General features: G+C 43.6%; 1 protein-coding gene across 6 annotated transcripts; it reads left to right on the top strand.

The window, feature by feature from the left end:
* Window positions 1–74,339: 74,339 nt before the first annotated feature.
* PLEKHM3 (pleckstrin homology domain containing M3) lies at window positions 74,340–461,132 on the top strand. Of its 6 annotated transcripts, none has more exons than XM_033945256.1 (9): window positions 74,340–74,777; window positions 93,780–94,692; window positions 136,409–137,338; window positions 181,268–181,413; window positions 243,103–243,296; window positions 297,774–297,809; window positions 300,609–300,672; window positions 388,344–388,501; window positions 460,390–461,132. In XM_033945256.1, exons 2-9 carry the CDS (start codon window positions 94,083–94,085, stop codon window positions 460,565–460,567), a joined length of 2,316 nt encoding a protein of 771 aa, XP_033801147.1. In that variant the 5' UTR covers window positions 74,340–74,777; window positions 93,780–94,082; the 3' UTR covers window positions 460,568–461,132. The 6 variants fall into 6 exon arrangements, with proteins under 6 accessions (XP_033801147.1, XP_033801145.1, XP_033801144.1 ...); XM_033945254.1 differs by having other exon boundaries at window positions 74,340–74,781; XM_033945253.1 differs by lacking the exon at window positions 74,340–74,777 and adding an exon at window positions 74,797–75,065.
* The last annotated feature ends 77,455 nt before the right edge of the window (window positions 461,133–538,587 follow it).

Below are 538,587 nucleotides of genomic sequence, written 5' to 3'. Positions count from 1 at the left end.
GTGAGAAGTACATCATCAATACACCCATTGTAAAACTAAACAAGCCAGTACAGATCAATCCTGCACTGTCAATCCTAACACAAAACCATATCTAACGAACCCACAGAAAACACCTTCCCCTAGTATGGAATATGTAATCACAAAGTAACCCCTCCCCCTTTTACAAAACTATAGTGCGTTGTTAGCCACGGTGGTAAAAGCTCAGACGCTCATAGAATTCTGAGCGTTGGAGCTGTTACCACCACGGCCAGCACTAAAAATGCTCTACGGTTTTATAAAAGGGGAGATAAAATAGAAATACGTAGACAAAAGGTTAAACTGAACCACCAAGAAGCTGGACTAATAAACTTAGATAATCTGGATAAGAGGTATATAAAAACCTAATAAACTTGAAACTTGAAACTATGAACCTTACAAGCAATTCTTAGTTAGCTGGAGTTTCTTTCATTAAATACTGATTGTGACATTGGGGTATTTAGCCCTCAAAAGAGAAAGGGATAATTATTTCTTCAAATAAGATCTGAATCATTTCAACTCCTGGAGGAGTGGCTTATTGGTTAGTGCAGCAGGTTGAGAGCCCAGTTCAAATCCCACTGCAGCAACTTGTGATCTTGGGCCAGTCACTTAACCCCCTCTTTGCTTCAGATACAAACTTAGGTTTGACATCCCCAGGGACAGAAAAATACCTGCTGTACCTTGAATGTACAGTGGTACCTTGGTTTACGAGCATAATTCGTTCCAGCATGCTCATAATCCAAAGCAACTTTCCCCATAGGGGATAATGGAAACTCAGATGATTCATTCCACAACCTACCTTGATGATGAAAAAGCACTAGCAGCCCACGCTGTCTCTGAATCCTCATCTTTCGCCGGCAAGCCCACACATCCTCACGGGTTGGAGCACCCTGCCAGGCCCGCTCCCGGGGCCCACAAGACGGCAACAACAGCAGGAAGCCAAGTGTAGGACCGTAAAAGCAGCCGACATGGACGCCGAAGCAGCAGGAGAGAAAGTGGCTCATGGGCCCAACCTCCTTCTTCTATGACACACACAGGATTGTCTTGCAAGCCTCCTTGTCACCCACTGGTGCAACTCGCTTCCTTGCAAACGTGTCACCCTCCCGCTTAACTTGGAGTGCCACTTTCAACCTGCGCTGCTGTCCGGTATGCCTGGACAGTGCATGCACCTGCAGAACCAACATCCAGAGACAGACGCCAGCTCTCGCTCTCCACCAATCGGAGGCCGCTAAAAAGAAGGGTAAGAATTTGGAGGTGGGTTTTGAAGGGAGGGTGATGGGAAAGTTTTCTTTTGCAGATCATTATCTTTTGGGTTTCCTTGGTTACGAGTTGACAATATTGGGGAAATTTGGTGCATGCGTCTTTCAGAGAAGTTGTTCAGGTAGCACTTGTGATGGTGGTTTGGAGGACTCGTGTATTGAGTCAACATTCGTCTTGCGAGTTACAGTTTGCTCGAGTGTTTTGCTCGTCTTGCAAAACACTCGCAAACCGCGGTTTGACTGTACTAGGTTTGCAGATAGAATATAAGAAATAAATACTTTTTCATTTCCATCAGCCAAGGAGAAGTTATAGTGGCCTCAATACACCCAATTATTTCTTTTCTACTCCTCCTACTTAATAATAATAACTTTATTTTTAGACTGCAATATCTCACAGTTCAATGCGGTTTACAACAAGAAAAAAAGCTGTGAAAACACAGCGATAATACATCAAATTACTTAATGAAATCACAATTCATTAACTTAACCAATCAATTATACAAATTTCTTTAGCATCTCTCCAGACCGGTACAGTTCATTGATGGATAATAGCTCACCATGACCAGCAGGTGGAGACAGAGACAAAATTTTTGGTTGTAATACTAATAGCTGCACTTCCCTCTATATAACCAGTCTTTTCTCAGTCTCCAGCAGGTGGTCGGTAAGCTGTGCCATTCTTTTCTTGGTCAATGTAGGGCTGTTGGAATTTGTGTAGTGCTCCTTGTCCCTGTCTAGTGCCGGACTGTGCTTTGGGGGACCTTTTTTGGGTGTTCCTCCAACCTTGGGGGTGTCACACTGAACGGGTCAAGAGTTGAGTCCCTTTCCTCCACCTATCCTAAATTTTTATAGAGGTGCCTCAGCTGTGACCATCCCAAGGGTGTGGCTTTATGCATTTATGCAAATTTTTCACAGTTTTTCCAAATTCCAAAGCAGTTTTCTTAATAGTCCAGCTGCGTGGAACAAGAGTGAGAATTTGTATTTTCTCCCTATTGCTAGATAGTTCCAACTTCTGCTTCAGTTCAGTCAATAGAAGGTCAGAGTCAGGACACCTTTTATATTGGCCACTTTCTGGTTCTGCTTTGATATCAGCTGAAGTTAAGTCACCAATAACTGCAATTTGGTCTGCAATTGCATTATGGGCTTCAGAGAGTTTGCATTTAGCATAACTTAAGGAATTTTGCTTGCTAATTTGTTGAATCTTCAGAGGAGAGATTCCTGGTGGTGAAAAGCTGGCATTGAGGTTTTCAGATGCATTGTTAGGGTCATCACTGTCAGAATCAGACTTAGGGCTACTTAGATCTTGCAGTTGAAGTGCCAGTGACCCTTCAACATAATTTGTTTACGCAAGCAAGTAATGCTTATCTTTAAACCATCAGTTCTCACCAAAGAAAGGTTGGGTCCAAGATGAAACAGGATAGTTTTTGTAGCAAAAAAACATGCTCTTTCAAATGATATTTTTAAAAAACACATTAGAGATATTTGAATCTGAAAAACAGTGAAAATTTGCATAAATGCATGAAGCCATATTTTTTGGATGGTCGTGTCTTCGGCTTCACTTGACTGTGGAGGCTCATGTTGCAGGTCTTGGAAGTACCTCACGTTTGTCTGCTGGTGGAGTTGTGCCCTCGGCTGACTTGCCTACCAGCAGCGGTGTGGAGCCAGATTGCCAGGGATTTTCATTCGTGAATTTTTTTGCCTGCTTTGCTGACCTGTAGAAGTGGAAGCACGTTCGCAATAAATTTGGTTGCCAGTGGAGGCGCAAATACTTTTCAAATTTGCCTGTATTTGTTTCAAGCAGGCCTGGGGACTTGCGCCTTCTTACCTACTACCACATTCCACAACCCCTCACGACCAACCAGAAACCGTAACATATTTACATACCCAAAGATCACAGGCTGCAAATACAAATCCTTCTTGGACAGGTCCTTCATGTACCAAGCAAGCAAACAGCAGACCAGGCTGGGAAATTACCTTAATGGAACCAGGTTGACCTATGGCACATTCCGGAAATCAATTAAAATTGCACTATTTGACAAATTCATCTCCTAAACTGAAACCTCACCACTTATTAAATTATATGTTCCCTCTGTTCAACCCTGGTGTAATATGTTGTCCTCTTATCTATTTCTCATGTAATAAGTTGTACCCCCTCTTCTTGTATTCTGTAATTCGCTGATTGTCCAGCCTTCTTCGATGTGAACCGCCTAGAAGTCTCTCGACTGTGGCGGTACAGAAGAATAAAGTTGTTGTTATTATTATTATGTAAGCCTTACCACCAATACCAGCAAGGCATATGGCTTAGAGCCAGTGGAGTTTGTTCTGGAAAAAAAACACCTGAGGCAGCGCTGGTCTGAAGAGAGCCCTCTATTCATTGTACTTGTATTTTTCTTCTTAACTAGCACCTTTCTTTTAGCTAGGTCGCGTATTGCACAATGAGCACTTTTTTTAAAAGGGAAAAAGTGCTCTTTGTGCTCCAGACATGAGGTAGCTTCGGCCGGCCTGTGCTCGCAGTGTGCAGGCCGCCGCAAAGGGGAATCCTCATTGGCTTTGGATGCCGGCTTTGGGTTGGCCAGCAGCTGACAGCGAGAAAATTCGAGCTTCCCCTGCCGCCCACGCAGGGATCTCCTTAGCCGCCGATGGCTAGGGAAAAAAGGTTTCCCTTACCGCCAAAGCTGCTGGGGACTCCCTTACCGCTGCTGCTAGCTTGCCTGCTTTAGCGGCTGGGAAGGTTCAGGCTTCTCAGCCACTACAGGCCTTGGGGGCGTGTTTTTCAGTGGGCTTTGCTCCGCTTTTGGCGGGAAGCACCTCCATTTTGTCTACAGCCTCAGGTGACCTTCTCCCTATATTGGAGAGAAGGGGCAAGTTTCTGCTGAGTCCTCTGCTTTGGCAGTGAGTCCCATTGGACTGCCAGGGGATTTTTCCCCCTGATTTTGTTTTCGCCTTGTGTAAGGCTTATCTTCAGGTGGTTGGGGGTCCTGCTGCTGCCCTGGGAGTCTCGAGGGGGGGGTGTCCCTCTGCATCCACTCTGGTTCGGGTCCCCCTCAGTACTGGTTTCGTCCCCATCTCCTCTTCTCTTGTCCAAGCGGCGGAGGGTCTCTTGGAATGATGATTTTGTGTATGAGGAGCAGCTTTCTCTTGATGAGGACCTAGACTCTTTGGGAGATCTCCAGGATCTTTTTGGGGGAACGGATGACACTGGCGGCGGTTTTTCAGCCTGCGAGGATGTGTCGGTGGTGCATATCTTTCAGCGGGAAGAGTTCCAGGAGCTTATTCTTCAGGTCTCCTCGGTGTTGCGTTTCGAGGAAGACGCAGTGGAGCTTCTGCTTCGGGGAATCCACTCAGGTGCCATTTCGTTTTGCGCGTTCTATGGCTCGCCTGTATCCCATCCCAGAGGGGAATAGGATACCTTGAAGTTGCCGGTGGTGGACATGGTGGTTTCGGCCATTGCAAAACAGCATACTGTGCCCGTTGAGGGTGGCTCAGCTTTGAGGGAGGTGGTTTCGGCCATCGCAAAACAGCATACTGTGCCCGTTGAGGGTGGCTCAGCCTTGAGGGACTCTGAGGAGCGTAGGTTAGAGTCCCTTCCTAAACAGAATTTTGATGTCAGTGCCCCAGCAGTCCAGGTGGCGATGTGTGGTGGTCTGGTAGCTCAGGCTTGTTTTCGGTGGGCCGAGCATGTCCTTGACCGTGAGTCTGATGATGGTCCTTGGTTGAACAGGAAGTAGCCAAAATTGAGATGGGTGCTTCTTATCTCTCTAAAGCCATGTATGACTTGTTGCAGGTATTGGCCAAGTCCACGGCTCTCGGGGTGGCCGCTCGTCATACCTTGTGATTCTAGGCTTGGTTAGCAGATGCAACATCTAAGCCTAAACTGACGAAATTTCCCTTTCGGGGGTCTTTTTTTTTTTTGACAAGGATTTGGACAAGTTAGTTCAGACCTTAATGGACTCTAAGATGCCCTGTCTTCCTGAAGACTGTACCCGCCCGCCTGCGTGGGGTGGCGTTGCTTGGGGGAGTTTGTGTGAGCCGGCCCGAAGACGCTGCATTGATCGCATCATGGACCGGCAGCTGAAGAACACTGACTTCTGCCTGATGGACGTGCTGGCCCTGTGGACCGGCAGAAAATTTCTGCGGACCGGCAACGGTCCACGGACCGGCGGTTGAAGAACAGTGCTTTAGACCACTGAATGCCAAAGTAGGTGTGGCCAATGCTAGAAGTGGCATTAAGTGGCCTAAAACGGCTACCTATGATTCACGTAAAGATAGGTACTAGAAATGTAGTCCCAACCATCGAAACCCTCCCCAACCTCAATTGAATGGCCATATACGGGACACAGACTGCAGGTCTGCCCAGTACTGGCCTTAGTTCTTCAATATAAACCCATTATTTTCTGATTAGAGATTCTCTGTATTCATCCCGTACTTTTTTGAACTCTGTCACTGTTTTCCTCTCCATCACCTCTGTTGGGAGTACATTCCAGGCATCAACCACCCTCTCTGTAAAAAAGAATTTCCTAACATTACTCTTGAGTCTACCACTCCTGCCCTCTGGTTTTACCATTTTCCTTTCTCTGGAAAAGATTTTGTTATACATTAATACTTTTCAAGTATTTGAATGTCTGAATCATATCTCCCCTATCCCTTATTTCCTCTAGGGCCAGGGGTAGGGAACTCCGGTCCTCGAGAGCCATATTCCAGTCGGGTTTTCAGGATTTCCGCAATGAATATGCATGAGATCTATTTGCATGCACTGCTTTGAATGCATATTCATTGGGGAAATCCTGAAAACCCGACTGGAATACGGCTCTCGAGGACTGGAGTTCCCTACCCCTGCTCTAGGGTATACATATTCAGGGCTTCCAGTCTTATACGCCTTTTGGTGCAAACTTCCTACCATTTTTGTTGCCTTTCTCTGGACCGCTTTAAGTCTTATGTTCCTTGCCAGATATGGTCTCCAAAATTGAACACAATACTCCTAGTGGGGCCTCACCAATGACCTGTACAGGGGCATCAACGCCTTCTTTCTTCTACTGGTTACGTTTCTATACAGCCTAGCATCCTTCTGGCAACAGCCACCGCCTTGTCACACTGTTTCTTTGCCTTTAGATCTCTGGACACTATCGCCCCAAGGTCCCTCTCCCCACCCATGTATAACAGCCTCTCACCTCCCAGCACATACAGCTCCTTCCAATTTCTAATCCCCAAATGTATTACTCTGCACTTCTTTGCATTGAATTTTAGTTGCCAGATATTAGACCATTCCTCCAACTTTTGCAGATCCTTCTTCATGTTTTCCACTCCTTCCTTGGTGTCTATTCTGTTACAAATCTTGGTATCATTTGCAAAAAGGCAAACCTTTCCTTCTAATCCTTCGACAATGTCGCTCACAAACATATTAAACAGGATCGGCCGCAGCACTGATCCCTGAGGGACTCCACTACTCCTTTCCTTCCTCTGAATGAATTCCATTAACCACCACCCTCTGGCGTCTGTCCATCAACCAGTTTCTAATCAAGTTCACCACTATGGGTCCTAACTTCAGCCCGTCATGTTTGTTCAAGAGCCTCCTATGAGGAACCATGTGAAAGGCTTTGCTGAAATCTAAGTAAATTACATCTAGCATATGCCCTTGATCCAATTCCCTGGTCACCCAGTCAAAGAAATTCAATCAGATTCATTTGGCACAATTTACCTTTAGTAAAACCATGTTGCCTCGAATCCTGTAACTCATTAGATTCTAGGAATTCCACTATCCTTTCAGCAATGCTTCCATTATTTTTCCAATAACTGAAGTGAGGCTTACTGGCCTGTAGTTTCCCGTTTCATCTCTGCAATTACTTTTGTGAATAGGGACCACATCTGCTCTTCTCTAATCGCCAGGAACCATTCCTGTCTCCAAAGATTTGTTGAACAAATCTTTAATAGGACCCACCAGAACCTCTCTAAGCTCCCTCAATATCCTAGGATGGATCCCGTCCGGTCCCATTGCTTTGTCCACCTTCAATTTTTCAAGTTGTTCATAAACACTTTCTTCCGTGAATGGTACGGTATCGTGTGAGTAACTTTGCCAGACAATCTCGGTCTTTCTCCAGGATCTTCTTCCAAGAACACAGAAGTATTTGTTTAGCATGTTTGCCTTTTCCTTATCACTATCCACATATCGATACAGAATCTTTTAGTCTCGCAATTCCATTTTCATTTTCCTCCTTTCACTAATATATCGGAAAAAATCTTTCTCTCTCTTTTGTACATTTCTAGCCATTTGCTCTTCCCCTTGAGCTTTCAACAGACGTATCTCTTTTGGCTTCTTTCAGTTTTTGAGTTTTATTATATTTCATTAATGCCAACTCTTTTGCCTTTATTTTCTCCCACCACTAGTTTGCAAAAACCATATCAGTTTCCTTTTTGTCTTGTTTTTATTTATTTTCCTCATATAAAGGTCAGCAGTCATTTTTATTGCTCCTTTCAGCTTAGACCACTGTTTTTCCACTTCCCTTATGTCTGCCCTAAAAAGGATTTAGGTCCCAATTCCTGCCCCATACTTTCTCTGTCTCTGTCATTTGGAAGTCAGGTACCTGGGGACATATCTTAAAGACCAGAAATCATCTTCCAAAACATGTCCAAATTTTATTATGAGCTTTTATATCATTCATGAATCAGTGTTGTCAGCATGTGTCAACATGTGACGTAAACACAAACCATATATGGACACAGGTCACATGAAACTTTAAAGACATCAGCATTTTTTCTATCTGGAGACTGAAGTCCAAAAGGTCAGAAAAGCCTTGGGCCAGCAAAACCTCTTAACTAAAACTGTTTGCAAATACGGCTTATAAAAACAATTGAAGTCACTCACAACAAGATAAGAACATATCTTTTCAAACATAAATGTCCTTGTAGTATTTTCAAAGAGGGAAAGACAAACAGGGTCTGGATTTACAGCTTTAAACAACATATGCCTAAGGAAAATTACCAAGGTTCATGATACGTGTCCCTTCACGCCCATCCTAACAGCTCTTTCTTCAGGTACGCTCCCATTTTCAGGTACATTTGAAATCTAGGACTTTGAGTTTTGTCTGGCTGCCCTCCACTTTATCTGTTATAATCAAACCAAACCGTTTGATGATCACTATTTCCCAGGTGGGCACCCACTTTAGAGATGCTCCCCCCATTTGTGAAGACTACCGTATTTTCGCGGATATAACGCGCACCATTGTAAAACGCGCACAGGGGTATAGCGCGCAGAAATCACGATGATATGTACAAAAACTTTTCTATACCGCGCTCAGGCATATAACGCGCATGCTGCCCGACTCTCCTCTGGCCACCCCGACTCTCCTTTCGCCCTCCCCGACTCTCCTCTGGTTGCCCCGACTCACCGTTCACCCGCCCTGACTTTCGGTGCACTGCCCCGCCTCTCCGTGCCTGTCCCCCTTGAAGATCTGCCTGTCCCCCCTTGAAGTCCTGTCCCCATCCTGAAAGCCTGATGCCCCCCCTCGACGTCCGATTCTTCTCCCCCCTCGGCAGGACCACTCGCACCCCCACCCCGAAGGACCGCCGACTCCCCGACAATATTGGGCCAGGAGGGAGCCCAAATCCTCCTGGCCACGGCGACCCCCTAACCCCACCCCGCACTACATTACGGGCAGGAGGGATCCCAGGCCCTCCTGCCCTCGACGCAAACCCCCTCCCCCCAACGACCGCCCCCCCCCCAAGAACCTCCGCCCGTCCCCCAGCCGACCCGCGACCCCCCTGGCCGACCCCCACGACACCCCCACCCGCCTTCCCCGTACTTTGTGTAGTTGGGCCAGAAGGGAGCCCAAACCCTCCTGGCCACGGCGACCCCCTAACCCCACCCCGCACTACATTACGGGCAGGAGGGATCCCAGGCCCTCCTGCCCTCGACGCAAACCCCCCTCCCCCCCAGCCGACCCGCGACCCCCCTGGCCGACCCCCCCACCCCCCTTCCCCGTACCTTTGGAAGTTGGCCGGACAGACGGGAGCCAAACCCGCCTGTCCGGCAGGCAGCCAACGAAGGAATGAGGCCGGATTGGCCCATCCGTCCTAAAGCTCCGCCTACTGGTGGGGCCTAAGGCGCGTGGGCCAATCAGAATAGGCCCTGGAGCCTTAGGTCCCACCTGGGGGCGCGGCCTGAGACACATGGTCGGGTTTGGCCCATGTGCCTCAGGCCGCGCCCCCAGGTGGGACCTAAGGCTCCAGGGCCTATTCTGATTGGCCCACGCGCCTTAGGCCCCACCAGTAGGCGGAGCTTTAGGACGGATGGGCCAATCCGGCCTCATTCCTTCGTTGGCTGCCTGCCGGACAGGCGGGTTTGGCTCCCGTCTGTCCGGCCAACTTCCAAAGGTACGGGGAAGGGGGGTGGGGGGGGTCGTGGGGGTCGGCCAGGGGGGTCGCGGGTCGGCTGGGGGGGAGGGGGGTTTGCGTCGAGGGCAGGAGGGCCTGGGATCCCTCCTGCCCGTAATGTAGTGCGGGGTGGGGTTAGGGGGTCGCCGTGGCCAGGAGGGTTTGGGCTCCCTTCTGGCCCAACTACACAAAGTACGGGGAAGGCGGGTGGGGGTGTCGTGGGGGTCGGCCAGGGGGGTCGCGGGTCGGCTGGGGGACGGGCGGAGGTTCTTGGGGGGGGCGGTCGTTGGGGGGAGGGGGTTTGCGTCGAGGGCAGGAGGGCCTGGGATCCCTCCTGCCCGTAATGTAGTGCGGGGTGGGGTTAGGGGGTCGCCGTGGCCAGGAGGGTTTGGGCTCCCTCCTGGCCCGATATTGTTGGGGAGTCGGCGGTCCTTCGGGGTGAGGGTGCGAGTGGTCCTGCCGGGGGGGGGATGTATCGGACGTCGGGGAGTCGGCCGGGCAAGAGGGCTTGGGCTCCCTCTTGCTCCGATCGTGGATGCGGGTGCGGGTGGGAGCGCGTGCGAGCGGTCGTTCGGGGTGGGGGTGTGAGCGGTCCTGCTGGGGGGGTGAATAGGGCGTCGGGCGGGGTGGGAACTATGTTTAAAAACTTTTGTATACCGCGCTCAGGCATATAACGCGCGAGGGGTATGCGCGGTACGTAAAATCACGTATAACGCGCGCGTTATATCCGCGAAAATACGGTAGATCTAGTATCGCTTTTTCCCTCGTGTATTCTGTCACTTTTTGCCTCTTGAAAGGTATTAACAATCTCCCTACTATCCGATTCCACAGATGGAATTTTCCAGTCAGCATGCAGCAGACTGAAGTCACCCAACAGCAGCACCTCCCCTTTCTTTCCAAACTTTTGGATATCTGCAATCAGATCTTTATCAATTTGCTGCAATTGAGTCAGAGGTCTGTAGACTACACCCACGTAGATAGAAGTTTCATCTTTTAAGAGCGATTCATATTGCTTCTTCCTCTCCCCATGTCCCCTGCATTGCAGTCATTTGGATAAAGAGCCACTACTTTACCTTTTTGACCATCTCTATCCTTCCTAAAAAGATTATATCCCAGTATGTTTGCATCCCATCTATGGGAGTCACCGAACCATGTTACTGTGATAGCAACAATATCCAGGTCTGCCTCTATGGTGCAACAAGATAAAAGAAACAGAGTGGGCAGTTGATGAGGAGGGTAGATAAGAGAGATGTACCCAATGAATGGTGTTCCCAGAGAGGAGTGTAGGGAGAGGTGAATTCACTTGTAAGTCAATAAAAGGAGTATGAACTGTAAGCAGAAATGGATAGGGAGCAGTGGTGTAGTAAAGGGGGGGTGGGAGATGGACTACCTTGGGTGCCATCGCCTCTCTTGTTCGCCCCCCATACCTCATTAACTTCATCAGCACGAGCAGTATCTCCAACCTTCTGCGCATGTGGGCCTGGGCTCTCCCTCTGAATCACTTCTTGGTCGCAGGTTGGAACAGCAGGTTGGAGATGTTGCTCACACTGGTGAAGTTAATGAAGTACGGGGGAGGAAAGGTGCTTGTGTGGTGGGGGTGGGGAAGGGGCAGGGGCGCCTCCCATAGGAGGGGCCTGGGCCAATCAGTGTCTTAGGCCCCTCTCCGGTACATCCCAGAATGCCTGATGTTTTGAAGAGACGGGCCCGCCAGCTGGAGGGAGAAGGCATCTGGCAAATCCTACACACAAGCTAACAAAAACATCTTTGAAATTAAACGGGTTAGACTACCCAATCAACCCTACTATCAAAATCCTTGGAGTCATTCTGGACCGATGCCTGACCTTCGAAGACCATACTAGCGCTCAGGTTAAAAAATGCTTTTGTACCTTCTGGAAACTTCGCACCATCAAACACTACTTCGACTTCCTCTCCTTTCGACTGCTGGTCCAATCACTAATCTTAAGCATCTTAGACTATTGCAACATTATATACCTGGGATCCTTTAAGAAAACCATCAAACGCTTGAGAATCGTACAGAATGCTGTTGTTCGCCTCATTTACGATCTCAAAAAATCAGATCATGTAAACCCTTATTACAAAAAACGGCACTGGCTGCCTATGGAGGCAAGGATCATCTTCAAATTTGCTTGCCTCTGCTTCAAAACCTTAACAGGCTCTTCCCCAATCTACCTGTCGGAACACTTTGAATTTTCAGGCCCCACTCGCACACGTAATGCCTACCTGTTTGCCTTCATGTCCCTAAAGGGCTGTATCTACAAGAGATTCCTTGATAGATCTCTGGCATTCCAAGCAGGCAAATGGAATAAATGCCTAACCACTCTCATTTCTAATTCACCCTCCTACCAAACTTTCAGGAAATCAATCAAAACCTATCTCTTTGATAAATTTCTCTGACTCCCTCCCAACCTTGTTATCCCTGCCTTGTTCTCTGATATACCTCCGGATATTCCTGACTACTCCCGACTTGCTAAGTTAACCTGAATATCTAAGTTAAACTGAACGCTAAGTTAAACTGAATGTCTTGTATGTTAACATCGCTGTCTCTTATGTAACATCGCTGTCTTGTATGTAACATCGCTGACAATGTATAGTCTGTTCCTCTGTTAACCGCTCTGAACTGTCATGGTACTGCGGTATACAAAAATAAAGTTATTATTATCTCTCTGGAAAAGGTACGGGGGTGGGGACCCTGATGGTGGGAAGGAGGGGGCATCCCTCCTGCCAGAAGTGTATGTTGGGGGGCTGTCGGGGCTACAGCAGGAGGGAGTGGGCATCCCTCCTACCATCCTTCAATTTGGGGGTCTTTTTTAAATTGGAGGGGGGGAATCTGAGCTGTCAAACCTTACTTTCCTGTCAGTGCCTGAATCAATCAGCGCTCAGGCACTGATTGGAATGTAAGGCTACGACAGCTCAGACACTGTCAGAAAATTTTGGCCATAAATATGGCCACAAAAATTCCAACAGCCCTACATTGACCAAGAAAAGACTGCTGGAGGTTAGGGAATCGTCGGAGTGCTCCTTTTACTATAATTTTATTATTAACTAGTCTTTAAGTCCATTAGATTAACAGATGCTAGAATAGATTTGCTTGTCTGTCTTTCTTTCTGTCTCTCTCTCCTTGGCTGCTGTCTGTCTTTCTTTCTCTTTCCTCGACTGTCCACTACCACCCCTTGCCTGCTCCCCCTGTCCATCAGCAGCCCTTCTCCCTTCCTTTTACCTCCCCCTGTATAGCAGCACCTCTTCCCTGCTCCCCCTGTCCAGCAGCAGCCCTTCTCCCTTCCTTTTACCTCTCCCCTGTCCAGCAGCACCTCTTCCCTGCTCCCCCTGTCCAGCAGCAGCCCTTCTCCCTTCCTTTTACCTCCCCACTGTCCAGAAGCACCCCTTCCCTGCTCCCCCTGACCAGCAGCAGCCCTTCTCCCTTCTTTTTACCTCCCCACTGTCCAGCAGCACCCCTTCTCTGCTCCCCCTGTCCAGCAGCAGCCCTTCTCCCTTCGTTTTACCTCCCCCCTGTCCAGCAGCACCTCTTCCCTGCTCCCCCTGTCCAGCAGCAGCCCTTCTCCCTTCGTTTTACTTCCCCCCTATCCAGCAGCACCTCTTCCTTGCTCCCCATGTCCAACAGCACCTCTTCCCTGCTCCCTAATGCTTGCTTCCAAACAGCCGTTCCTACCCTCCCTCCATCCTGGCTTCCTGGTCTCTTCTGGCTAACCAGCACGAACCGTCGCCGCCGTTGCTACTCTTCTTTTGCGTCTGCCCTCCTCTTCAAAGCAGCGTGCTGAGGATCACCGGCCGGCTGTAGCAAACCTCGCAGGCCGCTCTCCAACTCAATAGCAAGTTCCCTCTGACGAGATCCCATACATCAGAGGAGGGGCGGGATTGCGTCAGAGGGAACGTGCTACCGAGGTGAATAGCGGCCTGCAAGGTTCACTACAGCTGGCCATCGATCCTCAGCAGGCTGCTTTGAAGAGGGCAGATATGAATGAAGAGCAGCAGCGGCGGCAGCGATTTGTGCCAGCGGGCCAGATTTACTATCCCGCATGTCAAGACTTACAGTGAGTGAGGGCAGGAGGAGGGAGTCGCTGGCTTGTTCTCTGCCTCCTTGTGTCGGTGTCAAACTCTGCATGCGCAGTAGGAGCCAGAAAACCACCACAGGCTCGTTCTACTGGCACGGAGCTACGGATCACGGAGGTAGGAGTGTGCATGCGCGCTTAGAGTTTTATTATAGTAGATGACCTCGTTGTACTACATTTGCATGGCAGAGTCGGAGACCATATGGTGTTAAATCTGTTCAGCAGAAGAGATTGTAGTCTTGTAAAGCCAGGACTGAATGTTTTTGTAATTTCTAAAAAGGCCAGCTGCTTCCCCCCCCAAAAAAAAAAAAATCCCAGTTGTGTCACTCACACCCTGCTACAGCTCAACACAGGTCTCCTTCATGTTAACCCCATGCATGGACAAAAATTAAGAAAAAATGTACTTCATCTTGAGGAAAATTTTACAATGCATTTTTTACAGGTAAAAGTGTCTTACATGCATACTGTATCTACCTTTAATACAGTTACCTGGGATAAATTTTATTTATTTATGTATTTATATACTGCCTATCAAGATTATCAATGGCCATAAAAGTTATAGCCTGTATGTAGATAAGATTCTCTGAGCCGAGACAAATCTATTCTGGAGTGAATTTGAGGAGGGGTTTAACAGTTACATGCAGCCTTTATACACTAAAAGATGCATGTATGAACCAAGAAAGGTATGCCTACTATAAAAATCAGATGTAAAGTTTGTGGGGACATTGTGTTAGACAGTTTTCAAAAGGGAAATGCTACATTTTCCTTCTTTTAGAAAGCTAGTCTAACTTAAGCACGTACCTGCTGTGCAAGCTGGCTGATCTGCTATAAAACTACCCACCCTGCCAGTAGGAAATGTTAATACCGGTATTTATCTGAAAATTTAGGAGAAATATTTTTCCCAGCAGTGGTAAGCTTGAAAAACACTAATAAATTTCCTGGAAACTTCTATGAAAAATAAATGAGAGCCTTCAACAAAAATAAGCAAATATGATATATATGTGTGTGTGTGCACTCCAGGCACTAGGGGGTGCCCAAATGCCACATTGGATTACACTGCACAGCTACAGTAAACTAAAGTACAAGAACAAGAGTATGAACACCCTCCAGGCCATCACCATCCTAGACCATTTGCTGCAGTGGGGAGATATTCATTTAATGTAACTAACTGCAAAATATTGTATCACAACTAAAAAAAAAAGAAGTATTTAGTCCAAAAAAGTAGTACTACCTCAGTGGTTCCCAAACATGTCCTGGGGGACCCCCAGCCAGTCAGGTTTTCAAGATATCCCTAATGAATATGCATGAGAGAGATTTGCATACCTGTCACTTCCATTATATGCAAATCTCTCTCATGCATATTCATTAGGGATATCTTGAAAACCTGACTGGCTGGGGGTCCCCCAGGACAGGTTTGGGAACCACTGTACTACCTTATCTTTTATTTCCATGTAATACAACAAAAGCTAACCATACCATTTTATTTTTTGTTTTGATGGGATACGAATAGAAATTAGAGGGAAAAAAAAGAATAGGGAGACTTAAAAGCTCTAACAACTGTTGGTTACTAAATAACATCAGGTCATGTAGTTCACATTGAATCATTTCTAGATATCCCAATACATTTATGGAGAGGTAGTCCTGCTTTTATTCAAAACTACATACAGTTCCTTGAATGCAGTGAGGTAAAGTTAAGCATGGTTCACCCTGTCCAAGAGAAAGTCATGACATGAGTCTCCTCTTTGCTTTCAAAGGGCATTTGGGGAACCCCATAGAGCAGTGTCTTTCAAACTGTGTACCCCAGCACAGTAGTGTTCCCGAAGAGATTCAGGGTTTGCCTTGAGAGATTCCAGAATTTTTATTTTTTTTTAATTCCCTTTATAAGTATACAATAGAATAGATGACTTGTATATCTGTCAATGTTAAGAGCATCTGTGTGTGTAAGGATACAATCGTCCAGACAAGCATCATTCTTTGACATGATTGGTCTTTGAAAACTAACGGCAAGTAATTTTATTTTTAATTTTTATGCAGTAGTTATCCCAACTTGAGCAACAAGGCTTGTTATCTTTGTGAACTTGGATTTTCAGCTCTGACAAAAATTAAATAGAAAAAAACGAGATCTGCAGATGGCAGATGATGAAATGCATGTTGGCTTATCAACTGTCAAACCATGTTTTAAGTTAATTTGCACTCAAAAACAAGTACAGTACATCCATCGCATTGATTAGCAGTTCTATTCTATCTACTTTAGTTTCATTGTTGTTACAATTATTTATACATAGCTTAAAGAACTTTAAATAAATAACTCTCAAATTTAATTTTTTGTTGGTTTTGCAATTTGATAATATCAATTCTAATGTGCTGTGAAAAACATTTGCTCCGTTTAGTGTGCAGGTACCGGTGCCATAGACTAGAGCAACACTTCTCAACCCTGTCCTTGGGACACACCCAGCAATCAGGTTTTAGGATATCCACAATGAATATGCATGAGATAGATTTGCAAACAATGGCAGTAATGCATGCAAATTTATCTTATGCAAATTCAATATGGGTCCCCTGAAAACCTGATTGATTAGGTGTGTCCTGAGGACTGGTTGAGAACCACATCTATAAAGCAATGCTTTGACGCACAATGGCTGTGTGTGTGAATTTACACATTTAGAATAAGTAACCAGACATATTTAGTTTAGAGAGTTGCATGGGGACAGAAATCCCATCCATCCCCGCCAGGATCCTCTCCGTCCCCACCCGTCCCTGCCAGGATTCTCTCCGTCCCCACCCGTCCCCATCAGGATCCTCTCCGTCCCCATCCATCCCTGCAAGGAATTGCCTCCATCCCCGCTCGTCCCCATAAAAAGCAGCAATTACTTCTGACAGGATCATCAATTCCACAGTTTCTTTTGTGTTTGCGCTGCTGTTTTCCTTGTGGAATCTCTTTGGTGGAACCCTTTTTTGTTTTCTGTTCAGGTAATTAAATTATAAACCCCCTCTTTTACTAAGGCTTACGTGTCCATTATATTATATGGACGAACCCTACTTCCAAAGCCTTCCATCCCCGTGGGAGTCCCGTGGACCAGAGGGGGGTCCCCGTGGGAGTCCTTTGGGTTAGGGGGGATTCCCGCGGAACCCCCGCAGGACCCAAGGGATTCCTGCGATCCCCATTCCCGTGCAGACCTCTAATTTAGTTGCACATGAAGAATGCTAGGTTGAAACCTTTTTTTTAAAATTAGCAGGGTAACAATATTCAAGGCTCTGATATTCTGTGCACATACATTGCAGCCCTACATATGATCATGCAAATTTCTGCCTGTCCAGATTTTTCTGTATATTCCAAGACACTTTTTGCTGGTTAAGTGGCATTCAATATCCAATCAAAGCCAAACTGGTAAATTTATCTGGTTGTCTGTATCCATAATGTGGCTTTTAAATATCAGCCTCTAACAGATCTGGAAGCACTTTACCTGTGTTCCTGTGTAAAGATTTTGCAGTGCTATCAAAATTATTTAATGCAACTCCTGATTATAAACTTTGTAAATAAAAGTTGATCAAGCTGGTAACAAAGTTTGAGCATGCTGGTGCCATCTTTGAAGAGACTCAAACAGGTTTTGCATTGTATGTTGATCCAGTGGCTTTGCCTGAAGTGGGGCCTGAGATAACATGGGTGGGCACTGGGCACTAGGCATTGCGGATACTGACATCATGTGTCTCCGCCTCTCACTGGATAGACCTAACTTCAAAGTAGGGGAAAGAAGCACAGTTCTATTGGTGTTTGCACTTCTGATTTATTTATATACCATTTATATCTTAAGTGGTTTACATTCAGGTACTTTATCATATTTCCCTATCTGTCCCAGGCGGGCTCAAACTCTAGCTATGGGCAATGAGGGGATTTGAAGTGGTGTATATTCAGACACTGATACTTACCAGTGAGTTTATACAGCCACTCAGGGTCCACTGTAACACCTGATCAACCTAACTGTTAAGCTGGAAAGAATCAATGACTGCATGGGTCCATACAACAATCCACAGGAAACAACCTCCTCAGATCTCCTTTGGTCAAGGTGCCCTTCCCCAGCAGAGCAGAGCCAAGCAGGCCCAGCCCAGCCTCCAAAGACCTAAGATTTAATTAGGGTTCCTTCTCCCCTTCAGATTCTAATGGGAGACTGCCTTTACTCTCAGGGTGAAAAGGGCAAATTCAACACAAAATGCAATATTAGTCCATTCCTCATCCCTTTAGAAGAGGTGAGACGCAATCTCCAAGGACATCCCCCTTCCCCCTGAAGACATCTCCTTTCACATCTGTGCTCATTCAAAATATTCAACCTTATTCCAATAAAGTCTCCCCAAATTCCATTTTTTTGGTCTCAAGTTATTTGCTTAGTACTATGTTAGGTTAGGGAATCCAAATTTTTCTCATTACCCTCTTCCCAGAGACCTCAGACAGCATCACCCCTAATAGGTCTATTCTACCTCCCCATGCTGTCACTGAGAAAAAAGGAGTAGTTGAAAATTTGCCTTCCTTTCACACCCATTCCATAGTCTATGCCTTTTCTGGATTCTCAGCCCAGTCCATATACACTGCGTTTGATACTTTGTTTTCCCTAAGTGGCTTTATCTCCATGAGGACCTATTCCTCCCCTTTTTGCTTGTGCACCCACAGGGGTTTACCCTACTGGATTCTTAGAAGTCCTTACTGACCCCTTTATCTCAACTGCTTTTCCTGAGGTGCTCTTGCCTTCCACAGTTCTAGAGGAAACTTTTTCCACAGCAGCAATGGGCTCTTGGGAAGTGGGTAGGCTGCCTCTTAATTATGACAATATCTAATGAGCTGGAGACTCAATAGGAAAGCAGAGTTGAAGAAACCATTCCAGAGAAATCTGGGGGGTTCAGAATCCAGAGATCATTCAAGGTTCTAAAATAAAAAGACAACTGATAGAATAAAGTCTAAAGCAAACTGGACAGAGGAATTGGTTGAGTACAGTCTATAACAAACAGGTTCAGGAACAAAGAGGCCATACAAAATGGGCAGCAAACTGTAGAATGTTGTTGTACTAGCAAAAGACCCATAAAATAGCTGGATTTAAGTATTGCAGCCAATTGAAACCTTCCCTTTCTTGGTTCAGTGAGGATCCTCAGGGGTCTAGTATAATCCTAAGCAAGGACACTTCAGGGACAGGAATGCCTGTGAGTCTGAAACTCAGTCTGATGCACCAGGCTCTGAACCCTGAAGCTGATGGTTCAAGTCCCAGCTTACTAGAAACAGGATTAGCAAATGGCTCCGGGTTTTACTTCCATTGAAAGCAATGGAAATAAAACCCATATGTCTCAATCTATCTTCCTTTTTCTGGAACCATATGGTAACCCTAACTAAAGAAGAAACAAAGAAAGGAGTTAAGGGCATCAAAGCAGAGGAGGGGAGAAATGGCCTAGCTGCTAGAGTACAGGACTGACAACCAGGTAAGTACAGTTCAAATCATGATCTTGGGCAAGTCACTTAACTCTCTGTTGACTCAGATACAAACATAGAAATGCCTAATATATCTGAATATAACTCGCCTTGAGCTACTACAGAGAAAGGTGTGAACTAAATCCAATGGTATACCAAGGTGGTCTGTCCCCCCCCTTGTGCAAGCACTAAGGGGATGCAGCCGGTACACCAGCACCTCCCACTTTTTTCTGCCGCCACTGCTGCTTTCCCAAACTAGCAGCAGTGGGAGTAAACTTAAATGCAGCCATCATGGGACCTTCAGGCTCCCCCCCCCCTCGCGACTGTTGGTCCACCTCTCTTTGATGTCATTTCCTTCTTCCAGAGCAGAGCCAGAATCTGTGGGAGGGTGCATGAAGGTCCCACGATGGCTGTATTTAAGTTTACTATTGCTGCTACTGCTGGTTTGGTAAAGCAGCAGTGGCGAGGTGAAAAGGCAGGATACTGGGTGGAATTGGGGTAAAGGGAGAGAAGGGATTAAGATACTGCATGGAAAGGGGGTGGAGAGGAAGAGAGAGAAGGGGGCAGGATACTAGGTGAAATTGGGGTAGAGGGAGAGAGGGGATAGATGCTGAATGGAAATAGGGTGAAGGGAGAGAGAAGGGGCAGATGCTGATGGAAATGGGTGAGATACTGGAAGAAAGAGGTGGCAAGCTATAAGAAGAAACAGTGAAAAGAGGGAAATTGAGGACTGGTTAGTAAGAAAGAATTTAATCTAACAGAGGCAGAAAATAAATTGAGATGGAAGACCAGGGAAGACAAGAAAAGGGAAGGAGAGATGCTAGAACATGGAAGGAGGGGGAAGGAGACAGATACCACATCTGAGGGGGGGGAGGGAGAGTTGGAAGGGAAGGAGACAGAGATGTCAGACCATGGAGGAAGGGGAGGGAAGAAGATGGATGCCAGACCAATTGTGGGGGGGGGGGAGAGATGAGATGCAGACTGTTTCTGGAAGGGGCATAGAAAGAGAGCAGATGCCATATGAAAAGGGCAGAGAGGGCAGACAGTGAATGGAAGAAAGAGAGTAATAAGAAGATGAGGAAAGCAAAAACCAGAGATATAAAGGTAGAAAAAAATTATATTTCTTTTTGTTTGTTTTAGGATAAAGTAGTATTGTAGCTGTGTTGCTAAACATATATAAATAAAAAATGATTATTTTATTGGACTAATTTTAATACATTTTTGATTAATTTCATAGATCAAAATCCCCTTCCTCAGGTCAGGACAGGATACCATAACAGTAGTACACTTCTCCCTCGTCATTCGCGGGGGATACGGGCAGAGCCGGACCGCGAATGGCAAAAAACCACAATTATCTGGCTCTGACCCACCCCCACCTCCTTGCCACCTTCCTGGCCTTACCTGGTGGTCTAGAGGGCTTTCGGAGCAGGAGCGATCCTCTTATCTCCTGCCCCGTGCAGATCGCCATGAGGAAATGGCTGTAGGGAGTTCCCGACATAGTCTCGAGAGACTACAGGAACTCACAGCAGCCATTTCCTCATGGCAATCTGCATGGGGCAGGAGCGTAGGAAGATCGCTCCTGCCCCGAAAGCCTTCTAAACCACCAGGTAAGGCCGGGAAGGTGGCAGGGAGGAAAAAAATATGGGTTATTTTAAAATTAAGACTGCTTTTTTTATTTTCCCCCTCCCCAGAAAAAATTGCGATTATATGAAACCGCAAATGGAGAAACTGCGAATGGGGAGGGGGAAGTGTATACTTTACTGACCTGAGGAAGGAAGTTTTGGCATCTGAAACTAATTAAAAAATGTATTAGTCCAATAAACTGGTATTATCTTATTTTCCATTTTGGTTTTATTGTTATTAATTTGTAAAATGATGATTGTTATTTCTCAGGGGGGGGTCAAATTTACATCTGCTATCTCAATATTTTGCACAATATTAGGAGACATGCATCACTGTTTCTATTTTTGTGGTGTTGCACAATATTAGGGGACATGCATCACTGTTTCTGTTTTTGTGGTGCTGTATTGCATGCAGTCTGGCATCTTGATGGCTCAGTTTATTTACATATTTTTAGTTTGTGATTACTTATTCCATACTGGGTGAGGGTGTTTCTGTATTCTGTATGTATGAAAAAGACATGTTTTTCTGTTAGCAGTGACTGTGAAGGATTGATCTGTACTAATCTGGCTTGTTTAGTTTTACAATGGGTGTATTGATATTCTAGTGCAGTGTTTCTCAACCTTTTCAAGCCAAGTACCCACTAAGCCTAACAAATACCAACTGAGTACCCCTGGCCAAACTCCGCCCCAAACCCGCCCAAACTCCATCCCTGACTCTGCCACCATAATAATAATAATACTACTGTAATTGTAATGCAATTTCTTCCATCCATTTTTCATATACACACAATATAATCTTATTAATATGTAATGGTAACCACAAAATTAAAAAAACACTAAGTACACTGTACACAGAGAAACTTTTAATTATCATTTATATTCGGGTGGTTTTCAAAGATGTCAAGGCAGATGACTTTAAAATATGCAATGTCAGCTCAGTAACAACTATAGAAAAATAGACAAATATAGTGCAAAATATAGACAGCAAATATAGTGCAAAATCAAAACTTCCACATTATGATCACTAAATTGAAAATTAAATCATTTTTTCTACCTTTGGTGATTTCATGAGTCTCTTGCTGCACTTCCTTCTGACTGTGCATCCAATATTTATTTATTTCTTCACTCAGGCCCAATTGCCCCTTTCTATTCCCACCCTCCCTCCTTCCTATGTCCCAAGTTAGTGCCCCCCTTCCTCCCTCCTTCCAATGTCCCAAGTTAGTGCCCCTTCCTCCCTCCTTCCTTCCTATGTCCTGAGTTCGTGCCCTCTCCCCCTCACTGCCTTTGTCCTTCCTGCTGCGCTGAAGCCTTCCTGCCTCCCTCCCTCCCTGCCGTGCTGAAGCCTGCCTACCCACTGTCAATTCCTCCTCCTCAGTCCACCACTACCCTCCGCTGCTGCAACTCCACGAATTCAAGGGCCAGGCGTGTGCAGTGATTGCATTATGTCGGCCCACAAGCCTTCCCTTGACATGAATTCTGATGTCAGAGAGAATGTCCGGGCCAGCCAAGCAACGATTGGCTGGCCCGGACCTTCTCTCCAACATCAGAATTGACATGGGAAGGCTTGTGGGCCGGCGGCGTGCAATTGCTGAACATGCCTGGCCCTTCCCTTCCTGGTGTTGCGGTGGTGAGTGGGCGGGCAAGCAGCAGGCAGTCATCCTGTGTACCCACATAAGGCAGTTTGCATACCCCCTGGGGTACACATACCATGCATTAAGAAACCCTGTTCTAGTGCTGACTGCAGTGTGTAAGATGCTGGCTTTTCCTAGGTACACTCTTGTTATGCGAGTTGTGAATTATTACTAAAAATCATGTTTTTCAAATAGAGGAGGTGGTTTTAAAAAATGATTGGACCCTGATGTCATATATGCTAGGTATGCTACTGGCTAAATCCAAATACAGTACTTAAAGGGAACAACGAGACCACAGGAAAGAGATAAGTAACAGATGAATAGAAATTAAAGGAAAATAGCAGGGAAAAGAGGGAATGTCAGAGACAAGAAAATTATTTGTTCCATTGTGTGCCACAATGGTTAATGCTACAGCCTCCACACCCTGAAGTTGTGGGTTGAAACCTATGCTGTTCCTTGTGATCCTAGGCAAGTCACTTAATCTCACTATTGCCCCAGGTACATTAGATAGATTGTGAGCCTGTTTGGACAGATAGAGAAAAATGCTTGAGTACCTGAATAAATTCATGTAAACTGTTCTGAGCTCCCCTGGGAGAATGGTATAAAAAATTGAATATATAAATAAAACCTTTTAATAGCCACATGGAGGAGCCCAGTGCTCAGGGATTCTCAACCTAGTCCTTGGGACACATTAAGCAAGTCTGGCTGTGAAGATATCCACAATGAATGAGATAAATTTGCATGTACTGCCTCTATTATAAGCAAATCTACTTTGTGCATATTCATTGTGGATGTCTTAAAAACCCAACTGGCTACATATGTCCCAAGGACTGAGAACAAGCAGATGCATCTTATGCAAGAGTATCCTCAACAAGATTTTTTTCCCTTGGGTTGGTGAGAGTTGTCCATACTAAATTCAGCTCTAACAATTAAAAATGTTTGGAAATATTAAGATGTAACTGTGCTTCCTAGCTGGAGGTAATAAAAATCAATTAGGGTGATCAGATGTCCTGCTTTATACAGGACAGTTCTGGATTTTTGTTTTTGTTTCTTAAAGAAATTGCCTTATGTTCTGGCAATTTATCTTGGGTTTTATTTTCAATCTGACCAAACACTGAAAATGAAATGGGATACATGAGTAGGTCTGGCATTTTAAAAAAGGTGTGCAGATAGTATCCCCAAATCCCTATTCCCATACTTCTTCCCTTAGCTCCCAACCAACATGCTAACCTTAAGCTAGGTGAGCACTCCAGGGGCTACCATCACCATAGCATAGGTATAGTTCTGAGGATGAGTCATTGACTCTCCCTTCACTTTTGAGGTGTCAGTATCATTATAGGAGGTAGCAGTGGGAATGCGGGACATGATGGGTCTATGCATGCTGCAGGCACAGCTCTTCTTCCAAGTGCCTCTCTCTTTTCTCACAGGGGGTTATATGGGATCTGATTAGACCAGGGATGGGCAACTCCTCGAGGCTGGAATCCAGTCAGGTTTTCAGGATTTCCCCAATGAATATGCATGAGATATATTTGCATGCACTGCATATTCATTTGCATCCATATTCATTGAAGAAATCCTGAAAACCCAGCTGGATTCCAGCCCTCAAGGACCAGAGTTGCCCACCCCTGGATTAGACAGCTGTTGCAGTAGTGGTGTAGCTACAAGTGAGCCTAGGTGGGCCCAGATCTACCCATTCATGGCTCAGGCACACCCAAGACAATTCAACTGTAGCTGCCTTTCTCCCTTCTCCACCACACCTGGATCTGGCTTTTGCCTCCCACTTACTGGCTCACAGTCTGACAACTCCCCCACTCTTTCTAAACCTTCCCCTTTCTGAACATCATCACCTTTACAGGCAGGAGCAGCGACACTTATCAGCTTCCTGCGCAGACTCTGCTTGCCCTCACTGATGTCACTTCCTGTTTTCTCTCTGGCAGAGAACGGCAGAGTGAAGCCTGTGAGGTCAGCATAAATAGTGGATGCATGTTGTCGCCACCCAGGAACTGAGCAGTTGCTAGGCTGTGGTTGGGGAAGATGGTAGCAAATGCCACATCCAGGGGCAGAAGGGGGCAAGATGTAGGACAAATTATGTGGCTGGGGAAGGTCCACCCAACCCAAAATAACAGTGGCTGCTATTGTGTTGCAGTCAATTCAATGGCATGGGATTCACATCAAAGATGCTGCTTTACATTTGACCATATACTAGATATAAGAATCTACAAACTGGAGTGTTCAATCCAAAATTAAACAATTAGTGATTCTAACCCTTCTCACCATCCCTTTTGTTCTTACTCCCCCTCATTTCTACTTATTTTCTTTTTTTTTTTTCTCTAGGTTCTCTCTGTCTCATTGAGGTGTCCCCCTTATAGGTATCCCTGGGCCTGTGGAAGACCTGGCTGGATTCCCTCTTGGGCAGGCTCCATCAGTCCCTGATTGCTTGGTGCCTGTTGCCTCCACTTGAGGAAGAAGGGTGTTTGTGGGTCAAATTTCCCTCCCTTTCCCAGGAAAAACGGAAACATAAATGTGATTGTGAAGAAGGCTGACTGGCAATATTAAAAAAAAGTTTATTCAGTTTATACAGTATAACTATAGATTTATAGCAAGCTCCAGTAGTGTCTGCCCCAATACTTCCCTAGCCCCGCCCCCAATTTCCTCCATTCATTTTTCATGTACACATAATATATTATTAATTCATAATGGTAACCATAACATTTTTAAAAACTACAAAGCACACTATACGCAGAAAAAATGTTAATTATCATTTATTTTTGGGGTGGTTTCAAAGATGTCAAGGCAGATGACTTTAAAATATGCAATGTCACTTCAGTAACTATAGAAAAATAGACAAATATAGTGCAAAATATAGACAGCAGATATAAATTCTCAAAACTGACACATTTTGATCACTAAATTGAAAATAAAATCATTTTTCCTACCTTTGCTGTCTGGTGATTTCATGAGTCTTTGGTTGTGTTTCCTTCTGACTGTGCATCCTTTCTTTCTTTCTGCACTCAGGCACAATAATTGTCCTTTTCTATTCCCTCCCTCCTTCCTTCCTATGTCCTTAGTGCCCCTGGTGTCTCCTTCCCATGTCCTTAGTGTCCCCAGTGCTCCTTCCTATGTCCTTAGTGCCCACAGTGCCTCCTTCCCATGTCCTTAGTGCTCCTTCTCATGTCCTTAGTGCCCCCAGTGCCTCCTTCCCATATCCTTAATGCCCCCAGTGCTCCTTCCTATGTCCTTAGTGCCCCTTCCTATGTTCTTAGTGCTCCCAGTGCCTCCTTCCCATGTCCTTAGTGCCCCTTCCTATGTCCTTAGTGCTCCCAGTGCCTCCTTCCCATGTCCTTAGTGCTCCCAGTACTCCTTCCTATGTCCTTAGTGGCCCGGAACTTCCTCTCCGACGACAGAATTGACATCGGGAAGAAGGTTTTTGGGCCAGCACCTGGACCTTACTTTGCTTTAGTTATGGCGGTTGGCGGTCGGCAGCAGCGGCGGATCAGGGGAGGGGGAGCAGGCTTTGTTTTCGGCGCTGGAGAGAGGGGAAGCAATCGCCTGTTCCTTTGTCCCCACGGACAGCTTCGGGACGCTGTCCCTGAAAACAGGACATTTCGGCGTCCCGAAGCTGTGCGTGGGGACAACGGGACAGGGGATCTAAAAAGGGGACAGTCCCGTTCAAAACAGCTACTGCCGCTGCTGGACCATCAGAAGTCAGCCGGTGTCGGAGATCAGGGCAGGAAAGTTGCTGGGGAAACCGCTGCACGCATCGCAAACCACCTCAGGCTCCTACTGCGCATGTGGCACAAATCACGGAGGCAGGGATCATGCCGTTTGAAGTGTGCATGTGCACATAGGGTTTTATTATAGCGGATTATATATAGTCTGCCTTTAACAAGACATATTACAAGTACACATACATAATACAATATTCAAACAAGAAGACATACAAAATATCTCATTCATCCATTACAAAACAACATCATTAGCCATATTAGCTATAGACCAGTGGTTTCCACATCTATCCTTGGGGAACCCCTGCCAGTCAGGTTTTTAGGATATCTGCAATGAATAATCATGAGTTAGATTTGCAGGCACTGTCTCCACTGCATACGTACAAATCTAACTCATGAATATTCATTGTGGATATCCTAAAATCTGACTAGCTGAGATTCCCCCAAGACAGGTTTGGGAACCACTGCTATATACCAAACACTCACAAAAAAACAAATGAGCTTTTAAATGAGGCCTACATTTCCAATGTAATAATTAATCCTTTCTAGCAAGGAGAAACCTATTCTATAACACAGGTGCTAACCAAAAAAACCAAACCAAACATTCTCCTGGCACAGGACATAGCAGGCACCACCAGCCTACATACAGAATATGATCTCAATACCCTAGACGGGACTTATGATACCATCAGAGCAAATGGAGAGATTGCTGATTCTCATGAAGCCATAGGTTAATACCCAGGCTGCTCATCCGTGTTGGCGCAAATGATATTATAGGAGCCATAAAGAATGTATCAAAAGTGACTTCATATCTTTGAGAAAGAGTGAAGTAGATAGGTGCACTGCCATTATTCCTTTCAATCCCAGTTGAAGATAATTAATGGCCAAAGTGGAGTAGGTTCCTTTCTGGAGATGATTGCATGACTGCCATTTTACCCAGGGCTTTAAACCTTGCCCACAATAGCAACAAATCAGATAACAAGTAAGCAAAGAAGATTTGTAGGGCTGAATGTGTGCCATCAGTAGTAAACAAAATGGCTTTGTTCATATCAGCTGGACTGAACATTAAAGTGTTCCATAAAACTGAAATATGAGTTCCATTTTAATTTGATTGATTACAGTCTATTAGCAACGGTCACCACAAGGCAGAAGAGAAGGCAGCTGTACTTTATAGGAACAAAAATAATTTTGTGAGTTTTACAACAGAGCACATTAAAGTGAGAAAGAGCAGAGAAACATCAAGATAACAAATGCATGGATGCCTGTGTTCTGTACTAGTGATGGGAAGCATATGGAAGCCATGTACAATAGAAAGTGGGAACAAGCAATCTCATTGAGGACAATTTTCAAAGCCATTTATGTGGCTAACTAATATTTTATGTAAACAAATTGGCTGAAAACTTCTCTGTTTCCAGACAGCTAGTATGTGCTCTTGTTCCACCACCTAATTTTAGCCAGGAAAATGTTCAAATCTACATTTGTTATTTTCCAGAAAAATAAACCCACACCGAATGATCTAAGGGTCATCTATTCGCAATGCAATTCAAAGCACCCTTATGTGCATCCTTTTGCTGGGAAAAATGATGTCATCCCATGGGAAACAGAAGAGCCTGCAGGCTTTGTTACCATGCAGACTATCGCAGATCAGTGTATACCAAGGCCCTCCCTTTAGTGGGAATCTGCTGCTCCTTGGCGGCATATAGGTCATACCCCACTGTGCCCATAGGCTTAAGTGGGAGCAATGGCCTTATCTGGCAAAGGTACCCATCTAATCAGGGCAGGATTAACCAATAGGCCAAGTAGGCACGTGCCTAGGGCCCGAAATGGTCAGGGGGGCCCGATGAAGGAGAGAATCAACATTGTTTTTTCCAAACGGCGATGGGCGCCTCCAGCATCGATCGGCAACGTGGGCCCCCCCCAATTGGGAACATGGGCCCCCCCCCAATCAGCAAAGCACCCCCACCCCACCCCCATTTACGGAAAGTAAGACAAGCAAGCAACACAGGTAAGAAAGGCAATGGGAACTATAATTTTGCAAGTGGTGCTGCTTGCCCAAAGCTTCCCTCTGATGTGGCTTCCTGTTTCTGCCTGGGCGCATGGTGGGGTGGGGGGGCAGGGGGCCAGTGTACTTGTGTGCCTAGGGACCCTCGATGAATTAATCCTGCCCTGCATCTAATAGTAGGTTGCCACTTTTTCTGCTTACTTCTATACTGCCTGTATCTTGGCCCCCTAGCCCATGTTCCTGTCTACCTTCAACCTGGAGACTCTCACCCTTCCTGGTTCCTAAGGAGGCAGTCTGGTCAATCCCATCCCCTGTTCCTAACCGATCACATTCTAATATCAAGGAATAGGGTAGGATTTTGACCACGTCCACCTTTAACTTAGTCACCTCAACCTCAATCTTAAGGACCACTGGATGTAAGGGATACTTCCTTATATCCCCATGCACACACCACATATACACTTCATCCTTTTCCATTCTCCCAGGCTCTATCCTCTTGATCACTGCCACAGCTTATGGGCCATTACACTCTGTTCTGCGCCCGTGTTTATCAGGGCAGACACCATCTTCCTGGACACCTGGTCTTTCTTGAAATATCCTCCTTGAGTCGCCTTAACCGAACTGCAGGTCAACTTAAAGTCTCTCTTCTCCCTACAGTCCTTCTGCCTGTGGCCCCTCTTCCCACATCTATAACATTGAATAGAAGGGGTTAAGGGTTTTTTTGAAGCTTGGGTGTGGGGCTCTTTGAGTAGTACTAGGAGAAGGTATTATATCTCTGGGTCCCCATGTCTGGGTTCTACCTGGTGGCTTCGCTACCTCACAAGGTGCTTGAGCTTCTAGGTAAGCCTCTGCTATTGCCAAAACCTGGGTCATATCCTGACAGCCTTGCCTATGTAGCTAGCCTCTTAAGTTTTGGGGCACTGCTTCTAAAAACTGCTCATGCACTATCATGAACAACTCTCTAGGGTCCCCTAAGTAGGGCTGTAGCCATCTTTCTGCCAATTTGGTAAATCATTGGAGGAAAGCCATTGGCCTCTCTTTATCTTGCAGCTGGGTAGCTCTGAAAGCCTGCATATAGTGCTCTCTGATGTAGCTTAATAGCAGGGTAACTATTAGCATGATCAGGAGTGATGGTTTGAAATGCTGCAAGGGTATTGCCGGCTAGGCAAAGTAGGAGGCAGGCAGCCCACTTCACCGATGGCCAACTGGCTGCAGTGGCAATCCTCTCAAAGGAATTTTAAAAAATTGTCTGGTGCATCCTCGGGTGTGATCTTATTCAAGTTCAGAACATTTAAAGAGTTTTGTCCTACCATTGGCTTGGTAGGTACCACTCCTAACACCGGCGCAGCAACAGTACTCCTTAAGCTGGGCCATCATCTTGATCTGTTCTCCCACAGCCAGGGGTGATCATCAGTGAGGACATGAAGACTGCCAAGCAAGTGGAGAAAGCTTCATCTAAGGCTAGACAAATCATAGGTTGTATACGTAAGGGGTTTCGTCAGCCGGAAGCCCGAAGTCATTATGCCATTGTACAGATCCATGGTGAGACCCCATCTGGAGTACTGTGTACAATTTTGGAGGCCGCATTACCACAAAGATGTGCTGAGACTTGAGTCGGTCCAGCGTATGGCCACCCGGATGGTCTCGGGGCTCAAGGATCTCCCGTATGAGGAAAGGCTGAAAAAAATTGCAGCTATACTCACTCGAGGAACGCAGAGAGAGGGGGGACATGATCGAGACGTTCAAATATCTCACGGGCCATATAGAGGTGGAGGAGGATATCTTCTTTTTCAAAGGCCCCACGGCAACAAGAGGGCATCCGTGGAAAATCAGGGGCGGGAAACTAAACGGTGACACCAGGAACAAAATCTTTTCCAGAGAAAGGAAAATGGTAAAACCAGAGGACATAATTTGAGGTTGAGGGGTGGTAGATTCAGGGGCAATGTTAGGAAATTCTACTTTACGGAGAGGGTGGTGGATGCCTGGAATGCGCTCCCGAGAGAGGTGGTGGAGAGTAAAACTGTGACTGAGTTCAAAGAAGCGTGGGATGAACACAGAAGATTTAGAATCAGAAAATAATATTAAAGATTGAACTAGGCCAGTTACTGGGCAGACTTGTACGGTCTGTGTCTGTGCATGGCCGTTTGGAGGAGGATGGGCAGGGGAGGGCTTCAATGGCTGGGAGGGTGTAGATGGGCTGGAGTAAGTCTTAACAGAGATTTCGGCAGTTGGAACCCAAGCACAGTTCCGGATAAAGCTTTGGATTCTCGCCCAGAAATAGCTAAGAAGAAAAAAAAAAAAAATTTAAATTGAATCAGGTTGGGCAGACTGGATGGACCATTCGGGTCTTTATCTGCTGTCAACTACTATGTTACTATGTTACTATGAAATACTTCTTCACCGAGAAGGTGGTTGATCACTGGAATAATCTTCCACTGCAGATGGTCGAGGCCAGGAGTGTGCCTGATTTTAAGTCAAAATGGGATCGCCACGTGGGATCTCTTCACAGAGAAAGGTAGGGGAGGGTTATTGGGGTGGGCAGACTTGGTGGGCCGTGGCCCTTATCTGCCGTCTATTTCTATGTTTCTAAGTTTCTATCATGATGTCTCTGCATGGCCTCCTGGCCAGCTCGCCCAGCTCCTGGCTAGTTTCTAACACTTTGTGCAGGCCCTTGCTCTGATGCTCTCCAGCCAGTACCGCTAGCATCTGAAGATCCATCGCATTGGTCTGTGGAGGAAACAAAAGAGAACAAGACCCAAGTGCGGCACATACAGAATCCACCTCACTTTTAACTGCCCTTACCAGTCCCTTTGCCTGGTGTACTTACCGTGGCGCTGGTGAGTCTGCATGTTAAGGGTGCATGGCCCTCTGCTTGCAGACATCCTGGTCTCTCAGCCTCTGGTTCCTTCGTCCTTCTGTCATCGACCTCTACCCTGGGCTGCTCACTTCCAATTCTACCGTTGCTGTGGATATGGTGATTTCCTCCATCGCTCCAACTGGAACAAGGTTGCACTACCACCAGCAGTCCCCAGTGGAATATCCAAAAGAAAAGCCAAAAAGAAAAAAGTTTCAAGAGTCTTTACAGCAAAAAAAATTCCCACTTGTAATTTCCTTGCTCTCCTGAAGGGGTGCCAGATTTTTGCGGGATAGGCCTCTGTTCAGAACAGCAGAGAACCTTAAGCCACAACCTTAAGAACATAAGAATAGCCTTACTGGGTCAGACCAATGGTCCATCAAGCCCAGTAGCTCATTCTCACAGTGGCCAATCCAGGTCCATAGTACCTGGCCAAAACCCAAGGAGTAGCAACATTCTATGCCAGTGTTCTTCAACCACCGGTCCACAGAAATTTCCTGCCGGTCCACGGCACATGCATCGGGACCCAGACAGTGCTCTTCAGCTACCGGTCCATGGTACGATCGATGCGGCGTTTTCTTCGGGCTGGCTCTCTCTTCCCCAGTGCTGCAGTGCACAAAACCGTGGGCAGAGGCTCCTACGCGCATCCTGCGCCTGAACAGGAAACCTTCTCTCTGATGTCACAATATCAGAGGGAAGGTTTCCAGATGAGGTGCGGGATGCTGCCCACGGCTTTGTGCACTGCAGCACTGAGGAAGAGGGAGCCGGCCCAAAGATAACACCGGGGGGCAGGCCAGAAGGCACAGCATGGATGGAGGGAGACAACAACGGTAGGGGGAATGATTTTATTTTTTAATGTAGTGATTGATTTACATCTGCTGTCTGTTCAGGAAGAAATCCATTTGTTTCTTTTCCTCTGGGGTTGTACTGCATGCAGAGTCTTTCATCTTAGGGTTTGTTTGTATATATTAGTACTTTTAGTTTTTGGTCCAATATTTGTGTTCTGGTAGGAATGAATATTGAGAAGGATACAGTGTGCTTTGTATAGTTCAATTTTGTGGTTCACCATTATGTGTTGTTAATATAATTTTTTGTGTGTATATATGAAAAATGAATGGAAAAAATGGTGTTACAAATATGGGGGCGGGGGCAGAGATTGGGTGGATATGGGCGTGGTCTGGCCCATGACTTAGCCCAGTGTTCTTCAAAATAATTGTTTTATTTCTGCTGGTCCATAGGTGTTAAACAGTTGAAGAACACTGTTCTATGCTACTGATCCAGGGCAAGCAGTGGCTTTCCCCATTTCTTTCTCAATAACTGACTATGGACTCTTCCTCCAGGAAATTGTCCAAATCTTTCTTAAAACCAGCTACACTAGCTGTTCTTATCACAACCTCTGGCAATGCGTTCCAGAGTTTAACTGTTCTCTGAGTGAAAAAATATTTCCTCCTATTGGTTTTGAAAGTATTTCCCTGTAACTTCTCGAATGTCCCCTAGTTTTTGTAATTTTTTTAGCGTGAAAAATTGATCCAGTTGTTCCCATTCTACTCCAGTTAGGATTTTGTAGATTTCAATCATATCTTCCCTCAGCTATTTCTTTTTCAAGCTGAAGAACCCTAACATTTTTAGTCTTTCCTCATATGAGAGGAGTTCCATCCCCTTTATCATCTTGGTTGCTCTTCTCTGAACCTTTTCCAGTGCCACTATATCTTTCTTGAGATAAGGAGATCAGAATTGAACACAATACTCCAGATGAGGGTGCACCATGGAGTGATACAGGAGCATTATAACATTCTTAGTCTTGTTAACCATCCCTTTTATAATAATTCCTAGCATCTTGTTTGCTTTTTTTTGACCACCGTCACACATTGGGCGGAAGATTTCATCGTATTGTCTACGATGACACCCAGATCCTTTTCTTGGGCGCTAACTCCAAGGTGGACCCTAGCATCTGGTAACTATGATTTGGATTATTATTCCCAATGTGCATCATTTTACATTTGTCCACATTAAATTTCATCTGCCACTTGGATGCCCAGTCTTCCAATTTCCTAAGGTCTGCCTACAATTTTTCACAATCCGCATGCATTTAACAACTTTGAACAGTTTAGTGTCATCTGCAAATGTAATCATTTCACTCATCGTTCCAATTTCCAGATCATTTATAAATAAGTTAAATTGCACCGGTCCTAGTACAGACCCCTGTGGCACTCCACTGTTTACTCTCCTCCATTGAGAAAAATGACCATTTAACCTACCCTCTGTTTTCTATCCGATAACCAATTCCTAATCCACAATTGAACTTTCTCACCTATCCCATGACTCTTTAATTTTCTCAGGAGCTTCTCATGAGGAACTTTATCAAAAGCTTTCTGAAAATCAACTTACACTATATCAACCGGCTCACCTTTATCCACGTTTATTCACACCTTCAAAGAAGTCAAGCAAATTGGTGAGGCAAAATCCCTCTCAGCTGAACCCATGCTGACTTTGTCACAATTTATTTTTTATAATTGTTTCCACCATTTTGTCCAGCACTGAAACTTACCAGTATATAATTTCCCAGATCTTCCCTAGAACCCTTTTTAAAAATCGTTGTAACATTGGCCACTCTCCAATCTTCAGTACTATGGACGATTTTAGCGACAGATTACAGATCATTAACAGCAATTTCATGTGCGAGTTCTTTTAGGAGCCTGAGATGTATACCATCCGGTCCAGGTAATTTATCACTTTTTAACTTGTCAATTTGGCTTAGTACATCTTACGGATTACAGAGATTTCTTTCAATTCCTCTGCATCATCACCCTTGAAAACCATTTCCGGTTCAGATATTGTAGATCTCTTACATCTTTTTTTTTAAAGACCGAAGCAAATAATTCATTCAATCTTTCCGCTATGTCCTTATCCTCCCTGAGCGCCCCTTTTGCTCCATCATCATCCCACCCTTGTAAGACTCTGGGAGTGTGGGTGGGGCCTTAGGCACTTGGGCCAGTCAGGCCCTAAGCCCCTCCCTGGCGCATCCTACAGTGCACCGGGAAGGAGCAGGCCCACCATTCAGACGACGGTGGGCCTGCCGGCTGGACCCATCCAGCCAGCCATCAAAATAAGGTTAGAGAGGGGTCCAGGAGAGTTGGGGGGGCCTGGGGGGGGGTTCAGATGGGGTTAGGGAGGTCCTGGTGGGGGGGGTCTGGAAGGTGGACTGGGCAGTCTGGCAGGGGGTGGGGAAGTCTGGCAGGAGGGACTGGGCATCCCTCCTGCCAGTGAAGATTTCTATCACGCGGGTTCGGGGAGGTAACCAGCAGGAGGGACTGGGCATCTCTCTTGCCGGTGAAGATCTGCTGGTTCTGGGGTGTTCCAGCATTAGAGATTGGGCATTTCTCCTGCCAGTGAAGATCACATGGGTTCAGGGGGGTTCTAGTTCCGGCAGGAGAGACTGGGTATTTCTCCTGCCGCAATTGTGGGGGGAGGGGAGGGAAAGGTTCCATGATTCTCTAAACTGCGTTGTTTATGACAGATGCCAGTTAGAGAATCGTGCTTTTAGGTGAAGGACAGGCCCCTCCTTCACCTAAAAGGTCTTATTTTGAGCGTTTGGGACTTGGGTGATTTTTTGGTCGGGATTGTGTTCTAAACCGGCAGTCTGGGCAATTAAACTGCTGAACTTACAGGCAGGCCATTCTTGATAAAAACAACATTTTGGACATTTTTATTGAGAATGGGCATTTTCTTGCTGCCTACCTTTTGCCCCTAGGGCCTTAGGCCTAAAGGGGACTTAGACATTGTTTTTGATTATGCCCCTCCACGTTTCATATGTGTGTATTTATAGAATAATGCTTAGGTAGATTTCTGGCATTTATGACTGTATGTACACACATAAACAAATATAGGCCTGTATTCCAAAGATTTACATATATATCCCTGGATTCTATATATGGCCCCCACAATTGGGTGCCAATCTACATTGTCCACCCAAGCAAATTGGCTAACGAGCCAATTAGTGCAGATAATTAAATGCTAATTGGAACCAATTTGAATTTGCATACACATCTTGCTATGTGTGCCCAAATTCCACAGCTTGCAACCCAAAAGGGGGCTTGGCCATGGGAGGTGCATGAGCAGGGCAGGGGCATTATAGAATACTGGGAAAGTGCACCCAAATTGGGCGCCAGGAATCATATCTGGTTTCAGAAGGCATTGTCCATGCACCCAATACTATTCTATAATGGGTGCTCATTTTCGAGTGTTCATTACAGAATAGCATTGAGAGAACGGATTTTTTAATGCCCATTTTTAAGCATCATTTACTGAATCTAGCTCATAATATTTGCACTTAACTATAAGCATATACTTTATAGAATTATCATCAAAATGCGCCAAACACCAACTTCAGATAAGTGGATAAACAAAATTTATGAGTAAGCAATGCTGGGAAGGGAAAGATTTTTTTAAATCAAAGATTTGTCTGGGTAATTCCCAAAGTTAACTGGACAGTCCTTTGAATACTGGCCTTGTAGATGTCATCCAAAGGAACTGAATGCACTTTGAAGACTAGCCTAACTTACAGAGGGAAATTGTTTCTCTGTATCATTTTGGTGTGTAACCCTGCATAGTCCCAAAGCATCATGAGCAGCAGACATCTGAGAAAGGAAAGCAGAGGCCTATTTCCATGGAGATGGCTGAGAGCAAATGGTCACATCATCAAAAGCAAATTAGGGACATGGAAAGCTTTTGTAATGCTGATATATTAAAATAAAAAGATAGAAAGAACATAAAAGGGCAGATCTCATTAAAACCAACTCTAACTTGGTAATCAGTGAAATAGAACTACTTACTGGAAATGGGGGGGAAAAAAAAATCACACTCCAGAAAGCGTGCTGTCGGAAGAGACAACAAAGCAGCATAAAAGCTTGCCTGCAGCCAGGTGTAATTTCCAGGGTGTGTGAATGTATTGTGTTCTCAACCTTTCAGAGCTATATCCTTAATGTAGCTTTTTCTCCTGTGAGATTGTCCATTTTTAACTTGCTAATCTAATACATTACATTTTACATTACATTTATTGACTTCTATTCCACCTTAACCTTTCAGTTGTAGGCGGATTATAATGAGAGGTATCTGGACATTTCCAGGGAATTACATTTCAAAGCTTATTATTAAATAGACATTAGATTAGCATTGCAAGACATATTTCCTAAATAACATTGTTTTAATTTTTTTGGAATATTATATAATCCAATATGGCACCTAAGATTCTGATGACATCTTTATCTAGTTTTGCTGCTTGGAATGACAGTAAACTTTTTTGTTTTTTGGCTGAAGGGTAAGAAAAGGGATTCATGTTTCTCTGAGGCCTTTTTGCTTCTTTCAGTGTGAGTCTATTGTCCAGATAAATTGGGACATAGCCTTGTAGTACTATAAACAACAGATAATAGAATTTGAATAAGATTTGGCCATTCACTGGGAGCCAGTTTGTTTTAGATAGGCTGGTGGTATGTGGTCATATTTGTTCATGGAAAAGATTAATCTTAGTGCTGTATTTTGTATAGTTTGCAACTGTTTTATCATGTAGGTATAAGATGTTGCAATAATCCAGCATTTCCAAGATTAGGAGACAAAATTGTGGTTCTTATATGTGTCTTAGGTTGCACATCGTTATGAAGGATTTTCGAAAGACATTGTTGATCTGTAATTGAAGAGAGCCGTATCTATTTATAGTGACCCCTAATACTTTTAATGTGGGGTCTAGAGGGTAAGTTAGGGAGTTAATTTTTATGTTGGTTTCTGTACGTTGTTTATCATTCTCCATTAATAGGAACTGCGCTTTTTCTGTGTTTAGTTTTAGTTTATGGTTCATCCAGGATTCTATTGTTTTAAAGATATATGAAGCTATGCCTATTTTGTCTAAGATGCAACCGAGGGAGGCAAGATATATGTTGAACAATATCGGCAATTATGGTGAGCCCTGTGGAATGCCGCATGGGTTTGACTAGGCTTCTGATACTCCTTCCATAGTTTTAACCTGATATTTCCTGGATTGAAGGAATCTCTGAAGCCGTGTAGATCCTTCCAGTTATGCCTATTGCTTCAAGTATCTGTATTAATCTGGGGTGATCTAACAAGTCAAATGCTATGGATATATCAGATTGGATGACTAATAACCTCCCACCTTCTTGCTGTGTCTAATAATGTTCCCAGTAGTATCTCTGAATTATGGTTTGTTCTAAATCCAGATTGGGTAAGGTGTAGTAAGGAATGATCATCCAAGTATTTTGATATATGTGATGCTACCAACTCTTCTATGATTTTTATGTATAAGGGTATAGATGGTAATGAAATGTGCAATTGCTCTAGATCAGGGCTGCCCAAGTCCGGTCCTTGAGATCTACTGGCAGGCCAGGTTTTCAGGATATCCACAATGAACATGCATGAGAGATATTTGCATACCAAGAAGGCAGTGCAGGCAAATCTCTCTCATGCATATTCATTGTGGATATCCTGAAAACCTGGCCTCCTAGTAGATCTCGAGGACCGGACTTGGGCAGCCCTGCTCTAGATTCACTACCATTTGTATTCACTTTGAGTTAGTTGCACAATTACAATGGGGGGCTGAAAAGTTCTCAGCTTAACTAACCAAGGGCCAGATTCTCTGAGCTCCGACACCATGGTATAAAAATACCGTGGTGGGATCAATTTTTGTTTTTCTAATGATTCTTAGCACAATAGCATGCAAATTATATTTAGCCTTGCAAAAATCTTATGTGCAAGAAATGTTTGTGAGGCTAACATTTATGTGCAGAATAAGATTCTGGTTTATGAGCAGATATGTGCTGACACTTTTGTTTTTGTTCAGACCTGCGCACAGTAAAGGCAGAACATTTGTGTGCATGTGCCGGGCAGGCTTTCTCTGATTAGCTCTGTGTGTGTTGAATTTGTATATCATTAGCTTTAGAGGCCATCCAAATTTCAGTTTCAGTTATGGTACTGAAACTGGTCCAAAATCCTTTTTCTGCCTGGTTTCGGTTTTGACCAAAACTGGCTGTGTTTTGGGTGGAAACTGAAAATCTTTGCTTTGTCCTGTTTTATTTCCTTCTCCTTCCTCTCGTACTAGGAGTTGTCTTCCTCTTGACCATCTGTACGGGTCCTCATTGGGCCTATCTTAAAATCCCTGGCATTCTAGAATTGTAGCCATAGCAACAATGGTCCCCTGACTACACCAATAGATGACAAGGGATTGTAAAATAATCTGAGAGGTGGGGCTACTCTTTGCATTCTTATTTGTGTGTGTGTGTGTCTATGATGCAAGTGCAAGTAATAATTAAACTAAACTAAACAAAAGCTTAACTTTATATACCGGGTCATCAATCTAAGAAAGCTCGACTCAGTTAATAACATAAGAACATAAGAACATAAGAAGTTGCCTCCGCTGAGGCAGACCATAGGTCCATCCTGCTCAGCGGTCCGCTCCCGCGGCGGCCCATCAGGCCCATTGACTGAGCAATGGTCTATACCTATCTATACATATATATATGTATATATATGTATATATATATGTATATATATGTATATATATCTATACAATTAGCTAAAAACTAAAGAAAGTTTACAATGATTAAATAAAAAGTAAAGAAAGTAATAGCAAAAGTTTCAAAGAGATTAGTTTTCAAAATGTTTGGCAAAAAGAAAAGTTTTTAGAAATTTGTGGAAAGATTGGAAAGAACTGGGGCTCCTCAGAATTAAGGGGAGTTCATTTCATAGTTGAGAAAGTTTAAAAGCCAGAGATTGACTAAAGATCTTAACTCCTTTAATTCCTTTTCTAGAAGGAAGGGAGAGTTTGAATTGTTGGATGCCTCTTGCAAAGGAAAATCTGTAAGCATTCCATAATAAGGGAACGAAAGGAATAAATATGCCATATAAAATTTTGAAAGAGATGCAAGCACATTTGAATTGAATTCTAAGATAAACCGGGAGCCAATGAAGACTCAGGAGCAATGGGGTCACGTGGTCAAATTTGCTTTTTTCAAAGATCAGCTTCTTAGCAGTATTCTGTATTAATTGTAATCTTTGGAGACAGATCATAGTGATGCCAAGATAGATAGTATTGCAGTAATCTAGTCGAGATAATATGATGGACTGGACCAAGACAGAGAAACATCGATGATGAAAAAGATGTCTAACCTTCCTTATCATTCGTAAACTAAAAAAGCATTTCTTGACCAGGTAATTTATTTGGTCCTTAAAGGTATGAGAGGAATCAAAAAGGACTCCCAATATCTTAGAAGAGAATTCAATCTGCAAAGAGGCCCCAGATTCCAAAGCTACAGTAGGAGGAAGACAGTCCAATTTTGGACCTAACTACAGAAGTTTAGTTTTAGTTGTATTAAGCTTCATCCGGACAGAAAGAGCCCAGGCTTGAAGTTTGGAAATGCAATGATTTACTTTGGAAACTAAATATCCGAATCGATCTCAATCAGTATAAAGATATCATCCTCATAGGTGAACAGCATTTCCCAAGTTGACAGCTTAAAATAATTTTTTTTTCCCAACTTTATTTTTTTATTAAAGAAAAAAGTGTACAAAATCGATAGCATACCGAAAACTCCAGTACAAACCAAACTATTGTAACATGACTCTTTGATACAAGGCCCATACATAACAAAAACAAGAACTGTACCAGAATCGCACCCACCCTCACTTCCCACTCACCCCCCCCCCAGGTCCTGGACACAAAATAAAACTTTTTATATATAAAAGTAAACAAAAAGATAGTACCCTATTCAACCATCCCTCTGGGAAATCCAATCGATATACGGCTTCCAGTGATGCAGGAACACACCCAGACTATGACGTTTCATTGCAGTTGATTTGGACATATGAAATACATAATCCAATTTATTAACCACTTGTACTTTGGATGGAATCGTTTCCTGACGCCACGCAGCTGCTAAGACTAGACGCGCTGCTGTAACCAGGGTCGCAATAAGACGAGAAAATTTAGAAGGAACACCTGGTGGAGTTAAATTCAAAGCACACCCCCCAAATCTTTAACCATAAGCACTCCACATATATCTGATAAAACAGAAAACACCATATCCCAAAAGGGACCCACCTTTGGACAAGCCCACCAAATATGGTCAAAGGTACCTAAATCCCCACAGCAACGCCCTCTGTATAATTTTTGAAATATGTAGGGAGATATTCAATTTCACCTATGGGAAAAGATTACCTGATGAGAGATTTTACCTTGAAAAAAACAAGCTAGAATATCAGCAGAGGGAGATGAGGATTGGTCAGATTTGAAATCATAGTAATTTATATGGTAAAATGCTCCAAATAAATGCTTTTGATACTAAGTTTAGCAAGACTTCAAGGAACTAATTTTCAAATAAGATAGATGTCCAAAAGATGGGATAGACTGGCACTTGGATGTCTTACTAGTCAAAACATCCGTTTTATCTCCAGTGCATCTATATCTTAAGAGGGCGTGTTAGAGGCATGTTTTGGGAGGGATTAGGGCAGGGTTAGCATTTGGATGTTTCAGGATAGACCTGTTTTTAAAACAAATAAGGGCTAAAAAGGTACCCAAACTGACCGACCACTGGAGTGGTGAAAATATGACCCCCACACTCTCCACCAGTAGTCAATGGCCCTTCCCACTCCCAAATATCTACACAAAACAGTACTTGTCTCTATGACAGCTGCAGAAACTATGGACAGTTCTAGTAGAACTGCAAGCAGGTCTCTGGAGTAGCCTGGTGGGCAGTGCAGTGGACTGTAGCGAAGGGGACCCAGGCTCATATTCCACCCTAACTAGTACACTTGTGGTGGAAAGTGTGAACCCACCAAAAATCTACTGTACTGCCATATAGGTGACACCTGCCGGCATAAAGGCTATTGGGATAGTAGACAGGTAAGTAAAGTAGGTCTGGAGGGAGTTTTGGAGGACTCACCATATAATAATAACGGGGGGTTAAGGTGAGATGTGTACCTGGCACCCTAATTGTGACGTTCACATCAGTGCCCCCTAGAATGCTCCACTGCTATGCTGGTATGTTTGTGTGGCCAGTCCATCAAAACTGCTGGCCCTTCTTACAATCAAATGGCTTGTTTGGACATTTTAAAGGTTTTTTTTTGCTAATGGCATTAAAGCTAGATGTTTAGCTGGGCCATTTTCGAAAAAAGGATCGACATCTAACTGGACATGGAGGGGCATAATCAAAACATATGTCTAGGTCCGATTTGGACATACGGCACTAGACACCCAAAGTCGGCAGTGAGAAAATGCCCATTTTCAAAAAATATTTCTAATTTTTTTTGTGAAAAATCATCTAGCTGGACGTCCAGGCCATTGGATCGCCCAGACTGACAGAACAGCACAGTTACTTACCGTAACAGGTGTTATCCAGGGACAGCAGGCATATATTCTCACATGTGGGTGACGTCATCTACGGAGCCCCAGCGCGGACAGCTTTTCAAGCAAACTTGCTAGAAGTTTCAAGTTTGCACACTGCACCACGCACGTGCATGCCTTCTCGCCCACTAGAGGGCGCATCCCACCTCGTGGTCCTCAGTTCCATAACTAGCAAAGAAGCCATCCCCGGGGAGGCGGGCGGGTTGTGAGAATATATGCCTGCTGTCCCTGGATAACACCTGTTACGGTAAGTAACTGTGCTTTATCCCAGGACAAGCAGGCATGATATTCTCACATGTGGGTGACCTCCAAGCCAACCAAAAAAAAAGGGCAGGTGGGAGGATGGCAATTTAGGAAAACAGATTTTGCAAAACTGACTGGCCAAACCGGCCGTCACTCCTGGATAAAGTGTCCAGACAGTAATGAGAGGTGAACGTATGAACCGAAGACCAAGTGGCAGCTTTACATATGTCCTCCATAGGAGTGGATCGGAGGAAAGCTATCGAAGCTGCCATCGCTCGGACCTTATGCCCCGTGACTCGACCCGGGGGCGGAAGTCCAGCCTGAGCATAGCAAAAGGAAATGCAAGCAGCCAACCAGTTAGACAGAGTGCGCTTGGAAACTGGATGCCCTAATCGATTGGGATCGAAGGACAAAAACAATTGAGGAACCTTCCGATGAGACCTGGTGCGTTGAAGGTAATATGCCAACGCCCTCTTACAGTCAAGCGTGTGAAGTGCCGTCTCGCCAGGATGGGAGTGGGGCTTAGGAAAGAACACAGGAAGGACAATGGACTGATTGAGGTGGAAATCAGAAACAACTTTAGGTACAAACTTAGGATGGGTGCGGAGAACCACCTTGTCATGATGGAAGACAGTGAAAGGAGGGTCCGCAACCAAGGCTTGCAACTCCCCAATCCGCCTAGCGGAGGTGAGGGCAATCAGAAACACCACCTTCCAAGTCAGAAATTTCAAGAGGGACTCGTTGAGTGGCTCAAAAGGGGGTTTCATCAGTTGAGCTAAAACCACATTCAAATTCCACACGACAGAAGGAGGCTTAAGAGGGGGACAAACCCTGAGTAACCCTTTCATGAAGCGTGATACCAAAGGATGGAGCGACAGAGGGCGTCCATCCAGATGTTGGTGGAAAGCAGAAATAGCACTAAGATGAACACGCACCGAAGTGGTTTTCAGGCCAGAGTGCGACAGATGGAATAAATAGTCCAAAACCGAGGATACCGGAACCGATACCGGATCCAGGAGAAAAGACGAACACCAGGTGGAAAACCTGGTCCATTTCTGCGAATAACAAAGCCTCGTCGAAATCTTGCGTGAGGCTTCCAATACCTCCCTCACCGATTGAGACAGATCCAGAGGAGTTAGGGAGCAAGAAACCAAGCTGTCAGGTGCAATGACTGCAGATTGGGATGTAACATGGATCCTTGACTCTGAGACAGCAGAGAAGGAAACACAGGCAGAAGAAGAGGCTCCCTGGCACTGAGCTGAAGCAGCAGGGAGAACCAGTGCTGACGCGGCCACCGAGGTGCAATGAGAATCATCGTGGCCGTGGACGATTTGAGATGTACTAACGTTCGCATGATCAGAGGAAAGGGAGGGAACGCATACAGGAACCTCCCCTCCCAATCGAGAAGAAAGGCATCGGCCTCCAGACGGTCCCGCGAGTACATCCGAGAACAATACAGGGGCAGTTTGTGGGTCTCCGGAGAGGCAAACAGATCCACCTGTGGCGTTCCCCAGCGATCGAAAACCTCGCGCAGAACTGCGGAGTGTAGAGTCCACTCGTGCGGCTGCAGAAGTCGACTGAGTTTGTCTGCCAGACAATTCAGTTCTCCTTGGATGTAGACCACCCGAAGGAAGATGTTCCGGGAGACCGCCCACTCCCAAAGGCGAAGAGCCTCCGAGCAGAGGGGCCAAGACCCCGTTCCACCCTGCTTGTTCACATAGTACATTGCCACTTGATTGTCCGTGCGGACGAGGACAACCTGATTCTGCAATATGTGAACGAAAGCTCGAAGTGCTAGAAAGATGGCCCGAAGCTCTAGCACGTTGATGTGACACCGACGGTCCTCGGCAGACCACAGGCCCTGCGTGCGAAGACCGTCGAGGTGGGCTCCCCACGCGTACTCCGAGGAGTCTGTGGTCAGAACTTTGCGAAAAAGAGGGGTGAGAAACAGTAGACCCATGGACAGATTCGAAGAGTCTGTCCACCAACGCAGCGATTTCCGCAAAAGCGGAGTCACCGAAATGAGGCGAGACACCGGATCGTACTCCTGACGCCACTGGGAAGCGAGGGTCCACTGAGGAATCCTCAGATGCAGCCTTGCAAACGGAGTGACGTGAACCGTCGATGCCATATGACCGAGCAGCATCATCATGCGCTGGGCCGACACCACCGACAGTTGAGAGACCTGACGGCCCATCCGCACCAAGGCTTCCAACCGTTGGGGCGGGAGGTAGGAGCGCAGGCGCACCGTGTCCAGCACCGCACCTATAAATTGAAGAGACTGAGCCGGGCTCAACTGAGATTTTGGAAAGTTTATCTCGAACCCGAGGCTTTGCAGGAAGGCAATAGACTGTCGGGTCGCTGAGATAACCCCCTCCCTGGTCGGGGCTTTGATGAGCCAATCGTCCAGGTAAGGGAACACATGAAGCCCACGAGACCTCAGGGCTGCCGCAACCACCACCATGCACTTCGTGAAGACTCGTGGGGACGCGGCCAGGCCGAAGGGTAGGACCCTGTACTGGAGGTGTAGGTCCCCCACCTGGAATCGTAAAAATCTTCGGAAGGCGGCGTGCACCGGAACATGGGTATATGCTTCCTTCAAGTCAAGGGAGCACATCCAGTCCCCTTCCTCCAAGAGGGGATATAAAACCGGGAGAGACAGCATTCGAAACTTCTCCCGGACCAGGAATTTGTTGAGCTTCCTGAGGTCCAGTATGGGGCGCAGGTCCCCGGTCTTTTTTGGGACCAAAAAGTAACGGGAGTAAAACCCCGTACCCCGCTGGTCCTTGGGGACCGGTTCGACCGCCCGAAGCACCAATAGGGACCTGGCCTCGGCCAGAAGGGTCGGTAGCTGCGATTGGTTGCAAGAGGCTAGACTTGGGGGATGGTCCGGTGGCGAGGACACAAAGTTGAGCGAGTAGCCCTCGGAGACGATCCGGAGCACCCAAGCGTCTGAGGTTATCTCGGTCCATGCCTCCCGGAAGAACTGAAGACGCCCCCCGATAGGAAGGGATTCCTGTGATTTCGCGGAGGGGAACCCGCCCCGTCCGCTCAGCCCGTCAAAAGGAAGGCGCAGGCTTAGAAGGACCCTGCGCCGGGGCTTGGGTTTGTCCCCCTCTGCCTCTCTGAGACGGACGCCTCGGAGGTGGCCTCGAAAAAGCCGGGGTCGACTTCTGAGGATATCGGCGCGGCGGAGGACGGAAAGGTTTCTGCGGCGGGGGCCTAGGTTTGGGGCGGACCAGGGATGCTAACGAGCGCTCCTGCTCAGACAACCGCTTGGTCGCCGCATCTAAGGACTCGTCAAATAACTCGGACCCCACACAAGGCAAGTCTGCAAGACGTTCCTGCAGGTTTGGGTCCATGTTGAGGGTGCGAAGCCAGGCCAGGCGGCGCATGGCCACTGCGAAGGCCGACACCCTCGAAACCAGCTCAAATGCGTCGTACACCGCATGAAATAGGTACAACCGCAATTGAGACAGGTTGGACATAAACTTATCGAATCCTGCCCTTTGGGAGTCCGGTAAGGAGTCTCGATATTGAGGAAGGTCCTTCACCATGCCACGCAAATAGGAGGAAAAGGTGAAGGCATAATTTAGAACCCTGTTGGCCATCAGGGAATTTGAATAGAGGCGACGGCCAAACTTGTCTAGGGTCCGCCCCTCCCTGCCGGGAGGAACCGCCGCAGAAACCCGTGAGGGCTGTGATTTTTTAAGGGCAGACTCCACCAGAAGAGACTGGTGGGAGAGCTGCGCCTTTTCGAACCCCTTAGGGGGCACCGTCCTATACTTCGCTTCCATTTTTGAAGGCACAGACGTGACTGTAAGAGGGTTCGACAAGTTCTTCAACCAGGTCTGTAGAAGGACTCTGTTGAGGGGGAGCCTGGGCACCTCTCTAGGAGGAGTGGGAAGGTCCTGCTCCTCCAAAAATTCTTTGGAATATTGAGAACCGACCATCAGGTCTAACCCCAGGGCTCGGGCCATGTCCTGAACAAAGGATGTAAAAGAGGACGGCCTGGCCGGGGGAGACGGGGTTCTCGACCTCCCCACCGAGGAGAGGGGAGAGGCCTCATGGGAATAATGAGGATCCCTAACTGACCCCGAGTCCCAGGATCCCCTCTCCAAGGCCCTCGAGGGGGAAGGAGAAATTCTCCACCTCGCAGAAACCTTGGGTGAGGACCCCGGGGTCCGGGGGACACTCTCCCACTTCCTCGGCGAGGCGGCACGGGAAGACTTCCCATGAGGTGAACGGAGGAGCCTCGGATTGTCGAGGCGTAACTCCGACACCTGCAACGCCTCGCCCCCGAGCGGCGAGGAACGATCGTGCCTCCGAGGCGAGCCCCGCGGCCGCTTAGACTTCCTCGATCGGCGCCCCGTCCGAGGTCGCGTCGAGGGCGAGGCGTCCCGAGAAGACCCCGAGGAGGAGGAGGAAATACGGCGCACTCTGCGCAACTTTTCCTTGGGCCTCACAGTCCGCTCAGGCGGCCCCCCCGAGGTCGAGGTCGAGGGCAGGGCCGGGACCGAGGTTAAGAGGGCCACAGTACCCGAGACCGAGGTCACCGAGGCCGGGGCTCCCGAGGTCGAGGGAGCCGAGGCCGGAGCCTCCGAGGCCGGGGGCGCCCCGGCCGAGGTCGAGGGCGCCGGAACCGCAGCCCGCTGCAACACTTCCAGGGCTCCCGACAGCTCCGATGAAATCAGGGCTCGAAGGAGGTCCTGGAAGGCCGGAATCCCCACGAAGGTGGGGAGTTCCGAGTCCGGAGCACACTCCCTGGAGGGCGACCTCGGTCTCGAGTATTCCCTCGGGGTGTGCGAAGTCGAGGTCCGAGGCGGGGCCGGGGTCGACCCACCCGCCTTAGCCGGAGTAGAGGACGGCTTCTTTGCTGAAGGGGATGGAACAGAGGACTTACCCGAAGCTGGTTTTGCTGAAGACGCCTTCGAAGACGAGGGCCGAGGCGAAGCCGAGGCCCCCGAGGACGCCGAGGCCGAGGTCAAGGCCGGGGCCGAGGCCGAGGCCGACGTCGAGGCCTTGGGCGGTGCGTCGACGGCGAACAATTCCGCCATTCTGGCCTTACGGCGACGGAGGGCTCTGTTTTGAAAAGTCGCACAGCGATCACAGGAAGCTGTCGGATGATCCGGCCCAAGACAGACAATGCACCACCGGTGAGGGTCAGTGATGGAAAGTAACCTCTCACACCGGCTGCACTTCTTAAATCCCGTAACAGGACGGGACATCAACGAAAAAGAAGGCCGGGAACGACCGACGTCCCGCGGCCACGGCTGCCGGGAGCCCCCGGAGCCTAACGAAAAATAAAATATATATATATTTTTTTTTAACGAAAGGAAAAAAGAAAGCAGCACCGCGAATCGATCAAAAAATTAAAGAAAAACAACGAAACGCGGCAGCTAGAAGGCAATACAACTGGAGCTCAGATCCACAGGGCTTTCTGGCTCCGCGGAAAAAATTGAACTGAGGACCACGAGGTGGGATGCGCCCTCTAGTGGGCGAGAAGGCATGCACGTGCGTGGTGCAGTGTGCAAACTTGAAACTTCTAGCAAGTTTGCTTGAAAAGCTGTCCGCGCTGGGGCTCCGTAGATGACGTCACCCACATGTGAGAATATCATGCCTGCTTGTCCTGGGATAAATCTATTTTATACCACATTTTCAACCATAATTTTGTCCACATCCCAAACACCCAGAACAAGACCATTTGGACGTGGGAGGGGCCAATCTTGTAATGGACTGGCCACCCAGACATGGTAACAGAGCAGTGGGGCACCTTAGAGGGCACTGCTGTGAACTTCACATAAAGCATGCCATAACCCACCTGTCTATAGCCCCAATAGCCCTTATGGCTGCAGTTAGCACCTATATGGCAGTAGAGTAGGCTTTTGTGAGGATTTGCTGGGCTCACATTTTCCACCATAAATGTAGTGGTTATAGTGGCTTATGGGATTTGCTACTCCTCTCTATGGTTCACTAGCCCAGTGTTCTTCAACCTTTTTACACCTATGGACTGGCGGAAATAAAAGAATTATTTTGTAGACCGGCAAACTACTAGGACTGAAATTTAAAAACCCCGTTTCCACCCTGTCTCCGTGAGCTTGGTCCCCGCAAACCATCTGATCCCATCCGCACAAGCCTCAGTTATGATTTTATATTGAATGTATTTTATTAAAGTATAAAAAGAAACAATATTCTGTACAATTGTCATTTTATAAATACAAATAATACAGAGCAAGGATCAACAAAACCCCTGTCTCCCCTCTCCTTCACATATATACTATCAAGAAAACTGAATAAGCCAAATTATTACAGAATGCTACACAGAAATATCATGCTAACAGAATACCGCAATCGCACATGACAGGAATAGTATTAGAATAGTGTAACTAGGGCAATTGCCCCCTGGTCAGAGAGAACCCTAAGTCAGCTGTTATGTCTAACACCAGCTCTAGCAGGATATATATTTCAAATCTGATATATTCTAATCACAAAATAGAAATAAAATTAATTTTTTTCTACCTTTTGTTGTCTCTGGTTTTTGCTTTCATCTTCTTTTCACTCTCTTCCTTCCAGCGTCTGTCCTCTCTGTCTCTTCAGTTCAGCATCTGCCCCTTCCATCCACTGTCTGCCCTCTCCCCTTTCCATCCTGCCTGCGTCTCCTCTCTCCTTTCTAAATGATTCATTCCAGCTTCACTGCTCTCTTTATTTTTATCTCTCCTACACCAGATCTAGCATGTTTCCCTCTCTGCTTATTACTCTGCTGACCCCCTTCCCATCATCAATCTCTCTACTTTCTCATTCCTGTCTCTCCCCTTCCCCTCCTCTAATCTCTCTCCCTTCCCTCCTCCTCCTCCTGTCCAGCAGTAACTCTCTTCCCTTCCCCTTCTCCCCTCCCAGCAGCATCTCTCCTTCTCCCTCCCTCCAGGTCCAGTAGCAGCTGTTCCTTTTTCCCCTTGTCCAGCAGCTTCTCAGCCTCCTTTCCCTCCTCCCCTTCCAGCAGCATCTCTCCTTCTCCCTCCCTCCAGGTCCAGTAGCAGCTGTCCCTTTATTTTCCCTTGTCCAGCAGCTTCCCAGACTCCTTTCCCTCCCAGCAGCATCTCTCCTTCTCTTTCCCTCTAGGTCCAGTAGCAGCTGTCCCTTTTTTTCCCCTTGTCCAGCAGCTTCACAGCCTCCAACAGTGGCTTTCTCCCCTCCCAGCAGCCATAAGGCAGCCTTGGGTCAGTTGATGAGTTGCGCCGCCTCTGAGGAAAGAGGAAGTTGCATCATCAAAGGCGTCTGCAACTCAGCAAAAGCCCCAAGGATGCCTTAGTGAATCGCTGCGCTGGCAAGTACCGTGAGCTGCTGGGAGGGGAGAAAGCCATTGTTGGCGGCTCCCCATGATCTCGCCAGCAGTAAATTGTAGCTCGATCTCGCCAGCCCTGCGCGGCCCAGCACCTATCCATGGACTTGCGGTTGAAGAATACTGCACTAGCCCACCCCACAGGCTATTTAAGACACCTGTGTGCAGCTCTACTAGGCTTTCCTATACCAGGTGCTGATGTTCTGGAGATAGGTATGTACTTTTTATTCTGATCTTTGTGGGTGTGTGAGGGGGGTCAGTGAACACTGAGGGAATGTGTGCAAGTCTTTACTTTGTCTCTGCAGTGGTTATCTGGTTGTTTTGGATACCTCTTTGGCACTTATACCTGTTTTCATATCGTCTAACTCACAACGAGTTTCATCTAGTAAAACATTCGATTATCCCTGCAGGACATCTAAGCCTAAGTCAGCCTACATCCCACCCAAATACCACCCTGACCACTCCTCCAGATATGCCCCTTTCAGCTCTGGGCACACAGCGGCATTTAGAGGTATAAGTCCTGCTACATGTCCAGAAAGTCGGTTTAGTTATCGGCACTTGGATATCCTGTCTATTAGGATGTCAAAATGCTGACTTAGGCAGGTTTTTAGATGTTTTAAAGTTTTGATTATAAGCCCCAAAATGTCTAGCTTGGCAATTAAAAAAAAAAAAAAAAAAGAGATAGGTTTGAAAATGGATGGCTATTTTCTCCACCTGATTTTTGGATGTTTTTCTCAAAACGTCTAAAGTCAGACTTAGATGTCCAATTGGACATATCCCTCTACCTCCATAAATTTGGGATGATAAGCTCCTTAATTAACCTACCTATGAAGATATGACATCAGCAACCACTCCAAATGTGGTACAAAATCAGCTATTGTAAAAGCATTGGCTTTTAGTTTCAGTTTCCATGTGTGCAAAGGCTATTTTGCTTGGAGGTAAAATATGGTCTCTCATTATTATTATATATATATAGTCTCTTATATATATATATATATATATTCTCTCATTATTATTATATATATTCTGGCTTGGATACTATCTGGGCGATTCTAAAGAATTTCCAGCCTCTGTTGGGTATGATGAAGATACCCTCAACTCCCTTTAGCAGTTTATAGCATCGGACGGCCCACTGCATGCTCTGTGCTGCTCCCGACGCTCACAGGAACTCTTTGAGTGTTGGGAACAGTATAGAGCATTCAGCACACCAGCCAGGTTCAGGAGCAGAGTCTGTAGTGTCACTGTTAGTTTTGCAGCCATCACCAAATGCTGCTGCACCCATAAGTAAGGGGATGTGAGGAAGAGGAGGCAAATAGGACACACTGGAAGTGGGACAGCATGGATAATATAAAAATAAATGATGCTCCAACATGTACGTGGGGGGACGGGGGACTTCATGCAGTTTTTCTGAAGGTCAGTTTGCAATATGGTAACTTCTGGCTCTGCTGTCACTCTACATAAAGCTAACTCTCCTCACAAGGGAAAAAAGAAATCTTGTTTTTGACCCATTAGTGTGCCCCCCTCCCCCACAGCCCCATTAGTGGGCCTTATTAAACCAACACAGACAAAGAGCAAAGATGCCCTTGTTAATGGAGAGCCTCTGATAATTACTCTGCTCTACCGCTTCTCCTGGACCCTCAATAGCCTTTGAATAATGTTTCTCTTGCTGTGGTGGTAGACAATGGTCTTGCAGACTGCTTTAGCAGTGCCAATCCCATTAGAAGAAGAATGGCTGCACTTTTGGTGTCTGTATGTGTGTGTTTTTATGAATATGTGTGTGTGTGGGGGTGGAAGCAGGCTTTAAACAGTGGGAACTAGGTCTAAATCTGCTCACTGCCACCTCCTGCTTCAACACTCCCCAGAGAAAAAGGCAAAAATAAATTTAAAAAAATAAAAGCTTTCACCTAAAGGAAGTGCTTGGGTGAAAGTCCTCTTCAGAGAAACAATTTCTCTATTTAAGCAGGGTCCATGCTGAGTGGCTTGAGAAAGCAGCTGTCTACTGATGTAGTGTGGAGTGATGGGAAAGGAAAAAAATTAAATGAGTTATTGAACGTCTAAGAATGGTTTTTAAAAAATACTTTGGGGAGGTTGTCATTCTTCATCCATACCACCATCTCACTGTTTCTGACTCCTTCCCTCTCTGTCTGTCTGTCTCCTTTTCTGTCTTTATATCTCCATGACTGCATTATAGGAGTAATTATCAAACTGTGTATGGTTACAATATATACAAGAACTTTCCTCTTGTGGCCTTTGCACCAATTTTCAAAGTACATGCATACTTTTACTTTGAAAATCGCTGAAGGAATAATTTATATTTAGGCCTAGTTTTTCTGCAGACTCTTTTTCCAGCCTAATCAACATACACAGATTTGAAGGCATAAGTGTTGGCACAAGAGCTGCTACCCTAGGGTTGCCAATTTTCTTTTGCCATTCCATTCCACTCCACTCCATGCCATGCCCCTTCCTTTTCCCATCGCCATGGTCTACCCCAAGTCCCTTGCCACACCAATTGTTGCACCCTTCCTCTGTCCTGCTCTGTCCCTCTATAATCAAATGTTTGCACTAGGGTTGATATCTATAATTATTTCACAAACTTTACATAACAGAAAAAGGATAATTTGTTTTGAATATGTAATTTAGATAAACAAAGCACCATGGGCCTGATTCTACAAATCATACTAAAAAATGGGAGCCAGAAAAGAAAAGGCACTCTCTATAGAAATGTGCTTAACACCAATTCCCATGCCCTCTTCAGGTGCCAGACTTATACCTGTTGAAACCTAGGCTCTCTTTTACTAAGGTACGCTAATCGATTTAGCATGCACTAAACGCTAATGCGTGCATGTTAGTCTATGGATGCGTTAGCGATTAGCGCACCTTAGTAAAAGAGGGGGCTAGTGTAAATGCTGGCACCCAATGTTAATATAAAGCACAACTGACCTCTTAAATGCAACCAACCTATAGAGGGTGATCAAAAAATGTATATAAAATGCTCAGAGATGTGAAACTCTGAAGGGAAGGTTGAAAAACCTCCCTTTAGTAAGAGTTTACCCTCCAGTCATTATCACTTCATAAAAATCTTTGATCACACACTCAAAGGCTATGATGATTAATTTGAATTAGGTATTAAAATCTTTCAAAAATTCCCAATAATGTCTTCTCTCTCTTCTTACTTCAATCATGTAATCATGCAAACGTCACTGCATTAATGAGATGGTAAAACTTTCACTTAGCTCATAACCAGGATTTGTGGGGTCCCAACGTGGCCCCGTTTCGATCCCTGCTTCAGGAGACCCGAGTGGTACACATTCAAAAGAGTTCCTGAGTTCTATTCATGATAATTTTGTAGCTTCGTGACTTGCAATCACATCGCTGCTGGAAAGTTGTTGAAGTCAATTCTAAGTTGGGACCCCACAAATCCTGGTTATAAGCTAAGTGAAAGTTTTACCATCTCATTAATGCAGTGACGTTTGCATGATTACATGATTGAAGTAAGAAGAGAGAGAAGACATTATTGGAAATTTTTGAAAGATTTTAATACCTAATTCAAATTAATCATCATAGCCTTTGAGTGTGTGATCAAAGATTTTTATGAAGTGACAATGACTGGAAGGTAAACTCTTACTAAAGGGAGGTTTTTCAACCTTCCCTTCAGAGTTTCACATCTGAGCATTTTATATACATTTTTTGATCACCCTCTATAGGTTGGTTGCATTTAAGAGGTCAGTTGTGCTTTATATTAATTGGATCCTTTTTCTGACCTTCACTTTAAATTAAGTATCCCTGATTTCACTAAAGGCACCCAATGTTAGGAACAGAGACCCAGTATTAACATGTGCAACTTTTTGGGAATGTTCCTAACACTTCCATGCCCCTTCAATGGTCATGTTCCCTTTTGAGTTGCACGTGATGGGATTTGGGTGTCATGCATTAAAGAATAGTGCGCAGCCAGATGTTATGTTATACCAATATTTGTATTCTGTCTATACTTTAACAGTTCCAGGATGGATTTCACAGAATAAGAGCTGAATCAGGTCATCCAGGAATTTTAAAACATCATAATAAATGGACAAAAGATTAAACTGTCAGTTATCATCATTACAAAACTGATACATTTTTAACATCCGTCAAAATCTAAAATAATAATCACAAGACTATAATTCCATAACTCGGGCCAAAACTGAGCTCCTTATCTTTCCTCCTAAACCCACCTCTCCTCTTCCTGTTTCTGTAGATAAGGCTCTCATCTTCCCTGCCTCGTCAGTTCGCAAACTCGGTGTCATCTTTGACTCATCTCTCTCCTTCTCTTCACATATCCAACAGACCGCCAAAACCTGTTGTTTTTTTCCTTTACATCATTAAAATACGACCTTTCCATTCTGAGCACACTGCTAAGATCCAGGGTCTAGGTCCTAAAACTTGGATGAAGATCTTAGCAGTGTGCTCAGAATGGAAAGGTCGTATTTTAGGATGATTGTAAACAACCCTTTCATCATAGGCTTTCCAGTGCAGTCCTTTCTTGGCATCTGTTTCAGTGGAGAGGCCCTTTCATGGCAATGATTTAAAGCAGGGATCTCAAAGTCCCTCCTTGTGGGCCACAATCCAGTCGGGTTTTCAGGATTTCCCCAATGAATATGCATTGAAAGCAGTGCATGCACATAGATCTCATGCATATTCATTGAGGAAATCCTGAAAACCCAACTGGATTGCGGCCCTCAAGGAGGGGCTTTGAGATCCCTGATTTAAAGTGAACAATTAACCCATTTACATTTCATCTTTCCTTTTCATCCTAGCGTACTGCAGAAGTTGAAGCAAGTTGACATCAGAGTTTACAAGGGTGCTATAAAGTTCTCAGTCCAACCAACTTCCTAAATTCTCAGCGTTATTTTGCCACTGTAGCTGAAAACAGTGCTATTTTATTTTGCAAAGTGCCAATTTGCAGAATTGTAATGCTATGTTTTGACATTGTTTCAGATCACTGATTGAACCATGTCAACGAAATGTGTGGAATTTTCAAGTGTGAAACTCTAAGCTGTCATTAAGTTCCTATTCCCACAGAAGAAAACGTCAAAGGAAATTCATGAATATGTGATGCAAACACAAGAAGTGGTGTACAAACTTTCAGCGCAGAGATTTTGAGACCAAAAATGCAGGGAGGCCTCAAACAGTGTCAACTCCTGAAATTGTTGACCATGTCCATGACCTGATTTTGGTAGATTGGCAAATATCAGCTAAAACAATTGCTGAGACACTACAGATATCTAGGGAACATGTTGAGTGTATAATCCACAAGCAGCTGGGTATACAGAAGCTGTCAGCCAAGTGGGTGCCCAAATGTTTGAATGCTGAAGAGAAATGATGTAAATGGACACTTCCAAGTTGATTTTGCAGCATTTTCAGTGACCTGGTGCCAATTTTTTGGAACAACTATTTACTGTTGATGAAACATGGTTACACCACTATGATCCTGAGACAAAACAACATTCCAACCAATGGCAGCACTCAGGTTCTCCAAGGCCAAGGAAATTCAAGACCCAAGTCAGCAGGAAAGGTCATGGCCACAGTGTTTTGGAATCAGGAAGGTGTTCTAATGACTATCTTCCAAGAGGCCAAACAGTTAATGCAGAATACTACTTTAACTTGCTGTGCCGATTAAAGTAGGCATTGATAGAAAAAAATAATAGGGAAGCTGTGGAAAGGAGTTCTCTTTTTGCAAGACAATGCACCTACTCACAAAGCTGGCAAAAGGATGGATGTTTTGGGGTTGGGGTTTCAGTGCATAGACCATCCGCCCTACTCACCAAATCTTGCTCCATCTATTTTCTGTTTCCAAACCTTAAAAAGAGTTTGAAAGGGCAACAATTTTCAAGTGATTTGCAGGTGATTGCAGCAGCAGAGCAGCATTTCAGTGACCAGACATCACCTTTGACAAGCAGATATTCCCATCACTCCACACTACATCAGTAGACAGCTACTTTCTTAAGCCATTCAGCATGGATCCTGATTCTCTGAAGAGGATTTTTTTTGGAAGGGTTATAGAAACTTTCAGATATGATGTGCCCAAGCGTGTTGAATGTAGGGGTGAATATGTGGAATAATTTTTAAGTTTAATGGCTTCACGTCAATCCCTTCTTGGTTGGGCTGAGAACTTTTTACCCTCATATACCAAGAATAAGTGCAATTTCTTTTAAGTCTCTGAAACGGCCGCACTGGATACTTCTGAGATCTGAACGGGATCTGCAATTTCAGGCATGTATTGTTTGTTCCTATCTTTTTATAGCATGCACTAATATGTGTGACAATCTGCACAGCAGAAGGAGTCTCTTCTGGGAGGCTGCAGTTACTTGGCATTTCCCAGCAGCTGATATTGTAACTGCAATATCAGCGACTCTTAGTGGAAAGCACATAAGCAGGCTGCTCCAAGTGCAACTTACTACAGCCTAAAAGCAAAATAAATTTTAAAATATGACATTTATATTAAAATACAATATTCTTGAGATACTTAGAGACTAAGACACCCACACATTAACATACTGCACACACAGAATTGGAGTTCAGCAGTGTATCATAGCTGCAACATGGCAAAATCTTTTTTTAAACACATAACAACAATTTTAGGACACACTGGATCCAAAGGAACAGTCCGACTGCCTAATGTAAACCACTTTAGTTGCACAACAGAAAAGCAGTATATCAAGTCTCCCTACCCATGTCACAGCCCTAAAAAATGTATTGAGTGATATAATTCTGTTCTTCACTGTACAATTAAACCTGTGCCATGAAGATCAGATTACTACTCTGAAATCACATCGTATTTGGCACCAAAAAAGCATCAGGCAAGACTAATATTAACTGTGAATAGCACCATCACTACTGTTGTGCACACTCAGCCAGAAGGTCATTGTAAAAGAGTCAGGGATTCTCCCTCAGTAATGATGTCATTATATCACAGAGAGTGCTGACCCAGTGGTGCAGAAACTACAGCTCTCAGGATGCACTGGGCTCAGCAGTCTTGCTGAGTCACAGGGACAGTCCTCAGGCAGGGAGGAGAATATATACCTGAGACTGGGATCACGTAGGGGGGGGGGGGGACCCAGAGTGAGAGAAGGAACTCCTGATTTTTTCCCTAGCTGAATGCAGAGCTGTGGGAAAAGGACTGATGCCTGTAACTGCTTGGCTGAGGTAAACCAAGCTAACGCTAAAGTGTGAGGCAAACTCAAAGAATACAGTGTTTTGTTCTCGTGAACGGATGTTTGGTCCCAGTCTTTCCTGAATGTACAGGCTAGCCTGCCATATGAGGCTAGCATATTATAGTCACATCTGAGTCACACGTGAGAGGCAATGATAAAATAGAAAGATATTTGACCTTCTAAAGACATGAACAGCAGAAAGAAAAAATATTGTAAGGAAACACAAATAATTATACCTAATCTCAGCATTTCCTCTTTTAGCATCAGCCTGCTGTAATGGCTTAAATTGTACTTTACATATTGTATTTTAACTTTTTAATAATGTTCAGAATCCAAAGACTCTTTATAAACTGATTTCATTAATTTGGTTTGTCTATAGTAGCCTTCTATTTCTCAACTAATTTCTGGAGTAAGGAATTTTCCCATCTGTCTGATCACCATTTCACTAATACATATTACCCCAGGTCAGGTGGTCAGCTTTTCAGGCACATGACTTAGCAAAATTATCATTTGACTTAGGAACACTCCAGTGGAAATGCACAGAAAGCTCCATAGAAGGCAAGGAAGACTTCAATAAGAAATTAGTGGTTGCCTGCAGAAGTTAGGTGTAACTATGCTGTCTGCAGTGTACCCAGATAAAATGCAGTGAACACAGAGATTGGAGACATACAATGGGCTGGCTTTACACATTTCTTCTCGCATATTTGAAATGAAATTTGGACATGTCTCAAAAATGCAATAGTGAAACATATAAAACAATTTATTAAAGTATTTGACAATTTTGTCATAAAAATGCAACAATGAAATATCAAGATACAAAACCATTTTGTCAAGGCATGTAAATATTCTACTGGGCTTCTATTGCCATAATCAGTCACAACTTTGGAAATGCGGTGATTGGTTTTATGGTACTTTTACAACTTAAGTTGAGGACTTTGGCTTGTAATAGGCATCTCTGCTCTTCTGCACCTTTCTTAGACCATCCAGATAGTAGGTTGTCAGACTCCCAATTCGGTTTAGAGGCAATGAGCTGCTTCAGAGTGGTTGTTAGTGCGATCCTTGGCACTCAGCGTTCTGTCATAAAGGTTCCACATAAATGGAGGAAACAGAGGCAGTCGTCTCCTGTTTGCTCTCCTATTTGGGAGATCAATGTACTTATCATTGAACCAGTTGAACAGAAGATGACGCTCTTCAGATAGATGTGCTTCCAGAACAGCAACATATTCTTTCAAGTCAGGCATAAGCACAAATGGCCACAACCATTTTGGTCTTAAGGGCGAATTACACATTTGAGTTAGTTTAAAGAATGGCATCTATTGATGCCAAAAGCTTCCTCATGTTTTGCGCCAGATGGATGCAGCAGCCACTTCTGGGAAGTAGTCCTGTATGGCTTTCAACATAGCCATTCCATAGTCACAGTGAATAGAATCTGGCCGTACATTGGGCAGCAAGGTTTCTAAGAAATTAAACAGGCATTTGTACGTGGTATGCTGTTTGGCAGAAGAGTTTATAGCAATGGATGTATGCCCCTGTGCATCTTCGCCAGGATAATGTACAACTGGGCAAAAAGTTGGATGCAAATGTGTTGTCCACGTACTAGGTATAAGAATTGTGCAGAATTTGTATTCAAGTCTCTCTGCCAAATATAAGAATCCTGTGAAGCAAGAATAATTCCTGAACTCCCGGTGCTGGAGAATAGGTTTTGTATGCCTCGGGCAATAAAAGATTATCCACGCTGATTGGATCTGAAGGTTCTGCCTGTAGTTCATTTCTTCTTTGTAAAAACATTAGTTTGCAGAATTACACCATTGAACAGCTGAGCTTATGTTGGACATGCAGGAATGAATAACTTCTGTAGTTGTCTCTACTATTTCCTCAGCTCTGCTTCATTCCTGTTACAAATTTGGCCACTTTGACGTTGGATGGAGAAGGAAAGTGGGAATGTTAATTCACTTTCTTAATCATTTGTTTATTTCTAATATGAATTCTTGCCTTGCATCGTCCATCTAGTCACAACACCAAAATTTGATAGAATCATCAGCATCAAATAAATATCCTTCTTAAGCAAACTTTTGCCTTCCTCGCTTGCTTAGAATGGTCACATCCATTTCTCAGGTAACAAACAGTACAACTTTTGCAAGGGAACAAAATTATTTAAGTAGAAACTGTATATCAGGGTTGTCCAACCTTTTGGCTTCCCTGGGCCGCATTGGATGAAAAAAAATTTTCTGGGGCCACACAAACACTAACACTAGCTGATGAGCAAAAAAAAGGTTAAGTAGATCCCAAATTTGTAATCACTAATATAGAAGATGTACGTATCTAATAATAAACCTTCATTAAAGGGACACTATGATGCTTTAGACCCTCCCACTACGCCTCTCATAGGGACTTGGGTCGTGTGCAGGGTATGTTTTCTAGGTTTATATGGGCGAACAAAAAGCCTAAAATGCCTATAGCCCGTTTACAGGGGGGTTGGGGAGAAGGGGGTCTGGGGTTGCCCAATCTACAATGGTATAATTGTGCGTGCCTGTTGAGGCATTTAGGGGATTGGTTGCTGGGGTCGACTAAATTTACACCGGTGCAGATGGAAAAGGTATAGTATTCACCTGCCCATATATTGTCGCTATTGCACTCCCATATATTGTCGCTAGAGCACTCCGGGCTCTGTCGTAATCTGTTGGTGGGCTCTTTGAAGGAGACGTGGACATGGTTGGTGCATAATTTGGATGGGGACCCAGCGATTACTGATCAGATTCCGTTGTGAGGGCATTCCCCCTTTCCCCCGGAGACAGATAATGCAGCTTTTGCCAACTGGGAGAGGGAGGGGGTCTTGCAGTTGGAGTATGTGATGACTTTGGAGGGGGAGCTTGTAGCGTTTGAGGATTTGCAAGCTCGGGTGGGACATAAATTGGAGTAATATTTTTGCGTATTGTCAGCTTAAAGATTTTTGGGCCACCTTAGACTCTGGGCAGTTGGCTAGTCATATGGGGTCTCGTTTGTGTGTTTTTTGGGGGGAGGACACGGAGGAGGAGATCTCGGTGTCCATGATTTACAAGGGGTTGGGCGGGTAGAACTAAGTAAGGAGGTGGGCCTTTACCGGCAGGGCTGGGAGAGGGAATTATCTGTGCCTTTGCAGTCTTGGGATCTTTTGACCCAACTACACTCGTTGTGCTACCTTAGAGGAATGCTATTATAGGGTGCTGTATAGGGCGTATTTCACACCTGCACAGTATTTTTATTGTGGGGGTGCTGCTACGCCTTTGTGTCTGAAATGCGGGAAGGAGGTGGGGACCTTTGGGCATATGTTTGGGATGTAGTCTTATTCAATTGTTTTGGCGGGAGATTCTCCAGTTTATGTGGCACAGGCTTCAACTGGCCTTGACTGGCACCCCGGAGCAATTGGTGCTGGATTTACCAGCAAGCTAGGGTTGGTGGCTCGAAAATGTATTATGAAATATTAGACTCTGAGTCCCCAGGGTATTGGCATTGGAGGGCTGATGTACTTCAATTGGCCTTCTGGGAAGCAAGGGATGCACGGGGATCCTGTAAAGGGGGTCAGCGATATTTGCAAATTTGGGGCCCATATTTGCATTAGTTACATCCTAAAGGCCGTAGTCGTATTTTGAATACCTTGCGAGTGCTGTAGTCTGCGACTGATGAGTTTTGTGTATGGGGGGTTGAGCATGGGGTGGGTTTTGGGCGGGGGGAGTGGTAGGTGTAGGAGTGAGCATACTGTAGTTAGTTTTGGGAACCATGTGCTCTCTTGGGTTGGGCTTCTCTTGATTTGGGGGTGTTAGTATGGAGACAGGGGGGAGGGGGGATTGCTTCTGACCATAAGGGGATTTTGTGGTGGGAGGTGGGGTGATTCCCGGGATGCTTATGTATTGTTGTGGAGTGTGGATTTGGGGATTATCAGAACACAGATGTCTGAGCTTCATGTTGTGGTAGGCTTGCTGGAGCTGGGACGCAACCTTTGGGTGAGAGGTGATTGGGGAGGGACGGGAGGGGATGGAAGTGGGGGGATGTTGTACTTTGTTATGTCATGTTTAGTATTTGTTGTTTTGTTTATTGAAAAATTAATAAAATGTTTCAACACTAAAGGGACACTATGGAGAGGAACCTAAAAAAGCAGTAATACTTGCTCTAATTGAGTGATCTTCTATGTGCACTGCTGACAGTGGGAGCAGCCACAGGCTTCCGCATCCACACTCTGATGGTTCTCCCATTCACTTCTATTACAGCTACGGTGAACCTCTTTAGAGGTGAGCCTTGTCAGAGCAGGGATGCTGAATCAGCTGTCAGTGGCGCACGTGGAGGATCAATCACTCAGGGTAAATATTACTGCTTTCTTGGGCCTCCCACTTTGAGCTTAGGCTCCCTAAAAATGAACATCTCTCCTGCTGTAGCTAGTAGGGATCCCCAAGCCTCCGGTGAGGTACTTGGAAAGACCTCCCAGGAAAGAGACTTGAGAGTTCTGATCGACAAGTCGATGAAGCTGTCTGCACAATGTGCTGCGGCGGCAAAAAGGGTGAACAGAATGCTAGGAATGATAAAGAAGGGGATCATGAACAGATCGGAGAAGGTTATCATGCTGCTGTTCCGGGCTATGGTGCGCCCTCACCTGGAGTACTGCGTCCAGCACTGGTCGCCATACATGAAGAAAGACGTGGTACCTTGTCAAAGGCTTTTCGTATACTTAGATCTCCAAAAAGCCTTTGACAAGGTACCCCCATGAACGCCTACTACGGAAACTGAAGAACCATGGGGTGGAAGGAGACGTACGTAGATGGATCAAAAATTGGTTGGCGGGTAGAAAGCAAAGGGTAGGAGTGAAGGTCCATTACTCGGACTGGAGAAGGGTCACGAGTGGTGTTCCGCAGGGGTCGGTACTTGGACTGCTGCTGTTCAATGTATTTATAAATGATCTAGAAACAGGGACGAAGTGCGAAGTAATAAAATTCGCAGACACCAAACTATTTAGTGGAGTTGGGACTATAGAGGACTGTGAAGATTTACAAAGGGACCTGAACAAACTAGAAAAGTGGGCGACAAGATGGCAGATGAAGTTTAATGTAGAGAAATGCAAAGTCTTGCATGTAGGAAACAGAAACCCGAAGTACAGCTATACGATGAGAGGGCTGGTAATGGGTGAAAGTACCCAAAAAAAGGACTTGGGGGTAATAGTGGACAAGACAATGAAGCCGTCAGCACAGTGCGCAGCGGCCTCTAAGAAGGCGAATATAATGCTGGGTACTATCAAGAAAGGTATTACAACTAGAACGAAAGAAGTTATCCTGCTGTTGTATCGGGCGATGGTGTGTCCGCATCTGGAGTACTGTGTTCAATATTGGTCACCGTACCTTAAGAAGGATATGGCGATACTCGAGAGGGTTCAGAAAAGAGCGACACGATTGATAAAAGGTATGGAAAACCTTTCATATGCTGAAAAATTAGAGAAACTGGGGCTCTTTTCCCTGGAGAAGTGGAGACTTAGAGGGGACATGATAGAGACTTACAAGATCATGAAGGGCATGGAGAAAGTGGGAAGGGACAGATTCTTCAAACGTTCGAAAACTACAAGAACGAGAGGGCATTCAGAAAAATTAAGAAGGGACAGATTCAAAACCAATGCTCGGACACCTGGAATGCGCTTCCAGAGGGTATGATAGGACAGAGTACGGTTTTGGGGTTCAAGAAGGGATTAGATAATTTCCTGAAGGAAAAGGGGATAAAAGGGTATCGATAGAGGATTACTATACAGGTCCTGGACCTGATGGGCCACCGCGTGAGTGGACTGCTGGGCGTGATGGACCTCTGGTCTGACCCAGCAGAGGCACTGCTTATGTTCTTACTACTCAAAAGGATCCAGAGAAGAGTGACTAAAATGGTTAAGGGGCTGGAGGAGTTGCCATACAGTGAGATATTGGAGAAACTGGGCTTCTTCTCCCTTAAAAAGAGGAGACATGATCAAAACATTCAAAATACTGAAGGGAATAGACTTAGCAGATAAAGACAGATTGTTCACACTCTCCAAGGTAGGGAGAATGAAAGGGCACTCTCTAAAGTTGAAAGGGGATAGATTCCGTACAAACGTAAGGAAGTTCTTCTTCACCCAGAAAATGGTGGAGAGCTGGAACGCTCTTCCGGAGTCTGTTGTAGGGGAAAACACCCTCCAGGGTTTTAAGACTAAGCTGGACAAGTTCCTGCTAAACTTGGACGGACACAGGTGAGGCTGGACTCATTTTAGAGCACTGGTCTTTGACCTGGGGGCCGCCGCGTGAGCAGACTGCTAGGCACGATGGACCACTGGTCTGACCCAGCAGCGACAATTCTTATGTTCTTTTGAGTACCCCTGCCCAAGCTCCACCCCAGACCCCACCCCCATAATAATAGTACTAATTGTAATGCAATATAATCTTATTAACAATACATAATGGTAACCACAAAATTTCAAAATGTTAAATGAGAGACATCGGAGGCAAGCCTTCTGGGTCAGCTTCGGCGATGCAGCTGGAGGACAGGAAGGAGGGCATGGGATCCCTGCCAGCAGCGGCAATTGAGGAGGAAGGGGGGTTGGAGACCTGCGCAGTGCTGCAGCATACCTTCCATAAGCGGCTTGCGTAACACTGCTGTAATCCACTGGATTCCAGAAACTTCACTTTTCTCTTTTTAAAAAAGTGTTTCCATTAACTTACTTACCACAGAAGTCATACTTACAAGCCTGTAGCTTCCTACCTCTTCCTTCCACTTTTGTGAAAAAGGACCACATCCGCCCTTCCCTGGTCATTCGGTAACACTCTCGACTCTAGAAAAGCATTGAAAAGGTCAGCCAGCGGAGCCACCAAAAATTCCCTAAGTTCCTTCAATACCCTCGGATGTACACCATCCGGCCTCATCGCTTTGTCCACCTTTAGTTTAGCTAGCTCCTCACGAACACATTCCTCTGAAAATCATTCAAGGTCTACCACACCTCTATCTCTATTTGCATTTGTCTTCAGTCCTACGCCCAGTATTTCAGCTGTGAACACAGAACAGAAATATTTGTTAAGCATTTCAGCCTTAGCTTTATCAGCTTCTATATGTTTCTCCCCTTCAGTCCTATTAGAATAGCAAGCAGGTCTCTGGAGTAGCCTGGTGGCCAATGCAGAGGATTCCAGAGAAGGGGACCCAGGTCCATATTCCACTCCAACTACTACACTTATGGTGGAATCTACTAGCCTTCCAAAAACCTATTGTACCTGTTCTTTATATATAAAGTACGTTTTCTAAGCATTTTAAAGTGTTACCATTGTTTTCCATATTATCTAACTTTTCACTTATCTGACAACAGGCCGTCCGATTTACGTGAGATAATCAAGAGTGTACTGTATATATTCTTCAAATTAATATTAATTTGGAAATATCAAGAGTGTACTGTATGTATTCTTCCAATTAATATTAATTTGGAAATATTGAGAATACATACTTTGTAAATGGGTCTCTACCACAGCCTCTAATGTAGTTTGTACATGTAAGGGTTCAATCTGATTCTCCCTGAAGAACAATGTTGCATTACTTTGAACCACATATCTGTGTTCACTCTAATTAAGCATGTTGGTTTTTTTTACTTCATCAAAATGTAAAAATCTTCATGCAAGCAAGGCAGATCTTATGTAAAATAGAAAGAAAATTCTCAAAAGAGAAAAATGGAAGAAAGTCCCCCCTTATAAAGTCATGTGTGCTGCCATGCAGAAAAAGCCCCAAAGCCCTTTAAATCCCTATGGCTTCGGGGCAGTTACATAGTAATATAGTAATGACGGCAGATAACGACCCAAATGGACCATCCAGTCTGCCCAACCTGATTCAATTTAAATTTTTTAATTTTTTCTTCTTAGCTATTTCTGGGCAAGAATCCAAAGCTCTACCCGGAACTGTGCTTGGGTTCCTACTGCCGAAATCTCCGTTAAAACCTACTCTAGCCCATCTACACCCTTCCAGCCATTGAAGCCCTCCCCAGCTCATCCTCCACCAAATGGCCATATACAGACACAGACCGTGCAAGTCTGCCCAGTACTGGCCTTAGTTCAATTTTTAATATTATTTTCTGATTCTAGATCCTCTGTATTCATCCCACGCTTCTTTGAACTCAGTCACAGTTTTACTCTCCACCACCTCTCTCGGGAGCGCATTCCAGGCATCCACCACCCTCTCCGTAAAGTAGAATTTCCTAACATTGCCTTTGAATCTACCACCCCTCAACCTCAAATTATGTCCTCTGGTTTTAACATTTTCCTTTCTCTGGAAATGATTATGTTCTACTGTTAATACCCTTCAGTTAACTCAGTGGCCCATGCTATCCAGCTTTGTAAAAGAGGGGGAAGTCATTGCATAGTACAACTGCTTAAGAAGAACATATGTATCAAAATGAACTACTGAAAAACTAAAATACTTGAGTACCTGTATGTAAACCACTTTGAATATGGTTGTGTAACTACAAAAAGGTGGTACAGAAGTCCCTATCCCTATATCCTTAATCCTACAGGAACTTAAAGGAACAGCAGTTATGGCAATAAAATGTGTTGGATCGTGTTACCAAACCAGAGCTATAATCTGAGCAGGAACAATAAATACCAACCACCAGCAGAACATGGCCACTATCTTTACCTTTATAAATTCATTTTACTGTTATTATTATTATTTTGTTAATTATTTATTTCTGTACCACTAGCTCTTACCTTTAAATACTTATATTCAGCAGTTCCATCCATTTAAATTGCTACACTCATTATACATGGATAAAATGGTGTGATTGCTTGTTAGTTAATACAGTGATACATTTTTTATTGACAACGTAATCCGTATAAACGGTAACTTCATCACAATTAATGCATATAAAGCTTATTTAGTTGCATTAAGTCTAGATGGCTTTGATTTAGTTAGCTTAAGTTATATTCTGAGCAGCTTCATTTCATGCTCTACCTATAACCTATGATGGCCCCCATCTGCCTTTAACTACGCCTCCAAATAGTAGTAGTTTTCACGCATAACATTATGTATACAATAGGCGTGAATTAGAAGAAGAAAAAAAACCCCCAAACCTCCCGGTACATTAATCAACAAGTGGTAACTAGAAAAATTCAGTGCAGGCTGCAGCCCCACTAGCTCTTTGCAACGGTAAAACCAGGATTTGCAGGATTCTCAGGATCTCCAGGATGTAGGGCAGACCACCTTAAGAATAGATTGCTCATTTTTTAATGATAGCAACAGGCTGTCTTTCAGTGGGGAATTTCTCTGTAAAGTCCTGCCCCCCTATGATGAAGTTCTATTCTTCTGTGAGTGGGCTTGGCAGAAGACAATGATGTCAGCAAAAGAGGAAGAGACTTCCTGTAGAATGACAGAAAATCAGTCAACACAGCTGGTATAAATTGCAGAGCTAAATAGTAGAAGCTGATGCAGGGAGTGATCGTGGGGGACTGAAAGAGGCATAAAATATAATCAATATGTTCCAGAAAGAAGAAATAAAAATAGCATACAAAGTAAAGTGAAGGGGTGGGGCGGGGGGGAGGGGGGAGACAGCGGCCGGAAACATCCACATATTTTACTCCTTCCTTATCAAAAGCACAGGACCTACCAAGATCCTGTAATTCTGACCCCAGGAAGGGCTGCATCTATCTGGTTTCAGTACCTTCAACCACCTATAAGGCAGGAAAACATCCATTTCATACACTCTTTCCCAGTGGCGTACCAAGGGGGGGAGGGGCGCTCCGCCCCGGGTGCGAGCCATGAGGGGGTGCTCCGGCGTCCATTCCCCCACCCCCCCACCCGACGTCTGGTTCTTCCTCTCTGGCCTCCCCGCACCATTAAGAGTAACGAAGCAGCCTGCAGCAAGATCGCGATGTCAGCGATCTTGCGCTGCTTCATGCTGTCCTCTGCCGCGGTCCCGCCCCCTCCACTGATGTCAGAGGAGGGGGGCGGGTCTGCGGCGGAGGACAGCACAAGCAGCTCAAGATCGCTGACATCGCGATCTTGCTGCAGGCTGCTTCTACTCTAAATGGTGCGGGGAGGCCAGAGGGGAAGAACCGGACATCTGGATGGGGGGTGGGAGGGGGAGCGAGCGGTCCTTCGGGTGGGGCGGGCAGGCAGGCCTTCAGGGGGAGATGCAGGCTTTAAAGGGAGGGGACAAGCCTTCATGGGGGGAGACAGGCTTTTTTTTGGGGGGCAGGCAGGCAGGCCTTCAAGGTGGGGATAGGCAGGCAGGCCTTTAAGGGGGGGACAGGGGTGGGACAGGCCTTCAAGGGGGGGACAGGCCTTCAAGGAGGTGCAGGCCTTTGGGGGGTGCAGGCCTTCTGGTGGGGTGCAGCCTTTGGGGGGTTGCAGGCCTTCAAGGGGAGGGACAAGCCTTCAGGGGGAGATGCAGGCCTTAAAGGGGGGGGGGGCAAGCCTTCATGGGAGGAGACAGGCTTTCAGGGGGTGGGACAGGCAGGCAGGCCTTCAAGGGGGGACAGGCAGGCAGGCCTTTGGGGGGGACAGGGGGGTGGAACAGGCCTTCAAGGGGGGGACAGACCTTCAAAGAGGTGCAGGCCTTCGGGGGGGTGCAGCCTTCTGGGGGGGGTGCAGGCCTTCTGGGGGGTGCAGCCTTCGGGGGGTGCAGGCCTTCAAGGGAGGTGCAGGCCTTAAAAGGGGGGGACATGCCTTCATGGGGGGAGACAGGCTTTCGGGAGGGGACAGGCAGGCAGGCCTTCAAGGGGGGGACAGGCAGGCAGGCAGGCCTTTAAGGGGGGGGACAGGCCTACAAGGGGGTGGGACAGGCCTTCAAGGGGGGGACAGGCCTTCAAGGGGGTGCAGGCCTTCGGGGGGTGCAGGCCTTCGGGGGGGGTGCAGGCCTTTAAGGGGGGGGCAGGCCTTTGAGGGGGACCCTGGTGTAGAAGTACACAGAGGGAAGGGGGTGTTAAAAGAGATGTGCATATGCCAGACTTTGGGGGGGGAAGAAATAATGAGTCTGAAAATAGAGGAGAGGGAGAGAGATGATGGACCATGGGATTTAGGGAGGGAAGGAACAGAAAGGGAGAGAAATTGGACACAAGGGATGGTTTGGAGGAGGGATAGAGATACTGGATAGGAGGGTAATTGGGAAAAGAAAGGGAGAGATGGTGGGCCCTGGGGTGGTGGGGAAGGAGGGAGAGATGCCGGATGAAAGGGTAGTTAAGAAAAGGTGGATCTGTGGAGGGAGATGAAAAAAAGGAAAGATACCAGACTTCCTGGGGAGGGAAGGGAAATGGAAAGGGAGGACAGAGATGGCAGATGGATGGTTAGCATGAAGAAAGAAGAAGACCCTGGCAAGCAAGTTATCTGAAGACAACCAGAGCCTGGGACCAAAAAGATTTGAAAAATAACCAGACAACAAAAGGTAGAAAAATTAATTTTATTTTCTGTTTTGTGATTACAATATGTCAGATTTGAAATGTGTATCCTGCCAGAGCTGGTGTTAGACCGCAAACGTGAGCTAGGATTTAACAGAAAGAGGAAAAGTCCTTTTTGTTTCTTTATTTTATTTACACCACAGCGCCAGTGTGGTTAGGAGAAGCCAAAGGGGGTGAAAAAGCTATAAAACCCACCAGGATTTTTGAAAAAAATCACCCAACTGAGCAGGAAAATCGAATCGAAAAACCAATTAAATAGGCTGAATCGAAATTTTTCTTCCTGAATCGGGCAGTTTGCGCTACTGCCTCAGACTTTAGGACCTGGGATTGGGGAGAGATGGCATCTTCAGTACTTTATAATGCAAGTGAAATGAGGATTTGGTCAGACTTTTGAAAGGTCTGCAGAAGAAAAATATTGTATAGGCCGGGGACATGAGACAGCAGGAAATGGGAACTTTTCTTCCTTCTATTTTTGTGAATGGAAAGGCTGAGGATGTCAGATAGTTCAGTTAAAATATGTGCTTTATAAAAAAATATAATAATGTGCTTTATAAAGTTTATACAACAAGATAATGGCTATACAAACAACTGGAATAATTAACAGTACCATATGAGGAAAAAATTGTTCCAGTTAATACTAATCTCCAAAAGTCATAAGGAGAAAGTTAGATACTCGATCCTCAGAGGGTGAAATTACCCACAGGTTCAAGTGAGCAGCTCTCACCAAAACCCCAATCTTCACTGGATCACAGGCGTATCTTCTTTTGTCTCTTTTTAACTATATATATTTTTTAACACGTTTCTTTTTTATCCATCAATTATTAGTTTAAATGATTCAAACGGTTTACTTAACTTGCTAATTTATATAGGGGAGCGCCTCCACCAACATGTCCATGTTTCACACGCTTTCCTCAGGGTCGAGGCTCCCTATTGTATTCATGCACATAGTAGAAATCGCTCCATTCGAATAGATTTCATGTTGATGGATAAAAAAGAAACGTGTTAAAAAATATATATAGTTAAAAAGAGACAAAAGAAGATACGCCTGTGATCCAGTGAAGATTGGGGTTTTGGTGAGAGCTGCTCACTTGAACCTGTGGGTAATTTCACCCTCTGAGGATCGAGTATCTAACTTTCTCCTTATGACTTTTGGAGATTAGTATTAACTGGAACAATTTTTTCCTCATATGGTACTTATAAAGTTTATAAGCATTGCTGGCCTACCCAGTGAGGTGTTCCTAGTGGTGGTGGTGGTGGCGGCAGTGTGTCAATGTGTTGAGAGGAAGAGGTGGTCTGGGAAATTCTCCTGAGCAAACTCCAGGCCCATTTCCACCCCCCAGTTAGTCCACTCCACTCAACTGGTTCACACACTGAGTGGGTCTTTGGGTATTGTGCCTAGGTAGTTGTTTTGGGATCTCTTCCAGTGGTTTGTCAGTATCTCCTTGTGCTCCAAGGAAGGAAACTTTGTTAACCTTAGCATTGACCTTTTGTAACAGTGCTGCTTGTGTGGCATTAGGCTATCTAGTGATCGAAAGAAAAAAAACAGACCTTTGCACATTTTTGCACTATAGGTGGGTGTATGAGGAGATTCACATTTCCTGCACAGCTAAGTCCGTGTGAAGTTCCCTTGTGTTGTATTTGACATCTAGCAAGGTCTCTGTTTGGAAGGAAAGATCTAAGCTTAAAAATGAAGTGGCCAGAAGTTATGGTAAAAGCAGATAGCTTAGCTGGTTTTAAGAAAGATTTGGACAAATTCCTGGAGGAAAAGTCCATAGTCTGTTATTAAGACATGGGGAAGTGTCTGCTTGCCCTGGATCGGTAGCATGGAATGTTGCTACTCTTTGGGTTTTGACCAGGTACTAGTGACCTGGATTGGCTACCATGAGAATGGGCTACTGGGCATGATGGACCATTGGTCTGACCCAGTTAGGCTATTCTTATGTTATGTTCTCATCTGTAGGGGCCTTTGGTTTCACTTCTTATTTTAATGTATTTTTTTTCTGGGAACTTATCAGTGTTTTTTATAATGGGAACAAAAATGGAAGAGAATTAATGTGTGTGGAATGGGGGGGGGGGGGTTAACTAATTTCTTCAGCTAAATAATTAAATCCACCTCAACCAGGCTAGCAGCAAAGCAAAGCATGGAAGACCCATTTCAGAAGTTTGAGTTCACACCAGCTGATGTTTACAAAGAACTGTCAAGACTCAAGGTGAACAAAGCCATGGGACCGGACAATCTGCACCCAAGAGTGCTCAGAGAGCTATGCGATGTTTTGGCGGAACCATTAGCAATACTCTTCAATCTCTCCCTAAATACGGGGAGAGTCCCCCTGGACTGGAAAACTGCCAACGTGGTTCCTCTGCACAAAAAGGGTTGCAGAGCGGAGGCCGCAAATTACAGACCAGTAAGTCTCACATCAATAGTGTGTAAACTCATGGAAACTCTACTTAAAGAGAAATTAGACACAATATTGGATGAGGGGAATCTGAGGGATCCCTGTCAACATGGATTCACTAGGGGCAGGTCATGCCAGTCCAATCTCATCAGCTTCTTTGATTGGGTGACAGGAAAGCTGGACTCGGGAGAGTCTCTGGACATAGTATACTTGGATTTCAGTAAAGCTTTTGACAGTGTCCCACACCGTAGACTATTAAACAAGATGAAATCGATGGGGTTAGGTGAGAAACTAACGGCGTGGGTCAACGATTGGCTGAGTGGAAGACTTCAGAAAGTGGTGGTCAATGGCACCCTCTCTGAGACATCGGAGGTGACTAGCGGTGTGCCTCAGGGCTCAGTCCTGGGACCATCCCTTTTTAACATATTCATAAGGGACTTGACCCGAGGGCTTCAGGGTAAAGTAGCGCTGTTCGCCGACGACGCCAAACTGTGTAATATAGTGGGTGGAAGCAATCCCACGGATGGTATGACGCAGGATCTGATCAAGTTGGAAAAATGGTCCACGACATGGTAGCTGGGCTTCAACGCTAAGAAGTGTAAGGTCATGCATCTCGGCAGCAGAAATCCATGTAGAACATACACCTTGAATGGAGAAACACTAGCTAGGACTTCAGAGGAACGGGACTTGGGAGTGATCATCAGTGCAGACATGAAGGCTGCCAAACAAGTGGAGAAGGCCTCATCCAAGGCGAGGCAAATGATGGGATGTATCAATAGAAGCTTCGTCAGCCGCAAACCTGAAGTCATAATGCCACTGTATAGAACCATGGTGAGACCTCATCTAGAGTACTGTGTGCAATTCTGGAGGCCACATTACCGTAAAGATGTGCTTCGAGCTGAGTCGGTCCAGCGAATGGCCACTAGGAAGGTCTCTGGACTCAAGGGTCTCTCATACGAGGAAAGACTGGGCAAATTGCAGCTGTACTCTCTAGAGGAGCGCAGGGAAAGGGGTGACATGATTGAGACTTTTAAGTACGTCACAGGTCGTGTCGAGGTAGAAAACGATATATTCCTTCCCAAGGGACCCTCGGTCACAAGGGGGCACCCGCTCAAACTCAGGGGAGGGAAATTTAGAGGTGACATCAGGAAGTATTTCTTCACAGAAAGAGTGGTAGATCACTGGAACAAACTTCCGACGCAGGTAATCAAGGCCACAAGCGTGCTCGACTTTAAGAATAAATGGGACATCCACGTGGGATCCCTACGTGGGTCGAGCAGCACTCAGACTTAATGGGGTGGGTCAGTAGAGTGGGCAGACTTGATGGGCTGTAGCCCTTTTCTGCCGTCACCTTTCTATGTTTCTATGTTTCTAAGAGAACTCGCACACCATTCACACACCCTCCAACCAAAAACGTCAAAAGAAAAAAACTGTTCGACAACCTCTTAACACTCGACCCCCAACTCTACAACCTATTGACCTTGACCACAGACTACAAAACCTTCAAAAAAGAAATAAAAACCCTTTTATTAAAAAAACACATAAAACCGAACTAACACAATCAGAACTGTCCCAAGCATCACCTGCAACTACTCCATATGTATTTCTGATGTCATGACAATTCAGACATAATTTATGTTATGTTATGTTTGGAATAATGGTTACATATATGAGCTTCAATAAAAGAATATTTTCACTCCCTGTTTCTATTCTGACCATTTATACCGTTTCATGGTTATTACAAAAAAATATTTTTTACATAGAGGGTGGGTGGGGGGGTGTGTCAAAAAATGATGGGCCCCGTGTGCCACATACCCTATGTACGCCACTGCAGTAGCCGCTAAGAAAGCAAATAGAATGCTAGGTATAATCAAGAAGGGTATTACAACCAGAACGAAAGAAGTTATCCTCCCATTGTATCGGGCGATGGTGTGCCCGCATCTGGAGTACTGTGTCCAATATTGGTCGCCATACCTAAAGAAGGATATGGCGATACTCGAGAGGGTTCAAAAGAGAGTGACATGTTTGATAAAAGGTTTGGAAAACCTTTCATATGCTGGAAGATTGGAGAAACTGGGGCTCTTTTCCCTGGAGAAGCGGAGACTTAGAGGGGATATGATAGAGGCTTACAAAATCATGAAGGGCAAAGAGAAAGTGGAGAGGGACAGATTCTTCAAGCTTTCAAAAACTACAAGAACGAGAGGGCATTCAGAAAAATTAAAAGGGGACAGATTCAGAACCAATGCTAGGAAGTTCTTCTTCACCCAACTGGTGGTGGACACCTGGAATGCGCTTCCAGATGGCGTGATAGGACAGGGTACGGTATTGAAGTTTAAGAAGGGATTGGACAATTTCCTGAAGGAAAAGGGTTAGAAGGGTATAGATAGAGGGTTAATATACAGGTCCTGGACCTGATGGGCCACCGCGTGATCGCACTGCTGGGCATGATGGACCCCTAGTCTGACCCAGCAGAGGCACTGCTTATGTTCTTATGACTGGATGTTTCCTGCCTTATAGGTGGTTAAGGATGCTAAATCCAGATAGATGCAGCCCTTCCTGGGGTCAGAATTGCAATATGCTGGTACGGAATATTGTGCACCTTGCCCTGGCACTCTATGTTTAGGAGGCCAGTCTGCTCTTACTCCCAGGGAGTTCTGTCAACCAATTTTTGATGCTATTTAAAAGAGGCCAGGTGGCACTGCTAGAGCCAGAATGAGAGGCTTGGGGTGTACTCAGGTAGGGTTACCAGATTACCCATTTGGAAATCCGGACCCCTCCTAGACCCGCCCAGTTCCACCCGTCCCTGCCCCATCATGTCCCAGTCCCACCACCAATCCCACCCTAACCCTGCTCCCATTGCTTGCCGGGTTTTCAAAAGCCATCTTGATCTCCAGACGTCCTCCAAAAGAGGACATTTCTGGGGGATGTCTAGTAACCAGGAGTGCTCACACTTTTTTGACTTGCAAGCTACTTTTAAAATGACCAATAAAATTTAAAAAAACACAAAACACACTGTACACAGAGAAAATGTTAATTATCATTTGAATTCTGTTTTTTTTCCAGAGGTCAAGGCAGATGACTTTAAAATATGCAATGTTACCTCAGTAACAACTATACTAAAATAGACAAATATACCCCCTCCCCTTTTACTAAACCGCGATAGCGTTTTTTAGCACAGGGAGCTGCACTGAATGCCCCTCACAGCTCCTGACGCTCATAGGCTCCCTGCGCTAAAAAACACTATCGTGGTTTAGTAAAAGGGGGCCATAGTGCAAAATATAGACAGCAGATATAAATTCTTAAAACGGACACAGTTTGATCACTAAATTGAAAATAAAATCATTTTTCTACCTTTTTGTCAGGTGATTTCATGAGTCTCTGGTTGCACTTCCTTCTTCTGTAAAGCCAATATTTCTTTCTTTCTCTCTCCCCCTGCCTGCGTATCTTTCTTTCTCTCCCCCTGACCCCCTCTTTATTTCTGCCTTTCTTTCTCTCTCCCCCTGCCCCCCAAGCCATTGTGCCGATTTCTCCACTTCCTCGATTCTTTTCCTACCCCCACCCCCAAACCACCAACGCGATTTCTCCATGCTGCTTCCCCGAGCTAGGCCTGACACGTACAAATGCCGGGCCCACAAGATTCCACCTCTGACGTCAATTCTAATGTCGGGGAGGACATTCCAGGCCAGCCAGGCAATGATTGGCTGGCCCTGAACTTCCTCTCCGATGTCAGAATTGACTTCAGAGGTGAAGTCTTGTGAGTCCGGCACTTGTACGTGCCAGGCCTGGCTTGAGGAAGCAGCAGGGAGAAAAAGATCGCAAAGGCAACGCGATCGACTCGCGATGCCTTTGCGATCTATTGGTCAATAGTGATTGACCATTTGGGCACCCCTGATGTAAACCATTCAGAGCTCCCCTGGGTGAACAGTATAAAAAAACGGAATAAATCTGGATAATTAGTTTCAATAAGATTGACCAGGTTACTGAAATTCTAAATCCAAAGTATTGCTGTTCTTTTTTTTCCTCTGTGTGATAAGTTACAACCTATTTTTTACTGCCCCTCTGATTGTCACTCTGCAGGTAGCCTATTTTACTGCCCCTCTGGCTGTCATTCTGCAGGGAGTCCCCTCGCTGATGTCTTCTTCTCTGCTGGTCCACTCACACAGGAAGAGAAGAACATGTCATAAGGGGCGGGACCGGCAGAGAAGAAGAAGACAGAGTTGCAAGCCTATTTTTATTCCCGTCTGGTTGGCATTCTAAAATTAAAGGGAGTCCCCGCGTTGACGTCTTATTCTCTGCTGGTCCGCCCACACGGGAAGAGAAAAGCATGTCATAAGGGGCGAGACCGGCAGAGAAGGAGAAGACGGCGTTGTAGGGGACTCCAGTAAAAGCGTAGCAACAGCTGTGGCAATCAAAAAAAGAGGAGGTCTGCTATTAAGGTGGAACCAGGATCCTGGAAAATCCTGCAATTTTACCAGGATCTCAGTACAAGTCTATGAGGATCCTGGAGATCCTGCAAATCCTGGTTTTACCCAGATCCCTTTGCGACTGATACAGGAAGGCTCACAGTGACTCCAGCAGGAGCCGGCAAAGCCATCACCTGATCTACTTACGCTTGGGGAAGCGACCTCCACGTGCAGCGATCTGGTTCTGGCTGCACCTGCCGGTCGCCATCCGCACGCGCCAGCAGATCAAGTGATTTCTGAAGCTGCGGGTTCGTTTATGTCGACGTGAGCCTAAATGCGGCTGCGCCTAATTATTGAAGAGAGAAGAAGGCGGTACTTGGGCAGCCCTGGGTAGGTAGGTGGTCACAGAGAGTCTCGTACAATCCCGTGGGAACGCCGTAGGAGCTATCTCTTTCACTGCAGGATTCCTGCAAACCCTGTTCCCGTCTGCTTCTTTACGGGTTCTTTGAGATCGCTCTCAACAGGTCCCGCAGCTTTCCTTCTCTGGTGTCCCTCCCTCCTCTGGCGCTCCTTCCTGTTTCCGACAAGGCGGGACGCCTCAGGGAGAGTAGAGAAGTTGTCTTGTGGGGACAGGGCACCAGAGAAGGAAAGCTGTGAGATTGCTGCGTGCATCCTCAGGTATGAGTTTGACGAGGAAGGGGGTGTGGTTTCGTATTGCGGACTGGGAGTAGAGGAGGAGACATGCGAGACCGAGGAGAGCGGATGAGAGAGGGAAAGATGAGGCTGGTCCCCGAGTGCGTGTGAGGGGGAGTGCTCGACGTATGAGTGTAAGGGCAGCCGAATGCATGTGACTTGGTATCTTTGCTAATATTCAGCTTCTACCCTCATACCTCTTCTTAAAAACGTAACATGCAGCTCTTCACTATAAAGGATATTTGCAAGATTGATGAGATGTTTCTAATATTTCAGTATAATGCGCCTTACTGACTTATAGAAAAGCAGAGTCTGACCCCCTTTTTGCTGACAACCAATTATGAGCTCCAGTGTAAGTCAGTTTAATCACAGACTCCTAGCCAAGGGCTTGACTATCGATAATCGTTAGATGCTCTTGGGCCCTCTAGTTTTCAGCTCTTGGCCCCTTGCACATATATAGAACATATATACAAATTGCCTAGCTCAATGCATCAGGCTCCTTCTCTGGCAATATTCAAATCTAGATTCAAAGCCCACTTTTTTGAAGATGCTTTCATTTTTAAACTACAACCCACTTTCTAAGCACCAATATTTGTCTTATTCCCTCTGCAATTCTCCCACCTGAGCACAGTGTATTATTGATGCACCTTGTCCAATTTGTCTGTCTTGACTATATTGTAAGCTTTTTTGAGCAGGGTCTGTCCTTTGTTTTGATGTGCAGCGCTTTGTATGTCTAGTAGCACTAGTGGGCTGGGAACCAGAGGACTCAAGTTCAAATGTCATGGCAGCTCCTTGTGATCTTGGGCTAGTCGTTTAACTCTCCATACCTTGGGAAAAGGCAATAGCAAACCATACTATATTGTGCCAAGAAAATCTTTGGGGGTTGGAGCTCTCATTGTGTTGTCACACAATTCTGACTTGAGGGCACATAGGAATCTGGATTTATATATAAAGGTACAAGGGTGTGGCTGTTTGTGTCAGTTAGTATGCACATGGTTGCAGCTGATGTATCCAAGACTGAAAGGTTGTGATGTATTTTCCTGCTCACTCATAGCAACTGAGATAGGGGTAAGGAAGTATGCAAGAGCACACCTCCATCGTTTATAGCTTAAGCATATGCTAGCCAAAGAATATCGGGGTTCTGCTACAACACTTTCTGCCCTCTGATGCTCCATGGAATGTAGTCTTGTCAGTGCAGAGGCTAGGAGCCACAGGCAGCACTTATGTGTTCTGTACTGAAGAGAGGAGGTGGATCCCATGTAATGTTTTCTGCTGGAGTGGTTCCAAAAGGCAAAAAAAATTGAAAAGGGGTGGAAGGAAGAGAGAGATTGCTTTAGTGGGGGTAACAGAGTGCCTGGGCTGGCTTGGAGCAATGTTGGGACCACTGCATATATATGTATATAGATATCTGCTAATTTTGTCTTCCATCTGATTGCTGGATCTTAATTTGTGTAATTTATTGGTACCATTAAAAAGCTTTACAATTAACTGATTACAAGAGATCACAACATCTTAGTTGAAATAGTTTTCTGTTCTAGAAGACACTATCTAGTCAGTATTCAAAAGCACTTCAACAATTAACATTGGGTGTTGGACATCTAAGTCCTTGGTTTTAAAAATGTGCCCATAGATGGATAAATTTTTTTGATATCACCAAATTATATGAGGGGGGTTCAGTTATTTTGGGGGCCAGGGCCAAAATTTATGTATGGCAACAATATTCAGTTGCTGTCCAGATAACTTTATTGTAAGTGAAACGCATAAATAGCAGTCCTGCCTTTTAAGCAGGAAACAGATCATACAAACAGACTGCATAATCAAGGTACCAAATTATATGGTTAGGCTGGCTGAAAATCCGCATAAAGATATCCAGATAATGTGCTTGAATATCTGTATGTGGCAGTTGTCCCAACAGTTTTAATGGTCAGAATGCAAACTAAGCAGGCAAAATAGTTGAGAAACCAGAAGTGATCCGGGAAATTGTAGACCGGTGAGTTTGACATTGTTGCAGGGCAAAATGGTAGAGACTATTATAAAGAACAAAATGACAGGCCATATACGGTACATAAGCATGGATTAATGAGTCAGAGCCCACATGTCAAGGGAAATCATGCCTCACCAATCTACTACATTTCTTGTAAGGGTTGAATGAACATATGGCTAAAGGTGTTCCAGTCAATATTGTGTATCTGGATTTTCAAAATGCATTTGACAAAGTACCTTGTGATGTTGTGAATATCTTTTTTGGTAGTTTAAAAAGGTGTTTTAATTTTTTTAAGGTCTTTAGTAGTTGTTGGGAGTAGTATACCTTTTTTAGCGTCTAGGGTAGCTTGTTTATATTCTTCATGCAGTTTCTTCCAGCTGGATTTGCCATTGTTGAGCCTGGATTTGTAACATTTCCTTTCTTCTTGCCTTAGTTCTCTTTTCTTTGTTCTTAAGTTGTTAGTAAACCAGGGGGAGGAGAGTTTAGAGGGATAGATAGTATTTGATCTCTTTGACTGGTGCTAGTCCTTCATAGAGGGCTCTTATTTCAGTGTGCCAGTCTATGGCAGCCTCGTTGATGGATTTAAAATTGGATTGTAATGTTCCTGCTAGGTTGGAAAGGCCTGTGGAGAGATCTCCTAAGTTGATAGCATTGTTGTATATTTTCTTAGGTTGAGTTTGCTTCCTGGTTGATGTTGTTATGTTGTGTAGGTGTGGTTGAATGTGATCAGATGGTGATTGGACCCAGGGTACTGGTTTGATGGCGCAGCTAGGAGTTTCTGTGGTGAGTGATGTATCTTTCTGAATAAAGATTAGGGCTAGAATGTGGCCCGAAGAGTGAGTTGGTGAAGGGACTATTTGGTGGAAACCTAGGTCTGATAGTGATGTGATAAAAGTCTGCTGGAGATCTGGTTTCATTTGGGTAGTCTGTTAAATTGAAGTCTCCTAGTATGATAATCTGGTTGTAGGTGATGACTACTTTCCCAAGGGTGGCTAGTAAGTCATCTGCCATTGGAGAATGGGGAGCTCTGTATATCAGAGCGATGGTGAGATCTCTGTTGTGACCTGGTCAGAAGATGAGGCATTCTAGTGCATTTAGTGTGATGGCATATATAAATCTTGGGTTGAGATTGGATTTAATGATGGTGGCTACATTTCCTCCTCTAAAGTCGGTGCGTGAGCAGGCTAATGCTTGGTACCTTGATGGACAAAGCATACCTAAAGTGGTTCCGTCATCGTCTTTGAGTCAGGTTTCGGTAATTAGGAAGATGTCCCAGTTATTGTCTATGAGGAGATAATTTAAAATGCCATCTTTGTTTATGGATCTTGCATTTGCAAGGGCAGTTTTGAGGCTTTTGGGTGCGAATGAGAGGGGGGGTGATGGTGAGGATAGTCCTAAGGTGGTGGGGGTCTGTCTACTAAGGATTTACTTTTGGGGAGGTGACTCAGGTCGCCATATCTGCCCTGATGTATGATAGCTGGGATGGAGGAATACATGCTGGCAAGATACATAGTAACATAGTAACATAGTAGATGATGGCAGATAAAGACCCTAATGGTCCATCCAGTCTGCCCAACCTGATTCAATTTAAATTTTTTAATTTTTTTCTTCTTAGCTATTTCTGGGCAAGAATCCAAAGCTTTACCCGGTACTGTGCTTGGGTTCCAAATGTCGAAATCTCTGTTAAGACTTACTCCAGCCCATATATACCCTCCCAGCCATTGAAGCCCTCCCCAGCCCATCCTCCACCAAACGGCCATATACAGACACAAACCGTTCAAGTCTGCCCAGTACTGGCCTCGGTTCAATATTTAATCTTATTTTTTGATTCTAGACTCTTTGTGTTCATCCCACGCTTCTTTGAACTCAGTCACAGTTTTACTCTCCACCACCTCTCTCGGGAGCGCATTCCAGGCATCCACCACCCTCTCCGTAAAGTAGAATTTCCTAACATTGTTCATGAATCTACCACCCCTCAACCTCAAATTATGTCCTCTGGTTTTACTATTTTCCTTTCTCTGAAAAAGATTTTGTTCTACGTTAATACCCTTCAAGTATTTGAACGTCTGAATCATATCTCCCCTGTCTCTCCTTTCCTCTAGGGTATACATATTCAGGGCTTCCAGTCTCTCCTCATACGTCTTCTGGCGCAAGAAGAGTTGTTGCCAAGAAATAGGAAAGTAGAATTTGCGACATTGGTATTAATATAGAGCAGTGTAAAGATATACGTATATACTTGAATATAAGCTTAGATTTTTGGGTCTAAAAATGGGGGTCTTGGCTTATATTCGGGGTCAGCACCCACCCGCCCTGTCCCAGACCTGTTTCAAGCCTCTATTGGGCCTGCTGTAAGACCTGATGGTCCAGCGGTAGGCTGGGACAGGAGGGATCCCTCCCACCTCCTATCCCCGGCTGACTATGACAACTTCTACCTCCTTCCCACCTACCCCGCATACCTTTCAAATCCTTGGTGGTCCAGCAGTGAACCGAGGCAGGAGTGATCTTCGTGCGCTCCTGCCCTGTGCAGATCCACACTCTGAATGGGGCTGCCTGGCAGGAATGAGGTAAGAGTTGTTAGTCGGTTGGAACAGGAGGCGGGATGGTTCCTTCCTGTCCCGGCCCACTGCTGGACTACCAGGTCTTACGGCAAGCCCGGCAGAGACCTGCAAGGCATCGGGAGGGAAGGGAGACAGGGTGCTGAGCCTGGCAGGGAGGGAGGAGGGCTGGGTACAGAACCGGGTAAGGCACTTGAATATTACCCCCCCTTACCCCAGTTTATATTCAAGTCAACCTTTTTTCCTCCATGTTTTGGGGAAAAAGTTTACCTTGGTTTATATTCAGGTTGGCTTATATTCAAGTATATACAGTAAGACTATAGCAGCAAGGTTTGAGTTACAGAGCCATGGGTCTGTATCTTTGGTGTGATACACTTAGAGCTATACAAGCTATATTCGTAATAATATGACTAGGTAATATCCGAGCACTTTAAATGGTACACTTCTAGCACCTACTTCAAAGCTATTTCAGTAATACATTTGGGTAAGGTTAGAGCTCTTTAGGTCATCACTGGTCATTCCATGTCAAGTGGTCTAGGCCTCCCCACCTGACCATCTCAGAAGTTGATAAAATTTTTAATGAAAGTACTATAGGACATGTAATTAATATATGCAAAGTTTTAGAGCTGGATCTCAACTTCATCCAAAGTTAGGGTCGTTGATATTGGAGCCACTTTTTTCATTCTATGGAAGAATGTGCCAAAACGTCAACTTTGGGTTCAGGTTGTGGAAAGAATAGTTGCTCAACCCAGGCTAAGAGTCATATTTCTAGTACAACTGTTTGTGCTGAAATCATTGGTGCGTGCTTTGGTGTATCACTGGGGGACAACAAAGTTGATGAAAAAAGTTGTTGTGGAATTCACAGGCAAATATTTGACAAAACATAGCTTGGGTTCCAACAGCCGAAATCTCCATCCCATCTAAACCTTCCCAGCCATTGAAGCCCTCTCCAGCCCATCCTCCCCCCAAACGGCCATATACAGACACGGATCATGCAAGTCTGCCCAGTACTGGCCTTAGTTCAATATTTAATATTATTTTCTGATTCTAGATCCTCTGATGAAGGTGTAACCTGAGTTGTGCTAAGGTAGCAATGGCTTGCTGGAACTCTAAAAGCCTGTGTTGACCAAGGTCTTTAGAAAAACCAGGGAGTATATCAATAAAATACTTGAAATAAGTAGTAAAGATAAAATTATAATTTAAAACCCTGGAGGCCATCATCGAATTTTGATAAAGACGACGGCCAAATTTGTCCAAGCTTGCCCTCTCTGCCAGGAGGTACGGTAGCATAGACCCTGGAAGAATAAGTCCTCTTCAATGAAAATTCCACAAGAAGGGATTGATGAAATAGTTGAGAGTTCTCAAAGCCCTTGCAATGTAGAGTTCTATACTCGATTCTAACTTGCCTGGAACAGCAGGGATAGCATAAGGAGACTCCAGATTTCGTTTGAAAGTTTGAAACAGAAGCCTGTTAAGAGGAAGTTTGAGAGGCTCTGCAGGAGGCCGAGGCATACTCATTTCCTCTAAATACTCCTTAGAACCAACATCCAATTTAAGATCCAGGTCCTCAGCCATTTGACGGAGGAAGGAGGAAAAGGACAATTGAACCACCAAAACGTGGCCTCGAGAGGGACTCGATGACCTCGAAGCGCCTCGAGTGGAGAACGAAGGTGAGGTCTCTCTGGAGTATTGGTATCCCAACGAATAGACAGACTGGGACAAGACTTTGGAATCAGCTGAGCTCTCAGGTTCTGCTCTCGGTATCCTTGATTGAGGAGTTGAATGCCTCGAAAAACTGGAATGCCTGGATGAGGAAGGCTTCTTTCTGGAAGAGGACCTGCGCCTCGATGAGGGCCTCGACCGGCGATGAGAGTGCTGCCTGGAAGCAGGTCTCGTGCGAGGTCTAGGAGACCGCCTTGGCCTCAAAACGGGCAATGCCTTTTGTGAGGGTATAAGGCTGGAAGCTGTAGATCGAAACCCCATAGACTCAGTGGGTTGGATCGAGGAATCTTGAAGCACTCGCAAAGACTCGGCTCCTTGCATGAAGTGTGAAGATTCCAGTCGAGACACTCGCAAAGACTCGGCTCCTTGCATGGAGTGTGAAGATTCCAGACCAGACACTCGCAAAGACTTGACTCCTTGCATAGTGTGTGTAGATTCAGCTCAAGGCACAGGCAAGGACTCAACCTCTTGTGAACCTGCTGAGTGCCCAGGCTGGACTGCAGGAAGCAGAGTTGAGGCAGGACTGTATTTGCTCAGTAACTGAACAGATTCCCGCTCTAAAATGGTCTGGATGGTAGCCTGCAATTGTGGATCTGAGTCTGAAACTGGACCACTTGCTGAGGCTAAAGGCTCTGAGGTGGCAGAGGAGGCATGCTTCGACTTGGAGGAATGATGTTTATCTAGCTTGAAGAGCACCACTGGAACCATCTGCTGAGGTATCTGACCTGAGGGAAGCTCAGGAGAAGACTTAGCAGATTTACTCGAGGTCAAGGACGTTCCAAACGAGGAAGGTCTGATGAGACTCGAGGTCGGAGTCATGGAGACAGGAGGACACCCTGCAGCAGGCCTGACCCTGTCGGAGGTCGCGGTCGAGGGTGTAGCAGGGGTTTCCATACAGAAAATCTTCTCCACTTGAACTCGACGACGTTTGAAGGCTCGAGGTTGAAGGGTAGTACAGCGAACGCACGATGCCGGGCAATGGTCAGGCCCCAGGCACTGAAGACACCAGCGGTGTGGGTCAGTGAAAGAGATCGCAAGCTGGCATTGGCTACACTTCTTGAAACCTGTGACCGGCCGGGACATAGAAGGATAGCCACCGCAAAGTAGAAGCCCACAGGCTGAAGACATGCGGCAGGCCCCGCCAGTCAGTCAATGAAAATAAAACCTTTTTTTTAAATAATCAAAAGAAAAAACACAGCAACATGGTAATAAGAAAAATAAAACTTAAGCCGCAGTGAGAGAAGGCATGAAGTGAATTAGTTCAGCGCAGAGCAAAGAAGGACTTCTCGGCTCTGTGGAAAACAGAAATGAGGAGATGCGCCCTGTGATAGGCGAGAAGGCACTCATGCATGTGCGGTGCGGCAGACTCGAAACTTCTGAAGTTTTCTACAAGCAAGTCTGCTTGCGAGGCTGTCCGCATCCGGGCTTTATAGATGACATCGCCCACATGTGAGAATAGGCTGCCTGCTTGTCCTGGGATAAACATTTTTATGACTGCTTTTGAATGTGAATTCATATATACCAACAAAAGATTTCAACATGTTCGCTGTTGGTTGAGGTACGTTGATGATATTTTCATCATTTGATCTCATGACCCACTTGAGTTACAAGAGTTTGTGGAGGAGTCAAACTATTGTCATCCTACTATTAAGTTTGATTGGCAGGCTGATAGACAAAGCGTGACCTTCCTGAATGTGAAAGTTGAGTTCAGGGAAGGATATTTTTCAACTTTGGTGTTTGTGACGTCTACTGATCGTAACACTCTCCTTGCGTTTGACAGTATGCACCCCAGACATGTAAAAAATAGTTCTCATAGTTTATAAAATATTGTCATATTTGTGATTCTATACAAATATTTAAGCAAGCTGCAGTGAATTTGAAGAGTAAACTGGAAGATAGAGGATATCCTAAAACTGCTGGTACATACAGCCTTTAAAAGGGCCTTGTATAATAATCGTGACTTGTTACTTCAAGCTAGAACAAAATCTACCACTGAGAATATGATGCAATGCACTTTGAAGTTTAATAGCTCATCTAATTTTGTGGCTAGAGCTATATGTAAACATCTGTCATTATTTGAAGTACATCCAGTGCTCTCTCAAATCCAATTTCAGGTAGCGTTTTCCAGGAATACAAATATTGCTGATATGCTAAGCAGATCGGATGTACATAAGAACATAAGAATTGCCGCTGCTAGGTCAGACCAGTGGTCCTTCGTGCCTCTGCAGTCCGCTAACGCGGCAGCCCCTAGGTCAAAGACCAGTGCCTTAACTAAGACTAGCCCTACCTGCATACGTTTCAGTTTAGCAGGAACTTGTCTAACTTTGTCTTGAATCCCTGGAGGGTGTTTTCTCCTATAACAGCCTCAGGAAGAGCGTTTCAGCTTTCCACCAACTCTCTGGGTGAAGAAGAACTTCCTTACGTTTGTACGGAATCTATCCCCTTTCAACTTTAGTGAGTGCCCTCTTGTTCTCCCTACCTTGGAGACAGTGAACAACCTGTCTTTATCTACTAAGTCTATTCCCTTCATTATCTTGAATGTTTCGATCATGTCTCCTCTCGGTCTCCTCTTTTCAAGGGAGAAGAGGCCCATTTTCTCTAATCTCTCACTGTACGGCAACTCCTCCAGCCCCTTAACCATTTTAGTTGCTCTTTTCTGGACCCTTTCGAGTAGTACCGTGTCCTTCTTCATGTACGGCGACCAGTGCTGGACACAGTATTCCAGGTGAGGGTGTACCATGGCCCGGTACAGCGGCATGATAACCTTCTCTGATCTGTTTGTGATCCCCTTCTTAATCATTCCTAGCATTCTGTTCGCCCTTTTCGCTGCCGCCGCACATTGCGCAGACAGCTTCATTGACTTGTCGACCAGTACTCCCAAGTCTCTTTCCTGGGTGGTCTCTCCAAGTACCGCACCAGACATTCTGTAGGCGTGTGTAAGATTTTTGTTACCAACATGTATCACCTTACACTTATCCACGTTAAACCTCATTGCCATGTCACGGCCCATTTCTTGAGTGTGTTTATGTCACGTTGCAGGTCTTCGCAATTCCCCTACGTCTTTATTATTCTGAATAACTTCATATTGTCTGCAAATTTAATCACCTCACTCGTCGTACCAATTTCCAGGTCATTTATAAATATGTTGAAGAGCACAGGTTTGAGCACCGAACACTGCAGCACTCCACTTGTGACGTTTTTCCAGTCCGAGTATTGTCCATTATCCCAGGACAAGCAGGCAGGTATTCTCACTAGTGGGTGATGTCATCCGACGGAGCTCCGATGCGGACGTCTCACAAGCATACTTGCTTGTAGAAACTTTAGAAGTTTCCAGTCGCCCACACCGCGCATGCACGAGTGCCTTCCCGCCCGATGTACCGGGCTTGTCTCCTCAGTTCTTACTTTTCCGCGGAGCCGAGAAGTCCGTCTTCAACTCTGCGCGAAGTAACTTCACTTGTGCCTTCTAAGTCCGCGGTTTTGGGTTCTTTTCACTCATAATCGTTGATTTTCGTCATGTTTTCTTGTTTATCAAAAAAAAAAAAAATAAATGTTCTCCTTCCGTTCGACCGGGCAGGCCACGTGGCCGCAGCCCCGCGGCTTCGATCTAGCGGCGGAGCTTTTTTGGCCTATGTCCCGGCCTATCACCGGTTTTAAAAAATGTGTCAAGTGCCAGCATGCGATTTCGCTGACGGACCCTCATCGACGCTGTCTTCAGTGTATCGGGCCTCAACACCTTCTGAAATTGTGCCGGCCTTGCTCCACACTTACAGCACGTGCGTTCAAGCGTCGCTGCGTTCTGTGGGAGTTGCTGTTCAGCATGGAGGCTTCGTCGGAGCTGACCTCATCAAAGAGCGCCAAATCTTCGACTTCCGCCTCGACTCTTCCGTCTTCCACCTCTGCGGGCCCGAGTCTCCTGAAGTCTGCTTCGTTTGTGCCGGCTTCGACTCTGCCGCCTGCTGTGGTGCCTTCCTCTGCCTCCTCAGGTCAGGTAGCTATGCAGTCTCTTCCCCCTGTGGTGATCAAGGTGCCCAAAGCCTCTAAGTTCAAGCACCTGGGCACCAGAGATCGCAATATCCGTGCAGGAGGTCCCATTGCGGATGCGGATCCCTCCTTGCCGGCGTCGTTCCAGACCTTGCTGGAGAAGCAGTTCATCGAGCTCTTTACCACTAAGGGGCCGAAGCTTCTCTCCCAAATCCAGCCTGGGCACACGGGGGCCTCCCGCGAGGTCGAGCCGCTTCCGGTGCCTCCACGTCGTACACTCTCGCTGCAGGGAGCCGAGTCTCTGCGAGTGTCTGGCCTGGCATCGATGCATGCATTGCAAGGAGCAGAGTCTTTGCCCATGCCTCCATTAGAACCGATTCACTTGATGCAAGGAGCAGAGTCTTTGCGAGTGCCTCCGTTGGAACTGATTCCCTCGATGCCAGGAGCCGAGTTTCTGCGAGGGCCTCCTCCGGACCCGATGCCATCGATGCCGAGCCTCGAGGCTTGGCGGGTGCCTCGAGGTGCGTCTACCCAGCCACCTCTGCTTCGATCCACCGCCTCCAGCCCCATCCACTCGCTGGAAGCCTCGACGGTGCCTCACTCGCCTCGACGGTCGAGGCCTACTTCCAGGCACAGTTCTGGCCATCGCTCGAGGCATTCATCGAGGCATGCCTCGCCTCGTCGGAAGCAGCCTTTCCTCGACTATTTGCCTCCGGAGTCTTCACCTCCTCCTATGCCGGAGCTCGAGGACACCTTGGGATCTTTTTCTCCCTAACGATCCCCGGCCTCGTTGGATCCGGAAGCCTTGTCGTCCTTGAGTTCTTCTCGAGGCCCTGCTCTGGCTGACCAGCTGCCTTTTTCCTCTTTCCTCCGACAGATGGCTGTAGATCTGGACATTACCCTGGACACGGGGTCCAAATTTTCCAAAGAATATTTGGAGACGATGCATCTCCCTCAACCGCCTGCTAAGTCCCTCCGGCTTCCTTTGCTTAAGCTGCTGGACCAGACCTTCATGTGCTGTTTCAAGACACCTTACTCCATCCCAGCTGTTTCAGGGAAATTGGATGCCAGGTACCACACAGTTCAGCACAAGGGATTCGATGGGGCTCAGCTCTCTCATCAGTCTCTACTGGTGGAATCCTCCTTGAAGCGGTCTCACCCTTCCCAGGTCTATGCTACCGTTCCACTTGGCTGGGAGGGCTAGACCATGGACAGATTTGGCAGGCGCATCTACCAGAACTCGATGATGGCCTCTCGCGTCCTGAATTACAGTTTTCATTTTGCCACCTACTTCGAGTTTTTCCTCTCAGTTCTGCAAAAGTTTCTGCCCTATTTGGACTCACAGGCTCACTTCGAGTACCAGGAGGTTCTCGCATCATTGTCCCAACTGCGCCTCCAGATGATGCAGTCCTCTTACGACACTTTTGAGCTCTCGGCGAGGGCTGCTGCTTGTTCGGTAGCCATGCGGCACCTGGCGTGGCTTAGGATCATTGATATGGACCCGAATCTTCAGGACAGGCTGGCTAACGTCCCGTTTGCTGGAGCCGACCTCTTCGATGAGTCCATCGAGGCGGCGACCAAGAAGCTGTCGGACCACGAGAAGTCTTTCCAGTCGATTCTCCGTCCGAAACCCAAGCCTGCTCCTCCTCGTCCATCACGCCCACCTTTAATCTACCAGCAGCGTTACCACCGAAACAGGCACCTGTTAGGAAATTCTTTTTCATGGAGAGGGTAGTAGATGTCTGGAATGCCTTCTTGAGGGAGGTGGTGGAGAGGAAAACTGATGGAATTCAGAAAAGCGTGAGATGAACACAGATGATTTCTAATTAGAATATGAATGGGCAAACTTTCACGGTCTGAATCCCGCAAAAGAGATGATTTAGATAAGCTGGAGTAAGCTTCAACAGCAACTCCAGTAGTTGGAACCTCAGGACAGAACCAGGTAGACTTCTAAGGTCTATGGCTCAGAAATAACAAAGAAAAAAGACATTTTAATTTAATCATGAAATTGTAATGCATGTGATTACAGGGCAGACTGGATGGGACTGTAGAGATCTTTATCTGCTGTCATTTACTATGTTACTATGTTGGAAGCTACAGGGGTATAAACAGTCATAGCACAATGCTTCAGTGGAGCCAGTAGAGGTCCCCACTGTCCAAGCAAGGCAGAACCCTGGGAGTCTCTATAAGTGCAAAAATATTATGTTAACTTATGGAAAATGCTGTGAGGAGAGCAATTTTTCAATAGCTAAATTTTAGCCTATGTACTTTCTGAAGGAAAATAATTCTTCCTTATATGATTACTAAATTGTGTCTGCCCCTAATAACTTTGTTTGATGTGTTGCAAATTTGATGAGAATAGACGTGTTGGGGTGGACATGAGACTCCTGATATTGCTGTTTTTTTTTTTTGTTTGTTTGTTTTCAAATCCACAGCTGTGTATGTATTACAGATGCATACACCTGTAATCAGGAAAGAGGGTTCCCTTTTGATCTGGGTAGAGCTTCTTGTTAGTTCAAGCAAATGAGTTAGATACTCCTCCCCTCACTCCATAAGAATAAAAGACTTATGTAATCAGCATCGTTGTGTACTTGGTGCATATGTTTCATTAATTGAAGGACAAATCTTCCAGATTTTCTATGTGGCGCTAAAGTTGCATGCACAACTTAATTGATCAGTGAGCCCTTAACTAATAGTAATTGGGCACTAACATCCAATTATTGCAGTTAATTGGCATCAATTAGAATTTGCGAGCACATGGCTGTATGTTATTCCATAAGGCTCGGCGCTTATCTTTCATAGTACATATCAGGAAAAGGGGGCTTGGCCAGGGGCATTTCAAAACATTGTGTGTGGATTTACAGAATTACACCTGCTTTTAGGCATATGTACATGGCCCAAAAGTTAGGGTCCAGATCCACACCAAACACTTTTCTATTAAAAAAAAAAAAAATGTTCCTTTATAGAAGAGTGCTTAGTGCTCAGCACACAATCTTGGGCACCGTTTATTGAATTCTTCCTCTGTGTACAAAATATTTATAAACTAGGTGTTCAATTACCGTATATACTCAAATATAAACTGAGATAACCTTTTCTCCCCCCAAAAAGGAGGAAAAAAGGTTGATTCAAATATAAACCAGGGAGGTTAATATTCAAGTGCAGTGCCTTGCCTTTCCAAGCTGTACACCTGTTCTCCCTCCCATGCCCTGTTAGTCTCTGCACCCAGCCCCACTCCCTCCCTGCCAGGTTCTGTACCTAGTTCCCCCTCCTTCCTGATGACATACAGGCCTCTACCAGGCCTGCCGTGAGACCAGCAGTGGCTGGGACAGGAGGGATCCCTCCCGCCCCCTGTCCCAGCCGATTCTAAGAATTTTTACCACCTCCCCCGTGTACCTTTAGTATCCCTGCTGGTCCAGCAGTGAATTGCTCATGAAAAAATAACATTTGATACGAGCAGTGGCGTACCTGGGGGGGGGGGGGGGGTGGCGTTCTACCCCGGGTGCACGCCCTATGGGGGTGCATAGCGGTCCGGGTCCGGAAAGTCCTGCCCTACTGTTGAGAAAGATCTGCACCTCAGCATGGCTGCCAGTGCACCCCCTCCGATATACTTGCTTTGGAGCAGAATCGGCAGCCGTGCTGAGATGCAGGAAGGTTCCGCGATGAGTACGTCTGCCGGCTCTACTCCAGAAGAAGTAAGTTATGTCGGAGTGGGTGGACCCGTCAGATGCAGGGAGTTGCGATGATTGCATCTGCCGGGTCCACCCCCTCCGACGTAACTTACTTCTTCCGGAGCAGAGCCAGCAGACGTACTCATCGCGGGACCTTGCTGCATGAAGGGAGCAGGACTTCAAGAGTGGTGGAGGGAGAGAAAGGGGGAAGGGTGGTACTGATGGAATTGGTGTTCAGGGAAAGGGAAGAGAGGCATAAGGGGAAAGGATACTGGATGGAATTGGATTAAGAGGGAAAGAAAGGGGGTAGATGCTAATTGAAGAGGGGTGGATGGAGAGAGAAAGGGCAGGCATTGGATGGTAGTGGGGAGGGTAGAGGGGGAGCCTATGCTAGATGGAAGTGCGTATGAGAGAGATAAGGGAACAAATGCAGGAAGGAAATGGGAGGAGAGAAAGAGGGAAGCAGACGATAGAAGTGGACAGAGAGAGGAGAAGGTACTAGATGGAAGGGGTAGAGAAAGAGGGCACATGATGGAAGGAGGGAATAAATAAAAGGAGGGCACATGATGGGGGAAAAAGGATTGAATTAGTGAAATATTGGAGGGGTGAGAGAAAGAGGTGGCGAGCTGTAGGTAGACAGTAAAAAAGGAAATTGATGAGAGGGTAGTAAGAACGTAATCTAGACAGATGCAGAAAATAAATTGAAAAGGAAAATGAGGGGAAGAAAGGGAAAGGGATTGCAGAGGAGAGGTGTGGGAGAGGGAAGGAGAGGAGAGAGATGCCAGACCAATGGGGGTGAAAGGAGAGATGGAAGGGGGAGGCATTCAGTTTCTGGAAAGGGCATAGAAGGAGAGAAGATGCCATATAGGGGCAGAGAGACGGCAGACTCAAGGTGAACAAAGCCATGGGACCAGACTCAAGGTGAACAAAGCCATGGGACCAGACAATTTGCACCCAAGAGTGCTCAAAGAATTGAGCGATGTCCTGGCAAAACCGTTGGCTGAGCTATTCAATCTCTCCCTAAGTAAGGGGAAAGTTTCCCTGGACTGGAAATTAGCTAATGTCGTTCCTCTGCATAAAAAGGGTTGCAGGGCAGAGGCTGCGAATTATAGACCGGTGAGTCTCACATCAATAGTGTGCAAACTCATGGAAACACTAATTAAAAGCAAATTGGACACAATCTTGAATGAAGGGAATCTTCGGGATCCCAGTCAGCATGGATTCACCAAGGGTAGGTCCTGCCAATCCAATCTCATCAGCTTCTTTGACTGGGTAACAAGAAAGTTGGACTTGGGAGAGTCTTTGGACGTCGTGTACCTGGACTTCAGTAAAGCTTTTGACAGTGTCCCACACCGCAGGCTGCTAAGCAAGATGGAATCGATGGGGTTAGGAGAGACACTAACTGCATGGGTCAATGATTGGCTGAGTGGCAGACTTCAGAGGGTGGTGGTTAATGGTACCCTCTCTAAAACATCGGAGGTGACCAGTGGAGTGCCGCAGGGCTCGGTCCTGGGTCCACTCCTTTTCAACATATTCATAGGGGATCTGACTCAAGGGCTTCAAGGTAAAATAACACTATTCGCCGATGACGCCAAACTGTGTAATATAGTAAGTGAATGCAGATTACAGAATTATATGGCGCAGGACCTGCTTACATTGAAAAGTTGGTCCTCAACCAGGCAGCTAGGCTTCAATGCTAATAAATGTAATGTCATGCACCTCGGAAGCGGAAATCCATGCAGCTAGAACTTCAGCAGAACGAGATTTAGGAGTAATCATCAGTGCAGACATGAAACTGCCAATCAAGTGGAGAAGGCTTCATCTAAGGCAAGGCAGATATTGGGTTGTATCAATAGAAGTTTCGTCAGCCGAAAGCCTGAAGTCATAATGCCATTGTACAGGGCCATGGTGAGACCTCATCTGGAGTACTGTGTGCAATTCTGGAGGCCACATTACAGTAAAGATGTGCGCAGAATTGAATCAGTTCAGCGGACAGCCACCAGGATGATCTCGGGGCTCAAGGGTCTCTCGTACGAAGAGAGACTGAACAAATTGCAGCTCTACACTCTCGAGGAACCTAGGGAGAGGGGAGACATGATTGAAACATTTAAGTACCTCACGGGACGTGTCGAATTGGAAGATGATATTTTCCTTCTCAAGGGACCCTCGGCCACAAGAGGGCACCCGCTCAAACTTAGGGGCGGAAAATTTCATGGCGATACCAGAAAGTATTTCTTCACAGAGAGAGTGGTTGATCATTGGAACAAGCTTCCAGTGCAGGTGATCGAGGCAGACAGCGTGCCAGACTTTAAGAATAAATGGGATACCCATGTGGGATCCCTAAGAGGGTCAAGACAAGGAAATTGGGTCATTAGGGCATAGTTAGGGGGTGGGTAAGCAGAGTGGGCAGACTTGATGGGCTGTAGCCCTTTTCTGCCGTTATCTTCTATGTTTCTATGTTTCTATGACAGTGGATGGAAGGAAGAGAGTAACAAGAAGATGAGGAAAGCAGAAACCAGAAAAGACAAAGGTAGAACAAAAATTTTCTATTTATTTATTGCTTTAGGAGACATGTGTCACTGCTTCTGTGATGTTGCATTGTATGCAGAGTCCAGCTTCTTGCTGGTTCAATTTAACCTTTGTCTATGTATTTCTATTTTATCCCCCCTTTTACAAAACTGTGGAGCGTTTTTTTAGCGCCAGCCGTGATGGTAGCAGCTCTGATGCTCAGAATTCTACCACCATGGCTAAAAACCACTCTACAGTTTTGTAAAAGGGGGAGGGGTTAGTTTGTGATGACATATTCCATACTAGGCGAAGGTGTCTTCTGTGTTCTGTGTGTTCAAAAGACATGGTTTTCTGTTAGGATTGACTGCAGGATTGATCTGTACTAGTCTGGCTTGTTTAGTTTTACAATGGATGTATTGATGTAGTGCTCGCTGCAGTATGTAAGATGCTGCCTTTTCCTAGGTATAATCTTGTGTGACGTTTGGATTGTTACTAAAAATCATGTTTTTCATACAAATGGGGGGGGGGTGTCAAAAAACGAAGGGCCCAGGGTGCCACATATGCTAGGTACGCCACTGGATACGAGGCAACTTTTTAGATTTGGTTTAGTGATTTGAATATGTCATCTTTGGCAATCTGTACAGCTTTTCTGATATTTTTTTTGCATTGGGGTCAGCAACCCCACCTCCACACTCTAGTTGCTGATGCTTTGTTGGCAAATACTGGCCCACCTCATTCCACTACTTATGTTTCCTTATAATATATCACAACCCCCCCCCCCAGAAATGCTTTTTCTCCTGGAATGTGCAGAGTCCAGTTTCTTTTTTTTGTCTTCACATTTGTATTTCTAAATGTGTTTGTTTTATTCTTTATTTGAAGAGGCTCTATCCATGTTTTGTATTGGTGAATATGTAGTTTCTATGTAGGGATTTTTAGTAGTCTGTCTTATTTTCTTTTCCCCACAAGCACTATGTTTTAAGGACTGGTATAATTTTGCACTGCTGCCTTTTTGTATACTCAGTTGTGAGGGGCATGGCTGTTGTGGGGGTGGGTTCCTCAATAGAGACCCCAGCCCATAAGGATAGCCTTGCAATGTGAGTACTTGCACCTTTTTTTGCTAACCCATACCCACACTTGTTCTGAAGCAGTTTTCCTTAGCTAAGAATTTCCCTGGCTAAGAATTGTAGTAGTGTTCTTTCTATTGCAAACGCAAGCAGTGTCTCACTTACGGTTCACCACACAATTGTTTCCCACGTATTCACCTTTATAGGACCCCCAGGGACCCCTGAAGAAGACTTTTTGTCAAAACGCGGACCGTGTTGGGTCCTGTATCCCTAGCGGACTAGGTCCTTTAAGGATTTTATGTGGATGGATTTGATGTAACTTTGGAACTTTGACTCAAATAAAGTCCATTTAGGAACATTGTCACTCTACAGAGGTTTGTTTGTTTTTTTTGTTTTCTTTAGCAGTGTTCTTTCAGCATGTTCTAATCTAAAGTGCCATTAGTTTTTGAGTTAATATTTTCAGAAACATCACACAAATCCTGCTTAGATTTTACTTTCTTTGTATCCCATTCTTGTCATTGTGTGCCAGTTGTCTTGGAGATTATTGTACTACAGAAAATTGATAGCCTCCAGAAAGCAGTGCCATTCTTTATCTATCTAATAAAAAGTATTACCCTATATTGGTCTTAGCTTATCTAGTACCACACCTATATTCCATACAGATTCTGCTGCAGAAAAGTAGTGCAGTAGACTTTCAGTTAACTGGCACCCATGGAGATTGATAGATGCTGGATAAATGTAGTTTTCTGGTTGCTTGAGAATTTATTTTTCCCACACTTCCAGTGCTCTTTTTCTGGCACAGGACACTAAATTTGTGTACAAGATCAGAAATCTCACAACAGGGCTCTTATTGTCTTCCAAGCATTCAATTGTGTGTTACTGTAGGTTCTCTGTTAACCAGAACTCAAGGAATTGGAACTCTCAAGCAACCAGCAAAAAAAAAAAAAAATCAAAGAAATACTGTAATACTTTAAAAATGAAAATAAAATCAATTTCTGGTTGAAATTTAAGTGTATACTTGACACGTCACACCTAAGTACGCCCACGCTTTGCCTACCGCATGTCAGGTAGTTTGTCTGGAACAGTTTATGGTATGGCATAGTATGAGGTATAATATTAGTTAGGCCTATTTTTAATAATAATTATCGAACAGTTGTGTGTGATAGCATGCATTCTTTTACATTTTAGTAATTTTGTTTTGTACTATATTTTTGCAGGTTTGGACCAAAGTGGGAGCTATTTCATCAAAAAGGTGTACTGCAGACAAGTAGCACTTTACCAACTCTGCTGCAGGAAATGAAATCTGGTCATTCTATATACCATAAATCTGACCATAAAGCCACATTTTATGACATTTGGAATGGGCAGTACATATCTTGCCCATAGAAAGTTTGGCATGCTGTTTTCTTTGGATTTGCAGAATCAGTATTGGTGAAAAAGCTTGCATTGTCCCTGCTTTCTGTCTGGATTATTTTTGAGTCCCATTCAGCAGTTTGCTGGAGACTTGTACGGGAGTTAAGATGGAGGCACTGGAAGTTGATGACATCAGTCCAGCCCTTGAGGTCACTGAAGATTTCTTTAGTACCTTTGATACTAAAGTGGGAGATGATGGACAGCAGACAGAATGTTTTGGTATCCAGGAGGTCCCAGAGCTATTAGGACAAGAAGTCTTAAATGAAATGACAAGGCATGGGAATCTAAAAAATATCACTTCTTTGGGTAAAAGTAGTATAACTTGGCAACAATGCAAGAACAACTTCTTGGATACCAAACCCCAGAATGCTGTACCAACCAAAGAGTTCATAAGACCAAAGAAAATGTTCCCAGATAATCTCTCCTGGACAAAGCAAAAGGAATCTTCTGTCTCCACTATATTTAATTTAGGTTGGCATAGGAAGGACAGACCTCAGTCTGTGAATGATACACTGATACATGCTGAGGAAACATCAAACTTTAAGCCGGGGCATAACCGGTCACGATCAGATATCAGTCATGTGGATTGGGGGGTGCTCTTCAAACCTCCTTTGTTGCAGCGGTCCTCTAGTCAGGGCATACATTATCCCAGTCCATCCTTCTCGCTTTCATCAAACAAGGAAGTGGGTATTCCTACAGATGCTGAGGGAAACACTGGTATGTATTTATTTTTTCAACTTTTCACTGTTGTGTGTTTGAATGCATAAGATACAGCAGAGTGGGTCTTGCTGGTGCAGTTTTAAAAAATTCAAGAATACTTCATACCTCAAAATAAAGTTGGTTGCCTTAATGCATGCATTGTGAAGGGCCTCCTGGAAATTATGGAAAATTTGTATTAATATTGCAAGTATTCATCTTTGTTTCTTTAGTCAATTCTTCAGTGTAGCATGGTAGGTGTGTGTAGGAGCAAATCAGAAATGCACTTCCTCATATAGGTCAGTATAAGCAGTGACATGCAAACTATATTATGGTAGCACTCTGGAAAATTAAGATTTCAGTGTCATGTACCACTGACTGGGCAAATTTGAGTCCATTGCTTCTGGATATACTGACATATAACTGACACAAGGTAGTGCTGCCCGATTCGTGATTCGAATCGATTCACCGATTCACTGTGGGTGAATCGGTTCAAATCAATTCATTTGCACAAAAAATCGAACTCACCGATTCAAGGTCGGCCTCCCCCCCTCTTGAGACTCCTTTCACGTAAGGGCTTTCCCTCTGTCGCTACCACTGGAGTCCTTCATCTAATGTAACTTCCGGTTTTGCGAAACCGGAACTTACTTCAGAAGAAAAGATGTTGGCATGCGCCTGTGTAATCTGCGGCGGCGGCAGCAACTTGGAAGCACGTTGATTTTTTTTATAGTTGGCTCTTGGCTGGCTCTTCCCCAAAAGCATTTCCTTAGCAACAGCAGCAGATGAATCCAGAGTCCAATGGGATAGTACACATCTACCAGCAGGTGGAGATAGAGAAACTGATTAACAGGTGGTGCTATTGGCTGGCACTTCTCCTGCATCTTCAGTATGCTCTGTCTCCCATCAGGTGATGGTTGCTATTCACCTAGCTCCTGGATTCTAGCTGTGACTGGGCAATTATTTTCTCCTGTTGAGGTTTCTCTTCAGTGAGACGGCAATTCTATTTCTCCTGCTGAGGTTTCTCTTCAGTGAGACAGGGCTTTAGGGATTACACCTGGACCCCCCCAGGTCCCTGCCTCACCCTCCCTCCAATGATAGAGGGTCTGACTGGGTCTCGATTTTTCTTCTTTCCCTTCACTGTAAAAAAAAAAAAAAAAGAGACCACAGTGACTATTAAACATTTCTGCCCTCATAGTGCTGAGTAACCGGCATCTGCCAGCACTATCAACAAAGTTGTGAGTACACTTTCCCCTCCATATTCGCGAATTCTGTATCTACGGATTCTCTTATTCGTGGTTTTAAACCACAAAATTCACTTTCATTTTTCAGGATATTTTACATAAGAACATAAGAAATGCCCTCACCGAATCAGACCTTTGGTCCATCCAGTCTGGTGACCCGCACATGCGGAGGCAAATCTAGGTGTTCCCTTATGATGACCATATTTAACCGTATCCCTCAATGTGATTTGCAAGGAGGTGTGCATCCAACTTGCACTTGAATCCCATAATGGAGGTTTCTATCACAACCTCCTCCGGGAGAGCATTCCAAACGTCCACCACTCGCTGTGTGAAACAGAACTTCCTGACATTTGTCCTGGGCCTGTCGCCCCTCAATTTCAGCCCCTGCCCTCTTGTCCGAGTCTCATATGACAATGTGAATAACGATGCTGCTTGCTCTATTTTGTCGACTCCTTTTAGTATTTTGAAAGTCTCTATCATATCCCCTCGCAGTCTTCTCTTCTCAAGGGTGAACAAGCTTAGTTTTCCGAGGCGTTCTTTGTAGCTCAAATTTCCCATACCTTTTACTAGCTTCGTGGCTCGCCTCTGCACCCTCTCCAGCAGGGTTATATCCTTCTTTAGGTGAGGAGACCAGTGTTGGACACAATACTCCAGGTGTGGTCTGACCATTGCTCTGTAAAGCGGCATTATGACATCCGCCGATCTACTCGAGATACCCTTCTTTATCATGCCCAACATCCTGTTGGCTTTCTTTGCCGCCGCTGCACGTTGTGCTGGCGGCTTCAGGGTCCTGTCTATCAGTACCCCCAGGTCTCTTTCTTGTTCGCTCTTGCCCAACGTCACACCTAACATTTTATATTCATATTCCCTGTTCTTTGTGCCCAGGTGGATCACTTTACATTTGTCTATGTTAAACTTCATCTGCCACTTTTCTGCCCACTTCTCTAGCTGGTTCAAATCTCTTTAGAGTTCTTCGCTGTCCATTTGTGACCCCACTGACCGACATAGTTTTGTGTCATCTGCGAACTTGATTATATTACTCGTCGTTTCTTCTTCCAGGTCATTTATGAATATATTGAATAAGATTGGGCCAAGAACCGAGCCCTGGGGCACACCGCTTGTCACCTTTTCCGAGTCTGAGAACTTCCCATTTATGCCTACCCTCTGCAATCTGTTTTCCAGCCAATTGCCGATCCATCTTAGTATATCCCCTTCAATTCCATGGCTTTGTAGTTTCCTTAGAAGCCTAGCGTGTGGAACCTTGTCGAACGCCTTCTGGAAGTCCAAGTATATTATATCCACCGGGTCTCCGCTGTCGATTTGTTTGTTCACCTTTTCAAAGAATTGAAGTAAATTCATCAGACATGACTTCCCCTTCCTGAAGCCGTGTTGACTAGCTCTTATCAGGTCATGGTTTTCCAGGTGTTGCACTATGCTATCCATGATTAATGTCTCAACCATCTTCCCAGGAACCGATGTAAGACTCACAGGTCTATAGTTGCCTGGTTCTCCTCTCGATCCTTTTTTGAAGATTGGAATGACATTTGCTGTCTTCCAGTCATCTGGTATTTGCCCGGTTCTAATTGACAAATTAGCTAGGGATAGTAGTAGCTCTCTGATTTCTACTTTAATTTCCTTTAGCACTCTTGGGTGAATCCCATCCAGTCCAGGGGACTTGTCACTTTTTAGTCTGCTGATCTGATAGTATATCCTGTCCAAGTCCACGTTCACTGTGGTGAGACTATCCTCAACTTCTCCATTGAATACTTTCCCTGGATCGGGCATTGATGCAGTGTCCTCCTTGGTAAAGACAGACGCAAAGAATGAATTTAGCCTATCTGCAATCTGTTTGTCCTCTTTGATGCACCCTTTTCTCCCTTGATCATTGAGGGGGCCCACTGCCTCCTTTGCTGGTTTTTTCCCTTTTATGTATCTAAAAAAGGGCTTGAAGTTTTTGGCTTCTTGCGCTATCCTTTCCTCGTAGACCTTTTTGGCGTCTCTTATCACCTTGTGACACTTCTTCTGGTCGACCCTGTGACTGTTCCAGGCCTCCGTCGTTTGTTCACGTTTTCATTTTTTAAACGAGTTCCTCTTATCCCTTATCACATCTTTCACCCCATTAGTTAACCAAGCTGGTTCTCCTTTGTTCTTATTTTTCCTTCCTTTGGATATTAGCGAAATGTAGAGATTCTGCGCTTCAGTGATGGTATTTTTTAGTAGGGACCATGCTTGGTCGACTGTTTTGATTTCGGCTGTCTTTTTCTTAAGTTGCTTTTTAACCATGGCTCTCATGCTTTCGTAGTTCCCCTTTCTGAAGTTAAGGGTTGTGGTTTGAATCTTGGTTCGTTTCCCCATCCCAATGCCAATCTTAAAATTGATCATGTTGTGATCGCTCGTCCCTAGCGGGGCCGTGATTTTCACGTCTGTTGTCCTTCCATTTATGCCATTTAGGACTAAGTCCAAGGTTGCAGTTCCTCTTGTCGGTTCTCCCACCATTTGTTCCAGGAAGCAATCGCCTATTATTTCTAGGAACTTTGTTTCCCTGCCACAGTTTGAGGTTCCTAGGTTCCAGTTTATCCCCGGAAAGTTGAAGTCTCCCATGATCGTTACATTACCTGTTCTACATTCATGGTTGATTTCCTCTATCATTGCTGTGTCTGTTTCTTCCGTTTGTGCTGGGGGTCGATAATAGAGGCCAATTTTTAAGTCCTGGAATCTCCCCTCCCTTAAGCCTTACTTGGTGGTCTAGCGGATTTTGGCCGATCTTCCCATGCTCCTGCCCTGTGCAGATCGCTCACAGGAAATGGCTCGAGAGACTACGGGAGCTCAAGGCAGCCATTTTCTGTGAGCGATCTGAACGGGGCAGGAGTGTGGGAAGATCGGACCTGCCTGAAAACCCGCTAGACCAGTGTTTTTCAACCTTTTTACACCTATGGACCGGCAGAAATAAAATAATTATTCTGTGGACCTGCGGTTGAAGAACACTGGGCTAAGTCATGGGCCAGATCCCACCCATCTCTACCCAATCTCCACCCCAGACCCCACCCCCATAATAGTACCAATTGTAACACTATTTTTTCCATTCATTTTTCACAGATACACAATTTAATCTTTTTAACAACACTCAAGTTTCAAGTTTTATTAGGATTTTATATACCGCCTATCAAGGTTATGTAAGCGGTTTTACAATCAGGTACTCAAGCATTTTCCCTATCACTAAATTCAAAAATAAAATCATTCCCCCCTACCTTTGTTGTCTCCCTCCCTCCATGCTATGCCCTGCTTCCCCCCCTCCATATGCCCTGACATCTCTCTCTTCCACTCCATGGTATGGTATCTCCTTTCCCTCCCTCCCATGGTCTTTGCATCTCTTTCCTCCTTTTCCTGATCTTCCTTCTCCCTCCTTCCCTCTCTCTCCCCAATTGGGTGCAGCAGCATTTCTCTTCCCCCTCCCCCTTTGGGTACAGCAGTATCATCAGCATTTCTCTTTCACCCCCCCCAACTGGATACAGCAGAAGCAGCATTTCTCTTCACCCTCCCCCCCTAATTGGTGCAGCAGCGTGACTCTTCCCCTCCCCCTATTGGGTACAGCAGCATCATCAGCATTTCTCTTAAACCCCCCCAATTGGGTACAGCAGAAGCACCAGCATTTCTCTTCCCCCTCCCCCTCTAATTGGGTACAGCAGCATTTTTCCTCCCATTTACCCCCCCCCCCGTCTCACACACCCGGCAGATTCGCTACAGACAAAGGCAAGTTGCAAGTTTCCCTTCGTCGCTGACCTATCTCACAAAGGTCAGGGACAGTTGCTGCTCTTGCTTACTTCGGGCCTTTCTCGTTGCCAGGTTCTGCCTTCGCGGAAACAGAAAGTAGGCAGGACCCGGCAGCGAGAAAGGCCTGAAGTAAGCAAGAGCAAGTAAGCTTCCCTCCATGGCTGGCCTATCTCCGCATGCTCCGGGGCTCTAATGGTCCGTGCCGGCTTCTCTTCCCTACCCCCCCAACGTAACTTCCAGTTTCAGAGGGAAGCCGGGTTCGAGTCGCTTGCTGGGTTTGGTTTTGTTTAAAGTCTGGCGGGAGTCTTTTGTCAGCTCTTCAGGCTGCGCGTTAAGCAATGGCGGCAGCAGGATTCAGCAGATGACGGCTGGGCGGGCATCTAAATTTTCTGGGCGGAGCGCCTGGCTGAAAAGTGCTGGGGAGAACACTGGGCTTGGTATGATAAGAGTAGGTCAATGAATCTTTTCTGAGTACAATCTGATAACTGATTCTGATAACAATCAACAATCACCATGTTGTGGAAAATGAGTTGCAAATTGGATATAATATATTTTGTTAGTATTAAAATTTTAGCCAACAAGTTTAGATTAATAAAAATGCCAAATAAATGTTCTGTTTGGTTTTAAAGTGGCTTTGACAGTACTTGGAACATACTTTGGATGGCTGTATCAAATGTCGGGGGCAAATTATTTCATTTGAGTGCAGCAAGTTCTTGACAGTGAGTGGAAAATTCAAGCCTTGCCGCTTATAAAGTTTTCTGGTATTTCACTCAATGATATTGACAATGCCATCAACAATGCCTAGCACAGGGGTTCCCAACGTTGGCCCTCGCCAGGCCAGGTTTTCAAGATTTTCAACATGAATATGCATTAGATCAATATGCATACAATGGAAGCAGTGCAGGCAAATAGATCTCATGCAAATTCACTGGGGAAATTCTGAAAAGCCAACTGGATTCGGCCCTCGAGGGCTGGAGTTGTGTAGGCCTGAGCTGGAGTTGTGCAGGCCTGGCCTAGCAGAAGAGCTTCACCAGATTGTTTACACCTCTCCAAATGACACTAACATCATATACTATATAAGTGGGACTATTGTAAGATCAATTGTGAGATTGAGCAAATTCGATTCTTGTAAGGATTTGCTGATCAACAGAAATGGAATGTGAGATACTGGAACTGGACCAGCATTTAAAATATAACATGTCTCAGTTTTTGGAGGAGATTTGACCAAACCAACAAAATGTACTTTTATTGTTGCTGTTCACTATTGGCACGACTTCCAGGAGTTAAAAATATTCTCTAACCTAAAAGAAATTACTGTTGTCATTTTTCAAAATCTTAGACTGTTTCATTTCTTGTGAAGCATATAGGCAAATACTGGTAACTGACAACTTACATTACATTACTGATTTCTATTCCGCCTTAACCTTGCAGTTCTGGGCGGATTACAAAAGAGACATCTGGACATTTCCAGGATGATTACAAAGAGACTTCTACGAGAAGAAGAACATTTCCAGAGGAGTTACAAGAAGAATGGTGTAGTATAGTTTAGGGAATGGGATACGGCAAGGAGGAATGGGCTATTCCAGTGGATATACAATTCGGGATGCTGTACAGATATATATGCAGTTAGGGAAGCAGTTGACAAGCTTGGGCTTTGAGGGGAAGGGTAACTGGTGAAGAAGGGAGGATGGGGGAGTCACACTGAGGGGAATCCAGGTTGGAGTTATGACATCTGTATAAATTTTTTGAATAGATGGGTTTTGATTTCTTTGCGAAAAGATTTGAAATCGCTTGTTGTCATCAGCAGGTTGGAGATGGCATGGTCCAATTTAACTGCTTGCGTCGCTAGCAGACTGTCAAACATCTTCTTACCCTGATGCCTTTGAGTGGTGGGTAGGTAAATGGAGTCTTAGATCTTCTTTGTCTAGCGGCGAGATTTTGGTTCAGGCAGTTGTTTAGGTAATTGGGGGCTGAGCCATTTATTGCTTTGAATAATAGACAGTATAATTTGAATTGGATTCGCGCTTGTATTGGTAACCAATGTGAGTCTAGGTAGGCAGTAGTGACGTGGTCAAATTTTCTTAGCGAGTAGATCAGTCTGAGTGCAGTGTTTTGGATTGTCTGTAATTGTTTTATCATTGTTGCAGGGCAAGGCAGGTAGAGGATGTTTCATTAATAACATCTTATCTATCTCGTTCATGCATGTTATCACCAGGGTAGACCAACTAGATCACGTCCTGGGTATCTTCCAGAAATTCAGTCAAATGTACTTTCGGCGTGGCCAGATGGTCCACTTCCTGGGCAGATTCTATTTTTTTGGGAGGGATATAATAGTAGTTATTTATTGGAAAATTCTCCGCTTTAGCCAATCCCAGTACTTCTTTAAAAAACTTCCTTAATAAAATTTCAGGTGACAGTAAGTGAGTTACTGGGAAATTGACTAAGCGGAGATTTTTCACTCTATGCATATTCTCCATAGATTCTATTTTAGAATGTATCACTGTAGAATCTTTAACAGCAGATACCGAGACAGCTTGAAGTGTATATTGAGTTTCCATAATATTTAATCGTTTATCCAAACAATTTAAATTGGAATCCACATTTTCTAATTTATGAGAAACTGACTGAGAAAAGTCCCCCATTTGTTTCATCATTGTCCTGAGAAACCCTTCAACTCTAGAAATTCCTAACCATAAATCCTTTAAGGTAATATCCTGTGTTTCTTCCGTTAGTGGATTTTCTTCCGCTCCTCCTGAAAAAATCAGTGGTTTAGGTATTTCAGTGTAAACTAGTTTATTTATATGGGTGGAGGATACCACTTGTCCGTCGGATATAATAGGATTTATATTCCTACTATCGCTAGATACTGGGTGAAGGGGAGGAGTTCGTTCGAGGGGACTTATTGAGGCTCCTGACAAGGAGGAATCAATATTTAATGATACTGCAGATGGATTTTCAGATAATAATGTTAAATGCCTGTCCATGGGGCCAGATACAGCTGGTGTTGAGCTTTTTGGTTTAATTTTCCTTTTCCCCATATTCAAGTCTAAAAGTACAAGAATTATAAAAATAAATAATATTACCAACTTGGATTCCAACTCCCCGACTCCTTGTGGCTCCAAGGGGCTCCCAAGGAGCCTTGCGTGCCCTTTTGGCCACGCCCTGCGGCTGCGCGGCTGCGGCCGCAACCATGGCAGCTGTTGCTCTTTAAGGTGTTGGAGATGGACCCGATGACGTCAGGGGTCCGTCTCTATCAGTGCCTGCCGGCTTGGTCGCAGAAAGGAAGAACCGCTGCTGCAGGAGACTTGGGATCAAACAAAAAGCCTCCTCCGATTATCCCTCCAAGTTAGTAGCAGCTCCCCAAGTCCTTCTATAATTTTGACATATATTGGTATTGAGGCGATGGGTCTATAGTTAGCGGGGTTAACTATTAGGCCTTTGTGATCCTTCACAATTGGAGTGATTATGATTTCTCCTAGGTGCTGTGGGAATTGACCTTCAGTGAGAGTAATTTGGATCCATTGCATGAGGCTGGCCCTAAATTTGGGGGTGGCGTTAGTTATCAGATATGAGGGGCAGTGGTTCAGGTCGCATGAGGCTTGACTGTATTTTTTGTAGAGTCGATTCATATCTGTCCAGTTTACTGCAGGGAATTCGGTCCAGATCCTGTCAGCTGCAATGGCTTCTCCTATTGGGGGATTTGTTGTTATCTCGACGAGGTGGGGTCGTGTGTTATTGATGATAGTCCTGTTTGTTGTGATCTTGTTTTTGAAGAGGTCTGCGAGTTGGGTGGCTGTTGGTGGGTGCTTTCCTTGAGCTGCTAGGTAAGGTTTGGTGTTGGTGAGGTTTTTTACTAGGTTGAAAAGTTTTTTTGAGTCTATAGACTCCGTGCCTACCAGCTTGTATTAAAGGATATGACCTTGTTTTACATGATTGTTTAGAGATTTTTAAAATGTTTGGCTAAGAATTTCGTTAAAGAACTTATTAATAAAGCCAAAAGCTTGAAAACTCATTAAAAAAGAGAAAAGTTACTAAACCTCAAAGTTCCTCAAAGTGGAATGAAGCAAATGAGACAGTTTAACATTTTAAACATTTTGTCTTATCGTTTGTGACTGTTCCAAATATTTTAACTTGGCTTATACATTTTGTCTCAGATTCTCTATACCACAGTTCTTCAACCGCCGGTCTGCGGACCGGTGTCGATCCGCAGGAAATTTTTGCCGGTCCGCACAGGGCCGGCAAGATTGACTTACTTCAACTTCCTGCCGGTCCGCGCAGGGCCAGCAAGATCAACATCTGAAGTCTGAGCTAGAGAGCTGCACGGGGACGACAGAAATCCCGTGGGGACGCCCCCTAGGGTCACGGGGATCCCGTGGGGACGCCTCCGAGGGTCGCGGGGTTCCTGCGGGGCTGGATGTACTCAGTCATGCGGCTCTTCTCCCTACCTGCTCTGCTTGTAGCACAGAGTCAAACGGAAGTCTTCCCACGTCAGCGCTAACGTCGGAGGGGAGGGAGGGCTTAAACAAAGCCCTCCCTCCGACGTCAGCGCTGACGTCGGGAAGACTTCCATTCGGCTCTGTGCTGCAGGCAGGGCAGGAAAGGAGAAGAAGAGTAGCCTCGCGGCTTGAGTGGCGTACCAAGGGAGGGGGGCGGTCCGCCCCAGGTGCAGCACAGCCGGCCAGATCCCCTTACTTTTGTGGCGCTTCCCCAACCGACAACTGCCCCGGTCCGACAAACCTCCCTGCCCTTTAGCCGTGAATCTAAATTACCTTCTTACAGCAGCTGTAAGAAGGTAATTTAGATCTGCGGCTACAGGGCAGGGAGGTTTGTCCTACCGGGCCTGTTCTGTTGTCGGTTGGGTGGGGAAGCGCCACAATGGTAAGGGGTAGGGAGGGAGAAAGGGAGGAAAGGTGGAGTGGAGAAGAAAAGACGCTTAAGGGAAATGGGTAAAACTGAGGGGGGAGAAGGACGCTGAAAGCACTGGGGAAGACAAAGGGGTGGAGAAGGACGCTGAAAGGCCATTGGGAAGGCGGGGTGGGGGGGTGGGAGAAGGACGCTGAAAGGCCATGGAAAAGACGGGGGGGAGAAGGACGCTGAAAGGCCATGGGGAAGACGAGGGGGGGGGGAGAAGGACGCTGAAAGGACATGGGGAAGACAGAGGGGGGGAGAAGGACACTGAAAGCACATGTGAAAGACAGAGGGGGGAGAAGGACACTGACAGGACATGGGGAAGATGGGGGGGAGAAGGACGCTGAAAGGAAATGGGGAAGAGAGAGTGGGGAGAAGACGCTGGCAGGGAAGAAGACAGAGATGCCAGTCTATGGGGGGAGTGGAGGGAATAAGATGGGTGCCAGACCAATTTGGAAGGGGGGAGAAAGGGAGAGGCACAGTAACAGAGCAAATGGAAGACGCAGAGGGAAGAGAGACAGTGGACGGAAGGAATTGAATGAGAACATGAGGAAAGCAGAAACCAGGCAACAAAGGTAGGAAAAGAATTCTATTTCTTTTTTTTTTTTTTGCTTCAGGATAAAGTAGTATATTAGTTGTGTTGATAAAAATTTATAAACATTAGAGGCTCTGGTAGAAACCCGTTTACAAAGTATGTATTCTTCCCAATTAATATTTCCAAATTAATAAAGGCTTTTTGCTTATTTGTAAATGGGTTTCTACCAGAGCCTTTAATTCAGTAGCATAATTAAATGAAATAACTATTTCTGAAGTTTATAGGGACGGGCGGGGACGGAGGGGATTCCTCACAGGGACGGGCAGGGACGGGTGGGGACGGAGGGATTCCTCACGGGGACGGGTGGGATTCCTCATGGGGACGGGTGGGACTTTGGCGGGGACGGGTGGGATTTCTGTCCCCTTGCAACTCTCTAGTCTGCGCTGGGCCGGAGAGATCTTGGGGAGCCTCCGACAGTGGCTTTCTCCCCTGTCTGCAGCTTTCCTTTACTTCCCAGCGCAGCGATTCATGAAGGCAGCCTCGGGGCTTTTGCTGAGTCGCGGTGCCTCTGATGATGCAACTTCCTCTTTCCTCAGAGGCTGCGCGACCCAACAAAGGACCTGAGGCTGCCTTCCTGAATCGCTGCGCTGGGAAGTAAGAAGAGCTGCTGGGAGGGGAGAAAGCCACTAACAGAAGCTGCTGGGCAAGGGAAAAAAAAGGGCTGCTACTGGAGAGGGAGAAGGAGAAGGAGAGATGCTTCTGGGAGGGGAGGAGGGAAAGGAATCTGGGAAGCTGCTGGGCAAGGAAAAAAAAGGGACAGCTGCTACTGGAGAGGGAGAAGGAGAGATGCTTCTGGGAGGGGAGGAGGGAAAGGAATCTGGGAAGCTGCTGGGCAAAGAAAAAAAGGGACAGCTGCTACTGGAGAGGGAGAAGGAGAGATGCTGCTGGGAAGGGAGGAGGGAAAGGAATCTGGGAAGCTGCTGGACAAGGAAAAAAAGGGACAGCTGCTACTGGAGAGGGAGAAGGAGAGATGCTGCTGGGAGGGGAGGAGGGAAAGGAATCTGGGAAGCTGCTGGGCAAGGGAAAAAAAGGGACAGCTGCTACTGGAGAGGGAGAAAGAGAGATGCTTCTGGGAGGGGAGGAGGGAAAGGAATCTGGAAAGCTGCTGGGCAAGGAAAAAAAAGGGACAGCTGCTACTGGAGAGGGAGAAGGAGTGATTCTGCTGGGAGGGGAGGAGGGAAATGAATCTGGGAAGCTGCTGGGCAAGGGAAAATAAGGGACAGCTGCTACTGGACCTGTAGGGAAGGAGAAGGAGAGATGCTGCTGGGAGGGGAGGAAGGGAAGAGAGTTACTGCTGGACAGGAGGAGGAGGGAAGGGAGAATGAAAAAAGGAAGGAAACAGCTGGCAGAGAGATTAGAGGAGGGGAAGGGGAGACACAGGCATGAAAAAGTAGAGAGATTGATGATAGGAAGGGGTCAGCAGAAAAATAAGCAGAGATGATAGATCTGGTGTAGGAGAGATAAAAATGAAGAGAGCAATGAAGCTGGAATGAATCATGTAAAAAGGAGAGAGGGGTACAAGCTGGATGGAAAGGGGAGAGGGGCATAGAAAGAAGACAGATACCATATGGAAGGGGCAGACAGATAGTGGATGGAAGGGGCAGATGCTGGATTGAAGAGACAGAGAAGGCAGATGCTGGAAGGAAGAGAGTGAAAAGAAGATTGAAAGCAGAAACCAGAGACGACAAAAGGTAGAAAAAAATAATTTTATTTCTATTTTGTGATTAGAATATATCAGATTTGAAATATATATCCTGTTAGAGCTGGTTTAAGACATAACTGGGGACTGCAAAACCCAGGAAGTGCTTCTTTAGCTTCCAGCTGGCTTAGGGCGCTCTCTGACCAGGGGGCAGTTGCCCTAGTTGCACTCCCCTAAAACTATTCCTGTCATGTGTGACTGCAGTATTCTGTTAGCATGATATTTCTGTGTAGCATTCTGTAATAATTTGGCTTGTTCAGTTTTCTTGATAGTAGAGGGGATATATGTGAAGGGGAGGGCAGACAGGGGTTTTGTTGATCCTTGCTCTGAATTATTTGTATTTATAAAATGACAATTGTACAGAATATTGTTTCTTTTTATACTTTAATAAAATACATTCAATATAAAATCATAACTGAGGCTTGTGTGGATGGGATCAGATGATTTGTGGGGACCGAGCTCGTGGAGATGGGGCGGAAACGGGATTTTTAAATTTTAGTCCTAGTAGTTTGCCGGTCCACAAAATAATTATTTTTTTTCTGCCGGTCCACGGGTGTAAAAAGGTTGAAGAACACTGCTCTATACGGCACTAATATCAGCATCCGCTGATCACACAACGACACCTTATACAGAACCACGCCTCCAGGAAAGACGGGCACTGAAAATGCAGGCTAGAGTTTTCCAGGCCTACATTTCCGGCACCTATCTTTGTTGTGAATCGTGCCTTCATGGGTACTTTAGGCCACCTAATGCCACTTCTGGCGTTAGCTTCCTGGGTAATTGTGACAACAGATGTCAGCCTGTTCAGCTGGGGGATGCACTGCAACCATCGTCCAATTCAAGGATGATGGTCGACCACCCAGAAAAAGTGGTTGATCAACAGACTGGAACTTCGAGCCATTCAGCTGGCTTTGCAGAAACTGCAGAAGACTCTGGGAGGACAAATGGTCCGAGTCTTCAGACAATGCTACTGCGGTAGCCTGCATCAATTGCCAGGGAGGAACCAAGAGGGCTTAGCTGGGTCTGGAAGCTCATTTACTGTTCAAGTGGGTGGAGCTTCATCTTCAGGCACCCTCAGCAGCACATGTAGTGGGAATGGACACTGTCCAGGCTGATTTCCTCAGCAGACAAGACACTGGATCCAGGTGAATGTTTGGCACTGGGGTCACCCGATGTTCGAACTCATGGCAACAACACAAAACAAGAAGGTGGACAGATTCTTCAGTCGCAGGTTCGAGCCCAGAAATGTGGGTCTGGACACTCTCGTCAAACTGTGGCCGCAGAGTGAGCTGTTGTACGTGTTCCCTTTGTGGCCCATGATAGGAAGGATCCTTCATAGGATCGCAGGCTATTGGGGAAAGGTAATTCTCGTGGTTCTAGATTGGCCGTACAAACTGTGGTATGCAGATCTAGTTCATCTTCAGACAGATCCTAGTCTCAGGCTGCAAGTGCAGCCAGACCTCCTTTCTCAGGGACTAGTGGTCATAGAAGATCCGGATCACTTTGCTTTTATGGCATTGCTTTTGAGCATGAGATGTTGGTGATCAAGGGATACTCGGTGGTAGTCATTGCTACTCTGCTCTGGTCTAAAAAGCCAACAACGGTCTCTGCCTATGCTAAGGCTTGGAAAACTTTCCAACAGTGGTGCATCAAGGAAAAGGAGGAGCCTTTCTCTGATTTATCTCTGTGGTGTTAGCCTTCTTCCAGGCTGGCCTTGACAAGGGATTAACAGTGGCATCCCTTAGAGTCCAAGTAGCGGGACTCTTGTTTTAGGACTCAAGACTGAAGAACTACATTGGCATCTCATCCAGACATAACTAGGTTTCTAAAGGGAGCACTGTGTATCAGGCCTCCGGTATAACCTCCATTTGCTTCTTAGGATCTTAATGTAGTTTTGCAGTGTTTCAGCCAGGCTCCTATGAGCCACTGAAGGAAGTGTCCTTGATGGATCTGATGCTCAAAACGTTTTTTTTTCTGGTGGCCATTACCTCAACGAGAAGGGTCTCAGAGTTACAGGCCCTTTCTTACAGAGAACCTTTCCTCAAATTTACTGAAGCTGGAGTCTCTGCACACCGTTCCATCCTTTTTGCTGACGGTTGTTTCAGCATTCCATGTCAATCAGGAAGTTCCGCTGGTGTTCCAGTCCATAAGTTCCAAGAAAAAGGACTGGATTCTGAAGAAGTTGGATGTTAAAGGAGTGCTTCTCCAATAGCAGGAGGTCACCAATGTGTTCAGGCTATCTGACCATCTTTTCGTGCTTACAAATCCTGCTAGATGCGGTGCATGGGCTTTGGTTTCGGGTGGAGGGGGGGTGGGTCCAGGATTTGGTCAGTCAGAGATGTAGGTGGCCAAGGCATGATGGAGTGGGCACCCCTCCTGCCTCTTTTTTACAGGGGCCATCAGAGTGTGTGTTGGGGGAGGGGCTGGCACAACTTTTTTTTTAATGGGGGACAGATAACATAGTAACATAATAAATGATAGCAGATAAAGACCTGAATGGTCCATCCAGTCTGTTCTTTAATCACAATTTCATGATTAAATTAAAATGTCTTTTTTTTTTTATTATTTTTTTTATTTCTGGGCCATAGACCTTAGAAGTCTACCTGATACTGACTTTAGTTTCCAACTACTGAAGTTGCTGTTGAAACTCACTCCAGCCTATCCAAACCATTTGTGGGATTCAGACTAGAGAATGACACGGGAACTCAATTTCCCCGTCCCGTCCCCGCGAGTTTTGTTGCTGTCCCTGTCCCACTGCTGTAAGCTCTGCCTTAACCGTACAAGCTTGAACACTCATGATTTTAAAATGTTTCAGGCTTGTGCAGATGAGGACGGAGCTCGCAGGAATGGGGCAGGGACAGGAAAAGAACTCGTGGGGACAGGACGGGAAAATGAGTTTCCGCGGGGAATGAGGAAAAATTTGTCCCATTGCCATTCTCTAATTCAGACCATGAAAGTTAGCCCATACATATTCTAATTAGTGATCCTCTGTGTTCAACCCATGCTTTTTAAAATTCTATCACAGTTTTCCATTCCACCACCTCCCTCGGAAGGGTATTCCAGGCATCCACAACCCTCTCCATGAAAAAAAATTTCCTAACATTACTACTAGTCTACAACCTCAATTTATGTCCTCTAGTTATACCAATTTCCCTTCTTTGGAAAAGATTTGGCCCTATATTAATACCTTTCAAACATTTAAATGTCTGTGTCATATCTCCCCTGTTCTCTTCTGCAGAATATACATGTTAAGGTCTTCTAATCTCTTCTATGCTTCTTTTGGTGCAACCCCCTACCATTTTGTCGCTTTCCTCTGGACCACTTTAAGTCTTTTTATATCCTTGACCAGATACGGCCTCCAAAAATGAACACAATACTCCGAGCAGGTCCTCACCAACGACCTGTATAGCGGCATCTACACCTCCTTTCTTCTGCTGGATAGGCCTCTCTATACAGCCTAGCATCCTCCTGGCTTCATCCATCGCCTTGTCACACTGCTTTGTTTGCCTTCAGATCCTCAGACACTATCACCCCAAGGTGCATATTAGCCTCTAACCTTCCAGCTCATACATGTCCCTCGGATTTCTACTCCCCAAATGCATCACTCTGCACTTCTTTGCACTAAATTTTAGTTGTCAGACTAAGGACCATTCTTCCAACTTTTTCAGATCTTTTTCATGTTTTTCACTCCCTCTGGGGTGTCCACTCTATTATCAATCTTGGTATCGTCCACAAAAAGGCAAACTTTTCCTTCTAATGCTTTGGCAATATCGCTTTCACAAACATATTGAACAGAATTAGCCCCAGCACCGATCCTTGAGGCACTCCACTACTCATCTTTCCTTCATCTGAACAAATTTCATTAACCACCACCCTCTGACATCTGTCCATCAACCAGTTTCTAATCCAATTCACCACTTTGGGTCCTAACTTCAGCCGATCAAGTTTGTTCAAGAGCCTCCTTTGAGGAACCGTGTCAAAGGCTTTGCTGAAATCTAAGTAAATTATATTTAGCGCACTTTCTTGATCTAATTCTCTGGTCACCCAGTCAAAGAATTCAATCAGATTCATTTGGCACAATTTACCTTTGGCAAAGCCATGTTGTCTTGCATCTTGTAACCCAGTGGTTCCCAACCCTGTCCTGGAGGACCCCCAGACCAGTCAGGTTTTCAGGATAGCCCTAATGAATATGCATGAGAGAGATCTGCATATAATGGAGGTGCTAAGCATGCAAATCTGCTCCATGCATATTCATTAGGGCAATCATGAAAACCCGACTAGCCTGGGGGTCTTCTAGGACAGGGTTGGGAACCACTGTTGTAACCCATTAGATACTAGGAATTTCACTATCCTCTCCTTCACATTTACATTATTTTTCCAATAACTAAAGTGAGGCTTACCAGTCTGTAGTTTTCCGCTTCATCTCTGCAATCACGTTTGTGAAAAGGAACCACATCCGCTCTTCTCCAATCCCATGGAACCAATCCTGCCTTCAGTGATTTATTGATCAAATCTTTAAGAGTTGCTGCCAGAACCTATCTGAGCTCCCTCAATATCCTTCGATGGATCCCGTCCAGCCCCATGGTTTTGCCCACCTTCAATTTTTCAAGTTGTTCATAAACTCTTTCTTCTGTGAATGGTGCGGCATCAACTCCATTCTCACATGTAATTTTGCCTGCCAATTGTGGTCCTTCTCCTGGATTTTCTTTCTTGAACGCAGAGCAGAAGTATTTCTATAGCATGTTTGTTTTTTCCACATCACTCTCTACATAGTGGTTCATTTCATAGCTTCCTTCAGTCTCATAATTCCATTTTTCGTCTTCATCTTTCACTAATATACCTGAAAAAATTTTTGTCTTCCTTTTTTTTATATTTCTAGCCATTTTCTCTTCAGCCTGTGCTTTTGCCAGATGCATCTCTCTTGTGGCTTCTTTCATTATAATCCAGTATTCCTTTTTGTGCTCCTCTTCTTGAATATTTTGATATTTCACGAACGCCAACTCTTTTGCCTTTATTTTCTCCGCCACTAGTTTAGAGAACCATATTAGTTTCCTTTTTTTTTGTTTTTATTTATTTTCCTCACATAAAGGTCAGCAGCCATTTTTATTGCTTCTTTCAGTTTGAACCGCTGTTATTCCACTTCCCTTATGCCCTCCCATTCTATTAGTTCTTTCTTCAGATACTCCTCCAATTTACTGAAGTCCACATATTTGAAATCCAGAACTTTGAGTTTTGTATGATTGCCCTCCGCTTTAGTTGTTATATCAAACCAAACAGTCTGATGATCACTATCACTCTCCCCATTTGTGAGCACCAGATCCAGTATTGCTTTTTCCCTTGTCTATTCCATCACCATTTGTCTGAGCAGAGCCCCTTGAATGGCATCCACTCTCTCTCTACTTCTTTCTGATTCTTCAGATGGAACTTTCCAATCCACATCCAGCAGGTTGAAATCACCCAGCAACAGTACTTCTCCTTTCTTCCCTAGCTTTTGGATACCTGCAACAAGATCTTTATCAGTTTGCTGCGCTTGAGTTGGAGGTCTTTAGACAATATCCACATAGATAGAGGTTCCCTCTTCTCTTTTCAAAGCTATTCATATCGCTTCCTCTTCTCCCCAGGCCTCCTGCATTTCAGTTGCTTGGATATTGATCTTTACATAGAGAGTTGCTCCACTCTTTTGACATCTCAGTCGTTCCTAAAAAGATTGTAGCGTGGTATGTTTGCATCCCATCCATGGGAATAATTGAACTGTGTGTCTATGATCGCTACAGTATTCAAGTCTTCTTCTAACATCAGAGCTTTGTAGATCATGATTTTTGTTGTCTAGACTGTGATTCATTGCTTTCCAGCTACTTTTCTGTGGTAATTTCATTCTTTGTCTAGTTTTTTGTTTAGTCTCACTTCCAGTTGCCTTGCTAAGAAGTATATTGCTAATATTGCTGTGTACATTGCTATCTTTACTACCGTTACATCTTGTCTTTTGCTGGGATTGGTCACCATAAGTGTCCTGCATACATATGCCTGAATTTCTCAGCAAGGATACTTTTACTTGTCATAGTAAGAGGCAGCCCACCCTTATACTATAGTTTCTTGTTGTTCCATGTATTTCCCCATCCTCCTATGTACCTAAATCCTTCTTGATGACACCAGGTTCTGAATCACCTATTGAAGATCTTGGTATTTAGTACTCTTTCCCTCTATATTCTGCGGATGTCCAAAGTAAAGAAAACCAAAGGCAAAAGAGAGCCGGCGTGGCTTACCAAAGAGGTGAAGGAAGCCATAAATGAAAAGAAGGACTCCTTTAAGACGTGGAAACGCACAAAAACATCCGAAGCTTGGAACAAACAAAGATGATCAGAAAAAATGTCACAAGGTGATGAGGGTTGCCAAAAAGGTCTATGAGGAGAAAATAGCACGAGAGGCCAAAAATTTCAAGCCCTTTTTTAGATACGTAAAAGGGAAAAAACCCGCATGGGAGGCGGTGGGACCGCTGGACGACCTGGGAGGAAAAGGGTGTGTCAAGGATGACAAACAAATTGCAGACAGACTGAATTCCTTCTTTGCATCTGTCTTTACAAAGGAAGACACTGCAACAATACCTGACACAGTGAAAGTGTTCAAGGGAGTCGTACAGGACAGAAGTGGACTTGGACCAGATTTACCACCAGATCGACAAACTTAAAAGTGATAAATCTCCTGGACTGGACAGAATTCATCCAAGAGTCCTAAAAGAACTGAAATGTGAAATTGGAGAACTATTGCAAAAACTTGCCAACCTGTCAATCAAAACAGGACAGATACTGGACGACTGGAAGATAGCGAACGTCACGCCGATATTTAAAAAAGGATCGAGAGGAGTGCCAGGCAACTACAGACCTGTGAGTCTCACATCTGTCCCTGGAAAGATGGTTGAGGCGCTGATCAAAGATAGCATAGTCCAGTACCTAGACACACATGACCTGATGAGAGCCAGTCAACATGGGTTCAGGAAAGGGAAATCATGTTTGATGAACCTACTTCAATTTTTTGAGACAGTAAACAGAGAAATTGATAGTGGAGAACCGGTGGATATTGTATATTTGGACTTTCAGAAAGCGTTCGACAAGGTTCCACATGTAAGACTTCTCAGGAAATTACGAGGCTATGGAATAGAGGGAGATATACTAAGATGGATAGGCAAATGGCTAGAGAACAGAAAACAGAGAGTGGACATAAATGGGAAGTTCTCAGAATGGGAAAAAGTGACTAGCGGTGTACCCCAGGGCTCGGTACTTGGACCCATCTTATTTAATATTTTCATAAATGACCTGGAAGAAGGAACATCCAGTGAAATCATCAAATTTGCAGACGACACAAAGCTATGCCAGGTAATCAGATCACAGAAGAACAGTGAGGAACTCCAGAGCAACTTGAATCAATTGGAGAAATGGGCAGATAAATGGCAGATGAATTTTAATGTGGAAAAATGCAAAGTGATGCATTTAGGTAGAAAAAATAAAGATCACAAGTATAGTATGTCAGGTGTAACTCTGGGAAAGACCGAACAGGAAAAGGACCTGGGTGTAATGATAGATAGGACCCTGAAACCATCGTCGCAATGTGCGGCAGCGGCGAAGAAAACAAATAGAATGCTAGGCATGATAAAGAAGGGAATTACGAGTAGATCAGAGAAAGTTATAATACCGTTCTACAGAGCCATGGTCAGACTGCACCTGGAATACTGCATCTAGCATTGGTCTCCATACCTAAAGAAGGATATAAAACTGCTAGAGAGGGTGCAGAGACGAGCAACAAAGCTAGTGAAAGGTATGGAGAACCTGGACTATGAGGAACGACTTAGGAGACTGGGGTTGTTCTCCCTTGAGAAGAGGAGACTACGAGGGGATCTTATCAAGAGTTTCAAAATACTGAAAGGATTCGACAAAATGGAGCAGGGAAAGCAGTTATTTATAATGTCCAATGTGACACGGACAAGAGGACATAGACTGAAGCTGAGGGGGGACAGGTCCAGGACGAATATCAGGAAGTTCTGTTTCATGTAGCAAGTTGTGGACACCTAGAATGCTCTCCCAGAGGAAGTAATTGCAGAATCGACCATTCTAGGATTTAAGGGTAAACTAGATGCACATCTCCTTAAGAGTCTTTGCAAACCTCCGATCAAACTGTAAAGAATTGGCTCAATGCTTCCTTAGAAAATTAGTCACTTTTTCTTGAAAATTATTACTAAGGTGCTCTTCAATTCTCCTTCCCAATTTAATATATAATTTAGACCATATGTTCACAATATTCTGAATCACTCCTTAAGAGTGGCATAGAGTGATATGGGGACTAAAACTATGCCAGGGTACACCTGGCGGGGCCTCCGCATGTACGGATCACCGGACTTGATGGACCCAGGGTCTGATCCGGAGATGGCAATTCTTATGTTCTTTCCTCTCCTCTTCTATATGTAGGCAGTACTTCCGGAAAAGCTACAGTCTTTACAAAAGGATTTAACCCCTCCCCTGGCTCCTGAAAAGCTTCTGTGCTGCAATTGGGATAATGCTGGCTAGGTAATTTGTTTCCAAGTGGATAACAACATCAGCTTTAAAATTCTTAGTTTCTTATTATAGACAGTATTTGTTTGGTATTCCTAGTAGCTGAGGATCCTCACTATTTTAGCTTCCTTGACTTGTGTTCCAAGTTTAATGCCTCTGATGATGGAATCCCCTAACAGCAATAATTTTCTTGTTTGAGCTTTCTTATTTTTCTTTTGGGGTTGCTTTTCTTCTTGAGTTACCTTCACCGATTCCAGTTCCATCTCAATTCTTTTTTCTTGAGCATTGCAATGCTATAATGGAGCAAAGAAAATTCTGTAAGTGCAACAATTGTGAGGGTGGATGTTTCTGTGTCACATGTCGCAGTCTACCTGAACTTGCTAAAAAGTCAGGCTGGTAAACAGTTTACAGGTATTGTTAACATCTGTAGCATAAAAAAAGTCTTCCTTCTCCAAACAGCTGAGTGTCAGGAGGCTGTTTTGGGGCTTCCCCTGCCACTCCGCTGTTCGGGCTTCCCCTGCTGGCTCTGCATATGTGTGAATGTCACATTTCTTACATTACTTTACATTAGTGATTTCTATTCCGCCATTACTTCAAGGCGGATTACATAAGAGTTGTCATGAAGTTACAAGATATATAGGCGGATTACATAAGAATTGTCGTAAAATTAGGTAATACATGTTGGGTAATTTGAACATTTTAGATTTGATAAGGAGTAGACAGTATAGTAGGTGGAGCTTGGAATGGATCTGGTCATGTTAAATATGTTTTATGTATTTTATGAAGAGTAGAATTTTTTTGTTTGTTTTTTGAAGGTTTTGTAATCTGTGATCGAAGACAGCAGATTGGTGAGTTGTCTGGCTAGTTTTGCTGCTCTGGTGGCCATTAGGTTGTCATATAGTTTTCTTCATTTGACATTTTTGGTTGGCGGGTGTGTGAATAGTGAGTGGGTTCTCCTGTGTCTGGTTGAGGTGGATTGAGTTAGTCGGTTGTTCCAATAGGTTGGGCTGTCTCCGTTTTATAGCTTTGAATAGTAGGCAATAGAATTTGAAGTGTATTCTTGCTTGTATTGGGAGCCAGTGTGAGTCGTAGTATGCCTCTGTGATGTGGTTGTATTTTTTCAGTGAATAGATGAGTTTTAGGGCTGTATTTTGTATTGTTTGTAGTTGCTTGTCTTGTGTGAAAAGTCACTTTTCCAATGACTGGTGGGGCAGGATTACGGCCATACTCCACAAAACTAATTTGCATGCAAAGTCAACTGAACATTTTAAAATTAGTCAATGAATCGGCCCACAGTGACCCACATGGTCTTAATGACGATTTTTAGTGCATCTGGCCCTCAGTCTTTTCCTATATCTGCTGGTAAGAAAGGATTACCCATTCATGCAGAATGGTGAGCTGACGCTAAGAAAATAAATCTGTGACAGTGTTATGTGCCTTGACCAAATGTGTTTATCCAGTAACTGTGGAAGGGGTGCTGCTTTCAGTGTTGCCTGTAGTATGTGACTTAGGGATTTGTCTTGATACTAAATTATCTGGAAGAGACCAGATCATGAAAGTGGTTGTTTCCTCTATAAGTCTTACCAGCTAAAATGCCTTCGTTTGATTTCCACCTAATATAGCAGATGCTTTGTATTAGAAAATTTGTACATGTGGAATATAGAGCACTTTTGAGTATAGAGGTTCTAGATTTTAGCTTTCTTCCTAAAAGCCTTAATTTGGTTTCCATAACCTCCTACCCACACCTTCCTATATCATTGATATTAGAATGTACCACAATAGCCAGCTCTTCCCCTGCATGGTTTAAAATCCTATCTAGTTGACATTTGAGGTCTGCCACTGTTGCAGCAGGCAGGCAAGTAAGTTTCTAGACAGTCCTCATGTCTACTAGTCCCCCAGCTATATACATTGCTTATAGGCTAATCATTCATTTGACATTCAGTGCAAAGTAGAGAGTTGGTCAGAAATTTTGCCCACCCCCCTGTGGAATATAATCTATTCCATCTCCTCTATCCCCACGTACCTTCAGCATTATTATTTACTTGATTGCAGCCCTCTGTTTGCTAACAAAGTGGCTTTGCCTGTAATCTCCAGTTAAGATGATTCTAGAATCCCAGTGAGATCTAATACACCAGGTTCTTCAGCCGCGACTTCTTCACTTTTAATTAAGTTTAACATAATACAATTTTTGTACTGGTGGCATGCTGGTTTCTGAATATTTCAAAACAGAAGTAAAAAAAAAAATTGAAATAAATCCTTAGGAGACTGTAGTCTGGAAACAGGAAAATTAAGACATTTCAAATTAAAATTTCTATTTGCGTTTTCCAGATTTTTTATCTTCCTTATTAACAAATTTTTGTCCCCACAATGTTGATTAGATGAAACTTTCACATCAGAAACTATTTTTTCAATAGAGTTCATTCTAACAGAATGTTGTTGAACTCTTTCCTCCAAGTTTTTCATCTGCGTAGAAGAATTTGTAATAGAAGAAATAAAAAGAGAGCATACCTTATATAAACTCTCAATGGCACCCCATAATGCTTCCATGTTCACAACGGCTGGTTTCACCAGCGGTTTAAGAGGGACCATTTTGCAGTTGGAAAATTTGCCAAAAATGAACCATCATCAGATTCCTCTACTTCACCACCACTGCCACATACCATCTGCGAACTGGCTCCTCCACCAGAGGAGGCCCCAGTTGAGGCTCTTGACTCTGATCAAATCCCTTCCAGGGTTGAAGGTAGTGCCGGCAAAACCATTGGCAGATCAACACCTGATGCCTCCTTCTGTAGTGTTGACAATTCCCAAATCATTCTGGGAGGTGGAGGGGTGGCTGGTCCCACTGGGCTCAATGAAATATCATTGTCTATCAAGTGTCTTCCCACTTTTGACAGCAGATCCACCCAAGTTAACAGGTACAACATAAGTGGTAATTGCTGTTTGTTGCAGAGAGGAGGAGGCAGCGGGGGGAATAAGAGGAATTTCCTTCTGTTTCCCTCTATGCTTAGGCATTATTGCAAAAAAATATTTAACGGCAAAACTTATCTTGCTAGTGATCCGGGATCCACTTCCAATGCATCTTAATCTGACACCATCTTGGCCCCTTTCATGCTCTTTTTAATAATAAACCTCTAACTATGCATCCGCTGAGTTCCAGGTTTATGAAAGGGCATTTGAACTCCAAACCCCCACTCAAATTTGAGATCTAAATGTCGTCCTCACTATTCTAATGAAGTCTCCATTTCAACCTCTTGCAACTACTCATCTTAAGTTCCTAACTTGGAAAGTAGTTTTCTTAAACTCCCTCCATCCCATTTCTGTTTAGCTAGGGAGTCTTGCATGTGAGAATATGCTTGCTGTTTGTCCAAGGATAAAGCACAGTTACTTACCATAACAGGTGTTATCCAGGGACCGCAGGCAGATATTCTAATATATGAGCTAACGTAGGGCGGGAAGGCACTCACCAAGCATTGTTGAAGCGTAAAGTGACAGTACACTTTTCACTGTCCGTACCAGACTCCATGGATGACGTCGCCCATATGTGAGAATATTTGCCTGTTGTCGCCTGTTATGGTAAGTAACTGTGTTTTACAAGCAGGCTTTGGACAGTTAGATGGCAGTGGAGTCATGATTCGTTTTTGTTATGTATGCAGGTGTATATGCCTGTGGCTTCAGTCTAGGCATAATATCTGCTGCTTTGCTCCTACTATTTTATAACAACATAACATGCATTTCTGTGTGTTTAACTGGCAAAAAATAGGCACCTGCTTGGCCTTCACATATAGGGACCAGCTATATTAATGTCCTTTATTAAATCATGTTGGTCTAGAATTGTATACTCTCTACTCGACTAAATTAATTGGAAAGTGATAACAAATAATGACTATCTTATTTATGTATTATTAATGTATAGAAAATGTGCAGTTGCTTTCTATATGTATATTGCTTGAGTAGCAATATGTATACACATGCACAATATGTGTTAGAGTTACTTATATTCAGTGTAAGACATGTTAATGAGATAGATTGAAAAAGAGAGATACATTGTGAAGATAATGTACACTGTTGCTCACAGCTGCTGTCTCAGTTGCTTCCCTTGATCCTTATTTTTCCAGAAATTACAGTGCAAAAAGCATAGCCCAGATGTGGGCCATTTACCATGATTATCTCTCTTTCATTCTGCCTCAATTTAATTTCCCTGTTTGGAAGAAAAAAGAAATGTTATTTGTGTGGTGGACAGAAAGATAGGAGCACTTAGTGGAAAGGTATTATCTATCTTATTAGGGAAGATGGGGGTGGGGGTAGGGGTGGGGGAGAGTATGCAAGGAGGAGGGGTATTGGCAGCATCTGATTGAATCTGTCCATGGCAATAATATGGAGCTTGTCTTCAGCAGGATAAAGTGTTTGATTGTAATATGGGCTAAAATCAACACAGTTTCTGCCCTTCCTGTATTGGGCATTAGTGAGGCCACATTTTGAAAGGACCTGGAAAAGAACCTGGACTTGTATACCGCCTCTTTGTAGTTATACAACCACACTCAAAGCGGTTTACATAAAGGTAATTCAAGTATGTTCCCTATCTGTACTGGTGGGCTAACAATCTGTACCTAGTGCAGTGGAGGATTAAGTGACTTGCCCAGCGTCAGAGGGAGCAGCATGGGGTTTGAACCCACAGCTTCAGGGTGCTGGGGATATAGCTCTAACCACTATGCCACACTCTCCTCCGACACCAGTGACAAGAACATAAGTGTTGCCATGCTGGGACAGGCCAAAGATCCATTAAGTCCCATATCCTGTTTTCAACAGTGGCTAAATCAAGTCACAAGTACCTGGCAAGATCCCAAAAGAATAAAACAGATTTTATGCTGCTTATCCCAGGAATAAGTAATGGATTTTCCTAAGTCTATCTTAATAATGTTATATGGACTTTTTCTTTTAGGAAATTTATCCAAACCTTTTAAAAACTCTGCTAAGCTAATTGTTGTGCCATATTCTCCAGTAAAAAAAATGTCAGTTTAATTACACATTGAGTGAAGAAATACTTTATCCAGTTTATTTTAAATTTGCTACATTTAGGAACTTCTTTGCATGCTCCCCAGTTCTAATATTTTTGGAAAAGTAAACAAGTGGTCCACATTTATCCGTTCCACTCCACTTAGTATTTTATAGATATTTATCATACCTCCTCTGAGCTATTTCTTCTCCAAGCTGATTTAGCTTTTCCTTGTAGGAATGTTGTTACATCCCCTTGATCACATTTGTCATCCATCTCTGTACTTTTTCTAATTCGGATTTGGGGCTCATTTTCAAAAGAAAAAAACATCCAAAAAGGGGCAGATGGACATTTTTCTCCTCAAACTCTTCCAATTTAGTATTCAAACCTATCATCTAGACCAAGGGTGCCCACACTTTTTTGGCTTGCGAGCTACTTTTAAAATGACCAAGTCAAAATGATCTACCAACAGTAAAATTAAAAAAAAACAAACCACAAAGCATAATGTACGCAGAGAAAATGTTTATCATCATTTATATTTGGGGGTTTTTCAAAGCGGTCAAGGCAGATGACTTTAAAATATACAATGTCACCTCAGTAGCAACTATACAAAAATAGACAAATACACCTCCTCCCTTTTTACTAAACCGCGCTGAATGCCCCGCACTGCTCTCGATGCTCATAGGTTCTGTACGCCAAAATCTGCTACTGCGGTTTAGTAAAAGGGGGCCATAGTGCAAAATATAGACAGCAGATATAAATTCTCAAAACATACACATTTTGATCACTAAATTGAAAATAAAATCTGTTATCTGGTAATTTCATGAGTCTCTGGTTGCACTTTCTTCTTCTGACTGTGCATCCAATATTTCTTCCCTTCTTTCTGCCTCTTGCATGCTTCTTCTCCTCCAGACCTCATTCCATTCCCCAACCATCTCTGTCCTTCCATAAGTCCAACTTTTTCTTCCTCTCTCCCTGCCCCTGCCCCCTCCCCTTTCTTTTTCTTCTTTTCTCTCTGTCTCCCTTTCTTTCTGTTTCCCCTTTCTTTCTGTCTGTCCTTTCTTTCTTCCCAAGCCACTGCCAGGGCCGTTGTGTGGGAACAGGCCCCCAAGTCACCGCCACCGTCTGGGAACAGGCCCCCAAGCCGCTGTTGCCGCCAAATTTTCCCTGTTCTCTGACGCCGCAACAGGCCAGCAGCGACTGCAGAAGCACTGGGCCCACCAGCCTTCCCCCAATTCTGAATTGACGTTGGGTGGAGGGAGGGAAGGCTGGTGTGCCCGGTGCTTCTGCAGTCGCTGCTGGCCTGCTACGTCGTCAGGGAAGCAGGGAGAACACAAACTGACCAGATGACCATTGGAGGGATGAAATTGTGATTCCCCCCCCCCACACACACTCCCCTTTCTACTCCTCAAAGATGTGAATGAAACGGTACATACCTGCTTGTATGACAGCTTCGAATGCTATGGCCAATCCAATTAGAATAGCAAGCAGGTCTCTAAGAGTATCTGATGGTCAGTGCAATAGAATCCAGAGAAGGAGACCCAGTCCTATATCCCATTCTAGCTGCTATACTTTGTTGGGAAGTGTGAGCTCACCAAAACCCACTGTACCTACATATAGATGACACCTGCAGGCATAAGGGCTATTGAGGTACAGTTGGGTTCAGTAGGTTTTTGCATGTGTTTTGGAGGGCTCACCATATATATTAGTTTTGGTTAGATGTGTAGCTGGAAATTTTTATATTACTACCACTATCATTTCTATAGTACTGAAAGGCATGCACAGTGCTGTACATTTAACATGTATCACACAGCCCTCGGAAGAGCTTACAATCGTTCCCCCTAAGTAGGATTTCCAGATTTTGGTTGGATAAAACCTAGATACATGGTCCCACTCCAGCCCCGCACCATTATACCCGTCATGCCCCGTTACGCCCCTGTCCCTCCCAAATCTCTTCTCCTCTTTCCTCCTGCTCAGGGCCGTGTCTGGAGGGCCTCCGAACATGCGCAGATGTGATGCAATGGTACCACACCCGCGCATGCTTAGAGGCCCTCCAGACACGGCCCCGAGCTTGAATACCTGGACGAACTGCTGATTTTCAAGAATCTGTCCGGATACCCAGACAGTCCTCTAAAAAGACGACATGTCTGGGTAAATTCAGACATCTGGTAACCCTACCCCTAGAATGTCCCACTGCTCTTGCTGGGATGTCTGCATGACAGCCTACTAAAAATGCTGGCTGTTCTTACATCCAAATGGCTTGTTTTGTGCATTTTTCTTTTGGATTTTGTTTTTGAAAATGGGCAAAAAAGTTGGATATGCTAAAGTTTCAAGTTTATTAGGATTTTATATACCGCCTATCAAGGTTATCTAAGCGGTTTTTACAATCAGGTACTCAAGCATTTTCCCTCTCTGTCCCGGAGGGCTCACAATCTATCTAATGTACCTGGGGCTATGGAGGATTAAGTGACTTGCCCAGGGTCACAAGGAGCAGCGCGGGGTTTGAACCCACAACACCAGGGTGATGAGGCTGTAGATCCAACCACTGCGCCACACACTCCTCCACAAAGGCAAACACATCTAGAAATGGTCATTTTGGGGGGAAGAAAATATGTTTTGTTATTTTGAAAATGACCATTTGCTCTATCTGATTTTTGGATGCACTTCCGAAAACGTCTAAACTTTGATTTAGATATCAAATCAAAGATGTGCCTTTACATCTTTTTTGAGATGTGGTGACCAGAATTGCACACTGTATTTAAGGTGAGGTTGCACCAAGGAGTGATGCAAAGGCATTATAACTCTCTCGGTTTTCTTTTCCATTCCTTTTATTGATATTTCCTAACATTCTACAGTATAATCTCGTTATAACATACTTTAAGAGACCGGGAAAAACAGTCCGTTATATCCAGAGTTAAATTTTTTAAAAACTTTATTTATGTCAATTTGAAACAAAGTACATCAATGAACAACAGTCACTGCACAAGCATATCAGTAACATCATTAACAAAACTCAGCAAAACATTGGTATGGCACGAAATGATTGCAAAACCAGAACACTAAAAGATGTTTTAAAGCATTATGTCATACTGTACTGGAAAAAAAATAATCTGTCATTTTCTTCTGGGCTGCATTTTGATACTATATCACCGGCACACCATGTGCCTTGTAGGCGGAGCATGCATGTCCGTTATAGGCAAACAAAACTACAGCTAAAAGCAGCTCTGGGGACCAAATTGTTTGTCTGTTATATGTGAAAGTCCGTTATATGTGAGTCCGCTATATGCAGTGATTTTTCTGCATGTTCATAAAGGCGCACGGCCGGGACCAGTGGGCCTCATCCGCTATAAACGATATTCTGTTATAAGCGAGTCAGTTATAACAAGATTATACTGTATTTGCTTTCTTAGCTGCAGCTGCACACTAAGCAGAGAGTTTCTCTGTATTTATTTTATCTAATAAAACCCCCCCTGCCCTATGAGCAATTGAAGAGTAGCTTTAGGGTGAGATATAGCGATGAGAAGCTGAAAGGGATGGCTCTGAGTTTTTCTTCCAGAGGGCCTGGAAAATATCTTTCATAGAAATGTGAGAGATTCTGCAGTGGGGTATGAAACAGCACTTCCCTTATTGGATTAGCAGAAAGGTTTTCCAAGTTTACACTCATTACTTTCACTTTAAAGAGAGCACTATGATTTTAGTGTTCAATTAATAGCTTTTGAGTTGGCACAGACATACTAATGAGTGAGTGCTATAGAACAAATTACTTCCCTATTTTTTTTTTTTTTTTTATTGCTCTGGGGTATGATGATGCCTTTTATAGCACATCAAGAGATGAATCTTGGCTGCTTCTTCAGCAAAAGTAATAAATCGATGCCATGGCAAGCAACTGTTTGGCTTTCTCATATTTGTGGAAAATCTATTTAAATATTATCTATTGATTGAAAAAAATAAGAACATAAGAATTGCCGCTGCTGGGTCAGACCAGTGATCCATCGTGCCAAGCAATCCGCTCATGCAGCGGGCCCCAGGTCAAAGACCAGTGCTCTAAATGAGTCCAGCCTCACCTGCGTACGTTCCAGTTTAGCAGGAACTTGTCCAACGTTGTCTTGAATCCCTGGAGGGTGTTTTCCCCTATAACAGACCCCGGAAGAGCGTTCCAGTTTTCTATCACTCTCTGGGTGAAGAAGAACTTCCTTACGTTTGTACGGAATCTATCCCCTTTCAACTTTAGAGAGTGCCTCTAGTTTTCCCTACCTTGGAAAGGGTGAACAATCTGTCTTTATCAGCTAAGTCTATTCCCTTCAGTACCTTGAATGTTTCAATCATGTCCCCTCTCAATCTCCTCTTTTCAAGGGAGAAGAGGCACAATTTCTCCAATATCTCACTGTACGGCAACTCCTCCAGCCCCTTAACCATTTTAGTTGCTCTTCTCTGGACCCTTTCTAGTAGTACCGTGCCCTTCTTCATGTATGGCAATCAGTGCTGGACGTAGTCCTCCAGGTGAGGGTGCACCATGGCCCGGTACAGCAGCATGATAACCTTCTCTAATCGGTTCGTGATCCCTTTCTTAATCATTCCTAGCATTCTGTTCAGTCTTTTTGCTGCAGCCGCACATTGCGGACTGCTTCATTGAATTATCGATCATAACTCCCAAGTCTCTTTCCTGGGAGGTCTCTCCAAGTACGTCTCTGGACATCCTGTATTTGTGCATGAGATTTTTGTTACCGACATGCATCACTTTACACTTATCCACGTTGAATCTCATTTGCCATGTCGATACCCATTTCTCGATCTTGATTATGTCACGTTGCAGATCTTCGCAATCCCCCTGTATCTTCACTACTCTGAATAACTTCGTATCATCCGCAAATTTAATCACCTCACTGGTCGTACCAATGTCGAGATCATGTATAAAGATGTTGAAGAGCACGGGTCCAAGCACTGAGACCTGCGGCACCCCACTGGTGACGCTCTTCCAGTCCGAATATTGTCCATTTACCCCCCACTCTCTGTTTCCTATGCTCCAGCCAGTTTTTAATCCATGTGAGTATTTCACCCTCAATTCCATGGCTCGCAATTTTCCAAAGTAGTCGTTCATATGGAACCTTGTCAAACCGCGTCGCCCTTGTCTATCTGCCTGTTTACTCCCTCAAAGAAGTGCAGCAAGTTCATCAAACAAGATCTGCCTTTGCTGAAACTGTGCTGGCTGGTCCTCATCAGACCGTGTCCGTCAAGGTGATCAATGATGAGGTCCTTTTATCAGCGCTTCTACCATCTTTCCCGGTACCGAGGTCAGAATCACCGGTCTGTAGTTTTCCAGATCTCCCCTTGAACCTTTTTTGAAGATCGGCGTAACATTCGCCACCTTCCAGTCTTCTGGAATCTTTCCTGATTTGATCGACAGATTGGGTATTAGTTGAAGCAGTTCAGCTATAGTCCCTTTCAGTTCCTTGATGACCCTTGAATGGATGCCATCTGGTCCTGGGGATTTATCACTCTTAAGCCTATCGATCTGCCTGCATACCTCTTCTAGACTGACCGTCAACCCTGTCAGTTTCCCGTCTTTGTTTCCAGCATATAGCCTGATGGGTTCCGGTATGCTGTGTATATCCTGTTTGGTAAATACAGACGCAAAAAATGTGTTCAGTTTGTCGGCGATTGCTTTGTCACTCCCTTTATTCCATGGTCATCCAACATCCTCACCGCTTCCTTCACAGGTCGTTTCCCTTTAATATATCGAAAGAACACCGACCTTGATGTGGTGGTGATATCAGAAACTTGGTTCTCGGAGTCCCACGGATGGGATATGGTCATTCCAGGATACAACTTACTCCGTCACGACAGACAAGGCAAATCAGGAGGAGGAGTAGCTCTTTACATTAGAGAGGACATCAAAGTTACTAAAATCACAGACATAAAGTATACAGGAGAATCCCTCTGGGTGAACCTTGCCAGGGGCAACAACAAATGCCTGTATCTTGGTGTTGTGTATAGACCACCAAGACAAAAGGACGATGTGGACCAAGAACTAATTGAAGACATTGAGACCATCACACTGCAAGGTGAGATGGTACTGTTGGGAGACTTCAATATGCCTGATGTGGACTGGAACAAACTTTCCGCCACAACCAGCGGCAGCAAAAGGCTACTAACCTTCATACGAGGAGCACACCTCAAACAGATGGTGTCTGAACCCACCAGGGATCAGGCGATCCTGGACCTGCTGCTCACCAACGGGGACAGTGTCACAGAGGTGTCGGTGGAAGAAGCTTTGGCCTCCAGCGACCACAACACGGTGTGGTTCCAACTAAAGAAAGGAACCACTAGGTCAGATACTTCGACTAAGGTCCTAAATTTTAAAGGAACTGACTTTCAGTGCATGGGGGACTTTATCTACAAAGCGCTGCAAAACCAGAGCACGACAGACAGTGTGGAGGCACTATGGTTGGCTCTGAAATCCACCCTGCAAGAAGCAATCAACATTTACATAAAATCCGCAAGCAAAAGGCGCAGAAAAAATAGACCACAGTGGTTCTCTGCGGAGATCTCAGAACTGGTAAAGCAAAAGAAGAAAGCATTCGTAACCTACAAGCAATCGCAAAGGCTGGAAGCTAAAGAAACCTATCCGGATGGAGGAAAATATAGCAAGACAGGTTAAAAAAGGGGATAAATCCTTTTTTAAGTACGTTAGCAACAGGAAGAAAAACTCAAGCGGTATTGTGCGCCTAAAAAAACCTGACTTCGTTGACTCAGACGTAGACAAAGCAGAACTACTCAATAACTACTTTTGCTCAGTCTTCACCCACGAAGCGCCAGGGTCTGGACCTCAGCTACAGACAAAGGGGTGCTCGGAGGACCCATTCCGGGACTTTGCATTTACCGCGGGCAATGTCTACCACGAGCTATCAAAGCTAAAAGTGAACAAAGCTATGGGCCCAGATAATCTACACCCTGGAGTACTTCAGGAATTGAGAGATGTCCTAGCAGAACTGTTAGCCGAGCTTTTTAATCTTTCCCTAAGCAAGAGAAAAGTTCCCTTGGACTGGAAAACTGCCAACATTATTCCACTTCATAAAAAGGGATGCAGCTCAGAGGCCGAAAATTACAGACCAGTGAGTCTCACATTAATCAAGTTTATTAAGTTTATTAGATTTTAATATACCGACCATCAAGCAAATATCTGGACGGTTTACATTAGATTTAAAAAATTAACAGACAAGAGTAGAAACAATTGGAAAAAAAAAAATAAATAAAAATAATAGTATGTAAACTTATGGAAACGTTGATCAAAAACAGATTGGACACATTTCTGGATGACGAAAGACTAAGGGATCCCCACCAACACGGCTTTACTAAGGGAAGGTCTTGTCAATCCAATCTGATAAACTTCTTTGACTGGGTGACAAAAAAACTGGATAAGGGAGAGTCCCTGTACATCGTGTATTTAGACTTCAGTAAGGCTTTTGATAGTGTCCCACACCGGAGGTTATTGAACAAGATGAACGCGATGGGCCTTGGAGAAACAATAACAGCATGGGTAGAAGACTGGCTTAGCAGCAGACTTCAAAGGGTAATGGTGAACGGTACTCCCTCAAACACGTTGGAATTGACCAGTGGAGTACCGCAGGGCTCGGTCTTGGGCCCTGTACTATTCAATATCTTTGTAAGGGATCTGCCTCAGGGACTTCGAGGCAAAATTACATTATTCGCTGATGACGCTAAACTATGCAACGTTGTGAGCAGCGCGGCAGAATCTAACGGCGCAACCATGCCCGGCACCATGGAACAGGACCTACTTTTACTAGAACAATGGTCCAGTACTTGGCAACTGAATTTTAATGCCAAAAAATGTAAGGTAATGCACCTTGGTAACGGAAATCCATGCAGAACGTACACCCTGAATGGTGAAAACCTAACAAGAACTGCAGCAGAACGGGACTTGGGAGTAATCATCCGGGATGATATGAAAGTTGCCAATCAGGTGGAGAAAGCGTAAGCAAAGGCTAGACAAATGCTGGGATGCATTAGATGAAGCCTGAAGTTATACTGCCGTTATACAGATCCTTGGTGAGACCTCAGTTTTGGAGGCCACATTATCAAAAAGAGAGAATGGAGTCGATTCAGCGAATGGCCACAAGGATGGTTTCAGGACTCAAGGATTTCCCATACAAAGAACGTCTGAACAGGCTGCGTTTATATTCTCTCGAAGAGCGCAGAGAAAGGGGGGACATGATAGAAACATTCAAATACATCACGGGCCACATTGAGGTGGAGGAAGAAATCTTTTATCCTACGGGTCCTACGGCAACAAGAGGGCACCCGGTAAAACTCAGGGGGGGAAGATTTCATGGGGACAGCAGGAAATACTTCTTCACCGAAAGGGTAATTGATCGATGGAATGGCCTTCCACGTCAGGTAGTTGAGGCCAGTACCACGCTCGACTTCAAGGGTCTGGTGGGGTCGCTCCAGAGGAATGCTTAAAACAGTGGTTCCCAAACCTGTCCTGGGGGACCCCCAGCCAGTCAGGTTTTCAAGATATCCCTAATGAATATGCATGAGAGAGATTTGCATACCTGTCACTTCCATTATATGCAAATCTCTCTCATGCATATTCATTAGGGATATCTTGAAAACCTGACTGGCTGGGGGTCCCCCAGGACAGGTTTGGGAACTACTGCTTAAAAGATGGATTCTCGAGGAGGGAGGGTTCTTGAGTGGGCAGACTTGTTGGGCCATCGGCCCTTTACTGCCGTTATACTCTTATGTTTCTCTATGACGATTTTTGCCTCCTTGGCTATTTTTTCTTCGTAGTCTCTTTTGGCCCCTTTTACCGCCTTATGGCACCTGCGTTGATGATGTTTGTGCTTATTCCAGTTTTCGTCTGTTCTTGACCTTTTCCATTCCTTTAACAAAGTTTTCTTGTTTCTGCTCGCTTCCTTCACCTCTACAGTGAGCCACGCCAGTTCCTTGTTCTTTTTCCTCTTGTATCTCTTGTTGATACGCGGTATATATAGATTTTGCACCTCGGTTGTATCCTTAAAAAGGGACCATGCTTGCTCTAGTGCTTATCCTCTTCTTAATCTTCTTCCTCACCATGAGCCTCATCTCTTCGTAATTCTCATTTTGGAAGTTCAGTGCTGTGGCTGTCGTTCTGGATCGATGTTTTGCCCCTGCGTCCAGGTCGAAGTGGATCATGTTGTGATCGCTATTTCCCAGTGTCCCTTCTACTTCTACACCTTGTGCCAGTCCTCGCAGTCCATTTAGAATTAAGTCCAGAATTGCATTTCCTCTTGTATTTTCCTTGACAAGTTGTTCCAGGAAGCAATCGCCTACAGCATCTAGGAACTTGGTATCCCTAGCACAGCCGGAAGTGCTTAGGTTCTAGTCTATCCCCGGATAGTTGAAGTCACCCATGATAACTGCGTTGCCTCCCTTGCAGTTGCATTTTAATCTCGTCTGTCATTTCTCTATCAATTTCTTCAGACTGCCCTTGGGGTCGGTAGTAGATCACGATCTTCATTTCCAGTCCATTTGTTCCTGGAATTTTGACCCATAGAGACTCTAACTTATCTGTCTGTTGTGGCATGTTCTCTCCAGTAGATTCAATTCCCTCTTTGTTGTATATAGCAATGCCCTCACCTTTTTGAGCCACTCTGTCTCTGCGGTATAGTTTGTATCCCGGTAGCATAGTGTCCCAGACGTTTTCCTCAGTCCACCATGTTTCCGTGATGCCGATGATGTTCACGTTATCTTTTTGTGCCATAGTTTCTAATTCACCCATCTTATTCCTTAGGCTCCTTGCGTTTGTGTACATATACTTGAGTTTGCGGCCTGTTACTTTCTTGCATTTCCTTCCCTCTTGTGGCCCTTTCGATCTGTCTTGCCTGTGATTCGGTGAATCTTCCCCTCTATCGTCCTGCATGGTATCCTCCGGGTATACCGGTTCCCGAACCATCGATTCTCTCTCTCGGTTGACTGTCAGCTTTCCCCTTCTTCCTAGTTTAAAAACTTCTCAACTTCTCTCTTGATGTTGCTTGCAAGTAGCCTCATTCCGTCTTTGCTGAGGTGGAGTCCGTCTTTCCTGAATAGCTTACCCTTCCCCCAGAACGTTGTCCAATTGTGCACGAAGTGGAATCCTTCTTCATCACACCAGCGCTGCATCCATGTGTTGACTGCTTGCAGCTCCATCTGCTTCTTCTCGGCCCTGGTCTTCAGCTTCCTTCCTTACATTCAAAACTGGTCCTTCAGTACTTCCCTGTTGTAGTTCCTATTGCTTATGTTGTTCGTCCCCACATGGATCACCACCGCCGTATCTTCTTCTTCCACACTGTTGATGAGCCTCACTATGTCTTCTACCTTGACTCCTGGTAGGCAGGTCATCAGCCGATCCAGTCTTCCTTCCACTATGTGGCTGCCGACTTCTCTGATGATGGAGTTCCCCACTATGATTGCTGTCCTCTCTATCTTCTCTTGATTCTCCAGCCGCAGGTCCATGTCCCTGGTGTATGTCCATCTCTCCAGCCGTAGGTCCATGTCCTTCATTCCCATCCATTTTCTCTCATCCTGGCGTTGGCTTGCACTGGACTCGTCTTCTTGTGGGTTCCATCCGCTGTTTCCAGATCTCGCTGCTGTGTCACCCATTTCTTTCTGGTGGTTGTCCGTCAGGTGGTCCACACTCTCTGTAGGTGTATCTCGGCAGTTCCACTGTTGCTGGTGATTTTTCACGGCCTCCCTGTAGGCCTCCTCTATGAACTTCTCCAGCTCTCAGACTTCTTCCTCGATGGTGTCCTGTCTTGATGTTCTCTGCTTCCTCTGTCTTGATGTTCTTTGCATCTCTGTCTTCCTCCTCCACTGCTTGAAGTGCCTCCATTTCCAGTATTCTGCCCTCCAGGAGTCTGACATGTTTCTTGAGGCTCTCCAGTTCTCCGCATCAAGCGCATACGTAAGACTGCTTCCCAGAGGGGAGGTAGTCATACATATGGCAGACGGTACAGAAAACTGGGTAGCTCAACATCCTGCTTCTGTCTGCTGCTTCCATTGCTGCCCGCTTGCCGGTCTGTTGTGGCTGTCTTCTGTGCCTGCTGTATCCTCTGTGTCTGCCTGGTTGTGTGTCCTCTGCACCTGCTGTGTTCTCTGTGTCTACCTGGCTGTGTGTCCTCTGTGTCTGCTGTGTCCTCTGTGTCTGCCTGGTTGTGAGTCCTCTGTGCCTGCTGTGTCCTCTGTGTCTGCCTGGATGTGTGTCCTCTGCGCCTGCTGTGTCCTCTGTGTCTGCCTGGCTGTGTGTCCTCTGCACCTGCTGTGTCTGCCTGGCTGTGTGTCCTCTGTGTCTGCCTGGCTGTGTGTCCTCTGCACCTGCTGTGTCTGCCTGGTTGTGTGTTCTCTGTGCCTGCTGTGGTCTCCTCTCCTTTACTGGTGGCTTGTTCCTTCTCAAGAACGTCTGAGCGCCATTGGCCCCTCCCCCTTTAAGGGGGAGCTTCGGTGGTCGACATGGCATTTATAATTAATACTATTATTATGGGGGAATGGGGTCTGGGGCTGAACTTGTGTGAGTCTGGGGCGGGGTCTAGAGTGGAGCTTTTGCCCCTCCCAACAAAAAAGTGTTCCGCTGCCTATGCCTTGAGCCATCCATGCCTCTCCCTTGACAGCATCCCATTTTGAGTTGAGTGCTATAATATTTAGGTGTGCATTTTATAGAATATGGCAAAGTAATAGGTACAAGAAGATCTACTATTTTTTTCGGTTGTAGTTCCTCAGCTCTGGAATAATCTACCAAATTATTTGCGAGCTGAACCCGCATTGGAAAAATTCAAAAGTCTTTTGAAAAGTTTCTTGTATAAAGATGCATTTGAGACATAGATATGATAACTCGCTTAGAGCCATCCACAGTTTCAATCAACCCTTATTCTCAGGACTCAAATGCTATTCCCTTATGTTTCCTTCTTTTTATTTTCTTTAATTCTTTCCCTTCATTTGTCATCCCCCCCGATGTGTTACCCATAGATGTCTCTTCCTTTTCTTCAATGATTGTAGTTCATCCCCCTTTCCTTTTGTATAGGTATAAGTTTGTATGATGATATTATATTATATTATATTATACTAGCTTTATAGCCCGTTACATTAATGGGTGCTAGAATATATGGGTGTGTATCTGTCTTTATTTCTTTCTTTCTCTGTTTCCTTAGCCGCTTTCTGTATTTCTGTCTTTCTTTCGTTTGGCTGTCCACCACCACCCCTTGCGTGCTCCCCCTGTCCATTCTCCCTTGCTTTTACCTCCCCTGTGTCCACCACCACCCCTTCACTGCTCCCCTTATCCAGCAGCAGCCCTTCTCCCTGTTTTACCTCCCCCCTGTCCATCAGAACCTCTTCCTGCTCCCCCTGTCCAGCAGTAGGCCTCCCTTCCTTCTTCCCACCCCTTCCATCGGCACCTCTTCCTGCTTCCCCTGTCCAGCAGTAGGCCTCCCAAGGTGCTAGAATAGATGTGTAGACTTAGGCATTTCTTTATTTCTTTTTTTCTTTCTGTCTCTCTCCCTGCCCCCTTTCTTTCTTTCTGTCTGTCTTTCTTTCTGTCTCTTTCCCTGGTCCCCTGTCTGTCTTTCTTTCTGTCGCTCTCCCTTCCCCCTGTCTGACTTTCTTTCTTTGTCTCTCTCCCCCTGTCTGTCTTTCTTTCTTTGTCTCTCTCCCCCTGTCTGTCTTTCTTTCTGTCTCTTTCCCTTCCCCCTGTCTGTCTTTCTTTCTGTCTCTTTCCCTTCCCCCTGTCTGTCTTTCTTTCTGTCTCTTTCCCTTCCCCCTGTCTGTCTTTCTTTCTTTGTCTCTTTCCCTGGCCCCGTCTGTCTTTCTTTCTGTCGCTCTCCCTTCCCCCTGTCTGTCTGTTTTTCTTTCTGTCTCTCTCCCTGTCCACTGTCTGTCTTTCTTTCTCTCTCCTTGCCCCCTTTCTTTCTTTCTGTCTCTCTGCCTGTCTTGTCTTTCTTCGGTGGCAGAAGATATTTCCCTGTCCCCAGAAGTCTTAGTATCAGGATTTACTTCACTGATATGCATTGCCACACTTCATAGGGGAATAATACGAAGAGAGAATTCTATAAGGAGCCATTCCATCTATAAATTTATTTGTTACTTAATATACCACAATTCCTTTGGTTAAAGCGGTTTACCTACTAAAATCAGAAAGTTAGAAAAGAGCTCCATTTGTTGTAACTTACACACATTCAAGAGGATTAAAGTATAACGTGCTCGCTGTGTAGAACCTGCAGATCATCCCCACAGGAGTTAATTAAAGGCCTGCTCACATAAATGTATTTTTAAGGCCTTCTTGAAACTGGGGAGGGCTGATAACTGACTGGGGCAAAGCATTCCAAAGCTTAGGCATGGTGAAAAAGAAAGTGGAATGCCTGTCTGCTTCATTGGAGGCTTTGGAAGGGTGGGGGGGGGAGGGATAATCAATTGGCATCTAAAGAGCATAAGGAAGAATCAAGTTAGAGAGGGGACATAAAATTTTAAATTGGAACCGGTGAGGGAGAGGTAACCAAAGTAAGGACAGCGGAAGAGGGGTACAATAGTCATATGGTTTTGTGGAGTTTGGAGACATCGTAATTCACATTGAGTAAGGCCTGAGTGAATGTTATTGCAATAATCAATATGGGAACGTACAAATGCATGCAGTAACATCTGAAGGGAACGGATGGAAATCAACTTCAGAGACGAAGGGGTGGATTTGAACCTTCCATTGGCCGCTCCCCCTCCCTCCCCACGGATTTGAAGCCTCTATTCGGGCTTACTGTCGGCAGCTCCTTTCCCACGCCTGACGGCGGCTGCACGGACCGAACAGCCAGGTCCCCGATCATTCGTTTCCCCTCCCCCTCCCCAGCTGTAGATCAACTTCAGAGGCGAAGGGGCAGATTTTAATCTTCCGTTCGCTGTTCCCCCTCCCTCCCCAGCCTCGCTCGCTCCTCCATCCGTGCTGCCGCCGCCACCGCCAAGATGGCGATCCAGGGTGGCCGGGTAATGGCGTACGCCACATGCGGCCATGAACTAGCGGCAGTTGATTCCAGAGCGCGCGAGGCCAGCTTTTCAGCCCTTCTCGAGGGGGCGGGACAGGCTGGTGAGGAGCTTCGGGGGCTGCTGCTGTTAGCCCCGGCAGAGACGGAGCAGCCGAGCTGAGCTGGCGGCAGAGCCCTCGTGTGTGTCCCCCCTCCCTCCCCGGTGCCAGCGCTGCTCTCCTTCTCAGCGGGCTGGGCTGGACCGCTGCTTCTTTGCTCCGGAGCTCGGCAGTGAGCGTGCGCAGGTGTATGGGGGCCATGCTGCCAGCGGGACAGCCCCAGCCCTCTCCCTCCTCCCCTCGCGGAGCGCGCATGTGCACTCTTACCTTGGCACATCCCGACAGAACAGGGATCAGAGAACACGCAGTGCGAGTGCGCATGCGCACTTAGCGTTTTATTATTATAGATTATATATATATATATTTTTAAATGTATTTATTTATTTTGTAACAAATTGTCTTATCGTTTGTCCCCTTTTTAATTTGTAATACGCATTGAAATGTTTGATATTGCGTGCACATCAAATTTTAATAAAATTTGAAACTTGATCTATGCATAAATCCAAATGAGATGCCAATTAACACCAGTTGTTAATGGCTCAATAACTAATTTGTGTATGGATCTAGGATCTGTGCCCAAATTTGGGCAATGTTTATAGCAGGGGTACCCACACTTTTTGGGCTTGTGAGCTACTTTTAAAATGACCAAGTCAAAATGATCTATCATCAATAAAATTAAAAAAAAAAAAAAAAACCCACAAAGCACACTGTACGTAGAGAAAATGTTAATTATCATTTATATTCTGGGGGATTTTCAAAGAAGTCGAGGCAGATGACTTTATGCAATGTCACCTCAGTAACAACTATACAAAAATAGACAAATATACCTCCTCCCTTTTTACTAAACCGCGATAGCGGTTTTTAGCGCAGGGAGCTGCGCTGAATGCCCTGCGCTGCTCTCGACGCTCATAGGCTCCCTATGCTAAAACTCGCTATTGCATTTTAGTAAAAGGGGGCCATAGTGCAAAATGGACACATTTTGATCACTAAATTGAAAATAAAATCATTATTCCTACTTTTGTTGTCTGGTGATTTCATGAGTTTCTGGTTGCACTTTCTTCTTCTGACTGTACATCTAATATTTCTTCCCTTCTTTCAGACTCCTGTATGTTTCCTGTCCTCCAGACTTCATTCCCTCCCCCAACTTTTTTTTCCTTGCTCCCTGCCCCCCCTCCTCTTTCTTTCTGTCTCCCTGCCCCCCTTTCTTTCTCTCTCCATGTCCCCCTTTTCTTTCTTTCTTTCTTTGTCTTTCTGTCTCCCTGCCTCCCCCCCACAAGCCACCGCCATTGGGGAACAGGCCTCCAAGCCACCGCCGCCGAGTTCTGAGCTCTCCCTGCTTCCTGACGCCGTAAACAGGACAACAGAAGTGCCGGGCCCACCAGCCTTCCCCTCGATATCAGTTCTGAAGTCGGAGAATAAATTCCGGGCCAGTCGGTGGGGGGGGGGGGGGGGATTGCTAGTGGGCCAGACACTTTTGCAGTCCTGTTTACGGTGTTGGGAAGCAGTGAGAACACAAAGGCAATATGAGTCTATCATGGAGCCCGGGATGGACTCCACGATCGAATCGCGTTGTCTTTGCGATCGACCTTTTGGGCACCCCTGCTATGTAGAATCTTGGAGGTAATGTAGATTGCAAGTGCAGACATAGGCACCAACTCTGTTGGTGCTGAGCACCCCCAATATTGAGCATTTATGGTGTCCAGAGAGGGGTAATTTATATTATGTTTGTCACCCCTAATTATTTTGAAAAGTTGGTTCCCATGTGCAGAAAAGGCTTCTTCACAGGTCATTTAGTTCCCTAAACATTTTTGATGGGATTGCAGTCTATTAGGACTATTTCATAGAAGAACGTGGAATAAAAATAAAATTTGATTTTTTTTTCTCTGAATTTCTTACAGAATTCATATCGCCATTTGCAAATATTCTGAAGAAAGGGTACCTGGAAATCAGGAAAGACTATGACAGCTATTGGCAAAATTGTTATGCAGAGCTCTCTCTGTATAAACTGCATCTGTATAGTTTAGACATCAGTGGCAACCAGAATCTCCTCACAGTTTATCCTCTTGCTTGTTTCCAAAGCATCACCGTCACAGGGAACTATGAAACTAAGTTGATGGATGCTGTTTTATCGGATGACACCCATTTACAGCTGAGAGCAGATTCACCCTGGGAGGCTCTAGACTGGGGTCAGAAACTTTGGGTAGGGATGCGTTCTCTGACTTTAATTCCATCTTACGTAAGCAATGAGCATGAGGAAGTAGAGAGTACCCAGAAATGTAATCAAGCCCATAGTTTACTAAATAAGTCAAGTGAGCTTCTTAAGCAAGAAACCATGGTTGAGATATCAAGAGAGTCCCAAAATAAAGTTTTGAAATCTGGAATACTGTACAGGTTAACATTTCAAAACACCTGGAAGGCCTTTACTTTTGTACTTACTGGATCCCAGCTTCAGGCCTACCAGCCTAGTCATTTGGATGAAGATCCGCTGCTGAGTTACAACATTGATGTGTGCTTGGTTGTTCAGCCTGACATGCTGGATGGCTATGACTCCTGCTTTCAGGTAATTTTTCCTCAGGATGTGCTCCGCCTCAGGGCGGAGACCCGACTAAGATCCCAGGAATGGATGGATGCCTTGATATCCACTGCAAACAGAGCTAGAAGTCTGGATCAGAATCTGCAGGTTCCCCTCAGAACCAAACCTACAGAGCAGTCTGGTAGTAAAGACCTTTGCAAGAACAAGCGGCAGTCGGTAACCACCAGCTTTCTAGGTATTCTAACCACGCTGGCCTTGGAAAAAGGACTCACTGCTCAAAGCTTTAAGTGTGCAGGTATGAATCAAAGTTCTAGTTGGTCTTTTAGACACCAAAGGAGCAATTGTGTAACTTAGCACCTTGATTTAAGGTGCTCTTAGTGCCAATTCTATAATGATACTTCAGTGAGCCTAAGCCATTATAAAATACTAGCTGCATTAGCATGCCAAAATTTAGGCACATGTACTTACAATAGGTCAGTTGCTTGTGTAAGTTGGCACATCTGAGTACACTATGCCAGTGTTTCTCAACTTGGTCCTGGAGTACCCCCATGCCAGTCAGGTTTTCAGTGAATATGAATGAAAGAAATTTGCATATAATGCAGGCAGTGTATACAAATCATGTTTATGCATATTAATTGTGGATGTCTTGAAAACCTGACTGGCAAGGGGGTACTTCAGGACCGAGTTGAGAAACACTGCACAATGCAACATGCATATCTAATAGTATTCTGTAAGTTGAGTGTATCACTTGGTAAATGCCCATGCTCTGTTCAAATGTATAACTTCTTCACAGTTGTATTGAGTGACATTGGCTTGTACTTTATGGAATAGCCTGCAGTACTTTTATGTGCACAACTGTCAATTATTGGTGCTAGCATTCTGGAAGCAACAAATGCCCTTTGGTGCCTCTTAGAAGGAGCCAAGTTATAGAATGAGAAGGAAAATGAATGATATCAAATTTCCAGATCTTTCTTATGAATGTAAATTAAATTACTGTATTTGAACTGGGAGTGATTTAGAAAGGGATTTGCATCATTTTTGGAAGTTTAAATATATATGCTGACTAAATTTTTTTTCTGCTTCATTGGCTGCTGAGTGGTGCTGTTTCAATTTTACATGCACCAGGAAGGGACAGGCCCGCCTTATTTCGACGGAGATGGGCCTGCCAGCCAGCCGGTGGCAAGACCCAGCCGGCCATCATTAAAGGTTAGAAGGGCGGATCCACAGGAGTATGTGTGTGTGTGTTCGTCAGGTTATTTACGGTGGGGGTGGGGGATTTCCGGCAGGAGGAATTGGGCACCCTCCTGCCAGCTATCTTTGTGGGCAGTGTTCCAGGGATTGAGCACTCTCCTGCCGGCAATCTTTAGGGGGGGTGTTCCGGTAGGTGGGATTGGGCACCCTCCTGCCGGTGATATTCAGGGGGGTTGGTGGGAAGTTTCTGGCAAGAAGGATTGGGCACCCTCCTGCCAGCGATCTTTAGGGGGGGCAGTCAGCCACAGCTGCGGCCACTAAACTTATCACAGCAGGAGATCCGTTGCCACAATAAGTGTAGCGGCCGCGTCTACTTACAATATAAGCCAGCATATTGCTGCCCTACATTGCATGCGTGTCCCTCTGGCCTAGGTTCGCCTAAGGCTACTTCTGGGGCAGACCATGCCCACACCTAGCCTTAGGAAGGCTTGTGTGCCTCAAATGTAGGCGGCCTGCCTCGGGAGCTTTTTTTAAAAAATGTGCATCCCGATTGGCTGGTTAGACAGCAGTAGGACGCCTACGACTGCCTACAATCGGGACACCGTTTATAGAATCAGGGCTGAAATGTATATGTACAATGGAGGCATTGCATCTAAATGCATCTTGTGCATATTGCCCACCAAAAATAGGGAAGGAAACTTGGTATACCAAGTGGCTCAATCCTAAATGTGAAACATTACATGAAAAATAAATAGGACTGGCAGAATTTTCAACGTACTTAACTCAGCTATGTAAATCAGTGCTCAGAAGGTGATATTCTCGGACCAGACTATGGGGCAAAGCCTACAACTGACCCGACAGCCCCCCTCCCGCTGCAGGAGAGATGCCCACTCTTTCCTGCTGGACTAAACTAAACTACACTTCCCCCTCCCCATTCACGGTTTCGGCAATCGCGATTTCACATATTTGCGATTTTTTGGGGAGGGGGAAAAAAAGAAAAAACCCACAGTTTAGCTTTCCCCCGGCGTCCTGGCCTTACCTAGTGGTCTAGCGGGCTTTCGGAGCAGGAGCGATCTTCCTACACTCCTGCCCCGTGTAGATCGCCATTAGGAAATGGCTGTGGGGAGTTCCCGTCGTAGTCTGAGGTACCCAAAAGAAAAGTGAACATACAGGTAGTACAGTATGAGCAGACAATCAATAAGGACATACCAAGAGCCACCAAATAGACACTAGATCACGCAAGTGCTCCCACAGGGAAACATAATGTTGCTGAGCCAGGTGGCTAGACAGGGTAGAACCTCTAATCTCAAAAAGGGGTAGTTCCCAAAGTCTACTCTTCCAGTGAGCCTCCGGGAGCGCATCCTCAGAGACCCAATAGGTCCCAATATGAGAAGGGTATTATATTTGAATCAGCATTGGAGGACAGTGAAACCTTTTGCCCGAAGGGGGCCCTGAAATCCCAGTAAGAGAGTTCTGTAATCCCACTTGACCATCCTCTCAAGGAGGGAAGCACCTTCCCCCAATTGGACAATTTGGAGCATTCAAGGAAGGAAGGAATGTAAGTACCAGCCGAACATTGACGCTTAACAGAGAGGTCACCCTCCCAAAGCCCAATACGCTCCCCTTTATGTCGGGTAATATAGGCTCGGTGGAGGACTTTATATTGAAGCTCTTGGAGGTCACCAGATTTAGTATAGGCATATAATGTCTTAAAACAATCCAAGAACTGGGCTCAGAGATGTGCTGCCCGAAGTCTGTCTCCCAATGCGCCCGCAGTGCTCCAAGGACCAATAAAGGAATAGATTTCAACAGTCTATACCAGTAGGACAGAGTATTAAGCTGAGGTGGCGTAGCGGAGAAAATGATATCCAGCTTACCCTTAGTCCATGCCCCCACATGCCCTCGACTCTCTACCGCCCATTAGTGGCGGAGTCGGAAATATGAAAAGAGATAATGATGGAGCTGTTGGAAGGATAGGAAGACAGTGGAATGAGGCTCCAGCACATGCTCCATAGCCTCACAGCCCCCAGACGCTCAGCCGGCAAACATTGGGTTCCCCTCCAACTTCAGGAAAGTGGACACCGCAGTGCTGACGTCTCCACCACTGCCAGACCCTCCGCATGGGCAGTAGGAATTGGGAACAAGTATGATATTGGCGATGGGGATCAGACTGGGAATGAAGAAGATTGATAAATTTTAAATGGATAGCACCAACCCTCTGCCCAGCCTGAGGGAAAATACCGAACATGCTCTGTATAGCCTTCATGAATCCAACGCATGCTACATTGTACATTCAGAACGTTAAAGCCACCCAAACACTTATCTAAATAGAGTTTAAGCACTCCAATCCTAGGGGCCCGTGACTGCCAGATAAATCGAGAGATAATCAATGTAAAGTGGAGCTCATCCTGACAGTAGAGCCAAAGGGGCATGGTCTGAAAAGGATACAGCAGTTTAGGAACTAAATTCATTTTCTCGAGGGCCACATGACCCAGAAACCCTAACGGAAGCTCCTTCCAGGCTTAACACAGTTTTTCAATAGCCTTGAGAGAATGTTGAACATTAGCGGCATAGAGGGAGGGCGTACTTGTACTTAAATAAATGCCTAAGTAACATACAGGCTTGGTGGAAGGGGGAATGGGCAACAGAGCATGTCAGGGCTTCGGAGGGCCACCAGAAAGCAACAGGAGCACAGACTTTCCACAGTTAACTTGCAGATCAGATAAAGCCCCAAAAGCTCGGATCACCTCCAAGGCCTTAGGCAGGTGTACAGAGACTTGATCTAGATAAAGCATTATGTCATCAGCAACAAGCTAATTTTGCAGTTGAGGCCCCCCACCCGAATCCCCCGAACATCCACCGCCTGCCGGATTTTAATGGCTAGGGGCTCGATGGCCAGTAGAAAGAAGAGAGGAGAAAGAGGACACCCATGCCTTGAGCCCCGCTGCAACCCAAAGGCATTCATAAGACCTCCGTTAATCAAGAGCCGAGCTCTGGGTGCAGTGTAAAGAGCAGTCGCCCAAATCATAAAATGACCTCGAAAGCCACTACGGTCTAAAACCCAAAAGAGGTATTCTCAGGAGATACTATCGAAAGCTTTCTCCATGTCCAGCCCTACAACCGCAGACTGACCTCCCCGTTCAGAATGAACGTGGATAGCGCCCAGGACTTTCATCAGGTTCATAGAGGCATAGCTCCCTGGCATGAATCCCACCTGATCAGGGTGTATAAGATACGGAAGAAAGCAATTCAGGCAACGAGCCATGGTCATAGCCTACAACTTAATGTCCTGATCTAATAGGGAAATAGGCTGGAAAGAGCCAACCAAATCCGGGTCTTTGCTTGGCTTAGGGATCAAAACAACATGGGCTAGGTTATCCGGAAAGGCACCACCCTCAGCAGCCACAGCATTGCACATCTCACTAAGTGGCGCCACCACCAAATCCTGGAGGATCCTATAATATTCTGGACCCAAGCCGTTGGGACCCGGAGCCTTGGCCAAGGTAAGTGAGCAGCATCTCTTGCCCAGTAATTGGGGTACTTAAAGAGGCGGCCTGATCTTCTGCTAAACAGGGCAACCCCTGGAAAAAACCATCCTGGGCATCCCTATCTAAAGGTCTGCCTCCATACAAAGTACTATAATGACAAACTGTTCTGCAATCTGCTGTTCCCCCTCATAACGTGTCCCAGTAAAGTCCTGAATGGCCATGATAATCTGTGTATTATTGAAACTCGAATAAATCGGGAAGAGTATTGGCTAATTATCTTAAAGCTAAAAAGAAAAGAGTAAAGATTGTGGCCATTAAGGATGAAAAAGGTAAAATTCATACCCACATTGTGAATGTCTTAAACCAATTTCTGTTTTTTTATAAAGCTTTATATTCTTCTGAGCTGTATGCAAACCACCTCGACGTAATCTCGATACCATCTAAAGAAAACGAGGCCTTCTACAAAAAATACAGTCATGCAGCCTGCGATCTCAACCACTGTCCCCCATACCTGTTAAAAGCCGCTAGCACTAGATTCCGCACCCACCTCATGCAGTGGATTAGTTACATGCTCACAGAGGGTCAATTTCCACAAGAAGTCGCTGAAATCATCATAACCTCTATTCTGAAAGACCCAAAGGGAGCAACAGATCAGCCATCCAATTACAGACCTTTAGCCTTAATACCACAATACGTCAAACTAATGGAAGGCCTCATAGCAAAACTTCTTACTGAATACTTAGAAACCCACAACATTCTTCACCCCTCACAATCAGGCTTCAGAGGCAGCTACAGTACAGAAACACTACTAGTCTCTCTCCTAGACACAGCCAAATAACACTTAAGCTAGACAAAAAACTGCTACTCATACAACTTGATCTCACAGCAGCATTCGACCTAGTAGATCACGACATCCTACTACAAACACTGGAGGCAATAGGAATAATAATAATAACAGTTTATATACCGCAGGACCATGAAGTTCTATGCGGTTTACAATGATTATAAGGTATTACAGTTCGAGTGGAATAAACAAAGTTTAGAGTTAGTGACTAACAGTTCTAAAGATCATTTGTTAAGGATTAAGATTGTATAGATCAGTTACCTAAGTACTTCAGGAACAGATGTGTTTTTAGGCGTTTCCTGAATTCCCTATAAGTAGTAGGCACGAGCACCTGTTCCAGGTCTTTACCCCATAATACTGCCTAATGTGAGAGAAGATGTTGGTGATGACTTTTAAATTTACAACCTCTAACCGGTGGAGAAACAAAGTTTGGATGTGAAGTTCTCCTGAATCTGTTGGTTGTGAAGGAGAAAAGGTCTGTTATATATTTAGGGGCTAAGCTGTAAAGTACCTTGAAGCAAAAACAGCCAAACTTGAATTTCACACGTGCCTCCATCGGCAGCCAGTGCAGAAGTCGGTAGGAAGGTGTCACATGATCAAACTTCTTCAGTCCACAAAGTAACCTAACCGCTGCATTTTGTATCAGTTGCAATCGCCGCATGTTCTTCTGGGAGAGTGCCAAGTAGGCGATGTTACAATAATCGAGTTGACTCAGTATGAGGGATTGTACCAGAATTCTAAATGATGAGACATCGAATTAAGCTCTGATGTACCAAAGCTTCCAGAGAGTGAGAAAGATCTTTCTAATCAGGGAGTCTACCTGGTCTTTCATGGTCAGGCTGTAGTCCAGTGTTACTCCCAATATCTTCATAGTGGGTTGAATGGGATAACTAAGGTACAATGGGATAACTAAGCACAATGATGCTTTGGTGTCAAGTAGGTGTGGCAATGCTATAAAAAATTTTGTTTTCTCTGAATTTAGCTTTAGTCTGAATTCGGTCATCCATTGCTCCATCCGATTTAGTACTTCTGTTGCTTTGGGGGTGACTTCTGAGACAGAGGTAGTGAATGGGATAATTATCGTGAAGTCATCAGTGTAGCTAAATAGTTTTATCCCCAGTTGGGACAATTGCGCTCCCAATGAGGCCATGTAAACATTGAAGAGCAGTGGAGATAATGGTGATCCCTGTGGCAAGCCAGATGGATTGCTCCATGTATCAGAGAGATCGTAATTAAAACGGACTTGGTAGGTGCGTGATATAAGGAAACCTCGAAACCAATTTAATACCTCTCCTCTGAGTCCAATTGCGTCTAAACATTGTAATAGTTTCCCATGGTTCACCAAGTTGAAGGCAGAGCTCATGTCAAATTGCATGATTATGCGTTGAGACCCTTACTAAACAAGTAGCGCACATTGTCTGTTTAGCACTAAGACAGTGCTAAACAGATGCCTAAAACCAGATTGAGTTTCATGCAAAGTCTACAGTTGGTTTGAAGGATTCCTCCGCTCATGAAGATACAGAGTAAAAGCAAACAATGAACAATCAGAATCCTGGAACAACCCTTGCGGAGTCCCCCAAGGCTCCCCACTATCACCAACACTCTTCAACCTTTACATAGCCACACTGGACACATGCTTAGACAAACAAGGTATAACGTCGTACAGCTATGCAGACGATATCACCGTCCTCCTGCCTTTTGACCAAACCACCCCCAACACAACAAACAAACTACACATTGCACTAGAAAGTGTCAAAATGGATGAGAGACCACAAATTAAAACCAAAACAAGACAAAACCAAGTTCTTACTTCTAGAAAGAAACAAAACCCCAACCATAACAAACCTAGAAATAAACTCCATCATATATCACTTACAGCCCAACTTAAAACTGCTGGGAATAATGATAGACAAAGGCTGCACTATGCAACTTCAAATCAGCAAAACAGTTCAGAAGGCATTTGCAATCATGTGCAACTTAAAACAAGTCCAAAAATACTTCAACAACGAACAATTCAAACTCATAGTGCAAGCGCTAATCCTAGTGTAGGGTCATGAAATGGTTAACTGTTGTTTAAAATATTGCTCTGGCCTACAAAGCTGAAAACAGTGTACAATCTACTTACCTCATCTGCCTAAAATGTATGTCCCTACCTTACCACATTGTAAGCTAAATAGATAAGAGTTTGATGCCATGATGTACCCTACCCTCCTGTACATGAAACATTTAGAACTGTATGATTTAGATAAGCAGAGAAATGAGCTAGTTTCCTATAGGACTATAAGTTGTAGCCCTGAACCTATCATAAGTGCTGGCTTAGGACCAATAATAATTGTAGAAAAGTTATAGAAGTAACAAATGAGAAGTTGTAGTTTTTGCATGTATTAGTTTGCATATGTTTAGTGAAAAGGGCATAAAAGTCCGTGCATTTCCTGATTCTAACACTCTAGTAAGCAGGCTGTTCACTGCACTAGAGTCCGGCATGCTGTAATAAACCTCTTGTACTTTCTTCACGCCTCTGACTTTGTGTGTCCAAGTGACCTTTCACTAGGATTCCTGTACTGTACTGTACTACATACTTTACCTGTCATGCCCCGCCAATATGCTAAAACAATTACAAACAGTCCAAAATACAGCCCTAAGACTAATATATTCGCTGAAAAAAATACAACCACATTACCTCAGCTTTCCAAGACTCACACTGGCTCCCAGTACAAACATGCATACAACATAAATTCTATTGCACCCTATGCAAAGCCCTAAATGGAAATGGACCAATTTATCTGAACATCCGCCTAATCTGGAAAAACACATCCAGACCAAGGAGAACTCGAGCACGCTTTACCCACCCCCCAATCAAAGGCATGCAAAGCAAAAAAATATATGAGAGTCTACTAGCCACCAGAGCAGTGAAAATAGACCGCCACCTCTCAAATCTGCTGACCACGATGCCCAATTACAAAACATTCAGGAATGAACTGAAAACCATACTATTCAAGAAATTTGTGAAATGATCTTACCAAACCGTATCGACCATTCCTAGATCCTGACGCATACTATAGCTATCAACCTTGTAATCTCCCTGGGAATGCTTAAGCTAAGTTCTTGTTGTAAACTGCCTAGAACTGAAATGTATTGGCGAGATAGAAGAAATCAATGTAATGTAAATTTTACTGCTGTAGGATGGAGATCTGCTTTGGAGGCTACAAGGCCATTTTAGGAACATTACTGGCAGCGATCTGGCTTGGGGGCAGTAAGGCCTCCATTTTGGTGGGTGTACTGCTTTAAAATTCTTCCATCCCGTCGGGTCCCATGCTATGAGCAGCTGTGTAATGATGGCAGTGGAAGCAGTTAAGTGTTGCTTTGGTTGTTTGTCCGTGTTGCGGTTAGAAGAATGGGAACATCCTGCTGCCAAGGTCGATGATCCCATAGCGGTGTAGATGTTTCATAGAGAGGAACTGCTTTCATTCATTTCTAATCCTGGCTCATTTACTCCAACCTGCGAATCCTATGATGGTTAGCACTAAGGGACCCTCCAAGGCTTTCCTGGTCCTCGAGGCTATACAGCGCTTATTTTAGTCTGGCGGGCTACTCCAGATGCTGGTTGAAGGTGGCCTGGGCCAAAGCTCACTTGTATCCCATCTCATAGGCAGAGTTGGACAAGCTGCTGCTTCCTAAGGTAAATTCCTTGGTGGCAGCTGTAACCAAGAAGACTGCTCTGCCTGTGGAAGGGAATATTGCCCTCAAGGATGTGCAGAATAAAAAGTTTGTGTCCGCTTTCAAACTGTCTTTTGAGGTGGTGTCCTTGATACTACAGGCTATGGTGTGCATCTTTTATGTATCCAAGGCTTGCCTGGGTTTGTTTTCAGCAGGCTTTTGATGCTCAGGCAGAGCCAGGGGCAACTGCCCTTTCCCAGATGCCTAGAGATTTTTATGGCTCCACTACTGGGTAATGGACGTGGCTTCAAAGCAGCACCTTACCAGGCTGCCTTTACAAGGTAAGGTTTTCTTCAGCGAAGACCTAAAGACACTGGTTAAGGAATTGCAGGATTCCAAGCCTCAATGGTTACCTAATGATAAGCCCCAGATGGGCTCGAGGGCAGACTCGACATGTTCCTATATGAAGGATGTAAAGAGATACTTCCCAAGCTAAGCTTCTTCCTTTCAGAAGCCTAGGTACCAGCAACGACAGCCCTTTCAGGCTGACAAGTACAGTTCCTCATATCCAATCAGGTCTAGTTCAGTCTTGGGCCACTCACAATGATGGGATGCAGACCTGCTCTTCTCCAGGGGGGTGATAGGCAGCCACTATCCTATTTTTAGAGGAGTGGGCCAAGGTCACATTGGACCAGTAGGTACTGGACATTATGGGAGACTGTTACAGATCAGAGTTTTCCGCTCCAATTGCAGATTTTTCTTGAATTCCCCATTCAAAGTTTTACACATGTCAGGCAATGTAGGACAGTCTGCACAACCTAGAAGCTTAGGGATGGTCATTCCGATTCTTGAACGAGATCAGGAATATTATTCCATCTATTTTGTAGTTTCAAAGAAGGGTGGTATGTTCTGTCCAGTTCTGGATCTCAAGCATGTCAAAAGAGACCTGAGGGTCAAGCATTTTCACATGGAGATTGTGTGCTCCATCATAGCTTTGGCTCTACCAGGGAAATTCCTCATCTTCCTGGATCTCATTAAAAGTACAAAGACTAGGGGACACTTGATGAAGTTACAGGGAAATACTTTTTAAAACCAATAGGAGGAAATTTTTTTTTCACTGAGAGAATAGTTAAGCTCTGGAACGCTTTGCCATAAAATGTGGTAAGAGAGGATAGCGTAGCTGGTTTGAAGGAAGGTTTGGACAAAGTTCCTGGAGGAAAAGTCCATAGTCTGTTATTGAGAAAGATATGGGGGACATGGGGGTATAGAGAGACAATATATATATATATATATATATAGACAATTAAATTTTTAAATCTATGTATACCCATCAAATGGCTGTGTTGGAGCGGAGACATCAAAGCAGACTCTAAATGTAGCCAATCAGACACTTGTTCATATAATTCCGATAGTATCCAATACATTCCTTGACTCAATATGGTATAATATGGCATTGGGAAAGTTGACACCCCCAACTCTTTAACTTTCTATAATGTTGCAAGAGCAATACTAGGTGTTTTTCCTAACCATATAAATTTAGTAAATAATCTGTTAATCTGAAAAAAGGATGGGTACCATATATATTCGAATATAGGATGAGATTTGTGGGCCAAAAAAGGCACAAAAATGAGGGTCTCATCCTATATTTGGGTCATCATCCGACCCCCTCCCCGACTTGATGCAGGCTTCTGATAGGCCGGGACAGGAGAGATTCATCCCGTCTCCTGGCCCAGCCAATACAAATCATTTTTTTTACACACACACCCACGTACCATTTCTGTTAACCCTCTCCCCCGGCCCCCCGCATACCTTGTCAGTTATCCCTGGTGGTCCAGCGGTATATGCTCCTGCACACTTCTGTTCCTTTCATCCCTAAATCGTATTGTCCACCATCTCTTTCCCTCCCCTCTGTTTTTAGACCCATTATTTCTTCCCCCCCAAAGTCCGGCATATGCACATCTATTTGAACCCCGCTTTCCCTCCCTCCGTGTACTTCTACTCCAGGGCCCCCTCAACTGAAGATATGTCCCCCCTGAAGGTTTGTCCCCCCATGAAAGGCCTGCACCTCCCCTGAAGGCTGACACCCCACCCCTGAAGGCCTGCCTGTCCCCCCTGAAGGCCTGTACCCCACCCCTGAAGGCCTACACCCCACCCCTGAAGGCCTGTATAATCTCCCCCCCCTCCCGGGAAGGCCTGCGTGTTCCCCCTGGCCTCCCGGCATCAATTTACCTAATTTCAGCAGCCTGCATAAGATCGCTAGTGTTAGCAATCTTTGCAAGCTGCCATAGATCTTCCGAGCTGTCTTCTCTCTGCCGTGGTCCCGCCTCTCCTCTGACGTAAGGAAGTTCTTCTTTACGTGTGGTGGACACCTGGAATGCGCTTCCAGAGGACGTAATAGGGCAGAGTACGGTCCTGGGTTTCAAGAAAAGTGGATAGAGGGGACCTGTTGGGCCACCGCGTGTGCGGACTGCTGGGCACAATGGACCTCTGGTCTGACCCAGCGGAGGCGCTGCTTATGTTCTTATGTTCTTTCAATTTTTAAAGGAAATTTAAAATTGTAGATTTAATAAACAGGGTATAAAGTCCTCTAGAAATGTTATGGCATTAGAACCCTCTGCTCTCTCTGGGAGGCCTAAGATCCGCACATTATTACGGTGGCTTTCTATTATTACCTTCCTCTAAGTCCTTTCTCATTTGTGCAAGTGTTTTGCCATCTTCAACAGCAGAAATGTGCTGCTCAAGATGTTCTGTTTTATTATTACAGATTACCATCATAAGAAATGCTGCTGCTGGGTCAGACCAGTGGTCCATTGTGCCCAGCAGTCCGCTCACGCGGCAACCCCCAGGTCAAAGACCAGTGCTCTAAATGAGTCTAGCCTCATCTGTGTACGTTTCAGTTTAGCAGGAACTTGTCCAACTTTGTCTTGAATCCCTGGAGGGTAACAGACTCTGGAAGAGTGTTTCAGTTTTCTACCACTCTCTGGATGAAGAATAACTTCCTTACATTTGTACGGAAGTTATCCCCTTTCAACTTTAGAGAGTGCCCTCTAGTTCTCCCTACCTTGGAGAGGGTGAACAATCTATCTTTATCTGCTAATTCTATTCCCTTCAGTATTTTGAATGTTTCGATCATGTCCCCTCTCAGTCTCCTCTTTTCAAAGGAGAAGAGGCCCAGTTTCTCCAATCTCTCACTGTACGACAACCTTCACCTGCAGTGCAGAAATTTTGTACGTACTTTCTTGTATTAAAGTTTTAATAACTAGTAGTTTTGACGTTACAGGATCACGAATTTCCAAAATATCTCGTCCCTGTGACGCTTTTAGTGGCGTCGGCAGGTCAGGTTTAGGCCTTTTGGCACCTCTCGCTGCGTAAGCCGCCTCTAACTTACTCTGTTTTCCTGACGCCATTCTCATTAAACTCATATTATACTCTTAATATATTCATATTGTAAATATTCCTGAAATGCCCATATTATATGCAAATCATGTCAGTTGGTAAAAAATGTAAGAGAAGAAAGAGAGCCATTAAATCATGCGTCCATTCCGTTTCAATGCCAAGCACACCCCCATAGCCCATCAGTTTGGACATATCCAGCATGATTCAAGGAAAGGAAATGTTCAGGTAGGGATAAATTTAATCTTTTCTTGGAGATGGACTAGAATGTAAGAGCAAGGGCAAGGAGAGAGAATGAATCTAATGCCCTATTTTACTAAGGTGCGCTAATCGATTTAGCATGCACTAAACGCTAATGCATGCATATTAGTCTATGAACGTGTTAGCTTTTAGCGCTTGCTAATCAGTTAGTGCACCTTAGTAAAAGAGGGGGTAAGAGTAGGGAGTGGTGGGGAGGAATCTGTGAACATGTAAGAATTTGATGAATAGGAATTTTGGAAGAGTTGAAGGATAATGTATGTATATTGGGAAAAGGAAGGGAGGAAGAAGAGCTGAAAGAAATGGGAGGGGATTAGATGAAGGATGTGTGTGTATACTGGGAGGAGAAGGATGTGTGTATACTGGGAGGAGAAGGATGACATGGAATATGGAAAGAGCAAAAGCATGGGAAATAGTACAAAGGAGAAAATAACAAAAAGTGAGATGGGGATGGTGGTGATGCATGATGCATCTTTATGCTTTTTAAAATCTTAGATGTGTCAAAATTCAGCTGAATTTCTTTTTCTGTGTATAACTAATTTTGAAAATAGCCAGATTGCTGAAGCAGGGTATAAAAAATTTTCTTTAATTCTGACCTGAAAAAAAAAAGGGTTTGTTTGTGTAAATCAGGATTCCTACTTACCTCAGTGAAATGTAAATAATCAAAGAAAGTGTGTGTAGTGTTTGGATTTAGATTGTTGTGTTCATGCCTTTCTGCTATGCTGTGTAAGCATCCTATTAGACGATACCTCGACCCTTACAGATTGTAGTTGTTTGGGTTACCTGCAGCTTTTCTGTAAGTCTTTGTTCTGAAGAGCACACTTTGTTCATTTCTTGTGGGGTGGAGATGTAGATTCCATTCTGTTGTTTCACAGAGAGGGAGGAGAGGGATAAGCTCATCTCAGCAAGAGCCAGCAGTAGTTGTTTTTCATAACCTGACAAGGCTGCTGCTGGGAATTACATTTTATAGGCATTAAGAGGCTCCTTCTTTTCCCTGTCCAAGTGAGGAGGGGTAAACAGGGGAAGAAGAAAGAGACATAAAAAAGCTTTGCTGTGAATTCTTCAGCCATTTAGTGCAAATTCCTGTAATTACTGTCATTGTGTCCTAGCTGAATGGTACATAATACTGCAGAAGCCGTTCCTAATTGAGACCTTACAGGAGGTACAAATCCCTTCTTTGTTCTGTCTGACAAATTAGTGCCAGAAAGTGGCAGGGTCCGAGTAGGAATCAAAGAAGAGAAACACAAAGAGATGGAACTTTTAAGGCTACAGTAATAACCCTCTCTTGTCCAGCAAGAAGGAAAAAATAATGACCAATGAAAAATGAAGGGGATTTTTTTTTTTAATTTTGTTAAAAATTCTCTTGACATGACAGCACCTCAGGGCTGCCCTATTTACTTAGTAAAAGTGATTAACTGGTAAAACAACAGAGTAACCTATTGTTTCTCACTACTCCCTACTTCTCAGACCCCTGCTACCAGAAGTACTTGATTGACATTGAACTACTGATAAAGAAATATGTTGGAAAGCCCTGGTTGAAAATATATACCATATATCATTTAACTATAACTATCCATTTAAGTTTGAATTGAGCATTTTAAAAAAGTTATGTATAGGAAGAGTTGCCAACTGCCAAGAGATGTAACAAAGAATTGGGATTTGTTTGTATTGAATAAACCTGGTATGTTTTTCTCAGGTTTCAATCAAAAATCTTCTCACCCCAAGCTAGGAAATCCAGAAGTCCGTCTCTACATTTCTCTCTATATTTATATTCTATATCCAACCTAACAGATTTTTGAAAGAAATTTATACATAAAGGGGCCAAGAATTGCTGTTTACCTGTCTGTGTGGGGGCAAATAAAATTCAGAAATTTTAATGAAACAGGATTAAATGTGCTGTTGGAGAAAAAAAAATCACTAAAAAGACACATCAGGTTTGAAAATGGGCCTTAAAATTTAATCCCCCCCCCCCAGCATTCTATGGGATAAGTAGTTCAGCTTCTGTATTGTATATGACAGTTGGAGAATTGCTTTTTTGAAATCATCTGTCTCCTCTAGTATTCCAATTACAGATATACATACATCTTCACTTATTTAAGAACTAAAATTTCCACTTCAATTCTTTCATAAATGAACCTTTGACAGGGGTATGAGGTAGGATAGGGTTCTCACTGTTTGCAAACTTTTCTGGACGAAGCTTCAGAATCAAATGCAAGAGCTAGAATTATTGAGGCTGGGTAATACCGTGTTTTCTCAAAAATAAGACAGGGTCTTATATTAATTTGTGCTCCAAAAAATTGCACTAGGGCTTATTTTCAGGGAAACACGGTATCTATCCTTGAAACTTGCCATGTTATACCTATAGCTCCCATCCCTTTGAGCACCTGAACACCACCGACCCTCCCTCCGTGTTATACCTATTCCACCCTCTCATCCCTTTGTGCACCAGAACACCACTAGCATCACTGATGACATAATCAGTGACATGGCAGAGGGAAAGCCCTGGTGGGAAAGGCCACGAAGCTGCCCATTCAGAGCGCTGCCACTGGTTTTGAGGCTTCAGAGGATTGTAAGGCAGTCTGTGGTGTTCTGCTGCACAAAGGGATGGGAGGGAGGGATCTTAACTAGGGCTTATTTTTGGGGTAGGGCTTATATTACGACCTACCCTGAAAATCATGCTAGGGCAGGGGTGGGCAACTCTAATCCTCGAGGGCCGGAATCCAGTCGGGTTTTCAGGATTTCTCCAATGAATATTCATTGAAAGCAGTGCATGTGAATAGATCTCATGCATATTCATTGGGGAAATCCTGAAAACCTGACTGGATTCCTGCCCTCAAGGACCAGAGTTGCCCACCCCTGTGCTAGGGCTTATTTTTGGGGTAGGTCTTATTTTTGGGGAAACAAGATAGGTCTCCTCCATTGATACTTTGACATTGTATCCTTTGGTATTTTCTACTATGATGAGAAATTCATGGAAGATTCCCTTTTAAGAATTCTAGACAGGAGACCATCAACATTTTCCCTCATATATCCTGATTTACCAATATTACCCTCTAGAAACATATGGACTATTTCTCTGATCATGACACATAAGGATAGGCTATTCCCAGTGACTATTACAGTGTTATTGTTTAGTGTAGTATTATAAAGAGTTGGATAGAATGATATAGAATCTCCTTGCTTAGAATGTAGCTAAGCTCCATATAGCCAACCACTTTGTTATCTCCCAATTCTTTTGTCCAATATTTCTGTATTGATTGCATCTACTAAAAATTGTACTAAAAATCTTTCATTTTTAAAAAGTTATCTGCATTCTTTGGAGCTGAAAGGTCAACAGTGATCCATTTTGATGGTGCTGACCTGTAACATTCATTCTGCTTCTAAAAAGAGTTTTGGGGAACACACCTCAAAATACAGTAGCAGAGTAAATGAGCAATATGTGCAAATGAGATCTGTGTGTTTTAGGTAGACATCCCACATTCAACCCAACACCAACTCCCTCTCCCCACATCTTCCTAGCTTACTCAAAATGTGATACTGTACTGGCTTCTAGTATTTTTGCTAATAGCCCATTTCAAGTCTTGCCATCTTTGCCTTTGCGTCTGATAAAGTCATAAGAACATAGACTCTGTCATTCTATAATTATGTGTGCATGCTTTTTGCATTTAGGGGGGAATTCTATATATGGTACCAAACATTAGGTGCTACTTTTGTGCAGAAAAGCAATCTAATGAATGCAAGACTACTATTACTACAACTATTTATCACTTATCTTATCTAATCTAATCTAAACCTTAAGTTTATATACCGCATCATCTCCATGAGAATGGAGCTCGACATGGTTTACAAGAACTTAAAATAGTGGGTAGAAAAAAAGAAAAAGGATTACATGAACTTATGTGTAGAAGGGGGGAGAGAAAGGGGGGAAGGATAGAGCTACAATTTGCTGAAAAGCCAGGTTTTCAGTTGTTTGCGGAATAACTGAAGGGAGCTCAGGTTCCGCAGCGGGGTGGTGAGGTCGTTCCAAAGACCTGTGATTTTGAAGAGAAGGGATTTTCCCAGTTTGCCTGAATAGTGGATGCCGCGTGGAGAGGGGAAGGCTAGTTTAAGCCTTTGGGCAGTTCTGGAAGAGTCGGGACTGGAGGAGTTGAAAGACAGTGGGATAAGAGGAGGCAGGATTCCGTGAATGATCTTGAAAGCCAGGCAGGAACATTTGAAATGGATTCTGGAGGTTATTGGGAGCCAATGAAGTTTGGCAAGGAGTGGGGAGGCATGGTCTTATATAGTACTGAAAGGCGTACGTAGGCTGTACATTGTGGCACTCAATAGATGGTCCCTGCTCAGAAGAGTTTATAATCTATCTTGGATAGACAGACATAACATATAGGGTTGGGGATGTAGAAATCAGGGTGAGAGGAGTTAGGAGTTAAAAGCACTCTCAAAGAGGAGGGCTTTTAACTTGGCGCTGAACTTCCGAAAAGGGAATTATGAAAGGATGAGACTCATGGTGGGGAAGAAGAGCACTAGAGCAAGCTTGGTCCCTTTTTAAGGACACAGTCACCGAGACACAAAATCTATATATACTGCGTATCAACAAAGGATCCAAGAGGAAAAAGAACAAAGAACTGACATGGCTCACTGTAGAGGTGAATGAAGCGATCAGAGCCAAGAAAACTTTGTTTAAAGAATGGAAAAGGTCAAAAACATGAAAACTGGAATAAGCACAAACAACATCAACGCAGGTACCATAAAGCACTAAAAGGGGCCAAAAGAGACTACGAGGAAAAAATATCCAAGGAGGTGAAAAACTTCAAGCTGTTCTTTCGATATATTAAGGGGAAACGACCCACGAGTGAAGCGGTGGGGCCATTGGATGACTGTGGAATAAAGGGAGTGCTAAAAGAGGACAAAGAAATCGCCGACAAACTGAACACATTTTTTGCGTCTGTATTTACTGAAGAGGATATACACAACATAGGCTATATGCTGGAAACGAAGACGGGAAACTGACAGGGTTGACAGTCAGTTTAGAAGAGGTATGCAATCAAATTGATAGACTTAAGAGCGATAAATCCCTGGGACCGGATGGTATCCATCCGAGGGTCATCAAGGAACTGAAAGGGACTATAGCTTAACTGCTTCAGCTAATAGCCAATCTGTCAATCAAATCAGGAAAGATTCCGGAAGACTGGAAGTTGGGGAACGTTATGCCGATCTTCAAAAAAAGGTTCGAGGGGAGATCGAGAAATTACAGACCGGTGTGTCTGACCTCAGTACCGGGAAAGATGGTAGAGGAGCTGATAAAGGACCGCATCATTGATCACCTTGATGGACACGATCTGATGAGGACCAGCCAGCACGGATTCAGTAAAGGCAGATCTTTCCTGACAAACTTGCTGCACTTCTTCAGGGGAGTAAACAGGCGGATAGACAAGGGTGACCCGGTCGACATTATATATCTGGATTTTCAGGAGGTATTCAACAAAGTTCCACGTGAACGACTACTTCAGAAAATTGCATACCATGGAATCGAAGGTGATATACTCACGTGGATTAAAAACTGGCTGGAGCATAGGAAACAGAGAGTGGGGGTAAATGGACAAATCTCAGACTGGAAGAGCGTCACCAGTGGGGTGCCGCAGGGCTTGGTGTTTGGACCTGTGCTCTTCAACATCTTTATAAATGATCTAGACATTGGTATGACGAGTGAGGTGATTAAATTTGTGGACGATACGAAGTTATATAGAGTAGTGAAGACACGGGGATTGCGAAGATCTGCAATAGAGAATGACACGGTGGCGGGTTACCCGCGGCTAGCCGTATTTAGCAGCGGGTAACCCGCCAAAACGGGGAAGAAAAAATAGTGGCCTCTGCGGGACGGGGACAAGGCCATTCACCGCCCCGTGGAGCGGTGAATGGACTTGTCCCCGCAGTGAGACAATCAAGATCGCGCGGTCCCCACCATCTCCCTCCCTCCACCTCACCTTTGAATTGGAAGAGCACCGCCGGTTGAATTTCTGCTGGTCCGCGCGAAGAAAAAAAAAAGCCTCTCCTTTTCTCCTGCTCCTACTGCCATGCTGCAGCTACTAAAGCCGACAGGAAGTCTATCTGACGTCAATTCTGACGTCGGAGAGGATGTTCTGGGCCAGCCAATCGCTGCCTGGCTGGCCCAGAACGTCCGCTCCGACTTCAGAATTGAGTCGGAAAGAAGACTTCCGGCTTTAGCAGCTGCAGCATGGCGGTAAGAGAAAGGGAAAAGGACGGAGGGTTTTTTTTTTGAGCGGCAGGGAGGCAGCAGGCTGGCTTTGGCTAGGGAGGGAGAAAGGTAGACAGGCACAGGCAGGCAGGCAAGCTTCAGGTGTGGGGATGGGACAAAGTGTGGAAGGCAATGAGAGGGACATAGGAAGGAGGCACTAGGGGCACTAAAGACATGGGAAGGAGGCACTGGGGGCACTAAAGACAGGAAGGGGCACTAAGGACATGGGAAGGAAGCACTGGGGCACTAAAGACATGGGAAGGAGGCACTGGGGGCACTAAAGGCATGGGGAAAGAGGCACTGGGGGCACTAAAGACAGGAAGGGGCACTAAGGACATGGGAAGGAAGCACTGGGGCACTAAAGACATGGGAAGGAGGCACTGGGGACACTAAAGACAGGAAGGGGCACTAAGGACATGGGAAGGAGGCACTGGGGGCACTAAAGACATGGGAAGGAGGCACTGGGGGCACTAAAGACAGGAAAGGGCACTAAGGACATGGGAAGGAGGCACTGGGGGCACTAAAGGCATGGGAAGGAGGCACCGGGGGCACTAAAGACATGGGAAGGAGGCACCGGGGGCACTAAGGACATAGGAAGGAAAGAGGGAGGGAATAGAAAGGGACAATTCTTGGGCCTGAGTGCAGAAAGAAAGAAATGAAAGAAAGGATACACAGACAGAAGGAAACGCAACCAGAGACTCATGACATCAATCACCAGACAGAAAAGGTAGGAAAATGATTTTATTTTCAATTTAGTGATCAAAATGTGTCAGTTTTGAGAATTTATATCTGCTGTCTATATTTGTCTATTTTTCTATAGTTACTGAGGTGACCGAGCTTGCGGAGATGGGGCAGAAACAGGGTTTTAAAATTTTAGTCCTAGTAGTTTGCCGGTCCACAAAATAATTATTTTATTTCTGCCAGTCCACGGGTGTAAAAAGGTTGAAAACCACTAATGTAGAGTATGCTGGCTTTCTTTTTCGCCAAGCCGCGCTCGCATTGATCAATCTTCTCCTCTCTTGCAACTTCCTGTTTCCGGTTGCATCAGAGGAGAATATTGAACAAATTAACACCCGCACATGCGGCTGGGCGAAAAAGAAAGCCGGCATACTCTACATCTAAGTTGAGATGGAGGGAGGGAGATGGCGGAACACTGCAGTCGGTTGGGTGTCTGCTGTTTTTGTATCACTGCCTGCCTGCGCTCATGTTCCAGATCCTCCTGCATTTTTAGTGTGCACAATTGACCTGATTCGAGCTATAGGTGAACATGGGGGACACGTCATTGAAAGGGAGGACAAGTTAATTGATTTATTTTATGTTCGGTTTTTACTACAGAGCAGAAGCACTGAAACAGATTCTCAGTGCAGTAGTAGTAGTGGCAGAACTCTCTTCTGTCTTCATGGTGTTTTGCAGTACTGAGGCTTATATGGATGCTGCAGGGACGGTGACGGGGCGGTGAAAGGGATGGCAGTGGCGGTGACGGGGCGGTGAAAGGGATGGCGGTGACGGGGCGGTGAAGGGAACGGTGGTGACGGGGCGGTGCAGAGGATGGTGGGCCGGGGACGGTGCAGTGACGGGTGTCATTCTCTAATCTGCAACGTGACAATCAAGCTTGAGAAATGGGCATCGACATGGCAAATGAGGTTCAACGTGGATAAGTGCAAGTGATGCATGTCGGGAATAAAAATCTCATGCACGAATACAGGATGTAAGGGGCGGTACTTGGAGAGACCTCCCAGGAAAGGGACTTGGGAGTTCTGATTGACAAGTCCATGAAGCCATGTGCACAATGCGCTGCAGCGGTGAAAAGGGCAAACAGAATGCTAGGAATGATCAAAAAGGGATCACGAACAGATCAGAGAAGGTTATCATGCCGCTGTACCGGGCCATGGTGCGCCCTCACCTGGAGTACTGTGTCCAGGTGTACATGAAGAAGGACATGGTACCCAGGATCCTCAGCTACCAGGAGTTCCAGGCAAATACTGACTATAATTAAGGAAGAAACTAAGGATTTTAACACTGATGTTGTTATCCATCTGGGAACAAATGACCTGGCCAACAACTCCACACTTGCAGCACAGAAAGCTTTTCGGGAGCTTGGTGAGGGCGTGAAACCTTTTGTAAAGACTTTAGCTTTTTCTGAAATACTGCCTGCATATGGAAAAGGAGAGCAAAGAATGAAAAACACAGAGGACTTTAATAGATGGCTCAGAGCCTGGTGTCATCAAGAAGGCTTCAGGTACATAGGAGGATGGGGAAATACATGGAAGGACAAGAAGCTATATTGCACTGATGGGCTACATATTACTATAGCAGGAAAAAGAAACCTTGCAGAGAAATTTAGACAATATTTTTCCAGGCATTTAAACTAGAAGGTGGGGGTGGTGTATGTACGAAGGACAATTATAGAGACCACCCCCGGCAAAAGAAAAGATGTGATAGTAGTAAAGGCTGCAACATAAGCAATATCAGCAACTCATTTCTTAGTATTGCAACGGAAAGTGAAACGACACAAAAATCCATACGAAAAAGGAGATTATCGCTGAAAAATAGCTGGAAAGCGATGACCACAAATGCTCGCAGTCTAAGCAACAAAGTTCATGATCTGCAAGCCCTGATATTAGAGGCAGATCTAGATATTGTTGCTATCACAGAGACATGGTTCAGTGAATCACATGGATGGGATGCAAACATACCGGGATATAATCTTTTTAGGAAGGACAGAGATGGTCATAAAGGTGGAGGAGTAGCTCTCTATGTAAAGATCAATATCCAAGCGACCGAAATGCAAGGGACCTGGGGAGAGGAAGAAGCGATATGGATTGCTCTGAAAAGAGAAGATGGAACTTCTATCTACGTGGGTGTAGTCTACAGACCTCCGACTCAATCGCAGCAAATTGATAAGGATCTGATTGTGGATATCCAAAAGATTGGAAGGAAAGAGGAGGTTCTGCTGTTGGGAGATTTCAACCTGCCGGATGCGGACTGGAATGTTCCGTCTGCGGAATCGGAAAGAAGTAGGGAGATTGTGGATGCCTTTCAAGAGGCTCAGCTCAGACAAATGGTGACGGAACCCACAAGGGAAAAAGCGATATTGGATCTGGTCCTCACAAATGGAGAGAGTATCTCTAATGTTCGAGTGGGTGCTCACCTGGGTAGTAGCGATCATCAAACGGTTTGGTTTGATATAACGGCTAAAGTGGAGAGCGGCCGCACGATACTTAAAGTCCTAGATTTCAAACGTACGGACTTTAATGCAATGGGAAAGTACCTGAAGAAAGAGCTGTTAGGATGGGAGGACATAAGAGAAGTGGAAAGACAGTGGTCTAAGCTGAAAGGAGCGATAAATATGGCTACGGACCTTTATGTGAAGAAAATCAATAAAAACAAAAGAAAAAGGAAGCCGATATGGTTCTCCAACCTAGTGGCTGAGAAAATAAAGGCGAAAGAGTTGGCGTTCATGAAATATAAAAAAACCCAAGAAGAGGAGAGCAGAAAGGACTACAGGGTGAAACTGAAAGAAGCCAAGAGAGAGATACGTTTGGCGAAGGCACAGGCGGAAGAACAAATGGCTAAAAATGTAAAAAAGGGAGATAAAAATTTTTTCAGATATATTAGTGAAAGGAGGAAGATAAAAAATGGAATTGCTAGGCTAAAAGATGCTGGGAACAAATATGTGGAGAGTGATGAGGAGAAAGCAAATGTGCTAAACAAATACTTCTGTTCTGTGTTCACAGAAGAAAATCCTGGAGAAGGACCGAGATTGTCCGGCAAAGTTACACGAGAAAATGGAGTAGATTCTGCGCCGTTCACGGAGGAGGGTGTTTATGAGCAACTTGAAAAACTGAAGGTGGACAAAGCGATGGGACCAGACGGGATCCATCCCAGGATACTAAGGGAACTCAGAGAGGTTCTGGCGAGTCCTATTAAAGACTTGTTCAACAAATCTCTGGAGACGGGAGTGATTCCTGGGGATTGGAGGAGAGCGGATGTGGTCCCTATTCATAAAAGTGGTCACAGAGATGAAGCAGGAAACTACAGGCCGGTGAGCCTCACTTCAGTTGTTGGAAAAATAATGGAAGTGTTGCTGAAAGAAAGGATAGTGTATTTCCTTGAATCTAATGGGTTACAGGATCCGAGGCAACATGGCTTTACAAAAGGTAAATCGTGCCAAACGAACCTGATTGAATTTTTTGATTGGGTGACCAGAGAGCTGGATCGAGGACATATGCTAGATGTAATTTATTTGGATTTCAGCAAAGCCTTTGATACAGTTCCTCATAGGAGGCTGTTGAACAAACTTGAAGGGCTGAAGTTAGGACCCAAAGTGGTGAACTGGGTCAGAAACTGGCTGTCGGACAGACGCCAGAGGGTGGTGGTTAATGGAAGTCGCTCGAAGGAAGGAAAGGTGACTAGTGGAGTCCCTCAGGGTTCGGTGCTGGGGCCAATCCTGTTCAATATGTATGTAAGTGACATTGCTGAAGGGTTAGAAGGAAAAGTGTGCCTTTTTGCAGATGATACCAAGATTTGTAACAGAGTAGACACCGAAGAGGGAGTGGAAAATATGAAAAAGGATCTGCAAAAGTTAGAGGAATGGTCAAATGCCTGGCAACTAAAATTCAATGCAAAGAAATGCAGAGTAATGCATTTGGGGATTAATAATAGGAAGGAACCGTATATGCTGGGAGGAGAGAAGCTGATATGCACGGACGGGGAGAGGGACCTTGGGGTGATAGTGTCCGAAGATCTAAAGGCGAAAAAACAGTGTGACAAGGCAGTGGCTGCTGCCAGAAGGATTCTGGGCTGTATAAAGAGAGGCGTAGTCAGTAGAAGAAAGAAGGTGTTGATGCCCCTGTACAGGTCATTGGTGAGGCCCCACTTGGAGTATTGTGTTCAGTTTTGGAGACCGTATCTGGCGAAAGACGTAAGAAGACTTGAGGCGGTCCAGAGGAGGGCGACGAAAATGATAGGAGGCTTGCACCAGAAGACATATGAGGAGAGACTGGAAGCCCTGAATATGTATACCCTAGAGGAAAGGAGAGACAGGGGAGATATGATTCAGACGTTCAAATACTTAAAGGGTATTAACGTAGAACAAAATCTTTTCCAGAGAAAGGAAAATGGTAAAACCAGAGGACATAAATTGAGGTTGAGGGGTGGTAGATTCAGGGGCAATGTTAGGAAATTCTACTTTACGGAGAGGGTGGTGGATGCCTGGAATGCGCTCCCGAGAGAGGTGGTGGAGAGTAAAACTGTGACTGAGTTCAAAGAAGCGTGGGATGAACACAGAAGATTTAGAATCAGAAAATAATATTAAAGATTGAACTAGGCCAGTTACTGGGCAGACTTGTACGGTCTGTGTCTGTGTATGGCCGTTTGGAGGAGGATGGGCAGGGGAGGGCTTCAATGGCTGGGAGGGTGTAGATGGGCTGGAGTAAGTCTTAACAGAGATTTCGGCAGTTGGAACCCAAGCACAGTACCGGGTAAAGCTTTGGATTCTCGCCCAGAAATAGCTAAGAAGAAAAAAAAAAAAAAAAAAAATTTAAATTGAATCAGGTTGGGCAGACTGGATGGACTATTCGGGTCTTTATCTGCAGTCATCTACTATGTTACTCAAAAGGGTCCAGAAGAAGAGTGGCTAAAATGGTTAAGGGGATGGAGGAGTTATCGTACAGTGAGAGATTGGAGAAGCTGGGCCTCTTCTCCCTTGAAAAGAGGAGACTGCGAGGGACATGATCGAAACATTCAAAATACTGAAGGGAATAGACTTAGAGAAAGACAGACTTTTTCACCCTCTCCAAGGTAGGGAGAACGAGAGGACACTCTCTAAAGTTGAAAGGGGATAGATTCCGTACAAATGTAAGGAAATTCTGCTTCACCCAGACAGTGGTAGAAAACCTGAATGCTCTTCCGGAGTCTGTTTTAGGGGAAAACACCCTCCAGGGCTTCAAGACAAAGTTAAACAAGTTCATTCTAAACTGGTGAGACTGGACTCATTTGGAGCACTGGTCTTGACCTAGGGGCCTCCGCGTGAGCGGACTGCTGGGCAGGATGGATCGTTGGTCTGACCCAGCAGTGGCAATTCTTATGTTCTTATATGAACACTGCTAGAGATGGAGCCTGCTGTAGGGATTCAGGTAGTTTGTTTCAGGCATACAGCACAGCAAGATAGAAGGGATGAAGTCTGGAGATGGCAGAAGAGGAAATGGGCACAAATAGAAGGGACTGACCAGCTGAATGGTGCTCGCCGGGGAGAACATAGGGGGGCGATAAGTGAAGAGAGATAGTGAGGGGCAGCTGAGTGAATGCATTTGTAGGTCAGTAATAGGAGCTTGAGTTGTATTTGGAAATGGTTGGGAAGCCAATGAAGTGATTTTAGGAGAGGGGTAACATGAGTATAGCGGCTCTCACGGAATATGAGTTGTTTAGCCAAATTCTGGAAAGATTGAAAGGGAGAAAGATGGCTGAGCGGAAGGCTTAAGAGTAGCGAGTCGCAGTAATCTAATGTAACCATGGGTTACAAAATAAATATGTTATATTTGACCCAGAGCAAGAGAGACCTGACAGAGGTTTTTTTTTCTCTAATATTTTTAAGTTAAAAGTTTTTTGTTGTTGATGTCCAGCAAAGATAATGCTGTGTTTGCATGACTGTTGGAATTCTTGACTGCTGATTTCTGCAACAGTTCTGATGACCTCATGTAGAAGTCAGTAGTACTGGGAAGGATTCTAAAACTGCCAGGGAGAGCAGTTGGGTGATTTATCAGTCTGGAAGACAGGTTGGTCTTGGATGACTGAGAATAGAAAGAGATTTAAAAAAAAAATTTTATAGTGGATTTTTGGCTAATGTTAACTAAGTTCAAATCTGGCCTATCTTTGTGGCAAGGGCTGTGTTTGGTTATTTCATACAGTGATTCGCTGTCACTTTTGTGTTGAGGTGCAGAGCTCTTGTATTTAAATGGAATGTAGTAACAGTTAAATTAATTTTGTCCTGGTTAACATTAAGAAAACAGGATAGAAAGTATCTTTTTGACGTTGTAAGAAGTAGTGCTGAGGAAAAATTTATTGATGAGTTCTGGTTATTTATAAAAACCAGTTGTGAATTGGAGTAAATTCTGTCACTAAAATATTTTGGTTTAGATAACCTTTTGATTTATAACCTTGGAGATAAGCCTATAGATTGTGGGTGGGAAAAAGTTTAGGGAAATTTTAATTATTCATTTTTTTCTCTGGGTAGCTAGTCAAAAGTAAAGAAACATATAATTTTCAGGGTGTCATAGGGTTTTGCTTCCTTTGTTTGTTTGTTTGTTTTTTAGTTAGGAAGTAGGTACTCCATTTATTGAAGCTGACTATCCAGAGAGGAAGAAGAAGCACTGGTACCCAACGGCTCTGCGTAAAAAAAGAACACCTGAACCCTGTGAAAAAAAGAGTTTACACTTGGATCCTGTGAGGAAAATATTATTTCAAAGAACTAAATTCTTGGAGAAAGATTTTATATGGAATCTTATTCTTTTTTTTCTCTTTCCAAATTCTTTATTCATTTTTATAACTTACATCAAGTGCATCATAAAGTAACACCATTTTGACTTAAATACATCACTTAAGATTCTACAATTATTTAAATTACATAATATTATCCCTTTCCCTCCCATCCCTTCAATACCTCATAACGCATATACCATATAATAAAATCCCCCTCCCCCCACCCCATTCTTTCATTTGTACAAATCAGGGAAAATAATACCTATTCATTGCAATAATTTGTTAATGGCCCCACACATCTTGAAATTTATTAAAATTCCCTTTTCTGAATAGCTAATGTTCTTTCCATTTTATAGATATGACACACTGAATTCCACCAAAAACTATAGTTTAATCTATTCCAATTTTTCCAATTACATGTTATTTGTTGTATGGCGACCCCTGTTAAAATAAGTAAGTTTATTATTTTTGGAAGATATTTGGCTTTTAACCCTCATAGACATACTAAATAATACTGTATCATACGATAATGCCACATGATTTTCTAATAAACTATTAATTTGGCCCCAGATTGTTTTTCAAAAATCCATAATAAATGGACAATAGAACAATAAATGATCTAAAGTCCCTGCTTCAAGATGACAATGCCAACATCTATCAGACTTAGAACAATCAATTTTTTTAAACGAACAGGGTTCCAGAATGCTCTATACAATAGAAAAAACCATGTGTGTCTCATAGATGCAGACATTGTGCATCTCATCCTCCAAGACCAAATTCGTGGCCATTGAGATGCAGTAATTTGTTGCTTAATCTCAATGCTCCAAATGTCTCTCAGACCAGTCTTTGGTTTTTTATGCATAAATCCAGATATTAATTTGTACCACTGAGCGGCCTGGTGTCCCAGAAAATCCACCTGAAAGCATAAGAACTCTACGGTAAGCTATATTGATTATTAAGATTTTTCCATTCAGGGAACCCCGCCTGAATGGCCTGCTTCAGTTGCATCCATCTAAAATTTTGTGATTTATTAAGGCCATATTTATGTTGCAACTGTGAAAATTTAAGCAGTTTACCATTAGAAATAACATCTTCTAATACATGGGTTCCTGCCATCATCCAATGCTTCCAGATGACCTTAAATCCGCCAATTTGAATCTTGGAGTTCAGCCATATAGTTTGATTTGTTGATTTGTCAATTGGAATAGGTGATAGATTACTCACATATCTTATTGTTTTCCATGTGTCTATAAATAATCTATTTTCTTTATATAATCTAGGCATTTTGATACTAAGTACATGGCATAATCGAAGAGGAAACATGAGACGCCATTCCAACCATAACCAATCCGGGATATTGTCAACAGGCTCTGGGAGGATCCAATACATACCCTGGCACATAATATAGGATTGATGATACCTATAAAAGTTGGGAAAATTTACCCCACCCTCTATAATCAGTTTTTGTAGAGATACTAAAGTAATTCTAGCCTTTTTGCCCAGCCAAATAAATTTTGTAAGAATAAAATTTAACTTTTCATAAAAGGACCCCTGAAAAAAAAACTGGTAACATACTCATTTGATAACAAACCACAGGCAAAATCATCATTTTAATAGTTTGAACTCTCCCCCACCAAGAAAGATGTAAAGGATTCCATTGCTCACACATTTCTGTTACCTTCTGTAATAAAAAAATTTTCATTTACTTTCATTGTTTCTTCCAATGTGTTTTTTATCCAAATGCCTAAATATTTTATTCTGTCCTCTTTCCATAGAAAGGGGAATGTTTCAAATAAACCTTTTGTACAATGGACATTAAGTAGAAGAACTTCTGATTTATTCCAATTTATCTTGTATCCTGAGAATTTTCCAAATTTTTTAAATCAATTCTAGTAAACTTGGAATGGTTGTTTCTGGATTTCTCAAACAAAGCAGTATATCATCTGCATAAGCAGAAACTTTATATTCCTGATTTGAATAAGGAATACCCTCTATCCTCTTCACTTGCTGAATAGCTAATAACAAGGGCTCTAATATAATATCAAAAAGCAAAGGAGATAAGGGACAGCCTTGTCTAACCCCCCCTCTGCAGACTAAAAAGTTCTGAAAATTTATTATTAATATACAATCTAGCAGCAGGGGAGCTATACAATGTTTGGATCATTTGTATAAATCCTGAAACTATACCAAACCATTCCATCGCTTGATACATGAAGGTCCACTCCACTCGAACAAAGGCCTTTTCTGCATCCAAGGATACACCTGGTTTCAAAGTTAAGCATGAATCCTAGCACTACGTGCTATTCTATAAAGGGCGTCCATCCCGGAACTCCCTTTGCCGATTTTTTTTCGGTGTCTGACGTTTGAGCACCATTTATTTAATCCAGCCCTTGGTATGCAAAATTGCACACAACAGGTTATGAAATGGTGCAAGTTATGTGCATAAGTTGATTGGCAACTTACCTTACTTTTTGGACCATAAGACGCACCTGACCATAAAATGCACCTTAAATTTAGAGGAGGAAAACAAGAAAAAAACCCATTCTGAACCAAATTCTCCCTGCCAGGCTCTGCACCCAACCCCACACTCCTTGCCAGGCTCTGTACCCTGTCCCCCCTCTGGTGGTCTAGTGGCTGGTAGGCACAGGGCAGGCAGGCCTAGTGGCTGGCAGGCAGGGACAGGGCAGAGAGGAAGGTCTCCCATGCAAGCCTTCTCCCTCCTGCAGGAAGGCAGGCCTCGGCCTCCCCCCCTCCCCCATATCTGTTTTTAATTCAGCAGGCCCCGGCCCCCCTGTACCTAATTCCCCCATACTTATTTTTAATTCAGCACGCCCCCCGCCCCGGTTACCTTATCTCAATTCCATTGCCCTCCCTCGCTGGATGCGGCTGCCTTTCCGGCGGCAGAGTGGCACACAAGGCTGCCTGCCTGGTCGGCTGACACGGCCATCTCCTCCTCTCCAGCGGCAGAGCGGTGCACAAGGCTGCCTGCCTGATCCCGCTCCGCCTCTTGTGAGAACTGAGTTTTCGCGGGAAGTGGTGTGGGACCAGGCAGGCAGCCCCACGCATCGTTCTGCCACTAGAAAAGAGGAGGCAACCACGTCCAGTTAGGGAGGGCAGTGGTATTGAGATAAGGCAATGGGGGAGCCTCGTCCAACGAGGGAGGACAGTGGAATTGAGATAAGGGACCGGGGTGGGGTATTCGCTCCATAAGATGCACCCTTATTTCCACCCCCTTTTTGGGGGTGGAAAAAGTGCATCTTATGGTCCGAAAAATATGGTAGCTAATTGACACTAACAACCAGTAATTGCTGATAATTGGTGTTTGTACTAATTTGCAGTTATGCGTGCAAGTGTACTTAATTGCAATTTTTGAAACTTAGAACAGAAAATCTATAATGTGTAATTATAAGGGGGCATGGATGTGGGAGGTACATGGGTGGGTCAGGGGTGTACCTAGCACTTATGTGCTAAAATTCTAGAATACAGTCAGTTACACACACAACTGCAGGGTTTTTCTTTCTGGGAGTAATCGGCAGTACTGAGTTTTCTATTCCCTGCTAAAATTGACTCAGTCCAATTAAATTAATGAAAGATTCTAGATTCTGCACATCTACAGTGTGCTGCTTTTTCCATAATTTCTGTGACTGGAAGCTGGAAGCCTGGCTGTTGTGGAAGGGGTCCCTCAGTGATCATCATATCACTGAAGAATGGCTTGGTATTTGAATACTGGTACTTTTTTTGCTAGAAAAAATATACTGAGTCAGTCACTTATACCATGCCTAAATGTTGGCTCATAATACCCCCTTACACTAGTATTCTATAATGGCAATTGCACATATGATTGCTGATTCAGAATTTGCACTGAAATGTGAGTTTAACTAAGGGGTCCTTTTACTAAGGTGTGCTAGCTGTTTTAGTGTGCGCTAAATGCTAACGCATCCACAGAATATAATGGACACGTTAGCGTTTAGCGCGCCTTAGTAAAAGGACCCCTATGTTCTCTCCATATTTATTCTACAACAAAAAAAGGAAAAAATAAACCCACATATAGTGATATGAACAAAATAGGAGTAGGGAAGGGACATGATTAACCAATCTCAAGGATAACCAATTTATTGAAAATATATGACTAAAACATATATAATATATACAAAAAATATATAACAAGCCTAAAAGAAAGTCCTTTGATCCTTTTTGTATGTTTGATTTTATTCCATTTGCTTTTATTTTAACTTAGTTTTATTGGTTGTTATTTTATATACTTACCGTATGTTATAGATTGTAATATTATTTTGAGTTCTTTTAATGTTGAATATATGCATGTACCTTAGTCTTCTCTGAGCTTATCAGAATACCATTGTGAATCTCAATCCTCATCTTACTATGTATGTTAGTTTGCACAATATTTTGTTTTAATCCTTTCATGGTTCATCCATTTTATCTTAATTTATTTGTTATGTATGATTTACCGTATATATATTTGTATATAGATTTTTCCTATTCTATTTCATGAACTTCAGTCATATATCCCTGAGGAAGGCTGTTCAAGCCGAAACACGGACCGTGTTGTGGTCCAGCACAAAAAGGATCAAAGGACTCTCTATTAGGCTTGCTATATATTTTCTGTATATGTATTTGCGGGGGTTAGGTGCAGAGCCGGCCCGCGAAGAGGGAAAAATCACAAATAACTTTTTGGGCCAGGTCTGACCCACCCCTGCCTCCCTCCTCCGACCTTACTTGGTGGTCTAGTGGTGACACAGGCCAGGAGCAATCTTCCTGTGCTCCTGCCCCTTGCAAAGCCGTCATCAAAATGGCTGCCTTGAGTTCCTGTTGTAATCTCGAGATTATAACGGGAACTCACGGCAGCCATTTTGATGATGGCTCTGCACGGGACAAGAGCATAGGAAGATTGCTCCTGCTCCACGCCCATCACTAGACCACCAGGTAAGGTCCAGGGAGGTTCAGGCAGCCTGCAAAAAGTAGTCTGGGGAGGTTCGGGCAGCCTGCAAAAAATTGCGAATAATCAAATTTGCGAGTAGTGAAACCGCGAATCAGAGGGAGAGCTGTATATGTTTTAGTCATATATTTTCAATAAATTGGTTATCCTTGAGGTTGGTTAATCGTGTCCCTTCCTCTCTCCATATTTATTCCCAAGCCTTCTATGCAATTTATACCATTGCTGTTTCGGATTGTAACTACTTCTCTGTGCAGGTTACTTAAGTACCTTTTCAGAAAGCACAGTGGAATGCCAGTGGTGTTTTGGGGCTATAGCTGTCATTCTGGCTAACTTATTCCAGTGATTTCTTGGAATACTGTCTTCTGTACCATGTAGATCAGGAGTATCCAACCTTTTGGTTTCCCTGGGCCGCATTGGAAGAAAAAAATATGTCTGGGGGCCACACTAACGCTAGCTGATGAACAAAAAAAAAGGTCGAGCAGGTTCTAAATTTGCAATTACTAATATAGAAGATGTACGTATCTAATAATAAACCTTCATTAAAGCGACACTATGGAGAGGAACCCAAAAAAGCAGTAATACTTACCCTGACTGAGCGATCCTTTATGTGTGCCGCTGACAGCATAAGCCTGGTTCTCCCATACACTTCTATAACAAAACTGGTTCTCTATTACTGCGTCGCTCCCTAGCTTTCTTTTTTTTTTTTTTTTTGGAGCCTAAGGTAGGTAATAAATCTTGTTTAAAGGAGGTATAACCTCAGGAGCATAGCCAAGGTTTTGTGAACAATTCTACTGCAGAAAATTCCAATGACTTTGGGAAGTTTAATAAATGCAAATTAAGCCTCCTGTTGAAATTTTCCAACTGTTCTATTTTTCTGTGTATCATAAGTTTGTCCTTAATCAGTGCGTCCACTGCTGATTTCAGAATGGTTATACAGCTCTCCCTTTGGATTCATAGTTTCATTACTCGCGAATTCGATTATTCGCGATTTTTTTGCAGGCTGCCCGAACCTCCCCGGACCGTACCTGGTGGTCTAGCGTTGATGTAGGGCAGGAGCGATCTTCTTATGCTCATGCCCCGTACAGAGCCATTATCAAAATGGCTGCCATGAGTGCCCGTTAGACCACCAGGTAAGGTCGGGGACACAGGAGGGAGGTGGGGTGGGTCAGAGCTAGCCCAACAAATTATTCACGATTTTTTCCCTATTCACGGGCCAGCTCTGCACCTAACCCCTGTGAATACAGAGGGAGAAGTGTATCCTCATTTACTGCAGTAATATTAACCTCATTCTCAGATTTAGAGTCTTCAACAATCTTAGCTAAAGAGTCTACTTTCCTTACCAAATCAGGTTTTTGAGCAGACTTCTGCACTGTTCTGTCTATTCTTTGGAGTATTTTCCAAACGTCCAATAAGGTTACCTCCAGTGGGGTTGCAACTGAACCTGCAACTCCAATTGATTTCACCTTTTCCGCTCGGCCTTTCTCTGCCTGACTCTCCTCCACAAAGAGTATTTCCACAACCACCTCAGTATTTGGGTTGCTCTGTAGCCCGGGTGTTTCACCCGTGGGACACGGAGGAACAAATGGATCTGGAGGCAATGAAGAAACTTCCGGCTCCAGCGTGGCAACACAAGCAAGCCTCGCTCGCCAGCATTTGTAGGAGTCCTGGCAGCAAAGTCAAGGTTCGTCTAGTGCAGCGGCGTCAATGCGTCCGTCGGTGAGGGTCCTGTCCGGACTGCGCCTTTGTGCTTTGTATGAGACATCTTAGCAAGAAAATCTAGCGAAAAACTAGCAAACGAAGAAACGCTCCCAGCTAGTGCTTACCACCCGCCGCCATCTTAGCCACTCCCCGTTCTCCCCACACAGTATCTTTTTTAATGAGCCAATGAAAGAATTGAGTAGGTTCTTGTGGATGCAAAAAGTTAATTAAGGCATCATTGTGCTCTGAGGAGATTCAGAGAGATTTCTATTCCACCAATTGTTATACATGCAAGCAGCACATTAGCCAGGCTGTAGGTTGCCAAGTTGAATAAATGAAGGAGAATTATCAGCTCTAGTGACATCAGCAATGACGTGTTCATCTCCTGATACTCTGCAAACACAAATTTTGATTTCACCAATTGACTTAAACTGGTGATTTTCCTGAGTTCCAGCTACTGTATGGCTATTTTCAGATCTGGATTCCTGAATAGGTCTTAATTTCTCAGTGTCTTCGTTTGAGATGAATAAGAATTTGACCCCATTAATATTTTCTTCGCAAAAGTTAAACAAATGGTTTGGAGTCAAGATCTGATTTTCCAGAGACCACGGCAAACTGTCATGATTTTCCAGAGGCCGCTGCAAGTCATTTAACAGTTTCCCCTATACCATCACATGGTCATTTTCCACAGCTAGTACACAAAATTCCATTCCGCAGAAATTCCAAAGTATAATGACACCAAAGATTTACAACATATTTTATAATTTTTGTATTATGCTGCAGATGCATCATTAAAGTAGTTAATGTACATTTTTGATTCCTGGAATAAGTTGGTTCATAAAGATAATTCTATTACATCCCTTCCAGTTTTAGTAGTGGTCAATCCCATCCCACAATCCGAGAGTTGCAGAAATCCAAACACTAGTACTGCCCGATTCAGGAAAAATATTTCGATTCAGCCTATTGAATTGATTTTTCGATTTGATTTTCTGCACAATTGGATGTTTTTTTCCAAACATCCTGGTGAATTTATTTTATAGCCTCTTCACCCCCTTTGCCCTCTCCTACCCACACTGGTGCTGTGGTGTAAACAAAATAAACAAAAAAGACTTTTCCTCTCACTTAAATTCTAGCTCACTTTCGTGGTCTAATACCACGAAAGTGAGCTAGAATTTAAGTGAGAGGAAAAGGTCTAATACCAGCTTTAGCAGGATACAAATTTCAAATCTGACACATTGTAATCAAAAAACTGAAAATAAAATTATTTTTTATACCTTTTGTCTGGTCATTTTTCAAATCATGGTGGTCCCAGGCTCTGCAACAAATGTCTTCTGATAACTTACTTGCCAGGGTCTCTTGCCCATTTGTCATTTTCTTCTTTCTCTTTGGTAACCATCCATCTTCCATTTCTGTCCTCCCCTTCCATTTCCCTTTCCTCCCCTGGAGGTCTGGCATCTTTCCTTTTTTCCACCATAGCCGCAGCGATGGACCCCACCATACCCAGATCCACCATCTCTCATTTTCTCAACTACCCTTTCATCCAGCATCTCTCCCTCCTTACTCACCAGCTCTCCCTTTCTCTTTCTAACTACCCTCCTATCCAGTAGCTCTATCCCCCCCCACACCATCCCTTATGTCCAACTTCTCTCCCTTTCTGTTCCTTCCCTCCCTAAATCCCATTGTCCACCATCTCTCTCTCTCTCCTGTTTTTAGATCCATTATTTCTTCTATCCCTCCCCCATCTCTCCTCTCCATGATTTCCCCCAAGTCCATCTTCCCCCCTCCACCAAGTTCATTTCTCTCATCTATCTTCTCCCCAACTCTCCTCCAGTCCACCAACTCCCCCAAGTCCATCTCCCCTCTCCCTCCATCTCCCTTTATTTTGACGTTACAACATGTTGCCAGTGGCGGTAATTATTTAGCGATCCACTCCTGCCATCACTCCTTGCGTCTTCTCTCTACTGCGGCCCAACCTCAGTTAAAACTTCCTGTTTCCGCTTGGGCAGCCGAATGGAGAGAAGACAGCGGCAGGGTAATGAATTGCATTCGCTACTGCCGCTTTTGCCTGGCCAGGGAGATGAGGAGAAATACTGTAAAATCTATCATTACAAATTAAGGGCATGTATGTACTCAGAAGCCAAATGCTGAGCCCAACAATACCTTCATATAAGGCTATTTCTCTTTAAAGTAAAAATAATTTTACGTTTGGAACTGAAAGCTCAGATCAATACATGCCTCCCTTCATCTTGTTTAGTTTAATGACCTGGCAGAAAGAAAAGATGTGCATTAAAGAATCTAAACTTTTAGAAATGTCACAATTCAATTCTTGTATCTTTATTGATCATAGAAAAGAATTGACCCTTTGTAGGTTGTAAATCCAATGAAAGATATTGCAAGCATTAATTTGTGTGGAAAAGAACTACGTTAGGCTTCCAAGAAGGCTGGAATAATGAGAAGATGGTTGATTAAAAGACAAATCGTGGAGGACGCTGAGCTGGGATGAGCATTGGAGCTGCGCATTAGCGGAGAGGACAGCTCTGAGTGAACTCCATCATGTGCAGGCAAAGAAAGCGCAGTCAACCCACGCTGTGCCGGTTTGCTAGTCTTACAGGCTCTGCGGTGGTCGGAGGGAGCTGTGTGTGGGGCGGTCCTGATCCACTGTGCAACTAGTGGACGTTTGAATATCCCTGGTCCTGCCTGTTCTCGGCTCCTTTCTGAATCGAAGGCAGAAAGCCCTGATGGTCTGCTTGTCTTTCCTTCCTGTTCCTCCATCAGACTGGAATGAAGCTTGGGCGGGAAAGAGAGAGCCTTGCTGCTGCCGATATGCATGCAGAGACCCGTTTGGGATTTCCCTCTGCCATCGGAGTCCTTGCTTCAATATAACTTCCTGTTTTGCAAAACTGTAGTTACATCAGAAGCAAGGACTGCGGTGGCAGAAGGAAAGTCCGAACGGGTCTCTAGCAAGGGGGGGCCGATGAATCGGTAAGTCCGATTTTCTTCAAAAACAGTTCGAATCAATTCACCCGAAGTGAATCGGTGAATCTATTTGAATTGCGAATCAGGCAGCACTACCAAACACTTTTCTGAGCTCATGCTCCTCCCATGTTAGAGTGAGAGAGTTAGAGCCCCCTGCAGTTTCAATTTCTGCAAGCAATCTATATGCAGAAGTCTTTTGGATTAGCTTTGCATCTTTTTCTTATTTTTCGCTTACAGTTCTTTTTTTCTGTGGCTTGAGTGCCTTGAGACCCCATATGGTGTCCTCTGTTGTAGGAAAAGATGCAGTCCTGTGGAGCCAGATTGCTGCTTCACAGAGAAGCTTCAGTGGATCTGTGGAGCCAGCCTGCTTGTGCCACCCTTTTCAGACTCGGGATCCATTCCCCTGGGAGTTTGCTTGCCCTCTGACCCTGTCAGGGGTTTAAGCGCAGGCTGTATACTTCCTGAGTAAAATATCCCTCTGAGTTTCAGGGTGCAGGCTGCATTTCCCACCCCCAGTTGTGTGGAGAGTTTCCTTGGGGGCTGAGTTTACAGCCAGTGTCTGTCCGACTGGCAGTCCAAAGATTACCAGCTCCTACTTTGCAGACTCACTGACTTTGGAATCAAGGACTCCGCCCTCCAATGGTTTGCCTCCTTTCTGCATCAAAGAATAGTCAGTAATACTAGGATTACACAAATCAGAACCCAAACCTATCAAATACAGAGTCACCCAGGGTGCCCTGCTGTCCCTTCTTCTATTTAACCTTTACATCAAACCAGTCATTGATATTGCCCAAAGCTATAACATCAAAGTCCACTCCTATGCCGATGACATCCAGCTGCTGATCCCCCTAGGTCAGGGGTAGGCAATTCTAGTCCTCGAGAGCCGGAGCCAGGTCAGGTTTTCAGGATATCCACAATAAATATGCATGAGATAGATTTGCATCTCAAGGAGGCAGTGCATGCAAATCCATCTCATACATATTCATTGTGGATATCCTGAAAACCTGACCTGGCTCCAGCTCTCGAGGACTGGAATTGCCTACCCTTGCACTAGATGAAAACCGTTCTGCCAATTCACTAACCTTCAACACTGCCTCTCTGACATGAAAAACTGGATGACAGACAACAAACTACAACTGAATGCCTCCAAAACAGAGCTCCTATGAATCAGAAAAAAGCACTAGCTTCATCGTCCAACACTATCATGGGAGTCCACCTTCCTAACAGTGAAAGACTAGGTGTACATCCTCGGGTAATGATAGATGGCCATCTGTACCTCTCTGCCCACATCTCGCAGGTGTTTGCCACCTTCTACTACCTGCGCTAACTGAAAAGGATCAAACCCTACATCTTCTTCAAACCTGACCTAGCTCAACTTCTCTACACCTATGTACTCTCTAGGATGGAATACTGTAACTCCATTTAATGGAGTGACCACCAAGGAACTCAAATGCCTCTAGCGGGTTTAAAACTCAGCAATCTGCCTCCTGTGCAACCTCAATTATCACGACCCCACCTTCCCAGCCCTCCAAGCAGACCACTGGCTACCGATCAACAAACGCTGCACATTGAAGGCCCTGGTAATAGTTCACAAATGACTCCATCTCACCACATCAACCTACATCACCTCCAAACTTCAGCAGTACACCCCCGCCCACCCCCTCTGCTCTGAGGCAGAAGGCAGCTATCCATCCCCCCAGGGAGATCTCTCCAGATGGAAACCGCCCATAAGCGCTCCTATAGCCATTTTGTCCCAAGCCTATGGAACCAACTGCCTACACAGATCCGATCACTGAACTCATTGATGAACTTACAAAGAGCAGTAAAACCTTCCTTTTCATCTGAACTACCTCCAGCAAGCAGTTCCCCTATACCAGGGGTCTCAAAGTCCCTCCTTGAGGGCTGCAATCCAGTCGGGTTTTCAGGATTTCCCCAATGAATGTGCATGAGATCTATGTGCATGCATTGCTTTCAATGCATATTCATTGGGGAAATCCTGAAAACCCGACTGGATTGCGGCCCTCAAGGGGGGACTTTGAGATCTCTGCCCTATACTCTCTTCTTCCAATGAACGCTGTTATACAATCAGCAGGAAACACCTGTGACTGCTATGAACATCTCTGTGCATCCTGTCGTGTCCTATGCTACCATGGCTGTCCTATGTAATGTACTGTACTTGAGAGTAATCCTCTTCTAAAAGTTATTGTTTGACGGGCAGGTCGTAAATTCATCTTCTTTCTTTCTATGATTATTTCTGCCTTATTTCTTTTTTCTTTTGTGATTTTCCCTAAATGTTCTCTTTCTTTAAAGATTGTAGTTCATCCCCCTCACCTTTTGTACCAGTTATTTATTAGTACGCATACATTATGTTTTCAATTGTATAAAACTGTTCTGTTTTGCCCCCTATTTTAAAATGTTCTACGCATTGAAGTATTAGACTTTGCGTGTACAACAAACCTTAATAAAACTTGAAACTTGACAAATATTCTGGTAAATCATCTGTTGTTGGAGAAGGAATACCTCAAATGCCTGCAGCTATTTATGACCTTAGAACTTAATCTAGTCAATATAGCCTTAATGCAAACTATCATTTAGGCTCTCCCTTATTTATTTCCTATAATTTATATATCTTATTTTTTTAAGTACCACATTTTCAGTGTAATAACATTAGCAAACAGTATTAAAGAGATGCATGCTGTAACTATAACTTTTTGTACTTAGCTTTGTTTTCTTAAAGTTGAATTAGACAAAAAGCCTCAAAATGCTGGATTGTAAGCTTAAAAGTGCTTCTTTAAAGTGCTTAAATGCTCGACGGAGCATCTCTACTTCACTCTGTTTAGAGCAGGGGTGTCCAATTCTTTGGCTTCCCTGGGCTGCACTGGCCGAAAAAAAATGTTTCTGGGGCCGCACAAATGTGCAAACGCTGCAGCAAGACAGAGGACGGAGCCAGCAAGACGGTATACACCAGGGGGCAGCAGAGGAAAACACTGCATCGCCCTCGACTGGGGCCGCACAAAATACTTCACGGGGCCGCAGGTTGGACACCCCTGGTTTAGAGCTTCCTCAGGAGAATTATAGCTGTTAGCTTAAACGCTAGTACTGTTAGCCAGTATATTATGTTACCACCATTGGCATTTTCTGGCTCATACCGAGTCTGCAGTATCAGGAGCGTTGCAATATAACGGCACTTGAGCACTTTTAAGCTTACAATCCAGCATTTTGAGGCTTTTTGTCTAATTCAACTTCAAGAAAACAAAGCTAAGTACAAAAAGTTACAGCGTGCATCTCTTTAACACTGTTTTCTAACGTTATTACACTAAAAATGTGGTATTTAAAAGTAAAATAAGATATATAAATAATAGGAAATAATTAAGGGAGAGCCTAAAGTGACCAATGATAGCTTGCATTAAGGCTATATTGATTAGATTAAGTTCTAAGGTCATAAATAGTTGCAGGCACTTGAGGTATCCCTTCTCCAACAACAGATGATTTACCAGAGTGTTTGTCAAACAATAACTTTTAGAAGAGGATTACTCTCAAGCACAGCCCATCTATATATTTTTTGAGTAATTAGTCGGAGACTTTTTTGTGCAGGGTGTCCTATGTAATGTACCATGAATGTCTATATAACTGTAATGTACCATGAATGTCTAATCTGACTGTACTGTAATAATAAATAATAATAAACTTTATTTTTGTATACCACCATACCATGAGTTCTAAGCGGTTTACATCAAGAAAAGCTGGACAATCAGCGAATCATATACATATCATGCACCACATATACATATCATAAATACAATATTAAAACAATTAAGATATAAATTTATCAAACAGATAGGTTTTCAGTGCTTTTCTAAAAGCATGATAGGATTGAGCTTGAGGAATTAGGGTACTCTACCAGATATTCATTTTACTAGCCTGGAATACTAAACTAAACCTTAAGTTTATATACCGCATCCTCTCCACAATTATAGAGCTCAGCACGGTTTACAAGAGCTTAATAAAAGGAAGGAACAACATAATGGGGTTGGAGGTTGAGTGAGTATTGGGGGAAGAGAGCATTACATTTTTGAGAATAGTCTAGTTTTCAAGTGCTTTCGGAATAGTTGGAAGGAGGCAAGATTCCATAGTGGGGCAATAAGATTATTCCAAAGTCCTGTGATTCTGAAGAAGAGAGATTTCCCTAATTTTCCCACATAGAAGATACCTTTTAGCGAGGGGAAGGATAGTTTAAGTTTTTGGGTGGACCTGGTGGTGTCGGGACTCAAGGAGTTCCAAGATAGTGGAATTAGGGGAGGGAGGATTTCGTGTAGGATCTTAAATGCTAAATGCTTAAATGTTAGTTTGATCAAAAAATCTTGTGTAACGACAAGCTTTAGGTAATGGAAATGCAAACCAGTAAGATTTGCATGTATTCATGTTTGTTCTATGAAATTCAAAATGAGAAACAAGATAAGCTGGAGCTAAACCAAATAGTACTTTAAAGCAGTTACAGCCAAATTTAAATAAAACTCTTAAATCAAACGGCAACCAGTGAAGCTGTCTATAATAAGAGCTAACATGGTCGTATTTTTTCAGAACATAAATCAAATGAACTGCTGAGTTTTGTATTATTTTTAATCTGTTGAGAATTTTTTTATGTGATCCCAAATAAATTATATTACATTAATCCAGGACAGACAGGACTGAAGATTGAACCAATAGCCTAAACAACACTAGATCAAAATATTTCTTAATCGTGCGCAGTTTCTTTATCATTAGATCCATCTGATCGTCTAAGGTAAGATGGCGATCTAACACAACACCTAATATTTTAATAGTATTAGATATTGGGAAATTATGTTCATTAAGTTGAAGTATATTTTAATTGATGTTATCATTTGGACAGGCTAAAAAGAATTTCGTTTTTTGGGAGTTAAGTTTGAGTTTAAAGTTAATGGTCCATTTCTCTGTTTGTTCCAGAATTACTGAAATCTGATGTTTTATATCTGCCATAATTGACATATTTGGGATAAGTATAGTAATATCGTCAGCATAGATGTAAAATTTAACTTTCAGATTTTATAATAAATAACCCAATGCAACTAGGTAAATGTTAAACAAGGTTGATGATAATTGAGAACCTTGTGGGATCCCACAAGGATTACTCCAAGAAAAAGAGTATTTACCAGCAGTATATACTTGGTAAGATCTATTTTTTAGAAAACCCTGAAACCATTTACTAACATTTTCTGAAATACCGATTGAGTCCAAACAGTCCAACAAAATGTCATGATCTACCAGATCAAATGCAGAGCTCAAATCCAGCTGAAGTATTAATGCACTAGATCCCACACTGAACAACCCATGAAGATCGTCCCTCAATGAAGCAATTACAGTTTCAGTACTGAATCCTGAACAAAATCCACTATGAACGTGTTTTTGTAACCCATTCTGAGCTCACGGAAGGACAAGATAGAAATCTAAATAAATAAATCTTTACGTTTTGGTCATGTGGAGCCGTTTCTGAGGCAGAAAATCCTTTTCCTCCATTCAGCTGCAGTGTAACAGAGCTGGCAGGCAGGCACTTCACAGACTGTAAGTACACCTCCATTATTTTCTATGGGAGCCTTGGGGGTTGTCTGTGGAACTCTGTAAAATGCATTTTTCAGAGTTTCTGAGAGTAGAGTTCAGGTCTTTCACCTCACCAAATCCCAAATTGCTATTTTTTATTTTCAGCTTTTCTTTATTTTTGTCATTTTAATGCAAATTCGCTGGTGGCAGCCATCTTGGACTTTTATCAATCTTTTCTGCCTCAGAACCCCTTGATTTGATTAAAAATCATTTGGGATGTACTCCTCAGCCCCTAATCTGTCAAATGTGTGCATTGATTGCACCGGGTTGGTACCAGATCAGCACCAGATATGCGACCATGTACCGTGTGCCACAGCATGCAGGGGAGGGGGGAGGTTTGGGCTTCACCTCCTTCATCTTCTCCAGGGCTGGGGAGCTGGCCTGGGTTTGTGATTTTGGAAAAAATCGCTCCCAGAGGCCGTTCTTGATCGATCAGCCTTGATGAGATGCGGTTATTCAGAGAAGGTCCTCTTGATGTTCTTGAAGTCCAAGAAACCCTAAACTATGGCTTCTTATACCTCAGCCAAGAAGGCTTCCTAACAGGACCGGGTGGGGCCTAAGTGGGCTTCCTTTTCGGTGGTCCTTGTTTTTCGTCAGGCAGGCGTTTAGTGGTGGCCTCCCTTAAAGTTCCGGTAGCAGGATTTTCGTGCTTCAGGCCATGCAGGGGTTCTAGTTTGCTTCTTGCTCATCTAGATGTGACCAGGTTTCTGAGAGGGGTGTTTCATTTGTGGCCTCCCTTGCATCATTCTTTCCCTTCGTGGAATCTTACCATCGATCTACAGGGCCTTGTGGAAGACCCATTCAATCCACTGAAGGCTGCTACCCTGATGGATCTGATGCTCAGACTGTCTTTCTGGTCGCCTTTGTTTTGGCACGGCATATTTTGGAGCTTCAGGCTCTTTCGTGCGGAAAACCCTTTCTCTGTATTACAGATGCTGGAGTTGTTCTCCGTACTGTACATTCCTTTCTACCAACGGTAGTTTCTGCTTTCCATATCACCCAGGAGATTCGTTTGCCTGCATTTCATTCCACAGACTTGGAGCTAAAAGATCAGATCTTGCACAAGTTGGATGTCAAGAGAATCTTGCTCCACTTTTGGAGAGGACTAATGATTTTCCACCATCTGATCTCCTCTTTGTCCCTGACTGTTCCATCTTGGTGTAGTCAGCCGGCATCTTTGACCTTGATCACCCGATGAATTCATGTGGCCATTTCCACGGCTTATGTTACCTGCAGCAAGCTGCCGCCGGATTCCCTTCAGGCCCACTCCACTAGTAGTGTTGCTTCTTCGTGGGTGGAGTCTTGCACGATTTCTCTAGATGAAATTTGCAGGGCAGCTCCTTGGTTCTCTCTTCCTACCTTTACACATTTTTTATGGGTGGATGTGGCGGCTCACTCTGATGCCGCTTTTGGGACCTCAGTGTTATGGGCAGGCTCTTCTGTCCCTCCTTAGACGCTGCCATGGCTTTGGTACGTCACCTAGTGTACTGAATCCAGAAGGGACATAATAGAATGGAACATTAGGTTTCATCTTTGATAATCTTATTTCTGTTAATTCCTGCAGGATTCAGTAGGCCCTCCCTTTCACTTGTTCTGAATTGCCTGCTTTCTGCCTCGCTTATTCTCCTTCCAGGCTTCAGGATCATCCAGCCAGATTACTGAAGGCTGTCTCATGTGGGTGTTCGTTGCACATAGCAGGTTAGTTCTACATTGTTCCTCAATGTTTTTCTGTGTTGCTTTTGTGCCTGTTTATTACTTGTTTTCATGTTTTACAGAGCAGACCTGTTAATAAATTGTTTATGTTGCTGGGTAGCATCTACAATACTCCCTTCCTTGTCATGAATTTTTTTCAGGTATGTTGCTTGGCTTTGGGACTGAACTACTAAGGTTGGAGGAGCATGTGCTCAGAAAAGTGTATGGATTTCTGGAACTCCCAGATTGGGAGAAGGGATTGAACACCTAGTATACTAAATCTTCCAGGGACTAACAGAAAAAAGATTATTGAAGGTGACATTGTTTATCTCTGTATCATATTTTTTTTTTACTATGAACTCCTTTGTAGCCTTCTAGGGATAGGCAAACTATTAAGTGGAATCAGATAGCAGATTTTGTGATGTGGATATTGAAAGCTGGACTGAGAGCATGAACTATCAAAAAGATTTTAGTAGTCAGCTTCTGAAATCATGGTATGGTTCTAAAAAATTCAATAAGGTCCTTGTGAATTTACTTGCCATAACCTCTTTATCTTTCTCTCTTAGAAAGTTTGTAGATTTAAGTACCTTTTAATTGATTCAAAAAGATGTTATAAAGGAACTTTTAAAACTTTGTGCGCTTTTCTGCTCTGAACCTACAATGACTCTAATGATCTCCAGTACTAGTTCCTCGAATAGAACTCTTTTTATTTGAAACAGGTTGCCAGAGACTCATTGGACTATCCCATGGAAGCGCCAAGGTGTGCAATTACAGCGGACGTTACTACTGTAGTGTGTGCCATGTGGATGACAGCTTTCTCATACCAGCTCGACTTGTGCACAACTGGGATACTTCCAAGCACAAGGTACTACATTATTGCCTCTTTATTGTTCAGTTACACCAAGTTATTTTTCATTGAAAGGATGCTTCTCTAAAATTCTTGATCCAAAATCTGATGCAGTTTTAGTTTCTCATTTAAAATGTTATTTGATATCCTCATACGTTTATAAAATTATATTTAATTTTGGAAATCATCCTACCCTAGCTGCCTACCCCTCATCCTCTTCATCCTAAAAGGAAAAAAGAATGACACAGGCTGATGGATGAAAAACCAACAAAAGAAATACAATCAAGGATGATGTCAATTATATGAACTATGATCTGATGAAGGACAATCTTGTCCATAAAAGCTCAGGCCTCTTTATTCCAGGACAAGCAGGCAGCATATTCTCAACATGTTGGTGACGTCACCTACGGAGCCCCCTAGCAGATGTTTTCGCAAGCAGACTTGCTTGAAGACCTTCAAGCTTGTGAGTGGACCGCGCGTGCGCCCCTTCCGCCCGAACTAGGGCATGTGCTCCAAAAAACGCATTAAGGCTTATTTTCAGGGGATGTATTTTTTTTCATGTACATCATCTCTACCTTCCTCTCCTCCACCCAAATTCTTCCTCTTTCCTTCCCCCACCATGAGCAGCATCTTTTCTCCCTCCTCACCCATCGCTTTGTGCAGCATCTTTCAATCCCTCCCTCACATCCCCCAGTGCTGCAAAACTCAACTGACCCTCCCACCGTGAGGCCTCCAAAAACAGCAGTGGCGGCAGCGCTCTGAATGGGCTGCTTCGCAGCCTTCCTCGCCAGGGCCTACCCTCTGTTGAATCACCGATGATGTCATCAATGACAGGGCAGAGGGAAGGCCACAAAGCAGCCCGTTCAGAGAGCTGCCGCCACTGTTGCTTTAGGAGGCTTCAGAGTGGAGGTATGTCAGTCTCATGGTGGGAGGGTCGGTGGGGAGAATAAAAAACTAAGAAAAAATAAAAATTTAGAAAAGTACTAACAAATATTAAATGAATTAAATACATAAAATGATATGAAAATAATAGAAATGACTATCAAAGAATAACGTATTTTTAATGCATTATTAAAGGTGCTAATAGCTTGTTTATGTATTGCATGTAGAGTGAGTTATTTTTTATTTTTTTTATAATTTTATCTTTATTGCATTTCAATTGTTTATATGTTCACAAACATCATTCCAAATAAGCAATATCTTAAATCTTTACAAAAAAAGAATAGAAATTCCAAACAAACAGAATATTTTACATTGCTCAATTGTTAATCCTAAGGGATTAATGGAAAAATTGCTTCTTCAACTATTCATACCACATGTAACTTGATATGAACAAAATGTTAGCAGCTAAAAAATGTGTTTACCAAGACCTCAAATCCCAAGACACTACTTGAACTGATTTCGTGTCCCTATTGGGGTGACATGTTCATCATCGGTCTTGTTTGATTTTTTAATGCAGACAATGGTAACTTAATGTATCTATACGGTGCTGTACATAATAATAAATAATTTAGAAGAGCACTTAGCTAGTGGCCCGATGGCAACCCAGCCGTTTCACTGGTATGTTTCCTCAGGGGCAAAAGCTCTTCTTATCGGTGTTATTTTTTTACACTGTTACAAGTACCCTTACTGCACCTCTGCTGTTCCAAATTTTTACAGATATCATAAGAACATAAGCATCGCCTCTGCCGAGTCAGACCATAGGTCCATCATGCCCAGCAGTCCGCTCCCACGGCGGCCCCCCAGGTCAATGACCTGTAAGTGATCTATTACTCTAAAGCATTTTGTATTGTATAGTAACCCTCTATTTGTACCCTTCAATCCCCTTTTCTTTCAGGAACTTTTCCAAGCCCATCTTGAAGCCCAAAATCGTACTCTGCTCTACCACCTCCTCTGGAAGCGCATTCCAGGTGTCCACCACCCTCTGAGTGAAGAAAAACTTCCTAGCATTTGTTATGAATCTGTCTCCCTTCAATTTTTTCGAATGCCCTCTAGTCTTTGTTGCCCCCGCCAGTCTGAAGAATCTGTCCCTCTCTACCTTCTCTATACCCTTCATGATCTTGTAAGTTTCTATCATATCCCCTCTAAGTCTCCGCTTTTCCAGGGAAAAGAGCCCCAGCTTGTCCAGTCTCTCAGCATACGAAAGGTTTTCCATGCCCTTTATCATTTTTGTTGCTCTTCTCTGGACCCTCTCAAGTATCGCCATATCCTTCTTAAGGTACGGCGACCAGTATTGAACGCAGTACTCCAGATATGGCCGCACCATCACCCTATACAGCGGGAGGATAACTTCCTTGGTTCTGGTAGCGATAACTTTTTTGATAATACCCAACATTCTGTTCACCTTTTTTGAGGCCGCTGCGCATTGTGCCGCCGGTTTCAGGGTTTTATCCACCAAAACTCCCAAGTCCTTTTCTAGGTTGCCTTCCCCCAATATCATCCCCCCCATCGTGTAATTGGACATCGAGTTTCCTTTCCCTATGTGCATGACTTTACATTTCTCTACATTGAAGCTTATCTGCCATTTAATTGCCCACTCATTCAGTTTGTTCAGGTCCCTTTGAAGTTCTTTACATTCCTCAACTGTTCTAACTTTACCGGAGAATTTTGTGTCGTCTGCAAATTTTATAATTTCGCACTTTGTCCCTGCTTCCAGGTCATTAATAAATATATTGAACAGCAGCGGTTCTAGCACTAACCCCTTTCCAGTCAGAATAGTGACTTTTTACTCCTACCCTTTGTTTCCTGTTCGCCAGCCAGTTTCTGATCCATCTGTGTATGTCCCCTTCCACTCCGAGGTTCCACAGTTTCCTTAGTAGGCGCTCGTGAGGTACCTTGTCGAAGGCTTTCTGGAAGTCCAGAATCTCTACATTCCACAGATATCCAAAGGAAGGAAAAACAAGAACAAAGGAGAACCAGCTTAGCTAACTAAAGAGGTGAAGGATGCAGTAAGGGAAAAGAGGAACTTGTTTAAAAAAAATGGAAATGTGAAAAAACAACGGAGGCCTGGAACTGCCACAAGGTCAACCAGAAAAAGTGTCACAAGGCGGTAAGAGACGCCAAAAAGGTCTATGAGGAAAAGATAGTGCAAGAAGCCAAAAACTTCAAGCCCTTTTTTAGATACATAAAAGGGAAAAAACTAGCAAAGGAGGAAGTAGGCCCTCTCGAAGACCAAGGAAAAAAAGGGTGCATCAAGGAAGACAAACAGATTGCAGGTAAGCTAAATTCATTCTTTGCCTCTGCCTTTACCAATGCAACAATGCCCGAAACAGGGAGAGTATTCAAGGGAGAAATAGAGGAAAGCCTCACCACAGTGAATGTGGATTTGGACAAGATATACTATCAGATTGACAAACTAAAAAGTGATAAATCCCCTGAACCAGATGGAATTCACCCGAGAGTGTTAACGGAGCTTAAGGTTAAAATTGGAGAACTATTACAAACCCTAGCTAACATGTCAATTAGAACCGGGCGAATACCAGATGACTGGTGGACGCTTGGAATACTCTCCCGGAGGAGGTTGTGACGGAGACCACCATTTTAGGTTTCAAGGGCAAGTTGGATGCGCACCTTCTTACGAATCACATTGAGGGATACATGGTAATCATCAGGGAACACCTAGCTTAGCCTCTGCGTGTGCGGGTCGCTGGACTAGATGGACCTAAGGTCTGATCCGGTGAAGGCATTTCTTATGTTCTTATGTTCCAGGTATACTATGTCTATAGGGTTACCTTTGTCCAATTGTTTGCTTATCCTCTCAAAGAAGTGCAGTAGGTTCGTTTGGCATGATCTTCCATTACAGAAACCATCTGGCTTGTTCTCATCAGCTTATTTTTTTTCTATATGCCCATTGATACTATCTTTGATTAATGATTCGGCCATCTTCCCCGGAACTGAGGTTAAGCTGACCGGTCTATAATTCCCTGGGTCGCCTCTGGATCCTTTCTTGAAGAAGGATGTAACGTTCGCTATCCTCCAGTCTTCCGGGATTACCCCTGTTTTCAATGATAGGTTACAAATCTGCTGTAGTAGCTCCGCTATTTCATCTCTAAGCTCTTTTAATATTCTTGGGTGGATTCTGTCTGGGTCCGGGAATTTGTCAGTTTTTAGTCTATCTATCTGTTGGAGTATGTCTTCGAGACTTACCTCCATGCACGATAATTTTTCCTCTTGATCCCTCTTGAAGATTTTTTCCGGTTCCAGCATGTTGGATGTGTCCTCTATTGTGAATACCGACGAGAAGAACTGTTTAATCTGTCCACCACCTCCTTTTCCTCCTTTAACACTCCCTTCCTGTCTCCCTCATCCAGGGGTCCTACATCCTCCCTCGCCAGTTGTTTCCCTTTCACATATCGAAAGAATGGTTTAAAATTCCGTGCCTCCTTGGCAAGTCTCTCTTCATACTCTTTTTTTGCTGCTCTGACCACGCGGTGACATTCTTTTTGATGCTTCCTGTGCTCTTTCCAATTTTCCTCGGTTTTATCCTTCTTTCATGTCCTGAAAGATTTTTTCTTGTCTCCTATCACCTTCTTAACTTCATTGGTTAACCATGCTGGGTCTTTTGCTTGATTCTTTCTGCACCCTTTTCTGAACCTGGGTATATACAGGTTTGTGCTTCGTTTACCGTGTCCTTGAATAGGGTCCAGGCTTGCTCCACTGTCTGTGCCTTTCTGGAGCTGTTCCTGAGTTTTCTTTTTAACATTTGTCTCATGGCATCATAGTTCCCTTTCCTGAAGTTGAAAGCTGTTGCAATGGTTCTCCTCCCCTTTGGCCTACCTATTTCTACTTTGAATTGGATCATGTTGTGATCACTATTTCCTAATGGTCCCACTACTTCCACATCTTGGGCAGGTCCTCTAAGCCCGTTGAGGATTAAATCCAGAGTAGCTGTCCCTCTTGTTAGTTCCTTGACAAGCTGTTCCAAGTAGTAGTCCCGTACAGCCTCTAGGAACTCCGATTCCATTGAGCATTTTGAAACTCCATGGCTCCAGTCTATCCTGGGATAGTTGAAATCTCCCACAACTAAGGTATTTGCGTTTTTACATTCTCGCCTCAACTCGGCTCTCAGTTCTTCATCCTTTGCTTCTGTTTGCCCAGGTGGGCGGTAGTACAGTCCCACCTTTATCTCGGTTCCCTTTCTTCCTGGTATTTTAATCCATATTGATTCCGGTTGGTCATTTGTCGTTGCTGCGTCCACTCCGGTCGATTGAATGGTATCCCTTACGTAAAGTGCTATTCCTCCTCCTCTCTGATGTGTCCTGTCTCTTCGGTATAGCTTGTACCCTGGCAGTACTGTGTCCCATTTGTTTTCCTCGTTCCACCATGTTTCCGTGATTGCTATGATGTCTAGGTTCTCATCTTTGGCCATGATTTCTAGTTCCCTCATTTTGTTCTTCAGGCTTCTTGAGTTAGTGTACATACAATATAAGTTTCTATATTTTTGTTTTCTTGTTATTTTCCCATGTGTTTCATTGTTCTTTCTGTCCCCAGCCTTCATTCTGCGTCAGGGAATGTATTGGATCCTTCCTGAACTCATGGAGAATATACCGGATTGGCTTATCCTAGAGAGTCATCTCATGTCCCCATTACGTCTGAATCATGTCTTGAGTATCAAGTTGCCCAGAATATACAAGGATAATAGTATTCTTTTTTCCACTTTAAACACATTAAAATTCATTAACAATTTAACATCTATTCCAATACAACAATCCATGTGTCAATCCCATGGTTAAATTCCAAGATACAAATCAGCGAGTCTAAAATCCTCTGGAAACACTGGCTGCAGGCAAGTATACATACTTTAGATCAGGGGTGCCCAACACGTCGATCGCGATCGACCGGTCGATCGGGAAGGCAACGCCAGTCGATCTCGTGTTGCCGTTCCAATCGGCCGGCCGATCAGCCTTCCTCTCCCCAAGGTTCCCCACCGGAATCTCCCCAAGGTTCCCCATGTACACTCATTCTTGCTGCGCCCTTCCTGCCCGACTGGGGGATGATGTCACTTCCTTCGGGAGAAGGCGGGAGGGAGGTCTAGGGAAGTCACGACCCTTGAGAGCTGAGCGCCGGCTGCCCCTGGCGGAATTGACAAGCCAGACTGGAGAAAGGCGGTCGGGAGCAGGAGGTGCTCTGCCCAAAAATGCCGGAGCTGCTGCTGCTGCTCTGACGTCTTGAGCCTGAAAATGGGAAGTTGAGTGTCGTGCTAAAAAGAGACTGGAACGGCTCTCATGGAAGACTGGCTTTTTTTCTTTTCTTTTCCTCGGCCCTGGGGATCCAGAGATTTGGGCCTGCAGAAGCCTCATGCTGACCAGCATTCCTCTCCCCGACATCAATTCTTACATCGGAGAGGAATTTCTGGGCCAGCCAATCGCTGCCTGGCTGGCCCGGAACTTCCTCTCCGACATCAGAATTGAAGGGGAGCAGAATGCTGGTCAGTGCAAGGCTTCTGCATGCAGAGCTTGGTGGGCGGTGGCTTGGAGGCCTGTTCCCCGGTGGCGACAGCAAACCTAGTGGCTTTGGGGAGGGCAGGGAGAAAGAAACAAAGGGGGCAAGCAGGGAGACAAAAAGAAAGTGGGCATGGAGAGAGAGAGAAAGAAAGAACAGGAGGCAGGGAGAAAGAAAGAAAAAGTTGGGGGGAGAATGGGGTATGGAAGAGAGAAAGCATATAGGAGGCTGAAAGAAGGAGTGGGCTGAAATCAGAAGATGTCAGAAGAAGTGCAGCCAGAGTGAAGTGAGAAGAAGTCAGAAGAAGAAAGTGCAACCAGAGACTCATGAAATCACCAAACAAAAGTAGGAAAAATGATTTTATTTTCAATTTAGTGATCAAAATGTGTCTGTTTTGAGAATTTATATCTGCTGTCTATATTTTGCACTATGGCTCCCTTTTACTAAACCACAATAGCGGTTTTTAGCGCAGGGAGCCTATGAACGTCGAGAGCAGCGTGGGGCATTCAGCGCAACTCCCTGCGCTAAAAACTGCTATGTGGTTTAGTAAAAAGGGACGGGCTATATTTGTCTATTTTTGTATGGTTGTTACTGAGATAACATTGCATAGAGTCATCTGCCTTGACCTCTTTGAAAAAAACCCGGAATATGAATGATAATTAACATTTTCTCTGCCTTTCAGTGTGCTTTGTGGGTTTTTAAAATTTTTTTTATTGTTGGTAGATCATTTTGACTTGGTCATTTTAAAAGTAGCTCGCAAGCCCAAAAAGTGTGGGCACCCCTGCTTTAGATGATGTGATTTCTAACTAGAACAATCATTCGGAATATCAAAGGCTCAAACTTATAAATGGTTGCAATTGAAACAGGCCATTCAGAAAGGGTTCCCTGATTGGCATAACTTACAAAATCAGTATAGTTTGCTGGGCCTATGTTTCCAGACAGATTTGCTAGGGCATCAGGCCGATAAGTGATATAAATTAATATCTGAATAAAAAACCTAAAACTAGTCTAAAAGACATTTGGAGCATTGAGATAAAGCAGCAGATTTCTGCTACTCAATGGCCACGGATTTGGATTTGGAGGATGAGATGTACAGCATCAGCATCTATGAGACAAACTTGATTCTTTTTGTTGCATAGAGTTTTTTGGACCCCAGTTTGTTTGCAAAAGTTAGACAGTTCAAAGTCTAATAGATGCTGGCATTGTCATCTTGAAGTAAGGACACTGGATCATTTGTTGTTCTATTGTCCCTTGATACTCAATTTTTGGAGGTCAATATGAGGACATATTAATTTGATACTGGAATCTTCAATCCAGTTGTCCTATGAGATGTTAATCTGTGGGACAATATTATTGATTAAACCCCCATTAGAAAGGTATAAAAGTAGAATCTTTATCATTATGACTGGGATAACCATGCAGATGATTACTAAAAACTGGAAAAAATGGGACAGACTTAATTTTCCCTTTTGGTGGGAATTTTTGTTTATGTTTTAAATATGAAAAAATGAATTCAGAAATATCGTGTCATAATAAACTATTTAAATTAATATGGGGGTCCATTGACAAATTTTATTAACTCTGATTGGTTGGATTCATTTCTATTTGATTTGCACATCCAGGGAGGGGGGTAATATTTTTTTTGTATTCATTGGTTAAGGGCTCATTTTACAAAGGTGTGCTAGGGCCTTAACGCGTGCAATAGCGCGCGTTAAATTCCCAAGCTGCTAGCCATTATTGCCTCCTTTTTAGGAGGCAGTAGATTTTCGGCTACCTCACGCTATAGCGCGCGGTAATTTTGTGCGTGCGCTAAAAACCTTAGCGCACCTTCGTAAAAGGAGCCCTAAGTGTAAGTGCTGTTTCATGAAGTAACTAGTATGCATAATTTAATGCACTTTGGGGTCCTTTTACAAAGCCGGGCTAGCGGTTTTATTGCACGCACCAGATTAGCGTGCGCTAGCTGGAAATTTACCGCCTGCTCAAAAGGAGGTGGTAGCGGCTAGCACGTGTGGCAATTTAACGCGTGCTATTCTGCGCATTAAGGCCCTAGCACGGCTTTGTAAAAGGAGCCCCTTATCTCTGTTCTTGAATTAGGATGGGAGGGAGGGAGAGGGGGTGTAAACTATTTTGTAGTATTCTTTGCTTGGTTGTAAGTGCTGTTCTGAAGTTAATTGTATGTATATTTCATTGCACTATTCTTTTTTTATTTTTTATTTAAACTTTATTAATTTTTCAAGCCAACAAAAATACAGAATATGTATACAATCATTAATCCACCACAGTAAACACTTATAATCTGTCAATAATCTAATATAATAAAATGATAGGCCATGCATGCGCACTAAAAAAAACGTGTTCCCTGGTCTGTCGCGAAAAAACAAGTGCGCATGCGCGGCCCCGCCTCTCACTGTCCATAGTTCTGCGGCAGCTTTCAAATTTTAAAAAAAAAACTTACACAGCTGCCGCGGCCTTCCTCACCCCTGCCTCTCACTGCATGGTACCAGCTCCTCTCTCGAACTGCACCAGGATCGAGAGAGGAGCTGCGGCGGCGGCTTTAAAATACAAATTTAAAAAAAAAAAAGCTGGGGGTCACCGCTCTCACGGTGCGGCTGAGCGCTGGAGGCCGGCGAACCCTAATTGCGGCGGCTTTCAAATACAAAAACAAAAACAGCCGAGGGCAGCAGCTCTCACGGTGCCGTTCCCTGATCCGATCTCTGTTCTTCCTGCACCATGGCACGCCGCCGCCGGCCGGGAGCTCCTGGGGGCCGGCGGTGCGAGCCGCCCAGCCGGTGCTGAGGTCCCGCTTCCGCCCTACACGGCGCCGCCAGACCCGGCCCTACAAAACGGCCCTACACTCAGATCCGCGAACAGGGGATCGGGAACTAAACAGAGATTTAAAAAACATACAAACAACAGTGGACAAGGACAGAGACACACAAACACTCACAGAAGGACAGGGGGCTAAAGAGACAGATTGAAAAAATCACAAAACACAGAGGACAAGGAGAGAGAGACATACACAGACACTCACAGAAGGGCAGGGGGCTAAAGAGACAGATTGAAAAAATCACAAAACACAGAGGACAAGGAGAGAGAGACACACAGACACTCACAGAAGGGCAGGGGGCTAAAGAGACAGATTGAAAAAAATCACAAAACACAGAGGACAAGGAGAGAGAGACACACACAGACACTCACAGAAGGACAGGGGGCTAAAGAGACAGATTGAAAAAAATCACAAAACACAGAGAACAAGGAGAGAGAGACACACAGACACTCACAGAAGGGCAGGGGGCTAAAGAGACAGATTGAAAAAATCACAAAACACAGAGGACAAGGAGAGAGAGACACACAGACACTCACAGAAGGACAGGGGGCTAAAGAGACAGATTGAAAAAAATCACAAAACACAGAGGACAAGGAGAGAGAGACACACAGACACTCACAGAAGGACAGGGGGCTAAAGAGACAGATTGAAAAAAATAACAAAACACTAAGGAGAGAGAGACACACAGGAAACAAATGTTACAGCCGGTAGGCTGTTTTAAAGAAGAGGAGCCGCATGCTGGACAGGGGGAGCAGGTAAGGAGTGCTGCTGGACAGGGGGAGCAGGGAAAAGGGTCAGGGGAGAAAGTAAGGAGTGCTGCTGGGCAGGGGGAGCAGGGAAGAGGAACAGGGGAGCAGGGAAGAGGAACAGGGGAGCAGGTAAGAAGTGCTGCTGGACAGGGGGAGCAGGAAAGAGTGACTGGGGAGCAGGGAAGAAGTGCTGCTGCACAGGGGGAGCAGGGAAGAGGGACAGGGGGAGCAGGTAAGGAGTGCTGCTGGACAGGGGGAGGTAAAAGGAAGGGAGAAGGCCTACTGCTGGACAGGTGGAACAGGCAAGGGCTGATGGTTGACAGCCGAGGAAAGAGAGAGACAGAAAGCGGCCAAGGGGAGAGAGAGAGAAAGAAAGACACACACATCTATTCTAGCACCCGTTAATGTAACGGGCTTAAAGACTAGTAATACATAAAGAATAACCCCCCTCCCTTCCCTTCTATAACCTGTAGACATAGAACATAACAAAGCAAAGATATACCCCCCAACCTCCCACCCTACCCTGGATGTGTGTGTAATTCCACAAAAAAATAAAAATAAGCCAATTATAACGAAGTAATAAAAGACATCAATGTGCCCCAAATCAAATTAAATAATGTGCTTTGGTCATCACCCTGAATGGCGGGTTAGAGCCGGAGCTCTGATCCTCGAGCGAACGTTCCCCCGATCAGGAGCAGGCAAGCCGCGGTAGCGAGCGGGGCACCCGGTGAGCTGTGCGAGTGCAGCTGAGCGGCTTCGGAATATGCCGTCTAAAAAGAAACCCGACGAAGGGAGACCGCACGAGAAGGCGCCAGAAAAGAGCGGCCTGCGCCAGTCGCGCGGAGCCTCGTGCGCGTCCCAGCGTGAGTCCGGGGAGAGCGGGTCCGATGAAGAGTCAGAGAGGGGGTCTTCTCCGAGACTGCGGAGAATGGATTCCTCTTCCGCAGCTGTGACTAAAGCAGACCTCCAGCAATGAGTCTGCGACATTAAGCAGGAAGTTGCTGGTGTCAAAGGGAAAATCCGGGACGCAGTGAAGGAAATCAAGAGGGACATAGCCGACCTCATGGGGAGAGTGGAGGAGACTGAAAGGAGAATGGGGGAGCAGGAGGAGGTGGTACAAAATTTGAGTGGGGCATTTGAGGCAGCCCAAAAGGACTGGCAGGACTGTTACCACCGGGTGGAGGATTTGGAAAACCGGTCCCGCCGGAATAATGTCCGCATCCGCGGTGTACCAGAATCGGCGAATTATGCAGATGCAGTGAAGGTGGTGCAGGAGATATATCACTCTCTCTTCTCCCTGGCTGACGACGGCGGAGAGCCCAGTGGGGTCTTGAAAGTGGACCGGGCTCATCGCACACTGGGACCCAAGCGAGATGACTATCCAAGGGACATTATTGCATGTCTCCACAATTATGCAGACAAGGAGCGGATGGTGCGCAAGGCCCGTGATCTGGGGTCGTTTGAGTGGAAGACCCATAAAGTGGAGGTGTTTCAGGACCTTTCTGCTATTACTTTGCAACGCAGGAGAGAGTTTCGCCCGATCGTGATGATCCTGAAGCAGAACAACCTCAGATATAGATGGCTGTTCCCCTTTGGGCTCCTTCTCACTATTAACGGTGTCCATAAGAAAGTGACCACTGTAGCGGAGGCTGGCAAACTGTTGCGGAAGGAGGGGATCCTTACTGGAGAGGTTCTGATGTCGGACCGGCAAGGGACCCAGCAGTCAGAGAAATTTCGCTGGAGAGAGCGTGTGACCAGGTCCCGAAAGCCGGGTGCTGGCGGTCGAGAGGTGGAGGAACCATGTGGAAGAAGCGGAGCTGGACCTTCCAATGGCACTGGCGAGTGAGCAGTGGCAAGTGAACAATGGCGGATCCTGCTTGGCTGCACTTGGACAATTGGGACTGTCAATGCCTTGACTGGGCAGATGTGAGGCTGGGACTGAGTGGGGGGTTGGATGTGAGGGGTTTTCTTCATGGGGGTGAGTGTGAGAGGGTGCCTATGGGAGTGGGACTGAGGATGAATGCTTGTTGGGGGGCTGGGGAGGGGAGGGGGAATGGATGAGGGGTTCATGAGATGGGGGGGGGGTCACCCGGAGTCATGGAAGGGCTGAGGAGCAGGTGGATATGGGTAGGGTTGGGAGGGGGGTGGGGCTGGTGGGGGGTGGGGATAGGGGGATGGGTAGGTGACAGCATGGGCTTTTGGATCTGGAGTGGGGGGAAGGGGAAGAGGGGTGCAGGGTGTGGGGTAGGATTCTTGGGTCATGGGACCTGATTCTTTGAGATTGGGCAGTTTTAACGTTAAGGGCCTCAATATGCCACGTAAACGCCAGCTTTTGTTGAAGGAGTTGAAAAGGCTGCGTATTGATATCAGCTTCATTCAGGAAACTCATTTTGTGCGCCCTGGGGAGAAGCTGGTACAATATAGAGAATATCCGGGAAGGGTCTGGGCCTCTAATAGGACAGAAAGGAAAAAGGCAGGGGTGGGCATTTTGTTTGCTAAACGTCTTAAGATCGTGCCTGAACGGGAATGGAGGGATGAGAGGGGGCGCTGGGTGATTTGGGTGGGGCAGATAAATGGGGAGGTAGTCACGCTGGTGAATTTATATGCCCAGAATTCTAAACAGGGTTCTTTTTTCGATGAGGTATTGGCCAAGGTACTGCAGGTTAAGAAGGGGTCGGTGATTGTGGGAGGGGATTTTAATTTAGTTATGAATCCCAGGTGGGACTCTACGGGGGTTGGAGGGGACCGGCTTAAGTCCGATAGGAAACGCCTTAGACACTTGGTTGACGTACTCAATATTGTAGATGGGTGGAGATCTCAGCATTGCCTGGATAAAGATTATACATACTACTCCCCTGTTCATGGGGTCTATACTAGAATTGACATGCTATATCTGGATAAGGGATGGGGGGGTAGACTACTGGGGTCCTCCATTGGGGACATTGGCTGGTCAGATCATGCTCCCATTTGGATGGATGTGCGATGGGGAGCTTCGAGAGTAGGGGATCACTACTGGAGATTGAATGATAGTTTATTGAAAGATCCGCAGATGGTCCGCAAGGTGGAGCAGGTTATTGAGGACTTTTTGGAGCATAATAATGTTGATTCCTACTCTCCGATAACAATATGGGAAAGTTTGAAGGCCGTACTGCGGGGAGAGCTTATTTCTATGGCCGCTCATAAAAAGAGGCTTCAATTGCAAAAGGAACGGAGTCTGAGAGAGACTTTACGTCAACTGGTAGATCAACATAAGAGGGGCCAGGGGGGAGCTCCCCTTGGGCTTCGGATAAGGGAAGTTCGGGCGGAATTGGGGAAGATGGAGGATGAGGAGATTCAATTCAATCTTGAACGTCTTCGTTTAAGGTTCTTTGAATCTGGTAATAGAGCGGGGAAATTGCTGGCTCATCGTCTGCGCCTGCAGCAGACGCAGTCTAATATTATGGCTATTAAGGATGGCTCGGGACAAACATTGACAGCTGAGGGGGCTATTCATGCACGATTTCGTGAATTCTATCAGCAGCTTTATACGCCAGAGAGTCAGGGGTCGGGGGAAGAAATTGGGAAGTATCTTCAGGATTTGGGCTTGGCATCCCTTACGGCCTGTGAAGCGCAGGGGCTGGATGAGGACATTACGTTGGAGGAGGTACATAATGTGATTAGACAATTGAGACCGGGGAAATCACCGGGCTTAGATGGGTTCACGGGGTTGTTTTACAAGAAGATGTCTACATTGGTGGCTCCATTGTTGGTGCGTTTATACAATAATCTGAGAGAGGGAGCCCAATTGCCCTTTTATATGCGGCTGGCTGGGATCACGATTTTACCAAAGCCTGGGAAGGATGCCACTCAGTGTGGGAGCTACAGGCCTATCTCACTGTTGGGTATTGATACCAAAATTCTGGCTCGAGTGCTGGCTGATCGTTTATCCCCTCACATGCCGACACTTATTCACCCAGATCAGGTGGGATTCATAGGGGGAAGGCAGGCGGCAGATGGAATCCGCAAAGTCTTGAACTTGATTTGGCAGGCCCGACGCAGTGGAGGTCCTTGGGTAGCAGTGGCGGTGGATGCCGAGAAGGCCTTTGACCGCGTGGATTGGCGTTTTATGGAGGCAGTTCTTCACCATGTAGGTCTGGGGGCCAGATATGTGTCTTGGATTCTGTCTTTGTATAACGGACCTCTGGCGTGTGTGAAAATTAATGGGGTATACTCTGCTCCTTTTGAGCTCAGGCGGGGAACGAGACAGGGTTGTCCGCTCTCACCTTTGCTTTTTGCTTTGGTGATTGAGCCTCTTGCGCAAAAGATCCGACTAGCCTCTGGGGTGAAGGGCGTACGGGTTCAAGGGGGTGAGCATAAATTGTCCTTATTTGCTGACGATATTTTAGCAATTGTGGAGGGCTCGGCGGAGTCCCTTAGATCCCTTCAGGATCTTATGACAGACTATGGGGCTTTATCAGGCTTTAAAGCCAATATGACAAAAACGGAGATACTTAATATATCGGTCCCGATAGTGGATATTCCGTGTATTCAGAGGGTGGTGCCCTTTCGGTGGGTTAAGGGCCCTATACGATATCTGGGTATTCAGTTGGTGGTGGATTGGACATCCCTATTTCAGCTTAACTATATTCCTTTGGTAGCATCCCTAGCTAGGGATATGGATCGGTGGGCCTCATTATATGTGTCTTGGATGGGGCGCATGGAGGTTATTAGGATGTTGGTACTGCCGAAGTTCTTATATTTTTTTCAGGTTTTGCCTATTGAGGTCCCTAGACAGTATCTTCTCCGATGGCAGCGGAACCTTTTACGATTCGTGTGGGGAGGTAGACGACCCAGGGTGGCTCAATGGGCCATGTTCAAGTTTAAAGCGGAAGGGGGTCTGGGACTCCCCCATTTGGAGCATTACTACCGCGCGGCTCAACTCCGAGCGGGAGTGGAGTGGCATGCGCCATCTTTGAAGTTGTGGGTGCAGGTAGAGCAGGGAGTTTTGAGTGGCTCGGGAGGGGCTCGTACCCTAGGGTCGCTTATGTGGGGGGACTTGGGGGCACGGGAGTTGGGAAGCATTTCTAACCCGTTTACTAATTGGACAATGAGGGTGTGGAAGGGAGAGGCTGGCAAACTCTTGGGTCGTAGTAAGGGGTTGCATCATTTACCATTGTGCACTGCTTCTGATTTCGTACCGGGCAGAGATGGGGGGATATTTGTGCGGTGGGCAAGGAAAGGGTTGCAGTACTTTGGCCAATTTATAGAGGGAGAGTCCATTTGTGCTTTTCCAGAGATCCAAAAGCTTTATCAGCTTGATTCTAAGGACCTCTTCCCGTATCTACAAGTGAAAAGTTATTTGCAGAAGGCTAAAAGGGCAGATGTTGCAGCTTATAGCTGTTCTGACTTTGAGCAGCTTTTGGGGTCCCCAGTGCGTAGAGGTTGCATTTCGCTGCTGTATAAATGGGTGCATCAGGATAAAGACCGGAAGCCTCCGTATTTACTGGCTTGGGAAGGGGACTTGGGGCAGGTGTTTGAGGCATCTCTGTGGGAAACTATTTCGTATAGGATACATCATTTAGCTGTAGCCCCTATGTTGGTGGAGAATGCGCTTAAAATGCTGGTGCGCTGGTATCTCACCCCAGTGACTCTGAGCAAGATGTCCGCTACGGGCACAGACTTCTGTTGGAGGGGATGTGGGCAGCGGGGAACATTCTTTCATATGTGGTGGAGATGCCCCTCCATTCAAGACTTCTGGAGCCAGGTGTTTAAGTATGTGGGGGCTCTCCTTCAAGTGCCTCTCGCGAAAAGAGCTGAGGTGGCTTTGTTGGGGTTTCCCTCTGGAGGGGTAGATGACACCCAGGATAGATTGGTGCGCTTGGCTTTTACAGCGGCTAGGCTGACTGTGGCTCAACACTGGCGCAGTACTGCTTCACCTACTTTGGCTCTGGTGCGAGAGAAATTGGGATGGGTGTGTGAGAAATATCGGCTCTCGGCCCTGTTGACTAGAAAATGGCAGCAATATCACGATATTTGGGGGAGATACCTGGCAATGGAGGGTTTGGGGATGAATAGTTCTGTTGTCAGCTGAGTTATTGGCTTCGGCCGGATGGGTTTTGTGGGGGTGTGTCTTCTTGGGGTTCTTATTGGGGGTCTGTGACCTTTGGTCCACTTCTTTTCTGATTTTTCTACTTTTCCTCACGTTGGGGTGTAATTGTGCCTATTGGTGGTGTTCTTGGGTTTTTGGGGGGAGCAGGGTGCTGTCACTAGGGGGGGGGGGGGGGGGGGGGGTGGGGGGGGTGACATCAGGAGATTTGTTGATCTGCAGATTGCCTGCCTGTATTGTTGTTGGATATTCCTGATGTTTTGCTGTGCTGTTTTTCTCTTGTCATAAATAAACAGTTACAAAAAAAAATAATGTGCTTTACCCCAACATATCAGCATTCATTTTCTCATACCTGTAGCAGAGGTATAAATTTGCCCACCAAAAAATGAAAATTAAGGCGATTGCAATTTTTCCAATTATGAGTAATCATCTGTATGGCTACCCCGGTCATAATAAGGAGTAGACGGCTTTTATATCGATCCAAAGGGGGTTTAAGATGTAATAATGTCCCACATATGATTACATCATATGTCAATGGGATCGATGACTCCAGTAGAGTATTAATCTTTCCCCCATATTGACTTTCAAAAACTAAGTATTAAAGGACAGTAAAACAACAGATGGTTCAATGTCAAGATGACAGTGCCAGCATCTGTTAGATTTAGAATTATCTAATTTCTGTAGACGAACCGGGGTCCAAAAAATCCTATGCAACAAGAAAAAACAAGTTTGTCTCAGAGATGCTGACGCTGTACATCTTATCCTCCAAGTCCAAATTTGTGGCAATTGGAGTGGCAGAAATCTGCTGCTTAATCTCAATGCTCCAAATATCTCTCAAACTTGTTTTTGGTTTCTTATTCATATAGCCAGATATTAATTTATACCACTTGACTGCCTGATGCCCTAGCAAATCTGTCTGGCAGCATAGGAACGGCAAGATATATTGATTTTCTAGATTGCTTCAACTGCAACTCCAAAAACCAGACCTGCTCTCTATTCTCCAGACACCTGACAAAGGACATGAAACGGGGCTCTGTAGGGCAATCAGCTGGTACCCCACATGATATAACAAACAGCAATTTGCAGAGAAGTTCCTGTTTTTCAGCCATTTTATTAAGGGTTTAAAATTCACCAGGCTTTATATTTCTCAGGAGCTTTTTCACCAATGTCATTTAAAAGCATTGTTGATTTATTTATTTCAATCTTATTTAAATTTAATTCTCCACACTATATAGACACCAGGGTTTTGGGCGATTGATAACAATTTTTGCATTTACTTATAGTTTAAAGAGAAAAAGAAAAAAATCAGTTTTAAAAAAACTTTTGCACTATGAATTACAAATTTTTAGATTAGCCCACAGAGTGTTTTAAAATGAAGTGAGTGGGTAATGTCTGCCAAGCACGTTGGTGCATTTGGTGGTGTTGAACCCTGGTGAACTCGGATAAAACCTTCCACACGAGTTCCCACTTACTGATGTAACACTCTGTTTACAACTTCCAAACAAATATTTGGTATAAGGGGCTCAGTTAGCCCGAAACCCTTCAGGTGTCTGGAGAATAAAGAGCAGGTCTGGTTTTTGGAGTTTCAAGTCATTTTGACCCTTCTCATTTAGAGTAAGGCTCTAATTTCTACTGCTTCAACTGCAACCACTTATAAATTTGAGACTTAAAATACAGAATGATTGTTGCAGTCGTGAAAAATCAAGCATTTTCCCATTTGATAAAACATCATCTAGTGTACGTACACCTGCCTGCATCTAATGCTTCCAGAGGATCTTAGACTCGCCAATTTGAATCTTGGAGTTTAGCCATAAGGATCGACACATGGATTTTTCTACTGGAATATCTGTTAAGTTGTTAATAAATTTCAAGGTTTTCCAGGTGTCAAATAAAATACTATTGTCCTTAATATATCTTGGTAACTTGATACTTAAAACATGACAAAATCTCAAAGGACTCCAATAATGATGTAAAGTTTTTCATATATTTTATTTGGAATTACTCTATCCATCCACAATTTCCCAAATTCTGAATAAAACGTAATAAAGTAGAGACTTTAGATCTTATAGAAAGTCTGATCCCCACCACTCCGTCACTAGCCGTGTCTTAATAGCGGGAAGTATTACATGGTTCTCATCACCGGCCTTCAATTAATCAGTTTTAACTATAATTTTATTAATTCTTATTTACTTCCATTCTGTCAATTTCGTTTAAAACAATGAATAATCATGTGGAGGGGCATGATAAAAAAAAAAAAGTCTAAGTCCTCTTTTGGCCTAAGGCCTTAAACGTTGAAAGTAGAAGCAGGGAAAATGTCCATTATCAAAAAAAACGTCCAAAAGGAGGTTTTGTTTTTTGATAATGGCCTGCCTCTACTTTCAGCTGTTTAAACGCCCAGACCACCACTACGTCTACACTAACACCATATAATCAACCTAAAAAAAGCCTACTCCCAAACGCCCAAAACAAGAGCTTTTAGGCGAAGGAGGAGCCAGTCCTTAGCCTAAAAGCTGGATTCTGTAACCAGTGTCTATCAAAAACAACACCGGGTACAGAATAAACCCCTCAGAGGGGGGTGGGCGATCATCATCACGGCAGGAGAGATGAGCCATCTCTCCTGCAGCGATGAGCCCTACCCTCTACAACAATCAGGCAAGAGGGAGCCTAAGCCCTCCTGCCCGGCGGCACCCTCAGCCCCCCACCGGCCGATTCCGATGAGGCCAGGAGGGAGCCCAAGCCCTCCTGGCCCGGCAGTACCACGACCCCCCACCCGCCCAACACGATCGGGGCCAAGAGGGAACCCAAGCCCTCCTGGCCTGGCGGCACCGCGATCGCCCCCACCCGCCCAACACGATCAAGGCCTGGAGGGAGCCCAAGCCCTCCTGGCCCGGTGACACTCCTTACCCCCCACCCCCACTAAAATACAAACCCCCGCTGACCCCACGACCCCCCCAACCCTCCTACCTTTAAATCGTTGGTCGGACGGATGGGTGCCAAATCTGATTGGCCCAGAGGGTTTAAATCCCGCCCACAGGCGGAGCCTGAGACACCTGGGTCAACCGGAAAAGGCCCAGTAGGCTTAGGCCTCTCCTGTGGGCGGGGCCTTAGGCATATGGGCCGGGTTGGGCCCATGTGCCTAAGGCCCCGCCCACAGGTGGGGCCTAAGCCTACTGGGCTTATTCCGGTTGGCCCAGGTGTCTCAGGCTCCGCCTGTGGGCGGGATTTAAACCCTCTGGGCCAATCAGATTTGGCACCCATCCGTCCGACCAACGATTTAAAGGTAGGAGGGTTGGGGGGGTCGTGGGGTCAGCGGGGGTTTGTATTTTAGTGGGGGGGGGGGGTAAGGGGTGTCACCGGGCCAGGAGGGCTTGGGCTCCCTCCAGGCCTTGATCGTGTTGGGCGGGTGGGGGCGATCGCGGTGCCGCCAGGCCAGGAGGGCTTGGGTTCCCTCTTGGCCCCGATCGTGTTGGGCGGGTGGGGGGTCGTGGTACTGCCGGGCCAGGAGGGCTTGGGCTCCCTCCTGGCCTCATCGGAATCGGCCGGTGGGGGGCTGAGGGTGCCGCCGGGCAGGAGGGCTTAGGCTCCCTCTTGCCTGATTGTTGTAGAGGGTAGGGCTCATCGCTGCAGGAGAGATGGCTCATCTCTCCTGCCGTGATGATGATCGCCCACCCCCCTCTGAACCACAGCACTTCAGGGTGAGCATCACCGGCAGGGGAGATGCCCTGCCCCGATGCTCACCCCGAAGTGCCGCACAGGTTGCTGGGGCCGCTGAGCTGCAGCGATCAGCACAGCGGCCCCTTTTTCGGCACTTACACCTGTTTTGACTTGGTCTAAGTCAAAACGTATAGGTGCCGACTAGGCAACCTGTCAAAATCTTTGGTTATACCTGTTGTACGCCTAGGTCTAGTTTGGCCCACCTCCCGCCCACCCCCCGCCTCTAAAAACGCCTCTTTTCTCTCTGTGTGTTTAGAGGCAGGGGAAAGGCCTAAGCTGGTTTTAGATACATCTAATACCTGCTTTGATTATGGGTACTTGGACGATCAAGGCTTTTTGATTGTCCAAGTACCCATTTAGGCCACTTTTTAGCCTTTTTTTTTTTTATTATGAGCCCCTCAGTGTTTAAGCTACTTATCTTTCAGCTGACTTTTCTCGGGAGAGATGACCTGACATGTTTCGCACACTCATGCTTTATCAAGGGTCTCCCGCAGCCATCTGTGCCATCTGACTCACTATAGATTTAAAGAGCAAGAGCTTGCTCTTTAAATTATAGATATTGCTGGAGGGCTGTCGGGTAAGATTTGCCTCTTTACGGATGATACCAAAATCTGCAATAGAGTAGACACGCCGGATGGTGTGAATAACATGAAGAAAGACCTGGTGAAGTCTGAAGTTTGGCAGCTAAGATTTAATGCTAAGAAATGCAAGGTCATGCATTTGGGCTGCAAAAACCTGGGGGAACAGTACAGTTTAGAGGGTGAAGAACTTATGTGCATGACAAAAGAGTGGGACTTGGGTGTGATTGTATGTGATGATCTTAAGGTGGCCAAACAGGTTGAAAAGGTGACGGTTGTAGGGGTGTTTCCTTATTTGCACCTGAAGGTTAGGCCTCTCTGACATCATCAAGCCTGAACCATCATTTAAGCCTGAACCATTATTTGCAAGAAATCTTTCCAGCCTGAACCTAGCAAGAAGAGAAAGAAGAACACATCTTTGCTGTTTCTGCCTGATGCATTCTGGTTATGTACCAGAATTGTATTCTAGTCAAGGACATCCATCTATGCCTTCATGCTTAGACTGTGTGAATCTTGGGGGAGTTATACTCCTATGCTGTGCTTATCTCTCGAAAGGTGCTTGTGTCTCCCAGCCTGTATGAGACTTTATACAGAAAGGCTATTCATCTAAGTTCTATTTCTGGATTGGTCCGAGGAAGTCATCTGACGAGACCCAAGTGAAAAGGTGCTAATGATAATTAGTCTGTGTTTTAGGTGTGGGTGAACTCACATCTTATCACAGGTGTTCAGCACGCATCTCTTTCATAATAATTAAGACCTGAGCAGTTACCTCGTGTGACTCTCTGTCTGAGAGAGTGAATCGGACTTTAAACAGATCTGAATTCTATCACCTCAAGGAAACTTTTGCTGCCAATAAATTACAGCTTTACCAGTGGCTGATGAACACTTGTTCCTGTAATCATAGAATTTCTACATCTGCTAAGCTGAGGAGACGTATTCCATTTCACCTGATTTTGTTCCAAGGTCTAATTGGATGGTGAAGTTAAGGAACTTATTATCTTATCAGCTGGGGTTAGATAAGTGCATCCGATTGTGATATAGGATAAGGCTTGTAAAGCTACTTTTGGTGATAACTGTAATAGATTGCTGCTAATCAGGGATTATTATTATAAGGAATTGTTTAGTGTGTGTAAGAATTAGTTTTACTTATGTATCTAGCAAGTGTGTTGTGATAATTATGTATTGAGTTTCATATATGTAATCATATATTTTGTGAACAATATTTAGAAATTGCTGCTGGCTTGTGAATTATATTTTTCTATTTTCATAATAAAAGTATTTCTCATTAGCCTTGGTCTGGTCGTGTAAATAGGCAAGAAAGCTGAACCTTGATGAGATATTATGGTCTTCCCTAGAAACTAACATGCACGTATTTGTTTATGTAACTGATTAGTGGACTGTAAATCTTTCTACACGGTGAAAGCTAGAAAGATGCTAGGTTGCATTGGGAGAGGTATGGCCAGTAGGAAAAAGGAGTTATTAATGCACCTGTATAAGACTTTAGTGAGACCTCATTTAGAATATTGTGTAAAATTCTGGAGGCTGCACCTTCAAAAAGATATAAAAAGGATGGAGTCTGTCCGGAGAAAGGCTACTAAAATGGTATGTGGTCATCATAAGCAGTATGGGGACGGAATCAAAGATCTCAATATGTATACTCTGAAGGAAAGACGGGAGAGGGGAGATATGATAGAGACGTTGAAATACCTACAAAATGTAAATGTGCATAATTCAAGTCTCTTTCATTTGAATGAAATCTCTGAAATGAGAGGGTATAGGATGAAGTTAAAAAGGTAAAAGGTGATAGGCTCCGGAGTAATCTAAGGAAATACTTTTTTACAGAAAAGGTGGTAGATGCGTGGAACAGTCTCCTGGAAGAAGTGGTGGAGAAAGAGACTGTGTCTGAATTCAAGAGGGCCTGGGATAGGCATGTAGGATCTCTCGGACAGAGAAAGAGATAATGGTTACTGTGGCTGGGCAGACTAGATGGGCCATTTGGCCTTTATCTACCATCATGTTTATATGTTTCTATATATAATACAATGTCTGTCACACTATGTTTTACAATGCTTTATTATATATGTAAACTTGTAACCTATTCTGATCTCTCCTGGGAGGACGGAATATAAAACCAAATAAATGTGTACCTGGCACCCTTAATATGAAGTTCACAGTAGTGCCCCCTAGTGTGCCCCATGTCTGTGTGGCCAGTCCATTAAACATGCTGGCCTCTCTTACATGCAAATGGATTTTTTTTGGTCATTTTTAATTTGGTTGGTTTTGTTTTTTTTGATAATGGCAAAAAAATTAGATGTTTAGCTGGACAAACATCTAGCTGGGCCATTTTGGAAAAAAAAAAAATGATCGAGTCTTGCGGGTTTAAAAATGGACATTTACTCCACCTGATTTTTGGACATTTTTTTCTCATAACATTCAAAGTTGGACTTAGATGTCCTATTGAAAATGCTCCTCCATATCTACTCCATGCAAATCTCTTGCATTCATATTCATTATGTATGTCCTGAAAACCCAGATAGCTTGGGGATTAACAGCACAGCTTTGGGAATAACTGGCCATATCTGCCCTATTACACTCTATTATGTGTGTCTGTCCTCTACAAACTTTCCTCATGCTAACCACTATCTTTCAATTCCACCTGACCTAGATTCACTAAGGCCACGGATCCAATCCGATCCTTGAGCGATCCGATCTGTGGCTGGGGGACTGATTCACGATTCGCCCTCATGCAAATGAGGTCGATCGGAATCATGCCCTCAACCGACCGCACGGATCGTTCTCCAGCAATCCCAACGCATGCGCAGACCATCTTCTTTGCTTATAGATGGTCTGCGCGTGCACTGGCCCTCCGTGCCTGGCAGAGCTGGAAACTTATTACTTTTTTACTTTAGTTCTTTTTTTACTTTACTTCACGAGCCCATGGTTTTAACCCGCTTTAAACCCACGGGTTTGTACTGCGGGGAAGGGCAGGGGAGTCAGGGCAGAGAGTAGGGTGGCAAGTCACAGCCGCTGGATCAATCGAGGGCTGTCTCGGGGGCCCGTATGTCAAAGCCACAGCTGGTCACTTGAAGTTCACCAACATGGTTAAGGCTTTGATAAGCAGAATCGGGGCAGAGAGTAGAGGTTTTGCTCAAGCGACTGGTCCTTACCAGTTGCTTGTTTTTGGATCAGCCAACACAATCGGTGTGCCTGCTTCAGTTTAGTGAATTGCATCCTTCCTACTTTGCATGCCGTTTCCCCTCATTTGCATGCAGGGCAGGATTAATTTTTCGAGGGCCCCTAGGCACACAAGTATACTGAGATTAGTATACCATGTGACCAAGTAGGTTACGTTCTGACTTGGTCATGTTACTGCCATGGTTTCCACCAGGGGAAGCCGGTGGGCTTAGGTGCTCGTCACGTTGAAGCTATCTAGGTCGCCACCGGGGGGAGCCCAAGGGCTGTGGTAATATCTGCTAACTTAGCTAGAGCAGGGCACGGTCTTTGCTAGAAAAGACAGCCAACTGAGACAAGGAGGAGGCAAGCGGGGGGAAAGGATCTGGTTTCTCTCCCAGTAGGTCTCCCCTGGTCCAGGCAGAGGTAAAAGCAGTTCAACCTATGCAGTTACTTGAATCTGGAGACTTTGTGATTCGGCAGGCTGTGGAGAAAGCCTCTCCTTTGGGATTAATAAAGAAGCCTTCATGAGGAGTTCATTACTTACCTGCCACCAACAATGAGTTTGTGTTTTTGGAAACTGTTGGGTTTTGTTTTTGGGTTTGGACTTGCTCTGCTGAGCTCTGCCTTATTTTTGGGTTTAAATATTTGAAGCTGGGAGTAGTCATTTTGGGTGAGGTTTGTTAACATCCTGGGAGGGGATTCTTTTGATAGCTACTTTAAAAGCTGTTATTGCAAGACAAACCTGGGACATTCCTCATTTACCCAGCAGGGCTACCTAAATCTGCTGGAGGCTTCTATGGAAGAACTATAAGCAGTGCTAAGACCTAAACAGAGCACTTTGTTAATAGTTTACCCTGCTTGAGGGCAGGTGTGGAGCACAGTAGCTAGGGGCTCTGTGGAGAGCCAGTGCTCATGAACAGAATTTTCTTGCTTGGTTGGAAAAGAAGAAAACTGAACTTTATTTTTTCTTTAACTATTTGGGGGTTTGGCTTTATGTTTTGTTTTGGACAAAAACCAATGCTTATTGTTTTTGTATGAAAAAACGAGTCTCCCTAGCCCCAAGGAGGAAAACTGTGTACAGGGGAGGAGACTGCCCTCACGAACAATTGGAGTACAAAGATTACTCACTTAAAATAATCCTAAGAAATAATTTATAAAGAGAGCCCTCAGTCACACAACCAACCTCCGACCTCAGGAGGAAACGGCTGCCACTGATTTGCACCTAGAAGGTGTCAACTGTGAAACATCCTAGGGCTCTCTGTGAATTTTGGTGCTAAATAACTCAAAAGTGCTGTTGTGCAAACAAATCAAAATGTGCACTACGAGCAGTCTCTTCCCCTGAACCAGGGGGGCAAAAGAACCAAGTGTCCAAATTCAATCTATTAAAGCCACAAGAAGATACTTAGCTTCTCTGGTAGGCAGTCAGTAAGTCACCAAACGTCCAACGGGACTCCGTTTCGGGGGAGCACTCCCCCTTCTTCAGGAACGACTGACGCTGAGCAGGAGCCTGGAAATCAAAGGCAAGAGCAGATTGGCAATAGTAGAAAATGGCCACTCCAATTGTTTTTGTATGCCATTTCTGACTTTATTCATTGACAGTAAAAGTGATATATCCTCATTTGACCTCAGTAGGTGTGGGTTTGATTTTTGGACCTCGTTTTTGGTGTCAGTCCATTCCTGCAGGGTGACTCCAAGCCGGGTCACCCGCTGGTGTTCTTTCAATGTTTAGTCACTAGTAGTGCTGTGGAGTCCCGGTCTCGGGCAGCAGAGTGGTGACAACCAGTGCACAGTTTTTCTTCTATGCAACCCCCAAACATCTCTGAACAAATCCCCCTTCCCACCTACTTACCCAGGAATTTAACTCGGAACCTTTTCCATGCATATATGAACGTGTTCAAATATTTGTAAAGCAGTAATACTATCCAAAATATGTCTATATTAATAACCAAGTTTACAATGCCTCTCAACTGTCTCACTCTACATCAACCAACTGTAACCCATATGTATGTATAAACAACCAAATCTGTAACTCCTCTAGTACATTCCATTCCATGTATGTTAATTTGCAACGAAACAACAAGGCAAGCAGTCCACCAAAGAATCCAACATGAAACAAAAGAAGATTGGCAAAAAATAAGGAGATTCAAATCAGGTTAATTCAAGGTGCTCCCAAGAATCATGCCTGATGCATTTCGCCAAACAAGGCTAGTCAACGCTAACAAAAAACCATGTCTTTCATACAAACAGAACACAGAAAACACCTTCGCCTAGTATGGAATATGTAATCACAAACTAACCTCTCCCCCCTTTTACAAAACTGTTGTATGTTTTTTAGCCACAGCCAGCGCTAAAAAAATGCTCTATAGTTTTGTAAAAGGGGGATAAAATAGAAATATGTAGACAAAGGTTAAATAAAACCACCAAGACACTGGACTCTGCATATAATGCAACACCACAGAAACAGCAATGCATGTCCCCTAAAGCAAACAAATAAATAAATAGAACATTTTTTTCTACCTTTGTCTTGTCTGGTTTCAGCTCTCCTCATCTTCTTGTCACTCTCTTCCTTTCATCTTCTGTCCTTCTGTGCTACTTCCAGAAACTGTATGCCTCCCCCTTCCATCTTTCCCTTCACTCCCATTGGTCTGGAATCCATTTTCTTTCATTCCCTCCTCCAATGGTCTGGCATTTCTCTCCTCCCCTTCCCTCTCCCACACCCATACCCCCATGGTCTGGAATTTCACTCTCTCCTCTCCCTTCTCCCCACTTCCATCAGCATCAGCCCCCTTTCTTTCCCTCCAACCCAATTCCATCCAGTATCCTTCCCCCTTATGTTTTCCCCTTTCCCTGCACACCAATTTCATCAGCATCTGCCCTCTTTTTTCCCTTCAACCCAATTCCATCCAGTATCCTTCCCCTTATACCTCTCCCCTTCCCCTGCACACCAATTCCATCAGCATCTGCCCCTTTCTCTCCTTCCACCACCCTTTCATACCACCCTGCCCCCTTTCTCTCCCTCCACCACCCTTCTAGGTCAGAGGGGGCCCGCTGAGGAAACAGAGGACCCGGTATTTTTTTTTTCCTTGGCAACGTGGACCCCCCGGGAAAGATTGGCAGCGCTGGCCCCCCTGGAAAGATCGGCAGCACTGGCCCCCCCCCAGGAGATCGATAACACTGCCCTCCCCCGGCATCGCCATCAACCAACCTGAATAAGTGACGTCAGAAGGGGTAGACCGGTAGATGCAAAGAGTTGCTGCAAGGTCCCGCGATGACTGCGTCTGCTGGCCATAACCCTCTGACGTCACTTATCTCTTCCCTGAGCAGATCCGGTAGACACAGTCATCACGGGACCTTGCAGCAACTCTTTTATCTGCTGGTCCATCCCCTCCAATGTCACTTATTCAGGTTGGTTGATGGCGATGCCGGGGGAGGGCGGTGTTGTCGATCTCCTGGGGGGGGGCCCAGCACTGCCTATCTTTCCGGGGGGCCCAGCGCTGCCAATCTTTCCTGGGGGGCCTGCGTTGCCAAGGGAAAAACAAAACGAGTCCTCTGTTTAATCGGGTCCTAGGCATGTGCCTAGTTGGCCTATTGGTTGATCCTGTCCTGTTTGCATGCATGAATCGGATCGGAGGATGATCGGCCATGAGATTAGTGAGAGATTAGTGAATCGGGTCGGAAGAAAATCGGGTCGCAAAGTGGTCGAGACACAATCGGTGTCCTTAGTGAATCTATCACAAAGTAAAGGGGGTTTTTTTTGAGAGGGAATATTCTCCTCCTGCATTTAGCTATGTACTCTGATTCACAATGGTGTTTATTTCTGCAAAACCTGGCAAATCATGTTCTGAAAGATTCTAGCTTCTTTGATGTTAAGTGGTTCAAAGTGATATTGAGCAACAAACAAATTTTAGTGTCAGACATCAATTATACTGTTTGTTTTGTGACAAGAGAGAGGGGAGAGGAAGTGGGGAGTAGAGCAGGAAAGGCAGGTGGGTTTAAGTACCTTTGAAATCCAGTTTAAAAGTATAAAACTTAAGAAGGAAAAAATAAAATTCCAACTGCTCCCCTCCTGATTAAAATGCAGGTCTGGCCTCAGTGTTCCACAGTAGGTCGGTCACTGCATCCCAAGATATGGGTACATTATTCCCATTGAATAACAGCAAGAAAAGTATAATAGAAATCTTTCACACTTCAAAGTAGCTTTTATCTGAAAATCAAACTATGCCTGGTTATGTCCAATTATGGAAGTCAGGGAGGGGAAATGTGGACTCCGAATGATCAGTTCCATTCTCCAAAGTGCTTGCTGTGCCAAGAGTTAGATGGAAATACTGAGGGACTGTGTCAGTTTTGGGTCCAGAACTATATCCTGTTTTCTATAGCACTGACTGCATGCACAGTACCTCAGAGAATACTGCATACCATCAGTAAGAATTATGAATACAAGCTACATAATATACTCCAGCAACAGTGTGTTTGGCAAAGTAACCAATACCTCACAAAAGTATTTTATGTGCAAGAGAGAATCAATGGATTTATGCTCTGACTATACTTGCAATTAACATTTCTTCATCGCTGTCCATCTCTCAACATCTCCTTGTTGTTTTTGCTATTCAGCCTACTAGTCTAAGTTCCACTAGGACTGTCTTTTCTATGTCAGGAAAGAGCTGTACATAACCTGAAGCACTGTATAGATATTTAACAACAATATCTATTTAGTTAGTTCAATTTATGAATTACATATACAGTAAGTAGAATCTCAGCTAACCAGCACTCTCAACCAATTGGCATAAAAAAACTGTTGTAAAAAAATATTGTCTCCTACGCTCCTAAGACAATATCCAAAGTAATGCTCCTAACCTAATAACCTCCCCTCATTCCCTCCCTTCAGTCCCAGAGACATCAGCAGTAGCCACAAATCTCCCTCCAGCTCCTGAAGAATCACAGCAGCCACCAAATCACCAATCTCCCTCCCACTAGCTCCCAAAGTATTGAAGCAGCCATCAATCTCCCTCCCTCCCATCTCCCAGAGCATTGTGGCAGCCACCATTCTCCCTCTCTTCATTCCCGAAGCACCAGAGCCAATCCTAACAATCCCCTCCCTCCTGCTCATGATGCATTGAGCAGCTACTAATCTCCCTCTCTCCAGCTCCTGGAGCATCTTGGCAGCTACTAACCTCCCTCCCTCCATTCCTGAAACACAAGAGCCAGTCCTGACAACCCCCTCCCTCCCTCCGGAACCAAAGCAGTAAAGCCTGCCCTGATAACCTCCTCCAATCCTCCCTCACCCACCCGACAATGTAGAAGCAGACCGCGAGCAGAGGAAGCACCAGTAAATAGGAAGTTTCTGGCCAGCCCTGGCAGGGCCTTTCTTCTGTTGTGTCACTTCCGACATGGCAGAGGAAAGGCCCTGCCAAGGCTAACCAGAAGCTGCCTGTTTACCGGTGCTTCCTCTGCTCACTGGTTGCTGCTACTTCATCGGGTGAGGAGGGGGTTGTCAGGACCACCTGTGCTGCTTAGGGAACGGAGGGAGGGAGGAGGTTGTTAGGACCGGTTCTACTACTTCAGGTAAGGGAGGGAAGGAGGGAGTGGGGGGAGAAGGGGGAAAAGAAAGGGGTTGAGAAAGTCACCAAGAAAGAAGGGAAGAAGATGCTGGACCTACAAGTGGGGGTGGGGAGTGGGGGGATGATAGTGAGGTGGGAAGGGAGACACAACTATTTTTACATTAACTCTCAAATAACCAGAAACTACAGTTATCCGGCATTCACCAATCCCCATGGGTGACAGATAACTGAGATTCTACAGTATAACAAAACTGAGCAATTTACAATATTTAAAAATAGAAGATAAACAACAGAAAGGTAACAACCCCCCCTCTGCTACAGCTACCCACATTACCCTAGCCTCAAAAATACACACCAACCCTATCACTGCAGCCAATCTTTAAGCAATTTCACACAAACTTCTAAAAGCAATCGATTTCATAACAGTGGTGCTGCCACTGAAAACTCCCTCTCCTTCACCTACTTGTAGTCCAATCTCTAGCACAGGAAATTGACCTGAGATATCAGCTAGGCCATTGTCTCTCAAACTTTTTTTTTTTTTTTTAGCTCTGGCTCACTAAACGGAGCAAATGTTTTTCGTGGCACACTAAATCGAGCAAATGTTTTTCACAGCACATTATAATTGAAATTATAAAATTGCAAATTCAACAAAAAATTAAATTTGAGAGTTATTTATTTATAGTTCTTTAAGCTATGTATGGGTAATTGCAGGGCAGGATTAATTCATTGAGGGCCCCTAGGCACACAAGTACACTGGGCCCCCTGCTCCACCCCACTATGCCCCGCCCCCATGTATTTACCCATTTTCTTATTTACTTCTTTATTTCCACTTTATTTATTTTATTTTAAAATTCAAAACAAACAACAAAGATTACCATTCCAGAGCCAGTGTACAGTTTTTCTTCTATGCAACCTCCAATATCTCTGAACAAATCCCCCCTTCCTTCCTAGATGAAGAGATCTTCAGCTGGCAGGGCTTTGGGAAGCCCACCAATTTATATTTTGCATATGGGTAGGAGGCATGGGGCATGGCTAATGTGACCATTTATTTTTTTTCATCAAAATGGGATATCTATTAATATTCAGTCCCACCCCCAATCCTGGCCTAGCCCCACCCCCCAGCCCCACTCTAGCCCCGTCCCCAATTTCTTCCATTCATTTTCATGTACACACAATATCTTATTAATTCATAATGGTAAACATAAAATATTTTAAAAACCCATAAAGCACACTATACGCAGAGAAAATGTTAATTATCATTTATGAGTTTCAGGGTTTTTTCAAAGATGTCAAGGCAGATGACTTTAAAATATGCAATGTCACCTCAGTAACTATAGAAAAATAGACAAATATAGAGCAAAATAAAGACAGCAGATATAAATTCTCAAAAGACACATTTTGATCACTAAATTGATAATAAAATCATTTTTCCTACCTTTGTTGTCTGGTGATTTCATGAGTCTCCTTCCTTCTGACTGTGCATCCAATCTTTCTTTCTTTTGCATCCAACATTTCTTTCACAATCCAGCCCCATCCCCTTTGGGTCAAGGTCTCTCTCTCTTTTCCCTCTGTTACCCTCCCCAGATCCAGTGTCAGTTCTCCTTTCTACCTTTGTTCCAAGTCTCCCTCTCTCTCCCCCTCTGTCTGAACCTCCCATAGTTCTGCATCTGCCTCTTGTCTTTCCCCTTTCATCCAAGCCTTTTTCTCTGTAGTCTTTCTAATGTGCTTATAACACCCCTCCCCCTTTCTCTGCCTCTTTCTCTCCTTCTTTCCTTCTTCCCTCCTTCCCTCCCAGCAGATTTTAGCATATCTCTCTCCTCCTTTTTTCCCCTCAGGTCTAGTATCTGTCTTCTTCCTCTTTTCCTCCTTCCAGGTCTGGTATCTGTCTCCTCTCCTTCCCCCCTTATCTGGCATCTCTCTCTCCGCTCCCTTCCTCCTGTTCTTCCCTAGTCTTCCTTCTCAATTTGTTTTCTGCCTCTGTCTAAATTCTTTTTTACTATTCAGTCCTCAATTTCCCTCTTTCACTGTGTCTACCTATAGTTTGCCACCTCTTTCCCTCACCCCTTCAAGTAACTAACTCTATCCTCTTCCCTCAATCCTGCATGTGCCCTTTTTTCTTTTCCTCCCCACTTCCTTCTAGCGTCTGCTCCCCCAGTCCCTCACACTTCCATTCAGCGGCTGTCCCTCCTCTCCCCCACACTTCCATTCAGTGTGTTTCCCTCTCTCTACCCCTTATATCTACTGTTCACCCTCTGTATCGCCCCTTCCATTCACTGCCCTCTCTGCTCTTTCCATCCAGTGTCTGCCCTCTCTCTCTTCCATATGGCATCTTCCCTTTTTCTATGCTCCTTCCATAAACTATCTATCCTGTGCCCCTTCTCTCCTTTGTACATGATTGATTTCAGCTCTGTCACCTATCCATTTTTCTCTCTCTGTCACCACCCCCTCCCCTATGCTCTGGTATCTCTCTCTTCTCCTTTCTTTCCTTCCCACCCCACGGTCTGGTATCATCCCTTCCCTGATTCCCTGGCATCTCTCTCCTTTCCATTTTGTAAAGCAACACAGTACACACAATTTTTGTATGTTCTTACCATTAGCAGATTTTCAAAGAGAAATTACCTGCATAATTTTCCTTTTACAATGTGCTACAGGTATGTGAGTACCAAAACACCTGTATACTTAACTCCAGCTGCTTTTGCAGACCACATTAAGCAGAGCATTCAATGTATGCAACACACATCCCCAGTAGCACTCAAATTTATAGCAACTATATATAACTGAACAGGGAACACACAGCATGGCAATTTCAGAGAATCTAACCACTCAGTTTGGAAAATCCCTGGCCTGGATGGAGTGACCAAATTTTAGCTCGAACAGTTAACATCCTTTCACCAAGAAATGGCAAACTGCAAAAATCAATTGATCAGGCAGCCAGATTTGATATCACATTACTGAATAACAGAACAATGCAATGTTCCTCTAAGGACTGAGTTCATGTGAGCAAAAACTTTTTTTTTTTTTTGCAAGCAAAGGACAGAGTTGATGTAAGCAAACATTTTCCGTTACATTACCCTGATGGTATATACACACTATACATTATAAATTAAGAATTACAAATATAAATTAAAAATGGCAAATAAGGTAACTTTTTATTGAAAGGACTTAAAACATTTTTCAGTTCGCTCTCAAAGGCCAACACCTCCTATGCCAGGGCAAGATAGTAAACTGTCCTGAGAAAGGAGGTTTTGGTCTCTGACAGTTGTTCAAAAATGTATTAAATGTATTTAAGTGAAAAGATATCATCTTAATTCTAGATGGATATTAGAGAAGAGCAAAGAATACCAAAAGCCCCTATAATTTTGCTTCATTGACTACAGCAAATATTTTGTCTGTGTGGATCACGATAAACTATGGAGAAATCTAGCACAAATGGAAAAACCCAAACACATAACTCAGCTAATAAACAGCCTCTGTAAAAATCAAGAATCTGCAGTGAGAACAGAATATGACAACACCGATTAGTTTTCAATAAAATGTGGCATCAGGCAAGGATGCATCTCGTCACCTTACCTTCTCAACCTTTATGGTGAAGCAATCTTCAGAAAAGCAAATTTGGAAGAGTGCATTGGTTTCAAAGTTGGTGGCAGAAATGTAAACAACCTGCGCTATGCAGATGATACAACGCTCATTACCAGCAGCAAAGAAGACATGCTATATCTACTGAGAAATGTCAAAGCCGTAAGTCATAACATGGGATTAGAATGGAACATAAACAAGACGATGATCATGAACACGGAAAATGAAGATTTTGAGTTTAAAGGCGAAAGAATACCTGGCTCCCCTCTTAACCCTCTGTCAATCGATTGGATTCACTGTCTATGCGTATGCCGATGATCTTCAACTTCTCCATACCATTGACCCCACTAATCAAAATGATATTTCTACTATCGACCTCAAATTAGCTAAAATTAATGATTGACTAAATGCAAATATGCTTTCTCTAAGCATTTCTAAAACAAGCGCCGTGCTTTTTCCATGGAAAGAAGGTTTAGTTAATTGCTCCAATTTCCGTTGACAATGTCCCTCTTAAATCAACTTCAACATCCAAAATATTAGGTATTCTTATTGATAATAAACTTTCATTCCATCCTCAAATCAGTGCATGGCAAAAATTGTTTCTACAAACTTAGGATGATTAGATCTTTGGTCCCCCTCCTTGATGCAAATTCTCTTAATGTTCTAATTCATTCTCTCGTAATTTCTAAAATTGATTATTGTAACTCATTATACAATGGGTTGTGTTTAAAAGATATAAAACATCTTCAACTTATACAAAACACAGCTATTAAAATTATTTTGTTACAAAAAGCTCACTGGCTGCCTGTTTTACATAGGATTACCTATAAAATTGCCCTCTTGACTTTTAAAACTATGCAAACTAATACCCCGGCATTCATAGATAGACTACTGATCCCTTATGACCCTCCCCGAACTTTAAGATCAGTCTCACAGCATTCCCTTAACGTCCCATCCCTAAAGAAAATTGGTACTCGTTGAATTCTCATTTTCTCAGTCATTGCCCTTTAATTTGGAACTCTCTCCCTCTATACTTCAGAGCTGAACAAAACTTGCAGAAATTTAAAAGCAGGCTAAAATGCTTATGCTTTAAAGATGCCTATAACTGATTTTTTACATACATACTTATCTAACTTGTTCCCCTTTCCTATTGTAAATTCCTTTTATGTATTCTTTCAAAGAAATTGTAGTTCTTCCCTTTTTCCCTAATGTTTTCATGTCACAAGTATGTTTGTTTAGTCGGTGTATGTCTAATTATTTAAAATGTTTCCCAGCTATTTTAAATTACTATATACAACGCTTTGTACCTTTGGATAATCATTTAATCAAAATTTAAATAAACTATATACATATATATATATATATATATATATATATATATATATATATAAGTTGTAAAGAATTTCAGTCCCCTGGGCTCTTTCGTGCTTATATTCGGGATAAGTCTTATTTTCGGAGAAACACGGTAAATGGCCCATCAAAATGGGCATTTAGTTGTTGGTGATTCATTGCAAGTTCAATATATTCATTTGAACTCTGTTCTCCCTTTCATAGTCCATGTGTGCTCCCCTTTATGCTTTACTTCAATTCTGGCTCAGAAGTTCAGAATTTGAGTCACAAGTTTCTCCCCAAATAAGACCATGTGTCTCCTCAGCGTGTCCTCAGTTCTAAAGTTTCCACGGAGCCAAAAGCCCTGCTCCCTTGCTTCACACAAAATCATTGTGCCTCTTTGCACCGCAGCTTGCTTTTTTTGTTTTCAGGTTAGTCGCTGTGCTCGCGTCTTTTGTTTTTCGCTTCGTGTCTTTGCACCGGGTAACCGGTCTTAGTTAGGCCGCTTGGCCTTGCGGGGCCGTGGCTGTGTTTTTTCTTATGTCCCAGTCTCGTTCCGGGTTTAAAAACTGCACCCAGTGCAACCGGGTGATCTCCATCACTGACCCACATCGTTGGTGTGTGGAGTGCCTCGGTACGGACCACCGTGTTGAGTCCTGCCCATTTTGTGCGACCTTGCAACCACGGGCGCTTCGTCGGAGGGTGGCCAAAATTCTTCAACTGTTTGGACCCATGGAACCTGCGGGGCAGGCTGCGAGCTCGGCCTCGGCCCCAGCATTGGGGGCCTCGGCCTTGAAGTCTTTGGCCTTGAAGTCCCCCTCGGCCTCGGCCTTGGCTCCTCCTGCTACCCTGGCTCGGGTAAGTCTCCTCTTGCCTCCTCAGGTGTGCCGGCAAGGAAGCCTACCTCGGAGTCTCATGTGAGTGCCACTTCATCGGCCTCTTCGAGACATCATTCACGTAGGGAATACTCTTCCTCGAGGTTGCCCCCGAAGGAGTGCACTGCTGCACCTCCGACCCAACAGCCTCTGGTCTTGGTGTCTATGTTCGAGGACATGCTTAAGGCTATCCTTACCACGCAGCTTTCCTCGGTGGTGAGCCAACTGGTCCCGGCCTCGAGTCAGCTGGCCTTGACCTCGACCCAATCCTGGTCTGACCAGCCTGGGCGTTCTTCCCTTGTGTCTCGGGGCTGTGCTCGGAAGTCTCGCAGACTGCCCTCGAGTAACTCCTCTTCCCCGGAGTCGGGGCGTGTGGCCTTTCGGATGTCCCAGAAGGGAACCTGCTCCTCACCCTCGACCTCATTGAGGCTCGCTCCTTCTAAGAAGCTTCGGTCTTCTCCACCCCTCCGGGGTCGGTCTCCTACTTCGAGACCCATGGGGCCTCTGTTCTCTTCAGCTTTGGAGGCGGGTCTTCGTTTGACCCCGTCCTCTCTGCTTTCCTCGGGCAGCCGGATGGATATTACCCGAGTGGTTGCCTCGAGCCATGAGGGGGAGTTTTCCTTTGCTCCGTCCTCGCTGAGGCTTCGCAAACTGGTGCCCCGGATGCTGGGGTCCTCCCCGAGTCACTTTCTGCGGGGCCACTCTTCCTCGCCCACGAGATGTTTCAGTAGAGCTTCCTCGGTCTCTCGTTCTCGTGATTCCGAGGCTCCGGCTTATTATTCGAGGGAAGTTTCTCCCTCTTTCTCTGCTGCCCCCAGATCTCGTTCTGGGTTCCCTCTGGAAGATGAGTGTTTTCCTCGAAACTCCTTCACTCGTTTTATTTCCAATATGGGTAAGGCCTTGCAGCTGGATCTCCAGTCTGAGTCCTGCTAAACCCAGGAATACTTGGCAGAGATGGGGGTTCCTCATCCGCCCCGTGAGGCGCTGCGCTTGCCGCTGCATCAGGTTCTTCGGCAGACCTTTCTCCGGAACCTGGAGACGCTGTATGTTGTTACTGCCATCCCCTCCAAATTGGAGTCCCGTTACCGGATGGTCCCGGTCAAGGAGTTTGAGAATGCTCAGCTTTCCCACCAGTCCTTGGTGGTGGAGTCGTCCTTGAAAAAGTCCAACCTCTCGAAGGTGTACGCTGCGGTCCCTCCGGGCCGGGAAGGGTGTACCATGGACGTTTGGTCGCCGCCTGTATCAAAATTCTGTGATGGCGAACCATGTCCTTAATTACACTTTTACTTTCACGTCCTATCTCAGGTACTGTGTGGACACCCTCCACTTGTTCCAGGCGGACATGCTGGCTTCTCGGCATCAGGAGTTTCATCTTCTCGAGGATACCCTCTCCCAGCTCCGTCTCTATATATTCCAGGTGGCTTACGACGCCTTCGAGTTGTCCTCGAGGGTTATGGTCTTTGCGATTGCCATGTGGCGCCTTGCCTGGCTCCGGATTGTGGATATGGACCCGAACCTCCAGGATCGTCTGGCCAATCTCCCTTGTGTGGGGCATGAGCTCTTTGATGATTCCATTGAGGCTGCCACTAAGCGCCTCTCGGAGCATGAACGGTCTTTCGCCTCTCTGGTGCGGCTTAAACCAAAAACTCATCCGGCTCGGCTGTACAAGATCCCTCCTCAGAGGTACCCGCAGAAATCGACTCCTGCGTTCTCTTGGCCGCCTCCCAAGCGTCCGCAGCAGCAGCAGCGTTCTGCTAAGGCCCAGTCGCTGGCGCCGGCGAAGCCTGGGCCGTCTTTTTGACAATTCCAGTCTGAGCCTCCTGGCTCCCTTCCTCCTGGAGCCTTCCCCCCTCTCCATCGGGGGTTGTCTCCAGCATTTTTACACTCAGTGGGAAAGTCTTACCTCCGACAGCTGGGTGCTTACCATCATCCGGGAGGGGTACTCTCTTCACTTCTGTCACGTACCCCCCGGACCTTCCAGCAAAAGAGTTTCCTTCTGCCTGGTCTCAGCTACCTCTTCTTCTGCGGGAAGCTCATGCCCTCCTTCTTCTGCGGGAAGCTCATGCCCTCCTTCGCCTCAGGGCAGTCGAGGAAGTTCCTCCGGATCAGTGGAATACGGGGTTTTATTCCCGGTATTTTCTGGTTCCCAAGAAGATGGGAGATCTGCGTCCGATCCTAGACTCAGGGCTCTGAACAGGTTTCTGGTCAAGGAAAAGTTCAGAATGCTCACGCTTCCTATGTTGTATCCCCTGATGGACGAGAGGGATTGGCTGTGCTCTTTGGACCTCAAGGAGGCTTACATGCACATTCCGATTCATCTGGCCTCTCGCCAGTATCTGAGATTCTGGGTGGGGGATCCCCACCTCCAATATCGTGTTCTTCCCTTCTGCCTGGTGGCCTCACCAAGGGTTTTCACGAAATGCCTGGTAGTGGTGGCTGCGGCTCTACATCTCCCTCCAAGGGTTTCAGGTGTTTCCCTACCTCGACGACTGGTTGATCAAATCATCATCCCGCCAGGAGGTTCTGCGAGCGATGAATCTGACAATTTCACTCCTTCAGAGTCTCGGCTTTGAGGTGAACTTTCCCAATTCTGTCCGTCTCAGTCCCTTGAGTTTATCGGAGCGGTCCTGGACACAGTCTGCCTCCATTCCTTCTTGCCCCTGCCTCATCAGGAGGCCCTTGTTCATCTGTGCCAGCGGGTGGCCCTCCTGTCCTTGGCCCCAGCTCGGCTCCTGATGGTTCTGCTCGGCCACATGGCTTCTACGGTTCACGTGACTCCTTTTGCCAGACTTCACCTCCGTATACCTCAATGGACTTTGGCATCCCAATGGAACCAGGATCGGGATCCTGTCTCTCAACTCATTGTCGTGACTCCTTTGTTGAAGCGGTCTCTCTACTGGTGGATGCTCTCTTCCAATCTTTCCAGAGGTTTTATGTTTCATGCTCCTCCTCCGCAGAAGGTCCTCACGACGGACTCATCGGCCTATGCTTGGGGAGCGCACCTGGACGGTCTTCGCACTCGGGTTTTTGGTCCAGTGCCAACCGCCTTTGTCACATCAATCTGCTGGAGCTTCGGGCGGTTTTCTACACTCTGAGGGCTTTTTGTTACCTGCTTCGCGACTGTGTGGTGCTGGTTTGCACGGATAACCAGGTCGCTGTATCGTGCAATGGTGCGGCCGCATCTGGAGTACTGTGTCCAGTACTGGTCGCCGCACCTCAAGAAGGACATGGCGATACTAGAGGGAGTACAGAGAAGAGCGACTAAACTGATAAAGGGAATGGAAAATCTCCCATATACCGACAGATTAAAACAGCTAGGACTTTTCTCCCTGGAAAAGCGGAGACTTAGAGGAGACATGATAGAAACCTTCAAGATCCTGAAAGGCATAGAAAAAGTAGACAGGGACAGATTTTTCAAATTAAGGGGCACCACAAGTACAAGGGGGCACTCGGAGAAACTGAAAGGGGACAGGTTTAGAACAAACGCTAGGAAGTTCTTCTTCACTCAGAGGGTGGTGGATACATGGAACGCGCTTCCAGAGGCTGTGGTAGACAGGAACACATTAAATGGTTTCAAAGAAGGTTTGGATAGATTCCTGGAAGAAAAAGGGATTGAAGGATACAGATAGATCTCAGGCAATGGGCTTGATGGGCCACCGCGGGAGCGGACCGCTGAGCAGGATGGACCTCTGGTCTGCCTCAGCGGAGGCAACTTCTTATGTTCTTATGTCGCCATGTATTATATCAACAAACAAGGGGGCACGGGGTCCCTGTCTCTGTGCCAGGAGGCGATGCGGCTCTGGGATTGGGCCATCTGCCGCAACATCTTCCTTCATGCTGTCTACATTCAGGGTCAGCAGAATTGCCTGGCAGACAAGTTGAGCCACCTTCTGCAGCCTCACGAATGGTCTCTCCATTCCTCGACCCTGTGTCAGGAGTTCGCTCGGTGGGGAACTCCAGAAATCGATCTGTTCGCGTCCCCCTCAATCACAAGTTGCCCTGTTTCTGCTCCAGGGATTACACCCCTCACAGGATCGAGGCGGATGCCTTTCTTCTGGATTGGACGAACCTGTTTCTGTATGCATTTCCTCCTTTCCCTCTGATTCTGAAGACTCTCGTCATGCTCAAGTCCACTCACGCCACCATGATTCTGATAGCTCCTCGGTGGCCCCAACAACCGTGGTTCTCCCTTCTGTTACAACTCAGTTCCAAGGAGCCTCTTCTACTGGCTGTTTTTCCTTCTCTGCTTACGCAGAGTCGGGGATCTCTGCTTCATCCCAACTTGCAGTCTCTGCACTTATCAGCTTGGTTCCTGAAGACTTAATGCCCTCGTTCCAGTTTTCTCAGTCTGTGCTGGATGTCCTGGAGGCATCTCGGAAGGAGTCCACTCGCCAATGTTACTATCAGATGTGGACCCACTTCTCTTCCTAGTGTGCTACGCAGCGAAAGGATCCGCAGTCCGCCTCCCTGTCTTCTGTCCTGGATTATCTGTTGCACTTGTCTGGGGCTGGCCTCAAATCCACCTCGATTAAGAGTCCACCTTGGTGCCATTGCTGCTTTTCATCTGCTGATTGACGGGAAGCTTCTCTCTGTTCATCCTGTGGTTTCCCGCTTCATGAAGGGCCTTTTTCACGTTCATCTGCCCCTTAAATTTCCTCCCGTGGTTTGGGATCTCAACGTGGTCCTTGCTCAATTGATGAAACCGCCTTTTGAGCCGCTGGTGCGGGCTCATTTGAAGTTTCTCACATGGACAGTTGTGTTTCTTATTGCGCTCACTTCTGCTCGTAGGGTCAGCGAGCTGCAGGCCTTGGTTGCAGACCCTCCTTTCACTGTTTTCCATCATGATAAGGTGGTTCTCCGTACCAATCCTAAATTCTTGCCTAAAGTTGTTTCGGATTTTCACATCAACCAATCCATTGTTCTTCCTGTGTTTTTTCCGAAGGCTCATTCTCACCCAGGAGAAGTGGCTCTGCATTCTCTTGACTGTAAGCATGCGCTGGCCTTCTACTTGAAGCACACTGCTCCTTATCGATCTGCTCCCCAGCTGTTTCTCTCTTTCGATCCTAACCTTTGGGGGGGGCGCTCTGTTTCTAAACAGACCATTTCTAACTGGTTGGCCGCTTGTATCTCTTTCTGTTATGCTCAGGCTGGTCTCTCCCTGCCGGGTCGGGTCACTGGCCACCGGGTCAGAGCGATGGCGGCGTCTGTTGCTTTCCTCCACTCAACTCCACTTGAGGAAATCTGCAAGGCTGCCACTTGGTCCTCGGTTCATACATTCACCTCTCACTACTGTCTGGGTGCTTTTTCCAGGCGTGATGGCCATTTTGGCCAGTCAGTTTTGCAACATCTGTTCTCCTAAATTGCCAACTCTCCCACCATCCCTTTCTGGTTAGCTTGGAGGACTCCCACATGTTGAGAATATGCTGCCTGCTTGTCCTGGGATAAAGCACAGTTACTTAGCGTAACAGGTGTTATCCAGGGACCGCAGGCAGATATTCTCGCAACCCACCCACCTCCCCAGGTTGGCTTCTTTGCTAGCTATCTGAACTGAGGACACGCTGAGGAGAAGCATGCCCTAGGTTGGGCGGGAGGGGCGCTCGCATATGCGCGGTCCAGTCACAAGCTTGAAGGTCTTCAAGCAAGTCTGCTTGCGAAAACATCCACTAGAGGGCTCCGTAAGTGGCATCACCCACATGTTGAAAATATCTGCCTGCTTGTCCTGGATAACGCCTGTTACGGTAAGTAACTGTGCTTTATGTTAGATCATTTTTACTGCTACATATTAACTTGGATTCCGCTCTGAAAATACTAAAACAAAGCCATTTTAAAAATTTTATTTTTATTAACATTTTAGACTGAAAAGTACAGTAAACCCCCCGTGAATTTGCGGTTCGAAAATTGTGGACCCAGTAATTTGTGGTATTTTCTGACCGCCTCTTCCTAGTACTAAAGTCATGGTTACATCAATCAGGAGCTGCTTTGACAAGCTATCTGGCCCATCATCTAAAGGTTGAACAGTCCTGACCCAGCGAAAACTGGAGGTTTTCCTGAATAAGAAGCTGATCTGAAACACCAGGCCTCCTACCAAGCACCTTCACTAAGAATGTCCAACTATCTCTAAAGGACCACAGCAGAAGAGAAGAGCATAAAGAAGGACAAAGCGACGCCCTTGGGACATGAAGCAAAGTGTGTAAGTGCCAAGGGCGCTATAAAGACAACTCTTATTCATAACTGCTACAAAATCCAGTCTCCAACATATCGGAGAAGACAAGCTTGATTATACTTCTGCATGTCAGGAACGCCCATCTCCCCCGTGACCAATATCCCAATAAATAGTGAAAAGCTACATGTGGCTTCCTGCCACCCCATGTAAATTTAGACAATATTCTATATAACTCTCTTAGATCCTTCTGTAACAAACGAATGGGCAGGAGTTGCAGGACATAAAGCCATTTTGGAAATATTACCATGATAAATAGCTGAATTCTACCATGTAGAGAGAGGGGAAAAAATTTCCAGCCTCAAAGCATTTCTGCGTGTAATTGAACAATAACCGCAATTTGAGGTCCTTAAGAGATATGGTGGTGGGAGTTAAATGTATACCTAAATAGCGAAAGGAAGAGTCTGCTCACCGCAATGGGAACTGTCCCATCCACCCATTGTGCACCTCCGAAGATGTAGCAAGTGCCAGGGACTTATCCAAATTCTACCGAAATCCTGAGAAATTCCCATATTCTGCCATCACCATTAACAAAGCCACTAAGATCAATGCCTGCAAAGGCTGATAATATCGAATTCCTGCTGTCCAGTGATTACCCCAAGAATATCAGAGGTCTGCAGAATATCTGGTATTAAGGGATCTAATGTCAGAATGAACAGAAGAGGCGAGAGGGGGTAACCCTGCCGGGTACCCTTCTAAATCTCAAAAGGCTGAGAAAGTACTCCATTTACCCATGGAGATGCTAAGGGAGAAGAATAGAGTGCCTGGATGGCATCCAAATAAAATCCTTCAAAACCATAATGCCGTAAAACTGCAAATAAAAAGGGCCAAGAGACCCGGTCAAACGCTTTTTTAGCATTGAAACTGATCAGGAGGAATGGTAAGCGGAGACGGGCAAAATATTCCAGAGATGTTAAAATGCGGCAGAGGTTACGAGCCACTTTCCAATCCCTTACAAAGCCTACCTGTGGATCTGCAATAAGGTCAGGAAGGTCTCATGCCATACGATTGGCTAGAACTTTCACTAACAATTTTGCCTCAATATTTGGAAGTGAGATTGGATGATAAGAGCTGGGCAGAGTCGGATCTCGATCAGGCTTCAGTAAGACCACTATATGAGCATCACGTAAGGAAGAGGATAGAGATCCCCTCTGAACATAGGTGTTGAAGGTGGAGGCCAAGACAGGTGTTATCTCGACATGCAATAATTTATAAAATTTGGAATGAAACCCATCAGGGCCCGGGGGCTTTCCAAAACTTGTTAGATTGAATCACCAGCGAAACCTCATCCGTTGAGATGGGCTCATTCAACATGCATCTCTGGGAGTCCAGGATCCAAGGAATTGGAATATTGTCCAGATAAGTCTCACTCACCACTTCAGATTCCCCCTGGCGAATATACAGATGTTGATAAAACTTCCATAACACCTCGGCTACCTCTTTATCTGTATGCAGAAAGGTATCATCCTCCGCAAGCATCTGCAACACCCTAGTTGGCCCCTCCGAGTTCTGCACCAAATTAGCCAAAAGCTTCCCACCCTTGTTACTATGTAGATGGAATTGGTGTTTGAAATTCTGAAGAGACCTCACTGTTTAATTGTGAATTAACTCATTCAAGGAGGCCTGGAAGGCCAAAAGGGCTGTCTTTCTTTTAGCTGTGGGGTGACAAGCATACCAACCGAAGGATTTTGCAGTCCCAAGCTTTCCTCTGGAAACTAGGATAGGCAATGATTTACCCGCGTAAGATCGCCTTCGCAGCGTCCCAATAAAAAACAGGATCATCTATATGGATCTCATTAGTAAACTGAAAGTCTTGCCATTTCCCCTGCAAGTGGTCCAGAAACCACTGGCTTCAGAGCTTCAGAGGGAATTTCCACTGATGAAATCCATCACCCGCCATGCCCACATCCAACAGGCACCAGATGAGAGCATGATCCAAGACACAATAGGGGCCTACCCCTGCCTATCGCATTTGAAAATCAGACATTGAAAGAGTAACCAATAATTAATTCTAGATTGAGAGCCATGGGCTCTGGAAAGATGGGTGTAATCCTGCTCCCCAGGGCGCAAAGTTTGCCAAACATCTGATAGATCAAGAGAGGAGCAAAGGTAAGGAATGCCTCTGGTACTATCCATACGATCCTGTGGTTGGGCTCTAGACATGTGTATGCTGGGGCCATGAACCAGATTAAAATCGCCACCCATCTCCAAAAGTATTCCTGAAAAGCGATCCAAAGCTTGAAATACAGCCATGTGGAAGGACTTCTCATATGTATTTGGGGCATAAATGTTTCAGAATAAAAAAGACTGCCTATTCATAACCACCTGGGCCAAAACAAACTGATCTGAAGGGTCTGCCCAAACATCCATCACTGTCACATTCAGATTCTTCCTAATCAGAATCAATACTCCGGCCTTCCAATATACCGCTTCTGCCCCTATCACCTTACCCACCCACCAAGTCTTGAATTTCTCATGCTTAGCAGAGGTCAGGTGCATTCAGGGCCAGATTAATGAATAGACTCAGTGGGCACGCGCCTAGGGCCAGAAATAGTCAGGGGGGCCCGCTGAAGGAGAACACTGAAAGAAAAATTTTTTAAACGGCAACGGGCCCCCACCGAGCATTGATCATCAACACCGGGGCCCCTCCCCTCGATCGTCAACACTGGACCCCCCCTCGATCGGCAACACCAGGCTCCCCCTCAATCGGCAACACTGGGCCCCCTATTGACAGAAACAGGGCCTGTGACTGCTCTCTCTCTCTCCTGCCGCTGCCGAAGCCTGTAAACAAATTTAACACAGGCTACAGGGCTCTAACAGTGCACGTGACGCTGCCGAATTCCCTCCTCTTCTTCCTTCATAAATGAAATGGGAAGTTACGTCATGAGGAGGAAGGAGGAGGGAAGCCATCAGCGGCACACGTAGTGTTTGAGCCCCGCGGTGTGTGTTAAATTTGTTTACAGGCTTCGGCAGCGGCGGGAGAGAGAGAGAGAGCACAGAGCAGTAAATGAGTTGAAGTCGGAAGGCCTGGGGAGGGGAAGATGCTAGATGGAAGGGCAGTCAGGAAGAACAAGAAATGCGGTATGTTGGAGCAGGGGTTGAGAGGGAGGGAAAGAAGGGGAAATATTGGACAAAGGCGGGAGGGGGGCTGGATCATAGGGTGACGGGGAGAGAACAGCAAGAAAGAGGCGGAAGCAATCTTTGACCCTGAGGGGGAGGGAAGAGAGAGGTGGTGAAATAATTGATTATGGGGGGAGGGAAGAGAGATGGTATAGGAAGATAGTGAAGGAAAAAGGACAGAGAGATGTCAGGCCATCAGAGACGGAGAGAAGATTCTGGGCTACAAGAATAGAGGGAGGGGATATGCTGAAAATTAAAAAAATTGGTGGGAAAGACCAAGGGACAGGGGTGGCAAGGAGATGAATGAGAGGAAGATAGCCTCTAGCTCCTCACCTCCTTACCACTGGTGCTGCTTTCCAACATATACCTGACGCTGACGGCACAAGTTCTCCCCACTTCCATCATCTGCCCCCTTCTCTTTCTCCCTCCACCCCAGGCAATTCACTGAGAGGGCAGGATAACGTGATGGAATTGTCTGGGATGAAGAGAGAGAGAAGGGGCAGATAATGGAAGTGGGGAGAAGAGAGAGAGAGAAGGAGGCAGATGATGGAAGTGGGAAGAACTTGTGCCATCAGCTTCAGTCACATATGAGGAAGCAGCAGCAGCAGCAGTGGTGAAGAGGTAATGGGCCCTCACCTCCTCACCACTGCTGCTGCTTTCCCATATGCTGGATGGGGGGAAGAAGATAGAGTTAATGAGATAGTGGAGGGGTGAAGGAAAGGGGTGGCAAGCTGTGAGTAGACACAGGGAAAAAAGGGAAACTGAGGACTGAATAGTAATAAATAATTTAATTTAGACGGAGGCAGACGTGATGCGTCTGACCTGAGCGGACGTGTGCTCTTGAGCTCTCCGACCCACGGTCTCCAAAAATCAGCTTAACTTCCTACAAAGTAGCAGTTCTCGGAGCCTTCCGTACAGAGCTGGGAGAGAGTGTGGCCACTTGTACGCCTGTTTAAGCAAGGAATGCCGGTACGATCGGCGAAAACGCCGAAACACAAACTCACTTTTTCTGTGGCCAAAATGGTGTCGCCGCCGACTACTACCACTGTGGCCCCGGCGCAATAGGGTGATTGGGCTCAGGAAATTTCCTGCATGGTAACAGCGGCCCTGGAAGACCGTCTCCACAAACTGCAGTCGGCTGTGGACTGTATCCATGAGCGCTTTGAATCGCAAGCTGGCAGGATCATGGCGGTGGAGCAGCATGTATCGGACGGTGAGGACGCGGCCTGGCAAGATCGCTCAAGCGTGGCCACATTACAGGCTCAGGTGGCTGCCCTGACAAGCCTGCTAGATGACCAGGAAAACCGCCAGAGCCAGAAATAATTTAAGAGTGGTGGGGCTACTGGAGCTCTGGGCGGACCAAGACCTTTACCATTTCTTTCAGGTTTGGCTCCCATCCTGGCTTGGACTTGAAATACCAGCAGCTGGTTTCATATGCGAATGAGCGCATCGCTTGGGTCTGCGCTTGTGGGATAATAATCATTCCCGAGCAGCGATAGCGCGCTACATCAATTGGAAGGAAAAGGAGCTCATCATGCAAGCCTTTCGGAAATCCGGGCAGTAAAGCTGTTGCTGTTCAACGATTTTTCCCTGCACGTGGCTTCCCTTCGTAAGAAGATGGCGCCTCTTTGTACCGCGCTCCAACGGCGGGGAGTACGGTTTGCGCTTGTATACCCGGCATCTCTGCGCATCTGGAGAGAAGGGAAGCCCCAAACTTTCACTGACAGGGCAGCCACACTGCATTTTCTTGACTCTCTGCCAGCGATAGCGGATGGTGGAGCACCGGCGGCTTATCTAGCTGTTTAATTCATTTGCCCTCCCTGCTTTTTTCATTGGAAGTCTTCACCTGTTGGCGCCCCTTCTTGGCTATCTTGGGACGTTGAGGACAGCTTCGTCTAGATTCTGTTCACCTGAGTGGGGGTGAGTTGCCCTGTTCGGGATGTTCCAGGCCTGGTGTTCCGCCCAGTGACAATGATCTGATTCTGGTCCTAAGGGGTGGACTATCTGCTACTGGCCGCACCGCTTTTCTTTCCAGCCTTATGCAGCTTTCTCACTGTTAGTACCCTTTTGAACTGGACTACTGGCATGAGACTATTGGGCCCCGGAGAGGGCTGACTTCCCTATTATACTAGCAGTAGCTGTCTCTGTGGGAGACTGTGGGTCCCCAAGAGTTCGGACCTCGATTTTAGGTTGCTCCAGTCTTTGGGAGCGTAGTTTTTTGTTCTTAGTTTTATTTTTTCTGTTGGGAGTTGGGGTTGTGGGGGGGGGGCCTCTGGAGATGGTTTTCTCTGGGGAAGGGGGTGGGGTTGGTTGAGACTGTGGGGGGGAGGGGTTAGTGAGTGGGGATGGGGGGCAGTGCTTGATGTGTGTGCGTGCTGGTATGTGTGGTGGGTGCGTGTGTGGTTAGAGGGGAGGGATGTGTTGTGGTACAGCCTACCTGAGAGGAATTTGCTCTGCTCCAGAGACACTTGAGCTCTTTTGGGGTGCTGCTGTCCCTGATATTTTGGCTGGGAGGCCTAGCTGGAGGGTCTTCCATCTGCTTTACTGTTTTATTACCTACTATTACATCCGGGAGAATTTTTCCTATATGACTAAGTTGACTATAGCCATTTTAAATGTAGGCGGGATCCGCTCTCCTGTTAAGAGGAAGAAGGTTCTAACTTGGTTCATGAGGAGGGGGATGGATGCTTGAGTACCTGATTGTAGAACCGCTTAGGTAATCTTGATAGGCAGTATATAAAAACCTATAATAATAAACTTGGTTGTTGCTTTTGTGCAGGAAACCCATCTTTCCCCGGCTGAGCATCTCAAGCTTTGTAGAGATTGGGTGGGCGAGGTCTGTTTTTCCTCCTTTGGTACCCGTAAGCGAGGGGTTGCAATACTTATTCATAAACAACTGCCCTTCCACATTCATAAAGTCCTCCAAGACCAAGAGGGACGTTATGTTATAGTGTTGGGGAAATTATGGGGGCACAACTGGTTATTATGCAATCTGTATGCTCCTAATGTGTATAATCATAAATTTTTTTCAGCTTTGCTTGCCAAGATAGCCATGTATCCCAATTACCAACCCCTAGTGGGAGGGGACTTTAATATCACTGTAGACCCTACTTTGGACTATAGTCCATCGAAGGAAGGGTCAAGAGACCATGGAGCCAAGGGGATAAATTTTTTGCTTAGCCAGTTGCAGTTATTGGATACCTGGAGGATTTTGCATCCATCGGAACGCACCTATACTTTCTACTCACATCCCCATAATGTATATGCCCAGTTGGACTACCTGTTGGTCTCGCCTTCTCTGCTCCCTAGAGTGTCTGGGATAGACATTGAGGAGGTCCCCTTATCGGATCACTCGCCAGTTGTCATGGAACTTCAGTTTACGCCGGAGTCTGGTGAAAGGCACTGGAAATTCCCCTGTTACCTCTACAGAGATCTTGAATTTCATAAATATCTTCGGGAGCAGTGGTTGGAGTATAGTCATCATAATAATACTGCAGACGTCCACCCGGTGACATTTTGGGAGGCCTCCAAGGCGGTTTTGCGGGGGTTCATTATTGCTTATCTTTCTTGCAAGCGGAAGCAATTGGATGCTGATTTATTGGCTCTTTCAGGGGAGCTTCGCCAATTGAGAGCGTGCCATTGAATTTCCCTTACTGCGGATGATAAACTCCGCCTGGTGGCAGTGTGGCGACAGATTGATACCATTTTAATGCAGAGGGCCTCCCGAGATATTTATTTTCAACGGTATAAATTGTATTCCTGGTCTGACCTCCGCGCATGCGCCAGGTTATTTTGTCTATTCAGGACAAGAAGGGTAATCGTTTCACTCAGGAGCAGCAGATTCAACAACAATTTGTTCACTTTTATGAATCTCTCTACGCTAACCTACCGTTCTCGGACTCTGATAGGGATACTTTCTTCCAGGGGCTCACGCTTCCTAAACTGATGGATGATCAGTTGGAGCAATTGAATGCACCCATTACTTCTGGGGAGGTGCAGCTTGGTATTAAGAAGCTCAAGTAAACGAAAGCACTTGGCCCTGATGGGTTTGGCTCTGAGTAGTACAAGATCTTGTCGGATCAGGTCTCCCCTGCCTTGACAGAAGTGTTTAATGCGCTCTCAGAGGAGCGGGGTTTGGGGATCCCTAATATGGCACACGTTGTGCTTTTGCCTAACACGGCAAGGATCCGGCTCAGGTGGGGTCTTACCGGCCTATTTCTCTTCTTAACCAAGATGCTAAGCTTTTTGCCGCACTTTTTGCACATAGATTAAATGCCTTTCTTGATATATGAGGACCAAGCCGGCTTTATGCCGGGCCGCTATGCGTCGATGAATCTAGCACGTGCTCTGATGGCCCTTCATTCCAGACGCGGACTGGAGGAAGACATAGTAACATAGTAACATAGTAGATGACGGCAGATAAAGACCCGAATGGTCCATCCAGTCTGCCCAACCTGATTCAATTTAAATTTTTTTTTTTTTTTCTTCTTAGCTATTTCTGGGCGAGAATCCAAAGCTTTACCCGGTACTGTGATTGGGTTCCAACTGCCGAAATCTCTGTTAAGACTTACTCCAGCCCATCTACACCCTCCCAGCCATTGAAGCCCTCCCCTGCCCATCCTCCTCCAAACGGCCATACACAGACGCAGACCGTACAAGTCTGCCCAGTAACTGGCCTAGTTCAATCTTTAATATTATTTTCTGATTCTAAATCTTCTGTGTTCATCCCACGCTTCTTTGAACTCAGTCACAGTTTTACTCTCCACCACCTCTCTCGGGAGCGCATTCCAGGCATCCACCACCCTCTCCGTAAAGTAGAATTTCCTAACATTGCCCCTGAATCTACCACCCCTCAACCTCAAATTATGTCCTCTGGTTTTACCATTTTCCTTTCTCTGGAAAAGATTTTGTTCTACGTTAATACCCTTTAAGTATTTGAACGTCTGAATCATATCTCCCCTGTCTCTCCTTTCCTCTAGGGTATACATATTCAGGGCTTCCAGTCTCTCCTCATACGTCTTCTGGCGCAAGCCTCCTATCATTTTCGTTGCCCTCCTCTGGACCGCCTCAAGTCTTCTTACGTCTTTCGCCAGATACGGTCTCCAAAACTGAACACAATACTCCAAGTGGGGCCTCACCAATGACCTGTACAGGGGCATCAACACCTTCTTCCTTCTACTGACTACGCCTCTCTTTATACAGCCCAGAATCCTTCTGGCAGCAGCCACTGCCTTGTCACACTGTTTTTTCACCTTTAGATCTTCGGACACTATCACCCCAAGGTCCCTCTCCCCATCCGTGCATATCAGCTTCTCTCCTCCCAGCATATATGGTTCCTTCCTATTATTAATCCCCAAATGCATTACTCTGCATTTCTTTGCATTGAATTTTAGTTGCCAGGCATTAGACCATTCCTCTAACTTTTGCAGATCCTTTTTCATATTTTCCACTCCCTCTTCGGTGTCTACTCTGTTACAAATCTTGGTATCATCTGCAAAAAGGCACACTTTTCCTTCTAACCCTTCAGCAATGTCACTTACATACATATTGAACAGGATTGGCCCCTGCACCGAACCCTGAGGGACTCCACTAGTCACCTTTCCTTCCTTCGAGCGACTTCCATTAACCACCACCCTCTGGCGTCTGTCCGACAGCCAGTTTCTGACCCAGTTCACCACTTTGGGTCCTAACTTCAGCCTTTCAAGTTTGTTCAACAGTCTCCTATGAGGAACTGTATCAAAGGCTTTGCTGAAATACAAGTAAATTACATCTAGCATATGTCCTCGATCCAGCTCTCTGGTCACCCAATCAAAAAATTCAATCAGGTTCGTTTGGCACGATTTACCTTTTGTAAAGCCATGTTGCCTCGGATCCTATAACCCATTAGAATCAAGGAAATACACTATCCTTTCTTTCAGCAACACTTCCATTATTTTTCCAACAACTGAAGTGAGGCTCACCGGCCTGTAGTTTCCTGCTTCATCCCTGTGATCACTTTTATGAATAGGGACCACATCCGCTCTCCTCCAATCCCCAGGAATCACTCCCGTCTCCAGAGATTTGTTGAACAAGTCTTTAATAGGACTCGCCAGAACCTCTCTGAGCTCCCTTAGTATCCTGGGATGGATCCCGTCTGGTCCCATCGCTTTGTCCACCTTCAGTTTTTCAAGTTGCTCATAAACACCCTCCTCCGTGAACGGCGCAGAATCTACTCCATTTTCTCGTGTAACTTTGCCAGACAATCTCGGTCCTTCTTCAGGATTTTCTTCTGTGAACACAGAACAGAAGTATTTGTTTAGCACATTTGCTTTCTCCTCATCACTCTCCACATATTTGTTCCCAGCATCTTTTAGCCTAGCAATTCCATTTTTTATCTTCCTCCTTTCACTAATATATCTGAAAAAATTTTTATCTCCCTTTTTTACATTTTTAGCCATTTGTTCTTCCGCCTGTGCCTTCGCCAAACATATCTCTCTCTTGGCTTCTTTCAGTTTCACCCTGTAGTCCTTTCTGCTCTCCTCTTCTTGGGTTTTTTTATATTTCATGAACGCCAACTCTTTCGCCTTTATTTTCTCAGCCACTAGGTTGGAGAACCATATCGGCTTCCTTTTTCTCTTGTTTTTATTGATTTTCTTCACATAAAGGTCCGTAGCCATTTTTATCGCTCCTTTCAGCTTAGACCACTGTCTTTCCACTTCTCTTATGTTATCCCATCCTAACAGCTCTTTCTTCAGGTACTTTCCCATTGCATTAAAGTCCATACGTTTGAAATCTAGGACTTTAAGTATCGTGCGGCCGCTCTCCACTTTAGCCGTTATATCAAACCAAACCGTTTGATGATCGCTACTACCCAGGTGAGCACCCACTCGAACATTAGAGATACTCTCTCTATTTGTGAGGACCAGATCCAATATCGCTTTTTCCCTTGTGGGTTCCGTCACCATTTGTCTGAGCAGAGCCTCTTGAAAGGCATCCACAATCTCCCTACTTCTTTCCGATTCCGCAGACGGAACATTCCAGTCCGCATCCGGCAGGTTGAAATCTCCCAACAGCAGAACCTCCTCTTTCCTTCCAAACTTTTGGATATCCACAATCAGATCCTTATCAATTTGCTGCGATTGAGTCGGAGGTCTGTAGACTACACCCACGTAGATAGAAGTTCCATATCGCTTCTTCCTCTCCCCAGGTCCCTTGCATTTCGGTTGCTTGGATATTGATCTTTACATAGAGAGCTACTCCTCCACCTTTATGACCATCTCTGTCCTTCCTAAAAAGATTATATCCCGGTATGTTTGCATCCCATCCATGTGATTCACTGAACCATGTCTCTGTGATAGCAACAATATCTAGATCTGCCTCTAACATCAGGGCTTGCAGATCATGAACTTTGTTGCTTAGACTGCGAGCATTTGTGGTCATCGCTTTCCAGCTATTTTTCAGCGATAATCTCCTTTTTCGTATGGATTTTTGTGTCGTTTCACTTTCCGTTGCAATACTAAGAAATGAGTTGCTGATATTGCTTATGTTGCAGCCTTTACTACTATCACATCTTTTCTTTTGCCGGGGGTGGTCTCTATAATTGTCCTTCGTACATACACCACCCCCACCTTCTAGTTTAAATGCCTAGAAAAATATTGTCTAAATTTCTCTGCAAGGTTTCTTTTTCCTGCTGTAGTAATATGTAGCCCATCAGTGCAATATAGCTTCTTGTCCTTCCATGTATTTCCCCATCCTCCTATGTATGTACCTGAAGCCTTCTTGATGACACCAGGCTCTGAGCCATCTATTAAAGTCCTCTGTGTTTTTCACTCTTTGCTCTCCTTTTCCATATGCAGGCAGTATTTCAGAAAAAGCTAAAGTCTTTACAGAAGGTTTCACGCCCTCACCAAGCTCCCGAAAAGCTTTCTGTGCTGCAAGTGTGGAGTTGTTGGCCAGGTCATTTGTTCCCAGATGGATAACAACATCAGTGTTAAAATCCTTAGTTTCTTCCTTAATTATAGTCAGTATTTGCCTTGAACTCCTGGTAGCTGAGGATCCTGGAAGACATTTCACTATTTTGGTCTCCTCGCCCTGTGTTCCAAGGTTAATGCCTCTGATGATGGAATCCCCCAACAGTAATAGTTTTCTGTTTTTGGCTTTTTTATTTGTACTTAGGGTGCTCTTGTTCTCTTGAGTTTCCTTCATTGGTTCAAGTCCCACCTCCCTTCTGTTTTCCTGAGTATTGCAGTGCACTAGTGGAGCGAAGGAATTCTGTAGAGGTAATATTAGTGAAGGTGGATGTTTCTGTGTTATATGTCGCAGTCTTCCTTAGCCTACTGTGACCCATTTATTCCTGGGCTGTTTTATTCTTTGAGGTAGAGGTGGTAAGTTGGTATGATTTTGTGGAGTGATGGAAGCTGCTTTAATTGTATTCAATTCCTGTTTAAGTTTGCAGAGCTCCTCCTTAATACTGGCAAGTTGAAGACAGATGGGGCAAGCCTTAAGCCTCCAAATAGTATGTCTTGGAATTAAAGCACCACAGTGATTGCATAGAATAAAGGTCATCTTGATTGGTTGTGAAGTGACTTGATTTGAGTACCAGTCCTGATTATATGGGTCTCTATATATGAATAGTGGTCCCTGGGGTTGGTGGGACTATAAGTAAGACTACAAGTAAGGCAGAAATATAGGCTCTATACCACCTAAAACACAGTATTTTAAACAAAACTGCAGGTTCTATCAGTGCTACCCTAAAACACAGGATTTATAACAGGATTTTCCCTACTTTAGTCACCCTGAGCCACAGGCACCAGAAATATAGGCTCTATACCACCTAAAACACAGTATTTTAAACAAAAATGCAGGAAGAGGAAATAAGATTTAACAGAGGAAAGAGAAGGATTTATTTTTTTGTGCTTTTTTATATTTTTTTTTAGTAAGAAACAGGGAGGAGAAGAGAAATTAAGCAGATATAATGCTGAAAACCAGTGAAAAGAGCAGAATATGAAATGCTGAGTAACTTAGCTTTTAGAAGTTCACAGGGCAGCCTTGTTTCAGCAATGGCCTCACTACTTAACCACCTTTACGCCCTTCTCACCCAAGGTACCAGTGCCATGATCCTACAACTGGACCTAAGTAGCGCCTTTCACCTAGTAGATCACACCATTCTTTTGAACTGCCTAGAAACCACAGGCATCACAGGCTACGCTCACAATTGGTTCCAGGGATTCCTCAGGAACAGATCCTACCAGGTATTCAAAGATGACAAACTTTCCCATAGCTGGAATAACAACTGCAGATTACCAGTCAGGGTTCCCCCCCTATCTCCAACCCTCTTTAATATCTACCTCAGCTCATTAGGAAACCTGCTACAAAGCCTAGGGCTCACCTTCTACATCTACGCAGATGACATTATTGTAGTGATTCCACTAACCGCCCTAACGTCACAATTCTCCAACTCCTTAACCAACATCCTAAATCAAATAGAGCGCTGGAGGATGGCCTTCAAACTGAAACTCAACACAGAAAAAAAACAAATTCTTCCTAGCATCACCCAACGAAAAGATAAAAGAAAATTCAATTCACCTACAGAGCCGAGAATACAAAATTGACCAAACCATAAAGATTCTGGGGGTAACACTTGACAAACACCTAACCCTGGAAAACCACACAAACCTACTTTTAAAAAATGTATTTCGGTCCTCTGGAAACTTCGCACTATTAAAAAATTCTTTGATGAAAAGTCCTTCCATTTACCAGTACAATCATCCATCTTAAGCACCCTAGATTACTGTAACATCATATACCTAGGAGCTTATAAAAAGAATCTCAACAAGCTGAGATTAATTCAGAACACCGCGATCCGACTAATCCACGGTTTAAAAAAATGGGAACACATTTCCCCTTATTATCAGAAACGCCACTGGTTACCCGCAGAATCCAGAGTCCTCTTCAAGTTTACTTGTTTTTGCTACAAAGCTGTCTTTGGGATTCTTCCAGTTTACCTAATCTCCCAGTTCTCCCCCAACGAGTCCAACAAGAGCACTCGCAGAACAAACCTATTTAATTACCCCTCCTTGAAATCCTACCAATACAAAAAGTTTCTAGATAGAATGTTATCATTCCAGGCAGCTAGGCTGAACACATGGCTTGGAAAGCCCATACTTGAGGCCACTACATACGCAGACTTTAGAAAATCCCTGAAAACTCAACTGTTTAACAAATTCTAAATTCCCATACCCAACTCTTCCTCGCCATGACCTTTCCACCTCGCCCCCTAATTCCAAGGCCCGAAGCTAATTATACTTTCCACCTTGAATCTCATGTACTGACATGTATCTTTATTGTAACCCACCTGCACCCCATGTACTGACAAAACGTATCTTTATTGTAACCCATGTACTGACTAAATGTATCTTTATTGTAGCCCACCTGTATCCCATACACTGACAAAATGCACCTTGATAGTAAACCACTTGTATTGTAACCCACTTGCATCCCATGTACTGACAAAATATATCTTTACTGTAACCCACTTGTATCCCATGTACTGACAAAATGAATCTTTAATGTAAACCACTTGCATCCCATGTACTGACTAAACGTATCTTTATTGTAAACCGTTTCTATCCCATGTACTGTCAAATATATCTTTATTGTAAACCGCTTCGAACTTCACGGTATAGCGGTATATAAGAAATAAATTATTATTATTATTATTATTGTAGGATTGGACATGGAAAAGGCATTTGACAGCATCTCCTGGCAATATCTCTTCTGGGTTTTGCGGCAGTTTGGCATTGAGGGCACTATCCATCATTGGATTTGTAGCTTATATAAACGACCGCAAGCCCGGCTTTTAGTAAATGGTCAGTTCACTGCCCCATTTGACTTGAGAAGGGGGACGCAGCAGGGATGCCCATTGTCTCCGTTGCTCTTTGTGTTAGCTATTGAACCATTGGCTGCTAAGATTCGCGGCAACCCGGTTCTTCAGGGTATCCGCCTGGGGGACAAGGAGAGTCGCATTAATCTCTTTGCAGATGATATTCTCCTTTATCTTGACCAACCTAGACGGGATCTGGGGCGGGTCCTCGATATTGTTTGATCCTTTGGAGATCTTTCTGGCCTGTGAGTCAATTGCAATAAATCTGAACTGCTACCATTACGGTCCTCTAAGGTAGAGACCTGGCATGCGGGTCTAGAGATCCCACCAGTGAAAGGGCCGACGCGTTATCTTGGTGTGTATTTAAGCCCCGACCTCAAGCTTTTCTACCAATATAATGTGAAGCGCCATTTGGATGCAATTCAGCGCTTGTGTGATAAATGGAGGAATCTTCCGCTGGGAGTTTGGGGCCGTGTGGCAATGGCTAAGATGATACTTCTCCCCAAGATTCTGTATCCCTTGCAGACTATTCCCCTTTGGGTTACTGATAAAGAGGTGCGCCTGTTTCGTTCTACAATTTCCTCCTTCATTTGGCGTAATAAACGCGCTCAGATTAGCTATGCTACTTTAGCTTTGGATAAATCTAGGGGCGGTTTGAACCTTCCTGATCTTCGATATTATAATGTCGCAGCTCTGTTTCGTTTTATCCACGAAGGATGGTCGGGTTGTTATACATTCTCTCCTCGGGGATGGGTGGAATCCTGTTGCGCCCCTCATTCAGTTTTGTCCCTTCTTCACACTCCGCTGTCTGTTATACAGGGGGGGGGGGGGTAAAGTTTGCGTTTCTTTTACCCTTGCGACATGCGTGGCGGTGGTGGCAGGGGAGGACTCCGGCGGTCTCCCTTTTGCTGCAATTGTGTGGGAATGTTGATTTTCCCCCGGGAGTGGGCCATTCTTGGTTTCAACAGTGGGAGCGGAGAGGGTGTAGAACCCTTCAGGATTTTTTCCAAATGGGGGGGCGGGTCGGTTCCCTACTTTTGCTCAACTGCAAGACCGCTGGCACCTGCCCCAGACTCACTTCTGGGCTTACCTCCAAGCCCGGCATTATTATTTGTCCCTTGGTCGTAAATGGGGGGATGCTTGGCTCTATGGTCCCTTAGATGTTCAGTTTTTTCAGGTGCCTCCTGCTTTCAACAAATTAGCTACTTGGTATCGGATTTTGAAGAATGCTTCAGATCTGGGATCTATTAATCGTTTGGCTTCCCAGTGGCAATCGGAGCTTGACCTTACATTGGACCGCAGGGCCTTTCTTGATCTTTTTGCCACTATGCAAGCCTTGGGGGGCTCCACGGATTTTAGGGAAATGCAGTTTAAAATTCTGCATCGAGCTTATATCTCCAGGGCACAGGGGGCACGCATGGGCCTCTGGGAGGAAGCAGTTTGTACTAAATATACTCGCTCTTTAGGTACCCTTACGCATCATTTTTTGGAATGCCCTTCTTCCGCCTTATGGCTGCGAGTTCTTTCCTTCTTGGAGCACATTCTTCAGCGAGATGTGCCCTAGAATTATGGTTTCCTGCTATTGGGAGATCAATGTGTTTTGATTGAGGGAGGGCTTACGCTACCCCAGCGCAGGGTTCTTTACATGGCTGTCTTGGTGGCAAAAAAGCTCTTGTTGCAATACTGGGTGGCTGAGTCAGTGACCTCTTTCCCGCAGTGGATTGCTCATTTCGCTATGAACTTTAACGCATCCCCAGGCCTGGGACTCTTGCCCTTCGGTGTTATCAAGATCTATGGAAGCGGGCTTTAAATTTATGTTCCAGTTCGGAGTCGGAGGACACGAACCTGAGTACTTGATTTTTCTTGGGATGGAGGCAGCGCTCTCTCTATGTTACTTCCCTGGGTGACTGCACGTGTGGGTGTTTGGGTGTGTTGGTTGTTTGGGGGTATGCTTGTGGGATGTTTGTTGTATGATTGTTGCGGCTTGAAGCCGGGTGTTTGGGGCTCGTGTATATTTGTTTGGGGGTTTTGTACATTTAAAACAAAATGTCAATTGTGTTGGGCATCCAGCCACCAGGTTTTGGTACTGTGAGCTATTTGATGTCATCGTTATCTGTTGCTGTTTCTCTGATTGTTCTGTTTTCTATGCTCTCCTCACTACTGGTTGTATGTTCATTTCGCAATTGCTAATAAAGACATTAAAAAAAAAAAAAAACAACGGGGAAGGAGACAGAGATATCAGATCTGAGTGGAGGAAATGAGAAGAGAGAGATGCTAAAAACCACAGGGGGGAGAGAAGGAAAGATGGAAGGAGAGAGATGCCAGCCCATGAGGGGAACAGAGGGAAGATTACTCCAGCGCTCTATTCAGCTCACTGGTTACCAGTCAAAAAGCGATGCATCTTCAAAGCCCTGGTTAAAGTACACAAGAGATTCTACCAAAGAACCCCAGCCTATATAGCATCCAAGCTACGCCTATACACCCCTAACCGCCCCCTCCGCTCCAAAACAGAACAAAGACTCAGCATTCCCACAGGGAGATCCCTCCGAATGAGTATGGCGTACAAACGATCCTACCTTAGTTATGGAACTGACTTTCCACACAGATCAGGTCGCTAGACTCACTAATGACCTTCCGCAGAGCAGTAAAGACCTTCCTCTTCCGCCAATCAGGCCATTAAAAACTGCCTCCTCAATATACTTCTCCTAGTACTCTTCGCTATGGCCAGTCTGGTCTCTAGAATAAGCTCTGTTATTGTCTACTGTAACCTATTTGTTGTCATGACTAGTCTGTTTTCAAACGATTGTGAATGTCTACTTGTAACCCGTTCTGAGCTTCTTGTAAAACGGGATAGAAATCGAAATAAATAAATAAGATGATGGATGCCAGACCGGGGGGTGGGGGGGGAGCAGGAGGAGAGACGGGGGAGGGAGATAGATATTTTCTGGAAGGGGCAGACACTGGATGGAAGGAAGATGAGAAAAGCAGAAACCACATGAGAAAGGTAGAAAAAATATTCTGTTTTTTTTTAATTTTTTTTGCTTCAGGATAAAGTAGTATTGGAGCTGTGTTGATAAGTGTTTAGAAATAGAAATGGTGATCCTTTTATTGGACTAATTTTAATACATATTTGACTAACTTTCAGAGACCAAATTCTCCTTCCTCAGGTCAGGACAGAATACTGTAACAGCAGTATACTTTACTGACCTAAGGAAAGAGGGTTTGACCTCTGAAATTAAAAAAATGTATTAGTCCAATATAATGGTATTATCTTATTTTCCATTTTTTGTTTTATTTGTTATTTCTCTTTTTTCAAATTTACATCTGCTATCTTTATATTTTGTTCAGTATTGGGGGATATGCGCACCACTGTTTCTTCACCCCCTAAATTGTACTGTTCCTTTGGTTTGTAACACAAGCCAGCATGCTGAATGCTCTGCACTGCTCCGATGGTCACAAAATTCCTAAGATCGTCAGAACAGTGCAGAACATTCAGCCCGCCAGCCAGTGCTAAAAACCTCTTCCATGCTTTTGTAAAAAAAAAAAAAAAAAAAAAAAGGGGGGGGTTAGTTTGTGATTACTTATTCCATACTGGGTGAGGGTGGTTCTGTGTCCTGTGTGTATGAAAGACATGGTTTTCTGTTAGCATTGACCAGCAAGGCAGGATTAATTCATCGAGGGCCTCTAGACACACAAGTATACTGGGCCCCCTAGCCTTGCCCACGCCTCCCCCCCCGATCCACCCCCCCGTCCCGCCCCCATTTATTTACATGTTTTCTTATTTACTTCTTTCTTTCCACTTGTATTTCTTTTTTTCTTTTATTATAAAATTCAAAACAAACAAAGATTATCATACCAGTGCCAGTGCCAGTGTACAGTTTTAGTTTTATGCAAGCCCCAAACAAATCTGAACAAAACCCCCTTCCTTCCCTTCTCACCTACTTACCCAGGACTTTAACTCTGAGCCCTTTCCATACGTATATAAAAGTGTTCATATGCATAAGTCTATATTAATAACCAAGTTTGCAACTCCTCTCAACTGCCTCACTCAATGTTGTCCAACTATAACCCATAAGTATGTATAAACAACCAAATCTGTATCTCCTCTGGTGTGTTCCACATGTATGTTAATTTGTAACAAAACAACATGGCAAGCGGTCCACCAAAAAATCAAACGTGGAACAAAAGAAGATCGACAGACAATAAGGAGATTCAAATCAGGTTTATTCAAAGTGCTCCCAGGAACCATGCCTGATGCATTTCGCCAAACAAGGCTGGTTTAACCAACAGGCCAAGTAGGCACATGCCTAGGGCCCGAAATGGTCATTGGGGCCCGATGAAGGAAGGCATCAACATTGTTTTTTCCAAACGGCGATGGGCCCCTCCAGCATCGATCGGCAACGTGGGCCCCCCCAATCGGCAATGTGGGCTCCACCCCGATCGGCAACTCGCAACCCCCCCATCGATGGAAAGTAAGACAAGCAAGCAATGCGAGTAAGAAAAGCAACAGAAACTGTAATTGTGCAAGCGGTGCTGCTTGCCCAAAGCTTCTCTCTGACGTAGCTTCCTGTGTCCACCTGGGCACATGATGGGGTGGGGCGGGGCAGGGGGCCTGGTGTACTTGTGTGCCTAGGAGCCCTCGACGAGTTAATCCTGCCCTGAGTAGAGGAGACCATCCCAACCTACAGTCCCATTAGGCATCAGTCAGAGGTACAAAGCCCCTCGTAGCCTCTGTAAATCTTGGGGTTAAATCCTTCTGCCCCCCCTCCCCCCACCGAACAAAAAACAAAATACAAGGAAAGAGAACGGAGTAAAGAAAAAGCAAAAAGAAAAGCAAAAAGAAGGTGTAGGACCATAAAGCAAAATGAGAAAAAAAAATCTTGTGAAAAAACCCTCTTTACCCACCCGTACCCCAAAAAAGCCCCCCAGACTACCCTAAAAAGACATGTCCTTTAGGACAACAGAGGGCAGCCGCGAACTACCATAATGAGTCATAAACAAAACCCCAAAATCCAGATATAGAACCTCAGTGTCCCACCTGGCTAAGGTGTCACAGAAACATACTGGCTCTGCGTATGGCAAATACAGTCAATCCTTAGATCTAAACATAGAGAGCATAATGCAACCCTAGAAATTCAATCATGAGGCAACATTTGTACCAACATCCATACTGCATCCACAACACTCCAAAGCCTCCATTCAGTCTCCCCCATATTCCTAACCAAGAATCTGCAGCCCCCTCACATGCAGCATAATCTACCTCAGACAGCACTCAATCTCCAGACAAAGTAGCCAGGGGCCCTCATAGTTCATATACAGCAGTCTCCAGCCAACAGAACAAACCAGGAAATATCTGCTGATAAAGAAGAGATGGGAATAAGCACTGGGCCAAAAAACTGCTGCTCAATGTCCAGGGATCAGAAGGTTGTCCAGCTGAGAAGGGTAGGAGTCACAACCAAAAGCTGGTGTGCAGGAGGTCCATAGAACAGCCAAATAGTGCCCCCTCACTGTGGACAACTCCCTCTCATTCACTCATCCGCAAAGGAGCCCTCCAAAAGTCCCAATATAAGCATCCCGAAGTCACGGTCTCCGATGTCAAAGCCAACAGTTCGCCCCTGTCAGACAGAGAGCGCCACAACAACCAAAGGCATTGCTTCTGAATGCGGGCCCAGCAGAGCCTCTAATGCTGTAGGATAAAAAGGCATCAAATTGACCTGATCTGGTGCACACACAGTGTCTAGAAGAAAAGAGCACAGAATGCAAGATAGCGGGCCAACCTACTGTTACATATTCGCAGAGCTAGCAAAAGGGATAGCCATCTGAGCCACACAACAGGTAGCATCATCCAGTGATTCAAAACTGGATTTTAGATCTCAAGAAGCTACGCTCAGCAGGAAGGGCACTTTCATGAAATTGTAGCACAGAAAGATTTAAATTTGCTGATAAAGAGAGAGGGGCTCAGGAGCTCGAGGCAAACACATCCGCTCACTAGCTCAGCATCACGTGACTCTTCAGTGCATTTTATGATTAGCTTTTGAAGGTAACCCTTCATCTTTAGATCAGAAAAAAAGCAAATATTGACAGATATCAGTATATATAAGGAAAACGTTTTGGGGATAGGAAGAGGAAGGGGTGTGTAGATGGACAGGAGACAGAAAGGTGACAGAGCAGTTTTAAATGTTTTTATACTGGGAAAGAAAGCCCAGATCTCTGTTGTCTTATCTGGTAGATGTCAAAATAGCTTATCATTTTTATTTTAAAGGTTTTAATGTTCTTGGATTGTTTTAAAGTCCCCTTTTAGTATTCTCACCGTAAAATCATTTGTGCAGTGGTCAGTGTTGTCCAACAGAGGTAACTGAAAATGCAAAAAAGCATGCTACATCTGTGAAACAAGCTAAATGCTAAACACAAGAATCAACCTACATAGATATCATATTAAGAATTGCAGTACCAACTAGGATATCACCTCTGTCGGACAACACTTTAGAAAAACAGATCAAGTTGCATCAGGGTGTTGGTACCTGGAGTAAATCATCATCTATACTACATACGAGACATGGAAGTAAATTCACAATTGAGTCAATGTCTTTATTTTTCTAGGTATCAAAGCAAGCCAAAGAATTCCTGGAATATGTGTTTGAGGAACCATTGATTGACATTCAACAAGAAAACCCCTTGCTGTACAGACATGTTGACCCACTGGCAAATGTACTGCGTCTCCGTCAGCAGCTGAAATCTCTGCGAGCATATCTTTTCAACTGTAGGGCAGTTGTAGCAGAGGACCTGCGCAGGAGGTAAGTGCTGAGGTCATCAATTAGAGAATGACATGGGGATAGAACTTTACCTCATCCCCACGGTTAACTGTGAGAAACCATCCCTGTGTCATTCTTTAAGGAGAGAGGGAAGAATCAGAGTATAAATAGGCACAGCCACTGACCCTCAAACCTTGCATTGAAGAATGCTGGTGTAGAAGAACTGAGGTTGAGATAGACACTAAAGAATGAACGGGAAGGTTTCCCGCAGGGATGGGGACAGGAACAAATTCTGTCACCTTGTCATTCTCTGATCGATATTTTTCCTAGCCTCACTTTTATTGCCTTACCTTGTCAGATGTACCATGTATATGCAAATGTAAACTGAGATTTTTTATGGCCATAAAAAGGCATAAAAATTTAGACACTGCTGTTTAGGTGCCGGGATATTTAGGCCCAGTTCTAGTACTCTGTCTGCTATCTTGAATTCCCCTTGCTCTGGCTCCCCAGCTGCATTCCCTGCTTCTCTCCAACAGTGCTGCCACCTCTCTTAGGAGTTTGTAGAGCTGTTGTCAGGGTATTGCACGTAGTCTTCTGGATGAATATCTTTCAACATCCATTAAACTGTACAGCACTCACCAACTAACAGACCAAAGGTGGTTGACATTAGAGAATGACATGGTGGTTGTTACCCGCAGCTAGCCGCGAGTAACTGCGGGTAACCCGCCGAAACAGGGAAATAAAAAATAGTATTCGCTGCGGGGACGGGGACAAGACCATTCACCACCCCGTGGAGCGGTGAATGGTCTTGTCTCAGCAGCCCCCACCCGCCCGATCGCATCATTCAGCCAGCTCCCTCCCTCCACCTCACCTTATATGCAGAGTTTGCCAGCTTTCTTTTTCACCCAGCCACATGCTTTCAAAAAGCCGCGCGCACACGGCTGCTCAAGTTGTTCAATCTTCTCCTCTGCTGCAACTTCCTGTTTCCGGTTGCATCAGAGCAGAAGATTAAACAACTGAGCAGCCGCGCGTGCGGCTGGGCAAAAAAGAAAGCCGGCAAACTCTGCATATAAGATGAGGTGGAGGGAGGGATCTGACGGAACGTTGCAATTGGGCGGGAGGGGGTACGTGTGTTCCCGGCTCACACTAGGAAGGAGGGAGTGAAAGGGAAAGAGATTCTGTGCCAAGGGGATGAAAAGAGAGAAAAAGAAACCCACAGCAGGAAAGAAAGGGGAGGACAGGCAGGTGAGCCAGATGCTGGAAGCAGGTGGGAGGGGGAAGAAAGAGGGAAAGAAGCTAGATGGGGGTTGAAGAGAGGAGACACATTGGTGTGGAAGAGGAAGATAGGGGAAATCTGGACACAGGAAGGTAACAGAAAGAGGGGAAATTATGTGCATGGGGCATAGGGACAGAGACATAAAGGGGACATGCCATGGGGATGGTATATGGACACAGGGGGGGCAATGCCAGATACGTAGGGGAAAATAGGAACACAGAAGCGAGATTGTTTGGGGACCAAGCTAGCAGGCTCCAGCGGCTTGCACAAATTACATTGTAACGTGCCACGAAAGTAAGAGGGAGAGAGGTAGGTAGGTAGATAGACAGGCCATGCAAGAGGAGCTGAATGGTGGTAGAAAGGAACAGATGGTAAAGGAGGGAGGGAAGGGTGGTGGTAGAAAGAAATAGAACAGACATTGAAGGAGGGTAGAGAGGAACAGACCCTGAAGGGAAATGTGGAAGACAGAGTGGGGAGAATACGCTGGAAGGGAAGAAGACAGATGCCAGACTATGGGGGAGCGGAGGGAAGAAGATGGGTGCTAGACCAATTGGTGGGGGGGGGGTGAAGGGAGAGGCACAGTAACAGCAAATGGAAGATGCAGAGAGAAGACACACAGTGGATGAAAGGAATTGAATGAGAAGATGAGGAAAGCAGAAACCAGACAACAAAGGTAGAAAAAAAAATTCTATTTATTTTCTTTTTTTGCTTTAGGATAAAGTAGTATATTAGTTGTGTTGATAATAATTTATAAACAAACCCCTTCTGAACATCTCTTTCTCTAGTTCAGCAGCCAGAACTTTGATTTATAAGGAAGGAATAAGCTAAATATTGCAGTACTAAGGCTTATATGGATGCTGCGGGGATGGTGACGGGGCGGTGAATGGGATGGCAGTGACGGTGACGGGGCGGTGAAGGGGATGGTGGTGACGGTGACGGGGCGGTGAAGGGAATGGCGGTGCCGGGGTGGTGAAGGGGACTGTGGGACGGGGACGGGGCAGTGACGGGGACAGATTTTTCCCCGTGTCATTCTCTAGTTGACATTGAGGAGTTGGTATTAGCATGTATTAAGAAGAGCCCAATAGGCAGATTATACGCATAATAAGGGATAGGCAAAGGGCTTATCTTTTTAACAATGGCCTATACGTAGATCTTGCCAGTTGGAATGGCAGTTTTATAGATCTGAATTCATATTTAGGCACTAAGTTCAGCACAGCACTCAAAATTGTATAATTGGTGTGGTAATTGACCATGCTATTAAAAGCTAATTAAAAAAAAAGAATTAAACAATTAATTATGAGTTCCATGTGGAACTTGGCAAGGCTCCTACCAGTTCCTACATCGAGGCACCTGTCAGCACCTACCCAAAAAGTAGGCGTGGTTAGGGGCGGCAAATAATAGCATGGTATGACTTAGGTGTCAGAAGGCATCTGCATAATGCACGATTCTGTAAATGACACCTGGGAGTTAGGTGCCGGTAGGCACCGTTTATAGAATCAAGCCCTAATTGTACAGTTTGCTAAGCTGTACGGCCAAGGCATAAATCCAGTCAGAAACAGACAAAACAGCTTCAGCCTTGATTATTAGATAAATAGATAGATAGAGATAGATACTGGTGGTGGCCTGTCTCAGAGTTGCCACAGGAGGGAGCTCTGAAGTTCTATTTATATTCCAAAGCTAAAATGGGCAAAAGGAATGACATTCTCCCTTTTAAAGAAAACAGACAAGGGACCTGTCAGGGAAGGAAGAGGTCATTGGTCTTTTAAGAAAATGGGAGGAAAACTAAGGAAGGTCCTATCCTTCGCATCTGTCTTTACCGAGGAGGACACTACAACAATGCCCGAACCAGGGAAAGCATTCAGGGGAGAAATTGAGGATAGCCTCATTACAGTGGATGTGGACTTGGACATGATATACTATCAAATCGATAGGCTAAAAAGTGACAAGTCCCCTGGACCGGATGGAATTCACCCGAGAGTACTAAAGGAACTTAAGATGGAAATCGGAGAGATTTTACAAACCCTAGCCAACTTGTCAATTAGAACCGGAAAAATACCAGACGACTGGAAGATAGCAAATGTCATTCCAATCTTTAAAAAAGGATCGAGAGGGGAACCGGGCAACTATAGACCTGTGAGTCTTACGTCGGTTCCTGGGAAGATGGTTGAAGCAATAATCAAGGATAGCATAGTGCAACACCTGGAGAATCATGACCTGATGAGAGCTAGTCAACACGGCTTCAGGAAGGGGAAGTCATGCCTGACGAATTTACTTCAATTTTTTGAGAAGGTGAACAAACAAATTGATAGCGGAGACCCGGTGGATATAATATATTTGGATTTCCAGAAGGCGTTCGACAAGGTTCCACACGCTAGGCTTCTGAGGAAACTACAAAGCCATGGGATTCAAGGGGATATACTACGGTGGATAGCAAATTGGCTGGAGAACAGATTGCAGAGGGTAAGCATAAATGGAAAGTTCTCGGACTGGGAAAATGTGACAAGCGGTGTGCCCCAAGGCTCAGTTCTTAGACCCATATTATTCAATATATTCATAAATGACCTGGAAGAGGAAACCACGAGTAATATAATCAAGTTTGCAGATGACACGAAACTATGTCGACCAGTTGGATCACATAAGGAAAGGACATTGAAGAACTCCAGAGAGATCTGAACCAACTAGAAAAATGGGCAGAAAAGTGGCAGATGAAGTTTAATGTAGACAAATGCAAAGTGATGCATCTGGGTACGAAAAACAAGGAACATGATTATATAATGTTAGGTGTGACATTGGGCAAAAGCGAACAAGAAAAGGACCTGGGGGTACTGATAGACAGGACCCTGAAGCCATCGGCACAATGCGCAGCGGCGGCAAAGAAAGCAAACAGGATGTTGGGCATGATAAAAAAGGGTATTACAAGTAGATCGGCAGAAGTCATCATGCCTCTTTACAGAGCAATGGTCAGACCACACCTGGAGTACTGTGTCCAACACTAGTCTCCTTACCTAAAGAAGGATATAACTCTGCTGGAGAGGGTGCAGAGGCGAGCCACGAAGCTAGTAAAAGGTATTGAGAATTTGAGCTACAAAGAACGCCTCGTAAAACTAGGATTGTTCACCCTTGAGAAGAGAAGGCTGCGAGGGGATATGATAGAGACTTTCAAAATACTAAAAGGTTTTGACATAATAGAACAAGAAGCATCATTATTGACGTTGTCAAATGTGACTCGGACGAGAGGCCATAGACTAAAATTGAGGGGCGACAAGCCCAGGACTAATGTCAGAAAGTTCTGTTTTACACAGCGAGTGGTGGACGCTTGGAATGCTCTCCCGGAGGAGGTGGTGACGGAAATCTCCATTATGGGATTCAAGTGCAGGTTGGACGCACACCTGCTTGCAAATCACATTAAGGGATACGAGAAAACAGGGTCTTCATCAGGGAACACCTAGGACGTAAACAGGGAACACCTGGATTGGCCTCCGCGTGTGCGGGTCACCGAACTGGATGGACCAATGGTCTGATTCGGTGGAGGCATTTCTTATGTTCTTATGTAAATGAAAACAGGAGGAGACAGGTATCCCTATAGGTGAGGAAGTTAAGTAAGGGGTGAAGATTAGAGCCTCTAGACCAGTGGTTCCCAAACCTATCCTGGGGGGACCCCCAGCCAGTCAGGTTTTCAAGATATCCCTAATGAATATGCATGAGAGAGATTTGCATATAATGGAAGTGACAGGTATGCAAATCTCTCTCATGCATATTCATTAGGGATATCTTGAAAACCTGACTGGCTGGGGGTCCCCCAGGACAGGTTTGGGAACCACTGCTCTAGACCTTTAAAAGTAGATCCTAGGATGAAGCAGTTAGAAGAGTCCTAGAGGAGAAGGAAGGAGTCATTGCCAGCTACTGGAAAAAGCCTGGCCTGGAAAGGATACCAGAAGGCAAGTACCTTTAAGACTTTTATTCCTGGACTTTACATTTTCATTTTGATGAACTGGAAGTAACAGGGGTTGGAAAACATGACCTAAAGGTTAAAGTTGAGTATTGCTCTGTCTAAGGTGGCTGCTGGCTATTTAACTGAGTCCCTGCTACTCAGTCAAAAGGGCTCTGTATCCATGTTTTGCTAATAGGAAAAAGAAGGTGTTTGAGGACAGAAACCCCCACAGAGCTTGTTAGAGAGGAGACTGAGGTAAGAAAGATTTGTTATGGACCCACAGAAGAAGCGTACTGAGTGCAAGTCACCCTCAGTGTAAAGTGTGCATTGTGGGAAGTCACCCTCAGTGTATAGTGGTCTAGCAAAAAGGCCTATTGCAGTAAAATCAGAAAGTAGAAATTCACTGTCTCTGAGCTCACTCTTAAAGGCAGAGACCTTTGCTGGTTCTTTGAAGGGCTACTGTCTGGTGGCCTTATCATAGTTTGAGTGGCAATGGTCACTGTTAGTCAAAGAGTCTTATTGTAATATAGATAGATACTACAATTTACAAGTATGTGGGTAATTTTCATCATAGTGTGGATCATTAAAAGTTAGCAAATGTCAAGATACTGGAGAAGTATGTCCTCCTATGAAGTTTGATGACATGGTTAGTTTTGGTTATTTCGATATGGCAGATATGTCTAGTCTTGCATTTGATGCCATTTTTCTAGAGTCTTGAAACCTCTAACTGGACCAGAGAAATCCTAGCCCACACCTTTCCAAATTGTGAGTTGGGATCCCAAATGGGGGCACAACCCAGATGGGTTCTCCATAGGTACATCATTATTCTGCACTTCCAGGAGTGGATCACACAGTGAGGTGTTGTTTTTTTTTGTTTTTTTGGGGGGTGTGTGGTTGTGGCAATCATGGGGTCACAGCCACAAAGGGATTGGGAAGCACTGTTATAGCCTCCATAGGGGAGGATTTTTGCCATTGTTCAATCATATAATACCTAATGTAGTGATAGTCTTGGATTTTGTGTTAGAAGGTGGTGCAGGAGTCAGGGAGTGGAGGTTCAGGGCTGAGAAGGGGACAGCATAGAAGACTTGCTGGTTTAGGCTAGTGAAAGAATCTGGGCCTTGAGGTCTGAGTTCATAATTGGTGAAGCATAGTCTCGGTATTGAAAAGAAAGGTATCTTAGCTATGTATGTCTTTATTGGAAGCTTCTTTGCTGCTACTAATGACTGGGGAGTCAATTCAGAATGCAGGACTCTGGTTAGGTGTAGCCGCTCACCTGGGATCTTTGGCGTGTCTTTACTGTAAGATGCAGAACCTAAGAATTGCCACTGCTGGGTCAGACCAGTGGTCCATCTCGCCCAGCAGTCCGCTCCCGCGGCGGACCCCAGGTCAAAGACCAAAGCCCTAACTGAGATCAACCCTACTTGCGTATGTTCCGGTTCAGCAGGAACTTGTCCAACCTTGTCTTGAATCCCTGGAGGTGTTTTCCCATATAACAACCTCTGGAAGAGTTTCCAGTTTTCCACCACCCTGGGGGAAGAAGAACTTCCTCATGTGTGTACGGAATCTATCCCCTTTTAACTTTAGAGAGTGCCCTCTTGTTCTTCCTACCTTGGAGAGGGTGAACAACCTGTCTTTATCTACCCTGCGGAACTCCGCTCGAGACGCTTTTCCAGTCCGAGTATTGTCCATTTACCCCCACTCTCCGTTTCCTATCCGCCAAACAGTTTTTTATCCACATGAGTATGTCACCCTCGATTCCATGGCTCGCAATTTTTCGTAGTAGCTGTTCATGCGGGACCTTTGTCGAACGCCTTCTGAAAATCCAGATATACAATGTCGACCTGCTCGCCCTTGTCTATCTGCCTGTTTACTTCCTCGAAGAAGTGCAACAAATTCGTCAAGCAAAATCTCCCCTTGCTGAAGCCATGCTGGCTGGTCCTTATCAGATTGTATCCGTCAAGGTGATCAATTATGCGGTCCTTTATTAGTGCCTCTACCATCTTTTCTGGTACTGAGGTCAGACTCACTGGTCTGTAGTTTCCCGGATCTCCCCTCGAACCTTTCTTGAAGATCGGCGTATCATTCGCCACTTTCCAGTCTTCCGGAATCCTTCCCGATTTGATCGACAGATTGGCTATCAGTTGAAGCAGTTCAGCTATAGTCCCTTTCAGTTCCTTGATTACCCTCGGATGGATGCCATCCGGTCCCGGGGATTTATCATCTTTAAGCCTATCAATCTGCCTGCATACCTCTTCTAGACTGACCGTCAACCCTGTCATTTTCCCGTCTTCGTTTCCAGCGTATAGCCTGTCAGCTTCTGGTATGTTGTGTACATCCTCTTTAATAAATACAGATGCAAAAAATGTGTACACTTTGTCGGTGATGGCTTTGTCCTCCTTTAGCACTCCCTTTATTCCATTGTCGTCCAATGGCCCCATTGCTTCCTTCGCGGGTTGTTTACCCTTAATATATCAAAAGAACACCTTGAAGTTTTTTGCCTCTTTGGTTATTTTTTCCTCATAGTCTCTTTTAACCCCTCTTGCTGCCTTATGGTACCTTCTTTGATGCTGTTTGTGCTTTTTCCAGTTTTCATCCATTTTTGACCTTTTCCATTCCTTAAACGAAGTCTTGTCTCTGATCACTTCCTTCATCGCTACAGTGAGCCACGCCAGTTCCTTGTTCTTTTTCCTCTTGGATCTCTTGTTGATATGTGGTATATATAGATTTTCTGCCTCGGTGACCGTGTACTTAAAAAGGGACCATGCTTGCCCTAGTGTTTTTATAGTGCTTATCCTCTTCTTAATCTTCTTACCCGTGAGTCTCATCCCTTCGTAATCCCCTTTTCGGAAGTTTAGCGCCGTAGCTCTAGTTCTGGATTGATGTTTCACCCCTATGTCCAGGTCGAAGTGGATCATAATGTGATCACTGGTTCCCAGTATCCCCTCTACTTCTATATCTTGCGCCAGTCCTCGTAGTCCATTTAGAATTAAGTCCAGAATTGCATTTTCTCTCATATTTTCTTTGACAAGTTGTTCCAGGAAGCAATCGCCCACAGCATCCAGGAACTTGGTCTCCCTACCACATCCGGAGGTGCCTAGGTTCCATTCTATCCCTGAATAATTGAAGTCACCCATGATAACTGCGTTGCCTGCCATGCAGTTGCGTTTAATCTTGTCAGTCATCTCTCCATCCATTTCTTCGGACTGCCCTGGGGGTCGGTAGTAGATCCCAATCTTCATTTCTAGTCCATTTGTTCCTGGAATTTTGACCCATAGAGACTATTAACTTATCTGTCTATTGTGGCATATTCTCTCCAGTAGATTCAATTCCCTCTTTCTTGTATATGGCAATGCCCCCACCTTTTTGAGCCACTCTGTCTCTGCGGTATAGCTTGTATCCCGGCAGAACAGTGTGCCAGACATTTTCCTCATTCCACCATGTGTCTGTGATGCCGATGATGTCAAGGTTATCTTTTTGTGCCATAGCTTCTAGTTCACCCATCTTATTCTTTAGGCTCCATGCGTTCATGTACATACACTTGAGTTTGTGGCCTGTTACTTTCTTGCATTTCCTTCCCTCTTGTGGCCCTTTCAATCTGTCAGGATTTCTGTATTGCCTATGATCCGCTGAGTCTTCCCTGCTATCTTCCTGCATGGTATCCTCTGGGTATTCTGGTTCCCGAACCATTGACACTTGACTGTCTGCCTAGTTTAAAAACTTCTCAATTTCTATCTTGATGTTGCTTGCAAATAGCCTCGTTCTGTCTCCGCTGAGATGGAGTCCATCCTTCCTGAATAGCTTGCTCTTTCCCCAGAATGTTGTCCAGTTGCACACGAAGTGGAATCCTTCTTCACACCAGCGCTTCATCCACGCATTGACTGCTTGCAGCTCCATCTTCCTCTTCTCATCGGCCCTTGGTACCGGCAGGATCTCTGAGAATGCTATCCTCGGTGCTCTGGTCTTCAGCTTCCTTCCTAGCATCCGGAACTGGTCCTTCAGTCCTTCTCTGCTGTAGTTCCTGTGCTCACGTTTGTCCCCACATGGATTACCACCACCGTCTCTTCTTCTTCCACGCTGTCGATGATCCTGTCAATGCGGCTCACTATGTCTTCTATCTTGGCTCCCGGTAGGCAGGTCCCACCAGCTGATCCTTTCTTCCTCCCACTATGTGGCTGTCGACTTGTCTGATGATGGAGTCCCCCACGACGATTGCTGTCCTCTCTGTCTTCTCTTGTCTGTCCAGCCGCAGGTCCTTGTCCCTGGTGTATGTCCATCTCTCCAGCCGTAGGTCCATGTCCTCTGTGCACTTCCATCTTCCCTCTACCTGGTGTTGGCTTGCACTGGATTCGTCTTCCTATGTGTTCCCTCCGCTGTTTCCAGGAGTCGCTGTTGTGTCACCCATTTCTTCCATGTGGTTGTCCTCCAGGTGGTCTTAACTCACTGTGGGTGTATCTTGGCAGTTCCACTATTGCTTGTGATTTTCCATGGCCTCCCTGTATGCCTCCTCGATGAATTTCTCTAACTCCCGGACTTCTTCTTCAATGGTTTCCTCTGTCTTGAGGTTAGCATGTCCAAATGTACAGCACTACGTACGCCTTTCAACGCTGTATAAGTGATAACTAGTAGTAGTTAGCATTGCTAAACATTATGTGAGATTGGTACTTATGACATGTTCAGGGCACTAACACCTATGATGTCCCATGAATTGAGGAATGAACAATGGGTCACACATGCAGAACACAGATAATAACCCCTATGCAAACACAGGACCACAAACTAAAAGTACTAATATACACAAACAAAACCTAAAATGTCAGACTCTACATGCATTATAACACCTGAGAAATAGAAAGAAATTCATTTCTTCCTGAACAGCAGATATAAATTCTCAAAACTGACACATTTCAATCAGTAAATTGAAAGTAAAATCATATTCCCTACCTTTGTTGTCTGGTGATCTAAAATCTGTGGTTGCACTTCTTTCTGTCTATGTTCTTGTGTTTCCATGACCTTCTAATCTTTGCTGTTTTTCTCTCCTTCTTCACTTTCTGACCTACATTCATCTTTGGCATTAACATTCAACTTTCTTCTGCTTTCTTCTCAAAATCAATTTTTCCATGTGTTCCCTTCCCATCTATCCATGTGTACCATTTTCTCTTTCTTCTCCTCTATTCCCATCTATCCCATAAGAAGCATTTCTTCTATCTCTCTTCCCTGCCATACCCATTGCTGTGCACCATTTCCTCCCTCTCTCTTCCCCGTTCCCCTCTATCCCTGTGCACCATCTCCTCACTCTCTCTCTTCAGTGGTCTGACATCAGTCTTCCTTCTTACACACTCATATGGTCTAGCATCTTTCTCCTCTCCCATAGTCTGGCATCTCTCTCCTTCCCTCCCTCTTCCTATGGCCTAAGATCTCTCTCCTCTCCTTCCCGCAGTCTGGTATCTCTTTCTTCTCTCCTTCCTTTCTATGGTCTGGCATCTCTCTTTCCCCTTCCAATGGTCTGACAATTCTCTCCTTCTATCACCCTTCTCCAGAATCTGACATATCTCACTTCTTTGAGTTATCTGTCCTCCCTCCCAGTGTAATATTTTTCTTTCCCTCCTCTCCACCACTATCATGTCTAACAATTCTCCCTCTTCTTCCTTTCCCCATGTATACCATCTCTCTTTCCCTCCCACTCCATGCATCCATGTACAACAATTTTCTTTTCCTCTACCCTCCCCCACTGGCAACATCTCTCACTCTTTCCCTCACTTCCCAGCACCCCATCCATGCAGAATATGTCCTTCCCAACCCCCCTCCCAGCCTGAGCAACATATGTTACTCCCTGCCTTGCCAGCTGCCCTCCCATGCCATATTTCTCCCTTTCCAACTATCCTATCCTCCTATTCTATATATCTCCCTCTACACCACGCACAGGTCCACCATCTCTGTCTTTCTCTTTCCTTCTTCCCCTTTCCTTCACAGCACCCCAGGTCCAACTACTCTCTTTTTCTATCCCTCCAGACCATCACTAGTTCCCCCATGTTTTTGGCACTATAAGTCCTTCCCCTTCACTCCCCACCTGGCACGTCTTTGAAACCCATCCCCCATTCTACTTAACAAAAAAAAAAAAACAGTCCTGGGGGCTTCCTGGCCATGTATGTCCTTCCCGTTCACTTCCGTTTGCATTTTTGTTATAGGGGAATGCTGGCTGAGGGAGCGACTCTGAAACGCAGCCTGTGGCCTTCCTCACTGCGTTCCTTGTACTGCAGTCCATCCAGGCTGAAAATGGAAGTTATGTCATTGGGGTGGAACACGGCACAAGGAACGCTGGGAGGGAAGCCGCAGGCTGCATTTCAGAGGCACTGCTGCAGCCAGCATTCCCCTGTAACAAAAATGTCAGCAGTGTTGAAGGCGACTTAGGACCTGCACGCTTAGCTGCCCTGTTTGCACCCCCCTCTTAGCGCTGGCCCTGCAGTTCTGGACTTCCCCAGCGCCTCATTGATTTTCTACACTGCCATGGCCAGCTACCGCCAAGGTCAACTCCTGCACTGGTACCACCAGCTCTGAAGCTCCACCACCAACCACCGCCAAACACTTCCACTTTGTGATGTCACGCAGAGTCGCTATTATTTTAAAGCCTGCCCTGGAACTCTTCATTCAGTAGCCCCCATTCCAACACCTATGCTCCTGCACCATCACAACACTAGACCATCAGAGCAGTATGGTAGGCTCAAAATGGGGTGTTTGTCAGTTTTGGAGGGAGGGAAGGAGTAAGTGGGAGTTTTGCCAAAGTTGGGGGTGGGGGAGCTGCGACAACAGAGGAGGAGAAGGAGGGGAATAGCACAGTGGAAGGAATGCTGGAATATAAATCCTTGGTTTATATTCAAGTTAACATAATTTTTCACCTAAAAAAGAGGGGAAAAATCTCAGATTATATTTGGATGGCTGATATTTGAGTATATATATAGTACTCCTCCAGTATGCCTTGCTCCCAGATTTTTATTTTAGCCTTTTAATACCAAAAACATCAGGTATGTAATATTTAACAAGTACCGGTAGATGAAAAATAGAGAAGGATAAATCATCCAATTATCCCTTCCTGAAATCATGTCAGTACAAGAAGTTTTTTGATAGAATGTTATCATTCCAGGCAGCTAAATTGAACACATGGCTTGGAAAACCCATACTTGAGGCCTCTTCTTACGTTGACTTTAGAAAATTACTGAAGACACGTCTGTTTGACAAGTTCTAAATCTCAAAGCATGTTTCACCTATCTCACTAACAATTCCCAACAGCTGTCCACATCTTAATTACGCCACTGTTATAACTTTTAGATTTTAGATTTAACTGTTGTATTCCAGATTGAATGTTTACCTTGTATCTCAATCACTGACAATATGTATCTCTGTTGTAAACTGCTTTGAACTTCTGGTATAGCGGTATATAAGAAATAAAATTATTATTATTATTCTCGCATGGAGAACCACAAACAGCACATTGAAGCAAGGTGATAGGCACAAAGTCATAGAACAAAGAACACAATTATTATATCCAGCATCTAGTGACACAATTAAGAGGACCCAACACAGCTGTGTTTTGACAAAAGATAGGTTTATATTTGAACTCAATTACAGGCCCCTACAACCTACTGGCCGGCGATCTGAACATTCACCCAGAACAGGTAGAGCAGAGTGACCCTAAAGATTTACTATCCTTCATCACTTCCCTAGACTTCTTCATGCTTGAGCAAGGGACATCGATGCCTTTTTGAAAGCTTTGGTTTGAAAATAATAACACATGCAAAATGACACCAGCGCAAGGTTTTCAAAATTATAATTAAGATTTATTGAATTATTGTTTCTATTTTTCCATTATGAGATCAAAAGAATCAAGCATAATTGCTTAACAGTTGCGCTATTGGGGATAGTTATAGTTGCCAAATGCTGGCCTTCTCATAACGATCTCGTCTCAATAGCTCCAGATTTTCTATTATATGCTGTTGGCTCATTATGACCTCATCAAGTTTGACAACCAATAACATTTCACCAAAGAGGTGGTCTTAAAAGTTGGACAAAGGAAAATTCCTCCACGTTTCCAAGTTAGACAATTTTAGAAAATTACTTTTGATTTCTGAATTAACATTATAACATTATTCAAGAGAATCTACAATTATTAACATGGTACTGAAAAGTTCTCAGCCCTAAAGGAAAAACTCTCGGGCTGCCTGAGCTGACAGTCTCACACACAAAGAGCAAGAGTCTCTGACTTAATTACTTCCAGATGTTGGTTTAGGATTTCTTTAGGTTGCAAATATATATTATGTTTTTTCAAAACCTATGCTTTTGTTCAAAATACACAGCCATACACACACTCCAATCATATTTGTTCATTCACTCTTTGCTTGGCCAAGTCTCCATTCAATAAATCATAATTTTCATTCAAAACTATATCTAATTCAGTTTGGGACACGTTATCTTTCTTTACCAGTCTAAAACAAACACATGTGGTATTAATTAACACCACGCTGCTGGGAACAAAGACCTGGAAACACAAAATGGCTTCCGAAGGACAGAAAATATAGCAAAGACAGAGAACCAAGATGGATTCCATGTAACCCCCATGATTTGGCTCAACAGCAAAATACATTAAAAAACACCATTCTTTCCCTTATTTTAATCTGTAGTGTGTTTTTCTTCTGGCCTTAGCTACATTATATTTAGATTTTTATTCACCCTTTTTTTTGTACGCTTCTATTTGGGCGTGGCCCTAACTGACACATGACTTTGTATCTAACTAGAATTACCCAGAATCATACGAAAAACAGGCGCTTTTGTAGAAAAACTCCACAAAAAATACTGCACCATCATGTTCTGACATCCATTCCATTACCGTCCCATAAACATCACCCCCTGCTGGCCACGAGCCACTACTCCTCATGCTGACCCTAGAAAAGACTCATCAAAGAGGTCATCAACTAGACCTAGTAACCTTCTCCTCAAAAGAACTAGTCTATCCCAAGATTCTCTGGGAGCAAGCCACTTGGACTGATTCCCTATGGTCAGACCACCGACTATGCAATTTCTAATTTAGCTGGCAAGCAAGACGTTTCCCATCCAATCCCAAGGTGGCAAAAAGGAATAAGAAAGTGATAGCCACTAGAGGCTTGGTAAATCCAGTGGAATTCTGGTCACACTACGACATCTCTTCCAACCCAGATCCCGACTCATTTATGGTAGACTTCTGGACCAACACGAGCACGCAGATCCTAAACAAAATGGCCCCCATAAAATCAAGGAAAATAAGGAACAGAAATCTGGATGGCTGGTTTGACGCCGAATTAGGATCGGTGAAATGGGAGTTCCGAAAACTTGAAAGACTATGGCTGAAATCTGGAGATAGTAAAGAGAGAGTGAATTGGAGAACAAAATTAAGAGTACAAAAATCTTATAACAACTAAATGCTCTAACTTTTACGCCCAAAAAATTGGTTCTCCAAACACCAACTTCAAAAATCTTTTCAAACTAGTCAATAATCTGTACGACATTCAGACCATAACCCGTCCTACCTCAGACTCCCCATCATCGGCCAATGCCCTGGCTGAGTTTTTCAACAACGAAATCTCCAACCTGAGATCCTCCCTACCAGTCATTACTACCAACCACCTGAACTCAAACTCAACTCAAAGAGGAACCTAGGGCAGATATGTTCTGGAACAATTTTACCATCACTACCTGACAACAATTCTGCAAGCTTTACTCAAAATATGCTGTCTCCTACTGCAAATTAGACTGCTGCCCACCAAACATTATGAAAGTTGCCCCAGTCACCTTCAAAGCCAAGTTACACACTTGGCTTTCTTCTTTTCTACTGTTGGGTACTTTTCCTGAGGTCCTAGGCCAGATCCTGATCACACCGATTGTAAAAAATCCCAAAGAATCCATCAAGCTGATATCAAATTACAGACCCATCGCGAGCATTCCCTTCTTTGTAAAGTTGATGGAAGGTCTGGTCAACCAGGATTTAGTAACCTATCTGGATAAATTCAGCATACTAAATGATAACCAGTCAGGCTTTCGTTCCGGGTACAGCACTGAAACTGTTATTGCCTCACTGCTAGATTCCCTCCATAGCTTATTTAGCCAGGGCACAAGTGCATTAGTCCTGAAATTTGATTTAAGTAATGCCTTCAACTTAGTCGACCATGCTATTCTTATGGACTGTTTGGAGTCAATTGGTCTCTCTGGTTATGTGTTAAAATGGTTCCAGGGGTTCTTGAGTAAACGATCATACCAAGTTTACAGTGACAATACTCATTCTTTCAGCAGGGTAAACTCGTGTGGAGTCCCGCAGGACTCCCCCCTATTCCCCACACTGTTCAACATTTACATGGCCGCACTGGGAAACCTATTGCAAAGTTTAAAAATCAAATTCTACATCTATGCTGACGACATCACCATAGTCTTTCCCCTAACAAACCTAACCCCCGAGACAAAGAAACACCTGGCATCCATCTTAAAGCAAATCGAACTATGGATGGCTGAATTCAAATTGAAACTCAATTCAGAAAAAACCAAATTCTTCCTGGCAAGCCTGAACGACAAAATCAAAGATTCATCAATTTCCTTGAATGGTCAAGTCTTTCCTATTACAGATTCCATAAATAATTCTGGGAGTGACTCTGGACCGCTACCTTACCCTTGAAGCTCACACCGACTCACTGGTCAGAAAAGGCTTCTCAACATTATGCAAACTAAGAACTATCAGAAAGTACTTCGATGCTATCTCATTCCGCTTACTGGTCCAATCCTTCATTCTGAACTTACTCGACTACTGCAACATCATTTATTTGGGGTCTTTCAAAAAAAACATTGAAAGACTCCGAATCATCCAAAACTCGGTAATCTTACTGATCTTTGGGTTAAAAAAATGGGAACACATAACTCCTTACTACCAAAAACTCCATTGGCTGCCCCTTGAAGCTAGAGTGCTGTTCAAATTTGCCTGTCTCTGTTTCAAATCCATTCTTGGTTCAGCCCCCATGTATTTGGTTCCCCATTTTAACTTAGATTGTTCATCCAGACCCACACGCAGAGTCCATGGAGTTCATAATAAAAAAAAACCCCGTCTAAAAAGTGTCCAAGTACCCATAACCAAAGCTGATTTTTAGACGTATCTAAAACCAGCTTAGGCCTTTCCCCTGCCTCTAAACGCACAGAGAGAAAATAGGCGTGTTTAGAGGAGGGGAAAGGGCGGGAGGTGGGCCGACCTAGACCTAGGTGTGCAGCAGATATAACCAAAACCGTAGGCAGGTTGCCTAGTCGGCACTTATACCTTTTTGATTTAGACGAAGTCAAACCAGGTCTAAGTGCCGAAAAAGGGGCCGCTGAGCTGATGGCCGCTAGCGCGATCAGTTTAGCAGCCCGGCAACCTACCCACCGCAACCATCGCGGCAGGAGAGATGGCTCATCTTCCCTACCGCGATGCCATCACTCCTCTACCCGAACTGCCGCGACCCGCGGCAGGAGAGATGCCCTCTTGCCCGATGTCGGGGGTGTTGCGGCTGCTGCGGGGTAGAGGGGCTTGGGCTCCCTCCTGCCCCGATGTCGTCGGGGAGGTCAGGGGTACCGCGGGGCAAGAGGGCTTGGGCTCCCTCTTGCCCCGATGTCGTCGGGGAGGTCAGGGGTACCGCGGGGCAAGAGGGCTTGGGCTCCCTCTTGCCCCGATGTCGTCGGGGGGTGCTGCGGGTGCCCGGGGCAGGGAGGCTTGGATTCCCTCCTGCCCCGATGTTGTGTGTGTATGTGTGTGTGTGGGGGGTTGGTGTGGACTCTGTAACCGGTGTTGTTTTAGACAGACACCAGTTACAAAATCCAGCTTTTAGACGAAGGACTGGCTCCTCCTTCGCCTAAAATCCCTTGTGTTGGACGTTTTGGGCTTATGCGTTTTTTGGTTCATTATGGGGTATAAGTGTAAACGTTGTGGGGGTGTACTTGTAGACGTAGTGGTTAGCTGGGCATTTAAACAGCTGAAGGTAGAGGCAGGACGCTTGTTTTGGTTATGGACACTTTCCCTACTTCTGCTTTCAACGTTTAAGGCATTAGGCCAAAAAGGGACTTAGACAGTTTTTTTGATTATGCCCCGCCATTTGTTTAACCATCCAACACTAAAGACCTGCTGTTACAAAAGATTCCTGAGCAAAACACTTGCTTTCCAAGCAGGTCAACTGAACGATTGGCTGAGTAATATTATCACGCACTCCTCATCCTACCTAAATTTCAGAAAATTAGTAAAAACAAACTTGTTTAACCGATTTGTAACCTAAGACCTCTTAAGCCTTATCTCTCCAACACAAACCAAATTATTCCCCAAGTTCTCTTATACCTCCTGCATCCTGCCCACCTGTATGTTGATGACTTAATATTCGCTGATTGTCCAGCTCTTCTTTATTGTAAACTGCCTCGAACTACTACGGCTTTGGCAGTATATAAGAATAAAATTATTATTATTAATAATTGACTATTAATTAGCCTTATTTGGTGCTAACTGGTATTACGCATGTAACTACTTTTAGTTACCATTCTATAAGCTGCATGCTTAAATTCCAGCCCATGCAACTTCACAGCGGGGATGGACTTGGAAGGGGTATGGGTGGGTCAGGGGTATGTCAGGCAGTTACACAATAATTATAGAAGACTAGTATTTACACACCTGTCTGCTTACAGTTAGGTGCCAGTATTTATGCCAGCCATTGAGGGTGGTATAAGTGCTTGTGCCTAAAGTTAGGAACATAAATGCATTCTTAGGCTAGTATTCTATAACAGCGGTTGTGCGTACAGCTGCTATTATAGAATTTGCGCTTAGCACTCATCATCTGATCGCCTAAATTTTGGCATCCTTTTCAGAATGTAAACCTAAATATGCTCAAATTACAAACATCCAAATAAATCTAAAAACAGCTCAATATAAAATCTGTGTATTCTTCAGAGACTTATACAATAACCCTCCCTTTTACTAAGGTGCACTAGCCGATTTCGCATGCGCTAAATGCTAACACATCCATAGAATATCATGGACAGGTTAGCATTTACGCACGCTAATATTTAGCACGCTCTAAATCAGCTAGCACGCATTATTTAAAGGTCAAAGGACCCCTAAACTTGTTCTTTGTATTTGCTTTTTGTCTTCTTTTGGTTTTTGATTATGACAAAGCCCATTTTTGTTAGGAATTATAAATCTGCAGATTTTTCAACTTCCCAACCAACTTTATTGAGAGTCCTGTGCTTATGTACAATATGAAAAAGCCAAGTCTTTGAAATACCATTTTAGCACACTTTGTTATCCTGCTGCGTGAACAAGCAAATGAAGTCTAAACACTTCTGTGAGCCAGCATTACTAAATTTAGTGCTGTTCCTTGGGTACTTAAAGAAAGGCAAGACAAAGGAAAAAAAAATCCCAACTCATCCCTTATGTTCTGAAAGGCATTCTCTTTCTAGCTTGCATTTCACTTTGGTGCAGTAATAGCTATTAATCATTAACAAGTGAGCAGAGTGAATTGAAAACCTGTCACATTCCTATAAACAGACTGAAGCAAACTGTTAATACTACTGTCAGAATCCTTCTACCCCAAAAAGACTGATTAATTATATGATCACCTTGCTGTTCGGATGATGAACTTACTGGTGCCCATCCTTATTAGGGAAAGCAGAGGGTTTACCTTTAGAAATCAAATTTTATTTTTAATATTCATAAAAATAATAAAACTTGTTCCTTCATATATGAAAACCTAGACAAAATATTTAATCTGGAATTGCGTTCTCAATAAGGCTGCATGCTCTGCTGTACTGGAAGGTCCATGTTTCTGAAACATTCCAGATGGCCACAAAGAGATTTAGTTCCAAGGCAGACTTAGGTGGGCTGTATAATGGGTGAATTATTTATAATTTTGGCTATAGATAAAGATTCAGTACTGTAAACTTGAAGCTAGTGAGAAAATAAGGGCAAGCACCTATTTCAGTAACTTTCTTCTTTCCATGTATTAAAGTTGACTCTGTATGATGGGCATGTAATGTGTGAACCCGTAACTTCATAGCTGGGGCATATTCAACCTGAGAAATTTCAAAGACAAGCAGTGAGGGTTATAATACAGCAACAGCATATACTGATTATAGTGATGGCTGTGTAATTTTGCAGTGAGAGAAGATAGATGAAACCCAGATGCCCTGGTCTAAGTCCTACTTCTGCTACTCATTGCATAGACATATCCAAATTATTGTAACCACATATGATAAGTTATTAGAGGCTGAATTTTTATTGCATAACATGTAAATAATGACTGTTGATACAAGACAAACTGTTAATTTCATTTTAATGAGGTTTTTATGTAGTTTTCAACAAACATTTCCATGTTTTTCTACATTTATTTTGCTTAAAATGTCAAAAAGCTGCTGCTGTTTTCCTTATTTGGCTGTTTGTATGAGGTTATTAGTATTGAAAAATCAAATTACTTGCAGTTCACTTCTTTCTCTTAACTTCACACTCTGGCCCACTCATGTGGTCTGTTTTGAGATTGTTAGATATACAGTAACACATGATTTTTTATAATATATTGCATACAAAAATCTGTAATACACCATGACTTGTTTCATTTTTATATACTGAGACTGTACCAGAAAAAATCTTTAAATTAAAACTAACTTATTTAGGAAAATACTGTAGCAGCTTATGTCAGAAAATGTGCTTTGGTTAATCTGTTTATCTCCACTTTGGTCTGGTTGAAACAGGCTTAGTCTATAAAATTAAAATGTGAATCAGGAAGAGTCGTTATAGGCTTAGTAAAACTTTTATATGTGAGGTTAAAGCTACTTTTAGAGAATTTTGATGATTTTTTGGCAAACTATTTGACTTGTTTTAAAAATGAAATTAATATTAATGGGTGAGAGCTGCTTCATAATTATGAACTGTGAAAATTCTGAGCAAATAGAAATTTTCCCACTGTGGCTCCTAGTGATCCTGCAAAAAAAAGCACAAAGGGCCTCAATGAAAAGACGTCTTTATTGACTCAACATTAGCCGTGTTGTGGCGCATAGCGCTTGCATCAGGAGTCTACAACAAATAATAAAAACAAATTATATATAATATGTCAAAAATTAAATTGCTACAATAAGTTGGTCAGTTAATTCTATCCTGGATTCAAAGAGTGTGTATGTGCAAAATTAAAAGTACATAAATCAGTGTGAATAAAACCATAGATATAAATAGTGGAAGAATGTAATTAATGGAAATGTCTATGCACAGAGCTGAAAAAGACCAACTCTTGCTGTGAAAAATTGTACATATATATATGCAAAAGAAATATTTTATAATGTGAATTAGTAGATAATCTGAAAGGTGATAATTGATTCCCCATAATCAATAACTAGACAGAAAAATTACAGGCTTACCAATCAAAATTCCTTCTGGATAAATCAGACCAGGAAACAATGTAATTTAAAACAAAATGATCCTTACGCTAAAGGATTAAAAAAACAGCAATGTTTAAATGTATACAGTACTAGGAAGGTACAATGAATTGCATTGACTTTAGAATCAACTTTTTAAGTGAAGATTTATGCAAACAGAAAAAGTGACAAAGGAAGGCCGATGTGTGATAAAGATGTGAACCATGTAAATGTAAACTTCGCTGTTAAAACTTTAAACTCTATATCGTTAAGAATATAAAGTGAAAATTACACACAGTAAAACAGAAAAGAAATTACAGTGGTAATAAATATGCCATTCCAATCCAAAATAACCAAAAATAATGCTAAAACCCCCCACAACACAAAAGATAAGAACATAAGAACTGCTGAAGGTCCTTCAAGCCCAGTATCCTCTTTCCAACAGTAGCCAACCCAGGTCCCAAGTACTTACTAGATCCCAAGTAGTAAAACAGATTTTATACTAAATCTGCGCAAAGTGTGGCAGAAAGATCCAGAATTTTAACACATTCAAGGTGTTTAATCTGCTTAGGAGATCACAATTGGAGTGAATGTAAATACTGGGATAGATTTTTCAGACTGTGGGGAACCACTAACACAAGGGGTCACTCGGAGAAATTGAGAGGGGACAGGTTTAGAACAAATGCTAGGAGGTTCTTTTTTACCCAGAGGGTGGTGGACACATGGAACGTGCTTCCGGAGGTTGTGATAGCCCAGAGCACATTGCAGGGTTTTAAGGAAGGTTTAGATAAGTTCCTAAAAGATAAGGGTATTGAGGGTTACAGATAAAAGAAGAGGTAGGCTACAGAAATGGACAGGAACCACATTACAGGTCATGGACCTGACGGGCCGCCGTGGGAGCGGACCGCTGGGTGCGATGGACCAATGGTCTGACCCAGTGGTGGCAACTTCTTATGTTCTTATGTGCTCATAAGTCTCTTCAAGCCCACAAAGATCATCTCAGTTGTCTCTGGAACCACTATGAAGTGAAAGAAGATGACTACAAGTTCAGAAGGATCAAAACACAGTCTGTTCAGAAGGATCAAAACACAGTCTTTTCTGTGCAGAACTTTGAAAGTTCTGCTCCCACAATTTCAAAAATCTTTTATGGAAACATCCTCTACCTCTAACACAGTTGCTTCAAAAATTTCAGTTGCCTACAGGGCACCAGAGACCACTAAAATTGACTCATCCTTCTTCAGAGAGATTTCTAGGCCCACAGTACAGATGCCTAGCAAGTACTCACACATGCCTAAAGAAATGGTAGAAGCCTCAACTTTTTCCAAAACACTGAAGAAATGGAATCATATCTGTGCTGTCTCTCCTCTTTCTAAATGTCAGTGACTGGAGTCTGACCTGCATAGAAGTTCTGTATATTCTTTACCAGATCCTTGGCAACATTTTGCCCAGAAACCCATATCATCTACTCCTGTGCTGGCCACAGTAGGAGATGCATCTTTTCTGCCTGTTTGCTTGCCTCTTCCAAAGCAATCATTTCCATTATGTTCGTTACTGATCAATCCAGAGATTTGTGGTATGAGAAGTGTGAAAAGAGAACTTTTATAATATAATGTTTATTACAAACATTATATTATCAAAGTTCTCTTTTCACACTTCTCATATATATAATATAATGTTTATATTAATATTTGTACTAATATCGTTTGTATATTTCAGTGTTAATTGTTGCTGAGGTATCCAAGAACAGTAGGGGAGGGAGATGAAGCTTTCTTGAGATAGTTTTTCAATATCTGAGAGCATACTGCCTCCAGTAACTACAGAACATGCTTTATCCCAGGACAAGCAAGCAGCTTATTCTCACATATGGGTGATGTCATCCGCGGAGCCCGGATGCGGACAGCTTCGCAAGCAGACTTGCTTGTAGAACTTTATTTTTTCATCTTTATTGATTTTTAAACTAAAAACAGTGCCAAACAAATAAAATAACAGTAGATATTACATACATTGCACTATTATCTGTACAGGTAACATATATATCATTCAAGATTTTCAGAATTCTTACATTTAATAGTATCATAATATAACATAATATTTCTATAATAAAGCCCTAAGCTGCGCATGCACACTTCTACTTGCGTGTTCCTTATGTCTGTGGCCGGAAGAAGTGCGCATGCGCGCCTACAACTGCCCCGAGCTCGGAACAGCAAACCCAGGCGGAGGGTCGGGCGCTGCTCCTGCGCGAGACAGCCGAGATGAAGATGTTCGCCGCCGCGGCTGTTGGTGGCTGCAGGCTGCCGGCGGCTATAGGTTCCCTGCCCACCCACCCCACTGCAAGGCCAACGCACCTATCTGGAGTCCCCTGCTGCCGACCCCCCTCACAAAATCCGGTGCTTGCTCACCGTTTCAAGTTTCAAGTTTATTAGGATTTTATATACCGCCTATCAAGGTTATCTAAGCGGTTTTACAATCAGGTACTCAAGCATTTTCCCTCTCTGTCCCGGTGGGCTCACAATCTATCTAACGTACCTGGGGCTATGGAGGATTAAGTGGCTTGCCCAGGGTCACAAGGAGCAGCGCGGGGTTTGAACCCACAACCCCAGAGTGCTGAGGCTGTAGCTCCAACCACTGCGCAACACACTCCGTTCTCGCAGTGCTACTGCTTTAACTCTTCGGCCATAGGCAGCATGAGTGAAGTAACCAAACTGCCTTCGGTGACCCAGAAGCTTTTCCTCTGCTACTGCTTCCTGCCCCCACATAGGCGGAAAACAGTAGCAGAGAGAAAGCTTCCAGGTCACCAGAGGCAGCGTGTTTACTTCACTCATGCTGCCTATGACCAAAGAGTTAGAGCAGCACCGCAAGGAGATCGATCAGCAAGCAGTGAGGGATGGGGAGGAATAGCATGGTGAGGGTAAGAGATGCTGGACCTCAGGGATAGGGAGTAAAGTAAAGGACCCACCAGACCTGCTAGGGAAGAAAGAGAAGGGGCAGATAGAGATGCCAGACCATGGGAGGAAGAGGAAGGAAAGGGGATATTAAGACTACTGGATGGGAAAGGGGGTGGGGGTGGGGGACAGAGAGAGAATAGAAAGATGTCAGACCAGTGAAAGGAAGGAGGGGGAAGAGGTTCAAGACTAAGGCAGAGGGAGGGGAAGGGAAAGACAGAGATGCCAGAACAAAAAGGGGAGAAGAAAAAGAGGGGAGAGAGATGCCAGAGTGGGAAAGAGGATAAAGATACCAGATCATAGGAGGGGTAAAGAGAGGGAGGAGACGGTACACAGGGATGGAGGGAAAGAGGAGAGATAGGGAGGACAAAGAGTAGAACAAATTTATGCTGCTTAAATATAGAGGCAGGGCATGGGTGGGGTCAGTCAGGGTATAGGTGGGGCTATTCTAGCACCCGTTACTGTAACGGGCTAAAACACTAGTATAATATAAATGAAGAATAAAGTTACCTAAATGTCACCATTTATTTCCCTCCCTCCAACCCCCCTCCCCCATGGGTGTGTAAACAGAAAGATAAGATAAAATAAATAAACTTTATTATAATTCCAGAAATTTAGTCTATGGTCTCCAAATTTTATTAAATACACCACTAAATCCCTTACACTCTGCATTAATTCGTTAATATCTGTATGTAGTGCATACATTCACCCACCAAAAAGTGTAGTTTATTCTGTCATGGTTTTTCCAGTTACTCGTGATCAATTGAATGGCTATGCCTGTCATGATCATAAAAAATGGCTCTTATATTTATTTAAAGTGTAATTTCGTTCCACAGATTATGGCCTCATATGATAGTGGAACATTTGAATCCAAAACCAGATTTATTTGTCCCCAAACTGACTTCCAAAATATAAATATAAAAGGACAAAAATATAGCAGATGATCCAAAGTCCCTATATCAATATGACAGTGCCAGCATCTATTAGACTTAGAACTATCTATTTTATTTAATCGAACTGGGGTCCAGAAAATCCTATGTAACAAAAATAACCATGTTTGTCTCATAGATGCTGACACTGTACATTTCAACCTCCAAGTCCAAATTTGTGGCCAGTGAGACACAGAAATATACTGTTTTATCTCGATGCTCCAAATATTTCTAAGACTATTTTTTGGCTTTTTATTCAAAAATCCAGAAATCAATTTGTACCACTGGGCAGCCTGATGTCCTACTAGATCGGTTTGGTAGCAACTTAGAAAGTTCGTGATTGCCGCACCGCACATGTGCGAGTGCCTTCCCGTCCAGTGCAGGGTGCGTGTCTCCTCAGTTCTCAGTTTTCTGCGGAGCTGAGAAGTCCTATTTCGACGCTTTGTGCCTTCTGTCACCGTGGCTTGTGTTTTATTTCTTTAATCATTGTTGCTGTGTTTTTCTTGCATGTTTAAAAAAAGACTTAATTTGATTTTTCTTTCTGTCACAGTGGGGCCTGCCTCGCGGCCTCAGCCTGCGGGCTTCAATCTAGCCACGGCTATTTTTCCGTTTATGTCCAGCCGGTCAGAGGCTTCAAGAAGTGTAGCTGTTGCTAGCGCGTAATTTCCCTCACTGACCCACATAGGTAGTGTATTCAGTGTTTGGGACCTGACCATTATCCGGAGTCATGTGCCCACTGCGCTACCCTTCAACCTCGTGCCCGCAAATGTCGTCGAGTTCAGGTGGAAAAACTCTTTGGAGGTATGGATCCACTTGCCCCGGTCTCGACCTCGAATCCGGTCAAGCTCACAGGGGTTCTGCCTTCTGCATCGACCTCGGCTTCCACCTTAATCAAGCCATCCTCGTTCGGCAGGTCCTCGTCCTCGAGCAAATCTGCTAAGTCTCCTGATGAGATGCTTGCCTCGCTGCCTCCCTCAGGTCAGGTACCAGTAGTGATTATCAAACTGCCCAAGAAACATGTCTCCAAATCGAAGAGTCATTCTTCCTCCTCTTCATCGGAGACTATAGCCACACCAAATGTACCGGATCCTCAAGTTTCGATATCACATTTGGAGGCTATGATCCAGACCATTTTGGATTGCCAGTTTGGTAACATGCTTGCCAAACATACTCCTACCTCGACTCTGCTTCCTTCAGTCTAGCCTGAGCACTTAGCAGTATCACAAGGAGTCGAGTCCTTGGCTGTGCCTCGAGCTGATCCTCCTCACTCTATACAAGGAGTTGAATTCTTGGGAGTGCCTCGAGAGGATTCTTATACTCTATGCAAGGAGTCAAGTCTTTGCGAGTGTCTCGTCTGGAGCATAAGCACTCTACTCAAGGAGCCGAGTCCTTGTCAGTGCCTTGAGATACCTCAACACCATGAGTTCAATCCCTTTTGGTGTCTCAAACTTGATCTCCAGCCTCCAGCCCTCCTTCTTCGTATAAGGCATCGCCCTTCCTGAGTCATAGGGCAAAAGACTCCTCGACTTTCTTCTCAGCGAGACCTGCCTGGTTCGAGGCACAGTTCTCCGCATCAGTCAAGGCATCCATCAAGGAACAGATCCTCTTCTCAAGACAGGCCTCGTCTCTCCAGGCCTCGAGACTCTTTGAGGCCTCCAACCCCAAAGTCAAGGACATCACCTCCAGATACCTATGCTTCTTCTCCTGCGAAGGATTCTATCCATTCTCTTAGTGAGTCGTCTATACCTGCATATTCAGACCTCAGGTATTGGTACTCCAGAGAAGCTTCACCTTCGTTCTCTGCCTTGTGAGGTACTTCGAGGTTACCTTCTTCCCCTCAAGGTCAACCTTCCTTGGAGCAGATATCTTTTTCTTCTTTCCCACGTCAAATGAGTAAGGACTTCAGTATTACTTTAGTCTCTGATTTCACATACGCTGAGGAATATTTAGAAGAAATGGGCATGTCTCGTCCTTCTACGGAGTCTCTTAAATTGCCCATCAATAGACTTCTTTCTCAAACCTTTAAGAGAAATCTTGAGACACCTTATTTCATTCCTACTGTACCAGGAAAACTGGAGTCTCGTTACAGGATGGTCCATTGCAAGGGCTTTGAGAAATCTCAGTTATCCCATTAGTCCCTTCTTGGGGAGTCTTCTCTGAAAAAGACCATTCCTGCCAAAGTTTATGCCACTGTCCCTCCTGGACAGGTTTGGTTGCCATTTGTATCAAAATTCTGTGATGGCAACTAGAGTTTTGAATTACAATTTTGTTTTCATTTCTTATTTCAAGCATTTGGTTGACACATTGCCTGAATATTTCAAATATATTCCTCAACACCATCTTCCAGGATTTTATCAAATGATCACCACTAAACTCCGTATGCATCTCCTTCAATCTTCTTATGATGCATTTGAACTTTTCTCGAGGGTCGCTGCCTTTTCAGTGGCATGGACAGACATGGACACCAATCTTCAAGATCATCTGGCCAACATCCCTTATCAGGGCAATGAATTGTTTGATGACTATCGAGGCAGCTACTAAATGATTGTCTAAACATGAGAAATCGTTTGCTTCCATCATTGACAATAAGCTAACATTCCGTCCTCAAATAAGTGCAATAGTAAAAAGTTGTTATTATAAATTGAGAATGATAAGATCACTGGCTCCTCTTTTAGATACTAATTCCCTTAACATTTTGATTCATTCACTAGTAATTTCAAAAATGGATTATTGTAACTCTCTACTAAACGGTATCTATCACAAAGATTTAAAACGCTTGCAGCTTGTTCAAAATACGGCCATTAAAATAATCTCGGGAGCAAAAAAATATGATCATGTTACCCCTTTGCTCCAAAAGGCCCACTGGTTACCAGTCAGGGTAACTTACAAAATCGCTCTTTTGACATTTAAAACAATGCAGACCAACTCACCAGCTTTCATAGATAGACTTCTGATCCCATACGACCCCCCAAGAACTCTAAGATCCATCTCTCAATATAACCTTCATATTCCCTCTTTAAAAATCATTGGTACACGTCGCACCACTACGTTTTCTGTTACAGCCCCTACAATCTGGAACACTCTGCCTTTGTATATAAAAATGGAAAAAAACTTAAAAACTTTTAAAAGCAATTTAAAGTGCTTTCTTTTTAACGACGCTTTTAATTGAACCACTTCTCCTCAACTATTAATTTTTTACTGTTCCCCTGGTCCTAAGTGTTTTTCCCTTAAATGTTCCTCACTTTTCTATTACAAGTGTATTTCTTCCCACTTATCCTTATGTTTCTATGGCAAATAGGTCAACATTTACCCAGTTTGTACGGTCTGTATTCCTGTAGTAACTATAGGAAAGTATGTTTAATCGTCATTTTTGTGAAATGTTAATACTTTTTACTCTGTACAACGCTTTGAAGTATCGAAAAGGCGTTTAATCAAAAATTGAATAAACTATAAACTATAAACTATCACTCGTCCTAAGCCTTCTACCTCTAAAGGCTTCAGATCTCTTCCCTCTTACCAGGAGGCATTTTACACAGAGAGCAGCTCCTTAGAAAAGAGCGCCTCCTAAGAAACAACCACTACAGCCACAGAGGCAGCAGAAACCTCAGCCTACTGCTGCACATAAGAACATAAGAAGTTGCCTCCACTGGGTTAGACCAGAGGTCCATCACGCCCAGCGGTCCGCTCCCGCGGTGGCCCATCAGGTCTATGACCTGTGAAGTGGTTCCTGACCATTTCTATAACCTACCTCTACTTCTATCTATACCCTTCAATCCCCTTCTCCTTTAGGAACCTATCTAAACCTTCCTTGAACCCCTGTAATGTGCTCTGGCCTATCATAACCTCCGGAAGCGCGTTCCATGTGTCAACCACCCTCTGGGTAAAAAAGAACTTCCTAGCATGTGTTCTAAACCTGTTCCCTCTCAGTTTCTCCGAGTGACCCCTTGTACTTGTGGTTCCCCACAGTCTGAAGAATCTGTCCCTGTCTACCTTCTCTATGCCCCTCAGGATTTTGAAGGTTTCTATCATGTCTCCTCTAAGTCTCCGCTTTTCTAGGGAGAACAGCCCCAGCATTTTCAACCTGTCAGCGTATGAAAAGTTTTCCATACCTTTTATCAGTTTAGTCGCTCTTTTCTGGACCCCCTCAAGTACTGCTATGTCCTTCTTGAGGTACGGCGACCAGTACTGGACATAGTACTCCAGATGTGGACGCACCATTGCACGATACAGCGGCATGATGACTTCCTTCGTCCTGGTTGTGATACCCTTTTTAATGATACCCAGCATTCTGTTCGCTTTCTTTGAGGCTGTCGCACACTGTGCTGATGCTTTCAGTGTTGTGTCCACCATCACCCCCAGGTCCCTTTCAAGGTTGCTCACCCCTAGCAATGATCCCCCCATTTTGTAGCTGAACATCGGGTTCTTTTTCCCTACATGCATGACCTTGCATTTCTCTATGTTAAAACTCATTTGTCACTTTTTTGCCCACTCTTCCAGTCTCGTTAGGTCCCTTTGCAAGTCTTCACAGTCTTCCGTGGTTCTAACTCTGCTGCAGAGTTTGGTGTCATCAGCAAATTTAACAACCTCACATTTCGTCCCCGTCTCCAGGTCGTTAATAAATATATTGAACAGGAGCGGTCCCAGCACCGACCCCTGTGGAACTCCACTCGTGACCCATTGCCAATCTGAGTAATGGGCCCTTTACTCCAACTCTCTGTTTCCTGCCTGCCAGCCAGTGTTTGATCCATCGGTGGACATCCCCCTGCACCCCGTGGCACCACAGCTTCTTAAGCAGTCGTTCGTGAGGTACCTTGTCGAAGGCTTTTTGGAAATCAAGGTAAATGATGTCTATGGATTCCCCTTTATCCATCTGGCTGTTTATTCCCTCAAAGAAGTACAGCAAGTTCGTGAGGCACAACCTTCCTTTGCAGAAGCCGTGCTGGCTCGCCTTCGTTGTCCATTGTTTTCTATGTGTTCGCAGATTGTGTCCTTAACCAGTGCTTCCATCATCTTTCCCGGAACTGAGGTCAAGCTCACTGGCCTGTAGTTTCCTGGGTCATCCCTTGATCCCTTCTTAAAGATGGGCGTGACATTTGCTATTTTCCAGTCCTCTGGGATCTCCCCAGTTTTTAAGGATAGGTTACATATATGGCGAAGTGTTTCCGCTATTTCGTTTCTCAGTTCTTTTAGTACCCTTGGGTGGATGCTGTCCAGGCCTGGTGATTTGTCGCTCTTCAGTCTGTCTATCTGTCTGAGGACATCCTCTTTGCTTACCTCTAGTTGGACCAGTTTTTCATCATGGTCTTCGTTTGTGATCTCCTCGGGTTCTGGGATATTGGATGTGTCCTCTCTCGTGAAGACTGACGAGAAGAACTTGTTTAACCTGTCAGCTATCTCTTTTTCCTCCTTTATCACTCCCTTCATGTCTCCATCGTCTAATGGTCCCACTTGCTCCCTGGCTGGTTGTTTTCCCTTCACATACCTGAAGAATGGTTTGAAGTTTCTTGCTTCCCCCGCCAGTCTCTCCTCATATTCTCTTTTTGCTTTCCTAACCACTCGGTGACAGTCTTTTTGGTGCCTTTTGTGCTCCTTCTGGTTGTCCTTTGTTTGGTCCTTTTTCCATTTTCTGAATGATGTTTTCTTGTCACTTATCGCCTTTTTCACTGCATTTGTCATCCACACCGGGTTTTTGGTTTGATTCTTTTTGCACCCTTTCCTAAACCTGGGGACGTACAGGTTTTGTGCTTCATGCACCGTGCCCTTGAGTAGGGCCCAGGCTTCCTCAACGATCTCCATCTTCCCTGAGCTGTTGCTGAGCTTCTTTCCCACCTTTTTCCTCATGGCCTCGTAATTCCCTTTTCTGAAATTGAGTGCTGTCGTTGTGGTTCTTTTCACCTTTGATGTTCCTATTTCTAGCTTGCACTGGATCATGTTGTGATCGCTGTTTCCTAGTGGCGCTAGTACTACCACCTCCTTTGCGGGTCCCCCTAGCCCGTTGAGGATTAGGTCAAGAGTGGCATCTCCTCGTGTTGATTCCGTGACCAGCTGTTCCATGAAATAGTCCCTCACCGCCTCCAAGAATTTTGTTTCTCTCTTGCAGTTTGAGTGTCCAATGCTCCAGTCTATTCCAGGGTAGTTGAAATCCCCCATCACCACCACACTTCCGCTTTTGCATACCTGCCTCAATTCAGTCTCCAGGTCCTGGTCGTTTGCTTCCGGTTGTCCTGGTGGACGATAGTACAGTCCCAATTTTATGTCTGCTCCATTTCCTCCTGTCAGCTTAACCCATAGTGATTCCAAGCCGTCCGCCCCTACTGTTGTTTCCATCCTGGTTGAAGGAATGGAGTCCTTTATATATAGTGCTATTCCTCCACCCTTCTTGTGTGTCCTGTCCCTCCTATAGAGTTTGTACCCTGGTAGGACCACATCCCATTTGTTGTCTTCGGACCACCATGTTTCTGTGACTCCAATTATGTCTAGGTCCTCCTTACTGGCTATAACTTCTAGCTCTCCCATTTTGGTTCTTAGACTCCTAGCCTTTTTGACCATCTAATACAGAGCATAACCTCAATCGTTCTGCCTCTGTCCTCTCCCCTTCCCATTGGAGGTTGTCTCCATCATTTTTACCAACACTGGTAGATCATTACATCAGACCTCTGGGTGCTGTCCATCATCAAGGAAGGATGCTCTCTTCATTTCATCCAGATTCCTCCAGATCTGCTTCCAACAGAATATCCTTCCAATTCATCCCAGACTGCCCTTCTTCTTCAGGAAGCTCAAGTTCTGCTCCGTGCCATCGAGGAGGTTCCTCCGGACCAGCAGAGCAGGGGTTTTTATTCCAGATACTTCCTAGTTCCGAAGAAGACGGGCGATCTGCGACCTATTTTGGATCTCAGAGCCCTCAACAAATTTCTTGTCAGAGAGAAATTTCGGATGCTGTCTCTGGCATCATTATACCCCCCTTCTAGATCAGAACAATTGGTTATGTTCTCTAGATCTTAAAGAGGCTTACACTCGCATTCCCATTCATCCAGCCACTTGCTAGTTACTCAAATTTCGGGTGGTAAATCTGCATTTTCAATAGAGTGCTACCTTTCGGCCTGGCTTCATCTCCAAGAGTGTTCACCAAGTGCCTAGTAGTAGTAGCAGCAGCAGCAGCTCTGCGGAACCATGGTCTACAGGTGTTCCTGTACCTGGATGACTGGCTCATCAAGGATTCAACATCTCAAGGGGTTATTGTAGCGACCCAAAGGACTACGTGGTTCCTACAAAGTTTGGGGTTCAAAATCAACTTTCCCAAGACCTAGCTACAGCCCTCTCAGACTTTACAGTTCATTGGAGCTGTCTTGGACACTGTCCAACTCAGAGCATTCCTTCCTCAGCAGCATCAGGATGCTCTCATTCACCTTTGTCACAAAGTGTCATCCCTCACTACATAGTCAGCGAGACACATGATGGTTCTCCTTTTGCCAGACTTCACCTCAGAATTCCTCAGTGGACCCTAGCATCTCAGTGGGTTCAGCCTTCGTTGAGACAGTCTCTCCACTTGTGGATGCTCTCTTCCAATCTCTCCAGAGGTTTACTGTTTCAAATGCCCCCTCATCAGAAGGTCCTCATGATGGATTCCTCGACCTACGCTTGGGAGGCTCATCTTGACAGTCTCCGTACTCAAGGCCTTTGGTCCAGCATGGATCTGTTGGAACTCAGAGCAATCTTCAATGCTCTCAAAGCTTTTCAGCATCTTCTTCACATAAGAACATAAGAATTGCTGCTGCTGGGTCAGACCAGTGGTCCATCGTGCCCAGAGCCTGCTCAAACGGCGGCCCTTAGGTCAAAGACCAGTACTCTAAACGAGTCCGCCTCACCTGCATACGTTCCAGTTTAGCAGGAACTTGTCCAACTTTGTCTTGAATCCCTGGAGAGTGTTTTCCCCCATAACAGACTCTGGAAGAGCGTTCCAGTTGTCTACCACTCTCTGGGTAAAAAAGAACTTCCTTACGTTTGTACAGAATCTATCCCCTTTCAGCTTTAGGGAGTGCCCTCTTGTTCTCCCTACCTTGGAGAGGGTGAACAATCTGTCTTTATCTACTAAGTCTATTTCCTTCAGTATCTTGAATGTTTCGATCATTTCCCCTCTCAGTCTCCTCTTTTCAAGGGAGAAGAGGCCCAGTTTCTCCAATCTCTCACTGTACAGCAACTCCTCCAGCCCTTTAACCATTTTAGTCACTCTTCTCTGGACCCTTTCGAGTAGTACTATATCCTTCATGTACGGCGACCAGTGCTGGACGCAGTACTCAAGGTGAGGGCGCACCATGGCCCGATACAGCAGCATGATAACCTTCTCCGATCTGTTTGTGATCCCCTTTATCATTTCTAGCATTCTGTTCACCGTACATTGCGCAGACGGCTTCATCGACTTGTCAATCAGAACTCCCAAGTCTTTCCTGGGAGGTCTCTTCAAGTACTGCCCCAGACATTCTGTATTCGTGCATGAGATTTTTGTTACCGACATGCATCACTTTACTCTTATCCACGTTGAACCTCATTTGCCATGTCGATGCCCATTTCTCGAGCTTGATTATGTCACGTTGCAGATCTTCGCAATCCCCATGTATCTTCATTACTCTGAATAACTTTGTATTGTCTGCAAATTTAATCACCTCACTCATCTTACCAATGTCCAGATCATTTATAAAGATGTTGAAGAGCACGGGTCCAAGCACTGAGACCTGCGGCACCCCACTGGTGGCACTCTACAGTCCAAGTATTGTCCATTTACCCCCACTCTCTGTTTCCTATGCTCCAGCCAGTTTTTAATCCATGTGAGTATTTCACCCTTGATTCCATGGCATGCAATTTTCCGAAGTAGTCGTTCATGTGGAACCTTGTCAAACACCTTCTGAAAATCCAGATATACAATGTCGATCGGGTCGCCCTTGTCTATCTGCCTGTTTACTCCCTCAAAGAAGTGCAGCAAGTTCGTCAAACACAATCTGCCTTTGCTGAAACCGTGCTGACTGGCCCTCATCAGCCCATGTCCGTCAAGGTGATCAATGATGCGGTCCTTTATCAGCGCCTCTACCATCTTTTCCGGTGCCAAGGTCAGACTCACCAGTCTGTAATTTCCCAGATCTCCCCTCGAACCTTTCTTGAAGATCGGCGTAACATTCGCCACCTTCTAGTCTTCTGGAATCTTTCCTGATTTGATCGACAGATTGGCTATTAGTTGAAGCAGTCCAGCTATAGTCCCTTTCAATTCCTTGATGACCTGTGGATGGATGCCATCCAGTACTGGGGATTTATCACTCTTGAGCCTATCAATCTGCCTACATACCTCCTCTAGACTGATCGTCAACCCTGCCAGTTTCCCGTCTTCGTTTCCAGCATATAGCCTGATGGGTTCTGGTATGCTATGTATATCCTCTTCATTAAATACAGACACAAAAAATGTGTTCAGTTTGTCAGCGATTGCTTTGTCCTCTTTTAGCACTCCCTTTATTCCATGAACATCCAATGGTCCCACCGCTTCCTTCACGGGTCGTTTCCCCTTAATATATTGAAAGAACGGCTTGAAGATTTTCGCCTCCTTGGCTATTTTTTCCTCGTAGTCTCTTTTGGCCCCTTTTAGTGCCTTATGGCACCTGCGTTGATGTTTGTGTTTATTTCAGTTTTCATCTGTCTTTAACCTTTTCCATTCTTTTAACAAAATTTTCTTGTCTCTGATCGCTTCCTTCACCTCTACAGTGAGCCACGCCAGTACTTTGTTCTTTTTCCTCTTGGATCCCTTGTTGATACGCGGTATATACTCCATCTGACCAGCAGGGGTAAGCACGTCTTTGGACACCGACTAGCCCGCCTGCTTCGTAGGGCTTTAAACTAGGTAAGTCGGGGGAGGGTACCCACTCAGATATAAGTGCAGTAAGGAACGATCCTGACGAGGTGAGTCGAAACTCCGATTCTAAGTCCAAAGTAAGTGCCCCCATTGCAAACAATTCTCTAGGAGTCACACTACCCCAGGTGGGAAACTCCCCACAGGGACTTAGCAATCACGGGGTATGGAGGGCTATGTATGTTAATGCACACAGTTTAGGCAATAAGATTCTAGAATTAGAGACTGAAATAATGAATGCCGACCTTGACGTGGTGGCAATATCCGAAACTTGGTTCACAGACTCTCGTGGGTGGGATATGGCTATACCGGGATACAACTTATTTCGTCAGGACAGAGAAGGAAAGTCAGGGGGAGGGGTGGCACTATACATTAAAGAAGACATCAAAACTACCAGAATAACAGATGTCAAGTACACCGGGGAATCCCTCTGGGTGAACCTGGCCAGAGGCAGGGAAAAATGCCTGTATCTTGGTGTAGTATATAGACCTCCAAGACAACTGGAAGACAAAGACTCCGAATTAATTGAAGACGTAGAGAATATCACTCTACGGGGAGACGCTGTTCTACTAGGGGACTTCAACATGCCTGACGCAGATTGGAACTCATACTCAGCAACAACCAGCGGCAGCAGGAGACTGTTAACATCCATAAAGGGAGCCCGACTCAAACAAATGGTATTGGAACCCACTAGGGCCCAGGCGATCCTGGACCTGGTACTCGCCAATGGGGATAGCGTCTCGAAGGTCTCGGTAGAAGATATTCTAGCCTCCAGCGACCACAACATGGTGTGGTTCTACCTCAGGAAAGGTTTTCCTAGATCAAACATGAAAACAAAAGTACTCAACTTCCGAGGCACTGACTTCGAACGCATGGGAGATTTCGTCCACCGGACACTGCAGAACCAAGCTACGACCGATGATGTGGAAGCTATGTGGTCATCCCTGAAATCTACCATACATGAAGCGACACGCCTCTACATTAAATCAATACACAAACGGTGAAGAAACAACAAACCCAAATGGTACTCCGCAGAAATCTCGCACCTCGTCAAGGAGAAGAAAAAAGCATTTATTTCCTACAAACGAACGGAGACTAGGGAAGCTAAACTAGAACATAGGGCGAGGTCTGCAGCGGTCAAAACGGCAGTCAGGGAGGCCAAACTTTGAGTGGAACAGACTCTGGCAAAGAACATGAAGAAAGGGGACAAATCCTTCTTCAAGTATATTAGTGATAGAAAAAAGAACACAGACGGGATAGTACGCCTTAGAAAACCAGATGGGAACTGCGCAGAATCAGATTCCGATAAAGCAGAACTACCTAATGAATACTTCTGCTCGGTCTTCACCTGCGAGGCACCGGGGCACGGTCCGCAGTTGCAGGCAAGGCCCAGCGTGGAAGACCCGTTTATGAATTTTGAGTTCACACCTGGCGATGTCTACTACGAACTGGCAAGACTCAAGGTGAACAAAGCCATGGGACCGGACAATCTACACCCCAGGGTGCTCAGTGAGCTGTGTGATGTCCTGGCAGAACCGCTATCAGGACTCTTCAATCTCTCCCTGAGTTTGGGGAGAGTCCCCATAGACTGGAAAACAGCTAACGTCGTTCCACTGCACAAAAAGGGTTGCAGGGCAGAGGCTGCAAACTACAGACCAGTGAGTCTCACATCAATAGTATGCAAACTCATGGAAACACTAATCAAACGTAAATTAGACGCAATCTTGGATGAGGAGAATCTACGGGATCCCAGTCAACATGGATTCACCAAGGGTAGGTCCTGCCAATCCAATCTCATCAGCTTCTTTGACTGGGTAACAAAACAGCTAGACTTGGGAGAATCCGTGGACGTCGTATACCTAGACTTCAGCAAAGCTTATGATAGTGTCCCGCATCGCAGGCTGTTGAGCAAGATGAAATCAATGGGGCTGGGAGAAACACTAACTACATGGGTCAATGACTGGTTGAGTGGCAGACTTCAGAGGGTGGTAGTTAACGGTACCCTCTCTAAAACATCAGAGGTGACCTGTGGAGTACCGCAGGGCTCAGTCTTGGGCTCGCTCCTTTTCAACATAATCATAGGGGACCTAACTCAGGGGCTTCAAGGTAAGATAACGTTATTTGCTGACGACGCCAAACTATGCAATATAGTGAGAGACGGCAATTCACCCGATAGTATGACAAAGGACCTACATTTGTTGGAGCTTTGGTCCTCGACCTGGTAGCTGGGCTTCAACGCTAAGAAATGCAAGATCATGCACCTCGGCAGCAGAAATCCGTGCAGAACTTACACCTTGAATGGTGAGACCTTAGTTAGAACTTCAACAGAACGAGACTTGGGAGTGATCATCAGCGCAGACATGGAGAAGGCTTTATCTAAGGCAAGTTAGGTTGCATCCGCAGGAGTTTCATCAGCCGGAAGCCTGAAGTCATAATGCCATTATACAGAACCATGGTGAGACCTCATTTGGAATACTGTGTGCAATTCTGGAGGCCACACTACCGAAATGATGTGCTGAGAGTAGAGTCGGTGCAACGGATGGCCACCAGGATGGTCTCGGGGCTCAAGGATCTATCGTACGAGGAAAGGCTGAAAAATTTGCGGCTGTACTCACTCGAGGAACGTAGGGAGAGAGGAGACATGATCGAGACGTTTAAGTATATTATCGGCCGTATCGAGATGGAAGAAGAGATTCTCTTGCTCAAAGGACCCTCAGCCACAAGAGGGCATCCGCTCAAACTCAGGGGCGGGAAATTTCATGGCGACACCAGGAAATATTTCTTCACTGAGAGAGTGGTTGATCCTTGGAACGAGCTCTTGGTGCAGGTGATCAAGGCAAACAGCGTGCAAGAATTTAAGAGCAAATGGGATGCCCATGTGGGATCCCTTAGAGGGTTAAGCCAAGGGAACCTGTCACCAGGAATGGGATCCCTAGGATAGTAGACTTGGGGGTGGGTCAGTAGAGTGGGCAGACCTGATGGGCTATGGCCCTTATCTGCCGTCATCTTCTATGTTTCTATGATCTCTCCCTCTTTGTCAGTAAGCTCAAAAGGTGTCGAACTGGGCAATCCATCACAACACTTTTCTGAAAGCAGTCTACATTCAAGGAGAGAAAAACTGTCTGGCAGACAAATTGAGTCATCTTCTGCAACCTCACGAATGGACACTCAATTCCTCGCCTCTCCATCACATTTTTTCTCAGTGGGGAATCCCTCAGATAGATCTCTTTGCATTTCCCCATAACAACAAACTGCCTCAATTCTGCTCCAGGATATACTCTCCTCTTCGCCTTGAGGCTTTCCTTCTGGAATGGATGAATTAGTTTCTCTATGCATTCCCTCCATTTCCTCTGATTCTCAAGACTCTTGTTAAACTCAAACAAGATCATGCCACCATAATTCTCATAGCTCCTCGGTGGCCCAGACAACCCTTGTACTTCCTTCTACTTCAACTCAGCACCAGGGAGCCTCTACTTCTACCAATATTTCCCTCTCTGCTTACACAGAGGCTGGGGTCTCTCCTTCATCCCAACCTGCAGTCTCTACACCTGACAGCTTGGTACTTCTCAACTTAACTGCCTCTTTACAGTTTTCTCAATCTGTACAGGACATTCTATAGGCTTCCAGGAAGCCTACCACTAGGCAATGTTACCACCAGAAATGGACTAGATTTTCTGCTTGGTGCACCATTCATCACAAGGAGCCGTAATCTACCTCCTTGTCTTCAGTTTTGGATTACCTGTTCCACTTATCACAATCGGGCCTCAAATCCACATCCATTCGAGTTCAACTCAGTGCAATTGCTGCTTTTCATCAGCCTATCGAAGGGAAACCCCTATCTGTTCATCCTGTGGTTTCCAGATTTATGAAAGGTCTTTTCAATGTCAAACCACCTCTCAAACCTCCTCCAGTGGTTTGGGATCTCAGTGTTGTTCTTGCTCAATTGATGAAGCCTCCTTTTGAACCAATGGTGTCGGCTCATCTCAAATATCTCACTTGGAAAGTGGTTTTTCTCATTGCTCTCACATCTGCTTGCAGAGTCAGTGAGCTTCAAGCTTTAGTAGCGGATCCACCTTTTACAGTATTCCATCATGACAAAGTGGTCCTCTGTATTCATCCTAAATTCTTACCTAAAGTAGTCTCGGAATTTAATCTCAATCAATCCATTGTACTTCCAGTGTTTTTTCCAAAGCCTCATTCTCACCCTGGAGAATCAGCTCTTCATACTCTGGACTGTAAGCGTGCTTTGGCTTTCTACTTGCAATGCACTCAACCACATAGATCTGCTCCTCAACTTTTTGTCTCCTTCGATCCAAACAAGTTGGGACATCCGATTTCCAAGCGCACCATCTCCAATAGTTAGCTGCTTGCATCTCTTTCTGCTATGCTCAGGCTGGACTGCATCTACAGAGTCGAGTCACAGCCCACAAAGTCAGAGCCATGGTGGCATCACTAGCTTTCCTCAGATCTACTCCTATTGAGGAAATCTGCAAAGCTGCCACTTGGTCCTCGGTTCATACATTCACTTCTCATTATTGTCTGGATGCTTTCTCCAGATGGGATGGCCATTTCGGCCAAGCAGTATTACAAAATTTATTTTTCTAAGTTGCCAACACTCCCACCATCCCATTCTGGTTAGCTTGGAGGTCACCCATATGTGAGAATAGGCTACCTGCTTGTCCTGGCATAAAGCACAGTTACTTACTGTAACAGGTGTTATCCAGGGACAGCAGGCAGCTATTCTCACAACCTACCCATTTCCCCTGGTTGGCTTCTCTGCTAGCTATCTGAACTGAGGAGACACGTGCCCTGCACTGGGTGGGAAGGCAGACGCACATGCAGTGCGGCAGTTGCAAACTTTCTAAAGTTCTATAAGCAAGTCTGCTTGCGAAGCTGTCCGCATTGGGGCTGCATGGATGACGTCACTCATATGTGAGAATAGCTGCCTGCTGCTCCTGGATAACACCTGTTACGGTAAGTAACTGTGCTGTCTCAGCATTACAGAATAATAGACAAACTTATTGCAAAACTCAGCATGTAGATGGAAGGAAGGGGCATGGAGATAAACCTTATATGGATAGAAGTAAATAAGTTGGGGGTCGCTTAGGGGAATGACAGAATGAGAGTAAGGGGAGAAATAAACAGGGGTGTAGAAAATGGAAGTACAGCAAGTTGCATTTGATAGGTTGTGAACTACCAGTTCCCTAACCAATGGGTACATAGACAGGAGAGACCAGAAATGTAAGAATAAACTATATAATGCATAACCACAGTCAGCTTTGTGTGCCTGCTCTGTTTGTGTGCCTCACTTTAGCGATTTTTACTATTTGCAGAGACTCTCGGCGTGACACATCATCTGTTTGGTTTTATATTATCTTTTTCAATATTTGTTGTGACATATGTTTTTTCCTTTATCTACCATGGACCCCTGATGAAGGTTGTCTGAAACACGGACCGTGTTGGGTCCCCTGTTTGGTAAAAAGGTTTTAATATATAGTTTGCTTGTCACAATAAAATTTGCCTACATCGTTGTACATATCTGCAGTTTTGGTATGTTTGTTCCTGGCTGGTTTTTTCACTGCAGTCGAGGTTGGACCTCCCTTCTTTTGGTTCTGTTGCTCTGTATGTAAAGCACCCTTTCTTGCAAGAGAGAAAAATAAATTAGATTCTGTTTCACCATGTATCTCTCCTAAGGGTTCCGTTGGGAATCCATTATTTCTCACTGTGGGTTATGTCCATCTACCAGCAGGTAGAGATAAAATGCAAGAACTGAGTTGTAAGACATCCAGTGCAGTAGCTCCTCCTTCAAGACTGTCAATAATGCAGTAAGGAAAGACACATAGGAGAATAAAAATTTTCCCATACTTTCCTGCAAAAATTTTCGAGGGATATTACAAGGACTTGCTTAATGTGTAATACTAGGATCCCAAATAAAATACTGCTTCATTCAAAAAATATAGATACTCCACTGACTCTCAAACTCAGAGCCAGAACCATATTTCTTATCACCTCCTGTCCTGGATCTGACTTTTCTCAATTGGATGCCTTTTAAATTACATTGGATATCCATCCCACCTCACCAGAGGATGCAGAAGGCTGCTCTACTAAAATCCCTTCTGATCTCTTCCCTCCTCTAGCTAGACATGGCTTTCGGTTTGAACATATATTTTACTTTAAATTTCTATAAATGGCAGTAAAGGAAGTTCTTTACCATTGCAGCAAGAGATGAATCTATGGCAGATGTTTTTGTCCTTCAAAAATACCTATAGGCATTTAGGGTTATGGTGGTGGTCTGCTAAAGGATTACACTTCTCTCTCCGTATTCGCAGTGATTGGGGATGAACTGACCTGTGAATACAGAAAAACCACAAATAACTTTCTCATATGTTGTTTACGGTTTTCTGTTAAAAACCCTTGAGAATATGATAAAACCATGAATAATATATGAGAAAGTTATTTGCCTCCTCCCGCCTGCCTGGATCTCTCCTTAACGCTGGCCCCATCTACTTAGCAGAGGAGAGAGAGAAGCACACCGCCAACTCCCGTTGCATCACTCCAACCCCTCCCACCCCGAGGGTTCCGGAGGAGATGAACCCCTCCTACAGAGCAGGGGAGAGAGAGAAGCACACCGCCAACTCCTGTCGCTTCGCTCCAACCCCTCCCACCCCACCAAGCCACTGCTCTTACCTCCGAGGGTCCCAGCAGAGATGAGCTGTGGTCGAGGTGCCCCTCCGTACCTCCTGGCCCCCAGGAGGTGCATCCAAAACCAAGTATGCAAAGTTATTCCCTACCCTCTTTGCACCCCTTTATTTACACAGAAAAAAAATAGGTGTTGGTGGCAGTTCTATAAATTGGCCATGGATGATGTAATTGGGGGGGGGGAGGAACCAGCACTCTAAAAATCGTGAATAATCGAAAACGCAAATACGGAGGGAGAAGTGTAGTTGTTTCATATATGGAACATCCTATTCTTTGTATATGCTGGTTTTATGAAGTTGAATGTCAAGTACAAAGACTAAGCATCTTTAGAGTTTAGAGTTGAGCTTCCACACATCAATGGTGATGGAAGCAGTAATGAGACAGGCTAAGAAGTGCAGAGAGCATTTCAGTACTCCAGGTAAGAATGACATAAAAGATAAGAATCCTGTATCCTGATTGTGTTTGGTAGATTATTCCTTAGATAACTTGAAAGGAAAAAGAAGATATTCAAGATCTTCCTATAATATAGTATAATCTAGCCACAGAAGGGAAATTAAACAGTACCATATCTTTAGACTGGATAACTGCTTAAATTAGGAAAAGACACATAGAGGGACATAATTTTAAAAAAACATCTTAAGTCCCCTGTTTAAATGCCCAGACCACCACTACGTCTACACTAACAACATATAATCAACCTAAAAAAAAGCCTGACTCCCAAATGCCCAAAACAAGAGCTTTTAGGCGAAGGAGGAGCCAGTCCTTCGCCTAAAAGCTGGATTCTGTAACCGGTATCTGTCAAAAACAACACCGGTTACAGAATCCACACACCCCCTGCGACAACATCGGGGCAAGAGGTAGCCCAAGCCCTCTTGCCACATGAGCCATGACCCACCCCAACATCAGGGCAAGAGGGAGCCCAAACCCTCTTGCCCCGCCAGCCGCAACCCTCCCCGACATTGGGGCAAGAGATAGCCCAAGCCCTCTTGCCCCACCAGCCGCGACCTTCCCCAACAACATCTGGGCAAGAGAGAACCCAAGCCCTCTTGCCTAAGCCGCGCCCTCCCCCCCTCCCCGCTGATGACGATCGGGCCAGAAGGACCCCAAGCCCTCCTGGTCAGGCGACCCCCTCCTACCCCTCACCCACACTAAGATCCAGGCAGGAGGGATCCCAGGCCTTCCTACCCCGATGCACCCCCCCCCCATGACCGAACCCCTGATCGGCCCGCTGAAAACCTCCCGCCGACCCGCAAGTTTAGCCCATATGCCTGAGGTCTTGCCCACAGGAGGGGCTAAGGCTGCTGGGCCGATTCCCCTGTGGGCGGGATTTGAGTCGCCTGGGCCAATCAGGCCCTAAGGCCAGCCATTTGAGGGATGGCTAGCCTGCCGGATTGACGGGCTTGGGACCCATCTGTCCAGCTAACATTTCTTAGGTATGGGGGGAGTGGTGGGGTGGGGTCAAGAGGTCGGCGGGGGGGTCTTGCAGGTCGGCGAGTGGGGGGAGGTTTTCGGCGGGCAGATCGGGGGTTCGGGGGGGCAGTCGTGGAGGGGTTGCATTGGGGCAGGAGGGCCTGGGATCCCTCCTGCCCGGATCTTAGTAGGGGTGGGGGGTAGGGGGGTTACCTAGCCAGGAGGGCTTGGGGTTCTCCTGGCCCGATCATCATCGGCGGGAGGGGCGCAGCTCGGGCAAGAGGGCTTGGACTCCCTCTTGCCCGATCAGATCAGGGGGAGGGGTGAATTGCTGCAGGAGAGATGAGTCATCTCTCCTGCCGCTTTTAGCGATCCCAAGTGCCGCATTTGGCGGCACTTGTTGGTTTCACTTGTTGGTTGGCACTTGTTGGCAGGGGAGTTGAGGCATCTCTCTTGCCTCGATGGTTGCGGTGGGGGGTAGGTAAGTTGCCTGGCCGCTGAGCTGATTGCGCCAGCCACCATCAGCTCAGCGGCCCCTTTATCGGCACTTATACCTGTTTTTACTTGGGCTAAGTCAAAACGTATAAGTGCCGACTAGGCAACCTGCTTAAACTTTTGGTTATACCTGCTGTATACCTATGTCTAGGTCGGCCCACTTCCCGCCCTTTCCCCTCCTCTAAAAATGCCACTTTTCGCTCTATGCGTTTAGAGCCAGGGGAAAGGCCTAAGCTGGTTTTAGATACATCTCGAACCAGCTTTGATTATGAGTACTTGGACGATCAGGCTTTTTGATCGTCCAAGTACCCATTTAGGCCACTTTTTAGACGTGTTTTTTTTTTTTATTATGAGCCCCATAGTTTATCAAATATCCAGGCATAGTCCCCTTAAAGCATCTGTATAAAAAGTCCCCCAGTTTGAATTTTGTGCATGCCTGAACCAGAAGTCATTGTAGTCAAATCAAATGAGGATTCTCCCTTTCATATTTGTACAACTTAAATATTAGCCTAACAGCAATATTTAAAGTACTCAAAGTTCCTTTTTGTTATGAAATCACATTGGCACTTGAGTTTAAAGTGCTTTGTTTGATTTACAAACTGCGACACACTCAACAGCCAGCAGTGATGAGTAATCTTTTAAATCCATATCAGCCAATTTGGATGTTCCGTTCTGATGAGCAACTCTATTTAGAGGTTCCATCTTTGAAACAGGTCAGACTGGGATGTCATCGCCATTCAATGTTTGCAGTTCAAGGCGTGTTGATGTGGAACGCCTTGCCGCTTGAAGTAAAGAATGCTCCATCTCTATTAAGCTTAAGAAAATTAATTAAAACATTATTATTTGAGTGATGCTATTCCATTTAAATGCAATTTGTACTATTGCTTCAAGATATGCAGCAGCTTTTATGTTTTACTGTCTGCTCTATGATTGTGAAACTGTTTTTAATTATGAATGTTATTTTATGACTTGCACATAATTGTACAATGTTGCAAGAAATTTTTAAATAAATAAAATAATCTAAGTAGGGAAGAATCATAGATTGAACTAAATTATAAAATGCTTTTTCATATTTATCTCACAATTTGGAGATCATAAATAATGCAAGAAAACACCTAATATTCTAGATGTCAACTTTGTTGGAAAAGAAAGATCAGAAATTAGGGAAGCTGTCTCAGGAATAGAATCATAGGAATTATTAAACTATTAAAAACTTGCCTTGTTACACTTCAATTTAAACAATGAGAGGAATACCAAGTCTCAACAGTCCTGGTATTATCATGAGTTTTCAGGACAGTTAAAGCATCATTCAAAACAGGCACCAATTATAAAATGTCATTTTAGCATAAAAGTAAAATGACACCCAATTCCTTCAGGAACTCATATATATTAAAAAGCAATGGGGACAGAGAAGAACCTCGGAGAGCACCAAATTTAGCGCACACTGCAGCGATAACAGCTCAGATCCTCATAGGAATTCTATGATCATCAGAGCTATTACCGCTGCGGCCGAGTTCACTTGCCAAAATGTATAAAAGGAATAATCTTGGGGTCACGTGATGTCGAGCTGCTGAGCAGACGTCGGTGGGGTAAGCTCCCGATCCCGTTCCCACCATCAGCTGTTTTTCGACCCCGGAGCGCCGCGATTTCGCCCCTGCATTTCGGCGATTACATCGCTGCCGCGTTTGTGAGGTGTTTGGAGGAGTTCGGGGCTTTATGACCAGCAGGCTGCCCCGCCGGGAGAGAGACCGCGGCCGCGTGGGTGAAGCCAAGATGGCCGACCGCGAGTCTCCACCGCCGCTCCCGGCGCCGACCGCGTGGGTGTCCGAGATTGTGGCAGAGGTGAAGCTGCTGCTGGAGGGATCCCTGACCTCAAAACTACAGCCTATCGTGGATAAATTGGACTCTGTGGACACTCGGCTGGAAACGTTGCAGGGAGAGTTTTCCTCCTACCAGCAGCGTCTCACCACTCTGGAAGATCAAGTGCAGCACTGTGAAGGGGATCACCAGCAAATGCGGGCTCAGCTTGTCGCCATGGAAGCTAAACTTGAGGACCTTGAGAACCGGTCTCGCAGGGGGAACCTGAGATTGATTGGCCTGTCTGAATCTGTGAAGGATGGTGAGCTCCATTCCTTTCTGGAAACCTGGCTGCAGCGTTCTTTAGCACTATCCACAGCGCATGGTCCCCTGAGAATTGAACGCGCGCATCGCTTGGGCCCGCTGGGTGAGCCTGGCTCGAGAGCTCGCACGGTCATACTCAAGTTATTGAACTCAGCCCATAAACAAGAAATTCTGCGAGCTATTCGTACTTCGGGACCCCTGATGTATGACAACTCCAGGGTGCTGTGTTTCCAAGATTATTCTCCTGCTTTGCAAGCCAGACGGAAGGAATTCACCCCCATTTGCTCCCAGCTGTACCAGATGAAAGTTCCTTTTGCTCTGCTGTATCCTGCCCGCTTGCGGATCAGACATGCTGGTCAGACCCGCTTCTTTACTGTGGCGGCTGAAGCTCTACGATTCCTACATTCCATGCAGGCACCAGACCCGGCTCCTTGACTGCTTTGGAGTTCGTTCTTTGTTGTAGGTTGCAATAGTTTGATGCACAGAGCTCTGGGGACTGCCTCAGCTTGTTATCTCCTGGAGGCCTTCGCACCTGCTGGCCTGCTCAGGCGGGGGCCTGATCGTTGCAGTGCCTGCTTTTTGCTGGCCTGACAGCCTTGTTCTGGAGCCTGGGGCGATGGACTGTTCTGGACTTTTGTGGGACATTTCTTTTTCTTCTTTCAGGGACTGTATGGATGGTGGGGGGGGGAGAGCTTGTTGGTGTTGAAGGGGATGCTATGTTCTGTATTGGAGGGGGGGGGGGGTACGTCCTTCTTGCAGTTGTTGACCGGTTGGGGGAGTGGTGTGTATGAAGAGGATACGGGTGGGAAGGATTGCATGCGGGGTGGGTGGTTTGGGTGGCACATATGGAGGCTCGCTAGGCCACTATATACTGTTTACGAGCATTCTATTGTTCTGCCCTGTAGTGGTTTATTTTGCTGCCCAACCTGTTATTGGACATCACACGTGTTCTTGGATCGGTCTCTGTATGGGTTGGGTAGGACTCAGGGGGCTTTCATTTTGGATGTGTGGCGGTGGGATTGTTGTGAGGGGCTGGGGGGTGGTTCTTCTTGGTGTGGTTTATTGGGAGGGGGAGTTGGGAGCTGTTCCACAGGACCCTAGGACCACTAGTGGGTCACATGAGGGATGGGGAAGGGGCGGCGGGGGGAGGGGTGGGGGGGTGGATATGCTGGGGGTTTCTTCTGTTCTCTTTCTATTCTTTCCTCTTTCTCTTTCTTCTTCTTTTCTTTTTCTCCTTCCGTATTCCTGGTGCCCTGTGGCTGGCTTTTATCCTTTGGTGGATGCTCGGGTCTAGATTGAGGTTCTGGGAGCTGGTCGCGGGCTGGGACGGCCTTGCTCTCGGTTTTCTTTCTGGATTTTTGCCTGATTTTTGTCTATATCCATTTTCTTATGAAGCCTCTTAGATGTATTTCTTGGAATATAAATGGTGTCACTTCGCCTATTAAACGACATAAGATCTTGAGAGCCCTGAACCGTCAGAGAGCTGATCTGGTCTTTCTGCAGGAGACGCATCTGTCAGCAGCGGAGCATGCTAAACTACAGACCTGGTGGGTGGGTCAGCATTTGGGGGCACCTGCGAGCAATCGTAAGGCCGGGGTTTTGATTTTGATTCGGAAGGGGCTACCCTTTGTTATTCAACAGCAATGGACGGATCCTGGTGGTAGGTACATCATAGCCAAGGTACTATTTAATCATAGGCCCCTGATTCTTTGTAATGTGTATGCTCCTAACACTTATGACTCTCGATTTTTCTCCTCACTTATTCGCCTACTGGGCCAACAGTCGGATGTGCCATTGCTCGTGGGGGGAGATTTTAATTGTGTTCATGATCCCTTGCTGGATAAATCACTTCCTGCTCCCCAGGATCGGATGCAGCCTACTAAAGGTATTTCTTTACTTTGTTCCTCCTTGGACGTTATTGATGTTTGGCGGACGCTTCACCCAGGTGAGCGTGACTACACTCATTTATCTAGAGCCCATGCGTCCTTATCCCGGATTGATTACTGGCTGACCTCTAGCGCTTTGTTTTCTCAGATTGAATCGGCCTCGATTGGTTCCTTTGACGTTTCCGATCATGCCATGCTATTGTTACTCTTGCACTTGGATGTCTCCCCACCGGGTTCTTTCCGTTGGCGATTTCCGCTCCGTTTGTATCAGGACTCGAGATTTCAGGAATTCTTGCTTCAGAAATGGTCTGACTATCAACTACATAATATGGACCATCGGGCTGATTCTACGCTTTTCTGGGAGGCTGCGAAAGCGGTCCTCCGTGGTGAGATTATGGCCTATTCCAGCCATCAACGTCGTGCTCGGGATAGGGAGCTTTTGCAGTTGGAACGTAGGATTGGTAACCTCCGTCGGCTTTATAGTCTATCTCACGCTTCCTCTTTGCGTTCCCAGCTCTTAGCTTCCCAGTGTAAGCTTCAGGAATTGTTGCATGCTAGAACAGTCAAGTCACTTGCTTATTATAGATATCAATTCTTTCGCCATGGGAATCAACGAGGGGCGCTTCTGGCAAAGGTGCTCCGTCGTTCGGCGGGACGTACACATATCTTGCAACTTCGAGCGGCAGGGGGGGGTTTGGTCCGGACGGACGCCGAGATTAATGCAGTGTTTTTTGACTATTATAGGAAGCTTTATTCACAGCAATCTGATTTAATGGACGGCACGGCATATTTGGATGGCCTCTCCCTTCCATGCCTGTCTGATAGGGCGGTAGCTAAACTTAATGCCCCTGTAACGGCAGAGGAGGTGGCAGGCGTCATACAGAAGGGGTCCTTGTTAAAGGCCCCCGGACCGGATGGTTTCCGGATGGAATTTTATAAACTCTTACTTCCTACGGTGGCTCCAGTCTTAGCTGATACCTTCACAGCAGCTATTCAACGGGGTGCCCTTCCGGAGTCTCTCACTTCGGCTCAAATAGTTGTGCTATTGAAACCCCATAAGGATGCAGCCCTCTCTTCTTCTTATCGCCCCATCTCGCTGCTGAATGTGGAGGCCAAGTTGTTCGCCAAGGTTTTGGCTAATCGATTGGCTTGTGTTCTTCCTGAGTTGATCGCTTCCCCTCAGGTGGGCTTTGTGCAGGGGCGTACGAGTGTGAAAAACATTAGATCTATATTGGCGTCTTTGGAATTCGTGGAGAGAACCCAACTTTCTTCTCTATTGGTCAGCTTCGATGCTGAGAAGGCCTTCGACCGGGTCTCTTGGAATTTTTTATTCGAGGTTTTAACTCGGTATGGCATTACGGGCTTTTTCCAGGATGCGATTCGGGTGCTTTATCACTCTCCTACAGCTTTTGTGTGGGCCAATGGTCTTTGTTCTCCTTCCTTCCCCATATGTCGTGGCACGCGTCAGGGCTGTCCCCTTTCACCATTGCTTTTTGCTCTGTCGTTAGACCCTTTGATCCGTGATATTCAGCTTAATGGAGCTATTCCGGGTATTCGAATTGGTTCTTCCGAATTTAAGATCTCGGCATTTGCGGACGATCTCCTGGTCCATATCTCGGAACCCGTGGTGTCTCTGTCCAATCTGATGGCCACTTTTCAAGAATATGGAGACTATTCGGGTTTTAAGCTTAACCTTGATAAATCTCTGGCGTTGGCCACATCCTCGGTCTTGCGGGATTCTTGGCCTGGATCCTTTCCCCTTCAATGGGCTTCTTCTTCGTTTCGTTATTTAGGGATTCTGCTGACGCCTCGTACTTCCGAGTTATATCGTGTTAACATTGATTCTTTATTCAGTTCTTCGGCTGAGTGTTTTGCTCGTTGGTCTCCTCTTCCTCTGTCCTTGTCGGGTAGGATCAATTTGTTTAATATGGTTCTTTTTCCAAAATGGCTTTATACTTTGCAGTTGCTCCCTTTATGGCTCTTGAAACGGGATGTTACCAAGTTACATTCTATGCTTTCTAGATTTTGTTGGGGGGGACGGCGACCAAGGGTGGCGCTGCGTTATCTGCTCGGCGCGTGGGGAGGAGGGGGACTGGGGCTACCACATTTTCGGTTATATAATGCTGCCTGTTTGATGCGTTTTTTGGGGGAGTGGCTTTCGGATCGTCGGGATTTTACTCCAAAATGTTATGAGAAAGAATTTTTTGCACCTTGGCATATTTTGTCTTTGGTGCACGCGCCCCGTTCTGCCTTGCCGGGGGCTCTTCGGGGGAGTTTGTTGTTGCACTCGCTGCGTGTCATATGGTCTTATGTGTTGGACTCCTGGAAGGGTACTCCCTCGACTACTAGATACTTACCTATTCAGGGGAATCTGCAATTCAGCCCGGGCATGGAGACTGCTAGTTTTCGTAAATTGGCATCCCGGGACTTCACGTTACTTACCCATGTTCTTCAGGCAGATGGTTCTTTAATGTCCTGGGATGCTTTGGTCCGGTCGGGTGTTTTCTCTGTGGGAGACTTCCTTGCGTTTCGGCAACTTCAACATTATGTTCGATCCCTCCCCCGAGCCGCTTTGGTTTTTCCTATTGAGAACAAATTTGCGGCGCTGCTGGATCCCTATTTGGAGGATGGGTTTACAGTTTCGGGTCTGTATAAGGATCTCCATCGATTATTGGGTCCGGCTGATCGAGCTGTCCTACACGCCCGTTGGTGCCAGGATCTGGGGATAGCACGAGACGCTTTGGATCTCCCTTCCTTGATTGCAAGACTCCCGGGAGTTTCCGTTAATGCAGATCTACGGGAGTGTCAGTTTAGGGTTCTTCATCGGGGCTATTTTACGAAAAGTCAGTTATATTATTCGGGTTACACGGACTCTCCTTTATGCCCTAAGTGCCTCCAGCAACCCCATTCGTTTATCCATGCCTTCTGGTCTTGTGTGAAAATCAAACGTTTTTGGCGGCAGGTTGTAACATATGTGGAGAGCGTCTTTGGTACTACATTACCTTTTTCTGCCGCTGGTCTCTTGCTGGATAAGTATGAGGCCTTCCGCTTGTCTGATTCGGGTCAGCGGCAGTTTATGAGACGGGTGGGGGTCTTGGGGAAGAAAGTAATTCTATCTGTCTGGATTGGGGAACTTTCTCCATCCTTTTGGGAATGGAGGAACCGTTTGCATGCTCTGCTGCTGCTGGAGTGTAAAGATGCGTCTTATAGCTTACGACGGAGGCGACTCTTTCTTCGGATCTGGGATTCTTACCTTTTTTCACTCTCACCACGGGCTAGAAGTGACATTCTAAATTCCTTGTGACTTTTTCGGAGACCTGGGCTTGTGTTCCATCCTTGAGGGGCGCCAGGTATGCTTCTTTCTCTTTCTTTCTTCTTCTTCTTTGCTCTCTTCCTTCTTTCTTTCTGTGTTGGTGTTCCTTATTGTCTTGGGCAGTGGGCTATCTGAGTCCAAGCCTACTGCACTCACTTTTTCTCGTTTCAGACTAGGGGGTTTGGGGGGGGGGGTGGTGTGGGTGGGATTGTTGGATCTCCTATTTTGTTTCTGCTGTTTTCCATTGTTACTGTGGTTCTGACCTATTGGTCTGTTCTGTGTTATTTGATAATAATAAAAATTGATTCAACAAAAAAAAAAGGAATAATCTTGTTTCCCCCTGTAAGAATGGTTCAACAACAAAGAGTAAAGTATAATCTACTGTGTCAATCACAGCAGATAAGTCAAATTATAACAGTACAATTTGTTTATGTTGACATAGTGATTTTTTTTGCATCTGTAATTAAGGGGAGAATTCATCAATGTATGCTACTGTTAAGATGGTTTACTTTACCATAAGTTGTGCTATTTTAGCACAAGGTCTCATTGGATAAAATGGGACCCTATGCTAAAATAGCACAACTTGTGATAAAACAACCCCTCTTAACAGTAGCACACCTTGGGGTCATTCCATGTCAAATGGTGCAATATTGAAAATCATCCCCACTCGACCTCCAAATTGAATAAAATTTTATGTGGATGTTCCCTATAGTTTTAAATGAAATCATTTAAAATTTTTCAGCTGGATCTCTATTAGTTTCAGACCTAGAGGTTATCGAATGTTGGTCACTCTCGAAGTACTGTGCTCTGCGTAACACAAAATAGCAGCTTTGTCCAGTCACTACAGCCCAACAAAGCCTCTAAGAGAATTGAAATTTTGCAAACTAATACAACACGTGGCACTAACTTCATGTGCAAAGTTTGGAATGTAACATTAGTTTACCTCCCTTTATATAAGCCAGCAAAATAGGCCAAAAAATGTAATAAAAGAAATTTAGGGCTCCTTTTACTAAGCTGCGCTGGCGTTTTTAGCGTGCGCTGAAGACTAGCGCATGCTAACCCCCATGCTACACGGAAAAAACTAATGCCAGATCTATGGGGACGTTAGCATGTAGCACGTGCACTAAAACCGCTAGCGCAGCTTAGTAAAAGGAGCCCTTAGTGCCTTCTTTGATTCTTCATTGTTCTTGACCTGTATTTTGAGTCAAGTCATAACTACCAGCAGTCATGGCACATGACATGCACATAGGATTTGCATTAAGAGACTTTGCAGCCAATTGGAAGCAAATAAATAATTACACAAAGAAATTATATTAGTGCTTTATACAAATTTTGGCCATTTTTGGGTGCAAATATCTCAACTGTATATCGTCCAGTTTTTTAAAGATTTTTAATATCACTTGAAAGAGCATCTTTTTTCTACAAAAGCCATTTTGTTTCATATTTGACCTGGGCTTGCTTTGGCTAGAAGTAGAATGCCTTCATTATTCACAGTGATAAAAAAGGGCATCTTTGACATCCTATTGTATAAAATGCAAATGAGCTAGAGATGTGAAATTGCATGGTGCAGGTAAACTTGTTGAGCTTGCCATGCTAACTCAGGTTACAACATCCACCGCTTGCACATACTCATGTAAATGGCCCATCAAAATGGTCACTAAAGCCAAAATGTTGCTTGCATGTATGACAGTTATTGGCGGATTGGAAATATCTCTGAAATCTCCTCAGAACACAATGATGCCTTAATTGACTTTTTGTATCCACATGGCCCAGCTTGATCCTTTTATTGGCCCATTAAAAAAGATACTGTGTGGGTTTCAGAGGAACATATTTTTATGGTGCTTGAAGCTCCAATGACATCCTCAAAAGGAAGGCAATACAGCTATTCACAAACTCTGTTGTACAATATTGACAATACATTCAAGGCATTGTACTCAGGCTAGCTGCATGATGAACAGAATTTGAAATGATTGTGAATCACAATTTGTCTTTGAAATTGTTACTTTCCTCACCATACTGTTCTTTGATCACATTAATTTTTCATCCTAATAAAAAGTTCCTATGAGCATCAGGAGCAGCAGGGGCCATTCAGTGCGGCTCTCTGCGCTAGAAACTGTCATCGCAGTTTTATAAAAGAAAGGGATAGTGTTAGTAACAGTTCTCTTGGAGCATACAACCTTCTTGTATGCCTTAGGTATAACTTTAACAGGGTAGTGTCCCTGAAACCTAAAGAACATATTTTTGGATTCTTGTAATTACAAACAGATGAATATAACTGCATCATTCTCAGTAACTGATCCATCCTAGTGCCAAAGGAACAGTTGAAAAGTTTCTGCCCTAATCAAGAAAACAATATTTTTTGGAGAAAATGAAATTTATTTTTCAACATAGTCTCTTTTTAAAACAATACATTTGCTTCAAGGTTTTTCCAGAACTTTCATTTCTGAAGTAAAATATAAAATGTCTAAACTGGATAAATAGTTGTTTACAGAATCTATGACCACAGAAGCCGAAGAAAATTTCTTCCCAGACAACCATTTTTTTCAGGTTCGGAAACAGAAAGAAGTTGCACTGGGCCAAATCCGGAGAGTACGGTGGATGGTGAATTAATTTGAACTGTAATTCATGCACTTTCACCATCGCAATTGTTGATGTCTGAGCCAGTGCATTGTCCTGGTGGAAGAAAACTTTCTTCTTGGTCAAATGAGGATGTTTGTCTTGATTTTGGCACTTAGACATTGTAGTATAGTGTAGCATAGTATTTGCCATTAATGGTTTTTACCTTTTCCAGATAGTGATTAAAAATTATTCCGTGGAAATCCCAAAAGACGGTTGCTATCAGCTTCCCAGCCGACTGAGCCGTCTTTACTTTCTTTAGAGTTGGTTCATCTCTTGTAGTCCATTATTTGGATTGTTGTTTTGTCTCAGGAGTATAGTGATGAACCCAAGGCATATCCACAAAACACCACAAAAAGTTTATTTATTTTTAGCATTTATATACCACTTATAGCCTAAGTGGATTACATTCAGGTACTCAAGCATTTTCCCCTATGTGTCCTGGTAGGCTCATACTATATAACGTACCTGGGGCAATGGGGGATTAAGTGACTTGCCCAAGGTCATAAGGAGCAGCGTGGGATTTGAATCCATGACCTCACTGTGCCACACATGCTGTAGCTCTAACCACTGTGCCATACATGCTTAAAACACTCAAAACTTATTTTCAAAATGTCCAATTGAACTTGTTTGTGGTTGACAGTTAGCAAATGTGGCACCCATTGCGCACTCAACTTTCTCATGCCTAAATATTCATGTAGGATGATGTGTACATGTTTTGATTAAAAGTTGGCAGCCTCCACTATCTCATTTAGGGTCAATCGGTGATCTTCCATCGGTGAACTTCATCAACCATTTCATCAGTTGTTGCTGGTTTTGGATGACTGGAGTGTTCTTCATCAACAGTGCTTGTCTGGCCACATTTAAACTCAGCAGCCCACACTTTCACCGTTGAAAATGAGGGAATACTGTGTCTAACTCAGATTTAATTTCAGTAGGTGATTTTCCATTCAAATAAAGGAATTTTATCACAGTACGATACTCAATTATGTCCAATTTTATTTTTATTTTTTAAAGTGGAGTAGTTCACTTCAGAAGGTTGAAAAGACAAAACTAGACATCAGACTGACTTGAAAATCTAGCTGTAGATATTTGTCAAAGCTATCTGCTGGACAGCTATAGAATTGTGATATGGTCTCATTGATTATTGGTGCAGTCCTTGATTTTGAGTATCTTGGATTATTGCAATATTGTTTATTTTGCAGGTTATAAAAAAAAATATATCTATATAGATTGTGTATTATCCAGAACATTGCTGTTTGTTTGATTTTTAATCTGAAGAAATTAGACCATAAAACACCTTATTTTTGTAGGTTGCACAGGCTTGTGGTTGAGGCAAGAGTGGTATACAAATTTGAATGCATTTGTTATAAGGTGTTGCATGGCTTCACTGCAAATTATCTTGTTGATCATTTTATATTTGCTAACCCAAGATGTTCTGTGCATACTTATGCATTGTTTACATTTCCATCTGTCAAGGTTTGCACATATAAAAAATATTTTCAGAGGCTGTTTTCATATCAAACCGCAATTAGGGACAAAGAGTTCATTCATTTGATTCTTGATTCTATCTCTTATCTACATTTTAGGAAATCATTGAAGGCCTATTTATATGCTAAATTTTTGTAAGTGTAATGCTTTTACTTAGCTGTGTTTGTTCAGTTTTTATCTTGTAAACTGCATAGAAATGCGAGGTATTGTGGTATACAAATACATATTTATGTTATGTTTTATGCTTTTTCTTAGGCTGGGCCTTTTCAATTGACCCTTAGATAGATACCAAGGCCCTGATTCTGTATAGGACGCCCGGGAGAGGTGTCCTATTCAGAATCGGGCCTACACTAAACCCCGATTCTGTAACCGGCGTCCAAGTTACAGACGCTGGTTAGAGAATCGGGTTAGATTAGACACGGACTGCTACACTTATCGCAGCAAGGGATCTCTCTGCCGCTATAAGTATAGCGGGCCGTGGCCACCTGTCCGATTGCCGGTAGGAGGGTGCCCAAACCCTCCTGCCAGAAGATGCCCCCCCCCCCCCGACACTACCGACCGCCTCTCCCCCCCCCCGACACTACCGATCGCTGGCAGGAGGGTGCCCAAACCATCCTGCCAGAAGATGCCCCCCCCGACACTACCGATCGCTGGCAGGAGGGTGCCCAAACTCTCCTGCCAGAAGATGCCCCCCCCCGACACTACCGATCGCTGGCAGGAGGGTGCCCAAACCCTCCTGCCAGAAGATGCCACCCCCCCCGACACTACCGATCGCTGGCAGGAGGGTGCCCAATCCCTCCTGCCTGAAGACGCACCCCCTCCGCACCCTCCCCCCCCCCCCGCGCTAACAGCCCCCAAACCTCCACCCCACCAAACTAACCTTTTCTTTTGGCCAGACAGGTCTTGCCTGTCCAGCCGGCAGGCCCGCCTCGTCGAAATGAGGCGGGCCCGCCCCTTAACGGCCCATCCCGCCAAAGCCTAAGGCCTGATTGGCCCAGGCTCTAGAAGCCTGGACCAATCAGGCCTAAAGCATAGCGGGTCCGCCCATCCCCACTAAGTCTAAGGCCTAGTGTCGGGGGGGGGCATCTTCTGGCAGGAGGGTTTGGGCACCCTCCTGCCAGCGATTGGTAGTGTCGGGGGGGGCATCTTCTGGCAGGAGGGTTTGGGCACCCTCATGCCAGCGATTGGTAGTGTTAGGGGGGGGCATCTTCTGGCAGGAGGGTTTGAGCACGCTCCTGCCAGCGATCGGTAGTGTCGGGGGGGGGCAGTCGGTAGTGTCGGGGGGGCATCTTCTGGCAGGAGGGTTTGGGCACCCTCCTGCTGGCAATCGGACAGGCAGCCGCGGCCCGCTATACTTATAGCGGCAGAGAGATCCCTTGCCGCAATAAGTATAGCGGCCGCGTCTACTTATAATGTAGACCAGCATTTTGTTGGCCTACATTGTAAGCGTCTCTTCCTCTACTAGGGAGACGCGTAGGGCTGCCTAGGTTCGCCTAAGGCCCTTAGGTGAGCTTAGGCGTCTTGCAGGCCTCCCTAGGCTCCCGGAGGCGCCTTCAATATAGGCGGCCTGTCTGGGGAGCATTTTTTTAAAAAACGTGCATCCCGATTGGCTGATTAGACAGCTGTAGGACGCCTACAGCTGCCTAAAATCGGGACGCACTTTGTAGAATCAGGGCCCAAGTGTTTGTCCCATGTTTCCCTATGGATGTTAGAAAGCTTCTTAGCCCTAAATCCCTCTAAATGTGAAGCTGTTTGTTTTCATCTGTGTCTTAACCTTCACCCTACGTCAGTAACTAGGTAATTCCTTACTCAGAATCTGTCGGGATCCTTGGTGTTATCAACTTTTAAGCCTCAGAGTAACGCTGTTGTTAGTTCTGTATTCTTCTCTCTTCACTGTATTCTGTGAGATCAGATTTTTCTTTCACCTTCACTTCTTAATAATAATAATAATAATAATAACAGCTTCATTGCTGTGCGTGCTAGACCTTAACGCCAGCATTGAGCTGGCGTTAGATCTAGAAGTGTAGCACATGGTAATTTCCTGCGTGTGCTAAAAATGCTAGTGCACCTTAGTAAAAGGAGCCCTAAATGTGAATAAATAAATGGGATGGGTTTGTTTGAAAATCAGTTTAATGCCATTTTCCTCTCTTAACCTTAACATCCCAAAGGAATGCTTCCTTTTCCTGTGGCTGAGTGTGCGCATGCTATTGCAGTCTTGCATTCTTTAAATTGCATTTAAGGAGGACAATTTTAAATCAGACCATTTGCTAGATTTTTTATAATTTATAATTTTTTAATATAAATGAGTTTAAAATACACCTTCCATTTGAGCTGAAGAGATGCAATCATTCAAATACACTGGAAGCTGAAACAGAATTGATTCAAACTCATTTTGCAAGAAAGTTGAGGGGAATCTGTGTTGTCTGTAGAATATGCATTTTATGATCTTATTCTTAACACACAGGAAATTGTTCTTTGTCATAATAAATTTCCTGATGAAAATGAATGTTTTTATAAAATGGATTTCTTTATCCTTTCACTTTCCCATTATTGATAAAGTAGTGTGATTGCCATGTTCTGTTGAATGCACAAAAATAAAGCTTAAAACAAAATACATGTCTTGTCTAGTTCTTGGGGTCTCAGGCAAGAAGTGTTACATTTCTGTATTGGTTTTTGGAAGTTTAGTCCAGTAAAATATCTCATTTTAAAACATTTTTAAAACTTTATATGCTTTCCTGACAAAAAGCATATCAGGATTGTAGTGCAGAATTCTCAGTTTATAGGCCTCAACATCTCTAATCCATCATAAAAAAGTTACTGTGAATCACACCCTTGTTTCTCATGTTCTTTAGCCTTTTTTGGGTATCATTGCTATATCATTCTGATTTCCATATACATATATACATACAGTAATTCTTTCTTTTTTTCCCCAGAGTTTTCCCCCGGGAATATCTTTTCCAGCAGATCCACTTGTACTCCCTTGCAGATCTGCAGCAGGTAACTACTTTCAAACAGATTTTTTTTCTTTTTTGCAATTGCCAGATCTTCTCCAAGGCAAATTCTTGTATTTATACTTCAGTGAAGTTCATTTTTGCAAAGTAATATTACCTATCTGAATAATTTTTGGGTTGAGGGGTTCTTAAGTGAAGTTACTATGAAGAGGAAACCATACATATTGTCACTGTTAATGTATGGTATTCATCAGAGTGGTTGGTGACAATCTGTTCACTATTCACTTCCCTTAAAGAGGCTGACAATATTGCTTTTTTATTATTATTTTTTTTTGCTACACCTCAAAATGGCTACAGCTAGCAGACTTTCTTGATTGAATAATAAGTTGAGCATTAGCACAAGACGACTTTCTACCTTTTCTTAAGAGGGAGGTTCATGCAAAGCAAGCAAATTATAAAGTACATAATTCTATGACGGTAATCATAAATAAGTTAATATTTTTATGAATTTTTCTTACTGAACAACAATTGAATCTCTTTAAATAGAGGTGTATATTGGTTGTCAAAATAAGAAAAACTAGATAGTCTGTAAGCATTTAGCTTCATAATGGGAAGGAAATAAAATATAACCATTCAGTACAAGAAATCAATTCGTAACAGTAGAGAATTATAGTAGTCTAATTGTTTCAGCACCACCAAATGAAGAATACCATGCAAGTCCTTGGGATCCAGATGTGATCAAAGACTCCACATCTTATGCATAAAGGATTACTTCCTTGCAATGTTTGAAAGAAAAATAATTAAAGAAAGGATTCAAACTTATCCCCAAGATAGTAATCTTAACTTCAGGAATAATTAGTGTGTTCAAAATAAGAGGGAAATGAGTGGGATGTTATGATTGTAGCAGGTTTCCAGGTCTCGCCGCATCTGTGTAGAAAGAACCGACATTTCAGCCAACATGCTGTGGCTTTCTTCAGGGTATGCTGTGAGGTCTGCAGTGTGTCTTTATATATAGTGGGTTCACTGATCTGATTGAGAACAGAAAGTCTGCTGATCATAAATTTGAATTTTGGCGGGAAAGTTTGAATTTGAATTTTGGTAGGAAAGTTCTTTGACAATCCAGGATGAAGAAAAAAAAAAAAAGAAAAGGGGATTATGAACATTTAGACTTTAACTGGACATACTGGAAAGTGATGGTAGGGAAAAGAAATGGAAGGGAAAAAATACATAGTTCAGCTAGTTTATGGAGGCCCCTTTATCTGCATTGAAGTTATTGGGGTATCTTGCAATTTCTATTGCCTCTTTGATTCTTCTTGGCCACCAATGGTCTTCTTTCTCCAGGACTTTTGTGTTTTCAATTCTAATTGTATGACCAATTTCCCTTCCATGGAGGGCTACAACTGATTTTTCTGTGTTGCATAGCTTGTAGTGTCTCTTGTGCTCTTTCAGCCTTTCCTTTGTCCCAGGGCCGCCATCAGGGCAGTACTACCAGTCCTGCATTCAGGGGCCCGGAGCTGACAGGGGGCCCGGGCTCCCCCAGGGCACAGTTCTTCAACCGCCGGTCCGTGGACCGGTGCCGGTCCCAGTATCGTACCTAGGGGGGGGCGGTCCACCCCAGGTGCACAGGAGAGAGCTGGACGGGGAACCCGCGGAGTTCAATACATCTCGAGCCGTGAGGCTCGTCTTCTGTTCCTACCTGCCCTGCCGCTCACATATAGCCGATCGGAAGTGTTCCCCGATGTCAGCGCTGACGTCGAAGGGAGGGCTTAAGCAAAGCCTGCCCTCCGACGTCAGCGCTGACGTCGGAGAATACTTCCGGTCGGCTATTTATGCGCGGCAGGGCAGGCAGGAAACAGGAGTCAAGCCTCTTGGCTCGAGCTCCGTTTTGCTGAGAAAGTTGCAAAGATGGGCTGAGAGGCAAACGCGGAACACAAAAGGGGGGAAGGAGTGCATTTTGGACACAAGGCATGAACTTGGGAGAGAGAAAGGGAGGGAAAGAGATGCTGAGGTGGGGGATGGAATGGGATTTTGGACACAAAAGGCATGGACTTGGGAGAGAAGAAGGGAGGGAAAGAGATGCTGAGGTGGGGGAGGGAATGGGTTTTTGAACACAGAAGGCATGGACTTGGGAGAGAGGAAGGGAGGAAAGAGATGCTGAGGTGGGGGAGGAAATGGGTTTTTGGACACAGAAGGCATCGACTTGGGAGAGAGGAAGGGAGGGAAAGAGATGCTGAGGTGGGGGAGGGAATGCATTTTTGGACACAGAAGGCATGGACTTGGGAGAGAGGAAGGGAAGGAAAGAGATGCTGAGGTGGGGGAGGGAATGCGTTTTTGGACACAGAAGGCATGGACTTGGGAGAGAGGAAGGGAAGGAAAGAGATGCTGAGGTGGGGGAGGGAATGGGTTTTTAGACACAGAAGGCATGGACTTGGGAGAGAAGAAGGGAGGGAAAGAGATGCTGAGGTGGGGGAGGGAATGGGTTTTTGGACACAGAAGGCATGGACTTGGGAGAGAGGAAGGGAGGGAAAGAGATGCTGAGGTGGGGGAGGGAATGTGTTTTTGGACACAGAAGGCATGGACTTGGGAGAGAGGAAGGTAGGGAAAGAGATGCTGAGGTGGGGGAGGGAATGTGTTTTTGGACACAGAAGGCATGGACTTGGGAGAGAGGAAGGGAGGGAAAGAGATGCTGAGATGGGGGAGGGAATGGGTTTTTAGACACAGAAGGCATGGACTTGGGAGAGAGGAACGGAGGGAAAGAGGTGGTTGTGTACACGGGGAATAGAAGAAAGGAGAATTTTTGGTCATAGGGAGGGAGTGAGGTACAGATAGTGGCATACCAAGGTGGGGGAGGGTGGTGGGGTGACATTGCATAAAGTCATCTGCCTTGACCTCTTTGAAAACCCGCGGAATATAAATGATAATTAACATTTTTTCTGTGTATAGCGTGCTTTGTTTTTTTAAAATTTTATTGTTGGTAGATCATTTTGGCTTGGCTACAAAGGTAAGGGGGAGGGAGGGAGGGGAGCTGCTGAAAGGCATCTAGTAATCCTTGCAGGCTTGACTGTGCAGGGAATTATTTTTGTAAAATCATGTTTTGTTCTGTGACTGGCATTATTTAGACTTTAATTTCTATGAATGAATAGAATGAAAATGATATAAATTACTTGCTTGTTTTTATGTGCGTGCGCTGAAGGAAAGTGGAGAGAGGTGGGCTGAGGACGCTGAAGGGAAATGGGGAAGAGAGAGTGGGGAGAAGACGCTGATTTATAAATTGACAATTGTACAGAATATTGTTTCTTTTTTATATTCATCCATAGCTGCATGTTAATGATGTGCTCATATGCACTTATTTATCATCATAATATATACATCATCATTAACATGCAGCTGTGGATGTGTAAGGACAGACTGAGGAGGATGGATGGGAAGGAAGGAAGGTGCACATATCAACATATCATACATTTTTAACATGCATGATGCAGCTATATGCAAGCTGAGGAGGATGGGATCAAACAGATGTGTATATTCAGATATGCGCTCAGATGTGTAGTTTTTTCTGATATATTTATTAAGCTTACAGTATTTATAAAACCACATTTAATACTTGTTACAAAAAATATTTTGCAATTGTGATCTACTTCTGGCCTACAAAGGTCAAAAGAAATCCTTAACACCTTCCAATTAAACAAATACCATAAATAGATTGTAACCTACCCTCTCTAACTGCATTCCATATGTATTTTTCATACAGTTCTTCACTGTCAGTTTAATTTCCATCCTATAAGTTCACATAGAATTTTTCTTTTTTCAACCATCTTTATTTTCTCTTCTTTATTAATTTCCAGGTACTTTAGTTAGATTGTGAGCCTTCGGGACAGTAAGGGAATTTTTTAAGTACCTTCTTACTTCTCATTTATAATCTTAATGTATATTTTCTTCAAACCGCTTAGAACCTAATGGATGTAGCGGTATATAAGAAATAAATTACATTACATTACATTACATTAACTGAGATTTTACATTCAAAAGTGAATTATAGCTACTAGCACTATTATTTATTAGTTATTTATTATGCAGATGTTTGTTAGTTTGTTATTAGTTCAGTATTAGATATATGTTAGTTTAGAATAGATAGGTATAGATTAGTTTAGGTTAGGTTAGGGCCCTGCTGAAAGAGTCTACCTTGACGTGGTTGCAGGCTTACAAATCTTTTGGTCAAAGACTGCGGCGACAGAGAAAAGTATGTGTGTATTCGGCCCATGGAAGAAGGGGGGGGGTCGGGGGGAAGGGGTGCGTGGGGGGCCCAATAGGATTGCTCAGTAAGGGGCCCAGAAATTTCTGATGGGGGCCCTGCTTTGTCCAGTCTCACCAATGTAAGATTGGCCACAACTGCATGAGATTTCATATACACCAGGGGTTTGGAGCAGAAACATCCAGTCTTTCACATGTGTAAGTGCAGATGCAAGTTTCTGTGGTGCATTATAGTCTGTTTTGATGTTATTTTTCCTTAGTAGTTTCCCTATGTGATCTGTTACTCCTTAAACATAAGGGAGCACTACCCTTTTTTGCTCTGATGCAGTATTGTCAGCTGGTGGTTGTTGGTGGTCGCTGGTTTTCTGGGTCGGGTTGTCCATATATTTTAGGGCTCAGGAGGTAGCCCTTCTGCTTTAGCCATTAGCAAGAAAACCTGGAGGTTGTCCTTTTCTTCCTGAAGGCTTCCTGGGTCACAGACATTTAGAGCTCTATTCACGAGTGCATGTAGAATCCCTCTTTTTGTGGATGAGTGGTGATGAGTCTCTGCATGCAGATAACGATTGGTATGGGTGGGTTTCCTGTATACCGTGTGTCTCAAGTTTCCATCTCACCACTTTCTAATCATTACATCCAGGAAAGGAAGGCATCCATTGGTCTTGGTCTCCATGGTGAATTTTATGTTGGGGTGGCCATTGTTTAGATAGTCTAGAAATTTACAGAGTTTCTCCTGTCTATGGGGCCAGGTGACAAAAGTGTCATCCACATAGCGGATCCACAATTTAGGTTTAAGCTTGGCACTCTCCAGTAGGTTAGTTTCGACAGACTCCATGAATATGTTAGTTACCACTGGGGAGAGGGGGGAGCCCATCGTTGTGCCTTCTGTTTGGGCATAGTACTATTCTCGGTAATGAAAGAAAGTTGTTTTGCCACTAGGGTTGCCCATTCCAGTGGGATGTTATTCCTTCGACTAAACTACAGAGTCTCTAATTTATTCTGATTACATTTATAGACATATTGAAATGCTTGGTACTTAAGAAAAGTGGCTTTTTATACTGCTTTTTACTGGTATGTGACCTTTCTTAGATCTAATCTCTGTTCTGCAGGAGCATGTCTTTAGTCATTCCCTTAGAAGCTGCTCAATATTCAAAGTAATTGAACCGGGCAGGAGAGGCTTCTTTTTGCTTAAATCGCCTTTATCCACCTAAGCACTGATATTTAATGGCACTTAACTAGAGAACAGGGCTGGTATTAGGGGGGCAAAAATGGCAACTGCCCTAGGCCCCACAGCTTCAGAGGACCCCTGTAGACCAGGATGTCTTTCCTTTTTCCCCACTCCGTTCTGAAGCCCTTCTCACATTTTAAAATGCAAAGGGGTTGCTTCCCTGCCCCCTCCCCTGATTTCCCCACCCACCAAATGCCCTCCCATCCAACATCTCTCCCTTCCTCTTCCTTCCCTCCATCCTCACTACTTGCTTTCCCATCCAGCATCCCTCCCTTCATTTAAAAATCAGCTGCTCCAGGGGTCCCTGTGGTTTGGGATGTCCTACCCTTCTCCCCACCCTATTCCAAAGTTACCCTCATGTTTTAAAATGCAAGGGGGGGGTGCTGGCATGGCAGTGATTTTCTAGCGCTGTTCACAGCTTCTTTAGTGCTGTTCCCTTGCCATGGTCCACTCCCATCTGATGTAACTTCCTGTTTCTGCTTGGGTGGATCACAACGGTAACAGCTCTGAGGAAGTCATGTGCAGCAGTAGAAAATCACTGCTGCACCAGTGATCCTCCCTTGCATTTTAAAACAAGGGCACTTTGGAACAGGGTAGGGAGAAGGAAAGGACCTCCCAGCCCACAGGAGTCCCTTGAGCAGCTGATTTTTAAATGAAGGGAGAGATGCTGAATGGGTAGATCCAGGGATGGAGGAAGGGAGGGATGCTGGATGAGAGGGCATTTGGTGGGTAGGAAAATTGGGGGGAGTGGCAAGGAGGAGAGGAATTTCTGCCCTGGGCCCCAGCATATTTAACACCGACCCTGCTAGAGAATGCTGCTATCACCACAGTCCACCCCTGCACTGTCCAGTTAGTGCAGGGGTGATCTGGGAGAAAAAATAATTTAACCAGTTAGCAGCCATTTTCAGACCACTAACTGGTAAGGTAAGTGGCTGAAGTTAGGCAAAAAGCTAAAGTGGCAAAAAGCTATCCTGACTTTAGCCACAGAGGTGTAATGGTCTGAATATTGACCTGTGCTTGATTAGCCTTTGGGTAGTAGTAGAGAAATTCCATCTCCCTCTCCCCTTCTGATCCTTACTCCCATCCCCAGATTCTGCAAACCCCCCACCCTGATTCCCCTCCCACCCACACCCAAAGAAAATTCAAGGCAGGCACCTCATACACTTTGTGCTCAATAATACACTTGTTAAATTCCATTTTGGTCTTATATATATACAGTATATCAATTTATAGGGGCAAATAACATAAACCATGTTCTGAGTCTTGCAGTTAGAGAATTGTTTTAGTTCAAAAGACAGCAGAGAAACCACTGATAGAACATGCAGTAGCTCATACTTATGTTTTTGAAGATTTTAAATTTCTGGTCCTCAAAAAAGTTCAAAAACCATGAAGAGGTGGTAATATACTGAAATGATTATTTTACAGGAAGAACAAGGATTCATTTTTAAATACAATACTGTGATACTGAATGATTTAAATGATTCAGATCTGAGTGTTTTTTAATAAGAATTATATTTAGACCACTACACTTTTTATTTTATAGTGGAAGATCATGGGTGCACATGACTTTTATGAGAACATATGTTTATGTATTGTTGAATTTTTGATAGCAAGTTCTTTATATGCATATGGAACATAAGGTTATTAAGATACACCACTGTGATAGTTTAATAATTTTATTGTTTTATCTTTTAACTGTTATTTAGTGTGCGATTATTGTATTTATTGGGAGGTTTTTTTTGCTTATCTATTGCTCTTTGGTAAATGGTGTTTTAAATGATCATTACTGTAATTGTTGTTTTTATGATTTTTCACAATTTTAATGTGCTATTGTCTTAGAGGCAGTAATACATGTTTGAACAGTATAGAGAATGACACAGGGATAAAATTTGCCCCTTTCCCTGCAGTTAGCCACAGGAAACCATCCACGTTATTCTATAAGGAGAGAGGAAAGAATCAGAGTATGGAATTCTATGAGAGTCAGAGCAGCATCGGAGAATTTAGCACTTTGGGCCACAGTAAAAACTTCTTCCACAGCTTGGTAAAAGAGGGGGTGGTGAGTAAGTTGGGGGCGGTAGGGTGCATACTATTGCTTAACTTACAGCACTATTAGAATCCGGGCCAAAATGGCCACTGGAACACACAGGATTTTTTTTAGTGTTTTTATCAATTTTAAAGCTAATCAAACACAGTTTTTGTGTGTGGGGTTTTTTTTTTTTTTTAACAATTCTAGGAGGGCATGACATGGCTGTATTAGATTTTGTGCTTTTTTTCCATTTTTAAAGGGATCAAAAAAAATCACCATTTTTAAAGAGAGAGTTGCTTTTAAAGATAGTTTTACTGCTTACTTTAAAGTGTAGAAGGTTTTTGAGTTTGAATAATTTTTAAACACACTTCTTTTTAAAAATCATTATCCATGACTCTTGGAGAGCAAAGCTTGGTTTCATTTTAATGAGCAATCTGTGAGGAACCTTGTTGTGGCTGTAAGTACTGTTTTGTTACTAAAGATGTGTTATTTCCGTTGCTAGTAGTCATGTTCAAGTGAGGATTTTTTAATCAATTGACCGGACTGCAGCAATCGAGAAGAGGCTGCTGGACCACGCGAAGGGTGCTGAAGGAAAGGAAAGAGAGAGGAGGAGGTGAGAGAGGAACAGACGCTGAAGGGAAATGGGGAGGAGAGAGTGGGGAGCAGACACTGCTTGGAAGTGTGTAGGAAAGAGAAAGGTGAACACGCTGGACGGAAGTAGAGAGATAGAGGGGGAGGGAGGAGCAGATGTTGCATGGAATTGGATAGAAGCGAGGAGAACAAATGCTGGAAAGAAGTGGGGAGGAGAGAGAGGGGAGCAGATGCTGTATGGTAGTGGGGAGGAGAGAGAGGGGAACAGATTCTGGAAGGAAGTGGAGAGAGAGGGAGGCACAGGCACCGAATGAGAGTGGGGAGGGGAAAAAGTGGAACAGATGCTGAAGGGAAGTGGGGAGTTGAGAGAGGGGAACATATACTGGATGGAAGGAGGGGATAAAGAAAAAATGGCACATGCTGGATTAGGGAGATAGATACCAGATCTGAGGTGATGAAAGGAGGAGAGAGACGCTAAAAACCACCTGGGAGAGAGAGTGAGAGATGAAGGTAAGAAGACAGATATCCAGACCATGGGGGGAGTGGAGGGAAGAAGATGGGTGCCAGACCAATGGTGGGGTGAGGGAGAGATGGAAGGGAAAGGTGGACAGTTTCTGGTAGAGGCATATGGAAAAAGCAGAGAGAAGGCAGACAGTGGATGGAAGGAAGAGAATGACGAGAAGATTAGGAAAACATAAACCAGATGACAAAGGTAGAAAATTCTATTCTATTCCATTTATTTTCTGGGTTTGTTTGGGTTTTTTTTGCTTTAAGATAAAATAGTTTTGTAGCTGTGTTGATAAATGTTTATAAAGCCCTGCCAGCAGAAGTTCTCTTCTTTTAGTTTAGCAGCCAGAACTCTGATTTATAAAATGACAATTGTACAGAATATTATTTCCTTTTACACTTTAATAAAATAAGTTCAGTATAAAACTATTCGAGGCTTGTGCAGATGGGATCAGATGGTTTGCGGAGCCAGGGGGGAGATGGGAAATGAACTGAGACATGGGTGGGGCAGGGACCAAGTTCGCGGGGACGGGGCAGAGACAGGGATACATTTTTTCACCATATCATTCTCTATTACATAGGAGGATGGGGAAATACATTGAAGAACAATATGTTTCTAGGCATTTAAACTAGAAGGTGGGGGTGGCGTATGTATGGACAATTATAGAGAGAGTACAAGCGCAAACAAAAAAAGGAACAGAAACCCCACATAAAAGACAACAAGAAAAGAAAACAAGTGGGTAGTTGTATAGAACACATCAACCTTGAAACAAACATTATTCATATAGATTCAAATTAAAATACATATAAATGTAATATCATTGAAATTCAGTGACTCAGTGGATGACCCGACATGGTCCATTTTTCGGCCTCCGATTGAAGGCCTGCTTCAGGGGTGTGGATATTGGTCTGAAAAGATATACATATCACATTAAAAATCAAGACTGCAAAATTCAAATGAGCATAATATAAACACAAAAAGCATAAAAATAACAGCAGTGTACTTTAAACACTAAGTGGTCCTTTTACTAAGGCGCGCTAGCTGTTTTAGCGAGCACTAAAATCTAATGCGTCCATTATAGCGTTTAGCGCATGCTAATATTTAGCACATGCTAAAACGGCTAGCATGCCCTAGTAGAATGGCCCCTAAGTAAATAAGGGCAAAAAATAAATATCATATTTTCAAGTTTCAAGTTTATTAGGATTTTATATACCGCTTATCAAGGTTATCTAAGCGGTTTTACAATCAGGTACTCAAGCATTTTTCACTCCATAACACACACTTTTCCCCCTCAAAAGTAGGAATAAATGTCTGTGCGTCCTATGGAGTGAATATACCCTCCTCGTACCTTTTTTTAATTCCGATGGTCCAGCGTTGTATCGGCAGGAGCTTTCTGCACTCTTGCCCCTCCCTTGCTGGACAGCTGCCTCCTTATCTCTTGTGGCCAGCAGTGCATAAGGCAGGAGCGAGCTTTTCACACTCCTGCTTGGCTCCGCGCCTCTCCCTGAATGGCTGCTATCAGTTCTCGTGAAAAAGGAGATTACCACTGAAAAATAGCTGGAAAGCAATGACCACAAGCGCTCGCAGTCTAAGCAACAAAGTTCATGATCTGCAAGCCCTGATGTTAGAGGCAGATCTGGTTATTGTTGCTATCACAGAGACATGATTCAGTGAATCCCATGCAGTGTTCTCCCCAGAAATTTTTTCCAGCCGGATGGCATGAAAAAGTAACCGGGTGGGACGGGATGGGGAAATTTGGTGGTGGGGAAAATTAACCCCCTCTTTTACTAACGTGCACTAGCATTTTTAGCACGCGCAAACCCCTGCGCTATGTGGGAAAAGTAATGCCAGCTCAAAGCTGGCGGTAGCATCTAACACGCATGGCAATTCTCTGTGCGCTAAGCACACGCTAAAACCACTATCGTAACTTAGTAAAGGGAGCCCTAAATGTGTGCTATTTTTATTAGTTAAGTATTATTATTATTATCCAATGCTCAATATGACTTCCTTTTTTAAGGTTTGACACTTGAGCCAGAATATTTTTACTAAATTTAAGAAGTATTTGCCCTCTTTCAAATGGTATAGAGGTTAAAAAAAAGGGAAAGGCGTTAATGAAGTCATTAGGTTCAATCTAGCCATTTATTTCTGCATGAATTTAAACAACAACAAAAAAAAGATAAATATAGTTCATTCAGTCATACAAGAAATGGCTCTACAGCAGGGGTGTCCACACTTTTTGGGCTTGCGAGCTACTTTTAAAATGACCAAGTCAAAATGATCTACCAACAATAAAATTTTTTAAAAAACACAAAGCACACTGTACGCAGAGAAAATGTTAATTATCATTTATATTCCGCGGGTTTTCAAAGAGGTCAAGGCAGACGATTCTATGCCACCACCCTCTGTAATCTGCCACTCAGCCAATCATTGACCCATGCAGTTAGTGTCTCTCCTAACCCCATCGATTCCAACTTGCTTAGCAGCCTGCGGTGTGGGACACTGTCAAAAGCTTTACTGAAGTCCAGGTACACGACGTCCAAAGACTCTCCCAAGTCCAACTTTCTTGTTACCCAGTCAAAGAAGCTGATGAGATTGAATTGGCAGGACCTACCCTTGGTGAATCCATGCTGACTGGGATCCTGAAGATTCCCTTCATTCAAGATCGTGTCCAATTTGCTTTTAATTAGTGTTTCATGAGTTTGCACACTATTGATGTGAGACTCACCAGTCTATAATTTGCAGCCTCTGCCCTGCAACCCTTTTTATGCAGAGGAACGACATTAGCTAATTTCCAGTCCAGGGGAACTTTCCCCTTACTTAGGGAGAGATTGAATAGCTCAGCCAACGGTTTCGCCAGGACATCGCTCAATTCTCTGAGCACTCTTGGGTGCAAATTGTCTGGTCCCATGGCTTTGTTCACCTTGAGTCTTGCCGGTTCACTGTAAACTTCACCTGGTGTGAACTCAAAATTCTGAAACGGGTCTTCTCTGCTTTGTGTTGCCTTCAACTGCGGACCGTGTCCCGGTGCCTCACAGGTGAAGACTGAGCAGAAGTATTCATTCAGTAGTTCGGCTTTATCGGAATCTGCTTCCAAGTAACTTCCGTCCGGTCTTCTAAGGCGTACTATCCCGCCTGTGTTCCTTTTTCTGTCACTAATATACCTGAAGAAGGATTTGTCCCCCTTTTTAATGTTTTTTGCCAGAATTTCTTCCACTCGAAGTTTTGCCTCCCTAACTGCCATTTTGACTGCTGTAGACCTGGTCCTATATTCTACCTTTGCCTCTCTTTTCTCCGTGCGCTTGTAGGAGAGAAACGCTTTTTTCTTCTCCTTAATGAGGTGCGAGATCTCCGCTGTGAACCATTGGGGTTTATTGTTTCTTTGTCGTTTATTTACTGATTATATGAAGCGGCTAGTTGCTTCATGTATGGTTGATTTCAGTGTATCACTAATGTTCGAGTGAGGGCCCACCTGGGAAGTAGAGATCATCAAACAGTTTGGTTTGATATAACAGCTAAAATAGAGAGCGGCCACATAATACTTAAAGTCCTAGATTTCAAACGTACAGACTTTAATAAAATGGGAGAGTACCTGAAGAAAGAGCTGTTACGATGGGAGGAAATGAGATATGTGGGAAAACAGTGGTCTAAGCTGAAAGGAGCAATAAAAAAGGCTATGGACCTTTATGTGAAAAAAAATAAATAAAAACAAGAGAAAAGGAAACCGATATGGTTAGAAACATAGAAACATAGAAAGATGACGGCAGAAAAGGGCCACAGCCCATCAAGTCTGCCCACTCTATTGACCCACCCCATTAAGTCTGAATGCTAATGACCTAGTTCCTTTACTCGACCCTCATAGGGATCCCACGTGGATATCCCATTTATTCTTGAAGTCGAGCACGCTGGTGGCCTTGATCACCTGCACCGGAAGTCTGTTCCAGTGATCTACCACCCTTTCTGTGAAGAAATACTTCCTGGTGTCACCACTAAATTTTCCTCCTCTGAGTTTGAGCGGGTGCCCCCTTGTGACCGAGGGTCCCTTGGGAAAGAATATATCGTTTTCCACCTCGACACGACCCGTGACGTACTTAAATGTCTCAATCATGTCACCCCTTTCCCTGCGCTCCTCTAGGGTATAGAGCTGCAGTTTGCCCAGTCTTTCTTCGTATGAGAGACCCTTGAGCCCCGAGACCATCCTAGTGGCCATCCTCTGGACCGACTCAGCTCGAAGCACATCTTTCCGGTAATGTGGCCTCCAGAATTGCACACAGTATTCCAGATGGGGTCTCACCATGGTTCTATAGAGTGGCATAATGACTTCAGGTTTACGGCTGACGAAGCTTCTATTGATACATCCCATCATTTGCCTTGCCTTTGATGAGGCCTTTTCTACTTGTTTGGCAGCCTTCATGTCTGCACTGATGATTACCCCCAAGTCCCGTTCCTCTGAAGTCCTAGCTAGCGTTTCTCCATTCAAGGAGTATGTTCTGCATGGATTTCCTCTGCCGAGATGCATGACCTTACATTTTTTAGCGTTGAAGCCTAGCTGCCATGTCGAGGACCAGTTTTCTAACGTGATCAGATCTTGTGTCATACTATCCTGGAGGTTACTTTCACTTACTATGTTACACAGTTTGGCATCGTCGGCGAACAGTGCTACTTTACCCTGAAGCCCCCGGGTCAGGTCCCCTATGAATATGTTGAAAAGGGATGGTCCCAGGACTGAGCCCTGCGGCACTCCACTAGTCACCTCCGATGTCTCAGAGAGGGTGCCGTTGACTACCACCCTCTGAAGTCTTCCACTCAGCCAATCCCTGACCCATGCAGTTAGTTTCTCACCCAAACCCATCGATTTCATCTTGTTTAATAGTCTACGGTGTGGGACACTGTCGAAAGCTTTACTGAAATCCAAGTACACTATGTCCAGAGACTCTCCCAGGTCTAGCTTTCCTGTCACCCAATCGAAGAAGCTTATAAGATTGGATTGGCATGACCTGCCTCTGGTGAATCCATGTTGACAGGGATCCCTTAGATTCCCTTCATCCATTATCGTGTCTAATTTACCTTTAAGTAGAGTTTCCATGAGTTTACACACTATTGATGTGAGACTCACTGGTCTGTAATTCGCAGCCTCTGCTCTGCAACCCTTTTTGTGCAGAGGAACGACATTAGCTGTTTTCCAGTCCAGGGGGACTCTCCCCGTACTTAGGGAGAGATTGAAGAGCATGGCTAACGGTTCCGCCAGAACATCGCACAGCTCTCTGAGCACTCTTGGGTGCAAATTGTCCGGTCCCATGGCTTTGTTCACCTTGAGTCTTGAAAGTTCTCTGTAAACATCAGCTGGTGTGAACTCAAAATTCAGAAATGGGTCTTCCTTGCTTTCCTTTGCTTCCAGCTGTGGCCCTTGCCCTGGCGCCTCGCAGGTAAAGACTGAACAGAAGTAATCGTTCAGTAGTTTGGCTTTTTCAGAATCTGTTTCCACATAATTCCCGTCTGGCGTTCTAAGGCGTACTATCCCGTCTGCGTTCTTTTTCCTGTCGCTAATGTACCTGAAGAAGGATTTGTCCCCTTTTTTAATGTTCTTCGCTAGTGTTTCTTCCATTCGAAGTTTGGCCTCCCTGACTGCTGTTTTGACCGCTGCAGACTTTGTCCTGTATTCAATGTTTGCTTCTTTTTCCCCCGTGCGTTTGTACAAGAGAAACGCTCTTTTCTTATCCTTGACGAGGTACGAGACCTCATCAGTGAACCATTGGGGTTTCTTTTTTCTTTGTTGTTTAGTTACTGATTTTATGTAGCGGATAGTTGCCTCATGAAGGGTTGATTTCAAGGTTGACCACATAACCTCCACATTATCCGTCACTTCTTGAACCTGAAGCGTCTGATGGACGAAGTCTCCCATGCGTGTGAAGTCAGTGCCCCGGAAATTGAGTACCCTTGTTTTTGTTTGTGTTCTAGGGAAGCCTTTCCTGAGGTTGAACCATACCATGTTATGGTCACTGGTGGCTAGCGGTTCTCCCACCGAGATCTCTGAGACGCTTTCCCCGTTCGTAAGTACCAGGTCCAGGATGGCCTGGGACCTAGTGGGCTCTAATACCAATTGTTTGAGCCGTACTCCCTTCATGGACGTTAATATCCTCCTGCTATCATAAGTAGTCGCTGAGAGTGTGTTCCAATCTACATCAGGCATGTTAAAGTCTCCCAGCAGAACAACGTCTCCCCGTAAGGTGATATTCTCAATGTCTTCAATTAATTCAATGTCCTTGTGCTCCGATTGTCTTGGAGGTCTGTACACCACACCAAGATACAGGCATTTTTCTCCGCCTCTGGCCAGGTTTACCCAGATGGATTCCCCAGTATACTTGATATCCGTGATTCTGGTTGTTTTGATGTTTTCTTTGATGTAAAGTGCTACCCCTCCTCCTAACTTACCCTCTCTGTCTTGGCGAAGCAGGTTGTATCCTGGTATAGTTATATCCCACCCATGAGAGTCTGTGAACCATGTTTCTGAAATTGCTACTACGTCTAGGTCTGCATTAACTATTTCTGTTTCCAGTTCTAGAAATTTATTCCCTAGGCTGTGTGCGTTAACATACATAGCTCTCCACTCTTTTTGTTTACTAAGCTCATGCAGAGAGCCACCTATTTGAGTTAAAGTGTCTCCTAGCAATTCTTTTGCAGTAAGGGTACTTACCTTAGACTTAGAAGCGGAGTTTTGGTTCGCCACATCAGGATTGTTACTTACTGCTCTGGTGTAAAAGTGGGTACCCACCCCCGACTTACCTAGTTTAAAGCCTTTCGAAGTAGGTGGGCTAGTCGGTGTCCGAAGACGTTCTTACCTCTGTTGGTCAAGTGGAGTCCGTCTGGTCCCTGTAGTCCCTGTAGTGTCTCTCCGTGATTCAGGAATCCGAAACTAGTTCTCCAAACTAGTGTCAGAGAAAATAAAGGCAAAAGAGTTGGAGTTCCTGAAATATAAAAAAACCTCAAGAAGAGGCATACAGATAGGACTATCAAGTGAAACTGAAAGAAGCCAAGAGAGAGATACATCTGGCGAAAGCACAGGCAGAAGAGCAAATAGCTAAAAATGTAAAAAAGGGAGACAAATTTTTTTTCAAATATATTAGTGAGAGAAGGAAGATGAAAAATGGAATTGCAAAGCTAAAAGATGCTATGAACCAATATGTGGAGAGTGATGAGGAAAAAGCAAATATGTTAAACAAATACTTCTCTTCTGTATTCATGGAAGAAAATCCTGGAGAAGGACCGAGATTGGCAAAGTTACACAAGAAAATGGAGTAGATTCTGCGCCATTCACTGAAGGTGGACAAAGCGATGGGACCAGACGGGATCCATCCCTGGATACTGAGGGAGCTCAGAGAGGTTCTGTCGGGTCCTATTAAAACTTGTTCAACAAATCTCTGGAGACAGGAGTGGTTCTCGGGGATTGGAGGGATGTGGTCCCTATTCACAAAAGTGGTCACAGGGATGAAGCGGGAAACTATAGGCCAGAAAACCTCACTTTGGTTGTTGGAAGTATTGCTGAAAAAAAAGGATAGAGAACTTCCTAGAATCTAATGAGTTACAGGATTCGAGGCAGCATGGCTTAATAATGAAGATGTCATAAAAATAGACACAGTCCATGGGTATTATATTATAGACTGTGTCTATTTTTATGACATCTTTATTATTGACTTAATAAAAGTATTTCCTTGGTTGAAATTTTGACATCTCTTTTGCCTCTTGTTTCTGGGTTTCTGTGATATTATTGAGGCAAAATTCTTCTTTCCCTTTTTTTGTTTATTAAAGGTAAATCATGCCAAATAAATCTGATTGAATTTTTTGAATAAAATGAAGAAAGACCTAACGAAGCTTGAAGAATGGTCTGAAATGTGGCATAGAAACATAGAAATAGACGGCAGATAAGGGCCACGGCCTATCTAGTCTGCCCACCCCAATGACCCTCCCTACCTATCTCTGCGATTAGATCCCACATGTCTATCCCATTTGGCCTTAAAATCAGACATGCTGCTGGCCTCAATGACCTGAAGTGGAAGACTATTCCAGCGATCAACCACCCTTTCAGCGAAGAAGAACTTCCTAGTGTCACTGTGCAGTTTCCCGCCCCTGATTTTCCACGGATGCCCCCTTGTTGCCGAGGGACCCTTGAAAAAGAAGATATCTTCTTCCACCTCGATGCAGACCGTGAGATACTTGAATGTCTCGATCATGTCTCCCCTCTCTCTACGTTCCTCGAGTGAGTAGAGCTGTAACTTCCCTAGCCGCTCCTCATATGGGAGATCCTTGAGTCCCGAGACCATCCGGGTGGCCATTCTCTGGACCGATTCTAGTCTCAGCACATCCTTATGGTAATGCGGCCTCCAGAATTGCACACAGTACTCCAGGTGTGGTCTCACCATGGATCCATACAATGGCATAGTGACTTAAGGTTTACGGCTGACGAAACTCCTGTGTATGCAACCTATGATTTGCCTTGCTTTGGAGGAAGCATGCTCCACTTGATTTGCAGTCTTCATGTCTTCACTGACGATCACCCCTAAGTCTCGTTCTGCTTCAGTTCTTGTTAGGATCTCGCCATTAAGGGTGTAAGTCTTGCATGGATTTTGGCTGCCCAGATGCATGACTTTGCATTTTTTGGCATTGAAACTGAGTTGCCAGGACCTAGACCAGCGCTCCAGTAGAAGTAGGTCATGCATCATGTTGTCTGGCATTGAATTTTGTCTGTTGTGCTTTTGCACACTACATTGCTTAGTTTGGCGTCATCGGCGAATAATGTTATTTTACCTTGGAGCCCTTCTGCCAAGTCTTTTATATAGATGTTGAACAGGACAGAGCCCTGCGGCACTCCACTTATCACCTCCGACATTTCGGAGGGGGTGCCGTTCACCACTTCCCTCTGAAGCCTACCTCCAAGCCAGTTTCCAATCCATTTGGTCAATGTGTCACCCAATCCTATAGAACTCATCTTGCTCAGCAACCTGCGGTGTGGTACGCTATCGAATGCTTTGCTGAAGTCCAGGTAAACGATGTCCAGGGACTTCCCAACATCCAGCTTCCTCGTCACCCAGTCAAAGAAGCTGATCAGGTTGGATTGGCAGGATCTCCCCTTAGTAAATCCATGTTGAGGGGGATCCCGTAGATTCTCCTCGTTCAGCTAAAATTTAATCCTAAGAAATGCAAGATCATACATTTGGGCTGCAAAAACCTGAAGGAACAGTACAGTTTAAGGGGTGAAGAACTTATGTGCATGACAGAAGAGTGGGACTTGGATGTGATTGTATGTGATGATCTTAAGGTGGCCAAACAGTTTAAAAAGTTGACGGCGAAAGCTAGAAGGATGCTAGGGTGCATAGGAAGAGGTATGGCCAGTAGAAAAAAAGAGGTTTTGATGCCCCCGTATAAGACTCTAGTGAGACCTCATTTAGAATATTGTATAAAATTCAGGAGACCACACCTTCAAAAAGATATAAAAAGGATGGAGTTGGTCCAGAGGAAGGCTACTAAAATGGTTTGTGGTCTTCATAATAAGTCGTATGGAAACAGACTTAAAGATCTCAATATGTATACTTTGGAGGAAAGGCGGGAGGGGGCAGATTTGATAGAGATGTTTAAATACCTACATGGCCTAAATTTGCATGTCAACGAAAAAAGACGTGCATATAAAAAGGTTTATAGTTTCTTGCAGTACCCTCAGATACCTGAACTGTTAAATCATTGATGTTGATTTCTGATAACAGTATGAACAGGCAAAGATATCATTCATAGGGTTCTGTATTTATAAATATAAAGTGCTAATGCTTAGTGCACCTAATCGAAATTGTATACAGTGTTCAAAATAATTAGAGACAGCACTTATCTTAAGGTGCTGCCAAGCCCAACGGGACCCATTTCACCGAACCTTCGGCTTCATCAGGGGTCGTGACTTATAACTGTAAACATAATGAAAAACCAGTGTAAAACATAGTGTTGCTAAAAATTAAAACTTAAACTATAAACATTCAAATCTTATTTATGCGGCATTACTCACTGGGCAGCTCTGCTCTGCTCTCTGAATTTGATAGCAAAAAATGGCGCTGGCGGTGTTAATATGCCGCACATGCGCTTTTAGAGACTACCTCATTAATTATGCATGATGTGTCAGTGTGAGTAAAATTTAAAGTTTAAGCCAGTATTGAGTTTAAGTAATCGCATATTTCAAGCACTCATATATGGAACATCCATAGGAGTTACCAAACATGTTGCTAAGAAAAATTACCCAACATGTTGCTAGGAAAAATTATAGATTAAAAGAACGAGCTTCATTCTATTGTACTGTTTAATCCTTCTGGTTTTAGCGAGCCCAGATTGAAAATCCAGCGGGATTCCTTTTGTAATAGCAGTCTACTCCGGTCTCCTCCTCTGCTATTTGGTGTAATTCTGTCAAGGCAGAAGCATTTAAGATCTGTAAATTTGTGTTGCAGTGTTGTACAGTGCTCAACAAGAGGAGCTGTCAGTCTTCCACATTTAAGATTAGATTTATGTTCGGCTATCCTGGTCTTAAAAGGTCTAGTAGACATACCCACGTACCACTTATTGCATGGACAGATGATGACATAAATAATAAAATCAGATGAACACGTAAGAAAATGTTGAATTTTATACATTTTACCATCCTTGGGGCTTGTAAATTCTTTCAGTTGCAGTGTAATCTGGCAGACAATACATTTGCCGCACTTAAAAAACCCCTTTGGCAATAGACTACGGGAAGTGTCTAAAGGACAGGCCGGTGGTGATAAAATTTCTTTAAGATTTCTTTCTCTAGAAAAGGCAATTTGTATGTCAGTGTCTTGAAACAGAGGGTTAGTCTTGATGATCTTCCAGTTATCTTTGATGATATTAGCTATTGTACTACCCGCAGTTGAGAACTTAAGTACACAGGTAACTTTATCTGCTTGTTGTTTGTTGTCAGTTTTTCCGTGCTTGTCTAATAACCATTCTCGATGGTAGTATTTTGCTCTCTTGTACGCTCTCTTGAGTATATTCCTCGGATAGCCTCTCTGTTCCAGTTTATGAATTAACGACTTAGAGTGTTTGTTGTAACTTTTATTATTCGAACAATTGCGTTTTAATCTAAGAAATTGAGAAAACTGAAGATTCTTTTTTAAGCTCACTGGATGGCAACTGTGAAAATCTAAGAAAGTATTTCTATCTGTTGGTTTTGTGTAAAGATCAAATTCAAAATGGTCACCAGCCTGAATCACCAATAAATCTAAATAATTCAACTCATTTTTAGAATATTGCATAGTAAATTGGATATTATCATCACAGCTATTCAACCATTGGAGAAATGAATGTAAATCATCTTCTGTACCTTTCCAGAGGAGTAAAACATCATCAATATATCTATACCATTTGATGACATTAGTGATAAATGGAGAATTATCTAGCCAAACTGATTCGAATTCTGCCATGTATAGGTTGGCCACTGAGGGGGCGAAGGTCGCCCCCATGGCTACACCTTTATTTTGCTTATAGATTTTACCATTGTACATAAAGAAATTTTCTTTCATGGCAATTCTCGCTAGATTTGCAAGAAACTCAGATGGTATAAGGTTTGGTCTTACTCTTTTGTTGAACGTCATATTTAAAATATGTAACGCATCATCTTGGGGTATAGATGTATATAGAGAGGTGACATCTAGGGATACAATCACAAAAAGAAAAATTTCAGCTGGGATTTCTTCGAGTTTGACCATCAGGTCTCTTGAATCTTGGATAAAAGATTTAATATCTTGTACTTGATCTTTAAGAAATTCGTCCACAAACATGGAAAGAGGTTCCAATAATGATCCGCGGGATGACATTATAGGCCTTCCTGGTGGGTCAACCAATCTCTTGTGTACTTTAGGAAGTATATAAAAAGTCGGAATCAAAGGAAATTTGTTATTAAGAAACTTATGGTCTTTATAGGTTAAAAAACCTTCCCTTAAACCTTCATCAGTTAACCTAATTATAAGTCTTTGTAATTTATTTGTGAGATCTAGAGATAACTTAGTATAAACTGTCTCATCCTGAAGTTGCCTCATTATTTCAGCATCATATTGATCAAAGTCCATTAGCTATGGAATGAAAGAGCATAGGATAAAGTTAAGAAGTGATAGGCTCAGGAGTAATCTAAGGAAATACTTTTTTTACAGAAAGGGTGTTAGATGTGTGGAACAGTCTCCCAGAAGAAGTGGTAGAGACAGAGACTGTGCTTGAATTCAAGAAAGCATGGGACATGCACTTGGGATATCTTTGAGAGAGGAAGAGATAATAGTTACTGCAGATGGGATGGAGTCAGTTAACTATGGTTAATACAGACTGCTACTGGAACAGGGAGCTAAGGTAATATTTGTAGCAGCTGTTGTAAAACTCAGAAAGTTGGAGAATCTTCCATAATGCTCCAGTCCAGGCATTTTTGAAACCCTGAGGAAAACCAGTATGTAAGATTACCCTGCACTAAAATAAACTTCAGCCAAAAGTTAGATGAATTATAATGTCCCAGAAGCTAGATATTTTGGTGCATTCTAAAATACAGCTGACTGAAAACATAATCATATCACTTTTATTCAGAAGTGTGTGCTTTATGCCATTAAAAAGATTGATAACAAAATCTGGCAAAATTTTAATGTTCTTGGCGCAGACACAGGACACAATGGAATGAGTAAGTGGTAGGTAATAGCAGAATAAGTTAAAGAGGGAGCTTGAGTTTTTACAAAGTCATATGAAACTTTAGAGGGCCAAGAAGGATGAATACAAGTTTGTGGACAGAGATTACTTCAAACTTCCAAAAAGACCTGGCTAATCTACATGGAACAGCCATACTATAACCTCTAACCACAAGAAGTATGATTTGGACAAATGTTAAAGGTAGTGGTAAAAACAGAGTTGGGAAAAAGGTGTAGAGGAAGCTGATATTTGGTTCAAGTATTAGTAATCTGTCCACAAAAAAAAAACAAGCAAAAAACCCCCACCAGAAAAAAACAGTTGAATAGCCTGGATAGACCAATTGATCTTTGCCATTAATTACTATGTTACTGTATTATATGCTTGGGCAGTCTTGGTTGGTCATTAATTATAGAGTTTGAAAAGGCACAGCATTTCCTACTTATTATAATTCTGGGTTCAGGGTGGTGGTTAACCATCAGGGAAAATAATGAAGAACTTTGTTGGAAAAGTTAATTCCACTTCAAGAAAGTTGCTATTCGTTAGTGTAATTCCTAAGGCTACTTCCCTTTCCCCCTTTCACATTGTCTGACCCCCATGTACACATTGTCATAGTATAGTACTGTGCTATTTCTGCAGTGACTTGCAGATTCCTCATGATAATAGCAGTGCAGAAGTGGGCACTCTATAGCACAATTGCCCTTTTATCCTAGGAAGCTGTTTAGCAACAGGTGATGTCCTTTGCTCCTAATGGGACATTTTTTTATCCCTGATTGGCAGCTCGCAGCAGGTGACAAGGCAGGGAGAAGCTCTATCAACTTCTGAATCAAGATTTCACAGGAGAGGGGACACACAAGCCACTGTCTCTCTCCCACCCCCTTCCCCTCATGCATGGGGAGTGTGCCTTAGAGTAAAGGACTGACTGTATGCACGACCACCACCACCACTGTTTCTCACAATTGTTCACTCAGCTGTTAATAGGCAAGATAACTCATTAGGAGCATTCAGATTTAACAAGCAGAAAAAGCTTGACAGCTTCTGTATTCTGCCTATTAGGGACAATTGTATCCTATGCCAACCATCATTGCCTCTATAAGCCAATAAGTGTAATCAGGTGTGAGGCAGGAGTGAGGTAGCTATTAAAATGCCACTAAATCTCTGTTAGCTACTTTATCCAGGGTTACTCTCACCATCTAATATAATAGATGATATAGACAAAGTTATAATTGGACAAATATTTACCCAGAATAAAAATGTGCACATGCACACTCTTAAAACTGCATTCTCTACTAGTATTTTCCTGAGGATATGAGTATTCTAACTTTGGTTAAAACAGAACTCTGATAAAACAAGAGCTGGCAGAAGCCTATGGGTTCCATTAATAGATTATTTTTTAGGGTGTAGGGGGGTTACAAAGCCACTAAGTTAAAGGAAAAGGAAGGGAAAAGAAACACAGCAGAGAAAAAACAGGGAAGATTTTAAAGGCATAAGATTAACAAAGGGGCAGGAAAAGAAAATACTTTAAAAAAAAAAAATTCTTTATTCATTTTAAGAACTTCAATTGTGCACAAAAGAAGATGCATTTACATAAATTATTATCATTACAGCACAATATACTTAATGGAATAAAAACAAGACTTATTTTCACCCACCCACTTTCCAATTTACAAACACCTTATAAAAGCCCTTCTGTATTTCTTAACAAATGCCAAAACATATCTCCCTTCCCCCTCCCCGGATGTGAATGTTTCACTCAGTTTATACAAATAAATCAATCTTTACAATATTTAGTTAATGGTTCCCAAACTTCCATAAATTTTTTATAATAACCCTTCTGAATGGCCATAAACTTTTCCATTTTAAAGATATAACATAGGGATTCCCACCAGAATGAATAATTTAATCTATCCCAGTTTTTCCAATTCTTTAAAATAAACTGCATGGCAACTCCCGTCATTATAAACAAAAGTTTGTTATTTTTTGCCGAAATTTGACTTTTCGCCCTCATAGATGTTCCAAATAAAATAGTATCATATGAAAGTGCCACTACATTTTCTAATAAATTATTAACCTGATCCCAAATCGATCTCCAGAATTTTAGTATCAAAGAACATCTGGACTATCTGGAAGAAAATACTTTTTATGATTTAGGGGATAATTTTCAGATATTTCTGCACATAACTATTGTTCAATGTGCAGAAGTGAGTTGTTATAAAATTTCCTGTTATAAAATGACCCTCCATCTCTCCCCAACCGATCCCCGCCGACTGCGACCATAAATACCTTGCTGCAGAGGAGCGTCGGGCTAGCAGTACTCACAGGCTGTTTCACGGCCTTCTCGCTGGGGCCATCTCTGTACTGATGACGAAGCCTTTGAGTGATGCTGGCCCGACGCTCCTCTGCAGCAAGGTATTTATGGTCGCGGTCGATGGGGATCAGTTGGGAGGGAAGAATGGAGGGTCATCTGCGGTTTGGCTGTGGGGTGGGGGCAGCGACGGGTGCTCAATAGTTCTGTTGCATGAGGGATGGGAGGGAGGGAAGGATGGAAGCTGGACAAGGGTTCTGTACAGGGGGATGGGAGGGAGGGAAGGATGGAAGCTGGGCAAGGGTTCTGCTGCACAGGGGATGGGAGGGATGGAGGAATCGAAAGATGCTGCAGAGGGAAGGCACAAGTGGATGGGTGAGAGGGGAGGAAAGATGTTGCACATGTGGGGGAAAGCAGAGGAAGATTTGGGGTTAATGAGAGGAAGGGAGAGATGATCATGTACATGAAAAAAATAAGTCCTACCCAAAAATAAGACCTAATGCCATTTTTAGGCCCCAAATGAATTATAAGACACTGTCTTATTTTTGGGGCAACACGGTAGCTAATTTCAGTGTCTGCACAGCTTGCTGTGCATCTTTCTCCTATGGCTGATATTTCTCCTCCTGAGTTTGTTTTCTTGCTTCAAGTTATTTACTTGGAAACTTATACTCCTTTGCAGAGCTTTCAGAAGGGGCATTCTGTGATTTCTCTTGGTATTTCTGCATCTGCATGCTGCCTGACTATAACTCTGGACCTTTATAATAATATGAAACCCCCTAAAGGGGGAGAGGGTTTAATTGAGAAATTTGGGAGAGTGGGGTTTTTTTTTTTTTTACGATGAGTTTTAAAAGCAGGTTTGCTTTCGGTCTCTTCTGTGGTGGAAAATAATAGTGATTTCTGAGTGTCATTTCTGCCACTGCAGTAGAATTGTGTTCAATTTGAAATGGTTATATTCCTGAGGTCAGTTACTGGCTCATTTGGTGAGCTGTACTGGTTATTAAGCTGGATCATATTACTGATCATTCAGTCCTCATATCAACTTAATGTTTGTGCCTTTTGTAGTCTTATTCTTTACAGCAGGGGTCCTCAGACTTACAGGGGGCCAGTTCACAGTCCCTCAGACTGTTGGGGGCCAGACTATAGTTTGAAAAAAAAAAAAAAATACGTGAACGAATTCCCATGCATACTGCACATATCTTATTTGTAGTGCAAGAAAACCATGAAAGAACAATACAATATTTAAAATGAAGAACAATTTAACCAACATAAACTTACCAGTATTTCAGTGGGAAGTGTGGGCCTGCTATCTGATGAGATAGTCAGTATCCGGTTCCATGTTTGTCACTGCCTGTCGTAACAAGTGATGCAACTGTGCATCAGTTAGTCTGCATCTGGTTGGAGAGTTCAGAGAGTAGGGGGCCCTGCTCTTGGGCCTAGTTACTACCTGTCTGCCTCAACGTAGTGATGGTGGCTCGGCAAGTCTTCGGCCCCAGTGCATCACATCACCACATCCCCCAGCCGACGCTAATGACGCTGGAGCAGCAAAAAACTAACAGGTGGTCATGGGAGATCACAACAAAGCACTCTAAAACAACTGCAGAAAGAAGTAGATGGTAACGCCAGAATGAGTCTTGGAACGCACAGAGAGAAGCTATTGGAGCACCTGTATGAGGCTTGAAATGTACTGAGAAAAGCTATTGGAGCACCAGAATGACGTTTGGATTTCACAAAAAGAGCCAAAACAGCACACTGAAGTTTGGAATGTTCAGTGAAGTACTATCAAGCCCCTGCAATAAAGTAGTCCAAATGTCCAGCAACTCATGCCAAAAGTTTTCCGCCAACCGTACCGAACTTCCAAGAAACCCTCCCAGTGGCAGCAGGGCTGTGCACACCAGCCCACGTGCTCAGCGGATGGGTCATGTGGCATGGAAGCGTGACATCAACATTGTGTGTCTGGCCATCCAGCTCACATGATGGTGTTACTAGCGGCGCACCTAGCCTATTTTTCACAATCAAAAAATCATGCATACAGTTGCTAGGTATATGTACTTCCTTTCTGACCCATGTCATGGTTTAGAGCAGGGGTGTCAAACCCAGTCACATTAAGGGGCTGAAATCCAAAACACAGGTTAAATTGCGGGCCAGACCCCAGCCAATCTCTGCCCCAGACCGCACCCCCATAATAGTACTAATTATAACACAATTTTTTCCATTCATTTTTCATATACAATGGTACCTTGGTTTACAAGTGCACCGGTTTGCGAGTGTTTTGCAAAACACTCAGCAAACTTGTCTCGTAAACCGAGCACTGCCCTGATAAACGAGCAGTGGTGGCCCAGGGGTGAATACCTGTCTGTGGGTGCTGCAGTGATTCCAAAGTGGTGCCTTCCTTCCCTCGGGGTCCCCGTGCGGCTACCCTCCCGCTTCGGCCGATGCCTCTGCCGTCTGTCAGCGCCTCCCGGCTCCCGATCCAAGCCGGCCACCATCCTGAACGAGCATGCGCGCTGCTTCACCTCTCCTCTCCTAAGTCTCTTGTGGTCTGGCTTCCTCCTGTCTTTAGCAGTTATTTAACAGTGCCGGCCAGTAATTTACACTGCCAGTGTAGTTGTCAACTTGCGCGTGCCGGCGACGCACCAGAAATGAATTTAACTGCATGCATCACTGGGGCCGACACAGTTAAGTTCATTACTGACCAGCAAAACTTATCCCACTAACATTCATCAAGCTTTCATAGTTTCATAGTTTATTAAAATTTTGATTAAACGCTAATCATAACGCTAATCATAAGATTCAAAGCGTATATTAAAATAATACATGAAAATTAGAACAAAGGGGGAATTAATATAAAAAAAACAGACAAGACCTGCCACGGAGCAAACAAACACATCCTAGGATAGGATAATAAACAGGAGGAGAGAGGGGAGAACTACAATTTTGAAGATAAAGAAAACAGGAAAGGAAAAAACATCAGGGAAGGAAGGAGGGTAAGATAAAAGATGGTAAGATAGCAAAAATGGTAAATTACTCATAGGCATCTTTGAAAAGGAAACATTTTAAATTGCCCTTAAATTAATCTACATTTTGTTCCGCTCTGATATGAGATGGGAGGGAATTCCAGATCGTAGGAGCCATGACAGAAAAAATAGAAGCACGACGGGTACCGATAATTTTTAACGAGGAGACGTAGAATGTGTGTTGAGAGGCAGATTTTAGAGTTCTAGGAGGCTCATATGGGATCAGGAGTCTATTAATGAATGCAGGCTCATTGGTCTTTTGAGATTTAAAAATTAATCATTCATTATCTTAAATTCATCTGGTGTAACCACTGATCAAACAACCAAGTTGTAATAGATTTTCTGAATTTGATAGTTGTCCTTCAATTTCTTTAGCTAGTTGTTCCCATAACTGGGGGACTATATCTGTTGAAAATGTTCTATAAAACTCACCTTACATTTTAGTTTCTAGTGTAATCTCAACAAGTTACTCAGAATCTAGAACAAATTCACAATGCTACCACTAACTTCCAAAACTACCTATGATATTTTAGGGCCCTAAAATATTAATACATATATTGGGAAAATACACAAACGATATACAGTAGAATCCCAGTTAAGTGGTATTCAACTAACCAGCAAAAAAAATTGTCTCCCGTGCTCCTCACTCAAGAACCTGCAAAGTCGTGCACTCCTGACCCAACAACTCCCCTTCCTGCCTCCATTCAGTCCCCGAAGCATCAGCGACAGCCACAAATCTTCCTCCCTCTCTCTCTCCAGCCCCTGAAGCACCAGCCACAAACCTCCCTACCTCCCTCCCTCCAGGCCCTGAAGCGTCAGCAGCAGCCACAAATCTCCCTTCAGCCCCTGAAGCATAAGCAGCAGCCACAATCTCCCTTCAGCAGCAGCCTCAGCCATAGCTCTCCCTCCCTCCAGCCCCCAAAGCAACAGCAGCAGCCAATCCTAATAACACCCTTTTTCTCCCTACACCAGTGGTCTAAAACTCAAACCATTTGCAGGGCCACATTTTGGATCTGTAGGTACTTGGAGGGCCTCAGAAAAAATAGTTACTGTCTTATTAAAGAAATGACAATTTTGCATGAGGTAAAGCTCTTTATAGTTTATAAATCTCTCCTTTTGGCTAAGTCTTAATAATAATATTGTAATTTATAGTTACAGAGACATATGATCAAGAAACTGTTATATTTTACTTTTGTGATTATGATCACACATACCAAGGGCCTCAAAATAGGACCTGGCGGGTCGCATGTGGCCCCCAGGCCGCATGTTTGAGACCACTGCCCTACACACACTTACCTGAAGCAGTAGCTGCAGCTGGTGAGCAGAGGCAGTGCTGTAAACGGCCAGCCCCAGCAGGGCCTTTCCTCTGCCACATCACTTCCGAGTTTGCAGACTCTGTTTCATGATAGGGTTGTTCAATTCTAGTCATTAGTGGTAAAAGGAAGTAATGCAGAAAATGCATGGACAGAGTGCTTTATACAAACAGAGAAAATGCAGAGGCCTGAGAACCAGGGGAACAGAGTTTGACTCCTACTGCAGCTCTTTGTGATCCTTGGCAAGTCACTTGAGAGAAAATGTCTTCATATAATATGTAATCTGCTTTGGATGTGCCACAGAAAAGTGGTATATGAAATGTATTATCCTTACTATATAACCTATCCAGCCTGTCTCTCTGTGCCAACTACTAAGCACTGTCATACCTTCATCTACTTTATAGATCCTCTGTGCTTGTCCAGTACTTTCTTGAATTTAGATACACTCCTCATTGCCACTACTTCTCCTGGAAGACCATTCCACGCATCCACCACCCTTTTTATAAAGAAATATTTCCTTAGATTAATTCTGAGTCTGTAGCCTTATGCCTTCATCTTAAGTAACATAGAAACATAGAAATAGACGGCAGATGAGGGCCACGGCCCATCTAGTCTGCCCACCCTAATGTCCCTCCCCTACCTTTCTCTGTAAATAGAGCCCACGTGACGATCCCATTTGGCCTTAAAATCAGGCACGCTGCTGGCCTCAATCACCTGAAGTGGAAGGCTATTCCAGCGATCAACCACCCTTTCAGTGAAAAAGAATTTCCTGGTGTCACCGTGCAGTTTCCCGCCCCTGAGTTTCCACAGATGCCCTCTTGTTGCCGTGGGACCCTTGAAAAAGAAGATATCTTCTTCCACCTCGATGCGGCCTGTGAGATACTTGAACGTCTCGATCATGTCTCCTCTCTTTCTGCGTTCCTCGAGAGAGTATACCTGCAATTTATCCAGCTGTTCCTCGTACGGGAGATCCTTGTGTCCCGAGACCATCCGGGTGGCCATTCTCTGGACCGACTTCAGTCTCAGCACATCTTTGCGGTAATGTGGCCTCCATTATTGTACACAGTACTCCAGATGGGGTCTCGCCATGGATCTATACAATGGCATAATGACTTCTGGCTTACGGCTGACGAAACTCCTGCGTATGCAACCTATGATTTGTCTAGCCTTGGATGAAGCTTGCTTCACTTGATTGGCAGTCTTCATGTCCTCACTGACGATCACCCCTAAGTCTCGTTCTGCTACCGTTCTTCCTAGGGTCTCGCCATTAAGGGTGTAAGTCGTGCATGGATTTTGGCTGCCCAGGTGCATGACTTTGCATTTTTTGGCATTGAAGTTGAGTTGCCAGGTCCTAGACCAGCGCTCCAGTAGGAGTAGGTCGTGCATCATGTTGTTGTGTATTAGAGTTTTTGTCAGTTGTGCTTTTGCCCACTACATTGCTTAGTTTGACGTCATCGGCGAATAATGTTATTTTGCCCTCGGAGACCCTCTGCCAAGTCTCTTATAAAGATGTTGAATAGGATCGGACCCAAGACCGAGCCCTGCGGCACTCCACTGATCACCTCCGTCGTTTCGGAGGGGGTGCCGTTCACCACTACCCTCTGAAGCCTACCTCCAAGCCAGTTCCCTACCCATTTTGTCAATGTGTCGCCCAATCCGATAGAATTCATCTTGTTCAGCAACCTGCGGTGAGGTACGCTATCGAATGCTTTGCTAAAGTCCAGGTATACGATGTCCAGGGACTCTCCAACATCCAGCTTCCCCGTCACCCAGTCAAAGAAGCTGATCAGGTTGGATTGGCAGGATCTCCCCTTGGTAAATCCATGTTGATGGGGATCCCTTAGATTCTCCTCATTCAGGATCGTATCCAATTGACGTTTGATAAGAGTTTCCATTAGTTTGCTCACTATTGATGTGAAACTCACTGGTCTGTAGTTCGCTGCCTCCAGCCTTGATCCTTTCTTGTGGAGTGGAATAACGTTAGCCGTCTTCCAGTCCAACGGGACTCTACCTGTACTAAGGGAGAGATTGAACAGCGTATGCCCCCTTGATCAAGAACTTCCTTTCAGCTAAAAGAGGCCCACTTCCTGAGCATTTATGCAATGGAGATATTTAAATATCTATATCATATCTCCCCTTGCCTGTCTTTCTCCCAAAGCATATTGCCCAAAGCAGAGACCAGCGGGAAGGACCTAATGTGAGGTTTGCAGCTGGTATCCTTCAAGATAGGACAAGTCTAAAATTTGTATCTTATTCAAACTGTATTCCTTTGTTGTACTGGCTTTAGATGATTAACAGCTGGAAAAGCCTGTGAAGTCAGGTGACTTTATATTTTGATCTTTATCTGAATCTTTTTGTTGGTTTATGAAGGGGTTCTCCATGTCAAAAGTTTTGGTGAATTCTATATTTTGTTGACAAGAATTTATCCAAAGCTTTTTGTGTATTCACACGTGCAAAAGGACATTTGAACACCTTGTTATACTATAGAATTGCCCTTTTAGACATACAGGGTTCCTTTAACAAAGGTGCGCTAGCATTTGTAACGCACGGACCGGATTACCGCGCTTAGCTGAAAATCTACCGCCTGCTCAAAAGGAGGCGGTAGCGGCTAGCGCATGCGGCAATTTAGCGCACGCTATTCCGTGCATTAAGGCCCTAGCGTGCCTTTGTAAAAGGAGCCCACAGACACCCAATATTTGATTCTAGATGTCTACAGTAAGCATACATTGGGCCTCACCCACAGAATACTCAATACAATACAGTTTCTTGTATCTCACAGTTTTTCTTTGAGGAATCAATGTGGCTCACGGCAAGAGTTACTTACATTAATAACTCACCTTATGGAGATGTTAGCGAAGAGGTTAAACAGGGATGAGAGTCCCAGACATAGTATGGGAGCTACACTGTGAATAGATGTGTCTTTAACATTTTTCTGAAGTGATAATCCTTCCATACCCATTTTTCACACATATAAAACTAGGTACCGTATTTTCACGTAGATAACGCGCACCCGTGTAAAACGTGCTCACGGGTATAGCGCGCGGGAAACCGAAATATATGTAAAAAAATTTTTGTATACCGCGCACACCCGTATACCGTGCATGCTGCCTGACTCTCCCGTCGCCGCCCGGCTCTCCTTTCGCCCGCCCCGACTCTCCTCTGGCCACCCCGACTCTCCTTTCGCCCGCCCCGACTCTCCTCTCCCCCTTGAAGTCCTGTCCCCACCCTGAAAGCCTGATGCCCCCCCGACATCCGATTCACCCCTCCCCCCGCAGGACCGCACGCACCCGCACCCCCACCCTGAAGGACCGCTCGTACCCCCACAGCCTCCCGACCCCCCCACAATCATGTAGAAGCTCCTACCGGTGTCCTGCTGCTTCCTCTTGGCGGTCCCGGCCCTTCTGTGAGCCCTGCGCCTGTGCTGCTTCCTCTTCCGGCGGTCCTGCCCTTTCTCTGACGTCAAGCCCTCTTGCCCCCCCCGACTCCCCGACACAAGCGGGGCAAGAGGTAGCTCAAGCCCTCTTGCCCCAGCCAACCGCGGCACCCCCGACACGATCGGGGCAAGAGGGAGCTCAAGCCCTCTTGCCCCCCAGACTCCCCAACTCCCCGACAATATCGGGCCAGGAGGGAGCCCAAGCCCTCCTGGCTCTGGCGACCCCCTCCCCCCCCCGCTAGTTGTTCGGGCCAGGAGGGAGCCCAAGTCCTCCTGGCCCTGGCGACCCCCCCCCCCGCTAGTTGTTCGGGCCAGGGGGGAGCCCAAACCCTCCTGGCCACGGAGACCCCCTACCCCCACCCCGCACTACATTACGGGCAGGAGGGATCCCAGGCCCTCCTGCCCTCGACGCAAACCCCCCTCCCCCCAACGACCGCCCCCCCATAGAACCTACGACCGCCCCCCCCAGCCGACACACGACCCCCCTGGCCGACCCCCACGACACCCCCACCCCCCTACCCCGTACCTTTGTGTAGTTGGCTGGTCAGACGAGAGCCAAACCCGCCTGTCCGGCAGGCAGCCAACGATGGAATGAGGCCGGATTGGCCCATCCGTCCCAAAGCTCCGCCTACTGGTGGGGCCTAAGGCGCCTGGGCCAATCAGAATAGGCCCGGGAGCCTTAGGTCCCTCCTGGGGGCGGGGCCTGAGGCACATGGGCCCAACCCGACCATGTGCCCAAGGCCCTGCTCCCAGGAGGGACCTAAGGCTCCCGGGCCTATTCTGATTGGCCCAGGCGCCTTAGGCCCCTACAGTAGGCGGAGCTTTGGGACGGATGGGCCAATCCGGCCTCATTCCGTCGTTGGCTGCCTGCCGGACAGGCGGGTTTGGCTCCTGTCTGTCCGGCCAGCTACACAAAGGTACGGGGAAGGGAGTGGGGGTGTCGTGGGGGTCGGCCAGGGGGGGTTGCGGGTCGGCTGGGGGGGGGGGCGGTCGGAGGTTCTTGGGGGGGGCGGTTATTGGGGGGAGGGGGGTTTGCGTCGAGGGCAGGAGGGCCTGGGATCCCTCCTGCCCGTAATGTAGTGGGGGTAGGGGGTCGCCATGGCCATGAGGGTTTGGGCTCCCTCCTGGCCCGAACAACTAGCGGGTGGGGGGGTCGCTAGGGCCAGGAGGACTTGGGCTCCCTCCTGGCCCGATATTGTCAGGGAGTCGGTGGGGCAAGAGGGCTTGGGCTCCCTTTTGCCCCGATCGTGTCGGGGAGTCAGGGGTGCAAGAGGGCTTGAGCTCCCTCTTGCCCCGATCGTGTCGGGGAGTCGGGGAGTCGGCGGGGCAAGAGGGCTTGACGTCAGAGAAAGGGCGGGACCGCCGGAAGAAGCAGCGCAGGCGCAGGGCTCACAGAAGGGCCGGGACTGCCAAGAGGAAGCAGCAGGACACTGGTAGGAGCTTCTACATGATGGGGGGGGGTCGGGAGGCTGTGGGGGTGTGAGCGGTCCTTCAGGGTGGGGGTGCGGGTGCGGATGGGAGTGCGTGCGAGCGGTCCTTCGGGGTGGGGGTGCGAGCGGTCCTGCGGGGGGGTGAATCGGACGTCGGGGGGGGGGACTATGTAAAATAAATTTTATACAACGCGTTCACGTGTATAATGTGCAAGGTTATGCAAGGTTTGTAAAAATCATGTATAACGCAAGCGTTATATGCGTGAAAATACGGTATACACCAGAGTGTGTGATTAGTTTTAATCATGCAGCTCAATGAAAATGATACTCGATTGTCATTTAGACATTTGGCACAGTAAATAAATAAATAGATAGATATACACACACACACACACACACATTCACATGCAGTTTTCCCCAAATTCCTGATATCTTCCTTAATCTGTAGAAAGAAATCTGCTATGTGTCGGGATAGCAGCCAACACTAAAGTCAGACTTCTGAAAACAGCAATTTCTGGCCACACAGTTGTTTTTGGATGACAGGAGTAGGCTAAAATAGTTGTGTGGTAGGAGCTCGCCAGTTAAGTAAATAGGTCTGAGTTTAATCTCTAGATACCAAATTTTCTTCTGCTGTTCTCATTTTGAACATGTATCCTAAATATATGAACAAATTCACTGCTTTCAAGAGTAATTTGTGACCTAAAAGTCTTCCCCAGGATGCAGCTAGCAATCCCTTCACTATAATTCATTTTTTCCCACTGCAGCTCCTTGTGGCCACGGGCAAGGTACCTGTATATAAAGTGTAAACTCCTTTGACTGTAACCACAGAAAGGTGGTATATCAAATTTTGTCCCCTTTTCCATTCCTTTCCCCTTATGTCTATATGTAACTCAGATGTTGAAGGTTTTTTTTATTCAGTTATGAAAGTTGCAAGGCAGACAACTCTGGATAAAGGATGTCCTTTATAGAAGAGATGGGTATTGAAGAAGCTGTGAAAAGTCAGTTTTACCAAGTTTCCACCCTAATGTGTCCTGACCTTGATCTGCAAAAACCCACCACTAGGGGAATTCAACATACCTATTCAGTCTTTGGAATCCGAATCCCCTGCTAGAATATTTAACCTAGATATTGACTATGACCATTGGAGAGTGTGGTGTAGTGATTAAAGCTACAACCTCAGCCCCCTGAGGTTGTGGGTTCAAACCCATGCTGTTCCTTGTGACCTCGGGCAAGTCACTTAATCCCCCATTGCCCCAGGTACATTAGATAGATGTAAGCCCGCCAAGACAGACAGGGAAAAATGCTTGAGTACTTGAATAAATTTATGTACACTTCTCCCTCTGTATTCGCGGTTTCAGCATTCGCAGCTTTGATTACACTGCACAACAATTTTTTGGTTAAGTCTTGATTCCTGAAAAGTTTTTGGTGATTATGACAGGTACCAACTTGGTATGCTCAAATATGGTTTTGGTTTTACTGCATCACGTAAGAACTATGAGAAATAGACATTTTTATGTTTACTGACAATAAAATATATAGTCAAGTTTACGTTTCGCACAAGCGACTAAATGAAACAGAATTAAAAGTGTTTTGCTCCCGAGTTTCTTTTATATTCAGTGTCTGGTGCATCACGTTGTAGCATCCAACAATAGTCGGCAAGCATTGACGGATTCCAATTGCCCTGGTATCGTTTCTCCATCGTAGCTATGTCTTGATGAAACCTTTCACCGTGCTCGTCACTCACAGCACCGAGATTTGCGGGGAAGAAGTCCAAGTGTGAATGGAGGAAATGAATCTTGAGTGACATATTGCACTTCATTCTCTTGTATGCTTTGAGAAGTTTGTCTACCAGCTGAATGTAGTTTGGGGCTCTGTAATTGCCCAGAAAATTGTCAACAACGTCTTTCAAGGCTTTCCAGCCAATTTTTTCCGGCCCAACTAACAGATCTTCAAATCGCTTGTCACTCATAACATGTCTGATCTGGGGGCCAACAAAAATACCCTCTTTGATCTTGGCATCAGTTATTCTTGGGAACATCTGTCTTAAATAACGAAAACCTTCCCCTTCCTTGTTCATTGCTTTCACAAAATTCTTCATGAGTCCCAGTTTAATGTGAAGAGGAGGCAAAAATATCTTTGTCGGGTCAACAAGCGATTCATGTGCTACATTTTTCTGTCCTGGAACTAACTTTTTACGGAGTGGCCAGTTCTTTCTAGAATAGTGCGACTCTCTGTCTCGGCTGTCCCATTCGCAGATGAAACAGCAGTACTTTGTATAGCCAAGCTGCAGTCCTAGTAACAGAGCAACGACTTTGAGGTCTCCACAGATATTCCAGTTATACCTGGTATACTGGACATACTTTAGTAACATTTCCATATTCTCATATGTTTCTTTCATATGTGCTGCATAGCCAACAGGTACTGAAGGATAAACGTTGCCATTGTGCAACAGAACAGCTTTCAGGCTTAACATTGACGAATCAATGAAAAGACGCCACTCTTCCGGGTTGTGATCACAACCAAAGACCGAGAACAATCCTTCAATGTCACAACAGAAACAGAGACTGTCGACTTGTGCAAAAAATTTGGTTATATCATGATGCCGGTCTCGAAACACAGAAATTTTCGTACCTGGTGATAGCAAACACCATTCCTGCAGTCTCGAACCTAGCAGCTCAGCTTTTGCTTTTGACAGACCCAAATCTCTGACCAAATCGTTCAATTCGGACTGTGTTATCAGATGTGGATCGCCTGATGAGGATGGTTCAAAATCCGGGTCAATGTCACTGTTAGAACCCTGCACTGCAGTTTCTTCATCTGGTTCGTCTAAGGTCCAATCCTCTGGTGGTTTCGGAACTGGAAGACTGTCATCATGTGGCATGGGTCTCATTGCTGAAGGCAGATTAGGATATTCAATTGACTTCTTGTTTTTGGCAGAGAAACCAGACACATTAGTCAAACAGAAATAACAGTCCGTCACATGGTCTTTCTGTTCTCGCCATATCATCGGAACAGCAAATGGCATCGTCTTTCGAGTACCTCTGAGCCAGGCTCTCAGACTAACAGCACATGTCGCACAGCAAATGTGAGGCGCCCATTGCTTGTCTTGATCACCTATTTTGCAGCCAAAATACAGATGATAGGCTTTCTTTACAAGGGCAGTCATCGAACGTCTCTGAGGCGTAAGTGTATATTCCCCACAGATATAGCAGAATGTGTCGCGGCTGTTACGACACCGACGAGACATATTGCCCGACACCAAAACGTCTATAGCATCAAGCTTACTTACTGTTATATTGCTACAGCTACTATACTACTATACTTTACTATACTGATACTATATACACACACGGACTATCTATATTAACCAAATGAGCAGGATCGGTGTATGGAAGCCACCATTATAGCATGGTGAGACAGCGCAAGCTCGTTCAGACCTGCCCAGACATGCCCAGGATGTCATCTTCCATAAAACAGCTTCCAACCTGGCTAGATTTTATGCATGGACATACCCAGGCGGCACAAACCGTTGTTGATAAGACACTTATGGGAGAAAAAATTGTTTGCATCCAAATATAAGAAAAAATCACGACAAAATTGAAGATTTCTCTGAAATGGTACGTGATGGGTAATTTTTGATGTAATATTCATGATCAGCACCCAAAATTCTATAAGAAACACCCAGCAGTGTTCAGGAAGCAAAAACTTTGTTGTGCAGTGTTATTCACGGTTTTTCGCTTGCTCGCTCTTCCCCCCAAATTACATCAGCTTGCATAGAGAAATTGCTGATTCCAAGCGTTTACAGAGAAAATCGCTGATTCCCAGCACTTTCTTCACCGTGTTTTGCCTCTCCTTCAGGAAAAGGCCAGGTCTCCCACCATGTTATTCGCAGTTTCACCATATTCACGATGGTTATCAATAGAAAACAGCAAAAAACATATGAAAAAGTTATTTGCGATTTTTCTGTATTTGCGGTTCTGTTAATCCCCTATCACAGCGAATACAGAGGGAGAAGTGTAAACTGTTCTGAGTTCTCCTGGGAGAACGGTATACAAAATTGAATAAATAAATAAATTTTATCTACATTATAGCCTAGATGGGTACAGCACTATGTTCAAAATAAAGATATGTGGTTGCAAAGACTGAATATTATTGTTATGAAATAGCATAGCATTATGGATGCTTCATTCTTTTTTTTCCTCCACTGGGCAAATGCCTTTTTATGATACCAGAAAGATGAATTTTACTCAGCTATTTTATGATGGGGTGGTTGACCTCAGTTTTGACTGTTACTGCAGTCAGTTGCAACCTTTACTGCATTCACAGGTTACTCTCACATAAAGTTAAGTGGCCTTCTTCCCTCTCTGATTCCCAGAATTATTTTCTTCTAAAGTATATGGGAAAGGGATGTCTTCATGGACCTAGAAATCTTTTCTGCTCATATGAAGCAGACACCACAGAGTTGTCCCATTGTAAGGCCCCCTTGGTCACTCTTGTTCTGTAGATATATTAGTTGCAAGAAGAAAACTATGTACTAGATGTGACTATTCTTTCAAATGGAAAAAGTTTGCACTTGCTGTTTCACAAATAGTTATGACCCCAGTCACTGGATTGTTATGCCATCTCTATTGTCTGGAGTGGACTCCAAATATCCACCAGTGCAGTGCATCTCAATGCTCTCTGTCATGCTTTAGCCCAGGGGTAGGGAACTCCGGTCCTCGAGAGCCGTATTCCAGTCGGGTTTTCAGGATTTCCCCAATGAATATGCATTGAAAGCAGTGCATGCAAATAGATCTCATGCATATTAATTGGGTTAATCCTGAAAACCTGACTAGAATACGGCTCTTGAGGACCGGAGATCCCTACCCCTGCTCTAGCCAATAAGCTTCCCAATGTCTTATCATTCTCAGTTTATGAAGAGCTTCTCCATGTCAACCCACTATTACAAAAGCCTCCTGATATTGCTCATGAAGCCATCCTTTCAACCAATGAAATCTGCTTCAATTAAACATGCCACCATGAAAATACTTTTCCTAGTTGCTAGAAGAATAAGTGAACTTCAGACCTTAGTTACCTGTGAACTATATACTCAGTTTTGTTGCAATAAAGTAGTGCTTTGAACTCATCCATAGTTTTTCCTATCTTTCCATATAAACACAGTAATTTATGGCAGAAAAAGACCCTCTTGGTCCATCCAGTCTGCCCAACAAGGTGGCCTGAGCCATACCTGCACTCTATGAAGGTTCCAGTTACCCATGTTCAAGCGTCAGTTGTGAAGTCACCACCATGTCAACCATCTAAACAGTGATCTCTGAGTTTTGTAGAAAACTCTTCACATTGTGGACTATAAAGTAGGTTTCATTTACTACCTCAACCCCCCCCCCAAAAAAAAAAAAAACCCAAACAAACAAACCCAACAACCCTGAATCTGTCAGAAAGTCTTCATAGCTCTTTGCTTCCTTTAACTCCAACAAAATTGGCAATCTAACAAATTGGCTAGCATCTTGCATCCAGTTTTATTTTGAACAAAGAGTGGTCTTCTAGATATTAAAGTAAAATCTCATCACATCAAGGCCATGGCACCTACTACGGCTCTCTTGAAATATGTTTCATTGGTTACTATTTATAAAGCAGAAACCTACTCTTTGCTTCATAATTTCTTCTTCACTACTGCTTGGATCAGTCCACAATAAGAAACATTCATTTGAGCTGTGCTGGCCAATCTATGTGGTGGTCCAAATCTTGTACGTTTTTATATGTTGGCTTCTCCTGAGAAATGGATAGTACAGTGCATAAAGAGATGAGCCTGAGAGTTAGTCCTGCTTGAAGATGGAAAAAATACTACTGCTCACCTGTAATAGATATTTTCCAAAGACAACAAGAAGACTAGCCCTAACATTGAGTACCAGTGTTTTTTGTTTTTTTTTAATATAGCCTCTCTTTTTAGCTCCTTCTAGCATAGACATATGAGGCCATTCACATTTCCCACAGACTGCGTCTGGACAGTAATATTGAGTAGGCACATAATCCTTCCCATCTCCTCAAGAATTGCAATATAACTTGAGCTATGGAGCTATCCAAGGAACTGAGGAGATTTTAGCATGTGTGAAGGACCACATATGCTTGGAATGTTCTGGGAAAGTTGTTCCATCCCATTGTTGTGCAATGACATCACCCTCTGGTGCTTTATCAGTTCTGATATCTATGGAGTTCACCTGCATCTACTTTTATTTGATCCATTCATAGTAATCCTTGAGGTATACTTTGACCAAATAGAGGTGGAATTGCATTGTGCATGTATTTTATAAAATATGCAGGTACACATACATTAACACCTTATTCACAGCAAGTTTACATTATTTTGTGTTTGCATTTGTGCAGTATTGGGGCTAGCTCTGGGAGCTCATTCTGTGAAGGCACAAGGAAACCTCTGTTGACTTCATATACGGCTACTCTGTTTTAAAATTGCCCCTATTTTGTTTTCAGAGACTGCTTTGTTTCTGGCCTAAATTCACTCCTGATAATTGAGCAGTATATTCTTTTCTCCTAAATCAGTTAACCCCTAATTCTGTAACAGGGCAGCTAAATTTAAGTGCCATATACTTGCTTAAATTTATAGAAAACTAGAACTTATGCAGCTGAATTTACACTTAAGTACATAAGTACTAGCAGAGTGCTCAGTGGTGTCCTGTAAAGTACACACAAATGTCTTAGCACATAATTACAAGGGGGTGTTCACTAGGGAGCATAGGTGGGGTTCCCACTTACAGGCCTAACTTAAAGAATACTGTAAGTTATGCACTAAAATGCTGCATTTAAGCAAGCATATTCACAGAAAGTCATAGTCCTATCTAAGTGAGCATACCTAAATGAAGGCGCATTGATGCCAGCTTACGCAAGTATTATATAAGAACACTTTTGCACATAAGTGTTCTTATAGAATAGGCTCACTACCTGCATTAGTTGGACGCCTAAATTGTGGCAATTAGGTATAGACTTGCCCCTTTAATATTCTTCTGTAGTTTGTGAACTTTAAAACTAGATGGTTGATAAATGGTTATGTTTGTGTTAGCGTTTTATTTTAATTGGTTGTTTTTAGTTGGTTTTGTTTCATTGTAATGCAATTATGATTAGCCAATTCTGCAAATTATGAACATTGTTCAGTAGTCAAAAAGATGAAAATTCCTGGCACGCTTGATAAACACACCCTTTTGAAAACACATCTTTAAATACCTACTTCTTAAAAGAAACCTATAATTCATAGATCCTGACAGGAATGGGGAGAAATTGAGAGCTCTGACAGAAAATTATATGTGGGTGAGTCAGATGTAGCCACAAAACCATGTAAGAGAGACAGAACTGCAGGAGGGTATTCACTTAATGCATGAGCAGATCGAACACTAGCAGAAGTAAGCCACATTGTTTATTTAGAGGGTTATCGGTTCCTTTCAAATGTAACCCTCAGCATAGTTGATGTTTTCTCCACATTGCTTGGGTATTGCCACACTTGTAGAGACCATGGCTTGTTGGTTTACCATAAATGGATGTTTGGAAATTTTCAGAGAAGCAGATGATTTCCATTATTTGTTTTCTATTCTTAGGATAATATACCGCCTTATTCCCCCACAAGGGAATTCAAAATGGTTTACATCGTATAAAATATATCAGTATACAACATTGTATAGAAACATAGACCATATGGTCTTTATCTGCCTTTATTTTTCTATCTAGTCTGCCTAACCATGCCATCTAGGATCCCTTGCTCCCCCTTAGAGATCCAATGAATAATTCATCAGTATAAAACAAACAATCATTAATGCTGCCCCACACATCCCCACTTTCACTAGGGAAGGGGTAGGGTCTATGACACAAATACAAACTAACACGCCTCAATTTCATTGCAATAAATATGAACAGCAGCAAACAAATGACATCAAAAATCTATAATAAAACAATTGGCAGCATCATATTAAATATACTAAAACAAATTAATATCCTGTGTCCCATCCCCTAAAAGCTACCAGCATATCCAAAACCTCAATCCCTCCCAAAGAGGCAATCTGCTTGTGGATGACTTACCCACTCAATGGGTGTGGCCTCAAAGGGGTGAGATCAAAAGGCCAGCAGGTCTGCTTGAGAAATTCCCAGCAGAAGCACATAGAACTAGAGGAGAACAGTTTCAGGCGGGCTTGAATATGGGGCTCAGCACAAGCAATTTGGTAGAACAGTGCCCTCTTCCTCTCCTTGCTACTGGGATGAGCTATTTGTTGATTTTAACTTGTTCTACACTGCCTCACTAGATACATGGGTTATTGTGGTAGTTTTTATTGTTTTTTAGCCACTGACAGCCATGGGATGAATTAAGTTCAGATATTGTGATTCCAGGCCTTATCCAAGCTCTAGCATTGAATATCTAGGTCCGTGCAGTCACCTTGGAAATTAGTTGGGCACTGGCCTGCATTCAGATTGGTACCTGATTAGCTTGGCGGATAAAGTCTGGCTAGCCTCTTTGCTGTCGTAACTTTAGCCAATTAGCGGACTGAATATTGCTGCTAATCGGTTAAGTGATGCCACCCAATCACCACCTTGGCACTAACCAGACAGTACCGTATTGGTCAGAGGAGATAGAGGCACTGCCCAGTTAAGTGTATTTGAATATTGACCCTCCCCCCCCACTGTCTCTTATAGATACCCTACTGGCAAAGAAATAAAAAATGAAATCTCCTTTTCCATGATCACTAAAGAGCTGTAACCTCTAAAGTTACTAACAACAACTTTAAAAATTAATAGAGGAGAATTCATGCTGTAGTTATTTTTATTTCAAAAGATAGTTTATCCTAGGACAAGCAGGTAGCATATTCTCATATATGAACTACGTCATCCATGGAGCCCGGTATGGACAATATGAAAAGTAAACTGTCACTTTAAGTTTTAAGAAATTTCACGACTGCTTGCACCATGCATGCACAACTGCTTTCTTATCCGCTGAGGCTCATTGCAAATCAGTTCTTCGTTTTCTGCAGAGCGAAGAAGTACTGTTTGGCTGGACTTCGTTCAGTCTAAGTTTGCCTTCCTGCTTTCACATGGTTTTTTTTTATTTTCCTTTTTTCTTGACAATTTTGGTGACAATTGAATTTCAATTTCACTGAAGTAATTTTTCCATCTATGTCAAAATTGTTGACAAGTGTCAGTGGTCTATTTCAGCTGCAGACCCTCATAAATGGTGTCTACAGTGTCTAGGCCCTGAACACAAAATAGAGACTTCTTCTGCTGTTCAACCATAAAATCCTGCTGTCTTAAAGTCCATCACGCTCAACAGGAGCAGTTATTCGGCACAGTCATGGAAATCACCTGATCTTCACAGGCATCGGCATTGAAGACTCCGACATTGGCTTTGAAATTGATATCACAAGAGATTCTGGCATCGGGGAGGCCAGCTAAGAAGCCACCCGCTTCCAAACAAGCATCACAGGTCTTTACCCCATTGAGTCCCTTAATACAGACCAAACAACGACGCCATCACTCTCCAGTTTCGCAGATTGTCTCTCCTACAAGGTGTGCATCCTCATCGAGGTCACCACTCCGAGACAACCTGCCACACTGATGGTACCGGCTGTTGAGCCATCAGTACCGGTGCCTTCATTTATGGAGAAACTCAATGAGTTCTTCCAGAAGGAGCTTGGTAATATATTTAAATTGCACTGCATTCTGGTTCTAGCATCAACTCCCTCGGTACCGGCTCAGCTTGAACATAGCATTACAAGGCAACAAGGTACTGCTGTCAGCTCTCCATTGGAGCATCGAACTCCTCAGGGATCTCTTGTGAGACACCATCGTTCCACTTTAGACAATGTTCAAATCATCTATCTTCACATCAATGTTCTCACCAACGCTCCTCATTGAAGCATCGATCCTCTACTTCAAAATATTGACACACTTCTTCAGGGCGATCGACTTCAAGATATCAACCCTCCTCATCACATTGATCTCATGCTTCGAAGTGTAAGAGGAACACTCAACCGTCCGCTTCCTCATCTTCATCAGATCAGTACCGAAGACATTGAAAATCTTCTTGTAGACATCATTCTCCTCAGCGCACAGTGTCTCCAAACCTGTATGATTCAGATTTATGTTCTGACTCAGACTGTTTTCCTACTTTATCTGCACCTAAGTCTTATGACATTCCTTCGGAACAGTCACCACAGAAAACACCTCCTAGGGGAAAATCTCCTTCAGAGAGACTTTCTTTTACCAGATACATTAGGCAGCTAGGCAAAGCCCTACCTGTCAAACTGGATGCTGACAGTGGTCACAGTGCGGAGTACTCAGCGGCTTTGGACTATGATGAACCTCCCAAAGAACTCCTAAAGTTACCGTTAGATGGCATTCCTAAAAAGAGACAATTCTCAAAAATTGGGAAACGCCTTTAACAATTATGGTAGCTCCGAGAAAACCTGATTCCTTGATTCCTTATACAGTATCATTTCTTGTCACAGGTTTGATAAGCCACAGCTTCAACATCAATCATTTCGAATTTCCCATCAACATTTTCAATACAAAGTTCTGACCTTCGGCTTGGCATCCTCTCCAAGAGTATTCACCAAATACTTTGTAGTAGAAACATAGAAAAAAGCAGCAGAAAAGGGCTATAGCCCACCAAGTCTGCCTATTCCAAGTATCCCCTCCCCTGAATTTACTCCCTTAAAGATCCCACGTGAGTATCCCATTTTCTCTTAAAATCCGTCACGCTGCTGGCCTTTATCACCTGGAGTGGGAGTCTGTTCCAATGATCCACTACTCTTTCGGTGAAGAAGTACTTCCTGGAGTCGCCATGAAACTTCCCTCCCCTGATCTTCAGCGGATGCCCTCTGGTGGTCGAGGGTCCCATGAGCCAGAAGATATCATCTTCTGACTCGATGCGTCCCGTGATGTACTTATATGTTTCAATCATATCTCCCCGTTCTCTTCTTTCCTCAAGTGAGTACAGCCGCAATTTTTTTAAAATCTTTCTTCATACGTGAGATCCTTGAGCTCCAAGACCATCCTGGTGGCCGTTCGCTGACAGCAGCCTTAAGAGATCAAAGGTTTCAAGTTTTTCCAAATCTCGATGACTGGCTCATAAAAGACGCTTCTTCTCAGGGGGTGCTCTCAGCAACACAGTCAACAATCCTGTTTCTTCAACAGTTAGGGTTTCAGGTCAGCTTTCCAAAATCTCAACTTCAATCTTCTCAAACTCTACAGTTCATTGGAGTTCTGCTCGATACCATTAAACTCAGGATGTTCCTACCTCAACAAAGACAGGACAACCTGATCCAACTTTGCACATAAGTATACCATCTTCCGTCCATCTCGGCCAGACAAATGATGAGACTATTAGGTCATATGGTGTCTACAGTCCATGTTACTCCCTTTGTGAGACTTCATCTCAGAACAGCTCAGTGGTCCCTGGCGTCTCAATGGTTTCAAGCTCTGGATTCTTTTTCACAGAGCATTACAATCATATCATCGCTTTGTCAGTCTCTTCAGTGGTTGGATGAATTCCTCAAATATTTCCATAGGGTTGCTGTTTCAAACACCTCCACATCAGTAGGTTCTAACCACAGACTCGTCCATGTATGCTTGGGGAGCTCACCTGGACGATCTCTGAACACAATGTCACTGGTCTGCACAAGAACAGAAGCTCCACATAAACTTCTTGGAACTCAGATTGATTTGCAATGCTCTGAAAACTTTTCAGCACAATATATACAATCATGTCCTCCTGGTCTGCACGGACAATCAAGTTACAATGTATTACATAAACAAGCAAGGAGGGACAGGTTCTTGGACTCTCTGCCAAGAAGCCGAGACAGTTTGGGCCTGGGCAAAATTTGGGCCTAGGCAATTGCTCAAAACATTTATCTCATAGCTGTCTATATTCAAGGAGCACAAAATAGACTTGCCGACAAACTCAACAGATATCTCCGACCACACAAGTGGACGCTCCACTCCAACTCTTGCATCAGATATTTTCTCTTTGGGGGACTTCTCAGATAGACTTGTTTGCATCCCCTAGCAATCACAAATTGCCTCAATTTTATTCCAGGCAATAGTCTCCTCAGCATCTGGAGGCAGATGCTGTCCTCCTGGATTGGATGAGCAAGTTCCTTTATGCTTTCCCTCCAATTTGTCTCATTCTTAAAACACTGGTCAAGCTCAAGCAAGAATTGACTACTATGATCCTCATAGCCACTCAGTAGCCCAGACAACTGTGGTACTCCCTTCTGCTTCAACTCAAGATCAAAGATCCAGTAACCTTACAGATCTTTCCATCTCTTCTATCTCAGAGTCAAGGGTCTCTTTTACATCCCAATCTGCAGTCATTGCACCTGACAGCTTGGTACCTCTCAGCCTGACTTCAACAGAGGCTAATCTCTCTGATTCGGTCAGGCTCATTTTAGAAGCATCCAGAAAACATTCTACACAGCAGTGCTACCAACAGACATGGACAAGGTTTTCAGCGTGGTGTGAACTTCATCATCAAGATGCTTCATCCTCCTCCATACCTTCAGTGTTGGAATACCTTCTACACTTATCCAACTCAGGTCTTAAAACCACTTCAGTCAGAGTTTTAGTTTCTTTAAAAATGTATAAAGATATTTTAAAAAAAGAGTTCATCTTAGTGCTATCAGTGCTTTTCATGTTCAAGTCAGCAATAAATCACTTGCGGTTCATCCTCTTCTTTCCAGATTTATGAAAGGTCTTTTTAACATCAAACCACCTCTTAAACTGCCTCCAGAACTTTGGGATCTTAATGTGGTTCTCTCCAGATTAATAAAACCTACATTTGAACCAATGTCTTCTGCTCATCTTAAATATCTCACTTGGAAAGTGGTATTTATAATCTCTATCACCCCTCTGCATGTCAAGTGAGTGAGCTTCAAGCATTATCAGCCAGCTGATATGATGCCGACCTAACAACATTAAAGCGAGAGATACGTAAACTAGAAAGAATATGGTGCAAATCAGGAAAAGATAATGACAGATACACTTGGCGATTAAAAGTTATTGAGTACAAAAAAATGATTAAAGATAAGCGTTGCAAATATTACTCCGAAACAATCAATTCTTCACTGAACAGCAAAGAACTCTTCAGAATAGTCAATTCCTTATTTGATATCGATTTACATAAACGTTCCCACTCAGACCTCCCACCCTCGGCAGCAAACCTAGCCAACTACTTCGCCACAAAAATCCACAATTTGAAAATGTCTCTCACAGCTACAAGCACAGACCCATCAATCAATCTACCTGCTCTAGCAAATGTAGGCTCAAGTGCTGACATGATCTGGAACCATTTCGAAAACCCAGACTGGATCCAATTCCTCAAGCTCTATTCCAAATATGCTAAATCCAACTGCCTGCTAGTTAACTGCCCACCGATTATCATGAAAACAGCCCCCTCCCTTTCAAAGCTGAACTTTTCAACTGGGTCTCTCTTTGCCTGACCACCGGCTACTTCCCTCTGGAACTCGGGCACATTCTGGTGACTCCAATCATCAAAACCCCCAAAGAATCAGTCTCTTCGACTGCCAACTACAGACCCATCGCCAACATACCTCTCTTCCTCAAACTAATGGAAGATCTAGTTAATCTAGACCTCATGACATACCTTGAGATGTTTAACATTCTACATGACTTCCAGTCAGGATTTCGCACAAACTACAGTACAGAAACTGTCTTAGCATCTTTAACCGACCACCTCTTCCATCTGTTTTCTCTGGGACAAAGCGCACTGATATTTCAGTTTGACTTAAGCAGTGCCTTTGACCTTGTCAACCACGACATTCTGATCAGATGCCTCGACTCTATAGGCATCTCGGGACAAGTACTAACCTGATTCACAGGCTTCCTAAAAAAACGTGCCTACCAGGTCCATAGAGATGGAAGCTTTTCCCATTCCTGGTGCAACCCTTGTAGAGTTTCCCAGGGCTCCCCTCTCTGTTTAACATCTACATGGCATCTCTGGGACACATGCTTTCCGATCTAAATTTGAAATCATACATATATGCAGATGACATTACAATTATAATCCCCATAACCTCACTGACACAAGAAACTGAACAACTCACCTCCTCTGTTCTCACTATGGTAGAACAATGGACTACACAGTTCAAACTAAAATTAAACCCAGAAAAAACGAAGCTTTTCCTCGCAAGTCCCAACCATAAACTAACAAATACCTCTCTGAACTTAAACGGGCTAACTTACCCAATCAATTCCACCATTAAAATCCATGGAGTCATCCTGGACCGATGGCTGACTTTTGAAGATCATACCAACACTCAGGTTAAAAAATGCTTTTGCACCCTCTGGAAACTCTGTACCATCAAACACTACTTCGACTTCCCCTCCTTTCGATTGCTGGTTCAGTCTCTAATCTTGAGTACCTTGGATTACTGCAACATCATATATTTGGGATCCTTCAAGAAAACCATCAAACGTCTGAGAATCATCCAAAATACCGCCGTCTGTCTCATTTATGGTCTCAAAAAGTCAGATCATGTAAGCCCGTTCTACAGAAAACTTCACTGGTTGCCAATGGAGGCAAGGGTCATCTTCAAGTTCGCCTGCCTTTGCTTCAAAACCATAACTGGTTCATCCCCAATTTATCTATCACATCACTTTGTGTTTCCTGGTATCACTCACACACGTAGTGCCTATCTATTTGCCTTCCCCTCCCTGAAGGGCTGTGTATACAAGAGATTCCTTGATAGAACACTGTCATTCCAAGCTGGCAAATGGAATAATTGTCTAGCTACCCTCATTTCATGTGCCCCCTCCTATCAATCCTTCAGGAAATCAGTTAAAACCTAGCTCTTTGATAAATTTCTCTGACTCCTTCCTACCTTGCCATATCACTGCATTACCTGTTGTATCTCCGACATATTTCTGGTTATATCTAACCTCTTTCGGCTCACTAATGTAATTGAAATTTGTTACCAATGTACTTGACAATATTCTCTGTACCATCACTGTATATGCACAGTCTCTTCCTCTGTAAACCGCTCTGAACTGCTTGTGGTATTGCGGTATACAAATAAAAAGTTATTATTATTATTAGTAGTAGTAGTAGTGGACCTACCTTGTCGAGTATTCCACCATGATAAAATTGTTCTCCGCACCCATCTGAAATTCTTGCCAAGAGGTTACAGAATTTTATTTGAATCAATCGATTGTGCTTCCAGTTTTCTTTTCGAAACCTCATACTCACCCTGGAGAAGCAGCTCTCTTCATACTTTGGACTACAAATGAGCACTAGCTTATTACTTACAAAGGACCCAGTCTCACAGGACATGTCCTCAGCTGTTCATCTCCTTTGATCCCAACAGATTGGGCCACCCAGTAACCAAAATAACTATTTCCACATGGCTTGCAGCCTGTATTTCCTTCTGCTGTACTCAGGCTAGGGTACAGCTTGGGGGACACGTAACAACACATAAAGTCTAAGCTATGTCAGCTTCAGTTGCATTCTTGCATTCCACTTCCATTAATAAAATCTGCAAAGCAGCTACTTGGTCCTCAGTTCACATGTTGACATTCACGTTCAGTTCACATGTTCATGTCTCACTATTGTCTTGGTGCTTCGGACAAGCAGTTTTGCAAAATTTATTTTCTTAAAGGCCAACTCTCCCTCCATCCCTCTATAGTAAGCTAGAGAGTCCCATATGTGAGAATATGCTGCCTGCTTGTCCTAGGATACAGCACAGTTACTTACTGTAACAGGTGTTATCCGGAGATAGCAGGCAGATATTCTCACAACCCTCCCATCTCCTCTGGTTTGCTTCTTAGCTTGCTAACGGAACTGAGGTGCCGCGAGCCTCAGCGGGCAGGAAGGCAGTCGCGCATGTGCAGCGCGAGCAGTTGTGAAGTTTTTAAAACTTAGTCATAGTTCACTTTTCATACTGTCCATACTGGGTTCCGTATGTGAAACTATCTATCTGCCTGCTGTCTCCAGATAATACCTGTTATGGTAAGTAACTGTTGTTTTACCTGGAGAATATTGCTTCATTGTTAGAAGACAGTGTGACAGCTAAACAAAAGATCTTATGTACGAAACCTTTTCCTATACGTATAATGAAAGTAATTAGTGTATATAATAGGGCACTTAGATAAACAGATCAAGAAGGCACCTATTTTTTTTATAAAGACTTGGTGGACATAGGGGTTTAAATTTCAGCTTTTACAGTATAGTCATAACATACAGATTTGAAAATACAGACTTAGTGCTAGATTCACAAAGCAAACCGATCGTGTACCGATCGGTTTGCGACCCCTTTACTATCAAATTTCCATCCAGCCTGATTCACTTACCTCTCCTGCGATCCGCTTCAAATCCATGCATGCAAATGAGGTGAAACGCATGCAAATTGGACAGTGACCCAATTCACTACACAAAATTTCAGATCCGACTGGGCTGGCTGCTCAACCCAAGAAGCGACTGCTGGAGACCAGTCGAAAACGTCTTTCTGACTCTCCAGCTCCATAGTAGCCCTGCTCTGCCCCATGTCTCCTGCCTCCTCACCCCGATCTTCCAGCCCTGCTTTCTGCCCTGAACTCCTACTCTCTGCCGCCTTCCCTGCAGTGCAAGCCCGCGGGTTTAAACCAGGGCTGCACACTGCAGGCAGCCCCGCTTTAAACCTGCAGGCTCGCACTGCACAGAACGCAGCAGAGAGCAGGAGAGTCTGGGCGACAAGATTGCCTGGTAGGGGGGAGCAGGAGAGCCAGCCCACGCGAAGGAAAAGTTTGTTTGTTTTTTAAGTCACGGCTGCCCACCCCAACAACCCCCTCCCGCCGGTACGTAAAAGTTGGGAGCAGGACGGGTGCTTAGTCCCTCCTGCTCCTTAGGCCTCCCTCCTGCCAGCACGGCCTACCCCAGACTGGGCCACCGCACCTGACCGGTCCACCTCTGGCCAGGCCGGCCGGACCCACCCCCCTCCCTCCCCTTACCTTTAAAAATGTTGGGAGCAGGAGGGGTGTCCGGTCCCTCCTGCTCCATAGGCCGACAAACCCCCCTGGCCGGCCTGGGCCCGACCCAGCACGGGCCACTCCCGACATCAAAGTTGGGAGCAGGAGGGGTGCTCGGTCCCTCCTGCTCCTAGGCCTCTCACCTTCCCGGCCCACCCCTAGTCGGGCAGGCCCACCCACCCCGGTACCTGTAAAATTGTTGGGAGCAGGAGGGGTGCCCGGTCCCTCCTGCTCCTTGGGCAAAGCTCCCCAACATCTTCGGGAGCAGGAGGGGTGCCCGGCCCCTCCTGCTCTTACGCATCGGCAAAATCTTTGGGAGCAGGAGGAAACTCCTCCAGCTCCCACTCTTGTGCAGCCGCCTCCCAATAGTGGCCTTAGGCCCCACCCCGGTGCATCATCTGATGCACGGGGAGAGGCCTAAGGCACTGATTGGCTGAGGCGCCTCAGGCTCCTCAGCCAATCAGGGACTTACTTAGAGAGGAGTCTAAGGAAGTTCCTTGAATGGCCATTGTTTTTTTTGTTTTTTTTGGGGGGGGTTGCGTGCACGGCAGAGCAAGGCAGGCAGGAGAGATTGGGGCTTGGGGGGTATCAGGCAGATCTCTCTTGCCTGCTCTCAGATTCTCCTGCTCTCTGCCGCCGTTCTCCGCAGTGTAGGCCCGCTTTAAAACCACGGGCTTGCACTGCAGGGAATGGCAGCAGAGAGCAGGAGAGTCCGGGAGCAGGCAAGAGAGATGTGGGCTGGGCCCTGACAGCACTGACAGGAGGCTGCTTCTCCTGTCACCACTGTCAGGGTGTGCGCATGAGCGTGGATCGCTATGGTCGTGGGTAGGGGGCGTGTAGGGTGCATGCTAACGATCGTCCCCATTTGCATGCAGGCCTTTACTGAATCAGTCGGCCTGCATGCAATAGGAAACGGATCGTGCATGGTTTGGAGGTTTCGTGAATCCTGCACTTAGTGGACATAGGATGTTTTAAAATAGCAGTATTTTCCAAATAGACATAGGGTGGCTTAAATTACATTATTTTCTGTATGGACATAGCCTAACATAAAGGTAGAATAGTTTTTTCTTTGCAGGTGTGTGCATCATTGAAGTATGGTGGATTTTTGATCTGGTGGGTATTGCTGATAAGTTTTACTGGGAATGAGGATTATATATTTATTTATTTTTTTTTTTAGAATATACTACAATTTGATTTTGTTTGGAGTGATTTGTAAGTTTGGTAGTAGATCAAGTGATGCTTGCAGTGGCATACAGGTTTTGGTGAGAGTCCGTTTGGTGTATTAGATGGTGCTTTGAGATCCATCAGTCAAGGGATTTATTTCTTTGAATGTGTGATGAAAAATAAAACTAGATCAAGGGTATGTGCTGGATATAGTCTACTTCAATTTCAGCAAAGTCCTTGATACTTTATTATAAGAGGTTCATAAATAAACTGAGCAAATTGAGGATCCAAAATTAGGTAAACTGGATCAGAAATTAAATTTGCTGAAAAGAAAGAAAAGGTAAGCAGTGAAGTGTAGCAGTGTGAGTGAGGGTTTGTTCTCAAGATTCTCCCCTTGGTTTGTTCCTGCTGGGCCATAGTAGGCACTAGTCACTCTCTCTAAAAGTCAGCATAAACAGCATGTTTCTGTCCTGGAGTCTAAGAGTGAAAGATCTATCTTTCAATATTGAGCACAATCGGGTCTAGCTTTGTTCTAAATTCCAAAGTTACTGTTTCAGCAGGGTTCCAAAATAAATTTGGCCTACCTCAGTGGAGCTTGTGCAGCTTTCACTTCTGCAGTGAAGACAAAGGGTAGAGGTCTTCCCTTCTTTCCTCTGAGCCTCTCTGCTGAAGGTATTGATCCTGCCTTGACCATTCTCTCCCTTCTCTGCTCCTGCTCAATCATCTCTTCCTTGCTTTGTAGTAGAAAGTAGCATGGTGACAGAAATAAAATCTATCCCCGCCCATCTCTGCTTGAATCAAACTCATCCCTACAAGTAATCTCTTCCATCCCTGCCCATCCCCATAAACTTCAGATACTGAAGGGAATAGAAAGATAGGTTGTTCACTCTCTCCAAGGAAGGGAGAACGAGAGGGCACTCTCTAAAGTTGAAAGGGGATAGATTCCGTATGAACGTAAAGAAGTTCTTCTTCACCCAGAGAGTGGTAGAAAACTGGAATGTTCTTCCGGAGCCTGTCGTAAGGGAAAACACCCTCCAGGGATTCAAGACAAAGTTGGACAAGTTCCTGCTCAACTGGAAAGTACGCAGGTGAGGCTGGGCTCATTTAGAGCACTGGTCTTTGACCTAGGGGCCGGCGCATGAGTGGACTGCTAGGCATGATGGACCACTGGTCTAACCCAGCAGCGGCAATTCTTATGTTGTTATGTAATTATGCTACTAAATTAGAGGCTCTGGTAAAGACCAATCTACAAATAAGCAAAGACTCTATTAATTTGGAAATTATTAATTAGGAAGATTACATACATAAGAACATAAGAATTGCCGCTGCTGGGTCAGACCAGCGGTCCATCGCGCCCAGCAGTCCGCTCACGCGGTGGCCCCCAGGTCAAAGACCTGTGCCCTAACCGAGACCAGCCCTACCTGCGTTCGTTCTGGTTCAGCAAGAACTTGTCCAACTTTGTCTTGAATCCCTGGAGGGTGTTTTCCCCTATAACAGCCTCTGGAAGAGCATTCCAGCTCTCCACCACTCTCTGGGTGAAGAAGAACTTCCTTACATTTGTACGGAATCTATCCCCTTTTAACTTTAGAGAGTGCCCTCTCGTCCTCTCTACCTTGGAGAGGGTGAACAATCTGTCTTTATCTACTGAATCTAATCCCTTCATTATCTTGAATGTTTCGATCATGTCCCCTCTCAATCTCCTCTTTTCAAGGGAGAATAGGCCCAGCTTCTCTAATCTCTCATTGTACGGCAGCTCCTCCAACCCCTTAACCATTTTAGTTGCTCTTCTATGGACCCTTACGAGTAGTGCCATGTCCTTCTTCATGTACAGCGACCAGTGCTGAACGCAGTATTCCAGGTGAGGGCATACCATGGCCCGGTACAGCGGCATGATAACCTTCTCCGATCTATTCGTGATTCCCTTCTTAATCATTCCTAGCATTCTGTTCGCCCTTTTCGCCGCCGCAGCACATTGTGCAGACGGCTTCATCGACTTGTCAACCAGTACTCCCAAGTCCCTTTCCTGTGGGGTCTCCCCAAGTACCGCCCCAGACATCCTCTATTCGTGCATGGGATTTTTGATACCAATATGCATTACTTTACACTTATCCACGTTGAACCTCATTTGCCATGTTGTTGCCCATTTCTCGAGCATGGTTATGTCATGTTGCAGATCTTCACAGTCCCCCTGTGTCTTCACTACTCTGAATAACTTCGTATCGTCCGCAAATTTAATCACCTCACTCATCGTACCTATTTCCAGATCATTTATGAATATATTGAAGAGCACGGGTCCAAGCACCGAGCCCTGCGGCACCCCACTGGTGACGCTCTTCCAGTCCGAGTATTGTCCATTTACCACCACTCTCTGTTTCCTATCTGTTAGCCAGTTTCTAATCCACATGAGTAGTTCACCCTCTATTCCATGAGTCTCTAATGAAATATAAAATATAAATACTCCAGCTGATGACAATCGAGCTATGTAAGCTGAAGATTTCCTCCAAAGTGGCCCAAACTCCCTTTTATCAAGCTTGGGAGGCAGCAGCAACATCCCTAAGCCACAAGTTTCTGGCTCCTCAGTGGCTCAAGGATGCTGCCAGTGACTGCTACGCTTGGTAGAAGGGAATTCTGGCCACCTTTAGAGGAAGTCCTCAGCTGGCAGTGGTTGAGGATCCCCACATGCTAAAGCAGGGCTCAGGGCCAGTGCTGGACATTCTGGTGCCCATGGTAGAAAATAAAGAAGGGCCCCCCTGATCACCTTTCCTCCAAGCTCTCCACCTGCCATTTTTATCATGCTGACAGACCCCCTCACCAAATACAGAACAAGAGGTCACAAATTAGAAACAAAATATATAGATAAAAATCGAACTGGGAACCCCCAAAAGTTAAACTCATTAAGTACTTCCAACACTGAACAAATAAAAACAAAAATGCATTTTTCCTTTCTATTGAACATAATACAAAGACATTGCTATACACATTTCCCAAAATTAATATATTTCAATCAAATTTAAAATAGAATGATTTTTTTTCACCTTTGTTGTTTTGAAATTTATTTTTCCATCAAGTTGTTTCCAGTTTCTTTTTTTTTTTTGCTTTCCCATATTCTGCAAATCCTCCAAGTGGCTGCTATCCATTTATTTTTTCCTCCTCTCTCCTGTCTTGTTCCATTCCTTCACTACAACCACCTCTGACATATTAACCTTTACATTTAGCTCTTTCTTTCCTTTTATTCTTTTCTACCTCAATCCACTCAGATTTCACCATCTTTCTCCCTTCTTGTCTTTAATTTTCAGCTTCCTAACAAATTTCCATCTTATTCTCTCAACCACTCTTCCATTCACGACCATCTTCAGTTCCCCTCTACTGCCATATTCAATATCCCTCTCTACCAGTTCCATACCCAACATTTCTCTTATCACCCCTTTTCAGCCCCATGCCACATCTCTTATTCCCTTCCCTCCACTACCATTTCTAACATTTCTCCCTCTTGCAACCCTTTCCATCTCCATGCAGGATCTGTCCCACTGTTCCCTGTCCACCCCCAAATCCAACTACCTCACTCCTCTCCCATCACCTTATCCAACTTTTCTCTGTCCCTCTTTATGCCCAACAAATCTCCTCTTTCTTCCTTTTCCCATGTGCACCATCTCTTTCTCACTCACACACCCATGCCCAACAATTCTCCTTTTCTATTTCCTCAGCATCTCTTTCTCTCCCCCTCCTTCTCTCTATTCAGTGTTCCAAGTTTGTGCCCTCCTCCCTCCATCCAATGTCCTAAGTTCATGCCCCATCCCTTCTGTATCCCAATGTGCCCCCTTCCTCCCTCCATTCTGTGTTCCAAGTTCGTGTCTCCCTTCCTCCCTTCTTCCATCCTATATTTCAAGTTCAAGTTTTTATTAATATTTGATGAATCGCTTATTCAATTTGCTAAGCGATATACAACTTCCTAAAAACATAATTGTGGGAACAGACAAAATAGAATCAAACTTACAAATTTTAAACAGACATGAGTCAAGGAGGGTAGGGGGGAGAAGTTACAATTCTTTGCTAGAGAGAATAAACAAAAGGGAAAAAGACAAGAGGGAGGGTAAAAAGTTAAAGACCTAAAACAGGGGTGCCCAACACGTCGATCGCGATCGACCGGTAGCTCAGGAAGGCAACCTGAGTCGATCCCCATCCCGGGCTCCGTGATAGACTTGTGTTGCCGTCCCGAACTACCGGGCCTATCAGCCTTCCTCTCCCCGATGTCAAAGATGCCGACGCCGGGCATTAGGCTGTTTTTTGTCATTTCGGGAGGTGGGTGGGGGGAGCGTGGCAGCGGCATAAGCAGCCTGAAAAAGAATTTATCCTGGCCGGGGTCGGTGTCATGCTCTGGAGCTTCTACAGCCTTCCTATCTCCCTCTCCCTTCTACCTGCTTCCGGCCACACCCCCTGCTCCGCGGCTCTCTTCGGCAACTCAGCAGCAGCGATCGACACAAGCTTCTGACAGCGGGGCCTACCCTCTGCGAGTCCCGCTTGTTTCAACTTCCTTTTTCCACAAAGGCGGGACTCGTAGAGGGAAGGCCTCAATGTCGGCAGCTTGTCTTGATCACCACTGCTGACGAGTTGCTTAAGAGAGCCGCGAAGCAGGGGGGTGTTGCCAGGTGCAGGTAGAAGGGAGAGGGCCAGATGCAGGACTCATGGGTGAGGGAGGAGAAGAGAGAGAGAGAGAGAAAGAGAGAGGGGAGGGAAACAAGGAAATATTTCATACTGGGCTGGGCCGGAGTGGAGGGAGGGTGGAAAGATTCTAGCTACAGGGTGCATTAACAAAGGAAAAGGGGGGAAAGCTGAAAATGGAGATAGTGACACAAAGAAGAGAAAGAGTAAGCAGGACTTACTGAATAAGGATAGAGATACAGAGGGGACATGAAGAGGAGGTGAAATAGAGACATAGAAGTAATGCTGAAAAAGTGTGTGTGGGGGGGAGATAAAGACATTGAAAGGGCAAATGATGAACATGGGGTAAAGACAAGGACATAGACAAATGAAGATTCTGAAAAAGTGGTGAGATAGGGATATAGGTGAGATGAACACAAAGAAGGGTGATGCTGGAAAATAGGTGGAATGGTAATTCTGACAGACACAGAAGGGAAATGCTGGATCAAGGAGAGATGGGGCTCAGGCTGGATGGAATGATGAGAAATGCCTTGTTGGCCCGGAACCTCCTCTCCTACGTCAGAATTGACGTCAGGGAGCGGAATGCTGGTCAGCGCGACGCTTCTGCAGGGAAAGCTTGGGACGGCGGTGGCTTGGGGGCTGTTCCCCGATGGCGGTGGCAGCAAACCGAGTGGCTTGGGGGAGGGCATGGAGAAAGAAAGAAAGGGGGCAGACAGGGAGATAGAAAGAAGGGGGAACAGGGAGACAGAAAGAAAAAGTTGGGGGAGAGAATGAGGTCTGGAGGAGAGGAAACATACAGGAGTCTGAAAAAAAGGAAGAAAGATTGGATGCACAGTCAGAAGAAGAAAGTGCAACCAGAGACTCATGAAATCACCAAACAGCAAAGGTAGGAAAAATGATTTTATTTTCAATTTAGTGATCAAAATGTGTCGGTTTTGAGAATTTATATCTGCTGTCTATATTTTGCACTATGGCTCCCTTTTACTAAACCGCAATAGCGTTTTTTAGCGCAGGGAGCCTATGAGCATTGAGAGCAGCGCGAGGCATTCAGCGTAACTCCCTGTGCTAAAACCTACTATTGTGGTTTAGTAAAAAGGGAGGGGGTGTATTTGTCTATTTTTGTATTTTGTTACTGAGGTGACATTGCATAGAGTCATCTGCCGTGACCTCTTGGAAAAAACCCGGAATATGAATAATTAACATTTTCTCTGCCTTTCAGTGTGCTTTGTGGTTTTTTTTAATTTTATTGTTGGTAGATCATTTTGACTTAGTCATTATAAAAGTAGCTCACAAGCCCATAAAGTGTGGGCACCCCTGACCTAAAGCATCTGGTCGTAGGTCTAAAGATCAAATGTTGAATGTGTCTTTAAAAAGATAAGTTTTTAAAGATTTTTTAAATGAGGTAAGATCTTTTTCTTCTCTAATGTTCTGTGGTAGTGAGTTCCACAGTTGAGGGGCCGTTACTGAAAACATATCGTGTCTTCTAGTGCCTACAATTTTCAGTGAAGGGATGACTAGGAGGTTTTGAGATGTCGACCGAAGAGACCGGGGGGGGGGGGTATTATGAGGGATGAGCATTCTAGTTATAAATTGAGGTTCGTTAAAAATTATATACTAAAAGTATACTAAAAGTTTTATATACTAAAAGTAATACCTTGAAGGTGATGTGGTGGCTGATTGGGAGCCAATGGGAATCAATCATTAAGGGCATGACATGTCATATTTTTTGGCATTATGGATAAGTTTAACAGCCGTATTTTGTATTATTTGGAGCCTTCTTTTTTCCTTTTGTGTGATGTTGAGTAAGAGAGTTGCAATAATCAATTTTGGCTATGACCAGAGAGTGAATTAATATGTTGATGGATTTGGGCTCAAGGAATTTAGAAATTGAGCGTATCAAACGTAGTTTGTATAAGCATGTTTTAACTATATGACTAATATGGTCATACCCCTCCCTCCCATCTGTGTCCCAACGTGCTGCCTCCATTCCACAGATGTGTACCTGTCCTCTGGCCAGCACTAAGTCATCCAAGTAGGTCTCCTTCCTTCCTGGCACGCTTGTTTCTTCACAAAGCCATGGCAGCAGTTCTTTCCTATATACACTGCCAGTGCCCATACCTAACCCGGAAGCCTTCCCTCTGGCAAGGCTTTGTGAAGAAATAAGTGTGGCTGAAAGGAAGGAGGAGGCAGCCTAGGAGACAAGTAAATCTGGGAGCCCCACAAGAGGTGCTTCCATCCCCACAGGATCCTCAAAGACATAGGGAGGAATTCCATGGGATCCCCGTGGATTCCACAGGTTCCCATCGGCCCCATTCCTGTACAGCTCTCTGCTTTGTGGCCTGCCTTTTAAGGTGGCTCTGTGAGGAAATACCCTTGAACATGTTTGAGCCTCAATAGGGAGCTAAACATAAGGCTTGCCTTTCATCTGAAGCCCATGGAACTCCCCTCTGCCCTAGCCTAGCACCCCAGCCTGGACACACCTTAACACAGAGTGTAAATTTTGGGGAAGAGTCACTATCCATTCTGCTATCCCTGTCGATGAATAGCACTGGTAATTATATATATATATATGGAAAACTACCCCCTTGTAGTCAATACAGTTCCAATGAGCTAAGACTGGAATCACTGCCTTGTAGCACAATCTACTACTACTACTATTTATCATTTCTAAAGCACTGAAAGGCATATGCAGCACTGTACATTTAACAAAGGACGGTCCCTGCTCAAAATAGCTTACAATCTTAATCTGGACAGACAGGACATTTCAAGGTTGGGGAGTTTCTGGCAGAAGGAATAATACATATTTCTGTAAAGTCTCTGATCTCTGCAATATTGAGCTCAAGTGAAGCCACAGCATCCCGCTTCAGGGCTTTTTGATTTCCTGAGATATTCAACAAGGAGTCAGAAAGAGGATCAGCATTCCATGAGGGTCTCCGGGGCCAGACAGTCTTTTCTGGAAGTGCCCTCATCTTGTAATTATCTGCTGCTTTCTAGCCCATCTCTTGGTGGTTACTTTTATATTGATGATGGCCTTTACCTGGAATAGACCTGCCTCGCTCACTGTATTATTCAGTGTCACAAATGGAGGGCCCCATTCAGTTAAACGACTTCTTAGCCATACACCATCTTCCCTGTAGAATTGAAGCATTATTTGGGGACCTGATTTTACTGGTAACATAGTACTTTCCACTTTATACTCCTCATCTTCCTTATTTGCTCTAGAATACATTGACACCCAGAAAAGAGAGAAAGTTGATATATAATGGTGTTCTATAAATTGAAAAAAACAAGGATCAATGGACTTCAAACACCCAACCTTCACCCTCCAATGAGAGGCTTACTGGGGTATGATTTTTTTCATTGGTCCAAGAAACCTTGTTAAATTTTTAATTTATTTATTTTATTGTTAACTTATTTATCAATTTAATTAATTAGAAGCAAAAAAATCATTTGAATTCATCACCTAGTAAATTTGTCACCCAAATTTAAAAACTGTATCCACATATTTGTCAGAGTCCAAAAAAAAGACTTAGCTCATATTGATTTGGGACAAAAAAACCTTCTAGGCGGTTTAACATTCTAAATTAATTTATACAAAAAAATCATTAAACGGAAAGAGTGACAAACAAGAGACTAACAGGACTGACTGGAACAAAAGGATTGGAGGTAAGAAATCCATTTTTAAAAAAGTAAAGCGACACAAGAAAGGGAAGTACATTGTGGGGGAAGGGGGGAGGTCTCATCTGAAAGTCAGAGCAGGGAAAAGTCAAAATGCTAAGACGAGAGAGGATTAAAGATTAAAGGCATCTTTAAAAAGGAATGTTTTGAGTTTACCTTTAAATTTTTCTAGAGTTTTCTATGCCTATTTCAGTAGGTAATTAATTCCAAGGGGTCGGTGCTGTAACTGCAAAATTTGATGTACATGTGGTGCTCAGAATGCAAAGTGAAGGAATGGCAAGTAGATTTTGTGACTGGGATCTGAGTATTCTGCTTAGTGACTCTCTTAGCTCCTGTTTTCTCTATTTCCAGGTTGTACAGACAGCTCTCACATTCTTGTATTCTGTATCTTTGACCTCTGACCTGGTCCTGAACCTCTACTAGTTTAGCTTGGAGGGATTTCTTCTTATGAAGGCTATGTACGTGCGAGTAGAAATTTGCTTTAGTCCTCTTTCAATTCTACAGTATAGAGGTTGGTATCCTCTAACTCACTAGATGAATCTTGAGGTAGATCCTAAACCTCTATTGGTTGACCTTGGAAGGGTTCCTTTTCCTCTCATGGTTAATACGCCATTGCAGAAGAACCATGCAGTTCATAAGTCCCATCTCTGCTGCAGCAGTAGCTGTTCTTCCACCCACATGGCTGTACCTAAGGTGGGTACTATACCTCTACTAAATGACCTTGAAGGGGTTCCTTCTTCTCTGGTTGATACACCATTGCAAAGGAACAACTCAGGTCCTCAATCTCGGCTATATTGTGACAATAGTCATAAGTCTACCATTTTTGGCAGCACGTAAGGTTAGATAAACCTCTACCAGTTATCCTTGGTGGGTCCGTTTCCCTTTTGGGCTTTATATTGCCAATCATTCTATTCTTTGGACATATTTTCAGTATGTAGTATGCTCTCTCTGCTTGCACAGCCACTTGTCTTGCTGCTGACTCTATGCGTCTGATATTTAATCTGAAGAAATTTGATCATCTTTCTGTTTTTTTTTACCAGAAATTACACTGGCTCCCAATACAGGCCAAGGTATTATTCAAATTGGGATTGTTTTGTTACAAGATCATGTTTGGTTTCGTTCCTTCTTACTTATTTGCTCATCTTTTCATTTTCTTTAGCAAAACAATATTACTTATTTTGCTTTTCCCTTAGTAAAGGAATGCAAGCATAAAAGATATATAACTTTCCTACCAAGTGGCCAAATGGGAGTCTATAATTCGACCATTAATTTCACTATCATTCTTTTACATGCATTTTAGAAGATTAATGAAAACTTATTTCTTTATTAAATTCAGAAAATGATTATTATATGGTTTTAATTAGGGCTGCACATCAATTAATCGCAATTAAAATTTTTATTCGCATAAAGCATCCCCATAACATTTCCTTCTATACTCATGCAGTGGCAAATATAGACAGCAGAAGTAAATTCTCAGAACCGACATGTTTTAATTACTAAAATTAAAATAAATCATTTTCTTACTTTTTTTGCTTGGTGATTTTATTTTTCTAATCATTTTGTTCATTTCCTCCTTTTGTAGATCTTTGTGGATTGGATTATTGCAAATAGAAGCTCACTAAAGGCCTTTTTTTATCAAACCGCATTAGTGGTGCTGCCCTGGTAAATGCACCAAAGACCATAGAAATTGAATGGGATTTGGTGCGTTTACTGCAGCAACATCATTACGACGGCTTTATAAAAGGGACCCTAAAATATCTGTGAGACACCATCACTGGGTATGTGATGTTTTTTTACCACCTATTTTAACTGTAGCTGTTATATACCGTATTTTTCACTCCATAAGACGCATTTTCCACCCCCAAAAAGGGGGTGGAAATAAGGGTGCATCTTATGGAGCGAATATCCAACCCCAAACCCCCCCCCCATTACCTTTTTTTCATTCTGGCATCCTCCCTTGCTAGACGCGGCTGCCTGCCTGGTCCTTGCAAGCAGTGATGGCTGACGCGGCTCAAGTCCTCTTCTTTTCCCTTGCAGCAGAGCGGCGCACAGGGTTGCCTGCCCGATTTCGCATCACTTCCTGCGAGAACTCAGATCTCATGGGAAGCAGCACGGGACCAGGCAAGCAGCCTTGTGCGCCGCTCTGCTGCAAGAGAAAAGAAGAGGACTCGAGCCGTGTCAGCCATCACTGCTTGCGGGAACTGGTGGAGAATAAGCAGGCATCTGTGTCCATCGAGGGAGGGCTATTATATTTGATGCATTATTGTTGTGCTTTGATGTTGTATTTGTTGTATTTGATGATGATTGCATCAATAAAACTGTTTGAATCTAAAAGGTGAGGGGGCCAGGGCCTGCCCTGCCAAATTAAAAATATGAAGGGAGCAGGGAGAGGCTGGGTCTGCCTGCGGGGAGGCCTGGAGGGGGAGGCCTGCCTGCCTGCCTGGGAGAGGAGAGGCCTGCTTGCTTGCTTGGGGAGGTTGCCAGGGAGGGGGAGGCCTGCATGCATGGGGGGGCTGCCTGGGAGAAGGGAGGCCTGCCTGGGGGGATGCCTGGGAGGGGGAGGCCTGCCTGCCTGGGGGAAGATGTCTGGGAAGGGGAGGCCTGCCTGCCTGCATGGGGGGCTGCCTGGGAGGGGGGAGGTCTGCCTGCCTGGGGGGGATAACTGGGATGGGGAGGCCTGAATGCCTGCCCTGTCCCAGCCTACCACTAGACCACCAGAGGGGGGACAGGGTATAGAGCTTGGCAGAGAGGGGGGTTGGGTGCAGAGCCTAGCAGGGAGAATTTGGTTCAGAATGTTTTTTTTCTTGTTTTCCTCCTCTAAATCTAGGGTGCGTCTTATGGTCAGGTGCATCTTATGGAACGAAAAATATGGTACATATTTTTACTTTATTAAGTGTAACAACAAACCTTATAAATATATATATTTTTTAATATACATTTTTATATATTTATTGTGAGCAATAATTATTAAACAAGTGGGAATATAGTTTTACATTTTTTACCTTCTCTATGTCTGTAGTTATGATTCTTCTAAAAAGATGGGAATCATTGTTTAAACAATTTAATCTTCCCAAATGACCAACTGTTATAATCTGTCCATTTAAACACCCCTTAAGCTTGCACTTATTCTATGATTTCTTGAATTCAGAAAACATCCCCATCTCTACCACTTATGCTGGGTCCTTTTCTTATGTTTTCAGTTTTCCTTTTTGTGCTTCTGCCCCTGTTTTGGGGGATTTGTAGTTATTCTCAATACACTTCCATATTTGGCTCACAAAAAATACTGAAGCTTCACTTATCACCACAGAGTATAACTAGGTTTTACTTATGCATTTATAAGTTCTTTGTGGCATGAATACCCCCCTAAAACAAACAAACCCTGTTACTCTTCCCTTATTTTACAAATATTATGTACTATATATAAATAGCTGTATTGAGTATGGATTCGATAAGATTTTGAGGGTATGGTTTTTAATACTATTACTATTTGCTTTGAATGGGGATTTTTTTTTTCCCAAGGAATGGCAAAATCTTATATTTAATAACTGACATACAGTTAAAGAAAACATACAGGATTATTTCTGTTAATGTGTTTTCTCTTTGACAATGGCTTTAAAATTCAAGAGCTTAATAATAAGTAATGAATCATGTCTTCGTTCTACAGTATTCCCTTTTAATGCAGTGTATCTGAATGTAAATAATTTAGTTACTATGTTGTCATCCGTATCTAGTAACAGTAACCAACCGCTTTTGCCATGCAAGTATTACAGAACAAGTGGTAGCATAGCAACCACCTCTCCAGAAAGTAGAGACCACTTTAGGTGCTCCTTTGAAAAACAGAGCATGCAGCCACGTAGGAAGAGAAAAATGTTGCAGAAACCTGGCACTTTATCGAGATTCTGCTGACTTTAGCATAGGCAGGGCCTCCACAGGTTCTGCAGCCAGCTTTGGTAATGTGAGATGCAGGGCAGTTTGAGAGTCCTCAGTGCAGTTTATTTCACTTCCTTTTCATTTTTTGTCTGGTCAGGGAAATAATTAGCACTGGAATTCCAGTCCTGGTTGCTATACAACTAAGACAATAAACCGCATGTCAGTTTCCTCAACTTTGCAGCAATCAAAATTACAACCAAGAGAAGTTTTATAAAAAGTAACCTTGAAGGTTGGTTCCAGAAACCACTAGTTAATAACAGCTGCTTGCTACTCATCATGTGTGGCACGAGTGGGTTTTTCTTTAGGGAATGAGGTTGGGGGATGGGCAGGGTGGAGAAACACACAGGAGAATAGGAATTGCAATCTCATATTTAAGCTCTACATCCAAAAAAAGATCTGTGGGTTTGGAAGGGTTCTAAATAAGCTATTTAAAGGAGTTCTGTGGTAATCAAAGTCACATTTTGAAAATGAAATTGTGCACATGGTCTTTTGGTTTCCAGGTCAAAATTGCCCATTTCATGCACACACACACATATGTACAAAACGGGCTATTCAGTTTCTGATGGGAGAAATAGGTTCCAAAGTTCTAGATATATTTGAGTTGATATTTCATAGAGAGCATATTCGACTTTCTAACCTTTGCAGTAAGATACATTAAACAGAAGCAAGAGATTTATATGGCATGAAAACAGAACTGGTAAAACACAAATGCTAAAAGCAACTTTTGAAACTATATAAGGCATCTGTCAGTCTTCATAAGTTTTTATACGTTTTGAAGGCCCCATAAAAAAAAAATATAGTTTTTCTTTATTGGATTTTCAGTAGTAGCTCAAGGTGGGTTACATTTAGGTACACTAGGTATTTCCCTGTCCATGGAGAGCTTATAATCTAATTTTGTAGCTGAGGCAATAGAGGTTTAAGTGACTTGCCCAAGATCACAAAGAGTATTTTTTAAGATTGCAGGGTTCTATTTTCACATGACTTGTATAAGTGGAAATAGTAGTTCCAAGAACTGTGGTGAAATATGGCTTCTGTATTCACCACAGATGGTGAAAAGCCACTACAATACTAATAATACTTGTAGGCATGGATTAATGCTACGTTGGTCCCTAGGCAAAAAGAAATTTACGGGCCACTACCAATGTTCCCATTTAATTATTTTCTCAACTCCTGCACCTAATACTCACATTTACTCTCTCTCCCACCCCCAGGCCTTCTCCTTTATTCTCCCTCCCCCTTCAGGCCTTTCAGAAATAGTGTAGGGAAAATGGAGGGTCTAGTTCTAGGTGTAGTGACAGACTTGTTTAATCATAGCAAATCATAGCAAATTACACCGGGGGGAAAATACACTATGTAAGTGAACAGTTTTTAGAAGAATGTGTGCAGTGCTCCTTGAACAGTGCAGCTGCTCCTAAAGTAATCTTAAAAGTATGTATAAGCATTTGAATTGTAAGATATATGGTCATAAAAATCATCTGAGATATGAATTTCACACTATTGTATGAATGTAGTGCTTTCCAATTAGTTTTAATTTGCAAAAGTGATTTTTTTTTTTCTTTAGGATGAATTTAAAAAATGTACAAGGTGATACACACTGCTTCCCAATTAATTTTGACTTGCTTATAATGCCACTTTTGCCTACAATTAAGGACCATCTGAGTCTTAATCTTTCTGTGGAGTCAGCCAGACATACATTACTGGAGCTCACCTCACAATGATGTTTCTATACAAATTTAAGTTTTTTTTTCTTGTGTCCTATTGCTGTCATGCAGTACTTTTTTCCCATTAGCATCTTAGATTTTTCAGTTGTTTTTTCCATGTTGCCAGGTGTTGACCTCACTGAGGACCTTAGGCTCTTGGTCAGGATACTTGTTTGAAAAACTGGTTTAATTTCACAGTGGCTATTTTTCTGGATGAGATGTCCCCCAGAAGGGCCATATCCATTACAGGTGTCCATAACCAGTGCCTGCAATGCCTGGGGCCCAACTATAATCCCTTGTGTTTTATATTATATTCACAAATGCCCAAGAGAAGTCTTTGAGAGAAGCAGTACAAACATATTTTTTGCAGTAAGAAGTCTGGTCCATCAACCTTGGCATCAGTAGTATCCATTGTCCATGGGTCCTAGCACTTCATCAAATGCTGGAGATGCTTCACCATCAAGTGTATGCTAGTCACTCTCAAGTCTAAGCACTGATGGAATCATCTGAATCCTGGCCAAAGAAGAGAGAAGATGAGTCCTTGATTTCAATGCCAAGGGATCATGCTGCCAAATGCCACACACGTTAATATTGCACCTCATCAGAGTACAGCATCAAGAGCACCAAGACACTGAGATCACTAGTATCCTCAAAATGCTTCCAACATGATGACTCCTTTATTGATAGCAGCCTTCATGGAGATTTGAGGCTTTTTTGCTCAGCATAATGCTACAGCTTTGAAACCGGCAATGTCAATACAAAGAGACATTCTGCTGGACTTAGTGGCGTACTAAGGGGGGGGGGAGCGGTCCGCTCCGAGTGCACGCCCCAAGGGGATGCACAGCCGGCCAACCTCCCTATTCTGCCGCTGCTCTGTCTCACCACCGCATCCCGGCACCGGCTCCCCCGCAGAGTCACTCCTTAACCCAAACGGCCGGCAACTGCGTGGTAGGTGGTCGGGGAAAAAGTGCAGGGCCCACAAGACTTCACCTCCGGCGTCAATTCTAACGTCGGAGGGTAAGTTCTGGACCAGCCAATCGCTGTCTGGCTGGCCAGCAACTTCCTCCCCGTTAGAACTGACCCCGGAAGTGAAGACTTTTGTGCGCCCGACGCTTGTAAGCGCCGGGCCTGGCTCGGGGAAGGAGCAGGGAGAAATCGGCTGCTGGCTTGGGGGTGAAGGTATGGAAAGAATCATGGAAGTGGAGAAATTGGCACGATGGCTTTGTGGGAGCTAGGGGGAGAGAGAAAGAAAGGCAGAAATAAAGAGGGGGGCCAGGGGCAGAGAAAAAGAAAGGCAAAAATAAAGAGGGGGACCAGGGGGAGAGAGAAAGAAAGGCAGAAATAAAGAGGGGGTCAGGGGGAGAGAGAAATAAAGAGGGGGGCCAGGGGGAGAGAGAAAGAAAGGCAGAAATAAAGAGGGGGGCCAGGGGGAGAGAGAAAGAAAGAGGGAGGACCAGGAGGAAAAAGAAGAAGGACCAAAAGAAATCACCAGACAAAAAGGTAGGAAAATAATTTTATTTTCAATTTAGTGATCAAAATGTGTCCGTTTTGAGAATTTATATCTGCTGTCTATATTTTACACTATGGCCCCCTTTTACTAAACCGCAATAGCAGTTTTTAGCGCAGAGAGCCTATGAGCGTCGAGAGCAGCACGGGGCATTCAGAACAGCTCCCTGCACTAAAAACCACTATCGCGGTTTAGTAAAAAGTGCGGGGGTATTTGTCTATTTTTGTATAGTTGTTACTGAGGTGACATTGCATAGAGTCATCTGCCTTTACCTCTTTGAAAACCCCCCAAATATAAATGATAATTAACATTTTCTCTGCGTAAAGTGTGCTTTGTGTTTTTGTTTTTTTTTTTAATTTTATTGTTGGTAGATCATTTTGATTTGGTCATTTTAAAAGTAGCTCGCAAGCCCAAAAAGTGTAGGCATCCCTTCTGTAAACAGTGGTGTCCGTCCAAGCTTGTGCTCCCTCCGGTGGTTGTTTCACTTCTGGCCGGCTCCCCTGCTCAAAGCCGCGGGTGTCGGCTCCTCACGCAAGCCGAGGCTGCGTCGGAAGTATTCCCTCTGACGTCACGATGTCAGAGAAAATCCTTCCAACGCAGCTGCAGATCGTGTGAGGTGTAGACACCCACTGCTTTGAGAAGGGGAACTGGCCAGACATGCTGGGCAGGGAAGAGATGTTCCTGCTGCACAGGGAAGGGGGGGAAGAAATGCTGCACAGGCAAGGGGGAGAAATGCTGCTGCTGCACAGGGAAGGGGGGAGAAATGCTGCTGCTGCACAGGGAAGGGGGAAGAAATGCTACTGCTGCACAGGGAATGGGGTGAGAGAAATGCTGCTGCTGCTGCTGCATCCAATTGGAGAGAGGGAAGAAGGGAGAAGGAAGACAAGGGAGAGGAACCAGAGATGCCAAGTCCATGTGATGGATGGAAAGGAGATACCAGACCATGGAGGGGGAGGAAGAGATGCCATGGCATGGGGGGAGGGAAGGGAAGATAGAGATAGACATAGACATAGAGATACCACACCATGGTGTGGAGTGGGAAGGAAGGAAGGAAAGGAGAAGAGAAAGAGAGAGATGCCAAAGCATAGGGGAGGGGGTGGAGACAGAAAAATGGAGAGGGGTTGAAGCTGAAATGAATCATGTGCAAAGGAGAGAAGGGACCCCGGATATACAGTTTATTGAAGGGACCTAGAAAGAGGAAAGATGCCATATGGAAGAGAGAGAGGTTGGACAGTAGATGGAAGGGGCAGAGAGAGTGTGGACAGTAGATGGAAGGGGTAGAGAGAGAGGGCAGAAGCTGGGTGGAAGGGGCAAAGAGAGGGCAGATGTTGCATGGAAGGGAGAGAGGACAAGCGCTGTATAGAAAGAAGAGAGCAAAGAGATGATTAAAGCAGAAACGACAAAAGGTAGAAATATTTTTTTGTTGTTGCTTTACTTAGAATCAAGTAGTATTGTAACTGTATTGATAAAAGTTTATAAATAGGAAATGGAAATAAGGCAATGTTTTGGACTACACCTCTTTCCTCAGGATAGAATAGCATAACAGCAGTATTCTGTACTGTTCTGAAGAAAGATTTGGCCTCTGAAAGCTAATTGAAAAATGGATTAGTCCAATAAAATGGTATTTTCTTATTTTTCATTTGTTTTATTTTTATTTGTTAATTTGTAAAGTGGTGATTGTTATGTATCAGTTTTTTCAAATTTATATCTACTGTCTTTATATTTTGCACAGTATTAGGGGACATGTGTCACTGTTTTTGTGGTGTTGTGGTGTTGCATTGTATGCAGAGTCTGGTTTCTTGGTGGTTCAGTTTAACTTTTGTCTACATATTTCTAGTTTTAGTTTGTGATTATTCCATATTGGGCGAGGGTGTATCTCTGTTCTGTGTGTATGAAAAGGACATAGTTTTCAATTGGCATTTACTGCAGGGTCAATTGACTGTGCGGGATCTGGCTTGTTTAGTTTTACAATGTATGTGTTGGTGTTCTAGTGCTCACTGCAGTGTTTAAGATGCTGCATTTTCCTAAGTACACTCTTGTTGTGCGATATGTGGATTGTTACTAAAAATCATATTTTTGATATAGATGGGGGGGGTCAAAAAATGATGGGCCCCGGGTGTCACATATGCTAGGTACGCCACTGGCTGGACCTCAAAACTCATGCACTGTTTTGAAGGGAGACTTCAACACCAAAACTTGAAGGGCCTAGAATGAATCTCTGCCACATTGTTGTCAATCTCCAGTGCATCTGTGGAGCAAACTTCACTAAGGCACTTCATTAAAATCTTACTTTTAACATTTACAACAAGATTAAATAATCAACCAGAGTTCATTAACAGACTTTTAATTCCTTATAATACTTTAAAATTGATTCATTCAATGTCTCAAAATCTTCTCGTTATACCTTCTTTAAAATTAATCAATACATTGTGTTCCAATAATTTTGTTGTCACTGCCTCTACTCTCTGGAATTCGCTGCCTAACTATTTGCGCAATGAATCCGAAATAAAACAATTCAAAGCAAAATTAAAAACATTCTTTGGACAACAACCGTCCTCTTAAGGACAAAAAACTTAAAATTATTACTTTTTACCCTAACCCACTGTGTTTTCCTTTTTTTTTTTTTTTTTTTTTACGATTGTAGTTCTTCCCCTCTTTTGCTATTGTTTGAAATTGGTTTATATGTCTTAGTAAGTGTTTTATATTTTATCTAGTATCCTGATTTTTAATATGTTTTTATGTAAATTTTAGATTGTACACCACTTAGAAATTTGATTAAGCGGTTTAAAAAATTTTTGTAATAAATTTGAAACTTGAAACTTGATTAAGGCAAGGATATTTTGTATAGCCACTTTGTTAACCAAGAAGAAAATTAACCATCTTCAAGTCTACACAAATCGCCCATTGATGTTCTTGGTAGTTTATCTTTTCCAAGACTAAAGAGATGGCCTTGTACTCTTCTTTCTTTCTAGGCTCCCTTATTGACACAGCTAGACAACACCTCAGCACAGGCAAGAAAATGTTGCTCATACAACTAGATCTGACCGCAGCATTTGACGTGGTGGACCATAGCATCCTACTGCAAATTTTGGACACAATAGGAATCACTGATAAGGCATACTCATAGTTTGAAGGATTCCTAAAATCCAAAACCTACAGAGTAAAGTCGGATAAAGAAAAATCAGAAACTTGGTCCAACCCATGTGGCGTACCCCAGAGATCCCCACTATCCCCTACTCTCTTCAATCTCTACACTGCCTCCCTCGGCACCTGACTGGACAAACTAGGCCTAACTTCCTATAGCTATGCAGACAACATCACCATCCTCATACCTTTTGATCAATCAAAACCCTCCATGACAGACACACTACACCAAACACTTGAAACAGTAGCAACATGGATGAAAGATCACAAACTGAAACTAAACCCAGACAAAACAAAATTCATCCTCCTCGAAAATAACAAAGTTCCAACCATAACCAATATAGAAATTAACTCAATCAATTACCCCATTCAACCCACCCTAAAACTACTAGGAATGACAATAGACAGATGCTGCACCATGTAACCACAAATCAATAAAACAATACAAAAATCATTTGCAGTTATGAGAAACTTAAGACAAGTTCGAAAATTCTTCAACAGAACACAATTTCAGCTCTTAGTACAAACCCTAATCCTAAGTCTTCTAGACTACTGCAACATTCTCTATCTCCCCTGCCCAGCAGCAATGACAAAATAACTACAAACAATCCAAAACACAGCACTGAGACTTATCTATTCATTGAGAAAACATGACCACATCACAGAGGCATACCTCAACTGGCTTCCAATTCCGGTGAGAATTCTATTCAAATTCTACCTTCTACTATTTAAAACAATAAACGGCGACAGCCCAACCTACCTGAACAACTGCTTCATCCAAACTACCTCAACTAGACTCTCCATTCACACACCCTCCAATCAAAGAAGTTAAATGGAAAAAACTGTATGATGGCCTCCTAGCCACAAAAGCAGCAAAACTAGACAACCAAATCTCCAACCTACTGACAACGATCCCAGACTACAAAATGTTCCAGAAAGAAATAAAGACACTACTGTTCAAGAAATTCCTGAAATCGACTTAATACCGCAAGCACCTTCCCATTTCCCCAAAGCATCCTGATCTACTCTTTACCTCCCTTGGAAATTGCCAGATATCATCTTTTGTAATCTGCCTTGAACCACAAGGTAATGGCGGAATAAAAATCACTAATGTAATGTAATGTGGATTGACCAATTGGAATATAACAATATTTATTGCCGTTATTTAAAAGAACACATTTCAAACTATGTTTTGAACTGTCAATAAAAAGATGCCACTTGGGTTATATTCTGAAAGACCCATTTCTTCAGAAGGTTTCCGATGTCATTACAGAATACTAAGTTGAAATCTTTGGTAAAGAATGGCAGCAAGTCCTTTTCTCTCCTTTGAGAAAATGTAATTTTCATTCCATGCTGAAATACATTCTTTTCATTTAGTCTGGAAGCAAGCAATTCAGAAGACTCCTTGGAAAGATCTAAGTCCTTGATCATATCACTCAATTCTTTCTGGTCAAAATATTCACTATGTGAGGTTGTTTGGGATTCACTGTCACTGCCCCCACTTTCTTTACCTTGTTTGATATCAGATATGCAAGACTCATCCTCTGAGAGCTGTAGTAGCTCATGGAAAGGTGGAATGGGTACAAGATCCGAGTGCAGAACAGATCTCCTGGCTAAAGGTAGATGAGGGTAAGACCACTTGTCACGATTATTTCAATTGATGCCTATGACATTAACAATACAAAAATAACAGTCATCAAAGTGTTTTTTTGGTTCCCTCCAAACCATTGGCACTCCAAATTTCAAGCAGCTTCTCTTTCCATTTGTCTACTGGTGCAAATGTTCCGTACAAGTTTTGCCCATGGCTTATCTTGATCTCTAAGCTTGCCACCAAAATAACCTACATATGCTCTTTTTACAAACTTAGAAACAGATTTCCTACTTGCTTTCAGTGTGTACTCCCTACAAATATAGCAAAATACATTGGGTTGATTCAAGCAGCTCCATCTTGAAGTAGCTATAACATTTACAGTGTTCGATCTGCAAAAATGATATGAGTGGGAATATACACACACCTCCTATTATAACTATTATACAGTTAAGTTACTTACTTTTTACAATCCAGTGTTTTGGATATAAAACTACAATTGGAAATATATAAACACTCACTATATCTGCTAATTTGTACAGAAAAACACAAACCAGGTAACAGAAGACAAAGTTGAAAAATCCATTAAAATTCAAATCTATGTGCAACTGTTTTAAACAGATCAAGTTGAGAAACCTTTGAAATACAAATTTATGTAGGCTAAAGAAATCATGTTTACCATCTAAATATTTTGCACATAATTATGTAATATAACAGAAGAAAGGCGATTTTGTCATTTGAACTTTACATTTTTATGCCAGTGTGCATTATAAGAAAGGACGTATGTTTGTTTGTTTATTTAAGATTTGATATACCGCTCCTGCATTTTACTGACCTAAGTGGTTTACAATGTATCAAACTAAAGTGAAATTAGATACTTGAGGAAAAACTACCTTTTCTGTCCCAAAGGCTCACAATCTAGCTAAACTAAAAATATGTAATAACAACATATAATATATTTCCAAGATCAAAAATCAAAGAGATAGAAAATAGAAATAATGAAAGAAGATAAAAAATTAAAAATAAAACAAAACAAATTTAAGAGATAGATAAGTCTCTGAAGCTGCCTGATAGCAAACAGTCATATTTTAGTTCAGGTCTTAATACAACTCCCGGCATAGCACACTTCACAGATCTGTCACTGACAGAGCTTGAGAGCATCAAACATTTCTAAAACATATCCACTAAAACTGTTATATGAAATAAATAAACCCAAATCAACACAAATCAGTACAAATTAATACATATTAAGGCAGATTGCGGTCCCCATTCCATTATTCAATTCTGGAGAGCCATTTGAAAAAAATGTGCTTTTTTGATGTCTCTTAAAATTTTGAAATGATTCTTCCTTCCTTACCTCTATTGGTAAATTGTTCCACAATATTGGAACCAAGTAGAAAAATGCACCATTTCTGGTTGAGGCAAGGTGAGTCTTTGAGATATGGGGAACAGCTACTCTATTGTCATTTAAAGATCTCAACGAGATCTCAACGAGCGACTAGGTGTGTAAAATAACACTAGATTAGAGAGATATAATAATAATAGTAATAACAACTTTATTCTTGTATACCGCATAACCATGGAAGTTCTATGCGGTTAACAGAAGAAGAGACTGTACAATTACAGCGAAGATACAATTTCGTTAATGTTACATTAACATTTTGGACAATGCATTTTTCAATCAAGTTAAATTTACAAATTTACAAATTTCAATCAAGTTAAATTTACATTTTAGACAATATATTTACGGAGAAGTTAGTTTTTGAAGGTAGGTAATATAATCGGAGTAGTTATGTTTGCACAGTGAAGGGGAAGGGAGATCGAGTCGTCCCCCTTCACTGCACCGGAGGAGCAACGCGTTCGGCGGTTTGCCCCGCCCCCAGCAGCCACTTAGGCACCTGGCCTGCTTTTCCAGCCCTCTTAAGGGCTTTGCAGACCGGGCCTTTTTCCCTGTTCCAGCACAGTGAAGGGGAAGGGAGATCGAGTCGTCCCCCTTCACTGCACCGGAGGAGCAACGCGTTCGGCGGTTTGCCCCGCCCCCAGCAGCCACTTAGGCACCTGGCCTGCTTTTCCAGCCCTCTTAAGGGCTTTGCAGACCGGGCCTTTTTCCCTGTTCCAGCACAGTGAAGGGGAAGGGAGATCGAGTCGTCCCCCTTCACTGCACCGGAGGAGCAACGCGTTCGGCGGTTTGCCCCGCCCCCAGCAGCCACTTAGGCACCTGGCCTGCTTTTCCAGCCCTCTTAAGGGCTTTGCAGACCGGGCCTTTTTCCCTGTTCCAGCACAGTGAAGGGGAAGGGAGATCGAGTCGTCCCCCTTCACTGCACCGGAGGAGCAACGCGTTCGGCGGTTTGCCCCGCCCCCAGCAGCCACTTAGGCACCTGGCCTGCTTTTCCAGCCCTCTTAAGGGCTTTGCAGACCGGGCCTTTTTCCCTGTTCCAGCACAGTGAAGGGGAAGGGAGATCGAGTCGTCCCCCTTCACTGCACCGGAGGAGCAACGTGTTCGGCGGTTTGCCCCGTCCCCAACAGCCACTTCGGCATCTGGCCTGCCTCTCCAGCCCTCTCAAGGGCTCAGCCGCCAAAGACCGACACCTAACTCAGTGTCACTAACTCCCGAGGGCCACGCACTATATTCCTTGACTCCCACTTGCGGCCTCCCTGATCTGATCATCTCCTCTCAAGTTCACAGATTTATTCTCTGTATCTACCCACGACTCCTATTTCAAACCTGTTACATATTTTTACCTTTAATTCCATCTTATGACCTGTTCATAGTCTCCTATACCTACACATCGCCCTCACTTAGTACAGATCTGTTCATAGTCCACCTCATCTTAAATGCTTCCAACCTCATTTTGAACTTTGATTCACAGAACTACGCTCTTCTTTCTTCCACTTCCCAGGCCTTCTGCTTCTACCTAGCTACCCCTCTCTAAGCTTCTCCCCTAGCCCTTCTCTTCCCCCAACACCCCTCAATCTCCCCCTTGCGAACCCAGTTTTGGTCTCCCCTTCACACTAGCCTCTCAGAATCTTTCTCCCCCCTCCTGACCAGGCCAACATTTCCAACATGACCAGCATCACTCATAATCTTCCCGCCTTTCTCCTCCTCTATTTGCTTAGCACAAGAGGCTGGATTACAAATGTCCTAGCATTCGAACCTATTTCAACCTACACCACTTGGACTAGAATCCCCGGTCCTGACAAATTCCTCCGCCCTCATCGATTTATACACGATTGCACAGAAGCAGGTCCTTTCCCAATTCCTGTGATCAATACCACCCACCACCCGCCTAGACCAACTCCTAAAAGAAAACGATCTCTAAAATATCTGCAACGTACGATACCCTCCTGCCCCCCACAACAATCCATTCTTCCTTGTGCCTACTTGAACATCCGCTCAGCTAGAAATAAGGCCCAGCTCATCAAAGACTGGCTGGAAGAAACTCGCTTAGACATTGTCCTCCTAACCGAAACATGGCTCATTTCCGACCAGGACCCCATCATAGGGGACATTCTCCCTCCACACTACAAAATTATCACTCTCTCAAGAAATTCAAAAAGAGGAGGTGGCCTCGCTATCATTCTCCATAATCACCTTCACTTCCATGTCCTAGACTCTAAATCAACCAAGGACCTAGAAATCCTCACCTGCAAAATTTCCAAAACAGACTGTATAGATAACCTAATCGTCACGCTATTCTATATACCCCCTAATAAATGGAATCAAGCAAAAGATGATTTCTACGAGCACCTTCTTGCGAACTCGTCAGCAGGTACCTACAATCTCTTAGCAGGAGACATCAACCTACATCTAGAACAGAAAGAGAACCCAAATGTCGCAGACCTTTTCTCCTTCCTCACGACACTAGGCTTCTCCAATCCCCCCCAAACCACAACCCATAACAAAGGCCACCACCTCGACCTCATCACCTTTCTCTCCAATACCAACACCACTCCCAATATAAGTCTCTCAGACCAAACCTGGTCAAATACCCCCTGGTCTGACCACCTCCTGTGCAATTTTGAACTAGCCTGGCACAAAAAACAACCTGACAAAAAGCCTAACCCCATCCATACAAAGCAATTCATCTGGACAAGAGAACATCTTAATCCAGCAGACTTCTGGTCACACTACACTCTCATCTCCGACTCCGACGTAGACCCCAACTTCCACCTAAATTGGGAAAAATTTAGCGACCAGGTTCTTAACACCACTGTCCCTCTTAAACTTCGCTCGAAAACTCTTCGCCCCTCAAACAGCTGGTTTGACGCGGACCTCCTGACCATAAAACGAGAAGTCCGGAAACATGAAAGAATCTGGCGTAAATCAGGGACTGATTTAGACAGACTTACCTGGCGACTGAAAGTCAAAGAATACAAAAAACAGATCATCGATAAGCGCAGTAAACACTACTCCCAACTAATAAACTCCCCTTCTCTAAACAGCAAAGCACTTTTTAGACTAGTTAACTCTCTATTCGACATAGACTCTCACAAACGCCCCACCTCCGACCTCCCTCCCTCCGCAATCACTCTAGCCGACCACTTCGCGAACAAAATCCACACTCTAAAACTGTCTCTTTCAGCTCACAGCCCCGATCCCCCACTCAACCTACGCGCAGCAGACACAGAAGGTTCAATAGCCGACATGTCCTGGACCTCCTTTGTAAATCCTGACTGGAATCTATTCCTCGAACTTTATTCTAAATACGCCAATTCCAACTGCCTATTAGACACTTGTCCTCCCACCATCATGAAATGCGCCCCCCCATCATTCAAAGCAGAACTCTTCAATTGGGTATCTCTATGCCTGTCCACTGGACACTTCCCGTCCGAACTTGGCCACATCCTCATTTCCCCTATCCCTAAACAACCCAAGGAGCCAATCTCTTCCATCACCAACTACAGACCCATCGCCAACATTCCACTCTTCCAAAAACTCATGGAAGGTCTTGTCAACAACAACCTTACGAATTACCTCGACAAGTACAATATTCTTCATGACTCCCAGTCCGGTTTCCGCCCAAATCATAGCACCGAAACCGTCCTAGCTGCCCTGACAAATTACCTCCTCCACCTGTTCTCACTGGGTAAAAGCGCCCTGATACTTCAATTCGATTTGAGTAGTGCCTTCGACCTGGTCGACCACGACATTATGCTCAACTGCCTTGACTCCATCGGCATCTCCGGTCAGGTAATAGATTGGTTCACAGGCTTCCTAACCAACCGTACCTACCAGGTCCACAGTAATGGAGCCTTCTCCCACCACTGGCGTAACCCTTGTGGAGTCCCACAAGGCTCTCCCCTATCCCCCTCCCTATTCAATATTTACTTGACCCCTCTGGCACGAAGCCTAGCAAACTCTAACCTAAAATCGTTCATATATGCAGATGACATCACCATCATTGTTCCCATTACCTCACTCACTCCAGAAACGGAAAAACTCATCGCATCTATCCTCACCAAGTTAGAACTGTGGACCTCAAAACTCAAATTAAAATTGAACTCTGAAAAAACCAAAATCTTCCTAGCGAGTCCCAACCACAAATTAACAAACACTTCCCTCAGATTGAATGGGCTAGATTACCCTATCTTACCCACCATAAAAATCCTTGGAGTCATCCTGGACCGCACCCTAACCTTCGATGACCATACCAGTGCCCAGGTGAAAAAATGTTTCTGTACCCTCTGGAAACTGCGCACCATCAAACGTTACTTCGACCACCAAGCCTTCCGTCTACTCGTCCAATCTCTGGTATTAAGCATATTAGACTACTGCAACATTATTTACCTGGGATCCTATAAAAATACCATCAAACGTCTTAGAACAGTCCAAAATGCGGCCGTCCGCCTCATCTATGATCTCAAAAAATACGACCATGTTAGCCCCTACTACACCAAACTCCATTGGCTCCCAGTAGAGGCAAGGATCATCTTTAAGTTCGCCTGCCTCTGTTTCAAAACTCTAACAGGATCTTCCCCAATCTACTTGTCTGAGCACCTTGAAATAGCAGGCCCCTCTCGCACACGAAACGCCCACCTATTCACCTTTCCCTCCCTAAAAGGCTGCCTCTACAAGAGATTCACTGATAGAACCCTAGCATTCCAAGCGGGCAAATGGAACAATTGCCTTACCGCCCTCATCTCCAACTCTCCACCCTACCACCTGTTCAGGAAGTCACTAAAAACCTACCTCTTCGACAAATTCCGCTAACGCTGCCTTCCCCCCTTCCCTGCACCCTCCTGACCTCGACATGCCTCCATTCCCTCTGACTACGCCCCCCTCCCAAGCCACTATGGCCTCTCTTTCTCAAGCTCTGTTTTATCTAATTGCCCTGCCTTTTCATAGCCTCATATTTAACATCACTGTAAATGTACCACCGCTTTAACATGGAACATCGCTGTATACGTACAGTCTCTTCTTTAGTATATGCCTTTTTATTACTGCTATTTATGTAACATCTTTGTAAATGTAATAACACTGTAATATGTATCATCGCTGTAAATGTACAGTCTCTTCTATTGTTAACCGCATTGAACTTCCATGGTATTGCGGGATACAAGAATAAAGTTATTATTATTATTATTATTATGAGTTACTGCAGCAGAGTTACAAATGGAAGAGTTACATATGGCGGTAAAGAGTCTGGGGAGGGTCGAGGTCAGAGGAGGAGGAGGGAGGGGAGGAGAACGTTCAGAGGAATTTGAAAAAAGAGGTAGGTTTTAGTTAACTTCCTGAAAGTTTGATAGGGGGGGAATTGGAGATGAGAGTGGAGAGGCATTTGCTCCATTTGCCCGCTTGGAATGCTAGGGATCGGTCGAGGAATTTTTTGTAGAGGCAGCCCTTCGGGGAGGGAAAAGAAAACAGGTAGGTATTTCGAGTACGAGAGGGGCTTGCAATTTCGAGGTGCTCAGATAGGTAAGTTGGAGAAGAGCCTGCTAAGGTTTTGAAGCAGAGGCAGGCGAATTTAAAGAAGATTCTTGCCTCCACCGGCAGCCAGTGGAGTTTGGAGTAATAGGGGCTGACGTTGTCATATTTTTTGAGGCCGAAAATGGTTGTAACTCAAATAATGCCCTATGTGTAGAAGTAAACAAATAGTTGTGAAACAAAGGTCATTATACATAAAAAAAATATGGGCAATTTAAATACATAAATTTCCCATTCAAAAAAAGAAAGCTTGTAATGACATCCCAATTCTGCAAAAGAGATCTTTTAAATAGTGGTAAAAAAAATTAATAAATTCAACCATATCTAAGAAACTAGAGCTGATGCGGTCTATCCAATGCAATTTTCTGAATCAACGCCCTAAATAACCCAGGAATAGGTCAAAAAACCCAAGGCACCAAGAAACACATTTTTTTTGTTGATTTGTGTTATGGATTAAGAACTGGTTGAAAGATAGGAAACAGAATAGGTTTAAATATTCTAAATGGATAAGGGTAAATAGTGGGGTTCTCCAGGGGTCTGTGCTGGGACTGCTGCTTTTTAACATAATGATTTAGAGATGGTAATAAACTAGTAATATAATTAAATTTCTTGATGACACAAAGGGCTCCTTTTACTAAGTCGCGCTAGCGGGGTTAACACGTGTGACTTTTCATCACGCACTAACCCCCATGCTGGCCCAAAACTACCGCCTGCTCAAGAGGAGGCAGTAGCGGCTAGTGCATCACGTGGTTTAGCGCAGCTTAGTAAAAGGAGCCCAAAGTTGTTCAAAGTTGTCAGATTGCAAGAGAACCTTGTGAGACTGGGAGCCCAGACGTCAAAATGGCAAATGATGTTTAATCTGAGAACGTACAAAGTGATGCATGGAAAGAGGAACCCGAGCTATAGCTATGTGATGCAGGGTTCTACGTTAGGAGTCGCTGCCCAGGAAAAGCATCTAGGTATCATCGTTGAGGATATGTTGAAACCCTCAGCTCAATGTAAGGTGGCGGCCAAGAAAGCAAATAAAATGTTAGGAATTATCAGGAAAGGAATGGAAAACAAAGATGAAAATGTTATAATGCCCTTGTATCGCTCTATGGTATGGCCGCATCTCGAATACTGTGTGCAGTTCTGATCGCTGTATCTCAAAAAAGATTTAGCGGAATTAGAAAAGGTATAGAGAAGTGTGATGAAAGTGATAAAAGGGATGAGATGACTTCCTGTGAGGAAAGGCTAGAGTGGCTAGGGCTCGTCAGCTTGGAGAAGAGAGAGCTCAGGGGGTGATATGATAGATGTCTATAAAATACTGGTGGATTGGAAAGGGCAGATGTGAATCGCTTGTTTACTCTTTCCAAAAATACTAGGACTGATGAAACTACTAAGTAGTAGTTTTAAAACAAACCAGTTAAATATTTCTTCACACAATGTGTAATTAAACTCTTGAATTTGTTGCCAGTAAATGTAGTGAAATCAGTTAGCTTAGCAGGGTTTAGAAAGGGAAAGCCTAGGAAGCAAAAACATTGGTCCTCTTTGAAGCTAGGTTCCAGGAGCACCAGGGCAACAGAGTCTCTGATACCTGAGAAGCACAAGAACTGAGAGGGCCACTTTCCTTCTTTAGTGGAGATGCTTACACTCCAGTCTTGGGGCAGCCATGTTCTTATTTTTGGCTTGACACGACACTTCTCCAGGCTGTCTCTGAACCAGCTTCCCAGCCTTTGCCAATGTTTGTGCTCGATGAGCAGTCCCAGGACATGCTCAGGTAGGATCTGCCGCAGATTTCCAGTTACACTTCACTCAGGCATCGAGGGCGCTTTCGCCTGCTGCACATCAGCCTCAGCTACTTCCTGAGGCCCAGATTCTGCCTGTGGAGCAATCTTCAATGCTGGCACCTCAATGGACATCAACTTTGACCCATGAAGTACTGCTTGCAAATTCAAGTGAGGAAGCTTTTCCAGAATCTGAGGGTAAGACTATATCTGAGCACCCTTTGGGGCATAGGCAGTGTCCCACTGAACTGGAGCAGGCATATACTCACTCCGTCTTTCCAGAGTACTTTAAGGAGTCTGATTTGGATCATTTATGGCAGTCAGAGGAGGATCCACACAACTACTTGGAGGAGTCCTTTGGTATCCCTTCTGATCCCTCCCCATCACAAGAAAGCTTAAATCCCTACATCTCTCAATGGTTTTATAAAGGGGATGGTGTCTGCTATCCCATTTAAGTTGGAGACTGAGTAAGCCCAGAGCTGAAATTCTATCAGTGTTGTACTACAAATCTCCTTCCAAGAAAGAGGTCAGGGCTCCATTACATCCTATTCTGAAAGATGAACTGAAAATTTCCTCTCTCAGTGCAGGTCATACCAAAGAAGGTGGATATGCAATATCATATCCAAAAGACTCCCAGATTTTAAAGAGCACTATTGCCTTACTACTCCTTGGTAGTTGAATCTGCCCTCAAATGGGCCAGAAGTTCCAGGACTCATGCCTCAGCTCCCCCAAGTAAAGAGGCCAAGACTCTGGATTAATTTGTGAGAAAACTATAGCAGATAACCTCAATGTTCATTGCCTGCAATCAGACCTACTAGTTCTACATGAGCCTTTACTCAAAATTTTTGACACATACTGCACTTTGCCTCATGGACTCTTTACATCAGGAACAAGCTGTAGAGCTTCGCCAGTTGACCAAGAAACAGCTGGAGTGCAGGACTTATTTAGCCAGGGGTACTATGATACTTTTGATATTCCATCCAGGATCTCTGCTATGGGTGTGAGGATGTGTCAACTCTCATGGCTTTGTATCTCTGACCTAGAATCAGTAGTTCAAAAGAGACTTGTAAATGTACCTTGCTGAGGTGATAGCCTTTTTGTGGACAAGGTGGAGGAAACTGCTGACCTCATTAAAAAACGTACTGACACCATCCAATTCCTCTCTCGGCAGCCTTCACCTTATCCTCCTGAACTAGGAGGTTTTTGATTTGGCCTAGGCGGAGCCCCTACTATACTCAAAGACATAGATTTCCTCCACCTGCCCACTGTTCTCAGGAGGCCCAACCCCAGAAGCTCTTGCTATGCCAGCCCTGGACTCAGAAGTCTCAGCTGGCAGGGACAAGCTTTTGATCAACTCCAAGAGAGCATAGGCATAGTCTAAGTAACCATCCTGGATGGCCTACTGATAAGGGAGAGGCTGAATTTTTCTCTATCAGAGGGGGCCCCTTGTAACCTCTGACCAGTGGGTTCTTCAAATAATCCATCTAGGATATGTACTTCATTGTTGTCATAAAACCACCAGATTGCCCATCAAAAGCATCATTCATGAGCTCTCGCCACAAGCAAGTATTTGTAGAAGAAATTTCCACCCTTCTAAAGGCCAATGCGGTTGAATCCATGCCACCAGCGGAAGAACTGAAGAGATTCTATATCATGTATTTCCATGTGCCTAAAAAGACAAGGGGATTTTGTCCCTTCCTAGACCTAAGGGCCCTGAACAAATTTATAGTCAAAGAAAAGTTCAAGAGGGCGGCGAAAAGGTCAAACAGAATGCTAGGAATGATTAAGAAGGGGATCACGAACAGATCGGAGAAGGTTATCATGCCGCTGTACCTGGCCATGGTAAGCCCTCACCTGGAATACTGCGTCCAGCACTGATCACCGTACATGAAGAAAGACACTACTCGAAAGGGTCCAGAGAAGAGCGACTAAAATGGTAAAGGGGCTGGAGGAGTTGCCGTACAGTGAGAGATTAGAGAAACTGGGCCTCTTCTCCCTTGAAAAGAGGAGACTGAGAGGGGACGTGATCGAAACATTCAAGATAATGAAAGGAATACACTTAATAGTAAAGACAGGTTGTTCACCCGCTCCAAGGTAGGGAGAACGAGAGGACACTCTCTGAAGTTAAAAGGGGACAGATTCCGTATAAACGTAAGGAAGTTCTTCTTTACCCAGAAAGTGGTGGAAAACTGGAACGCTCTTCTGGAAACTGTTATAAGGGAAAACACCCTCAAGGGATTAAAAACAAAGTTAGCCAAGTTCCTGCTGAACCGGAACATATGCAGGTAGGGCTGGTCTCAGGGCACTGGTCTTTGACCTGGGGGCCGCCGCGGGAGCGGACTGCTGCACACGATGGACAGCTGGTCTAACCCAGCAGCGGCAACTTCTTATATTCTTATGATTTCCCTGAACATTCTTCTCCCAGTGATTCAGGAAAAAGTTTGTCTATGCTCTCTGGACTTGAAGGATGCTTATACCCACATTTTTATACTTCCTGTGACTGGCATCACTATGTAGACTGGGAGTTTATTTCCATACCTAGATGATTGGCTGGTCAAGAGCATATCACAGGAAAGGATGTGGGAGTCCATGCAGAAAACTATTCGGGTGTTAGAGCTCCTAGGGTTTGTTCTAAACTTCCCTGGGTCCCACCTGCATCCAGTACAACAATTGGAATACATAGGATCCTTGCTTGACACAGTACAAGCTCAGTCCTTCCTGTCTGTAGTGAGAACAGATGCCATGATTGCGCTCACTTGCAGATCTACTGCAGCAAGCAAATCACAGCTTAACAGATGGTGAGATTAGTGAAAACATGAGAATAGCCTTACTGGGTCAGACCAATGATCCATCAAACCCAGTAGCCCGTTCTCACGGTGGCCAATCCAGGTGACCAAAACCCAAGGAGTAACAATATTCAATACTACCGATCCAGGGCAAGCAGTGGCTTCCCCCGTGTCTTTCTCAATAACAGACTATATTTCTCCAGGAAATTGTCCAAACCTTTCTTAAAACCAGCTTACTATCTGCTCTTATCACAACCTCTGGCAATGTATTCCAGAGCTTAACTATTCTTTGAGTGAAAACAAATTCCTCCTATTGGTTTTACAAGTATTTCCTTGTAACTTCATCAAATGTCCCCTAGTCTTTGTAATTTTTGAAATGAGTGAAAAATAAATCCACTTGTACCCGTTCTACTCCACTCAGGATTTTGTAGACTTCAATCACATCTCCCCTCAGCTGTCTCTTTCCCAAGCCCTAACCTTTTAAAATCTTTCCTCATATGAGAGGAGTTCCATCCCCTTTATCATCTTGGTTGCTCTTTTTTGAACCTTTTCTAGCGCTACTATATCTTTCTTGAGACAAGGAGACCAGAATTGAATGCAATACTTCCTCCTCTCAGTCACCTGTGTTGTCTGAAACGGGCCTTTCCCTCCCAGACCAGGAAGGGGCCTAAGGCTCTGATTGGCCTGGATGCCTAAGGCCCCTCTAGTCCAGATTAATCCAGGGAGGGGCCTGAGGCTCTGATTGGCCTAAGTTGTTTAAGGACCCTCCCATAAGCGGGACTTTAAACATCCTGGGCCAATCAGAGCCTCAGGCCCCTCCCCAGTGCATCCCAAAATGCACCAGGGAGGGGAAGGCCCATTTTAGGAGTAAACAATTTTTATTGACAAAAAAAAACCAATGCGGAGCCAAAGTAAAACTTCAAAGTACAGAATACAACAAAATAATGGGGAAGTCCACTAGAACCAAATATAACAATACCAAGGCATGTGTTGTTTTAATCCCAATCCCGGTGAATCCCTAGAAATCCTCCTACCCCTCCCCCCGGTTGAAAGCCCCCCTCCACTCGAGGAAGTAGGCCCGGGGCTGTTACCTCAGTGCCACTTGAGAGTCCAAAGGGGAAGGCCCATTTTAGATGACGCAGACAGCTGGGAGAAGAGAGTCCGCATCCCTCTGGGTCATCTATTTTGAGGTAAGGGGAGGGGGTGGTGGAGACGGAGGAGGGGGGTCACTTGCCATCAGGGGCGGGGGGTTGGGTTGGGTCGTGGCAGGGATTTTAGGGCAGCAGGAGAGTGTGGGAATTTCTCGCATGTGGGGTATCTCTCGCACTGCTGGGGGGAGTGGGGGCAGGGCCGGATTAATCAATAGGCCCAGTAGGCAAGTGCCTAGTGCCCGAAACTGTGAGAGGGGCCCGCTGAAGGAAGATGATTCACCTTGCCATCAACGGCAACGGGCCCCCCTCCCGGCATCAACGGCAATGGGCCCCCCTCCCGGCATCAACTGCAATGCAGCCGGATCTGTTACTGGAAGGTCCCGCGATGACTGCTTCTGCCAGTCCATCCCCCTCCGATGTCACTTACTTGCTCCGGAAGATAGACCGGCAGACGCAATCATCGTGAGACCTTCCAGTAACTGATCCAGCTGCATTGCAGTTTATGCCGGGAGGGGGACCCATTGCCGTTAACGCGGGATGGGGCATTGCCCTTGCTGCGGGGGGGGGGATGTTGCCCTCAGCTGTTATAATGCTGCTTTCGGGCAAAGGAGCTCAGAGGGCAGAGCCAGCAGCAATTTTTGGAGGGGGAAAAAGGAGCATGGAAGGGTGGTGGAGGAAGAGAAAGGGTGGTGGAGGGAGAGAAGGGGCAGATGCTGATAGAATTGTGTGCAGGGAAAGGGAAGGATACTGGATGGAATTGGGTTGGAGGGAAAGAAAGGGGGCTGATGCTAATGGAAGTAGGGGGGAAGGGAAAGGAGCGAGTGAAATGCTAGACCATGGGGGTGTGGAAGAGGGAAGTGAAGAAGAGAGGAGAGAGATGGCGGACCATTGGAGGAGGGAATGGAAGAAGATGGATGCCAGACCAATGAGGGTGAAGGGAAAGATGGAAGGGGGAGGCATACAGTTTCTGGAAGTGGCACAGAAGGACAGAAGATGAAAGGAAGATATTGACAAGAAGATGAGGAGAGCAGCAACCAGACAAGACAAAGGTAGAAAAAAATTTCTATTTATTTATTTTTTTTGCTTTAGGGGACATGCATCGCTGTTTCTGTGGTGTTGCATTGTATGCAGAGTCCAGCTTCTTGGTGGTTTTATTTAACCTTTGTCTACGTATTTCTATTTTATCCCCCCTTTTACAAAACTGTAAAGCATTTTTTTAGCACAGGCCGTGGCTAAAAACCATACAACAGTTTTGTAAAAGGGGGGAGAGGTTAGTTTGTGATTACATATTCCATACTAGGTGAAGGTGTTTTCTGTGATCTGTTTGTATGAAAGACATGGTTTTTTGTTAGCGTTGACTAGCCTTGTTTGGCAAAATGCATCAGGCATGGTTCTTGTGAGAACCTTGAATTAACCTGATTTGAATCTCCTTATGTTCTGCCAATCTTCTTTTGTTTCATGTTGGATTCTTTGGTGGACTGCTTGCCTTGTTGTTTTGTTGCAAGTTAACATACATGAAGTGGAATGTACTAGAGGAGTTACAGTTGGTTGATGTAGAGTGAGGCAGTTGAGAGGCATTGTAAACTTGGTTAGTAATATAGACTTATATTTCGGATAGTATTACTGCTTTATATTTGAACACTTTTATATATGCATGGAAAGGGTTCAGAGTTAAAGTCCTGGGTAAGTAGGTGGGAAGGGAAGGAAGGGGGATTTATTCAGAGATGTTTGGGGGTTGCATAGAAGAAAAACTGTGCACTGGTATGCTAATCTTTGTTTGTTTTGAATTTAAAAAAAAAAAAGAAATACAAGTGGCAGTGGCGTACCAAGGGGAGGGGCGGGGGGGGGGCGGTCTGCCCAAGGTGCAAGCTTCAAGGGGGTGCACAGCCGGCCGGGTCCTGAAGCTCCCACGCTGCTCAAAACAGCACTTCAACGGTGCTGCTGACTCTGCTCTGAAATATGAGTCGGCAGCCGCGCTGAAGTGCAACAAGGTCCTGTGATGACTACTTCTTCCTCTGCTCTGGAAGAGGTAAGTGACATCAGGGGGGGAGGGGTGAACCGGCAGCCGCAGTCATCGCGGGACCTTGCCGCAAATCCCTGCGTCTACCAGCCCAGAGGCAGCAGAAGTAGTCATTGTGGGACTTTGCTGATTTCGATGGAGAAAGAAAGGAGCATAGCAGGGTGGTAGAAGGAGAAAAAGGAGGTCAGGGTGGTATGGAAGGGTGGTGAAGGGAGAGAAATGGGGTCTGGATGGTAATGAAGGGTGTGGAGGGTGAGAAAGGGGGTCAGGGTGGTATGGAAGCATGGTGAAGAGTGAGAAAGGGGGTCAGGGTGGTAAGGAAGGGTGTGGAGGGTGAGAAAGGGGGTCAGGGTGGTATGGAAACGTGGTGAAGGGAGAGAAATGGGGTCAGGGTGGTATGGAAGGGTGTGGAGGGTGAGAAAGGGGGTCAGGGTGGTATGGAAGCATGGTGAAGGGTGAGAAAGGGGGTCAGGGTGGTATGGAAGCGTGGTGAAGGGAGAGAAAGGGGGCAGATGCTGATGGAAGTGGGGGCAAGGGAGAGGAGAGAGTGAAATACCAGACCATGGGGGGTGTGGGAGAGGGAAGGAGAGGAGAGAGATGCCAGACCATTGGAGAAGGGAAGGGAAGAAGATGGATGCCAGACCAATGGGGGTGAAGGGAGAGATGGAAGGGGGGAGGCATAAAGTTTCTGTAAGGGAAATAGAAGGAGAGAAGATGCCATATAGAAGGGGCAGAGAGAGGGTAGACAGTGGATGAAAGGAAAAGAGTGACAAGAAGATGAGGAAAGCAAAAACCAGAGAAGACAAGGTAGAAAAAAATTATATATTTTTTTTTTTTGCTTTAGGGGAGATGCATCGCTATTTCTGTTGTGTTGCATTGTATGCAGAGTCCAGCTTCTTAGTGCTTCAGTTTAACCTTTGTCTAAGTATTTTTATTCTATCTCCCCATTTATAAAACTGTAGAGCGTTTTTTAGCATTGGCTGTTACTACCATGGCTAAAAACCACACTACAGTTTTGTAAAAGGGGGAGGGGTTAGTTTGTGATTTACATACTAAGCGAATGTGTTTTCTGTGTTCTGTGTGTTCGAAAAGACATGGTTTTCTGTTAGGATTGACTGTGTAGGATCGATCTGTACTAGTCTGGCTTGTTTAGTTTTACAATGGGTTTATTGATGTACTGCTCACTGCAGTATGGAAGATGCTGCCTTTTCCTAGGTACACTCTTGTGTGACATGTGGATTGTTACTAAAAATCATGTTTTTCATACAGATGGGGGGTGTCAAAAAATGATGGGCCCCGGGTGTCACCTATGCTACGTATGCCACTGACAAGTGGAAATAAAGAAGTAAATAAGAAAACAGATAAATGGGGGCGGGACATGGGCAGGGTGGGGGCGGGACATGGGCAGGGTAGGGGCGGGGCAGGGCCAGGGGGGCCCAGTGTACTTGTGTGCCTAGGGGCCCTCGAAGAATTAATCCTGCCCTGGGTGGGGGGAGTTGTTGGTTGACAGCGGGAGAGATTGAACATCTCTCCCGCTGTTGTATTTTAGGAGGAATTTTTCTTGATGTGTTTTTTCTGCACATGTGCCCATTGCTAGCACCAGCGATGGGCACATGCAAATTTAGCAATCTTCGCTCCTGTCCGCCGACCTCATTTGCATATGTGATTTTTTTAATGTCTCGCTTTTTTAGATTCGCTATCAAAACAGCTGCATTAGCAGACTGTCACTTTTTAATGCAGGTTTTTTGAGAATCCTGGCCTGAGTAAGTTTAGAAAGGAAAACATGACTGGGAAATTATAGTGAGAGGATCAACATAATTTGACTATAATTTGTTATTATAATTGAAGAAGTTTTACCTTTCTTTTTGATAATTCTTTCTTCCTCCTCTTTCAGGTCATTGAAGGCAAGTTGGCTCCATTTCTGGGGAAGGTGATCAAGTTTGCAACTTCTCATGTCTACAACTGTAGTCTTTGCAGCCAGAAGGGTTTTATATGTGAACTCTGTAATAATGGAGAGATCCTTTATCCCTTTGAGACTGTTTCTACAAGCAGGTACAGTAATGAATGTTTCTTGATATTCCAAAACATACACACCTATTAGAAGATAAGATGATACTGTAAATATATTATCACTGTATACAGTTTAAATTAAAACTTGATATACAGGCAGTCCCCTGGGTCAGAACGAGTTCCATTTTTTAAACCATGCTTAAGTTGAATTTGTATGTAACTCAGATCCTGTATGGTAAACAGTCTATAAAAACATTAATCATTAAAGAAACAGTCTACAAAACAGAGTACTGCAGTCTAAATAGAAATAAAAGATTGGAGGTTTACCCTTACTTTTGTTCTTCAGCCATCCCACTTTCCCTCTCCACTACCACCATATCCATTTCTCCCTCTCATCTCTCTCTTCTCCATGTATCTGTACCTCACACCTCTTCCACCACCATCTCCAATATTTCTTTCTTTTTCCCTCCCTATGCCCAACAGTTCACCTCTTTCTTCATTTCCCTATGTGCACTGTCTCTTTCCCTCTCACTCAGGCACCCATGCCCAACAATTCTCTCTTTCTATTCCCTCCCTACCTCAGCATCTCTTTCTCTTCCTCCCTCCATTGTTCTATCCTATCTCCCAAGTTCATGCTCCCTCCCTCCTTCCTTCCATCCTTTGTCCGTGTTTGTGCTCCCTCCTTTCCTTCTGTGTCCCAACGCGACCCTGCATCTCTCTTCCTGTGCCAACATGCTCCTTCTTCCTCCCTTCCAGTCCAAACGTGACCTACCTCCTCCCTTCTGTATTCCAACACACCCCTTGTCATCTTTTCCTTCGTTCTGCATCCCAAATTTGTGCTTCCCGCGGGTGTTTACATCCTCTGGATGGCTCTCTCCTCTCAGTGGCACTTCTCTTTGTGAAGCCGTGTCTGCTGGTTTCTGCATGCGACTCATGGCTGACCTGGAAGCCTTCACTCTGACGTGAGGGAAGGCTTCCGGGTCAGCCGCGAGCCTCATGCTGGAACCAGTGGCTGCGGCTTCGAGAAGAGACGTGCCACTGGGAGGAAAGAGCCAACCAGAGGAGTTAAACACCTTCGGGAGGCATGAAGGGGCTGCCAGGTCAGCTTTGATCCACGGCTTTGTAAAGAGAACTGCAATGGGAGTAGGGAGCTGGCCAGAGGAAGTAAACACCTGTGGAAAACATGCATTTGGGACGCAGAACAGAGGGAAAGACAATGAGAGGCGCATTGAGAGAGGGAAAGGAGGAGGAGGGTTGTATTTGGAAAGGAGGGGAGGAAGAAAGGGGTGCGTTGACACAGGAAGGGAGAGGCAGGACCCCGATCTGTAAATACAAGTTTGACATAAGTCAGGTGCTCTTAAACTGGGGACTGCCTGTACCTCCTTTTCTTTGTTGAAGGTCAAGGAGGTGTTCAAATCTAAAACAGCAAAAAGCATAAATAGAAACAGGAAAAGAAATTCATTAAGATAGGAAACAATTCATTGATTTGCAAGATATAATTCCAAACAGTTAAATCATAACAAATAGGGTTAAAATATAGAATCAAATTCAGTGCTTTTATGCTGTAAAACAGGCACACTTTGCATGTGGTTGTATGCAACTAAATTAGGTGAAGTGTTAAAAGCTATTTGAAAATAGTGTGTTTTTAGTAGAGTTTTAAAATGATTTAGTGAAAGTTATGATCTGATATTAGGAGGAAGATTATTCCAGAGATTTGGCCTGGTAGTTTTGTAGTGGGTGCATCTGGGAAAGAATAGAACTAAACCATTGGAATCAAGAAAACAAAGAAAAATGAGATGGGATACAGTCCTGTGAAAAAATTAGGACACCCCATGAAATATTCAGTTCTTTCTTTTTTTATTTTATTTTATAAATCTTTATTAATTTTCAATTCAAGAACAGTGCATTAAATATATACATACAATTAATATCATAGACAGCACTTACAATTTATCAATGAATACAACAAAATATATTAACCCCCCCCACCCTCCCTGGAAAACAAAGTGATGTAATTGCAGATAAACAACAAAACATTTCCTTGATTTAGTCATGAAATTAAAGATATCCACAAAAATGTGTATTCTAACGAATAAATTAGGACACCCCCACATATTCTCCCACTTAAAGTGGCTCAAATCATACACAGGTGTATCACATCAGGTGCACATGATTAGAATATCGTTACTCAGCATTTTAAAGGAAATGTGCCCTACTTAAAACCTCAGACATTTAGTTTGGTGTGCTCATGACTGCTGCGGTGAGAGTGAGATCAAAAGAGCTGTCTGAGGCCTTCAGAAAGAAGATTGTAGCAGCTTATAAATTTGGCAAGGGATTTAAAAAGATCTCGAAAGAATTTGACATTAGACATTCCACGGTGCGGAAAAAGATTTGACATCGATATGTGAACATTTCTTAAGAAAGAACTGAATATTTCATGGGGTGTCCTAATTTTTTTCACGTGCTGTATATAGAATAACCAATGAAGAGAGATGAGGGTTTACCTGTTTGCCACTTGAATTGGATTTCCAGCTCAAGCTTCTACCTCCTGGGTTGGCTGGGACTGGGAGCAGAAGATGCTCTGGTGCATGACTCCTAGCTTAGAATTGTTGCTGCCTACTCTGGATTAAAGTAAATTGAGAGGGAATAGAAGGAGAAATCCATGAAGCTGTGAATTGAGAGTTTATGATGCCGGTTCCCAGCTCTGATTCCAAATGAGCAGGAAACACTACGGAACGGCAATATTAAATAAATAAAAAAATTTTGTTTTGTGTTAAATATGAGTGCAGTGTTCACAAAAGTTCTGTTTTGAAAAGATATTTTGCAGTAATTAAAGAAAAACTGCATTTGTTGATATTAAACTTTAACTTTATTTGATATTTCTCTTGTCATCATGAGCATTATCTCATATTTCCCTAGTGGCGCCATATTCTCTCTTTATTTTGCTTGGAACACATTACATAATGTCACCTTTAAAGCATTAGGAGCCAGACGTTCCATGAGGGTAGTATGAAAGGAACATGGGAGGTCATCAGACCAACATTTTGAAACTCATTTCTGCCTTTGGGAATTTGTCTGGATAGCCCATGTTTCCAGGTGCTGAGGAGGCCTTCACTTGACTGGACTTGGAAGCTTCTTTCTGTCTTATTGATAGAATCCTTATTAAGCATCCCTAGTTTGAGGCAGATAATGGCATTCTTGAAATGCCACTTGACTCAAAAGGGAGCATAGCAGAAGTTTCAGAGGAGGGACCAATGCCAGTGACTGCCTCAGAAGCCAGAATACTATCCTCTGGAGAGAAGAGGAGAGTCAAACCATTTAACGAGAATCCACAAATCTATAGGGGGATGTCATTCAGGAACAGGGGATAGGTCTGTTTCTTAAGCCTGGTAATCTGCTTGGTTCTTTGTCTAGGAGAAACCCCTCCCCCATCACCCCCAATAATCTTAGAAGCTAAATAGAGTGTCTAAGTCTCATGTGGAGAGTCTGTTTTCCTCTGGTAACTTTGAGAGTGTTTTCTTGTTTGATTTTCCTATATGCCTGTCTCCTAAGCTAACTTATTATTTGGAACATTTATTTGAATATTTTGCTTGTTATCTTTTTTTCAGAATTTTGCACTGCTTTTGCTTCTTTAAGTGGCCTTTTTACCAAAGCTTAGCGCACACTAATGGACATTATGGGGGGTGCTGAAAAGTTCTCAGCCCAACCAAGAAGGGAATGATGTGGAGCCATGAAACTTACAAGTTCTTCCACATATTCACCTCTAAGTTCAACACACTTAGCATATTGCATCTGAAGTTTCTGTAACCCTTCCAAAAATACTCTATTGTCTTATCACTGAAATACTGCTCCGCTGCTGCAATCACCTCCAAATCACTTGAAAATTATCACCCTTTCAAATTCTTTTTAAGGTTTGGAAACAGATAGAGGAGGATTTGGTGAGTAGGGTGGATAGTCCATGCACTGAAACCTGTATTACGTCAAAACATCCATCGTTTTGTCAGCCTTGTGAGCAGGTGCATTGTCTTGCAAAAAGATAACTCCTTGCCCCAGCTTCCAAAAAGTTGGCACCAGCTCTCTGAAAAGGCTGCAAAATCAACTTGGAAGTGTCCACTTGATGTCGTTTCTTGTCAGCATTCAAATATTTGGGCACCCACTAGGCCAGGGGTGTCAAACTCAATCACATAAGGGGCTGAAATCTAAAACATAGGCTAAGTCACGGGCCAAATTTTTTATTAAGATATTTAGGGGACCTTTTATTAAGATATGCTAACCGATTTAGCGCACGCTAAATGCGCACTTTAATAAAAGGATCCCTTAGTCTTAGTAGAAGTATAGATTTGCAACCTCTCCAACCTCACGCCGGCTCTATGATGTAAACAAAATAAATAAAAAAGACTTTTCTTTTCTCTTTTAGGTCCTAGTTCACACTTGCTATCTAATACCAGCTCTGGCAGGATACACATTTCAAATCTGACATATTGTAATCACAAAACAGAAAATAAAATTATTTTTTCTACCTTTTGTTGTCTGGTCATTATTCAAGTCATGTTGGTCCCAGGCCCTGATTGTCTTCTGATAACTCGCTTACCAGGGTCTCCTGTCCATTTGTCATTTTCTTCTTTCTCCATGTTAACCATCCATCTTCCATCTCTGTCTTTCCCTTTCATTTCCCTTCCATGGAGGTCTAGCATCTTTCCTTTTTTTCATCTCCAACCCTGCAGCTATAGCGTTGGACCCCACCATCCCCAGATCCACCATCTCTCCTTTTCTCAACTACGCTTTCATTCAGCATCTCTCCTTCCTTCCCCACCACCCCAGGGTCCACCATCTCTCCCTCCCTTTCTGTTCCCAACTACCCTCCTATTCAGTATCTCTATCCCCCCTCCACACTATTCCTTGTGTCCAACCTCTCTCCCTTTCTGTTCCTTCCCTCCCTCCATTCCATTGTCTACCATCTCTCTCCTTCACCTCTGTTTTAGACCCATTATTTCTTTCCCTCCCCTCTCAGTCCGGCATATGCATGTCTGGACCCCTCCTTCGCTCCCTCCTGGTACTTCTACACCAGGGACCATCCTCCACCCTGAAGGCCTGCATGTTTTCCCCCTTCTTCCCAGTCTCACCTTCAGATTTGGCCCGCCGTTCCTACCCTCCCACCATCCCGGCTTCATCTTCAAAGCAGTCTGCATAGGATCACTGGTCGGCTGTAGCAAACCTAGCAGGCTGTGTCAGCCACCACAGCATGTTCTCTCTGCCGCATTCCCTCCCCTCCTCTGATGAACAGGATTGCGGCAGAGGGAACGTACTGCGGAGGTCGATGGCAACCTGCGAGGTTCGCTGCAGCCAGCTGGCGATCCTCAGCAAGCTGCTTTGAAGAGGAGACCAGGAAGCTGGGATGAAGGGAGGACCATGCGAAGGCAGAGGAAGGTGCTCGTGAAGAGCAGAGGCAGCGATTCATGCTGGCGGGCCAGCATAAATATAAATTGATAAAAGTCTGGCGAGCAAACTTTTATTACTGGTCTACGTGCCAGAGTTTGACATGTCTGCACTAGGCTGACAGCTTCTACATACCCAGCTACTCGTGGATTATATACTCACAACATTCCCTGGATATCTGTAGTGTTTTTGCAATTGTTTTAGCCGATATTCTCTGATCTGCCAAAATCAGGTCATGGTCATGCTCAACAATTTCAGGAGTTGACACCATTTGAGGCCTCCTAGACCTTGCTGCATCTACTGTCTCAAAATTTCCACGCTGAAAGTTTATATACACCACTTCTTCACTGTGGAGTAGGATGGCATTTATCGCTCAGTGTTTGCATCATACATTCATGTATTTCCTTTGGAGTGTTCTTCTGCAGAAATAGGGATTTCATGATGGCTCAGAGTTCATACTTTTCGTTGATAAGGTTCAATCAATAATTTGAAAGAATGTCAAAACCTAGCATTACGATTCTGCAAATTTGCATTTTGCAAAATAAAATAACTATTTTAAACTACTGTACATTGGCAAAATAATGCTCAGAATTTAGGAAATTGGCTGGGCTGAGAACTTTTCAGCAACTCGTAGTGCATGCTCAATGCTGCACATCCTATTTTATACTCATGGACTATGTGGCACTTAGCACATGCCAATATCCATTAGCATGCATTAAGCTTTAGTAAAGGTAACCCTAAATTTGTTACTGTTTTTCTGTATTAAGACTACACTTGATTATACATGTAAAATCTTTGTTAATAGAAAGTTTTTTTAAAAGCAGATGTTGTGTAAGTTGCAAAATGATGAATGAGAAAAAGCCCACAAGATTTTATGGCATATCTTTTGTCCAAAGATTCACTTTTCTGCAACTTTGAGAAAGGGAAAAATTTGACAGAATATATTATAAAACTAAAACTTGGGCAAAAAATGTTCCAGAATATTTGCTCAATTTCTAAGTTGGCACTTCTTGCAAAAGCATTTCTTTCCACAATTTTTCCCCTTCTTGAAGTTGCAGGAAAATAAATCTATGCAAAAAAATACTCTAGTTCAAAACAGTGCAAGCAACTTGACTTGCAGATTTATTGTACTGGTTCTCACCCTGTTTAGCTGACATTATATCTGTCCCTATTAATTATGTTTTCATTCTTCTAATATAAAATTTTGTTATGGGATACCTTAAAATAATCGAGTCAACTGTCAAACACAGGAATATCATAGCAAAAACATTTTGGAATTAAGTTTCTAGATTGCAATGCAGATTCATGATGTAAAATTTTGTAGCTCCAAGTTTAAGTTCCCCCACCAACTCTTACTTTAGATTCTAGGCATTATAATATGTTAGCAGATTCTCAGTTTGGGAGAAAAGGAGTCATAAATACAGTTTCATGGGATATCAGTATAGGAACAGGGAAAAGATGAGCTGTACTGAATAACAGATATGTCTATTCCATTGCTGGTTTTTTGAAAAATCAGATATAGTATGTTTCTGTGTCTTAATTTATCTTTTACTTTTTGCATATCAGAGCTTGAGCTTCCAGGTTCTCAAAATCAGTTAAGCATCATTCTTTAAAGGCACTAGAGCAGGGGTGCCCAAATGGTCGATCGCGATCAACCAGTAGATCACAAAGGCAACGCGAGTTGATCACATTGCCTTTGCGATCTTTTTCTCCCTGCTGCTTCCCCAAACCAGGCCTGGCATGTACAAGCACCAGACTCATAAGACTTCACCTCGACATCAATTCTGACGTCGGAGAAGAAGTTCTGGGCCAGCTAATTGGGGGGGCAGGGGGAGAGAGAAAGAAAGACAGGCAGGCAGGGGGAGAGAGAAAGAAAGGCAGAAATAAATAAATATTGGCTTTACAGAAGAAGGAAGTGCAACCAGAGGCTCATGAAATCACAAGACAAAAAGGTAGGAAAAATGATTTTATTTTCAATTGAGTGATCAAAATGTGTCTGTTTTGAGAATTTATATCTGCTGTCTGTATTTTGCACTATGGCCCCCTTTTACTAAACCGCAATAGCGTTTTTTAGCGCAGGAAGCCTATGAGCATCAAGAGTAGCGCAGGGCATTCAGCGCAGCTTCTTGCACTAAAAACCGCTATCGCAGTTTAGTAAAAGGCGAGGGGGTATATTTGTCTATTTTTGTATAGTTGTTACTGAGGTGACATTGCATATTTTAAAGTTATCTGCCTTGACCTCTGAAACCCCCCCCCCCCCCGAATACAAATGATAATTAACATTTTCTCTGCGTACAGTGTGCTTTGTGTTTTTTAACTTTTTATTGTTGGTAGATCATTTTGACTTGGTCATTTTAAAAGTAGCTCGCAAGCCAAAAAAGTGTGGGCACCACTGCACTAAAGAGTCAGTGACACATGCTCAGAGCTCCTGGATTCAGCTGTGCCACCTTCAGCCAGTTGAGAGAAAATATTCTTTCAGAAATATGTTCTGGCTTTTTGTGTGGCTGCTATTTGTGTTTGGTTTGTGAAGGATGACCCAGGTTCAGACAGGCAATTTCATTTTCTAGAGGAAGGCATTAGGCGCCCCTCTAATAGGGCTAGCCTTTCTGTAGGCCAAGATGTTTGCACTCCATTTAGTTTTGTCATTCCTTGAGCAAACAAAATGAATACATGGATTATTCACTCACCTGGGCTTGAAGGCACATACACTGCATACCCAGCTCTTGCTAATCAGCATGACAAATTCCTTTGTTGGTAAATGGGTCCAAGACAAACAAAATCAGCAGGCTAATTATCAGGTTTTGTAGGCTGCTTTGGCCTGTCTTGTTCCATCCTACCTAACAATAGCTAGCAGCAAAAGCTAGCAATCCCATGCTATGGAGTTTCCAAAGGATACTATTTGTAAGTAGCTGTGTGTGAGGCTTGTGTTGCAGAGGCATGTGTAATGCATGAAACCTTTTCCATATTGCCTTGCTACAAGTTAGATGTGTCTTTGCAGTTGTCTTGTCAATAACTTCTGCTCTGTGGTATGTGGCATGCAGTCTGTCAGTCAGATGCTGAAGTTCAGCTTTGACCAGTAGTGCCATGACAGATCACATCATAGTGTGATTGCAGAGCTGGTTCTATGCATCAAATCCAAAAGTATTGCCATCAGTTAAACAAGGCTTTGGGAACTGAAGTTTGATGGGTTAGTTTCAGAGTTTGCTTCAAAACCTTACAAAAACTGCAATAATAATATTAAAAGGGTGGACAATCGAAATTTAATTTAACTTTCCCTTGACCTAGACAGAGCAGCATATAATGAATAGTCAGCATAATTCAAATCAATACAAAATTTGTGAGTATTTTTTGTGAAAAGCTCAGACCTACAACCATACCGCCAAGTGATAAACACGGCACAGATTGCTGATGAGACCATCACAGGTATTCACTGTCTCATGCCACCAATTTTCTTTTTATACATTTATAAATCTCTAATAAGTGTGGCAAAAATCGACTTATCTGAATCTTAAGGTAGCTATGGCTCATCCTCGCAACTGCTCCGGTCCTATATCTAATCCATAATGAAAAATGCTGATGTTGTCATGCTGCCTAAAAACTCCTCGACCCTCCCCCCCCAACTCAAGTTTCATGAAATGAGGGGGGTCGAGTTGGGGGGGTCAAGGAGTTTTGAGACAGCATGACATTATCAACCACCTTAAGATTCAGATAAGTCCATTTTTTGCCACACTTATTAGAGATAAGATCAGTGTGCTGAAGATAAAGCCTGGGAGACAGCTGCAGATGTGAAGGTTCTTTAGAAGTCTGATTGCTGAGTTTTGTACATATTAGAGACTGTATATTTTTCGCTATGAGTCTGATGAATAGCGCATTTCAGTAGTCCATGTTGGAGAGGACGAAGGCATAGAGAAGTTGGGTGAAGTCAGATTCAGAGAAGTAGTTCCTTATTTCCGGAGTTGTCACAGGTAGTAAAATGAGGAAGAGGCCACCTGAGAGAGATAGTTGGAAAGCGATAGGAGTATCCCTAATCTGCATTCTTGGTCTTTTGCAGTTATGGTTGTTGATTCCCAGAGCAGAGAGGGACAGGTGTGGGTGCAGTGCTTTTTGCGGATCCAAAGAATTTCTGTTTTGGAGGCATTAAGTTGCAATTTATTGATGGGCATCCAGTTTTTTATTTCCGAGAAGCAGTTTAGGAGTTTCATGATCTGGGAGTTGTAGATTTCTCCCATTGGTAGATATAGAAGGAGTTAATTGGATTTGGTGTTTGTGGACTATATCTAGGATAAATCTGACGTAGAGATTAAATAATAGGGGGACAGTAGAGCCCCCCAGGGAACACTGTTTCGATAGGACATCATGGAGCAGTACACTTTGGGATCTATTACTCAGAAACGGAAGTGAGTCAGTGTAATGTTGTACATCGTGTTTTTCTTTCCCTATGTGCAAGACTTTGCATTTCTCTACATTGAAGCACATTTGCCATTTATCTGCCCATTCACAAAGGGACCTGAACAAACTGAGTGAATGGGCATATAAATGGCAAATGTGCTTCTATGTAGAGAAATGCAAAGTCTTGCACATAGGGAAAGGAAACACGATGTACAACTACAAGATGGGGGGAATGGTATTGGGGAAAAGCAACCTAGAAAGGGACTTGGGGGTTTTGGTGGACCAATCAATGAAGCCGGGGGCACAATGCGCAGCAGCCTTCAAGAAGATGAACAGAATGTTGGGCATTATCAAAAAAGGAATCACTACCAGAACCAAAGCAGTTATCCTGCCGCTATATCGGGCAATGATGCGCCCGCATATGGAATACTGCGTTCAGTACTGGTCACCGTATCTTAAGAAAGATATGGCAACACTTGAGAGAGTCCAGAGAAGAGCAACAAAAATGATAAGGGGCATGGAAAACCTTCCATATGCTGAGAGGCTGGAGAAACTGGGGCTCTTTTCCCTGGAAAAACGGAGACTTAGAGGGGACATGATAGAAACTTACAAGATCATAAAGGGTATAGAGAAGGTAGAGAGGGACAGACTCTTCAGACTGGTGGGGGAAACAAGAACAAGAGGGCACTCAAGAAAATTGAAGGGAGACAGATTCAGAACGAATGCTAGGAAGTTCTTCTTCACGCAGAGGTTGGTGGATACCTGGAATGCGCTTCCAGAGGAGGTGGTAGAGCAGAGTACGATTCTGGGTTTCAAAAAAGGGTTGGACAAGTTCCTGAAGGAAAAGGGGATTGAAGGGTATAGTTAGAGGGGTACTACACAGGACAAAATGTCTTAAATAAAGGATCACTTACAGGTCACTGACCTGGGGGGCTGCCGCGGGAGCGGAATGCTGGGCGCGATGGACCTGTGGTCTGACTCAGCAGAGGCGATGCTTATGTTCTTATGTTCTTAATGCAATGTCTTGTATGCCAGTTTTGGAGAGCTGTGTAATGAGAAGAGGATGGTCAATGGTGTTGAATGGTTCGCTGAGATCAAGTAGCACCAGGAGGATATCATTACCCTTTTCCATGAGTTTCCAGCAGTCATTGATGGTGTTGAGAATGACAGTTTCAGTACTGTGCAATTTCCTGAATCCCAATTGGAAGGTGGATAGGGCTCCTTGTTTGTCAATGAAGGGATGTGCTTGGTTGAGCAAAGTTTTTTCCAGGATCTTGGAGATAAAGGGTAGATTGAAGACAGGTCTAAAGTTGCTGGGCATGCTAGAGTCAAGTGGGGGGGTTTAGGATTGGTCTGATGATTGCTGAAAGAGTGGTTGATCGATGGAATGGTCTTCCAAGTCAGGTAGTTGAGGCCAGTAATGCACTCGACTTCAAGGGACGATAGGATAAACATGTAGGTTCGCTCCGGGGAAATGCTTAAAAAGAGGGTTCTTGTTGAGGAAGGGTTCTTGGAGTGGGTTCAGTCTGGGAAATTCTTAGAGGGAGGGTTCTTGTTGAGGGGGGATCTTCAAGTGGGCAGACTTGTTGGGCCGACAACCCTTTTCTGCCGTCATACTCTATGTTTCTATGTTTGTTTCTATGTTTCCAGTTTGTGGGCATTGAACTTGATTGTAGAGAGGTGCTGATGAGAGGAAGGATGGAGTTTACAAAGGTGTTTTTTGCTACCACTAGGAGATGTGGTGGGCAGGGGTCTAGGATGGAGCTATAGGGGCAAATAGTCTAGTATCTTGGTGAGGTTGTCGTGGGAGACAATTTCGAATTGAGTTAGGTTCTCAGTTATCTGCTTAAGTATCCTGTCTGGGTTGTTGGGAAATGATGTTGGTAGTACGGTGGAGTCGAGATGAGACCGTATTTTGTCTACTTTATCAATGAAATAGTCTGAGAGCATTTTGTTGTAGAGTTCAGTGTTAAGGCTTTGGTTGTCTCCTTGAGATGGTTGTGAATATCTTTTCTTTCTTTTTTTTGTTAGTTTAAAAAGGATTTTTGATTTACTGAGGGTCTTTAGTAGTTGTTGGGAGTAGTATTTCTTTCTAGTGTCTATCGTAGCTTGTTTATATTCTTTGTGCAGTTCCTCCAGCTGAACTTGTCACTATTAAGCCTGGATTTGTACCATTTACTTTCTGCTTTCCTTAGTTCTCTTTTCTTGGATCTTAAGTTGTCGATAAACCAAGGGAAAGAGAGCTTGCAAGATAGTGTTTCATCTCTTTGACGGTGCTAGGTATTCGTAGAGGACTCTTACCTCAGCATGTCAGTCCATTGCAGCCTCATCGATGGATTCAGAATTGTTCAGGATTTAATGTTCCCACTAGGTTGGAAAGACCTGTGGAGAGATCATCTAAGTTGATTGCGTCATTGTTGTATATTTTCTTGGGTTAGGTTTGCTTCCTGGTTGATAGTTGCTTTGTTGTGTAGGTGTGGTTGAATGTGATCAGATAGTGATCGTACCAGGGCACTGGTTGGATGGAGCAGCTAGAACTTAGAACATAAGAACACAATGGTCCATTGTGCCCAGCACTTTGTCTTGAATCCCTGGTATTTTCCCCTATAACAGCCTCTGGAAGAGCATTCCAGTTTTCTACCACTCTCTGGGTGAAGAAGAACTTCCTTACATTTGTACGGAATCTATCCCCTTTTAGCTTCAGAGAGTGCACTCTCGTTCTCTCTACCGAAGGTACCCTTTCGAAGAAAGGGTGAACAACCTATCTTTATCTACTAAGTCTATTCCCTTCATTATCTTGAATGTTTCAATCATGTCCCCTCTCAGTCTCCTCTTTTCAAGGGAGAAGAGGCCCAGTTTCTCTAATCTCTCACTGTACAGCAACTCCTCCAGCCCTTTAACCATTTTAGTCGCTCTTCTCTGGACCCTTTCGAGTAGTACTATGTCCTTCTTCATGCAGTATTCCAGGTGAGGGCGTATCATGGCCCGGTACAGCGGCATGATAACCTTCTCCGATCTGTTCATGATCCTCTTCTTAATCATTCCGTGTGCCCTTTTCGCCACTGCCATGCATAGCGTGGACAGCTTCATCGACTTCTCAACCAATACTCCCAAGTCTCTTCCCTGTGGGGGTCTCTCCAAGTACCGCACCGGTTATCCTGTATTCGTGTATAAGATTTTTGTTACCGACATGCATCACCTTACACTTATCCACGTTGAACCTCATTTGCCATGTCGCAGCTCATTTCTGGAGCGTGTTTATGTCACGTTGCAGGTCTTCGCAAACCTCCTGCGTCTTCACTACTCTGAATAACTTTGTGTCGTCTGCAAATTTAATCACCTCACTTGTCGTAACATCGATGCATCTTTTTGTATAAAGATTAGGTCTGAGTGTGTAAGTGAGGGGACTATTTGATTGAAACCTAGGTCTGATAGTGATGTGATGAACTCTTCTGGTGATCCAGTCTCATTTGGGAGGTGTGGCCAATGGTTAGAGCTACAGCCGTAGCACCCTAAGGTTGTGGGTTCAAATCCCTCGCTGCTACTTGTGACCTATGTCCTATGTATCACAAATAGAGAATCATATGGAGGACAGCGTAGTTGTATAAAATCATTAAAAATTATGAAACGGTTGTGGTGTTCACACTGCACGTTAGCCGGGAAGAAATCTTGCTTTCGTTTCATAATTTTTACTGATTTTATACAACCACGCTGTTCTCCATATGACTCTTTTTGTGATACATAGGACATTTCGGACCCCTGAGGAAGGAGTGTTTCTCCAAAACACGGACCATGTTGGGTCTGCACTCCATGTATATGAGAGTCACTTCTTTGGATTATAATTTTATATAATTTTTAAATAAACATTCCGGTACCTTTTACATTCCATTCTATAGTATTTTTTTTGTTCTTGAGATCTCTGTTGTGACCTGCTGAGAAGGTAAGTTATTCTAGTGTGTTTAATATAATGGTGTTTAATCAGTCTTGGGTTGAGGTTGAATTTAATGATGACAGCTACACCTCCTCCTCTAGTGTCGGTGCATGAGCAAGCTAGTGTTAGGTACCCTGATGAAAAAAGCATACCTAGAGTGGCTCCATCATGGTCTCTGAGCCAGGTTTTGGTAATTAAGAAGATGTCCCAGTTATTGCCTGCGAGATCACTTAGAATAAAATCTTTGTTGTTTACTGATCTTGCATTTGCAAGGGCAATTGAGGCTTTTGAGTACTAGTTGGAGGGTGGGTGGGACTGGGCCTAAGGTAGTGGGGTCTGTGTGCTAGGGATTTGCTGAAGGGGAGGTGACTCAGGTCACCATATCTGCCCTGACCTGTGATGACTGGGATAGAGGAATACGTGCTGGCAAAGAGAGTAGTTGCTAAGAAATAGGAGAGCAGAGCTTGCAATATTGGTATTAAAATAGGCAGTGTAAAGATGAAGGACTATAGCAGCAGGGTTTGGGTTACAGACCTTAAGTCTGTATTTTCATTGTAACGCTCTTAGAGCTATACTGGCTATCTCCATTATAAGTGTGCACTTTAGACAGTACACTTCTAATACCTACTTCAAAGTTAATTCTAAACAGTACATTCGAGTACAGTCAAAGCTCTGAGTCTATGATCTCTATAGTAATTTCTATTCTACTTTAAAGTATGTTTCAAGCAATCCTTTCTAGCAAACACTACTGTGGTGATCTCTTATCAATTGTTGAGAATTTTATTCACTGTCCTCTTGATCCACATGAAAAACCACAGAAAAGGGCCTTTTGGGTTGGCCTTTTGGTGAGGCCCACCAGTGAAACATGCCCACCTGTCATGCGGCCCTTTAAAGGGCCGATTGAGGAGGCCCGGGAGGTGGTAGACGGGGCCTCTCTCTAGCCACATGGCAAGGTCTGTCGGTGGGGAGAGGAAGGTTCCATGTCTCCTCTCCCTGCAGGAGCCTGTGATTTATCAATCATAGCTCTAAAATCCATCACTTGTCCCACCCATTTAAAGTGAAAATAACTCAAACCGTGTACAGAATTCAATGTGTTCTCAGCAAAAAACATTTTCATGATTGTTTTGTGACTTTGAGCAATCTCTGTATAGGCTTGTTATATAATCCGCTGGGAAAAAAAATGTTTCATCAATCAAAATAATACCAATTTATCACTTATTTGTAAGGTTTGGTATGATAGGTCCAAGATAGTTTGAACAGATTCTCTTCAGGGACCAATGTTATAATAATATATAATAATAATAAAGATTTTAATTCGTCGAGGTCCCCTAGGCACACAAGTACACATGGCCCCCTGCCCCGCCTCACCCCACCATGCACCCAGGCGGAAACAGGAAGATACATCAGAGGGAAGCTTTGGGCAAGCAATACCGCTTGCAAAATTACAGTTCCCGTTGCCTTTCTTACCTGCGTTGCTTGCTTGTCTTACTTTCCGTCATTGGGGAAGGCTGCGTTGCTGATCGGGGGGGGGGGCCCGCGTTGCCAATCGATGCTGGTGGGGCCCATCGCCGTTTGGAAAAAACAATGTTGTTGCTCTCCTTCATTGGGCCACTCTGACCATTTCGGGCCCTAGGCACGTGCCTACTTGGCCTATTGGTTAATCCTGCCCTGGTTGTAACTCTTGGTTTTAGACAGTTTATAATAATTCAGAGCTCTAATGTATACAATCAAATCATCTAAAAATTAAAAAATATCATTCCAAAACAAAAGCACCACACAAGCCAAGAAAGCTAGCTTATTACTTAAACGAAAGAAAAGCCTCAGACAAACGGAGAGGTGTACCCACACTTTTCCACCAAAGCATCATAGGCAAAAAACTTTTGCACAAGTTTAAAGTTAGCAGGTGGGAGCAAAAAATAGCCAAGAATGATTAATGGTAAAAACCACTGAACACAAACAGGCCAGGCTGACAATCGTTTCATGGCCGGTAACCACTGTTTAGCGCGATCGTCGGCCTGGCCTGTTTGTGAAATGATCGTCAGCCTAGCCTGTTTGTGTTCAGTGTTTTTTTACCATTAATCATTCTCGGCTATTTTTTGCTCCCACCTGCTAACTTTAAACTTGTGCAAAAGTTTTTTGTCTTTGATGCTTTGGTGGAAGAGTGTGGGTACACCTCTCCGTTTGTCTGAGGCCTTTCTTTCACTTAAGTAATAAGCTAGCTTTCTTGGCTTGTGTGGTGCTTTTGTTTTGGAGTGATAGTTTTTAATTTTTGGACTATACTTCCCTCCATTCCTCCCTGTTTTTTGTGGTTGTATACAATCAAATCATACCATTCAGTGTTTCAAAAGAAGCACCAGCCTTCCAAGTGCTTATTCAAGATGATGGATTTCTGGTGTCCTGGAAAGTAGAATATATAAATTAGGGGCTCATGACATAATAGGAAATAAGAAAAATATATTACAAAGCCACGCTAGTGGCTGTTGCATGGCAAAAGCCCCAAAGCCCTTTAAATCTCTATGAGCTTCGGGGCAGTTAACGCAGTGGCAGCTGCTAATGCGGCTTTGTAAAAGGGGAGGGGGTATATTAGCAAATAGAATGACAGTCAATAATGTTATTTAAACCTGTCAATAAACCTATCTGATTTTTGGTTTGCAATTCAAAAATCCAGGACTGTTCTCTGATTAAGTACTGCTGAATATGATTCCCTGTAATGGTAGAAGGGACATATTCTATAATAAACCAATATATCTGAACAAATTGATGCTTCATTTCAAGGAAATGAGATACTAAGAGGGGCAGTAAGAGATGACGTATATGAATGATTTCTGTGTTCTGTAAGTCTGGTTCTGATGCCCCCCTTTACAGGGGCAAATCAGAACATAGACTACAAACATAGACTTGCAGATAGTATGATGATGTAAATTATCATTTTTACCTGTGATTGGACTAATCCTATCATTACAAATCAATGAACAAGCACAAAGAGAACAATGTCCATATGGTTTGTGAGAACCTCCACAGTGTGACTGCTCAGGGGCAGACAAAAAAGGAATGTACCAGTCTGTCAGCAAGATTACATCCTCTAGTACATTGATTCTCAAACCTGTCCTGGGGGGACCTGGACCCCGACCCCCAGCCAGTTGGATTTTAAGATATCCCTAATGAATATGCATGAGCGAGATTTGCATATAATGGGGGAGGCATGTAAATCTGGCTCATGTGACATCCTCCCTCCCCCCCGGTCCTCTAAATTTGCCGACTCTTCATCAAAGATGAATGCAGGCCGACATTAAATAGCCTGGAAGCCTTCTCTCACATCTTCTGACAGCAATGTCCTTTTGCCGTGAAGGCAGTAATCATGAAAGGAAGGCTTCAGGACTGCCTGTGGTGGACCTGCATTATTTGCCAAGAGAGACAGCACCCAGGGGGAGGTAATAGAAACTGCCAGACATTCGGAAGGAGAAGGGGAAGGGGGAAGAGACATGTGAATGAGTGAGATGCTGGCTCAATGCTTGCTTGGGGAAGGGGGATGGGGAAAGAGAGAGAAAGAGATGCTTGCTTTGGAGAGGGGGGTTATAAGGGAGAGAGATTCTCTGGGGAAGGGGGATAGGAATGCCTACGCTGGAGAAAGATGCTCGCTCAGGGGAGGGGGTATGGGGAAAGAGAACATAACTAAAAGACAGACAAAAGCCTTTGGCCTTTTTAATAATGATGATGTACTTTGCAGTTCTTTAATTGGAGCTGAAATGTTTACAAGTATTGATTATTTTGTAGTTCTTTTTTTGACAGCTATATTACATATTGTTAAGTGAAGATTTTTCTTCTGGTACTATGTTAAATATTTTTTTTCTTCTAATAAGAAATGTATCATACAAACTTCTGGTTTTATTACAAGTTGAGGATTGAGAGTGAGTCAGACAAAGAATTTGAGATAGAGAGACTGGTGGTACACAGGATGGGGTAGGGAAGGTTTGTTTGAGAGTTGTGGTGTAAGGCTTGGTATAGTTGTGCTTTTGAGAGAGATGTAGGCTAGGGAGAATGAATGTCACTGACACAACACTGGTCAGAAGTATTGTGATCTCATGTGGGGAAATACTTGACGGCTTTCCTTCAGCTCATTTGGTTCCAAAGTGGCCTCCACTCAAAAATTAACAAAAACCACTGTCATAGTGTATCCTGAGATCCCTAGGTATCATTTCCAAGATCTAGAAAAACCCAATTACTATACCATACCAGGGTAATTGAATTCATACTGAAGAAGAATTATTTCTTGGCACCCTCAGAGCATTGTAAAACCTCTTACCGTAGGATGCCTCATTTTTATGACTGATTTCAATAAAGTAAAGTTGTTTTCCTATAAAGGATATTATATGTAGACAGCAGGATAAATTAAATGTATGTACCTTCCACCATCAAGGGTAATGGAGTGGAGGAGTAACCTAGTGATTAGAGTACTGGGAGCCTGGTTCAAATCACACAACTGTTCCTTGTGATCTTGGGCAAGTAACTTAAAAGGCAATTCTACAGTATAAACTAGGTGCCAGTAGTTACACAACCCATTTACACGAAACTAGCCATTATGCATGCAAGTACTCCTAGAGCTATCCTATAAGGGCACACATAAATGGCATAGCATGTAAATGCAAAGGGCTGTATGTATGGATATGTTTACCACTCATGTGTGCAACTTAAAGAATAATGTAAGTTGGTTGTGCCCTTGCTGCATGTAGGCACCTGCAGTTATACCAAGTCTATGGCTGGTATAACTGCAGGTGCCTGAATTGTAAGTGTACCAATACAGGATTTCACTAGTATTCTAAAAGGACAGTGCTGTGAACAAGGCTGCCCTGTGAACTTCTAAAAGATAAGTTACTCAGCATTTCATATTCTGCTCTTTTCACTGTTTTTCAGCATTATATCTGCTTAATTTCTCTTCTCCTCCCTGTTTCTTACTTAAAAAAAACAAAAAAAGCACAAAAAAATAAACCCTTCTCTTTCCTCTGTTAAATCTTATTTCCTCTTCCTCTTCAAAGGAATAAGGGTAAGACTTTATTAACTCTAATTAAATCCTGGTGCCTGTGGCACAGAGTGACTAAAGTAGGGAAAATCCTGTTATAAATCCTGTGTTTTAGGGTAGCCACTGATTTGTTATAGAGCCTGCATTTTTGTTTAAAATACTGTGTTTTAGGGTGGTATAGAGCCTGTATTTCTGACTTACTAGTTTTTAGCCATTGTGTCTGCTGATTAGGTGGAGAAGGGAGGGGCTCTGATTTACTTCTAAGGTTAACTGCATTATCTTTGGGACAGTGCTGTGAACAAGGCTGCCCTGTGAACTTCTAAAAGCTAAGTTACTCAGCATTTCATATTCTGCTCTTTTCACTGTTTTTTCAGCATTATATCTGCTTAATTTCTCTTCTCCCTGTTTCTTATTTAAAAAAACAAAAAAAAAAACAAAAAAATAAAGCCTTGTCTTTCCTTTGTTAAATCTTATTTCCTCTTTCCCTTTCCTTTCATAGGAATAAGGGTAAGACTTATAGTCCCACCAACCCCAGGGACCACTTTTCATATGTAGAGACCCAAATAATCAGGACTACCGTACTCAAATCAAGTCACTTCACAACCAATCAAGATGACCTTTATTCTATGCAATCACTGTGGTGCTTTAATTCCAAGACATACTATTTGGAGGCTTAAGGCTTGCCCCATCTGTCTTCAACTTGTTAGTATTAAGGAGGAGCTCTGCAAACTTAAACAGGAATTGAATACAATTAAAGCAGCTTCCATCACTCCACAAAATCATACCAACTTATCACCTCTACCTCAAAGAATAAAACAGCCCAGGAATAAATGGATCACAGTAGGCTCAGGAAGACTGTGACATGTAACACAGAAACATCCACCGTCACAAATATTACCTCTACAGAATTCCTTCGTTCCACTAGTGCACTGCGATACTCAAGAAAACAGAAGGGAGGTGGGACTGGAACCAATGAAGGTAACTCAAGAGAACAAGCGCACCCTAAGCACAAATAAAAAAGCCAAAAACAGAAAACTATTACTGTTGGGGGATTCCATCATCAGAGGCATTAACCTTGGAACACAAGGCGAGGAGACCAAAATAGTGAAATGTCTTCCAGGATCCTCAGCTACCAGGAGTTCCAGGCAAATACAGACTATAATTAAGGAAGAAACTAAGGATTTTAACACTGATGTTGTTATCCATCTGAGAACAAATGACCTGGCCAACAACTCCACACTTGCAGTACAGAAAGCTTTTCGGGAGCTTGGTGAAAGCATGAAACCTTTTGTAAAGACTTTAGCTTTTTCTGAAATACTGCCTGCATATGGAAAGGGAGAGCAAAGAGTGAAAAACACAGAGGACTTTAATAGATGGCTCAAAGCCTGGTGTCATCAAGAAGGCTTCAGGTACATAGGAGGATGGGGAAATACATGGAAGGACAAGAAGCTATATTGCACTGATGGGCTACATATTACTACAGCAGGAAAAAGAAACCTTGCAGAGAAATTTAGACAATATTTTTCTAGGCATTTAAACTAGAAGGTGGGGGTGGTGTATGTACGAAGGACAATTATAGAGACCACCCCTGGCAAAAGAAAAGATGTAATAGTAGTAAAGATTGCAACTTAAACAATATCAGCAACTCATTTCTTAGTATTGCAACGGAAAGTGAAACGAAACAAAAATCCATACGAAAAAGGAGATTATCGCTGAAAAATAGCTGGAAAGCGATGACCACAAATGTTCGCAGTCTAAGCAACAAAGTTCATGATCTGCAAGCCCTGATGTTAGAGGCAGATCTAGATATTGTCGCTATCACAGAGACATGGTTCAGTGAATCACATGGGTGAGATGCAAACATACCGGGATATAATCTTTTTAGGAAGGACAGAGATGGTCAAAAAGGTGGAGGAGTAGCTCTCTATGTAAAGATCAATATCCAAGCGACCGAAATGCAAGGGACCTGGGGAGAGGAAGAAGCGATATGGATTGCTCTGAAAAGAGAAGATGGAACTTCTATCTACGTGGGTGTAGTCTACAGACCTCCGACTCAATCGCAGCAAATTGATAAGGATCTGATTGTGGATATCCAAAAGTTTGGAAGGAAAGAGGAGGTTCTGCTGTTTTGAGATTTCAACCTGCCGGATGCGGACTGGAATGTTCCGTCTGCGGAATCGGAAAGAAGTAGGGAGATTATGGATGCCTTTCAAGAGGCTATGCTCAGACAAATGGTGACGGAACCCACAAGGGAAAAAGCGATATTGGATCTGGTCCTCACAAATGGAGAGAGTATCTCTAATGTTCGAGTGGGTGCTCACCTGGGAAGTAGCGATCATCAAACGGTTTGGTTTGATATAACGGCTAAAGTGAAGAGCGGCCGCACGATACTTAAAGTCCTAGATTTCAAATGTACGGACTTTAATGCAATGGGAGAGTACCTGAAGAAAGAGCTGTTAGGATGGGAGGACATAAGAGAAGTGGAGACAGCGGTCTAAGCTGAAAGGAGCGATAAAAATGGCTACGGATCTTTATGTGAAGAAAATCAATAAAAACAAGAGAAAAAGGAAGCCTATATGGTTCTCCAACCTAGTGGCTGAGAAAATAAAGGCAAAAGAGTTGGCGTTCATGAAATATAAAAAAAACCAAGAAGAGGAGAGCAGAAAGGACTACAAGGTGAAACTGAAAGAAGCCAAGAGAGAGATACATCTGGCGAAAGCACAAGCGGAAGAACAAATGGCTAAAAATGTAAAAAAGGGAGACAAAAATTTTTTCAAATTTTTTCAAATATATTAGTGAAAGGAGGAAGATGAAAAATGGAATTGCTATGCTAAAAGATGCTGGGAACCAATATGTGGAGAGTGATGAGGAGAAAGCAAATGTGCTAAACAAATACTTCTGTTCTGTGTTCACAGAAGAAAATCCTGGAGAAGGACCGAGATTGTCTGGCAAAGTTACATGGGAAAATGGAGTAGATTCTGCGCCGTTCACGGAGGAGGGTGTTTATGAGCAACTTGAAAAACTGAAGGTGGACAAAAAGATGGGACCAGACGGGAACCATCCCAGGATACTAAGGGAGCTCATAGAGGTTCTGGTGAGTCCTACTAAAGACTTGTTCAACAAATCTCTGGAGTGATTCCTGGGGATTGGAGGAGAGCGGATGTGGTCCCTATTCATAAAAGTGGTCGCAGGGATGAAGCAGGAAACTACAGGCTGGTGAGCCTCACTTCAGTTGTTGGAACAATAATGGAAGTATTGCTGAAAGAAAGGATAGTGTACTTCCTTGAATCTAATGGGCTACAGGGTCCGAGGCAACATGGCTTTACAAAAGGTAAATCGTGCCAGACAAACCTAATTGAATTTTTTGATTGGGTGACCAGAGAGCTGGATCAAGGACATATGCTAGATGTAATTTACTTGGATTTCAGCAAAGCCTTTGATACAGTTCCTCATAGGAGGCTGTTGAACAAACTTGAAGGGCTGAAACTAGGACCCAAAGTGGTGAACTGAGTCAGAAACTGGCTGTCGGACAGACGCCAGAGGGTGGTGGTTAATGGAAGTCGCTCGAAGGAAGGAAAGGTGAGTAGTGGAGTCCCGCAGGATTCGGTGCTGGGGCCAATCCTGTTCAATATGTTTGTGAGTGACATTGCTGAAGGGTTAGAAGGAAAAGTGTGCCTTTTTGCAGATGATACCAAGATTTGTAACAGAGTAGACACCGAAGAGGGAGTGGAAAATATGAAAAAGGATCTGCAAAAGTTAGAGGAATGGTCTAATGCCTGGCAGCTAAAATTAAATGCAAAGAAATGCAGAGTAATACATTTGGGGATTAATAATAGGAAGGAACCGTATATGCTGGGAGGAGAGAAGCTGATATGCACGGATGGGTAGAGGGACCTTGGGGTGATAGTGTCCGAAGATCTAAAGGCGAAAAAACAGTGTGACAAGGCAGTGGTTGCTGCCAGAAGGATGCTGGGCTGTATAAAGAAAGGCGTAGTCAGTAGAAGGAAGAAGGTGTTGATACCCCTGTACAGGTCATTGGTAAGGCCCCACTTGGAGTATTGTGTTCAGTTTTGGAGACCGTATCTGGCGAAGGACGTAAGAAGACTTGAGGTGGTCCAGAGGAGGGCAACGAAAATGATAGGAGGCTTGTGCCAGAAGACGTATGAGGAGAGACTGGAAGCCCTGAATATGTATACCCTAGAGCAGGGATCTCAAAGTCCCTTCTTGAGGGCAGCAATCTAGTCGGGTTTTCAGGATTTCCCCAATTAATATGCATTGAAAGCAGTGCATGCACATAGATCTCATGCATATTCATTGGGAAAATCCTGAAAACCCGACTGGATTGCGGCCCTCGAGGAGGGACTTTGAGACTCCTGCCCTAGAGGAAAGGAGAGACAGGGGAGATATGATTCAGATGTTCAAATACTTGTAGGATATTAACGTAGAACAAAATCTTTTCCAGAGAAAGGAAAATGTAAAACCAGAGGACATAATTTGAGGTTGAGGGGTGGTAGATTCAGGGGCAATGTTAGGAAATTCTACTTTACGGAGAGGGTAGTGGATGCCTGGAATGCGCTCCCAAGAGAGGTGGTGGAAAGTAAAACTGTGACTGAGTTCAAAGAAGCGTGGGATGAACACAGAGGATTTAGAATCAGAAAATAATATTAAATATTGAACTAAGGCCAGTACTGGGCAGACTTGCATGATCTGTGTCTGTATATGGCCGTTTGGTGGAGGATGGGCTGGGGAGGGCTTCAATGGCTGGGAGGGTGTAGATGGGCTGGAGTATGTCTTAACAGAGATTTCAGCAGTTGGAACTCAAGCACAGTACCGGTAAAGCTTTGGATTCTTGCCCAGAAATAGCTAAGAAGAAAAATTTTAAAATTTAAATTAAATCAGGTTGGGCAGACTGGATGGACCATTCGGGTCTTTATCTGCCGTCATCTACTATGTTACTATGTCAAAATGGAATCACAGTTGACATTATAGAATAGACAATCACCACACAGCATTGGTGTGCCTAAATGGAAGTTCCCAGTTATAGAATTGCCCCCTTATCCCTCCACTGCTTCAAGTACAAGCTTAAACTGTAAGCCATTCAAGCCATTCAGTGTCTGGAAAATACCTAATATACCTCATCTTGGGCTACTGTTGGAAAAAGGTGTGAGCTAAATCTAAATAAAGAAATAGACTCCTAAATTCTCTAATAGACTTAGAAAATTTGGAGTGGCAGTGGTTGCACAGGAACTCCTGTTAATCCTGTTAAAGCTCGGAATATTTTTCCCAATTTTGTATCTGATTTACCCTGCTATCTATAGAGAACCATTGTTACAAGAGAGCAACTTTGCTTTCTCCGCTAGCATTTCCATGCCTGTTTAAATGCTTTTGAATAACAGGCCCACAGTTTACAACTTCCTTTAATCCAGTACAGTGTTCATACTGAGAGATAAGAGAAACTTCACTGTTATGAAACTTAATATATTTATGTAATTTGTTTTCTATTCCATTCTCCCAAACAAGCTCAGAACAGGTTACAGGTTAATGAATACAATCTCTCCACCCCACATCTGGCACCCTCTTTTACACTGGTAGCCAAATCAAGAGGCCTTTAAAGTTATTTTTTTTACAAAACAGCTCTTTATTAATACATTATCTCTGTTTTCCCCTTTTCTATATGCCATTTGAGACATCATGCAAGTTCTCTGAATCTTTATACTCTGTTTCATTTCTGTAACTTTCTTGATCATTTTGGCATAAGAACATAAGCAGTGCCTCTGCTGGGTCAGACCAGAGGTCCATCACGCCCAGCAGCGGCCCTTCAGGTCCAGGACCTGTATAGTAATCCTCTATCTATACCCTTCTATCCCCTTTTCCTTCAGGAAATTATCTAATCCCTTTGTGAACCCCAAAACTGTACTCTGTCCTATCACACCGTCTGGAAGCGCATTCCAGGTGTCCACCACCTTTTGGGTGAAGAAGAACTTCCTAGCATTGGTTCTGAATCTGTCGCCTCTTAATTTTTCCGAATGCCCTCTCGTTCTTGTAATTTTTGAACGTTTGAAGAATCTGTCCTTCTCCACTTTCTCCATGCCCTTCATGATCTTGTAAGTATCTATCATGTCCCCTCTAAGTCACCGCTTCTCCAGGGAAAAGAGCCCCAGTTTCTCTAATCTTTCAGCATATGAAAGGTGTTCCATACCTTTTATCAGTCGTGTCGCTCTTTTCTGAACCCTCTTGAGTATCGCCATATCCTTCTTAAGGTATGGTGACCAATATTGGACGCAGTACTCCAGATGCGGCGCACCATTGCCCGATACAACGGTAGGATAACTTCTTTCGTTCTGGTTGTAATACCTTTCTTGATAGTACCCAACATTCTATTTGCCTTCTTAGAGGCCGTTGCACACTGTGCTGACTGCTTCATTGTGTTGTCCACTATTACCCCCAAGTCCTTTTCTTGTGTACTTTCACCCATTACCAGCCCTCCCATCATATAGCTGTTCTTCGAGTTTCTGTTTCCTACATGCAAGACTTTACATTTCTCTACATTAAACTTCATCTGCCATCTCGTCGCCCACTCTTCTAGTTTGTTCAGGTCCCTTTGTAAATCTTCACAGTCCTCTTTAGTTCCAACTCCACTAAATAGTTTGGTGTCATCTGTGAATTTTATTACTTCGCACTTCATCCCTGTTTCTAGATCATTTATAAATACATTGAACAGCAGCGGTCCGAGTAACGACCCCTGCAGAACACCAATCGTGACCCTCCTCCAGTCCCAAGTAGTGGCCCTTCACTCCTACCCTTTGCTTTCTACCCGCCAACCATTTTTGATCCATCTATGTACGTCTCCTTCCACCCCATGGTTCTCCAGTTTCCATAGTAGGCGTTCATGGGGTACCTTGTCAAAGGCTTTTTGGAAATCTAAGTATACGATGTCTATGGGGTCCCCTTTGTCCATCCATTTGTTAATTCCTTCGAAGAAGTGCAATAAGTTCGTTAGGCACGATCTTCTGTTAATAGTGATTTAAAAAAATAAACACATTAGCACATGCAACCCTTGGCGAGGCTGCATTGAGCACCCATATCTTAAGACCTCTTCCCAGCCCAAAGAGCATCCACCTTCCTCCCAAAGACCTCCCACACCTTGTAGGCCTTATTGGGCCTACCTGAAAGATGCCCTGGTGGTCTAGCAATGGTTCAGTTGCTGCTTCCAATGCCAACTCCAGGTTTAAAATGGTGGCCACAACTTCTAACAGTAGTCTTGTGAGACTATCTGAAAAATGTTAACCAGTTAATAATATATAAATTGTGGTACCAAGGTGGTGTTGGAATATAAAAACGAGCAGAAACAGACATTTCAAATGAGAGACTATATATAAAGAAAATACATTGCACAGAGAAACATTAAGTATTCAAAAAAGGATAGCACAGAGAGAAAAATCTAAGCTAATCACACAAGAAAGTGATAGGAAATAAAAATTCATTCCAGAAATGGAAAAAGGACAAAACCAAGGAAAACTGGAAAGAGCACAGGAAGCATCAAAAAGAATGTCACCTCGTGGTTAGAAGAGCAAAAAGAGAATATGAAGAGAGGCTAGCTAGGGAAGCACAAAATTTCAAACCGTTCTTCAGATATGTTAAAGGGAAGCAGCCGGCTAGGGAGGAGGTGGGACCATTGGATGACAGAGATAGGAAAGGAGTGGTGAAGGAGGAAAAAGAAGTGGCGGATAGACTAAACATGTTCTTTTCGTCAGTATTTACAAAAGAGGACACATCCAACGTGCCGGAACCTGAAAAATCTTCAAAGGAGATCAAGCAGAAAAATTAACATCCATGGAGGTAAGCCTTGAAGATGTACACAAGTAGATAGATAGATTAAAAACTGACAAATCTCCGGGCTTGGACAGAATCCACCCTAAGGTATTGAAAGAACTAAAGGAGGAAATAGCAGAACTACTACAGCAGGTTTGTAATCTATCCCTGAAAACAGGCATGATCCTGGAGGATTGGAAGATAGCTAATGTTACGCCCATCTTTAAAAAAGGATCGAGAGGTGACCCGGGGAACTACAGACCGGTAAGTTTGACTTCGGTTCCGGGGAAGATGGCGGAAGCGCTGATAAAAGACAGCATTGACGAACATCTAGAACGGAATAAACTGATGAAAACTTGTGCTTTAATAACACGTTAACAGTATATGTATGCATGTCTTAGTGCTGTTGATAATCACAATTATCATTAAAATAAAAGTTAATTACAATAGTTAGCTGCAGTTAATTGATAGTTTTCAGAAAAATGTCACACTAACAAACTATGAATATACCTTGTGTAGATATGAAATAATGTAATATAGTAAAGGCTTGGGTAACTGAAAGCATGCTTACACACGTGCAAACCCTCCTCTTCCTTCTGTTCAATGGAAAATTATGAATAGACCGGAGAAGTATGACATCAACAACCTTAGATAGCACTAAGCTTTCAGAAGCCTAACCAAAGCTTAGGGCTCATTTATTAACAATGCATGTGGATGCCATTGATGGGCATTTTTTGCTACAGGGCCTACTGCTTAAACTGGACCTTGAGACAAATAATGCATATGAATGGTATTTGTTTGTACTGATAGTAAATAACCCAAGCAGTGTTGGTCCATCTGGAATTTGCCAGGTAGATGTTCTCCTAGAAAATTAAAACACTGTACTCCTCAGTGTCTTTTCTGCACTCTGTATCTGCCTCTGCTGCCTCCCCCACCCTTCCTCATTCACTCCTTCTACATATGGATTTACTCATTTCCTGAACTACACTTCATGCATCTGACAAAATGGCCTTTTGCCCTCAAATGTTCATGTCAATAAATTGGTTGGTCAATAAGGTGCTACCAGCCCCTTTCAGTTTTGCTGCTACCTGGCTGCCTCTCTAGAGATTTTGATTAAAATACATTGCTGTCAACCTCAGGTTAATCCTTTTATATGTTTGTTTATAGCAGTGGTCTCAAAATCGCGGCCCGGGGGCCCACATGCAACCCGCCAGGTACTATTTTGAGGCCCTCTGTATGTTTATCATATTCACAAAAGTAAAATAAAACAGTTTCTTGATCATATGTCACTTTAGCTATAAATTACAATATTATTATTAAGAACATAAGAATTGCCGCTGCTGGGTCAGACCAGTGGTCCATCGTGCCCAGCAGTCTGCTCATGCGGCAGCCCTTAGGTTAAAGACCAGTGCCCTAACTGAGACTAGCCTTACCTGCGTACATTCTGGTTCAGCAGGAACTTGTCTAACTTTGTCTTGAATCCCTGGAGGGTGTTTTCCCCTATAACAGCCTCCATAAGAGCGTTCCAGTTTTCTACCACTCTCTGGGTGAAGAAGTACTTCCTTACGTTTGTACGGAATCTATCCCCTTTTAACTTTAGAGAGTGCCTTCTCGCTCTCTCTACCTTGGAGAGAGTGAACAACCTGTCTTTATCTACTAAGTCTATTCCCTTCATTACCTTGAATGTTTTGATCATGTCCCCTCTCAGTCTCCTCTTTTCAAGGAAAGATTTATAAACTATAAAGAGTTTTACCTCATGCAAAATTGTCATTTCTTTAATAAGATATTAAATATTTTTTCTGAGGCCCTCCAAGTCATTATAAATCCAAAATGTGGCCCTGTAAAGGGTTTGAGTTTGAGACCACTGGTTTATAGTGAATGAAAATTGAATATTGTTCTCCACATTCTGGTACTGAAAAATTCAGATTATTTCCCTGAGTCCATTGTTGTTAGGCTGTCCTGATTCCTGTAGCTTAATGGTTAGTGCAGTGGACTGAGAACCTGGGGAACTGTGTTTGATTCCCACTGAAACTCCTTGTGACCCTAGGCAAGTTACCTAAATTTCCATTGCCCCAGGTACAAAAGCTTAGATTGTGAGCCCACTAGAGTCAGAGAAAGTACCTGTATATAATATACAAGTCCCAATCTCTTTCCCCTTGCCTTTCCCATTGGTTGTTCAACAAAAAGGCAGTATATAAAAGCCAAATCCATATATCCTATTTCAAATACAGTAAAACTTTGGTTTGTGAGCATAATTCGTTCTGAAACCATGCTTGTAATCCAAAACACTCGTATATCAAAGCGAATTTCCTCATAACAAATAATGGAAACTCAGACGATTTATTCCACAACCTAAAAACTTTAATATAAAATACTGTATGTACTTGTATTGCTAGACCTTGCTTGTTTAGAACAGTCATTGCTTGTTTATCAAGTTAAAATTTAATAAAATGTTTTGCTTGTCTTGCAAAACACTTGCAAACCAATTTACTTGCAATCCAAGGTTTAACTGTAGTATTATATTCCAAAGCAGATTTAAATTTTGAGTTGCTCCAGTTAAAATAGGCAGCCAAATTACCATGTTAAGATATGTTGTTCATAAAATAATTAATCGCTGCTCTAAGCATCCAATAGAGTGATAAAACAGTTAACCGGCACCCAAGGGGATTGAAAGATGCCAGATAAATGTAGTTTCTGGTTGCTTGAGAGTTGCTATTAAAAATAGGCCAACTAATACTATAGACCATAATATGCCATACCATAAACTTCCAGTCAGCCTACCGGACATGTGGTAGGCAAAGCATGAGCATACTCAGGCGTGGCATGCCAAGTTTACCCTTAAATTTCTGCCAGAAATTGATTTTATTTTCATTTTTATTTAAAGTGTTACAGTATTTCTTAGATTTTTTTTTTGCTGGTTGCTTGAGAATTCTGGTTGTTTGAGTTCCAGTTAACAGCGAGTCTACTGTAATTGCCAAACTTCCATTTGTTTAATACAGAAGATCCCTTTCCTGAATGATGTTCTTAGTGGTCCCTAGGCAACTCTTACTAATAACACTGTGATGTATGTGCAGTGTGACTTATTACCTACTTTCTTGCTTTGTTTATTGTTTTAAAATTAATGCAGACTAATGATTTTTTCTTTTGCTAGAGACAAATATCATCTGGAAAGGTTGTTAAAAGGTTTGCCGCACTTGTGTTTCCTAATGTTTTTCAAGTGCTAGTGCAAAGGTTTGTGGTCCTGTTTAGATGCACGTTGCTATGTGAAAAACGAATTATTAACATTCTTATTGTCAGTTTGTTTGCGCACAGCTGATGGTTTCATAGCACTGAGAGAGAGAGATATGTACACTTCCCCATTAGCCTTCTTAGCAAGAGTCACACTGATAGACTTGGATAGGTTACAGGTGTGTAAACAGGTGAGTACACAGAACATGAAGGGAACAAACTTTCAAAGGAAAACATTGCCAAATCATAACTGACTTTTCCCTACTGTCCTCTCAATGCCTGCATTTTCATCAGTAAGAAGGACTGAGTCAGGTACACATGGGCCAAAGAGTACAGAACCTAATGTAAAGTTTTGAGCATGTGCAGCTCTGTTCCTGTGCAGTAGCATCTTCAGCTCCTCAGTTTTGTTTTTCCTCACTCTGCTGAAAAAACAAAAGCAAAACAAAGTTTTCCTTTTATATTTCTTCTATGGCCGAAATCAGGATTTCTAATCCTTTCCCACTATGTGGCAGAAGATCACAAATTTGATGCACATTCTAGAAGTATGTGTATGTACTAACATATACATGCCAACTAGACCAGGGGCTCCCAACCCAATCCTCAAGACATACCAAATCAGTCAAAGGATGGGCGGGACCACGGCGGAGGAAACAGAGCCGAAGCAGCGCAAAGATCGCTTGCATCGCGATCTTGCTGCAGGCTGCTTCCCCAGGTAAATGGTGCGGGTAGGCCGTGGGGGGGTGGAATCCAGATGCGAGGCCCGGACGTCGGGGGCTGAACCGGATGCAGGGGGGGAACCGGACCAGGAGCACCCCTCAGGACTTGCACCCAGGGCGGACCGCCCCCCTCCTTGGTATGCCACTGCCCAAATCTCTGGTTTGGACTAATGGCATATAAGTGTGTATGTGCCAAAACAGCACCTAAGGCACTATTCTGTAACATAAAAACATAGAAACATGATGGCAGATAAAGGCCAAATGGCCAATCCAGTCTGCCCATCTGCATTAATCATTATCTCATCCTCTCTCTAAGAGATCCCATGTGCTTATCCGATGCTTTCTTGAATTCAGACACAGTCTCTGTCTCCACTGCCTCTTCTGGGAGACTGTTCCACACATCTATGACCCTTTCTGTATAAAAAGTATTTCCTTAGATTACTCCAGAGCCTATTGCCTCTTAACTTCATCCTATGCCCTCTCATTCCAAAGCTTCCTTTCAAATGAAAGAGACTCGCCTCATGCACATTTACGCCACGTAGGTATTTAAACATCTCTATCATATCATCCCTCTCCTGCCTTTCCTCCAAAGTATACATATTGAGATCTTTAAGTCTGCCTTCATATGCATTATGAAGAAGATCACTGACCATTTTAGTGGTCTTCCTCTAGACCAGTAGTATTCAACCCGGTCCGCAGGGACCACCTGGCCAGTCAGGTTTTCAAACGGCTAGATTCAGTAAGCAAACCTATCATGTACCGATTGGTTTGCGACCCCTTTGTGATTCGATTTTCCTCTATCCCGATCCACGCATGCAAATGAGGGGGAACGGCATTGAAATGTAGGCAGGCAGCGATTCATTAACAAAAACCCTGCAACACTGACTGGGCTGGTCGATCACAAACAAGCGACTGCTGGGGACCAGTCGTTCACTACTTTCTGACTGCCATCTCCTGCTTTCTGCATGCTGTCTACCCCGACTTTCCAGCAGTCTGCCTCCGACTCTCCTGCTCTCTGCTGTGATTTTCTCCTGCCGCCCTGCTCTGCCCCAAATCTCCTCTCCTGCTCCCTGCCCTGAATCTGCCAATTTGCTCCTGCCAGCCGGCTCTGCCCTGAATCGCCTTCATGCTCTCTGCTCCCGACTCTCCTGCTCTGTGCCCCAAACGCTGCCCTGGCCTTCCCCTGCAGTACGAGCCCGTGGGTTTAAAGCGAGTTAAAACCAAGAGCTCACTGGACTAAGTTGTTTGTTTTTTTTAAGTCGCTGCTCTTCGACGCATGCACAGACCATCTACAGATGGTCTGCGTATGTGTCGGGATTGCTACAGAGCGATCCGGGCGCTCGGTTGAGGGTGTGATTCTGATTGCCCTCATTTGCATGAGGGCGATTCATGAATCAGCCCTCCTGGACACGGATCAGATCGGATCCCTCATGGATCGGATCCGATCCGTGCCCTTAGTGAATCTAGCCCATAGTCTCTGTCATCCATATTCATTGTGGATATCCTGAAAACCCAACTGGCCAGGTGGTCCCTGAGGACTGGGTTGAATACTGACTCCATCCTTTTTATATTTTTTTGAAGGTGCGGTCTGCAGAATTGTATACAATATTCTAAATGAGGTCTCACTAGAGCAGGGGTGTCAAAGTCCCTCCTCGAGGGCCGCAATCCAGTCGAGTTTTCAGGATTTCCCCAATGAATATGCATGAGATCTATTTGCATGCACTGCTTTCATTGTAAGCTAATAGATCTCATGCATATGCATTGGGGAAATCTTGAAAACCCGACTGGATTGCGGCCCTCAAGGAGGGACTTTGACACACCTGCAGTAGAGTCTTATACAAAGGCATCAATACTTCCTTTTTCCTACTGGCCATACCTCTTTCTATGCACCCTAGCATTCTAGCTTTCGCCATCACCTTTTCAACCTGTTTAGCTACCTTAAGATCATAACTTACAATCACACCCAAGTCCTGCTCTTCTTTTGTGCACATATGTTCTTCACCCCCTAAACTGTGCTGTTCCTTCGGATTTTTGCAGCCCAAAAGTATGACCTTCTTAGTATTAAATTTTAGCTGCCAAATTTCAAACCATTCTTCAAGCTTCGCTAGGTCTTTCTTCATGTTATTAACCCCATCTGAGGTGTCTACTCTATTGCAGATTTTGGTATCATCTGCAAAGAGGCAAATCTTACCCAACAGTCCTGCAGCAATATCGTTTATAAAAATGTTGAAAAGAACAGGCCCAAGAACATAGTAACGTAGTAGATGACGGCAGATAAAGACCTGAATGGTCTATTCAGTCTGCCCAACCTGATTCAATTTAAATTTTTAAAATTTTTTCTTAGCTATTTCTGGGCAAGAATCCAAAGCTCTACCCGGTACTGTGCTTGGGTTCCAACTGCCGAAATCTCAGTTAAAACCTACTCTATCCCATCTAAACCCTCCCAGCCATTGAAGCCCTCTTCAGCCCATCCTCCCCCAAACGGCCATATGCAGACACAGACCGTGCAAGTCTGCCCAGTACTGGCCTTAGTTCAATATTTATTATTTTCTGATTCTAAATCCTGTGTTCATCCCACGCTTCTTTGAACTCAGTCACTGTTTTCCTCTACACCACCACAGAACCTTGAAGCATACCACTTGTAACATCTCTTTCCTCAGAGCAATCTCCATTGATCACTACCCTCTGTCACCTTCTACTCAACCCAGCCCGTCACTTTGGGACCCATCCTAAGGGTACTCAGTTTATTTATTATACGTCTGTGTGGAACACTGTCAAAGGCTTTGCTAAAATCTAAATACACCACATCTAGCACACTCCTTCTATCCAATTCTCTGGTCACCCAGTCAAAGAAATTGATCAGATTTATCTGACAAGACTTACTTCTAGTGAATCCATGTTGCCTCCAGTCCTGTAATCCACCAGATTCCAGAAACATCACCATTGTCTGTTTTAAAAGGGTTTCCATTAATTTGCTTACCACAGAGGTCAGACTTACTGGCCTGTAATTCCCTACTTCGGACCACATCCGCCCTTTACGAACACCACCCTCTGAAAATCAATCAAGGTCTACCACTCCTCCATCCCTATTCATGTTTGTCTTCTGTGGTCCCAGACTAGAAGTCCATGTGGTTCTCTGCCTGGATGATTAACTGGTAAAGAGCATGTCGAAGGAAGGTGCTAAGGAGTCAATTCAGAAAACTCTTCAGGTGTTAAAACTACTAGGGTTCATTTTAAACTACCCCAAGTCCCATCTGATCCCAGTCCAACAATTGGAATTCATAGGAGCTCTGCTAGACACACTACAGTCTTGAGTTTTTCTTCCTGTGACTTGGGCAGACACACTCGTCACCCTAGCTACTTAGTTTCAAACTTACCAGCAGGTCACAGCACGGCAGATGTTGAATTTGCTAGGCTACATAACCTCCATTGTCAATGTCACATCCTTGATATATCTACATATGAGACCAATCCAGTGAACTCTAGCTTCCCAGTGGTCTCAGGCCTTTGGCAACCTGACAAATGTGGTCCAGGTGACCCCAGAATTGGTATGGTCTCTTCTCTGGTGGACAATTCGGCCCAGTTTGACTGTGGGGCTTTCATTCCAAATTCCGCAACACTGAAAGGTGCTGATGATGGATGCATCCAACCTAGGGTGAGGAGCTCATCTCAATGGACTTTACACTCAAGGGGCTCCTTTTACTAAGGTACTCTAACTTGTTTAGCGTGCGCAGCATTGCCATGCGCGCTAACCACATGCTACATGCCAAGAACTAAAGCCAGCTCAATGCTGGCGTTAGCGTCTAGCACGTGTGGCAATGCAGCGCGCGCTAAGTGCACGCTAAAACCACTAGCACAGCTTACTAAAAGGAGCCCAAGGTGTTTGGTCATCTCAGGAGAAAGATCTCCATATTTACCTCCTAGATCTCCGGGTAATCTAGAACACTCAAAGCTTTCAGCGATTGGCTGCTCAACCAAATCGTACTAATTCATACAATCAGTTTAAGGTGTATTACACAAACAAGCAAGGGGGAATGGGTTCCTACTCTTTGTGTCAGGAAGCCATCAGGATGCGCAACTTAATTGCTCCAAACAGGATGATTCTCAGAGCCACAAACCTCGCAGGAAAATCCAACAGCCTGGCCAACAGACTGAGCAGAGTCATGAAACCACACAAGTGGTCACTCAACAAGGGCATTGCCCAAGAGATTTTCCGAGAGTGTGGCACTCCCTTGGTGGATTTCTTTGCCACTCCTTTAAATCACAAAGTTCTTACTACTGCTCCAGGCTCAGATCACATGACAGATTATCATTGGATGCCTTCTTTCTACATTAGAGGACAGGTCTTCTGTATGTATATCCATCCATTCCTCTCATAGGAAAAACTTTGCTGAAATTCAAACAAGACCAAGGAGAATCATGATTAAATGCCCTGTACTGGCTTGGTCAGATCTGGTTACTTCTTCTAGAATTATCATCCAAAGAACTATGGAGACTGGACTGTTTTCTGACCCTCATAACCTAGAACACAGTATCTCTTCCACATACCAACCTCCAGGTTCTGGCTCTCACAGCCTGGATGTTGAGAGCTTAGAATTTTCTTTATTACATTTGCTAGAGGGTTTCTCCAGGGGTTTTGCTAACTTCTAGGAAAGATTCTACTAAGAAATGTTATTCTTTCAAATGGAGGAGGTTTGCCGTCTGGTATGATGGCAAGACCCTAAATCCAGAACTTAGTTGAATATCTTCTACACCTTTCTGAGTCTGGTCTGTAAACCAACTCTGTAAGGGTTCACCTCAGTGCAATTAGTGTTTATCATTATCATGTAGAAGATAAGCTCATCTCTGGACAGCCTCTAGTTGCTCACTTCATGAGAGTTTACTTTTGACAAAGCCCCCTGACAATATCCAGCTGTATCATGGGACCTCAATGCATCCTCACCCAGCTGGTAAAAGCTCCTTTTGAGCCACTAAATTCCTGTCATGACGTACTTGAAGGTCTTGTTTTCGGTCGCAATTACTTCAGCTCACAGGGTCAGTGAGCTTCAGGCCAAAGTAAAAGATCTACCTTACATTAAATTTCATTATAACAAAGTAGTTCTCCATATACACCTTACATTTCTTCCTAAGATAGTGTTGGAGTTTCATTTGAATCAGTCAATAGTTCTTCCAGTATTTTTTTCCCAAACCTCATGCTCATCCTGGCAAAAGCGCATTTTCATATCTTAGACCACAAGCAAACATTGACCTTTTACATTGAATGGACTAGGCCCTAAAGACAATTTACTCAACTTTTTGTTTCTTTTGATACCAACATGATATGGGTTGCCATTGGTAAACAGACAATTTTCAGTTGGCTGGCAGATTGCATGTCCTTCACTTATACCCAGGCTGGTTTGTCTCTCAAGGGTTATATCAAAGCTCACAGTTTCAGATTCATGGCAGCATTGGTAGCCCGCTTAAGAACAGCCTCCATTGAGGAACTTTGTAAGGCTGCAACATGGGCTTGTAGCAAGATTTATGGTATACTAATCAGTTACATAAACAAGTTACGTGTCTGTTAGTTTTGTCTAGGGAAAACCATAAACGCTGCCAGGTCCAAATTTCTTGGTCTATTTATACGGCACAAGACCCAGGCTAATGAGAAATACTTTTATTATGAAAATAGAAAAATATAATTCACAAGCCAGCTGCAATATCTAAATATTGTTCACAAAATATCTGATTACATACATGAAACTCAGTACATAATTATCACAATACACTTGTTAGTTAACTAATTGTTAAGCACACTAAACAATTCCTTATAATAATAATAATCCCTGATTGGCAGCAAATGATTACAGTTATCACCAAGGTAGCTTTACAAACCTTATCCTATATCACAGGATGCACTTATCTAACCCTAGCTGATAAGATAATAAATTCCTTATTCTCATCATTCGGTAAGGCCTCCGCCGAAACTTAGGTGAAAGGGAAATCGTTTCTTTTTAGATTAGTAGACGTAAATCCTTTGGTTACAGGAACGAGTGTTCGTCAGCCACTGGTACAGCTATAATTTATTGGCAGCCAAGTTTCCTTGAAGTGATGGAATTCAGAGCTGTTTAAGGTCCGATTCACTCTCTCTCAGGCAGAGTCACACGAGGTAACTGTTCAGGTCTTAATTATTAAGAAATAGATGCTTGGAGAATACCTGTTGTAAGATGTGAGCTTCCTCGCATCCCGACACAGACTAATTATAATTGGCACCTTTTCACTTGGATCTCGTCAGATGACTTCCTTGGACCAATCCAGAAACAGAACTTAGATGAATAGCCTTTCTGTGTAAGGTCTCATACAGGCTGGGAGACACAGGTGCCATTAAACAGATAAGAATAGGATAGGAGTATACCTCCCACAAGAATCACACAGTCTAATTATGAAGACATAGATGAATGTCCATGACTAGAATACCATTCTGGTACATACCCAGAATGCATCAGGCAGAAACAGCAAAGATGTGTTCTTCTTTCTCTCTTCTTGCAAAGTTCATGCTGGAAAGATTTCTTGCAGACAATGGTTCAGGCTTGATGATGTCAGAGAGGCCTAACCTTCAGGTGCCAATAAGGAAACACCCATACAGGCTTCAGTCCACACATTCACATCTCTCTTGTCTATAGCAAGACACCAAACGCAACAGTCGGTTTGGTTAAACAGTCCTGCAAAATTTGTTTGGGGTCTGGAGTCCAACTCCATACCCTTAGGCCTGTAATGTTCTGTTCCAGGCTGCACCTCCATGACAGTGTATATATGTTTTCAGGTTGATTAATTTTTGGACTCACTGTTATGAGTTCCTATTGTCCTAAAGTTCTTGTTTTCAATGAGCCTGCTAGCTAGGGGTTCCCACATTTGAGGATATTATGGGTGTTCTCCAAGGACAGCAAGCCAATTATTCTCACATACACTCGCACCTCCCATTGGAGTTGTATTTCTTTAGCTAATATACTGAATAGAAGATGTTATTACACCCTACCATCTAGGCTTCCCTCCATTCACTGGCAGGCCTCTCTACTATAATGCACTATCCTTCTCATTCTATTTCAGGCACCTAAATTTAATCAACATAACCACGCTTAAATTCACAGAATACTAGCATCTACACTGGTAAATGTCCTTATCGTTACTCTATAATTTAGGCACACAGTTCGCCTGGTATATAAATACAAGGGGGCATAGGCAGGACTCTCACTTATGTGCATAACTGATAGAAGCTATAAGTTTCACTCTTAGTGCAAGATGTAGACATGTGCATTTTACTCCTGTTATTAACACAGCATAAGTAGGTGTGCCTAATTATAGGCACGTAGCTGCTGATTTAAACTCATTGAATCTTTGAGCCCAAATGATATTATAGAATTAGTGTACAGCATGCTACATTTAGGTGCCCCCTATATGTAAGTTCAAAATCTGAAAAAGCCAAGTGTTCCTCAGAAAAACAAGTTATCTCATACCTGTTTCTTAAATGGTTCCCTAGTCTATACATCCTGCACTGATATGGTGAATGAAGGGCTGTATGTAACAAATGTTTTGAAATACATATCTTTGATTTTCTAGATTTAGTATCAAAGTAGTTAATAGTTTATGGTTTTAATTAGAGTTTCTGATTGGTGCTAGATTGATAATTGTCAGGAGCAGTGATTCATTTTTGCTGTTTTTTTTAGTTGCTCCCCCCTTATCTTTCTTTGTGATTTATAGCAATGATCTTTGACTAGTAGTACCAGCTGCTGTTGGTTCTCAGAAAATTTTATGAGTGGTAATTGCACCAGCTACAGTATACCTGATAACAATTCTGGCACTCTGGTAAGGGTCTGTATGCAGAGAGAAGGGTGTGTACCAGAAGGAAGACGGAAGTACACATCAATCATCTGACAATATCAACTGTCAGGGAAGTGTAAAGTAGTGTCAAACTGTAAAGAACAACTTGATAAAAGCAGCATTAATGTCAGCACAAATGATTTAAAGTTGTATAGGCACATTTAGATACATAGGGCTAGATTTACTAACCCTTCAATCCATGTGCGATTGGAGACAGGCCGACTGATTCGCCAACCATCTGCATGCAAATGGGGGCGATCGGAGGCACGCCCCCCAACCGACTGCATGGATCGCTAAAGCCCTGACAGTAGTGACAGGAGAAACAGCCTCCTATCACTAATGTCAGGGCTTCTTCCGGCTTTTTTAATAATTTTTTTAATCGGGCAGATATTTTGCATGTTTAAAAAAAAAAAAAAATTAAACTCCCCCTCCCAACAAGTGCCCCTAACCCCCCTCCCTCCTCGAACCACCCCAAAAATTTGCCCCACAGCCATGTTGAAAAAAATTATGACAGGAGGGTTCCCACTCCCTCTTGTCATCTGTCCCACCCAAAAACTAACATAATGGCAGAAGGGATGCAAACTCCCTGATGCCACCCACCCCGGATGCCCCCCCCCGTACCTTTAACGGAGCAAGAGGGGTGCTCGATCCCTCCTGCTCCAATGCCTCCCGCAACGAGTCTGAGGCCTTAGGCCACGCCCTGGTGCATCGTGTAATGCACGGGGTGGGGCCTAAGGCCCTGATTGGCTGAGGCGCCCCAGGCCTCTCCCAAGGGAGGAGCCTGAGGCCCCACCCCCATGCATCACATGATGCACCGGGGTGGGGCCTAAGGCCGCACTATTTGGCAAAGGAAGCCAAGAACAGGAGGGACTGGGCACTTCTCCTGCTCCCAACAGTTTTACAGATACAGGGATTGGGTGAACCCGGTGGGTGGGCCCAGTGGGGGCCGGCTGTGTATGATGGCGGGAGGGAGATGGCATCCCTCCTGTCATATTCCTTTGGTTCAGTGGGGGTGGGCAGCGACAACGGCAGGCATCAGTGCGGTTGGGCAGATTTTTTTTGGTTCGGGGAGGAGAGACATGGGTTAAAATCACAGGCTTGCAATGTGGTTTGCTGAATATATAAAAAAGGAAAAATTCCTTTTTTATATATTCAGCTAAAGATTTTAAAGGGCAGGAGAGTCAGCCAGGATAGAAGCGACTGGTCTTCAGCAGTCGCTTCTTTTCTGATCGGCAAGCCCAATCGGTTTAGTATAAATTGTTTAGCGAATCGCTGCCTTACAAAATTTGCATGCCATTTCCCTCATTTGCATGTAGTTGTCGGATCGGGTGTTGATCGGGTCGGGAGGAGGGTTAGTGAATCGGGTCAGGGAACAATTGGGTCACAAAAGGGTCGCAAACCGATCGATACACGATCGGATTGCTTAGTGAATCTAGCCCATAGACCTGGATTATATAAATGGTGCCTTAAATTAGGCACCGGTTAGCACCCAACTTAAGTAGAAAACGCCATTTAAAACAGAAAAAAAGCATTTAAAAGAAAACTGTAAGTGCCTACTGGCACCGGAATCACACCTACGAAGGCACTTTATAATGACTAATGCCACTGTAAGTGTGGCTAATGCCAGAAATGGCATTAGGTATCATAAAGTGCCTCCATAGAAGCAATTCATGTTAAAGATAGGTGCCAGAAATGTAGGCCTTGAAACCCCTGGCCTTTGTTTCCAGTGCCTATCGTTCCTGAAGACGTGATTCTATAAATGATACACCTGATTCACACCCAAGCAGTGGACGGTTTTAAGGCGGCCGACGATGATGGCATCGTTTATAGAATCCAGCCCATACTTCCTGTGTTCATTTTATTTGGGTCCCCAATTTTTTGCACTTCTATACCATGACGAGACCTGTGTAAGCTGTCATGTCATAACCCTCAATTTATATAATAGATAGAATGGCTACTGTGCAACATTACAAAATTCCCTACATACAGAAACATTAAAAAAAAAAGCCTGATGAGATTGTAAACTAGTAATGCTATTGCTACTGTGAAGAGTGTAAGTGTCCTATGAGAAATCACTGAATAAAAGAGACATTTGAGTTGCCATGTCCCACTGTCGTCTGGACAATTGTCCAATCGATGTATTAAATAATGCTTCTTTTACTTTTAAAGCAAATTTATTTAAATAGATTGTCTTCTTATTGAAAGACAGGCGATTTGAACAGGGGATAGGGCAAATTACAGTATAGTTACGCCTCTTATAAAAAATCCTAAAGAATCCATTATGAGTGAAACTAATTATAGGCCAATAGCTAGCATTCCGCTGTTTACAAAAATTATGGAAGGATTAGTAAATGACGAGTTGGTAAAATATCTGGATAAATTTAACATCTTACATGATTTCCAATCAGTATTTTGTACGGGCTACAGTACAGAAACTGTATTGGCATTGTTGATTAACCATTTAATGGCCTATATAGCTTAGGCACCAGTGCACTGATTCTTCAGCTGGATTTGAGCAGTTGTCTTTGATCTGGTAGATCATGACATACTGTTGGACTGCTTGAACTCAATTGGAATCATGGGAAATGTCCATAAGTGGCTTAAGAGCTTCCTACAAAATAGATCTTACCTGTGGAGTTCCTCAGGGGGGTCTCCACTATCGCCAACATTGTTTAATATTTATCTTGTCCCTTTGGCTAGTTTGAATTTTATTTTCTATATTTATGCTGACAATATCACCATATTGATACCGATGAAATCCTTTTCAACCGAACTGAAAAATTTAATCTCAAACATTCTGACAAAATAGAACAATGGAGTTCAAACTTAAACTCAATCCAGAAAAAAACAAGGATTTTTTTTAGCTAATCCTAATGACAAACTCACTATCCAACTCAATGGTCAAAACTTTGAAATAGTTAATAAAATAAAATTCTTTGGTATAACACTAGATGATCTATCTCTAGAGAATCACACTGATCAAATGATTAGAAAATGTTTTGCGATTTTGTGGAAACTCAGAACTATCAAAAAGTTTTTTGATTTAGCTTCCTTCAGGATATTAGTACAATCTACTATTTTATCCACCTTAGATTATTGTAACATCATTTACTTGGGGTCATGTAAGAAAACAATCACCAGACTGCATCTAATACAGAATACAGCAGTACGGTTGATTTTTGGCTTGAAAAAGTATGACCATGTGAGTCCTTTTTACTTACAACTTCACTGGCTACCTTTTGAGGCCAGAGTTATTTTTAAGTTTGGTTGCATTTGCTTGAAAGCGTTGTTTGGCCTAACTCCAACATACCTATCCTCCCAACTTAAATTATACATGTCGAGTAAAAATACTAGAAATTCTTGCCTCACGCCAAAAGCTTGCCGTTTCAAGAGTTCATTGGAAAAGACACTTGCTTTTCAAGCAGGAAAAATGAATTCATGGATGAGTTCTTTGATTATTCAAACACAGTCTTATCTATTTAGAAAGTTGATGAAAACTTATTTGTTTGAAAGATTTGTACGCGGCTGTTATTGTTCTGTTTTACTGTTTTGTATTTTTTTCACTGAATTGTCACAGTCCTCTTGATGTTAACTGCCCAGAACTACTGGTTGGGCGGTATACAAAAAAATAAATTATTATTATTATTGTTGGTACATCTTGTTTTATCTCTAGGTAAATTCAAGTCCTATTTATAGATCTACCTGTTTGAGATTGCTTTTAATCCAAAAGGCTTGATTCTTCTTGACCTTGGGCTATGTTTCTCTGTAACGGTTAAGATATTATGGGGCTCATTTTCAAAGCACTTAGGGCTCCTTTTACAAAACCGCGCTAAAGCCTTAACGCACGGAATAGCGTGCACTAAATTGCTGTGCGTGCTAGCCACTATTTATTTATTTATTCAATTTTCTATACCGTCTCCCAAGGGAGCTCAGAACGGTTTACATGAATTTATTCAGGTAATCAAGCATTTTTCCTTGTCTGTAGGCTCACAATCTATCTAATGTACCTCCTTTTGAGCAGGCAATAGATTTTCGGCTAGTGCACGCTATAGCACGTGCTAATCCAGTGCATGTGTTAAAAACGTTAGCGCACCTTTGTAAAAGGAGCCTTTAGACACACAAAGTACCATAGAAACCTATGGTACTTTGTATGTCTAAGTGCTTTGAAAATGAACCTCTATTTGTCTTGTGTGTGTCCCAACTAGATTATAAGTTGCATACATCAAGGACTAGTTCTTTTTATGTTTCTATACAGAACTGTGTATTTCTAGTAGAGCTATAAAAATGTTTATTAACATAAGAACATAAGAAACGCCTTCACCGAATCAGACCTTTGGTCCATCCAGTCCGGTGACCCGCACACGCGGAGGCCAAGCCAGGTGTTCCCCAATGAAGGCCTGTTTATCCGTATCCATCAATGTGATTTGCAAGAAGGTGTGCATTCAACTTGCCCTTGAAACCCAGAATGGTGGTTTCTGTCACAACCTCCTCCGGTAGAGCATTCCAAGTGCCCACCACACGCTGCGTGAAACAGAACTTCCTGGTATTTGTCCTGAGCCTGTCGTCTCTCAACTTCAGTCCATGGCCTCTTGTCTGATTCACATTTGACAACGTGAATAACGATGCTTCTCGCTCTGTTTTGTCGAATCCTTTTATTATTTTATAAGTCTCTATCATATCCCCACGCAGTCTTCTCTTCTCAAGGGTGAATAAGCCCAGTTTTATGAGGCGTTCTTTGTAGCTCAAATTTTCCATACCTTCTACTAGCTTCATAGCTCGCCTCTGCACCCTCTCCAGCAGGGTCACATCCTTCTTTAGGTAGGGAGACCAGTGCTGGACACAGTACTCCAGGTGTGGTCTGACCATTGCTCTGTAAAGCGGCATTGTGACGTCCGCCGATCTACCCGTGATTCCCTTCTTTATCATGCCCAACATCCTGTTTGCCTTCTTTGCTGCCGATGCGCACTGCGCCGACGGCTTCAGGGTCCTGTCAATCAGTATCCCCAGATCCCTTTCTTGTTCGCTCTTGCCCAATGTCACACCTAACATTTTATATTCATGTTCCTTGTTTTTCCTTCCCAGGTGCATCACTTTGCATTTCTCTATATTAAACTTCATCTGCCACTTTTCCGCCCATTTCTCTAGCTGGTTCAAAATCTCTTTGGAGTTCTTCAATGTCCATTAGTGATCCAACTGTCCGGCATAGTTTCATGTCATCTGCAAACTTGATTATATTACTTGTTGTTTTCTCTTCCAGGTCATTTATGAAGATATTGAACAAAATGGGCCCAAGAACCGAGCCCTGGGGCACACCGCTTGTCACCTTTTCCCAGTCCAAGAACTTCCCATTTATGCTTACCCTCTGCAATCTTTTCTTCAGCCATCTACCTATCCATCTTAGGATGTCCCCCTCTATTCCATGGCATTCTAGTTTTCTCATAAGCCTTGCGTGTGGGACCTTGTCGAATGCTTTCTGAAAGTCCAAGTATATTATGTTAGTAGTAATAACATTCACTGATTAAAAATAACTTTTTATAGGTGCCCAATTGTAGTAAACTTAGGAAGTACTTTCTCAAGAAGAGGGTAGGGAATGCCTGGAATGCCCTCCCAATGGAAGTAGACAAAAACTAGGACAGAAAAAAAAAATGAATTTTTTTTAAAATCGGATTTATTTTGATTTACATTGGATTTTTTTAAAAATAAAATGCTTTTTTGAGGAAAAATCTATCTAAAGATAGTTTTGTATTTAAGATAAATTATAGTTCAAAAGTTATTCATCATGAAATAAGGATTGTTTTTTAATTACGTAGCATGAGGCTATATATTCTACTACTACTGCTATTACTAATCATTTCTATAGTACTACCAGGCATACACAGCGCTGTTTATTACCCTTGGTGTGGGATAGTAAGTTTTAAATAAACTTGGTCCCAGTGAGATGGCGGTGGAGGAGGATCCACCAGAGCATACACTAAAAGTGCGATGGAAAAAATAGGAAGTAACCATAAGATAACAAAGCCCTGAATCCCAAATGAGGACAGCGTATCAATAAGTAGGTGGCAATCTGCCGTTTCAAAAACCGCAGATAGATAAAGGAGGATGAGGATGGAGTAGAGGCCTTTGGATTTGGCCAGGAACAGGTAATTGGAGACTTTAGTAAGGCAGTTTCTGTAGAATGAAGAGGGCAAAAGCCCAACTGAAGCAGGACAAGGATAGCTCGAGATGAGAGAAAGTCAAGACAACGGCAGTGAATAGCATGTTCAAATAGCTTGGATACAAAGGGGAAGAGAGAGACAGAGTGATAGTTGGAAGGGCAGGTAAGGTGCAGTGAAGGTTTTTTGAGGAGAGATGTAACAACAACATGTTTGAAGGCGTTGGGCACTGTTGCATTAGAGAGTAATAAGTTGATATTACAGATAGAGGAACGACAGGAGAGATAGTGATAAGTAGATGGGTGGGGATGGGATCAGAGGAATAAGTAGTGAGTTTGGAGAAGGAAAGAAAATGGATGTTTCGTCCTCGGTGATTTCAGGAAAGGAAGAGAAAGTGACGATAGCGGAAGGAGGGAGTGATAGAGCAGGCAAGGGGAGATGGCTCTGTTGAGAACTCAAGGTTAATTTTGTGAACCTTGTAGAAGTACTCAGCCATAATCTGGAGGTAGTGTAATAGAGGGGTTGGAGGTTCGGAAGACCTTGAGATAAGGAGTTCAGTGTGGCAAAGAAGTGGCAAGGGTTGGAGCTGACAGTCAGGTAGGTGTAGTAGTCTTCTTTGGTAAGTGAGAGAGCAGACTGAAAGGAGGTTAGAAGGAATTTGAAGTGAATGAAGTCAGCATGAGTGCAGGATTTGAGTCATAGACATTCTGCAGACCTGGCACAGGAGTATAAGTAGAGTATTTTAGAGTTTAGTCAGGGGGTTTGGCAAGTGAGGGGGTGGGTGGAATGAGGGTATTTAGAACAGAGGAGAAAGTGGTATTATAGGAAGAGGCAGCCTCGTTTACAAACTTAAGTAGCATAGTGTTGAGAGGAGAAGCAAAACAGTGGTGGAGAGAATGCAGGGGCCAATGGTCTAAAGATTCCTAAATTTAATTATTTAAGTTATTTATATACCACCTATCAATGGAGATTGTCTAAGCGGTTTATATTCAGGCTCTCAACCATTTTTCCCTATCCCATTGGGCTCACAATCTATCTAATGTATCTAGGGCAGTGAAGGATTAAGTGACACAAGGAGCAGTGTGGGGCTCAAACCTACAACCTCCGGGAGCTGAGGCTGTAGCTGTAACCACTAGGCCACGCCTAAGTGGAGATCAGCAGGGACTGGGTTGTGAAAGTTATCAGATGAAGGTCAGAGAGGGGAATGACTGTGGTGGAGAAATTTGTGATAGAGCAGTTGGAGAAGAAGACAAGATCAAGGCAGTGGTCATTCTGGTAGGAAGGGATGGTGGAGCGCAGCTGAAATTTGAATGAGGATATTAGGGCTAGAAGCCTAGAAACAAGAGTTGGAGGGGTTGTTAGCAAGAATGTTAAAATTACCAAGAATGTTCAAGAAAGAAGGAAAGCCAAGAGTTGAAGTCAGTGAGGAAGAAGAGAGAAACTTATCAGGGGATCAGTAAATTACTTCTACTTGGAGAGGTAGTGGAGCAAATAGATGAATGGAATAGACTTGAAAGGAAGTAAGAAAGCAATAAGACTGAGGTGGAAGAAAGGGTTGATATCTACAAGGGGTGAGAGTAGCAGCCCAACATTTCCTCCACGACCAACTGAATGAGGCATATGAACAAAAAGGTAGTCTCCATGCCACAGGGCAGCAGCTGAAGAAGAGTCATCAGGGTAGATACATGTCTCAGTTAGTGAGAGTAGATGGACAGATTGAGAAATTAAGAGGTCATGAATGTAGGCAAAATTTTTGGAGACAGAGCGGGCATTCCACAGAACACATGAAAAGAGCAGGGAAGAGGGAAGGAGGAGAAGAACAGAAATAAGATTGGTGACATTGCAATGTGACCTGCATGAGTAGAATGGGAGTTGGTTGGGAGGACCAGGATTGGGGTTGATATCCCCAGCAGAGAACAAAAGAAGGAGCAAGAAGATACACATGAGAGTGAGGGAGGCATGGGAGGTCTGCTGCACCACAGGCATGAAGCACACAGGGAGAGTGGGGATGCTTGAAAGAGAGAGAGAAAGTGTAGAAGCTTTAAGACTAAGAAGAGGGTAGTGGACAAAAGAGAGGGTGAGGTTATGGATTCAAAAAGTGAGTGGCATGATGTTGAGTTCAGTGTTTTGGGTAAAGATAGAGATTGGGAAAAGTCAGTATCAGGAAAAGGAGGTATAAAGGAGCCAAGGAGATGGAAGGGGAGAGGAGAACACTGGGAGGAAACTAGCTATGGGCTAGTCTCAGAGCATGAAGGTGAGGGGATGAATAGTAGGGTGACTTACCAGAAGAGTTCACTTGCGAAAGGCATGATTGTGTCAGTGACATAGGAAGGCAGCAGGATTTAGGTATGGATAAAAATAAATCTGCTTTTGGCACAAGCAATCCCCACAAGAAAGGACAGGAATGATTTGGGGTAGTGGTATTCTTTTAATCAATCCCTACAAGAAAGGACAGGAATGATTTGGGGTAGTGGTATTCTTTTAATCACCTTGTCATGTGATCACTTAAGATCAGAGACCCAAAAGGGGGAAGGAAAATAATTCAGTTCTGATGAGGCTATTTTGAGAGAGCATTACAAGCTAGGTTTATATTAGTACTTTAGGTTGCATTTATGAGCATAAGATAAGATCAGATTAGGGCACACATAGCAGTTGAGGAAAGTCTTGTTTAGTATTTAGCTCCCACCTATCCCTGGCCTACTCTCTGGTTTATAGTTCCTTGAACTAATTGGAAGGCTAAAAACAGTAATTAGTTAGTAATTGGCTCTTAAGAAATTGTCTAAGAAATCCTTGGAAGATAACCTACCAATTACAACATTATAAAATAATAATAAAAATTAAACATTACCGTAACCTATAACTAGCAATATTAAGGGAACTTGGAGTACATATTCCAACTCCCATAGCAACTTAACAAATAAATCACCAATATTAAGATGCAGGCAGCAGTTCAGCAGCAAGATGGGGGCTATCCAGTCTTTTGAACTGAGTGTCACATGTTTGATTATCTCCCATTGGTGAGAGGTCTTATGTGTGTGTTAGCTGCAAAGAGTCCCTAGCACTCAGGGAATGGGTCTGATCTCTAGATGCTAGAGTAGTAGACTTGGAGGAGCTGAGGGAGACAGAGAGGTACATAGAGGAGACCAAAAGAGACATTGTAGAAAAGTCCCACTTCTAGTCTGGCAGCCTCTGTGCTGCCTTAGAGGAGGGAGTTCTTCTTAAAGGAGAGCATCATCCTGGTGAAGTAGAAAACAATCCTGTGGCCAGGACCTGCCACCAGAGGATGCAATATCCTCTCACACCAAGGATGTGTCTCCGGGGCTTCTGCCCAGGAGGGAAGGGTTAGGACAGTCATTATAGGGGGAGATTTGATCATTAGACATGTAGATAGCTGGATGGCTGGTGGACATGAAAATTGTTTAGTCTCTTGCTTGCCTGGTGCAAAGGTGGCAGACCGGGGGGGCTTGTCTAAGCCACAGACAATATGGATGCTTGAATCTCTCTCTCCTCCCTCTCTACTTAGATTATTGACTGCCTGACATCTTTTCTCTTTTTTTTGGGACTTCTCATCTACTTTTTTCAAAAGTTAAACATGTCAGCTTCTAAACCATGTAAAATGGATACTTCTCCTAGCTCCACTGCTAGTTTGAAAAGGACCAAACAGGATCCTCTGACACCGGAGAAAATGGCTCCAGAGAAAAAGTCTGCCACCTCAAATGATGTTATGCTGGAAGAAATCAGAGCCCTTAGGGAATTGACCACAAAACATTTTGAAACTACAAAAGAGTTAAAGGATGATCTTGCTGAGATCAACTCCTCTCTGACACAATTTCAACTGAGAATTGAAAAGCTTGAATCCCGTGCAGACTCTGCTGCCTTGGAGTCAGCTCAATTTCAAGATCTCACTGACAAGCGTATAAAAAAGCTTGAACAAGACCTCGAGGATATTACTAACCGAAGCAGACGCAATAATTTAAGAATCATTGGCTTAAAGGAACATATTGAAGGGTCTGATATGACTGAATTCCTTAAGAAATGGCTACCTAAGGTATTAAATATGGACCCTGACTGCGAGCTGGACATCGAGCGCTCTCACCGTGTTCCCTCTCATATGCGCCTCAATCAGTCTTCCCCACGCCCGATGGTAGCCAAATTCCTTCGCTTTCCACAGGCTCTACAAATCCTCACTGCGGCCAAGAATCACCCTGGACTGAACATCGACGGACGGAAGATACTAATTGTGCCTGATCTTGCAAAAACCACTGCTAGAAAAAGAAAATCCTTCCTTGCATTAAGACCACGACTGAAATCCCTCAACGCACGCTATGGTCTCCAGTATCCGGCACGGATGGTTGTTACCTTAAATAATTCCACTAAAGTCTTTGATTCACCCGAACTCCTGCAAGCCTACCTGGATCAGACTCAGTCAAAAAACTCCTGAAAGTGCCTGCTTTCTCCTCTCTCACTGGATCCATGTTTTCTGCAAGTGTCAGTGTTTCTTGCCACTGCAGACACCTCGATGTCTCCTGACATGTCTCCTGGCATGTGCAAGACCGGAGGGCTAGGACTTCGATAGGAAGGCAGGACTTAAATGGGAAACCAAGGTGGCAAGGGAGCCCCTTCTGATGATTCAGACAGGTCTTGACCTGTTTTGGGCCGCCGTGGGAGCGGACTGCTGGGCAGGATGGACCTGTGGTCTGACCCAGCGGAGGCACTGCTTATGTTCTTATGTTCTTATGACTCCGATTTGAAGCTGTTTACTGTTCTTCTGATTAATGGTTAACTCTGTTTGAAGCAGACATTTGGTTTCGGTTTCTACATATTGAACTACTGCGAGATCTGTTTAACTTGCTGAGAACTCTTTCCCCTTATTTTGCTTTACTCCCTGTCCTCGTGTTTTCATTACACAAAATGGCTCCTGCCCTGCCTGAGGACTTCCAGCACAAGTACTGTTAATTACTAAAAAGCTTTTTTTTCATTATCCAACTGATTTCTTTCTCCATAATTGTCTTCTCACTTTGTACTTTTTAATATTATGTCTTCTTTCTTTAAATGATTTTTTTGCATTGATTTGTTTCTGCATTTTCCCTACCTTCGGGGCTTTTTACTGCTGTTATACTCTCTGGTATTGCTTACTGCTTCCACTTATAATGCACAATACTCCTGCCTTTCTTTATCTCCAACTTGAAGGCTATTAACCCTGTATTGAATTACTGCATTGACTAACCTCACACTTTTTGATTTCCTAATTGCTAATGTTCGTATTGCTGCTCTATCCTGACTGTTAGATTCTCTCCCCAGTCTACTGTGAGATTACGATGGTGCTATAAGTAAACCCAACTTTTTCCTTTAATTTCTCTATCTTTCAGGTTACTGCATTTCCCTTGATTGTTTTAATTTATAAGTTGTTCATCCCCATTTATAATCTCACTCTTTAATATTGGTTTTTAAGTCTCCTTTTGTATTCTATGGTTTACTAATACAACTGTGAATTAATGTACTGCATTCTTTATTTTCCCTATCTTGTTACTACATGTGCACATATATATCCTCAATACCTTTGGATAATTCCCTAGCATCCTCATGTCCCTAATGAATTTGTTACGTCTCATTAACTACGGTCCAAAATTGCATGAATTCTGTATATCCTGCTCTCTCTCTAATGTGTTTAATAGTATTCAATTTGTCCTTTGAATCTCCCATATGTCCTCTTTATTGTCAGTTATCTCTCATACTTGTTTTCACATTGTCCTATACTTGCTGTATGCAGCTTATACAATACATTATTAATGCTTCTTATTTATCATTTTCTCCTTCATAATATGCTAATTGATGAATTTTGTAGCATTTTTCATACTTTTAAGCTGTAATGTACTGTTCCTCAACTGAAATACGTTTTTTCCTACATCCCTCTATTGCTTGCTATTATATACTGAATAGATTTCCCTCTCAGTTTGCAATGTTAATTGTACTATAATTTTGTGTAATCACAGATTGGTTAAATGAATTCATACCTTTTATTTGATGTCTAATCATCTTGTTGCTTAACTTTCTGTGATCTTTATTTATTTGCATCTCAATGAATTTTCCTCCTTAGTCCCCTATGGCTTATATTTTTGTATAACTTATCAACTACTGTCTTTCTGTATTAATTACACTTCTGTTCTCCTACTCTTAGAAATCACACTGTAGTTGCTTATGTTATTAGTCTGTGCAGTTTTTCTTTTAAGCCCCTTTACTGGCTTCCTGTCACCACACCTGCATTTGTTGATTACTTACTCAGTTATATACTTTCTGTAATTATCTTTTATTGAACTCATCCTACGAAATGAATTGCTAATACTTCCTATATATTATTTTTCCTTTTTCATAACATACTGACTCATGGATTTAAAAACCGGTTTCATATTTCAACAAAAAAAAAAGGGGGGGATTGCTATGTGCTGTTTTTTTCTCTCCATTCCTTTATGTTGTTTATTGGTCTATCATATGTGAATCTTAATATATGATATTCCTTGCTACAAAATATGATTATATACCTTTTCATTATTGTTTGAACATTTCGCTGCTTAATTATATGTGACTCTTTTTCATTGCACATTTCTTTGAATTTATCTCTTACTTCTCATGCTGTAGGTTCTCTGCAACTCTTAAACATTCCTGTCCTTATATACTAGCTCATACTTTTCTTTGTTGATCTCCTGGTACTTTATTTACTTGATGATATTATTAATCCACGCTTCTTCCTTAACATCTTCTTGTCTGATTATTTTCATTATCACGCTCTGTCCACCTCGTACTTCTTCAATACTTATCATAATAGATTGCTTTCACAATCATTTCTAACTTACGACTTCTCAACACTAATTTTCTACTGGAACTATGTTATCACTAGTTCCCACCACTCCCAATCTTCTTTCTATTTCTTCCCTTTTCTCCTCTGTCTGGCTTTCTTGAATACTTAGTTATACCTATTGGAGGATGTTTCTGTTTTTGAGCGTCTCTTGTTCTGTTGCTTCCCCCTGATATCTCAATTATTCTCGCCTGGCTGAGCTCTTGCTCACTATGCCTACTTCTGACATAGTCCCCTGGAGGCCTACCTTTTCTTCTCTCTCTTTCTCTCCTCCTTCTAATTGTCATGATTGTATAGGCTTAAACATATCCTATTTCCATTATGTCTACCTCTAATGCCTTAGCCACGCTCAATTATGTATCCTGGAATGTAAACGGTTTGCGACACCCAATCAAGCGGAAAAAAATTTTCACTCATCTTAAAAAATTTAAACCTTCAATTGTTTTTTTACAAGAGACCCATATTTCCAATACTTCCCACTTTTTGAACCCCAAAGATGGACTAAACTACATTGCTGAATCTCCAGCAACTGGCAGAAAACATGGTGTTGTAATCTTATCTCATAAAAATGTCTCTCTCCAACTCCTAGAATCTAAACATGATTTAGAGGGTAGATGGTTAATAGTTAAAGCACAAATTTATTCGCAAGAAGTACTTCTTGTTAACGTATACGCTCCAAACATTGACTCTCCTGAGTTCTTTACACAACTTTTTCAGTCTGTTTCAGACTTCGACCCTCTTCCTATTATTATTGCTGGTGACTTTAACCTACCTCTGGATATATGGTTAGATAGACACTCTCCTTCCTCTATCACCCCAACTAAAGCTGCCTCTGCTCTACATTCCCTTATTAAACATTATAATCTTACCGAACCATGGAGATTACAACACCCAGACGACAGGGACTATACATACTTCTCCGCGCCTCATTGTAGTTATTCGAGAATCGATTACTTTCTTATCTCTTCCTCGCTGATCCCATGTCTAACTGCCTCTAAGATTAATACTATAGTTGTCTCAGATCATGCCCCGATATCTATCACACTGCAATGGTCCTCCGTTAATACGACCAAATCTCCTATTTGGAAGTTGTCTAATTCCCTGCTAATAAATGACGCTACTAAACAAAGATTAACTAAATTTATAGAGGAATTCTTTTTATTCAACATGACTGAATCAATGGATGCACTAACTATATGGGAGGCTTTTAAAGTCTCTCTTAGAGGTGAGTTAATTTCTATTCAAGCATATGAAACAAAACAACAAAAGCAGGAACTTAAGAACATAAGAAGTTGCCTCCACTGGGTCAGACCGAGGTCCATCTCGCCCAGCGGTCCGCTCCCGCGGCGGCCCATCAGGTCTGCGACCTGTGAAGTGGTTTCTGACCACTTTTATAACCTACCTCAAGTTCTATCTGTACCCCTCTATCCCCCTATCCTCCAGGAACCTATCCAAACCCTTCTTGAACCCCTGTACAGAGTTCTGGCCTATCACTTCCTCCGGAAGCGCGTTCCATGTGTCCACCACCCTCTGCGTAAAAAAGAACTTTCTAGCATTTGTTCTAAACCTGTCCCCTTTCAATTTCTCTGAGTGACCCCTAGTGCTTGTGGCTCCCCTCAGTTTGAAGAATCTGTCCTTATTTACTCTCTCTATGCCCTTAAGGATTTTGAAGGTTTCTATCATGTCCCCTCTAAGTCTCCTCTTCTCCAGGGAGAACAGCCCCAGCATTTTTAACCTGTCAGCGTATGGAAAATTTTCCATACCTTTTATCAGCTTAGTCGCCCTCCTCTGCACTCCCTCGAGTACCGCCATGTCCTTCTTGAGGTACGGCGACCAGTATTGAACACAGTACTCCAGGTGCGGGCGCACCATTGCGCGATACAGCGGCATGATGACTTCCTTCGTCCGGGTTGTGATACCCTTTTTGATGATGCCCAGCATTCTGTTTGCTTTCTTTGAGGCTGTCGCACATTGCGCCGATGGTTTCAGTGATGAGTCGACCATCACCCCCAAGTCCCTTTCCAGGTTACTCACCCCTAGCAGTGTTCCCCCCATTTTGTAGTTGAACATCGGGTTCTTTTTCCCTACATGCATGACCTTGCATTTCTCCACGTTAAAACTCATTTGCCACTTTTTTGCCCAGTCTTCCAGTCTCGTTAGGTCCTTTTGTAGGTCTTCACAGTCTTCCGTGTTTCTAACCCTGCTGCAGAGTTTGGTGTCATCAGCAAATTTGATAACCTCACATTTTGTCCCCGTTTCCAGATCGTTAATAAATATATTGAATAGTAGAGGTCCCAGCACCGACCCCTGCGGAACTCCACTCGTGACCCATTGCCAATCTGAGTATTGGCCCTTGACTCCAACCCTCTGTTTCCTGCCCGCTAGCCAGTGTTTGATCCATCGGTAGATATCCCCTTGCACCCCGTGGTTCCAGTTTTTTAAGTAGCCGTTCATGTGGTACCTTGTCGAAGGCTTTTTGGAAGTCAAGGTAAATGATGTCTATGGATTCACCCTTATCCATCTGACTGTTTATTCCCTCAAAGAAGTACAGCAAGTTCGTGAGGCATGACCTTCCCTTGCAGAAGCCATGCTGGCTCGCCTTCAGTTGTCCATTGTTTTCTATGTGTTCGCAGATTGTGTCCTTTACCATTGCTTCCAGCATCTTTCCAGGAACCGAGGTCAAGCTCACAGGCCTGTAGTTTCCCGGGTCACCCCTTGATCCCTTCTTAAAGATGGGCGTAACATTTGCTATTTTCCAGTCCTCTGGGATCTCCCCAGTTTTTAGGGAGAGGTTACATATTTGGCGAAGTGTCTCTGCTATTTCGTTTCTCAGTTCTTTTAGTACCCTTGGGTGGATGCCGTCCGGGCCTGGTGATTTGTCGCTCTTTAGTCTGTCTATCTTTAGTCTGTCTATCTTTAGTCTGTCTATCTGTCTGTCTAACTTCTTAACATTGAATCTCAAATTATAATTCAAGAACGACTCTTCTTTGCTTCTAATGATAAAACTCTTCTACCCGAAATATACAAATTGAAATATGCATACAATAAGTTAGTTAGCCTTGCTGCACAGCAAGATATCTTTTTTACTTCTATCAAATATTACGTAGAAATGAATAAAAGCAGTAAAATGCTGGCTAATTACCTTAAGAGAAAAAGAGTTAAAGTACAGATCCCGACGATAAAAACCTCTACTGGACAACTTCTTTCTTCTCATTCTTCTATTTCGGCGGCTTTTCATTCTTTCTACTCTCAACTCTATTCCTCAGATACCCCTGATCAATCGGATATTATTAATCAATTTTTGACTTCTTTGAACTCTACTAAACTTACCGTATCGGATTGTGAATCTCTACAAAGATCATTTGACGTTTCTGAAATAGTGCTATCTATAAAACATCTCTCTTCTGGGAAATCACCTGGCCTAGATGGGCTTACGGTAGAGTTCTACAAAACCTTCCAACAAAAACTATCCCCTATACTCACGTCTCTATTTAATTCTCTTAATCCCCAGAGGATCTCCAACAGTCACTTTTTAGATGCTGTTATCACAGTTATCCCTAAACCCAACAAAGACCCCCAGCAAATCCCCAATTATAGACCTATATCGCTTTTAAATGTTGACTACAAAATCTTTGCTACAATCCTCTCTTCTAGGCTGCAACATCATATTAGTAAAATTATTTCCCCACATCAGGTTGGTTTTATGCCAGGCAGACTCATTACTGATAATTCTCGCCTGTTTTTTCATTTAAATTCCATCGCTAACTCTTCTCATGAACCTTGTATAGCTCTTTCTTTAGATGCTGAAAAAGCATTTGATAGAGTAGAGTGGTCTCACTTATTTCAAACAATGCAATGGTTTGGTTTTCCTCCTAAATTCTTAGAATATGTTAAAATCCTTTATTCTAATCCTAGAGCCTCTGTTATTACAAATAACATACTGTCGCCTTTTTTTACCCTACAGCGAGGTACTCGTCAAGGATGTCCCCTCTCTCCATATCTTTTCAATTTGGCCCTCGAACCCCTTCTTTTAGCCTTTAACTCTCATAAAGATATCTCCGGTATCCTGCTTAATAAAACAGAATATAAACTTTCAGCATATGCTGATGATGTCTTACTATATCTCACCCAACCAGACAAATCCCTACCTGCTCTCTTTAATCTAATTCAGGTCTTTTCTTCATTTTCTGGTTACAAAATCAATAAGCAGAAGACGGAAGTACTACCTCTTAACAAGTATTCACGTCCTGAATTAATCCAATCATTTGACCTTCTTTGGTCTCCGTCACATATAAAATATTTGGGGATTAACCTCTATACATCCCTTCCTGCTACTATTAAACATAATAGTGATAATCTCATAGCTATTCTTAAATCATTAATACAATCTTGGCATCCCCTTCACCTTTCCTGGTGGGGTAGGATAGAGACAATCAAGATGGTAGTAGCACCTAAAGTTAACTTCGTACTCAGCATGATCCCCCACATATTATCGCCTCACTTTTACAAACTGATTGATAAACACATAAATACCTTTATATGGAATAACAAACTGCCTAAAATAGCTCTTAAAAAACTTAAAGCTCCAAAGACCAAAGCAGGGGTTTTTCTTCCAGATTTTCTAACTTATCATAAGGCATTTATAGTACAACAGACCACCCACTGGTTTTCCACCTCGAATGCTTACGTCCCCCTATGGCTCCAACTTGAACGGGCTCTCTACCCGGCATATCTGACGTTGGCCCCGCTATTAACTTCTGATGCTTTACTTTCATCTGTAAACCCCATCATAACCCAATCTGTTACCTGTCTCCTTGAATTCGATGAGCTGTTAGAAATACCCGTCAGAACTTCAGCATATATCTCCATTTGGTATAACTCGTCTTTTCTAATAAATAAAAAACCAATAATCTGGCCTCAATGGTCCAGACTTGGGATACAATACTTGATAGACATCTGTACCCCCTCTCTACAACTTTTGACCTTCTCGGAGTTGCAAGCCAAATTCGCCCTTCCGGCCTCATCGTTCTATCAATGGCTTCAACTCACCTCCATGATAAAAAAATCTAAAGTCTTACAGCTGAAAATCTTAAGAACCCCTACTATACTTACGCTGTTTCCCAAACTCCTAGTAATAGGCCATGTTGCTTCACATCTCTATAAAATACTTCTGAACTCCCGAACTGACGTTCATATCCCCGTACAAAACTCCTGGGAATTAGATTTAAATTGCCATCTACAAGATAAACAATGGGAAGTTTTATGGTCTAAAACTATCCGAACTATTCCATCTGCCAACTCTATGCAATCCATGTTCTTTCTACATCACAAAGCCACTTGGACGCCTCAAAAACTACATGTCTCAGGTCTGCTGCCTGCTAACAAATGCTGGAACTGTAAATTGCATCCAGGTACTTTACTGCATATGCTTGTGGAATGCCCCTGCTTACAAAACTTTTGGACGGATATCTGGTCAATTATTCAAAATATTTTTAATTTTACTTTCAATTTTTCTCCTATAGTGGTCATATTGAAATCTGAGACTCCTTTGCTCGACTTAACTGCACCACATTATGCCTTATTTAACACGCTTCTCATTGTCGCTCTGCGACTCATATTATCTAACTGGAAATCGTTTGATTCCTTAAACGTGCACTTTTGGTACCAATCTGTCCTACTACAACACAAGCGTGAAATGCTGATCTCTGCTGCTATTCCCCTGAACGCTAAAGTTCATATTAAATGGGCTAAGTTCACCGAATACCTGAATTCTCTCTAATGCCTTACCGCTCATAAGTTAATGCCTAACGTCTTTTATATCTTATATCTCTCTTTCCAACTTCTTCCTCTCTCTCTTTCTGGCCTCTGGGGGACTCTCTCTTCTCTTTCTCACCCCTTGTTGCTTTCTTACTTACCTTTCGCCCTCCGTCATCACCCTTCTTTTTCTTTCTTTTCCCTCTTCTCTCCTGACTTTTTTTTCTTTCCTTGAATATCTTCCCGCTACTTATCACAACACCATAGAATATTTTTACCTCTGATTATATGTATCTAACAATTTTCTGCTGTGCTTGAATAATTGTTTTTACTCATTTATTGTTCCACGATTATGGTATTGATATTGATTGTTTGTTTCTCTCCTTTTTTTGTATTTTGATAAAATTTTCAATAAATTTTCAAGAGAAAAAAAAAAAAAAAAGCAAAGGTGGCAGACCTCACTTGTCACCTAGATAAGATTTTAGATAGTGCTGGGGAGGAACCTATAGGCAAATGTGGTAGGGAAGTTCTGGAAGCCAAATTTAGGCTCTTAGGTAGAAAGTTAAAACCCAGAACCTCCAGGGTAACATTTTCAGAAGTGCTTTCTGTTCCACGCACAGGACTCAAGAGACAGGCAGAGCTCCAAAGTCTCAATGCATGGATGAGGCGATGGTGCAGGGAGAAGGGTTTTAGATTTGTTAATAACTGGGCGACTTACTGGGGAAGGGGGAGCCTATTCTATAAAGATGGGCTCCACTTTAACCAGGGTGGAACCAGGCTACTGGCATCAATATTTAAAAAGGAGATAGAGCAGCTTTTAAACTAGAAACTGGGGGAAGGCCGACAGTAATTCAAAAGAGCATGGTTCGGGACAAGGTATCTTTAAAAGATATCATCATAAAAGGAAGGCAGAGCAACCCGATAGTAAGATTGCAATACAGGCCACAGTAGACCAGGTTTTCTTAAATACAGAGTAGACTGACTTTAAATATTGAAAATTATCCATGCCAACTGCAAATTGTAAATGGATATGACAAACATTGTTTGAAATGTCTGTATTCAAATGCTAGAAGCCTAAAAAACAAGATGGGAGAGTTAGAATGTATTGTACTAAATGAAAAGATAGATATAATATGCATCTCTGAGACCTGGTGAAGGAAGATAACCAGTGGGACACTGTCATAACAGAGTACAAGTTATATCGTACCAATAGGGTGGATTGAATCGGTGAAGGCATAGCGTTATATATTAAAGAGGGCCTGGAATCGAATGGACTAAAAATTCTACATGAGCAGAAACACACTTTTGAATCCCTATGGGTAGAAATTTCATGTGTAAGGGGTAAAAGGATAGTGATAGGAGTGTACTACTGTCCACCTGACCAGGATGAACAGACAGATGCTTAAATGTTATCAGAAATTAGGGAGGCTAACAAACTAGGTGACACAATAATAATGGGTAACACAACAAAATAGGTAACACAATGGATAGGTAACACAATAATAATGGGTAACACAACAAAATAGGTAACACAATAATAAATGTAACATCAGGGCATGCTAGGGAGATAAAATTCCTTAATGAAATCAAGGACTCCTTTATGGAGCAGCTGGTTCAGGAACCAATATGAGGTGAAACAATTCTAAATCTAGTTCTTAGTGGAGCACATGAATTAGTGTGAAAGGTAATAGTGCTGGGGCCACTTGATTGATTTAGCCCGTCCTCCCAGAAGAGCCCAGAACGGGTTACAAGTTTACATACACAGTAGAGAGTTTAGCAACAAGATTACAACTTCATATATAGCAGATAGACAGAACAACTAATCAAGTAGATGATGAGAAGTAGTAGAAATTCCTATGTACATGTTTTGGGTACTGGGCACAGTAACAATCATAACATGATCAGATTTGATATAATCCCTGGAATAAGTTAACACAGGAAATCCAGTACTTAACTTTAAAAAAAGGAGACTATGATAACATGAAGAGAATGGTAAAAAAGAAACTTAGAGGAGCAACTGCAAAGGTCAAAATATACATCAAGTGTGGATATTATTCAAAAATACCATCCTGGAAGCTCAGACTAGATAAGTTCCATTCCCAGATCCCATTCCTAGATCCCAATGCATACTATAGCTATCAATCTTGTAATCTCCCTGGGAGTTCTTTCTTAAGAAATGTTCACACGTCGATGTCAAATCTTTTTTTTATTTATCTCTGGAAAAGAAAGTGATATAATTGCGGGTAAACAACAAAAATTTTCATTGATTTACTCATGAAACGAAAGATATCCACAAAAATGTATATTCTAACTGAGGAATAAATTAGGACACCCTACACCCTAATAGCTAGTGTTACCCCCTTTGGCTGAAATAACTGTAGTGAGACACTTCTTGTAGCCATCTACCAGTCTCTTACATCGGTCTGAGGAAAGTTTGGCCCACTCCTCAATGGGAATAAGATCAGGGCTTTGACTCAGCCACTCCAGGACTCTCCATTTCTTAGTTTTCTGCCAGTCCTTGGTGGATTTACTGGTATGTTTTGAGCTAATGAAAAGATTTGACATTGATATGTGAACATTTCTTAAGAAAGAACTGAATATTTCATGGGGTGTCTTAATTTTTTCACATAAGAACATAAGAAATGCCTCCGCTGGGTCAGACCTGAGGTCCATCGCGCCCAGCAGTCCGCTCACGCAGCGGCCCATCAGGTCCAGGACCTGTGCAGTAATCTTTTATCTATACCCCTCTATCCCCTTTTCCAGCAGGAAATTGTCCAATCCTTTCTTAAACCCCAGTACCGTTCGCTGCCCTATAACGTCCTCTGGAAGCGCATTCCAGGTGTCCACCACATGTTGGGTAAAGAAGAACTTCCTAGCATTCGTTTTGAATCTGTCCCCTTTCAACTTTTCCGAATGCCCTCTTGTTTTTTTATGTTCTGAAAGTTTGAAGAATCTGTCCCTCTCTACTCTCTCTATGCCCTTCATGATCTTGTAAGTCTCTATCATATCCCCTCTAAGTCTTCTCTTCTCCAGGGAAAAGAGACCCAGTTTCTCCAATCTCTCAGCATATGAAAGGCTTTCCATCCCCTTTATCAGTCGTGTCGCTCTCCTCTGAACTCTCTCGAGTAACACCATATCCTTCTTAAGGTATGGTGACCAATACTGGACGCAGTACTCAAGATGCGGACGCACCATTGCCCGGTACAGCGGCAGGATAACTTCTTTCGTTCTTGTTGTAATACCCTTCTTGATTATCCCCAGCATTTTATTCGCTCTCTTGGCGGCCGCTGCGCACTGTGCCGTCGGCTTCATTGTCATGTCCACCATTACCCCCAAGTCCCTTTCTTGGGTACTCTCATTCAATAACATCCCTCCCATCGTATAGCTGTGCCTCGGGTTTCTGATTCCCACATGCAGTACTTTACATTTCTCAACATTGAACTTCATCTGCCATCTCTCTGCCCATTCTCCCAATTTGTCCAAGTCCCTTTGCAATTTTTCACAGTCCTCCTTTGTCCGAGCTTCACTAAATAGTTTGGTGTCGTCCGCAAATTTTATTATCTCACTCTTTGTTCCTGTTTCTAGATCATTTATGAATATATTAAATAGCAGCGGCCCGAGCACTAAGCCCTGCGGAACACCACTCGTGACCTTCCTCCAGTCTGAGTAGTGTCCCTTCACCCCTACCCTCTGTTTCCTACCCGCTAACCAGTTTCTGATCCATCTATGCACGTCTCCGTCCACCCCATGGTTCTTCAGTTTCCGGAGTAGACGTTCATGAGGCACCTTGTCAAAGGCTTTCTGGAAATCTAGGTATATGATGTCTATGGGGTCTCCTTTGTCCATCTGTTTGTTAATTCCCTCGAAGAAGTGCAATAAGTTGGTCAGACACGATCTCCCCCTGCTGTATACATAAGCATAAAATAATGAGAGAAAGCCAAGATGGATTTAGTCAAGGGAAATCTTTCCTCACCAATCTAGTACATTTCTTTAAAGGGGTGAATGAACATGTGGATAAAGGTGAGCTGTTGATATTGTATATTTGGATTTTCAAAAGGCATTTGACAAAGTACAAGTTTCAAGTTTATTAGGTTTTAATATACCGACCATCAAATAAATATCTGGCCGGTTTACATTACAATAAAAATATAAATAAGAAAGAGGGGTTAATATGTTCAATATTTAGAAGTACAAACAGTGTATATTAAAACATAAACTAGACGAACTTGATTGTGAGGGAAGAGGTTTATGGAAGGGTAAAGTTACAATGTTGAGAGAAAAGGGAGAAAGAGGGAATGGGAAAAAAAACATTTGGGTGGGGAAAAGTCTTTGAAATAATTTTTGGAGTTAAATAATTGAAAATAACTGAGAAATAGATACTAAATTGAAATAAATGCATCACGGAATAGAAAAGTCTTTAGGCCTATCTTAAATTTATCTAGTTGTTGTTCGTCGCGAAGAGGTTGTGGTAAAGAGTTCCATAGCATTGGAGCAGTGACAGAGAAATTTATTTTCCGTGTGTAATAAAAATTTTTAATAGAGGGGATCAGAAGAAGATTTTGATTTGTGGATCTCAGAGTACGAGATGAACATTGGGGGATGAGGAGTTTATGTAGAAATGAAGGCAAATGAGAGGATTTTATTTTAAAGGTCAAGAGAATAATTTTATATGTAATTCGGTGGGCCACAGGAAGCCAGTGGGCATCTTTCAGAATTGGAGTGACGTGATCATGAAAAACTTCTTAGGAAATTAGAAAAGTCATGGGATACGAGGTAATGTCCTATTATGGATAAAGAACTGGTTGAAAGAAAACAGAGCATGTTTAAATGATCAATATTCTCAATGGAGAAGGGTAAACGGAAGATTAGAAAAAGAGGTAATTGATGAAAAATTACAGTTTGCTTATGCTCCACAATAACCGGAAATGGAGAAGCATAAATAAACATAAACAATGGAGGACTCCCCCAATCACAGAAAATCACTGGGGAGACAGTTCCCAACTTTATAACTGTCAAATAAATGACACAAACTTTTTTGAATAAGAGGAGGCTTCAGTGATTGAAAATGCCATCCAGGCACCAGTATCAAGACAAATATGAACCTAAACAGACTTTGTTGTCACTGACAATTCACATCATTTCGCTCCTCAAATTAATGAGACTGTATAATGAAAATTACTTAAGTGAAAATAAATGAGATAAAAGAACTGTGCCCCCCAGTGAGAAACTGCTTAATGTACACCAAAACCCATTGAAAAATATGTGCATATTAATTGCTATTAAGCGCTATTATTGATTTACTCAAAGATAAAAAGTTGAAAACTTATCTCAAATGAGTTCTCGTGAGAATAAACGCCTCCAACAAGGACCCCGTTTCACTTCTTTCATCAGAGATTTGCAGTGTCTAAATTCAGGAGCAAAATTTAAGACTGTAAATCAAAAGACATTGCTGGCAAGTTTGAAAAGCACTTAATTAATATGGTTCAGTCATTTAGACCAGGGTACAGTCCACCAGCAGAGCAGATGTTATAGAGAAACTGCTGGATAAAGTATATGACAGAGAATTTATTTATTTATTTATTTATGTAGATTTATAGTCTCTTCTCCCAGGAGCTCAGAATGGGTTACAATTGACATTCACAATAAGTTTCAAGTTTATTAAAATTTGATGGTTCGCCTATTAAATCTAAGCGAATTACATAATAAAAGAATTATAGTATAGAACAATAAAACAAGTTATTTTACATTAACAATTTTCAAGGTGCTACGACAGATTGACAATACAGACGAACTGTGAAACATTAGGAAAGAGCATTAGGGGATAATAGTTACAAATTGTAGTTTCCTCAAGGGAAGAAAGGGGTATGATGTGGGTAGGAACAAACGAGTAGGTTGGGGAAGATGTGTATGAAAGTATTGATTGTTTACATGTACTCCAAAGAGTTGTTCTAAAGGTTAAATGAGGATTTGAAGAGATAAGTTTTTAGATTAGTTTTAAATAAATTGAGGTCTTTGATGTTTCTGATATATAGGGGGAGGGTATTCCAGATAAGAGGAGCCATAACTGAGAAGATGTCATGGCGTCTGGTTCCTATTATTTTCAATGAGGGAACCATTAACAGACCTTGAGTGTTGGACCGAAGTGAACGTTTTGAAGTATGAGGGATTAAGAGCCGATCTATAAACTGTGGCTTGTTAGTATCTAATGATTTAAATACCAGTAATGCTATTTTATATGTTGTGCGTTGATTAATGGGCAACCAGTGAGATTCTATGAGATAGGGAGTTACGTGATCGTATTTTTTTCCATGGTGGATTATTTTGATGGCGATGTTTTGTATTATTTGTAATCGTCTTTGATCCTTTTGAGTGATGTTCATGAGAAGTGAATTACAGTAATCGAGTCTGGATATTATAAGGGAGTGTATTAAGATATTTAGAGATTTTGGTTCCAGATATTTTGACATTGAACGGATTAAACGTAGGCGATAAAAACAGCTTTTGACTGTATTGTTGATGTGTTCTTGGTAAGAGAATTTGTCGTCGATTATTACTCCTAATATCTTAAGGGATGTGACGAGTTCGATTGCTGTGTTATCAATTGAAAAAGGCATAGATAGAGTTATGCCCTGTTTGAACGGAAAGAACAACGCTTTATAGGCAGTCATAGAGAGATAGGAGGGAAGATGTAGGGGAGGAGGGGGAGGTGAGCGGGAGTTAGGAAGGGGACCTAGGAGCCAAGGAGAAGGCAGTCCGAGGGGGCTGTTCAATTGAAGAGGTGAGTCTTCAGTGTTTTCCAGAAGGTCATCAGCGAGTCTTGTGATCTTATCTGGGCAGGCAATTGGTTCCAAAGAAGGGGGACTAAGTGGCTGTATGAGAGTCTGCGTGCTGTTTCTATTTGAAGGGATCTTCTTGCAGCCTCGGAGCGGAGTGGGCGGGCAGGAGTGTATCGAGGTAGTTTTGAAGTGGGCAGGGGTGATGTGGTAGAATCTCTTGTAGGCCATCACGAGGACTTTGAAAACATAGTGCTTGTTAACTGGTAGCCAGTGTTCTGCATGGAGAGCTGGGAAGATGGAGTCGTAGTAATCCAGGTCATGTAGGAGGTAGATCACAGAGTTCTGGACACACTGGAGGCGTTTGAGTTCTTTGGCGGTGATTCCATTGAAGATGGAGTTACAATAGTCCATTCTGGAGAGAACATAGGCATAGGGGATTTGGGCTAGGTCAGGTTTAGTGATATTCGGTTTGATCCTTTTTAGCTGGGACAAGTAGTAGAAGAAGACAGAGACCACTTGTGAGATATGGGCTGAAAGGAACAAGTGGCCATCCAGTATCACCCCAAGACTACACACTTGGTCTTTTGCTGACAAGAGTGTGGAGTCCCAAGATAGCGTTGGGCAGGTGAACTAGTGCTCTTCTTTCTGATCCATAGTAGTTCAGTTTTGGCAGCATTTAACTGGAGTTTATCTGTCATCCAATTCTTCATGTTGGTGAAGCTGTTTTGAAGGTTGGTGAGTTGCTTGCTCGGTCTTTACTAGCGATGTCGATCACTGGTCTGATGTATAGATTGAAGAGGAGCGGGGACAGCAATGCACCCTGGGGGGCTCCATATTTAATTGGTTTGAGTTCTGATTTATTTGGGCCTAGTAGTACTGATTGGGTTCTCTGTTGAAGGAAGGAAGTGAACCAGTGAAGTGCAGAGTCCTTGATTCCTAGGTCAGTGAGTTGGTTGTCAATAGTATCAAAGGCAGCGCTTAGGTCTAGTAGAACTAGCAGGGATCTGGAATGAACTCCCTGACTCCTTTAGGCTTAAAGGCCAGCTGCAATTATTTCGTAAGACCCTGAAAACTCAATGAAATGATAATACTATAGTTCTTACTTCTCTCATGCTTCTTTCTCCTTGTACTCTAGTCTTAATTATATGTGAACCGAGTCAAGCTCCATTGGGAGATGACCCGGTATACAAACCGAAGATTAGATTAGATTACCTTTCTCTAGTATTGACCAGCTGTCATCAACAATGTCTAAAAGAACTGCTTCAGTGCTGTGGCCTGCTCAGAAGCTGGATTGAAAAGGAGAGAGGGCATTTTGTTCTTCTATGTATGGGAGAAGTTGGTAGAGTACTGTTCTTTCCAGGATTTTGGATACAAATGGGAGGTTGGAGACTAGGTGGTAGTTCAGGTCATTTGGGTCAAGGGTGGGTTTCTTGAGAGTGGGTTTGATAATAGCCATTTTTCAACTGAGTGGGACCTTACCTGTTGTCAGGGAGGTATTTATGATGGGGAGGAGGGATTCAGCTAAGGCGTTTGTGGTGGATAGGAGGAGGCTGGAAGGGCAAGGGTCAAGGATAGTGTTGAAGGGTTTGAGTTCCTTCAGAGTTTCTAGGAGTTCACTGTCCGTAGCTGGGGGGAGTTGGGCTAGTGATCTGAATGCTGGGCTAGTTGGATCTTGATGAGGGCTGGATTGAGGGGGACCGTTGTTGGGGGGGTTGTCTAGCTTGTTGCGGATGGTGTCGATTTTGTTTTGGAAGAAGCTAGAGAGGGTCTCACTGTCTAGGTCTGTGGAGTTATTGGGATTGCATCCTTGGGCCGCAGAGAAGAGGTGGTTTGTCACGGCAAACAAGTGTCTAGAGTTAGACCGATTGGGGACTTTTTGTAGGAGTTGAGAGTAGTAGGTTTTTTTCACCTCCAAGATGGAGGTCTTGTAGGAATGGAGCAATGTACAACAGGTCTAGAGGATAAAATTATTAACCTAAATCTTGTCTCAGGAAATGTACATACAGCAGAATACTTACAAGAAGTAGCAGCAAAAGCTATAATAAAATGTGAACAAAAATTCAGATGTCTAGTATGCAGTTTAATCCAAAGATTTTTTTTAAAAAGGAGCACAAGTGGTCACTCATACATGATCAAAATACACCACAATAGAGAGTAAACCATTCAACCCAACGTGGCAAATTTTTGAAAGTTTTTTTTTTTTCTATTTATTTATTTATGAATTTTCAATTATAATCAATCAAGTTTAAACTTGTACAGAAAAGCAAGATTCAACAAAGAAACATCCAACATATTAAGTTTCCAAGAAAATAAATTCTATCTTAAATCATGCTCAAGTCCTCATATAGGATCCAAGATTCACACTAACAGAATTTAAAGCAATCATATTCAAAAAAGAAAGAAACAGTAATAGGTAGAACTGTAGTAAGGCAGTCCTCTATATATCATGCATCGTTAGCTTTCTCCAGTCTTGACAGAGACAGGAATGTTGTCAGTTGTGAAGGTTCAAAGAAAACAAATTTATGCAACTTATAATGAACGATACATTTGCAAGGGTATCGAAGAAAAAAGGTTGCTCCCAGGTCAGTAATTGCTGGTCTTAACAAAAGAAATTCCTTTCGACGCCTCTGTGTGTCCCTGGCCAAATCAGGAAACATTTGAACTTTCAATCCCAGAAATTCCTTGTGTTTATTTTTAAAATTTAACTTCAATAGCCATGTTTTATCCAATGTAAGAGCAACTGATAGGAGTAAAGTAGCCGGAATGGCTACTTCCCTGTCTGAGGATTCTATTAAGGCTGATATATCCAAAGGTTCTTGAATCACTTCTTGATTCGCTTCCTGAGGGTTTTTTTGATCATTAGTGTCTTTAACAGGCAAATAATAAGCCTGTGTAAATGGTGGCATAGAAGATTCAGGAATTTCAAGTATTTCTACTAGGTAACGTTTGAGCATATCTCTAGGAGTTGCTGTGGAAATTTTAGGAAAATTAATTAATCTAAGATTATTGTTTTTGGAGAAATTCTCAAGTGATTCAAGCTTTCTTCTTAAGTTGGTATTGTCCTTAATCAATGCGTCCTGTATTACTTTAAAGGATTTATTATTTTGTTGTTGAGTTTCAATCTGTGATTTAATATCATTAGTTATTTTCTGTAATCCTGTAATCTCCTTATCATGTTCTTTAAATTTTTCTTCCACTTGGTTAAATTGAGAAGCTATAGTTTTTGGAATTGTAGCTACCAAGTCCCACAGGGCATCCAGCGTTACCACCTGGGGTTTAACAAGTTGAGAAAATTGTAAATGTAAAGTTTTATGCTCTCCCATTGGCAAGTCTTCCAGCTGCTGTTCAGGCTGTGCTAAACCTCCTCCTACAGGTGTTAGTGCCTCAAACTCCATGCTCAGGGTCCCAAGCAAAAGCTGGGAGCTTGAGTCTCCATACCTCGGATCGAACTCTACTGCCTCTAGAGGAGGGAGCACTCCAACACCCGGAAGCTCCCCCTCCCTCGGGGAACTAGTCGTTTGAGGGTTCGGAGGAGGTGCTCTTGCTTCAGGGCTGAAAGTTGTTTCAAGCCCTAAGGAGATCTGCTGCGCGCCGTTCCCTTGCAGCGTCTCCAGCGGGGATAATCGCCCTGTGTCCGCTGACATGCCCTGCATGCGCCGGATAAGCTCCTCTATGCCACCAACCGCAGCAGAAGTCCCGGAACACCGCGAGACCCCAGCGACGCTTCTCCCTCTCCGCTTTGGCATACTCCAGGTAATTTTTTTAAAAAGCACTCGTAAAGTCCAAACTTCAAGGAGGTTGTCAGGAGCAAACACACAGACAACCTATTCAGTCGCCATCTTGGATTCCTTGAAAGTTTTTTTTAACAGATATTCAGGACCTCTTACACCCGGATATTAGTTTGCTTTTTTAATGTCCTTAATGGGGTAGTGTATTTCATCATTGGTCCTTTAGAAAATACATCTGTATTTTTGTGCCGTTTTTTAATTAATTAATTTTAATATTCCTATTGTGTGTGCCAAAAAAAGGACAAAAAGATTAAAAGGAGCACTTAATATGTCCCGACGGTGACTCAACCATTTCAAGTTGTCATTTCCTCAGGGGCAGTGCTTCTTTATCTGTGTCTTTTCAACCCATATTCAAATGGCACATTAAGCAATCCACCAAATCATTTTTTGTATGTTGCCTACAAAACAATACACCGTGTTGTGAAATTCATTAAGAAGGAAAAAGTTGCCATTTGTACATCTACATTCATTATAAAACTTACTTCTTTCAAACTGAATAACTGCTTCTGAAAATTCAACAAATGTTAAGAAATAAAAATGGTGCTGTTATTTAAACAGGATACCGTCATTATTAACCAGTTGCGGTACATCAACCCAAGGGTGATCAGTTCCCAGTTTTGTCAATCAAAATGTTCAACTTTTATTGGGCTTTAATTTTCTTGAATCCTTTTGAATTATGACATCAAAGTTCAAAGTAAAAAGTTCAACTAATGGCACACTTCAAAACAACATTTATTGTGCTAAGGAAAAGATAGTGCAAGCAGTAATATCCACAGGACTCTCATACATAAAACAGCTGTTCAAACCCACCAGTTCCAGAGATTGCATTGTCTGTGTCCCATATATGATGATTTGATGTACAACGCTAGAAATGACTATTATTCTTCCATTGTAACCCCCATTCTTTATATCTTTTGTAACCCCCATTTTATATCTTTTGTAATCCGCCTTGAACCGCAAGGTAATGGCGGAATAGAAATCTCTAATGTAATGTAATGTAATGAGCTGGGCATCAATAGGAACTCCACTAATATAGAACATGAGGATGTTAATGGACAGACTTTACAGTAGAAATCCTGCAAACAACGGGATGGTTGGATAGGCTAGAGTGAGCTTGGATGGCAACTTCAGCATTTGGAACCTAGGACAATACCAGACTTTACAGTCTACGGCCCAGAAATATCAAAGAAGAGCCTAGTTAATCTAATCATGTATTTTTTAATGGGTATAACTTATGGGCAGACTGGGTGGACCATTCAGGTCTTTATCTGCCATCACTTACTATGTTACTATGTTTATCCATCTTTGCTCTCGCTGTGTTAATAATTTGTCATCTTGATGATCTTGATGTTGAGAATGGAACAAGGCTGGCAGCGGGTCATTTGTTATGGGATTGCTCCTTGAAACAGCACTTTTGCAAAACGTGGATCTATGTCGGAACACTGTTCAGCTTTGCAACTAAAGAAAGGTTTATTGCCCATTGAGCAGTAGTAGCTATAAAGAGTAATGAAATGAAAAAATAGTTATCAATTGGTGAATAATGAAGGAAGACCAATGAGGAGGCAAGCTACGTTAAACCTGAAACTTGAATGAAATATAACTGTTCGGCTTCATAGTTCTAAAGCTCCCGCAAAACATCCATATAGAATCGATTTTCACACTGTTATACAAATCCAATCTTCAGTTTACATTTGAGACTCCTTTTACTACTCCAAAGAGCTTGCGTTAGTATTTTTCATTTAGCGCATGGTTTGCGTGCGCTAAAAACGCTAGCACACCTTAGTAAAAGAAGCCCTTGGTTTCCCATTGCTGAACAATGGTGTCGACTAAACCTGAGAAATGGCACCCCCGAAACTTCTTATGGTTTTACCCACATACATTTTATGACATGGGCAGAGTATCACATTCACTGTAAAAGAAGTATTGCAGTTACTAAAATGTCTAAATTTATAAATCCTGTCATCAAGAGTGTTCGTGAAAAATTTAGATTGACAGCAATGTCACAGCATTTGCAGGACCCGCATTTATAAGATCAAATAGAGGACTCTTATAGAAGATATGTTTATTAAAATACTTATATACCACCTCTCAGAAGATACCAGAGCAGTTTACAATAATTTAAAAGCAGAAATAGAAAAGAAATATAACTTCAAATAGAACAGCCAAAGCAAAAAAAAAAAAAACCTCAAACCTAATAATAATGATGTGTGCTGCCATCGTCCAAGCCCGCTCACAGCTCAAGATCCCCCCTTTGAAAGCCTCTAAAAAAAAAGGTGAGCTCTGAGAAAGGCATGAAACCTTAGGTATGAACTTTCAGCACAGATTTCTGATGGAAGACAATTCCATAAGAATGCTGACTGACGAGTAAAAGATAGTCTTGTTTGCATGATGGGTCCTTTGTCTGCTCCTCATTGGAGGGAATGGGAACAAGGACTGCACATTCATCTTGGTGAAGAAGAATGACATCAAGATATAATTATGTCTCATTTGGGGTGCTTGATCTTGTGTTGGGCATTACTAATATAAGAATATAGTAGTTTTGTAGTGTATATGGGAAGTAATTTTACTGTTCCTATAGAAGACATGTATTATTTCATGTTTGTTGGTCCATGATGTTTTTGGGTTGTATTATTGAGACTTCAATAAAAAGTTAAAGAAAAAAAAAGAAAGACAGAAATTAACTGGTTAGTTCTGAAATTGAGAGGAGTGTGTGGCGCAGTGGTTGGATCTACAGCCTCAGCACCCTGGGGTTGTGGGTTCAAACCCCGCACTGCTCCTTGTGACCCTGGGCAAGTCACTTAATCCTCCATAGCCCCAGGTACGTTAGATAGATTGTGAGCCCACCGGGACAGAGAGGGAAAATGCTTGAGTACCTGATTGTAAAAACCGCTTAGATATCCTTGATAGGCGGTATATAAAATCCTAATAAACTTGAAACTTGAAATGAAAATCAGCTATTTTGAAGCATTCTGGATGGCAGAATCAGCACTTGGCCAGTTAAGTGTCAGCATTCGGCACTTAACTGGCCAGATTAACCTCGTAAAGAGGACTATATAAAAGTTGGGTCATATCTTTATGCAATACCCCATAGCTGATTAAGTGCTGAATATCACACTTAACAGGCTATGTGTTAGCTGGCTCCAGAAATCTGGTTATTCAGTGCTGGCCCAGGACTAAATTTCCCAAGTTTAATTCTGACTGTGGTTAGCAAAATGCTGATTGCCACCAGCTGAATATCAGGCCTTAGCACCTAAGTTCTGTAGCATATAACTGTAAAGGGGGTGTTAACACTGGTGGGTCAAGGCATATCAGACACCTACATGCTAAGGCCTGGATTCTCTAAATGGTGCCGGTTTTAAAGGTGCCCAAGCTCAGTGAAAAATCATTTAAACAATGTTTTTTCACAGATTTTCAAGGCACCTACCGGTGCCTAAAAGATCAGCACAGGAATCATACCTTCCTAGGCGCTTTATGGTGCCTAACACCACTGTAGTTGTTGCCAGAAGTGATGTTAGGTGCCATAGAGCACCTACAGTGGTGCAATTCTCATCGAAGGTAGGCGCCAGAAATGTAGGCCTGGAAAACACTGGCATACATTTCCAATGTGCGATTTTGTAACCGGTGCCGTTCCATGATTGACATGTGACTGGCAGCTGCCAAAAACGGTGCCAGTTAAATAATCTGGGCCAAAGTTTATAGAATACTGTCAGTTACAAGTGCAACTGACAGTATTTAGGCGTGAGTATTTCACCAGCCTTTGACATTGCATAAATGTTTGTGCTCAAATACCAAATTATGCTAATATTCTATATTAGCTTCAGCATCCAATTATGCCATTATAAAATACTTCCTTAGCAATCAATTTTTTGCTAACTTTTGGCCCCCTTTCTTGAACCTATCCCAAATTGTACTGTTTTACCATATGTTCATAAATAAGGTCATTGGAGTGGTAAATGCTTTAGGAATGGGAATGCATCGTATAATACTGTACTTAAATGTAACCTGCCTTGTCCTACTAATGAAAAGGCAGGAATTAACTCCTCTTTTATTTGGTTTTATGACCTAGAAGAGTATTTACAGTGATTTGTAATAGAAGACATTCATGAACTACCTGGTCAGCATTCTCATGTTTCTGATGGTAGCAAAATGCCACTAAGCTTTACAAACCTTTGTTACTTGTCCATTGAGATGTATTGCAGTCTCACCATTCTTGTATTTTTGCAGGTGTGAATGCTGTGGAGCTGTTTTCCATGCAGAGTGCAAGGTGAAGACAGTACCCTGCCCTAAGTGTGTCCGCAAGGAGCTGCAGAAGAAGCAGAAATCTTTCTGGAGGCGGCTGAATGTAGATGATAGCCTTGATGAGTCATGCAGCATGTTTGACCTATCCTACCAAAATACATGATTCCTGCCTCTTCTCTGAGGCTGCCTGCCCTGTAATCCCCAGCTCATAGCCACTGTTGCTTAGAAAATCAAGCAGGAACCTTATACTAGGAAACTTGAATGTATAACCTAGCTTCAGCCAGCCACTAGAGTGTGCCTTTTGAAGGGGCCAAGAAAAATAGGTAGCAGTAGTAGCCAGAGCACATCTTTGGAAGTGGAGTTCAGCAGCTTCTATTAATATGAATCTTGACTTACCTGTGCTGCTCAAGATCCAGGTCAAGACTCCAAGTTTTAGTTCTTATTTGCAATGCACAAAACTGTCTATACTTGATATGTTGACTCCTGCCTAAAAACATGGTTGGGGGGTGTTCAGTATGGTATCTACTTTATTTCATTTATTTTTGTTTGTTATCAAAAGAAGTTCATGTTGGACTAATTTATTGCATTCATATTTATTGCTGGGCTGGGCTTCAATGAAGAGTAATTTGCTGATAAGCTCTGCATACTTGCTAATGTAACACAGCAGCATTGCATTTCTCCCAAATGATAGACATTTAATCTTAATAAAGGCACTTGTTTTTGTCTCCCAAAGCATAAATTATAGTAGTTTTTTGTGGGGCATTATTTATGTGCACAAATACAAAATGCTGATTTGCTTAGTATATAAATATATTTGCACCACCATAGTGGTCTTAAACAATTTGATAATTTGTCTTTTTCTTTCAGGCACTAAGCATAGGATGTGCTGTAGTTGCTTGCTCTGTATTTGCCTTACATTCTGCAAACCCAGATCTCAACACTGAATGAGGATGTCTTCAAATTCTCTTCAACCCAATGGTAGAGGCCAACTGTTGACAAACTGAGGTGCCTCTATCTGGCATCTTTTTTCTCTCTGTCTGTGCTTTCCTTCCACCTCTCTTTGCCCTTGGGTTCTCCAGACTTATAGCAAATAGCCAGCAGAAGCAGTAGTAAAAACAGGCTGCTTCTTGAAGGCTGCACCAGGGCTTTTCCTCTGTTACATCGCATCTCCTCTGATGTAGCATCCTTTGGAAGGATGCAATGAAAGAAAGGCCTTAGTGGGGCTGGCTAGAGACAACCTGTTTTCATCACTGCCTCTAGCCATACACCATGAATTTGGAGAATGGGGAGGAGAGGAGGAGGGAAATGGAGATGTCTGGCCTGGGCCAGAATGGGGGGGAGGTGGAGAGATGCTGGACCTGCATAGGGAGAGGGAGCAGATGGAGAGATGCCAGGCCTGCATAGGAATAGAGACGGGGAGTTGAGAAACTAGACCCAGAAGGTGGGACAAGAGGCAGAAGGAGAGAGAGGAACTGGACTGGAGGAAGAGGGGGAACATAAGAATAGCCTTACTGGGTCAGACCAATGGTCCATCAAGCCCAGTAGTCCATTCTCACAGTTGCCAATCCAAGTCACTAGTACCTGGCCCAAGGAGTAGCAATATTCTATGTTACCAATCCAGGGCAAGCAGTGGCTTCCCCCATGTCTTTCTCAATAACTTTTCCTCCAGGAAATTGTACAAACCTTTCTTAAAACCAGCTACGCTATCTACTCTTACCACAAACTCTGGCAATGCGTTCTAGAGCTTAACTATTCTCTGAGTGAAAAAAAAGACACTGGACCAATAGAGGGGGAGAAAGATGGCAGGGGGAAGGTGGATCAGGATGTGAGAAGGAGAGATGCTAGCTCTAGAATGGGAATATAGGAGGAATGGAGGAAGAAAGAGATGAGCTGGGCAGAGATGCTAGGCATGGAGCAAGTATAGGGATGGAGACAAAAAGAAGGGTTCTTGAGCATGGAGGAAGCATAGGAACCGGGACACAGGGGCAGTGCTGGACACGAGGAGAATAGGGGACACAGAGAAGATAAACATAGAAGAAATGTCAAAGGTTACAGGTGACCCTAGAAAAAAGCTAATTAAAAATAAACAAAAGCAAAATAAATAAAAAAGTGACACTGGGACCAAAGAAATGCTCAGATAACAGGTAGAAAATTTTTGTATTTATTCATTTCAATGAATCTATTAATTATAACCTGTCAGTTTTGAGAAATGTTCATCGCTGATATATTGTATTTTAGTTTCTATTTCTGTTTCTATGACAGATTTTCTATATGGATTTGGAATGTGTTTGCTCTTTGCACGGTTTGTTTTCTTAAGCTCTAAAGTTATTCTTTTACTCCCTCAACCCACCTCACCCCAGTCCCCTCTACCTTGGGAGAGATAGTGTTATAGGAGGTTCATCTTAATTTTTTCATCTGGGTCCATTTGGTCGTAGCTATACCACTGGCTGATAAGTATGTAGATAACTCTAAAATGAATCATGGAAATCTTTCTGAACTGGTATCTAACTACCATTGAGTGAGCCCTGCAAAAGGCACAGGGCCATCCAATGGTATGGGCTGTTTACTGGTGAACTATGTCTGAAATCCCTTTGCTTTCTGTCCTTTCCTTTCTCTCATCCCCCATCTGGCATCTTTCCTTTTTACCCCCTCCCTCCCCCCCAGACCATTATTACTCCCTCCCCTTCATCCAACAAACTTGTGGCAGGTTGCCAACAAGGCAGCAATAAAAAAAGAAGTTCTGCCAGTGGGTATCTCTACCACAGTCTCTTCTCTGCCACATCCTGCCTCTTCTGATGTAACATGATGGGAAATCATGCCCTGGGGCCAGCTATAGGCAGCCTATTTTCATTGCTCCCTCAGCCAGTCATACACTGTGAGTTTAGAGGACTATGGGGAAAGGGTAGAGAGAGATGCCAGACAGAAGAAGGGGGAGATGGACTGATGCTGATGGTGTTATAGGTGGTCCATCTTAATTTTTGCACTTAGGGCCTGTTCAAGTCCTAGCTAAGGAGCCAATGCAGAAAGCTACCTCAGGCTATAGCATGTCATTAGCAAGCAGTTTATCTGCTCATTACTGGCTGCTGTATGTTAAAAGGGTTTTTATGCTGATCTTTACACCCACAGTAGGCATCAGTGCACAGCCTACTAAAGACTGTGCGCTAACATTCACCACAAGAGCTCAACACCAGAAAATTACTGTTGGATTTGAGGCTAGTGTGGAGCTCTGCGTTAGCAGTGGCCCCATTTTCTTCCCATCTGCCCCACTCTGGAATTGTCCCATCTTCGGAAATCACCTGACTTCACCCTCCCTGCCCATGCTATTAAAATAAATTATTCACTCCCCCCCCCCCCCCGACATGTCCAACCCCTTCCCTTTCTCCCTAACAAAACTGTTTACTTGGTATCTAGTGGCACTCCCTTCCCACTGCCACCTGGCCCAACCAAAATTTTAGAAAAAATCACCCTGGTGTCTAATAGCACCCTGCCCCCCCAACCCCCTTTCCAAGCCCTCCCCAGATAAACATTCGTTCCTGCCTCCAGGCTATCATTTCCAACATGGCAGACCCTTCCCTAACCTACCCAATGCATCATGGGGAGGAACCATGCAGGGCTAGTTTGTCATATTAGGGAGAAACACCCATATAAGACAGACTGGCTCCACCTAGGGCATCCCAGGATGCACTGCACAGGGCAGAGGCTTTCATTTTGGAAGTGACAACTTGGCGACAGGAACAAGAGGACATTGTTGCTGCCTTGTTCAAAGTATGGCTCAGGGGTGGGGATGGGCAGTTGGAAAGGTGGGTGGATGGGTGTCAATAGAAAGCAGGGATGACATTTTTAAAAAATTCTGGTTATGCTGGGGAAGAGTGCCACTAGACACCAAGGAGACAGTTTTTAGTATTATCTCATTTGAATTTCAGTGCTATTAATACAAGGTCTGACATTTAAGTTTGCAAACTCATCCTAAAAAAGTGCTACATACTTCATTGCTGAATATCACTATAGTAACCTTCGAAGTACTGTACTCCTCTTGGGAAGCTATGCATCGATGACAGCACCTAATCCACCTTTCAAAGCAATTTTGGAACTCTTTTTCTAGAATGCCCATCAGAGCTGTCGTCATCTTACCCTTGATGTCCTGAATGTCATCAAAATGTCTTCCTTTCAATATTTCATTTATCTTTGGATAAAGAAAAATGTCATTGGGGTCAGATCAGGTGAGTAGGGAGGGTATTCCAATACAGTTACTTGTTTTCTGGCTAAAAGCTCCCTCACTTCTGGTGCATGTTATGATGCAGGAGCCATAAGTTATTGGCGAAAAATTCAGGTTGTTTTCATCTAACTTTTTCATGCAGCCTTTTCAGCACTTCCAGATAGTAAACTTGGTTAACTGTTTGCCCAGTTGGTACAGATTCATAATGAACAATCCCTCTGATATCAAAAAAGGTTAGCAACATTGTTTTGACTTAATTTGGACTGGTGGAACTTTTTTGGTCATGGAGAATTGGCCGATTTCCATTGTGCTCTTTGATGCTTTGTTTCAGGGTTGTATTGGTACACCCATGTTTCATCACCAGTGATCTAATATGAGGATCCTTCCTTAATAAAGTGATAAAAAGCAAATGGCCAAAATGTACTATAACCAAAATATTTTTCAAAAACATAATGATTGTGTAGGGAGAGTACTCAGTCTTCACAACTTGAGCTAGGTTAAACCTTGAATGTAAAAGTGTCACTCTGTATACCCAAAAGGGTTCACTTGTGAAACATCCCTGGAACAATCCTAGCTTCCACAAAATTTTTCAAATGTGATGGTTCTAAGAAAAACATAAGTATGATTTTGATATTTAACAATACATTTACATGGAAATTGTAGGAAATAGGTAGCTCCCAAAGATAAGACCTGCTGATGAAGACCCAAAAAAGCCCTTCGTCTGCTCTGTGTTACCTTTGATAAATCAGGAAAAAACCAACACATTCAATCCACAAAATTTACATCTTTGTATTGGAAATACAATCTAAGAATCCAATTTCTATCTGGTTCTAATGCAAAAGTCATTATCAATGTTAACCTAGCAGTTATGATCACTGACAGAGTTTTCAATAAAATCCATCAAGTCTAAGCTAGGTGTCTTGTTTTTTCCACCTTTTCCTTCTCCACACCACCAGGGGCTATGTAAAAAGCTCTGGTTAAAGGTGGCATAGATTCCTTGGGTATCTGCAAGATTTCCTCAAAATATTTTTTTTTACCATATTAATTGGTGATAAGGGTAGTGTTTTAGGAAAGTTCACCAATCTTAGATTTAATCTTCTATTGAAATTTTCAATAGTTTCCAATTTTTGATGTACCCAAAGTTTATCTTTGGCCAGTTCTTGTTGGCAATCTAAGATTTTTTCCTGCTTTTTTTTCTACCTTTTGAAGACTCATGGAGTGGTTAACCAGTTGCTCTTGTTGTTTCACAACCTGATTCTGCAGGAGAAGTAACCGTTCTGCAATCCTATACAAATGCTGATTCATGGATTGCTTTACAGACTTTTCCCAGGGAGACAGTGTCCCCTTCATATCTCTGTGTTGTATTAATTGTACCCTCCAACCTCATCTCAGATGATTTTCCATGCCTGGGCACACCTCCAAAAGTCTCCGGAGCAACTGGTGAAGACAAAGCACTCAACGCTGAAGAAATCCCGCCAGCACCCAAGGCTACCATTTGCACTTCGGCTTCGGCACTCTGCAGTGTCTCACTCAGCATTGCCGAAAGTGTTAGCCTCAGAGGAGTCATGCGTTGTTCGGAGCTCAGCATGATGTCCAGATCTGCCAGAGCGTCAGCTCCTCTCGCCGCTCCCGAGTCACCCGAACCAATCGTCTTAGCTACAGACGCAAATAATTCTGTCAAAGAAGGTTGGGCAAAGGCCAGGCCAGAACCTTTCCCAGACAGATGAGTTGGTGCTTTTACCGAACCCTTCCTTTTCTTGCCCATCTTCACCAGAGCTCACAATGCGTCTGACCTCCTAGCTGCCATCTTGTTTCCCCCAAAAAACATATATTGCGTGACTAGATAGAAAGTATCTGCAATATATTGTGACAAATCCAGAGCTAATTCTGAGTTTTTGTCTCTGAATAGCCAGGATTTGCACTGTGGCAGGTATGTAGTCCTGTCCCTTTAAGACAGAGTGCTGTTGTAGCATGAGAAGGAAGCCTGCCCTGCATTGTGTAATGCCTGAGCCTGTTTTCCTGCCCTGGCTTAGGGGCATGGCTTAGAGCTCCTGAAAACCCAGCTCAGATTACAGAGAGGGGAGAGACAGGAACAGGAGAGCTGCAGAGCCCAGGAAACTGCAGACCAGGGAGGTAGCTGGGGGCAAGGCAAAGAGAACTGGTCTGAGCACAGACAGTCCAAGAGCCCAGCTGAAGTCCAGCGTGAGTCCCCTTCCAGAGACTTCCCTTCTGACTGGGACATGCAAGAGGCAGGAGAATCTCCTCTCTGTACAGGATCAGTCTCTCCCACAGCCTGAAGCTATGGAAATTAGTACAGGCATACCAGAGTTTCAGGAATCGACTAAAACTGTAAGTTTAGATTTGCCTTTAACTTTCCTGCTTGCTGCTATGTGGGTCTGATTTACTGTGTGGATAGCACAGTCCTTTTTGAAGAGTGTTACTGAACATAGAAAACGTTTTGAACTTTGCCTGTCATTGGATTCAGTAGCCTTTTCCCACGTTGGGAATGATTAGTGTGCTGAGTGCAGCTGAGACTAGCTCAGTGAGGTTCACACGGCTTCTGCAAGCATTGCTGGAGCTGCAAGCTGGATGTTTCAAGGCTGTGTTGTATGTGCTGGTAAACTCACTTGATTCACTGTCTCCTAAGGAACTGCTTAACTCTGTTTGTCTTCAATATAAGTCTGCTAAAGGATTGTATGAGCAAAGTTAAGAGAAACTACCTGGATAAAATTAACTTGTCAGTATAGTCCTTAAAACCTGCTAGGAAGCATAACCAAGGTTTCATCTGTGTTAGTGAAATCTTCATTTTGAGTTCTTTTTGCTGTTTTGTTTTTCCATCTCTTTTGTCCATGCCAGTGCAGCAAACTGGAGGTTGGAATTATAAAAACATTTCATTATGCAAAGACTGTTTCCAGGGCAGAAACCCTGGGCTATTGAATTGAATGTATTTCAAGAATCTTGCTTGTGAAGTATACAAGAACTATAACTAAAGGGTTGAAATTTACCTTGCCGGTAGCCGGAATAAAACCTTTATTTTTGTTTCAAAGCCATTCTGTCTATGTGTCTGTTTTGGAGAGACTGCATCTCTTACCTCTGCTTGCACTGTTAGGCAGTTACCTAGCCTGGATAAAAGACCTGAGGGGGACCCTCAAGCTTTAGAGGGCACACTGGGGAGAATATTATTACTGCCCAAACGCACTAACCAAGCTGGTTAGGTGCCTAGGGGTGACAAGTTGAAACATAATTCAGATGGTACAATTCCATTCAATGAAGTCATTTAAGCCCCAAGGCTGAACAGTTTGAAGCTGGAATATCCAAAACTGTTCATGGAGCTATAAATGGGCAGATTAATCTCCATTAAAGTTTTCTGGTATTTTCTCAGTGACAAAACCATTTTAAACTGTCAAATATATGTTCAAATTCCATGTAATGAGGTACCATGGGGGAAGTTAAGGATTGAGTATTCAGTCTGCTCTTATGTTCTATGAGTATTGTCCACACAGCTCGTTGAGCATGGCCCACATAGATCAAGGGACATGGGCAAATGATAACATATATAACCCATTTTGGTTTGCAGTTTGTTACAGATTTCAGAGTGTACAATTTGTTGGTAATAGGGTGAGTCCAAACACTGCCAGAGATAGTAGTTAAGTAGATATCACACTGCTCACATGAATCATGTCGGCCCGTGTAGCTCTCTACTGGTGATATAGATGAAAAATTTGAATGCACAATGTGATCTCCTAAATTCCTGAGATGAGAATAAGCTACGCATGGAAGTTCTCAAAACACTTCGTGCAACTGTAGTATGTGCCAATGATGCTGAATGCTCTTTGCTATATTGGACATTTGATCAGAAAAAGTTAAAACACATACAGTCTTCTCTTCATTAGATGTTTCACTGGGATGCAATAAGAGATCGCGGTTGGCATGCAAGCCCCTTAGATAGGCTTTTTGTACTACCTGATATGGGTACCTTCAATGTAAAAATGGTAAAAAGACTACGGGCTTGGGACTTGTATTCTTCAACATTATAACACAGTAAAAACTGACTAATGGGTAAGGATTGTTTAAGACAAGTCAGGTGGCAGCTCTTGTATCCCAAAATATTGGCTTGCATCTCCAAAAGGCCTTGGCAAACTTCGACTTTCTTTTCTTTTGTTCATCGGTGAGCTCCTTCTGGACCATTTTTGCACACACTTTTCTCATGCCAAGATTTTCAGTTAAGATTTTCCTGTTTCTCTATTGATGTTTACTTGGTCTGCTATGCTTCACAGTCAGATGACAATTTTGATGCATAATTAGACAAATTTTTGCAATGTTTTCATCAGTTCTGCTCGTTATTGGCTGCCCTGACCTTTCTTCATCAGTGACGCTTTCTCTCCCCTCAGAAAAACGTTTAATCCATGTGTATATTGCTGTTTTCTTTATGGCATTATCCCCATAAACTTGGATTAACATGTCCCTGATTTCACTTCCACTCTTGCCAAGTTTAACAAGAAATTTAATGTTTGTTCATTGCTCTAATTCAAGCTCTGACATTCTTATGATGGCAGACAAAAACACACAACAATAATGAACGCCACTCAGCAAGATACTTCCACATGTCAACATGAACACAGCTGTGAGACACTGATATACCAAAGTTATGAAACCTTACCAAGTTGTATGTGCAGTGCTGCCAATGTAAGTGCACTGAGGCAAGTTCAAAAACTTATTTGTCAGACCGTGTAAGTATATTTTTGAAACTGTTTCAAGGTAGTCCTATTATTAAGTTGCATTTTACTGATTTTAACTTTACCTCATTCATTGTATGTCTATGTATATATTTGGTCTTTTTACTATTGTGTTATGTTGTTAACAAAATTGTAAGTTTTATGTTGAATTATATCTGCTGTACACTGCCTTGGGTGAATCTCTTCATAAAGGTGGTTAATAAATCCCAAGAAAGAGAGAGGGGGGCTCATCTGGAGGTGGAGTGGGAGAGAGACAATCCAATACCGGGAGCCCATCGCCCCGATCCAGCCAGGCGTGTGAGCTCCTCCCCCTGCAGTCCGTTGGAGAGATCAATCTGCCTGCTTTTAAATATCAGCAGCAGCGGGACCAGCCGCAACCACCAAGAGCCCACAGACCCGATCCTGCCGGGAGTGTGAGCTCCGCCCCCCTCCCCCCCCCCACAGACCGCTAGGAAGAACAACTGCTTTTACATCTAAGCAGCAGCAGGACCAGCCGCCACTACCGGGAGCCCATCGCCCCAATCCAGCCAGGCGTGTGAGCTCCTCCCCCTGCAGTCCATTGGAGAGATCAATCTGCCTGCTTTTAAATATCGAGTCCTTAAATAAATGGCTATACAAAAACTGGAATTGATATGTTAACTATACCAAAAGAGAAAAAAATTTTTCCAGTGTAATAGTACTAATATACTCCACATTCATAAGGAGAAATGAGATACACGATCCTCAGAGGGTCAGATTGCCCATAGATTCAAATGGGTGAAAACCCATAGAATCCGATCTTCATGGGATCCAAATGTATCTTATTTAATATATTTTTTCTTTTTTCTTTTTCTTTTATCCAATAATAAATCATGAATGAATAATCTTTACTTAGCTTATATTTAGCTTTAAACAGGGAGCATGTCCATGTTTCACACGTTTTCCTCAGGGTCGAGGCTCCCGAATAGTGCTCATGCATGCAGTAGAAATCGCTCCATCCAAGAAAATTTCATGCTGAATTGGGCTTTTAAATATCAGCAGCAGCAACTATCGGGAGCCCATAGACTAGGAGACAGAACTGCCTGCCTGCATAAGTAACTGTTAGGCATATGTTTCCATCAGAGACATACAATTACTAGATGGAGGTGTAACTGTTAGTTGCATGTGTAATTGTTGGAGACTTGAATTAGGACAGCCTAGGAACTATAGAGGCTTGTGTTATCATCAAAGACACATATAGTTGTTAAATGCATGAGTAATTGTTAGATGCATGCGTAATTACTAGAGACTTGCAATAGAATTGCTTAACGAACTATATCCACTTGGGCCACCTTCAAAAACTACGCCAATCCAATTAACAACCATACAAACGATAACTCAAGAATTCACAGGCATTCCATTATACTTTTTGTGCTAGGAATAATACTTTACCCTGCTAACATGAATCTCCTCCTGATTTTACTGATCTGTCTGTTAATTGGCAACATCAAAGATGTTAACTCACTCCACCCACAATTACAATCAATCAACTACCCGGATCTATCAATTTTACACATCACTAATTCACAAGAAAACACAATAAATCATATTACTGCTATCTCAAATAAAAGAAGACATCAACAAACACTTAAAAAAAGAATAAGGCAAGTAAAACCCATCAAAACCACTACCGCTACCAAACCTATCACACCCACATCTGTCTTCTGTGCATACCTTAATACTAGATCTGTCAGGAATAAAGCTTTCCTAATTAATGATTAGATCATCAACAAGCAAATAGCCTGCCTTTTACTAACTGAAACATGGCTACTATCAGAAGATGATCCAATAATAATTGATCTCCTACCAAGCAATTTCAAAATCCTTACGCTAAATCGCGTGGGAAAAAAAGGAGGAGGATTAGCAATTATTCTTAAAGAAGGATTTGGCTTTGAACTTCTGGATTCCAAAATGACCGACCATTTAGAAATTTTAGCCTGTAAAATCATCAACTGTCAACTAGAAGAATCCCTATCCTGCATATTATTCTATGTCCCACCAAAAAGCTGGCCAAAAGCCAAAGAAGACTTCTTTGCATTTGTCCATTCAATCGGTCCTTCTTATAATATCATTGCAGGCGACATAAACCTACACCTAGATAAAGTGTACAACACAAATGCGATAGAGTTCAAAAACTTTCTATCCCTACTCAATTACAATCTTCCTCTACCCACACAAACACATGAAAAAGGCCATCAATTGGATGTGGTAGCCATGTCCACAAAGGATATCCCAGACCCTGCCATTTCGCTACTTAAAGGCACCTGGAGTCATGATATCTGGTCTGACCATTTTACTTATTATTTCAAGCTATTCTGGTCTTATCATAAATCTAAAACACACCCAATGATAAAAAGAGAACATCACACAAGAGGCTATATTAATCCAAAAGAATTCTGGTCACAATACGAATTACAAACAGAGATAGATGAAGGAATCGATTTCTGGGATCACTGGACGACAACCAGCACATCCATTTTAGATAAAATTGCCCCTATACGTAATAGCAAAAGCAATTCAAATAAATATAACAAATGGTTTGACACCGAACTTCTAAAAATGAAACAACTAGCTAGACGACTGGAAAGAACTTGGAAAAAAACAGGAGAACTAGCAGCCTGTAACAACTGGAGAGCTAACATAAAAATCTACAAACAAATGTTAAAAGACAAACGTAAAGCATTCTACTCCACTAAAATCAACTCATCTTGTAATGGTTCACAAGGAATCAATACAAAAGAGCTATTCAACCTGATCACAAATTTATTTGACACCACTCACTACACCTCACCCACACACAACATTAAACTACCCTCTGCAAATGACTTAGCTCTGTACTTCGATTCTAAAATTAAAATCCTTAGAATCCATTGTTCAACAAACGACTCTTGTGATCATCAAATAGCTAACACCCAAGGAAATGATATACTGGCAGACATGATCTGGAGCTCCTTTCAGGATTTAGAGTGGAATGATTATATCAGATTATATAACAAATACTCTAGATCCTATTGCGTTCTGGACTCATGCCCCCCAGAAATTATGAAAGCGGCACCTTTAGAATTTAAATTATCACTGATGCAATACTTGGCTTACAACCTAAACAATGGGAAGTTCCTCTCTAATAATGGTCACATTATTATAACCCCAATTCTAAAAAATCGTAAAGTATCCTCAGCCCTAATATCCAACTATAGACCGGTAGCTTCCATTCCGTTTATTATAAAATTTATGGAGGGATTGGTTCACACCCAACTGATGGGTTATCTTGATCAATTCTCTCTCCTCCATGAAACTCAATCCGGTTTTAGGCCACTATTCAGTACGGAGACAGCAATTGCGGCTATCTTAGACAATTTGCTCCTACTGTTTAGTAAAGGCCTTAATGCCCTGATAATGCAATTCGATATGAGTTCTGCCTTTGATCTAGTGGACCACATGAAACTGCTGCAATGCCTAGATGCCATTGGTATCCGGGATAAGGTGCTGAACTGGTTCCGTGGCTTCCTTATATCCCGCACTTATCAGGTTTGTTTTAATTGTGAGCTTTCCGACACCTGGAGCAATCCATCCGGTGTGCCATAAGGCTCTCCACTATCCCCATTGCTCTTCAACGTCTACATGTCCTCACTGGGCACGAAGCTAACCCAGCTGGGGATAAAACTATTTAGTTATGCAGATGATTTTACGATTATCATCCCATTCACTAATTCTGTCTCCGAAACTATTCCCAAAGCTTCAGAAGCCATAAACATGATGGAACAATGGATGACAAACTTTAGGCTCAAACTTAATTCAGAAAAAACTACTTTTTTCATTGCTTCACCACATCTGCTTGACATTAAATCACCCCTCTGTATCAATAACCTTAGTTACCCTATCCAGCCCTCCATAAAGATACTAGGTGTAACTCTGGATCAATGCCTAACCATGAAAGACCAAGTAGACTCCTTAATCAGAAAGGGATTTTTTACTCTCTGGAAACTCAGATCCCTTAAAGCTTATTTTGTTACATTGGTTTTTAGAATCCTAGTCCAATCCCTCTTACTAAGCCTGTTTGGACTACTGTAACATCGCCTATTTGGCAATTTCCCAAAAAAATATGCGACGCCTACAACTGTTGCAAAATGCGGCAGTTAGACTAATCTTTGGACTAAAGAAATTTGACCACGTGACACCCTACTACCGGCAGCTACATTGGCTGCCGATGGAGGCACGTTTAAAGTTCAAATTTGCCTGTTTCTGCTTTAAAGCATTATACGGACTTACCCCTAAATACATTACTGACCTTTTCTCCTTCTCAGCCAACAGACACAAGAGAAGTTCACATTCCAACTTCGTTTCCCCCCCCAAGTGGGAGGTTGCAAACTGAAAAAACACCATGAATACCTTCTCTCACACCAAGCAGCATCATGGGGTAAAGACCTAGAACAATTACTTTCGCCCTCTACTTATGAGGAATTTAGGAAACGTCTAAAAACACACCTGTTCCTAAAACATCTTGACAACTGATCCACTTATCTCTTTCCCCTCAATAGCGACTAACTGTCCTTTTGATCACTTTTCTCCTCAACAATGAATTTCCTGTCTTATTACTTCTCTTTCTTCTTCCCCTCTTGAAGTCAGTCAATTTGTACCTTTGCTTAATCTTTTTTGTAAACCGCATAGAACTTCACGGTATTGCGGTATATAAGCTGTTATTATTATTATTATTATTATTATTGGAGGGTGGAGAAATTTAATATCGAGGGAAGAGAACGAGATGAGTCAGGCCTTAGTGGAGGGAGATCAGGGGCTGTCCATTGGCACCATTTTTTTTAATGTCACTTTGTCAGTGCCTGAGCCATTTGCAGCTCAGGCACTGATAGAAAGGGTGACATTTGGCAATGAGCTGCAGGTTACTGCTACAGTTTCAACATGGCAGTAATTTGCACACCCATTAATCACTGTATTCTGTAGCTCTTTTTTTTTTTTTTGTAGGAGCTCCTTGTGCGGTCAGAGTCTTTAACTTGTTACTTTTTGTATCAATCCCTAATTGACTGACTTAGAGGGACAACGTAAAACCCTCCCCTCCTAAAAAGACATGTGTAGTAGATGTGGATTATGACCTGCTATGATTGGAAGGTGGAATATTGGCCCTTTAACAATCTGATCAGGTTCCTTTTTAACATGTAACATTAGCTATTTAAATTAAATGACCAAAGACATTAAATTTTTATGGGAAAAATCTGACAAGTGCATTAGCTTCAGAGGCAGGAAATGACCAGGAATTGGCTGCTTTAGTGTAATTGAAGTGAGCTGTAGTAGCAGAAAGAACTTCCTGCTACTGACAAGACATTTGATGGTTCTGTGTAACAAGATTTGAGAGGTGTTTTTGAAAGGCAGAAAAAATGTAATTGCTCTCATTGATGACCTGTTAAATTGGAAAAATGGAAAGATTCCTGTTGAACTGTACCTGCCACTTTCCTTTGTGGGTTTTGTACATATATCTTTAACAAAATCAAACCCTTAAATTAGGTTATTCAGACACCTGTGTGTAAACACAATACATATCAACTCTTAATCAGAGATGCGCACTCATTTTTTCTATTTCCATTACACCTCCCCATGTCTTCCAAAAATTTTATAAAATAAAAACATCTGAATCTTTTTTTTCCTGTGAACTTTCTTTGAAAACAATTCATTATAGTTCTGTAGTTTCTTTTGGAGGGGGGGTTATATACAGCTGAAATCTTTCATTGTGAGAGTTATAAAAATGCTGTCAAATTACACTGTCACATAGAAAGAGTAAATAGCTGTGTAGTGAACATAAATTTTTCTTAAAATATGACAAACAAAGCGAAATGAACACAGAATGAGTATATGGTCAATCACCATGGACTGAATTTTATAAATGGCACCTAAAAAAATCAGCATCCCAAAAAAATAGAATTCAGTGCTATTATATAAATGGTGCTTAAATTAGGCACTCTATATATGAGTAGAATAGCAGTTAGTGCCGGAACTGGGACTAACTTTAGGCACAACCATTTACATCAGTGAAATGTGTAATTCCTCAAGCCTTAATTAGGCATGGATCCCTCTTATTCTATACGCACATAAATTCAAGGAACACTTCCAAGTTGCCTGTCGCCGTCCCATTTCTGTGCCCCCTTTTTGGACCTGCATGTAAAATATTTGTTGTTTAATTAAACTGAGTGCACAATTGTCCAAATTTGCACATTCAATTTTTAGTGCTTTTAAAGAATTCAGGAGCATATGTATTAAAGGCTTGTTTTATTCTTAATCCAGTTAAAACTAAGTTCTTGGACCAAAGGAATAATGTTTCATTCTTCCACTGCCCCTCAGTTATCAATTATCTTGGCTAAATAATTTAAATATCTCAGGGTCGGTATCAGTCACTTGAGATACTGGATGCAGGCACTGTTAAACACAGTTTTTTGAGTATTATGTCAGTTTCACATTGTGCATTCATATCTTGATAAGGCTGCCCAAGGGTAGTGGCTGTTGGACTGCAACTCCTGACTGCTTTGCCTATGAGGAGTTAGACTGGTATTTGAGTGATAGTTTAAGGAAAGCTGGCAAGAGAAAACCCTAGATAAAGAGCTAGTCTTGCCAGCTGAAAGTTGATTGGTATTAGAGGAGATGTCTGAGGCAAGACAAATTAGCATAAATTCATGACCTTAAGTATTATTGGTGCTTATGTCTCTTTGACAGAAGAAGTACCAGTTATAGAATGACAAAGGTAGTGGCTATTCTCTATGAAGAAGCAGTATTGGCTGGTAGGAGAAGCCACAAGAGATGTGAAAGGAATTCACCCTGAGTAGATGGTGTTCTAGAAACAATGACTACTGATGCTGTTGGTGGATTTGAACATGTTGCTGGTCTGTGATTCTTTTTCTAATTAGAGGCCTGGACCTCTTCCCTGCATAGAAGGGCTAATGACTAGTCTGGTCTCCTAAAAACCCCAAAGGAGATAGGATTTGAAGTGTTGGGGCCTGGGACCTTATCACACTACATATGTATTTTAATAGTGTTATATGTAGAAATGAGTATAATGAAGTAAGCAGGCAAACAGGATATCTTATACACAGCAATCTTCACAGCTGTTGAAAGTATCTTGGATGAAATATCCAGAAAGGCAAATCATATAATTTGATTCTCCCAAACAAAGAAGATATACAGAAACATCCCAAAAGATAGCATACTGAGATGCTGAAGTAAAAGCAGAGTTGTCTGCACTTGAAAAATGAATCAGATGGCAGAATATGTATCAATGTTCTGTCTTTACATGAGGGGGGAAAAAGCCTGTTCGTTTATACAGTAGATATATGAGAGATCCACATTCTGTTTATTTTTTATCTTAAATGTCTTTATTAGTTTTCACAAGAGTTAAAATAATTCTTAAACAACAGTATAGACATTCCCCTCAACCCCCTCCCTACTCACCCCACCAACCCCCAATCCTTAAAATATCAGTCAGGAGTGCTAACATGTCTTATGTACAGTAACAGATCAGATTCAGGTGTTCAGAAGATGACTTCGAGCATAAGGGGTGAAAGACTGTCAGAAAGGTTCCCAAGTTCATGTAAACTATTGTCCACACAGAGAGTTAATGTCTGAAAAACTAAGTCATTTTAGTGACGCTTGAACAATCATAAGGGATTTCCAGTAAGCATATGTAGGTGGATCTGATGTCAGCCAGGCATGCAAAATAGCTTTTTTCTCAAATAATACACTTCTGGATATAAAGGCTGATAGCCCCCTTGGCAGTGGAGATGGTAGTGAGTAGCTTCCAAAGAGAACTTGGGGGACGGTGATCCATCGCCGTCTCCACAGGGAAGAAACAATGCCCCAACCCGGTCCAAAGAGGCAGAATCCAGGGGCAAGTCCAGAACATGTGACCAAGTGTAGCTTATGCTTGCAAGCATTTAGGGCAGCAATGGCGCACACTAATAGTCTTGTAGGAGAGATATATACGGTAGATTATTCTGTTTTCTTCTGATTTTCTCCCATTCCCATGTGTCCTCAGGATTTAATTTATGACAGTCAAATTTATCTGAGCAGCATTCACAGTGTTCAGATGTAGATATATTATTTCCTTTGCTTTCATTTCACAGTATTCATTTTTCTTTGATTTTTTTGTGCCTAGATGTAACTTTTGGGTTCACTGTTTGTATTTAAATTCCCTTCCCAATCTGTCCCTTATTGTTTCCATTTGTATTCATCCCTGTTCTAGCTCTTGCTTTTTTGCCCTTATGTTTTTAAGATGCATTATAATCACATGTTTAATTATTGCTGTTGTATTTTTGTTTGCCTTGAGCCTAGTCACTTTCTCTTGTTTTCATTTTGTACTCACACACTCCATATCCCCTTCGTAGTGCATTTTTTTAACCTGTCTTTGTTTTTGCTCCCTGTTCTTTTCAATAAAGTTTCTTGTTTCCATCCCCACTTGATGTATCACTTTCAGTTTTTTAAACGCTTCCTTTTTGGCGCATTTTTTCACCAGTGTTCTTCAGTTTCCTGTAGACACCAGTTCCTAGCTCATTTTTTGTCAATACGTAAGTCTCCAGATATGTTATATTCCCCTTTTTTATTCTTGACTTTTATTTTTTACTGTTCTTTCTTTTTTGTCCGTCTCCTGGTGTTACCTGCAGCTTTTCTGATTAGTTTCGCTTTTACCGCTGCAAGTTCGCTGATTTTTTTTTTTTCTTTTAAGTTTTCAACGCTACGACCCAAGTGCGAGTGCTCACAGTGCCTACAATCAAAACAGGTAGATTCTTTGCTTCATTTTACTTCATATTTTCCTGACCACTGTAAGCGTTTTGTTCTTTCTGTTTCCTGTCATCTCATGCATTTTCCACTTTCTGCCCTGATATTCTTACCCTCAGCTTTTTTCAGCCTTCAGTTCTCATTACATTTTCCCTTCGGCAACATATTAGTTTTGTTTTATTATTTTCTTTTATTTTCTCTAGGTATGATCCCCTGCACAGCTTCCTACCCTGCAAGCTTGTTAGTCCCAATTTTCTTCCTGTCAGCTCAACCTCGGCTGTATCCGTATGCCCTTATCTGATGTATTTTACACGTCCCATTTGACCCTTCACTTTGTTTACTTCAGTATGCCCTTTTTTTGCATGTGCCTACCTATTAGATGACCTTCTTGAATTGTGTTAATTATACATATTGTTTGTTCTTGCAATGCATTTAATTGTGTACATAGTGGTTTCCATCTTTTATGTTATGATGCTACTACACTGTCGTCTTGTTTTATTTTTGTATTAGATATTTTTTTTGTTTCAAGCCCTGTTAAGCATTCCACAAATTGCTTTACTAATCATATTTCTCAATTGTTTTATAATTGCTGCAGATGACTTTATAATTGCTTAATAATTCTTTCAATTGCTTTGTATGGCTTCCTTCCACATTTTTGACTCGCATTGCTTCTTAGTGCTCTGTTATATTTTATTTGCTTTTAAATGATTCTTTCAAATGTTAACTTTTTAATTTTTCTAAATTATTTGCTACTCATTGCCTCGTTAGCTTTACTTGCCTTTTTATTGCTCTAAAGTGCATATGATGACTTTTTAGTAGACTGTATCATGTTCAATTGTCCTTAATTGTCTTGCGTCATATTGAATATATATATACACCTTTTTTATTCATATCTCAATCACCTGGGTAGATTTTATTAATGTTCTTGTATTCATTCATGTCTTTTGATTAATAGTTTCATTACGTTTTTACTTAATTTATGGTTCCTCCTTTATTGGCTTTTTGCTTTTTCTCTTGATGTTGCTTGTTTTTGTTTAGGTTACAATGTTTATTCTTATATATATGCTTTTAATTTATGATTTGAATTATGTCATTTGCACATTTTTAGCCTGCAATATCTTTTTACATTTATATACTTGCATCATGTTGCTCAGTCATGTTCTGTTTTTAATTCTGTTCTTAATCATTTAATTCTGTTTTATTTTGTTTTAACATGGTCTTTTAGACTCTTGATAAAGGCACATATACCAGAACTCTGTCAATGTCGAGTCTTTGAGTTATTGTGACATAAGGGGAGTGTGTGGCGCAGTGGTGGGGAGTATTTGGCGCAGTGGTTAAAGCTACAGCCTCAGTACCCTGGGGTTGTGGGTTCAAACCCATGCTGCTCCTTGTGACCCTGGGCAAGTCACTTAATCTCCCCATTGCTCCAGGTACATTAGGTAGATTGTGAGCCCACCGGGACAGACAGGGAAAAAGGCTTGAGTACCTGAATAAATTAATGTAAACCATTCAGAGCTCCCCTAGGAGAACGGTATAGAAAATTGAATAAATAAGTTAAAAAAAAAAAAAAATTAATCAATAAAGTGACTTTTTGAACTCTACAACCGTGGCTGGATTTCCGACATCTTGTCCTCACGACTTCCTGTTGTGTGTTCCTGTCTAGTCAATGAGGCCAGGCTTTGGCTTCTGATTCAAGGAGATAATAGTGCCATCTCCAGGGGAGTGTCTGAGAAGTAGGAAGTACCCCGGAACCAATCATTAATATGCATCTGGCAGGCCAAGACATACAAACAAATATTCAAAAGTCCCTATCTTCCCTTATCTTTCAGAAGGCAGGACCTGGCGAAAGCCATTCACGCCCTTACATAGAAACATAGAAATAGACGGCAAATAAGGGCCACAGCCCATCTAGTCTGCCCACCCCAATGACCCTCCCCTACCTTTCTCTGTGAATAGATCCCACGTGTCTATCCCATTTGGCCTTAAAATCAGGCATGCTGCTGGCCTCAATAACCTGAAGTGGAAGACTATTCCAGCGATCAACCACCCTTTCAGTGAAAAAGAATTTCCTGGTGTCCACGTGCAGTTTCCCGCCCCTGATTTTCCACGGATGCCCCCTTGTTGCCGCGGGACCCTTGAAAAAGAAGATATCTTCTTCCACCTCGATGCGGCCCGTGAGATACTTGAATGTCTCGATCATGTCACCCCTCTCTCTGCGTTCCTCGAGTGAGTACAGCTGCAACTTATCCAGCTGTTCCTCGTACGGGAGATCCTTGAGTCCCGAGACCATCCGGGTGGCCATTCTCTGGACTGACTCCAGTCTCAGCACATCCTTACGGTAATGCGGCCTCCAGAATTGCACACAGTATTCCAAGTGGGGCCTCATCATGGATCTATACAATGGCATAACGACTTCAGGCTTACGGCTGACGAAACTCCTGTGTATGTAACCTATGATTTGCCTTGCCTTGGATGAAGCTTACTCCACTTGATTGGCAGTCTTCATGTTCTCACTGACGATCACCCCTAAGTCTCGTTCTGCTTCAGTTCTTGTTAGGATCTCGTCATTAAGGGTGTAAGTCTTGCATGGATTTTGGCTGCCCAGGTGCATGACTTTGCATTTTTTGGCATTGAAGCTGAGTTGCCAGGACCTAGACCAGTATTCCAGTAGAAGTAGGTTGTGCATCATGTTGTCGGACATTGAATTTATGTCTGTTGTGCTTTTGCCCACTACATTGCTTAGTTTGGCGTCATCGGCGAATAATGTTATTTTACCTCGCAGCCCTTCTGCCAAGTCTCTGATAAAGATGTTGAATTGGATCGGGCCCAGGACCAAGCCCTGCAGCACTCCACTGATTACCTCCGTCATTTCGGAGGGGGTGCCGTTCACCACTACCCTCTGAAGCCTACCTCCAAGCCAGTTCCCAACCCATTTCGTCAAAGTGTCGCCCAATCCTATAGAACTCATCTTGCTCAGCAACCTGCGGTGTGGTACGCTGTCGAATGCTTTACTGAAGTCCAGGTATACGATGTCCAGGGACTCCCCAACATCCAGCTTCCTCGTCACCCAGTCAAAGAAGCTGATCAGGTTGGATTGGCAGGATCTCCCCTTAGTAAATCCATGTTGACGAGGATCCCGTAGATTCTCCTCATTCAGGATCGTATCCAATTGGCGTTTGATTAGAGTTTCCATTAGTTTGCACACTATTGATGTGAGACTCACCGGTCTGTAGTTTGCTGTCTCCATCTTGGAGCCTTTCTTGTGGAGTGGAATGATGTTAGCCGTCTTCCAGTCCAACGGGACGTTACCCGTACTAAGGGAGAGATTGAAAAGCGCGGATAGCGGTTCCGCCAAGACATCACACAACTCCCTGAGCACCCTGGGGTGTAGGTTGTCAGGCCCCATTGCCTTGTTAACCTTAAGCTTTGACAGCTCGCAGTAGACACCGCTGGGTGTAAACTCAAAATTACTAAGTGGGTCATCTGCGTCAACCCTTGTCTGTAGCTGAGGGCCGAGTCCTGGCGCTTCGCGGGTGAAGACTAAGCAGAAGTATTCATTTAACAGTTGGGCTTTTTCCGAGTCCGCTTCTACATAGTCTCCTTCTGGTTTCCTAAGACGTACTATCCCGCCTGAGTTCTTATTTCTGTCACTGATATACCTGAAGAAGGATTTATCTCCTTTCTGGATGTTCTTCGCTAGAGACTCCTCCATGCGGAATTTGGCCTCCCTAACTGCTGTTTTGACGGCTTTTGAGTTGGCCAGATAGACTTCCCTAGAGTCCTGTTTCCCTGATTGTTTGTAAGAGATGAATGCTTTTTTCTTCTCCTTGATGAGGTCCGAAATCTCCGCAGAGAACCACTGTGACTTATTGTTCCTTCGCCGTTTACTTACTGATTTAACATAGCGGTTTGTTGCTTCTTGTATGGTGGCTTTCAAAGTCGACCACATTTCTTCCACGTTATCGGTTTCTGCTTGGCTTTGTAGCGCCTGGTGAACAAAGTCTCCCATTTCTTTGAAGTTTGTGTCCTTGAATTTGAGGACCTTGGTCAGTGTGGTAGATTTAGTGAAACCTTTCCTGATATTGAACCATACCATGTTGTGGTCACTGGAGGCCAATGTGTCGCCCATGAGACCTCTGTGAAACTTTCTCCATTGGTAAGTATCAGGTCCAGTATTGCCTGATCCCTTGTTGGTTCCAACACCAGTTGCCTGAGTCTTGCTCCCTTCATAGAGTTTAATAGCCTCCTGCTGCTGCCGGAAGCAGAGGAAAGGGTGTCCCAATCCACATCAGGCATGTTGAAGTCACCTAACAATACTGTGTCCCCACGCAAGATGATATTCTCTATATCTCCGATTAATTCCATATCTAGATCATCCTGTTGTCTTGGGGGTCTGTATATTATGCCAAGATACAGGCATTTGTCCTTCCCTCTGGCCAAAATTACCCAAAGGGATTCCCCAGTGTAGTGGACATCTGTGATTCTGGTGACCTTAATGTCATCTTTAGTATATAATGCTACACCTCCTCCCATTTTGCCCTCCCTGTCCCTCCTCCTTCGACGGTTCCACAAATAACACTGAAGAGCTCTTGACAGATGTAAATTATGGGAGTGAGACAGTAACAAGGGCAGCACTTGGAATTTATATAACCAGCGGGGGAATAGAATTGAATAGTCTACTCTACCTGACAGAGATAATGGAATAGACTGCCATAAATGTAATTTCTGTAATGTGTCAGAGAAAAGAAGGTCAAATTTATAGAGTACAAGGTTGATATATCTCTGGGGAGGAGAATCCCATACCCAAGTAAATGGAAAAGCTTCCTCCCAGATAATCTGCCAAGGATTTTTGACGATTTAATGTAAATCCACAATAAAATTGAAATTCCTCCAGTGCTTGAAATAGGTGTGTCAGGGAAGATTCAGGGTTTGTTAATGTAAAAAGCAAGTTGTCAGCAAAAGCAAGAACTTTTAACTGTTTAAATGGATAGAGAGATACCTTCAACATCTGGGTCACTTGACACCGTATGGATAAAAGATTCAAGATAAAGTAAAAACAATAGGGGAGATAAAGGGCAGCTTTGACGAGTGCCAAGATGAATAGGGAAGGGCTCCATATGAAGGCCATTTACTAAAATGCTGGCTAGAGGTGAAGAATATAAAGTTTTGATTGCTTGAAGATACCAATCATCTACACCAAGTTAGGCCAATGTGTCATAGAGGTAGGTCCAGTTCATCTGATCGAACGCACAAACCACATCCAGACTTACAATTAATGCTGGGATGTTACATTTAGTTACATGAGACATAGCAAATAATACCTTTTGAACATTGGTCACCGATTTGCGACCCCTCAGAAATCCCACCTGTTCAGGGCCAATCAGGCAGGGCAAACAGGCGGAGAAATGGTCTGACAAAATTTTAGCTAGAATTTTCAGATCTACGTTGAGAAGTGAAATGGGCCTATAAGATTCAGGGGATGTCCCAGGCATTAGGATAGAGTGATTAGAGCTTCATTGAGACCGACAGGAAGTGCACCTCCATGCACCATCTGGGTAAAATAGTATTGCAAAGGAGAACATAGTTGAGGTGATAACAATTTATAAAATTCTGGGGTGAATCCGTCAGAGCCAGATGTAGTGTGATTATGCTGTAGTTTTTATAGCCATTTGAACCTCTTTAAGTGTAAGATTAGCATTAAAGGTAGCTTGCTCAGTCTCCATAAGCCTGGGAATGCCAGAGTCTTCCAAATAATCCACAATAGAAGCTTGGAAGGTGGAAGTCGAATAAAATTGTTTAAAATAGTTATGGAAAATCTGGGCAATCTCCTCAGTTTTATGGTTGTCCGGAAGAGTCACATAAGCTACGTATGAATCTAAAACCCATAGCTCTCTAGGTTAGTTGTGCCAAATGTCTGCCTGATCTGTTGCCATAATGATAATATTTATACTTCCTATAGAAAAGTAGTTTTGTGGTGCATTCATTTATAAGCGAATTGAGGGCCGCCTCAGTTGCAATTAATTCTTCTTTGGATGCTGATGATGGATTTATAATATAAGCCTGTTTTGCCACACGGAGATCTTGTTCTAAGTGAATAATGCCCTGGGTCAGGCGTCATCTGCGGGCAACCACGTATGCTGTGTAGTCTCCACGGAGAACTGCTTTTGCTGTATTCCACAAAAAAACCGGATCATCTTGATGTGCATTATACTGTATGAATTCAGACCATTTGGTCTCAAGATATTGCTTAAAATGTGCATCTTTGTTTGGGAAGTGCCAGCCACTCATACCTCCGAGGGAGTAACCTATGTTAACATCTACCCAAACTAACAAATGGTCAGATATGACCGATGGGCCAATATCAGTCAATTCAGTGTTAGCAATGGATGATCAAGATACGAGAATTTATTTTAAAATTTTCTAAATCATTTATAACTAAATAGTTCATAGAGTTACATTCTTGATAATATACCTGGATCTGTGTGTATAATCTAAAACTCGAGGATGTAATAAATGCCAGGGATCCACTAAATCCAGTGAGGAACAAAGAAATGGAAGTCTCCGCAAGTTATTTTCAGGCTGAATCTGTGTTGGGGCCGAACAATCAAGTTCTGAATTCAGAACTTAGTTAAAATTACCCACAAGGAACAAAGGCATATCAATTTTGTTCCACTACCTGATGTACTAGTTGTCAAAGAATGTATGGCCATAGGTATTTGGTGCATAGATGTTGAGGAGATGAAAGATATAATTACCCACAGTTTTCGGTGTCATGTGTGAGGAGTTGAGCTTTACACGGTAATGACTTAGGAATGAGAATAGCTACTCCCGCAAGTCTATGAGAGGATGAGGATGCAAATACCTGGCCCACCCAATATCTACTCAATTTCTGATGTTGTAGATCTGAAAGTTTGGTCTCTTGGAGACATGCTATATCTGTTTTATAATGTTTTAGTTGGGTTAAAATCGTCATACATTTAATAAGAGATGTTATACCCGAGACATTCCAGGTTGTTATATGTAATGTATTAAGGGAATTCATTCACTAGAACAGTGATTCCCAACCCTGTCCTGGAGAAACACCAGGCCAATCGGGTTTTCAGGCTAGCCCTAATGAATATGCATGAGAGAGATTTGCATATGATGGAAGTGATAGGCATGCAAATTTGCTTCATGCATATTCATTAGGGCTAGCCTGAAAACCCAATTGGCCTGGTGTTCCTCCAGGACAGGGTTGGGAACCACTGCACTAGAAGACCTGGGAAATAATTGTGACCTGTGAATAAACAGAAAATATTTCCCAGATACCCAACCCACACCCGGGAAACATCTCAATGTGAATGTCAACCTAAATGTGAAGCTAAACCTGTTTACCAGAAGGACAGTAGCACTCAAAACTTTTGAGTGACTCCAGTTCAGAATAAAATAAACACCCCTGATCCCCACACTTAAACTCACCACCCCCCCTGCTTCCTTTATTCCCTACAGAACCCCAGAAATGAACACAATTCCCCACTATGTTGCTCAGGTCTTACCCCAAGTTCATTTGGGGAGAGAGATGGGCAATCACATATCAGATGCTACACCGAGCCTCAGACCCTGGTCCAACCTGTAAACAATTTCAAAGCAGAACACTCTATTGCAAAAGGACAATAGAGAGTGAATATTACATACAATGAGAATAACAATCATGTGGAGCATTAGAAAACACGTATTAAATCAGTATGCTTAGTAGAAACATATTGTTGCAACTAAATAATGTAGCGCCCAAATAAGAGTAGTAGGTCAAGTGTGGTCAGCATGTTGATCTATCTGAGTATTGATGAAAGTCTCTGCCACAGAGGCAGTATCAAAAGTATGCCAAGTACCTTGATGATTTAGTTTGAGCACAGCAGGATAGAAAAACATAAATTGAATCTTCTTTTCGGCAAGCTTGCTACATAATGGATAGTAGAGTTTTCACTTTTCAGTGAGTGCTGCCAAACAATCCTGAAAGATACGAACTGCCGAGTCTTCATAACAAAGAGTATCTTGTAAGTGTTTTGTATTTCTGCAAAATCTCCACTTTGTGGTTATAATTGTGAAGCTTTATTATTACCAGTCTCAGGCGCAAATCTTGGGATTACAAACGCCTGAATCGATAAGTGTGCTCGAGGCGAATTGGGCCCAACCCTTCTCATAGCGGAAAGTTTTTAGCCAGCCAGGATTCTAAAGTACCCAATAGATTAGCATCAGCTACCATCTCTGGGATGCCCAGGATATGCCCCATGCTTCGTGAACAATTTTCAAGATCTTCCAGGTGCTCAATGTGTGCACGTCAAGGCTTGCAAAGCCTGTATGTCCGCTGCATGTTACTGATGGGCGTCATCCAGAGTAGAGACATGATTTTCCAATTCTGTAGTATTGCGGGTGGTTTCTGTGACCAAAGTTTCAAGATGTAGTAATTGTTGTGAGAGACTGTCCAAACCAGGTTACATTGCTTTGGATACAGCTTGTGTTATCTCTCACAGTGCCTCTTCTGAAAATTGGCTTATTTCAGAGGCCACCACTGGTGCCATCTTTTCCTCTGAAACTTGCAGCCATACGCGATCCTTCTTAGGTGATTTTGAGGACATATCTTCAATATTGCATGTTAAAAATTTGTTCATGAAATAATATCAGCTAAGAGAGAGCAGTATGGTAGCTCAGATAAGAGCCGTGTAGTATACAAAAATCGGGTCTGGGGCTCAGGAGATAGGTTGGCACATGTCTTCCCTAGCTCACAGCATCACGTGATCTCATTCTGTTTATTTTTTAAAATAAAAACCAATTAACTTTTAACTGAATCCTTTTCTTACAGGTTATTTGTAAAAGCCACGTAGAAAACTTATAGATTTTTCTTAAGGGTTTCAAATATTTGGGGGCTTTATAGCAAACTTTATTAGTAAACAAGATCTTGTAGTGTTTTTCTATGCATTTCTACTTTCCCTGCCTTCTGTTCATAGATAAGCCCCCCTAGCTAATCTGTCTTTTACATTTAGATTTTAAATGAAACTTTAGTACCAATCATCACTACTGTTCATTGGTCTGTGTGCTGAAATAAGAGTTTTTAAATGGTTTAGTCAAGTCAAAGAAGGAACTGTGGCACCAGCTAACTCTTGTGTTTTATTTGTGTTCCTTTCCCATGAGCACTGAAGTGGTGTCTCAGCTGTACTCATATTCTACAGGCACTGAGGTCTTGGAGCAGGCTGACTGGATCTCACAAGGCATTCTTGGATTTTATGTTCTTTTCTGTAATCAATTTTTATTTTTACTGTTACAAATCATGATGTGTGTATATCTCACTCCCCCCCCCCCCTTTTATATATATATATTTAGGGACATGCTCATTATAAAAGAGAACTTCCCTTCCCCAACCTCACAATTGTCACTGCCAATTAGTGCATTCTTAGGACACACAATGACGTTACTGTAGCCAGTGGATGGGGTGCTTTTGTGCTTCTCCAGTCGGCCGTGGGGGCAGTCAAGATGCATTTAGGACCTTACACAACATGAACAGAAAATGCCATCAGAAAAGCAAAAAAAAGGGGGAAGAGGGAGGAGGGAACAAGCGCTGCAGGGAAAGAGAAGAGGAAAAAGTTCTCTCTACTATTCAGCCCTTAGTCCAACCTGATGAAAGGCCCAATTGGCAGCATCGTATTGAAGTCTCCTTCTCTGAACACAAAAAGGAACCAGGACTTAACAGTAATTAGGGGTCTAACTGTGCAAGGACCACTGTGCCTCTTCACTAGATTGTTCCAACTTTTTACATTTTTTCCCTTTACAAAATGAATAAAAGGCACTCCATTCCTCTCAAAACAGTCTGTAGAGATCAGTGTAGCTCTTCTTTTTGACAGGTAGATTGGATTTTTCTTTTTCACGAAAGCTTGGAAGCAATTTGAAAAGTATTTTTATTTTCTCTTGGTAAAACTACGGGTCATTGTTCCAAGCTGTGTGGATGAAGCAATCTTTGATTTGGTTGACTACTTAAATGTACATTGTTACCAAATTGCTAGATTGGTGACTCCTAAGTCTTTATTCAAACTGAGATTGAGAGCTATTTGTTTTATCTTAAGGGAGGTGGTCATGTACAACCAGTATTTTAAAGTTTTGGCTTGAAGCTCTAAAATGTACAAATAGAACTATTCACTATTATGGAAGTTTAAAAAAAAAAATGCAAACTGTTCCAATGTGTGGAAATAAGGCTGAGCAACCAAGTTGCAGGGAATACCTTTTAAAATGGACTAACATAATATAGCTTTGACAAACTTTCAAGAATTATCCTCAGTGACTGAGATGATGAAGAGATGAAACTCTCAAAATAAAGAGATAAAATGATGTTGTATAATATGAAACTAGCATCCTCCCAAACAAGTTAAGAGATGTTCACAAAAGGGAAATTGTATGAGATATTTTTGTGAATTGAACAAAAATATTTGGATGTATCCACAAATATAAGAAAGCCAAGACTGCAAGTCTTTACATATAATGAGAGGAAACATGGACTAGCTTAGGGCTCCTTTTACTAAGTAGATGTAGAGGTTTCTACCACAGCCCGGAGTGCTAAATGCTCTAACCCTAATAGGAATTCTTTGAGCAGCATCAGAGCATCTAGCACTCCTGGCTGCGATGGAGTAATTGTCTTGATAGTGACAGATAGAGAGGAGGAAGTTTTGTTGATCTGAACAGTAACAGTGAGTGAGTAAAGATAGGACTAAGTGTAAATGAAGTGGCAGATCTAACGAAGATAAGGTTGAGAATGTGGCCAGCATTGTGAGTGGGCAAATCTACCAGTTGTTGGAAACCTAAAGCAGACATAAATGAAAGAAAAGAGGCTGTTCAAGTATCTGAAGGATTGTCTGCATGGACACTGAAATCTCCTAAAATAATCAATTTAGAGTAGCGAAGTGCTGTATCAACCTATTTACTCTATTTACTTAAATTCTGCCTCACCAATATTTATTGGATTATTAACCCAATGTCTAAATAATCATTTGAGAGCTGATATTTTTCCTAAATTAGGGGGTGGAATTGTTTTGACACCCATTCCCAAAAACTTAAAACTTAGTGCATGCCTGTTTTTTACGGCTGTGTTTGTAGCGGGTGGGATGTCCTTGATTCACCGCAGTTGGGAGTATTTCAGGGGGGGCCTCCAAATCCGGGGGGGGGAGGTGTAGGAAGGGTAGGGGAGTGGGTAGGTTATTCATTAGCCTCAGTATGTAGTGGTAGGGGGGTTAGTAAGAGTGGTTAACCTCCTGTAGGGACAAGTTTGTATATGGGGGATAAGTATTTGATGAGCCCCATTTCATCCTCTTCCTCTGCCCTCTCTGAACTGATGGACTTTATAGGCTTTGGCCACAGACAGTTTCTTTTGGGGGTGGGGGTGGGTACTGGGGGGGTTGGTATTGCTAGGGGGATTCTTTAGGGGGTTTAGGTGGGGGACAGGGGGTGGTGGTTTTGCATTCTTGTGTTCTTTAAATGTATTTGATGACATTGGCTTCTGGATTGAGGGTCCTTTTGACCAGTTGAGACTGTAGCTCTGTATCCTGTTCTGTTGTTTATTCCTTTGTACCTATTGATGGTCATCAATAAAAATTGTTTGAACATAAAACTTAGTTCATCAGATGTCAGCAATTACCATCCAGTTGCATTAATTCCATTATTTGTGAAAATTATGGAGGGCTACGTCATAGAACAACCTGATTGCTATTTTCAATGTTTTACTATCCTTCACTCTTCACAATTAGGGTTTAAAAATAAATCACAGTACGGAAACAGAGGTCTCTGCGTTGATTGCATATGGCAAAGAATTACAGTGGTGCCTTGGTTTACGAGCATAATTTGTTCCAGAAGCATGCTCGTAAACCAAAATACTCGTATATCAAAGCGAGTTTCCCCATAGGAAATAATGGAAACTCGCTTTGATACGTTCTCACCCCCCGAGGCCAGCGGGGCTCTTCTAAACCCCCCTCCCAAGAACCGGCCTTGCTCCCTCCGAAGGTCCCCCCGCGATCCGGCACCCTCCCCCCCTCCACGATCCGGCACCCCCCTCCGCCGCGACCTGAAGTCCCCCAGACCCACCCGAACCCGCTTCTTGCTTTCATCTCGGCCTCGGCACCGGCATGTCCTGTGCATTGGTGCCGGTGCCCGAAGACCGGCCTTCTCTTCTGTGCTAGGCCTTGAGCATCTGTGCATGCTCAAGGCCTGTGAGTTCACGCTCTCTCCGAGATTCTCGGAGATCTCGGAGAGAACATGAACTCGCAGGCCTTGAGCATGCACAGATGCTCAAGGCCCAGCACAGAAGAGGAGGCCAATCTTCGGGCACCGGCACCAACACACAGGTCATGCCGGTGCCGAGGCCAAGATGAAAGTAAGAAGCGGGTTCGGGTGGGTCTGGGGGACTTCAGGTCGCGGCACGGGGGTGCCAGATCACGGCGGGAGGGTGCCAGATCGCGGTGGGGGGTGCTCGTAAATCGAGGCACGCTCGGTTTCCAAGGTGCCAATTTTGCAAATGTTTGCTCGTCTTGCAAAACACTCGCAAATCGGTGCACTCATAAACCGAGGTACCACTGTACTGTGTGGGGGACATTGTGCCATTTTAATTCAGTTTGATCGTATTAGTGCCTTTGATTTACTGTAGTTGTTTTGAATTAAAAAAAAAGAAAGAAATACAAGTGGAAATAAAGAAGTAAATAAGAAAACAGATAAATGACACTTTTTGTTCAATTAGCTCTTGACTCTGATAGACATTGGCTATTGAAGATGTTTTTTAAACATAAAGATATACTCTTTTTGAATCAAAAAATAAGAATGTACCCTGACGTGTTTAGGCAAACACAAAAAAAGAGGAAATAGTTCTTGTTATTGAGACCCCAGGTATTAAAACTGGGAGCTACCTTTGTATTAAGATTTCCTTGTAAATGTCTGATTACTTTTAAAGGAGCAAGATATATTTTCTTTGATTCTTCACAGTTATCTAGGTTTATTGTGGATAATAGTGTGGTGACAGCAAGAACCCCTGTTAATAGACAAGAGTAAAGCTCATAGTTTAATTTTAGGCTCACTTCAGGAAGTCCGTACGAATGCCTTAAGGATTTTCTTGTATTTGCTCCAATTTATTGGGATTATTCCTCCTTCAAGTATTATTGTGGGCTAACAAACAGTTTTACAATTTACAATTTTACAATTTTTTTCCTATTTTCCTTATTGCCTATTTACTATTATTGTAGATACTGTTGATTTCAATATGATTTTTTGTTATCATGAAAAAGTGAATATTAATAAAGAAAATTAAAAAAAAGAAAACAGATAAATGGGAGCGGAGCAGGGCCAGGGGGGGCCCAGTGTACTTGAGTGCCTAGGGGCCCTCGAAGAATTAATCCTGCCCTGCAAGTATCATTCTCCTTGAATGCTGCAAACACATGGACGCTGCAAATCAGCAAACACTACAATGTCATGCTTAAAAAAGCTAAAGCTACTTACTTTTCAAAATTAATGGTGTCCAGTATGCTGTTTGTTTCACTTTGTCAAATCAGTCATTAAACAACCATCTAGTCCCTCGGATATGGGTACATTGCCATCAACAGATTGCTTAGCTGAAGCTTTCTCTTTGAAAGTCCTCAAACTGTGGGATGCCCTACCGGCCGTCCCTCCCTGCCAACCCTTACAGCAGCTAGATGCAAAGTTTACCACTGCCTCAGAGACTCACAATCTGACAGATTCCTCTACTTAGACCACCTTTGATCTCCCTTCTGCAACTTCTCTCTCTTTGATCCTTAAACACATAAAACCAACTTTCTGTCCACACAATCTGTTACCTGCATTTTGGTTGAAATCTAATACACAGGGCCTTTTGCCTTTCATTCTTTCAATAATCCAGTTAGCTTATCACTTGGAATAGTTCCCTCCGATTGGAAAACATGATTGTCACTCCACTCTTAAAAACAAAAAAAGTTCTTGGATGCCAGTATTCCCAAAAGCTATTGCCCAGTCTCAGACCTCAATTTTCTTTCTGAATTCTGGAAAAATTTGTTCTCCAACAACTCTCTTCCCACAATAAGCAATCACTAATTTTGCATCTGAATCAGGCTGGATTTCACACATCACACAGTAGGAATGGTTCAAATTAGTTAACTGATCTATTAATAAAAATTAGATATTAGGACCAGTGCCTAAAATTTTAGAAAAATACACTCTATTTTTATTAACAATTACTTCATGGATTTTTCTCCACCAAGTGTTCTTATTTTCTCTACTAGGGTAATGTCTCCAATAGCACTCAAGGCATCGACAAGATCTCTTTAATATCAATAACTCTGAATCAAATGATTTTTCCAAGGCTTTCAGAAGTGTCCTCTTACATTGGTGCTAATTTATCTATCATCTCTATTCAGACTTGATTCCAATAATCTAAAAAAATCTGAATCTGGTATAAGTTGAGACATCAAAGGGTCTTCTATGTCTTTCCAGAATACCTCAGGTGAAAGTTTATATCTATAATAATGAATAACTAATACCGACTTTTATCACAGGCTGGCGAGGTAAATGTTCTGACACGCATGGAATTCCTATGCGCATCAGAGAATTTACCTCACCAGCTCTTGGTAGAAACCTTTATTGCAGCTTTGTAAAAGGGGCCCTATAGGAACTGATTGAGGGCAAGATTCTCAAAAATCCACATTAAAAACTGATGGTCACTGTCACAGCCATTATTGTAGCAATTTTTTTAAAAGCAAGTCATTCTCCAGACAATGCTCATGCAGAGAGTAGTGAAAATCCACTAAATCTGCTTGTGCCCATCATTGGTGATAGCGATGGGCACATACACAGAATAAACACAAACCACTACCTCCTGAAACAAAACCAAATCGAGCCACCAAAATAAGCAACCCACCCACCCGGCAGTGGAAGAGATGCTGACTCCCTCCCACTGCCCAGCAACAACCCCCCAAGCCCCACCTGGCAGCGGGAAAGATGTCCACTCTTTCTTGCTGCCAAGCAACGACCACCCAACACCCCACCCGGCAGTGGTAGAGATGCACACTCTCTCCTGCCACCAAGCAACGCATCCCCAACACACCCCTGGCAGCAGGAGAGATTCCCACTCCCGCCACTGCCATCAAGTGACCCTCCCCTAGCAGTGGGAGAAATGCCCACTCCTTCCCACTGCCAAGCAACGCACCATCTGACAGCAAGAGAGATGCCCACTCCTGCCACCACACAACCCTCCCTGGGTGTCAGATGACTCCTCTCCTTATGATGGCTGGCCGAAGGGATGCCTATTTCCTCCGGCCAGCAGGCCTGCCTCTTCAAAATGGTGGTCTTTCCCCTCCCCAGTGCACAGGGGAGGGGCCTGAGGCTCTGATTGGCCCACATTGTTTAAGGCTCCTACTATGGGTCTGAGCTGTCAAACCTTACTTTCCTGACAGTGCCTGAGCAAATTAGCACTTAGGCACTGATCAGAAAGTAAGGAAATGACAGCTCAGACCTGTCAGTAACTTTTGGCTGCAAATGTGGCACAATGAGGTTAGAGAATCACTCAGTGATTATAGAGAATCACTCAGAGTGATCATTTTAATATTAACATAGTAAATGACGGCAGATAAAGACCTGAACGGTCCATTCAGTCTGCCCATTAGTTATACCCATTACAAATACATAATTAAATTAACTTGTCTCTTCTTTGAAATTTCTGGGTCATAGACTGTAAAGTCCACCTGGTATTGTCTTAGGTTCCAAATGCTGAAATTGCCGTCCAAGCTCACTCCAGCCTATCCAACCACCCTATTTGCAGGATATCTACCATAAAGTCTGGCCAGTAACATCCTCATGTTCCAAGTTACTGGAGTTCCCATTGATGCCCTCCCTTCTGCTGGTTATTCCTCTTTCTATACAGCCTAGCATCCTTCTGGCTACAGCCACCGCCTTATCACACTGTTTAGATGCCTTTAGATCCTCATATACAATCACCCCAAGGTCCTTCTCTCCGTCAGTGCTTATGAGCCTCTCATCTCCCAGCACATACGGTTCCCTCAGATGTCTACCCCCAAAATGCATCACTCTGCACTTCTTCGCATTGAATTTTAGTTGCCAGATGTTAGACCATTCTTCTAACTTTTGCAGATCCTTTTTCATGTTTTCCACTCCCTCCAGGGTGTCCACTCTGTTACAAATCTTGGAATCATCTCCAAAAAGGCTAACCATACCTTCTAACCCTTCAGCAATGTTGTTTACAAACATATGGAACAGAATTGGTCCCAGCACAGATCCCTGAGGCACTCCACTACTCACCTTTCCCTCCTCCAAGCGAATTCCATTAACCACCACCCTCTGGTGTCTGTCCGTTAATCAGATTCTAATCCAGTTCACCACTTTGGGCCCTAGCTTCAGCGCATGGAGTTTGTTTAAGAGTCTCCCATGAAGTCCCATACTACATTTGTATGGCAGTATCAGATACAGCTAGAAAACTCGGAAAATACCTCAGTAAGCCATTTTGATAATCTGCCACTAAAATACATGCACACTAAACCAACTAGAACTGGTTTAGCGAGCATGTTAAAGGCAGATTTTAGTTTTATGAATCTGTCCCGAGTGCTTTTAAATGATTCCTTCCAAAATAATGTAAAATCTAAGAAGAAATGATCTTACCAAGGTACCCCCCTAATGTTATTCAGCTCAAGATTGCCAGTCATTTTATGAGAAACAATATGACCTATGAGATCTAATTGGTGACCTTTATCATGTGTAGGCTGACTAATCAAAGATCTGAGCCCCAATTGAAAAGGTGACGGCAAAAGCTAGAAGGATGCTAGGTGCATAGGGAGAGGTATGGCCAGTAGGAAAAATGAGGTATTGATGCCCCTGTATAAGACTCTGGTGAGACCTCATTTAGAATGTGATTGGCTCAGGAGTAATCTAAGGAAATACTTTTTTACAGAAAGGGTGGTAGATGCGTGGAACAGTCTCCCAGTAGAGGTAGTGGAGACAAAGACTGTCTGATTTCAATAAAGCCTGGGATAGGCACGTGGGATCTCTTAGACTCTAAAACTTAGAGAGAGGAAGAGATAATGGTTACTGCAGATGGACAGACTGGATGGACCATTTGGCCTTTATATGCCATCATGTTTCTATGTTTCAATTTCTCCAAGGAGTTGAATAAATCACCCAGAAGAAAAACAAAGTTATGACATATTATATGTTTGGAAAGCATATATAAAAAGTGAGTCTTTGCATCAAGCCCAGTGGTCTTTGCTAATTATTAAGTGAGGGTCATTTTGGGTCCAAAAGGGCTGAAGGAGAGCTGACATTCCTAACAACACCTTACATTGGTCACATAATGAACCTTATGCAAATGCAGTACCACAAACTAACCCCTTCTTTTACAAAGCCACACTTGCAGTTTTCATGCGGCAAAAGCTCTGAAGCACTTTAAATCCCTAAGGACTTTGGGGCAGTTACCACAGCAGCAGCCATTAGTATGGCTTTGTAAAAGGGAGGTAAAAGTTCTAATATACACAACTGAAACCCATGATGCATGCACCAGAGAAATAGAATTGCATTTCTTCCTGAACAGTGCAAAATATAGACTGCAGCTATAAATTCTCTAAACTGATATATTTCAATCACTGAATTGAAAATAAAATGATTTTTCCTATCTTTCTTGTCTGGTGATTTTAGTTTTCCATTCATCTTTTCCCAGACTCTGGTTGTACTTCCTTCTGTCTGTGCTCTTAACTGTTTTCAGGACCTTTATTATCCATTTGTTCTTGTCCTCTTCTTCACTTTCTGCCCTACATCCATCTTACCCCTGCATTCATTCATTTGGATTTCTCCTTGTTTGGTTTTGGAATAAGCTTACATTCCTCTTTGGCATTAATTTTTAATATTCAACATTCTTCCATTTTTCTGCTTCCTTGTCAATCTGTCTACTTTTCCATGTCTTCCCCTCCCCTCCATCAATTTGCACCATCTCCTCCCTCTCTCTGCCCTTTTCCTCCTCTCCGTCCATGTGCACCATCTTCTCCTCCCATCCCTTCCCCTTTCTTTACCATCTTTCTTCCCTTTTCCCTCCCCCCATTCCTACCCCCACCCCCATCGGGATCTGGTACTTTTTTAAAATTTCCAGTGCTGTAGTTCTGCACTCTTCAAGCTGTAGGCAGCTTGAATGAAGTAAACATGCTGTCTTTGGTGGCCCTGGAATCTTTCCCTCTGCTAAAGCTTCCTACCGCTGGTACCACTTGCTAGATTTTTTTTTTGCCCGCTATGTGCCCAAAGTTCAAGGGAGTTTGTTATGAATTGGCTTTGGGTGTGCTTAGCACTTGGACGTCCATGGTGATAACTGAAACTTTCCCAAGATGTCCTGGACAGAACTTAGACATCGGAATAGACCTGTTTTAAAAGTGTCTGTGCCAGAAAGGAACCCAAACTACCAGATGACCACTGGAGGGATTAAGTCATGACCCCACTCCACAAATATCTTAATGAAACAGTACATATCTATCTCTAGAACAGAAGCATCTGGTATGGGAAAGCCTAGCAGAATAGCACATAAGTGTCTTAAGTTGGCTGGTGGGTGGGCTAGTGAACCATAGAGAGGAGGACCAGGCCCATACACCACTCTAAACAGTACATTTACACTGGAAAGTGTGAGCCCACCAAAACCCTATTATATCACCATATAGGTGCTACCTACATCTCACCTACTATATCTCACCATACAGGTGCTACCTACATCAAAACCTACTATACCCACTTGTCTCCCACCCCAATAGCCCTTATGGCTATAAGGGCTATTGGGGTGGGAGACATGTAGGTATAGTAGGTTTTGGAGGGCTCAGGACAAATTATAAGGCGGTTATGGTGAGATGTACATCTGGAACCCACTGCTCTGTTGGCATGTCTATTACTGAATGTCTGTGTGGCCATTCCATTACAATGCTGGCCCCTCCCACATCCAAATTGTCTGGATTTGGACACTTTGGATGCTTTTGTGGTCAAAAATTTGCAAACAAAGTTAGACAACATAGTGACCAAGTCGTCTTAACAGGCAATTTTTTGGGAAAAAAATTTGGACGTCTAGTGGTTTAGCTGGTTACAAAAATGGCTGTTTCTCCACCTCCAACTTTACAGGAAACATCCAAAGTTGAACTTAGTCGTCCTATTGAAAATTCCCCTCCAAAGCCTTATAAAATACAAGTCATCTCTTACACCTTTACAACCAATTAGTAGCCAGAAAAATAAAATGATTAACCCCCATATCCCTTCTCGTGAGCCATCTTAAGCTTTTAATAAAAACTGTGGAATGCAGATCCAAATTAATTTCACTCCTAATTATAATTTTATAAAATATACTTCTCCAATCTTCAGTGTACCTCAGAAATTATGATGTCCTTCTCAGTCCACCCTTTTTTGGTACAAGCTCACCTGCAAGCCGGCCCTTATATGGAGCAAAGGGTAGTGCTCTGAGTACTCACAGAATGTGTAAGATACCTAATACATTTGTTCCTGGAGTCCAGTCTGCTACAGGATAAAAAGAATCTCTGAATGAATCATTAATTATGGTCCATTTCTCACATGCTTTGGGACTGCTGTGTTACTTACCTTGCTTAATGTCGGTAGGGTGCCTGTTGCTTGTACACAGCCAAATCATATTTGGTGTATGTGAACATCTCTTGATAGTGACCTTCCCTAGGCACCTTTACTGTGGAGGATCTTAGGAGGACATATGGGGGGTGGGGGAGGAGGGATAGTGAGAAAAGGGAATGTTTTCATTCAGATGAAGTTCAGCACAAGAGAACAGAAAGTGTTAATTCATACTACACATTTGCCTTGGGCTTCAGGTATTTATTTAAAAATGTATATACCGTATATTATCTATACGGTTTCTATAGTAACAGGCATGGGAGGGGAAGGGGGAATGGAGGTGTTCTTATTTGACTGACCTTTGGATTGTGGTGCCTGTAGTGGCAAGGTAAACAGTGACTGGGATTGACTCAGCAGACAGCAGCACCTTTGACAGATCCCACTCCCTAGAAATCACAAACAGTGAAGTGGAAATGGACAGAGAGGCTGTAGGAAAGCTGGAGCCTCAAGGAGTTTTGTGCTGTAGAGTCTTGATAATGCGGTCAAGGAGGGACCCAGGGTAGCTTCTCCTACCTTATGTTGTAAGTTTGTTTAGATGCCTTGATCAAGCACCAAAGTGAATTTCAAAAGCCTCACATCATTTGCCACCCACTTTCACAAGCAGAGGAAGCACAGGAATGACTGTCTCTTCTTTTAGCTCTTTCTGAAGGCAGCCTAAGAAAGATACCCCTGTTCCATGCACTTTTATTCCTTTTTGGTTTTTCCTTTACTTATGTGGGTTTTTTGGTCCTGGTCTTGTTTTGTTTGTGTTTCTCTTAGAATATTTTAAATGTAAACTGCGCAGCCAGTTTGGGCAGTATATCAAAATTTAATAAACTGGATAACAAAATCTTGAAATAACTGAAGCATCTTAGTTCTCCTTAATTTGCCTAAGCAGCTTTGAGAGGATGTCTCAGCAGCATTTTCCAATTTACAAACTGTTTACTGCAACAGATGCTGATGGAATGGGGGGAGGGGGTGGAGGTTTAAAGGAGAAAAATGTGCAACACAGAAGGGCATTCCAAAAACAATAAGTATGAGTGAAAGCAACATTGCAAATTCTTGTTTTGGTTGTACTGACTTGGCTGTGATTTATGAGACGGTGCTGAAAGGTTCTTAGCCCAACCAACTTCCTAAATTCTGAGCATTATTTTGCCACTGTAGCTGAAAAGAGTGTTATTTTGTTAAGTGCAAATTTGCAGAAATGAAATTCAATGTTTTGACATTGTTTCAGATCATTGATTGAACCATATCTACGTCATTCTCTTCTTGGCTGGACTGAAAACTTTTCAGCATCCCCTTAAACTGTACCCTTTATACTCTAATTTCTGGTACTGTTTTCAACAGAAAAGTATTATAAAAGATAATTTATAAAATACCCTAAGATAGGAGGAAAGTTCTTTTCTGTCTAGTTATGTACAAAATTAATCCATTTGAAGGCATCACTACTAGCAAACATTAAACCATACCCAGGAATGTGTATTTTCTGCAAGCAAAGACTCCAGACAATTTGGCAAATTATATAAAGAAATTCTACACCACTCAATATTTTGTAGTCCTCTATCATATCTCCACTCAGCTGACTCTTGTCTTTAGCCTTTGTTCATGTGAGAGTTGTTCCATCAGTGAGTTGTTCCAAAGAGTGATGGAGAACTGGAATGCTCTTCCGGAGACTGTTATAGGGGAAAACACCCTCCAGGGATTCAAGACTAGGCTAGACAAGTTTCTGCTGAACCATAATGTAAGCAAGTGAGGCTGGTCTTGGTTAGGGCACTGGTCTTTGACCTGGGGGCCGCCGCGTGAGCGGACTGTTGGGTGTGATGGACCACTGCTCTGACCCAGCAGCGGCAATTCTTATGTTCACCCCCGCAATCATTTTGGTTGCCCTTCTTTGTACCTTTTCCAGTTCCCTACATCATTTTTGAGATGTGGTAACCATTACTGCATACAATACCGAATGTATAAAATCGGATGTTACTGTGGCTTAACATGGAATTTTAACATCCAGTAGCTGCAGATTTTAATGCAGCACCTATTGGGGAGTTCTCACTATTTCTTATTACAAGTTATGTGTTAATATTCAAATTAACATGCAGTACCTGCTCCCACTTAAAGCAGAGATAATAAGTGGTCCCGTGTTAACTCTGTGTTAGGCAGTTAGCATGTAGTAAGTGCAGCCCGTTAACTGCCAAATATCTTCTATGTCCACGCTCTACCTGTCATGCCCCCTTACACAAAAAAGCACTTATGTGCAGTTTACCATTCACTGACTATGAAAATATGGCAAAATCCTTTAATGTGATTCTGTGTTAGCAATTAGCATGTGGTAAATTGAGCATTCATTGCCCCTAATTTTCTAGTAGTCCTGTTGGCAGACAGCGTGAGACATTCAACTTGATCTGTAAAGAATGAAAATCATAATTCACCTTTTACACTGTGTGTTTTTTGCATAGCAGTGGTTTTTTTAAAATTTTATTGTATTACTGAATATCTATTTATCTATTTTCTCTTCAGAACTTGCTCCTATTACTATTTCTGCCCCTTTCTGATTCCTCCCTGTACTTCATATTGTATTCAAGCTTTATCTGTTTATATAAAACACTGTAACATAGTAGATGACATCAGATAAAGACTTTTATTCCAGGACAAGCAGGCAGCCTATTCTCACATATGGGTGACGTCATCCACGGAGCCCGGATGCGGACAGCCTCGCAAGCAGACTTGCTTGAAGAAACTTAGAAGTTTCGAGTCATCCGCACCGCGCATGCACGAGTGCCTTCCCGCCCAGCGCAGGGCGAGTCTCCTCAGTTCTCAGTTTTCCACAGAGCCGAGAAGTCCGTCTTTGACTCTCTGCATTTAACTTTGTTACTTCGTGCCTTCTCTCACTACAGTTTGTTATTTTCTTCACGAATCACTGTTTTCTTTTATTTCTAGTTTAAAAAAAATAATAATAATTTTATTTTCTTCCATTCGACTGGCGGGGCAGGCCGCTCAGCCACAGCCCAGGGGCTTCGACTTTGCTGTGGCTATTTTTCCTCCTTCAAGAAGTGTAGCCAGTGCCAGCGTGTGATTTCTCTCACAGATCCACACCGTCGGTGCCTTAACTGCCTTGGGCCAGGCCACCAACCGAAGTTGTGCGAGCGCTGTGCTACTCTTCAACCTCGTGCCCGTAAATGTCGTCAGATTTTAGTGGAGAAGCTTTTCGGGATGGACTCTTCAGTCACACCCTCGCCTTCGGAAGCGGCCTCTATTCCACCTTCTAACAAGGGTCCTCCTGCCTCTACGACTCCAACCTCGAGCCTCATCAAGCCTTCCTCGTTTGCGGCGGCTCTTGCCTCGAGTGCACCTGCTGCATCTTCCCCTGGATCCTCAGGTCAGATAGCTCAGCGGTGGTCCTCAAGCTTGCTAAGACTTCCAAGCTGAAGCATGTTTCCACTGCTTCTTTGGAACCTCCAGCCGTAGCAGGTGCTCCGGTTTCAGACGCGGATCCATCCTTGCCGGCTTCCTTCCAGACCATGTTAGAGCAGCAATTTATTCAGTTCCTAACCAAAATGGGACCGAAGCTAGCTACTCTAATCCAGCCTGGGCATTCTGCAGACTCCCGCAAGGTCAAGCCTCTTCCTATGCCTCGGGCTGAGACTTCACACTCTTTGCAGGGAGCAGAGTCTTTGCGAGTGTCTGGTCTGGCATCTATGCACTCTAAGCAAGGAGTAGATTCTTTGAAAGTGCCTCGACAGGAATCCTCACACTCCATACAAGGAGCAGAGTCTTTGGGAGTGCCTCGAGATTCCTCCACCAAGCCTCCTGAGCTTCGATCTACAGCTTCTAGCCCTATCTATTCCTTGGTGGCAACATCTGCTTTCATCTCCGGGACGAATTCTCCTCGATCCTCGAGACCTGCTACCAGGCACCACTCTCATCGTCAATCGAGGCCTACCTCGAGGCATACCTGCAGGCATAGCTCTTCTTCCAAAGAGCGTCCTTCTTCAACTAAGCCTCGATCTATACCTTCCAGCTCTACCAGACCACCGACTCCTTGATCAGGGTCTCCGCTTCCAGACCTCGAGGACTCAGCTACTTCTATTGCTTCATCCAAGTCTCCTTATTCGTTTGAAGATTATTTTCCTGCTGAGGCTTCATCTTCGACCCAAGCTGTCTCGAGATCCTCAAGTCCCTCTCGAGGCAGGGCATTAGCAGATCAGCTATCTTTCTCTTCTTTTCTTCGCCAGATGGCTGCTGGTTCTAAATACTCTAAGGAGTACCTCAAAGTCATGCATCTCCCTCAACCTCCTTCAGAGTCACTTAAGCTTCCTCTTCACAAGCTTTTGTCTCAGACTTTTACACGATGCCTGGAGACTCCTTATGCAATTCCTGCTGTTCCAGGCAAATTGGACTCCAGGTATAAAACTCTGCATTGCAAAGGATTTGAGAATTCACAGTTGTCTCACTAATCCCTACTTGTGGAGTCCTTCTTGAAAAGATCCCATCCTTCCAGAGTTAATGCTACCGTCCCTCCTGGAAGGGAAGGGAAAACCATGGACAAGTTTGGACGTCACCTTTACCAAAATGCTATGATGTCCTCCAAAGTCCTCAATTATAATTTTCATTTTGTCACTTATTTCAAGTTCCTCATTGATCTTCTTCCTAAATTTCTCAGCTATTTAGATACACAGAAGCACTTTGAATTTCAAGAAGTCATAGCTACTCTGTCACAACTCAGATTACATCTTCTCCAGTCTTCTTATGATGCCTTCGAGTTGTCCGCCAGGGCGACTGCTTGTTCTGTAGAAATGCGTCACCTGGCTTGGCTTCGTACCATTGACATGGATCCTAATCTTCAGGACCACTTGGCTAATATTCCTTGTGCAGGCAATGACCTCTTCGATGAATCTATCAAGGCAGCTACCAAGAAATTGTCTGAACATGAAAAATCTTTTGCTTCCATTGTCAGACTAAAGCCTAAGCCAGCTCGTGCCAAGCCTGCACGACCTCCTCCAATTTTCCAGAGGCATTTTGCTCCGAGAGCAGCTCCTTACACTTGTCCGCCTCCCATGAAACAGCAGAATCAGAAGCAACAGAAATCTCAACCTTCTGCTGCACCTAAGGCTGCGCAGCCTTTTTGACTCTTTAAAACAGAGCATAACTTCCACCGTTCTGTCTCTATCCTCTCTTCCATCCATAGGAGGTCGTCTCCATCATTTTTATCACTGATGGGAGACAATTACATGCAACCTCTGGGTGCTGTCAATCATCAAGGAAGAATACTCTCTTCGTATCACTAAGGTTCCACCAGAGCTTCCTCCAAGAGAGTATCCTTCCAGTCCATCCTAGACCGCCCTTCTTCTTCAAGAAGCTCAAGCTCTGCTTCGTCTCCTTGCCATCGAACAAGTTCCTTTGGAACAGCAGAACAGGGGGTTTTACTCCCGTTACTTCCTCGTTCCGAAGAAGACGGGCGATTTGTGACCCATTCTGGATCTCAGGGCTCTCAACAAATTTTTAGTCAAAGAAAAATTTTGTATGTTGTCCCTGGTGTCCCTTTATCCCCTTCTAGATCAGAACGACTGGTTATGCTCTCTGGATCTCAAAGAGGCTTATACTCATATTCCCATTCATCCTGCCTCCCATCAATATCTCAGATATTGGGTGGGGAATCTGCATTATCAATACAGTGCTACCCTTTGGCCTGGCTTCATCTCCCAGAGTGTTCAATAAGTGCCTGGTGGTGGTAGCAGCAGCTCTAAGGAACCATGGTCTTCAGGTATTTCCCTACCTAGACGACTGGCTCATCAAGGATTCCACCTCTCAGGGGGTTATTGTAGCGACCCAACAGACTACATGGTTTCTACAAAGTTTGGGATTAAAAATCAACTTTCCCAAATCTCAGCTTCAGCCCTCTCAGAATCTACAATTCATTGGAGCTGTTCTGGACACTATCCAACTCAGAACATTCCTTCCACAACAACGTCTGGAAGCTCTCCTTCAACTCTGTCATGCAGTGTCTTCTCGCTCTTCAATCTCTGTGAGACACATGATGGTAAAACTAGGTCACATGGCCTCCACAGTACACGTGACTCCCTTTGCCAGACTTCACCTCAGAATCCCTCACTGGACCCTGGCCTCTCAGTGGACGCAGGCTTGCGATCCACTCTCTCGACACATTGCAGTCACTCCTTCCTTGAGACAGTCTCTCCACTGGTGGATGCTCTCTTCCAATCTCTCCAGAGGCTTTCTGTTTCAAATGACCCCCCCCATCAGAAGGTCCTCACAACAGATTCCTCCACCTATGCTTGTGGCACTCATCTAGATGGTCTCCGTACTCAAGGCCACTGGACCAGTACAGATCGTCAGTCTCACATCAATCTGTTGGAACTCAGAGCAATTTTCAATACTCTCAAAGCTTTTCAACATCTTCTTCACAACCAGGTAGTCCTCATTCGGATGGACAACCAAGTCACCATGTACTATGTCAACAAATTAGGGGGGGATGGGATCTCCCTCTTTTTGTCAAGAAGCTCTGAAGGTTTGGGACCTGGCAATCCACCACAACACCTTCCTGAAAGCTGTCTACATCCAAGGGGCGAAAAATTGCTTGGTGGGCAACTTGAGTCGTCTTCTCCAACCTTTTGAATGGACACTCAATTCCTCGCCTCTTCATCACATTTTTTCGCAGTGGTGAACGCCTCAGATAGATCTCTTTGCAGCTCCCCACAACCACAAACTGCCCCAGTTCTGCTCCAGGATATATTCTCCTCATCGCCTCGAGGCAGATGCTTTTCTACTGGAATGGACGAATCTCTTCCTGTATGCATTCCCTCCATTCCCTCTCATTCTCAAGACTCTTGTCAAGTTGAAGAACGATCATGCCATCACGATTCTGATTGCTCCTCGGTGGCCAAGACAACCTTGGTACTCCCTTCTACTTCAACTCGGCAGCAGGGAGCCATATCTTCTACCAGTTTTTCCATCTCAGAGTCAGGGATCTATGCTTCATCCCAACCTGCAGTCTCTACACCTGACAGCTTGGTACCTCTCAACATAACTCCTCTTCAGTTTTCTCAACCTGTAAGAGACATTTTAGAAGCTTCTAGGAAGCCTGCAACTAGACAATGCTACCACCAAAAAGGAACTAGATTTTCTATGTGGTGCACTTCTCATGATAAGGAGCCTCAAGATTCCTCCTTATCTTCTGTTCTGGATTATCTTTTGCACTTATCCACCTATGGCCTCAAGTCTACATCGATCTGAGTCCATCTTAGTGCAATTGCTGCTTTCCATCAGCTTATTGAAGGGAAATCACTCTCCGCTCATCCAGTGGTTTCCAGATTCATGAAAGGACTCTCAAACCACCTCCAGTGGTTTGGGATCTCAATGTTGTTCTTGCTCAATTGATGAAGCCTCCATTTGAACCAATGTCTGTGGCTCTTCTGAAATACCTCACTTGGCAAGTGGTGTTTCTCATTGCCCTCACATCTGCTCGAAGAGTCAGTGAGCTGCAGCTTTAGTTGCTGATCCACCTTTCACTGTGCTCCATCATGACAAGGTGGTCCTTCGTACTCATCCAAAATTTCTACCTAAAGTGGTTTCAGAATTTCATCTCAACCAATCTATTATACTTCCAGTGGTTTTTCCAAGACCTCATTCTCATCCTGGAGAATCAGCTCTTCATACTCTGGACTGCAAGCGTGCTTTGGCCTTCTACTTGGAACGCACCAAACCACATAGAACTGCTCCTCAACTTTTTGTCTCCTTCGATCCAAATAAGTTGGGACATCCAATCTCTAAGTGTACCATCTCCAACTGGATGGCTGCTTGTATCTCTTTCTGCTATGACCAGGCTGGATTACAACTACAGAGTCGAGTCACAGCCCACAAAATCAGAGCAATGGCAGCTTCAGTGGCTTTCCTCAGATCCACACCTATTGAGGAAATTTGCAAAGCTGCTACCTGGTCCTTGGTTCATACTTTCACTTCTTACTATTGTCTGGATGTTTTCTAGACGTGATGGCCATTTTGGCCTGAGAGTATTACAAAATTTATTCTCCTAAGTTGCCAACGCTCCCACCATCCCATTCTGGTTAGCTTGGAGGTCACCCACATGTGAGAATATGCTACCTTCTTGTCCTGGGATAAAGCATAGTTACTTACCGTAACAGGTGTTATCCAGGGACAGTAGGCAGCTATTCTCACAACCCACCCACCTCCCCTGGTTGGCTTCTCTGCTAGCTATCTGAACTGAGGAGACTCACCCTGTGCTGGGCGGGAAGGCATTCGCGCACGCGTGGTGCGGCTGACTCGAAACTTCTAAGTTTCTTCAAGCAAGTCTGCTTGTGAGGGTGTCCGCATCCGGGCTCCGTGGATGACGTCACCTATATGTGAGAATAGCTGCCTGCTGTCCCTGGGTAACACCTGTTACAGTAAGTAACTATGCTGTATGGTCCATCCAGTATGCCCAACAAAAATAAACTCATAGCATAAGGCAGTGGTCTTCACTCATTTGTTAGTGGGGGCCACTCTAGATCCAAATAAGCTGAAGAAGAGCTGCCAAATATTTTCTCAAGTGAGGCCATGAAACTGCTGACCAGTGTGTGTCAATGACATCCACCCCACCAGCCTGCCTTCAAAACCTTTATTAGACTTCTTGTCAAGATAGTGGACATTTCCAAAGCATTCTCTTCTATTAAGAAATGCCTTTTCCTTTAAGCATGTGGCTTCCTCCTTTCTCTCATGAACTTAAATAGAGAATCAGGGAGTAGCAGAAAAAAAAGCCAGAATAATGCTGAGAAACACCCCAGAGGTCTCCAGGGGCTGCCATTGGCCCCCAGGCCTTGCATTAAAGTACACTGACATAAGATATGATATATCAGCATGTTAACGGCATTGGCTTCTGATAAGAATCAGTACAGCGACATTGTTCTGATTACTTTAACATTTACTGAGGAGGGAGTGTCATAGCAGAAGCAATTTTTCAAACTGTAGCTGCTCCCACTGGTAGTAAAGTATAAATATTAATATTCTTGATAATTCAGCAGCATAGAAACATCTGGCCAAGAGGTTTTTTTTATTTGTACTGGATCAGAAACCTTGCTGATGAACTTGAATGACTTGCTTATTACTATGTTACCTTTAGCCAGTATTTGTAATGCAGGATAATTCACAAGACTCAAAAGCAGACAATTGAAGCTTGTACAGAGGCAGACTAATAAGCTACCTGCTGAAAGCCATAAAATTCATGGAGCTGGGATATAAACCAGGCCTGTAGATTATGCAGCTCCATGCATCAACCCCTTGCATGCCAAGTCTCACTTATTAAACATGTGCCGCATGCAATTGGAGACTATCTTACACTCACACCAGGAAGCCCTTCCTCTCACCATCAGAGCCCCAGTTCAGGTGAATTAATAGTGCTGAGGAGAAGAAGAAAGTCAAAGGGAAGAAAAGCCAGGTGTCCCACCAGAAGGAACAAATCTAAGCACTCTGCAGCTTGTCTCCTGTTTCTGGTTCACCAAGCTCCAGGGCAGACTGAACTCTGAGGACTTTCTTAAGAGATCACACTCCACAGGTGACCCTTGAGGGGAGGAATGCTGGCCTAGTGTCCAACCCTCAGTAAGCCTGGTTCTAAGAGAGAGGTTGTAGCTCATTTCTTTACTTATAGCAACCTGTGAACTACTGTCTAGGACCCAGTAAGGCTATTCTTATGTTCTTATTATCTTACCTTCATGTACACCACAACAATATTCCTTATGCTTGCAGGCACCATCTTCATGCAGGTACAGTAGGTTATGGGTAGATTTTGGAGGGCTCACTGTACAATATAAGCAGGTAATAGTTACATGTGTACCTGGGACTTTTAAAGGTAACATTCACTGCAGTACCCCCCAAGAGTGCCCCTCTGCTCTTCTCTGCTGGGCTCAGCTGTCTGTGTGGCCATATGAACCTGTAAGAGGGGGTGCAGAAAAGTTCTCAGCCCAAATAAGAAGAGAACGATGTAGATATAGTTCAATCAATGATCTGAAACAATGTGAAAACATAGAATTTTGTTTCTGCAAATTGACACTTAACAAAATAGGATAATGTTCTTTTCAGCTACAGTGGCAAAATAATACTCAGAATTTAGGAAGTTGTTTGCTTGGGCTGAGAACTTTTCAGCACTCCCTTGTAATACAGGCTAGAATGTACTTGGGGGGGAGGTTTCACATCTTTGGGTGGTGGGAGGGGGAGTAAAGGGGTCATGGATTAATCTCTCCAGTGGTAATCTAGTCAGTTTGGGCACCTTTTTGACCCTTATTCATTTTTAAAACAGGTCTAGCTCCAAATGTCTATAAAAAGAAGCCCTGGATGTTTTGTTAAAGGTTTGATTATCCCTGCAAAACATCCAAGTCCTAAGCACACCCAAAACACGCCCCCTTAAGATTTAGACACACTGGAGACAAGACAACCAGAAAAACGTCTGGAAAGTCTGTTTTGCGAATGCCCACGTGGATGAGACGTCCAAGTGCTGGTTTATGCTGTCTTTTGGGTGTCTATCTTTTTTGAAAATGAGCCCCAAAGTGATTTATGTTCAGGTATAATAAATTATTTACTGCCTTTTAATTTAGAGATTCACCCAAACTGGTTTAAAATACATTGAATAATAGTCAAGTATTTTCCCTATCTGTCCCAGCAGGCTCACAATCAAATTGGGGTACCTGGGGCAATGGAGTAGTAAGTGACTTGGCCAGAGTTACAAGGAGCAGGCTGGGATTGAACTCTCAATCTCAGGGTGCTGAGGCAGCAGCTCTAAACCACTAGACTACTCTTCTACTCCTTGTATTTCTTTGTCAAAAGTGAGGTGAGTTGTAATCTAACTTTGTACCTAAGACAAAGGAGAGTGAAATTACTTCTTCAAGAATTGTTGGATTTGAACCCTGCCTTCCCTTATTAGCCTGCTGCTCAAACTACCTATGCCTTGTATTTGTCTTTCCCTCTATGTTTCTGTATCTCTTCATCCACTTCTGTATATCTGTGTGTGTCTGTCTGGCCCTCCATCTCTGCCTGCCTGCATCTATTTCAACCTGTGTATCTCTTGTCTTCTGTCTGTCTCTTCCCCTCCCTCTCCCAACTATTGGAATGTGTGCATATGTCTCCCCTTCTGTCTGTGTGTATATTTTTGCCTGCTAGGAATAATGCTATTTAAATAGTTTTTCTTTGAAAATATGATTTGGCAAAGTCCTTAGGTACAAAAGTGTCTGCATTGTTGCAGGTGCAAAGCACACCAATAAAATAAAAGCAGAGATTTTAGAATTGCTGTCATTCCCTTGCATTCTTATCTCCTTCTGCTCCATCCATTTTTCCTGCCCCTGAACCACTGTCATAGTTGTCACCCAACACACACACAAAAACAACTGAACATGCGAAAGGGGCTGGTGGTGCAGGCAGCTCAAGGACGCTACAGCAGGAGGAGGAGGAGGAGAGCTCTCTGTCAGCTCATGTATTCCCATTTCGAGATGGGGGGGGCACTGGAGGAGGTGGGGAGGGTGGTGAAGGCAATGAGAATTTTACAGTATGTCTACCCAGTTTGGGCCCACCTCAAATTGACTGCCTGACTATGCCACTAACTTTAGTTACATTGGCAAATTCACTCTGCTTATATTCTTTCAGATGCACTAAAGAAGAGCAAATATTTTATGTTGCAATATAACACTTAAACAAAACACACAGTCTGAAAACACTGCAGTAAGCCTCATGGTTGGTGATGGTACACCTTTGGCATCTCTGCTGATGGTTCTATAAAATAGGAAAACAAATAGTTAAGAAAGGGAGAAAAAAGTAAGGTAGAAACAACACAAAAAAGGCATTAAAAAATGGCCTCCGGCAGGTGAGAAAGAAAGAAAGGAATTGAAAATTCCTAGAACAAGCAAGAAGCACAAAGCCCATGTTGAAAGGTTAATAGGTTATACAGTACCATGACCTTTCCACTTGGCTGACTTCTTGTGTCCCTTTTTTTCTATTCAACAGTTGAAGTCCGCTCTTAGCCTAATGCACTGAGCATTTAGGAGAGGTAGATTAATGTAGCATTAAGCCCTTGCTGTGCTGTTTACATATCAGGGATGAATTGGCATGGATGTTTTAAATAAACACAGAGTAACACAGGGGAGTGAGTTTTGTAATATCCTTTTTTTTTGGCATTATATATAGGGTGCGGTTTCACTGGTTGGAAAGGTACAGAATAAGCTATTACAGGTTCACCTCTGTCCTGCCTTCCTGCTAGCTGATCAAATAACTCTTAAGGTCTCATATTTAAGGGAAAATTCAAACTTTATGATTCTGTAATCGATAAATCATACCATCAAAAAGACATGTTATGCATATGAAATGTGTTCAAATTTTAATGAAAGCACATAGCATAAATAAAAGCACCTCAAGAGTGCCGCAAAGAGCATAAGACAGAAGGTATAAGATACCTAGCAGACTGGACTCCGGGTACAAGACAAAAATGATCTCTGAATGAATCACTAATTATGGTCCACTCTTTCTCACTTGCTATGGGACTGCTGGATTACTTATCCTTGCTTAATGGGGTAGGGTGCCTCTTTGTGAATGCACTCCTTGCTTGTACAGAGTCAGATCCTTTCCCTCATATTTGATGTATGTGAACATCTCTATTGAGATTCTCTAGACACATTTACTGTTAGAATCATGGAGGATCTTGGGGAGTGGAAATAGGATAAAGAAGAGGCAGTGAGACAGGAGGTAGAGAATGACACGGGAACAAGTCTCAAACACTTTAAAATCATAAACGTTTGAGGCTTCTACAGATGAGGACAGAGCTTATAAATCTAATAGATGCTGGCATTGGCATCTAGACATAGGGACACTGGATCATCTGTTATTCTATTGTCCGCTAATTCACAGTTTTTGGAAATCCATATGGGGACAGATTAATGCACTATTAGAGTCATCATTTCCCTTAACATATGAGATAGTCATATGTGGTACGTTGTTACATATTAAACCCCCTTGGTAGATTACTACAAATGTCGTCTCTTCATAATTATTACTGGAATAGCAATGCAGATGATAACACTTAATTGGAAGAATTATGATCATCTTAATTTCTCTTTGTGGTGGGCAAATTTATGCTCCAATATAGGAATGAGAAAATAAATGTGGATTTAAGAGGGCAGAATTAGGCAACTCCGGTTGGCCCAGGCACTTATGGCCCCTCCTGTGGGTGGGGCCATAGGCGCCTGGCCCAATCGGGCCTGCTGGGCAGACGGGCTTGGGACCCATCTGTCCGGCCAACAGATTTTACGTAAGGGGGTGTCGTGGGGTCACTGGTTGGGGGGGTGTTAGGGGGCTTGGGGGGGTTCAGGGTGGGGGGTGGTCGTGGGTGGGTTCGTTATGGGCAGTAGGGGTTGGGCTCCCTCCTGCTCGGATCGGATTGGGGTTGCTGGGGCAGGAGTGGTTGGGCTGTCCAGATCGGATCGGGGGGTGGGGGGTCGCGTCTCAGCAAGAGAGATTGGCTTTCTCTCCTGCTGCGATGGCGATCCCCACCCCCTGAACTGAGACACTTCGGGGGTAGGATCGCGGCAGGGGAGATGAGGCTTTCTCCTGCAGTGATTGTTGCAGGGGGGGGGGAAGGGGGGATTCTGTAACTGGTGTTCTTTTTGACAGACACCGGTTACATAATCCAGCTTTTAGGTGAAGGACTGGCCCCTCCTTTGCCTAAAAGGTCTGGTTTTGGGCGTTTGGGGCTTAGGCTGTTTTTGGGTTGATAATGTGATGTAAGTGTAGACATAGTGGTGGTATGGCCGTTTAAACTGCTGAACGTAGACAGAGCACTATTGGGCAAGCATATTGGGGCCCAGCTGCGGGAGTTTTTCATCCGGGAGGAGGGGGTGTCTCTTTCTGTATCCAGCATCCATGCACTATTGCAAGCTTTACAACCAGCTAGGTTAGGAGTAAATGGGGGTTAAAATTGCAGATTAATTTGAGACAATGAGATGTTGGCCGTACTTTGAGGGCGACATCTGGGGTGACCCCCTGTGCGTGCTTGCGGGAAACATATTACAGGGTGATCTTACATGCTTTTTACACTCGTACACAGTTGTATTATAGCCCACACCACTGTGTAATAAATGTTGGATGGGGGACACACTTTGGGGCATGCCTTTTGGTTTTGCCCTATCATCCAGCGCTTCTGGAGACGTATCATCTCCTATATGTTGGGGTTGCTTGGTAGAGCTTTACGCTGTACCCTGGCCCACTTTGTATTGGATTTACCGGAGGCTTATGGCCATTTGCATAGGGGAAACAGGGCTCTATATAGGAAGATGAGCTTGCTGGCCCGGAAATGTATTCTACAATACTGGACGGTACAGGACCCTCCGGTGTTGTGGCATTGGAGGAACCAGTTGCATCAGTTGGCTACCTGGGAGGCGAGGGATGCGGGAGGGTCTAGGAAACGGAAGACAGTGTTCTTGAATGTATGGGAACCATATCTGCAATCTTTACATCTAAAGGGACGCAGTGAGATTTTACGATGGGTGTCCTAATTGGGCGCTCAGCTTGTTGAGATGAGAGAGCAATAGTGAGCGATGGTGGGGTGGGGCAGAGAGTACCGATGGGGGGAGAGGTTGGGGGGGGGGGGGTTGGGAAGGGAGGAGGGGAGGGTTCCTAAAATTCTTGCACTTGTTACAGGTTTTTGTATTGGGGATGAGTGGGAGGGGGGAGGTGGAGTGGCAACTTCGGGGCTCATAAGAGTTCAGGGTCCCCGACTTTGGCCTTGCTGGCCATGAGTCAATTTGAGGGGGGTTTGTCCCTGTACTTATCGCTAATGTTTCCTTGCATTGTGTTGTATATGATGCATCACTGTTTGTATTCTGAACCTTTTGTGTTCTGTTGTTCTGTTTGCACTCTTGATAGCATCAATAAAAATTGTTTGAACCTAAACTGCTGAATATAGAAGTAGGCCATTCTAAAAAAAAAAACCCAACTCATTTTGGATGTTTTTATGAGATTGGACATTTTCCCTGCTTCTACTTTTAGCGTTTAGAGCCTAGGCCAAAAGGGGACTTAGACGTGTTTTTTTTTTATTATTATGCCCCTCTAAGTGTATAGCCCTCAATATAGACTACGTTGTTTAACTTGCTTTTTTACCAAACTTTTCAAACCAACCTCAGAGAGCAAATGTAAAAATCTACAATATGAAATTTACAGATTTTTCAAATGTTAAGGAAAATGAACAATTTTCTATTGAGAGAAACCCTCTATAGAAGGTGGGTTTCTGAAAGGTGTTTATGTACAGAAGAGTAAACACATATTTTTTTTTCTGTGCTGCATCAGAAACTAAGGGCTTCTGACTGCCACTTGGAGGAGCTGCAGTAGAAATGTTACAATTCATACATGGTCACATGGTTCAGAGTGTATAGCAGAAGGAGGGCAACTCCCTATTCAATTTAGGCACTGAGGGATGAACACAGACACTTGAATGGACCATTATGCATTTTAAGAAATCATTTCTTGATAGGGAAAAAAGCTAGTGGGTTAAAACATATGTGGGGATACACCCTGAAAAGAGCTGAGTCAAAATAAAGAGTTTGGAAAAAAAAAAACAACACACACAAAAAAAACAATCCACTCCCTGTGAGTTAAAAGGAGGTAGGAGACAGTGGGGAGTCCAGCCTGGGAAGCTAGAAATGGGTTCTGAAGAGTTTGGAATCCATGGGTTTACACTGCATAGATACAAATCAATGCATTATACTCATGTGAAAGGTGGTTCTCTAGCTGGGGAAACTCTGGCTTGGTTAGAACAAGGCTCTTTTCAGAGCTGGAAGACTGTGTACCTGTTGAGGAATACTTCTGAAAGAGTTAGGCTCAAGGCAAGCAGTCTTTGGGAGCATCTCAAGTCAGAGGAACAGGGCTTGTGGGTCAAGAGCAGCGGCAGCCCTCTAGAACAGGGGTTCTTAACCTGGGGTCTTTGGACCCCTAGGGGGTCCATGGATGGGTTTCAAGGGGGGCTGTGAGAGTCAGATAAAAATTAACATTTATATTCACTATGCAGCCTGGTACTGTTGATTTTTCTCACAGATAACAAGAGAAGATGTAGTAGTAAAAAACATAGTAGTAATAGTAGTAGTAGATCTGTTTTAATTTGCACAAGAGGATTGTATTTCATAATTATAATGAGTGACCATTACTTTTTGCATAAAAAGAGGAGTGTTTTTTTTAAGATTGTTTACTTTAAAGTTTAATAATACTTTATGTATGTCATATGTGTATGAGACAATCAGGCTGCCAGTTGGGACAAATAATTCAAACAACTATCTCTTATGTCTTTATCATATTTGGAATTCATAAAATGTTTGAAAACTTACTTATTCTCTAAATTTGGGAGTAATTAATTTACGTGATGATCGCTCGGTTGTAAGTTGATGTAATCTTTTGTAAACCGCATAGATCTGTAAAGTTATGCGGTCTAGAAGTTGATTTTTATGTTTATGTTATGTTTATTAAATTCATTGCATGTAAAGTTGTATTTATGTGACTCAAAAAAGGTTACGAATCACTGCTCTAGAAAGAACTCTGTTACTGGTGGTTGCTGAGCCCATTTGAGGGCTAGTATCCAGGTCCTCAGCAGGAAGTACCCCAGAGGATCCTTTTTTTAAATCTTTATTCATTTTCAAACTTACAATAATAGTCAATATGTTAAAACAGATGAACAATAAAATGTCATAGAGATCTGTCAGAGCCAGAGACTAAAAGTGGCGTGGACCTCAGATTTTTAAATTTACTGAAAACAAACAACAGTAACCAATGTGATTCAGAACACAAATGAGAATGGACAGCGCCCAGAAAGAAAGTCAGGTTTAATCAGACCCCCATAGGCAGGGTGGGATAGGGATTTAGCAAGCACACCCACCTCTCACTTTCTTTTACCAGGAAACCGGTTTAAAGGATTCGTTTTAGAGCCGCTCCAGCACTAGTCTCTGGCTTTGACAGACCTCTTTGACATTTTAGCGCTGACGGATCCTAATACTTTTCCCTCCCTATGCTGAGATGGATCCGTCAGAGCCAGAAACTACAAGTGGCACGGACCTCAGATTTTTAAGGACATGCGGTTTTAGATCCATGAGGTCCGCGTTTTACCCCTTCCCTCTAACTCACAACATATAAGCTCCATTCAGGAAGTCTTGTAAAACATTTGATTATCCCTGCAGGCCAACTCAGTCTACGTTTGCACACATCCCACCCAAATACCACCCTTAACCACTCCTCCAGATACGCCCCTTTCAACTCTAGGCGCACAGCAGCATTCAGGGGCCTAAAAAGTCCCTGGATACATCCAGAAATTCAGTTTGATTATCGGCACTTAGACAACCTGTCTTTTAGTTTATCCCAAGTGCTGACTTGGGCAGGTTTTTAGACGTGTTTAAGTTTTGATTATGAGCCCCTTGGTTCATCAAGTCCAGCAGCCCGTTCTCATAGTGGCCAATCCAGGTCACTAGTCCTGGCCAAAACCCAAGGAGTAGCACTATTCCATGCTACCGATCCAGGGCAAGCAGTGGCTTCCCCCATATCTTTCTCAATAACAGACTATGGACTTTGCCTCCAGGAAATTGTCCAAACCTTTCTTAAAACCAGCTATCTGCTCTTACCACAACCTCTGGCAATGCGTTCCAGAGCTTAACTATTCTGAGTGGGGAAAAAAACTTCCTCCTATTGGTTTTAAAAGTATTTCCCTGTAACTTCATCGAGTGTCCCCTAGTCTTTGTCATTTTTGACAGAGTGAAAAATCAGTCCATTTGAACCTGTTCTACTCCACTCAGGATTTTCTAGACTTCAATCATATCTCCCCTCAGCTGTCTCTTTTCCAAGCTGAAGAGCCCTAACTGTTTTAGTCTTTCCTCATATGAGAGGATTCCATCCCCTTTATCATCTTGGTTGCTCTTCTTTGAACCTTTTCTAGCGCCACTATCTTGAGATAAGGAGACCAGAATTGAACACAATACTCCAGAGGAGGTCGCACCATGGAGCGATACAGGGGCAAAATAACATTCTTAGTCTTGTTAACAATCCCTTTTGTAATAATTCCTAGCATCCTGTTTGCTTTTTGGCCATCGTCACACATTGGGCAGAAGGTTTCATCGTATTGTCTACGATGACACACAGATCCTTTTCATGGGCGCTAACCCCCAAGGTGGACCTTCGCATTCTGTAACTGTGATTCGGATTATTCTTCCCAATGTGCATCACTTTGCATTTGTCCACATTAAATTTCATCTGCCACTTGGACGCCCAGTCTTCCAGTTTCTTAAGGTCTGCCTGCAATTTTTCACAATCCGCATGCGTTTTAAACCCTTTGAACAGTTTAGCTTCATCTGCAAATTTAATCACCTCACTCGTCGTTCCAATTTCTAGATCATTTATAAATAAGTTATGGATGTAGGTGGCACCTATGTGGCACCTCTTAATGTCCAAAACAATCAGAACAAGACCAGCGTTTCGTGGATTTAACTTTATATCCACTGCTTCAGGGCCATTTCACACATGTACCAAGCTATTGATTCAAGTACGCTACCAGCCGTCTTGAATCAATAGCTTGGTACATGTGTGAAATGGCCCTGAAGCAGTGGATATAAAGTTAAATCCACGAAACGCTGGCCACGTTGGTATCGGTTGATACATGAGCACTGCTGAAGCTAAGTACTTTTGCTAAAAAATGCTAAAAAATCAATGCTAAGTACTTTTTCTATCAGAATACTGAATAACAAATACAAATTAAATATGTTAAACTTTTGCTAGTCTGAGTCTCTAGGAATGAGTGTAGACACAATATAGATATTGAAATGAATATTTTAGGAACTATTTATTAAGACGTTTCCATAAAAAAATAACAAAAATTAAAAAAAAAAAAATAACTATATCTTTTTAGATCACATATAAGTATAAGACATTGGGAGGGAAGAAGACCAATGATTGGAGCAAAGGAGCGTACAACCAAGCTGAATTCTCCGGTCTGTGAACAACGACTGTGCGTGGGCTCCGTTTCTGAGGTCTCTTCCCAGATAAGATAAAATGTACTTTGAATAGAGTTAAATTACCAGTGCCACACTTTTTCTCTTTTCTTTTATATATGGGAATATCTAGGTAATATTATATTTGTTATTTTCCCATTGGGGGACTTTATTATAGTGTAGTTTAACTACTAAAAAATACCATCACTGAAGTATAGTATCTCTACATCCCGCAGATATCCAAAGGAAGGAAAAATAAGAACAAAGGAGAACCAGCTTGGCTAACTAAGGAGGTGAAGGATACGATAAGGGAAAAGAGGAACTCGTTTAAAAAATGGAAACATGAATAAACAACAGAGGCCAGGAACAGTCACAAGGTTGACCAGAAGAAATGTCACAAGGGGGTAAGAGAGGCCAAAAAAGTCTATGAGGAAAAGATTGCGCAAGAAGCCAAAAACTTCAAGCCCTTTTTTAGATACATAAAAGAAAAAAAACCAGCACAGGAGGCAGTGGGCCCTCTCGACGACCAAGGAAGGAAAGGGTACATCAAGGAAGACAAACAGATTGCAGATAGGCTAAATTCATTCTTTGCGTCTGTCTTTACCAAGGAGAACACTGCAACAATACCTGAAACAGGGAGAGTATTCAAGGGAGAAATTGAGGAAAGCCTCACCACAGTGAATGTGGATTTGGACATGATATACTATCAGATCGCAAATTAAAAAGCGATAAATCCCCCGGACCGGATGGAATTCACCCGAGAGTGCTAAAGGAGCTTAAGGTAGAAATCGGAGAATTGTTACAATCCCTAGCTAACTTGTCAATTAGAACCGGACAAATACCAGACGACTGGAGGATAGCAAATGTCATCCCAATCTTCAAAAAGGGATCAAGGGGAGAACCAGGAAACTACAGACCTGTGAGTCTTACGTCGGTTCCAAGGAAGATGGTTGAAGCACTAATTAAGGATAATATAGTGCAGCACCTGGATAATCATGACCTGATGAGAGCTAGTCAACACGGTTTCAGGAAGAGGAAGTCATGTTTGACAAATTTGCTTTAATTTTTTGAGAAGGTGAACCGACAAATTGATAGCGGAGAACCGGTGGATATCGTATACTTGGACTTCCAGAAAGCATTCGACAAGGTACCACACGCAAGGCTCATGAGGAAACTACAAAGCCATGGAATAGAAGAGGATATACTAAGATGGATAGGCAAATGGCTGGAGAACAGATTGCAGAGGGTGGGCATAAATGGGAAGTTCTCGGACTGGGAGAAGGTGACGAGCGGCGTGCCCCAGGGCTCGGTTCTTGGGCCCATTTTATTCAATATCTTCATAAATGACCTAGAAGAGGAAACAACAAGTAACATAATCAAGTTTGCAGATGACACAAAACTATGTCGGGCAGTTGGGTCGAAAATGGACAGAGATGCACTTCAAAGAGATTTGAACCAACTGGAGAAATGGGCGGAAAAGTGGCAGATGAAATTTAATATAGAAAAATGCAAAGTGATGCACCTGGACAGGCAAAACAAAGAACAAGAATATAAAATGTTAGGTGTAACATTGAGCAAGAGGGAACAAGAAAGGGACCTGGGTGTACTGATAGACAGGACCCTAAAGCCGTCGGCTCAATGCACAGCGGCGGCAAAGAAAGCAAACAGGATGTTGGGCATGATAAAGAAGGGCATCACGAGTAGATCGGCGGATGTCATAATGCTGCTTTATAGAGCAATGGTCAGACCACACTTGGAATACTGTGTCCAACACTGGTCTCCCTACCTAAAGAAGAATATAACCCTGCTGGAGAGGGTGCAGAGACAAGCCACGAAACTAATATAAGGTATGGAGAATTTGAGCTACAAAGAACGCCTCGAAAAACTGGGATTGTTCACCCTCCAGAAGAGAAGGCTGCGAGGGGATATGATAGAGACTTTTAAAATACTAAAAGGTTTCGACAAAATAGAGCAAGAAACTTTGTTATTCACATTGTCAAAAGTGACTCGAACAAGAGGTCATGGACTAAAACTGAGGGGCAGCAGACTCAGGACTAATGTCAGGAAGTTCTGTTTCACACAGCGAGTGGTGGACGCTTGGAATGCTCTCCCGGAGGAGGTTGTGACAGAGACCACCATTCTGGGATTTAAGGGCAAGTTGGATGCACACCTTCTTGCAAATCACATTGAGGGATACGGGTGATCAAGGTGTCCATTTGGGAACACCTAGCTTGGCCTCCGCGTGTGCGGGTCACCGGACAGGATGGACCTTGGGTCTGATCCGGTGAAGGCATTTCTTATGTTCTTAAAGACTTCATGACACTGACATAATTCCTCAGAACACCATCTTGGTATCAGTCATCAGTTCTAGTCCTGTTCTTTTGGTTGACATTGTCATGTCTTCATTCCAATTTTAATTAGTTGGCTGATGGCTATTTATTTATTTAGACTATGGACTTTTCCTCCAGAAACATGTCCGAAAGTTTTTGGGAAAACCAGCTACGTTGACCAGTCTTACGACATGCACATGCTTTGCATTCCAGAGATTAATTATTCTCTGATTGAAAAAATATTTCCTCCCATTGGTTTTAAAAAGTATTTCCCTGTGTTCATTACGTTATCTCACACTATGAAGTGTGATCACATATTTACAGAAGAACCTAAGAATGAAATTTGCCCCCAGCTAAAGTACCTTTGGTCTAAATAAAAATTTGGCTGCTTTTCTGTGTCATTCTTGATACATCAGGATACAGGCATATCTTATAATTCATAAATAGAACATCTTTATATTTAAAGAAGAGCTTTAAAAGCCATTCTCTCTCAGAATCTAGGGTCAACTGAACTAACAAAGTAGTAGGAACAGAGACCTCCATATCAGACCGTTCCAGGAAATTAGTTAAATCTAAATTATCAACTGATATAGGCTGGTTAGGCTGAATAGGAGGTCTCTGGGACCTTTAAAACTTCATCTAGATACCTTTTGAATATATCAATAGGCAAAATTAAATAATGCTTAAGAAAATTAACTAAAATTTAGGCACCCGACTTTATTTTTCAAGTTCTGTACTGTAGAAAGCAGATTCATGTTATCTTTCATCCAAGTATCTCCACAAGTTTCCAAAACTTCTAATCTAGTCTCATGAGTCTCCGACTTATTCTCCAACACAGTCAATCATAAGAACATAAGAAGTGCCTCTGCTGGGTCAGACCAGAGGTCCATCGTGCCCAGCAGTCCGCTCACGTGGCGGCCCAACAGGTCCAGGACCTGTGTAGTAGACCTCTATCTATACCCTTCTAACCCCTTAGCCTTCAGAAAATTGTCCAATCCCTTCTTGAACCCTAATACCGTACTCTGTCCTATCACGTCCTCTGGAAGTGCATTCAGATGTCCACCACCCGTTGGGTGAAGAAAAACTTCCTAGCATTGGTTTTGAATCTGTCCCCTTTCAACTTTTCCGAATGCCCTCTCGTTCTTGTAGTTTTCGAGAGTTTGAAGAATCTGTCCCTCTACACTTTCTCTATGCCCTTCATGATCTTATAGGTCTCAATCAAGTCCCCTCTAAGTCTTCTCTTCTTCAGGGAAAAGAGCCCCAGTTTTTCCAGTCTCTCAGTGTATGAAAGGTGTTCCATACCCTTTATCAAACGTGTCGTTCTCCTCTGAACCTTCTCGAGTATCGCCATATCCTTCTTAAGGTACGGCGACCAATATTGGACGCAGTACTCCAGATGTAGACGCACCATTGCCCGATACAACGGCAGGATAACTTCTTTCGTTCTGGTTGTAATACCCTTCTTGATTATACCTAGCATTCTATTCGCTCTCTTGGCGGCTGCTGCACACTGTCGGCACACTGACGGCTTCATTGTCTTGTCCACTATTATCCCCAAGTCCCTTTCTTAGGAAATGTCACTCAATAGTATCCCTCCCATCGTATAGCTGTACCTCGGGTTTTTGCTTCCTACATGCAAAACTTTGCATTTCTCTACATTGAACTTCATCTGCCATTTCGTCGCCCACTCCCCTAGCTTGTTCAGGTCCCTTTGTAATTCTTTGCAGTCCTCTTTAGTCCGAGCACCACTAAATAGTTTGGTGTCGTCTGCAAATTTTATTATTTTGCACTTCGTCCCTGTTTCTATATCATTTATAAACATATTGAATAGCAGTGGTCCGAGCACCGACCCCTGTGGAACACCACTCGTGACCCTCCTTCAGTCCGAGTAGTGGCCCTTCACTCCCACCCTCTGCTTCCTACCCGCCAACCAATTTGTGATCCATCAGTGTACGTCTCCTTCCACCCCATGGTTCTTTAGTTTCCGAAGTAGGCGTTCATGGGGTACCTTGTCAAAGGACTTTTTGGAAATCTAAATATATGATGTCTATGGGGTCCCCTTTGTCTATCCGTTTGTTAATTCCTTCGGAGAAGTGCAGTAAGTTCGTTAGGCACGATCTCCCCTTGCAGAAGCCATGTTGGCTTGTCATTAGAAGTTTATTTCTTTCAAAATGCTCATCGATGCTGTCTTTTATCAGCGCTTCCGCCATTTTCCCCAGAACCGAGGTCAGACTCATCGGTCTGTAGTTCCCCGAGTCACCTCTTGATCCCTTTTTAAAGATGGGCATAACATTGGCTACCTTCCAATCCTCCGGGATCACTCCTGTTTTCAAGATAGATTGCAAACTTGCTGTAGTAGTTCCGCTATTTCCTCCATAAGTTCTTTCAGAACCCTTGGGTGTATTCTGTCCGGACCCAGCGATTTGTCAGTTTTTAATTTTTCTAGCTGCCTGCGTATGTCTTCAAGGCTTATTTCCATGGATGTTAGTTTATCTGTTTGGTCTCCTTTGAAGATTTGCTCAGTATGTTGGTTGTTTCCTCTTTTGTAAATACAGATGAAAAGAACATGTTTAGTCTTTCCGCCACTTCTTTCTCCTCCTTCACCACTCCCTTCCTATCACCGTCATCCAGCAGTCCCACCTCCTCTTTAGCCGGCTGCTTCCCTTTAACATATCTGAAGAACGGTTTGAAATTTCGTGCTTCTTTGGCTAGCCTTTCTTCATATTCTCTTTTGGCTTTTCTAACCACTCGGTGACATTCTTTTTGATACTTCCTGTGCTCTTTCCAATTCTCCTCAGTTTTGTCCTTTTTCCATTTCCTGAATCTTTGTTTAATTTTGTAGAATCAGTAATTACCAGGTGTGAATTAAGAGTCTATATCTCAATTTACCTGAACTTGTTATATGCTGTAACAATTAATTAATTTATAAATAATTTTTTAAAAAAAGGCTGTATCTCAGTTCCAATAGAAGGTTGAAGAGCTGATATTGCCTCCCATAGTTTCAAAATTAAATGTTTGTGGTCTCAGGAGGGGTGCTATTTCAGTTTTAGTCCCCATATTAGCTGCAGACAACTCAGTACCTTTAAAAGAAGTACATGAAGATTCCTCCAGTTGCCCTTTTCCAAGCCACCCACTCTCTTTTTCCACCTGCAGAATTTATAGTTCACTACAAAATTTTTCTAATTAAATATTAACTGATTCCTAATTCAACAACAAATACTACCTATGCCATAACACAAAAGGAAAAGAAATGTCCCCAAGTTTCTCATTTTATCCAATCAATTGCTCCAGACCCAAAGATATTATGGGGGTCTCATTTTCAAAGCACTTATGGTATTTTGTGTGTCTAAGTGCTTTGAAAACGAGCCTCTATATGACACGAGAGCTTCACTAGCTGTAGTGTTAGTGAGTCAGTAAGCAAGCAGTTCAGAAGAACTTAACAACAAAATCTCAATTGTGTTTTTAACTCTTAAAATGTAGTTTAACTACTGGGCAACTAACAACTCTTTTTGAGTAGTTAAACTTTTTGGATTACTATGTAGTTAACAGCCTAGTATTGGATCCAATAGATACTTACTTACATATGGAAAGTTCTACTTTTTATTGTCTTACGAAACCTGCTAAATTTTTGTTTATATCATATCTCCCTTTCTCCTCTTTCTTCCAGAGGCTTTCTTTTTTATTGCCTTCATTCACTCGTTTATGGTTTATAGTGCTGTAAGAGGAAAGTGCCAACTGGTTTCATAAAAACACATAATTTGTCGTACCGGGTCAGATCACAGGTCTATCAAACCCAATACCCTGGTTATAACAGTAGCTAATCCACAAGTACCTGGGAGGATCCCAAAAGGTAAATAGGTTCAGGCTGCTTATCTCAGGGATTATTTATTTATTTCATTTTATATCTTATCCTCCCCAGAAAGCTCAGAACAGATTACATAATAATTCAATGAACGAGTTACAGAAAACTAAGGCAATATGGGCTACCGTGATATTCATCTAATATAGTTATTCATCTTAAATTAGCAGACACAGAACGTGGATTAATAGCATATGAATAGTTCATCTTACATTAGTTTCACATATAGTTAGATCGTCATGAAGCATGCACAAAGAGAGTCTAGTTTAACATAAATGAGGAGTACATTAATTTGGGAAATAGTGGATATCCCCATATATATCTCCTTTTAAACCTTATGGGCCAGATTCACTAACCTACCCAATTGGGCCCGATCCGGCATGCAGCCCTGCTTTAAACCCGTGGGCTTGCACTGCAGGAAAGGCGCAGTGCAGCAGAGATCAGTCTGGGAGCCAACAGGCACTGCTCTCCCCCCTGCCCCAGGGCTTCTGCAGCCCCTGAAACAGGCAGAAAGATTGGAGCCGCAGAGAGCAGGGCAGAGAACAGGGAGGCACTGGAGAGTGGGAAATGAAGCCACCTTCCCTGCAGTGCGAGCCCACGGGTTTAAAGCGGGACTACACGCCATGGGCTCGCACTGCAAGGAAGGCAGCAGAGATCAGTCTGGGCGGCGAGAGGAATTTTAGTTACATCCCCGGCCCCAGGGCTTCTGCAGCCCCTGAAACAGGCAGCGAGATCGGGGCAGCAGAAAGCAGGGAGGCGCTGGAGAGTGGGAAAAGAAGGTCTGCGACTGGTCCCCAGCAGTCACTTCTGGAATTGATCAGCCAGCCCAGTCGGATCGGGAAATGTGTGTTGTGAATCACGTCCCTGCCTACTATGCATGCATTTCTCCTCATTTGCATGCACAGATTTGAAGCGGGTCGCTGAAGAGGTTAGTGAATGGGGCCGGAGGGAAATTTGATCGGTTTGCTTTGTGAATCTAGCCCTATGTGAAGGAGTCTATAAGACACTTCCACTCCCTCTGCTGGATACTCCCTGCCAGAGCCACCTTAATATAGTTAACTCATCCTTAGAGGGAAGTGATACGAGAGAGGAGGCAGGAACCAGGAAGTACAAGAGGCTGGGCCAGAACTAGCTAGAAGGGGGCCCAGGAAAAAGGAGGAGGAAGAGGTGATTCCCATATGCATCTTGACTACAACCCTTAGATCAGGGTTGTCCAACATCAGTCCTTGATTGCCGCAATCCAGTTGGGTTTTCAGGATTTCCCCAATGAATTTGCCTGAGATCTATATGCATGCACTGCTTCTATTGTAAGCAAATAGATCTCATGCATATTCATTTAGGAAATCCTTAAAACCTGACATGGCAAGGGCCAAGGTGGGACAACCCTGCCTTAGATATTCTACTTGGCTCGCTAATCTGTGGACAAACATAATCCAATGTATACAGAAACTTCAAGCCTGGGCTCTTTCTGTTCAAATGAAGTTAAATGAAAACAAAACTAAGTTGTTATGGCTTGGGCCTAAGCTGGATCATCTTCCATCTTTTGTTTGTTTGCCATTAGGGACATCCTTACAAACTGAATTCTCCTCTAGAATCTTAGGGGTTATTATTGACTTATCATTCTCATTTAACGAGCATATTAATTCCCTAGAAAAAAAAAAAAGTACTTTTTTAGCCTCCACATGCTTAGGAAAGCCAGGTCCTGCTTTCAACAGCAGCATTTTTCTGTCCTCGTTCAATCAATTATTCTTTCTCATCTAGACTACTGTAATTCTATCTACCTTAGCCTAACCAAGAACAGTTGCATAGATTTCAACTAATCCAAAATACTGCAGCTAGGCTGATTTTTAGCAAAGGTAAATTTGAGCATGTGTTGCCTCTCCTCACTAAACTACACTGGCTTCCAATACTCCCCAGAATACATTTTAAATGTGCTTGTCTCACCTTTAAAATCTTATTTGGCATCTGTCCTCTACTAATTCCTCTATCTTGGAGCTCCAAAAAATATGGACCGGTTAGAACAATGCAAAAATTTAAATTATCTTTTCCATCTCTGAAAGGCATAGTTTCTATTTGTAAACTGGGGAAGTCTCTTTTCTTTAACTGAACTATGGAATAATATCCCTTTGTACCTGAGAGAATTAGGCTCTCTTCAAATCTTCCGTAAACATTTAAAAACTTGGTTATTCACCAAACTGTAAATTTTTCCTTTTTACCGTCTCTTCCCTAACATTTCATACTGTAAACCGAGTTGAGCTTTATTCTTATAAAGATGACATGGTTTATAAATTCAAGCTCTAGTTTAGTTTAGTAAGCCAATATTCCTTTACATGTTGCTGAACACCTGTGAGTTGCTCTGAGGTCTGACTAAGGCCAGACCCTGTTGCCTAACTGAGGAAAGCTGTTGAAAGACTTTGTTTGGGGCATGGCAGTCACAAACTATGATCCATGTCTTGGATCCTGTCAGCCACAGGCCCACCTCAGGACTTTGGAACCAAAAGACTGTTTATTGTATGCCTTACCCTGTGAACTAATATAGAGCCAGATTTTTTTTCCTTTTAAGTTAATAAAGAATTTTCCTTTACCTTCTGTGCTTGTGTCTGGCTGTTTGTGTTTCAGGCCAGACCCCACCCACTCACGATGTTTTCACGATGTTACACCCAGCAAAAGGAAATTCTATAACTTGGCACCTACATTCCTGTGAATGAAATAGATAGGATACTACACTTCTAATTGTAAGTGTACCTTACCTGCAAAAGTGCCAGCAGGGTGCTTAAGCGATATTCTGTAATGGCAAGTAAGTACTTAGCATGTAAGTGCAAAGGGGTGTTTGGGTAGAGAATGGTGGGGCTCCCAGTTACACATATGGCTTACAGTTATACACGTCCATAAGAACATAAGAATAGCCTTACTGGGTCACACCAATGGTCCATCAAGCCCAGTAGCCCATTCTCTCAGTGGCCAATCCAGATCCCTAGTACCTGGCCCAAAACTCAAGGAGTAGCAACATTCCATGCTACCGATCCAGGGCAAGCAGTGGTTTCCCCCATGTCTTTCTCAATAACAGACTATGGACTTTTCCTCCAGGAAATTGTCCAAAGTTTCTTAAAATCAGCTACGCTATCAGCTTTAACCACAACCTCTGGCAATGCTACATTTACATGACTAAAATTATGCCAGGTCTAAGGCTGGTGTATCTGTGCGCATAAATGTATGATTTTTTTGTAATCATCTTTATTAAGGAGTCATCAGAAAACAGAAACTAGTATTCTATAATGGAATCCTGGGTGCCCAGATGCTGTTATAGAATAAGCTTGCGGTACAGAGCAAGTGCAGAGAGGGGAAAGAAACTTGCTTTGAGCGCTTATTTATTTTCACATTTTGATGTTAAATTATTTACCTAAGACTCTGATATATAGGGCAAGACTTATTTAGGCTTTCTAGCTTGGTGCTTGTCACCTATAAGCTTCCTGCCTGGGGCCTTATAAATCTAGATTCAGTGATTGGCCCGTACTGAAAGTCTCTTTATTATAGGTATTTAGACGCTGTTATTTGGTCAGAAGTTATTGCCAATTGTTTTTTGGTGTGACTTAGATATAGAGCAGGCAAAACTGAAGCCCGATTTGAAAGCGGTCTAACAGATCATATTGATCTATTATATATATTCTTGCAATTGCACTGTCACAAGCAGGGCAGGATTAACCAATAGGCCAACTAGGCATGTGCCTAGGGCCCGAAGTTGTCATGGGGGCCCGATGAAACAGAGGACTCATTTTGGGGGTTTTTCCCTTGGCAATGTGGGCCCCCCAGAAAAGATCAGCAGTGCTGGCCCCCCTCCGAAAAGATCGGCAGCACTGGGCCCACCCCCAGGAGATCGACAACACTGCCCTCCTCCGGCATCGCCATCAACCAACCTGAATAAGTGACATCGGAGGGGGTGGACTGGCAGATGCACAGAGTTGCTGCAAGGTTCCATGATGACTGCATCTGCTGTCTCTGTTCAGGGAAGAGGTAAGTGACATCGGAGGGATTGGAACAGCAGACGCAGTCATCACGGGACCTTGCAGCAACTCTTGCCGGTCCACCCCCTCTGACTTCACTTATTCAGGTTGGTTGATGGCGATGCCAGGGGAGGGTGGTGTTGTCAATTTCCCAGGGGGGGGGGGGCAGTGCTGCCGATCTTTCCCAGGGGGCCCGTGTTGCCAAGGGGAAAAAAACCACCAGGTCCTCTGTTTCTTCAGCGGGCCCCCTCTGACCTAGAAGGGTGGTGGAGGGAGAGAAAGGGGGCAGGGTGGTATGGAAGGCTAGTGGAAGTAGAGAAAGGGACAGATGCTGATGGAATTGGTGTGCAGGGGAAGGGGAGAGATATAAGGGGAAGGATACTGGATGGAATTGGGTTGAAGTGAAAGAAAGAGGGCAGATGCTGATGGAATTGGGGTGCAGGGAAAGGGGGAGGATACTGGATGGAATTGGGTTAGAGGGAAAGAAAGGGGGCTGATGCTGATGGAAGTGGGGAGAAGGGAGAGGAGAGAGTGAAATTCCAGACCATGGGGGTGGGGGTGTGGGGGTGGGATAGGGAAGGGAAGAAGAGGAGAGAGATGCCAGACCATTGGAGGAGGGAATGGAAGAAGATGGATTCCAGACCAATGGGAGTGAAGGGAAAGATGGAAGGGGGAGGCATACAGTTTCTGGAAGTGGCACAGAAGGACAGAAGATGAAAGGAAGAGAGTGACAAGAAGATGAGGAGAGCTGAAACCAGGGAAAACAAAGGTAAAAAAATTTTCTATTTATTTATTTTTTTGCTTTAGGGGACATGCATTGCTGTTTCTGTGTTGTTGCATTGTATGCAGAGTCCAGTGTCTTGGTGGTTTTATTTAACCTTTGTCTACGTATTTCTATTTTATCCCCCCTTTTACAAAACTGTAGAGCATTTTTTTAGCGCTGGCTGTGGCTAAAAACCATACAACAGTTTTGTAAAAGGGGGGAGAGGTTAGTTTGTGATTACTTATTCCATACTAGGCGAAGGTGTTTTCTGTGTTCTGTTTGTATGAAAGACATGTTTTTTTGTTGGCGTTGACTAGATAAATGGGGTGGGACATGGGCGGGGTATGGACGGGGCATGGGCGGGGTAGGGCCAGGGGGCCCAGTGTACTTTGTGCCTAGGGGCCCTTGAAGAATTAATCCTGCACTGGTCACAAGTGCATCCATGGCCTTTATTAAAGTGAGAAGATTAGTAAATGATCCTCTGAGTGTGATCTGAGGACTAGATTGAGAACCCTAATCTAAGCAGATGTTCAGATGGCTTATCCACAGTAACATGGTAACACAATCAAGGTCAGATAAAGACTTGCACAATCTGTCCAGTATGCCCAATAAGGCAAAGCTACATCCGCCACTCTGTGCAGGTTATAGACATTCATGCTTAAACACCAGTTGGCAATTTGCCATCATGCTAGGTAGTTAAATAGGATGCAGTCTTGGGACAATCTTTTATAACCAAAACTATTGCTATCAGTATTAAGATATTTTCCCATTCCTCTTGAGATACACCGCACCCTCCACACCAGATAAATTTAATTTTGTCAGACAGATGAATTAAGATATTCTGAAAGGCTGAAGAAATGGGATTCTCGGCAGGTACAGTTTGGAAAATAATTCATGAAAATTTGGGCATGACCAAGGTTAGAGCAAGATGGATTTCAAGAATGCTGATGCCATGTCAAAAGGCACTGTCAGGAGAATTAGAGATGCTCCGTGAAGACCAAGTGAATTTTTTTCATCGTTTGGTGACTGGAGATGAGACTTGGATCAATCACATAGATCTTGAGTCCAAAATGGAGTCAATGCATAGAAGCACGAGTCATCCCCCACCCCAAAAAACTGGACAGGCTTTATTCAAGGTGCCAGAGACTTAATGAACAAGTTAAAGAACATCAAGCAGTTACTGCCTAAACCTTGTTATAGTGAATATGGAATCATTACACAGTATGGCAGCATTTTTCAAACTCTTAATGACAATTCTTTGGACCAGGAATATACAATAGACACTTACAAAATTAGTCAAAAGTCATCTTTTTTTTTTTTTTAATATAAATTATTTATTCATTTTCAAAATTACATTAAATGAATATATATATTCAAACACATTAACAATAAATATATCATTTTACCTTCTTTCATTTGTACAGTACATAAATTTTTATCCCTCTCCCTTCCCACCCCTCCCTACCATATATTCCATAATCTTATAAAAAAAAAAAACATATTAATAAAATATCCCTCACCCTACCCAAATTAATTGATACATTAAAGGGAAACATTTTCAACTAATCCTTACAAAATTCTGCTAATGGTTTCCAAACATCCTGAAATTTCTTGAAATACCCTCTTTGTACTGCAATAAATCTTTCCATTTTATAAATATGGCACAAAGAGTTCCACCAAAAACTGTAATTTAGTCTCTTCCAATCCTTCCACTTCAACAACAATATTTATTTATAGATTCTGAGGATCATAATAGGCACTAGAATGGCATAGAGAAAAGTGTGCCACAGTTTGAGAAGGACTTTAGCAACTTTTACCTCTCTCAACCACTGCTCTTCAGAGATTTGAAACATTGTTAACTTTCTCAGCCGCAGCTTCAGTGTGAGGATTATTTTTTCATCAATACAGCACAAGCAGTTCAGAGGGTTGCCGATAAGTACCGCCTCTGGCGCTACAATAAGCGAGGCATAGAGAAAAGTGTCCACAGTTTGAGGTATGCTGCCGAAGGGTCATACATAAGGGGCATGTAATACCTCTTAGTGAGCCCCTTTGTGGGCAACTTTGTGGTCAATATTTTGTGGTGACTTTAGAGTAAGTTTTTTCCTGTTTTTAAATTGATTTTATATTTGCAAGATGAATTCTTTATCTTATATCAGTTTTCTTTTTTTGTATTACCTTATTTTATATAAACTTGCTTAGCAACTAATGTTACATCAGTTCAGCTAGTCAGTTATCATACTAGTTCAATTGCTTATAACATCTCTATTATCAGAAATAGAGGGCCAAATCAAAAAAATATGTTTCAGCAATCCAGAAGTTTTAAAAGCCATTTATTTCTCCAGTAGTTTTCTCTTTAGAATCATATTACAACTTTCTTACCTCAGTACCTTATTTATAGTTTAATTCTCAGTCAGTAACCAACAAATTGCATATTGTAAGAGATTTGATTGAAGATTCAGATATGGGATTGGTTTTTATCACTGAGTGAGATTAGGCTATCTAGTAATGATTTTTCATGTGCCAAGAAATATGTCACTCTGGTTTTAAGGGTCATGTAGTTTTTAGATCTTCTAAATGAAGAGGTGGACCAGCAGTTGTTTACAGATAATTTTTAAATGTTCAACTAATCAAAAAGACTTCTGACCCTAACCTTGAGCTAATGTATGTGTCTTTCTGACAAGATAAAAGACAATTCAATAGGTATTCTTTTGTTATATCACCCTCCTATTAATTGGTCTAAGTCATCTAATATTTTGATAGAAACTATGGCCTATATGTCCACTCAGTTTTCTAGATCATTCCTCAAGTGTTTTCCCCTCACTCTCTTTCCTATCAAGATATTGTAGTTCCTCCCCAACCCCCTATAATTTATTATCCTATTGTATCCTATGTTTATTATTATCGTTATATGTATATCCCTTTTTCTTATTTCATTTTTATTCTCATTTAATTTTATTGTACACCTCTCAGTATTATAATGAGGGGTAAATCAAAACTTAAATAAACTTGAAACATGGGGATTTTAATTAATACTTAAAGAACAACTCAAATGGTAATGTTATAAACCAGGGGTGTCCAACCTTTTGGTTTCCCCTGGGCCGCATTGGAAGAAAAAAATATGTCTGGGGCCGCACAAACACTAACGCTAGCTGATGAACAAAAAAAAAAGGACGAGCAGGTCCTAAATTTGCAATTACTAATATAGAAGATGCACGTATCTAATAATAAACCTTCATTAAAGGGACACTATGGAGAGGAACCCAAAAAAGCAGTAATACTTACCCTGACTGAGAGATCCTCCACGTGTGCCACTGACAAAATAAGCCTGGTTCTCCCATTCACTTCTTTTTTTTAGTTCAAAACTTTTTATTAGGAGTTTTTGAGTAATAATACAAAAAAAATAATCAAGAATCACACTGAAATGCATCCATATTTAGTATAACAATAGAATTATCACATTATCACTGGGGAAAAAAAAAAAAAAAAAAACTGATCATGAAGCAAGAAATAGCACAACAGTGCGAGAGAAAGGAAGGAAGAGGGAAGGAAGAGGTAAGAAAGGAAGAAAACAAAATCGAAAGATGAAGTGTGGAATGGTTGATAACACATATTAATGAGCCTTTTCAAGATATTTCCAAGGCGAGGTAGGGATCTTAGAGGGAAGATGTGAAATGCAGCGCTTTTCAATGACATATTGTTCATGTTTATTATACATACACAGTGAATTCCACCAGAACGTATAGTCCAGATGTGAAGCCGATTTCCAATTCCGAAGGATATGCATAATAGCAATGGCAAACATAGTGTCTATCAGTTTTGTCGGGCAGTCTGTGTTGACAAAGCAAGGATGTTGAGAACGTAGCATAACAATGTCAAAGGAGATATCTGATTGACAGGTTGTAACAGTTTTAATTGTCTTCCAAATGCTGTCCCAGAAAGGACGAACAGCAGAACAATGGAATAGCATGTGATCCAAGGTCCCATCAGTGGTCTGACAATGCCAGCAGGTAGGAGTAGGTCTCAGTTTCGCCCTCCACATGCGATGAGGTGTCCAATTCGCTTGCCACATCACAAAATAAAGAGATTGGGAAACCCTGGAGGACAGTAGTGGGCGATTAGTTCTCGTCCAGTAGAGGGACCAGTTAATGTTCAAGAAGGATGATGATATCATCGATTTCCAGTGAATCATATCTTGACAGGAGAAAGTGTATTTATAGTCTCTCATAATATTATAAAACAAAGAAACCGCTTTCCCTCCGCATAGCGCCATATTGTTCCAAGTGTGGAGTGAAGACTTGGAAGAAGAAGGCGTCAGGGAGGAAAGCATAGAAGATATGGTCGAAGTCAAAATCAACCACTGAGAGTAAGTATTCGCAAGGGAAGGAAACTGAGTACAGAAGGAGGCATAAGTCATTAACTTGTTATTATGCAGGAGTTGATCTACAAACCAAAGGCCTGTCTTTTGCCATTTTTTCCAAAAGAACATTTTACTATTATGTTTTAATCTGGGATTGTTCCAAATAGACATTGTGATATTACTAGATAACGGGGAGTCTGTCATGGCATCCAGACGTCGCACCGCCTGTTGAGTTGCACTTAATAAACCATATTTCTTCAAAGGGGTAGGAATAAGCATGGTACAGAAAGAATGTAAGGGAAAAGGATAACAGATATGAATTTCCAGTTCCAACCAAGGAGGTAGATCCAAGGGGAAGTGATCTCGTGTCCAATGAGCTCCATATTTAGCCAATGAAGCCAAATAATAGAGGTAGAAATCAGGTAAGTTCATACCCCCTCGTTCCTTTGAGGCACGTAATTTGGTGAGAGCAATTCGGGGTTGTTTATTATTCCAGAGAAAACGCAGTAAGTTCCTATCAATCCAAGAGAAGATCGATTGTTTACACAGTGATGGTAGCATGGATAAAATATAAGTAATTCGAGGCATAAGATTCATCTTGATCGAAGCCAGGCGACCCCACCATGACAGATACAGGGGGGACCAGGTGGTCAGAGATTGTTGAATGAGAGATTTAATCTTAGCAATATTAAGATCCATAATAAGGGAGGGATCTTTATCTATCAAAATGCCCAAATACTTGACTGGTGAGGTAGCCCAATGAAACGGAAAGTGAGCTAGATCCGTTTGGGAAATTAAATCATTCAATGGAAAAAGCTCTGATTTTTCCCAATTAACCAAGTATCCGGATAGGTATGAGTATTCTTTAATAATAGTGACAAGAGCTGGGAGAGAAGATGTGGGATTACGAATGAATAGAAGGACATCATCGGCATAGGCCGCTAATTTGATTTGTCGATGAATGGATGGGATACCTTCAATGTGAGTGGATTGCCGTATGGCTAAGAGGAGGGGTTCTAAGGCGAGATTGAACAATAGTGGAGAGAGGGGACATCCCTGTCTAGAACCACGATGTAGAAAAAATTTGTTGGAAAGAGAATTATTAATCAGAATCCTAGATGCTGGACACATATATAATGTTTTAATCCAATCAATAAAATAATCACCAAAGTTATACCACCGAAGAACCCGTAGTAGGAAAGGCCATTCTACTCGATCAAAGGCTTTTTCAGCATCTATGGCCAGTCCGACTACCGGTTCCGAGGATGACTTAGCAAAGGCATTAATATGGTGAAAAAGTCGCAGATTGTCTCCTATGTAGCGTTGTTGGATAAAGCCTACTTGGTCTACATGGATTAGGTCAGCAATAACATTGTTCAACCGGGTAGAAAGTATTTTAGCCAAAATTTTGTAATCCAAATTCAAAAGAGAAATTGGGCGATAATTTTTAACCAAGGTTGGGTCTCTATCAGGTTTAGGGAATACTACAATAGTAGCTTCTGCAAAATTATATTGTTTGTCGGGAGAGGTATGAATAAAGTTATAATATTGTAAGAGGTATGGGGCTAGAAGGGCGCTAAATTTTTTATAAAATTCGTTGGTAATTCCATCTGGGCCGGGGGCTTTATTTTTCGCTATGGATGTTATAGCTGAAATGATTTCATCTACAGAGATGGGATGTTCTAGTGTAGTTTTGGCTGAAACTGTTAATTGCGGGTGACTTAACTTGTTTAAAAATGAATCAAAGTCAGGGGTAGGTGTTGGAAGATCAGAGTTGTAAAGATGAGAATAGAATAGCTCAAATTGGTCTTTAATAGATTCATCGTTGGTGACTAGTTGACCTGAGGAAGTACAGATAGATGATATAGTGAATCTTTTAGACTTCGTTTTAAGGTAATTAGCAAGTGGTTTTCCCATAGTATTGTCCCCGATATAGTGCCCGGAGGCCATTACAAATAAATCTTGCCTAGCCCTGTAAGATGATAGAGAATTATATTCATATTTGAGTTTTAATAATTTATAATAAGTAGAGGGATCATGAATATGATTCGCCATATGTTGCAATTCCAGTTGTTTGATGGAGGATTCTAATTCTTTTTCTTTTTGCAAAGTGAGTTTTTTCTTCCAGGCCGAGAATTTAATCAGTTCACCTCTCAACGTGGCCTTATACGCTTCCCATATAATTGAAGGGCATACCTCAGGGTCTTTGGTATTAATATCAAAGAATTCAACAGTAAATGCTCTAATTTTATCCATGACATCATCATCTATCAAAAGATGGTTGTTTAATCTCCACGAGGGAGGAGAGATCGATGGTACAGAGGCGAGGAGGTACAAGGAGACAGAGGCGTGATCAGTGAGATTGATAGGATGTATGGTGGTAGCAGTGAGGAGATGAGTGAGGCTAGAGGACACAAGAAAGTAATCTAATCTTGTGTAAGTGTTATGTGGAGGTGAAAAGTGAGTGAATTCTTTGCCCTTGGGGTTAAGTAATCTCCACGGATCAAGGAGAGAAAAGTTTTTTATAAGGCTATGTAATTCAAGGTATGTCTTGGATTGAGAGGGTTTGCAAGAAGAGGATCTGTCTAAGACTATATCTTGAATTTGATTGAAATCACCTCCAATGATCAAAGATTTGGAAGAGAATTCAAGCAAAACAGATTGAATGTTTCTGAAAAATTCTGGATGATCTGAAACTGGTGCGTATATATTTAGAAAGACATACTCCACAGAATGTAGTACAACATGAGCTAGGCACCACCTGCCCTCTGCATCCGCTTTGTGTGATAATATATTGACAGGCATGGAATTCTTAAAAAAGATAGAAACCCCATTTTGTTTTTTATTAGGGGCGGGCGAGAACACATGAGATGTATAACCTTTGATGGACAGTTTGAGAGCGGATGCAGAGGGAAGGTGTGTCTCCTGAAGGAAAATAACATCTGGATGCTTAGCAGTTAAATAATTAACCATCTTTTTGCGTTTAATTGGGTGATTAAGCCCATTGACATTGTATGTTAGGATATGGAGATCAGCCATAGCTAAAACACAATAATAAAATAGCTGCATATTCGCCATCCCTAAGCAAGGGATGTTGAATCAGATAAATATCAGACATGAGTACAGCAACACCATTCCACACAGAAGTAACAGGAGAGAGAAGGCAAGTAAGAAAATAAAAGGAGAGAAAGGAATCAGCATTCCATACACAAGGCATACTTGCAAATAAGAGCATGCACATGTGTATCATACAAATCACAACGTATGGGTGAACCTGGGTATCAAAGAGCAACCCAAGGAGCATTGAACCGCTCCACACCAACAGCAGAAATCAACATCAATTATTCCCTAGAAATAAAAAGAGCCAGGGAAAATGCAGACATTTCAGGTCATAGCATTTTGAATGGAGTCCAAAAAAGATTTCAGGTCCGCCGGTTCCAAGTAAGAAGTAGTGTGGTTATTGTAGGTCACCTTCATTTTAGCTGGATATAGAAGTCCATATTTGGCCCCGAGATCTTTCAGTTGTTGACGGTAAGATAAAAACTCTTTCCGTTTCAGTGCAGTAGATTTAGCGACATCAGGAGCTATGAAAAATTTCTTACCCTGAAAGAGCAGTTGAGGATGCGTTTTCGCTGCATTTATTATTTGTAATGCATGTTGGAATCTTAATATTTTCGCCACAATGGGCCGTGGCTTGGTGAGATGCATCGAGGTGTGTGAGGGGACACGATGGGCCCGTTCTATTTCTAGTGGGACTGCAAACGACAAGCCAAGCGATTTCGGTAGAAACTCTGTTAGAAAGGAAATGGTATCTGACCCCTCCGCTGCCTCCGGTATCCCAATGATACGAATATTGCTGCGTCTGCCGCGATTCGACAGGTCTTCCAAGTCGCGCTGCAGCGTGGTCAGCAGTTTGTCGTGTTTTTCCAGCAGCGTGCATTTCATAGTTAAGGAAGATGTTTGCTCTTCAAGGGCGTCTAATCGGTGTCTGGCATCAACGAACTGATCATTTAAGGCCTCAATTTCTGCTCGTACCGATTTGGTTGCATCTACCTGTTCCTGCATGATTTTCTTGAAGGAGCGCATTTCTTTAATGAGAATGTCTATTTGCGTCTCCTCGTGTTTCGCCGCCATTTTGTCAGGAGAGCCGGTTTCAGTTTTAGGCCGCTTACCGCTGGGCGGGATCGGGGTCGCGTCTCCTTTAATAATTTTTGGCGGAGTCATGTAGGAGCTGAAGCAGGACCGAATAAAGAAATTTTAAAACCAGCGTGTTAGGGAATGGTCACAATAAGCTTGTAATCTGGCGTCAGTGTGGAGGAGCTACTACCCCATGCGACTACTCTCCGTGATCGGCAGGCTCCGCCCCCTGATCGGCAGGCTCCGCCCCCCGATCGGCAGGCTCCGCCCCCACGGCAGGCTCCGCCCCCTCGGCAGGCTCCGCCCCCTCTCCCATTCACTTCTATAACAGCTACGGTGAGCTTCTTCAGAGCGGGGATGCTGAAGCAGCTGTCAGCTGCGCACGTGGAGGATTGCTCAGTCAGGGTATTACTGCTTTTTTGGGTTCCTCTCCACAGTGTTCATTTAAAATAGTTTTTGATATTTTTTACTTTTTTAAGTAATGTCTCCTTTAAAAACAGATATAACATACATAACTGAAGTAAGACAATTGGCAATTTCATGTTATTAAAAATTACCTTTCCTTCTCAATCTGCGGCCATCCAAAACGTGGAAAATCAACCACACATCTTTCTGTCTCTTTCCGTCTGTACATCTTAGCTCCAGTGCCAGAAAATTTACTTGTTGCTTTTGGCTGTCCTTGAACTGGGAAGTTTTTAATTACACTGCTGTGTTGAGTGGATCCTCACTTGTTATTAATTGAACGTAGCAAAGGTTCCAAAAATCAGATTTTGTCACTTCCATGGCCCTCCCTAGCTCACTCATAATTTATTAAGAATTGAAGAGGGTGTGAAAGCTGAGTTTGGAAAGCCTTGGTGAACTTAACACCCAATAAAGTGCAAAAAAGTTATTTATAATAAAAAAAAATCTCCTGCAGCTGATTGTGATTTATGATGGGGCAGTTCTACAGGTGAGGAGTAGATTTCTTTCAATGAGATATTCATTAAAATGCTGAGGGTCAACACGATGATGGGTCCATGTTACTGAATATCTCAGAGGCTGCTGTTATTTACAAATTTGTAAAAAAATCTTAATCTCATTGAAAAAACTACCCCTCACCTGCAGAACTGCTCCATCACAAATCACAATCAGCTGCAGGAGATTTGTTTTTATTATAAATGACTTTTTTGCGCTTTATTGGGTGTTAGGTTCACCAAGGCTCTCCAAACTCAGCTCTCACACCCTCTTCAAATCTTAATAAATTATCCCAGACTAAATAATAGAACAGAGGGGAACAAAACCAATGTTTCAATATCTGGTTCGATGGAAGTAGTGGCAATTCTCTGTGAGTGCTCAAGGTGCTCATCAGATATCTTGGTCCTAATTTTACTTTTAGTGTGCTTCATTCTTGAAAATAGTTGCTCACAAATGTAGGTGCTGCTAAAAAGTGATGACATGAATAAGACGTGATTGTGAAGCGAGGGATATTTCTCTCTGGGGAGTTAGGACCTATAAAAGTCCATTAAAGACACATGATCAAATTTTTCTTTCAGTTGAATGTCAGATTGCAGCTCTATGCATTCCATCTGAAAATTGGCAGGTAACATATTTATATCAACTGACAATGGAGTCGCAAATAAACCAAAATATTGATTATTATCCCAGAAATCTTGAAATCTGTTTTCAAATTCTTCTCTCAAATCGAAAAGCAAAGCTACATATTTTTCGCTATTCAGAGGACCGTGTTTAGCCAAAATGTTGAAATGCATAAAATTGTTTGCCTTTGTTTGATCTTGCCATAATTTCAGTTTCATTTGGAACACTATTATGGTTTGAAACATTGTATTGATGAGTTGGTTTTTACCTTGAAGACGCATGTTTAACTCATTCAAATGAGTGATCAAATCTACTAAAAATGCTAAATCTGTAAGCCAGTTTCCATTGTCAAGTTCTGGCACAAATTTTGCTTTTGATACCATAAATGACTTGATTTCATGTCGCAAATCATAAAATCTTTTCAACATTTGGCCTTGACTTAACCATCTTACTTCCGAAAAGTAAATGATGTCGCCATATTCAGCATCCATACTTTTAAGGAATTCCTGGAACTGGCGATGATTCAATCTCTTGGCCCTTATGAAATTCACAGTCTTGATGACGGTTTGCATGACGCTATCCATTTTTAAAGCTTTTCTGCATAAATTTGCTTGATGTACTATGCAATGATACTTCATCAAATGTGAGTTTGGGGCGGCAATTGCATTGTCTTCTATTAATTTTACAAGACCCTCTCTTTTACCTACCATCTCCGGGGCACTGTCAGTAACTATACCAGATATGTTGACAATGGACAAAGAAAATTGCTTTGACATATTTTTTTAC

This window comes from Geotrypetes seraphini, chromosome 5 (assembly GCF_902459505.1).
Source record: "Geotrypetes seraphini chromosome 5, aGeoSer1.1, whole genome shotgun sequence".
NCBI classification, from domain to species: domain Eukaryota; kingdom Metazoa; phylum Chordata; class Amphibia; order Gymnophiona; family Dermophiidae; genus Geotrypetes; species Geotrypetes seraphini.
The sequence above is the reverse complement of the archived record's forward strand: the minus strand, read 5'-3'. Positions and strand labels throughout refer to the sequence as shown.

What these genes read in the sequence shown, in the direction of transcription:
- PLEKHM3 (XM_033945256.1), top strand. Translation starts at nt 94,083, where the DNA reads ATGGAGGCACTGGAAGTTGATGACATCAGTCCAGCCCTTGAGGTCACT. An exon ending in GCAGAGGACCTGCGCAGGAG is followed by an intron (nt 243,297 to 297,773) that starts GTAAGTGCTGAG and finishes TCTACATTTTAG; the next exon opens with GAAATCATTGAAGGCCTATT. An exon ending in TATTTATATGCTAAATTTTT is followed by an intron (nt 297,810 to 300,608) that starts GTAAGTGTAATG and finishes TTTTTTCCCCAG; the next exon opens with AGTTTTCCCCCGGGAATATC.